The 562610-nt window shown below is 49.1% G+C and overlaps 19 protein-coding genes, 5 long non-coding RNA genes, 1 other non-coding gene and 1 pseudogene across 77 annotated transcripts in view; 13 read left to right on the top strand and 13 right to left on the bottom strand.

Moving 5' to 3' along the window:
- The window catches only part of EXOSC7 (exosome component 7), a 36437-nt gene extending 9122 nt beyond the window's left edge, over positions 1-27315 (bottom strand). The window contains 6 exon segments of the mRNA XM_042978744.1: positions 978-1048; positions 6283-6317; positions 6320-6447; positions 14945-15039; positions 15329-15430; positions 27237-27315. Of these exon segments, the coding sequence (XP_042834678.1) occupies positions 978-1048; positions 6283-6317; positions 6320-6447; positions 14945-15039; positions 15329-15430; positions 27237-27293 (488 nt within the window). The 5' untranslated portion in view covers positions 27294-27315.
- Positions 27316-27394: 79 nt separating this feature from the next.
- On the top strand, positions 27395-87817 carry ZDHHC3 (zinc finger DHHC-type palmitoyltransferase 3). Of its 15 annotated transcripts, none has more exons than XM_042978729.1 (9): positions 27395-27631; positions 46605-46938; positions 47367-47464; positions 62385-62509; positions 68960-69056; positions 69723-69804; positions 69916-70008; positions 73707-73837; positions 75335-76198. In XM_042978729.1, exons 2-9 carry the CDS (start codon positions 46629-46631, stop codon positions 75635-75637), a joined length of 1239 nt encoding a protein of 412 aa, XP_042834663.1. In that variant the 5' UTR covers positions 27395-27631; positions 46605-46628; the 3' UTR covers positions 75638-76198. The 15 variants fall into 15 exon arrangements, with proteins under 15 accessions (XP_042834663.1, XP_042834665.1, XP_042834667.1 ...); XM_042978731.1 differs by lacking the exon at positions 27395-27631 and adding an exon at positions 34142-34194; XM_042978733.1 differs by lacking the exons at positions 27395-27631; positions 75335-76198 and adding exons at positions 34201-34534; positions 85075-87817.
- A 1788-nt stretch (positions 87818-89605) lies between these two features.
- TMEM42 (transmembrane protein 42) lies at positions 89606-104192 on the bottom strand. 7 transcript variants are annotated; one of them, XR_006214751.1, is made up of 5 exons: positions 103933-104192; positions 101952-102098; positions 96044-96234; positions 92140-92248; positions 89606-90461 (listed from the first exon to the last, which is right to left on the bottom strand). XR_006214751.1 is itself a non-coding variant. In XM_042978725.1 (3 exons), exons 1-3 carry the CDS (start codon positions 104122-104124, stop codon positions 101062-101064), a joined length of 480 nt encoding a protein of 159 aa, XP_042834659.1. In that variant the 5' UTR covers positions 104125-104192; the 3' UTR covers positions 100559-101061. The 7 variants fall into 7 exon arrangements, 3 of the variants coding, with proteins under 3 accessions (XP_042834659.1, XP_042834658.1, XP_042834657.1); XR_006214753.1 differs by lacking the exon at positions 89606-90461 and adding an exon at positions 91630-91947; XR_006214752.1 differs by lacking the exon at positions 89606-90461 and having other exon boundaries at positions 91630-92248.
- Positions 104193-106891: 2699 nt separating this feature from the next.
- Positions 106892-184650, bottom strand: KIF15 (kinesin family member 15). 5 transcript variants are annotated; one of them, XM_042978721.1, is made up of 35 exons: positions 184572-184647; positions 176066-176108; positions 175140-175323; positions 172535-172611; positions 167553-167590; positions 165470-165567; positions 163975-164154; positions 156202-156411; positions 153355-153480; positions 153072-153194; positions 149524-149647; positions 145359-145435; positions 144917-145126; positions 143879-144056; positions 141613-141754; positions 140587-140728; positions 133499-133696; positions 132572-132679; positions 132040-132145; positions 130937-131102; positions 127766-127916; positions 127472-127557; positions 126409-126478; positions 125932-126018; positions 125013-125117; positions 123948-124070; positions 119336-119482; positions 118446-118547; positions 118012-118176; positions 115902-116011; positions 113117-113189; positions 112608-112645; positions 108160-108325; positions 107807-107938; positions 106892-107474 (listed from the first exon to the last, which is right to left on the bottom strand). In XM_042978721.1, exons 1-35 carry the CDS (start codon positions 184588-184590, stop codon positions 107412-107414), a joined length of 4167 nt encoding a protein of 1388 aa, XP_042834655.1. In that variant the 5' UTR covers positions 184591-184647; the 3' UTR covers positions 106892-107411. The 5 variants fall into 5 exon arrangements, 4 of the variants coding, with proteins under 4 accessions (XP_042834655.1, XP_042834653.1, XP_042834654.1 ...); XR_006214750.1 differs by lacking the exons at positions 106892-107474; positions 107807-107938; positions 108160-108325; positions 112608-112645 and adding an exon at positions 113571-113735 and having other exon boundaries at positions 184572-184649; XM_042978719.1 differs by lacking the exons at positions 106892-107474; positions 107807-107938; positions 108160-108325; positions 112608-112645 and adding an exon at positions 113571-113691 and having other exon boundaries at positions 184572-184649.
- Positions 184651-184767: 117 nt separating this feature from the next.
- KIAA1143 (KIAA1143 ortholog) lies at positions 184768-191089 on the top strand. Its single transcript, XM_007088390.3, has 3 exons — positions 184768-184959; positions 189786-189930; positions 190616-191089. Exons 1-3 carry the CDS (start codon positions 184852-184854, stop codon positions 190828-190830), a joined length of 468 nt encoding a protein of 155 aa, XP_007088452.1. The 5' UTR covers positions 184768-184851; the 3' UTR covers positions 190831-191089.
- Positions 191090-192192: 1103 nt separating this feature from the next.
- Positions 192193-200135, bottom strand: ZNF501 (zinc finger protein 501). Of its 5 annotated transcripts, XM_042978716.1 has the most exons (4): positions 199735-200135; positions 198251-198325; positions 194333-195615; positions 192193-192554 (listed from the first exon to the last, which is right to left on the bottom strand). In XM_042978716.1, the coding sequence occupies exon 3, from the start codon at positions 195150-195152 to the stop codon at positions 194364-194366; it is 789 nt and encodes a 262-aa protein (XP_042834650.1). In that variant the 5' UTR covers positions 195153-195615; positions 198251-198325; positions 199735-200135; the 3' UTR covers positions 192193-192554; positions 194333-194363. The 5 variants fall into 5 exon arrangements, with proteins under 5 accessions (XP_042834650.1, XP_042834648.1, XP_042834649.1 ...); XM_042978714.1 differs by lacking the exon at positions 192193-192554 and having other exon boundaries at positions 194038-195615; XM_042978715.1 differs by lacking the exon at positions 192193-192554 and having other exon boundaries at positions 194038-195615; positions 199819-200135.
- A 1963-nt stretch (positions 200136-202098) lies between these two features.
- ZNF502 (zinc finger protein 502) lies at positions 202099-217950 on the bottom strand. Of its 4 annotated transcripts, none has more exons than XM_042978711.1 (3): positions 217871-217950; positions 207852-207965; positions 202099-207351 (listed from the first exon to the last, which is right to left on the bottom strand). In XM_042978711.1, the coding sequence occupies exons 2-3, from the start codon at positions 207904-207906 to the stop codon at positions 205778-205780; spliced, it is 1629 nt and encodes a 542-aa protein (XP_042834645.1). In that variant the 5' UTR covers positions 207907-207965; positions 217871-217950; the 3' UTR covers positions 202099-205777. The 4 variants fall into 4 exon arrangements, with proteins under 4 accessions (XP_042834645.1, XP_042834647.1, XP_015395921.1 ...); XM_042978713.1 differs by lacking the exon at positions 217871-217950 and adding an exon at positions 217212-217855 and having other exon boundaries at positions 207852-208229; XM_015540435.2 differs by lacking the exon at positions 217871-217950 and adding an exon at positions 217212-217855.
- A 9986-nt stretch (positions 217951-227936) lies between these two features.
- Positions 227937-228691, bottom strand: LOC102951003 (annotated as a pseudogene).
- An 8720-nt stretch (positions 228692-237411) lies between these two features.
- On the top strand, positions 237412-243076 carry LOC102967332. 2 transcript variants are annotated; one of them, XR_006214749.1, is made up of 4 exons: positions 237412-237561; positions 237803-238036; positions 238746-238910; positions 242699-243076. It is a non-coding gene; the product is annotated as an uncharacterized LOC102967332 (long non-coding RNA). The 2 variants fall into 2 exon arrangements; XR_001510978.2 differs by lacking the exon at positions 237412-237561 and having other exon boundaries at positions 237713-238036.
- A 285-nt stretch (positions 243077-243361) lies between these two features.
- LOC107180220 lies at positions 243362-248582 on the top strand. Its single transcript, XR_001510979.2, has 2 exons — positions 243362-243943; positions 245013-248582. It is a non-coding gene; the product is annotated as an uncharacterized LOC107180220 (long non-coding RNA).
- LOC122236807 lies at positions 244388-244521 on the top strand. Its single transcript, XR_006215055.1, has one exon. It is a non-coding gene; the product is annotated as a small nucleolar RNA SNORA70 (small nucleolar RNA).
- Positions 248583-257359: 8777 nt separating the features above from the next.
- ATP13A1 (ATPase 13A1) lies at positions 257360-273798 on the top strand. Its single transcript, XM_007088672.2, has 26 exons — positions 257360-257755; positions 260031-260120; positions 260248-260438; positions 262624-262696; positions 262917-263072; positions 263234-263303; positions 263381-263487; positions 263975-264104; positions 264231-264286; positions 264874-265000; positions 265078-265215; positions 265296-265416; positions 265777-265934; positions 266319-266494; positions 266566-266676; positions 267679-267804; positions 268648-268756; positions 270178-270377; positions 270460-270556; positions 271295-271455; positions 271525-271639; positions 271732-271928; positions 272725-272867; positions 273066-273177; positions 273263-273406; positions 273492-273798. The coding sequence occupies exons 1-26, from the start codon at positions 257360-257362 to the stop codon at positions 273600-273602; spliced, it is 3615 nt and encodes a 1204-aa protein (XP_007088734.2). The 3' UTR covers positions 273603-273798.
- Positions 273799-275385: 1587 nt separating this feature from the next.
- On the top strand, positions 275386-284770 carry LOC102967052 (GEM interacting protein). 3 transcript variants are annotated; one of them, XM_042978701.1, is made up of 21 exons: positions 275386-275517; positions 276436-276520; positions 276981-277056; positions 277169-277226; positions 277536-277661; positions 277746-277810; positions 277886-277993; positions 278404-278484; positions 278587-278757; positions 278852-278989; positions 279274-279470; positions 279787-279893; positions 279967-280056; positions 280416-280493; positions 280562-280716; positions 280933-281121; positions 281217-281354; positions 281456-281652; positions 281992-282379; positions 283782-283845; positions 283975-284770. In XM_042978701.1, exons 1-21 carry the CDS (start codon positions 275499-275501, stop codon positions 284346-284348), a joined length of 2904 nt encoding a protein of 967 aa, XP_042834635.1. In that variant the 5' UTR covers positions 275386-275498; the 3' UTR covers positions 284349-284770. The 3 variants fall into 3 exon arrangements, with proteins under 3 accessions (XP_042834635.1, XP_042834636.1, XP_042834637.1); XM_042978702.1 differs by lacking the exon at positions 278404-278484; XM_042978703.1 differs by lacking the exon at positions 275386-275517 and having other exon boundaries at positions 276438-276518.
- Positions 284642-285444, bottom strand: LOC122236634. The gene is made up of 2 exons (XR_006214748.1): positions 285169-285444; positions 284642-284982 (listed from the first exon to the last, which is right to left on the bottom strand). It is a non-coding gene; the product is annotated as an uncharacterized LOC122236634 (long non-coding RNA).
- Positions 285445-285460: 16 nt separating this feature from the next.
- Positions 285461-288771, top strand: LPAR2 (lysophosphatidic acid receptor 2). The gene is made up of 3 exons (XM_042978709.1): positions 285461-285834; positions 286887-287628; positions 288357-288771. The coding sequence occupies exons 2-3, from the start codon at positions 286887-286889 to the stop codon at positions 288668-288670; spliced, it is 1056 nt and encodes a 351-aa protein (XP_042834643.1). The 5' UTR covers positions 285461-285834; the 3' UTR covers positions 288671-288771.
- A 2968-nt stretch (positions 288772-291739) lies between these two features.
- On the top strand, positions 291740-344989 carry PBX4 (PBX homeobox 4). 5 transcript variants are annotated; one of them, XM_042978706.1, is made up of 8 exons: positions 291740-291824; positions 310933-311006; positions 328193-328440; positions 328719-328909; positions 329178-329313; positions 332219-332360; positions 332572-332678; positions 344528-344980. In XM_042978706.1, the coding sequence occupies exons 2-8, from the start codon at positions 310958-310960 to the stop codon at positions 344642-344644; spliced, it is 990 nt and encodes a 329-aa protein (XP_042834640.1). In that variant the 5' UTR covers positions 291740-291824; positions 310933-310957; the 3' UTR covers positions 344645-344980. The 5 variants fall into 5 exon arrangements, with proteins under 5 accessions (XP_042834640.1, XP_042834641.1, XP_042834638.1 ...); XM_042978704.1 differs by lacking the exon at positions 291740-291824 and adding an exon at positions 292378-292625 and having other exon boundaries at positions 344528-344981; XM_042978708.1 differs by lacking the exons at positions 291740-291824; positions 344528-344980 and adding exons at positions 292378-292625; positions 335020-335672 and having other exon boundaries at positions 332572-332682.
- Positions 344990-347801: 2812 nt separating this feature from the next.
- On the bottom strand, positions 347802-356356 carry CILP2 (cartilage intermediate layer protein 2). Its single transcript, XM_042977337.1, has 8 exons — positions 356293-356356; positions 355164-355262; positions 353893-354165; positions 353077-353232; positions 351730-352008; positions 351218-351326; positions 350865-351022; positions 347802-350625 (listed from the first exon to the last, which is right to left on the bottom strand). Exons 1-8 carry the CDS (start codon positions 356354-356356, stop codon positions 348290-348292), a joined length of 3474 nt encoding a protein of 1157 aa, XP_042833271.1. The 3' UTR covers positions 347802-348289.
- A 664-nt stretch (positions 356357-357020) lies between these two features.
- On the bottom strand, positions 357021-365034 carry YJEFN3 (YjeF N-terminal domain containing 3). The gene is made up of 6 exons (XM_042978700.1): positions 364432-365034; positions 361077-361185; positions 359187-359297; positions 358848-358961; positions 358617-358767; positions 357021-357276 (listed from the first exon to the last, which is right to left on the bottom strand). Exons 1-6 carry the CDS (start codon positions 364488-364490, stop codon positions 357068-357070), a joined length of 753 nt encoding a protein of 250 aa, XP_042834634.1. The 5' UTR covers positions 364491-365034; the 3' UTR covers positions 357021-357067.
- Positions 365035-365122: 88 nt separating this feature from the next.
- NDUFA13 (NADH:ubiquinone oxidoreductase subunit A13) lies at positions 365123-375293 on the bottom strand. The gene is made up of 5 exons (XM_007088387.2): positions 374690-375293; positions 367268-367346; positions 365954-366025; positions 365540-365609; positions 365123-365316 (listed from the first exon to the last, which is right to left on the bottom strand). Exons 1-5 carry the CDS (start codon positions 374781-374783, stop codon positions 365197-365199), a joined length of 435 nt encoding a protein of 144 aa, XP_007088449.1. The 5' UTR covers positions 374784-375293; the 3' UTR covers positions 365123-365196.
- Positions 375294-375445: 152 nt separating this feature from the next.
- TSSK6 (testis specific serine kinase 6) lies at positions 375446-376903 on the top strand. Its single transcript, XM_007088386.3, has one exon. It carries the CDS (start codon positions 375600-375602, stop codon positions 376419-376421), a length of 822 nt encoding a protein of 273 aa, XP_007088448.1. The 5' UTR covers positions 375446-375599; the 3' UTR covers positions 376422-376903.
- Positions 376904-382959: 6056 nt separating this feature from the next.
- Positions 382960-484281, bottom strand: GATAD2A (GATA zinc finger domain containing 2A). Of its 9 annotated transcripts, XM_042978697.1 has the most exons (14): positions 484137-484281; positions 442179-442267; positions 428389-428480; positions 418357-418625; positions 394891-395023; positions 394633-394764; positions 393034-393123; positions 392288-392419; positions 391953-392120; positions 390070-390349; positions 386824-387122; positions 386074-386148; positions 385590-385785; positions 382960-383177 (listed from the first exon to the last, which is right to left on the bottom strand). In XM_042978697.1, exons 4-14 carry the CDS (start codon positions 418617-418619, stop codon positions 383047-383049), a joined length of 1899 nt encoding a protein of 632 aa, XP_042834631.1. In that variant the 5' UTR covers positions 418620-418625; positions 428389-428480; positions 442179-442267; positions 484137-484281; the 3' UTR covers positions 382960-383046. The 9 variants fall into 9 exon arrangements, with proteins under 9 accessions (XP_042834631.1, XP_042834627.1, XP_042834632.1 ...); XM_042978693.1 differs by lacking the exon at positions 428389-428480; XM_042978698.1 differs by lacking the exon at positions 428389-428480 and having other exon boundaries at positions 418357-418620.
- LOC122236633 lies at positions 437307-442180 on the top strand. 4 transcript variants are annotated; one of them, XR_006214746.1, is made up of 4 exons: positions 437307-437338; positions 438588-438788; positions 441360-441578; positions 442065-442180. It is a non-coding gene; the product is annotated as an uncharacterized LOC122236633 (long non-coding RNA). The 4 variants fall into 4 exon arrangements; XR_006214744.1 differs by lacking the exon at positions 437307-437338 and adding an exon at positions 437684-437846; XR_006214745.1 differs by lacking the exon at positions 437307-437338 and adding an exon at positions 437980-438313.
- Positions 469948-482279, top strand: LOC102965523. 2 transcript variants are annotated; one of them, XR_445855.3, is made up of 3 exons: positions 469948-470107; positions 472099-472271; positions 481442-482279. It is a non-coding gene; the product is annotated as an uncharacterized LOC102965523 (long non-coding RNA). The 2 variants fall into 2 exon arrangements; XR_006214747.1 differs by having other exon boundaries at positions 469948-470175.
- Positions 484282-490377: 6096 nt separating the features above from the next.
- LOC107180206 (60S ribosomal protein L39-like) lies at positions 490378-490533 on the bottom strand. Its single transcript, XM_015540351.1, has one exon. It carries the CDS (start codon positions 490531-490533, stop codon positions 490378-490380), a length of 156 nt encoding a protein of 51 aa, XP_015395837.1.
- A 9353-nt stretch (positions 490534-499886) lies between these two features.
- On the bottom strand, positions 499887-530545 carry MAU2 (MAU2 sister chromatid cohesion factor). Of its 2 annotated transcripts, none has more exons than XM_042978688.1 (19): positions 530153-530545; positions 521529-521546; positions 521061-521126; positions 520305-520400; positions 518544-518638; positions 516186-516213; positions 515728-515883; positions 514338-514484; positions 514160-514250; positions 512902-513005; positions 511884-511961; positions 511525-511590; positions 509369-509455; positions 507751-507800; positions 507476-507553; positions 507187-507298; positions 504201-504291; positions 503200-503327; positions 499887-502831 (listed from the first exon to the last, which is right to left on the bottom strand). In XM_042978688.1, exons 1-19 carry the CDS (start codon positions 530543-530545, stop codon positions 502757-502759), a joined length of 1959 nt encoding a protein of 652 aa, XP_042834622.1. In that variant the 3' UTR covers positions 499887-502756. The 2 variants fall into 2 exon arrangements, with proteins under 2 accessions (XP_042834622.1, XP_042834623.1); XM_042978689.1 differs by having other exon boundaries at positions 509372-509455.
- A 51-nt stretch (positions 530546-530596) lies between these two features.
- On the top strand, positions 530597-562148 carry SUGP1 (SURP and G-patch domain containing 1). 2 transcript variants are annotated; one of them, XM_042978691.1, is made up of 14 exons: positions 530597-530817; positions 532906-533080; positions 537184-537284; positions 538759-538959; positions 541068-541179; positions 541508-541608; positions 542495-542618; positions 550906-551261; positions 558786-558892; positions 559771-559948; positions 560376-560482; positions 561330-561475; positions 561557-561686; positions 561956-562148. In XM_042978691.1, exons 1-14 carry the CDS (start codon positions 530784-530786, stop codon positions 561980-561982), a joined length of 1899 nt encoding a protein of 632 aa, XP_042834625.1. In that variant the 5' UTR covers positions 530597-530783; the 3' UTR covers positions 561983-562148. The 2 variants fall into 2 exon arrangements, with proteins under 2 accessions (XP_042834625.1, XP_042834624.1); XM_042978690.1 differs by having other exon boundaries at positions 541056-541179.
- The last annotated feature ends 462 nt before the right edge of the window (positions 562149-562610 follow it).

Below are 562610 nucleotides of genomic sequence, written 5' to 3'. Positions count from 1 at the left end.
TATTAAATATACGAGTTACCAAAAGTAAAAATCAACGAAACAAACAAGATGAGAGGTCTGTGTTTAATGACTGGGTTTCTGGATTAACAAACTTCTAAAGAGGCTGCTGTGCAGGATTTCGATCCCCTATGTTGGGACACTCCGGTTGTTCCCAACTTGTCACCATTACAAAGAGGCTGTGATGAACATTCTAGAATAATACCCTTGCCTACTTATCCAATTAACCCCTTAGACGATAACCCTAGAAGTCTCTAACCCTCATTTTCTAAACCCCACGGTCCTCCACTCCCTCAATGTAAGCTCTCTCGTGGCATGAACGTCACCACCCATGTATTTATTTTTGAATGCTGCAAACCGTCCTCAAAGAAGCTGGCACGTAGAAAGGGAGAAGGCTACAGGATCAAACGGTTAGAGGGAATGCCAACTCCAAGAAGGCTGAGTGCCTCGTCCCTTGCTGCACATCTGGCCGGGGAGCCTAACCACAGTGGCGTAACCACTTCCTGCTCTTAAAGCCAAATGCAGGCTGCCGCCCTGCGTTTAGAACATTCTTGTGTCTGATCGGGGAATATGTGAGCACCCACTCTGTGTCAGGCATTGCCAGTAGTGGTGGGGATGTAGCAGACTGCACAACAGGTGAAACCCACGCCCCCGAAGTTCTGTGCCCAGTAACAGTATTTGGACAGTCGACCTCTGGGTGGTTTTCACTCCATTTGCTTCTCTGTGGTTTTCTAACATTTTTCTACATGGGACATGGTTACTTATGAAAATAATAACATAAAAAACAAATACAGAAATATATGCATGTATTTAGTTTTATCTTGTGAAATCCGGAGCTTACCATTAAAGGCCACCATTTTTCACGCTAAACCCCTTGTCACCTTCCCCTGGAAACTTTGGTAGAAGTGTCCTGAGTCTTCATCACAAGTGTCGGCTGGGGTTCTCCGCAGGCCCACGGGGCTGTTTCCAGGAAGACTCACCTTGTATTGAAGAGAGCAGCCTTTACAGCAATGGAGATGGTGTCGAACAAATTCCCGCCACATTCCAGCAGCTAAGGGAGGCAGGGAGTGAGGTGGGAAGAAAAAGCAAGGGTCATTTCTTACTCTAAGTATTATCCTAAGTAAAGGACACTGGTTCCTAAGAAATACTGACCGAGCATTTACAAAATAAAGAAAAGAACAGGCGGTTGCTCTCCTGGCTGACACTCTAGGCGTCACCCTAATTGCAAGAAGCACCTGGAGGCCGTGCTGGCCTGGGCCCCACGGCTGAGGTCGCTGCTGGCATCAGCTGTGGGGCCACCACTCAGGCCCTGGCTTGCAGTGGATTTCCTCTAACTGGCCCCCCAGCCAGTTGGGTCTGCACTCAAGGAGGAAATGATCACCTGCATTTTGTCCCAAATGGCTCCTGATTGCGGAGCCTGGTGGCTACTTAACCAAAGGCAGGCGGGTCCCAAGCCCGGGGCCTTCCGAACCCGACTCAGAATCTGGTGCGTTTCCTTCACACGCTGCATTCGTGCCCAGGGCAAATCTCTAACTTCCCTTTAAGCTCGAACCTCAAGTGCAGACAGCACCCTTCCCACGACACTGCATAATTACTGCTTATTAAAATATGACCTCCCCTGACTCCCCACTCCACCCCGCCAGCCCGTACTACTGCCTGGCTTTGTCACAGCAGCCTACTCGCCTAGCACGCGACTAGCCCTTCTCTACGCTGGTTCAGACACACTGCCGCACAGCGAAGAGCTCCATCTGGACTCCTGAGTCAGACTGTCTGCTAGGATCCCCATGCTCACCGGGCAGCCGGGAGCTACCTCAGCGCTCCGCGCCTCATGAAGGGCAAAAATCACAACTATGTCACAGAGTTGTCACCAAGGCGGAAGGAGCCGGGGCGCCTGGGTGGCTCAGTCGGTTAAGCAGCCGACTCTTGATTTCCGCTCAGGTCATGATCTCACGGTTCATGGGATCGAGTCCTGCGTGGGGCTCCGTGCTGGCCGTGTGGAGCCTGCTTGGGATTCTCTCTTTCTCTCTCTGCCCCTCCCCAGCTCACGCTCTCTCTCAAAGTGGATGAACAAACTTAAAAAAAAAAAAAATTTTTTTTTTTTTTTAAAGAAAAAAGAAAAATGCGGGGTGAGACCCTGGCATGTGTACTTTAGTCTTGAGGTGGCCCTGAGGATCAGCCTGGGCTGAAGGCCACCATTTCACACGCCACTCTTCCACAGCATCTACTTTATGCAGAGAAAGTGCTCCAGCAGCCACGGAGCCCCCCAGTCGGAAAGGACCCTGGAGAGCCCATCACCCACCCTTACTTGGCAGGTGGGGACACAGAAGCCCTCTCACTCGTGCACAGTGGCCTGATACAGACTCTGATTTTCAACATTCTGGCTTATCGGCAAGAGATGAAATCAAGAGGGCAGAACGCTAAAACCCTATCTGCCGAGGGCCCCCCAAAGGGCAGTTACCAATCAGCCCGCCCTCCTCCATGGATACAAGGGATGAGCCCACTCCAGGCCTCAGGTCCGCCTGCCCAGGCTCCTCAGGCTGTGCCACACGATGGGGTAAGCCAGATGGGGCGCTGCGAGGCTGACACTCTTCTCCGCAGCTTGCTGGCCACATACCTTCCGGGATTCAGTTTCCCCGTCGGGAAAGCAAAGCCACGCTTCTCTACTGGGTGACCGTGAGGATTAAATGAGATCGCATCCTTACCATTCCTGGCACATAACAGGGGCTTGAAGGCCCTACCTTCCTCTCTCGGAAGCCAAGCGGCTGCGGCCCAGCAAGAACCTTTCTGCCAAACACAGTGGTACAGCCAGGAGGCAGGGGAGAGTGGGCGCGATATGAAGACCCAAAGCGGCCCGACCCGGTGTCTGAACAGGCCCAGGCAAGCTAGGAGAGAACGGGAGGTGCGGGACGTCTAGCGTTACAGAGAGCCTGGGCCGTGGTCCCGGCTCCAGGGCGAAAATCCCTCCTATAACAGAGGTGGGGAAGCAGGAGAAGTGGAGAAGAAGAGGATACACCTGGTCACAAACACACCTTCCCCTGTCAGGTGCACAGGTTCCAGAACTCTTCTTTTAGGGGAAGAGCACAACTTATGCTGTTGGCCTTCTGGGAATGAGGGGTTTCTTTTTGATGTCTTCTTTTCTTTTTTTAATGTTTATTTATTCATTGTTTAGAGAGAGAGAGAGAGGGAGAGAGAGAGAGCGCATGGGAGGGGCAGAGAGAGAGGGAGACAGAATCGGAAGCAGGCTCCAGGCTCCGAGCTGTCAGCACAGAGCCCGACGCGGGGCTTGAACTCATAAACAGTGAGATCGTGACCTGAGCTGAAATCAGACACTTAACTGATTGAGCCAGAGGGGTTTCTTTTCACAAGGCAAACCTCCAAAACCGTAATACTGCTAGGACGCCCAAGTATAAAACATGTCTCCCCACAAGACACCTGCTCCTCCTGGACTTCCCCTCAACCATCCTCTCAGACCCCCGGGCTCAGCACCTCCCGGCACCACACATAGCCAGCTGCCAGGTGCTGCGGTCGCTCCCCTGCTCCCCCTGCCTTGCCCATGCCCAGTGCCACGGACCACGTGCCAGCCTCTCATCCCCACTCCCGGGGCTCATCACAAGACAGCCTTGTGACGGTCTCCCCACCAAAGGTCGCCTGTATACTGTCAATGTGACAGAGTCCTGACAGTTCTCCCACTCGGAGTCACAACCAGGCCACTGAAGGAGTGCGAAGCGGAAAGAAGAGGGAAGCGTCCAGGAAGTTACATTTCTAGTCTCATAAAATACCCCAATGGAGGTAAAAAGAATAATACTGGAAATAGGTGGTTGGTCTGACTGTAACAGGTTTCAAGTAAAGGCACCTACACTAAAAGCATAAAAACATGGAAAGTTGCCCAGCGAATATTTGGTTGAAAGATGGGCTCTGCCTGAGGACTATCCGGACCGGTTGGTAAAAATACATCGAGATTCACTCACTTTTGCAATTCCAGTGACAAGACTGGATTCCCACCATCTTGCTTCAAACATGGACTCGATGCATTCCGCGTATTTTTAGATGTAAAAGATAAAACAAAAACCCACGCGTGCCTCGCACGCACGAGGCACATTCCCATCAAGGCTGAAAGCAAACATTTGCTTTCACAGAAGTGGAAGCCTCCACAGATGCGAATTACATGAATGACAAAAACGGATCTACCTCAATAACAGAATTTCAAAAACTGCTTTCCTAATTCATTCAAAACTTTTCTGAGGATGACAACATTTCAAAAGATCATGTCTTATTTCCAAAATAAGACAGAGCCTGGAGAAAAAACAGGAGAGAAGAAATCCAAACGCGAGGAGTCTTAAAAGGAAAGGTCTGCAGGTGACAGGGACATGGTGTGCCACTGAGGCACCTGCTAACCATATATTCCCCCCACCCCACCCCCACCCCCGCCCCGTGGAAGAGGGCGCCGGTTCTAAGCTGAGACAACATCCGATATTCATCCATCTTGCACAAGCCTTCACTCAGAGAACAGGTCTCTGGACGAAATCATAAAGTGGATCAGGACCCCTCACCGGGCCAGCCTCCTATAAAAATCACAAGTGCGGACAAATTCTGACGAGGAGCAAAAGCAGGATCGCCAACGGACAGGTGCAATGCACCACAACACTCCTGCCTTTAGCTTCTTGGGGAGGAAGGAAAAGAGAGAATGTTCCTCAGACACAGGGTGGAACCTTACAGTTCGTACCATGGGGCTGCACCTCCCCAGGTGGCTGTGAAGCCCGCCCCTTATCAGTGAGGACTGGAGGCTGCCGGCTCCCGCCTCATCACATCCAGCACCTGCAAAAGTACTTGCTTAGTAGGAATCACACTAAAAGGTACATCCTGCTTATTGGACATGAGGAGAAGCAAACGGACTTGTCATTTCATTATTTTTACCCATTAGCGTCAGCGTCCAGAACACCCCTAACCCGCGGGACAATGGTAACCACTGTTACCTTTTGGCTAGTTGTGCTCCACCCATTATCAAATTAATTTAAAAGTATCCAGAAAGCCCCGCCCTGTTTCATGCAGGGCCAACATCTGGAGACAGCCAGGCTCTTCCTCATCAAGAAGTTCCCTCTCAGTCCACGGAATCTGCTTTATCTCTAGATTCATGAAAGAATCTGTTTGGCTGACGGCCTAGCCTTGTGACCTCAATCTGAAGGGGAAGATGTAGCCACTCATCTCAAGGTTCATGAAATTTCACTAAAAGGAATAAACAGACCCAACGAGAGCCTGCCTTACACGAATAAGCACGTGGCACAATTAATCACACCGTCCTTGGGCCAAAACCAGGCAAGGAGCATTTGGGAAAACATCAGCAAGGAAATGGGAGATTGGCCTAGAGAGGCTCCTGTAGGAGTGGACTCGGGGGAGAAGGCTGCAGGGTCTCAGGGTCCTCCCCTGGGAAGTGAGGAACACACCGACGGTGGGTTCCATGGTGCTTTCAAGGGAGGAGGGCTTGGTGAGGTCAACAGCAGGCACAGGCATTAGAGACCCAGCTTTGAGTGCCAACACCACTACTCACAAGCTGAGACCTCTTGCGCTAGGTCACTCTGCCTCCCTGAACCTTCGTTCCCTCACCTGTAAATGGGGCAATAGCGCCCGCTCACTGAAGAGTCGTAAGGGCTAAATGAAATGCATAGAAAGAGTTCATCCCCATTCCACGTACAAGAGTACGCCAACTTGTCTAACTTCTGCCTATAACTTCTACCTGATGGCATCTAGAAAGCATCTCTTGTTTTTTATTTCTTCCCTGATGAGCTCGGGGGATAATTTTAGGTGCTACCATGATATGACTATGATTTCACTGTAGGATGGTATTATATATACAATACATACGTTGTATTTAATTTAAAAAACTCAATACAGGGGTGCCTGGGTAGCTCACTCGGTTAAGCGTCCGACTCTTGACCTCGGTTCAAGTCACGGTCTCATGGTTTGGGGGTTTGAGCCCCGTGTCAGGCTCTGTGCTGGCATCACGGAACCCGCTTGAGATTCTCTCTCCCTCTCTCTCTGTCCCTCCCCACTTGCATGCACGTGCACGCTCTCTCTCTCTCTCTCTCAAAATAAATTAATATATAAATAATAAAGTTTTACAAAATGACAAAAATAAAACTTTACAGGACATCATTCTTTTTCCATCTAATCTCACCCTGGAAGTTGAAAGCATCCACTTGAAGAGGGCAAAAGCACCAGATGGAAAGTAGGCCAACCAGTCTCCAGCAAAAGCAGAGGGTGTGGCCGTCTCGGCAACATGATACATACCAGCACGTCCACATAGAGAATCCAGCAGTGCTCCCGGGACTGATGCAGAGGGACTTCAGGTCAACGCTGCTCTTATTGTTAAATATCCGGTAGAGGGTGTTAGCAATCTCCGTGCCAAGGTCATCACCTCCCCGGCCTTCAAATTCAGGAGTAGCGTTGGCTGAACTACATAGAAGGGCAAGAGAAAAGCCGCGTGAGTCTTTTCAGAAACAAAGAGCAGAGGCACACGGCTTTGTTCCAGTTTCCTTATGGAATGTTGGACGGGCCAGCGGCTGTACAAGAAAAGTCACTGAAGTGAGGAGAGGATGGCACCTGCCACTTTTCCAGCCTCCAGAAACACGCAATGAGCCAGACTGGCACGGTGCCCTGGATCTGTCAGTGTGTGTGACGGGGGTCCCCCCCGACTTCTAACAGAAGCCATCTTTATCCAAAGAGACACGAGAGAACAATAGTAAAGTGAACCTTGGCCAGTAATAATTAACTCTCTTATCTTGACAGTAGAATGCTCTTCTCGGACAGGCCCAGGAGGCCAGGAGGCCTAGAGTCAAGCAGTCTGGCCATGGAGGGGTCACATCACATACACCATCCCGAGTTTTCATTTAAAATCCACCACGAGGGGCGCCTGGGTGGCTCAGTCGGTTAAACGTCCAACTTCAGCTCAGGTCATGATCTCACAGCTCGTGGGTTCGAGCCCTGTGTCGGGCTCTGTGCTCACAGCTCGGAGCCTGGAGCCTGCTTTGGATTCTGTGTATCCCTCTCTCTCTGCCCCTTCCCTGGTCCTGCTCTGACTTTCTCTCTCAAAAATAAACATTAAAGAAAATTTCTTTTTCTGTTTTTTAAATGTACCACCAAACTCTCAAAACAAAAACCACAACGTTAAGTACCATGACCTTCCTTGAATGATTTAGAAGATATGTATGATGGTATGCCAATTATATCACAAACTAGATTATCACTGTACTGAAAAGCAGGAAAATGAAATGAGAGAGAAAGACTGCCAGCTGATTAAATATTAGAATAGCCCTTTTACTTTATTTGCTATTTTTCAAGAGAAAAAACTTTTCCATTTTGGCCTCTTGAATCTTATGCCCAATTACCTCAACAAAGAATAAACAAGCATCAACATTTGTTGCCCTAAGCATTATTCAAAAGTATTTTGGGGGGCGCCTGGGTGGCTCAGTCGGTTAAGTATCTGACTTCAGCTCAGGTCATGATCTCACGGTTTGTGAGTTTGAGCCCTGCGTCGGGCTCTGTGCTATCAGCACAAAGAGCCCTCTTGTTGTCTCTCTCAAAGTAAATTAATAAACTTAAAAAAAAAAGAAAGTATTTTGAGGGGGAAGGCACCTGGATGGCTCAGACAGTTAAGCATCTGGCTTTTGATTTTCGCTCAGGTCATGATCTCGTGGTTCATGGGATCAAGCCTTATGTCAGGCTCTGTGCTGACAGCTCAGAGCCTGCTTGAGATCCTCTCTCTACCTCCCTCTTTGTTCCTTCCCCGCTTGCACAAGCATACATGCATTCTCTCTAAATAAAATTTTTTTAATTTTTTTTTTTTTAAGATTTTCTTTTTCAGCAATATCTACACCCAACACAGGGCTCGAACTCACAACACTGAGATCAAGAGTCTCATGCTCCACCGACTGAGCCAGCCAGGCACCCTATTATGCAAAAGTATTTAATGGGAAATTTTTGAGGGTTTTGGCTTAATAAAAAACAAACCCTCAATACATTATATACATCTGTGAGATAAGTAACCATTCCAATAATCACTTTGCTGTAACGAAGAGGGTCCAGAAAAGTAACAAACCAGCTGTTTCAGTCAGTACGGTCTCTACAAAATCATGTATTGAAACTTTCTGGTCCACGCACTCATCCATCTGGAAGGTACCAGCTCTATGCTAGCACTGGAGACGGAGAGACTGAGCAAGGTGGATGCAGGCCCTAAGCTGGCAATTTCACAAAGTCAGGGAGCTTCATGATAGGGAGCAAAGAGCAGGAGTAGGGCTGGGGAGGATGTCAACCAGTGCCGAGGACCTCAAACCAGAAGGTGAGCAAAAGTGGGTCAGGGTACAGACAGGCAGGGGGGTTCCAAGCAAAGCAAAACCCACATGAAGGTTCAGGGCTGTGCCTACCCCATCTGCATAATGCTAAAAATCTCACCTAATGTATTTAAACATCCCTTTTGTCTAGACCATTCTCATATAGGTGTACGAACGACCCCTAAAACAATCAGAAGGTGTCACTATATAATAACTCTGTTTCTCTAAATATATAGTCTTCCCTTACCACTATGAGCCAGCAGAGCCCTAATTTAAAATCCCCAAGAGAAACTTCATTACTGCCACAGCAACCTTGCTATTCCCTCACTGCCTCTGCTGGACTCAGGTACTGAGCCACAAAAAGCAGCTCACTTAAGGTGAAATAATCAAGTTACCAAGGACCAACTTAGTAATTTTGCACAGCCAGCACACAAAAGCTGCTTCTAATTTACACACTCATCAATATCAAGATCTATCTTTTAAGTGTTTAAAAACACATCTCTATAGAGCTAAATAGACAAATCTAGTTAGGAAGTGCTTATGCTTAAAAAGTGTCCCTTTCCCTGACTGCAGTGGGCCACGCCCTCCTGGGTATGACTAATTAATTACTTAGGGATTGATGCATTCCCTCTTCTACACCCCCAAGGGCTGATTTACAGAACCTCCTGGGTCCAACTGGCTAAATTCATCTACCCGTAAGACCACGCCCCACTGTTTTTTTGTGGTTTTTTTTTACATTAATTTAAAGTGGGAATTTTTCGGGGCGCCTGGGTGGCTCAGTCAGTTAAGCGTCGGACTTCAGCTCAGGTCATGATCTCACAGTCCATGAGTTCGAGCCCCGCATCGGGCTCTGTGCTGCCACACAGAGCCCGGAGCCTGTTTCAGATTCTGTGTCTCCCTCTCTCTGACCCTCTCCCATTCATGCTCTGTCTCTCTCTGTCTCATAAATAAATAAAGGTTAAAAAAAAAATTTTTTTTTTAATTAAAAAAAATAAATAAATAAAGTGGGAATTTTTCCTATTTTAAAAGTTTTTTTTTGTTTTGTTTTGTTTTGTTTTTAACACATTGTACTTTCAGCATAGCTGGTAGTCAAGCAGAGAGGAAGGTTTAGGGGCTCATGAGACCATGAAAAGCTCCCGCATCTGGATGGTGCCAAGGCCCCCGGAGTGACTCTGGGGAGGAGGCTGGGAAAATGGAAGGGAATCGTCGGGGGCCGGGCGTTGGGGCACAGTAACTTCAGGTAACACAAGAAGAAAAGCCAAAGACCCCATATTCTAACAAAGGATGAAGGGTAGGGCTGGGGAAGAGAACTGAGGGTCCCCCCTCATCACTAGGGGTGCTCCTAGCACAAGGACACTTCCTAGAAGAGGTGGACGGAGATGCCGACCATGTCAGAGGACAAGAAGCCGAATGCCCGCAGAGGCCAGCCAGGTGACCACGTGCATCTGAACAAAGAGCAACCGGAGATCGGTGATCCGTGAGGGAGGCTGACACACTGTCCAGCCGCTCCAAAGGCATTTTAACTCACCTCTGAAAACAAACTCCGTTAGTGAAACAAAAACCTCACAAGTGGGGTCTGACCTACGGGAGAATGTGGTGAGACCTCAGATGGCCCAAGCCTCTTGTTATACAAGGTGGAAAACTTTAACAGCTCTTTTGAATGTTTACTATGTGCTAGAAACGACTCTTAGCACGTTAGATGCGCCAGCTCAATCAATTCTCACAACAACCCTACTATTTACGACCCCATTTTAGAGAAAACGAAACAGAGTCCCAGAAAGGTTATATAATTTGTCCAAGCTCACACAAGTAGGGACGGGGGAGCTAAGACTCCAAGCCAGGCAGCCCAGCCCTTATCTGCAAGGCTGCACCGGACTCTCCCTGAAGGTGGAATTCGGCATGCCTGGCTTGTAGCCTGACATGAGTCAAGCTAATGAATGGATGCTCTGGTCTCGAGATTTATTGTTAGACCACAAACACTGGAGTCAAGGAATGCAGACCAAAGGAGCCCTAAATAAAACGCTTCTCTATTAAGTGCAAAGTTTAAAAAGAGGGAAAGCACAACAGGCAGTAATCCTGGCTCCCTGCTCAGAGGTATCACAATACATTCTTTCAGCAGGGGAGTGTTTGCTCAGGGTTTGGGGCATAAAACCGAGTGGTTTCTCTGTTTACAACTGCCAAAACCAATTCAGATCCTTCCTAAGTATGACCCAGCCCCTCTTCCAGGGCAGTTGGGAAATTGCTTGCTGAGCCAATAAACTAATAAAAATCCTGGGAATGCTGCCCCACCCAGATCTCCACCCATCCTGACTCATCACCTCTACTGTGCTCCTCCTGCCTGGCACATCCCTGATTTAACTGGGGTAGAGTGAGATCAAGGCCATGTCCACCTGAGACAGGATTTCAGACACTGGCCCATTGTTTCCCTTGTGATCCATCTAGCCTGCAAATCTATAGAGTCTTACAGCCAGGTCAGGCCAGGACCATGACAGAGGACAGTGATTTAGCAGGTTCGTGGGGCAGGGCTAGCTCTGGGCCTCACCCCTCCAGGAGTCAGTCAGGTGGTCCCGGCAGCAGGCCCCAATCCCTCCCATTCCCCTGTGTGCACATGTGCTCATTTCTGAACCTGCCGAAGCTTCCTTATGAGTGGGGATGGGAACAGTAACACATTTTGAACTGTTCATTGTAAGTTTCTGGGAGAGTTATCCGTTCTTTCTGGAGACTTTCAGAGTACAGCTAGCTTCAAATGAGTTCTGTAGTTTGCCTGTCTGCTTTGTCCCCCATCCATCAGGCACCAACAGGGACCCCCGCGAGCAGCACTAAGCACTGAGGAACAGAGATCAAGTGGCTCCTTCCACCAATTCAGGGCATGAAGCTTCCGGTTCAATATTAGTGACAAATACGAGCGACCACATCGAAAAGTAAAGATCCCACCGGGAAGTGGCAAGTGATGAGCACACCGAAATGTCTATGAATGAAACATGTTCTCCTCAGCTCCCTCAGTGAAAAACTGAAGCCGCTGGGAGAGGCTAAACCACGCTTCCTAACCCCCCATCAACATGGTGTCAGAGCACAGACTAGATGGACCGCCACCTAGTGGTAGCCCAGACTGACACACCAGCTCACTCAATTCTTACCTTTCCTCCAGGTTTCTGATAGAAACCATCTTTTTCAAAGTTTCAAAGTTCTTACTTAAAACAGCCTGGTCCCGGGTTATGACTAACAAATCGAAGACAGGAGATGGGAGTTAGAAGGTCCAAGATTGCTCCCAGTTTTGATGTGTGTTGCCAGGCATCCCTGGGGCAGTGCTCAGGAACCCCAAGTCTTTACTACTCCACTGGGATGGGGATCAGGGCTGGTACAGCTGAGTAGCCCCCTCCCAAGGGAAACATCCCCTAGGCACAGGGGAAAATGATGGGGGTGGGAGGCCAGGTCTACCTCAGGTTCCATGTATTATTCCAAGCCAACAAAACCAAAGTAGGACGAGTTAGTGGAAAAGCAGTTAGCTCTCTAATCACCAGGAGTTGAAATAATTAAACCCTGGAAGTTGCTGATGAGTCAAGCTGGGCTCAGACTGACAGCCCCACCCTGCCCCAATTACTGTCCTCCGGCTGGGTAACACTTCGGCTTCAGTCTGTGGATGGGCAGATGCCCTGGGCTCTCCTGCGGAAGGGCTTAGTGGGTAAAAGCCTTAGCGCTGGGCACATCTACATTCCTAGTCACTGGATGGGAATAAAGGGGTTTGTTTATGCAATTAAGAGTTGCTCTTTAGGGTGCCTGAGTGGCGCAGTGGGTTAAGCGTCCGACTTCGGCTCAGGTCATGATCTCACGGTTCATGGTTCGAGCCCTGTGTCGGGCTCTGTGCCGACAGCTTGGAGCCTGGAGCCTGCTTCGGATTCTGTCTCCCTCCCTCCCTGCCCCTGCCCGGATCGCACTCCATCTGTCTCTCTCAAAAACAAACATTAAAAATAAAAAAAAAAGAGCTGCTCTTTGAAGATTCAGATGAGGCTTTGATAAAGGTGGCAGTCAGCAGTGCTTGGTGAATCAACATCTCCCTTCTCTGTAGGAATACGAGGTTTTGTGAATCTCTCATGGTGATTCTATCACAGTAACTGAGCCGCTTAAATAAGACACTAAAATGTGCCACTTGAGACTATCCATCTTGAAAGAGAATCAAGGAGGACTCCCTGGGAACTGGAGCTTCTGGGCCTGTTGAGGGTCTCCTGAGACTTACAAGGGGAGAGAAGAGAGGAACGAGCAGCCCAGCTCAGCTGGGACGGGGGAGGTACTCCTGGGAGCCGGATCTTGGGAAGAGGCAGCTCCCTGCCTCCTCCCACCCTGGAGCCTCCCTTCCTTCACAGCTGGGACAAGAGCAGCAGGCTAACCCGGAGTCATGTTCAGACACGGAGCCACAGTGAAATGTGTCCCCTATACCTAGCATCTGAAGGCAACACCTTCCCTTTGGTGTGGCTGGGCTGACTGCCTGTGGTCTGCCCAAGATGAAGGAGGTAGAAGACAGTGAGGAGGAAGAAAAGAAAAGCAAATTACAGTTCCCCACACATGGTGTCTGCCCCTCGGTGACCGTTCACTACACTGAATTAGGCAGGTCAAGGCCAGGAGAGACATTTTTCTTCCACCGACAGCAAAGGAATCAGCTGGAGGCCCGAACAGGGTCACCACCATCCACGGCAGCTTCAAGGATGAGCCAGTCCCACTGGACAACTCAGATTGGCGAGGGGAGGCGGGTCCAACCAGAAGAGGAGACGGCTGGCTGGGGGCGGGGGGTGGGGGAGCGTCTCGCAGGGCAGGGTGCAGGAATGGTCTGGAAGGAATACCGGCCAGAAAGCTGAACGCAGATACGTTCTCGGAACTCTGAGCACCACACCCCCGGCAAGCTGGCTTCTGTAGGCTTCGCGAAGTAGAACAAGGCAAGACTCAGGGTCGGAGAGGCCCGAGCCGGCATTACTAGCTCTGTGACCCCGGGGGTTCGTTTACCTTCTCTCAACCAAGTTGGTTGTCTCTCTCATAGGAATGTCGTGAGGACCAACTTCTGAGTTTGGAAGAAGACCAGAAGAATCTAACTCACCATGTAAATGGGGGTTGGCATCTATGCCGAAAAGGCGGTCACGGCGGGCCCAAGGCTGCTATCTTTAGAAGGGCCTGCTTGAAAGGTGGGCCCTCGGCTGGCATCTGGGAACTTGACTCTCAGTGTTCCCAGTCAACAGTGAACCGTGGTCTGCTGTGCCTAGACTATTTGTGCAAATAATATGATAAAGGGAGTATCTGCTTTCCTTCTGGGATTTGGAAATTTTGGTATGTGTTGAGCAGAGGGTGCCCATGTGACCAGCCCCAGTGAAAATCTCGGGGGCCGAGTCTCTAATGGGCTTTCATGGGCAGAATCATCACACACGTTGCCGCGTTTCGTGGCTATAATAAATCTCAGCTGCGAGTACAACTATATGCTAAGTCCTGGGGGTCCTTCCAGCAAATCTCCAAATACAGGAGTGGTCTTGGGGACTCCCATACAGAACCAGTATTACATACCTGCACCCAGCATGAGCTAATAGAGAGCCTCACCCACCTCGAGAAAGCCTGCCATCACCATCTAGTTAGAAGCAATGTTCCAGACAGAAGAGGGACTGAGCTAGGATCCCAGGTTTAAAAAGCCCAAGGCCGGAGAAAGGGGAGGCAACAGGAGGGAGAAAGAACACTCATGGAAAGCCCACTGGGAGCCAGTCACGGTGCTGACACTCACTCTGCCTTCCTTATTTCATTCCGTCATCCTCACAAGAGTATTAGTACCCCGATTTTTTAGATAAAGAAACTTAGGCACAGAGAGACTAGGTAACTAGCCTGAGATCACACAGCTGGCCAGAGAAGGCTGGCTGCTGCAGAAACTGCGGAGTCCTCACTTTTCTAGCAGCCACGCGGCCTGCCTAGCTGCCACTCCCTCTGTCTGTCAGGCCATTTGGCCGGCCCTCGTCCTTGCTCTGCCAAGCAAGTCATGAAAAGTTTTCTGCAAAACTAGAGCAGGAGGAGAAACAAGACATTTTAGACCAAATGATCCTTATTTATCTATGTTTGACATTCTTCAAAGCACTGTAATACCCACCATTTCACTGGATTCTCATAACAACCATGTGCTGGGCTGCCTGATGCCCTCCTTTCTCCAACAGGGACAAGGCCCAGTGAGGGCCAGGTGACTAGGACAAGGGCAGGACTCGAGCCAAGGCCTTCTTCCACACACCCCAGTGCCTGGCGCATAGGAGGAGTGCAGGAAATACCTGCTGGCTGCAGAGGTGATGACTGAATACAAAGTCAAAGTGGGCTCAAAGGAAACCAGAGGTCCAGTCTCCAATCTACTTACTCACTTACTTACTTACTTATTTATTTGAGAGAAGGTGCACCTGCAAGTGGGGGAGTGACAGAGGGAGACAGAGAGAGAATCTCAAGCAGGTTCCACGATCAGGGTGGAGCCTGAGGCGGGGCTTGATCTCATCACCATGAGATCATGTCCTGAACTAAAATCAAGAGCTGGACACTTAACCGACTGAGCCACCCAGGCACCCCTCTGAATCTTCTTTTAAATCGTTTTTCTTTAAAAACATATGCATGGTACTGACCAGTCAACAAAGAACTCCAAGTACCCTTCATTGGGTTTCTCCAGCTTCGGCGTCCCCATTTCGGCTTTCACTCCCACCAAGATGTCTGTGTGACCCTGCAGACACACGCAAGAAGGGTCCTCACTCAGGGCAGGTAGCCACATACCCAACCGCCTCCTTCCTCTCCCAGACTGTGCCCCCGGGGACTCTCAGGAACTTGTGAAGTGGCCCTTTGGAAAGGTAAAGGGTCCTTCAGATCTAGACAGATACCCACCCAGAATCTGGCTTGGGTCTTGGGTCCACCCCAGAAATGTATGTGCTCCCAAAGCCCCGAGGGGCCTGCAGCTGGTCCCCTAGGACCTGCCCATCCTCCCCCCGGGCACGGACCGTGGCCACAGTACTCACCAGCTTGACCCTGGCAGACCCACTGGTGTTGGACACCACGTCGGTTTCCACTTCGACACATCGGTAGTCCTCACAGCCACGGCCGTCCACACGGAGGTCTTCCTAAGTGCAACGACCACAATCCTAACACAACCACAACCAAAGCACCAACAGCCTCCTCAACTCATCCGTGCCATTTCCCTCCTAGAGAACTAGGCAGTACAACATCCCCTTCCCCCTTAGCGAATCATCCAAAACTCTCTCCTTTTGCTGGTAACAATATTCCTATTTTACATCTGAGGAAACAAAGACTCAGAGAAGTAAAGCGGCTTGACGGATGTGATGCAGCCACGATGCAGCCATGTGGCCGACGTCCCACAGCTGGTGAGAGCACACTGGGTTTCTACCCAGGTACGTCCCAGTGCAAAGTCCACACCACATCCCACTATGCCAAACAGACACACGGAACAAACAAAATCGGAACAAGAGGCGAAATAGGCTGCCTCTTTCCAAGTCTGCAAGTCCAAAACCGCACCAGGAGGTATGCACTGTGGGGGGCACAGAGCCCAACTCTCTCGGCCGCAGGCCTCCCGCACCCTAACCTGAACAAAATCTACTCTGTTAATGGCTAAAAAACCCAGCTATCATCTCTACCCTGGGCATTCTCTAGAACAGGGACGGCACACCTCGGCACGGGGGCCACCTGCTTCTGTAAAACGTCTCGCTGGAGCACGGCCAGGTCCGTGCGCTGAGGTTGTCCATGGCAGCTTCACACTCCAACGGCAGAGCTGCGCGGTTGTGACAGAGATCTTACGAGCCACACGCCCCAAATCTTCACTATGTAGCCCCTTACAGGAAAAACTTGCCGACCTCTGCTGCGGGAGATGCGTTTCAGGGTGGCCCACGTCCTGCCTGCCCTTTATCCCTGTTTATTTACTCTTATCCACGTATCTCACAGATACCCACTTCATGCTGTGGTTGTGATCCAGTACGACCATTACTTATCCTGCTGCTCAACGCGTTCCAGATTTGGCCACTGGGAGTTCCTTTGGGTTGCTTCCTGCATTCTTTCAACACGCTTGCGATCTTTCCCGAGCACACCTTTACCTCTGACAAGACAAGATGTTCCAGCCTCTTGTATTTTTCCCTGCCCTGGCCTCGGGGTCAGCCCTTTCTCCGAGGAGTCCTGGTTCCTTTTATTGAAGAATGGTGCTTTAAAAAACCAGGATCTGGGTGCTAAGCAAGTTCACTGCTACTGGGGTGTCATTGCTTCCAGACCTTCTCAGCAGACAGAGCTCGATAACTACGTACGTACTTACACTCACCCACACAGCACTAACCCATATAGCTCTTCTATCCATGCAGCTCTTAAAAGGCCCTGATATGGGGCACTTGGGTGGCTCAGTCGGTCGGGCGTCCGACTTCGGCTCAAGTCATGATCCTGCGGTCCGTGAGTTCGAGTCCCGCATCGGGCTCTGTGCTGACAGCTCGGGGCCTGCAGCCTGCTTCGGATTCTGTGTCTCCCTCTCTCTCTGTGCCCCTTCCCCACTCATGCTCTGTCTATGTCTCTCTCTCAAAAATGAATAAATGTTAAAAAAAAAAAAAAAAAAAAAAGGCCCTGATAGCTGGTTCTAACTTTCCTTCGTGTCTTATTTATAACTTCTTTCTCAGACAGGGAGACACCTGGCTCTCATTATCCACAAGGTATTTATTAAATCTTAGTATACTCACGAAGTACTTTCAGAATTGCTAACCCATACCCCTGCGAGCAACAAATTTACTAGTGGACAGCAGTTGTGTGGCGTTCTTTTTGTCTTTAGCCTTACAGTGAGTGCCCACCCCACATCCCATTTTCCATCGTCTCCCCCTCCTTGAGCGTGCCTGTTATTCCCTCCTACCCCTGTAAGGTTCATCGGTACCTGTCTGTGCTCGAGTCTGGGTGCCCCGCATCCTGGCTACTTTTAATTACCCGTTTACATTGTGGGTATGCAGACTAGCACCATGACTCTAGAAGTCAAAGCTATCAGAAAAGGTGTGCTCAGGGAAAGGTGGCTCTGCTCTCAGCCCTATTTTCACACCCCCATCTTTCTGCCTCGTTCCCAGACACCCCGGGCAGGTAACCAGGCTATTTAACTGCTGGCTCATAGTTCCTGTATTTCCTCTGCACAAATGAGCAAATCCATGAATATATTTTATCCTTCTTTCTTAAATGAGGAGTGGCACACTACAGATACTCTTTTACACTTTGCTTCTTTTTCTTTCTTTTTTTTCTTTTTTTTTTTTTTAACACTTAATACATATGTGGGCAATCACTATACATCAGCTCACGGAGACCTTCCTTATTCTTTGTAAACATTTTCTTTCTTTAAGATTTTAAGTAATCTCTACACCCAACACGGAGCTCGAACTCACGACCCTGAGATCAAGAGTTGGATGCTCTTCTGACTGAGCCAGCCAGGCGCCCCCTTTGCAAACATCTTTTGAAAGCACTTTTTTTTTTTTCTTTCAGAAAAAGACTCATTAGCTTATGAGATTCTCAAAGGAGCTAATGCTCCTCAAAAAGTTTAAAAACACTGTTCTGAAGTATGTAACTGTCACAAACTTATCTTTAAACTGCCTGGCTAACTGCATATATGACTGACGTTTTGATTCTGAGACACTGAAATCCAGCAAAGCCCAACCCCCACCATCTGCCCTGTTCGTTTCTACTCTTTTCCTCCCCCAATTCCTCTTAATGAAGAGAAAATAAGCATCACAAGTCAGCTTGAAGTCCCTTTGCCGGCTCATCCGCTCCCCAGGCCATTCCCTTGCTGGAGGCAACCCCCATCGTGAGTCTGGGGAGACCTGTACTTGAAAGCAACAGAATTTCAAGTCTAGGAAATGAGTTAGATAAAGTGACCCCTCTTCACTAAAGGATCCCAAAACTATGTCACTGTCTCTTAACAACCCCACAGCACACAGCAGCACAGGAAAGGCTTCCTAGGTCAATCTCTGATGCTCCACCCCCCGCCCCCCCCCCCCCCAGGATGCCCTGCTAGGAAAGTGAAAACAGGGCCCAGAAACATCCTTTACAAAAGACTCCTTCTTGAGGTGCAAGTGCGATCAATCACTACGAGTATTAGTCATGGGCTCCGGGTCTGGTCCTGCCATGACTAGCTGCTTGACCTAGGACGAGATGCTCTAGACTAGCTCCCTCCTCTGTTAAAAGAATGGACATTGAATCAGAAGGCCTCAAAGATACTGCTCTAATTCCACAGGCCTGTAAATTGAAACAGCCGCAATCATTTGCAACAATGAACAGTAGCTACTCCCTCAGTGCCTTTACCACATAGGAAGTGATGTGCCAGGAAATGCTACACAGTTGACACATTTAATTCTCACAATAACCCTGTAAGAGAGCTTTTTTTCATTCCATTTTACAAATGAGGAAAGAGGCTGAAAGATGCTAAATGGCCGGCTCAAGGCCACAGCCGATAAGGAGCACCCGAACCCCGCGCCAGACCTCGTAACAAGTCCACGTGGCCTCCTGCGTTCTAAAGGGTCTCTCCACCGTGCAACAGGAGTGAGCACGGCCTCCCTGCGAGGATGCTGGCTATACCAGTTGGTCCTGATGATGAAGAGGACTCTGCACGCAGGGAAGCCACAAGGTGACAGGCTTCCCCACTATGCCTTTAAAATACCACTTCTCTGGGGAGCGCCTGGGTGGCGGGGTTGGTTAAGCGTCTCACTTCGGCTCAGGCCATGACCTCATGGTTTGTGAGTTCAAGCCCCGCCTCAGGATCCTGCCTTCTGTCTCTCTCTCTCTCTCTCAAAAATAAATAAAACATTAAAAAAATAAAATAAAATACCACTTCCCTGGAAAGACCTAGTCACAACCCTTTGTCATGACATGCCCCTTGTTCCAGGATGGGACTGGGAGGGGGCCAGAAAACTGGGCCTCACCAGGTATTGCCTTTCCAACCTTTACATCACTCTCTGTTCCCTGGGGAAGGCTCTATGGGAAGGGCTCAGGTGACAAATAAGAGATAAACAAAAAGCTACAAATTTTTCTGTGCAAGCATGCATAGAATTTTTTTTTTTTTTTTTTTTGGATAGGAAAAAAGGACTGGGATGCCTGGGTGGCTCTGGTAGTTAGTTGAGCGTCCAACTCTTGCTTTTAGCTCAGGTCATGATCCCAGGATCATGGGATTGAGCACCATGTCAAGCTCTGCACTAAGCATGGAGCCTGCTGAAGAGTCTCTCTCCCTCTGGGGCACCTGGGTGGTTCAGTCGGTTAAGTAGCCAACTTGATTTTGCTCGGCTCAGGATGCGATCTCTCGGTTCATGAATTTGAGCCTTGTGTCGGGCTGTGCTGACAGTGTGGAGCCTGCTTAAGATTCTGTGTCTCCCTCTGTCTCTGCTCCTCCCCTGCTCAAGCTTGTGTGCTCTCTCAAAATAAATAAACTAAAAAAAACCAAAAACAAAAAACCTCTCCCTCTTCCCCTCCCCCACTCACCAGCATATAATATAAAAAATGTATACATAAAACAAAAACACAAAAAAACACCTAAGAGAATAAGAGAAAAACAAACCAAAAAACCCAAACAAATTAGTCTGAATCACTGCACCCACAACTTTTCTTTTTTTTTTTTTTTTTAATCCAGTATTCCTCATAAAAGGCTTAAAAATCACCCAAACCTGCTTGGCCTGGCTCAGAGCCAGAGGCCCGACCACAATATTTATTCTCTGGTAGTATTCAGAAGCAAAGGAATTAATCCCTGTGTGAACATTTAAACAGGGGCCACCCTGAAGTGAAAGCTCCATTCAAAAACTCAACAGAGACGTCAACATGTGCAGGACGACACCACCAAGTGGGGCCCTGTCCTTCTCTGCCGAGGGGGCGGGGGTGGCTCCCGGGACTTTCCAGTTGTTAACTCCCAGTTGGGTGTGGCGTGGTGGGGTCCCCTCCAGCCTCTATTTAAACCTCTCCTGTCACACACCAGCTTTGCGACCTTACGCAAGTTAGTTCCTCAACAGCTTGGGGTCCGTCCGTCCAGAAAGGGGAACTGACCCCAACCTTACAGAATTACAGGAGAATCCAGAAGCCAGGAGTCATTTCAGGGGACCCTCAGCGCAGTGTAACACGCAGAATGCCCCCTCCACAGTTCCCTTCTCCTGTTCTGGGGCGCGTATCAGCTCACCGAATCCTCGAAAACAACCGTGGAGAGAGGTTACTGACGAGGTCCCTGAGGCACCAGTCTCACTGTTTGTGACAGATTGGAAGGACAGGTGACTCCACCCAGAGCTGCTTTCCTCACACCCAGACAACCCAGTCCTATGGCTCCCTAACCGAAGCTGAAAGTGGACTCTACTAACCTAATGTGCTTGGGGAGGTTTAGACTGTGTCCTCAGTGATGTTAACCCCCTCCACCTTGCTCTGACATGTCCACCACCTCGGACGTGCTAGCGAACGGTAGCTGGAACGCCACCCCTACTGGAACACGACCCCACTTAGAAGGACCACATCAGATCCAGCTCCGCGGGCCCCGCTCAAGCCACCGCAGGCAAAATCAGATGTCGATCCTCATTCCCCCTCCAAGCGTATTTGAGTAGTCCTGCATTTCCTCGCAAGGGTGGGATTCCGTTCACCTTGTAAAGTGCCTGAGCGCGGCCTTTCCGTGCCGTGGGCCTGCAAATGGAAAGGGCATGGGGCTCCAGATCAAGAGCCCTGAGGGCTGGCTCCAGTTCTGCATGGCCAGCTTGAGCAGCTGAGTACCGACTGCTCAATCTTACAGCTAAAGACCTGTCTCAGCCCTGCTCCCCCTTCTGTGCTGCTCCTTCAGCGATGCTTACGAAGAAAGCTAGAGCCACAGAAAAGAAACTGAAACCATCAGCTGAGCTACACCTCCCTTCGACTGCCAAGAAAAATTCCATAACATGGCTTTGCCAAAGCCCCAAGGGGAATGCCTCCTGGTGGGGCTAATCCATTGCTAGGGACTGGTCTAAACCTATGGAGTCCAGTTTAACGTCCAGGTCATGGCCAGGGCACCAGTAAACAGACCCCTGGAAAGCCTATCGTGTCTACTGAGCCCACATGACCGAGTCACCATCCACCTCCAACAGCCTGAGCCAATGGTAGGTGCTCACAACCCAGAGAGCAACCAGCTCCTCTGGCATGAATCATACTCTCTCCTTGGAATGTGATCTCTGACCTGGGAAATACTCAAGAAGAAGGGAGTTAAAGAGGAGTGGACACGTCAGGTGTGGAGGGAGGCTGGAGAGGCCACACAGAAGAAAGGCAGGGGGCGGGGGTTAGGGGAGGGGTCAGATTATACCAAGATGAAGGGAAGCTAGACAGCAAATGGCTGCAGAGAAGGGATACGCTTCAGGACAGAGAAGGGGAGGTGTCGCCAGAGACATAAAGACAGGCAGACAGTGCAGACCATGTGATCCACGCTGGAGCCCATGGGATATGGTGCCTTGGAGCTCCCTAGGGACTTCCTAGCTCTTGCCACAAATCCCCTTTTTTTTAAATTTTTTTAATAATGTTTTTATTTTTATTTTTGAGAGACAGAGAGAGACAGAGTGTGAGCAGGGGAGGGGCAGAGAGAGAAAGACACAGAATCTGAAGAGGCTCCAGGCTCTGAGCTGTTAGCACAGAGCCCGACACGGGCCTTGAACTCACAAGCCGTGAGATCATGACGTGAGCCAAAGTTGGACGCTTAACCGACTGAGCCACCCAGGTGCCCCAAATCCCCTTTCTCTTGAGATAATTCAATCATCTCTAGCCTTCCACGCTGAAAGAGCTTAAATCTCAAGAGCCACAGCCTGAACCCCTAATGGGGTCACTGTGAAGCCTGGAGCTACAGTGTGTATGGTTTAGGACAAAGTCATACTTCTGATGGAAAAAACAAACTTGAAAAGGAGCCAACGTTTCTTCAGGGTTGGCCACACGCCAGGCGCTGTATATTTTGTCATCTCATCATTCCTCACAACCCCATTCGGCCCCCAGATGGACATGTTCTCATTTTACGTGTGTGTGTGTGTGTGCAGGTGGGGGAGCGGGGTTAGCTCCACTACTCAGATAAAATCTCTCCGGCTGTGAATGGCAGAGCTGGGAAAGGAGCCTGCAAACACAGTGGGCGACCACGTGACCTCAGGCAGGCGGGAGCTGAGACTCCACGGCAGGCTCTCAGCTGGACCAGGCCAGTGGTCTGCCCAGGGGCCAATGTCTGCTGGCTGCATCAAAATCTCCCAACACTTTATGACAATGTCCATTCCCAAGCTCCATCCCCAGAGGTTCTGATTCAGAAGGTCCGGGTAAAGCCTGGGAATCTGTACTTTGTGGCTGAGTAAAAGGTACTTCCAGGCGTCAGAGTCACTGGGCTGTGACGGAGGTTAGCGATGTCTTCTCATGAAGAAAACACACCTCTAGCCAGTGAAGCAAACTCCAAAGAGGACAAATCCTAGATTCTGCAAATTCTGAAATCTGTCCCCCAGTTCCTGAATATTGTAAACAGAGAAAAAAAGTTTGAGACACAAGTTAGTAACACAAAAGCTGTACAAGAAAAGGCAAATAGGGTTCTAATGGAACTTATAGCCAATACGGAAAAAATACTGCCTGAAAAGATAATAACATATGTCATACACTTTTTAAAGTCTAGAAAAATGGTACAGGGGGTGGGGGGTGAGTCAGAACTTTCCCTCCTCCTTCCTGTTTGCTCACATGCTTCCAGATGAAAAAAGAAAGAGAAGTAGAAATGGGGATTCTCTCTGGCCTTTGTTTTCAGATCCTTATTTAAGGAAGGGAAGACAATGGCTTTCACTGCAGGAGGAAAACAGCCTGAGGATCTGGTATGGGCTCTGCAATCAGACAGATCTGGATTTCTGTCCTCGCTCCACTACACATTTTCTGTGTCACCTTGAACAAGTGACTTAGCCTGTCTGAGCTCAGTTCTTCATCTACAACGTAGAGATTAATAATATTTACCTTCAAGCCTGTTTCAAAGATTCAGTGACATAAAAATCATAACATGTACCTAACAGGGGTGCCTGGGTGGCTCAGTCGGTGAAGCATCCGACTTCGGCTCAGGTCATGATCTCGCAGTTCCTGAGTTCAAGCCCCGTGTCGGGCTCTGTGCTGACAGCTCAGAGCCTGGAGCCTGTTTCGGATTCTGTGTCTCCCTCTCTCTCTGCCCCTCCCCCGCTTGCATCTGTGTGTGTGTGTGTGTGTGTGTGTGTGTGTGTGTGTGTGTGTGTCTCAAAAATAAAGATAAAAAAAAAATTATAATATGTACCTAACAAAAGTGGGACATCCCAGCCTTCAAGGGTGAGAGGCAACCTAACAGAAACCAGTCCAATCGTATGCTAACAATATTGATGGATCAACCTTTCCATTTTTCCTGCCCCACTCCCTCAGATCCATTCTCCATCTTTCTCTGCTCTCATCTGTGCACCAGGCTGACTCCTTCCAGACTGCATCACCTGGGCTCCCTTTACTGGCTTGTGGCTGGGTTTGGTCAATGAAAGGTCGAAAAGGAGAGGAGACAATGCTCCCCGCTCCCTATCCCCAGCACCCCTAATTGGTACCACATTTCTGACAGCACCTTCATCTACCCAAGCCTACAATTTCTGTTGAGCAGTCATTCCTCCACTGTTCTAATTATCACTAGCATCTGGTAACACAACTGCCTCCTTTGGCCCCCTTCAGCCCAGGGGTAACATCTACTCCCTGGTTGCTCATCTTTGGGCTTCCTGATCTCTCTTATTGATCCTTGAAACCACCCCCCCCCCATAGCATTATCAAGAGTGATATCATGAAAGTCTCCTGAATTATCTGAATGAGGTTCCGTATTCTGCCAGGACCTAATGATTCATCTTGCTTGTTCTCAAACTGCTCTCTCTCAAGTGTGCCTCATCCTCCCAGTGGCCGGCTTGAGCCTGTCTATCCATTCCCTCAGGAAGGGATGGTTTCTTATAGAGAGGAACTGTAATCCCAGGAGCTAAGAGGTAACCATATTCTTTCTAACACATGGCCTGAGAAACAGAAAGCCACTCTGAAGACAGGGAAGAACAAAGCAAAAGCGTAAAAGCAGCAGAGCAAGGAAGAGCCTGAAGATGACCTTGAACTCCTGGAGAAACACTTGTAACCTTCTAATACATACTTTTTTTGCTTGGGCCAGTTAGTTGGTTACCATTACTAGCAACTGAGTCCTCAACACACATTGTGAGGTTAATTTCAACTGCTTCTAACCACCACCAAACCAGGATGAAATACCCCTAAGATAGTAAAGGAATCAAAGGCTGAGAAGAAAGGGATGACAGAAACTGAAACTGACCACACTGAACCAAAGGTGAAAAATTAAAAAAAACGAGTAGGTCTATAGGTAAGGGCAAGAACAGGATTCCAGTGAGGCACTACTGGCCCTCAAAGACCAAAACAGAAGTTGGTCAAAAGACAAAACAAAAGTTGAGGTGATTTAAAAAAAATTAACTCAGTCTTTCTTTCTTTTTTTTTTTTAATTTTTTTTAAATGTTTGTTTATTTTTGAGACAGAGAGAGACAGAGCATGAACGGGGGAGGGTCAGAGAGAGAGGGAGACACAGAATCTGAAGCAGGCTCCAGGCTCTGAGCTGTCAGCACAGAGCCCGATGCGGGGCTCGAACTCACAGACTGTGAGATCATGACCTGAGCCGAAGTCAGACGCTTAACCGACTGAGCCACCCAGGCGCCCCAGTCTTTCTTTTTTTAATGTTTATTTTTTATTTTTTAATGTTTATTTTTGAGATAGAGCGTCAGAGTGAGAGCAGGAGAGGGGCAGAGAGAGGGAGACACAGAATCAGAAGCAGGTTCGAGGCTATGAGTTGTCAGTACAGAGCCCGAAGCAGGGTTCAAACCCAAGAACTGCAAGATCATGACCTGAGCCGAAGTCGGATGTTTAACCGACTAAGACACCCAGATGCCCCAAAAGTTGAGGCGATTTTAGAACTGAGTCAGTGGAAGCTCAATCACCTGCCTTCTGACCTTTATTCAGATGGTATAAATTCAGTTTCCCTCCTCCATAAATACACCAATTTTGTGGCCAACATTAATAGTCCTTATGAAGAGATTTATTTAAAGTCAGTTACTCTGTATGGCTCTACCATACACAGAACAGACCATTTACCAACAATTGTGGCCCTAATATGTTCATGGTACTGGTAAGACAGAGGTTTAATTTTAAAAATGAAAACAATGTCCAACTTACCTCCCTTTTAAGAAATACCCTACTCAATGTCACTGAGTATCTACTAAGTGCTGGACACTGGCAAGGTTTTAAAAGTACCATACAGACAAATCAACAGATTATTACCTCCCAAGATCTATGATGGAGTGACTGAGCCTCTAAAACTCCTAGGATCAGGCTTCTAGCCACCTCTGCAACCTAATCTCCCACCACTACCCCCAGCCCACCCCTGTGGCTCCACACTTTCTCCACCTGAAAGCCTGTGGGTAGACTCAGCCTCCCTTCCTCCTGCAAGGCTCAAACCTACTTAATTAATTCTTAAGCGCACTGAGAGCTCAGTTCAAATACTATTTCCTTAGGGAAGCTTCCCCTGACTTCCCAGACTAGATCAGGTCCCTGATTTTTTTTCCCTTTACAGCTATCAGTACAATTTCACATACAAACACACAAAGAGATCTATAATTTCTGTCTCTTCCTTCTAGCATGGGAGCTATATAAGGGCAGGCTCCTTCCTATCCCTTGAGTCTAGCTCAGTTCTAGGTTGAATGAATGAATACTGAGTCCTGAAAATACACAGGAGGAACACTTGACATAGATTAGGGGAGCAATTCCACCTCCTTAGGGAAGCCCTCCGAACATCACAGACCAATATTGTATAGCTCCTTTAATCCCCACAAACTATACCACTCCCTTAGCAAACATCTTATATTCCATTGCCTTTACTTTATTCATCTTTGGAATAATAAAGGAATCAAAGGCTGACGGAAAGGGGACACCAGGAAGTAAATTCGACCCTACTGAACCAAAAGTGAAAAGTAAAACACAAAATGATTAGGTCTCTATGGGCAAGAACAGGATTGTGGTGAGGCTTTGCCCAGACATCTGGGGATGTGTTACAGATAAGGTACATCTGGGTAGGTTACAGATAAGGTCACACTTGGCTTTCCCTGGTAGTTCATTAGGCCCAGCATTCTCCAACTCTCGCTCTGGAGAGGTCAAGACCTGGGACTGAAGACTAAGCACAGAAGATCTGACTATAGTTACAGCTGCCTCTGGGAATCTCAGACCTCCACGGCAGAACTAAGGCCACCAGCTGTAAATCCGCCTTTTTTTTTTTTTTTTTTAAAGTAGGCTTCACGCCCAGCGCAGTGCCCAACCCGGGTCTTAAATTCAGGACCCCGAGATCAAGACCCGGGCTGAGATCAAGAGTCCGGTGTTTAACCGACTGAGCCTCCCAGGCGCCCCTCCGGTGGGCGATTTGTATTTTCAAAGCGCTTTCACTTCAGTGTCTTCTCTCCCTGTGCTTCCCAACCACGAGGTAAGGAACGGCGGACCAGAAGCCCACCGCCAATCCCCATTTCCTAGTAGAGAAAAGTGAGGCTCAGCCCAGTGATGCGACGCGCGAGAGCTGAACAGTCTGTCCCGGGGGCGATGCTCCCTCATTGAGAAAAGGCCTCAGGGACTGCCCACCCCTTCCCATCCAGGTTTGGAACCTTGTACACGCGGAAGGCTGCAGGTACGCACACAGTCCTAAGTGGACGCTCGCCGTGGGGTCCTGAACACAACCGCATCGCGCGTTTCGGGCGGCACACGCCGGCCGCAGTGCTTTCTAACCATAAGGTAAACCCAGCCCGCCGCCTGGCCGCCGCCTCCCGAGCGAACCGAGGGCGCGCCGAGACGCGCAGGGCCAGGGGCACCCGGGGCCTGACGCCGCGGCGTAGCTACCTGAACGCCGTGCACGATATACACCTTCTCGGCCTCGCTCAGCGCCACGGACGCCATGCTGCCGAGCCGCCCCGTTCGCCGCACGTCATCGGCTCGCGTCGCTCCCGCGCCGGCCGCGCCCCCCTCCCAACCCTTGCGCTTGTGCGTCATCAGCCGGCGCGGCGGGCGCTCCTGCAGCCACCGCTGCTGCCGCCACCGCCGGCAGCTCGATGGGCTTCTCCTGCGCGCCGCCCCGTGTCTGGACGAGTCCAGGAAGCCGCGGCGCCTCGTGCCGGGGAGCCATCGCTGCAGCCCGAGGCCGGGTCCCGGGTCGGGGGCTGCAGGGGGAGGCGACGGCGGCGGCGGTGGGAGCCCCACCGGGGGCCTGGGACTGGGGAACTGCCTCCGGCTTCACGGTCAGTGGGGAGGGGGAACTGGGGTTGAGTGAAAAAGGCTGGGGTGAGGCCAGAGGCGTGGGCCGGGGCGGGAGCTTAGGACTTGCAGTGGGAGAGGCGCGCGTCGCAGTTTGCTGGGAGCTGGAGTTGAAGTAGCAGGTCGTGCGTGCGCGCGTGTGTGCGTGTGCGTGTGTGTGTGTGAGAGAGAGCGAGAGGCAGAGGGAGAGGGAGAGAGAGAAGAGAGACCGACCCCGAGTGAGGGGAGGCGGACGTCGCGATTGTCCTGAGGGGCTGTCTCCTTGCTCTCCTCCTCTCTTCCCCCCACCCCCCGCCCTCCCTCCTGCGTTTCCCTAGTCCCTAGAATGGTTGAAAAGAAGAGACGTTGAAGCCCTCTTTACTTCCTTCTCGGTGGGAAGGGTCCGAGCCAGAAGTGAGTGCCCATTAGTCCCGAGGCGTCCTACACCCCAAGGATTCCACCTCCCTGCCCGCTCTCTGGGGCTGACCAGACGCACACCCAGAACCTTGCAGGATCCCCCTTGTCCGGGGTGGTCGCTGGAGCATTCTCCCAGAGGAGGGGGCAGAGTCTTGGTAACCGGCGCTGGCGAAGGACACAGTGCCCAGCCATCTCCAGCGATGGCTGGAAGCTCGGCCTGAGGGAGTGATCGCTGGGAGCTGTGGACTGTTGCGCCCCCCCCCCCCCCCCCCGCCGCCGAAAAAAAGCCAGACCTGGCGGTAGCGAAGTAAAAGTATGGGCCTTAGATATCCAGAAAGGATACCTGCAAGGTGAATATAGGGTCACTGAAGGAGCCCATTAAGGTGAGGCAGATAGGGTAAGTACAGATTTTAAAAAGGTTATGTGGATAGATGGGGGAAAGTTAACCCAAAGTGATTGAAGCAAGGGGATCTGATGACTTTTCCAAATGTCCCTCTTCTAAGGAGCCTCCCTGTTCTCAAAAGCGAAAGTACAATAACCCTTGACAGCTTAATCATCTAAAGAACGTATTTCTCAGATAGTAGCTTCAGTACTGTTTCACAGATTACTGAGAGCTTACTATGGATGGGCTTTGTGCCAACCTTGGAACACTAAAACAAATAAAACACAACTTCTGCCCAGAGAAGCTCCCCAGGCAGAGGGAAGGGCTCTGGGTCAACCTAACCACAGGACATGGTTAAGAGCTATGATGGTGGCACCAATGAGCACACTGGGGTTAGGGAGGTGGGTCAGAGGAGGGTACAGGGAAGAAGTACCTGCCCATACTCTTTAAGTTCTAAACTGCTGAGTTCCAAAATAAATGATCACTTCTTAGTAGACTGGACATCAGTTCTTTCTTATGTCTCTACATAGTTCTCTGTAGGTGCACTTATAGGGAAGACATCTCACGTGGTTGGACTTTGCCCTTCAGGGAAACTGGGAGAGGTGAAGCTGAAAGGGTTTTCTTCTGAATGAAAGCACAGGTGCCCCACCTGTTGTGGCACATGGGGATCTTTCTGATGAGGTGACAAGGGACTGCTGATGTTAGAAATGATATTTTCTTCTAGAAGATTGCTCAGAAAGTAGAGACCCTGGACATGGAATTTTAGTAGCTAGGATATCTAAGAGGATTGAAGGTTTAAAAGGTGGCAGCAAATGGACAGATCAGAAAAGACAGAAGGGGGGCTCAGTCGGGTAGGCGTCCAACTTAGACTCAGGTCATGGTCTTGCGGTTCGGGAGTTGGAGCTCTGCGTTGGGCTCTGTGCTGACAGCTCTGAGCCTGGAGCCTGCTTCAGATTCTGTGTCTCCCTCGCTCTCTGCCCCTCCCCCGCTTGTGCTCTGTCTCTCTCTCTCAAAAATAAACATTAAAAAAAATTTTTTTAAAAAGAAGGAAGGGTCTGAGTTGGATACCATGGAATCATCTTTATATAGAAATCTTTCAACAGGTCTTTAAAAATATAGAACATATATTTGAACCACTCCCCTGACAATTGGCTAAAGTTTCCTTGCTGGAGAAGGGTTGACAATAATAATATTATTATGATATTAATATTATGAATGATGTCTGACATTTTAGGCTGACTAGGTCTGAAAGGTGTAAACAGTGGAATGTTTACTTTAAATTCTCTACTGAAACAACAGCACCTTCACTAATCATTCTATTCCAATGTTTCCAAAACATTTTTTATCACATTGGTTGTGACAATGCATTACACATGTTTAAAACTCACAAACTCAGACTTCTTTTTTGATTTATTGAAGCAGTTCAAAGAATGCACATTAGCCAGAAAACGAAGAAGCCAAGGGTAACACCTTAGTCTATAAAACCAACATGTTTTCCCATCACTGTCAGATTCCTTGGGGGGCATACTGTTTTGTAGGTCTGTCCATTCTGAATCTCTGTACTCTATTAATTTTTATTTAACACTAACTTACATAGTGCCCGTTATGTGCCCAGCACTGTTCTTAACCGATTCGATCCTCACATGAGCCCTATGAGGCAAGTATTATCCCAGTTTTACATATTGGGAAACTGAGGGGCAGAGAGGTCGATTGTCTTGATCAAGGTCACAGGTCACATGACTAGAAAATGGCAGGGCCAGGATTTGAGACCAGGCAATCCAGCTCCCATCCTTGCACTCCTAACCATCCCTTTATGCAGTCTTCCCACTAGGCTCCCCTTTGTTTTGCTGGAGTATTTGGTGAAGGAGGCCTGTGTTTGTTATGGAATTGATAACTGCCCTAGAAGCTGTACTTTTTATTCCAAAAACAAAGGAGCTCTTCAAGCATAAGTTCACATCCCTTGAATCCTTTTTCTAAAGGAAATGTAGAAAACTACATAGAACGTGGTGCTGAGGGGGACACTCCGATGTCTGTTTCAGTCAACCCTTGTATTATTTTTTTAATGTTTATTTTAATTGTGAGAGAAAGAACGAGAGTGGGGGAGGGGCAGGGAGAGAGGGAGATACAGAATCCAAAGCAGGCTCCAGGCTCTGGGCTGTAGCACGGGGCCCGACACAGGGCTCGAACCCACGAACTGCGGGCTCGTGACCTGAGCAGAAGTCAGCCGCTTAACCCACTGAGCCACTCAGGCGCCCCTCAGTCGATCCTTTTAGATAAGGGAAAAGGTTACATACAGGCCAAGTACAGCTTAACTCAGAGTAGCTGAGGAGAGCCCTCAACAACAGAGAAGGATGATGGATCTGGGACGGAGGACTGAGATAGGCATGGAGACCCAGATTCTAACCATGTGCCTTCCTCCCAGAATAGACATCCGGAAGCTCTTCAAACAGGAAGTGTTTGTTTGCAGGCCTGGGAGTGTCTAGTGTTCTTGTGGGCCCAAAGAGATGAGACACTGAACACACCTGCCTAAAAGGAGTTTAGGATTTACTCTAGCTGGGGAGCCCAGGCACTTGAACAAGCGCATGAACAAGACAATGAAACAAAGTGCTCAGTTGAGCCCGTGTAGCAATTAGACGTGAGGCCAACCTATAATAAGGCGCTAATTGTGCAGGCCAGGCATCAAGGGGGAGAGGTAAAGGCCTGCCGCCAGCCACTCGCAAGCAACAATGACATTACAGAGGTGGAGTAAATCTGTCCCACCTAGCCTCAGTTAATTAAAGCAATAAAAGCCAGTTACAGAAGAGCTTGGGGCAATGCTGAGTCTGTGGGGTCAAAGTTGCAGAGAGCTCTTCAAAGCCCAGCAGGGGAACATCTTCTTTCCAGTCTTTAAGAGAGGTAGCCAAGTTCTAGGCTTTTCTTTACCTTTGCATTTTCACAATCAGCCCAGCACCCCAGAAAAGCAAAAGTGAGCGACCCGGTTTCCCTATAGAACTGTTTCCTTTAAACCCTCTGATTTGTCCTGCCTGTACCTTGTCTGAAAACACACTCGATGTAAATAACCTGTCAGTCAGGCCAGCAGGTCTTGCTCTTCTAGAAATTACAACTTGTAATTCCACTGGTAGAAAAATTGATAGGAATACATGGGTGACGCTTATTCTCATTAGAGGAAGGGTCTTCACGTGTGTTTCATTTTGAGAGGGCAGCGGGGTGCTTCTTACATGTGGAAAAAAAGGGGTCACATATTCTGATTAGCAAATCTGGAAATACTTAAGCACACTTACACATGCTGATAGCCACAGAATCCAAACAGAAATGGTGGAGTGAGGTCTGGATATTGACCTGTTGGGGAAAAAAAGGAAGCAAATGCCATGCCTCCAGTTTCTTCCTGGTTTTGCATGTTTTCATCCTTTGCTTTCCTCTTTGAAAGCGGATTTCCAGAAACAACGGCTAGGTTATTCCTGGCTGTGAACTCTGAAGGTAAGAAGGCTCCAGTTCTGTGTCCCACCTAGTTCAGTTATTCTTCCAAGAAATGCAGGGAAATGCCAAGAAAACTCCATCTTTTCTCTCCTCCAAACTAGAACGTTCCAGGGAGGTAGAAACTTGACATTTGAACTCTGAATTTTCTGGGCCACCCGAGACATGAATTTCTCCTTGTCAGGGTCTGTGGGGATGGAATGCCTTTGGGTGGGATAGATACCTCACCTTAGAAAAATAAACCTAGCGGGACAAAGGCAGTTCTGGCCATGGTTCTGTTGCACTAAGTATTGGCTTTGCTATGTGTGTGTTCCTAAACCAAGAGATAGCAGACAATCTAGAAAGGTCAGATGATGAGGAAAATAATGATCTATGGTGGAAAGACTACTGGGTGTCTACTCCAGTGATCTGGGCTTTGCTCACGTCATTTTTTGTGATTTTGAGTAAGTCAGTTAACCTCTCTAAGCCTCATTTTACCCTAAAATTTGTATCTTTACCAGATGGTAAATAAAGCTCAGAACCGATCATTACTTAAACAATGAAAAATGGTCATTAGATTTTAAGGTTTCTCTCTTCGGGGCACCTGGGTGACTCAGTTAAGCATCCGATTCTTGAATTCGGTTCAGGTCATGATCCCAGGGTCATGGGGTCAAGCCCCACGTCAGGCTCTGAGCTGAGCGTGGAGCCTGCTTAAGTTTCTCCCTCCCCCTCCCCCCAATTTGCACATTCTCTCTCTACCAAGAATAAAATAAAATTTATTACAAGATTTCTCTCTTTTACCACTTGGATGCATTTTTTTTTTCAACGTTTTTTTTTTTTTATTTTTATTTTTGGGACAGAGAGAGACAGAGCATGAACGGGGGAGGGGCAGAGAGAGAGGGAGGCACAGAATCAGAAACAGGCTCCAGGCTCCGAGCCATCAGCCCAGAGCCTGACGCGGGGCTCGAACTCACAGACGCGAGATCGTGACCTGGCTGAAGTCGGACGCTTAACTGACTGCGCCACCCAGGCGCCCCAACCACTTGGATGCATTTTGATAGTGCTTTTTCCACTCTGAAAAAAAAAATTAAGTGAATTAACAAAAGGAAATGGTAATTACATGCCATACTTTAAAAAAAGAATTTTTTTTTTAATGTTTTATTTATTTCTGAGACAGAGACCGAGCATGAGCAGGGGAGGGGCAGAGAGAGAGGGAGACACAGAATCCGAAGCAGGCTCCAGGCTCTGAGCCATCAGCACAGAGCCCGACGCGGGGCTTGAACTCACAGACCTCGAGATCATGACCCGAGCCAAAGTCGGACGCTCAACCGACTGAGCCACCCAGGTGCCCCTACATGCCATACTTGATTGAAAAACTGAACACGCTCAGGAAGATTGCTAACAGTTATTGGTGGATTTCTGTTTGAATATTAACAAACAACGAGGAAAGGAAGTTAAGGGATGCTTTTGGTAGAAATATAAAACCCAAGAAATTCACAGTGAAAATATTGAATTTGTTCACGAGAACAAAGGAATCAGAATCTCAACCCTGAAAGGGATCTTAGCAATCAGCTCAGTCTTCTCTCTTGTTTTGTAGAAGATGACACTGGGGCTCCTGGGTGGCTCAGTTATTTAAGCGTCTGACTTCGACTCAGGTCATTATCTTATGGTTCATGGGTTCGAGCCCCACATCGGGCTCTGTGCTAACAGCTCAGAGCCTGGAGCCTGCTTCAGATTCTGTGTCTCCCTCTCTCTCTGGCCCTCCCCCACTCATTCTCTCTCTCTCTCAAAAATAAGCATTAAAAAATACATAGTTAGATGGATGAAGACACTGAGGTCCAGGGAGGGCAACTGTGTCACCGGAGATCATGAGATAGGAAGCTGTAGGAGTGGGAATAGAATTCTGGCGTCCTGACTCCAAGCCCAGTATTCATTTAGCACTAGCATCCATCTGTCTCCAGAGCCCTCAAATAGGTGCCAGAGAGCCTGTTGCCTTGGTAGGCAGGGGCTACGGACTTGGACAGCCTTGTTCCTTGGTCCCGGGCTCCTCCAAGGCTCTGCTCTTGCATGGCACTTACTGATGTCTGGGATAAGTGGTATCAGACGTCTGAAAGCTAACTGGCTGCCCTGCTTGTGGCCCGGTGCCATTGCAGTGACTGTTTTCTCTTTTCTCTCTCGTAGCTCTTCTCAGATCCCTCCAAGGGCTTTTGCTTCTAGTCTTTCAAAAAGCCAAGCTCTTGCCTGGGTGATGTCACAGTGGCTGCTTGTCCGCACGTGGCACAGTGTGGGGACAGGTGCTGTTTTCAGCACCCTCAGGTGGGACCCTTTGCTGGTTGGTCTCTGCCTAGCATGGGGGGGGGCTTTCTCCCCGAAAAAGCAGCGTGCTGGAACTTGGCCCCACAAGAAGCATCCCCCAACAGAAGCAGGTTGGAGGGACCCAATCTTAGGGTGACTCTCCTGGCTGAAGCTTCACATCCTTCCTGCTTCCTAGGTTAAGGCAGGATCAGCCTTCCAGATGTTCGCTGGTGCTCAGCCAGGGCCCCACCTGAGAGAACAGAATGCTTAAGTTCAGGCCTGGGGCCTGTGAACGCCCCCACACGTGGCCCACCCGATACCGCCACCTCCTCATAACCGTGTGTGGGCAGGACACCAAACAGTAAGTCCCCCAAGGTCACGGTGGAGGCCCCAGTACACCTCTCCCTTTGGTTTTCTAGTTATGGGGCAAAATGAATGGTTGTAGTGAGGCGTAAACAGCAGGCTCTGGAATGAGAGCAGGCTTGGGAGCGTACCCTGTCAACTGCTTCTTAGAAATAGGAACTCAGCGGGGCGCCTGGGTGGCTCAGTCGGTTGAGCGTCCGACTTCGGCTCAGGTCACGATCTCCCACTCCGTGAGTTCGAGCCCCGCGTCGGGCTCTGCTGACGGCTCAGAGCCTGGTGCCCGCTTCAGATTCTGTGTCTCCCCATCTCTCTGCCCCTCCCCTGCTCATGCTCTGTCTCTGTCTCAAAGATAAATAAAAACATTTTAAAAAAATCTTGCTCAGTTGGTTGAGCATGACTTTGGCTCAGGTCATGATCTCACGGTTTGTGGGTTGGAGCCCCTTCATCGGGGTTCTCTGTCAGCACAGAGCCTGGAGCTGCTTTAGATTCTGTGTCTCCCTCTCCCTCTGCCCCTCCCCCACTCATTCTCTCTCTCTCTCTCTCTCTCTCTCTCTCTCTCTCTCTCTCTCTCTCTCTGTCAAAAATAAACATTTAAAAAAAAAAGAAATAGGAACTTAGGCAAATCTCTCCATGCCTCAGTTTCCTCATCTCAAAGGGGGATGGGAAAGCCAGGGTTTATATCGACAAGATAGAGTAGATGTGCAGATCAAACCAGATGAGACATGTCTAGCGCCCAGCCCGATGCCTGGCAGGTAGTAGACACCCAGGAAGAATCCGGGCCCCGCCCTTATATTCAGCGTGCCTACCGGGACAGAGGCCAGAAGGCAGTTCAGGGCCAGATGAGACCACTGCACCTGATTACAAAGGGTTCCCATTCAGTGAGAGTAACACACTCTGACGTGTTGAAGGTAGCTAGGTTGGTGATACATTGTTACCTTTGGAAAGAGTTTGCTGCTAAGTTGCAGATTTCCGGAAGGAGTTCCTTCAGGGAGCTGGCAGCACAAGCCAGTGGTAGATACCGTCCACTAGACCGAGAGGGGAAGTTAGCCCCCTCTCTAGATGTTTTTTTGGAAGTTGAACTCACTCCTGGAGCTTTATTTCTTTTCTTTTCTTTTTTTTTTTTTTTTGTTTTACATTTACTTATTTTTGAGAAACAGAGCGAGACAAAGCGTGAGCAGGGGAGGGACAGAGAGAGAAGGAGACAGAATCTGAAGCAGGCTCCAGGCTCTGAGCAAGCGGTCAGCACAGAGCCTGACGCGGGGCTCGAACCCACGAACTGTGAGATCACGACCTGAGCCGAAGTCGGACACTCAACCGACTGAGCCACCCAGGTGCCCATAGAGCTTCATTTCTTTACCTATCTATAGAGCGGGCTGGACCACGGAGCACCTCGGTGCCTTAGTCAGTTGAGCGTCTAACTCTTGATTTGGGCCCACGATTCGTGGGTTCAAGCCCTGTTTTGGGCTCTGTGCTGACAGTGTGGAGCCTGCTTGGGATTCTCTTTCTCTTTCTCTCTCTTTTTCTTTCTCTCTCCCTCTCACCCACCCCCCAAAAAATAGGCTGAACCAGAGTTTGGAAGAGGTCAGGTAATTCCTACAGTCTCTTTCTGAAAGGCTGTGTGTTAAAAAAAAATTTTTAATGAAATGCTTTATCTATGTCCTCCCTCATCATAGGCATTTAGTTCATGTTGGTGCATGGCTGAAGACAGCACTGCATGTTTTGTCTAAAACTTATATTTTTGACAAAATCTCCAATGGGCTTCGATTTCCTCATCTATGAAACAGAAGGAGTTTGACCAAAATCGAATAGATGGTCTTTAAGTTTCCTTCCAGCTCTAAAATTCTGGCCCAGACAGTGATTTTTATTTATTTATTTATTTATTTATTTATTTATTTATTTATTTATTTATTTTATTTAAAAAATTTGTTTTAATGTTTATTTTTGAGAGAGAGAGGGAGACAGAGAACACGAGCACGGGAGGGGCAGAGAGAGAGGAAGACACAGAATCCGAAGCAGGCTCCAGGCTCTGAGCTGTCAGCACAGAGCCCGACGCGGGGCTCAAACTCACGCACCGCGAGATCATGACCTGAGCCGAAGTCGGACACTCAACTGACTGAGCCACCCAGGCGCCCCTGATTTTTATTTTTTAATCAGTTAATTTTAAGCATGGTCTTGTTTAAAGTCTCGTGAATTTTCCACATTGTTATTACATATCACGAAGCATGCCTAGAAAAGGAGAAAGTAGAATGTGTTACCCAAACGAGTGTAGTTCCTACTGATCCCCAACGTTTGTGACCTATGTTACGGCATATCCTATATGCGGGTGTGTGTTTTTTTAATAGATCTAGAAAGTCACGAGGTGGTGAACTAGTGGAAGGACTGTTAGCCCCCATGAGCCGTCCAAATCCCAGACTCTGTTCTGAAATGAAGGCCTACTGTTAGAAGTCTGCGTGTGCACACAAGTGGGCTTTAAAAGAAGGTGTGGCCAGGGGTACCTGGGTGGCTCAGTCAGTCAAGCACGGACTTCGGCTCAGGTCATGATCTCACGGTTTGTGAGTTCAAGCCCCGCATCGGGCTCGCTGCTGTGAACACAGAGCCCACTTGGATCCTCTGTCTCCCTCTCTCTTTGCACCTCCCCTACTTGTGCTTTCATCATAAATAAATAAATAAGAAAGAAAGAAAGGCCAGTTATGAGGCACGAAGGCAAATTTAGCTTACCGACCACTACCTGATTTTCTCCGTAAACTTTAATGTCTATGGGATTTGGCTTGGGGATGTGATGTTTTACCGTTTTGTTTTGTTTTCTTTAAGTGTTTTGTTGAAGGTTGAGTATGTCAGAAGACAAGAGGCGGGCAGAGCGTGACAGACCCTCCACGGAGGGAGGAAATCATGTTGACCCAGAACAGGCCAGGTGCTTTCCCTGCCTGGACACCCTCCTTGGCTGGCAGCATGTGATACAGATGATAAGGCACCTTTCCTTTGAACCACACCCTTACCTTTTGGGGAAAAAAAAGTTAGTGACTCATTTTGTTTTTGGTTTTGTTTTTAATGAAATATATCAAACATAGTGATTCGGGGCTCATTCTTTGTTTTTCTGAGAACCATCTAAAAATGGGCATAAAATTGGGACTCCTGGCTGCCTCAGTCGGTAGAGCTTGCGACTTTTTATCTCAGGGTTGTAAGTTTGAGCCCCACACGGGGTTTAGGGCTTACTTAAAAATAAAATCTTCGAAGGAAAAATAAATGATAAAAAATGGGTATAAAATTTACAACCCTTTTAGATCCTAGCACAAATTAAGAGAATTGTAGCTCCGATTAATTCGTCTTTTACTTTGCTTCAGGTTCCTTTCTAAAGCTTCTAGGATATAGACCATTTATTCATCTTTGAAATTGTAGGGCTGGCTTTTGAACGCTCTTAAGTCTATCACTCTGAAATGTGAGAAATTCTAAAAGAGGCAGACACCATATTCTTGAGACAGTGGAATTTAAACCTGGAAGGTTATTGATATACTCGTTAAGATGAATTTCTTAACGTTAAGATGAATTGAGAAAAACAGTAGAAATATCAGAAAAGATGCTACTTTCTTCCAGGGGGCCTTTTAAGGGATTGTAGGGGTGGACAGAGTTATTTAACTGCAGTAAAAGTTAGTTTAATTGAGAGTGCAACATTTAGGGCAAGTTCAAGAGGATACAAGACAAGCCCCCCCCCCCAACGGCAATTCAGCATAATACTAGATTTATTCACATGTTAACTATTCACCTGAAACAAATTTTGACCTAAGCTAAAAGCCTTCTAGTTAAGGGTTTCTACTACCTTGCTATGTTCATGACATCTGCTCCCCCCTCTTTAAGGGGATGAAATTGAGTTTCAACTATATAGTTCCCACTTGTAGGGATCCAGAAAGCCTAATCCTTAAAAAAAAAAAAAAAAAAAAAAAAAATTGTTTTTTGAGTATTTGTATGATCCTTTTCTCTATGTCAAGGGAAAAAAATTGCACCTGATTGGAGCTGATGCAGACAGATATTTCATACAAGCCATAATGGTTGGGTTTGTTTATGCTGCTTTAAATCTGTACAGTCCCAAAACCTTCTTCTATGCTATGGGTGACTGCATGCGTGGATGTGAGAACGTGAGTGGGTGTGGTGTCTTAGGAAAGTAAAATTCACAAAGTACTTCGAGATGCTTCTAAGGATTTCAGATCTAGCTCCGCTAATCCATGACTTCAGTATAGGATCTTATGTCATGAAAGCCGGTGAAGTTGGCAATCTGAGAGGATCTGCCGTCCCTGGGACCCTTGTTGGATTGAGAACAGTTGAGTTTGGGGACTCTGATGCATCCAGCACAGAACTTGCATGTCATGGCTTTGATCCTTGCGCATAAAGCCTGGGCTTTGGGTCAGTTGTCTTAGGGCAGGTGATGGATTTATAAGGATTTGCTCCTCATTCGACAAACGATGATTAAGTCCAGGCACTAGATCTGGACTCTTCCCATCGCTGATGGTCAACCTGCAGATGGGCCACAGGGAGATGGGGCCTGTGAACTTGGCCTTAGCATCAGCCTCTCAGACCCCTTTGGTGTGGCTCCGCTGTGGATGGGCAGCACGGGAACGGAGTCATAAGCGGCATCCCGCAAAGCCAACGCCACACCCCAGTCCCTGGGGCTTGTAGGGCCCCGGGCTGCGTTTCACTAACCACATTTGTGTCTGCCTGTCTGCGTGAGTGGAAGGGCACACTTGTGGTCAGGGATAATGAAGCATGTGAGTTATTGATGGATCTGGAGGCAGTGCTCCGGACCAGATGCAGTGGCATGTGTTTTTGTTTCAGGGAATTAACACTAATGTCAGTCATTTCTTGCGTTTTGTTTCTGAAAGTCTAAGAAGGAAGGCTAGAGGATTTCCGTAGATTTACCCCACACTGCCCCCGACAGAGCTCAGATGGTCATTCTGCCAGTGCATCTTCCTTCTCGTGTGGATCTCTAGCTCTAGGGAGCCTCAGAAGTCCTCTGCTTCTGTGAATCCACCTCGGACTTCCTTACCCCCAGGGCTTAGTCCCTCTGCCTTTCTGGGCCTCGCTGCACTCCTCTGCCAGGCGGAAGAATAATTACTTCGGGCCTGGATTACACTGAACCCTCTCGTCTGTCTCGTCTTTCTTGCCTGTCAGCAGTGCCCAAGGGGCCTTACTAATAGCATGATTACCATCCTCAGAGCTTTCTCAGAGACTGGGGTGCCTCACCAGTACCCCCAGGGTGAAGTCCCAACTCATCATGAAGCTCAAGGCCTTGTAAAACAGCCTACAGAACATAACCCTGCCTTTAAAAAAAAACTTTTTTTAACGTTTATTTATTTTTGAGACAGAGAGAGACAGAGCGTGAACGGGGGAGGGTCAGAGAGAGAGGGAGACACAGAATCTGAAACAGGCTCCGGGCTCTGAGCTGTCAGCACAGAGCCCGACGCGGGGCCCGAACTCACGGACCGCGAGATCATGACCTGAGCCGAAGCCAGCCGCCTAACCGACTGAGCCACCCAGGCGCCCCAGCCCTGCCTTTAAAGCTTCATTTCCACCTAACACCCCCACCCGCTGTTCCCGACACAGCCCAGGTGTGTGCACACTCACACACAGCACCCTGGACATCCTGCTCCCCCGGGCTGCATCACCACTCCCCCTGCCTTTGGGCAAAACACTTCACCTGGCTCCGTGGCCTGCTCAGAGCCCCTCCCTTTAGATGTCCTGGCCGTGAGAAAGCCTATTTATCTCACTTCTGGGCTTTGTTTGCTTTGGGGTGGTACTGTTTGCCTCTCCATTGTGCTGTTCATTAGAAACCTGCGTGTTAGGATCATTGTGGGGTGGGTCTGTGCAGTTTCTGTATCTGTTCACTCAAGAAATATTGATTTGAGCATAAACTCATGAGATACCAGGCTCCAATGCTAAGCGAAATGGGACCTGCAGGTTAATAGAACAGAGCAAATAAGACTAGTCTTAGCAGATGGGAGCTGGGAGAGAAGAATGGCAGGGCCCCAACAGGGCAGCACATACACATTATTGCCCTCACCATCCCTTGTGTGGGAGCCCCCTGCATAGTTCCTTATATATATATAGTGGCTGCTCCATGAATATCTTTTTGAATTGAAACAAATTGAATTGAAGACAGAGTTAAGAGGGTAAACAGGGCAAAGGAATGAGATGAAAGGGGTGGAGAGGGAGAATGGAGGAGGCTGCCCCTCCGAGGGCATGAGCTGGCAGGCAGGATTGAAGCCTCCCCCCCACCAGCCTCCTTGCGTGTGCGCCCCAGAGGCCTGAGCAAACACTCCGTGCGCGCCCCAGAGGCCCGAGCAAACAGTTCTGCCCAACTCTGGCAAGCAAGGACTCTCATGTGGGGAGTAGGTTATGGGCAAAGAGCCACTTCTCACCCCCAAGGATTAGAGTTTCCCCAATTCAAACTAGAAAAGGAAAAGAGGTCAGTGTTCGGCTTTCCGAGTGCTGTCTTCAGGGGCAGAGTGAAGGGAAGGTGTGCGGTTTGCTCCAGGTGAGTTTTCCCCCGTATTTCTCAGATTCTCAGTTGGCTAATTGAAGGAACAAATCCTTACTGGAACACTACTTCATTCCTCTTAAGGGGCCTGGGGGTTAGGTGCACTTTTTATAACAGTATGCCTTGATTGGTTTTGAGCAGGGTATTTTGAGACTCTAAAGTGTGGGTTAGAGTGTGAACTTCAGCCCAACACTTGGTGTCTGGCTCTGCCTGGTGTGCCCTTGGCCGAGTGCTTTCCCAGATCGCAGACTGTCCCTCACCAACGAGGGGCAACAGGACAACAGAGCTCCTCTATGCACATCTGGTCCCGCATTGTTTAAGGATGGAACATTCCAGTTACTTAAGAAAGAGTCATGGCCCTCCACCTACTTCATAGTCCTACTTGGTGCACCCTCCACCATCTAGAATATGGCCATGCCCCTGAAAGTAAGGCACACGGGGCCTCCAGAGGTGGGCCTTTTACTCAAGGCATTTTACTCCAGCGTTCGTGTAATGACACGCATAGTAAGTGGCCACTATGTGCCAGGCCCTGGGCTAATGAAAAGACATCCAGCCCAGGAACTGTTTGGCGGGAGAACATAGCATCTTCCTAAAGTCCTGTTACCTAAAATGAGTACCCTTCTGTTACAAAGAAATCTAATCGTGGTTTAGTTTCATTTGTTTTCCAGCCTTCGGCCCGTCAGTGATCATAAATGGACAATTTGTCGGGAGTCACTGTAGACACAGAAATGACAGTAGCCAGCAATGGAACAGGAAGACAACCATACAAAGGAGACGTTGGAATTAAAATTATAGTAGTCTGAACAGGCCAGCTGGTGTGAGGCCGAGAGTCCGCAGTGAATCTCTGTAACCCCTGAGGACATCATTACCTAACACACTCCAGTAATTGATGTTCTGGGTAATGACCTTAAGTCACTCCAAAGAAATGGATGGTTATTGTACTTAAGACAGGGACAGCTATCAGTATCTTTTTTTTTGTCTTTATCTTACTTGCATTTTTTATTTTTCATTTCTATCTTAACCATCCTAATGGTTAAAACGTGGTTACCGGGAAATTTACTTCTGCGGAAAGGCCTATTCCTCAGCACGATCACACATACGAAACATCACCCCAGTTTACTCACGTTGCCATTTGTGTAGTCAAGAATGAGTAACTGTCAGAGGACAGAATACGGTCAACTAGTCCAAATATACTGTGAGCATAATTTCATCACTGGAAATATCTGAACAGGAGCATCGTTCTAAAATTTATTTGCAGTGATCGTGCATTTCAAAAATTCACACCTTGGGGCGCCTGGGTGGCTCAGTCGGTTAAGCGTCCGACGTCAGCTCAGGTCACGATCTCCCAGTTCGTGAGTTTGAGCCCCGCGTCGGGCTCTGTGCTGACAGCTCAGAGTGTGGAGCCTGCTTCCGGTTCTGTGTCTCCCTCTCTCTCTCAAAAACGGATAAACATTTATTTTTTTTTAAACGTTTATTTATTTTTGAGACAGAGAGAGACAGAGCATGAATGGGGGAGGGGCAGAGAGAGAGGGAGACACAGAATCGGAAGCAGGCTCCAGGCTCTGAGCTGTCAGCCCAGAGCCCGACGCGGGGCTCGAACTCACGGACCGCGAGATCGTGACCTGAGCTGACGTCGGACGCTTGACCGACTGAGCCACCCAGGCGCCCCAAAAATGGATAAACATCCAAAAAACACACACACGCCTTTCTGATCATTGAAGAGCTTGGTGGAGTACACAAGTGAGCTGATGCCCAGGCTGCAGAGGACAGGAGGTTATGCTGCCACAGATGTTGGAGGGGTGGGGCGAGTTGTGACCGACCGCCAGTGTCACACTGAGCTGCTCAGCCGGTGGCTAACAACGGCCTGAAACCGTAGGTCAGCAAACTTCTGCACAGAGCTAGAGAGTAAATACTCCAGGCCTGCCGGTCAGCCAGCCTCCCTCACGGCTGCTCAGCGGTGCCAATGCAGTACAAAAGCAGACATAGACATTATGTGTCCAAATGGCATGGCTGTGGTCCAATACAACTTTATTGGTTTAGAGCCTCAGTACCCACAAATCCGTACGGCAGCAGGAAAAACCAAGGGAATAACATGGGCATTGTCAAAATGGGGAGCTTCGATCAGCTTTCGAATCGCTGTGGGATTTCGTGGGATTTCAGCCTTCCACTTGTTGGCTTTGGGTTGAGCGGAGCTGGGAAGTTTAGAATTTGCTGGGCCCAGGTCGAGTCCTAGACATCCCTGTCTACGAGCTCCTGCTGTCCTTCCGTGTGGTGCTTCAGAAGGTACACTTACATCTTTAATGCCTCTGAGCTGTCACTGGCAACGCTGGTTGCCATTGTCTTGTGGACAGCACTGGCTTGCTTTGTTAGAAGATTCTGGTTGGTGGCCTGTTGGGAACTGCTGCTCTTACTCCTACTTGGGATGGCCATTCCCGGTGTGTTGTGACTTCTCTTTCCTCAGCTCCCAGCAGAGGGTACCCAGCATGTGATAGTCCCTCTTGAGTATTTGTTGAGTCGACGTTGCTTTGGACAGGTACACACTACGCGTTTAGCTGCCTCTCGGCCACTAATTCTCCGCCGTGCTGGGAGGGGAGGCCCTGGCCTTGTTCTTTCATTATTAGTCTGTGCAACTTTTGACTCCAGAATGTCTGTCGTTTTGAGTAGTAGTTACTGCTGTACCCTCTCAGCTTTCTAGACACATCCGTACTCGTCATGATGGTAGCGTATTCAGTCCAGATGCTCTTTCTCTGTGGGGGAAGCAGGCAGTGGAGGCAGAAGGCAAAGGGTGAGAAAAAGCCGACACAACCATTGAAAGTTTGCACTTGCCCTTTAGAGCCACGGTCTTCAGAAAAACACACGTCGCCGGTGCTGCTTTTGAACGATTTCCTCTGCTACGAAGTGAGTAGCGTTCTCAGAGGACCAAGATGTCCTTTGCTGTGCTGCGGACTGTGCTACGGCGGCTTCTCCGCGGCCCCGCCATCAGGGTCAGCCCCTGCCGGCACGGTTTCTGACTGAGAAACCCATCTGGTGATGCAACAGGCCGCCACGTGTACGATAAAGAATCGGAGGAGGGTGGGGCGCCTGGGTGGCGCAGTCGGTTAAGCGTCCGACTTCAGCCAGGTCACGATCTCGCGGTCCGTGAGTTCGAGCCCCGCGTCAGGCTCTGGGCTGATGGCTCGGAGCCTGGAGCCTGTTTCGGATTCTGTGTCTCCCTCTCTCTCTGCCCCTCCCCCGTTCATGCTCTGTCTCTCTCTGTCCCAAAAATAAATAAAAAACGTTGAAAAAAAAAAATTAAAAAAAAAGAATCGGAGGAGGGAAATCTGTACTTGCTATGTTTTGTGGCGCGTGCCGTGGGCAGATAGACTTCATTATCGATCCTTAGCTATTTCGTTGCTGTCTCCAGAGACGCGAGCTGCAGCCGTTAGGAAAAAGGGGCATGTTGCTCAGCGCTTGTTTAGGAAGGAATGGATGTCTTTCCTAGAGACAATACGTGCGTGGCGTGTGAGGGCTGTTCCAGGCTACGGGATTCATCACGGGCACCTCCTGCTCCATCGGCCCTCACACCAGCCCTTTGACGAGGAGGCTGGGGTGAGGAGGCAGGTGAGGCGACCAAGGCTCATGGAGCCCCACAGCCAGGCGGTGCGGACACACTGTTGGACTCATTGTCCAACATTCTCCACTTGACCCCGTCACCCAAGAGGAGGGCAGAGCTGAGGGAGTCTCTTATTCCCGGAAAATCAACCGTTTTGGCCCTAGGATTAAAAAGCCTGGTTTGTTTCGAGAACCTTCCCTATCTAGGTTTTGCCTTTACCATCAGCTAATGCAGTAGTAAGTTAGCATGTCTTTTTTTTTTAATTTTTAATGTTTATTTATTTTTGAGAGAGAGAGAGAGAGAGAGAACAAGCGGGGGAGGGGCAGAGAGAGAGGGAGACACAGAATCTGAAGCAGGCTCCAAGCTCCAAGCTATTATTAGCACAGAGCCCCATGTGGGGCTCGAACCCACGAACCGTGAGATCATGACCTGAGCTGAAGTCAGACGCTCAACTGACTAAGCCACCCAGGCGCCCCCCCCCCCCCCCCCCCGTAAGTTAGACTGCAACTTAATGGTTGCAGCTTAAGCCTGGTTCTGGTGAAGCAGGTACTCTCGTTCTGCTCATCCCTGTTAACCGCAGACAGCCTCAACATCAGTCTCTGGGTTTGTCCTTGGTGTAGAGGCAGCAGTGTTAACACTGAAGAGTTTTCCCAGAGTGCTTGGCACTCTGTGCCCCATCTTGCCTTTGAAGTCACAACTGGAATATAATCTGTTGAGACACTGTCTTCCCAGCAGATCCCTAACAAATGAAGAGACCCGCGTTCTAGTCCCACTTCTGAGCTGGTGTCCTGTGTGTAGCTGTTGGTCTGGCTGACCTTGGGTGAGGCATTTGCCCTTCAAAGGCTCCCTTTTCATTATCTGTCATGCTAAGGCTTTGGGCAAGGTGGCCCTATTTTGCAAACGCTAAGTTAACTCTCAGAAATAGGGAAGAGAGCTGAGAACTCACTTTTTTTTTTTTTTTTTTTTAAAGGAAACTCTGTGCCCAGCATGGGGCCCAGACTCACAACCCCAAGATCAGGAGTCACATGCTCTAGCGGCCAGGTGCCCCAAGAACTCACATTTTATTTATTTAATTATTATTTTTTTAATGTTTATTTACTTTTTAGAGAGAGAGAAAGTGGGGGAGGGGCAGAGGAGAGAGAGACATAGAATCCGAAGCAGGCTCCGGGTTCTGAGCTGTCAGCACAGAGCCTGACGCGGGGCTGGAACTCACAAATCGCAAGATCGTGACCTGAGCCGAAGTGGGATGCTCAGTCAACTGAGCCATCGAGGCGCCCCAAGAACTCACATTTTATTTATTTATTTATTTATTTATTTATTTATTTATTTATTATAATTTTTTTAACGTTTATTTATTTTTGAGACAGAGAGAGCATGAACGGGGGAGGGTCACAGAGAGAGGGAGACACAGAATCTGAAACGGGCTCCAGGCTCTGAGCTGTCAGCTCAGAGCCCGACGCGGGGCTCGAACCCACGGACCGTGAGATCATGACCTGAGCCGAAGTCGGACGCTTAACCGACCGAGCCACCCAGGCGCCCCAAGAACTCACATTTTTTTTTTTTTTTTTTTTTTTTAATTTTTTTTTTTTTTTTTTTAACGTTTATTTATTTTTGAGACCGAGAGAGACAGCATGAACAGGGGAGGGGCAGAGAGAGGGAGACACAGAATCTGAAACAGGCTCCAGGCTCTGAGCTGTCAGCACAGAGCCCGACGCGGGGCTCGAACTCACGGACCGTGAGATCATGACCTGAGCCGAAGTCGGACGCTTAACCGACCGAGCCACCCAGGCGCCCCAAGAACTCACATTTTAAATGAACAGAAGGTTTAGGCGGCTTTCCTGTAGGAAGTTCGCACATCGATCCTCATGGCTCGCTTTGGAAAGATAATTTTGTCAGGTCTCCTTGATAACAAGACAACGCCAAATTTCTGGGTTCTTTCTTCTCTTCCAGATGCCAGTATGGACAGAATAGCTTATGATGCTTATCCCCACCCACCACTTCCGAGACATTGAGCGGAAGCCAGAATACCTCCAGCCGGAGAAGTGCGTCCCACCTCCCCACCCTGGTCCTGTGGGAACCATGTGGTTTATCCGCGACGGCTGTGGCATTGCCTGTGCCATTGTCACCTGGTTTCTGGTCCTTTACGCGGAGTTTGTGGTCCTCTTTGTCATGCTGATTCCATCCCGAGACTATGTGTACAGCGTCATCAACGGAATCGTGTTCAACCTGCTGGCCTTCTTGGCCCTGGCTTCCCACTGCCGGGCCATGCTGACGGACCCCGTGAGTATGTCTGGGCTTGTTTTGACCAGCCCACACTCTGCTCCTCTGGTCCTGGCATGGCCGCAGCCTGCATGTTCCTTCCCCTGGACCTTGGGCGTGTGGAGATCAGGAGGGCCAGGGCTGGGGTGGGGAAGTGGACTCAGGGCCCCCAGAGGACGCCATCAGTGCCACAGCTTACCCGTCTTGGTCGAATGATTCTGTCCGTATACTGATGTAGACGTTAATGGAGGCTGCTCCGGGAGAGCTCCGGTCCAGGTGAAATCCAGCCTCTAGTTAGAAAGGCTCAGCCCGATAAGCATGGCGACTGGGGGCCGGTCATCAGAGTGGCAAGCATGCTCGGGGGCCGGGGGGAGTTTGGTCAGGCCGGGGCTTCCCGGTGAAGGCAGGACTGCAGCTAGGTGCTCTCGAAATTAAAGCCATATCCAATTCCAGGAACCTGCACGGAAATGGCCTTCACTTTGTTTGGGCGAGGCTCGCCTTTTCCTGAAAAGCTGGACAAGCCTGTTTCAGGCCGCAGCAAGTGCCTCTTGGTGAATATCTGTGGGGAAAGCGGTGGTGTTCTGCCTGAGGACTTAGCGAAATATACCAGCTGTGCAAGTGGCCATTGAATGTCGTGTGCCCTGGCATTAAATCCTCTGTTCCCGTTCATTATCTTGTGTAGGGAAAGGAGAGCGCGTGATTTGATAAAGACCTCCTGTGGCTTAATTGTTTGAGTGCGTAGGACGAGTGTGTTTAAATTAGGAAAGGGAAGACACCGCTGACGGCAGTGGCCACACAGACTTTGTTTCTGTGAGCCCCGGGGAGAGCAAACTAGAGACCCTGGGTCCCGGGCTGGTTCCCTTCTCAGAGGGCTCCCTTTCCTGCGGGTTCAGGTGGTGGGTGTTACCCCATCCCCCGGGGAGAGCAGCTTTCGCAGCTCAGTTCCGCGTCCAGATAGCCCCTCTTCTCGCGCCAGCACCTTCTGCGGGGTCACCAGACAGTCGGCGCCTGAAGGAAACCAAGTTCAGATTTCCCCTGCTATCTGAGAGCAGACAGTTCCCGGGAAACCTTTCATAAGCTAGAATCACATAAAGCGAAGAAGCAGTTGCCGTTTTGTAAGAGCAAAGCACCCTCTTCAGATTTGTTTCGGTTGGCAAAAACAGGTACTAAAGTAGGTCTCTTGGAAAAGCAAAGCGACGTAAGGAGAACGGTGTATAATTGAGGGGAAGCCTGTGCCCGGTTATGATCGGGGTGCCCTCTGTCTAGAGAAGACGGGTGAGGCCAGCCCCGTGCGACTGAGGCTGTGGCGGAGGAAAGCGCCAGTTGCCGTGGAAGAGCAAGGGCGGGGACGTTCACCAGTCTGGACGGCGTTGGCCGCTCGGCACACCCAAGCCAGGTCTTGTGAGCGCTGTGTATGCTGTTAGGGGAGGTGACGGGCGGTAGGGAGGGAGGACACTGCTGGTGTGCCAGGCAGAGAGAGTAACATGGACAAAGACACAGGAACGCAGGCATGTGGCTCCTCGAGGCCCCCAGGAGCTGTTTGCGATGGTGGGAACTTAGGAGGGCGATAGGTTTGGGCGGAGTGCCAAAGCAGTTGGGTGACGAGGGGCAGTCTAGAGCCCCTGAGGATTTTAAATAAAAGAGTGGCAGGGTGCCTGGGTGGCTTAGTCAGTTAAGCGTCGGACTTCGGCCCAGGTCACGATCTCATGGTTGTGAGTTTGAGCCCCGCATCGGGCTCTGTGCTGACAGCTCGGAGCCCGGAGCCTGCTTCGGATTCTGTGTCTCCGTCTCTCTCTCAAAAATAAATGCACATTAAAAAAAAAAAAAAAAGGTGGCAAGATGCAGCTGTCATCTTACAGGGATCACTCTGGCGGTGGTGAGGAGGAGCCCTGGGGGCACCGCGGGATGGGATCCAATGAATGGCATGTGCATTGAGTGCCTCCTCTGCGAAAGGTCCTTTTTGAGCAGACGCCCCTGCCCGCCTGAAGCTCGTGTCCTGGCACAGGGGTCAGGCAGTGAAGACATGAGAACAAGGGAATTTCAAACAGCGATGAGTGTTTTAGAGACAATCGAAGGGTGTGACCGAGGTGATGTGGCAGTGACTTTTCTGCGGCGCAGGGGGCCTTCTTTACCTGAAGGGAGTCTGAGAAGACCTCAGAGCAGTGCCGCCTGACTGAGACCACGAAGCTGTGAGTCAGGCAAACGAAGCTTTGAGGGCAGAGCCTTCCGGGAAGAGGAGAGAGCAGGTGCAAAGGCCCAGAGGTGGGCGCGTGCTTGGGGTGTTTGAGGAACAGGACTAAGACCTGGGTGACCAAAGCGTGGTGAGTCGGGGCAAGAAGAGCCAGAAGAGGTGGATAGAAGCCAGATTGGGCAGGACCCTGAGGGCCTCACGAAAGCTTTGGTCTTTACCCTAAATGCAGCAGGAAGCCATCAGAGAGGCATGATGTAACCTGATTTTTTTTTTTTAATGTTTATTTAATTTTGAGAGACAGGGAAAGAGACAGAGTACGAGCAGGGGAGGGGCAGAGAGAGAGAGAGGGAGACACAGAATCCAAAGCGGGCTCCGGGCTGTCAGCACAGAGCCCAACGCTGGGCTCAAACCCATGAACTACGAGATCATGACCTGAGTCGAAGTTGGACAGTTAACCGACTGAGCCACCTAGGCGCCCCGGCATAACCTGATTTTTAAAACGACAGTGCCTTGTGCTTGTGATGGAGGTGGGGCAGAGACCCAGGAAGATCACCGGGATTGCAGTGGCCCACACAGGACAGGGTAGTGGCTCAGACCAAAATGGGAGCTGTGAATCTGGGCAGAAGCTATTGGATTTGGAGTATCTTTTCAGCCACTGATTCTCAAACCTGGCTACACATTGGACTACTTTAGGGAGCTTTGAAAGAGTACCGGTGCCCGGGCCCCACCCCCAGAGATTCTGCTCTGATTGGTTTGGGGCAGAGCCCTGGGTGTTAGGGTGCTTTAAAGCTCCCAGGTGTCCCTTGTGTTCAGCTAGGTCTGAGAAGCTCTGTGCAGAAGGGTTGATTGACCGAATGGAGAGGGACTGGACAGTGTGCCGTCCAGAGCCTTCGCTTGAGCAGCTCTAGGGGATTATTGGTGCCATTTAGTAAATGGGAACATCTAGGAGAACAGATTTGGGAGAGAAATCAAAGCTTCTGTTCTGGCCAACTGTGTATTACACATAAGCAGAGATGCCGGGTAAGCAGTAGGTAGCCAGGTGGAGATTCAGGATCAGACAGCAGGTTTGAGGTCATTGGTGTCTAGAAGGCATGTGAGTCAGGGAACTGGATGTCAGGAGGAGGGCAGCTGGAAGGCTTCTGCCCTGGCATTCACGCCTGTGTCCTTTTACCCCATATTGACTTGCGTGGCCTCTCCAGGGATCTCCCCGGTCTAGCCCCTTGCACTTGGATGCAGGAGCGAATAGCTCGCATGGCTGCCGATCCCAAATGAATGAGAACCAAAGACTATTCCCCAAACACCAGTCTGCTGCTCATTCGGGTGTTTCGCTAGTGGCCCCAAAGAAAACTGGGCCCCAAAATGAAGCAACTCGAACGTGTCCTAAATACACGCCCCATCTCACCTGCCTTTCCCCTCCCAGCACATGACATGTTATGCAAAACCCGGTGTGTACAGAGAGAGTGGGAGGCCCTGGGGCCGAGTTGGGAGCCTAGATCTCACACTGAAAACAGATCAACCGGGGGCTCCTTGCTAACACTGCAGGGGGAGTCTGTTTTTAGAAAGGTGTCACTGAGGGGTCTAAGGAGTTCCCTAACAGGATTACAATGTTTTGTATCTCAGGAATTCGTGTTGTATACGGTCCTTCAGGAGAACCTATATGCAAAGGTTATAAACAACATATAACGACGTATGCATTGTTTCCCATTTGGGTTTGTTAGTATTGCTGGGTTATAATTAAAGACAAAAAGTCTCTCACAGTCTTCCGCAAACAGTTAACAGACCACTTCCAGCTTTGAAATTCTTCCTGCAGTTGTAACAATTGTAGTTGAACAGTTGCAACCACCCCCAGCTTTCTGGACCATTTAGCAATCATTTCCTCCAACACGGTAGGAAATGGGTCCACGGAGGAGCTTGAGCAGAAAAGGGAAGAGGGAAATGGTGCACAAAGGTGTGAATGGCCGCCTTGGAGGTGAGGTTCCCATGGGAAATGGGGTAAAAAGGACAGGCCTGGAAGGAGAGAGAAAGAGGCCAAAGGGGCCTCACTTGGCAGGGGTGCTGGCCTAGAGGTCACAGGGTGTGGGCAGAGCACAAGTCAGATCGGTGTTTGGTATCTGGTGCCCTCTCCTTGCTCACTCTAAGAGGATGTGATGTCATCAAGGAGCTTTTTGTGTTCCTGAAACACTTAAGAGGTCCAGAGAGGCTCTGAGTGCCTGCACTCAGAAACTCTCATCTTGGTGCCGGTCTCCCTCCCCGCCCCACCCCACCCTCCAATTTCATCACTTTTTCCTTTCCCTTTGCAAATCCATATCAGTGCCTCATCCTGTGAGCTTCTTCAGGAATCCTGAGGGATTCCTGTTAACATTTAGATCTGGGACAATGTCTGTTTCCCGGAAGCTGCTTAAAGCTGGAAGGCATAGCTTGTCTCTTTCTGTCCTGGCTGCCAGGAAGCTCAAAGCTAAGCGCTTCATAATCGCGCAATAATTGTGTAAACCCTTTTGGTCATTTACTAACTAATCGTTTACTAACCTCATTATAAACTATCTCAAATCTGAGGGGCCCCTGGGTGGCTCAGTCGGTTAAGCATCTGGCTTCAGGTCAGGTCATAATCTCGCAATTCATGAGTTCAAGCCGCTCGTCATTGGGTTCTCCGCTATCAGCACAGAGCCTGCTTGGGATCCCCTGTCTCCTTCCCTCTCTGCCCCTCTCCCCTCAAAAATAAATAAACATTAAAAAAAATTTATTTGATTTTAATTTTTGTTAATGTTTATTTTTGGCACAGAGAGAGGCAGAGCATGAGCGGGGAAGGGGCAGAGAGGGAGGGAGACACAGAATCCAAAGCAGGCTCCAGGCTCTGAGCCGTCAGCACAGAGCCCGACACTGGGCTCGAACTTACGGACCGCGAGATCATGACCTGAGCCGAAGTCAGACGCTCAACCGACTGAGCCACCCAGGCGCCCCTAAAAAAAAAGGTTTTTTAATTATCTCAAATCTGAGATTTGACAAAGGAGGCCTATAAATCAATTTAACTACATTGTTAAGGAAAAGAAAATTCATCAGTCTGTCTGCCGCTGCCTCTCCCTCCCTTTGAGTCCCGTCTTGTGAACACCTTGTTGTAGACAGACCTCGCGTGACTATCCCAGACCACTGCAGGCCACTGATTTCGGTTTCAGCTGCCGAAACCCATCCATGGATATCAGGATCCATTGTGCAGTTCGTGTGTTCCCTCCTGGAGCCTCTCTCGGCAACGTTATCGATCGCATGTTGCGTGTAGAGTCAGTTAGCAAGTACGGTAAAACCTTGTGTGCTAGCGTAATTCATTCCGGGAACATGCTTGTAATCCAAAGCACTCGCATATGGAAGCGAGTTTCAAGAACTGTTGGCTCAGTTGTGATCATGCAACGTTCAGCATCACATACCACTCATATTGCAAGACATCGCTCATTTATCAAGTTAAAATTTATTAAAAATGTTTGCTCATCTTGCGGGACGCTCGCTGAAGAAGTTACTGGCCATCCGAGGTTTGATGTATTTACTTGGACCAGCGGCGCGACGGCATGGTGGCAGGCCCGCAGAAACAGAGGAGGAATAGCACCGGGCCCTCCCCCCAGCATGCCAGGTGAGGGTGGAGGTACTGACCCGTTCCCCAGATCAGGGGACTTGCCAGATCGGGTTAATTCGAGCCCGCTGCTACATCCTCCCTCATGCCAGGCAACATCTCATAGCTGTCACGGAGCAACTTAGAAACACCCCCTGAGAAATCTTTCGGGCCCCAGAGAGAAGCAAGTGACCCATTTAGGGATTACCTACCTCCACCTTTCTGTGAAGGAGACAGGTGGCCTGTGACACAGGCCTGAGGCTGGTCACCATGTTCCTGGCAGAGCTGATGGAGAGAGAGTTTCTGCCTGGGCAGCAGGTGTGCTCACATCTCCATCCCAGGGCCCCTGTAACACTTTAGGCAAGTTTCATCCCTGTTGCTTCAAATACATGAGGATATTGAGGCCTTAGATTTCTTGGTATTTCTTTGGAAGTTTCTCTGTTGCTTTTTTTTTTTTTTTAATGTTTATTTATTTATTTTGAAAGAGAGAGCACAAATGGGGAGGGGCAGAGAGAGAGAGAGAGAGAGAGAGAGAATTCCAAGCAGGCTCCATGCTCTCGGCACAGAGCCCACCTCGGTGCTTGATCTCATGAACCGCAAGATCATGACCTGAGCTGAAATCAAGAGGCGGACACTTAACTGACGAAGCCCCCCAGTCACCCCTCTATGACTTTTCATCATGTCCTTTTTACGCCATTATGTTGTCCTAGATACTTACTGAAACGGGCCTGCTTCAGTTTTTGAGAGAGAAAACATATGCACACACGTGCACATGCACAGGGGGAGGGCAGAGAGACAGAGAGAGAGAGGGAGAAGCCCAAGCAGGTTCCTTGCTGTCAGTGTAGGGCTCGATCTCACGAGCCGTGAGATCACGACCTGAGCATAAATCAAAGAGTTTGACCCTTAACCACCTGAGCCACCCAGGTGCCCTGATACAGGCCTGTTTCAGTCTTTTTTTTTTTTTTTTTTAATTTTTTTTTAACAATTTATTTATTTTTGAGACAGGGAGAGACAGAGCATGAACCGGGGAGGGTCAGAGAGAGGGAGACACAGAATCCGAAGCAGGATCCAGGCTCGGAGCTGTCAGCACAGAGCCTGACGCGGGGCTAGAACTCACGGACCGCGAGATCATGACCTGAGCCGAAGTCGGCCGCTTAACCGACTGAGCCACCCAGGCTCCCCAGGCCTGTTTCAGTGTTAATGGTAACATGCTAACACAGTTGTTGGCAGAATAATATTATGGCATCAGGGCAGTTTGAAAAAGCCTCTTCAGGGCTCTTAACAGCAATGTCCGATAAATACATACGTTGTCTTCTGATGGAGGTGAGGGCTCTAGACTTGGATTGCCTGGGTCTGAATCCTGGTTCTGCCATCTGTTAGCCATATGACCTTGGGAAGTTGCTTAATTTCTTTGCTTTAGTTACCTCATCTGTCAAATGGGTAATAACAGTCTCTGCCTCACAGGTTTATTGGCGGAATTAACTGACAAAATACAGTAAAGCACGTGGAACTGTGTCTGGCATAGAGCACTCCATAAATGTCTGTTGTATCATCGTTATCATTCAGCTTGGTTTGTTGAATACATGCTCCGTGGCAGGCCCTGGGCAATTCACTGGGGCTGCAAGTTGAAAGACATTGTCTCTATCCTCCAGGAAGTATAGCTGTGTAGGAGAGATCAGTGTGTACTTAAACGATAGGTGTTGAGACCAATAAATACAGGCTGGAACAACACAAAAGCCAAGTGATGGCTTCTCTCTCGGGTGTGGCCTGGGGCCATGAGGAGGAAGGCAGAGGAGGTGATCCCTTGGGTGGGTTTTGGCTCCGGTACAAGAGGCAAAACAGGCTGGGCAGAGGTGCTGATGTGAGTCCCCGGGGGTACAAGGTGAAAGTCTCGGAGAGCATGGTGCCTTTGGGAAGCCGCAGGTGGTCCACAGCCGGGGGACTGCTGGGGCAGGGACAGGGGGAGACCCTGGGTCAGTGGTCTAAGGCTGCGTTGTGGTGGCCCTGCTCGAGCCCCGACCGGGAGCCCGGACCCTGGGCCGGGGGAAGGCTCTGCGAAGCCTGTGAAGGTGTCCAGGCAGGGAGAATAGTATGATCAGATTCCCATTTTAGAAAGTTTACTCTGGGAAATAGGAGAATAGGCCGGGGTGGGAGGTGACTCTAACATCTGGGGCGCGTGAGGATGGGCCGGAACAAAGGCCGTGACAGCGGCTTGGAGGGGAGGGTATGGGATTCGAGGCACGGTTTGGGACAAGAGTAACCTGGTGGAGTAGGAGGGGTAAGGGGTAAGCGAGGGTAGATAGAGGCGCCACGGGCCAGGGAAGTGAGAATGGGAGGGGCGGTTTGGAGCGAAAGGAATGGATTCAGTTCTAGCATGTTGAATCTGGGGGGTCGGTTTTCCTCTGTTTTAATGTCTCTTGAACAACCAGGTGGAGATGTCTGCAGCTCGAAAAGAGGCCTGGGTTGGAGCCCACGATTGGGCCTCACCACTGGGTGTGATGGGGGAGGACTGTCAGCAGGGGGCGGGGTGCAGCATGAGCAGGGGACAGGGCTGGTGGGGGATCCCTGAGGAACACCGGGGTCCAGCATGGGTAACAGCCCAAGGGAGAGCAAGAGGCAGGGGGACACCCAGAGGGAGCAGAGCCGCCTCAGGAGAGAGTGACAGAAGGAGGGACTGGTGGTCACGGGAGATCCAAGGGAGTTGAGGGCCTAGAACCGACCTTTGGGTTTGGCCACAGGGAGTTGCTCAGTGACCTGGTGACAGGTGTTCCTGGTGTGAAGACGACAGGCACCGGAGAGCAGTGAAGCAGAGTCGGGGAGGGATAGTAGAGGCGGAAATGCACACGACCTCGACAAGCTTAGCTGTGAGGGGTGGGAGGGCCCGGAGTGTGCGCACAACATGAGGGAGAAGCTTTGAGCTAAAAGTCTGGGGCCCCTGAGGGCCAGGATTGGCTGGGACCCTCACCCTCCAAGCTGGTGGTTTATCCCAGCTGCCTCAGTTTTCTCTGAAATACAAAAGGAAGTAGGTGGGGGTTGAGGAAGGTACTGGAAGTTTGGGCTAGCCACTAAGGGGAATGATTGACAGAATCGTATCACACCTCCCTGCCCCAGATTTAAACGGATTCCACTGCGGGACCAAACATATATTTGAGGAACGTCTGAGTATCATGGGCCTATAAATTCTTTAGTGTCTTTAGCTTGCTGTGTGCACAGAGAAAAGACTGGGAGGATATGCTCCCAAATGTTGATTATACAGATCTCTGGGCGATACAATCAAAGGGTGGGTTTTTCCCTTTTAATTTTCTCGTCTCTTTTTTTTAATCATGAAAAAGTATGACTGTGGGAATGGGGGGGGGGGAATCGGTACATTGTGGTCTGCCAGGCTGCAGTAGCCTGGGAGCCTCAAGACAGCCCTGTGAGATGCGTAAGGACGGGGGGGTGGGCGGTTCTCAGTAACGCAGGCGTCACAACATTGGCAGAAATGTCTCAGCAGGCCTACCGACTCCCTGCCGTCTGTCCAGAATGGTACAGAACGAAATTCCTTACCATGAACTAATCACAGGAAGTTCTGAAGTCTGTGGAGATAAGCACAGGAGAGAATATTAAGGAAGGAAGGAAGGAAGGAAGGAAGGAAGGAAGGAAGGAAGGAAGGAAGGAAGGAAGGAAGGAAAGGGGAAAGGAAGGGAAGGGAAGAAAGGAAAAGACGTTGGAGGCAAAGGCAGGAAAGCACCTGTGTCACAGGATCCTCTGTCTCAGGGACTGGCCCAGCTGGCCTCTGGGTCTGAAAGATGGACTTGCTGGGCAGATGGGGTCTTGCCTGGAAGGGAATGAGCCTTCTAGGGGATTTATGTAAATAGAGTCCTGCTGGAGGGGACAGGCTTTTAAAAAAGCTGAACTGTGGGGCACGTGGGTGGCAGTTGAGCATCTGACTGTGAGCTCAGGTCACGATCTCACAGTTCGTGAGTTCGAGCCCCGCGTCGGGCTCTGTGCTGACGGCTGGGAGCCCGGAGCCTGCTTCGGATTCTGTGTCCCCCTGTCTCTCTGCCCCTCCCCTACGTGGGGTTTTCCCCACGTAGACCTTTACGTGGGGCCTCCTGAGGTTTACAGCAAATTCTGGGACCTTAAAAACTGGATGTGGGGGGAAAATAGCGACCTGAGCCTTCATTTAGGAAAACTCTGCCCCATTGATTTATCTCCTTGGGCAGATGATGTTCCTTAGGGCTTGTCCTTTGTGCATGAGGAGTGACATCCAGTTGTGGTTTTGTGCCTTCAGGATTCATACAAGTTCACACGATTGCCCAGACTCAATGACCTTTTGCATTAAAGAGCATTAATGTGGCCTTTTGGGCTTTTGTGGGGCCCTCTCTGCCTGGGCCAGAGCCCTTCCCAATCTCTTTATTTTTTTAAAGGGTTAAGAACATTTTTTTAAGTTTATTTATTTATTTTGAGAGAGAGAGAGACAGCATAAGTGGGAGAGGGGCAGAGAGAGGCGGGGAGAGAGAGAGAATCTCAAGCAGGCTCCAAGCTGTCAGTACAGAGCCTGATGCAGGGGTTTGAACCCACAAAGCCGCAAGATCGTGACCTGAGCCAAAACCAAGAGTCGGACGCTTTAACTGACTGAAGCTACCCAGGCACCCTCCTTCTGGATCCTCTTTCAAAGTCCAGTCATCTGGGTGGTCGGGGTCCAGCTTTGCCCTTGTAAAGACTTCCAGACCCTAGTGCCTCAGGGCAGGGCCTCAGATATCTCAAGATGAGATGGTCACAGCGTTTTGAATATAAAATTCAGTTAAGTTGGGCATATTTCTACTTTGGGTAGTTCCTTCCTGAGGTATATTTTTATGCTTGTATTTTTTTTAAAAAAATTTTTAGTGTTTATTTTTGAGAGAAAGAGAGAGAAAGACAGCAAGGGAGGGGCAGAGAGAGAGGGAGACAGATGATCCGAAGCAGGCTCTGTGCTGAGATCAGAGAACCCGACTTGGGGCTCAAACTCGCTAACCATGAGATCGTACCTGAGCCGAAGTTGGACACTTACCCGACTGAGCCACCCAGGCGCCCCTTGCCTGTATTCTTAATGAGTTTCTTTATAATTGCAGAAGCCACATGTTCATATTAGAACATTTAAGAAATATAGTCACGAAAATGCAAATAACCTGTGATCTGACTATGTGAGATATCCATTAATAATTTGGCACATGTCTTTGTCTTTATATATATATATACAGCTGACCCTTGAACAATGTGGTATGAACTGCACGGGTCCACTTATACACGAATTTTTTTGATAAGAACAGTCCAGTACTGGCAATGTGTTTTCTCTTCCTTATGATTTTCTTAACATTTTCTTTCCTCTAGCTTTATTGTAAGAATATAGTGTAGGATACAAATAATGTACAATATATGTGTGAGTTGACTACTCACGTTTTTGGTATTCTGGTCAACAGGAGGCTATTAGCAGTTAAGTTTCAGGTGAGTCAAAAGCTATATGTGGATTTTTGGCTGCACGGACCCCTCAGCCCTGCATTATTCAAGTGTCAACTGGGTATCAGATCTGTTCCAGGATGCGTTATATGCCATATACTCTTTGGAAGTCTATGTGTGCCTTTAGCCATCTGTCATAGATGTTCTCCATGCTGATAGCTGTATACTTTTATAGCATATTTAATGTCTAGAAGGATGTCCTGTATGGCATTATACATATCACAGAGTCCTCACCTATCAAAGTTTGTTTGCTTTTAAAGTTTCTTTTTTTTTTTTTTTTTAATGTTTTTATTCATTTTTGAGAGAGAGAGACAGAGCCCAGTGGGGAAGGGGCAGGGAGAGGGGGAGACAGAGAATCTGAAGTAGGCTCCAGGCTCTGAGCTGTCAGCATAGGGCCTGACATGGGCCTCAAACTCACGAACCGTGAGATCATGACCTGAGCCAAAGTCAGACGCCCAACCGACTGAGCCACCCAGCGCCCCTGCTTTTAAAATTTCTATCATAGGCTTTTCTGGCATCTGACGGTGTTTTGCAGACTAGGTGGGGTTTTTTCCTACTTTTTTAAAAAAAATTGTAATGAAACATATGACACAGTTGAAAGGGCATGAAGGATAATACAATGATATGATAATATGATATCTCCACGCCCCCAGCCTCATACATAAAACATTACAAAGGCGGTTTAACCTCTTTGTTTCCCCACCCCACCCCCACTTTTCCTCTCCCAGCCTCCCCACCACCGTGGAGGTGACTGTTACTCTGAATCACATGTAGTTTTCAGCATCTTGGTGCCCATAGTGCCTGTGTATCAGGATCCACATTTCTAGAAGTTTCTTCTCAGGACCTCATCTCTGTCCCAAAGTCCTGAGCCTCCACCAATGAGAAGAGCATTCATGTGGATGAGCATGCCTTTGGCTTTTCTGGGCTCGTACTTGTCTGTTGCCCCATTGGCCTCAGGCAGACCAGTGGGGAAGCACAGCACCGTTCCTAGTGACATGTCGGCCACATGCTGCCCATCTCGAGTGTAAGCGGGTCCTTAACGAGACAGGAGAGCAGAGAAAGAGCTGGTGACGGAATGGTCAGCAGGGGAAAGTTGGGGGGGCGGGGCGCCAGCAAAGAGCCATATGAGGAGTGGGGTGAGGGGCGGGAGGAGAGGGTGCATGCTGGCTGGAGACCCCAGAGAGGCACCCGAGGCCCTCTTTGAGACAACTTGCAAGTCTTCCCATAATTGAACTGTGGTCCTGAGTTTTTTACTCCGCTGCCTGGGAGACACCCCTGCGCGTGCCCTCTGGCTCCGGTGCTTCTGCTCTATCCGTCATCCTCTGGACAGGCCACCTCTGGTCACTGCTTGGACTGCCTCCGTCCCCAGGTGCCCCTGTCCTGCTACGTCCACCAGGATCCTCCTGGCCTTCCCGCCTCCCCTAGCTCCTGATGCACCAGTGGCCGTGGCTTTGGCCGGGTGCTCGGCCTCCTTGCTGTGTCTGGGCATCTGGGCATCCGCCCCAGCAGCTGTTTGGGACCCAGGCCCCCATCACTTCCGTGCACTTTCCCACAATGCTCAGTGTGGTGTAGACTTTCAGGAGAGGGTCGGTACTTGATTTGTCTTTGCAGTTTCCATAGCTAGGGTCTTTGTCCCCGTGAGTCATTTTTGTAGCAAAAGACAAAACTCCAGCTCCTTGGTCTGTACTGCTTCTTCAGTGGCTCTTCCTATCCCAGAATTTCTCCTTCATGGGAAAGGTGCTGACACCCCGTCTTCCTCCCCTCTAACCCGGGAACCCCTCGCTTGGCCTGTTACAGTCCGTCAGCCCTGAAATCCCCACCTACCCACCTACCCACCCTAGCCGACCACACTGCCCCTCACCCGGGCCCCTTTGGGACTCGGGCATGGCCCCCAGTTCTGTGGTCAGATGTTGCGTCAACTTCCCTGATGGTGGTGTCCCGTGGGCGCCCACTGATGAGCACGGCCTCCTGTCACCTAGACCTTAGGTGGGGGGTGTGGAGCAGTTCCATCCCAGAGCCATGACTCGACCCAGTGTCAGGCCCGGTTCTTGATAGGGAGCTGGGCCACGCTGCTGGAGCCCCCCAGGCTGGCACCCTGAGCCCCCTTCTTTCTTGTCCTGCTTGCTTTCACTGCTCCTTTCACCCCGTGCTAAAACTGATAGACCTTTTCCAGGCTAGAGGCTCTGGTGCTGAATGAGGTAGACCCATCATGGAGCTCCTGGTCTAGCAGAGTAATTCTCAGCCCTGCTGAGCGCTTTGTAAAAATGCGGGTGTCCAGGCACCCTGACAGTTTTGTGTGGTAACCCCGCATTAGAGTCGAGGCATCCGGAGGTTGTTACAGGCACAGTGTTGCGTCCAACACCCGGCCAAGAACACAGGCTACCTGCCTCGGTCCGTTTGGGCTGTTGCAACAAACTACCAGAGACGGGCTAGCTTATAAACAAGAGAAAGTTATAATTCTCGCAGCTCTATAGGCTGGGAAGTCCAAGATCACCGTGCTGGCAGATTCAGCCTCTGGGGGAGGGCCCACTTCCTGGTTCGCAGACGGCCATCTTCTCGCTGTGTCCTCACATGGCAGAAGGGGTGAGGGAGCTCTCAGCAGTCACTATAAGGGCGCTAAGGCCCAGGCGCAAGGGCTCCACCCTAGTGACCCGACCACCTCCCCGAGGCCCCACCTCCCAATAGCACACACTGAGGGTTAGGAATTTGGGAGACACATTCGGTCCCTTGTTGTGCCCTGTGCCGAGCACTCTCTCTCAAGCTGGCCCCCTGTCCATCTGTCCAGCTTCTCCTCTGCCTACCCTGGATTCCACCATGCCGATTTTCTCACCAGCCCCCAGACGGGCCGGGCTCACTCTCACCTTTTTGTCTTTACCTATGCCCCTCCTCTGGCCAGAATCCCTCTCCTCCCTCAGGACTACCTGGCATGTCTTAGGACCACCCTTAAGCCTCACCTCTTGAGAGGCGTCTGGGTGGCACAGTCAGTTAAGCATCCAGCTTCGGCTCAGGTCATGATCTCGCAGTTCGTGGGTCCGAGCCCTGCGTCAGGTTCTGTGCTGACAGCTCAGAGCCTGGAGCCTGCTTCGGATTCTGTGTCTGCCTCTCTGCCCCTCCCCCACTCGTGTTCTCTTTCTCTCTCTCTCTCTCTCTCTCAAAAATAAATAAACTTAAAAAAAAACAAAACACCTCATCTCTTGAAACCTGTCTGGTTCCCTGGCTGGTCGGTACCTATTCCTCTGTGCTCTCTCAACACAGCTGTCTTCTAGCATCGTTAGCCTCCAAGAGACCAAGGGCCTACTGGGACAGAGACCTGGTTTGCTACCTGAATCCATAGCAGTGAGCACTGGAGCACGGGCCGAGCACCGAGTAGGCCCCTGGCGAAGACTGGTCATCGAGACCCTGCGTCGGCCTGGACACCGCCCGCTTTCCTTCTGCTTGGACAGGCACACGGGCCCCAGTAGACGCTGGTGGCACTTTGGGTCTGCTGTTGGCTCCACCGGAGGTGTTCACAGCTAGAACAAAAAGGCAGAGCACTCACGAGCGCACGAAAGGGTGGGATGGCAAGCGGGAGGGCACGTCGGGTCAGAAAGCAAGTCAGAGATCCGAGGGCCATGGTTCACAGTTGCTTTTGGATCCACAAGAACCAAATGTAGATCACCGGTGCTTCCTAACAATTGTACTGGTAAGAGAATAAAATAAAACGATTCTAGTTTAAGCAGGAGCCAGTGACATTCAGAGCTGCAGACTTTGATCTGGAAGAACTGAGCTGTGGGGGTGTGAAGCCCGTTAGTAAAACTTCGCAAAGGCCCAAGGTGTTACTGGGAAATTTTAACGTAGACCAGACGGGAATGGGCGAGTCAAATCCTAACTGTAGTATTTACACAGGAAAGAACGGATTCAGTGAAAACCACGTCACTGAGATGAAAGCAGAAAGATCGTTAGGAACAGCCTAACTGTCCACTGGGGAAAATCATTTACTTTTCCACAGGAAACCTCATTGTCCATAAGTATCCATCGGTGTTGGCATGATTCTGAACAGAGTCCATGTGTTATTGGGATGAGACTGTCCGTGTGTGTGTGTGTGTGTGTGTGTGTGTGTGTGTGTGTGTGTGTTTAGCTGCTGCTTCCAGGTGACCACCTCCACCACGGGGCGTCAGAACCAACGGAATCCCTGGCCCAGCCCTGACCCCTGTCCTCTTTCTCACAGGGCGCGGTGCCCAAAGGAAACGCCACTAAAGAATTCATCGAGAGTTTACAGCTGAAGCCCGGGCAGGTGGTGTACAAATGTCCCAAATGCTGCAGCATTAAGCCCGACCGAGCCCACCACTGCAGGTACGCGTGCGCCCCGACCCCCTCCTCCCGACCTGGGCTCGCTTCCTCCCCTCCCCCACCCCTCACCTGCTCTGGAGTAGCACACCCCACCCCACCCCGCCACCTGCTTCCGGAGTGGGTGCCGTCAGCAGCAAGACTTCTGGACGTCCCTTGCTCTGGGCAGGGAACGGCCACTGTGACTCTCCCTCCCCATCTCCGTGAGCTCACTAGATGGGAAAGGGCGTTTGGTTTGGGCTCAGGACACCTGTCCTAAGACTTGACTCTCCCACAGCTGCTGAAGCGCCCTGCCCTGACAGTCAAGCGCCCTTGACTGTCTCCGCCTGTTTCCGGATCTGTACGATTGAGGGGGTTTCTCCTCTTTCTACCTCACAGCTTTATTAATTAAGGGCACAGGAGACAAAGCTTTAGAAAATCGTTCTGTGAGTGTCTAATAGGTGGGCCCCATTCGCTTAAATTTTAGCAAAGGGGTTGTCCTTGAATGAAGGCTTCTCTTTAAAACAAAACTTCGGGCGCCTGGGTGGCTCAGTCGGTTGAGCGGCTGACTTCGATTCAGGTCACGATCTCGCGGTTCATGAGTTCAGGCCCCACATTGTGGAGCCTGCTTTGGATCCTCTGTCCCCCTCTCTCTCTGCCCTTCCCCAGCTTGTGCTCTCTCTCAAAAATAAATTAACTTGAAAAAAAAAAAAGGAAAAACTTCTAGGGGCTCCTGGGTGGTTTGGTTGGTTGAGTGTCTGCTCTTGGTCTCAGGTCTTGATCTCGGGGTCGTGAGTTCGAGCCCCAAGTTGGGCGCCGCGCTGAGCATGAAGCCTACTTGGGGAAAAAACAAAAACAAAGCAAAACAAAACAAACAAACACCACACAACAACCTTCTAGAGGTTGTGACAATTGTAGAATTCGGCCCCGAGAGCCATCTCCCCATCTCCTCTGTGGTGATTTTTTCCCTTTGGTTTTCAGATTTCTTCATTGTTTTGAGTCTTTTCAACAAGAAGACATCTAGCTGAAAACTGCATTTTATCATTACAAGGGAACTTTAAATGATAAATTACAGAAATGCAAACGTGTCATTTGGTCCCTTTTTCGGACTGGTGTGTGTTTGGGGCGGGAGGGTCGCACCGAGGTCACACAGCTGGTGAGTACCAGAGACCGGATTGGCTCCCAGTGTCTGTGGCTCCGGTTGGGGGGCTCTTTCCACTAGAATTCCAGTTTGGGGGGGGGGAAATCATGTGACCTGATGTAATCGTATGGACGTTTCTCTGTCAGAGAAGTGGCGACCTCCCCAGCAAGCTGGCACCTCTTGAGCATGAGGGCCGAGGAGCTTGGACAGGGCCTGTGGTCATTGCTGTCGCCTGTGGGGTGTTGGGCGGTTTGGAGAAGCTAAGTGTCCTTGCGCAGAGCCCGGCGTGGGGTGGTCACTTTACCTCTGAGATCTGTGACGGGGGCACCCGTCTAGCCTTTTCTGCCATCCGAGGCGTGGGAAGCCAGCTGTTTTCATCACCTGAACCAAAAGGCCCAGCTTGCTTGTGTGGTTCCTCAGGCCGTGACTCCAGGCGGCCCGGTGTGGTGGGACCGGCTCCGGCCTTGGCGTTGGAAGGCCAGCCGTGTCCCCGCCACACGTGTCCCCAGACCGTGGACCAGGCAGCACATCGCTCTGAGGCCGGCTCTGTCCCCCGTAAAGGGACTTGCTGCCCCCCCGGCTTGTGGGGGTTGAGTCTGGATAACGGAGTCAGCTCGCTGTCCAAGCAGGAGCCGTTTGTGGGTGGAGGCGGGTGCGGGCACTGGGGGTGCGCAGGGTTTATAGAAACACGGAGCTGCGACCTTTGTAGAAAAGGACGTTCGGTGACCACAGTGGTTCTTTCTCTTTCCTTCCTGGGCCCTCGGCTGCCTCCCCTGCCTGGCATTTTCCTCACCGCCGCCTCCTCCTCGCCTCTCTCGCCAGGATGATCCGAGGGAGGTATTCTTGAGTGCTAGTAAACAAATCAGCTTGAGCAAAACAAAAGCCGCTGACTCAGATGAACTCTGGTGAGGCTGTCTGTGTGTCCCCTGCTCCTGCGTCAGGAAGCGTGTGCGACGGCTGCTCGTCTGTGAGGGCCCGTGGTGGCCCGGGCCGTCTGGGGACCCGCGGTTTGGGATACGCACGGTCTCCAGCCCGCCAGACGCAGCCGGGTTTTGCCTGGGCCGGGAGGCCCGCTGCCTGGCTCGAGAGTTGCGGTCAGTCTCCCTGCTCAGGCGAAGGTGCGTGCCCACATCCGTGAGCGCTCACCCAGCTCTTTGGTTCCTGACCCCCCAACAGAGCCCGTGGAATTTAAAACTGGCCCCGTTCCCTGAGCTCTGGTGGGTACCACAGACGCTTCCTGACCCTGGACGTGTAGATGCTCCTTCCAGCCCGGTGGTGGGTGGGTGGGTCTTCTTTCCACGGAGGGGCACTCTGGAACCCCAGGCTGCTTTCATCCCGGCGCTAAGGACCACGGAGGCATGTGGAAACCCCATAGGGAGCCGTTCACGCTAACGTGGACAGCCAGGGTGTTGGACTCATGCAATAGGTTCCTCTTGCACGAGGAGGCGGAGACCTGTGACCCTGGCAAAGCCTCACACCCCTCCACACACCCCTCGCCCCCACACGCACATAACATGCTGAGGCTCGGACGGTCACGGACTGCTCAGGGCCCCTGTCTCTCTCTCGTGGTTATTATGACTGCCGATAAAACTTACACAGCAGTAGTATTGTTTTAAAAGCATTTGACCTACATCATCGCTAACCTTGGGAGATCGGGTCGGGGCCAATCCTGCAGAGGGTGGTTCGGAGAAGCTGAGTTTCTCTGCCCGGAGCCCAGCACGGGGATCTGAGAGCAGTGTTCTGTCCGCTACGCTGGACTGCCCTACCCGAAATTGTTGCGGAGCTGGGACCGGGATGCGGTAGATGACTTTTTGCATCTTTCCTCCTGTCCTGCTGGGCGTCCCATTCTGATGTGGTGGGGCCACTTCCCAGGCTAGCTCTTTCCCATCTGTGGCATCAGGACCCGCACTCAGCCGACCCTTGCTTGGTAAGCGCCTCTGCAGGGAGAGACACAGGCCCTCACGGACACAGCTGTGTCTCCATGGTGGGCCATCACCCAGGCCAGGCAGGGGCCTCGTCCAGCTCCTCTGGGGCTGAGCGCCAAGGGCCCTCGGACCTCGCCAGAGAAGGAACACAGGCGAGAAGGAGCCTGAGGGCATGGGAGCCCGTGAGCTTGTTGGGCTCCACCAGGCGCTTCGGGGCCTGAAAAATGGCAGGGAACCTGGAGGAAGAGGGAAGGAGAGGCATCGCCGTCTTCTGGAACGTTGATTTAAAAACACGGAAGGGCTCAGGAAACCCCGAAGGCAGGAACGTCAAAAAATACCTCCATCGAAGACGTTTCGTCTCTCCAGTGACTGTTAGCGCAGGTTGAGGACCAGCTGCCAGGCCCTGGTGCCTGTGCCCCAGGAGCTCGCTCGCCCGCAGCGTCTCGCACAGGGGGCACAAAATGGTGCCCAAGAGGAGTCCCAGGAGGGGGTTGGTGCGCTCAGTACGGAAAGAGCAGCGAGGAGCCCCAGAGAGGAGAGGTTCTGCCAGGCGGCAAGCCTGGGTAAAGGGCCCCCTGCCTGCCTTGTCTGGGGAGGGGACCCCGCAGAGCCCCCTGCCCACCCAGCCACGGGGAACGGGAAGAGGGCTGGCTCTGAGGTGACCGATACCCCAGTGAGGTGTCCAGGGTTGGGGGAGGCCGCATTTTTTTCTTCCTCCTGACAGATGGCACCTGAGGCGAAGCAGCTAGGCGGCCCCGGGTAGGCCTTGCCCTTGTTCTCCAGGCCCCAAGTGCAGAACCGTTCAGGCTGCTAGTTTTGAGAGCCGTGGGTGAGACGGCCCCTGATCAGGGCCATGTTCACGGATGGACCCCCCCCACCCACACGCGCCACCTCCCGGCCCCAGAGCCTGCCTCTGAACAACTGCGCCAGCCGGGGAAGAGGGACCACCTCGGCATTCCGTGTCTCCGCGGGCAGGAAGCTCGGAGCCTGGCACTCAGGGCCACCTTCTGTAGCCCAGCTGCTGTGCTCACTTGTCCTGCTCCCTGGAGGAGGAGGAGTGTTCTGCTGTGGCCTCCCAGGGACACGTAACCCGTTGTGAAACTCACTTCCTGGGGCGCACGCGGGGTCTCTTGAGAAGCTGGGAGGAGAGCAAAGGACGGATGTGACAGCTCATTGAAACCTTGGGCGGCTTTCGGAGGATGTCAGGCCACTTGACCCCTCTGTGCTGCTGAGCAAACACTGCCTCCCTCCGAGCACCTACCGGAAGCCCCTTGGAGAAAGTGGCAGTGGCACTGAGCTGCCAGGCGCCTCTCCCCTCGGGAGTTTGGGCCCCAGATTGGAAGGGAGCTAAGACCCCAGGGCTGAGGAAGGACTTGCAAGGTGGCCCCATGAAGGGAACGTGGGGCCTGGTGGCTGCGGCCCAGGATGCAGGGAGCAGCTCATTCTTCACTGTCTACTTGTCTGTACTTTGAAACTTGTCTACTAGAGGAGGCGCCCGGGTGGCTCAGTCGGTTCAGCGTCCGACTTCGGCTCAGGTCATGATCTCACAGTTCTTGAGTTCGAACCCCGCATCAGGCTCTCTGCTGTCAGCGCAGAGCCTGCTTCGGATCTTCTGTCCCCCTTTCTTTCTGCCCCTCCCCCACTTGCACACACGTGCTCTCTCAAAAATAAACATTTTAAAAATTATTAAACTTGTATACTGGGAACAAGTGTTAGCTAATGAAGTATACATTATACATATTCACATGTATGTTTGTAATTGGAAACACATACATACAGAGAGAGATGGGTTTATATCCCTGACTTTATATCCCTCCAGGTCCCTTTCGTGCCTCCTTCTTCTCCTGCTCTCCAGGCTCCCAGGGAGATTCTGGAGCTGGGCTAGCATCTCTGAGATGTGCCCATTTCCCCTGTAGTAGGGAGGACCTTCGAGGTTGTGGAGAAGAACAAGGGTGGAGACTGACCAGGCCCCCACAATCCGTTGTCACCTTTTCCTTACAACACTTACTTCCTGTGGATGGGGAAGCTGAGGCCCCCAAGCTTGGCCAGCCTGACCAGAGTAGCTCAGCAGCCCCAGGTCTGCCTTGCCACCAAAGCTCACGCTGTGCTTAGAAAAAGCCACACGTCCTCCTTGGGGTGTGGATGAGCCCGCAGCCCCGAGTTGGCCGTGGCTGTCCTTCAGAGTGGCCTGCACCTCCTGGCCTGGAGTGTGGGGAGCAGCTCACGCCCACACCCAGAAGATCTCCTTCCCTGCTGTCCCTGCCCTGACTCTCGGCCAGCCAGCGCTCAGCAAGTGTGAGCTCCCCCCGTGTGATCCTGATGAGAGCCCTTCTGCCGGGCTCCACTTGCCACAGCCCACGGTGCGCTTGATGAAGAACCTGGGATAAAGTTAGTTGTGCAAACGAGTGGAAAGAAAAGCTGGGGTGAACTGAGGGGCTTTCAAAAGAGAAAAACCTCTAATCATCTTATTTCCGAGTGTACCTTTACAGCATTTCAAACTGTGTGGAATAATACTCTCAAGGAAATGTCAAGGAGCCTATGCTAATAAATTGAGGAAGGACCAATTTCTCAGTCCCAAAATGAGCCCAATCACAAGGTAGTAATTTGCAAATTAGAGAGAGTGTGCACACAAGCACAAGTGGGGGCGCAGAAGGGGCAGAGAGAGAGGAAGAGGGAGAATCCCAAGCAGGTTCCATGCCGTCAGCTCAGAGCCCAATGTGGGGCTCGATCTCAGGAGCCACGAGATCATGAGCTGAGCCGAAGTTGGATGCTTTAACCAATTGAGCCACCCAGGCGCCCCAAATTAACAGGATTTCTGATCGACACTTAAGCTCAAATACATTCTGCTTTTTCAGCTAAGTGGATGCTGTCTTAGAGCTAAAAGGTTCTTGAAGGGGCCCTTCCTGCCGCCCTGAGACATCCTGCACCTGAGCCCACTCTGTGCCCTTCCAGCGCCCTCGTTGGGCCACCCTCCCTGCTGCTAGCGCCCGGCCCTTGGGGTTTTGGTCTTTGGGGGGGAGTTAGGAGCGGCTTCTTTCTATACCCAGCCCAGCCTGTCCATTTTCAAAACTGTTTCTTTGCTCTGTCCTTCTCAATAAACCAGATTCCCAGCCCAGTTACCGCCAGAGAGCAGCTTCCGGCTCAGATCCCCTCAGTTCCATCCTGTGTCTGTGTTAAACAAGAGAAGGGGCCTTGTTGACAAATGACTGTCCCCTGTTTGGAATGACGTGACCCTGGGGGTCCTGACCCCACCTTCCAGGCCCCTTGCAACACACCCAGCAAGCGGGACACGGGGCAGAGCCCGAGGAGGCCCCAGCCGCGGAGTAGAGCTGGGGGGTGGGTTCTCTGCTCCCCTCGGGTCCCCGCCACCGTGAGGACACCACTAAAGGTCTGCCTTGTGGGTCCTTTCAGTGTTTGTAAGCGGTGTATTCGGAAGATGGACCACCACTGTCCCTGGGTCAATAACTGCGTCGGCGAGAACAACCAGAAGTACTTTGTCCTGTTTACAGTAAGTCAGCTTCCAAATCCTGCCCCACCCTCCGCCGAGCGATGGAGCGCTTTGGGCCTCCGAAAATTCCCGGCACGCAACGATGGTTTTTGCTGCTGTTCCAAATACCACGTGGCCATGTAGACCTGCGCCTTTCTGCCAAAGCACTCCTAGCTCAGCCACGGCCTGCTTGTAGGCCCTTCGCCTGAGCGTCTAGAACACGGGCTCAAGCGGGTTGGCTCTAAGCAAGGGCCTTGTTCCCGTCCCAAGCGTCCAGTCTGAGTAGCTAAACAAGGCAGTTCTGGTGATGACAACAAGCCCTCCCTCAGCTGCAGGTGGATAGAGGATAGTGAGAGGACTAGAGCACCTACTGGCAGTCAGCACCTTGACTTTCCGAGTGAAGGGAAGCCAGGGGCCCAGAGCTCCCCCGCCCACCCAGGGCCCTGGTCACGCCTGGTCACAGGTGCTCGTCCGTGCACTCCTGGTGAATAGCTGCTCGCCTCGGTCCCAGGCCTGGGGTGCCAGACCAGTAGGGCAATCAGCAGACGCCTCCCTGGCTCTCTCCTGGTCAACCCTCAGCCTGACTGAGTGTTCCGGAATGGGAGGTTCTGAGGGCCCCTGTCCCGGGAGCCTGCGCGGTCAGAAGGTTCTCACAACAATGGCGTTTGCCCTGCTTTCCTGTTTCAGATGTACATAGCTCTCATTTCCTTGCACGCCCTCATCATGGTGGGATTCCACTTTCTGCATTGCTTTGAAGAAGACTGGACAAGTGAGTATATGCCAGGGCCTCCCTCCCTGCCCCCGGGGGGCAGTGTGTGACCCAGGCGGGGCGGGCTCTTGGTTTGTCTCATGGTGCCAGGGGCCAACCCCATTTTATCAGATCAGCAGCAAGCCTACAGACTGCCCAGGGAAGGGACAGCAGAGGCCCGAACCTCTCTTCATGAAATAAAGCAGCCCCTTAAAAGCTCCACAGGTAAAGTAGTGAGGCGGACAGACCGCGTAGCCCGAGCGCGCCTGGGGGAAATGCAGACCCCCACCCCCACCCCCCACCCCAGAAGCACGTCCCAGGGCGTGGGAGCCCTGCCAGGGAGAGGACCTTTGCTTCTGTGTCTTTAAGAAGAGGCACTTTAATCAAAAGTCATTTCCTTCCGATCTCCTGGAAATCCGTCTTGAACTTTGGGGTTGTTTTGTTTTGTTTTGTTAGTGGTTGTCTTTTAACTGCATAATTCCCAATCTACGTAAAGATTGTAGAGCAAAGCTTCCCGCTTTAGAATTACCCGTCTCACGGCGCAAACACCAAAGAAGGAGCTCCAACCAGACGACCGTATAAATCCTGAGGAAAAAGTAGATGCTGAAGGAAGTCAATGCCGTTTTGTGATTTTTAAAGGAGAATAAAAAAATAAGAGATAAGAAAAAGAATTTTAAATAGGGGCTGGAGGAATTAAGAGAGGCCACGTGCTGGGCGAGATCTCGCACACACACGGTCCGTGAGAGCAGAAACATCAGACGGGTCCCCGTTTTCATTCTCCCGTCTTCCAGAAGTTTTGCTCTTCCCGCACGTACTGTCTTCTCGGCTATCTTGCTGGTCTTGTTCCGCAGAACCGGGGAGCCCGTGGGAAGCGGGGGGATCTTTAGCTCCCAGCCGGCTGCGAAGAGACTTTCCCTGCCTCTGCCCGTGGTTTGGCATCCGCCGCCTTCCGCCCTCTGTGGCCCTGCCCCCTGCCCTGTCCGGCCCGGCCCCGCCTAGGGGAAGAGACCCCACGAGTCTCCGTCAGTGTGCGCTGCCGTGACCAAGTAGCATGGACTGGGTGACCTCAGCATTTATCTCTCGCCGTCTGGAGGCTGGGAAGTCCAGGATCAAGGTGCCGGCCGATTCAGTTCCTGGTGCGGGCTGTCTACCTGGCTTGCCGACGGCCACCTTCTGTGACCTCACACGGCAGAGAGAGGAGAGCAAGCTTTCTGGTGCCTCTTATACGGGCACTAACCCCACCGTGAGGGGCTCCTACCGTCACAACCTCGTCTAACCCTCAATACCTCCCCAAGTCCCCATCTCCAAATAATATCACCTGGGGGGTGGGGCTTCCAAATACGAGTTTTGCAGGTGACACAATTCAGTCCATGTCCCCGTGTCCCCCAGTTTTCGTGACTACTGCATTTCTGGTGCCAGCCGGAGAGGGGTGGGTCAAGCTAGTGGATAGTGGGGAGAAGAGTAGGGGCATCCATAGCATCCTGCGTAGCTGGGCAGGGCACCAGCGCGTTCCTCGGTGAGCATTCTGAACGTACATGTATCCTGCCAGGCCCTGGGGATCCAGTCCAACTCCAGATGTGGCCTTGGCGACTTGACGGTGGAGTCTGACAAGGACGTTCTATCAACCCCATCGCTCCCCCTACCCCCCGCCGTCGGGCTAACAGACACAGGCAGTGATGAGAGTGACACTCGCCATCAATGAGGCAGAACGTCTCTGTCTTCAGCTCGCAGCTGGTAGGGGCCATTCCATTAATGCCTGCCAAGAGCCAGCGTGAGCAGTGCCTTATTTCAGCGTCACCACAAGCCCGCAGGGCGGGAGAGATGCTCCCACTTAGCAGATGATGAAAGCTGGGGCTCACAGGGGTCGAGCAAGTCCCCAAGCTCACACAGCTAAGAAGAGGGCCGTGACTCAAGCGCCAGCCCGGAGCGGGCTCTTCCAGCCCCGCCTGGATGACTCCAGCGCCCCGGGTCCTCCCTGCATGTGCTTGATCGTCTGCAGTCAAGGTCCGTGACCAAAGAGGCTTGGGGCACCAGTTCCTGTGGCAGCTAAGGCTAGGAGGACCGTCCCCAAAGCAGAAGCCTGAGATCGGCCGTGCATGACGGTCACCACCATCACTGCTCAGCCGTGGATGAGCGGCCTTGCATCCAGCTTGTGCAAGAAGGGAGTGTCCCCAGAAGGAGGGCATTTGAGTTGATGTTGAGAGAAGGGTACAGCGGTAGCTCCGCGCGCCCTGGGTCTGGCTTCTGCCTCCCCCACTCCATTCGTAGTCCCCGGGGCCCACTCAGGAGGCCATGGGTGGAAGACATGCCGTGGCCCTGGGCTCTGCCGCCAGCTCCAGCCCCAGGGCAGCCCAGGTGGCTAAGGAAGGAGCAAGGACCTCTGTCCGGGGAGCACCCGCCACGTGCTCACCCTGGGCCGGTGCCGAGCTGTGCAGATGCTCTCCCGTGCATTCCTGAGCGGACCGCCGAACCAGAGCTCAGAGAGCCCCGGCCTTGTGCCCACATTCTTTCGTTACCAGGCGCTGCTCCGAGGCTGGTTGTACCGCAGGGAGCCAGCGTCCCGCCCTCCTGGAGCCGGAGTTGTGCCGGGAAAGGCAGGCAGGAGGCAAGGGCGGGAAGAAACACGACCGCACGGTGTGCGGGACGGGAAAGGCGCAGGAGCCGGAACGGAGCGTCCGTGGCGGCATCTTAGTAGCAGCTCGTGGTCGGGAGTTTCTTCCAGGATCGTCACCCTGCTGCGCCTGCCTGACCGCAGAACCGTTGGCCTGCCCACCACCCGGCCTAGCACAGAGGCAATAAGGGAAACGTCTGGGGGCATTGTTACGTCCCGAGAGAAACGTGAGGAGATCAAGGCATTTGGAGGAGATGTTCCTCACCCCCGCCACCCATTCGGTGCCCATTCCCAGGTTTGACCTCCCTTGCCCCTCCGCACCTTCCTGTGAGGGAGGCGGCAGGGTGGCTCAGAGGGGCACCGAATCCCCAGATTCCCGGAGTTCCCAAAGCCCAGGGAAGCCCGACCCTGCCAGGACTCCTCCAGCCAGGGAAACAGGCCTGAGCACCGGGGCAACAAGAAACGTGCACCACGACCCAGGGCGACAGGCCCAGGCGGCTATCAGCGGGGGCAGGAGTCCCACGGTAGTGAGCACTGTCAGCTGGGACCCCGCCGCCCAGTGTCTCCCCCAGGTGCCTCCGCTGAGGGAGACCTCACCGTCTCCCATAACACCTCTGCTTTTGTCTCCATTTGCGGGGGGCGCGGGGGCGTCTTCTGAGTTAGACTTGGTTCAGACAGAGGATTCTGCTGTTGAAGACAGAGCGGTGAAACCTCGCTGCTGTACCGAGGAGGGAGCGGAGGCCTGGACGGTCAGCCTGGGCTCGGAGAGAGGTTGGCAGAGTGAACGCGCCAGGCGGCCCTCCGGTTGGAGTGACCATCTCAGTGATGCGGACGCTCCCGAGAAGGACGTTTCCCACGGGGCTTGTTTCACACCCGGCTCGGGGCCAAGCCCGGCAGCCAGGCCGCCCCCTCGTAAAACCTCGAGTCCCAGAACCACTTGAGTGACCCTCCAGATGTGCCCCTTCCGGTCACCCAGAAGCAGACAGAGGGACCGGAACGTCCAGAAAATTCACAGCCAGACCAGAACCAGACTGAGGCCGCTCCACCTGTACAGCCCACGTTGTGCTGAGGAGAGGAGGGCCTCCCTGCCTTCATGCCTCAGCCCCGGGGGCCCTTCTGGGTCCTTCCACGTGCTTGGCACCAGGATACAGACACACTGGCCTGGAAAGAGAGTGAGCGAGGAACAGGGGTTAGGAGGGGCCGGATGGGCCCCGCCAGGCCAGGAGGAGCCGAGTCCCGCCGGGCCGAGCAGTGCGAGCGGGCGGGGGGCGGGGACAGCAGCCCCAAGTCCCACGTGCCCCTTTTCTTCCAGAGTGCAGCTCCTTCTCGCCACCCACCACGGTGATCCTCCTCATCCTGCTGTGCTTCGAGGGCCTTCTCTTCCTCATTTTCACGTCAGTGATGTTTGGGACCCAGGTGCACTCCATCTGCACAGACGAAACGGTAAGCGGGCGGCCTGCCCACCAGCTCCAGCCCGGGGCTCGGGGCATGGGAGGGGGCGGGGGGGGGGGCATGGTGGGTGTGGTCGGCTTGCAGGCCAGACCCGGGAGCCCAATGGCCAGGGCCCAGGTGTGCAGGGTGTGCACGTGCGCACGCACACACACACACACACACACACACACACACACAGGTCCCTCCTTGGGGCCAGCACGGCAGGTTGCACCAGGGATGGGACCCAGCAGCCTTGGGAAGGGTGCTCTTTGCCAAAAGACCTTCCGTCCTCCCTTGATGGTTCTGTCTTACACACTGCGCTGTGTCAGGCACTCTGCTGGGCCCGGGGACATCCTTCCCACCCGAGGGCCCTAGGCCTGCAGAGAGGATGATGGACAAAGGAAGGGTGCCTTAGCTGGCACGGGCAGGGTCAATTTCCCACAGGAGGTGACTTCACGAGCAGGTCCAGAGGGCAGAGTCAGGAATCAGCCTGCCTCAGACCCCGCCGAGCGGTGGGCAGGGGCTCTCACCTGGCCTCTAGGTACCTCTGCCTGGCCCAGCTCTGGCCCAGCTCGTCCTTTGCCTTCTCCCCACACCCCACCCCTACCTCCACCCTACCCACAGCCCCACCTCTGGGAACTTTCAGGCAGCTGGCTGGGCAGGACTGAGGCCCACTCACCCGGCGCCACGGACGACACCGCCTCCTGACTGTCCTAAGTGTCCAAAGCCTCAAGGTGGTCAATCCATTGCTGTGATGTGGGCATTTCTTCCTTTTTCGGCTTTGGGTTCCAGACGAGGGGCCCCAGGTCGTAGGTCCCTCCCGCCACTATTCCTGCCTTCCCAAGGTCCCCCCTCAGGGGGCAAGCCTTGGTCATCTACGGGCCCTCCGGGGCGGCTCTGGGCCCGCTGACTAGTCAGCCTCAGGTGGTGGCTCACAGGAAGACACACTCCCTGCCCCTGCTGCCTAGGCCCCTCCCTGCGGGTGTGGAAAATCAGGCGTTTACCCTCCCGGCAGCCAAGGCAACATCGTTTAGATCGTGGGGATCCCCGGCGGTGTAGAATGTGGGGGCTTGGGGGGCTCTCGGCAACTTTTTTATCCTTTATACGAGATAGCGTCATTGTAAGAGTTTCTTTCAAAATAGTAGCCCATGGTATAGTTCCAGCTGTGTGTCCAAGCAGTAAATGCAGCCAACTTCTCTGCATAAGACCTGCAGGGACCCCAGAGGTGACCGGCCCGGCCCGCCCCCTGTTGGATGCTGCCAGGCCCCACAGGCCGTGGTGTGGGGGAGCCCGAAGGAAAGCTCACACAGCCCGGGCCCTAGTTGTTCTCCCCCTTCAGGGCCTTTCCTGAAGGGGATTGTGTTGGGAAGGAAAGGAGAAAAGAAGGAAGGGCCCCGCTTGGGAAGGGATGCCTTCCCCTCCACCTGCATCCGCCCAGTCCCCGGCCAGGAGTAGAGGCTTCACTTAGGCTGGCCCCTCAGGCTCTTCCCTACTCCTCCTCCTCACCAGAGACCACGGCAGCCAGCTGCTCCAGCCAGACCGCTCGGCCAGGCTCCTGCCAGGCTCCTGCCAGGCTGCTTCTCTCCAGTTCCGCCCTCGGGCCCTGCCTGCTCACCAGCTCCATCGGAAGGGGGGAGAAGGGAGGGAACTCTTCCTCCCCAGCCTACTCTCCCCGTGAGACTTTGTGGGGGGGGGGTAGCCCAGGCTCTGGACAACCACCAGATGGCCCCTGGCCCCACTTCTTCCCAAGGGAGCACTAGGAAGCCGTTTGCCGTGCCTGGGGCTGGCTGTCTGTCCAGGCAGCCCCTCTAACCTTTACTAATCCCTTTCCTTCCTCCTCTGTGGTGGCTTCTCCCCTCCCCCGCCACGGTCTCTTACTCCCGATGGACCTTCTCAGGTCTGCCTTGCCAGCGCCGCTAAGCAGGGTGCTTCTTGACCTCCCAGACTGGCAAGACTCACAGCGCCAGAGTGGTCATTGATTTGTTTGTTTCTTCCTTTCTTTTTTTTTTTTTTTGTCTGCAAAGTGGTCATAGTAGCATCAAACTTGAACCTAGCCCAAATGAAAGGCCAGCAACGGCTCTCACGATCGCGAGCCCCTGCCAGCTCTGAGGCTTGTGGCACCAAAGCCTTCTCCGTGTTCCCACACACCGCCGGGCCCGGCACCAGGCCGGAAGCGCCCCTGCAGAACCTGGGCCACGTAGATGTGCGCCTTCCCTGAGCAAAACACACCGGAAGGGCATGACCAGAAATGCTGGCGTAGTGGCCTGTGGGCCTGGGCGTGAGTTTGCTCGTTTTCCCCTCCCTGCCTGGAGGGGCTTGTAAACTAGGTGCCCATGCCCCACCCCCCAACAAAAAGCGTGATTTTTTTTTTGTTGTTGTTCCCTTTAACACTTTTTATGAGAGAAAGAGAAGAAAAGCGTAGCATGCAGATAGCTTTATGGCTTTCAAAGGAAGCATTTACTCCATTCACCTCAGGCTAATGGACGTCCCTCCCCAAAAACCACAGCAATAAAGTGCTTGACTGAAAGTATGATTGTTCTTGTTTTCAGGGAATAGAACAATTGAAAAAGGAAGAGAGAAGATGGGCTAAAAAAACAAAATGGATGAACATGAAAGCCGTTTTTGGCCACCCCTTCTCTCTAGGCTGGGCCAGCCCCTTTGCCACGCCAGACCAAGGGAAGGCAGACCCATACCAGTATGTGGTCTGAAGGACCCTGACCAGCATTGCCCCTCAGACACAAACCACATCACAGCACTACCGTCCCATCCGTCCTCATGAATGTTTAAATCGAAAAAGCAAAACAACTATTCTAAAACTTTTTTTTTTTTTTTACATCTCAAGTAAAATGGCTGAGCATTGCAGAGAAAAAAAAAATGTCCCCATGTTTTATTTTTAAAAGATCATCCTTTCTATTTTTTGGTGACCGAAGCTGCTCTTTTTCTCCCCCCCTTTTTTAAAATCACTTCTCTGGCCTCTGGTTTCCTCTCTGCTGTCTGTCTGGCATGACTAACGTGGAGGGTGCTGTCTCCGGGCCAAGCCCACCTCTACTAACTGAGTGAGACTTAACGCCGGTACGCGGATGGACCGGCCCGGACGCCCAGTTGGGGATGCGTAGGAGAGGCAGGAAGGCCATGACCTCCCACTGCCCAGGAGGCGGTGGCAGGCAGCCCGATGGGACTTAAAACCTCACCGAAGACACCAAAAGAGGGGCAGGATCAGGGCTGGAGCCCTAAGACGGGCCCTTGACACGGCGGCCTCATCCCCCACGTGGACACGGTTTGCCTCCTCGCACGCCATGGGATTGGGGTGCTTAGAGTGACTTTTGGGGGGAGGGTGGTGGGATCAAAGGGGTTTCATTTGTATTCTGAATCACCAATTATATTCCCGCTGATTATTTGGACGAATGTGAAGGAGAGAAGTTTTTCCAGTTCAAAATGCCTTACACAGTCAAAAGGAGAAAAAAAATCACGCGATTTCAGGTTTCCTTTGTCTGATTACTCTTAACACCCGCCCTCTCCCTTGTCCTAGCAAGGTGTCAGTTAAGCGGCAATGATGCTGAGTGACAGAGTGACACAGCACAGTCCCCAAGCGCCCAGCCCCGTCGTCAACCACCCCCCTCCCCCGAACCCATTTTGTAAATCGCTAAAGTGGGCTCCCTTTCTGATATTTTAGACACATAAATGTACACGTACCCACGTCTTCTCTGTATTTTAACCTGGGAGGCTGTCGTCTTGGCCTGGGGCTGCCCACGATGCGGGGGCGACATTACAGCCCCCAGACTTTGGAAAGCTGGCAGACGGCCACCCCTGCTCCCCGGAATCATCAATCGGCTGGCACCGGGGACTGAGGAGCGTTTCCACCTGGAGGCACTTCCTGTGTGAAACCCCATTTAAAAGAGGAAGGCCTGAAGATAGCGGGGAGATGAGACGGGGACGGGGAGTGCCCGCCGCAAATGCAGAAATCACAGACATCTGAGCGCTGACCATCTGTGAATCCGTACACGTGGATTTGGTTTTTGGTTTTTTTGTGTTTTTGTTTTTTTTACGTGATCACCACGAAGCTCCTTTTTTAGCTTGTGCTTGGGGAGGGGCGGGGGTAAGGGTTATTAAGCCCAATCAGGATAGGGAGGAAATTCCTCTAGCCTATGTGATTTTCCATGAACAGTAAGTGGAGCGTGCTGCCTCTCTTCGATTCTGTCCGTGCTTCCACATGGAAACAAAAATGCAATAAAATTTTTCCAAAACCTGTTCTCCTTGAGCCGTGCTCTCTCACCTTGTTCCCTTCCGGGAGAGCCCTGGCGGGGCCTTCATTCCATTGCTCTTAAAGGATCTTTATCTCTGCTGCTCTTGAGCGAGGTTTCGGCCGTGTTGTTTTTGAAGGACGCTAGGCACCCCGCTCTTGACCAAGCCTGCCCCTGGGCCTTGGCTCTGGCTTTCGGCAGCCTGAATCCCTCATATGCTCCTGGGCTACAGAAGTCTTCAAGTCTGCAGACTTTGCTTAGTCCCACGCGTGGGGAAGAGGCGCGTCGGCCGCTGCCCACCCAGCAGAGAGCAGAGTCGGGCCAGGGGAAGTCGCCGAAAACCTCCACGGACAGTGCCAGTGCTTCGGGGAGTTCCTCATCCCCCGTCCCACGTGAGCCGCGACCCTTCCCCAAGCCAGTCAACTCTGCCTTGACTCTCCTATGCACTTGATGTTTGCTAGAAGTCAGGACTGAGATCTGAAGCGGGTTGGGTTTTTATTTTAAGCAGTTTAAAAAAAAAAATTTTTTTTTGTTTAATATTTATTTGAGAGAGAGAGAGAGGAGCATGAGTAGGGGAGGGGCAGAGTGCGACAGACACGGAATCCGGAGCAGGCTCCAGACTCTGAGCTGTCAGCACAGAGCCTGATGTGGAGCTCGAACCCGCGGGCTGGGAGATCGTGACCTGAGCCGAAGTAGGATGCTTAACCGACTGAACCACCCAGGCGCCCCTGAAGTGGTTTTTTTTTTAATGCTCTGTTTAAATCTCATTTATAGCATTTGTTTCCTACAGGCTTTTTTCCCTTCCTTCCTTCCTTCCTAACAGTTCCCTGAGGTGTGTGAAGAAGTGTCTCTGACCTGCTCCCTCCCCTCAGGGATCCATCCCGTGGGAGGCATTGCTGCCTTTCTGGTCCTCCCTGCTGGGGGTATATTTTTTAAGTATTTGGTTGCCCTCCTAACACTCCATCTTCAAGGCTTTTTTTTTTTTTTTTTTTAAGTGACCCAGGTTGGTTCTTTTCCCCATGGAATTTCTAAGGAATGCAGCAGATAGTGCTGAAAATGTATTGATTTTTTTTTTTTTGAGTCCTAAGAATAGAAATTCATCCTTTAAACCTGAGCCTAGTATGCATATCCTCCCCAGAGAAAAAGGCTGCTTTTGACAGCCTTTTCCCGTATGATTCTACCTCTGGGCTTTGACGAGCCCTTGGGCTGAAAGAAGGAACGTTCCCAGGCTCTTCAGCCAGAGAGATATGCTGCTCTCAGCACATAGGAATATCCCAAGACTCCCGGTGGATTTCCTAGTTCACGTTCATGGAGATGGAAGACAGTTTTCCGGGAGTTATTAACTAGGGAACGAACGCGGCTGTCGTTGGGAGTAGAGTGACTGGTCCGCAGCCTGGCGTCCGCACTGGAAGAAGCGATCCCCGCCGAGCTCTCGGCATTCCCAGACGGCTGAGGACACAGGACGTGTCTCCCCACAAAAGCGGCCCAGCTTTTGGCTCTGACGGCGCTGGATGGCACGCACTTGCGAAATGGGTCTGTAGCAGCCGTGGTCTTTCGGAGTGGGGGCCCTGGAGAGTGGCCGGGAAAAACCAAGGAAGGTGAGGTGGCCGGCTGGATTGGGTGACTCCCTCCCACCTGTGACCTCAGGTTTGTGCCCATAGCAACCGGACTGACCGTGCAAAAGGCCTGCGTCCGGGCAGATCTCTGCCTACGTGCCCGGGCTGGGTGACCTTGTGCCCACGAAGCGAGCTTGGGCAGCCGTGCGTGTGTCACATCCCCTGCTAGTCACACCGTCTCATCTCTGGAACACTTTATCTTGGAAGAACCAAAAGTCAGGCACCCGGAATCACCCGTTCTTGCTCATTCTGGCTCGGCCGCTGAGAAAGTTACGACCCCCCTTCCTGTTGCAGGGATCTTTCCGATGAGGGAAGTTAAGAAATGTTTATTAACCACCCATGTGACCTGAGCATCCCACAGAAACCCCGGACTTCAGGAGCCCACCTTGGGCTCTCCCAGCCAGGCTAACAGGCTTTTAGCTTCTCTCATCTCACGGCTTGTGGTGCATCGGCCAGACGGGTGAGCCAGCCAGTGGAGCCAGGGGGTCTCAATATAGAGGGCGCCCTTAAATACCAAAGAAATGTGAAGAGACGAAGATTTTGCCAGAATCCCTCTCAAGAATCTTCCTGCTGGCGGTGCCCCGAGGCAGTGCTGGTCTGGTCCCCAGACCAGCAGCATCCGCATCACCTAAGAACTTGTTAGAAATGCCCATGCTGAGGCCCCAGCCCAGATCCTACCCAGTCGGAAACTCTCGGGGCCGGGCCCAGCGATCTGGATTTCACAAGCCCTCCACGCGACTGGGACACACGCTCAAGACTGAGAGTCCACTTGGGGCGCGCGGGGGTCACCCCCGAGGTGGTCGGCCCCTGGTGCCTGCCGACGATACGGTCCCATGTGGTGCTGGGTGGGGCGTGCTGACCGGAAGCCCCTCTCCCCTCACGACCCACAGCCTCCCCAACCAGTGAATGCTGAGCAGACGGGAAAAGTCTCTCTTGGAAGGGTAGCCAGGCTACTAGTCTGTCCAGCGGCCTTTCCGCACATTTCATCTGTCCGACTGGGTTCTGCTCCAAGGGGTCCATAGGATAGAAGGACTTCACGGTGACACGGAAACAGGCCGCTGGCCAGTGTACTCTCCCCAGCCCCAGACCTCATTGGTGACCAAGAAAGTCATTGGTGACCTGACCATCGTGAGTACTCTAGCAAATCCGAGTGGCCGCCGGGGGAAGGCACATGTTCTCCCAGGGATGTGAGGATGCCCCAGATTTCTGCTGCTGTAGTGTAGTCTGGTAACCACGTCCTTCCTGTGTGACTTTGGGCACTTACGCCTCCATCTCTTCTGTAAAACCGGGGAGCTTGTCCAAATCGCAAGGTTGCGGTGAGGATTACATGAGGGTCGTGAATGTCAGCGTGACGATGGCTTTCGTAGATGTTGGCTCCGTTAGACCTCTGCTGTTTCAAAGCGCGCTCACAACTGTTGGTGATCTGTGAGATGGGTTCATTGGGGTTCGCCGCGGCAGTTTTTAAAAAAATAAACATAAAAACGCATTACAGTTGTAGAATCACGTGTGGTTTCGTGAAACTTTGCGGGGGGCGGCGCCGGGCCGCACAGAAAAGCATCACGTGTTGCGGGTCGCGGTCGAAAGATGTGAACCACAGATGCGGCGAGAGCGATCGGACCGTCTAACGAGGAGGGCGCGAGGCATGGGCAGCAGCGGCTCCGACTCTCTCCATCCGATGATGTGGGGAGCAGGGGGACAATGAGCTTTTGCTCTGTGGGCCTCAGTTGAGTCTTTACTTCCTCAGTTGAGTCTCTGCCTTCCTTGGGAGCCTTCGTCCTGGTACATTCAATGTGGGACCTGGGTGGGTTTGCTTGCAGATGACAGTTCACGTGTCTTCCTGGCCGAGGGGGCCCAAAAGCCCCCAGTCACACACTCCCTCCTAGACATGCTGGCGTCAGCCGTTGCCCCAGAACCAGGAATCGACCATTCTTGTCCGCTTGAGCCTGAAGTGGGTATTACTGTCGCCTCTGCAGACCTCCAGCTTAAGAACTCTGCCTTCGGGACGCCCCGAAACCCACACAAAACTCAAAATCGAGTCCTACCGGGAAAAAGAAACCCCATTGGCCCCTCCTGAGCCAGACCCTCGGGCCTCACTGTAGGCATCAGATTTGTTTGGAATATTTGCTTCTGTCCAGACTCAGGGCTGACACACCTGGATGTCGGGAACTTTATCTGGTGGACAGGCCGGGCGCTGGGTGGAATTTGTTTTACGAGCTTGGAGAAGAGATTGTGCGGAGTCCGGAGTGTTCGCCTGGGAACACACGGCTGGAACGGAACATAGTAATCCCGCTGGGCTCTCTTGCTTCATTTTCCTCTGTGGCTTTGCTCTGCCTTTGCAGTCAGCACGGGGAGAGTGAGAATTTGTAGTAGGATTGAAAACGCGTTGGGCAGAAGGAAGACGCTGGTTCTCGCCACGGTCCTGACGACCAGGACAAGCTTCGGCCGCCGTAAGGGCCTCTCAGAAACCTCTGGTTTTCCATCTGCCAAGTGTCACTACCAACGCCCACGTCCCCTCAGGGCGGTTGTAAGGATCCACAGTCGCGGCTTGGAGTGAGCCCAGTGTGGATACGGTACATCTGTCATTTCCGGGTGTCCCCTCTGTAGCCTGGCCTGCCTCATGATGATGCCTCAGCTTCCCTGACGTCATGCTTAAAATGCCTCTCTTGACCGGCCGCAAAGGATCGCAAAGTGGCGCGATCATTTGGTGACCCAAAGCAGGTCACCCTCGGTTGGCCATTGCTGCTTGTGCTGAATAAGGAGGCCTGGAGAGGGACCAGTCCGTGAGCTGCACCACATCAGGTGCTCGTGACCAAAGGGAGGCCCCCTCAAAGGTTGTCAGCAGGGTCCGTGTCCTGAAATAGCTGCTCTGCTCTGATTGTGAAAGCAACACCTGCTCGTCGTTGAAACCTTGGAACGTGTGGAGAGTCCACAGAAAGAAACACAAACCATCTCACATCCCGTCCCCAAAGGTCCCATGATGTCCTGTGCAACTAACTTCTTTGTTCCCTTGTTAACCACGGGGACAGGATTTTCCAGTGCGACGTGAAGCTGTATTAGCCCCATTTTCCACGGCTGACTTAGCCATCGCTGTTGGACGTGTTGGCTGTTTGCAGCTTTTCACGCTGTAACTCAGTACTCGAGACCGTTGCTCACGTCTGTGCGTCTCAGATTTTTTAAACTTCTTCTTGTGAAAGAATTTCAGACTTACAAAAAAAGTGGAAAACATAGCCCGAAGAGCTCCCCAGAACCCCTTCCGTCAGTTTTTCCAAATGTAAACATTTCATATAAGCATGATACAAATGCAGGAACCTGGAAACGCATTGATATCATTAACTGATCTATATGCTTTATTCAGATTTCCCCAGGTGCCCCACTGAGACCCTTGTCTGTCCCAGGAGGCCACAGTTCATCCCTTGTCATGCTCTAGTCCAATCCGTGACATTCCTCAGGCTTTGTCTTTCGTGACCTTGACCCCCGTTTTTAATTTTTATTTTATTTTTATTAAGAAAATATTTTTAATGTTTATTTTTGAGAGCGAGCGAGCGTGCATGCATGAGAGGGGGACAGAGGCTCCAAAGCGGGCTCCGTGCTGACAGCAGAGAGCTCAATGCAGGGCTCAGACTCACGAACCATGAGATCATGACATGACCTGAGCCAAAGTCAGACAACTGAACCACCCAGGCGCCCCGAACCCTTTTAAAAAAATGTTTATTTATTTGGAGGGGCGGCACAGAGAGAGAGAGAGAGAGAGAGAGAGGAAAGAATCCCAAGCAGACTCCTGCGGTCAGCACAAAACTCCATCTCATGAACCATAAGCCGAAATCAAGAGTCAGACCCTTGGCTGACTGAGCCACCCAGGCGCCCTGTGACCCCTTTTTGTCAATTGAGGTGAAATTCACATAACATAAAATCAACCAATTTCGTGTGTGCAATTCAGTGGCATTTAGCACAGACCTACTTCTGTACACAGTCACCACTCTATCTGGTTCCAAAGCATTTCCATCAGACTTCGACCCTTTTGAAGGTTGGAGGTCACATATTTGGTAGAATAGCCTTCAGTTTGCATTTGTCTGATGTTTTCTTGCAATTAGGTCAAGCTTATGCATTTCGGGCAGGGCCACCGGGGCGAGGTCCCGGGTATGTCTCGTCCTGAGGCCTATGACGTTGACACATCTCAGTGATGTTAACTTCGATTTGGGTAAGGTGACACCCGCAAAACATTCCCTCACTGTAAAGTTACTGGTCCGCCCTTTGTAATTAGCAGCTTACGAGCAGATTCTTTAAACTACAGTCTTTTTCAAAAGCCAAGACACTGAAATCTGTGAGATGGGGTGGGAAGAAAGAGTGCTGGAGGAGAACTGGCCCGCAGGATGGGGCGGAGCTCAGTCTAGGCGTGCCTCAGTTTCTCTTTCCACATAACAGAAGGGATCATTCCGGTTATGTGAGGCTCTTGTGTGGAGAGCAGGAGGAAACCTAGAACGAGGTACTCAGGGATCATTCCGAGGTGGAATGAGGCGTGTGAATGAGCAGGGCCCGTGCCCGGCAAACCCGCAGCACATTCCCTGGGTTTCCGGAAGGGACGGAGAAGGCAGAGGCCCCACTGCTAACGGTGGGGCTAAAGGCCTTTGTGGAGGGTGCTGTGGCCTGAAGAGCTGGCCTGGCTGTGCCTTTAACTCCTGTGGGCTTTCCCCCTTACCCGACACCCTCTTTCTGTGGCCTGGCAGCTGAGTCGCCGCCGACGCCCAGAGGCAGGTGAGTGGGCAGCTTGGGAGCAGCGGCAGGGCGTGTCTGCGCATGAGTGGGGCCCGACGCCGGCCCGGGCCTCCCCACGGCGGCCCCGCGCGCCCCCGGCTGCCCGCCGCATGTTGGCACTAGCTATGCACACCCCCGCTTCCTCGGCCCCAGCGTCGTGTGTACCTGTGCTCTGCCCTTTCCGCCTGCATCCCTTCTTCGTGCTAAGTCGGCTGCACCTGCTGGGGGGGTGGGGGCGCGGCCCAGAATCCCCAGGGAGGGGTCGTCTCTCTAGGGCTCTCAGGGCAGATGCGACGTCACTCCTTGGCCCTGGGCCCCTGGGCGGCCTGGACTGACTTAAGGAGGCTGGGCGGGCCCCCAGCACCTGTGGGAGGAAAGGACAGAGGCCCGGGGCGGGGTGGGGGACACGGGCCAGCTCCCCAGGAAGGCCCTGCTTGCTGTGCCGCTCTCCACTGCTCTCTGCCCGCACCCCCTCCGTCCCTAGGGCCCCACAGCCCTGACCTGGCCCCGGCAGTCCGTGTCCCTCCGGCCCCCTCGCCCACGCCCTGGGCCTCCGTGCTCTGCCGTGCCGGGGCTGGGGGTGAGCTTGAGGGCGCAAGGCCGCACCACGCTGACCCTCTTTGTCCCGTTGTCCCTCCAGGGCATCGAGCGCCTCAAACGAAAGCACCAGCCCAGGGAGCGCAGGGCCAGCTGGAAGTCGGTAAAGGAGACCTTTGGTGGGGACTTCTCCCCGAACTGGTTCAACCCCTTCTCCCGACCGTGCGACCCAGAGCCTCTCAGTGACAGGGACTGGGTGCGGCAGGTGGCCTCGCTGTCCGACATGGACAACACGGAGACGACAGAGGAGCAGTCGGAGGAGAGGAAGGATGAGGACTCTGTGGAGGTGATAGATGAGTGAAGCTGCCGTGGAGGGAGGGCCGGACACTGAGAAGCCGCTGGCGACCCCGGCTGCGGGTGTCATGGCCACGGCGTGTCGTGATGCGCCACCCTGCACCCCTGCACCCCACCGCTCCCTGCGGACCCCTCGCTGTCATCGCCAGCCCCTGTGCCCCCTCCTATCTCCCCAGGCCGGGGGGGGGGGCTGGATGGAGGTGACGGGGGGACGAGAGACTCTCGGGGTCCATCTAAGAAGAGTCTGCCCAGAGCGGGATTGTCTGTTCTTCCAGAGGGTCCTTTGTGACCGGCACGGCCCGGCCAGCAAAGGACGCTCTAAACTGGGCAGCCCAGGGGCAGGGAGGAACTTGCCTTTGGATTTTCCTGGGATGTCTGTCTCTTCTTGGGAAGGTTGGCGCCCTGGCTCCTGACTTTTGAGAACAAAGGCCATGATGTTGTGACGGGACAGGGCAGGGCTGGCCTCGGGGCCTGGGGTAGACACTGACACCAGGAGAGACCAGCCTCGAAAGTTTGCAGAGGCCCAGCTGCTCCCAGAAAGTCTTCCCTGAGCCTGTCTACACAGAAGAAGGGCAGGGCTGCCACAGCAGCTGGCACGGGCCAGGCTGGGTCTGAGCAGGGCCCCATGCCCCATACTGGGCTGCGCGCACACACGTACGTGCGACACGTGCCCGGGGTTGGAAACACGGGTTCTGACTGTAACTGTGTCGGGACAGTGGCACCAAAACTCAGCTCCCTTTCCATCCCAAAGATGCTAGAATTGTCACGGAGCCGGGCGGCTTGGAGCCATCCTGCCTTGTGGCTACAGGTCTGTCCATTCACAGACAGGGACGGGGGAGAGGACCTATTCAGAGCTGCTGGGGACTCTCTGACCGCCCCCCTGAGAGCTTAATTAACTTTCCCTCTGGAGGGAGTCTAACAACCCAGTTGTGCAGAACTGACCAGAAATCTGGCCCCTGTGTTTTAGGCCAGGTCTCCTAAGATAGGGTCCAACTTGTCTCTCTGAAGGGTGGGTAGTGGCCAGGGCTTGCAGATGGATGGACCGGGAAGACCAGACAGACGCACAGACAGACTCACGAGCACACGCGCACACACACACACCGCACTTTGCCAGGATGAGCCTGGACCCCGGCCACTCCGTGTGAAGCCTGAAGTGTCCGTGGCCATCACTGAAGGCCTTGGCAGGGGTCCTGGGGCTCTGAGACCCCATTCCAACAGGTGCCGAAGAGGTGTCTTCCACACAAAGTCCTACCGAAGGGTTCGGGTCTCAGTCTGGTGTTAAGAATGGATTCACCACCCCAACTCCCCTAAGTAAACCTTGGTTCTCTCTGGCCCGTTGTCCCAGGGTCAGCGGGCACCAGCATGGGAGGAGGGCTCGGGCACCGAGGCACAGCCTGCCCGTGCCAGGTCTCTGTCCGGGGCTCCAGGCAGAAGAGCAGGAGCCCCTCCACCGCCCCCAGAGGGCCTATAGCCCCAGTTAAGTGGGGAAGAAGGTCAGAGTTTGGAGGCACAGCCCAGGTCGCTTAGGAAAGAAGCTTGTGGGAACCGTAGGAAAGAGGAGGGCCAGGCAGCGGCCTAGTTCTCAGGCAGCAACTGTGAAGGGCAGTGACTCTTGTCACAGAGAGACCCCCTGTCTGCAGTTAATGACCCACCAGGCCCCAAGGCTAACTGCTCAGAGGGGCTGGTGTTCACATAGCCACCTGTCTTAATCTCAGCTCAGAGCCCTTGGAAGATGTCCCGTGAGGGGGGTGATGGCAGGGCTCTCGCAGTGACAGAGCAACCGGAAAGGCCCGGACCTTCCACACCCAGGCTGTAGCCCTATCCTCTTGGTCCACATCAGCTTTAATATTTATTAATGACAACGTCAGGAGCCCTGGTCAGCTCCGAAGGCCGTTACCTCGCACTCTGGGCAGGCCACGGCCACTTGCCACTTTGGGAGAGCCGTTCTAAGATCACAAGAGGCCTGCCATTTGCTGTCCTAGCCCGGAAGGCAGGCAGACTGCATACCAAAGACTGCACACTGCGGCATCACCCCTGGAGGGCAGTTAGAATAAGGGAAGAGGGTTCCCCGGTCGCTGCTGGCAGGCCCATGCTCAGAGGGGTGTTGAAGCGCCTGCTCGGGGCCATTGGCCTGAAAGCAGAGGCACCCAGCAACCCCAAAGCCAGTTCTGTCTCTGGCTGTGGGAGACGTGTCACCTGCGGTCAGACTGGCCTCCCCAACGCGCGAGCTCCTCTCGTGCTGGCCCTCGGCCACGGCAGAGCCCGTTCTGGGGGCGCAGACGCGTCCGACCCTGAGCTCCCCCCACACCACTGACAGGCGGCCTGCCCTCCGCGGCGGCTGTCGACAGCATAACGCTATGCTTGCCTCAAACTAACGGGATCGTAACTTGTCCACACATGACGAGGACCACGGGGAGGGAGGCTGGGCGCAAGCTTCCACCTCGTGCTCTGGAATAAAAAGCTCTTTGCTCGACCTTGGTGGCTGGAGTCTCCTGTCTTTGGCAGAAGATCCCGGTCAAGATCTCTGGGCAGTGTCCTCCCTCTTAGGGCAGCTCGAGGGCACCTCTAAGGAGGTCCCTTTTCTCCATTCCCAGTGTGGGACACAAGTGAATGTCACAGGCACCAAGTGATGCATGGAGAGTTACTAAGATCTCTCTGGGTCATCTCCTGGGTGGCATTTCCAGCAGAAGGAAAACTTACCTTTCTTTTTTTTTTTTTTATTATTTTTATTATTTTTTTAATGTTTATTCATTTTTTTTTTAATTTTTTTTAACGTTTATTTATTTTTGAGACAGAGAGAGACAGAGCATGAACGGGGGAGGGGCAGAGAGAGAGAGGGAGACACAGAATCAGAAGCAGGCTCCAGGCTCTGAGCCATCAGCCCAGAGCCCGATGCGGGGCTCGAACTCACGGACCGTGAGATCGTGACCTGAGCTGAAGTCGGACGCTCAACCGACTGAGCCACCCAGGCGCCCCGTTGTTTATTCATTTTTGAGAGAGAGACCAGGGGAGGAGCAGAGAGAGAGAGAGAGAGAGAGACAGGATCCAAAGTGAGTCCCGTACTGGCAGCAGAAAGCCTGATGTGGGGCTCGAACCATGAGATCATGACCTGAGCCAAAGTTGGACGCTCAACCAACTGAGCCACCCAGGCGCCCAGGAAAAGTTACCTTTCATGCATTTACCGAACAACTACTGTATGCCACAGAGGTGGGCATTTGGGGCAAGAGTGCCCAAGGTTGAGGGGTTTTGACTTTAGAAGCCAGGCCACTGCCCCTGAATGTCATGCAGATTACACACTAAAAGACACTCATTCAACACATGACTCTGCCAGAATGTGTCTGCTAGGGTTACAGCCTCTGAGAGAGGGGCGGGGCGTCCTGAATAAGGCTCAATAAAGAAGCCCGACCAGGGAGACTGAGGGGCTCAGTAGATTGAGCGTCCGACTCAGCTCAGGTCATGATCTCACAGTTCGTGGGTTCGAGCCAGCATCATGCTCTGTGCTGAGCCTGCTTGGGATTCTTTCTCTCTCTGCCCCTCCCCTGCTTGCTCTCTCTCTCAAATAAGTATTAAAAAAGAGAAAAAAAGAAAGCCCAACCTCTCAAGAGGCCCTTGGCCCGGGAAATTCAGAGGATCAGATGGCTCCCCAAGGGCCCACGTGATGCCCAGCACAAGATACTTTAAGAAACTTGTTGGCAGAAAGAAGAAAATGACCCAGGGGACCACACAGTCATCTTGAAGCAGAGTTTTAATTAAAAGCATATTGATCATCTGAGCAAGTCTCTGGAGGGCACAACACCAAGGAGCACCTCCGGTGAACGAAGAAGGGCTTTCAGTCCACACGAGGAGGTACCTCCTCCCGGGAAGACGAACCTGCCCCCCACCCCAGAACAGACCCCCGCTCAAGGGAAGGGGGACCTGCTGGCCACGGGGGTCTCCCTCCCCTGCGCCTGCCCAAGGCTCCCAAGCTGGGCCGGCCCACGCCCTGCAAGAGCCCGTCTGGAGACCTGGGCGCCTCAGGGTGGGCTCCTGAACGGTCTGCTGGCCATGCTTCCAGACCCACTGGGGCACGGGTGGGCAAGGTGGGAGGCTTCAAGTGGGGTGCCCCTTGGGGGGTATCTGCTTTACCCCAAGGTCAGGAAAGGGCACCTTGTTTGTTTGTTTTTTAATGTTTGTTTTGTTGAGAGAGAGAGAACGAATTGGGGAAGAGCAGAAGGGGACAGAAGATCCCAAGAGGGCTCTGAGCTGTCAGCACAGAGCCCGATGCGGGGCTCAAACTCGAGAACCTTGAGATCAAGACCTGAGCCAAAATCAAGAGTCAGCCGCTTAACCGACTGAGCCACCCAGGGGCCCCCAAGGGGCACCTTGTTTAAAATGCTCTTCTCCCAGGCTACTCAAAGTTGGAATCCCCTTGACTGACCTGATCTTTCTGCGCCCTGAGGTGGAGGCCCCCAGGGTCCCAAAGGCAGCGTTAGTCCCGGGGAGCAGTGGATGGGGAGGACCCAGGGGTGCTGGAGTAAACGGTACTTGCTGGGCCGAGAGGGGCTGGAGGGTAGAAGATGGAACCGAAGCAGCAGATCCGGCAAATTCACAAGCCGGCCTGGGGCCCCCACCCGTGGCCGTTCCCCCGTGAGGCCTTCCTGCAAAGGGGAGCACGTCCCTTCATTCAGTGCAGATTCCCAGCCTCCACCGCTGGGGGCAAGGGCACCGGTCCGGGACGCTGCCTGTACGCACACCTCCAGCTGATCTGCTTGTGGAAAATACTGCATTTCAGGAGCAGTGGACACCTGTGTACAACTTGGGTCAGTCTCTGGGAGCGGTTGGGGCCTCCACGAGTCTTGGGGGTGGGGAGGGTCTGGGTTTGTGCTGGAAGATTCCTGGGAGAGGGAGGAAAGGGAGGGAGGGGGCGGGCCCCTACCCGACAGGGTCTGCAGTTTCTCTCCTCTCGCTCCGGTGGGTGTCCTCTCTGAGGTTCTTCTCACGTCGTGGGCTGGATCATAGGTGGATTCAGTGCGTGCTGGGGTGGGGACCCCACGCTCTCAGCACAGAAATGCCAGGCGGGGTGAGCAGCGACTGGGGGTGCTGGGAGCCCCACTCCTGGGGCCTCTCCCCTCCTCTCCCTCCTGGTGTCCTGCCGACCTGTGCTCAAGGTCCCGGAGAACACTGGGTAAAGCCTAGGGCACCGCCCGCCCACAGGTACCAGCCAGGCGCCTCTGGTCGCTCCCGGACCAATTCCTGGCGAGCACGTCCATCTGACGCACGCGTGAGGGGTGGGCATCAGCGTCCACCCCAGTGGCACAAGGGGTTGCCAGCCCAGCCTGGCACCCCCGCCCAGTGTGGCTCCCCAGAGCATCGCAGAACACATGGAGGGCGTGGCTTGTCCGGACGGGCAGGGCGCCCAGGAGGGCCTGTGCACACACTCACCGTGTGACCTGGGACAGATGCTCACGTTCTGTGCCTCAGTTTCCTCCTCCGCGAAATGGTGATCGTTAAAATGTTTATACCTATTTGGGCATCTTCTATTTTGGAAATTAACTGGGAGTGGCCCGCATCTCTCCCAAACCCTGATTGCGTCCCGGCTGGACGTTCTTCCACTTTATGGAAACCAGAGAAAGGGCAAAGCCACTTGAGTCCCTCTTTTATTATTATTCTTTTATGTTTATTTTTGAGAGTGAGAGAGGCAGAGCATGAGTGGGGGAGGGGCAGAGAGAGAGAGGGAAACGCAGAATCGGAAGCAGGCTCCAGGCTCTGAGATGTCAGCACAGAGCCCAATGTGGGGCTCAAACCCACGAAGTGTGAGATCATGACCTGAGCCGAAGTCGGATGCTCAACCGAGAAAGCCACCCAGGTGCCCTGAGTTCCTCTTTGAAAAGCACTTACAACAGTACGCGACACATAGTAAGTGCTATATAAATGCAAAAATAAATGAGCAGAGGGTCCTAATGTAGACTTTTGACGTAATCTCTAAAAAAGGCTGTACAGGCAAGTACAGGACTAAAATGACACTTGTCACAAATCTCTGAACCCGTGGCCTGGGTTCGACCACACTCCTCCCCCTTCTGTCCGGAGCATGAAAGTTCTTTGCAAACTCCATCAGGCCTGGTGAAAACCACAGTCACGCTTCCCTCTGTCTCCTGAATATTAAAGACACCAGTTTATGGGGCGTCTGGGTGGCTCAGTCAGTTTAGTGTCCGACTCTTGGTTTCAGCTCAGGTCATGATCTCACAGCTTCGTGGGCTCGAGCCCTGAGTCGGGCTGTGCACTGCCAGCTCGGAGCCTGCTTGGGATTCTCTCTCTCTGCCCTTCCCTCACGCTGCGTCTGTCTCTCAAAATAAAGAAATAAACTTAAAAAAAAATTATGTATATATATAAAGATACCAGTTTGTTAAATTCGGGCTTTTACAATATGGCACAGTTCCTGAAGCCTGTTTTGGAGGTCGTTTGGTTTTAATTTATAAGGAGCCTCAAAAGACAGTGCGGCCTGGGCCTCCAGGGTCCTGTCAGGCAGCGCGGCTGGACGACACGGTCCACCTCTCCTGATTCAGAGGGAACGAGCGCCACCCCACGCCTGGGAGTGGTCAGAAGGGACACAAATACACGGGAGAGAGACGGACAGAGGGTCCGGCTGAAGAGGGACACACACACCATCTTAACTGAGGACCCAGGCACCTCTCTTCTCTGGCTGCAGGTGCCCTCCTGTCCCGCCTAGTGGCCCACCCCACCTGTCCCTGCCCTGTGCCTCCAGGCCCCATGCTGATGACAGAGCAATTCAGGGAGAGGGAGGTGGAAGGTGAGGCTGAGCCCCAGTGATACTCACACTTTCAGAAATCCCAATGGACGATTCTAGTTCCTGCAAAACAAAGCGAATCCCTCTTCCAGGTGTGCTGGGCAGCCTCCTGCCTGTGGAACGCCCCGGTGCCTCGCTTCTAAACAAAATGCAGGAAAAGTGGTGAATGTCACCTCTGAGGTTAGGTTACAAGGAGCCTTCGGCTTCCGCCCTGGGTGTGGCCACCCTCGCTCTCGGCTCTGATGGGCCGACGCCTGGTGGGGGCCTGTCCTGGGGAGAGGCCCACGGGGTGAGAGACCGAGGCCTGCCGCAGCGGCGTGCAGGCAGCCTGGGCCGGGGTCCCCCACCCCCCAACCCTGAGAGGCCTGCAGGCCGTGAGGGGCCTTGATGGAGTCCTGGTGAGAAGCCACAGGGTTGTGGTTTGAAAGCACTGCCCTCGCGGGTAATTTGTTGCGGGGCAGCGGGAAACTGACGCCCTAACTGCTGCATCCAGTTTCCCCCGCCCACAGTGGGAGCCCTAGTTAGACAGTCACGACCAGAAGCCCCAGCTGGTGGCCGTGACTCCACAGCCAACCCAGCAGGCCCGCTCGCGGTCACACATTTCTCACGGTGAAGGAGCAGTAGCGGTAACGGGGCACCTGACAGGGGAAAGTCGTCGGGCCCCCAGCAGAGGACCTCGGAGGTCAGCTGGGGTTCAGAGATTCCCAACCTCGTGACCTCATCTTCTGTCACCTAAACTTGGACGTGACTCTTGCGACACCTGGGCGTTCTGGTTGCTCCTGCTTGGCTCACAGCCTGCAGGGCTGGGCTTGGCGGACGTCCCGAGGGAGCACTGCGCCGGGAGTCAGTAGAACGGACTCAACCACCGCCTTGCTGGGCAGCCTTGGGCCACTGGCCCCATCTCTCTGGGCTGGTTTCCTCATCTCTGAAGCAAGCAGAGTGGGCTCAGCCCGCTGCTTCCCAAACCCCAACGCTGGTGAGCGCCACCCGGGAACAGGCCACCAACGGGCCCCGGCCGTGTCAAGCACTGTAGCGGGAACTTGTTATATGCGGCCGAACCTCCTAACAACCCCCCAAAATGAGACGACCGAGCCTCCGGTCGCCAGAATGTGCCAGCGCGGGGGGGAAGGAACAGGCACTTCTTTCCGTGGACACGGAAAGACCCGGCGGTCAGGGCAGGTCAGCAGCCTCTAACTGGGATGAGCCGGCCGGCCGTGGGGAACGAGAGCCCCCACCGTTTACAGAGCACACGCTCACAGCCGCCTGGCAGAGGGAGCACTTCAGACTCACCCAGCGATGGACACTCGTCGGCCGGCCACCCACATGCAAGCACAACCACGTGGCTAGAGTCCCCGCGGGCCCCTGGAGAGCGTTCTCAGTGTGGCCGGGGCTCCCCGGAGTCTAGAGGCCTGCGAGTCTTTGCACAATAATCCCAAGAGCTGCCTCTTTCTGGTCATCCCCTCAAGGGTACAGTGATGTGGCTCAGAGTCCACACTGCCATCGGCTTTAAGAAACTGCCACTGCACATGGGGACAGTATCAAAGAACACCCGTTATGTGAAAAGGCTGTGGAAATATTCCTGCCTTTTTCATCTCCGTATCTGAGTGAGGTCAGATTTTCTTCATAGATTTCAACCAGAAAAAAAAAATGCATCTCAAGGACTGAATGCAGGGGGCGCCCGGGTGGCTCAGTCGGTTAAACATCCGACTCTTGGTTTCAGCTCACGGCGTGCGTGACCCCACAGTTCGTGAGTTCGAGCCCTGAGTTGTGCTCTGTGCTGACGGTGCGGAGCCTGCTTGGGATTCTCTGTCTCCCTCTCTCTCTGCCCCTCACCCACTCTCTGTCTCCCTCTCTCTCAAAAACAAACATTTAAAAAAACACAACTGAATGCAAAAGCAATTGGGAAAACCCAGCTGAATTCTACTAAGCCAGATATTAACAAGATTTACAGAAATGTAAAACAATGCTACTCTCTTCTCTACATTTTAGGCTTCCGAAAAAATATAGCTGTTTTTCATAAAAATACGTTATTTATATAATGGGCGGAGAATTTATTATTCTTCTCTCAGAAGAAAATAAATATTTTTTTAAACTTCTCAGTTTACAGAGCACCTGGGTGGCTCAGTCGGTTGAGCATCCAACTTCGGCTCAGGTCATGATCTCACAGCTTGTGAGTTCGAGCCCCGCGTCGGGCTCTGTGCTGACAGCCCGGAGCCTGGAGCCTGCTTCGGATTCTGTGTCTCCCTCTCTCTCTGCCCCTTCCTCCCTCGCATTCTGTCTCCATCTCTCTCAAAAGTAAATAAACATTAAAAATAATTTACCTTCTCAATTTACATTTCGGAAATGGTAAAAATTTGCAGGTAGAAACGTCATAACCACAAGCTGACTGGGGTCTTCAATAATTTGTAAGTGTGTAAAGGAGACATGAAACCAAGCTGCCTGAGTACCGCTGCTCTGGGCAAACGGAGTTTCGTGAACCGAGTGGACTTTGGTGACCAGCCCTCCTGTCTGCCCAGGACTGAGGGTTTCCTGGGACACAGCATGCTTAGTCCTAAAACCAGGAATGTCCGGGGGGAACTGGAATAATTTGCTCACCCAAACTGAAGCCCAGCCAGAAGCAGGGGGGGACCTTCTGTGTAAACACCATTGGCAGCTGGGGAAGCTGAGGCTGGGAGAGGCGGGGCCACTGGGAGAGGCTGGGTTCTAAGCTCAGGTCAGACCTGAAAACCTGCCTTCAAGGGGCACCTGGGTGGCTCAGTCGGTTAAGCATCCAGCTCTTGATCTCAACTCAGGTCTTGATCCTAAGTCCTGAGTTCAAGCCCCGAGTTGGGCTCTGTGCTGGGCATGGAGCCTACTTAACCTGCACTCAGAATAGACATCGGCAAATGTGTATTTCTTGACAGTTTTGACGGGTTGACCAGGAATAGCACTGTCACGACCGGAACAACACTATTGTGTGTGGTTCAGATGCCAGCTGGGGGAGAAAACCTACAACCTGCCGAACAATTGGTGAACGGTACAAGGCAGCATCAGTGAGGCACCGGCCCAGTGCCCACCCCCAAGGCTCCTCACCTGCCTTCTGGTTCCTGGGGCCCCAAGATCTGCAGCCTTTCCCCCCCCCACCAGCTGCCTCCCCAGCTGCCTCCCCTTCCGGGGAGGCCTCAAGGCCTCCTCTGCCCCGAATTCCCAGGTTTAATTTTCTGCTCAATGTGGATGACTCTCCTGTGCCCCCTGCTCTCCGTGCCCTCCCTGATCCCCCTGAGGGAACCGGGCCTCCCTCTTGTGAAACACTTTGTCGGGGCCTCTGCCACACGTGTCGTGTCACGTGTCCCCATCTGCTTTGCTGCTGCCTGCTTAGCCCTTGCCGGGCTCTGCCTCAGATGGAAGGGCTCACTTGCCGTGGGCGACCTGGGGCAAGCGGCTTCACCTGTTTGTCCCACTGGGAAGAGGCAGGGGCCACTGCCAACTCTGCCAGCTATCGGAGATCCTGGGGTGTTTTAGAATGATTTTTTTTAATGTTTTATTATTTTTGAGAGAGCGCAAGCAGGGGAGGGGCAGAGAGAAAGGGGGACAGATGATCCGAAGCAGGCTCTGTGCTGAGAGCGGCGAGCCCAACGCAAGGGCTTGAACTCACGAGCCCTGAGATCATGACCTGAGCCGAAGTCGGTCACTTAACTGACTGAGCCACCCAGGCGCCCCTTGAATCCTTTTATTTAGGAATCAAAGAGATTCCAGACAGGATGGAAAGTGATCAATACCCACTGTAAAAACTAAGTCTCTCCCACCCCAGACCCTCAGGCCCTCTCTCCAGAGGCCACCAGTATAAAGTATCTTTCCAGTTTCCTCTGCCATAGACATTGACTGCCATAAGCAGGAGCTTTCTCAACATCCCATCCTGTACGAGCTCTCTTTTCCTTCCCCCGCTAAAACATACCTTGGAGTTGATTTCTTAACCATCCAAGTAGATGTCATTCTCTTCAGCGGCCACTACTGCCTCTGGGTGGGCCTTGAAGTTGTTCCAGACCTCATACGTCACTTCCTCGCACACGTCTTTGCACTTGCGGGTGACAACATCTGTGACATAAATCTTCCAAAGTCAACTGCTGGGTCACAGGATACATGCACCTGGAATTTCAGTACATGCTGAAAGAGCCTTCCAGAGACTGTGCCAGTGGCTCCCATAAAAACATGGGAAGATGCCTTTAAAAACCAACCAACCAACCAAACCCTGGCCACTCCCAAACTTTTCATTGTGGCCAGTCTGATAGATAGATGGATGGATGGATGGATAGATAGATAGATAGATAGATAGATAGATAAGCAATCTCAATGTTGTTTCAATTTTATTCCATTACCACCGCCCGCCCCCCATCACAAGTAAGACTGAGTATCTTTTCATAGAATACTCTCGGCTACCTAATACTGCGCCCTTATCTTTTGGAGTGTGGGTCACGTTCCTATAGATCCACAGGAGCTCTTTTTAGACTTCAGAATATTCATTACCTTCTGACTCTGAGTTTTGCTACACATCCATTTTTTTTTTTTTTTAACTTTTATGGAGTCGGTTTATCTTCCCCTTTGTTTCTGGGTTTCCTGTTTCCTTGGAAACATCTTCGCGCCAAGATTACTTTTCACACACGCCTTCATTTTCCTCTCCTTTACAGTTTCATCTTTGACCCTTCTGGAATTTATGGCGGAATAAGGCATGAGGTAGGAACCCTGCTTTATTTTTCTCTAAATAGTAACCAGGTGTCTCAATGTCGTGAACGGCACGATCTCTTTTAGGAACATCTAACCATGCCTACCACCATTACCCAGGTCCCTGGAATGATGTGACCTTCGAGAGGCGTTGGAAAAACAAATGCAGTGCTGCTCCTGTGAGCCCACAGAGGCATTGCACGCCAGACCACTGCAAGGTGGGTGGTGAGGTTACTGGACCAAGCCCTGCGGAAAGGGAGCCTCACACAGCACAAACCCCCTCCCACCCCCACCCCAACGCTGGAGACCAGTCCTTTACAGGATAGATGTTTTGCAAGTATTGTCAGCCTCTGGCATGCCTTTCTTTTTTTTCCTCACTGTGGTCTTATTTTGCGTTTCCCTATTACCAGTGAGATTGACGCATTGTGTCTGTTTATGAGCTGTTCAATCTTCGTCTTCTATGAATTATCAATTCATACGCCTTGCCCAGTTTTCTCTTGAGGTGTCCTGTCTTTTTCTTAATGACTTAAAGTTTGGGGAACTTTGAGAAAAGAACTTCTACGAGCCCCTTCCAACCACGTCCAGCCACCTACCTGGCTCTCTGCCCACGGACGGCCGTTCCTGACCTCTGCAGTGAGATGTCCGCATTCCTTGCTAAGCCAACCCTCACTTGAGCATCGGACCCCAGCTCACCAGCTCCAGCTTGGGCTCAGTGCTCTTTTTTTTTTTTTTTTTTAATTTTAGGTTTATTTTATTTATTTTGAGAGAGAGAGAGAGAAAGAGGGAGGGAGAGACAGTGTGAGTGGGGGAGGGGCAGAGAGAGAGAGACAGGGAGAATCCCAAGCAGGCTCCATGGTTAGTGCAGAGCCCAATGTGCGGCTCAAACTCACGAACCATGAGATCATGACCCCAGCTAAAATCAAGAGCTGGATGCTTAACCAAATGAGCCACCCAGGTGCCCCTAGGCTCACTGTTCTTTAAACAGTTCCCCCTCCTGGGGCGCCTGGGTGGCTCAGTCGGATGGGCATCTGACTTTGGCTCAGGTCATGAGCTCACCGTCTGTGGGTTCGAGCCCCACATCGAGCTCTGTGCTGACAGCTTGGAGCCCGGAGCCTGCTTCGGATTGTGTCTCCCTCTCGCTCTGCCCCTCCCCGACTCAAGCTCTGTCTCTGTCTCTCTCCACAATAAATAAATACTAAAAAAAATTTTTTTAAACAGCTCCCTCCCTGCACCTTCAGTCTTCTCACTGATAGATCACTGCCATTAGCCTACCTAAATATGCTATTTCTCCTCTCACAACCAAAAATAAAACCAAACAACCCTCCCTCTCTTGTCCCCATCTTCCCTGCCATCTACTGCCCCTTTGTGGAAAAACTTGTTGAAAGAGCCTTCACCACTAGCTGTCTCTAATTCCTCCTCCTACCATTCCCTCTTTTCTCTGTTTTGTCCTGTTTTTTCAATTGTGGACAGATACACATCAACGTAACATTTGCCAGTTTTAAGTTACAATTCAGTGGCATTAAGTACATCCACAATGTTGTGCAACAATCACTACCATCCGTCTCCATAACTTTTTTGAACAGAAGCTTTGTCCCCATTAAACACTAACTCCCCACCCTCCCTCCTCCCAGTCCTTGAGCAGCCCCCAGTGTACTTCCTGCCTCTATGAATTTGCCTGTTCTGGATGCCTCACATAAGTGGGATCATACAATATTTGTCATTTTGCGTCTGGCTTATTTAACTTAGCAAAATGTTTCCAAGTTCATCTTCACTGTAGCCCCTGTGTTACATCTTCATTCCTTTTTTTTTTTCTTTTTAATGTTTTTATTTATTTTTGAGAGAGACAGAGCATGAGCAGGGGAGGGGCGGGGGGGGGGGGGACACAGAATCGGAAGCAGGCTCCAGGCTCTGAGCTGTCAGCACAGAGCCCGAGGTAGGGCTTGAACCCACGAACCGCGAGATCATGACCTGAGCAGAAGTCGGACGCTTAACCGACGGAGCCACCCAGGCGCCCCGATCTTTGTTCGTTTTTAAGGCTGAATAACCTGTTGTATGTATACACCGTATTTCGTTTGTCCATCCTTCTGCTGCTGGGACATTTGAATTGTTTCCACCTTCTGATGACTGTTAGTGTTGCTATGAACATTGGTATACAAGTAGCTGTTTGAGTCTCTGCTTTCAGTGCTTTGGGGTATCTCCCTAGACCTGGAATTGCTGGACTCACACAATTGTTCAGCTTTTTGGGGAACTGCCAATATGGTGGCTGTTACCAGATCGCATTCCCGCCAGCAACGCACAAGGGCTCCAATTTCTCCACTGTCACCAATGCTTGTCATTTTCGGTTTTGCTCGTTTCATTTTTGGTTTTGTGGTAGCCGTCCTAATGGGCACGAGGTGGCATCTCACTGTGGTTTAGATTTGCAGTTCCCTAGTGGCTCATGATGCTGAGCGTCTTCCACAGGCCTCTTGGCCATTTGTAGATCTCCTTTGGAGAGATGCCTGTTCAAGTCCTTCGCCTGGTGACAAGGAAGGGTCCACACGTTCACTCTTTTGCACGCAGAGATCCAGTTTTCCCAGCACCGGTTGTGGAAAAGGCTGCCTTTTCCCATTGAATGGTCTTGACATTTCAATGTCAAGTCTTCTCAAATGGCTTATTTCTGGGTTCTTTATTCTGTACCCTTGGTTCCTGTCCGTATGCCAGTTACTATACCGTTTTCATTATGCAGCGTTGTTGTAAGTTGTGGAATCAGGGATGTGTAAGTCCTCCAACCCTGCTGTCCTTTCTCAAGACTGTTTGGGCTACCTGGGGGTCCCTTGAGGGTTGATACGAATTTTAGGATGGGCTTTCCTATTCCTGCAAAACACCAAGCATGGAAGCAGGGCTGGACACGGTGGACTCGAGAACTGTTGAGATGCGAATATTTGGGGCAACTCAAACACGGTAGGTGCAGGGGGACTAAGGAGGCACCGAGAGAGAACTGGAGAGCTGGGCTAATGCCAGATCCCACTCAGTAAGAGCCACAAAACAATGTTAGGAAGCACATCTGTCACCTGTGCAATGAGCAATAGAGGAGGGCAGTGAGGGTGCTATGCGGGCGGGAAGGAGGGGACAGCCTCGTTCCCCGCCCCCGCCCCCGCCCCCCACCAAGTCCCTCTCCACTCCAGGGAATGTCTGAAGAAGACGTGGAGGTGGTCAGCCTCAGGAGAGCTGAAGGGGGCGCTGGGACACCAGGGGAGCCCCCCAGAGAACTCGAGCAGGTGAGCATCGCACGTGAAGCTATGCACAAGAGAAGGTGAGGCAGCACACAGGCCGCGCTGAACTAGGAATTACACACTGTGTAAGAAACAAACAAGTCACGGGGATCTGGGAAAGAAAACCAAAGGACAGACGGGGCCTAAAGGGGAAATGGGGGTGTGGGAGCAGCAGCTGGGCCAGTTTCCTTTCCTAACAAGTAAAATAACAGTAGGTCCCCAGAGGAAGGTCAGGTGTTCCTCCTTGTGTACCAAGAAAATGGACAGACCCTCCCGAACGTGAAGGGCACCAGCCTGGGTGACATCAGGAAGGAACCGTGTGCTCCAGCTCACAGACAGTAGAGCGCATGGGCCCCAGGCCCGGGATGGGCGGGAGGCGGGGGCAGCTCTTAACTCCATTCCAAGAACTGCAGCTCACCTAGGCTGCTCCCTCGCACTCCAAAAAATTAGGAAAGGAGGGGCGGGGGAAAGGCAGGAAAGAATAAAGATTTCACACCCGCTCCTTTTGACTGACAAAAACAAGTGTTTATTAATCCAGTTTTCCTTCCTTTGCCGTACTGCAGAAGGGCCACACAGGTGTCCTGATACATCGGCGTGAAGCCGTCAGAAAGCTCCACCAGCAACGGATTCCAATGCGACGCGACAGGACAACGATTACAGCGTGGTCTCAAGTCCATACACCAAGCAGACCAACCCCGGGGTCTCCAGCATCTGCCAAGGGGCACTGGGTGGGCCCAGGAGCGTGAGAATCAAAAGCACTGTGCGGGTGTCCTCAGGGCTCCGGGCAGAACACAACTGTGGATGTCCTTCCTGATCCAGAAGCTCCGGCTGGCCACACTCCAGGCTGCCAGGGCAGAGGCCTGCTTCCCTCGGGGGCGCCTTCCTCTGGCTGACGCTCAGATGGCTGCACGCCCAGATCACCCTGGGAAGTGGTCCCCGCACGCCAGCCCGTTCCTCGGGCCGCCACGTTGTCTCTCCAGCCGGTCCGTCCAGTCAACCGATGTCACTGTTGCTTGTGTGGAGGGGCCTTCCCGCTTGGTGGCAGCTTCCTGTGGATCAGGCTGAGTCCGCACAGGATGAGGAACACACCTCCCCACCACAAGACCTCCTGGCACTCTCCATACAACACAAAGCCCAGGAAGGCCTGTGGGACAGAGACCGCTGTGAGGCCAAGTAGACACGTGCCCGCAGGACTTGACCACGGCGGGCAGGCACAACCTCACTCCCCCCGTGCCTGACTTCCCTCCTGGGGCAGGAGGAAAGGTCTGGAGCTGGAGGTCTGGAGCCTGAAACCCAGCTGTCACCTTCCGCAAGGCACTATCCATTTCTGGCTCGCCCGGAGAGGTGGGGGGAGTGTACCTTCCTTGCAGCATTGGCCCCGAGCAAAGTGCGCAAGAAAGATTTGCAGAGGCCAGCAGCGAAGGCCCAGCACACAGCCGGTGCCTGGTGTTTGCTGATCCAAACAGGCCTGCCACGTCCTCCCTCCCTCGACGGCAGGACTGACTGGGCTCAGCCCCACCTGGTTGACATCAGGCTGTCGGAGGAAAGAGCGTCCACCCTCCACGTCTCACGCTCAAGTTTACAGACCCCTAGGAGACAGCTTGCACAGAGGTTACAGAGACATCAGCATGAGGGCTGCAGCCTGAAGGGGCAGCAGGCAGGTGGGCTTTTTTTTTTTTTTTTACACTTGGCCTTCACTCCCAGCTAACACTTGAGGATTCTACCAAGTTCGAGATCAGAGGAGCAGCCACCAGGGCTCAAGCCACAGCCCAATCTCTGCTTCAGCTCTTGTCTTTCCTCCTATCTGGGAGGGTGGGTTCCCCAACTCACCCAGGACCCTCCCAGGACCCAGGTTTGGGACAGGGGTACTGACTGTACCCGCAGGCTACTCACCGAGCTGAGGATGTTTGAAAAAGTCACCGTGACAGATGCAATGGCCGAAGACATGGAGAAACTGAGGCCCCGGCTAAAGAACGTCCACATGAGAGAATTGGTGGTGGCCATCACGATAATGCCTAAGATGCAGAAGACCATGTTCACCTGCGGGAGAGAGTGTCACTGCAGCTGCGCTCGGCCAAGGCAGACCCGCAGCCTTCCTCCCAGCACACCCAGGGCCCTGATGGGCAGCAGCTGGGCCCCTACTGAGATCCCACCAGAGCCTGGGTGGGCCGTTCCTGAGCTTTCCTGCACAAGACTTCACTTAACGCTGTGCTCGGCACACCCGTTTTATAGCTGAAATAAACCCCGAGGAGACTTCTTCAGCCATCTTGCCGGCCATGTGTCCTTGGGAAGAGTGAACTGCTAAGCCATAACCAGTACTTTCTCTGGAACACCAGTCACTTGTTGGTGCTAAAAGATGACTGCGAGACAGCCAAGCAGTTATCGGTCAGTATGTCGTATGAGTAAACCAGGGGCAGAGTCCTCACTTCCTGGGATCAGGTAAAGCATGAATTAGCCCATGCCCCGCCACCCCACCCCATCCCATGCAGGCTACAGGACACTCAGGCCAGTCCCGCTGGGCATCCTCGAGCTTTTTTTTCACTCTGTGCCAGGCCCTGTGCCAAGCGTTTCAAGTGCATTCTCATTTATTCCTTACCTTTACTTTACAGATAAAGAACCTAAGGCATTACATACCCTGCCTAAAGAGCCAAAGGCTGGTGGTAGTCACCAGGATTCAAACTCAGGCAGTGTGTGGCTCCATGCTCTTAATCAGGACACAGCCCTGCTGTGGGAAGGGAAGCCACCACCGACCTGACTACTGATCCCAGACATCACTGGGAGAATCCGCGGCCTTTTTTTCTTTTGCTTTCCCCCCCCCCTTTTTTTTTTTTTAAAGGCGAGAGCCTGGAGGAGAGGATCTTAAATTAAGCCTCCTACACAAAGAATATGTAAGACACCCTTGCTTGATTTTGAGTTAGAAACCTTCCTGCAAACAGAGCTGCTTCCTCTGGGGTGGCCATCCAAATATCAGGCTCTTATTTCTAAAACAGTTTTCCAGCTGCTGAAAAAAGAGTGTCTTAAGGAAAAGGGTGTCTTTGTATAATTTTCACAAAAGCACTCTTTGTGCCAGTGGCAGTCTGCTCATATAGTCACTAAGGCCTGGTGCACAACTAAAAAGACTAGAAAACCTCATGGTTCAGAGTCACTCGTCCAGCTTTGGATCACTTCAAGAATTACACCCAACAGAACACTAACTTCAAGCATAGTGGTTCCCACTGGATTGGCCCTAAACAGGCTTACCGGCCCCCTGATCCCCCCCCCCACCCCCCCAAGAATCAGTCTGTAGGCTCTCCAGGTAAGGACCTAACCCTGGGTTGCAGATGCGATGAAATCCCTCCAGCAGCAGAGGAGAGCCTGTGACTTGGGATGGGAGGGGCAGAGATACACTTCAGCAGGCGTGGGGAGGCAGTTTAGGAGTTCTCGGCATCAGGGATGGGAATGTCCAAAATGTTTCTCTGTCCTCTCATGTCTAGGTGTCCCAAACTCCCAATTTTTCCGGGCAGCAGGGTATATACTGGTCAAAACACCCGTTAATTACGGAGTAAAGACGGGCAACAGGCTTCTCACCTTGAGTTACGAGGAGAGAAACGTCCAGGCATAAGGGGCTTAAAATGAGAGGTAGAGAGTGGATGCAGGAAAGCGAACTAACCCAGTCGGAGGGCAGAGTTTAGGTCCCTGGTAGGGAAGAGGCTCAGGTCTCTTACCGCCTACACGGGACGAGGATTTGAGGGGATTTAGAATAGAAGGATGCTCCCCCGCCCCAGCTGACTGCAGCGCTCGGCAGCTGACCTGGCGAACAGACCCCGCCCCCCCAGCGCCCCCCATCCGCCCGGACCCACCCGCCCGCCTGCCGCAGCGGCGCCCCGGGCTCGACCTCGCTGCCGAAGGCCAGCTTGGCGGAGGCGGCGGCCAGCGCCCCGAACGCGCCGGCGCACAGGCAGTTGAACACGCCCCAGAAGCGGCGCCGCATCGCGCCGGCCTGGAGGTGCGGGGGGAACTCCGCGGGGGCGTCGGGGTAGGAGGCTGGGCACACGGCGCCGCCTGGGGACTGTGGCCTCTCGGCCATGGTGCCCGCTGCCACCTCTCCCGGCTCCTGGGGCACCAGCCACCGGCAGGACCGAGCGCGCGCCGCCATTGGGCGGTGGCCTCACGTGACGCGACGCTCACGTGAGCAGGGCAGCCAACTAGGACGCGGGGAGGGCCTCAGAGGGGCAGGGCAGGGGCGGGGTCGGGGACGGGGCGGGGCGGAGACTAGGGAGCTTGGGTGGGGTGGAGGGCAGCCAGCCCCCGGCGTTGAGTTTAGGTTAACCCGGGAGCTGTCCGGGCCTGGCGTCTGAAGCGCCGGCGGTACTGTGTGGTTGCTGTTATAGAATTAACTATCCATGACCCGGCAGTTTCAATCCTTGCCAGAGTGTTGCCCAGCTTCGGCTTTCCCTGGGAATTTGTTAAAAATGCCCAATCCAGGCCCCGCCCAACTGCCATTGAATCAGAATCTGCATTTCAACAGGAGCCCCAGGAGATTGACCTGCACCTTCCAGATTGAGGCGCAAAGTGGAAAGACTCCTCAGCAGAGGGCGCTAGAGATCTCCACGACTCAGGAAGAAGGCGAGCTCGGGTTAGGGTTTTCTGACAAATCAAAAGGCGCCGATGGATTTTGAAGATAGAGTAAATCATCCATATTCACTCCGGATAACCAGGATTAACATTACTTCTAATCTCCTATGCACTTAAATGTTTAAATATTATTAGAGTACTTTCTATGCATAGTTTTATATATAGCACGTTAAAAAGTTTATGTAATCTGTATGAGCCTTTTTTATTTAGTATGATTTCACACTGAACTGTTCAGTATTTTTTTTTCCATTCAGAAAGTTTTTCATGAAGTCCTTCCTTGCCCCCCTCTCTCACAGGGGGGTTTGTTTTGTGGCTCAAATTAAGGCAAAGATAAACCTGATAACTGCTATTTATAGGCTGAATTGTGTCCCCCTCCCCACCCCAAAAAGATACGTTTAAGTCTTAATCCTCCACACCTATGAATGTGACCTTTACTGGAAATGGAATCCATTTCAGATGTAAACAAATTAAGAAGTCATTAGCATGAGCGCTAATTTCACTGGTGTCCTTATAAGAGACAGAGTCACAGGGAGAACACCATGTGATAAGGGAGGCAGATTGGAGTGATGCATCTACCAGCCAAGGAATGTCAGGGGCTGCTGTCAATACCACAAGCTAAGAGAAAGGCATGGAACAGATGCTCCCTCAGAGAGAACGGCCTTGCCACACCTTGATTTCGGGACTTCTAGCCTCCAGAAATGATGAATCAATTTGTTTTCAGCCCCCCAGTTTGTGGTAATTTCTTCTAGCAGCCCCCAGACATTCCTATAGGTGAGTGAGTTGAGACCCAAGCCTCTTTAGTACCAGCTTCAATATTCCAACCCTTCTCCACCTTCAGGGCGTTCTCAGTTTCTACTCTCTACCTTACACAGAATTTTATAATTCAGATTTTATTTTTAAGTAATCTCTTCACCCAGCGTGAGGCTTGAACTCACAGCCCCGAGGCCAAGAGTTGCATCCTCCATCAGCCGAGCCCGCCAGGTGCCCCCTGCATGAATTTTAATTCCTTTTCTGTTTCTGGCTCTCAAGGATTTACTATTACTCCTTGAGAATTCAACTAGGCGCTAATTTTTTTTTTATGTTTTTATTTATTTTTGAGACAGAGAGAGACAGAGCATGAGCAGGGGAGGGGCAAAGAGAGAGGGAGACACAGAATCCGAAGCAGGCTCCAGGCTCTGAGTTGTCAGCACAGAGCCCGACATGGGGCTCGAACCCACGGACTGTGAGATCATGACCTGAGCTGAAGTCGGACGCTTAACCACCCAGGCGCCCCTAAGCATTAATTTTTTAAATTGTTTTTCCTTGGCTTTATTGAGGTATAATCTACAAACCATAAAATGAAACCATTTTGAATATAGTTTAATTTTTAGTAAACTTACAGAGCTATGCAATCATCACAACAAACCAAATCATTTCCCCCCTATCAAAAAGTTTCCTCCTGCACATACGGTCACCCGCTCCCATCCCCAGCCAACAGCAACCGTGGGTTTGCCTTCTATCTCTATAATGTTGCCTTTTCTGGACCTTTCCCATAAATGGAATCATATAGTATACGATCTTTTGGGTTTGTCTTCTTTCACTTTTTGAGGTTCTTTATGTTGTGGCATTTGTCAGTTTGCCTCTTTTTTATTGCTGAGTATCGTGTTCTATGTAACAAATGCTCAGTATCATTAGTCATTAGGAGAACGTTTACATGATGAGCCACTGCACCCCACCGGGATGGCTACAGTAAGAAACCTGACCAGAACAAGGGCTGAAGACATGGAGAAACTGAACGCCCTGCTGGTGGGAACATAGATGGTGCAACCAAATAGCACATCTGGAAAAGTAAACTGGCGTCTTAAAAAGCTAAACACAAACTTAGCGGCAATTCCACTCCTAGGTGTCTACTCAACAAATAGGAAACATAAGTCACCACCCAGACTTCTATACAAATATTTATAGCCACATTATTCAGGGTAGCCCCAAACTGCCAACGGCTCAGATGTTCATCAAATGGTGAGTAAATACAACGTGGCCTATCCTTTCAATGAGATATTCACAACAAAAAGGAATGAAGTGCTAACACACAGAAGTTCCTGGGGGACAGCAGGCTTTGTTTGCTGTGTTCACTGACAACCAGTGCCAGGCGGAAGACCGACGCTCATTAAGTACAAGTTGAATGAACAAGCCTCTAATTCAGCTTTCCTAAGTGAACAATGTAAATCACTTTACGAAACTGTGTTTAAGGGATTTTATTACATTTTGAAAACTGGCCATATTTACAGTCATAAAAAAAATGCTCATGAGAATAAAGTAGGAATACAAAATAACCTATATTAAACAAGTTTGCCTTTCATACATGCTACGCGAACATGAACCTCATGGCAAGTCCTGAAACCACCACATATTGTTAGAGCTTCTGCTACAGGCCTCCGAGGAGAGTATCATAGCACCTAAGGAAGAAATGACCTGGCCAACACCCACCGCAAACCTTAGCTACAGGTTTTTATTTTAAAAAGGCAAAAGGTTTTCCCAGTATTTACAGTCGATTTAAAGCTCTGAAATGGTGTGGTAACTTCTAAGCCCACTGCCACAGGGTGTGTGTGGATGCAGAACTTGAATGTCAGCCCTGCTGCCCCACACGCAGGAATCATGCTCCTTAATTCGGCTCTGTTAAATGCACAAGTGTAGGTCTTACTTTTGCAAGAAGAAAGAAAGCCTCCCAAGAGGTGATGCCTACGTAGTTGACCGAGATTCTTACGATTCATTTCTTTTCTTTTCTTTTAAAAATACATTTTCAGCACGCAACTTTTCAGTCTCCTAGGGAACACATTTTTTAAAAAAGGAAAAGAAGAAAAAAATTCAGGCTCTAAGGCTTACAGGAAGATATTCTTTGCATTCATTAAGTTTATATGTCAAATTAAGATGACAATTTTCAATTCGTAAACTACTAAATGTTAAACAAGAAGCTGATGTGTAAGAGTATGATAACGGATTGAAAGATGCTTGGAAATGACAATGAATGATTTTTCCCTTTTTTTAATTCTAAGTTTCCCCCCAGAAAACAGTTAAGTGATTCAATGATTAAACTTTAATTACACACTCATTCTAAAACCTGACTGAGTTTCTTTAGAATAATTTCCAGAGCTTACCTCGGCGAGCCTGACATTCTCCTTCTTCAGCCGCACCACGTACTGAATCTTCTGATGGAGGTTCTGGTGACCTACCAACTTTCCATTTTCCTCAGCAAGACTCTCCACCTGCTTCCTTAACATTTCCATCTCCTGCAGGCAGATCAATCCAGGGAGGGGAAAATGAACCGCTCTTAATTTTTCTCTTACAACAACATTATTTCATGCCTTCCAAGAGCACAGGGCGTTAGAGGGCCCGGGTTCCCGGCTTTCTGACCAGACATCTCCACGTGTGCTAGAGTAGCTCTGAACCACAGGACGCGTGGTCCTACACGTGTCCTAACTATATGCAAAAAACCAACACACAAATGCACCTGGAATATTCTCTCCTTTTCTTCATACAACTCTTCCAGCTTTGATCTCAGTTGTTCCTTTTCTTGGAATGCTTTGGATTCCAAAGTTCTGGTCCGGTCAACTTCCTCAGCCATTCTAAGGCAGTCCATTTCTTTGTTCTGAAGGGCACTCTGGACTTCCTCTAGGCTGGAGCAACAAATATCACTTTGTGGTATTCCAAAGGAACATAATTACAACAGTATTCAAATTAGACATTTTTCACCCAAGCCCAGAATTTTGATTTGAAAGCGTCACAAATTATTCAGCCCTCCCCTACTGACAGCCTACGGAGATAGCGAGGGCTGCAGATAGGCTTTGTTGTTGTTACTTTACCAAAGACTTTCATTTTGGAAAACTCCTCAAACTATTTCTTAAATAATGAAAATTTAAAAGGTAAACTTTTGGATTCAGCCCATCTGGAGCAAATGTAATTTAAGTATTATGACGGTCTGCATCGTTTATTCAAGGCTCCATATATTAATCATTTTTTTTAATGTTTATGCATTTTTGAGAGAGCACGAGCAGTGAAGGGGCAGAGAGACAGGGAGACACAGAATCTGAGCTGTCAGCACAGAGCTCAACACAGGGCTCGAACTCACAAACTGGAGATCATGACCGAGCTGAAGTCGGACGCTTAACTGACTGAGCCACCTCGGCGCCCCTATCTTAATCATTTCTGATTCCAAAAACTGGTTCTCAGACCATGGGACCTTAGTCATTTCTTCAAGGATGTGCTATTTAGAATTTATACACTTTTGAAAAGGAACATGAGGAACAAAGTTATCATGGAGTTCTATAGAATTTCACTGTTTTAATAAAATTGTGTGAATCCTAGAGGCTTCCCAAAAGAAACAAAGACTTCTTATTGTGTTTTTATGCATATGGAATAGAAGGATTATTTAATGACATAATACTCTCAGAATTTAATATACCACTTAAGGCCAACTAATTTCAGGAGCAGTGTTTTCAGACTACACTCCGTGAAACCTCAGAAGAATAGCAGGGGGCGGAGGGCACGGACCTTCCCCCAGTTCACTTGGAGCTGTTCTCCATTTGTCTTGTGTATTTTGCTCCAGTTTGATGAAAAGGTTCTGAGGCATGGCAGACCCTGCTGCTTACCCAAGGGCCATTCCCTTACTTCCTTGCTTATAAGAACTCACTTTAGGGCGCCTGGGTGGCTCAGTCGGTTAAGCGGCCGACTTCGGCTCAGGTCATGATCTCACGGTCCGTGAGTTCGAGCCCCACGTCGGGCTCTGTTGCTGACAGCTCGGAGCCTGGAGCCTGTTTCAGATTCTGTGTCTCCCTCTCTGACCCTCCCCCATTCACGCTCTGTCTCTCTCTGTCTCAAAAATAAATAAACATTAAAAAAAAAAAAGAACTCACTTTATGTGGGGAAAAAGGAAAAAAAAAAAAAAAGGAGAAGCACACCCAGGGTTGCACAAGCACACCAACCCAGGGTTGGTAAAAAAAAGTAACTGGTCTAAACTAAGCATGGACCTCTCCACCCCACTGCCAGGTACTGGTTTCCTCAGCTTGCTGGAAGTGTTAATTCTGTCCACGAAGCACAGGCTGATTCTTGGGAGCTACTAGGAGCTTTTCCCCTGACAAAAGAAAGCCCTTTTGAACCCACCTCACCATAAGCCGGGATCCTCTTGTTTATGACATCTGGGGCTATGGCAGCCATCTCGTGGCAAAGAGGCCACAAGCAAGGGTGCCAAAAGCAAAAGAATGGTAAGGGTATGGGTCCCTGATGGCATTATTGAGTCAATGCACCTCCACACTGCTTGTGGTACGAAATTAAACATCTCGTGCCTACACCACTGTTAGCTGGGAATTGGTTTCCTTATAGCTTTTTAAAGGAGCCTCACATACACAAATAGATAATAACAGTATGGTAAAAATCACTGCTGTGGGTTGGGACCGATAAAACTGGGTGTGCCATTTTCTAGTGCATGCTTCTCTCGCACACAGTATCTTCTAGAGACAATGTATCACTCGAGACTCTTGGTCACTAGATTATGAAATAAATCACGTGCCAACTTACACAGCTTTTATTCTTTTTGCTAGAAGGTCTAAAATGGACATTATTTCTAAAATAGCCACAATTCTACACACTATACAGCTGGATTCTCATAGATCCTGTAAGTGATCAGTATTTCTATCCTAGCTCTACAACAGTCTGGGAGCCAGTCCCTGAACCGTATGTATGATCCAAGTATGAAACGAGCTCTGTTCCACATCTACACTCTTTGATGCTATGAAACAGATGACTGGGTAACAAATCTTTCACAAGATAGGTAGTTTTTGTCAGCTGATCACTAAAAAGAATTTTTGATGACAGATTATGTAATCTTTGATGTACTAACTTGGAGCTCAAATAATTAATTGTATGACAGGATTCTAACAAAATGTCTTCTGTTGTCATTTACTTACTATGTGAATAAGATTTATCAGCACATGTAGTTGTAAAAACAGAAAGTAGGAATAGAATTGATACTGAATATGGTCTCATTCCAGAATTAAGTATAACAGAAAAATGAGCTAATTGAAGCAAGAGCACTAAAATGAAATGCACTGGGATATGCATTTCCAGTGAAATTTTACCAGGTATACTAATTATTTATAAAAACTTATAATAAATTTAGGACACTGTGAGTAATAATTGTAATGAATACTCAATCCGGAAAAAAGACAGCACTAGAGCCATATGAATAAAAAACACTTACAAATTATTTCCCACTTATATAAATATTTTTGTTGCCAAGGGTACAAAAAATTTTCCAAACAATATGTTAAATTAGGATATAATTCTGTGTAGGTATGGAACGGAAACTCAGTCTGAAAGGAAAAGGAACAATGTACAATTTTAAGTTGGGGGGGGGGATTTATTCCCGTGTTGCTAAATGGATAGAAAGTAGCAAGTCAGTTGGATACTTTTAAAAGAACACCACCAGAGCTTTAATTCTACGGCCAGTTCAAGGTGAGACTTTTGATAGGACAATGGCTGGAACAAAAATGGAGACATGTCAGAAGTGGGATTCGAGCCCACACCTCCGTGTGGAGACCAGAAGCGCTGACCAGGAGAAGCAGGAGCTTGAGGCTGGTGCCTTAGACCACTTGGCCATCCTGATGCCAAGATCTTTATTCCTAAATGGCACTATTTTCAGTATGAGGGAACTTCCATCCTTTCAATGAAAAATTTCAATGATTTCAATGAAATCAACTCAAAAATGTGCAAGAGGGTATATGGTGTTCCAAAAATCTCTTAAGAGGTATATATAACCAGTGAAGATGTTTGAGGACCTCTGTTCCACATGAATATCTATTCAGGGTACACTACCTTTCTAATGTTTTACCATTTTATTTAACACCAACCAGTATACTTATTTTGAACTTGACAGAAAATACAGTATATCTTGTTCATCAAAAAAATGAAGCAATTTATGGGGCCCCTGGGTGGCTCAGTCGGTTGAGCGTCCGACTCAGCTCAGGTCATGATCTTGTAGTTTGTGAGTTCAAGCCCCACATCAGGCTCACTGCTGTCAGCCTGTCAGCGCAGAGTCCGCTTTGGATCCTCTGTCCCCCTCTCTCTGCCCCTCCCTCGCTTGCACTCTCCCCCCACAAAATAAATAAATAAGAAAAAAAAAAAGAATGAGGCGGTTTATAAGATTACATAAATATGAAAACTGTATAAATAAACTAAAAATCCTGTTTACAGAACACATGTAAAGAGACCCAAAGTCAAGACAAGAAGAAATCAGGAGTATTGATCTGTGGGTCTCAGGGGGCCTCAAGGTTTTATTTTTTAATTAAAAAAAAAATATATTTTTAATGTTTATTCATTTTCGAGAGCGAGCAAGCGAGAGAGAGTAGGGGAGGGGCAGAGAGAGAGGGAGACACAGAATCCAAAGCAGGCTCCAGGCTCTGAGCTGTCAGCACAGAGCCCAACGTGGGGCTCAAACCCACGAACCATGAGATCATGACCTGAAGTCGGACATTTATTTATTTAAAAAAAAAATTTTTTTTTTAATGTTTATTTATTTTTGAGACAGAGAGAGCATGAACGGGGGAGGGTCAGAGAGGGAGACACAGAATCGGAAGCAGGCTCCAGGCTCTGAGCCATCAGCCCAGAGCCCGACGCGGGGCTCGAACTCACGGACCGCGAGATCGTGACCTGAGCTGAAGTCGGACGCCCAACCGACTGAGCCACTCAGGCGCCCCGACATTTACTTCTTTAAGAATTTGTTTGGAATGGCTTCACGTGAGGAGCCCCATGAGCAAGTGGTGTTTAGGAAAACACCTGCTGTGTCGTGTCCACATACTACAGAAGGCAAGCAGTCACCTACCTTGTGGATACAGGAAGTATTTCCTCCCTGAGAGAAGAAAGAGAAGACCAACAAGAACTTCAATTATGAAAGAGTGCACTTACTCTGCTTTCATTTTCAGCATCTCTTCAAGTAATTTATTCTGTAATAAGATAAAAAAAAAAAGATGGCTTAAGTTTTTACTGTTGCTAAGAAAAAGACTGAAAGTAAGCAGTTCATCTCCCTCACGATAATGAAATTAAACCAACATCTTTTTCTAATATCCCAACTGCGCACCCATAAAGGGAGTACATGTCTCTAAGACTTCATGAACTGTGCCCTGGGAGGCCTCACAAAGATGCCCCAAACTTCCTTCTATTCTAAATGCAAAACCGTGTGCAGACAACCGAGCAGCAGACTAACTGTGGAAACACATGAAGACAAATTCGCTCTCGATTATCAGTGAGGTCTAAAAACTGATGGTAAGTATCAATCTTAACAGTGGGAATACAGAAAAAACAAGTTTCAAAAGTAAAAATGGTTTCTAAAAAACATATAACCACAAATGCTAAGTAGAAAAGCATTTCTTGGACAAGAAAAACTATTATGTAAAAAAAAAAAAAAAAAATTGTACCTTAGCAAGTCTTTCTTTGATCATTTCTTCTTGTTCATTCTTCAGTTGTTGATGACCTGGATTATTCTGTTGGCTGCACAGATGAGAAAGGGAGGAAGGGGACACACTGTTAAGCATATTCGAGTAGCAATTTCATATCTATTGTATGCAGCAATAGCTTTTCTGCAACGAAAAGCTAACTCTGGTGATTGGGCCAAGTTAGCACAGTTCACAAATGTGACTGATATATGGGGATGAAATAAGGCACCTCCCATGAATTCAGGATGCCCCTCATAAAAAATGAGGTGCACAGAGCTAGGGAATCTAATCAAGGCTTGGCTGAAAGTCAAGTAGAAATTTAGCCAAGAATGGTATCTTATGAAGCTCAAATGTGAGCAAAAGGGGCTGAGAGATGGGTGGTCCAGAAGTCTGGTGATCAGCTGGGAGGGGGCATCTCTGGGTATGGGGAGGGTACCTTGGGCCGGCCTGGCACATTGGAGCCCCAACACTCCACTTGCTTGGATTTCATGGTCAGCTGGCAATTTTCTGATGACACTCTGGCATCCCATGTATGCTGACACCAAGAAGGGGATTCCCTGAGCACCAGACATAAATCTCTTGACGGAAAAGGAATGCTCCTCTATATAAAGAAAATTACATTCTGGACGATGTATCAGTATCATGTGAATTTGATTAATGTGAGTTCATTCCCTGTAAGCTTGACCAGGGCAGGATCCTAAATTGAGTGTCTGTGGGCAGCTCCTAGACCAGGGGGACATCCCCCAAGGAGAAGCTGCCTGAATGCCACAGGCTCCTCTAGAAATATTTCTCACTGATGAGGAAAAGATCGTTTCTTGAAAGAAAGCAGAAGCTCCAGTAGTTTCTTTCATTTAATGAATCTGGCAGCCTAGACAGAAATGGTAATGAGACCTCAGTGAGGAAAACGCCCGGAATCATTAGGGAAGTGTTTTCTATGCTCTACTCTAAAAGTGGGTAAACTTTTTCCCGTCCAGGGCCAGACAAAATGTTCCAGGCTTTGGGAGCTGTGAGGTCTCTGACACAACTATTCCACGTAGCTGCTGTAAATGCAAAAGGAGCCACAGCAGTATTGAAATGAAACAGCGTGACTATGATCCAATAAAACTGTCTTTACCAAACGCGCTGTGGGCTGGATCCGACCCCAGAGTCAGTTTTCTCCCATTCTAATCTTTCAGGAAGGAGGTTATGTATGGCTCCTCATAAGGGACATGTGGCTATGAAATAAAGTGGTTTTTTTTTAATTTTTTTTAACATTTATTTATTTGAGAGACAGAGAGAGACAGAGCATGAGCATGTGAGGGGCAGAAATAGGAGGAGACACGGAATCTGAAGCAGGCTCCAGGCTCTGAGCTGTTAGCACAGAGCCCGACGTGGGGCTCGAACTCACAAACTGCGAGATCGTGACCTGAGCCGAAGTTGGACGCTTAACCGACTGAGCCACCCAGGCGCCCCGAAATAAAGTCTTTTTTACCTGTGATTTTATAAATGGGCTAGGAACATTCTATCTTCCATGCTCAAACTAGCTCTTGATAAAAGACAATGTACCAAGTACAATGTTCTTCTTTATTGGGGGCGGGGGGAGGGGTTGGTGGGGAGCATGGGGCCAGGCTGCGGACTACCTGCATTGGAATCACCTGGAAAGGGAAGTGAAATCCCCGGGAGGGGCGCTACTAAAATGAGCATGTCCCATGCTCACTGAAACCTGAAGCATTTAGGAAAGGACTGTCAGCACAGCCACCACTACCGTCTTCCAGTATCTGTTGTCTTCGTTAGGTTTCGGACAGAGCATCTCAGGCCCACTTCCGGGCAGGGAAGGGGAACTGCAGGAGAGGAGAGTGTCTGCCCGAGACCTGCTGGCAGCAGCAGGAACAGCAGGCACCCCTAATCTGGGAAGCTGAATTCAGTAAGGGCCTTCATCCCAAATGGAGACCTCTCTCTGCTTCACTTCCACTTGCTATACGATTTTCCTGGTCACCCTCATCTCTAAACCCTCACTCAGAAAAGTTCACAGAAGGGCAGGATCATAATTCCGCCTTGTATACCTAATATCTGCCATTTATTGACTGACTCCCTTCTGCCAACCACTGTAACCAGCACTTTACACGTGTTATTTTTGGTGTTTAAAACACCTTGTGAGAGAGCTATCATTTTCCTCATTTTATGGCTAAGGAAACTAAGTCACTAGAAGTCAAAAACTGTGCCCAAAGTCACAGGACTTTCAAGTGTCAGCGATAGGACAAAGCCTAGCTGCCTGGGACATACTGCCCTGTCACTAGCAAATACAACTAGAAAGCGCCTTGGCTAAAGGCAAACCACCTGCACAGAGATACCCAAACCCAAGGGAATGCTCCTCAGTAAAGCTCCTTCCTACGCAGGAGCATTCCCTGGACCATGAGTCACGAAGCCAAAGAAACTGGTAGGAAATCCTCCCTTTTTCTGCTGGCCCTCTTGAACCTTCTCTGTTGCTTCCCCACCCCAACCCCCTTTTCTTAAAATAGAAGTAGACAGTTTGGTTCAAATTTTTCACAGGTTTCAAATTCGATGAAACATGCGAAGGTTAACAGAGTAGGTGATACCATGAAGGCCTATTCTCCCACTCAAAAAAGCGACCCCCTCATCAGACCTGACTCCAAAGCAACTGACAGAGCACCCCCTGGACCGGGGGTGAACGCTGCGCATGCCGTGAAACCAATTTCAACCGCTTTTACCTAACTGTACACGGGCAGGCCAAGATTTAGCCCACAGAGTTCTGGTGGCTCTTTCTCACCTCTTGTGCTTTTCCCTTTCAAGATCATCCAGCTGACTTTGCAGGAGCCAGTTCCTTTCTCTTAGCTGCTCAGCTTCCAGGCGGAGGTTTTCCATTTCACACAACTGCTCCTAAGAAGACAGCAAATCATGTCTTTTTAGAAGACACATTGTAGTAGGTGTTATTTTGCTCCCCAAAGCCACAAATGAGACACATATTCATCTTTTTAGCCCCTTCCTATGCACAGAACACTGCACTGGGTGTCGCTGGATAACAAGTAGACCACGACAAGCTTTTGGGGATTTTCACACCCACAGGGTGTTAAACATAGTCTCTTATCAATAGCACACAATTCATTAAAATGCCTTTATGAAAAATGACGGCCAAAAGTCCATACTTTGATAAACGTTCTATTTGATTCTATTTAATAAATTCTAATTAAAAACAAAACTGATAGAGGGAATAGAGTCAGTAATACTGTAAAAACGTTGTATAGTGACAGGTGGTAACTACACTTGCCGTGAGCACAGCATAATGGACGGAACAATGCTGTACACGGTGTGCAACTGATGTGCCACAGCCATCGCTCAAAATCCTCAAGTGAGCTCTAATTTGAAAATCACGGGCATAACCATCCAGAAGAAATCAATGCTTGTCTGCAAGGGGTGTCCTTTTCCATTTACTTCTCCTTGTCCACTGTCTGATTTCTTTTAAGCTGACCCAATTTCCTCTGAGTACTAAAATCATGCCAATCTGGGTAACAGCCACATTCCTTGGCAGATTGAGAGCTGCCCTAATTAAAAAGGCAAGGAGTGATCCCCTCCACGAGGAACAAAGCTTGAGAGACTATCTTTGTATACTTCACATCACTTGGTTACAGGAAGCTAATTCTGTTCCTCAACAAAACCTCGCTCCAGAGCCAAGGCCTCACAGCCTAAATGCGATCTTCCGTGAAGCATCCTATCTACTCCACCCACACCCGTCCACACCTCCACACCACACACCTCCCTCTCCTCGATACTCCTCGAAACACACTCTCCCTGTGCAGAATCACCATAACCCCAAGTCCCTGAGTAAAAAAAAGTAAAACAGAAGTTTAAAGGAATGGCAAACAAGAGAAGATTATTAACTACCTGAGACAAAAGCGAATCTCTAGAATATACAGAGAATGCCTACAAATTGTTAAGGGAAAGTCCAATGATAGCAAGACGGGCGAAGGATAGAGGTCAAAGAGACAAAACGTGCTCCATCTTACTCTTTTTTCTTTTTAAGTTTTTTTTTTAATGTTTATTTATTTTTGAGACAGAGAGAGACAGAGCGTGAACAGGGGAGGGTCAGAGAGAGAGAGAGAGACGCAGAGTCCAAAGCAGGCTCCAGGCTCCCAGCTGTGAGCACAGAGCCCGACGCGGGGCTTGAACTCACGGACTGTGAGATCACGACCTGCGCTGAAGCCGGACGCTCAACCGACTGAGCCACCCAGGTGCCCCTCCATCTTATTCTTAATGAGAAAAATACAAATTTACAACTGTAGCAAGACAGCGTATTTAGCTATGAAACCGGCAAGGATGTAAGTCAGGCGGCACCGTGATCAGAGTAGCTGGCACAGCCTGTGTTTGACAGCATCGTAGAAACAGGGAGATGACGGCTGCAGACTTGGTTATATGGAAACGTGGCTACCGTGAGAGCCTCCAGGGACCGTCAGCCAGGTAGTCTGCAGTCGGTGGGGAGAGGAAGGCTTTTCTGCCTGCCCTTTATTTAGTTCTGTGCCTGTTGAATTTTGTACCCTCAGTAACCATGAAAGATACTGTTTCTTTTGTTGATTCTGGATACTGTTTATTTGAAAAGACTTTTTTTGAAAAAGAGGATCCAGGGGCGCCTGGGTGGCGCAGTCGGTTAAGCGTCCGACTTCAGCCAGGTCACGATCTCACGGTCCGTGAGTTCGAGCCCCGCGTCAGGCTCTGGGCTGACGGCTCGGAGCCTGGAGCCTGTTTCCGATTCTGTGTCTCCCTCTCTCTCTGCCCCTCCCCCGTTCATGCTCTGTCTCTCTCTGTCTCAAAAATAAATAAAAAACGTTGAAAAAAAAAAAATTAAAAAAAAAAAAAAAAGAAAAAGAAAAAGAGGATCCAGTTACCTTCATTCTGAGGATTTCAGCGTTTTTGACTTCTCGGTCTTCGTTTAGCTTTGTGACAAGGTGTTGCAAAGAAACCTTAGACGCTCTTCCGTCTTCTATCTCTTGTTCTTGGGTTTCTAGGAGTTTTGCCAAGTGTGTTTGAAAGTGAGGTGGTGTTCTAGGGCTCTAAAATAAAATTAAATTCCATCCAAACACCTGATTAAGTGATGTTTTATAAAGATTTCATTTCAAATGAAAACACTTAGCTATTCAGCCTGTCATTCTAATTCCTGTGCAAGCGAAACAAATCAAACACCAGTACCTTTTTATCAAGTAAAGAGCAGAAAAGGTACTGGCGAAAATCTCTTTCTATAAAAACACAAAGCTACAGTCCTAGTAATGCCCACACTTGCAATCCCTCACGAAACCGTTCCATGTCCCCAGAGCACAGGTACCTGGGGATGCTCGGCCGCAGAATCCATTACGTGTTCGAGCTGTCTCATTTTGAAGTTATATTCATTCTTTTTCTGTTCTACTTCCTCTTTCTTCTGGTTTAGCTGAGAAAATCGAACAGATGAAGGTGGCAAGTTAGAGCTGGGCACATGGTCCGGCCAGAACAGACAAATTTCCCAAGGTGTGAGGATACAGACTTTTCACATGATTTTCTCAGGCTTTCATTAAATACTGCTTGATAAAGCAGTAAGGTGTTAAAACCAAGCCAAACCACAGCAATGCTCACAGTCCGTAGCTGTCGACCCTGCGGCTGCCGTTCACATCCGTAAACGCTGGTTGCTGCTACAACCCTCCCCTCTCCTTCTCTCCCACAGACTTATTTACACTTTTTTTAAAAAACATTTTTACTGTTTACTTATTTTGAGAGGAAAAGACAGCATGAGCGGAGGAAGGGCAGAGAGAGAGGGAGAGGGAGAATCTGAAGCAGGCTCCACACTCAGCACGGAATCCGATGCGGAGCTCAATCTAACACTGGTGAGATCACGACCTGAACCAAAATCAAGAGTCGGACGCTTAACTGACAGAGCCACCTGGGTGCTCCTAAAAACAACTTTTTAAAGCTTCGCTGGTAATCAAAGGGTCGTTTGAGGAAAATAAAATGTAAAACAGCAGCCAAAAGGAGGATACAAGTCAGCCATAACCTTGCCCCAGAGGTTAGAACTTGCTGGCGCGTGTCAGGGGGCCGAGGGTGGGCAGAGAGGCAGCCGAGCAAGTCGGAACACACGTGAGCAACCAAGTTGTTCAGAGCCCACGGCGCAGCCTGACCACCTAAGTGCCCTGTTGGCCCACCTTGCTGTATACAGAGAGAATGAGCCGCGGCACTGGACCTCACCTCGTGCTGAAGTTCTTGGATCAGGGCCTCCTTCTTGGCCATCTCCTCCTGGGCAGACTGCAGCAGCTCTGAGTGCTTCTTCGAGGCCTCGGTGAGCTTGTTCAGTTGCTCGGTGGCATGAGCCAGGTCCTCGCAGAGCATATCCCTCTGTCGGGATGATCCCCGCAAAGAAAGATTGCTTTCATAACTGTATACTCCACTAAGGATTTGCAAATCACTAGTATGGGCAAATTGCAAAAGGTTAAAAAGTCTTAAATAAGAACTTTTGACTTTTTTTTTGCTTATGTGCTAATCCAGTCCAAAGCAAACAAGCAGTTAATATTATTTATTTATTTATTTATTTATTTATTTATTTATTTATTTATTTATTTTTAACATTTACTCATTTTTTGAGAGACAAAGAGAGACAGTACAAGAGGGAGAAGGACAGAGAGAAAGGGAGACACAGAATCCGAAGCAGGCTCCAGGCTCTGAGCTGTCAGCACAGAGCCCGACGTGGGGCTCGAACCCATGAGCAGTGAGATCATGACCTGAGCCAAAGTCGGACGCTTACCTGACTGAGCCACCCAGTCACCCCATTTAAGAACAGGTCTAAAGAGAAACATTACAGGAAATTCCTACAGGTATCCCAATTGGGGTTCCAGTGCATTCCACCCCTTTTGCTTAATACTGAACATTTCCTCTGACCCCCAGGATCTCAAAGCTGATCGATCACTCTTTCCGTATGAGGACTCCAGAAACAGGTCCCTAGCTTACCTGCTGTCTGACCAATTGACTCTAGTCCTTTACACATTAGAAGGTAAATAGCTATAAAGATGGGTACCCCTCAGCCAGCTGGGGAGGGGCTGGGCAGTCACCAGGTAGTGATACATTGTCATAGGCCATCAGAGTCTCAGAGGAGTAGCTTGATGGAAAGTGGCAGAGAGAATTAGAAGTCCTGTGGGTTGCATACATAATTCCTGTGTACACAGCATGTAATCCCTATCAAGTTAGAGCAGAATCTGCTTACTCTAACTTTCCAAATGTGCATGTATATATGTACGTATACATATTTATATCACTATAAATATGTTAACATGTATAATACTGCATATAACAGGTATATGTGATATATATTAATATGTGTATCACCTAAAAAAATGTACGTACATATATAAATGATAAGATATAAAAGTATGTGGAAAATGTTGGTAATACGTCAGGCATACATACACACACACACACACACATACTTGATGTATCACAAACACTTTTCCACATATTCATTCTTTTATCACATCATTTTTCATTGGGCGGGCTTGAGTTCATCTTAAGTATGCACCACAATTTAGCCCATCACTGAATACTTTGGCTGATTTGAATTTTTCACTATCATATGCATTATATTCTCATACCTAGATTCCTTCTTTTTTAAAAATTATTTTTTAACATTTATGTATATTTGAGAGAGAGAGAGTGTGAGCGCGGGAGGAGCAGAGAGAGAGGGAGACACAGAATCCGAAGCAGGTTCCAGGCTCCAAGCTGTCAGCACAGAGCCTGGCATGGGGCTCGAACTCATGAACCGTGAGATCGTGACCTGAGCAGAAGCCAGATGCTTAACCAACTGAGCCACCCAGGCGCCTCCCTACTAGATTATTTCTTTAGGCTAATTTCTAAAAAGTGCAAACTCGAAGCATATGCAAAAAAATTAAGGCTGTGTATTACTAGACCACCTCCCCAAAGGCTGAACTTAAACTTCATCACAAGTGTCAGTAATCACCCTTCTCTGCATATCTTAATATTTACTAGCTGTAAGATCAAACGGTAGCTTTGTGCTTAATTTCGCATTTCTTTTAGCAAGGTTTCTAGCCACTATCTTCTTCCTGGGGGAGCTGCTCATGCACCTTCCTGTATCCATTCACCACCAGGGTGTGTCTGTCCTTTCTTGAGTATTCTGACCTAAAAGCTCTTCTATGGATTAAGGCAAGGACCCCTTTGTCATCAGTTGTAAATATGTTAGCTGAGGAAGCCAGGTGATTAGTAAAAGGAGGAACGTGAAGTGACTGGGATGATCCCCCTCGAATCTAAGATACTCCAATATGCACTGTCACACGTTTTTTAAGAGAAGAACAAGAAAGACACAGGAGACAAAGGGAGTAAGGAAGAGCCTGGAGGTGAATTGTACTGAGCTCCCATCATTAGCCACTCCCTCTCAAACAGCCAGGCTTCCCTCCACACTTGGGCAACAGGCAGTGTGGAACTGAAGATTTAGTCCCCATTTTATACTTGTACAAGACCTTAGGGTGTGACTTTTGTGTGCTACTTTCCACTTTCTTTTTTTTAATGTTTATTTATTTATTTTGAGAGGAGTGGGGGGACGGACAGAGAGAGAGAAGGAGAGAGAGAATCTGAGGCAGGCTCTGCACTGTTAGCGTGGAGCCCAACGTGGGGCTCAATCTCACAAACTGTGAGATCATGACCTGAGCCAAGATCAAGAGTCAGATGCTTAACTGACTGAGCCACCCAGGCACCCCTAAATTTCTTTTTTTTTTTTTTTAATTGAAGTACAGTTGACACTGTGTACAAACTTTCCAACTCACCTCCTAAAAATACTGCCAGCTCCCACGGACTGAGCAACTCACAAGTAGCCAGTCAGTTCCCAAGCCCTTTCCATGTGTCACCTCATTTCACCTCCTCTTAGGCACTAGGCGGCAGTGTTATCTCTGCTCCAGAGACGTGACGAATGAGGCAGAGACAAGTGTAACTTTCAAAGCGTCACACAGCCAGGACTCAGACTCCAAAGCAGCCAGCTCCGCAGCCTGTGCCCTAACAGCTTTTTACTCTTGTCTTGTGCTGCTGCGGCCTGGACTGTCCTTGTCTATTTTCATCTCCTTGCACTGCAGGTGTGTTAGCTTCAAGTCCTTTCTGGCATACAGGAGGCTAGAAATACAGACTCCTGGGTAAATCTGCCTTGGAGATCTATCCCCACAGGTTCTAAAGCTCAAAACTAGCGCATACACCGTGTGTTTCACCAACTTTCCCCAGGCCGCTATTTCTCCATCTCAGACGTACAAAGAACCGTCTTCGGTCACTGTGGCTAGAGCCCTCGGCACCCACTCTGCTTGCTGTTGCCACGGCACACGTCCTGCGGACCCCGCAACTGCCTGCTGAACTTCTAAAGCACTGCTCAGTTCTAGCTTGCCAATATTCCCACCACCACTTCTGGGCTCTGGCCTTTTCGCCTTTGGCCTGGGCTTGAAGTCTATGCAGCCGACACTCTTGGAGACGCTCCGTGACACAGACTCCATCCGTCTCCACCTCAGCTCTCCCCCCCACAGCCGGACAGGCCCCACCAACACCCACAGCCCCCTCCCTAGCGAAGCCTTGTACAAATACTATCTCCTTTGGGAAGTGCTCTGCGATTTTGGCACAGTCACTCCCCTCCTCCCTTTCCTGTGCTCCCAGATCCTTTGTTAGATCAAGATACGTTTAACTCTTAAAGTAGATAGCAGATTTTGACGTAAGTAACAGTGTTTTTCAGTCATTCTTCCAGGCAAGAACAAATGGTAGGTGGGTTCAATAAATATTTGTCGTTTCTTTCATGGATAGCATAGTTTAGCAAGAAAGCTTTACTTCTAAAGCAACCACAGAGTAGTATATATGGTGGGTTACCATTTGTGTGAGAAAAAGAAAATTAAATGTATATGGGATTTGCCTAAAATGTCTCTGGAAGTAGGGCATCTGGGTGGCTCAGTCGGTTAAGCGGCCAACTTTGGCTCAGGTCATGATCTCATGATTCACGGGTTCGAGCCCCACATCGGGTTCTCTGCTGTGAGCGCAGAGCCTGCTTCAGATCCCCTGTCCCCCTACCTCTCCCTCCCCCATTCACACTCGCTGTCTCAAAAATAAACATTTATTAAAAAAAAAAAAAAAATCTCTGGAAGGATACATGACAGAATATCTACTGCTTTATGTAATTTGAATTTTGAGCCATGTGACAGTACTGCTTGCTTGCTTGTTTATTTACTTACTTATTGAGAGAGAGAGCGAGAGAGAGAGAGCGAGCTTGCGCACGTGGAGGGGAGGGGCAGAGAAAGAGGGAGAGAGAATCTTAAGCAGGCTCCATGCCCAACGGGGCTCAATCTCACCACCCTGGGATCATGACCTGAGCCAAGATGGAGAGTTGGCCGCTCTACTGACTGAGCCGCCCAGGCGTCCCAGTACTGCTTCATTTAAAAATAGACACATTTACACCAACAACGAAAAATTAAAACCCACTTTAGCTAAAACCTACCTCAGCTGGTTAACCTGTTAACCTGATCTTTCTTTGCTCCCTGCTGCTACCACTCCACCAAGTAAACGCAGTGGCCACTCTGCTCCCCTTTGGGAAGAGGGTCAGTTACAGGAACTTACCAGGTGTTAGCACAAATGAATGCATGTCAACTGGATAAAGTATAACAATTTTAGTGTTATCTATTACTGGCCTAACTACCCTATGGGAAAATGGCTCTAATTAGGACTTGTCCCTTTAAAAAGCCCTCTATTTCTTCATTAATAACCTCCACACACACATACACATACAAACATTGACAAGGAAAAAGGCAAAAAAGAGTCAGGATGTGTTAACATGTACCTCTATGTCCTCAGAGAGTATTCTCAGTCTAAGGGCTTCTTTCAGGTCCAGAATCTCCACTTCCTGTTTCTTAATCAACACTTTGCTCTCTTCCTTGTCAGCCAAAGCAGAGTTGTGTTTGCACTGCAGAAAGAAAGTTGTAAGAGCTGTCTGCTTTCCTGTGCTTATTTTTTCACTAAAATAACAAGAAGGAGTCTGAGCTCCGAGGTGATGATGAGACTAACACAAATAGTTCAATAACTATTTATTGGACAAACGAATGGAAGGATAAGTGCATGAATGGTAAAGAGAAGTCAAAAAGTCCCACAGGGAGCGGTGAAAAACCACTCAGGTTTTCTTACTGTTTTTTGGTCATCTCTGCCCCTAACAGTGGGGCTCAAACTCCCGACCCAGAGACCAAGAGTCAAACTCTTCATCGACTGAGCCAGCTGGGCGCCCCATATTAATAAATTACTATCACACCTTTATCAAGAAACTGCCTTCAGCAACAAACGTGAGAACAGCAACCTCCCTTTGTAGCAGAGGAATGACCAACGTGGGCAAAAAAACTTCACCTTGACCCGAGGTGAGGAGGAAGCACCAACATTCAACTTAGATATGTGCACGCGTGAGGGGGAAAGTAGTTACTCGTAGAAAATACTTACTTGAGGAAACCAGAAAGTCCAATAATGGAAAAACTCACTCGCTATACAAGGAATGTCTCTGAACTTAACCAAAATGTGTCATTGTTTTTCCTCAAAGCAACGAAGGAACACCACATACCCTTAACTATCACAGATTACAACCGGCCTGCTTCTGATCAGCAATTCCCAATCGGTGCACACAGAGCACTGAACTCAGGCCAGGCCGGGACGATCAGAGCAGGGCGGCAGCGGGCACCGCCTCGCATGGGTCAGCATATTAAAAGCTCTGTAAGTTCTGCGAATCCAGAAACCTGTTGAGGCTTTGACTAGGATTTCCAAACCGATTTGACCACAGCAATCCTTTTGTTCTGGTGTAGCATTTGTCAAACTCTTGAAGAATCTGGGAAGTGCTCAAATGTATCTTGTCGGTTACAGAACTTACACTGATGTCCTTCAGTTCTTGCTTCAGGGTGTCTATGGTTTCTGTTTTTTCACACACCGATGTTCTCAGCTCCTGGATCTGGCTCATGAGGTCAGCTACAACTTCCTGATGAGGAGAGAAACAATGTCTTCACACCCAATGACATTAAGGAGGAGACCATTACTGCGGTAAACAACAGTTTACCTCTCCGAAAGAAAACAGGAGAAGTCCATTTTGTTTTAGCAAAATACATCACATTATATTATTATCAGTTTGTATATTAATGGCCTTACTCTATTTTACTTAATCATTTGCTTTGGTTTTTCTGAATGAATTATAGGTAGGCATATAAGAAATTTATACCTAATTTTATACTTGCACATGCATATTTCATTTACTATCCTAATTAAAGACAACACACCAGAAATCTGACAGTTTGTATCATGGGACTCAGAGTCAACCAGAAAGGCTCACACTAACAGCAGCCTAGTAAAGAGAGGCAGGATGGGTTTTAGAAACAGTGCTACCAGCGGGCCACCTGGGTGGCTCAGTCGGTTAAGCATCCGTCTCTTGATTGCAGCTCATGTCATGATCTCATGGTTACTGGGATCAAGCATGCTTAAGATTCTCTCTCTCCCTCTCCCTCTACCCCCACCCCAAAATAAAAAAGTATATAAAATAATAATAAAAATAGAAACAGTGCCATCAGAAGTAGTAGAACAGTTTCCTCTTGAAGTTACATGGAGAATTAATAATAATAATAATAATAATAATAATAATAATAATAGAAGATCCCCTTCTCTGCCAACCTTGGAAGACAAACAAGGCCTAAGTGTCTACAGGAATGCCAGCTACCAGTCACCCTGCGAGCAGGGGACGGGAACATTAAAGCCTCACTTATGAAGAAAATAAAGAGGATTCAGCTTCAACCTCTACCAACCTTGTCAGCATCTCTAGACTTTTCCAGAGAACGAATTACTTTTTCGGTAGCATATAAACTCTCTTCCAGTTTCTGTACTTTTGCCATCTATGGGGAAAAATAACTATTTTTAGAAAAAGAATTAAATTCCAAAGCCAACCACATACACATATAGGGGGGAAAAAAAAAGAAGTTGAAATCTCCTTTTCATATTGTATGGTGCTCATCAGGTAACACTTGAAAAGGAGAAGCTGGGTTAAAAGGCATTGATTCTGTGGGTCTCCACCAGGGGGCCACCAACAAAGTATGATTATAGCCTTCCAAGGAGTTAGAAAAACAAGAGTTCAAAAATAATACAACCAACCAAAAAGCCCATCTATTTTTACTACCTATTTTCGACACCTGAGAGCTGAAACCTTGTTCATAATGCACCTCTCCAGACACCGGACCAGGAGTTACAGACCTCAAAGGCTAGAATTAAGAGCACAGATCACTCACCTGCTGCTCGCATTTGGCTATCTCTTTCTGTTTCTCCTGGTGCACAACCTCAAGAACTTCTAATATTTCTCTGAAAGAAAAGAATGATCTTTTTTACTCATGACTTCATCCAATGGAAACAGGAAGTGAGTGCATTTGTACAGAAGAGATTCCGTGAACGGCAACGGAACTTTGTTTGGCACACGCTTGGCATCAGGCATTGCGTTCCAGCAGGAGTCAAGATCTGAACCCGTTTCTTCAACAAACCAAAGAGAACCTATCTTTGTGCTACGAGTTTCTCTTTCTTTGGCGCACTCAGGACTTGCTGACATAAGCATGTGTTTATTACCTATCTCTCTGTGCTAGAATGTGAAACTCACGGGGATGGGGATATTTTGTTCACTGTCTTACCTCTAAATAAGTGTTCTGGCACTTACCAGAATAGTGCCTGGCTTGTTGGATATCACCTAGTGTTTGAACAACTAAATGGTTAACTGTTTCCCAGCTAAGATGTATGTCCACTAGATGTAGTTACCTCCGTATCCCCAGGCCTAGAAGAGAAGCCGAGTCATACTGAAAACTCTACAGGTATCTGCTGAATAAACAAATACTTCCTCTTGCTACAGTAATGATCATCCTGCTGGCTGAGGCCAGGAGACTGACAGAGATCACCAAGGAAAAGAACTTGGAGAGATAGGCAAGAAGGACAATGGCATTCCATATTAAAGGACCAAGAGAAAAACAGAGCAGCTAGAAAAAGAATAGTAGAGACAGAAATAAAAATCAGTCCCCACCTTCCAGTTATAAAAATACCGAGATTTATTTATAGAAGGACCAGAGTTCTGATCACCATCAACTGCTATTCATTTCAAAAGTAGCATAGCTACTTCCTGAATGCTTTTGAAAAATTAAGTTTCTCTACATAGCCTCTTATACAAAAGAATCGGATATTCATTTTGGAATGTTTTAAAAAAATAACCTTACAGGGCATCAGCAATAAAAAAAAACCCAAACAACTCAAGATAAAGAATGTGATAGTAAATGATACTCTAGTCAACTAATGGAAAAGATAAATAGCACTCACTTAGAACTGTTTTCTTTATCTTCTTCAAATTGTAATAATAATTTGTTATTGCGTTCTTTTTCTGCCTCAAAAAGCTCCACCAAATTCTAAAAGACAATGTTATATTAGATTTTAAGAAATTGTTACTAGCAATGCACAGTCAACAAACACATCAAGTACCTTCTATGTTGGCAGGCACGAGGGGCCAGTACAGAAGTTAGGAAGAGGTCAATAAACAGGCCTTGCCCTGTGCTCCAGGGAACAATCACACATTCAGGACAAATTCATCAATAACCAATACCTTTCTTAACTTACATTCAGATCTGATTTCAGAGTTTCATTTTCATTTTTGCAGTTTTGGAGGTTTTTTGAAAGTTGGTCAATTTCAAACTTCATTACTTCTTGTAAGTTGTCATAGGAATCCTGTAGGCAGGCTTTGCTCTCAAGAAGCTTTTCCTTTTCTAATCTTTATCAGGAAAACATTTTTACAATGGTCAATATAAACATCAAATGTAGTTCTGCGAGTTCAATTACCGGCAGTTCCACTGCTCCTGTCTACAGACCGTGCCCAACTTACAGAAGCCTTGACTGACGTGACCGTGTGTGGGATGCCCACGATGCACAAACACGTGACACACAATGGACCACAGAGCGGTGTGACGGGGCCGGAGGAGACAGGGTGGGCATGTTAGCTTGAGCCATATACCTCCTCATTCTGCCTCCCATGGTCTCAACCAGACATGTTTAACTTGTGGGCCATTTTGAGTCGTGGATTCATTTTAGGGAGTTCCAGACCTAACCCTTCCTTACGTAAGCTAGGAAATGGCCATTCACTTAATTCTGTTGACACCTCACCTCTATTCATTCATCACATATCCTCTCAATTCTAGGAAGATTTTAAGATGGCAAACGTGGCTTTGGTTTGAGCAAGAGAGTAACTCCCTCAGAAAGAACCATTTCTTAATTCACGTGATTATTGTTTCCTGCTTCTGAGGTTCTCATCCTCTCGTTCTGCTCTGCACCTGCTGTGACAGGCCCAAACATCGAGGGCTCGGCCAAGAATTAGTGAACAATGAACCTGACTCTGCACCATCCAAAAGAGATGTCCCAGCTTGTCAACAGATTAGGCAGGGATTCATCTGCTTTACTTGCTGAAAGCAGAGCAGAAGTGGCACATTACAAGGTGGGACGGGGGTGTCTGGGTGGCTCAGTCGGTTAAGCGTCCGACTCTTGATTTCGGCTCAGGTCATGGTCGGTTTGTGGGTTTGAACCCTGCATTGGGCTCTGTGCTGAGAGCGTGGAGCCTGCTTGGGATTCGTTCTCCCTCTCTGCCCTTCCCCTGCTCATGTGTGCTCTCTCTCAAAACAAATAAACTTACAAAAAAAAACCCCAAAAAACAAAACCAAAGTGGTATAAATCAATTGCTAAAGAGAGGCATACAGACAATAGACCAGAGAGAGATGTGTGTATTTATGATACAAACTGAGTATAGAAAGCAGCCAAATGATTCAAGGAACACATAGCAGTATTGGGCTATTTCACGCAGGGGCCTTCTCACCACCTGTGGGGCCATGGAGTATAAGCAGCCCAAAGAGTGATACACTCGGTTTGAGCAAGAGAGTTAAACCTGAGACACTGAGAAAAATTATATCAAATTTAAAAAGCAAAGAAGTACTCGCTATTTTTAAGACAGAATTTAAGTACATAGTCAGATATAGTGGATTCTTAATATTTTAGATCTGGTTCAAATGACTTATAAACATGAGGAAATTAAAATCCAACGAGATAAGTGGAGTGACCTTTCCAAAAAACTCACACAAAGTTAATTTATGACACAGCCAAGATTAGGGTCAGTGATTCAGATGTTAAAAACAAATGCCTGGTGGGGCGCCTGGGTGGCTCAGTCGGTTAAGCGTCCGACTTTGGCTCAAGTCATGATCTCACAGTTCATGGGTTCAAGCCCCGCATCGGGCTCTGTGCTGATGGCTCAGAACCTGCAGCCTGCGTCGGATTCTGTGTCTCCTTCTCTCTCTGTTCCTCCCCTGCTCATGCTCGCTCTCTCGCTCTCTCTCTCTCTCTCTCAAAAATAAATAAAGATTAAAAACAACAACAACAAAAAAAAACCCCACAAATGCCTGGTAAGAAAAAAACAACAGTGCACCAGGGATGACAAATGGCAACTCGGTGCTGGGGAAACAGGGGCAGTGGAGGCTGACAGCGCCCGCCCAACTCACGGGAAAGGAGTCATTCAGGGGGCAGGGATGGGATTTCAGGGGATGCTGAAAGATGGATTTTTACAAGAAAGCTCTCAATCTTAAGAATGCAATGCGAAACTTTTTTCTTAAATGTTTATTTTTGAGAGAGAGACAGACAGACAGACAGACAGAGGCAGGCAGAGAGAGAGGGAAACACAGAATCCGAAGCAGGCTCCAGGCTCCGAGCTGTCAGCAGAGCCCAAGGCGGGGCCTGAATTCACAAACCATGAGATCATGACCCAAGCCCAAGTCAGATGCCCAACCAACTGAACCACCGAGGCGCCCCTATGCTAAACTTTTTAAAAACCACACTGGGAAGATCCAGCAAAAACATGTTTATGGATGAATCCGGTCTGCAGATCTCAAATTTTCTTCCTCTATTTTAATTCCTCGTGCGGAAAACACGTAGAAACTGCAGATTTAAACCTTTGCAACATGTATCATGCTCACAGTATCACGTGCCAAATGTCCATTATTAAATTATTGCCACGGACCCATACGACGGCAACCAAAACACAAAATGATTTTATAAAAGGTTGAAATTGGCAAGGAAAAGAGTAGTAAAAACAAACCCCTTATATCTGTCATTCCTTTATTTCAAGATTACCAGCACTGACTCCTGCCAGCCTCTGACAAGTTACTGTGGACAACAGTGACAACTACTGATCTGTTCTACCTTGTACTGTCCCTTCTTCTAATAAGAGCATACCTCTCCCTCTGGAAAAGGTGCATCACCTATGTTGGGCCTATATCCCCTCGAACCCCTGGGAAGTGACTGGTCCGCAGGTAAGCAGAGGACTCCGGCAAAACCAATTCAGATTTTCCCTGGGATTGATACATGCCTTCTGGGACAGAGGATTTCATCACAGGGGTCATTACGCTAAGAGAATATGCAGCGGTCTGAGGCGATCTGTTCCCCGTCACAGAGAGGAAGGCTCTCAATAGTAGGACTGAGTAAGGGCAACGTAACGAGGGAAGCAGAGCAGGAACTGAGAGAGACAGAGACAGAGAGACAGAGACAGAGAGAAATGTGCACTGACAGTATCTTTTGAGACTCGGTCTAGTTTGCCCCTGAAACCAAAATCCCCTCTAGGCCTCCCCGTTATTGTGAGCCAGTAATTTACCTTTTTGTTTAACTAGTTCGAGTTGGGTTTATAGCACTTGCACGGCGAGCAGTCCTGGACTGCAGGCCCCAACCAGGCGACGGGACAGCATAACAGAACAACTCTACCTGACGCTCTCCAGCTGGAGCTGCGTGTGCGCGTGTCGATCAGAGAGGCTACTCAGCTCTTTCTCCCGACTCTCTCTGAACGAACTATACTCCAGCCTCATGGAAGACAGCTCCTTGTCTGCAGAGTGAAGAACTACTCGCAGGTCATGCACCTCACTTTTCAAAACTAAAAAACAAAACAAAATACATCCTCAACAGGTTTCTTCACACACACACACACACACACACACACACACACACACTTTTTTTAACAAAGTAGACAAAGAGGTTGGATGGATATTTCCACACAAACAGCAAAAACAAGTTGGAGAGACCAATCTTAAGATGTTGACCAACCAAGTGGTAGGTACCTAGGGGCACAGAGATTTCTATTTTATTCCTCCTCGTTTATGATTTTTGGTATATTTCTACAAAAAAAGTAAAGGGTTAACATCTGTCCCTGATCTGCAGGTCACTTGACGGTTCCACTTTCTCCTGAGGCATGTGTATGGCAACTTTTAATATAAGGGAGAAAAAAAATCAATAGATTTAACATATTTTAAGTGACCTAATCTTACTTATTGAAAACCCTTTGGTGATACACCAGAACATTCCAAAATGGGTTAAACACTGCTGGTCTTCTAAGAAAACTCCAATTGGAGGTGACATCAAGTAACTCTTTAGATCAAAGAAAACATAATGGCCGCCTTTTAGCTTTATTACAAACTGCTGCAAACACTTTGATGAAAGGAGAAATAAGCTGCAAAAAATTGGGAATCAAATGATACTCCCACCTCTATGGACACATACAAATACATAGTTATTCTTTATTTTCTCACTGTCAAAATATTATTCGTCTTATGATTTCAAGACACTTCATCTTCAAAGCAGTATTAAAAGGTTCAGCAACCAGTTCGATCACTTGTTTATGACCAGTCCTGAAGCAAAGCACCCTTTCTGATATGAGACTATTACTTACCACTGCCTTGCAGACCCAAGTCTGGTCATCTAATTAAAAACAAAACAAAACAACCAACAACATAGGGGCAAGATTTACTCATAGAGGTCAAAAGATACTGAGTCACGGTATTCAGATTACAAAGCTCCCAGCCGTTCGAACTTACACTCATTCTTAGTTTGAGCGTCCCGAAGCTGCTTTTCAAGGACATTCAGTTGTGAGAGATGCTCTTGCTGTTGTCTGGTCCAATCAGTTCTTTCTGACGAGAAAAGCTTTGAGAAAAAGATAAATTGATTAGAAAAGGGAATACCGGCATGCTAAGATACTCTCCAAATCATTACCTTGTTTCTGTTTTTAAAATCTAGCTTCAGGTGTCTGACAGAAGAAAGTCGGCCGTTCCCACGAACTACAGTGAGGAAGACCAACAAAGAGGCAGGGCCACTGCAAGCACCTGGGCCATCTACCCTGCCTTGTTCCAAGCCGAGAGCAAGGGCCCTATCTGCACTGTCCACTAAGTGAGCTAGAATTCAGCCTAGGCGGTGTGTGTCATTATCAGAGCAGTGTGTGAAGTAACACAATAAAGAATACAACCCAAATGAGCCTTGACAAAGGCTTTGCAAAGTCCTGTTCTTCTTGTAACACTCTTCCTTTGAGGATCTGTTTCATACATCTTCTGAGGCCCTGCTCTTGGGTCTCACCTCCCGCGTTTGTATAGAATGATGTTCCAGTTTGTCAATGTGCTGCTGAAGCTTCAGGTTTTTATGCTCTTCCTCATCCAGCTTGACTTGAAGGGCACTCATTTGTTCCTGCAACACAAAAACTTGAGTTGTCAAAAATTCTTTTCAGTGGAAATCGCAAACATTCCACTAAATAAAATAAAATAGAATAAAATTCAAAACCTCACATAGACAAAGATATCAAAGGCCAGTTTGGAGCCAGAAAACAATTTCCAAAGACTACACTAATGACTTATGTTTCAGAATTACACTTGTGGTCCATCAAAGCGGATAATTTGAAACACAAAGGGGAAAAATGATTCAATGGAATCAATCATAGAGCATCTTGAGACTTCTAAGAAGCTTTCCCAAGGCTGCATGGAGTGACTTTACAAGAATGGCCTCCATGCCTTGGAAAGGGCGAACTTTTGGAATTTGAGGGTAGTCTGGCTCACTCTAAGTATTGTCAAACAGCAGAAAAACTTTCTGAAAAAATAAATCACCAGAATTCTGAGATAAACACACTTCACATGTTCTTTCAAATACATCAAAAACTGTCTGCAATTTGATCTATAAGAAGATTCTTTCAATTATTTAAATTTTCTTTGCAGATACAGTACTGTGCTATATAAACCAGTTCTGGAACTTGAAGCTGGGGACAAGACTGGTCTCTTCATATAGGAGAGAGCCAAAACCTGAGGAGACTAGAGAGTGGGACTTGCTAAATACCGCAGAGCAAACAAAAAGAACAAGCAAAAGCAGGCTGATTTCTGCTTTCACACACCCATGTTTAACAAGATACAATTTTAATACCACACAGATTTGAACACTACATATTAGAGTTAACATGATACAGGGAGTTTCTCAATGAATGTCTAGTTACTTGCTTTTTCTAAAACTAACCATTACCTGCACCATTCTAAGCTCTTCAGAAATGGCCTCAAAAGCCTGTTCGTTCATCTCAGGTGGAACTGGCTCATTCAAGATATTATCATCTAATGTGCTGGGATTCTGAGCATGCACAGGGCCAGAGCTTCCTGCTTCGGGGCTTAGTTTTGGTACTGGTCGGGACCAAAGTTGATAAGCCTTGGTTGGTGTAGTTATAATCTGCGGCAAAAAGTGATTATGGACAACATTAGCACTCGTGAACAACACAGCCATAGCACTGAGTAATAACCATGTGAACAGAAAGGATAAAATTGAAATTCTAATCATCAAAAGAAGAGTATCCTTGAGAGGCAGCAGAGAAATGCCCAAGTAGAAACAAATTTATCAATTCAATGCGGTCTCAAGGAAAATTCTCTTAAGATTTTTTCTTTTTTTTTTTTAAATATATATATATATTTTTTTTAACGTTTATTTATTTTTGAGACAGAGAGAGACAGAGCATGAACGAGGGAGGGTCAGAGAGAGAGGGAGACAGAGAATCAGAAGCAGGCTCCAGGCTTTGGGCCATCATCAGCCCAGAGCCCGACACGGGGCTCGAACTCACAGACCGTGAGATCGTGACCTGAGCTGAAGTCGGACGCTTAACCGACTGAGCCACCCAGGCACCCCAAGATTTTTAAAACTGAAACTAGATCAGCCAATTCCAAACTTCATACAAACAGTAATTGTACAAGAAGAGACGAGTGAAAGGAGAACAAATTGGAAAGATTTCCCTGGCCTACATCAAATACACAGAAAAAGAGTGACTTATGTTGAAAGTTCAAATTAGTGAGAAAAACAAGGACTATTAAAAGTTAAATCCCTGGTGCGCCTGGGTGGCTCAGTCTGTTGGGCATCCGACTTCGGCTCAGGTCATGATCTCAAGGTTCGTGGGTTTGGGCCCTGCGTTGGGCTCTGTGCTTCGGATTCTGTGTTTCCCTCTCTTGGCCCCTCCCCGGCTCAGTCTCTGTCTCTCTGTCCTCTGTCTCTCTCTCTCTCTTTCAAAAATGAACATTAAAAAAAAAAGTTAAATCCCTAAGTCACACCATTCAAAAATAAAATAGCAGATGCATTAAACATCTCAGTGTAAAAATAAAATTATACTGATGATCTTGAGACTGTCTGGGCCTTTAAAAATACATAAAAGAGGCTCTCTGCTCCTCCCCGTTGGACAGACAGCCTCATCTTCTGCTGTAGCCAGCCATGTCCCCGAGATACCATGGTGAAGGTCAGGGTAACCGGATTCAGCCAAATTAGGCACTTGGTCATCAGCAATGCTTTTAACTCCTGGCTAAGTGGATATTGTTCCCATTAATGATCCCTTCATTGACCTTAATTACATGGTCTACATGTTCTAGTACGATTCCAACCAAGGCAAACTCCATAGTACAGTCAAGGCTGAGAACTGCAAACCTGTCATCAATGGAGAGCCCATCTCCATCTTCCAGAAGCCAGATCCCACCAACATCAAATGGGACGATGCCGGTGCTGAATATATTGTGGAGTCTGCTGGGGTCTTCATCACCATAGAGACGGCTGGGGCTCATGTGAAGAGTGGGGCCAAGAGGGTCATCACCTCTGCCCCTTCTGCTGATGCCCCCATGTTTGTGATGGGCGTGAACCCTGAGAATTATGAGAACTCCCTCAAGATTGTCAGCAACGCCTCCTGTACCGCCAACAGCTTGGCCCCTCTGGCCAAGGTCATCCATGAAAACTTTGGCATCATGGAGGGACTCATGACCACAGTCCATGCCATCACTGCCACCCAGAACATCAGCCCTGCTTCTACTGGTGCTGCCAAGGCTGCAAGCAAGGCCATCCCTGAGCTGAACAGGAAGCTCACTGGCATGGCTCTCCATGTTTCCACTCCTAATGTGTCAGATCCATGGATCTGACCCGCTGCCTGGAGAAAGCTGCCAAATACGATGACGTCAAGAAGGTGGTGAAGCAGACATTGGAGGGCCCCCTCAAGGGCATCCTGGGCTACAGGGAGGACCAGGTTTGTCCTCCACTTTAACAGTGACAACCACTCTTCCATCTTTGATGCTGGGGCTGGCATTGCCTCAATGACCATTCTGTTAAGCTCATTTCCTGGTATGACAATGAACTTTGCTACAGCAACCGGGTGGTAGACCTCATGGTCCACATGGCACTCAAGGAGTAAACATCTCCTGGACCACCAGCCCTGAGGAGAGCAAGGGGAAGACAGAGGCCCTCAGCTTCTGAGGAGTCCTTTCCCCAACTCATCCCCAACACACTGAGAATCTCCTGACCTCTACACAGTTTCCATCCCAGACCCCCTGAAAAAGGAGAGGGGCTTGGGGAGCCCTACCTTCTCACATACCATCAATCAAGTATACTGTACCCAGAAAAAAAATACATAAGTCACAAATACGAAAGATGAATAAACCTGGCTATATCAAAATTGTAAAAGTTCTTTTTAACAGAATCACATACAAAGATAAAAGACAAACAACCTGACGGCGAATACACTGGCAGTAGTACGTACGACACACAAAAGAATAACGCGTTAAAAACTACAAATCAGAAGGTAAAACAACTAGTAGGAAAACAGACTTATTTTTCTTTTTCCTCCATGAAAAAGGACAGCGATCATAGATATGAGACTTTAACAGAAGTAAAAGAAATGAGAATTAAAACCTTCACAAGAGAACATCCCTCACCCATCAGACTGTCAAACATTAAAGAGTCAGACAATGCCAGTTCCAGGGGCTGGCGCTGGGCAGTGAGGGCTCCCAGACCTCCTGGGAGAGCACATGGTGCAGACACCCAGCGGTCACTTGAATGGGAAGGACCCCACTCCTGAGACATCAGAAGACGACCACTCCGTCCACAGACTCCACCCCCAAAGAACACCTACCCTGGCAAACACCTAAACAAGCCATGGGTTGTCCAAAACATGGCAGCCTAGATGTAAAATGAGGTAGAGCTCTACGTACTAGTTAATGTGGAATGACCCCAGCATAACCCAGAGTTAACAAAGGTCCACTGAAGAATAACATATGTAGGATGATTCCAATGAATTTTAAAAACAAAGCACAACAAAAAAACAATGTATGAAATAACTTGGCGTATTTTCCCAGTCCATGCATATTTACCATAGAAAATTGCCAAGTAAAAAGATTCCTAAACTGATAACAAATGACTCCCAGGGATGGGGGATAAAGGACTGGATTAGAACCCGACTGGCAATAGTGCTGAAAAAGAACTTGAACCGAAACTTACAGATGTATGTATATGTTTCTTCTAAACAAGAAGAATGTATTCATAAAGTACTCATATAGTTGAAAACGAACAACAACGAAAGCTCTGAAGGGCTGGGCTACTCTTGGCAAAACGTTATCGCTTTAGTCTTATGTGCGGAGCTATAAATGGAGGAAGTAGGACTAGCCTGCCATGCATGGTGCTTCAAGCTCTAGAATTCTACCAAGGTAGAGGGCTACAAACACAGGATTATAAAACATTTGGCAATGTTGTACAAGTATTTTTTTAATGTTTATTTATTTATTTGATAGAGAGAGAGTGGGGAATGGGGAGAGAGAGAGAGGGATGGAGAATCCCAAGTAGGTTCCATAATGTCAGTGCAGAGCCCAACTCAGGGCTTAATCCCATCAACCTGAGCCGAAATCAAGAGTCAGACACTTAACTGACTGAGCCACCCAGGCACCCCAGGAATTTTTTTTCTTAGTTTATTTTGAGAGAGAAAGAGAGAGCGTGTGCAAGTAGGGGAGGGGCAGAAAGAGAGAGAGAATCCCAAGCAGACTCCACACTGTCAGTGTAGAGCCCGATGTGAGGACTGAACCCACAAACTGTGAGATCATGACCTGAGCCATAACCAAGAGTCAGATGCTTAACCGAATGAGCCACCCAGGCGTCCCTCTGCAAATATTTTAAAATAATCTCCTACACAGAATTTAAAGGCCATCATTTTTAAAGACCAAAGAAAAACATTCTACCTTTATTTTTTAAAATAGCATTTTCGAGGTTAAATAAATCATGATACAACCATAGAACAGATTTATGTGCAGCTGTCAAAAACAAAACAAAACAAAACAGAGAGAAAGTTCTTTTTAGTCATGGGACACACTCTAAGGAAAATCCAAAAAAAACCAGGTGTAGAATGATATGTATAATACGTTACCATTTGTGTAAAATAAGAAAAAAGGAATAAGCAAGTGGGACATCAAAGTAAAAGGCTTTTGCACAGCAAAGGAAACCACCAACAAAACAAAAGGGCAACCTACTGAATGGCAGAAGATACTTGCAAATGACATTCAATAAGGGTTTAAGATCTAAAATATATAAAGAACTCATAAAACTCAAAACCAAAAAACCCCAAATAATCCAATTAAAAAAGGACAGAGGACCCAAATAGACATTTTTCCAAAGAAAACATCCAGATGGGCAGCATGCACATGAAAAAATGCTCAACATCACTCATCATCAGGGAAACACAGATCAAAACCACCATGAGCAATCAACACCTCACACCTGTCAGAATGGCTAGTATTAAAAGGACAAGAGAAAGGAAGTCCTCCTGCACTGTTGGTGGGAATGTAAATCGTGCAGCCACTGTGAAAAACAGTATGGAGGTTTCTCAAAAAGTTAAAATAGAACTACAATAGGTCCAGCAAAATTCTATTGCTGGGTATTTACCTAAAGAAAATGGAAACACTAATTTGAAAAAAATATATTCACCCCTATGTTTTTCTGCAGCATTATTTCCAATAGCCAAGACATACAAGCAACCCAAGTGTCCATCAATAGATAAATGGATAAAGATGTCTCTCTCTCTCTCTCTCTCTCTCTCTCTCTCTCTCACACACACACACACACACACACGAATGTTACTCAGCCATAAAAGATTGAGATCTTGCCATTGGTGACAACATGGATGGACATAGAGGGTATCATGCTAAGTGAAATAAGTCAGGAAAAGACAAATACTACATGATTTCACTTAAATATGGAATCCAAGACAACAAAACAAGGGGTGCCTGCGTGGCTCAGTCAGTAGACTGTGAGACTCTTGATCTCGGGGTTGTGGGTTCAAGTCCCACAGTGGGTGTGGAGATTACTCAAAAATAAACATTAAAAAAATTTTTTTATAAATCTTTTTTTAATGTTTATTTATTTTTGAGAGACACAAACACACAGCGCAAGTTGGGGAGGGATAGAGAGAGAGGGAGACACAGAATCCAAAGCAGACTCCAGGCTCTGAACTGTCAGCACAGAGATGTTTTGAACTCATGAGACATGAGATCATGACCTGAGCCGAAGACAGATGCTTAACTGACTGGGCCACCCAGGGGCCCCTATTAAAAATTAATTAATTAATTAAATACAAAACAAAACAAACCAGAAATAGACTCATGGTGGTTGCCAGAGGAGAAGGGGTTGGTGAGATGGCCTAAGGGGATTAAGAGTTACAAACTCCTGGGGCACCTGGGTGGCGCAGTCGGTTAAGCGTCCGACTTCAGCCAGGTCACGATCTCGCGGTCCGTGAGTTCGAGCCCCGCGTCAGGCTCTGGGCTGACAGCTCGGAGCTTGGAGCCTGTTTCCGATTCTGTGTCTCCCTCTCTCTCTGCCCCTCCCCCGTTCATGCTCTGTCTCTCTCTGTCCCAAAAAAAATAAATAAAAAAACGTTGAAAAAAAAAAAATTAAAAAAAAAAAAGAGTTACAAACTCCCAGTTATAAAATAAATAAGCCAAAGGGATGTAATGTACAGCATAGGGATTACAGTCAATCATATTGTAATAACTCTGTATGGTGACAGATGGGGACTATACTTACTGGGTAAGCACTGCACAATGTATAGAATGGTCACATCACTATGTTGTACATCTGAAGCTACAACAATAATATTGTATGTCAACTAGAATTCAATTAAAATTGAAAAAAAGAAAAAAATTAAAAATTAAAGGATGGAAACCAAAACCAAGACTCAGTAACAGTGACTACTTCCAAAAAGGGCCTTGGATGGTTGGCAGGAAGGACAGCAGGGAGAGATTGTCACCATATATTCTTTGTACCTTTAACAATTCCAGCCATGTGAATTGCCTATTCAAATGAATGAATAAAATTTCTTTTAAAAGAAGTCTATTAAGTGACACCAAAAATATCCCTTGTAAAATAACCAGTAGGGATAAACATCTATTTTTAAGATGTATAAGAAACATTTTTTTAGCCTTCAGAGAATTTGGTCCAAAAGCTCAATCACTGGCATCAGCATCATCACCTCTTTAATCTTTTGCTTCTCCTCCTCTCCGCATTCTTAGATGTTCATTTTTTTTTTCTTTTATGAAGGCTATGGTTGTTTAGGGAAAGAAGCCCTCCTATTATCATTAGTGTTACCTGGATCCTTTAGGGGTCTTTGTCTTTAAAATGTCTATTCTTCTACAACAGCTGTGGGTACACAGTACGTTATAGCAACAGCTGCCGAGATCCACCAGGCGCCAGGCACTCTACTATCCCATGTGATGTTCTAAAAAACCTACAGTCAAATTAGTCTCACCCTTAATTTGGAGATCATAAATATGAGGCTTGGACATTAGGAAACCCTGGGGCGCCTGGGTGGCTCAGTTGGTTGAGCATCTGACGTCGGCTCAGTTCATGATCTCATGTCTCATGAGTTCGAGACATCTCTGTGCTGATAGCTCAGAGCCTGCTTCGGATTCTGTGTCTCCCTCTCTCCCTGCCCTCCGCCAACTTGTGCTCTGTCTCTCTCTGTCTCTCAAAATACAAATAAACATTAAAAGAAATATTTTTTTAAAGAAGTTAGGAAATCCTGCCTAAGTTTAGTGACAGATGAAAACTTGAACCCAGGTCTGATTTCAAATGCCACATGCTTCCCCACCCCACCCCACCCCACCCCACCCCACCCCACCCCTGGAGCCAGACATCAGAGCACTAGGACCAGAGTCACCCTGGAGTTAACCGTCTGCAAGAGATTCTATTGTATCTGGCAACCATCAGTGCAGATTCTCTCCACTGTTAACAAAATGAGATCAAACTGACTTAGGATCGAAGAAGTGCTTCAGATCGCCCACCTTAAGCGTTTCGGCATGAATTTTATTCAGCTGAGAAACTTCTTGTCGCTTGCAGGCTTTTGTTGCTTCCAAAAGGTTTTCAAGATTAAGGTTTGCTTTTTGCAAAGACTGAAGCTCTGACTCCAATTCTAGCTGCTTTTTCCTAAGAGATATTTAAAAGTCAAGTATTTTAGGTAATAAGTAATGTCATACATTTGTAAAACACTTTACACTTAAAAAAAATTTTTTTTTATCTTTATTTTTGAGAGAGACAGACAGACAGACAGACAGACAGACGGAAAGAAAGAGTGCAAGTGGGGGAGGAACAGAGAGGGAGACACAGAATCCGAAGCAGGCTCCAGGCTCCGAGCTGCCAGCACAGAGCCCAACACGGGGCCCGAACTCACGTTCGTGAGACCATGACCTGAGCCGAAGTCGGACGCTCAATCGACTGAGCCACCCAGGCGCCCAAACACTTTACACTTTATACTCTCACATAACTTGATAGTTTTCTAACTCAGAGATATTCTTAGATTATTACCTTCATTTTCCAGTTGGGGAAAATACAGCATATGAGAATTAACTACAGTGTAAAGTATTTAACTAGTAAATGGTAGAGTTCCAATTCAAAAGCCCAAGTAGTCCATGACGATAGCACACATGATACATTATTTTTAAAATAAACGCTTCTTTTTTTTAGGACAGGATTAATCTTAGTTATAATATGAATGTGGTTCATCTTCGTTTTCCTTTACACAAAGAGCATAAAGAATATTAACAAACCTATAATTTCTAAAAATCCTGACTTCATTCATAAAAACACTGATTTAAATTTGGTAACCAGATACAGGTGTATCAGTGAAAACATCCGTATCATTTAGTTCATTAAATATATTAAAAGAGCTTTTTCTTCACGCCACAGGTTAGTTGCTAAATGCGAATTCATATTTAAAGTAAAATGCTCAAATTATCAATATTAAACACGAAAACAACTCAACACTAAAAGATACTGAAATAGGTAAGCACGAATGGGTATTTACACCTTACCTCGTTAGTTCTTTGAATTCTTCATATTCTTGCTTTGAATTATTCAGCTCTGCCTGAATTTGCAGGAGTTGTGTTTTCAACTTCTCAGTGTTCACTAAAGAACATGGCTCCTTTGGTGCTTTAGGAGAAAATCCCGGTTGACCTGGTAATAAGGAAACAACTCGGTCTTTGAAAGACAAGAATAACAGAGTACATTTTTTTTAAGTTCTCGGCCAGGTATTAATTTTGAAGCAAAGAAGGAAAAATGAGAGATGGGTTGGAAGGTGGACCCTAAAAAACAAGAGCCTGTATATAGCTCAGCAAGAGACAAAGACACCACACAGGGTGTCAGAGAGTACTGATTTTTGAGAGGTTGAGAAGCCACAGGATGTAGGGGTGTATTTAAGGCAACACGTTTTCCATCAGGGGAAAGAGCAAGCCATGAAGTACAACACACACACGGCTGGATGGTGAACCATCAACGGGCGAATACTGCAGAAATTCATGCCAAAGGCTAATATCACCAGTCAATAAATTATTCAGAAAAGGAACCAAATAGCAAAGGCAGCAAGTTGAAAGAGCTTGGTACCATCTAACAAGTGGAAAATATTTTCAGGAATTGTTTAGAAGACTAATTATGTTGAAGAGAGTTCCAATGAGCTCCACCGAGGGAAAACTTATGTAAAAGTTATTTAGAGAATGATTCTTGTTTGGAAGATGGTGGGATCCAGAAATGACCCTTAGTATCTTTCAAAGGTATGTAAGTCAAGGAATTATTTGAGGTCAAAATGGCGAAAAAACTAGAGAGTATTGTAGGGAAAAATAGCTGAAATAAAGAGCAAAAATCGTGACCTTAACTTCACGTCTAAAATCAGTCTCTCTACAAACCAAACACTGTGAATTTTATTCTTTTATTGAGTCATAACAGAATGGAAGAAGGCTTGCAAAATGAAAATTTAAAAAGGGCACAGGGGTGCCTGGGTGGCTCAGTGCTGACAGCTGAGAGCCTGCAGCCTGCTTCAGATTCTGTCTCTCCCTCTCTCTTGGCCCCTCCCCCACTCACATTCTGTCTCTCTCAAAAATAAAAAATAAACATTAAAAAAAAATTTGGGGGGGGATGCGCCTGGATGGCTCAGTCGGTTGAGCGTCCGACTTCGGCTCAGGTCATGATCTCACCATCTGTGAGTTTGAGCCCCATGTCGGGCTCTGTGCTGACAGCTCAGAGCCTGGAGTCTGCTTTGGATTCTGTGTCTCCCTCTCTCTCTCTGCCCCTTCCCAGCTCATTCTCTGTCTCTCCCTGTCTCAAAAATAAATAAACGTTAAAAAAAAATTTTTTTTTTTTTTTAATAAATGAACAGGCTTCGTCATGAGTGCTGATAACATTAGGGTTTTCTTAATTGCAACCTGGAATGACACAAAGGCTGCCACCGAATATGAGAAAAGCCCACAAAAATATTCACTCTAAGAATGGGGCAAATGCACTGGGGTACCTGGGTGGCTCAGTTGGTTAAGCGACTGACTCCTGATTTCAACTCAGGTCATGATCTCACAGTCTGTAAGTTTGAGATATGCATCGAGCTGTGTGCCAGCAACACGGAGACTGCTCGGGATTCTCTATCTCCCCCTCTCTCTGCCCCTCCCGTTTGCGGGCCCTCTCTCTCCAAATAAATAAAACTTAAAAAAAAAAAAAAAAAAAAAAAAAGTGGGGCAAACACAGACTTTGTTGCCAAATCCCACTAACTGAGCCACTTTTCACAGAATACAAATAGACGGGAACCACCTGGGACTAACAGTGTATGCTGGTCAACATAACTGGCACCCATGTCTTCAGGCTGCAAGCACCGTGCTGGGATCAGGACCCTGACTTTCCACTGCCTCTCGCGATGCACAGACCTTAGCTGGACAGGTAAACGTCTCTACTCAACATTCATCCGTGTTGATTAGTTAAGCACTTTTAATTTCAAATACTTCTAACAGGTAAGTTTCATTTAATAAAAATTGTAAGTAATATCTGAATCTTTTATCAACAAAACAGAAATAAAAACTGTCTTTATCAACGCAACAGATATATGTTTCATTGACATGTCAGTTAGCCTACATAACTCACTACATGTGATTTGTGAAAAAAAGCTTTAGGAAATGCCTTTTGATACATAAAAGCGTAAGTATGTATATGCACACCAGGTCTAGAGGCTAAAATGAAGACCCCGCCTGTGAGGTAATATAAATGCCCTTTCAAACAGCCTCCCAGCCCCTACAAGGCATGCAGACAACCATCATTTCTTACCCTTGTCCTTTTTCTCTGTGCCAGATAGTTCGGAGAAAGCTTTTTCTAGTACTGCAATGGTCTGGGCATCCATTTCTTGGGCTCTTTTCACAGGCTCTAACAATCTCAATCTTCTGTTCTCCTCCCTGAGGGAATGGTTTTCCATAGCATACTTTGCAACCCTGGGGTGGTGCTCTATCTGTGACACAGAAGAATGACAGACTTACGTATGGACAGACATTTCTCCTTAATGGCCAGTCTTGCCGCAAAGCCATCAGGAAACGTTAGGAATGCTGCGTGCACTGGGGGTGGTGGCCCGTGGCAAGGACTGTGGAAAGCAACCGGCGTGTGTGATCACACTAAATATGTGCATCGCCTCCAGAGCCATTTTTCCACGCCTGGGTCGTGCTTTGAGATTTTCCTGCAGGCACGGGCTCATAAGGAGAGAAGTACAAAGGGTGCACACTGTGGCCGACTCTTCATGCAGTGGGGACTGGTGGCATGAACACAGTGTAAAGAATAAGGAAAACTCTCTCTTGACCAGAATTCAATGCCCTCCAAGACACACTACAGGAAAAGAGCAGCAGTAAAGCGTGTAAGGTAAGTTGCCTTTTGTGTTAAAAAGGAACAAGAGTAAAAATATCCACGTTAGTTTGAGTATGCGTTAAAAAAAGCCTCGGAAAGATACAAAAGCCAGAAACAGATTTTCTTCATTTTTTTAATGTTGTGCCTGTAGTAACCACCCATCCTCTCCAGGGAAAGGAAAACCGGCAACAAGAAGTCGGAAGGAACCCACTGTAACGATAGTCTGCCCATTGAGACGAGCACAGCTGCCCGCCTTGCCTGGGAGGAAGCCCTAACAGCAACTTTTCGAAGCTCCTCCCCGCCCCCTTCGGCCGGCCATCTTGGAAAATGGAGGCAGGGGAGGTGCAACCACACCTCAGCTGAATTCATTCAAAACACTTTCCACTGTATTAACTTAAGCGAATTTGGCGACAGACTTATATTTGCCTCAAACCTTCTTTCTTTTTAGAAATACTACAAATGTCATGCACTCACTTGTTCCCGCAGGGTTTGGATCTCATCCCTTAATTCCGACAACAAGCGATCCTGCTCTGCAGGCAGAAAACTTCCCCGGGATTCCTTGTGGAGCTTCTCCAGGCGCATTATTTGATCCTCTCGGAATTTCACAATCATTTTATTAGACTGAATAAATTTTTCTTTTTTGAGGGTGAGGTCTTCTAATTGGGTAACTTTTTCTACCAGAGACTTAAGAAATTCATAATTTGGTTAAACATGAAAAGTAAATCAGCCTCCCTAAATTTCCACAAACCAAGCAACAAACGCTAACTTGACACTTAATCTCAAAGGCAAAATTAGATTTTCCATAGCTTTCCTTTGTTTTATTTAATTGTGCCACTTTTTATTTCACTCAGAAAGGTACCACGTAGTGAAAGTCTAAAAAATCTGGAATCCGCTTTATACCGACTCGGTTTCCTACCTTCTTTTCCTGTTCGGATTTCTTAAAGAACAACATCGCCTCTTGGAAATACTTCATGTAATTAGTCTCATCTTTCTCTGTAATTGATCCAGTAAGAAAGAAAAGGAAACAGGAAAGAAATGTTTATCTCTCAACTTTTAGGACCAAGAATTGAGCTAAAATAGCCTCTGACTGACTGCTCTCAGTGAATCTAAACGAATCAGACTGTCATCACCAGATCACAGATTTCATATTAACCCAATCTAATTAGCGACTCTTTGAAGAAAAATAAGTTTCTCTTATCCTGTTTAGTAATCATAATACACATTACATATGACAGAATCTTGAAAGTGGATCTAAATGAAATTTATTAATATCTCTTTTTAGCACTTGTAAGGGAAGAATTGTTCAAAATTATTTCTACTCCCCCTTCCCCACCACATCCCACAGAACTCCGTACACATGGTATCTGTATCTGGTTACAAAGTACAGGCATTCTTTGTTTTACTGTGCTTTGTTGATGCTGCGTGTTTTACACACTGAAGGTCTGCACGAGCCTGCACAAGCCTGCTGGCACCATTTTTCTGCCAGCAGTTGTTCACATCGTGTCTCTGTTCACATTCTGTTAATTCTCGCAATATTCCAAAAATTTTCATTATTATTACTATATTTGTTATGGTGATCTGTGATCAGTGATCTTTGAGGTAACTGCTGTCATTATTCTGGGCACCACAAACCATGCCCATATAAGATGGCGAACTCAATCAATAAATGTGTTTTCTGACTGCTTGACTATCTGGCTCCTTCTGTCTCTTCCCATCTCCTCAGGCCTCCCTGTTCCCAGAGACACAACAATATGGAAATCAGGCCCATTTAGTAACCTTACAATAGCTTCTAAGTGTTCAAGTAAAAAAAAAAAAAAAAAAAAAAAAAAAAAAGTCACATGTGTCGCTTTATTTTTTTTTTATTTTTTTTTTTTAAGAGTATTTGCTTTTTATTTTATTTTTTTTTTTCAACGTTTTTTATTTATTTTTGGGACAGAGAGAGACAGAGCATGAACGGGGGAGGGGCAGAGAGAGAGGGAGACACAGAATCGGAAACAGGCTCCAGGCTCCGAGCCATCAGCCCAGAGCCTGACGCGGGGCTCGAACTCACGGACCGCGAGATCGTGACCTGGCTGAAGTCGGACGCTTAACCGACTGCGCCACCCAGGCGCCCCCATGTGTCACTTTAAATCAAAAGCTAGAAATGATTACACTTATTTAGGAAGGTGTGCCGGAAACCAAGACGGGCTGGCAGCTAGGCCTCTTGTACCAGTTAGCCAAGTTGTGAATGCGAAGGAAAAGTTCTTGAAGGAAATGAAAAGTGCTCCTCCAGTGAATATATGAATGATAAGAAAGCAAAACCGCGTTATTGCTGATGTGCAGAAACTTTTAATGGTCTAGATAGAAGATCAAACCAGCCATAACATTCCCTTGAGCCAAAGCCTAGTCCAGAGCAAGGCCCTAACTCTCTTCCATTCCGTCAAGGCCGAGAGAGGATAGGAAGCTACAGAAGAAAAGTTTGAAGGTAGCAGAGGTTGGGTCATGAGGTTTAAGGAAAGAAGCCATCTCCCTAACATAAAAGTAGAAGCAGCAAGTGTTGTAGAAGCTGCAGCAAGTGGTCCAGAAGATAACGAAGGTGGTTATACCAATAACAGGTTTTCAATGTGGATGAAACCACATTGAAGAAGATGCCATCTAGGACTTTCATAGCTAGAGAGGAGAAGTCAATGCCTGGTTTAAAGCTTCAAGAGACAGGCTGACTCTCTTGTTAGGGGCCATGCAGCTGGTGACTACAAGCTGAAGCCAGTGCTCATTTATCCTTCTGAAAAATCCTAGGGCCCTTAAGAATTAGGATAAATAGGGGCACCTGGGTGCCTCAGTTAAGTGTCCAACTGTGGCTCAGGTGTGATCTCTCAGTTCATGGGTTCGAGCCCTGCATCAAGCTCTATGCTAACGGTGCAAGCCTGCTTGGGATTCTCTCTCTCTGCCCCTGTCTTACACTCTCTCTCTCTCTCTAAGATAAATAAATAAACTTAAAAAGAAAAAAGAATTAGGCTAAAAAAAAATCAACTTTACTTCTACTCAACAACAAAAAGAATTATGCTAAATCTACTGGGCCTGTGCTCTGTAAACAAAACAGCAAAGCCTGGATGACAGCACATCTGTTTGACATGGCCTACTGAATATTTTAAGGCCACTGTTGAGCCATAGTGCTCAGAAAAAAGATTCCTTTCAGGATGGCTAAGTCAGTTGAACCTCTAACTCTTGATTTCGGCTCAGGTCATGATCCCAGAGTCCTGGGATGGAGCCCTATGTTGGGCTCTGTGCTAAGCATGGAGGGAAGGGGAGGGAAGGAAGGGAAGGGAAGGGAGAAAAAGATTCATTTCAAAATATTACTGCTCACTGTCGATGCACCTAGTCACCCAAGAGCTCTGATGGAAGATGTATAATGAGATGAAATGCTGTTTTCATGCTAACGCAACATCCATTCTGCAGTCCATAGATCAAGGAGTCATTCTGACTTTTAAGTCTTACTATTTAAGAAATACATTTCTAAGGATATAGCTGTTACTGATACTGATTCCTCTAATGTATCTGGGCAAAGTCAACTGAAAATCTTCTGGAATGGAAAGGATTCTCCATCCTAGATGCCGTTAAGAACAATCCTGACTGATGGCAAGAGGTAAAAATACCAACATGATCAGAAGTTTGGAAGAAGTGGATCCCAGCCCTCACGGATGACTTTGAGGGTTCAAGACTTCACTGGAGGCAGTAACTGCAGGTGTGGTGGGAACAGCAAGAGAACCAGAACCATAAGTGGAGCCTGAAGATGGGACCACAGTGCTGCAAGGTCATGATAAAATGTGAATGGAAGAGGAGTTGCTTCTTTTTTTTTTTTTTAAGTTTATTTAGTTAGTTAGTTAGTTAGTTAGAGACAGCGTGAGTGGGGTATGGGCAGAGAAAGAGGGAGGGAGAGAGAATCCAAAGCAGGCCCTGCACTGCCAGCGCAGAGCCCGGATGTGGGGCTCGGACCCGTGAAGCTGCTAGATTGTGACCAGAGCTGAAACGAAGAGCCAGACGCTTAACCGACTGAGCCACCCCGTCCCCCCAAAGAGGAGTTGCTTCTAATGGACGAGCAAAGAACGTAGTTTCTTCAGCAGGAACCTACTCCTGGTGAAGATGCTGTGGAGATCGTTGAAATGACAACAAAGGATCTGGAGTACCACATAAACTTCGTTGATAAAAAGAGCAGCAGGGTTTGAGAGGACTGACTCTGATTCTGAAAGGAGTTCTACTGTGGGTAGAACATGCCATCAAACGGCATGGCACGCTGCAGAGAAATCATTCGTGAATGGAAGAGCCAGTAGATACAGCAAACTTCACTACTGTCTTCTTTTTAAGTAAATGCCACAGCCACCCCGACCTTCAGTGACCACCATCCTGATCAGTCAACAGCTGTCAACATGGAGGCAAGACCCTCCACCGGCAAAAAAAAAAAAAAAAAAAAAAAACTCTCCACCATCACAATTCGCTGAAAGCTCAGATGACGGTTAGCATTTTTTAGCAATAAAGCATTTTTTTTTTTAATTTTTTTTAACGTTTATTTATTTTGGAGACAGAGAGAGACAGAGCATGAACGGGGGAGGGTCAGAGAGAGAGGGAGACACAGAATCTGAAACAGGCTCCGGGCTCTGAGCTGTCAGCACAGAGCCCGACGCGGGGCTCGAACTCACGGACCGCGAGATCGTGACCTGAGCCGAAGGCAGCCGCTTAACCGACTGAGCCACCCAGGCGCCCCAATAAAGCATTTTTTAATCAAGTATGTACATTGTGTTTTTAGACGGACGCTACTGCATACTTAATAGACTACAGTGTAGCGTAAACAGAACTTTTCCCACCACTGGGAAAACAAAAAATTTATTTGACAAGCATTGTTGCAGTATTTGCTAATTTATCCCAATGGTCTGGGACCAAACCTGCAGTATCTCCGAGACATGCCGGTCTCGTGTTCCTATGTGAGTCAAATAGACTTGTTCAAAAGTTTGGGTAGCTTTATTGTATTGTGCCTGTCGTCACAGGGTTCTCCCACTAATATCCGCACACGGTCTTCCCCGGGATAAAGGACACTGTGTTCATCTTACCTTTGGTCAGAAAGCTCTCTGGTAGTAACTGCCCTGAAGTAAGCTGGGCCAGCTGTTCTTTGAGTCTCTTCACCTCAGCTTGGAGCTGGCTCACATTTCCTTGAGTGTCTTCATTTACTACTGCCTGTCCAAGAATTTTTTTAAAAAGTGTTAAAGGAATACTTTTGCGTCATCCAGTCTTGTGTCCATGTTTGTTTGTAGGATCTGGAGTGACAAACACCAAACAAAACTGTGCTTCGACAGTCACAAGGCCACTAGGATCACAGGGTGCTGGAGTGGGGAGGAGGCTTCCTCTCCCCGTGCCTTGTACCTTCGGGCTGGGGCTCTCCCCCTCACCACCCCTCTCATATGCTCCCCCTTAGGTATACTACCCTGTTGGGCTGGGTCACCCCAGGATCTGGGTATGTTTACCTAACACTGCCTGCTTCCTGGGACAATCCCACCCCCATGGAAAGTAGCAAACTCCTCTTCCCCTCGGGAAAGACTATCCCCTCCCCTCTGTCCTGGCGCACAGTAAGGATGTGATGAACTACAGAGGTGGCTTGAGCTCCATCAGTCTGGCAGAAACCACTGTCTCCAAAGGAACCCACCCTATATTTCCTAATAGCCCTCCTGGAGGGAGGAGTTGGTCGGACAGCTCCATTTCTGTTTTACTACCACACTAAATGTTATTTTAAAGAAATGTCTCTTGAGAAATTATCTTAAAGAAATTACTTCTTTGAGACAACTTCTAAGAGGTTCAAAAGGCCCATAAAACCCACAGGGTGATAGTAAGAGCCAACAGTTGGCTACCAACCAGATCAAAGGGACCCAGTTGTGAAGCACCCAATATCCTAGCGAGGGAAAAAAAAACTGACAGTCTCAAGGTCCCCGTGTTCTTGTCTCAAGCCAGGTTTGCCCATTGGGAAAGATCTAAATAGCACATCCTTAAACAAGTCCCAGATATCCTAGCCACTTTCCACCGGTAGGCTGCAGAAGGGGACTTACCATTGATAATGACTAGCATAAGTCTCCTGGTTTTATTGTTTGATGTATTCAGAAGTCATTTCTAGTTGTTTCTGATGCTAACGGCCAGCCTCATTATAAGGCACTCCTGTATATTCTGACATCACTGTCACATCAGTGACATCATAATCCTAATTATCCCTGCAGTTCTCCCCTCTCTAAAAGCTTCTATTAAGTTCAAAGAGATAGGGTCAGGAAGCTGTAATGATTTTTCCTCCTCATATTACAAATACCCCACACAGGGTCATAATCCAATAAAATGAATGAGTAACTAGATGTATAGTCTTCTGGTTTACCCAGGAGAAGAGGTAACATGGACCTTTTCACTTTTACATGGTAAGATGATCAGAGAGTCTACTTGGCGGGGTAGAAATGACCAACTTCTCCTTTAAAAGAAAGAGGAAATTAATCTGCCAATTCATGATACTATGATTCTTTTGTCTAGAACCAAAGGGATCTCTAACGTTTCCAAAAGGAGTGGGGAATCCTTGGTGTTTTAACAGTCTGCACCAGAGGGTGGCAAAGCACTACTTGCTCATGGGCCAAACACAGTCTGCTGTCTGTTTTTATAAGTAAAGCTGCACTGGATCACAGCCATGCCCTTATGTTTACATACTGCCTGTGGCTGCTTTCTCACTAACAAGGCAGAGCTAAGTAGCTGGGATACGGACTATCCAGCCAAAGAAGTCTAACATATTTACCTTTACAGAAAAACTTTTCTGACCACTGGTGTACACAAATATCAAGGAAGCTTCTTACATATAAGAAAAATGGGGAATCCTTGCAGGTATAGACAACTTAAAGGACAAAGCTAGCCAATATCATCAAACTATTTTCATAGCAAAACCACACACGCATACACACACCTCTGATTGCATCAGTTTAGGTAAATAAATTTAGTCTCCAACCCAACTGCAAAGGAAAAACTTTGCCTTTGTTTAGGAAAACACAAGTAAATTAATACTAACCATAAGACCTAATCTAGATCTCAAACTACATGAGCAATACAGAAGGCTAGGGAAGATGAAATAGAAATCTTGCTTAGAATCAATAGCCAAATTATGGAAAGAGCCCAAATGTCCATTGACTGATGAACGGAAAAAGAAGATGCGGTGTATATATACAATGCAATATTACTCAGCCATCAAAAAGAATGAAATCTTGCCATTTGCAGCAATGTGGATGGAGCGAGAGCATATTATGCTAAGTAAAAGAAGTCAGAGAAAGACAAATACAATACAATTTCACTCATATGTGGAATTTAAGAAACCAAAACAGATGAACATAGGGGAAGGAAAAAAAGAGAGGGGGGGAAGCAAACCAAAGAGACTCTTAACTATACAGAACAAACGGAGGGTTTGGGTAGAGGGAAGTGGGTGGGGGTTTGGCTAGATGGGTGATGGGTATTATGGAGGGTACTTATTGTGATGAGCACTGGGTGTTGTATGTAAGTGATGAATCACTAAATTGTACTCCTGAAACCAATATTACACTCTCTCTATATATATATTATATAATGTATATTTTATATTATAAAATATATACATTTTAGTTACATAGTGTATAAATACACTAACTAGAATTTAAATACAAATTTAAAACAAAAAAAGAAGTCTTGCTTAGAGATAAGCTTTCACAGAGAAATAAATAGAAACTAGTGTTAATATTAGGGCAATCACAAAAGTGAGATGCTACAAGGTTAAGTATTTTTCCAATTTATTGTACTCAGTATTTTACCCTATTTTCTTAATGGTTATTTACTTAAAGAGAGAGAGAGTGAGCAGGGGAGGAACAGAAACAGAGAGAGAGAGAGGGTGGGGGGGAGAGAGAGAGAGAATCCCAAGAATCTCAACCTCACAAACCGTGAGGTCATGACCTGAGCTGAAATCAAGAATTGGACACCCAACCAACTGAGCCACCCAGGTGCCCCTACCTTATTATTTTTTTTTTCCAATATATGAAGTTTATTGTCAAATTGGTTTCCATACGACACCCAGTGCTCATCCCAAAAGGTGCCCTCCGCAATACCCATCACCCACCCTCCATATCAACCCTCAGTTTGTTCTCAGTTTTTAAGGGTCTCATGGTTTGGCTCTCTCCCACTATAATCTCCTTTTTTTTTTTTCCCCCTTCCCCTCCCCCATGGGTTTCTGTTACATTTCTCAGGATCCACATAAGAGTGAAACCATATGGTATCTGTCTTTCTCTGTATGGCTTATTTCACTTAGCATCACACTCTCCAGTTCCATCCATGTTGCTACAAAGGGCCATATTTCATTCTTTCTCATTGCCACGTAGTACTCCATTGTGTATATAAACCACAATTTCTTTATCCATTCACCAGTTGATGGACATTTAGGCTCTTTCCATAATTTGCCTATTGTTCAAAGTGCTACTACAAACATTGGGGTACAAGTGCCCCTATGCATCAGTACTCCTGTATCCCTTGGGTAAATTCCTAGCAGTGCTACTGCTGGGTCATAGGGTGGGTCTATTTTTAATCTTTTGAGGAACCTCCACACTGTTTTCCAGAGTGCCCCTACCTTATTTTTAATCAGCTTGGCTCTCTGAGCAAAATTAAGCGTTGACAGGGTTTCCCCAAAACACCTGGATCCAGGATGAACATTTGCAATTATGGCTGTTCTGGCATTGCCTCCAAGGGAATCCTGTTTAATGATATGAATGGTACACATTTTCAGGAGAGAAACCACAGATTTTTTTAAGCAAAGAAAATGGATATTCTTACCACTAAGGCTGAGAGATTACCTATCAACCATAGTGAGAGTAACCAGAAAAGGGGTCCAGGAGGCCAATGATCTACTTTACCCGAAGTAAAAAGGTAAGTTTGGAGTCTCTGTAGCAAACATGCCTTTGTTTTCCATTACCCACATCGACAAGCGCAGTGATCACTTGGCCCAGGCAGCTCAACGATCGGTTTATGTTACCTGCCTCCTAAAGGGAAAAAGAACGAAAAGTTAGGTGCACTGGCATTTTGAAATAAAATATGGCTAGTAGTGCATTTTGAATGGAAAGTCAAGTCATTGACAATGATATTAAGGATAACTGATTTTACAGCAAAAAGATGTTCTCAACTATCCCCTTTTTCCTATTTGACACACATTGCAATTTTAGTATTCAAAGACAAATACAGAAATTATGTGAAGGAAAAAAAAAATATGTCACCTCGTGATTGTAATGTTTTAATTTGACCTATAGGTAGGGATGAAAATCTGGAAGGAACAGAACAAAAAGTTGGAGTAGTGTATTAATAGGCATATTTTTCAATTCTTTTGTGTTAAAATGTTTGCTACTGGGGCACCTGGGTGGCTCAGTTGGTTAAGCATCCAATTCTTGATTTTGGCTCAGGTCATGGTCTCATGGTTCACGAGATCAAATCTTTCATTGGGCTCTGTCCTGAAAGCACAGAGCCTGCTTGGGAGTCTCTATCTCCCTCTCTCTCTCTTTTCCTCCCTTGCTTGCGCATGCTCTCTCTTGCAAAATAAATTAACTTCAAAAATATAAAATTTTAGGGGTGCCTAGGTGGCTCAGTTGGTTATGCGTCTGGCTTCGGCTCAGGTCATGATCTGGCAGTTCGTGAGTTCGAGCCCCGCTTCGGGGCGGTGTGCTGACAGCTCAGAGCCTGGAGCCTGCTTCGGATTCTGTGTCTCCCTCTCTCTGCCCCTCCCCGACTCACGCGCGCGCGTGCGTACGTGCGTATGTGGGTGCATGTGCGTGCTCTCTCTCTCAAAAATAAACATTAAAAAATTTTTTCCAATATAGAATTTTAAAATGTTTGCTACATTAAAATGGTGTGGTAAATAGCCCACCCCATGTCCCACAAAGTCACTGATGAACTTATACCAAGAGAATATTCAGCCTAAGTCTGTAAGGTATTAAACCTCTTTAAAAAGTCGTTTGGGGAGAAAAAAAAATATGTTACACTAGATTCTCACTGTATTTAGTATACTTCAATAACTGGGTCCGCAGTGGTGGGAGTATAGAAAAACGAGAGGAAGAGTACAAATTATCAAGCAAGATGTGCTGAGTTCACACGCCACACTGTCTGTTTCAGCAGTCAGTAAATCAGAAAGGTGCTGACAGCACTGTCTGTGGAGCTGGACTCCTTCTGCAGATCCACTACTAGCTGTGTGCCCCTGGACAATTTCTCTTCCGTTTCTCTAAAATAGAAGGGACAACAGATAATAGAAGGGACTACTTCCCAAAGATGCCGCAAAGGCTAAATGAGTTAATATACACAAAACACTTGAAACATGCCCAGCATGTGTCCTATTATAAACATATGCTTTCTCTTTGCTTCATGTCTCAATGGAAATATGAGCCTAAGATCTCCTGAAACTGCCTGACAGTTCAGGAGACTCCTATCTTTACTTTTAACGCAAAAGATAGACTGTTGGGGCACCTTCGTGGCTCAGTTGGTTAAGTGTCCAACTCTTGATTTTGGTTCAGGTCATGATCTCGTAGTTCGTGAGTTCGAGCCCCACGCAGGGCTCTACACTGACAGCATGGAGCGTGCTTAGGATTCTCTCTTTTTCTTGCATCCATGCTCTCTCTCAAAATAAATAAAAATTAAAAAGAAAAAGTAGACTGTCTTCCACCATTTCCAACTGGCTATCATACACCCTCAACTATAGTATCCACACGTTTTACTGACAATGCAGATCACAATACATGTATACACATCAGCAATACATATTCAGAAAACCTGAGGTCCCACTGCCAATCCCTTAGCCTAGGACGAGGTCCTTGCCCTCCCCCTGAAATATTAACCAGCACAGCTGCCCTCCTTTCTCTCTAGGCTCTCCCCGTGTGAACCTGGCAATGGTGAGCCAGATGGCGCACCTTTTATTAAACAGGCTTTTGAGGGGCGCCTGGGTGGCTCGGTCGGTGAAGCGTCCGACTTCAGCTCAGATCATGATCTCGCGGTCCGTGAGTTCAAGCCCCGCGTCGGGCTCTGTGCTGACCGCTCAGAGCCTGGAGCCTGTTTCGGATTCTGTGTCTCCCTCTCTCTCTGACCCTCCCCCATTCATGCTCTGTCTCTCTCTGTCTCAAAAATAAATAAATGTTAAAAAAAAAATAACAATAATAAAAATAAATAAATAAACAGGCTTTTGAAATCGCTCAAAACTTTTCAGTGTTTCCCAACGTTTGGAGAGTTGAGCACAAACCTGGCCTGGCACTCCTGGCCCTCAGTGGCCTGGGTCTGCTTGCACCTCAAACCCAACCCGTTCCCTGATCCATGCTGAAGTGCCGAATGCCATACTCACTCTGCATCCACAATCACCCTTGAGATGTGCCCCAGCTGGGCATGTATTCCCTGTTCCTCTCACCCAGTCCAAATCCTGCCCCCTTGGAGAATCCACTCAAGAACTACTTCTTTTCCATACTTCCCTCAAGCGGTCCAGTCCCTTCTTCCTCTGACCCCAGCTGATATTTGTACTAGCATCCCTTCTGGTATGAATTCAGATGCTCTGGCTACAGACTTGTCTTATCCTGCGTATGTTTAATGTCCCTACACCACAACAAAAATTTCTGCACCTTTAGAATGAGAGCAACATCTCATTCCTTTGTAACCTTCACACACTTACCTTGGTATTGACTTTTAGTAATTAATTCACACACAAGTTGAGTTGAAGACCAGAATTCCATTCTTACCTTCAACCTCACGCCTTCTGCATGGGTGTCTTTTTGCCTTTCAGATCCTGCTAAGTCCACCAGATTGAGTAGAGAGGTCCGTATATTCACAGTCTCATTGCTTTTCTCCATTGACTCGATTGTAATTGTAAACACTGCATGAGACCGAGAAGATTCTCTATTCATTGATGTTGATGCCACACGTCTGTTTCTCCACCCTCCAGACAGCACCTAGGCAACAGGGAAATATACTGTCACAACTTCCAAGTGACACAACAGCCACTATCCTCAGTATGAAATTTTGTAAAGGACAACGAGAAGAAATATTGGTCCATCGAGGAACGCACTCAAGTTACTCTCCCCTTTCTGGTTCCCTCTCCATGTTACGGAAAGAGAACAAATAGGAAATCAGCAGGCTGAGGATCCAGAACTAGTTTTGCTGTTCTCGATTTGTATTAACTTAATGCAAATCATAAAATCTCTCTCAATCCTTTTGCCTAGATAATGAGAAAGTTAGACAAAATAAATCTCAAAATTACCTTCAAGACCAACGTTTTGTCAGCTCTTTTGGTCTATAAAGACCTCCCTGATCCCTAAAGGCAAAGAGGAGGCATGAAAGTCCAAACTGCAGGCTTTGGAATCAGATGAACATGAAGTCAAGCCCCGGTTCCACTATTTACTAGGTGTAAGGTCTGGGCCAGCTGAACCTCTTCAAGGCTCAGTCCTGTATTTGTAAAATGGGAACATGGGCACCTACCCGACAAGGCAGAACATCACCAACGGAAATGAATGTGCTCACTAATCACCTTGGGATCTTGATAAAATTCACATTCTGATCAGTAGGTGTGAAGGCAAGGCCTGACATTCTGCATTTGTAACAAGCAACCCAGGCAATGCTAACAGTCTGAGAGCTACGTTTTTGAGTAGCATGGAAATAATATGTATAGGATAAAATGGGCGAATTAGCATCTTACATCAAAATGTAGATTAAAAAATTTAAACGAAATAACAGACACAAAAGAAGTTAGCACAGTGCTTGGCACATACACTCAATAAATGGAGCTATTAGAATCCTATTAACCAGGCAAAGCATAAAATTGAAGCTATTGGTTTCTTTTACATTTTTTGGATAGTACTTTATGCTTATTTTTCATAACACTAAATACTGTATATTAAATATTAGGTAAGCCATAATACATTCTTCATACAGCTGGAAAGAAAGACACAGACCCTCAAACATGGGACAAATTCTAAAATACTATTGTCTTAAACAAGCAAGGTACAAAGGCAGCACAATATACTATCATTTGTGCAACATATGGAGAAAAAGCAAACACAACTGTGTTTCTTTAAATCCTCATATAACGGGCAACTGGCTGGTTTAGTCAGAAGAGCGTGCAAGTTTTGATCTTCGGGTCATGAGTTCAAGCCACACATTGGGTGTAGAGATTAAATTAAAAAAATTTTTTTTTAGTAAATAAATCCTTATATAAAAACCAAATACAAACAAAAATCAAAAACAAAACCAAAAACTACTTGGTGAATGTTCATGGACTGGAAGACTTAATAGTGTCAAGAGGTTACTTCTCCCAAATGTAATCAACAGATCCCACACAAACCCACTCAAAATCCTAGCAGCGTTTTGTACACAAACTGACAAGTCAATTCTATAGGTATGAAATTGCAAAGGACCAAGAATAACCAAAATAATTGTTTAAAAAAAAAAAAAGCTGGAAGATTTACTCTACTTGATTTCAAGACTTAACTATTCAGCAATAAGAAGCCACCAGAACCAAGAAAGTTTTATACTGGCAAGAAGAGATACCTAAATCAATTAAACAATACAGGTATAAATCCATACACATATAAATCACTGATTTTCATCAAAGGTGCAAAGGCAATTCAACGGGAAAAAAAATTGTTTTCAACAAAGAGTGCCACATAATGGATCAAAAATAAAAAGGCAACTCATAGAATGTACAATACTAAGGGTGAACTCTAATGTAAATCATAGGCTTTGGGTGATGATGATCATGTCGATATAGGTTTATCAAATGTAAAAAATGTACCACTCTGGTGAGGAATGTTTATAATAGGGGAGGTTACTATGCATTTGTGGGGACAGAAGGGTATATGGGAAATCACTCTACCTTCCCCTTACTTTTGCTGTGAACCTAAAATGCTCTTCAAAACTGCAGTCTTGGGGGCACCTGGGTAGCTCAGTTGGTTAAGCATCTGATTCTTGGTTTTGGCTCAGGTCAGGATCTCGTGGTTCATGGGTTCGAGCCCCACATCGGGCTAGATGCTAACAGTGCAGAGCCTGCTTGGGATTTTCTCTCTCTCTCTCTCTCTCTCTCTCTCTCTCTCTCTCTCTTTGCCTCTCCCCCGCTTGTGGGCATGTTCTCAAAAGTAAATGGATAAATGGGGCCACCTGGCTGGCTCAGTCGGTTAAGCATCCGACTTCGGCTCAGGTCAATGATCTCATGGTTAGTGAGTTCGAGCCCCATGTCAGGCTCTGTGCTGACCGCTCAGAGCTCAGAGCCTGCTTCAGATTCTGTGTCTCCCTCCCTATCTGCCCCTCCCGCGCGCTTGCTTGCTCTTTCTCTCTCTCAAAAATAAATAAAAACATTTGAAAAATAAAAATATATAAACGGATAAACTTAAAATAATCAAGAAAAATAAGAATGATTTTTTTTTTAAGGAAAATACAGTTATGTGGTTTACAAGAAACACCTAAAACATTAACACAGAGAGACTGATGGCAAAACATATACCAGGCAAATTCTTTTTTTTTTTTTTTAATTGTTTTTCCACTTTTGAGAGACAGAGACAGAGCATAAGCAGGAGAGAGACAGAGAGAGGGAGACACAGAATCTGAAGCAGGCTCCAGACTCTGAGCTGTCAGCACAGAGCCCGACACGGGCTCAAACCCACGATCCGTGAGATCATGACCCGAGCTGAGGTTGGCCACTTAACCAACTGAGCCACCCCGGTGCCCCTATACCAAGGAAATTCTAGTCAAAACAATGAGAGGTACCTGAATATCAGACCAAAGAGATTTTTAAAGCAAAAAGTGTTAATATGAAAATATAGGGATACAGGGTCAAAAAAATATAGATTTAAATAAAAGGAAGTTATACTAACTCTACTGCTTACATATGCATCTAATAAAACAGTCTCTTTATGTATATATATATGAGATAAAAACAATCAAGATGAAATCATTACAACCAACACCTTAGCTGGAGATTAATACATCTCCTTCAAGTACTGACAGATTATACAGAAAAAAATCTGAGTAAAAATACAGTATAAATCCTTGTATTCAAGGATATTCTTCTCATGAATACATTTATAAAATTGTCCACTGTATTAATTCATAAGTCGTTTCTCAATAAATCTCAAAGACCAAGCATCACAGAAGACCACCTTCTCTGATCACATTGCAATTAAGAATTAACATGAGAAATAAATTTTAAATAATCATAAATTTGGAATTTCAAATCATATTTCTTTTAAGTTTATTTATTTTGACAGAGAAGGAGAGAAAGCACATTCCAAGCAGGCTCACCCTGTCAGCACAGAGCCCAACGTGGGGCTTGATCCCATGAACTGTGAGATCATGACATGAGCCAAAATCAAGAACCAGATGCTTAAGGAAGAGAGATAGGTGATTCCTGTCAGAGCTGCTGGGATTGAGAGAGTATTTGGGACCGTGTCTGAGGGGAGAGACATCTTTGTAATGGGAATTCCCAAGTCTTGGAACAAATCCACATAGGTGTTTGGGTAGGAGATGTGTACCCTTGGGATATTGATGAAACCCAGTGTTTGATTATCTCTATCTAATGGCCTGTGTTTTAGCCTTTCTTCACCTCTCACCTGACTGGGTAATCTGAACCTCCCTCTCTCCCCCAATGAACTCTGACCTATAACCTCTGAGCATACCCCACAGGACTGGGCCCTCCTTAACCATCCATCTTGCTTCTAACCTATGTAAATTTCTGTAGTGGCTATCTTATGTAAGATACAATAAAAAAATTATTGTATAAAGTTTCTATTAAATGTTATGAAAATGTTAAAAAAAAAAAAAAGAATGGGATGCTTAACTGAGCCACCCAGGTGTACCAAATTTTAATATCTTAATTGTCCTGTGGATCTAAGAATTTTTCCATTATAATTTCATTTTGACCCATGAATCACTGAGAAATGTGATCTGACGGGCACCTGGGTGGCTCAGTCGGTTAAGCATCCAACTCCTGATTTCAGCTCAAGTCGTGATCTCACAGTTCGTGAGAACAAGCCCCATGTTGGCTCCGTGCTGGGCATGGGCCTGCTTGGGATTCATTCTCTCTCTCTCTCTCTCTCTCTCTCTCTCTCTCTGCCCCCATCCCTATCCGTCTCCCCAGATCGCATGCGCATGCGCTTTCTCTCTCAGAAAAAAAAGATATTAAAACTTGTGTGAAATTTAAACAATAAGAAGTAAACTTAGAGCATTAAATACTTACGTCACAAAAGAAAGGCCAGATAAGCTAAGCATCCAGCTTAAGAAGTTGGAACAAAAGCAGGATGAGAAAGAAAAAAACGCAAGCCATATAAGCAAAATCAACTATGCAAAAAGAAAACAAAATAGGGGGCACCTGGGTGGCTCAATCAGTTATGCATCCAACTCTTGGTTTCCGCTCAGGTCATGATCTCATGGTTTGTGAGTTCGAGCCCGGCATCAGGCTCTGGGCTGGGAGCGTGGAGACTGCTTGGGATTCTCTCTTTCCCTCTCTGCCCCTCCCCTGCTTGTGCTCTCTCTCTTTCTCTCTCTCAAAATAAATAAATAAACATTTAAAAAAACTTTTTTTTTTTAATTTTTTTAATGTTTATTTTTATTATTTTTGAGACAGAGAGAGACAGAGCATGAATGGGGGAGGGGCAGAGAGAGAGGGAGCCACAGAATCGGAGGCAGGCTCCAGGCTCTGAGCCATCAGCCCAGAGCCCGACGCGGGGCTCGAACTCATGGACCGTGAGATCGTGACCTGAGCCGAAGTCGGACACTTAACCGACTGAGCCACCCAGGCGCCCCTAAAAAAACTTTTAAAAAAAGAAAACAGAATTGTAGTTACAGCAAATATTTTAAAGATGAGAATACTGGAAAAAACTTTTTGTCAATATATTTAAAAACTGAGAGGAGACTGAAATTTTCTAGGAATAAAAAGCATCCCTGAACTTCTGACCCAAGAAGAGATAAAACTGCAAAGCTCTATCGCAGAATTTTCATTGGTAGCTAAAAATCTTCTCTCAGAACATAAGGCCCAGATGATTTGGGGAAACAAATGATTTTTATGAGCAAGTCTTTCCAATCATACAAACTTCCAAAAAAAGACAAAGGTGATAATAAAACAAACGAAAAAAAAGTTAGGAAAATGGAAAATCACAGGTTGATCTCAATCTTTAACACTGAGGGAAAATCCTACACAAAATACTAACAAATGTAATCCAATATTCTATCATGTTAACATGTTAAATGTTAGCAAATGTTAACAAGATCATCTCAATAGAAGCAGGAAAAGCACCTAACAAATTTAACACACACTCTTAATTTCTGTAAGGCAGCAAGGTGGATTATAAAAGCATTCTATAAAAATTAACTGCATTTCTATACACATGAAGCAAAATGCAATTTTTTTTTAAAAGTAGGCTTTACTCCCAGCATGGAGTCCAATGCAAGGCTTGATCTCACGATCCTGAGATCAAGATCTGAACTGAGATCAAGACTCGAATGCTTAACTGACTGAGCCACCCAGGTGCCTTATAAAGTGCAATTTAAAAAACAGATTACCTTCTATAAGAGCAACAAAAAATATAAGGTATATTGGAAAAAAGTTAATAATTAGCTTACATAATTATTTTTTAGGTGAAAAGTATTATATTGCAAGACATTAAAGACCTAAATAAATGAAGAGATAGATCATGTTCATGTATGGACTCAATATTGTATAGATGCCAATCCCTCCAAACTGGTCTATAACTGCAATGTAATTACAATCAAAATTTTGGGGGGTATATATATATGTACACACACAAACACACACACACTGGGTCACATGTAAAACCTATTTCTTACTATGAGAGTCACAGTGTAAAATGTTTGAATCATGGGGCACCTGGGTGGCTTCAGTCGGTTAAATGTCCGACTCTTGATTTTGGCTCATGATCTCAGGGTCGTGAGATTGAGCCCCGTGTCAGGCTCTGCACTGGGTGTACAGCCTGCTTAAGATTCTCTATCTGCCCCTTCCTCTGCCTCTTTCCCGCTGTACATGCTCTCCCTCTCTCAAAAAGTAATGAATAAACAAACAGAATCTTAAAAAAAAAAAAAAAAAAGTTTAAATCAGGAGGCTTGCTGAAGCTGGAAGATTTTTTTTTTTTAATTTTTCTTTTTTAACGTTTTATTTATTTTTGAGACAGGGAGAGACAGAGCATGAACAGGGGAGGGTCAAAGAGAGGGAGACACAGAATCTGAAACAGGCTCCAGACTCTGAGCTGTCAGCACAGAGCCCGACGCGGGGCTGGAACTCATGGACCGCGAGATCATGACCTGAGCCGAAGTCAGCCGCCCAATCGACTGAGCCACCCAGGTGCCCCGTGATGGAAGATTATTGAACTATAACTTTTTTAATTTTGTTTAACGTTTATTCATTTTTGAGAGACAGAGAAAGACAGTGTGAGCAGGCAAGGGGCAGAGAGAGAGGGAGACACACAATCCGAAGCAGGCTCCAGGCTCCCAGCTGTCAGCACAGAGCCCAACGTGGGGCTCAAACCCAAGAACCACAAGATCATGACCTGAACTGAAGCCGGACACTTAACCAACTGAGCCATTCAGGTGCCCCGAACTATGATTTTTATACACACACAGATATTCATACAATGGATTATATACAGCAGTGAAAATAAGTGAAATGCAACGTGGATAAATTTCACAGACATCATTGATTTTAAAAAGCTACAGAAGGCTAAATATGCACAATTTATTAAAAGTCCAAAGTAGGCAAAACCAACCTTTTCAGAAATACATTTATGATTTAAAAGCACAAGGAAACGATCATGACATTCAGCATAGTGCTCATGTTTAGGGAGGAGCCAGGTACATGAGGCAGGAGAGGCATATAGGTTGACAGGATGGTGTTGGTGATATCTGGGTCTTGATGGTCTAAGGTCCTCCAAGTTCATTTTGACATTAAGCTTAGTAACTTATATGCATGTGCCAGTATTTTGTATGTATCAAATATTACACAATAAAAATTTGTTTAAAATCAACTGGCCAGGTCAGACCCCATAAAAATGCGAGTATTTTGCAAATTCCCATCAAGAGGTTTGTTTGTCCTGAGGCGAGTGCTCAAAAGAGGTTGGCTTTTGACACCTAACAAGTAAACAAGGGTAGAAAATAAAGGGAAGAGAACAGCCAGCTGGTTTAAAAAGTAGCAATCCCAGAAGCTCCTCAAAAGCACAGCTTCCAGGAAGAATCACTAAAGAGATACAGACGTTAACAACGTCCCCCGGTGGCCTACAGGGCGCCTGACCGGAATGAATGGCACCTAAATAATGCAAAACCAAGAGGCTCAAAGTTCTATTTTAGCTACGGGGGAGAGCTATATAAAACAGTCATATTCTTTTTTCTCCTCATGAACCTTCTGTGTCATGCCTTTACAAAATTATTTTTAGTAGCTCAATTCTTGCTTTTTTTTGAGATCAAGGTGCTTTCACAACACGTTACATTGCCTAAGGATCAAGCTGCTGAAGGGAGCGTACCTGATAGGCTTCAGCCGCTGAGGTCACCACCTGTTCCACTGCACCAACAACGAAGACTCCCTTCTTGATATGCTCCCTTAAGTACAGTCCGGCTGATGCAGAGTCCAGTAGGTCATAGATCTGCTCGTTGTAGATCTCAATAAAGGAACACTTGCAAAGGAAACTCTTTCCAGCTCCAGCCTGGAAAGAGAAGCCTCGCTGAGATACGTTCTTGGCATGAGTCATCCCTCTCATGAGTGCTACCCTTTCACTTGCTTCACAAGGTGTGCATTTCCTACCATGTTGTCCTTTACACGATACAAGATCCCTAAAAGCCAAGTAAAAGTCCAGATAACTAGTTTTGACACATCATTACATCTTAAGGCAGCATCAAACTGTGATCCCAGGAGGCCTAGGTCTCCAGAGGTGACTCACAAGCAAGACAAAGAGATGGGACTCAGGCGGTTCAGATGGGCAATTCCACCTTCTTAAACTGAGGTGAAACTGACAAACACCATCATATTAGTTTCAGGTGTATAACATAATGATTCAATATTTATATATATTGAGAAATAATCACCACAGTAAGTCTGGTTAACATCCATCACCATACACACAGTTACATATTTTTTTCCTTGCGATGAGAAGAACAATTCCATTTTTATCTGTCACATACTGGACTTGCTCATCAAGTGTTACCTGAAGCAACTGTTATGTTCTTTAAAGACTGAAAATAATTTGTCTCAAAAGCCTCTCTATAGGGTTTTTAACCAGAGAAACACATGGCGCTAAACCTACGTCACTGGCACCCAAGGTGCGTGCCTAACTGCAATTGTTAGGAATAGTTTCTGCACAGGGTAGTAATAATAAGTCAGTGTTATGTGTCAGTCTCCTGGGTACACACAGACTGGAACATGCAACACTAATGGCTCTTAAGCCTGGAATCTACCAAGCTAAAGAAGCACAATCATGAGAAAGGCCCAACTTGGGAGTCAATGGAACAGAGAAGCCCCCATCACCAGGGTGATGGGATCACACTGCATACGAAACCATCAAATTATCCTCAGGTGGTAGAAGGTGCTGCACAGGAGGCAAGGATGGTTCCAGCACTCCTGGGCATCCTGAGGAACTAGGGACACCTGCAGTCAAGTGTGAGCCTATGAGCAGTAGGTGATGGGGCTTAATGAATCTGTTTTCCTTAGTTAAAATTCTCTTTATACTTTCTCTCTTGCAAAATCTGAGAGCCTAAGAAGCACACATTCTTTTATCTTTTAATCTGAGTTTATGGATGATAAAAATTTTAGAAACTAAAAATGTTTAGAAAATTAATAACTCAGAATCCTTCATTTTTTCTTAAGAACTGAGAGGTTGTTTTTTTTCATGCCACACCAGGCTATCCACATTGCAGAGTACCACTTAGGACCGACCCTCCATGTGTTATGAGCTAATTACTAGCAGCTAACTGCTCAAAACTAGGTATTTCATAGAACCACTTTATTTTCATAGCAAGTTTTACCTTCTCTTTTTCACGATCAATCAAGGAAAACAAATATTCAAAACTTCGTGGGATTACTCCTCTCAGGTTATGAGAAAAATGATCAGATTCAGATGGTCCTGAAGAAAAATGTATAAAAACATATATATATATATATATATATTCATTATCTTTATAACAAGAGTCCTTCAAAATGGCAATATCGAAAGGAAATTTATTCAGAAATAAGATGACATTGTACAATCAGTTTCTTATTTGTGCCCCTGAACAAGTTTTAGTCTGAGAGAAAAAACAGACCTTGCCACCATCAACGGGACTGAAGGAAGGGCCCTCAATAGCCACTAATGCTGGCTACACCTGGAATATTATAAATGGCCCTTGTAAACTGTACCTAAAATAAATAAATAGATAGATAGATCTCAGAACTGCATAAAGTAAACAAAGAGGACAAAGAATATGAGTATGCAGATAATTTCATAACATTTTCCTGTTAAATAATATACAAAGATATTCAACATATTCTTTATGGTTACCTTCATCATCTCCTGCCTCATCTATGCCTTAGCTCCTCATCCTGTTTCTACTCACCCCCTCCCAGACTATCCCATTCAGCTGCCTGAGTAACCCTTTTAATTATGTATCATATCATGTAGTTCTTTAAAAAACAAAACAAAACAAAACAAAACAAAACAAAACAAAAAACCTCCAATGACTTCACACCGCACTCACAAAATACAAAATCCCAGCTAGGTCCCACATGAGATGGCCTCAGAGTATAACTCCAACGTCCCTCCCTACAACACCTTGGTGTGGAAAACTCCCCTCTAGCCCATGGGTGTTCTTGATGTTTGAACACTCTTGAGCAAGTTCCCAACTCAGCCTACAGCCTGGAAGATTCTTCTCCCAGAGTCTGTGGTTCCTTCCCATTTCACTCCGTAATTCTCTTTCTTACTATAACTCACAATTCAGAAGCCATTAAAAAACAACCACCACCGAAATTCAACCACCAAAAAAAAAATTAAAAACTTTGGCAGAGGGAAAAACCTTAAATCAAAAGAGAAATGAAAAAACTAAAGAAAAATCTGTTATGTTGTACACAGAGGGCTAACCTATTTTACAAAAATCCCCACAAATGAGTAGGAAAGAGATAAGCCAATTTTTTAAATGGGAAAAAAGCTTGAAGGGGCATTTTACAGAAAGGATATTCAAATGTCCAATAAACATATGAAAGATGCTCAGTTGTCAACAGACATCAGGGAATTGCAAACAAAAACACAATGAGATAATACTACACATACTCCAGAAAGGCTAAAACTTTAAAAACTGACAATACCAAGTATAGACAAGGACGTGGAGGCCCCAGAATTTCCATATCTATCAGGGCCATATAAATACGAAAGCTGATACACACGTAACTATGATCCAGCAATTCCACTCCTAGAGATGTACCCAACAGAAATGAACTTGAAAAGACACATACAAGATAAAGTGGCATAGCAGCAGTATTCATATGGTCTAAAACCGGAGACGATCCAAATGTCTATCAACAGTAAAATGGAAAATGTGGCATATTCATACAATAACACATTATACAGGAACGGGATACAGCAATGGAACAAACTAGCACTACATGCAACAACATGAGCGACTCTTAGAAACTTAATGCTGAGAGGAAGAAGCCAGACACAAAAGAGTGCATACAGTACTCTCATCTGTAGATGTTCAAAAACAAGCAAAACTAGTGATGATAGAAGTCAGAGTTCTAGATACTTCAGGGGAAGGAGGTAAAGTAGTTACCAATTAGGAATCTTGGTCTGGGTGGTAATTTTACAGATTTATAAGTATATAAAAAGTCATTAAACCCAATTCAAAAACTGTTTATTAAGCACCTACTCTGTGCTAAGCACAGACGGAACACAGCTGCAAACATGGACTTTGTTATCATGGAGCTCCCAATTTGACATAAGCCTGGGAAATATCTCTAATTTTATGAGGTCAACATAGTATATAGAAAGTATGACTTCCCCCAAAATGTACTTGGTGCCTAGGTGCTGTCATTGCAGAGTAGATTAAGCCAGCCAATAATAAATTTTAATTCACTTACCCATCATCGTAAATGTTTTCCCTGAGCCAGTCTGTCCACTGTAAAAACAAATGTTTTATATGTTATTTTTACACACAAAACTTAAAAGACTACCCTTCTACTTTAATAAGGTCTACTAATAGATAAATTTTCTCCACAAACATTGGGTGACTGGGTGGCTCAGTTGATTGAGCGTCTGACTCTTGATTTCGGCTCAGGTCATGATCTCATGGTTTGCAGGATACAGCTCCGCTTGGGGTTCTGCCCTGACATTGTGAAGACTGCTTGGGATTCTCCCTCTCTGCCCTTCTCCCATGCGTGTGCGCGCGTGCTCTCTCTCTCTCTCTTTCAAAATAAATAAATAAACATAAAAAAAATTTTCCCCACAAAGATCTTATTTTCCTTCTTTTTTAAAATTATATTAGGTAGAGACACTTGGCTGGCTCAGTCAGTAGAGCATGCAACTCTTGATGTCAGGGTAGTTAAGTCTAAGCCCCACATTAGGTGCTGAGCTTACTTTTTAAAAAAATTATATTAGGTAAAAAGTGAATGATTCATTTTTTTTTCTCTCCTATTCTACCACCAAGAGCTACACTGTTAATTTCTGGTAATTCTTCAGGATTATACAAACATAGCCATCAGAGTTTTTGTTTAAAAAAAAATTTTTTTTTAAGGGAGCTAGAACGCAGGAGCTGGGGACAGGGGCAGAGGGAGAGAGAAAGAGAATCTTAAGCAGGCTCCATGCTCAGCAAGGTGCCCGACACAGGGCTCAAACCCATGACCCTGGGATCATGAGCTGAGCCAAAGTCAAGAGTCAGACACTTAACAGACTGAGCCACGTAGGCGCCCCTCATTTATTTTTATTTACAAAACTGAAATACTGCTCTGTGATCTGTTTTGTCCTTTAATTTTATCTCAGATATTTTTCTGTGTAGTAAATAGAGATCTACTTCATTATTTTTAATACCTACATTGTATTTCATGAATGTATCATTTATTTAACCAGAACCAACTGGAATTTTGTTTTCAACTTTTTCTGTTCTAACAATTTAGCAATTCCTTTCCTAAATTATGCCTTTAAAGATACTTAAATGTCTTCATTTAAAAACACAGCAATTTCAAAAACCCTTATGGTACAGGCCTGATTTTTGTGCGTAGCGTCATGTCTCCTCCGTTACCCCAAGAAACAAGAGTAACAAAAACTAAAACTAAAAACGTTTATGTGAAAGATAGATGTCGATCAGGATGTCAAATGTCTTTAGTTTGGATTCACAGCCCAAATATTAAAGAAAAAATCTGAATTGACTTTTTGGTTAAATGTCCCCAAAAGATTAAAAAAAAGAAAAAACAGGGGGCACCTGGGTGGCTCAGTCAGTTAAGCATCCAACTTTCACTCATTTCTGTCCAAGTGTTTCTCATTTCTACCTTCTTCTACCAAAAGAAATTTTGGTTAAATTATTAATGAATATGCCACAAATTAAACATAATTAGTATAACTGCAAGGTATTTAAAGATAACAGTTCTAAAGATAACACAGTCTCTGGTAATTGTGGCTCTATTTCCAATTCATTTTTTAACTTTACCACTCAAAATACTCTGTGGGGAAAAAAAAAATCTTTCTTAAGACAAATGAGAAAATAGGCCTCTGACTTACTGCTCAAGAGAAAACACTCAGCTCTCCTGAACACAGCTGAAAAGTAAGCATGAAAAGCAAAGGCAAACTTTCAAGTTGGTATATATGTGCATATGAGCCTAAAGTTCATACTTCTTAATGTGTTTTTTATTTTCTTGTGTTTTGAGACAATTATAAACCAAGGGCACATGCACAAAAAGCATTAGCTGCCCAAATATATTTAAAAAATTTTTTTAATGTTTATTTATTTTTGAGAAAGAGTGTGGGTGGGGCAGGGGCAGGGGCAGGGGCAGGCAGAAAGGGAGACGCAGAATCCGAAGCAGGCTCCAGGCTCTCAGCTGTCAGCACAGAGCCCGACATGGGGCTCGAACCCACAAACCGCGAGACCATGACCTGAGCTAACGTTGGACGCTCAACCGAGCCATCCAGCCGCCCCTCAAATGTATCAAATAATTCACTACATTCTATTAAAAAGCTCTAGTTCTAAATACAATTTGAAAGTCTACTGCTAAAAAAAAATAATAATACACTACAAATATATGCCCATTAATCTATATATCCTATAAATCTGAAATGATACTAAAATTCACTTTGTACAAATGCCAAGGTGACAATGCCTTCTGGACTCCATCTCACATTCCACATTAAATCTATAGCAATATTTTAAGGCTGCCAAAATTTAGAAAGTTGAGGATCATGACTCACTTTAAATATACATATAGAAAACAATTTGGCAAGTTTCTCATAAGGTTGATCATAGACTTGCCATATGACCCAGCAATTGCATGCCTAGGTATTTACTCAAATGATTTGAAAACTTATGTTCACACAAAAACCAACATTCAAACGTTTGTAGCAATACATTCATAATCACTAAAAACTGGAAGCATCTAAGATATCCCTTCACAGGGAAATGGATAAACAAATGATGATAAATCCATACAGTAAAAAAAACTACTGAGAAAGAAAAAAAAGTTATTTATGCCTGCAACAACACAGGCAAATCCTATAGGCATTTTTAATAAAAGAAGGAAGCCAGATCCAAAAGGCTACATATTGTGTGGTTCCATTCATATGACACTCTGGAAAAGGCAGAACTATAGGAACAGAAAATGTATTCGTGTACCCTGGATGTCAGGGGTTGAGGGAAGGGGGAGTGGCTGACTACAAGGGGGACAAACGGGAAACTTTTAAGGTGAAGAAACGGTCCTTTTCAAAAAAAAAATGGGGGGAGGGGGCACCTGGGTGGCTCAGTCAGTTGGGCATCCAACTTCAGCTCAGGTCATGATCTTGCAGTCCATGGGTTCAATCCCCACATCAAGCTCTGTGATGACAGCTCAGAGCCTGGAGCCTGCTTCGGATTCTGTATCTCCCTCTCTCTCCCTCTCTCTCTCTGTCCCTTCCCCACTCATGCTTTGTTACTCTCTGTCTCTCAAAAATGAATAAATGTTTAAAAAAAATTTTTTTTAATTTTTTTAATGTTTGTTTATTTTTGAGAGAGAGACAGACAGACAGAGAGTGAGCAGGGGAGGGGCAGAGAGAGAGGGAGACACAGAATCTGAAGCAGGCTGCAGGCTCTGAGCTGTCAGTACAGAGGCTGACGCGAGGCTTGAACCCATGAACTGTGAGATCACCACGAGATCATGACATGAGCTGAAGTCGGACGCTTAACCGACTGAGCCACCCAGACATCCCAGAAACAGTCATTTTCAGTGCCGGGGTAGTAAATAGATGGCTCTCTACATTTATCAAAACACGATACAGCTGTATATCACAAAGGGTGAACTTTAAAGCATACAAACTAAAAAACAAGCAAAACACATCAACTAGGATGTCAGCGGTCCCAGAATGGAATGCACATAACTACATCACAAGTGTGTGACATTACACCAAAGGCAGTGGGCAGCAAAGGAGCTGACCTAAGTAACTTTAGAAAAGGAGGTTTTGACTGGAAATTATTAAGGCTTTAAAAAAAAAAAAAAAAAAAAAAAAAGAGGGGTGCCTGAGTGGCTCAGTCAGTCAAGCATCCGACTCGTGGTTTTGGCTCAGATCATGATCTCGTAGTTCGTGAGTTCGAGCCCCACGTCAGGCTCTGCACTGACAGCACGGAGCCTGCCTGGGATTCTCTCTCTCCCTCTCTCTCTGCCCCTCCTCTGCTCTGTCTCTCAAAATAAATAAACTTAAAAAAAAATTTTTTTTTTAAAAAGAAAATGAACTGTACATAAACACTGTACTGTGTAAATGTGTTTCTCACAGGGATACAGGATAACAATTCTGAAAGTACTTTACATGTATACTGGGGCTGGACGAATCAGTAAAGGGATGATAGAAAGTGGCAGCCAGGTTTCTCAATGCCAGCAAGGGAAGTTACAGATAAACAAAGAAGGAAGGTTAGAATGAACCCATATGGATTCTAACCTCCTGGATTAGAGTCAGAGACATAAGCATGAACTCATGTTTAACTTAATGTATATATATGCAAACGGATAGATACAGATACAATTACAGGTATGTCCACATACACGACTAAGTATGTATACATATATTACCTAGCTGTCTACTGAGAAGGCCTAGAAGCAATGACACTCCAGTAGCAACAAACACACCTAGTGCCCACATCCTGGTTTCTGAATACCATTCTCCAATAAAAGGAACCAGGGCTCCTTGTCGAAATGGCTGATTCTAGCCCTAGGACAGGGAAAACACAGATGAGCCAGGAACAGCTTGTGTTGTCATAAAGGAAGTGCTCAAGCAAAAGGACACAGAAACCAGCCTCAAACAGCTCCCAATGGCCAATCTAGGACAATATGAGCAATATGATAAAAATAAGGTATTGGATTATAACCCAAAGTATAATTTAAAAAATGGGGGAGAAGAGACAAATCTTCCTCAGAAAAGAATTTCAAATAATATACTCTTTTCTCCACAAGGTAGCGTTTAATACCCCCCCACCCTCATTATCCAGGTGAGTCCAATCTAATCACATGAATTAGAGAACCTGTCCCAGCTGTAGTCAGAGGGACATGTGACTAAGGAAGCAGGGTTGGAAGGTTACGTGTTGCTGGCTTTGAAAATAAAGGGGCCAAGTAATATGAGTGGCCTCTAAAAGCTGGAAGAGGCAAGGAAATGAATGGAATTCTCCCTAGAGCCTCCAGAAAGGAACACAGCCCTGGACACTTATTTATTTTAGCTTATTTATTTTAGTGAGACAGCAAGACTCATGTCAGACTTTGGACTTACAGAACTGAAAGACAATACATTTGTGTTGTTTCAAGCCACTAAGTTTGTGGTAATTCACGGTGTGGCCATAAGAGATGAACAGAAGCACTCACGACTGCACCCTTGTGTAAGGACAGAGTCGGCAACTTACTATGCAAAGATGGTGCCATTATACCCGCTCATGCAAGACTCCACAATGCCCTTGGCCACAGTCGAAAACACGGACTCCTACAAATGTAAGCACCAAATATGTTAACATTTCATAAAAATGAACCACATTCCTAAATTACATTCTAAAATATAACAATAAAAGCAGTGTGCTTAGACTTTACAACACTTGTGATAAAATAAAAATTGTATCCAGTATTGAAAAAAAGCTAAAACAACTAAGATGATAAAACATTAAACATAATTACGTCTACTAACCCCCATACAACGCTAGATTTAAAACTAACATCTAGAATCCATACAGAATTTTGTCGGCACATTACGTACAAATATTATATGGGTATTAGCATCTGATACATGGCCCTATGTGTTCTTCAGTGCTTTTCCCACAAGTTTGTACTAAATAATCAATACCTGATTTTTTGCTTTCATTTTTACACACATAAGTAGATGCAATCTTATCAACAGTGCAAGAATTCTTTTTTTTTTTTTTTTAATTTTTTTTTTTCAACGTTTATTTATTTTTGGGACAGAGAGAGACAGAGCATGAATGGGGGAGGGGCAGAGAGAGAGGGAGACACAGAATCGGAAACAGGCTCCAGGCTCTGAGCCATCAGCCCAGAGCCTGACGCGGGGCTCGAACTCATGGACCGAGAGATCGTGACCTGGCTGAAGTCGGACGCTTAACCGACTGCGCCACCCAGGCGCCCCAACAGTGCAAGAATTCTTAAACTTGCACTAATACAGTAGCCATGAGCCACATGTAACTATTGAGCACCTGAAACATGGCTACTCCAACTTGAGATTTATTATAAGTATAAAATATACACCAGGTTTAGAAGACTGAGCATGAATAAAAAGAATGGAAAATACCTCATTAATAATTTGCTTTATATTGATAACATGTTGAAAAGATATTTTAGATATACTGGGTTAAATAAAATATAGGATTAAAATTAAGTCTGGAGCACCTGGGCGGCTCAGCCAGTTAAGCATCCAACTCCTAATTTCAGCTCAGGTCATGATCCCACAGTTGTGAGATCGAGCCCTGCATCAGGCTCCATGCTGGGCACAGAGCCTGCTTAAGATTCTCTCTCTCCCCCAGTCCCTCCGAAAGGAAGGAAGGAGGGAGGAAAAGACAGAGGGAGGAAGGAAGGAAGGAAGGAAGGAAGGAAGGAAGGAAGGAAGGAAGGAAGGGTGAGTCTGCCTGTTTTTTTACTTTTTTTCAACATGACTACTAGAAAATTTAAAATTATATAGGTGGATAACTATATATTTCCATTGACCAGCCATGTCCTAGATGAAAAAAATCGAAGGATCCAAATGTCTCACTAAAAACATCCATGTGTATAAAGGAATAATCAAGATCTGTGATGTCTAATACACTAGTCATTAGCCATATGTGGCTATTTAAATTCAAATTAATTAAAATTAAACTTAAAAGTCAAGTCCTTAGACACACTAGCCACATTTCAAGTGCTCAACAGCCACATGCACTAGCATATCTGAGAAAATAAATTTTTAAAAGTTTTTTATTTTTTAAGTTTATTTACTTATTTTGAGAGAGAGAGAGAAGGAGAGAGAGAATCCCAAGCAGGTTCTGCACTGTCAGCATGGAGCCCCATGAAGGGCTCGAACTCACCAACTGTGAGATCATGACCTGAACCCAAATCAAGAGCTAGATGCCTAAGCCACTGAGCCACCAGGCGCCCCCTAAATTTTCAATTTTATTCAATCTTAATACATTCAAACTTAAATAGCCACATATGGCTAGGGGCTACTGTAACGGACAGTGCAGATATAGAACATTTCCCTCATTACAGAAAGTTCTAATGGATGGTGCTGACTAGATCTTAACTAAACTGTCCTGAATTAGAAAACCAGTTACTGACATCATAGTAATCTTAAACCTGTTACTCTCTGCTATGGACTGAACGTGTCTTCCCCAAAGTTCCTGTGTTGAAACCCTAACCCCCAGCGCCATGGTATTTGGACTTGGGGCTTTGGGGAGGTAATCAGACCATGAGGGTGGAGCACTAGTGAGGCGAGTAGTACCCTTCTAAGAAGAGACATGAGAGAACTGCTTTTTCTCTCTCTCCACAGTGAAAAGGCAGCTGTCTAAAAGCCAGCAAGCAGGTCCTTACCAGACACTAGATCTCCTGGCCTGGATCTTAGAATTCCCATCCCCAGAACAGTGAGAAATAAATGTTTGCTGTTTAAGCCCCCCTGTTTTTGAGATTTCTGTTACAGCAGCCACAACTAAGATACTCTCCCTAAACTAGGAAGCTGAACCATACTTATTATCAATCACCCAACTGGCTCTGAAAAATACACCTCCACTAACCCCCATCACTGGATGGTGAGAGAAAAGTAAAGCAGGCTGATCATTCTGGTACAAAGTTTGATGAAGGAAAAAAAAACCTAATAAAATTAAATTTAAAATATTTTAAAATCGATGACATCTAAAATATTTAATGTTTGAGCTTCCTTATCTGAGATCTATCAAACTAAAGAGACCAGAAATGAAATCCTCGCAAATCATAGAATCTTATCCAAAAGGAAAATGAAGTTTCCAAAATTATCATTACCTGAGTGGTGTGGATGTCTGCAACATGATCAAATGTGAAGGTCTTGGGCTCAGGGTTGGAGTGCAGCCGGAGAGTGGTAGAGGAGAGCACAGACAAACATAAGTTTTGCTCTCCATCAGCTGATCCAGAACCTTCTGTAGGTGGACGAATTCGCACAAAAACTTTGATGGCATCACCTTCATTACTAAAGACAAGAAATGTACCAGCCTAAGTTTACTGGAGAAAACTAAAAAAGGATCTGAGTCCCACACTGCCTGTAATGTTTCCATACTGAGATTCCCCAACAAAGCCCCCAACCTACTCACTTACATTCACCTCTTCTAGAAGTGTCGCACGTGACTCACACCCTTTACTGATTTGCTTCACGATACTCATCATCACAAGCTTTTACGTGAAATCAACTCAAAGGAAGTTGATTCCACGGAGCTCTAAGCATTGCTTGTCTCTGATTTCCCTCTTAACAGCCATAATAAAATAGTCACCCCAAGGGAGAATTACGTTACTGATTCCATCTTTTAGCCTGGAAGGTTAAGAGGATGGGGGGAGAGTTGGGGAAGAAGTGTGATGTTTCCAGATTTCCAGGTAGCTAAGAACTGAGCTTTATGCCGAAACAAGTATCCCTTACTTTGTTAAACGTTCTAAGAATACTACATCCGCATGGGTGGGGTACCCGAGTGCCTGATTGTTGATTTCGGCTCAGGTTATGATCTCACAGTTCGTGGGATGGAGCCCCACATCAGGCTCCTCACTGACAGCACAGAGCCTACTTGGGATTCTCTCTCTCCCTCTGCCCCTCTCTCTCTCTTTCTCCCCTCCCCTTCTCACATGCTCCCCCCCACCGTCTCTCAAAAATAAAAAAATAAACTTAAAAAAAATATATTACATCCCTAATTCTTTTGGTCTCAGTGACAATATTTTTTTCTTACCTTGGTTGGTTAGACTGACAGTTTGTCACATTGCGTAACTCAGCTAGAAAAACAGACAAGAAGTTATTACAGGCATTTAAAATTGCAGTATAGGGGCACCTGGGTGGCTCAGTTGTTTGGGTGATGGACTCTCGATTTTGGCTCAGGTCATGATCCCAGGGTCATAGGATCAAGCCCTGCATGGGGCTTGGCACTGAGCATGGACCCTGTTTGGAATTCTCTCTCTCTGTTCACATTCCCTGCCTCCACTCACGTTCTGTCTCCCAAAATAAATAAATAGACTTTAAAAAATTGCAATGTAAAATCCCATCCTTTTAAAAAAACATTTATTTGGGGGGGGGGGGGTGCACATGAGTGGGGGAGGTGCAAAGAAAGAGGGAGAGAGAATCCCAAGCAGGCTCTGTGCTGTCAGCACAGGGCTCAAACTTACAAACCCCGAAATCATGACCTGAGCTGAAATCAAGAATTGGCCACTTAAAGGGCACGTGGGTAGCTCAGTTGGTTAAGCGTCCGACTTCGGCTCAGGTCATGATCTCTCGGTCTGTGCGTTTGAGCCCCTTATCGGGCTCTGTGCTGACAAGCTCAGAGACTGGAGCTGCTTCAGATTCTGTGTCTCCCTCTCTCTCTTCCCCTCCCCCACTCACACTGTCTCTCTTTCTTTCTCTCTCAAAAATAAACATTAAAAATTAAAATTAAAAAAAAAAAAGAACTGGCTGCTTAACCAACTGAGCCACCCAGGTGCCCCTAAAAATCCAATTCTTATCTACCCTACTCTTCTATTGCTAACACTCCTCAGTCTCCTTGGCTCCCTGACCTTTTGACAGTGAGGCATTCTAGGGCTTAGGTCTCGATCTTCCTTCTCTTCTTTCCACATCCACTCCATTGGTGAGGACATCCAGGCTCATCGTTCTAAATGCTAAGTATGTGTTGATGAGTCCCAAATGTAAACCTTCTCCCTGGACCACTCTTTTGAGCAACAGACTCTCGCATCCAACTGCCAACCTGACATCTCCAGCTGGAGGCCCAATTGGCAACGTCTCAAATTTAAAATGTCCAAAACTGAATTTCTGATCACCCCACCCCTACCCTAAACATGCTTCTCCACCTTGATTAATGACAACTCCCATCTTTCAGTTGCTCAGGCCGAAAACCTTGGAGTTATCCCTCACCCCTTTCTTTCTCACGCTTCATATCCAACCTGTTAGCCAATCTTTGGCTCTACCTTCAAAATCCATCAAGAATCCTATAACTTCTGGTTAAATCCACTGCTATGACCACCATGACAGCAACATCACCTATTTGAGCTATTACAACAGTGTCTCTGTTTTTCTTTCTCTCACTCTCTCATTCCCCCAATTACCACCTATTTTCAATCTAGCAGGCAGAATTATTCTGCCAAAAAAGAAGCCAGAGATCAACTTCCAGCATGACTGCAAGAGGAACTATACTGACCCACTGTCCAGTGAAACTGGTAAAATAAAAAAATAAAAGCCACTTAAAGCCTCTAGAAACAGCCATAAAGGCAAACAGCAAATGAAAAAACATCTAGTCAAGATCACTGGAAATTTCACAAGAGAAGTGAGTGTCTATTGAACCAAGATGGCTCCCTCCCTCCCAGCTCAACGAGTTGGGAGTCGCCACTCCAGACTTTGCAGCTGAGAACACAGGGATCCTCCTCCCCCCACTCAGTTCCTACTTGGAGGGCTTTCTTCCCAGGAGCAGGTTACCAATTTCTCATCCAGCCTCCAGCCAGCTGCCTAAGTCTAAATCCCAGGTAAGTATGACTGAGAGGTGGGGGTTCCCTTCTTCCACCCAGCCTCCACTTGTGGAACGAGGCTCTACCTTGGACATAGTGTGCTGAGAACACTGGGGCCCTGACGACCCTTATTCTGGCTGGTGAGACAGTGTTTCTCCACTAGGAGAGGCAAGTCAAGAGGACCCCAGGCTGCTGCGGTGGGCACTCACGTGTGCACACGCGCGCGCACACACACACACACACCCTCCCACTCCCAACAAACACTCAGCAACTAGACCAGAGGTGTCACTCTGAAAGAACACTGTTGTTGTTCTCACCCCCAGCTCCAGAGCCTAGGATGAGAGATTTTGCCTCAGGGGAGAGACAGACCACAAAGAGATAGTTCCAAAGGAGCTGACTTCATTTCCAACAAAGCAAGGAGAAGTTCAAGCCCAATGGCACACTCAAGAACAGTGAAGGTTGTGGGGAGAAGCAATTAGGAGGAGATTCAATATTCAAACAAAACTTGCAGGCCTATTAATTTGCAGGTGAGGGGCGCCTGGGTGGCTCAGTCGGTTAAGCGTCCGACTTCAGCTCAGGTCACCATCTCGCGGTCCGTGAGTTGGAGCCCCACGTCGGGCTCTGGGCTGATGGCTCAGAGCCTGGAGCCTGCTTCCCATTCTGTGTCTCCCTCTCTCTCTGCCCCTCCCCCGTTCATGCTCTGTCTCTCTCTGTCTCAAAAATAAATAAACGTTAAAAAAAAATTAAAAAAAAAAATTGCAGGTGAGAACTGGGACCTAAGACAGCTGGAAGTGGCTTTACCGGGATGAGAACAAATATCAAACACAGACCTCAGAAACTTTTCCTTCAAAAGGGCAAGAATCTAATTGGACTGATTTATAAGGCAATATTCCAGGCATTGTTGGAAAACAACAGGGCAATCAGCTGGTATTCCTGAAGTTTAAGAGCTACGTGTGGTCAGGGAAAGAGGGAGAGATCCCCACCAAAACCACCAAAAGTCATCAGGGTGACTGTGGGCGTACCCAAAACTGGACTTCTCTGAGGAGCAACATCAAAGGCTTAACGTTGGGAGGGAAACAAATGTCACTAAAGCAATCCAGCCAGTTATTAAACAAACAGGCAAATAACCACCCCCAGAGGGTAGAAAGGCCAGTATCCAAAGTTGCTATAAATTTATTATCTAAGATGTTAAGTATCCAACAACAACAACAAAAAAATGACAAGGCATTCAAAGAAACAGGAAAGGATGACCCATAAACTATGAAAAACAAAAAAGAAAAAGAAGCTGGCAAGAGAAATTGCCTATGACAGCATCTAGATGTTGGGAGACCTCAAAGTCACCATTATAAACATGTTCACATTACTGAAGAAAATCATAATTAAAGGGTTAAAGGAATGATGACAATGTCCCATCAAATAGAGAATAGCAATAGAAATTATTCTGAAAAACTGAAACTCTGAAGTCCAAAAAGTACAATAACTGAAATAAAAACTCACTAGAAGGGCTCAACAGTATATTGGAACTGGTAGAAGAAAAAATAAGCAAACTCAAAGACAGATCAACAGAGATTATACAAGCCAAAGAACAAACAGATGAAGGAAAGTGAAGCAAGCCTCAGAAAAATGTGGGACACCATTCAGCACACCAACATAGGTGTAATGGGGAGTACCAGAAGGAGAGAAAAGCTAAATAGCAGGGAAAATTTTTCAAAGTATTTTAAAGCCAAAGACTTCTCAAACTCATTGAAAAAACAACATATACCTCCAGGAGGTTCAATGAATTCCAAACAGGGTAAACACAGTGATCCACAAACAGACACATTATCGTAAAAATGGTGAAGGCCAAAGAGAAGGAGAAAATCTTGAAAGCAGCAAGAGAAAAACAACTTGTTACTTATAAGCGAACCCAGTTACATGACCAGCTGACGTCTCACCATAACCGATGGAGGCCAGAAGGCATCTCAGAGAGAATTTGCTGCTAGCAGACCCATGTTTCAAGAGATGGTAAAGGTGGGGCGCCTGGGTGGCTCAGTTGGTTAAGTGTCCCACTCCTGGTTTCAGTTCATGTCATGATCTCACGGTTCTTGGGTCACAGTTCTAAATGCTAAGTGTATGTTGACGAGTCCCACATTTAAACTTTCTCCCTGGACCACTCTCTTGAGCACCAGATTCTCACATCTAACTGCCTACCTGACATATCCACGTCAATATCAAAAAAAGGGGGTGAGAGGGAATAGAACTACATAGGAGTAAGGTTTATATCATTGGAATTAAGCTAGTATAAACCCAAAGCTAATTCTGATAAAACGTGCATGTTAGGGGCACCTGGGGGGCTCAGTCAAACATCCAACTCTTGATCCTCACTCAGTACTTGATCTCAGGGTGGTGAGTTCAAGGCCTGCATTGGGCTCCACACTGGGCATGAAGCCTACCTTAAATTAATTAGAATGTTAGGATATGCATTTAAACTTTTAAAAAGCTTTAAAAAAAAAGCAGTAAAGGAAGAACAGAGGAACATAAAAGATGTGAGATACGTAGAAAACAAGAAGTAAAATGGCAGATGTAAATCCAACTGTATCAATAACAACATGCCAATGGATTAAATAACCCAATTAAAAGGCAGAGACTGTCAGACTAATGAAAACATGCTCCAACTATATACTATCTACAGCAAACACACTTTAGATTCAAAGATAAAAATACACTGAAAGTAAAAGAATTAAAAACGGTATCTCACCTAAACCAAAATTGGACAAAACAACAACAAATGTTGAGAAAAAGATAAATGAGATAAAGAGGGACATTTTATGGGGGCAGCAGGGTGGCTCAGTTGGTTAAGCATCTGACTTTTCAGCTCAGGCCATGATCTCGCGGCTCGGGAGTTCCAGCCCCGCGTGGGGCTCTGTGCTGACATCTCAGAGTCTGCAGCCTGCTTCAGATTCTGTCTCCCTCTCTCTCTGCCCCTCCCTGCTCGCACTCTGTCTCTCTCTCAAAAATAAAACATTAAAAAAAAAATTTTAAAGAGGGACATTTTATAATGATACAAAGGTCAACCCCTCAGGATAACACAAATACAAACATATATTCACCTAATATCAGATCACCAAAATACACAAAGTGAAAACTGACAGAAGAGTAGGGAGAAATAGAGAATTCAACAATAGCAGCTGGAGATTTCAGTACGCCACTCTGAATAATCAAGAAAAGAGTAGATGTTACTTAGGGCTGGGGGTGGGGGGATAAGGAGGTGGGAAGGGTGAGGACTGAAGGTATGAGATTTCTTTGAGGTGACCAAAATGTCCTAATGGACGATGCTGATAGTTCCACATTATCTGTGAATATACTAAAAACCGTTTTGCACTTTATAGGTGTGGATTGTATTGTATCTGACTTACATCTCAAACTGTTTAAAAAAAAAAAAAAAGTCAGACATCAGTACTAAATGCAATGAAGGATCTGGTCCTAGAGAAAAACTATGAAAGTAGATTATTGGACAATGGATAAAAGTAAGATACGGACTGTGGATTAGACAAGAGTGCTATATCAATGTAAACTTTCTTGATAACTGCAATGTGATTAGTCAACAGAATATACCTGTTTTTAGAAATCACTCACTGATAAAGTATACATATTTACTCACTGGTAAAGGTATATCATGTCCCCATTTTACTCTCAAATGGCTCATAAAAAATATGTATACATACACACACACACACACACACACACACACACACAATTGGGAGGGTAAGAGAGGAGGGAGAAAGAATGATAAAGCAGATGTGGCAAAATGGAAAGTGGTCACTATGGGTAAAGAATATTATGCAAGATTTCTTTGTACTACTCTCACAATTTTTCCATAAATTATAGCAAAATTAAAAGTTATTTTTTATTATTTTTTCTTTTTTTTTAAAGCTGCTATTCTTGTGGATGTCTTTTTTTTTTTTTTAATGTTTATTTATTTTGAGAGAGAGACAGAGGATGAGTTGGGGAAGAGGAGAGAGAAAGGGAAACACAGAATACGAAGCACACTCCAGGTTCTGAGCTGTCGGCACAGAGCCTGACAGGGGGCTCGAACCCACAAACCATGAGATCATGACCTAAGCCGAAGTCAAACACCTAACTGACAGAGCCACCCAGGCGCCTCTAAAAGTTATTTTTTAGGGGCGCCTGGGTGGCTCCATCGGTTGAGCATCCAACGGGCTCAGGTCATGATCTCACGTTTCGGGGGCTTGAGCCCCGTGTCGGGCTCTGTGTTGACAGCTCAGAGCCTGGAAGTTGCTTCAGATTCTGTGTCTCCCTCTCTCTCTGCCCCTCCTCCACTCTCTCTCTCTCTCCCTCAAAAATAAATACAACGTTAAAAAAAAGTAAAAACAAAAATACAAAACTCTGCAGTGGTTGTCCATCTCAGTCGGAGTAGGCAAAGTTCTTAAAACAGCCTTACAGGACCGGACATGATCTAGGGCCCCTGCCTCCCCCGTCACCACCTCCACAACTCGTTTCCTATTACACTCCTTGCTCCAGTACAACCAAACTAGATTTCTTGTTATTTCTAGAACATGCCACCCTTTGGGACCTTTACACGTGTTGTACCTTCTGCCTGTAACATTTTGGGGGGGATTTACTCAAGTATTGTGTTCTCAAGTATTGACTTTGGGGATTTACTCAAGTATTTAGTCAAGTATGGGTCAAGTATTCCATGACCTTGAATTATGGGAAACACCAGCTTATCTCCATACACACCCACCCAATTATCTATCACTCTAACTCCCCTTCTGGGGCCTGTTTTCCCTCAAGGGACTTACAGTCATCAAAATATATATTAGTTTACTCTCTTTCTCTTCCAAATGAACTGTAAAGCATTATCTAGAGCAGTGCCTGACACACTGTGAACACTCAATAAACTTTGAATAAATAAATACTAGGACATCAGTTAAAAAAAAAAAAAACACCTTAATTTCTATTCTTCCTATTCTGCTTATTTCTATTCTTAATTTTGTTTTAATTTTTTTAATGTTTATTTATTTTTGAGACAGAGAGACAGAGCACGAATGGGGGAGGGGCAGAGAGAGAGGGAGACACAGAATCGGAAGCAGGCTCCAGGCTCTGAGCCATCAGCCCAAAGCCCGATGCGGGGCTCGAACTCACGGACCGCGAGATCGTGACCTGAGCTGAAGTCGGACGCTTAACCGACTGAGCCACCCAGGCGCCCCTATTCTTAATTTCATAGCACAGAAGCTCAAAGTAAATATTCACACAGAACAACTGTTCTGGAAACTACCCTTGGCAGCTATATCCCCTCAAGCAGATGAAGATCTGTGAAGTGGGAAATACATCAGATTGCCCAGTTCCCCACCTGCCCTTCCTTCGCAGCTTCTCCAAGAGTTGGCAGCAAAGAAATAGTCCCTGTGTAGCTTTGGCAAAAGTAACAGTGGTGGGGAGCACTGCCTGAGTTCCCCAAGTCCTGCTCCAGACCTCTGGACTCCTGGGAATGCAAGCAGCACTTGGGATGTCCTCAACCTTGACGTTGTTAAGAGACTTCAAGGAACATAAGCGTTTCCCATGGAAATCACCATTTTCACACAAGAGAGCTGTGAATACCCTTGTTCCCATCACTTACAGATAGGTCAGAGTCCTTTCATAGACAGTGACACACAGATGTCACTTTCCATTATGTAAACAGATGCTCTAATTTTATCACAGGTTATCAACTCTCTCGTTTGAGTCCAGATTTACAGAATACCATGGTTGTGCAGAACGCACACTGAACATTTCACTCCACAAATGAACCAATGTGCGCGCTAATATTCCCTGCATACTGAAAATGACAAGAGAAACATTTCAGATGGAAAAAGAGAGCACACTGTGATGACCTAAAAAGTTAACGAAAACAACAAATCCATCAGAAAACAATTACAACTGACAGCTGCAAGCGTTAATGTTGTTGGAAGTCTCGTCAACGACCACAAATTCAGTTTCTTCAATCTTCTAACATCGGCCTCTCCTCATTACCATTCATACCACTCACCAAGATCCATCGAATTAGCTCAAAATCTAATCCTTAAAGGATTAGGCAATGTAAGACATGGGGCACGTACACGAGAACGCCAAAGGACGATTAGTGAAAACTGGAGGGTTTATCAAAATCGGCAGTGCTCCTCTCCAAAGTTAAAAGGAAGAAACGGAACGGGTCCCCTTGAGAAGAAAAGAGGAATTTGTGATAATAGAAGGACATCCTGTGCTTATCTGAAATTGTACAGCAGGCCCTCCAGAAGGCAAAGACGTGCTTGGAGCATGAAAAGTTCTCCCATTCAGGACAGTCAGTAACGTGGAAACACGCAGAAGGTGGTGAGAGCCTGGGCCGACCTCAGGCAAGGATACTTAGAGACAGCCCCGGTCGGGACACGGGAATAGGGCAGCGACGAAACGACAGAACCGAGAACGGGAAGGAAGAACCAGCAGGTCGCTGGACGTCAAGCTCCTGGAGGGCTCTCCGGTTCCCTGCTCAGCCCAAGCGCCTAGAACTGTGCCTGGCTTGTGGCGTGGGCCCAATACACAGAGACAAGGGATGATAGCTGTTCGAGCCGCGTTTTGACTGCGGGTCCGAGAGAGGTCCCAAACGCCCCGCGACGCTAGGTCCGCTTCTGCCCTTCACGCCCAGCCGGGAACCCTGCGGGCGGCTGGGGCTTGCCGTCCTGCACAGTTGCATTTGGGGGCGGAGACAGGGTCACGAAGCCGGAGCTCTTTACTTACTTTTGCAGCCGGGCGCCATGGCGCCCTCACGCCTCGATCCCAAGACCAATGCAGCGGATACCCCCACCTCCAGCCGCGCAGCGCGCCGGGATTCCGAACGCTCAAGATGGCCGCAAATTTGAATTTGGCGCTCCGGTCGGACGTTGACGCCAGCAAGGGGGCTGCCATGTTGCCCGGCCTCCGGTCAGGGGGCGGGGACTGCGTGACGTCACGAGCAGGCGCCATAACCAATGTACACTCTCAAGCGGGCCCAGGGAACCTGTCTTTTCCCGGGACAGCCATGAGCAAGCGGAACCAGGTTTCGTACGTGCGGCCAGCCGAGCCGGCGTTCCTGGCCCGCTTCAAAGAGAGGGTCGGCTACAAAGAAGGGCCCACCGTGGAGACCAAGGTGAGCCCAGGGCAGTTGCGTTACCGGAGAAACGCTGCCCTCCCGCTACTTCCGGCTTCTGCCTGGACTTGAAGGCCTGCCTGGCAGTGACGGGTCCCTCCCCTCACCTGCGCCCAGCCCCTAATCTGGGTGGGCTTCAGTCCCCAGGCTGGTCCTCTTCAAACTACTACAGCCTCTTATACCCAGGAAGATATTTGTCGTTTTTCGTAGTGCTGTTGTATTCTTGAAAATGACTGGACCCAGGTAAAGCGCCTCGTCCTTGGTAGATGGTTAAGAAAGATCACTTTTCTCTCTCTTACTTGCTTATCCCAAAACCTGTAGTTAGCAGGATGGGTGGTAGCGTAGTCTCGTTTTCCAGATAAAGTTACTGAAGGCCGCTCGATCAAATGACCTGATGTCCTAGACCTGGAGTCTGGATCTTTGGAAGAATGCCCTGGATCTATTGTTATGCTTTATTGTTTAACAACCACACCTCCCTCCTCCTTCTCCCCACCAAAAGTATGTTTAAGAATATTTTGGATCTAAGTAGAAGAGGAGCTTTAGGAAAGAGCAGTCCCTCTATAGTTTAAGGATAGAGATCAGTGGGAGTCAACTTCTGAGCCCTCCCAGGCTTCAGCCCTAACTGGTTCACGCCAAAACCTGCCCTATCTCTTTCAGTAGGAAGAGACTATTATGCTTAGGGGATGTGTGGAGAAATAAAGAATTTACTTAACATTCTGTGTCTGGCACTTTCACTAATACCCGCCCCTCAAGTCACTTAAGAGTTTAGTAAAGGAAACAAGATTGACTTGTGTGAAATTACTCAATCCAATGAGAATATGCTAAGTCCAGGCATTGTGAAAGAAAATGAAAGAACACAGAGCCAAAGCATAAGAGACTGTTAAAACTGAGAATAAACTGAGGGTTGATGGGGGGTGGGAGGGAGGGTATTGAGGAGGGCACCTTTTGGGATGGGTATTGAGGAGGGCACCTTTTGGGATGAGCACTGGGTGTTGTATGGAAACCAATTTGACAGTAAATTTCATATATTAAATAAATAAATAAATAAATAAATAAACATTAAAAAATAATAAAAAATAAAAATAAATTAATTAATTAAAAACAAAACAAAACAAAACCTTCTTCGCTGCTTCGTCTCTGCCTTCACAGGTCACCACCTCTGTGAACCTCTTCAAAGCTCCTACAAATACTTTTCCTCTGTTCACTTTGTCCATATCTGTGATATTCATCTTTTTGCATTGCAACTACTTGCTTTCCTGTGATTGTCACCACTAAATCAAACTCTCTGAGTTAGTATCTTAATCTTTCTGTATTTTCCTAGCACCTGGCACAGTGCCTGGACCAAATAGTAGGTGACCAGTTCTGTTGACTGTGCTTATCATCAGGCAAGGCTTCAAGAGGAAGGGATAACTTAGATTGAATCTTGAGCATGGGTAGGTCAGCAGGTAGAGATGGAAGGAAGGGTGGATAAAGGTGTAAAGATGGTGAGTGAGCGGGGCATCTGGCTGACTCAGTCAGTGGAGCATGCGACTCTTGATCTCAGGGTTGTAGGTTCGAGCCCCATGTTGGGTGTAGAGATGACTTAAAAGTAAAATCTTTAAAAAAAAAAAAAGATGGTAAAGCATGGACTGTGTGATTGAGGAACCGGTTGGAGAGAAAGCCATATGGACTATTCACTTGGCAACAAGGAGCCATTCTTGGTTAGAGAGAATTTGATCAGGGAGTGACGGATCCCCAGGACCAAAAACGGTGATGATGACACAAAGGATGAGATTTGAGAAAACAGATATGGATTCATCAATGAGGAGACTATGAAACCTAATTTTATAGTTTGTTTGAAGTCCTTGTGATGATCATGTGTGTGTAGTTAACACCCTGAAGATTCTAGCTGGGAATGCTGTTTTAGGAGAACCTGGGGTGGGGGTGGTACTTTCCAACTCATATCAGTGACTTAAACTTATGCAAGAGACTTTTCCACAGAAAAATACCCCTATGTTTCTGTGTTTGAGAAACCAACTGCACTCTTAATCAGGTTGGCAATATAATCATCAATCTAGTCATCTAGTCAATCTAGTAATCTAGTTAACAAAAAGAAGAGTTTCATGGGAAATCATTATATAGTCAAGTTAAATTACCTTATTCACGGGGCGCCTGGGTGGCGCAGTCGGTTGAGCGTCCGACTTCAGCCAGGTCACGATCTCACGGTCCGTGAGTTCGAGCCCCGCGTCAGGCTCTGGGCTGATGGCTCGGAGCCTGGAGCCTGTTTCCGATTCTGTGTCTCCCTCTCTCTCTGCCCCTCCCCCGTTCATGCTATGTCTCTCTCTGTCCCAAAAATAAATTAAAAAACGTTGAAAAAAAAAAAATTAAAAAAAAAAAAAAATTACCTTATTCACCTTCTTGAGAGTCAATTCAGGAGTGGCTTTGAACAACCACTGTTTCTTTAACCATTTCTCTTATTTTCCAGCCAGTCGTATAAACAAAAAGAGAAGTCAGAATTAATGATTCTCAGTCTAATAAACACCAGGAATTTTTTTAAAGATTTTATTTCTAAGTAACCTCTGCACCCATTGTGGGACTTGAACTCACAACCTCAAGATTAAGAGTCGCATACTCCACCTATTGAAGCAGCCAGGCACCCCAGGATTTATTTTATTTCACTGTCCCATTTCCTTGGTTAAAAATACTTACTGGGGCTCCTGGGTGGCTCAGTTGGTTAAGCATCTGACTTGGGCTCGGGTCATGATCTCACAGTTCATGAGTTTTGAGCCCCACATCGGGCTCTGTGCTCAGAGCGTGGAGTCTGCTTCGGATTCTATGTCTCCCTCTCTCTCTGTCCCTCCCCTGCTCGTGCTCCGTCTCTCTCTCTCTCTCTCAAAAATAAATAAACATTTAAAAATTTTAGTACTAATTACCTACTAGTTTGTGATCATTTATTGGAAACTTTCAGAAAAAAATAATGCAAAACTAATGAATAATCAGTGAACTAACATGGATATTATTAAAGAGAATGCACTTGTGAAGTGATCGAGCAGATTTGGGATGTAGACAAAATGAGCGAATTTGCCTGTAACTTGCCGGCCAGGGCTTTCAGGTTCATCATTTTTCATCCTATTAGTCATTCATGAATAGATCAACAAATACTTCTTGAGCCCCTGCTGTTTGCCAGGCTCTGAGCCTCTAGAACGTCAAAGGAACTCACCTAGCAGAACCAGATAGAAAAATATTGGCAACTCAGTATGGTACATGTACCCTATGAGCTATGCACAGTGTGAGAAGGAAGACAAGGTGAGATCAGGAAAGTACTTCTAAAGAATCTAAGTCTAGAAGGCAGCTTGAGCAGGTATACATCAGGGGCAGTGGGGCTTTCTAGGCACTAGGAACTGGTGCAGAGATAGGGGAGGCAAAGGAGCTAATATGGTCATGTGTCTGCAGTCCTCCAACCCGGCTGGAGTCCAGAGGCCATGAGTGTGGTGTAGGAGAAAGCTCTGTTTCTAGGCCAGGTGCCGTAGGGCTTTGTTGCCTTGTCTAGGAGACAAGGAAGGCTCTGTGAGAGGTGCAGTAACAAGTTATTTGAATAATGTGCGGTGCATGCACATACCTTTCAACCCAGCAACTCCACTTCCAGGAATTTATCTTACACATGAGTTCACAAAATTGAACAAAAATAAGTGCATAGTAGAAAAAGTAAATAAAAATGTGTGCATAGTGGAAAAAACTAGAAACAACCAAAATTTTTACGTACAGGGTACTGGTCAAATAAACCACGAGATGACCATATATATAATTAAATACTAGGCAGTGGTTTTTAAAATACAGAATTTCATATTAACAGATAATTCCAAGGTGCTATACAAAGATTATTTTTGAGTAAAAAAGTTGGGGTGCAGGGTGCCTGAGCGGCTCAGTTGGTTAAGCATCCGACTCTTGGTTTCAGTTCAGGTTATGATCTCACAGTTCAGGAGTTCAAGCCCCGAGTCAGGCTCTGCACTGACGGTACAGAGCCGGCTTGGGATTCTCTCTCTCCCTCTCTGCCCCCTACCCCACATGCGCGCGTGCGTGAGCTCTCTCTCCTTCTCTCCCTCTCTCTCTCTCAAATAAACTTAAAAAAAAGAAGTTGGAGGAGTGGGGCTTTTATGGTAGCTGACATTTTTTGAAAATGAATCAACTGACCCAAGGTTACCGCTTGTAATGTGTATAGTGAGTACATGTTTTCTGTTGGTATTCTCTGTACTTTTATGTTTGGGAAATTTCATAAAGAAAAGAAATCAAGTCCCATAGTATGTACAGTTTTCTTTTTGCATACAGAATGTTTTCCATACTTCCATATTTTTATACACTTAGGAAATGGCTGTAGGATACCCACCTGACTGAAGCTGTCAGACGGGAGGAGAGATAATCAGAGGTGGAAGAACACCTTTTACTTGCTGCCTTCTGTACTTCGGCGTTGATTATTTTTTGTCTAACTTTGAGAAGAGATGGAAGTGAAAACAGTTGGTGAAGAGCAGACAGAATTGATGTGGTTCAGCACTGCCCCGAGTCGGCTGGGTGGGCAGTACTTGAAGCAGAGGGCCCCTGACACTGGGAACTGTGAGCTGGGGTCCTGCTGAGATGGAAATTAATCCCTGTGGGCAGGCACTTCAGGGTAACTGGCAGGTGGATCTCTTCCCTAGTGTGGCAGGGTTAGGCTCTTAAGAGTTACTTGGAAATTCACTGCCAAACACATTTTGTCAATAAAGTTACCCAACTCCCTTAGTAATCACGGTGTCTCATGGTTGTATTTGGTTCAAGGTCAGACGTCTGCATGTGGTGTTTGTGTTTTCCCCTAGAGAATCCAGCTTCAGCTCCCAGATGAAGATGGTGATCACAGTGACAAAGAAGATGAACAGCCCCAAGTGGTGATTTTAAAAAAGGGAGACTTGTCAGCTGAAGAAGTCATGAAAATTAAAGCAGAAATAAAGGCTGCCAAAGCAGGTATGTCTGGAAGTAATCTGATTTTTTTTTTTCTAACAATTTAAGGAGGCTGACATACGAAACTATCTTATGTAATAGTATGGTATGTTTGAAGGAGACGGTCCTAGGTTCACACTTCAGCTGTAACACTCACCAGATGTGTGATCATGAACAAGGTATTTCACCTCTCAGCCTCAGTTCCCTCATCAGTAAAATGGAGACAATAATGATTGGTACCTACTTTATTGGGTTGTTACAAGGATAAAGTGCAAATTTAAATTAAAACATCCTGTTTAAAAAAAAAAAAGTGGTTAGGTTTACAAATTAGTCAACAGAGGTGTATTTATTTAATCAGTGCCTGAACTGCGGTACGCTACATGGTATGTTTTTCATTATTCCTAAATATTAATTACATTGCTTTAAGGAAAAATGCTAGAGTTCAAAACAATCACTTTTCAAAACACTTCAAAATACAGCCAGATTATAACTAATTGGGGACTGGCAGTGTTATGGAATACTTCACAGGAAGTGAGTTTTTATTAAGTGACTGCCCATCTTGTGGGTATGTAGCTAGAAGCAGTGGAGAAGACCAGATCGAATGGACTCAGGACATCTTTAAATACCATCTGAGATTTTTCTTGCCATTTGACTCTCCAATAAAGGCAAAATGAGAGAAGAAAGTTCTTTAACTTTGTCTTTGCTGCAGATGAAGAGCCGGCTATTGCTGATGGAAGAATCATGTATCGAAAACCAGTCAAGCGTTCCTCAGATGAAAAATATTCAGGTCTAACAGCAAGCTCAAAAAAGAAAAAGGCAAATGAAGGTCAAATAAATAAGCAGGACTCCGTTAAAAAGAACTCACAAAAGCAAATCAAGAACAGTTCCCTCCTTTCTTTTGACAATGAAGATGAAACTGAATAAGTGTAAATATTTTGGACTTGGTCTTCCTTTAGAGTATATGGGGTATTTTTTAAAATGGCATCTTTTTCCTATTTAAAGATAATACAAGTTCATTACAGAAAATTTAGAAAATTCGGAAAAAATGTATGATAAAAACTTTGTTTATCAATACCCCTTTGACATGATGCAAACTCTGTAGATATTACCAACTATTAACATTTTGGAACTTCCATGTGTGGGGCATGTATGTGTGTATGTAAATTATATTTTTTAAACAAAACTGGGATTATGTTGTGCATATTAATCTGTCCTGCATGTTACATGTCGTTATGAGTGTTTTTCCTGATCAGTAAAATTCAAAAACTTAACATAATTGCTATTGAGAATTTTGTCATCTAATGATTTTGTCATTAAATGACAAAATCTTCAGTATCTTCATGAGCAGAAGCCCACTTCGGATGAGGAAGATGATAATGTGGCTAGTTAAGAATACTCCCCCAGCTCCTGCCAAAGGTAGCCGTATAACAGCCCCGGCAATTTTAGAGATAGAAGTGGGTCTTGTACAATTGAGGACCTAATACAAGTGATCTTGATACAAGTGAGGATCTAATATATAACATGGTAACTATAGTTGATAACAGTATAAAAGCAGGGAGAGGCACTTGGGTGGCTCATTCAGTTAAGCGTCCAACTTTGGCTCAGGTCATGATCTCACGGCTCATGAGTTTGAGCCCCGCCTCAGGCTCTTGGCTGTCAGCACAGAGCCTGCTTTGGATCCTCTGTCCCCGTCTCTCTCTGCTCCTCCCCAGCTCATGCTCACTCTCGCTCTCTCTCTCTCTCTCTCTCTCTCTCTCAAAAATAAACATTAAAGGGGCGCCTGGGGGGCTCAGTCGGTTAAGCTTCTGACTTTGGCACAGGTCACGATCTCACAGTTTGTGAGTTCGAGCCCCGCATCAGGCTCTGTGCTGACAGCTCGGAGCCTGGAGCCTGCGTCGGATTCTGTGTCTCCTTCTCTCTCTGCCCCTGCCCCACTTGTGCTCTGTCTCTGTCTCTCAAAAATAAATAAAGGTAAAAAAAAAAAAGTGTTAAAAAAGATAAAAAATAAACATTAAAAGAAGAGAGAGATGGAGCACCTGAGTGGCTCAGTCAGTTAAGCGTTTGACTTCGGCTCAGGTCATGAATTTGCAGTTCATGAGTTCGGATCCCACAGTGGACTCTGTGCTGACAGCTCAGAGCCTAGAGCCTGCTTCGAATTCTGTCTCCCTCACTCTCTGCCCCTCCCTCGCTGGCATTCTGTCTCTCTCTCTCTCTCTCTCTCTCTCAAAAATAAACATTAAAAAAAGAGAGAGAGATACAAGTGAAGTCTACTTAATAAAGCCTCCAGGCGTTTGATACAAAAAAGCAGATTTGGCAAGCATGAACCTTCCTCCTCGCTACATACTGTCAGGAGCACATACATGGAACGTAGCAAGAGCAGAGCCATTTTCTGGCCTAACGAAGGCAGACCTTTGCTCTGGGTGGTACAGTGGAAAGACTGAAGGCACTTGGGTCTTGGCAGCATGCCTGGAGGAGCTGCTACAGCAGCCACGGACTGCCAGCCTCTGGACTCGTTAACACATGAGAAGAATAAACCGAAAGTTGTCGCTCAGTGGTACCTCCTGCTGACACCCGAGAACTCCACGCCTCCTGCCCTTCCTGTTCCCTTAAGAGGCCTCCTTTCCTGTTGTGCTCCGAGAATTCGTTACCTTTAAAAATAAAAGTCAGTTATTTTACGAGCAAAATGGATTTACTTGAAAATGGTAGACGGTTGCAGTTCGGGACATGCAAGCTACTATAAAACCATAGGCAAGTCAGGAGAGCAAAGGAGAGGACGGCTCTTTTACAGAGGAAAGGGGGAATTGGGAGGAGCTGTTATAAACAAAATTCCTTTAGCTACACTGGGTGTTTCAAGTGTAATGGCTTTTCATTGGCTGAGCTGTGACGTCTCCTGGGCTGGGCTGTTCCCTGGGCGGGGATTAGTAGAGTAGGCTTCTTCCCTGTTAGGAATGCCAGGTGTGGCTCTTTCTTTTGGTTCTGCAAAGGTGCGAGGTGTGAGGTGTGGTATGTGAGCTCCCCCTTCTGGCCTCCCAATTCCCATTTTAAATGAGGTTTTCTTTATTCAGTTTCACAAATTCCAAGCAAGCACAGCCACATACTAATCAACATGCTATTTCCACCCCTCTTTATTTTCACAGAACTTCTCCTCACCACTCCCCAACCAAACGAAAGTCCCACAACACGAGTTTTTATTCAGTTAGAGTCAGCAAGGCTTTCCTTTTCATGGAAAAGAGAAGTCTAGAGCTTACAGTGACATAAGGTCCAATAGTGAGGGTAACAAAATCTAAAGAAGGCGCTTCAGGGGACCCAGAAATCCACTGCACAATGTCCACTCAAATACCAATAATTTTTTTCTCTAAATCTGAATTTTCCCAAGGGTAAACTAGTCTTATATTGTACTCTCCTATTTAAATCTAGACATAGTTTAAATAACCTTCTGTAGATTAAGCATGAAATCATAGCCCAATTTCAGGAATGTTAAGGGGCACCCGACTGGCTCAGTCAGAAAAGCACGTGACTCTTGGTCTTGGGGTTATGAGTTTGAACTCCATGTTGAGTATAGATATTAATTTACAAAAAAAAAAAAAAAAAAAAAAAACGAAATCAAGAATGCTCTTAAAAAATATACCAAGGGGTGCCTGGGTGGCTCGGTCGGTTCAGCATCTGACTTCAGCTCAGGTCATGTTCTCAGTTTGAGTTCAAGCCCCAAGTGTGCTGACAGCTCAGAGCCTGGAGCCTGCTTTGGATTCTGTGTGTCCCTCTGCCCTTCCCCCACTTGCACATGCGCTCTCTCTCTCGCAAAAATAAACATTGAAAGTACATCAAGAACCAAAAACAGTAATGCTGAACATTGCTTGTTTTCAGTAGCCAGATTTAAATATTTTTGGAACATCTATAACTCAAAACCAATTAATGGCAGTTATTTATTACATACAACTCATTTTATTCTCAAGATAACCCTAGTAGGGGCGCCTGGGTGGCTTAGTCGGTTAAGCGGCCGACTTCGGCTCAGGGCATGATCTCACGGTCCGTGGGTTCGAGCCCCGCGTCGGGCTCTGTGCTGACAGCTCAGAACCTGGAGCCTGCTTCTGATTCTGTGTCTCCCTCTCTCTGACCCTCCCCCCATTCACGCTCTGTCTCTCTGCCTCAAAAATAAATAAACGTTAAAAAAAAAAAAGTTTTAAAGATAACCCTAGTAAATATCGTCATTATTCTTTTGAGGAGGATGGGGAAAGCAGGCTCAGAATCAGGTCGTACACCCATTATGTGGCAGAGAAGGCATCAAACTCAAGACTATCTAATTCTGATCTATTTTCTTAACTTTCAGGACACACTGCCTCTTGCTCAACATATAGAACACTCATCCCAGCTGAAGACTTAGTCTTCAATATCTAAGAATTGGGGGGGGGGGGTGGCATTTGCATACAAATCTTTCCACATGGGTTATATCCCAAGTTTTATTCTCCAGCATGAAGCCTCTGGTGTCGAACAAGTGCTGAGCTGTGCCTGAAGGATTTCCCACATCCAACACACTCATAAGGTTTTTCTCCAGTATGGATTCTGTAATGTTCACTAAGGTGTGCTTGCTTGCGGAAAGTTTTTTCACACTCACTACACTTATAAAGTTTCTCTCCAGTGTGAGTTCTCTCATGTTCAACGAGGGAAGAGTTCTGAGTGAAGGCTTTGCCACATTCAGTACATGTGTAGGGCTTCTCTCCTGAATGAATTCTCTGATGCTGCATGAGGCATGCACTCTGATTAAAAGCTTTCCCACATTCATTACACTTATAAGGTTTAACTCCAGAGTGACTTCTCTGATGACGAGTAAGGCAAATGCTCTGACTGAAGGCTTTGCCACATTCAGTGCATTTATAAGGTTTCTCTCCAGTATGAACGCGCAGATGTTTGATAAGGGAAGGGCTCTGACAAAAAGCTTTGCCACATTCAGTGCATTTATAGGGTTTCTCTCCAGTATGAATTCTCAGATGCTGAACAAGGATTGCTTTTGTTTGAAAGGCTTTCTCACATTCATTACATTTATAAGGTTTCTCTCCTGTGTGAATTCTCAAATGTTGAGTAAGATTTGACTGTTTACGGAAACAAGTTCCACATTCACTACATACATAGGGCTTCTCTCCCGTGTGAATCCTCTGGTGCTGAGTAAGAGACGACCTCTGAGTAAAGAATTTCCCACATTCACTACACCTTGAAGGCTTCTTCTGCATGTTAAGTTTCTGATGGTTCATTTGCAGTGAAATTTGGCGGGCATTCGTGCTGCTTGTAACGCACTCAAGGAACGTCTGTCCAATAGGTGCAGTTTACGGGAAACTGTCTCTCAAGTTCGTGATACTTACAAGGTACTTTCTCAAAGATGACTATGGTTACAGTAACACTGTCCTGGGAATGTTCTGTGTGTATGTGTGCATGTACTGTACTCTCAGGCATTCCTGCAGGATGCCCCTCCTCTTCCTTGTCCGGCATGTATCGTCACCTTCTCCAATTGTAAACCCCTGATGACCAGGTTCCCTGACCCTCGACATCCTCGTCATCTTCCACAAGTCACTTAACACTGTTTGTTACATCAGGCTTGGTCTTCTTGCCTGAAAAAAAAAATCATGAAGGAAGATGTCCTCTGTGCAGAACAAGGGACCTGCATTGTAAAATCTTGATTTTATCCTCTTCTCAATAATATATACAGATCACAATAACCTGGGGAGAAGATCAGATAATAGAGAGAAGAAATTAAGTAGTGATATATCTTGGGAAATCTATACAATTCCCTATCGTGATTGATTCTGAAACACTCAAGTACTAAAAATTAATCCAGGTAATTTAGGATGATCCAGAGTGATAAATAGTAGAATGTGAAAAGGATAAGTATTCTAATCTTGGGTAAACCGTTAGGGAAAAGTACTACCTACCTATAGTCTCTACTCCTCAAAAAACAGATGAAAAGTAATTCCATTTCCTTAGGATACCTATAAGCAATGTCTTGCTCGTGCTGCTTGAGAAAAGTACAAGTTTACATCATTGTCTAGTGACAATTAGAGTTTCTCTTTTAAGGTTTCAAAGGTATTCCAGGCTGTTACTTTTACCGGGTCCATCACCCCAATCCTTCCTATTCACTCACCTTGATAGGTGTCTCTTTGGACCTCTCTCTCCAAAACTCAGCATCTGTAGCTCTCCCCTGTGTCTAACTGGAAGATCTTTAGGTTTAAAAACTAGAGCCTTGCTTACTGAAAGCAAGTAAGATATCATTGTTTTGTTTAGAGAAAAATTAGGATAGGGGTGGTCCTTGGGGAAGAGATTCCCATTGGACAGTAACTTGACTATACCATCATGGTCCAGAACCCAGCCTCACCTGTGACGCTTTAAAGTGCTTCAGAATGTGATGTATACTAATCAAATTCACAAGATGATACAGAAAACAGAAAGTCACTTTGCTGATCTATAATGAGAAATTGATATGCTGTATGTCCAGCTAGTTGACACATTCTCTCCACTACAGAAAAACTGCATGGGAACCAAATCGTTGTCATCAGGACACTCCTGAGAACTGGAGAAAGAGAAGTATTTAGATGATCTTACTGGCATCAGACTTTGAAATCCCGATGCTCTGAATAAGGGCACAGAATCTGAGAACAGATATTCATGTGCCACACATTAGAACCTCCTCCCTGGATGGTGCTGAAGACACTGACACATTCTTCTTCTCTGAGGCCGCTTTTTGTTTCAATTTTTAAATATAAGTTACATATGAATACATCCTCACTTTAAAATACTCAAATAATATAAAAGTATGTAGGATAAATTAGTCATTTTTTATCACCGCCCACCCTACCCAAACAAACCCAATCCCTTCCCAGAGATTATCAAGTTTGGAGTAGATTCATTCAGTCTTTTTTCTATATATTTTTATACACACACCATTTGCTTCTTTCTGCATAAATAAAATTGTTCTATAGGTTCTGCTGCTCTGCTATTTGCTTTTATTTATTCATTTTTTTCCCAGTAAAGAATGTGTCTTCAGGATCATTTTTTCTTGGTCCATACAGATCTACTGGGGCTGAGAGTCGGGACACACTGGGATCTCTGCACAAATTGTATAAAATCAGAGACTGATCTGATTGGGCATTACTGTACCACACTGGTGGTTAAATATATTGAATATTTTCCCTGACTGTATCATCTTTATCTTCGGTATAAACTTCCAGTATAGATATGCTGTATACAAAAATTAACCCCAGGGGCGCCTGGGTGGCTCAGTCGGTTAAGCGTCCGACTTCAGCTCAGGTCACGATCTCGCGGTCCGTGACTTCGAGCCCCGCATCGGGCTCTGGGCTGATGGCTCAGAGCCTGGAGCCTGCTTCCGATTCTGTGTCTCCCTCTCTCTCTGCCCCTCCCCCGTTCATGCTCTGTCTCTCTCTGTCTCAAAAATAAATAAAACGTTAAAAAAAAAAAAATTTAAAAAAAGAAAAAATTAACCCCATATGGTTTCAATAGTGAACATAACACCCAAACTCTAACCACACTTTTCTTTCCTTTATTTTTATTGTCTCAAAAAGTTTTGTTTCGTTTTGTTTATTACAGATACAAACAATGTATGCTCCTTCTAAAACAGTCCACAAAGGAAACTACTTGAAATCCCACCACCTAGTGAAAACACAGTTGGTTTTTTGATGACCTTTCTTCTAGGCATATGCATGTGTACATATATTATGCATACGTATTAAACTACACTGAATCCTTCAGACCATAGTCACAATCTATTCATAGAGTTCCCATAACCTACGAATCCAGTTCAGACAGTGCTTTTCTTACTGAATTTAACAGATCCCAGGCTCCATCTTGCCTTCTGATGCACAAGAACAGAAGTTGCTATTACTTAGACTCTTGTGCCAAACGGAGCCGGGAGCCCATTCATATTCCCTGAGGAGACACTTAAATCACCTTTGTGATGGGTCTTCCAGTAATATACTGCCAGTTTTCTCACTGCTACACCATTAAGGCATTATACCAAGCAGTTCAGTGAAGCTGCCAGATGTTCTACCAGATAACTGCAGAAGGGGTAGCTACTCTTGCTACAGTTTAAGTACATGTGATACACAATTAGTACATTCTCTGATCTGTCCTGTAACCAGTTACTTCATTGCCTGCTTCCATAATGGGCCGCACTCACTCTGATTTGAATAAGGTGGGCCCATTTCGGGGTGGTTCTGTGTTTTCAGTCTGCAGCATTTAGGTGTGGTGGTCACTGGTGGGTCCCACTGTGGGTCTGCCACCACTTCCGAATGAGCACCTCCGTAACAACCCATCGTGGGCTCTTGAGTTAGATTTCACTTACCCAGAGATAAGCTGTTAGGAACACAAGCGACACTGGTTTGTCTCCTGGAACCTTCTCTTGAGGGAGGGCAGATATCTAAGGCATGGAGGAAGGAGAAAAAAAGCACCCAGAAATTGTCAGCTGCTGGATTCAGAGGAACTCAGGAATAGCCCATCCCTAACCAAATAACTATTTTAATTCTGAATGAAGAATATCATTATTCTCCTGAAAAGAGTATTACCAATGACAAAAATCAGTAAGTGGGTAGTCTTCTGAGAGACCTGACAGTGCACAAAGAAAGGGGGCAGGTGCTCCTAAGGACTATCCTGGGGTAAACATTCCTCCACAGGAGATAAGGTTGGAACCGAAGCCCCCCCCCCCCGCCCACCTCTCTGCCCCCAGCCCAAACCTACTGGAAAAGCCATTGACTTCAAAAGCCAAAAACTGGGGCTACAGTAGAGGACATTACAACAAACACTGGCCTGATTCTCGTCTGGGCTCTGCCACTAACTTGTTCAATGACCTGAAGCTAGTCACTTGGTTTCATCTGTGATTTGTTTTCGTATCTGAAATGAAAGTGGAAAACTAGTACAAACATTCAGTGATCCTTTGATTCTAAAAACAGATGGGAAAAGAGCAAAAACCTCAGGTCCAGTCCGTCTGTGGTTGAGGCTGCTTATTGAATTCATTTACTTGGAAAATACTGATTGAGCAGTCACTATGCATCAAACAGTGAGATCAGCTCTTCTTGAGAAGAGGCTGAGTCAACAGCAAGGAAACTCCCCTACAGTTATCTTCCCACAATCCAAAGTTAAGACTGCATCTCTGTAAAGCAGAAACTCCAAGAAAGGACAGGGGAAGTCTTTTAGGGGAGTCTTATAGAAGATGTTCAGGACCCCTCTTCAGAGGAAAGGTTTTAAGAACTCCCTCTGAATGGAAAGGAAAGAACACTCTAGCAAAAGACGCGGATCTGGTTACCAGTCTAATCGGTCCCAATCCACAAACACCTTCTATTTGACACTGAACAAATGAATTCAAACTGCTACTCAACTTTAATATTCAGCTAAAATGTGAACTGAACACTTCTCGTTGGTGAAAAATTTTTGACGTGCAATGCCCTTTCTCGTCTAGATTCCCAAAGGATTTCACATGGCTCCATTGTGGCACTTTCCACTGGTTTGATGCTCTGATAAAATGTCTTCCTACACTAAACTTGAAGTATGCCATTGGCTCCTCTGGGTTTGAATCCCTGTTCTACCATTCATTAGACAAGTGATCTTGGGTAAATTACTTAACTTTTCTGAGATCTGTTTTCAAAGGTTACATGGCTGGCGTTGACAATAACTACTTCAAAGGGTTGTGATGATGCATGAATTAGTCAATACATGGAAGTATTCAGGAAAATGCCTTCAACAAATAGGACCTGCTGCTAAACGTGTCTTCATATAGTACCTATTTTGTTGCTATTAGAGAATAAAAACTTAAAGGAAATTGCAAACTCTCACCTATACTCATTCAACCCACGCAACTCTGCCAACTGGAAAAGCAAGGAATAGCATTCGCTTCTGGAAACCAGAAAAGCGACGCACCCAGAAGTTCGCTTCCTCCCTCAAGTACATACAAATGGAACCCGGGTCTCCCGACTCCCAGACCAGGGCTCTCCAACAGCCTTCTCCTTTCCCTCTTCAGGGCAAGCCGGGCCCCGCTGGTGGCGCCCGACCCCCGCTCCAAAGGTTCCCGCGCGCCGGGAAGGAAGAGGCGCTGCGGGAGGCCGGCCCCGGCTCGGAGGGTGGCGCCGCGACGAGATCACCGCAGCCCGGCACGGCCGACTCAACTCCCCGGGTGCTGTCCGCGGCACGGCCCGTCGCACGTCCCGACACTCGGCGTCGGGACGCTCCCAGGCAGCCTGGACGCCGCCCGGGCCGCGCCGGGCGGGCGTGACGTCAGCAGCCCGCGCCGGTCGGAACCACTGCGGTCTCCTCTCTAGGAAGGCGGGAGCGGCTCTCTCTCGCTGCTTCCTCCCCGGCTCAGAGCCAGGCTTCAGCCCGACTCGGGAGCCGCCGCTGCGGAAACAGCCCGCAAACCCACCGCGCCAGGCTCCCTCCCACTGTAAGGACACCAAAAGGGTGAGAGGCTGGTGGCCGGCCAAAGAGGCGCTCTTATTACTCATTCTGCAACCTGGCCATATTTATCTTCCTAAAAACTCTTCCACGTCACTGCCTTTTGGAGGTCTTCCCAAGGGTTTCACAAAGCGGGCGTAAGCCTTCCTTACATTCTCACCTGCCAGAAAATTGGCCTCCTCACAGGAGCCCCAAACACACTCTGCTTAAGGATCTTTGTTCAACAGTTGGCCGAAAGAATAGGTCTGTTTTCAGCTTAAGTCCCGGATTCTCAGCGTGTAAACTTGGGCAAGTTACTTTATTTACCTCTCTGTCCCCGTTTCCTGACTTCTAAAATTGAATAGTGGTACCAAATTTCATAAGGTTATCATGAATATTAAATGGAGTCAGTATGTGTTACTACGAAGACCTCCTGGCACTTCAGAAGAGTTCGGTAAATGTGCATCCCATCGTGCTCCGCAAATCCCAGCAGCCCTCTGTTCAGCATTGGCTTCAAGGGACCTTCCCAGCCCTCAAGGCAAGGCCCCGGTCCCCCCCGCTGCAAAACTTCAGGTCTTGCCTAGGACTCCTTCAGGAAGTACTTGCACATCCAGGCACCTCTTGACAGTGTATTCCCGGGATGAAGGGCAGCAGGGCACCTAATCCGCTTTCAGGCGGGGTAATAGGGCACGTGATCCACTTCCAGGCGTTTGATCTGCAAGCCCTGGAAAATAGGGCTGTCTGCTCACCATATCCCTAGTGGCTAATTCATAGGGGGTTAAACACTTGAAAAAAATGACTGAGATGCAGCAGAGAAGTTATCTGCTCAAACTTCCAGCCTGGCTGTTCTACCAAAATGAAGTCCCCTCAGGAGGCTGAAATTAGGAGTGGAGATGCCCCGTACTAAGGTCATCGCTAACCATGTACAGCTAAAAAAGAACCCTTTGTAGAACTGTCAGCTGACATGCCAGGGAACAATAATGTTGGGCTCCCCTTACTTTTTACCAAGTGTCACATTCTCAGCACATGTTTGAAATCGGGTAGCAAGTTCTTCCCCTGCAAGCCCTAACATCCCACAGGCCAAAGGGCCTAGGCCAAACCATTTTTCCTTAACTTTTAGGCTTCAAAGAATCTAACTCAGCAGGCTCTGCTGTGTGGCAACTAACTAGAGTGGGGTACCCTAGGCAGAGCAATTTACTGGAAATATGAATCTGGGGCTTAACATAATTTGGGCTGAGCTTCTTCAAAGAAGTAGAAAATGGAAGGGGGTGAGGGAGGAAGTGGACACCAAAACCATTCCACAAAACTAAAATGACCTTAGTCCTGTGGTGGCCAGTAGCTGAAGGAGAGTGAAACCGAAGCCACCTGAGGTCAAAGCTACACTTCTGCATTATGTACGAATAAAGGCAAAATCAAAATGCAAAACCATTTTATTTCTCACACTCACACACAGGAAGGTCTGAGGGCAAAAAAGCTTTTTCATCTAAAAGGAGCTCCCAGGGGCACCCAGCTGTCTCAGTCAGTAGGGCATGTGACTCTTGATTTTGGGATTGTGATCTTGGGATTGAACCACAATCTCTATACCATCTTGGGTATAGAGATTACTTAAAAAATAAAATCTTAAGGGACACCTAGGTGGCTCAGTCAGTGGAGCATCTGACTTCAGCTCAGGTCATGATCTCACGGTTTGTGGGTTCAAGCCCTACATTAGACTGTGTGCTGGCAGTGCAGTCAGCTTGGGATCCTTTCTGTGTCCCTCTCCTTTGCTGCCCCTCCCCCACTTGTGCCGTCTTTCAAAATAAAAAAAATTAACATTAAAAATAAATATAATCTTAAAACAATCTCCTCCCATCCTCACAAGCAGGGCAAGAGTGGAGCCCTAAGTGGTCAACTCTATAATAAACAACTAAAGGGGCATCATGGAACAGAAGTATGACCAATAAAGAGAAATCTGAAGGAAAAGCAAGAAAAGATACAGGAATTTAAATTTCACATGACACTTACTAGCGGTGTGACCTTGGGCAAGTCCAACCACCTGTTGTCTCTATTAGTTTTGAGGATCTGATGTGGCCTCATGCCATGTCCTTCTGAAATCACATACTAAATTTCAGCACACTGAGAATAAGCAACATATTCCAGCTCTTTATCATCCCCAGCCAAGGAAAGCCATGAGCTCAGGAAGCGCCTCCATGGTTGGGATTGCTACTAAGCTCAATCGCTCTCCTGCCAGGCCAGCATCACTATTCAGCTCCTGCTTATTTCAGGGATATTCCAGCTGAAGTGGTTGTGCTTCTACAGCTGCATTTGTCTCTCCCAGTTGACCCTGACATCAATATGACGTCTGAAAATACTCGGTTAAATTGTGATGGGACATTTAAATGGCTAATTTATAACAAGTGGAGTTTTGGGGGGTTTTTTGCTACAAAAGGTTACTTTCTCTTAAGAGACCCTCTGCTTAATACAACCACACCATCTGTATCTTGGGGAAAGGTTTGGAGTTCTCGCACCTGGCAAATACTTCATGGACACGCTCCTATACTTACCACACCTCCTTTCTGCTGGTAACTGTGGACCTAAGTTATAGCCTGGCAGGGAGGCATGGAGAAATGTCTGACTCAACGTTTTAGTGTAGCTCGACAAATATTTACTGAACACACTCTAAATTCCAGGGACCGTGGATACAAACCTGAATAAAGATCACATGGCCCCAGCTTTGACAGAGCTGACAGTTCAGTGGGAAAAGATCTGTAAACAAGCCATTACAATGTAACATGATAAACAAAATGAAGATATAAAATACAAAAATAAAAAAATATGTGAGGCCAGACACAGCTTCAAAGGAGATGTTGCATGAGCACGTTCACAAGTGACAGAGGGGAGCTTCCCAGGCAAGCAGAAGGAAGGATATTGAGGCAGTAAAAACAGGATGTGCAAAAGGTGCCAAAGTTGAGTCCAGCAGTGATGGGGAATCACGGAATTTGCACAATGGAACAGCATGCAGTGCAGGGAATGGCACCTGAGAATGATGATGTAGGCATGGGCCAACATAGGAGCCTTATATGCCTTTTAAGGGGCTAGAATATGCTGAGGTAACAGCAGCACTGCTAGTTGTGTCTTTCAAAGACCATCAAGAAGAAATGTGAAAGACGGCCTAGTGGGGTAACTGGAAGACTGACTGGGAAAATAGGAAAATGGTCTAGGAAATAAACTGGGGAGTGGACCAAAGCAGTAGCAATGGAAATGGCTTTGAGATTTAGGAGATGTAAGCAGGATACAGTGGCTGCTTGGATACGAAGACTGAGTACAAGATTGACAGAGGGGGCATTTCCAGGATTTGGGGCCAAGCTAGAGTAAGTAGGCACATGGCTGGCCAGCGAATGAGAGAATTTTGCCAGGAGCAAATATTTGCAAGTGTGAGAATATGGGATAAGGAGAGTGGAAAGATGACAAGGTCCTTTCCTTCCTGTTTTCCCAGGAAGTGAAAATGGTACCCAAAAATGGTACCATTTTAAAAAAGAGTTGTGTCTATTCTATTTTTAAAAAGCTTTCGAACAAAAAGTTGGAGATGTCTCAACCTTAGATTTCCCATTTCTTCCTTAAGAAAACTCTCCCAATTCTCTCTAATCTCAACTCAAGACTCTAAAGATAGTAGTGTATAAATATTCTAAACACCTACATAACCCAGGAAGTTGCTAAAGTTTCTGGTGGGCAAAGTTTGATTAAAATATATTAATTCAACAAATATTTATTACATATTTAGTATGTGCCAGCAATGAATTCTGTAGCGTTATTTTCACTTAGTACAAATACATCAATATTTCCTTTCAATAATATAACTTTTCATGAACATGAAGTTTTAACAGGGTTTTTTTGTCCATAAAGCATTGATTTACTCAATTATTAGTTGCCCTGTGACAGGTTTTGAAAATATACTCTTCACAGCTAGAGAGGAAGAGAGTGATATTTCTGCCACGTTCCTATTCATGGTAATTAATAGCTCAAACCACTACTTACAAGACAGTTGCTCTGGAAAAAAATTAATACTGAGTTCTAAGTAACCAACCATTCCAGAATCAACTGACTTTGTTTTTAACAGTCATTATTTTTAAAACTGTATGAACTTCAGAGCATAGAAACTCTTCCAAATACCAGACAACGGCTATCCTCACCTCATCTCTCAGAGCTCAAGGTCTGGGTAGCAGTGAAGAACATGAAAGGGAGTAAGGAAATAAAGGAAAAAAAACATGCCTTCTCTCTTAAAAGAATAAAATACCATCATAGTCAGTGGCTAACTATGCTGTCTCAACATTCAAGGATTTGAAAAAGAGGTAATTCTCTCTAGAACACTTTCCAAATTTATCCCATGACAGTGTTTCCCTGATTACACCTAACCTACAGGGAAGGGTAAAATATCCAAGAATAAGATAGTGCCAATAAAAATGGAAACATCTGAAACCTAACTAATCTGTTTATAGCTACCAATGGCATAATTAAATGAAACCTAGCCCTCTCCGCTACAATGACCAACATTCTCTTAAGGACTGGTCCGGCAGCCCTGAATCCAGCCAACCTAAAAGGCTGTCTTTATCACCAATGGTTTCTCCTCCCTAAACACCCATTAACAGTTGTTTGGATGTTGTCCCTCAGCACCAGCAGCCTAGCACATACTATGTCCCTCCTGGGTAAGTCAGTGTTCCTCTGGGACAAAGTTTGGACATTCCTCTTCCTGGCCCTCTGAGCAGACCTGACTCCCTTTCCAAACTGGCATCGCTCAAGATAAGTTTCTCTTGACCTCCTACTTCCACTTTAGCCCCAAATTGCCTTCCATCTTGAAAGGATCAGGAAAGATCTCCCTCACCCCGAGAAAAGCCTTCTTCACTAACATATCTGTAGACATAAGCCCAGTGCTTGCCACATACCCCCTTATTTGTTGAATGAATGAATAAGGATTCTTTGTTTTCCCTTATTTCCGCCTCTCCTTCATGAGACCACACCTACAGATCGCATGTTGAAAGCAGCCTCAGATACCTGGAGGCTACTTAGCACTACCTCAGAACTCTTGCCACTTTCACACTGAATGTTTGGGAAAGCACCTCAACCTACTGGCCAGAGAACACAGGTCACAAGCTGGGAAGGTGGGGCAGGAGTGCAGTAAGGGAAACACAAGTGCTAACTTAACAATGGCACCTCAAGGTATGAAAGTCACAAGGAGAAGTGGCAAGCAGCAAAGATTCATCTGAAAAGCAGGGAACTTCCTTTCTACCCTGAATTCCCAGATGCCCAGCTGTAGGCTCTGCATTCTCCAAGCTCCCGCCTCCGTAACTGGAAATACTCCTCTGAGTGTAACAGTCGGTGCTCCCTCCAGGAAATGTACCTGCCCCCCGCCCTGGCCCCAGCCAGATTCCTAGTCACTATTTCTAGAGAAGCTGTCATAACCCGAATGCCAGGGTTATTCACCATTGTGAAGTTTCTGATGTCTGAAAAGGACTGAACTATGTCTGAAGAATTTTCCACATTCAATGCATTCATAAGGCTTCTCACCAGTGTGAATTCTGTAATGTTCACTAAGGTGTGCATACTTGCGGAAAGTTTTCTCGCACTCGCTACATTTATAGAGCTTCTCACCAGTGTGTGTTCTATGATGTTCAGTAAGAGATGAGCTATGAGCAAAGGCTTTCCCACATTCTTTACATTTATAGGGCTTCTCTCCAGTATGAATTCTCATATGCTGAGTGAGGCAGGTATTCTGATTAAAGCCCTTCCCACATTCATTGCACTTATAGGGTTTTTCTCCAGTGTGACTTCTCTGATGCCGAATGAGGCAAATGCTCTGAATGAAGGCTTTACCACATTCACTGCATTTGTAGGGTCTCTCCCCTGTATGAATTCTCTGATGTTTAGTGAGTGGGGTGCTCTGAGTAAACGCTTTGCCACATTCCTTACACTTATAAGGTTTTTCTCCAGTATGAATTCGCTGGTGTTTAATAAGGGATGGGCTCTGACAAAAGGCTTTGCCACATTCCTTACATTTATAGGGTTTCTCTCCAGTATGAATTCTCTGATGCTGAGAGAGGTTTGCCTTTGTTTGAAAAGTTTTCCCACATTCATCACATTTATGGGGTTTTTCCCCAGTGTGAATTCTCTGGTGTTGTGTAAGATTTGAGTGTTTACGAAAAGAAGAGCCACACTCATTGCATAAATAAGGTTTCTCACCAGTGTGAATCCTCTGATGATGAATGAGGTGTGTGTTCTGATTGAATGCCTTCCCACATCGATTACATTTGTAAGGTTTCTCTCCAGTGTGAATTCGCTGATGTTCAGTGAGATGTGAATGATTGCGGAAGGAATTCCCACATTCATTACATTTATAAGGTTTCTCTCCAGTATGGATTCTCTGATGCTGAGTAAGAAATGACCGACACCGAAATGTTTTCCCACACTGCTCACATCCATATGGTTTTACTCCAGTGTGAATTCTTTGATGTTGAACAAGGAAGGAGCTACGACTAAAGGCTTTCCCACATTCCTCACATGCATAGGGCCTCTCTCCAGTATGAGTCCTCTGATGCTGGGTAAGGGATGAGCTCTGAGTAAAAGCTTTTCCACATTCGTTACATTCCCAAGGCTTTTTCTGTGCAGAGAGGCTTGGACATTTACTCTGGTCTGAAATCTCATTGGTGTGTATGCTACTTGTCTCCCACTGATGTAGGCTCTCTTGTGTAGAAACCCTGAGACGTGTAACAAAGCTTGAAGTCAAAAGTAAGCTTCTCTCAAAATTATATTCTTGGCTAATCATTTCAGGAGATGCTTCCTTGTGGATAAAAGTTATTCCCCCAAAACCTCCTTCTTTGAAAAGACATGGTCCAGGAACCTCTCCAGAAGGGTTTTCCTTCATGCTCTCACATGCATATTTTTCTCCAAATGTAGAATCCTGGTATGCATCGTCTTGTAATCTCTTTGCTACTATCCCTGGTGAATCAATTTCAGAGACATCCTGCTCTGGAACAGACTTGCTCATCAAATCTGAAAGAAGACATCAGAGTGAATATCTCTCGCGCAGGCCAGAGGGGAAGCCCCTGAAGTTACAGGGGCCTAATTCTGACGTGACTCAATAATGGCATAGAAGTAAGGGCCAATAAAAGCAAGTAGAGCAAGTAATGCAATTACAAGTGGTGGAAGAGATCTGTGTTAGGGTAAGGTGACCACCATTAATAAGGTACCCCACAGAAGAGGAAGTGAGAGAACCAGAGACAGTAGAAATACAGGGAAAACGATGAAGATCAGGGCGTGGTTTGTATTCAGAGTGGACCATGGGCAAATGGACAAGCGAATGCTGGAAAGGAGACAAAATGAGTACTGGGGAAAGTTGGTCCCAGGAGACGCTCACCCACATCTTCCCCAATGTCCCCCCAGCATCCCTAAAACACAGGGTAATCTTCCTTCCCGAGCTTCAGTCACTTTCTCTTATACAATGCCCAAAGTCCCGCTGTCTGTCCCCCTGGTTTTCCCTTTTGCTCACTCACCTGGACAAACCTCTCTTCCGAGCTCTTGCTCTTCAGCTCCTTGCATATTCAACATCCACAAATCTTCTCTTTGCTTTGATAGGAAAACACTTCAGAGTTGGAAAACTGGGAGCCCTGCTCATAGGGGGGAAAAAAGGTGGGGGAGGGGATATCACTGTCCCAGTAAACAGGAAAATGAGAAACAATGGTTGCCTAGGAACGCGATCTACTAACTGACACAAAATGTCTAGCTAGCAGAGGGACTGCATCAGCACAAATTGCAGCGGGCTTCCAGCCTTCCAGCTTCACAAATTCCATTGGTCAGCTGTATAAAAAGTGACGGCCAGACTGACACATTAGCAAACACTCAAGCGCTGGATGAATAAATCAGAATGATACCTATGAAGCGGATGGAAGTATTCACGTTAATTAGTGACCTGTCTTTACATACAACAATCCATATAAAAAGTCAATATAATCAAAAGTTGCACAGGGAAATGGCCTCACAGTAAAGCTGATGCTTTAAAGTCTGATCCACTCATCTCCACTATATGCTATGGAGCTGGACAGCAGTGAGGGAACTCTATTTGTACAACTTGAAAGTATACTGATTGCCCTTTCTTCTAGAGGTCAGATCAACTAAACAGTTTCTCTTCAGGCACAGCCCAACATGAAGAGTGTAGGCTGCAGTTTAAAAGGGAAAAAAAATTCATTTAAATTGTGAAATAATTTTTCACTTACAAAAAAATTGCAAAAATAGTACAGAGTTTCTCATGTTCGTAATATTTAATCACAACTGTTCATCCAAAAATGTCTCTCCATATAACCCTGAAATGAAAAGAAGAATCTGAAGCATTATTTCAAGGAAAAAGGAAGACAGAGAGAGGATTTTACCATAACCGAGTGCTCAAAACACATGTATGCATGGCACAAGTCTACTGAAATACATAAGGCTGGTAGTGTGGTATTCTCATCCAAAGCCTGTGGCTCTGTGCTAAATTTTAAAGGTTTAAGAGGATTCTATCTGGGATTTCCTGATCCTATTCTGTAAGAGGGGCATAGAAAGAACCCACAACACAATCCTATAGAGAACCATGAAGTAGAGTGGGGTTTCAGTACAATCAGAGTTAAACAGTGAAGAAAAAGTCAGACGTGCCCCGACCTGCCCAGAACTTACATTACAGCTGGACAAAGACATTAAAGTGTAGTTACAATTATGGGAATTACAAAAGTAGAAATATGAGATGCTGGAATGTAGAGCAGAGGGGCCCTGATGTAGTCTGGGAAAGAAAGCCTCGCTGAAAAAGAGATAAAAAGGAATGAGACAGGTAAGGACAGAAGAGAATATACCAGAGATATGAAACGATACACAAAAGGAATCCTGCTCAGTACTTTGGAAAAATGAAAAAGAGATCCAGTAAGACAAATTATTAAGCACAAAAATAAGACATGAAGCCTGAGGCAAGAAAAAGCCAGATCAAATCCAACCCTGAAAAACAGTTTAAGGAATTTACCTGAAAGTGAGTAGAAAGCCACAAAAGGAATATGAAAAGGTTTGGGGGCAAAAAGTAACATGAGTATATCTACTGTTTAAACAAAAAACATATCCTGGGGCACCTGGGTGGCTCAGACAGTTAAGTGCCTGATTTCAGCTCCAGTCACAATTTCAGAGTTCATGAGTTCGAGCTCCGCATTAGGCTCTGTGCTGACAGACAGAGCCTGGAGCCTGCTTCGGACTCTGCGTCTCCCTCCTCTCTGCCCATTCCCCACTTGCACTCTCTCTTTCTCTCTCAAAAATAAGTAAACACTGGGGTGCCTGGGTGGCTCAGTTGGTTAAGCGTCCGACTTCAACTCAGGTCATGATCTCACAGTTCGTGGGTTCAAGCCCCACATCGGGCCCTGTGCTGACAGCTCAGAGCCTGGAGCCTGCTTCGAATTCTCTGTCTCCCTCTCTCTCTGCCCCTCCCCTACTCATGCTCTCTCTCAAAACATAAACATTAAGTTTTTTTTTGTTTTTTTTGTTTTTGTTAACGTTTATTTATTTTTGAGACAGAGAGAGACAAAGCAGGAACAGGGGAGGGGCAGAGAGAGAGGGAGACACAGAATCCGAAACAGGCTCCAGGCTCCGAGCTGTCAGCATGGAGACCGACGCGGGGCTCGAACTCACGGACCGTGAGATCATGACCTGAGCCGAAGTCGGACGCTTAACCGACCAAGCCACCCAGGCGCCTCTAAAATTTTTTTTTAATAAATAAACGTTTAAAAACACACACACACACCCTTCTGCCCATAGCACAGAGGAAAATTGTGTATGAACGGGTGGAAGGTGGAGAGGCAAGATGAAGGCTGGAAGCTTCCATGGGAGGTTGTTTCAGCGGTCCAGTAAAGAGACTGGACCAACTAAGAGACAAAATCCACAGGACTGGATGAATATTTAGGAGAGGTGTAAGGGTGAGGGAGAAGTCAAGATAATTTGCCAGTTTAGGGCTTGAGTGATGACAATGACCTTTAGAGAGAATGGGAACACTAGTCTGGAGAGAAAGAAGATACATTTAGTTTTCAAATATCCAAGTAGAAACTAGACTTACATATCTGGAATAGAGAAGTGTCATAAAGAGAGTAATTAACATCCTGGGAGTAACAGGTAAAACCAACAAATGAGTGTGGCTAGGAAAACCTCAACAATGAGTTTATATATTTAAAAGGAAGTTTGGGGCGCCTGGGTGGCTCAGTCGGTTAAGTGTCTGACTTCGGCTCAGGTCATGATCCCATAGTTCGTGAGCTCAAGCCCTGCATCAGGCTCTGTGCTGACAGCTCAGAGCCTGGAGCCTGCCTCAGATTCTGTGTCTCCCTCTCTCTCTGCCCCTCCCCTGCTCATATTCTGTCTCTCTCTCTCTCTCTCTCTCTCTCTCTCTGAAATAAACATTAAAAAATTGTTTTAAATAAAATAAAAATAAAAGGAAGTTTAACTCTGGCTTTTGATTTTAGAGATTCCTAATCCCCAAAGAGAAATAAATAAAAGAATTTAATATATGAGAAAATTGGCATTTCTAGTCATAAAAAAATTGATTACTTCTGAATTATGTTCCAACTGTTGCTTACCTGGAAAAAAACACTTAGTAAGATTCCTACCTCACACCATATACCAAAATAAATCTAAACTGATTAAAGGGTTACATACAAAAAGTGAAACCACAAAATATTAAGAAATGACTGACTTTAGGATTAGAGAAGACTTTTCTAAGCGTTATGCAAAAAAACAAACTACAAAGGACAAAACTTGATAAATCTGGTCACAGAAAAGCAACAATCTCTATATCCAAAATACAAATAAAATCAAAAGAAAAAATCTGGGAGAAGTACTTTTGATTTATACATCAAGGAGTAGATGGACCTAATGGATAAAAGACTTCTTATTAATGAGTAAGGAAAAAAGATGAACTCATAAAAAATATGGGAAATATAACATAGAGCAAGAATTATAAAAGACAATAAATAAATAAATAAAATACAAAAGGCCAATAAACCTATCAAAACAAAATTCCAACTTGGTGGTAATCAAAGAAATTGAAAAGAATAAAGAATCTATTTTTAGGTCAAATTGGAAATTTTCTTTTTTGTGCTAAAAGTCAAGACTGGCAGGGGCATCTGGGTGCCTCAGTTGGCTAAGCATCCCACTTTGGCTCAGATCGTGATCTCATGGGTCGTGAGTTTGAGCCCCGGGTCGGGTTCTGTGCTGACAGCTCAGGGCCTGAAGCCTGCTTCAGAATCTGTGACTCCCTCTCTCTCTCTGCCCCTCCCCCACTCACGCTCTGTCTCTATGTCTCTCAAAAAATAAAAATAAATGTTTAAAAAAAAAAAAAAAAAAAAGACTGGCAAAGGTATGGGGAAATAGCTTCTCATATACCAGCAATGGGAACGTAAACTAGTGCCATTCTCCTAGAGATACTTTGGCAATATACATCAGGTCTTAAAGTTGTAGGCTAAGTTGCGGTTGGAATACAGGATCACCATTTTGTGGGTATAGGAACTCAGATAAGAATATTCACTACCTGGGGCGCCTGGGTGGCTCAGTCAGTTAAGCGTCCGACTTCGGCTCAGGTCAATGATCTTGGAGCTCAGTGAGATTGAGCCCCGCGTCAGGCTCTGTGCTGATAGCTCGGAGCCTGGAGCCTGCTTCAGATTCTGTGTCTCCCTCTCTCTCTGCCCTACCCCACTCGCATTTTGTCTCTGTCTCTCTCACAAATAAATAAACATTTTAAACAAAAATTTTTAAAAAGAAATACTAAGTATATACCATGTATCTCAGAAGGTCCTTAAAGTCATCAGTATGCCTATAAAACGCCTATATTCTTCAAATAGTAGAATAGTAATTCTACTAATAGAACTCTCTCAGGGCGCCTCTCCGTGGCTCAGTCTGTTAAGCGTCCCACTTTGGCTCAAGTCATGAACTCGCAGTTTGTGAGTTTGATGCCTGCCTCCAGCTCTGTTCTGACAGCCCAAAGCCTGGAGCCTGCTTCAGATTCTGTGTCTCCTTCTCTGTTCCTCCCCCGCTTGCACTCCTTCTCTTTCTCAAAAATAAACAAAGATTAAAAAAAGAAAAAGAGGGGCGCCTGGGTGGCTCAGTCCGTTAAGCGTCGGACTTCAGCTCAGGTCATGATCTCACGGTCCGTGAGTTCGAGCCCCGCGTCAGGCTCTGTGCTGACAGCTCAGAGCCTGGAGCCTGTTTCCGATTCTGTGTCTCCCTCTCTCTCTGCCCCTCCCCCGTTCATGCTCTGTCTCTCTCTGTCTCGAAAATAAATAAACATTAAAAAAATTAAAAAAAAAAAAAGAAAAGAAAGAAGAAAAAGAACTTTCTCAGAAAGAAGGAACTTCTCAAAGAAGAAAAAAGCTGTATTCTTTTGTTACCTGTAAAAAATAAAGGGGGCGCCTGGATGGGTTGAGCGTCAGGCTTCAGCTCAGGTCATGATGTCGAGGTCTGTGGGTTCAAGCCCCACATCAGGCTCTGTGCTGTCAGTTCAGAGCCTGGAGCCTGCTTCGGATTCTGTGTGTCCCCCTTCTCTGTCTCTGCCCCTCCCCCACTCATGCTCTGTCTCTGTCTCAGAAATAAATAAACATTAAAAAAAAAAAATACCCTGCAATGTTGTTGGAAAACACAATCTTTCTACTAACGGACACTGATGCTTAGCAAATCATGGTACTTCCACGTGGTGGCAATTATATAGACATTAAAATAATTAAAAATGAAAATATGTGATCATTTGGAAAAATATGCTCTATATAAATGAAAAACATGCAGGATATCAAATTTTAAAGTACATAATACTATCAAGCATATATGTTAAAATGTGCATATGAATAAAGTCAAGAAGGAAAATTAATCATCAATCACTATGGTAATATGGTATATTATGAATGATTTTCCCTTCTACTTCCCAAATTTCCCCTATTATCTACATCTTGCTTTCTTTTTTAAAAACTAACTTAAATCTCTAAGAATATGTATCAAATTGTTAACCATGATCATCTCTGAAGAATACGATTATGGTAAACTTTTGTCCTAAGGCCTATCTTTGTGTAATGTTTTAAAGTTTTCCTGTAGGAATAAACAGCTTCAATAATCAGAGAAAAAAGGGAAAAAATATAATCAGCGATAGGCACAGAAATTTAAGTACAAAGATCACACTGTTAATATAATTGTAAAGCAACAGGCAAATAAACATTGATGGCATATCGATATGGTAGATTTTACAACTCTTAAAAGTCCTATTTTCAAAGAATATTCATGAGAAAATATAGTATGTTAAAATAGGAGAATACAAAACCAAAACTCGGAAACACAAGAAACAAACGTTGAAGACAATGTGGAGAAAAAGAAACCCTCGTGCACTGTTGGTGGGAATGGAAACTGGTGCAGCCACTGTGGGAACAGAATGGAGGTTCCTCAAAAAGTTAAAAATAGAACTACTCTATGATCCAGTAATTATACTACTAGGTATTTACCCAAAAAACACAAAAACACTAATTCAAAGTGATACATGCACCCCTATGTTTATTGCAGCATTATTTACAATAGCCAAAAAATGGAAGCCGCTTAAGTGTCCATCAGTAGATGAATGGATAAAGATGTATATATACACAATGGAATACTACTCAGCCATAAAAAATAAAATCTTGCCATCTGCAACAACATAGAGCTAGACAGTATGTTAAGTTTAATAAGTCAGAGAAAGACAAATAGCGTATGATTTCACTCGTGGAATTTAAGAACCAAAACAAACGAGGGACACCTGGGTGGCTCAGTTGGTTGAGCATCCCACTCTTGATTTCGGATCAGGTCATGATCTCACAGTTCGTGGGATCAACCCCACATCGGGCTCTGCACTGACAGTACAGAGCCTGCTTTAGAGTCTCTCTTTCTCTCTCTACCCCTCTCCTTCCCTCCCTCAAAAATAAATAAATAAACATTTTTTTTTAGATGAGCAAAGAAAAAAGAGAGAGCTAAACCAAGAAACAGACTCTTAACCACAGAGAACAAACTGATGGTTCCCAGAGGGCTGATGGGAGGGGGATGGGTGAAATAGGTGATAGGGATTAAAGAGTACACTTATCAGGATGCCTGGGTGGCTCAGTCAGTTAATTGTCCAACTTTGGCTCAGATCATGATCTCATGGTTTGTGGGTTTGAGATCCGCATCAGGCTCTGTGCTGACAGCTCAGAGCCTGGAGCCTGCTTCAGATTCTGTGTCTCCCTTGTTCTCTGCCACTCCCCCACTTGTGCTCTGTCTCTCAAAACATTTAAAAAAATTTTTTTTAACTTTTAAAAAAGGAACAAGAGAAAACTACATAAATTTGATTTTGGAAAAGTTATCTAGGGGTGCCTGGGTGGCTCAGTCGGTTAAGCGTCCAACTTCAGCTCAGGTCACGATCTCGAGGTCTGTGAGCTCGAGCCCTGCGTCGGGCTCTGGGCAGACGGCTCGGAGCCTGGAGCCTGCTTCCGATTCTGTGTCTCCCTCTCTCTCTGCCCCTCCCCTGTTCATGCTCTGTCTCTCTCTGTCTCAAAAATAAATAAAACGTTAAAAAAAAAATTAAAAAAAAATTATCTAAATGCCTGCTTGATTTTGTTGTATTCGCTCTGCTGGTCTCTTAGGTGTCATGAAGTCAAGGGGCTGTTTGTCTTGTTCACTACAAAATTCGTAAATGCTTATTACAGTATCTGGTTCTCAATGGTTACAGAGGAAGATTGATTCTCAGTGGTTATTGTTCTGAAATGGGGTGAGGGCAGAGAAGCAGAATGTGGCAACTTCATAAACTTTTGTGTATGGGAACTGGAGAACCTTTTAGTGAATGAATCTGCAGAGAAATACAGCATATAATTCTCAGGACTCCTGCCTACGCTCATGAATGAAACTGATAACCTCAATCTAAAACTTCAAAGGTACACCTTTTAACTCTGCTACAGTAATGGCTCAAGGACATATTAACAGCTCTCAAAAACCTGGACCTCACTGACTAATTGGAACCATCAGTCTTGATATATAGATGTAATGGTTGTTAATATAAGAGCTACACTCTGGAAGAAAAGACCTTAAAAAGATCATTTTGGGGGGCACCTGGGTGGCTCAGTCGGTTAAGCGTCTGACTTCAGCTCAGGTCATAATCTCACAGTTTGTGGGTTCGGGCCCTGAGTTGGGTTCTGTGCTGACAGCTCAGAGCCTGGAGCCTACTTCAGATTCTCTGTCTCCCTCTCTCTCTGCCCCTCCCCCACTCGTGCTCTGTTTCTCTCTCAAAATTAAATAAACATTTTTTAAAAATTTAAAAAACCCAGAATGCAAAACATTAAAATAAAAAATATGCATGCATATACCAGCACTAAGTAAACATCCAATAAACAGAAACTATTATTAACACACACATATACACAAAATACAAAGAACAGAAGAAAATCCACCAAAATGTTAACACACTGATCCCTGGGTCATTTAAGGTGTTACTTTCCTTTGTCCTTTATACTCTTCTATATATTTCACTTTCCCTACAACAAGCATGAATTATTTTGACGGTTAGAGAAACAATCACATAAAACAAAAATGACAGTTCTTGCTCACAGGTTTCACAACCAAAAAAAACCAGAAACAAAAACAACAACATCAAAATGCCAGACCAAATGGGTACGGTATTGGCCTCTTGTCCAGAGAAAGATTAAAGTGAACTGAATTGGTAATCAGAAACTGCTGTCACAGCCCATGTGAATGGGCCTAAAGGACTAGTTATTTATCTGACAAAACTAACAAAACAGATAATATCCATGAATCCATTCAGCTTTAACATTCTGTGAATCCTTAACTAAATGAGTTAGTTCATATAAAACATTTATAAAGATGTCTTCCACATGGCAGGCATTCCACAGGGGTCAGGCATTATCATGTTTGATACTAAAATCTACGGAGAAGAAAAGACATCTCGGTGTCAACCTTCTGCTCCAAGCGTGGGTCATCTGAACTGTCAGCAGTTCATGTCAAACTGCAAATATTTTCTGTAAAGGGCTAGAAAACTAAATATTTTAGGCTTCATGGGCTATATGGTCGGTCTCTGTCATAGCTATTCAACTTTGCCTTTGTAGCTTAAAAACAGAACTAGACAATATATAAACAAATGAACTCGGCTGTGTTTCAGAAGACTTTTTTTTTTTTTTTTTACAGAAACAGGTGACAGACCAAATTTGGCCTGTGGGCCATAGTCTACTGACCCCTTGCCTACAAATTCCCCAGAAAGGAATGTACAGGTGTCTCCACCAATGCCTAGTGTAGAATAATCTGACTGTCAATGATTTTAAGACGATAAAAGGATGTGTCTGAATCCAGGTTTTGGGGAAGAGACAGGTATTGTGGTGAAGGGTAAAAAGGAAAGAAACTTTTAATAGCTTAATCCTGTTAAAAGTAATACAGAGCTAGCTCTCTCCTCAAACCCTATAAGCTTTCTCCTCGCTGCCACCTCCTTACCTCTCACTAATTAGCCAGAAAGGATTATGGGCAAGCCAGGTAAGGTTTTTGATGAATTTGAAGCGACAGTTCCCTCAATAAGGCCACACTTAACGGTACTCCTCTCTGAAGCCCTTGGATTTGTCGGTTGGCCAAAAGTAACCTACTCATGCAGGCTGCAGCAGCACAGTCGATCTCTCTTCTGCACCTTGGGTCACTTAGTAGCAATGTGTCCTTAGACAGTCATCTAGTCTTTCCCTATCTCAACATGCTTATTGAGAATACAGATAATACACTGCGGTTTAGGTCAAATAAATTAGCACAACTGCTTCGAACAGTGCCTGATACATGTTAAGTGTTAATAAGTGTAGTTTAAAATATTATCACAAAAATCCGCTCACATCTCTATCTTCCAGCGCTAGACTGGCTGCATCTTCGCAGTCGGCAGGCTCCAACGTCACTCATTCTGTAGCCCCGCCCCTGAGTTCTGGATCATATTCGGCAAGTAACGAGTAAAATTTTGTAGCCAGACACTGACGTTTCCATATGTGCTATCACATACATGCTGTCAACTGACTACTGGAAAGTCCAACTTTATAGATGAAGAAACAGCCTCTGTAGCCTCAAAAATTATGACTCAGAGACTCGAGACTAGCCACCTGGTGCGCTTTACACTACCGCCGTTTCCTATTACGACGGTCCCTAAAAATGTTTCTGAGCTGCAAGATTCATGGCGGGGGGGTGGGAGTAGCTGGTACTCAGCCGGAGAACTCTGAGCCCCGGGACTTCGTTTCCGAACACGGGTCCTAGCTCTTGATCACCTATCTACCCATCACTCAGTCATCACTCATTCGTTCATTCCCTCCACCATGTTCTTAGACTTCTGCTCCGTGCAGGGCCCGGTGCCGAGGCCGCTGGGAGTTCCGGGCCGCACGCGCAGGCAGCAATCTGGGGGGAGATGGGGGTCGGGACAGGCTTTCTACAGAAGCGTCGGCCCGCCGCCCCAGCCGAGGGCGCCCGGAGCCGCTCCTTTCCCCTCCCGAAGGCCCCGCCCGCTCACCGTGAGGTCCGGGGGCTCCCCGCGGGGCGGCAACTACTGTCCCACAGGTGCGCGCCAGCCCAGGGAGCAGGTTTACCCGCCAGGCCGGAAAAGCAGTGGCGCGGCCGGTAGTGCGTCACCAGCGGCCCCGCGCCCCTTGTCGGGCGCATCCTTCCGCTGCCTCTCTAGGAAGCGGGAGGAGCATCTCGATGGCGTGCTCGAAGGCCGCGATTCGGGGCCTGGTTTCCCTCCAAAACACAGCCGAGTCCCTGATGTCCCGTTAAAGACTACCTCTGCCCGGAACACAGTGACCACTTCATCCCTCAGGCCGACTGTAGATGGGGTCGTGAGGGTTGGAAAGAGTGCTGGGTAGGAGTCGGAAGGGGCCGTCTCAGCAAGGCGCTAGTCTATTCATCTGCGAAAAACAGCCCCTGATTAAGAACCTCGAATGATCCGTTAGTTAGAATGATAGATTCCCAATCTAGGCCCCCACACACTGATCTCACCCAGCAATATCTCTTATTCTGTTATCATTCACATTCTCTTTTCTATCATAAATGACTTCCCATTGGCACCCTGAAATCTCCGGTCTGTTCCTGACACTGGATCTCTTTTCCAGGATTTGCCCCTCTGGGATAGTCTCCCTCCCTTCTGCTTACTCTCTGCTACCTCCCCCATTCAATTTGTACTGGTTCTTCAAGACCCAGTTCAAATCTTTACTTGACCTTCACTAGTGTTTACACTCCATTATCACCCCATGAGTAATTCCAGCTCTAGCTGGCTTCCTAAATACACACACTGGTCCACTTTCACACGTTATTAGGGAGATAAACACAGGTAACATTCCCCTCACAGGCAACTATGAAGAACCCAATTCATCTTCTGTACAACTCTACCCAGTTAATGTGGAGCTATTACTTACCATCATATCACAGTGTTTAGCAGTATCTGGCAGAGAAGGTATTCAATAAATATGCGTCGAATCCATTAATCAAATACAAAAGTAAAGTTCAGATTAATTGCATTTTTGAGAAGTTGAGAAAAATGTGAATATCATAGCTTAAATCCAGAAAACAAGTTTTTGAACATCCAAAAGGATCATCTAGCTGGCATATTCCCATCTACTCACCTCGGTCTATCCAACCGTGGTCCCCTTCAGTAGGATGTAAGCTTTGTGAACACGGGAACCTTTTTTCTCTTACTCTGTCTGACCACATCTAGAACAGTGGCTGGCACATACTTGGCACTCAGTAGATATTTGGTGAATGACTGACTAAGCCACCAGAATCAGATTTCTTTCTTGAGCTGAGGAACTCCACCTTCATTACTGATACTGATCCACCTGGAGTCTCATCTCCAAACATAAATAGATCACTCAACATCATGTCATGTTTGAGGAGCACCAACACAAGAGTTTCAAGTTCAGCATCACCAGAGTTACAGGAGATAGGATAGATGGTTCTAGTTTATGTTCCAATAAGTTTCATGAAGTAGTTACTCCACATAGATGTATATTTCTTATATCTGAGAGATAAAACTCATGGAAAATCAACTTTCTTCCTCCAGATTACCTACGGCACATATTCTAAATAGGTTAAGGTTACTTCCCCTGGGGAAATTAGAAACTCCTGGTAAATCATATTTAACCACCCTTCAATAGAGACTACATGAAGAATATGCCATAAAGATGTCTTGTTTTTCTATGCAAGATGCAACCATTGTTACCATTCACAGTTGCTTACGCAATGTCTCTATCTCCCTTTCTCTCTAACACTCTGTGCCCAATTTACCATCAAGAAAAACAGGCTAAGAGAGTCTGATGCAACCAATATCACACAGACTGTAAGCGAAAGAATTGCCTTAGAAGGCTAGAACTTCAGGCTCCAAACCCAGTGCCCTTTGAAGGTCACGGCAGACAATCCCCTCCCCTTTCCATCATTTAAGTTGCCCCCGTCTAGATCGTCTCCTTTTTCTTTACATTGCTTTAAAGGGGCCAGAACTATATACACAAACTTTAGATCCAATGATCACCGTTTTAGCAAAGATATCATGACAAACACTATATGGTGCCCATAAAGTATCCATTGTCATCATTTTCCTTACTAACTAAACCAAATTTTTATTCAGGGTAGCACTGTGTCCAGAATTCTCAACTTGCTTCTCAGCTAGAGCTGGCCATATGACACAGTTCTGGTATAAGAGATAAATTATAGAGGGCTTCTGCGTGGAGCTTCCAGAACACTGCTGTTTTCCTAATTGAAAAGAACAGACTTGGTTGGAAAATGTTTTGTGTCCTTGGCACTTCTCCCTTCTTGGGACACAATTATGAGGCTGATGATGCAGCAGCCATCTTGTAACCATGAGGTTCGAGCATGAAGATGGTAACCACATTATAAGAATGGCACGACTAAAGGAAAGAAGGGGCTTGGTTTTTGAGTCTCCTGGACACCTTGTTAAGTGATAAAAATTAACCTCTTTTGGACCATCCACCCTAGTTGGGTTTTTTAATATGTAGCCAAATGCTTTCCCAAATGATTCACTTCTGCAAGGAGAATATATTAAAAAGTATGGTCTACACACCTAAAAGTTTTGTCTCTAGGAAAGACAAAATTACAACTAATTCAGCTTTTTCAGTCCAACCAGGTTGCAGGAAACATATAGTCCACAGAGGTGAATTTCCTTTCTCTGTGAGATACAGTTACTGAAAACTCGGGGCTTTTGTTTGTTTTTCACCAAAGCAAGTTAAATGAACACACTATTTAGAAATATATATTGGGGCACCTGGGTGGCTCAGTCGGTTAAGTGTCCGACTTAGGCTCAGGCCATGATCTCATGGTTCATGAGTTCAAGCCCCACAAGGGGCTCTGTGCTGACCGCTCAGAGCCTGGATTTTGCTTCAGATTCTGTGTCTCCTCTTTCTGCCCCTCCCCTGCTCATACTCTGTCTCTGTCTCTCAAAAATAAACATTGAAAAAAATTTTTTAAGAAATATATATTAATAGAAATATATGTTAATATATATACATACACATATACATACATACATATACACATATGTAAATTTCATCTAAGTGAGATACCCTTGCTAGTAACTCAGGTCTCCTTCTCAAGAGGACAACACAGTCAGTGCTAGATTTTTGAGACACTAAGTATTAAAAGATATGGTGAGACACCCCCAGCTTCAATACACAATTAAAAAGTAATAACCAGGGGCGCCTGGGTGGCTCAGTCGGTTAAGCGTCCGACTCTGGCTCAGGTCATGATCTCGCGGTCTGTGAGTTCGAGCCCCGCGTGGGGCTCTGTGCTGACAGCTCAGAGCCTAGAGCCTGGAGCCTGTTTCGGATTCTGTGTCTCCCTCCCTCTCTGCCCCTCCCCCGTTCATGCTCTCTCTCTGTGTCAAAAATAAATAAACGTAAAAAAATAAAAATAAAAAAAGAAAAGTAATAACCATGGTGGGGGGAGGTGGAATTAGAGCAAGATGGTCAAAGAAAGAATTACACATCCACAAAGATCTATGTTACATGAGAAAGTAATGCACCTAACTTCATTCCCCTCAGCAGGTTATATAAAGAAAACAGAGCACAACGTGGTAAGTTTATCTCTGAAAAATAAATAGCTGTTAACACACCTTTCTTCCCACATCAGGGGGCATGTAGCACCCGATGCACAATACAATTATTGCTTCTCTCCATGAAGTATAACTGCTGATCACTCAGCTTCCCCCCGCCCCCAACAACGTTATGTGAAATGTACAACACAGATGTGCATGTTGGGCGGTAGCTGATTACATGAAACACACAGCACAGCATTTCGCATTGCTTCTCTCATCGAAAGGTTGGGAATCTATGGCTCACTGGCCAGATCTAGCCCCCTGTTCATTTTTAAAGTGGTTTTATTCGAACAGGTCACGCCCGTTCATTTACTTTTTGTCTGTGGATGCTTTTACACTAACTACAAGGGCAGAGTCGAGAAATTGTGACAGAGACCATATGGCTCATGAAACCTAAAACATTCACTATCTGATCCTTACAGAAAAAGTTTGTTGACCCCCACCCCACCCCGTTCTAGTGAAATCCATGCTTTGGTTACTCATCTGCTTTCTCAGGAGACTCCATGACATTTTCACTGCTTAGAAATATATGTTGCCTCCTAAGAGACATCCATTTAATGGTAGCTTCGTTTTCCTTCTTATACAGAGAGGCAACATAAAGCTCGATGTAGAGGGGCACCTGGGTGGCTCAGTCCCTTAAGTGACAGACTTCAGCTCAGGTCATGATCTCACAGTTTGTGGGTTCAAGGCCTGCATCGGGCTCTGTGCTGACAGCTCGGAGCCCGGAGCCTGGAGTCTGCCTTGGATTCTCTGTCTCCCTTGCTTTCTCTGCCCCTCCCCTGCTTGCGCTGTCTCTCTCACTCAGAAATAAACATTTAAAAACAAATAAACAAACAACAACAAAAAACACTGTGCCTAGTATACTAACATTTGTACTGTTTTTGAGAGAGAGAGAGCAAGGGAGGTGGAGAGAGGCAGAGAGAGAGAGAGAGAGAGAGAGAGAGAGAGAGAGAGAATCTCAAAGAGGCTCTATGCTCAGCACGGAGCCCAACACGGGGGCTCAATTCCATGATCCTGGAATCATGATCTAATCGGAAATCAAGACTCCAATGCTCAATCAACTGAGCCACCCAGGTGCCACTACCATATATAGTTTCATTTTTGTATATTTTTAATGTTTATTTATCTCTTTTGAGAGAGAAAGAGAGAGAAGGAGAGAGGGGCAGAGAAAGAGAGAGAGGGAGAGAGAGAATCTCAAGCAGCCTCCCCACTGCCGTGCAGAGCCCAACTCAGGGCTCAGTCTCACAAATCGTGAAATCATGACCTGAGCCGAAATCAAGAGTCAGATGCTTAACCCATTAAGCCACCCAGGAGCTCTGCCACCTGTACTTTTAAATGGGAGAGGGGTGAAGGAGAAATATATATATCCTATATGCATGCGTGTATGTGTGTGCGCGTGTATTTACTTGCATATACGTAAACACCCACAGGGGCTAACTATGAAGGTTAGGGGTCCTGGGCAAAAAGGGAGGTGGTAGGAGGCCCATCACCATGTCTTTTTATATTTTTAGGTTCTTGAAACATGCATATATGTTATAACCTCTTCAGAAATTTCAAGAAATTAAATGTATTATTTTTAAAGCTTCAAAGATTAAAATGCATAGTACTATTTGTGCTGACTGAATGAATTTGCCTTCCTTGGACGGGCCCTCCCTGAATTTCAGGGCTCCTGAGAGGTTTGTCCCCAGGCCTGAAGGCAGTTCCTGCCTCCCCATCTCTGGTAGCATTGGAGTCTGATCTGCAGCCCCGAAGGCTAAGCCTTTGTGGCCCTGGGAAGTTTCTACTAAACAGAAAAGGATTTCAATGAAGGGAGGTTTTTTTGTTGTTTTTCTTGTTTTTAAACAAAATGTATTTCTCTGCAGGCTACATTCTGGCGTTATAGTACTCCTACATCAGAATGGCCAGTTTGAGTCCTCTGCAAAGGGAAGATGGTCTACACTCCAGAGTGTGCTGGTTAATTCCCACCCCTCCCAGAAATAGACATCAATTTCAAGTGAAGTTACTCCAGGCAAAAAAAAAATAAATAAATAATCTCTTTAGGGGTCAATACATTCCAAAAAAAAAAAAAAAAATTCTCCAGCCTGTTAAAATCCAAGTTTTGAGTTGCAAAATCTATTCTAGAAGCAGATTTCTTTTCTTTTATACAAACATGTAACACGGGAGCAGGGGAGCCCTGCTACGTGAAACAATGAATTCCTTCCACCATTTCTCTGTAGAATCATTTTACTATGACACTGGTTTGAGCATTTCTTTCGTGTTCATCCCTCCCTCCCTCCCCCCATGGCTTCTGGGTTTTGTCAGTCCTGGAACAAAATCTGCTTTGCCCCCTGTTCATATGAAGCAGATGAAAGTGAAGCTACTCCAGGGCCCCTGAGGAAACATATTTTGAAAACATCTGCCCTACACCATGGAGACGATTCAGTGGCAACGGTCCTAAGAGTCGTCAGTAACTGAACACAGAAAGCATGTTTCCATCATGCGTCGTTGTCCCCAAATCCTCAAAAGGTGGCGGACCTGAAGCAGCCTTATGTAGGTTGTCTCCACTTATTTCCAGAACCTTTCTAAACAGATGTCTGACTGTATCGTTTGCACCCACTGTGGTGTTCCCTTTTTTTTTTCATTTTTTTAAATGTTTATTTATTTTTGAGAGAGAGAGAAAGAGAGAGCACGCACGAACAGGGGAGGGACAGAGAGAGAGAGGGAGACACAGATTCCGAAGCAGGTTCCAAGCTCTGAGCTGTCAGCACAGAGCCCGATGCGGGGCTCGAACTCACAGGCCGTGAGATCATGACCTGAGCCGAAGTCATGACTCAACCGAGCCACCCAGGGGCTCCCCCACCCCCACACTGTGATGTTTCTAACGATGCCTCAGGCTCGGGCTCCCTCATTTAGAACGTCTTAGGGCAATGTATTCACTTGAATTGTCCCCCAAACCTTGAGACTTGAGGGGACACTGTGCTGAGGTCAGCAGCACTGACTGTGCAGTCTTTGAGAGCAGTAGCTGGAACTAGACTTTATAGCTGCTAAACATGAAACCTACAACCCTGCCTCTTCCCTGCTTTTAACACACACACACACACACACACACACACACACACACACACACACCCTCCACGCCTCCCCAATAGGCACCCCTCCAAAACAACATATGACCCATTGTGTCAGTATTTGGGATGAGGGAGACTTTTTTTTTTTTATATAATTTATTGTCAAATTGGCTAACATACAGTGTGTACAATGTGCTCTTGGTTTTGGGGGTAGATTCCCGTGATTCATCGCTTACATACAGCACCCAGTGCTCATCCCAACAAGTGCCCTCCTCGATGCCCATCTCCCATTCTCCCCTCTCCCCCACCCCCTCCATCAACCCTCAGTTTGTTCCCTGTATTTGAGAGTCTCTTATGGTTTGCCTCCCTCCCGCTCTGTTAGAAACTATTTTTTCCCCTTCGCTTTCCCTCTGGTCTTCTGTTAAGTTTCTCAAGTTCCACGTTATGAGTGAAAACATATGCCATCTGTCTTTCTCTGACTGAACTTATTTCACTCGGCACAATACCCTCCAGTTGCATCCACATTGTTGCAAACGGCGGGATTTCATTCTTTCTCATGGCGGGATGAGGGAGACTCTTTAAATGCTGTTATGATGTTCAGAGAAAAGCTGACCAGGTTGCTCTAGCTTTCAAATTGCTGAATTGCAGACAGCATCCAGACTATTTTCAGTACTGAGCGTATGCTGTGGAATCAGAAGACTGTGCCCATCTTTACAGAGCACACTTTCCAAGCTGGGACTTCACCCCCTCCGCAGACCATCCCAACACCCCCTCCACCGGGCAGCCTCTGGAAGTACCATGTGTGACTCAGCCAGACGACACCCCACCCCAGTCATGAACACATTCCTGCACTTCCTTCAATATACGGTGGGGGGGGGGGGGTTGTCTTCTGGTCTGGTGCTGTGCTCTGTGGCACCCCATGCCAATGGGCCAGAGGCTCCAGGAGCCCCAGAGAGTGGTGCTGCCCGAGGGCCTGCAGGGAGGAAAGCAAACTCAGACCCAGGATGCCCATTCCTATGAAAACTCTCAACTTCCTGTCAAGTGGCCGACTGGCCGGAGTTCTCGGGGATGATGCCTTGCAGGTGGCCCAGTACTGGCGTCTGACAGGCAGGGCGGGCACTCAGTGATGACAGCAGCTGAATCAGCCTTCCCAAGTCGTCAGTCCATGCTGACAAGCTCCATCTCTACGACGGTGGCCACTTTTATGTATTTATTTATTTATTTATTTATTTATTTTTTTAAATTTTTTTTTTTTAACGTTTATTTATTTTTGAGACAGAGAGAGACAAAGCATGAACGGGGGAGGGTCAGAGAGAGGGAGACACAGAATCTGAAGCAGGCTCCAGGCTCTGAGCTGTCAGCCCAGAGCCCGATGCGGGGCTCGAACTCATGGACCATGAGATCATGACCTGGGCCGAAGTCGGCCGCTTAACCGACTGAGCCACCCAGGCGCCCCTGTATTTATTTATTTTTTGGCCACACTTATTCATGTGTCAGTTGTGCCGGTCCCGGGGTGGCCAACAACCGAGGCTGGCCAACGTCAGCTGTCTTCGTCGGTTAGCCCTTCCATGATGGATGCTGTCTGGCAGGCATTAACATGATACAGCCACCCGCATAGTCTCCCAGTCACCCATCCACTTCGCATCTCCTCATCCCCAACCTTCCAGGCCCCTCACCGGCCAGCCAGGCCATTCCCCGGTGCCGTAGGTCAGTGTGAATTCTAACCCTCGTCCACTCTGCCTTCTCCGCCAGGTGGATGACCGGGCATATCCCCCACCTGAGAATGTTTTCCTCCCCCACTGTCATCTTGGGCCCCTGCTGGATGAGGCTCCAGGGAAGTTGCCGTCTGCATTTTTGGCTCCAGAACCCCAGAGGCCTTCATTATGGCCCTTGCTCTGGCAAGTGCCACAAGCTCCATATGGCACCTTGTCCCACTGCCTCCACTGTCGGCCATTCTGGCGTGTCAATTCACTTAGCCTGGGTCGTAACCTTCTCCATGCTTCTAGGAGCCATCCAGGTATTGAGGTCACACCATCTCTTAGGGCACTTGCCAGGGCGTTAAATCTTGGATTTCAGGAGAGCTCCCCATCTTTGTGGTCTGGCCATGGGTCAAGCATCCCGAGAACTCACTCCCACATGTCTTCTCCCAGTTGGTCATGCAGGTCTTCTGGGGGAGTTATAGCCCGGGGGCTAGTAGAGGAGACAGGTACGGGTTGTTGTTTTTTTAAATTTTTTTAATGTTTATTTATTTTTGAGAGAGAGAGACAGCGTGAGCAGGAGAGGGCAGAGACAGAGGGAGACAGAATCCGAAGCAGGTTCCAGGCTCTGAGGTGTCGGAGTAGAGCCCCGACATGGGGCTCAAACTCACAAGCCGTGAGCTCATGACCCCAGCCGAAGTGAGATGCTTAACCGACTGAGCCACTCAGGCGCCCCCAAGGTACAGGTCTTAAGGAAAGTGACCTTGTCTTGTAGACAGAGCTGTTTGCATTGTCTCCAAGCAAGGTGATAACAAACGCTGCTTTTCTTTTTCTTTTTCTTTTTTCTTTTTTTTTTTAGTATCCACTGAATTTACTGAGCATAACCACAGAAGTATTGACTTCATGCAGTGACACACCAACAAAAACACAAGATAGAGCACTATTATCCACATTTTGTCCAAGTGTATTTCTTTTGAGGCTCATTTATATATTTTCCTATGCCACAGACTGTCACTTAAATAATGGATGTTTTTAATGCTAATTGCTTTCTTGACTTACTCAATATCTTCTGCAGATATCTTCATGATTCCCACACACAGAAAATGCTGATTTCCTTCCGCCATGATTGCAACGATCGTACGTACTGCAACAGGGTAAAGCTTGGCTCCAGCATCCCGAGAACTCACTCCCACATGTCTTCTCCCAGTTGGTCATGCAGGTCTTCTGGGGGAGTTATAGCCCGGGGGCTAGTAGAGGAGACAGGTACGGGTTGTTGTTTTTTTAAATTTTTTTAATGTTTATTTATTTTTGAGAGAGAGAGACAGCGTGAGCAGGAGAGGGCAGAGACAGAGGGAGACAGAATCCGAAGCAGGTTCCAGGCTCTGAGGTGTCGGCGTAGAGCCCCGACATGGGGCTCAAACTCACAAGCCGTGAGCTCATGACCCCAGCCGAAGTGAGATGCTTAACCGACTGAGCCACTCAGGCGCCCCCAAGGTACAGGTCTTAAGGAAAGTGACCTTGTCTTGTAGACAGAGCTGTTTGCATTGTCTCCAAGCAAGGTGATAACAAACGCTGCTTTTCTTTTTCTTTTTCTTTTTTCTTTTTTTTTTTAGTATCCACTGAATTTACTGAGCATAACCACAGAAGTATTGGCTTCATGCAGTGACACACCAACAAAAACACAAGATATAGCACTATTATCCACATTTTGTCCAAGTGTATTTCTTTTGAGGCTCATTTATATATTTTCCTATGCCACAGACCGTCACTTAAATAATGGATGTTTTTAATGCTAATTGCTTTATTGACTTACTCAATATCTTCTGCAGATATCTTCATGATTCCCACACACAGAAAATGCTGATTTCCTTCCGCCATGATTGCAACGATCGTACGTACTGCAACAGGGTAAAGCTTGGCTCCAGGAGACGTTAAGCCTGGACACATAATGTTTGCTCAACTGAGTACAAATGTGATGGCTCCTTTATCAACTTGCTGGGGCACCAGGATAAAAGGATATTTGTGGAGTAACCTTAGGGTTGGATAAAAAGGTCCTTCCCTTTGTCTAAAAAATAGTAAGTTTTACTGCAAGGATTTCTCTAAATCCATTTACTGCAAGGATTTCTCTAGGTTCATGGCACCGCGCTATTCTGACAGGATCTTTCTTAGGCATTATATGATTAAGCCATGGTTCTCTACCTGGAAATTGTTCTATCGACTGGTTCTTAATACCCTTAATAATTGAGGTTTTCAACTGGATGCAGTTGGACACATTTTCTTTTTCATCACATTTCTTGAACACGTTCCTAGGTGAAGAGAGCGACGATGGGGAAGAGCCCAGAACGGGAAAAATTGAGTTAGGTAGGGTCGGGCAGATCCCCTTACTCCGGGGAAAGCCGTCAGTGACAATAGGTGCTGTTGTCGTTATCGGGAAAGGGAGACAGCCAGCCGCACTTTACGGCTCTAATAAATACTGACTACTTCCGCATCTCTGACTTGGGTGGCCCTTTTGCTGGGTCGTTTGGGGCTACCAATTTCTTCCCAGAGCCGGTGGCTCAGAGGGCGAGGCTTCAGGAAAAAGAAGGGCTAGATCAATGGTTCTAGTTGTAGGAAGAGAATGGAAAGATAGCACTTGTTCTTAACAAGGACGGATGGGCCGTTTCTGCAGGCTCAGAGGAGTCTGGTTGAAAGTTACGGGCATCCGGGGCGCCTGGGTGGCTCAGTCGGTTGAGCGTCCGGCTTCGGCTCAGGTCATGATCTCACGGTCTGTGTGAGTTCAAGCCCCGCATCGGGCTCTGTGCTGACAGCTCAGAGCCTGGAGCCTGTTTCGGATTCTGTGTCTCCCCCCCCCCCCCCCCACTCAAGAATAAATTTTAAAAACATTAAAATAAAATTTAATTTAAAAAATAAAATATTTTCTCACCAATAGATATCTCAGGGACTGAGAAGGTTTTTTGTTTAATTATTTATTTCTTTTGTTTAATTTTTTAATGTTTATTTTTTTAATTTAATTTTTATTTATTTTTGAGAGAGAGAGAGAGCATGAGTGGGGGGAGGGCACAGAAAGAAGGAGGCACAAAATCCAAAGCAGGTTCCAGGCTCTGAGCTGTCAACACAGAGCCGATGCAGGGCTTGAACTCATGAACTGTGAGATCATGACCTGAGCCAAAGTCCGGCGCTTAACCAACTGAGCCACCCAGGCACCCTTAATTTTTTTAATGTTTATTTTGAGAGAGAGAAAGAGAGGGAGAGCACGAGCAGGGGAGGGGCAGAGAGAGAGAAGGAGAGAGAATCCCAAGCAGGCTGTGCGCTATCAGCCCAGAGCCCAACATGGGGCTCGATCTCACAAACCGCGAGATCATGACCTGAGCCAAAATCAAGAGTCAGTCGCTCAACTGACTGAGTCACCCAGGTGCCCCTCTATAAAATCTTTTGGTAGACTGATTTAGTTTGTGGCATCCCTGGCAAGAAGCCTAGGAAAACTAAAGGAATCAGAAAAACCCAGAATTTTGGAGATCTTTGAGGGTAACCCATGCTTATGATGTAAGTGGAGAGAATTGCATGGAGGGCATCAACTAGGTCTGCTCCCTCCACTCCTCTAGGTCCCCTGCTACTTGGTAAAGAGTGAATGAGGGTTTCCCAGGTGTCCAAGCAAAGCAGGAGCCCAGAAAGCCAGGGGCCAGCCCTCGAAGCCAACTACCTCTCTTTGGCACATCACAGAGGCCCCAACCCACCAAAACATTATTTCTTTGCTTACATTAGTAGGAACAAATGTCATAACTTCTCCAAAGGAAAGAAAGTATGTGTGCTGGAAGAGAATTGTCATCTACCAAATAGGGACACACATCCCAAAGCGACATAGAGAGACGTAGAAATACACAGATAGGCCCCAGTTTTAGACTATAATGAATGTAAAATTAAGGAACATACTATTTTTAGAGAGCATGAATGAGCAAGGGGCAGAGAGAGAAAGAGAGAGAGAGAATCCAATGAGGTTCAGAGAGAGAGGGAGAGAGAGCTCAGAGCTGAGAGCGGGGCTCGAGCTCACCCAATGTGGGGCTCAAACTCATGAACCATGAGATCATGACCTGAGCTGAGGTTGGATGCTTAACCGACTGAGCCACCCAGGCGCCCCATGGGAAAATATAAATTAATGTCAAGACTCTTTAGTCCTTATCTTTTAGGCTTTTAAAAAAATATATTTCATTTATTCTTGAGAGAAAGCATGAGCAGGGAAGGGGCAGAGAGAGAGGGGGACAGAGGATCCAAAGCGGGCTTTACACTGACAGCAGTGAGTAGGATGTGGGGCTCAAACTCCGGAACCATGAGATCATGACCTGAGCCAAAGTTGGAGGCTCAACTGACTGAACCGCCCAGCCTCCCCCCATCCTTAGCTTTTATTCTTACAAGTGTCTGCAATAAACAGTTTACCAGTCAATCTTAGTCTATTTGGAACTAAAACCATAACATTGGCTTTTAATTTAAATACTGCAGTTTCCTACCTTACCAAAACAGTAACTTTTAAACCTATGTTTAAATCACCCAATGGCTTTTTAAAAGTTTATGTATTTATTTGGAGAGAGACAGGGAGGGAGAAAGAAAGAGCAGGGGAGTGGCAGAGAGAGAGGGAGAGAAAGAGAATCCCAGGCAGGCTCCATACTGTCGGCATGGAGCCCAACTCGGGGCTAGAACTCACAAACCGTGAGATGACCTGAGCCGAAACCAAGAGTCAGGTACTTAACCGACTGAGCCATCCAGACAGCCCTCATCCAATGGCTTTTTACCCAAAGCAGACATTTGTCTGCATCTTCAGAGACACTCTCAGAATATTCCCTAGAAGGTAAAGGGGCTGAAGAAGACAAGCACACAGAGCTATGGAGTGTGGAGGGCACTTTACTCCTGGCTGCAAGGTCATGTGCAGGCTGTGTGACGGTGGGCAAGTCACCTGGCCTCTCTGGGCTGAGTCCCCTCGTGTCTAAAGTTGAATGGGTGCATTCACCGTCAGAGATCTGCTCCACTGCCAAGTTCTGGGCTTTTACCCTAAGGCCTGAAGGCCTCAGGTGATTGTTGTTCCCTGCTCCAAGTCACTCCCTCCAAAGCAGGGTTCAGCTGGCTTGTCCTCGAGGCCATTTGAAAACTCTCTGCTCTTTTCTGGGGGTACAAACCTGGGGTTAATGTGGCAGAAGGGTCTCAGAAGCCCAAGTGGACTTTAGAACAAGAAGGGCATGGACTGGAGAAAATTGCCTATGGGAAGAGAGGTCAGTGAGGATATCAGAGACGCCACTAGATGGGCTCAATCAATGAGTGGGATTTGGGAGAAAAGATAAGACTGAGCTTTCTGAGGGGGGTGACAGACTGAGTTGATAGAGCCCTTGTCCCTGGGATGTCTCTCTCTTCAACTCATCTGTAGTTCTATTCATGAAACATCTTGTGATATGCATGTCAATAGGGCCTTTCTCTTTCTCCCAAATTAAAAACTTGTTTCCAGTAGATAGAAAGGTGTCTCCACTTGGACTGAGACTTCTAAATGCATCTGAAAGTTGCCCGAGGCTCTGAGCTCCGGTCATCACCCCATGTCTCGGTGATCATTGCACTGGGTCGGGGACCGATAGGAAAATCAGTTCCTTTCCAACATTTGTACTTACGTGTCCCAGTCTCCAAGAAGGCTATGCCTGCAAAGAGGGAACATGAGAGGTTACAATTCTCTAACTAGACCATGGCCTTGATATAGAAGTGACTGACTCCTGGGGCGCCTGTGTGGCTCTGTCAGTTGAGCATCCGACTCTCGATTTCGGCTCCGATCATGATCTCACGGTTAGTGAGATCAAGCCCCGGCTCAGGCTCTGTGACGATAGGGAGGAACCTGCTTGGGATTCCCTCTCTCCCACGCTCTCTCCTTCTCTCTCAAAATAAATAAGTAAACTTTAAAAAAAAAAAAAAAGCGATTGGCTCCTTAACTACATCTGTGACTGCAGTGAGCCAGGCCACGTTTTGGACACAGGTGGGAAAGACGAGCAAAAGCAGATGCTCAAGGTCTAGTTGGGGAGGCAGGTGTGTCAGCAGGTGAGTTCAATCAGTCCAGGGTCGCAGCACTGACATGACGTCTGTGCAGAATTGAGGGAGCAGGAGAAAGAGAGGCACATCTGTAGGATTGGGCTTGAAGGGACAGCAAAGAGTCGGTTGTGCCTTTTTTTTTCCTTCTAATTTTAATTCTGTTTTCTAAGAATACAATTGAACATTTGGTAAAACTCTAAAAAACAGAAACAAAATACTTCCTTTTATCCTTGTTCCAAACCACCCATTGTTGCCCCTTGTAAATAACCTTTGTTCTGGAACTGGAAGTGATCTATAGAATGTATCGTTTCCTCAACTTCGGAAGTGCATTGAAGAGGAATATAGTAAGCAGAGCAAAATTTGGAAAACTGTGGCCAGTGTTGAAGGAATGGCGAGACCGGAATTCACTGCAAGGCTTCGGCTACTCCACGAGCAGAGAATTGGGATGAAGTTATAGGAAGTTTTATATGAAGTTATAATAACAACAAAAGCTGGGAGGTCCCAGGGAAAATTGGAGGGAAAGAGAGCTCATCCTACAGGAAGGGCCAGGCTCGGACTGTCCTTCCGTACAGCAGTCCCCGGAGCCTCTGGCGTGTGAAGTTACACCTGTCTGTCCGCATATCTGTAATGGTTGCCTGATCTGTGCTGAGATAATACAGGCCGCACCCGCTGGCCCCGAGTTCCACATAAAGCCGGTTTGGTCATTCAGAATGCTGGACATTGCATCAAGATTCTCTGACATTTTAAAGAATAATGTCCCTGTCGCTTCGATTTGTTGGTTTCTTACTTTGTTAAGAAGGCACTTCGACTAATAGCTTATTTAATCACTTACCACTCCCAAAAGGTTATTAAACCATTTCACACTCGAGAATTGTGAGGTTCCTAATGAAAGCAAAGAACAGCACTGGTAAGGATGATATGAGGATTTCTTTATTTTTTATTTATTAAAAAAAATTTTTTTTTACATTTATTTATTTTTTTTGAGAGACATAGAGAGACAGAGCACAAGTGGGGGAGGGGCAGAGAGAGAAGGAGACACAGAATCCGAAGCAGGCTCCAGGATCTGAGCTGTCAGCACAGAGCCTGACACGGGGCTCGAACTCACAAACTGTGAGATTATGACCTGAGCCAAAGTCGGACGCTCAACTGACTGAGCCACCAAGGTGCCCCGAGGATTTCTTTTTATAATTATCTGAAAAGGTTGTCATCATGTGCCTTAGTAACAGTACAATCCTACCTACCCAGTGATCCCATTATCCCTGGTCCTTGGCCATCCCGGCCCGTGTTACCAGGTGGTAACCCACAACCTGTGCTCATAAGAACAGAAAGAAATCAACTATGATCTGTCACCAGATGGCAGGCCCTGCTGAAGTCACAGGATGGGCCCAAACCCAGAGCAGATCCTAGCAGATGCTGATCAAAGAAATACTATCATACAAGCCTGAAGGAACACCTTGCCCTTTGAGCATTAAGAAATCTGAAAGCAAGCATGAACATAAACGAATACAATTTTAAATTTTGTATTTTTTACGGTGAATAGTCATCATCTTCCCCAATGGCCTCTGAAGCCAATAGTCCTGATTAATTTTTTTAATGTTTGCTTATTTATTTTGAGAGAGAGAGAGAGAGAAAACAAGTGGGGAAGGGGCAGAGAAAGGGGGAACAGAGGATCCAAAGCAGGTTCTGTGCTAACAGCACAGGGGGCTCCAACTCATGAATCGCGAGATCATGATCTGAGCCCAAGTCAGATGCTCAACCAACTGAGCCATCCAGGCACCCCAGTCCTGATTATTATTAAAAAATCACAAAGTTCTGGGGGCGCCCGAGTGGCTCTGTTGGTTAAGCGTCAGACTCCTTCTTTCTTTGTTTAATAACTATTTATTTTTGAGAGAGAGAGAGAGACAGAGTGCAAACAGAGGAGGGGCAGAGAGAGAGGGAGACACAGCATCTGAAGCAGGCTCCACGCAGGGCTCAAACCCATGAACTGTGAGATCATGACCTGAGCTGAAGTCAGACGCTTAACCGACTGAGCCACCCAGCTGCCCCTAGCGTCAGACTCTTGATTTTGGCTCAGGTCAAGATGTCATGGTTGGTGAGATCCCTGCTTGGGATTCTCTCTTTCTCCCTCCCCTAACAAACAAACAAACAAACAAACAAACAGACAAACAAACAAATAAACAAATCATTTTTTTAATCACAAAGTTGGATCAATGTTCTCCTTTTCAAAAACCATGTTCATATTCTCTCTGTGAAACAGAGCTATCTGCAAAGTCTTGAACCACAACATAACTTTGGCTAAGCAAATCAGCATCTGGAAAGATATTTTTATTTATCTTTTTTAATTTTTAAGTAATCTCTACACACCACCCCAAGATCAACAGTCGTGTGCTCCACGGACTGAGCCAGCCAGGCACCCCCAGAAAGATAATTCTTAAACGGGAAGAGTTGGGAATGTTTACATTTATTTTTTATTTACCCATGATAAGCAGTATTTCTGCCGTTCTAATGAAGCTTAAACCTTAGATTTAATCTATAAAAATTAGGAGATTCAGATTAAATGCCTGATGCCCTATTGTAAATTCAATAAAGGTTAACATAAAACGATGCACAAAACAAACTTCAGTTGTTCCTGCCCTTATTTTTGGAAGATCATTTGAGATTAAAAGAACAAAACAAAACCCCACAGTGCATAAGAACAGTGTCCCCCTTCTTTAATAACGCTATTTTCAAAGTCTCTGTTAACTGAAACACTACAGAATAACTCACCAGATCTTTAAAAATCCGAAATCTGTTTTTATTTTATTTTTTTAAGTAATCTCTACCTCCAACATGGGGCTCAAACCCACAACCCTGAGATCAAGGGTTGCACTCTCCGCTGTCTGAGCCAGCCAGGCATCCCCTCCAAGCTTCTTATTGAAGGGAGTCAAAGTTCTAAACTAGTATATGTGAAAAATTAAGTTGTTTTTAAAAAAGGAAAACCCTCAAGACTTAAACCTTAGACATAGTGAAGGTTAAGAATGCGTGCTTGTGGCGGCGCCTGGGTGGCTCAGTCAGTTGAGTGTCCAACTCTTGATCTCCGCACAGGTAGTGATTCCAGGGTTGTGGGATTGAGCCCTGCCTCGGGCTCCGTGTTGAGTGTGGAGCCCGCTTAAGACTCTCTCTCTCTCTCCCTCCCTCTGCCCCTCTCCCCTCCTCCCATACTCTCTCTAAAATTAAGGGGCGCCTGGGTGGCTCAGTTAAGCGTCCGACTTTGGCTCAGGTCGTGATCTCGCGGTCCGCGGGTTCCAGCCCCGTGTCAAGCTCTGTGCTGACAGCTCAGAGCCTGGAGCCTGTTTCAGATTCTTTGTCTCCCTCTTTCTCTGACCCTCCCCTGTTCATGCTCCCTCTCTGTCTCAAAAATAAATAAATGTTAATAAAAATAAAAATTAAAAAATAAAATTTAAAAGAAGAAGGGGAGGAAGAGGAGGAGGGGGAGGAAGAGGAGGAGGAGGAGGAAGGAGAGGAGAAGGAGGTAAATAGGTAAATAGGATTCTGTTCAATATATATTCTTTTCAATATGGGATTTGAGTTTCCTGATATTTAAAAAAATTTTTTAAACGTTTATTTATTTTTGAGACAGAGAGAGACAGAGCATGAAGGGGGGAGGGTCAGAGAGAGAGAGGGAGACACAGAACCTGACGCGGGGCTTGAACTCACCAACCACGAGATCATGACCTGAGCCGAAGTCGGACGCTTAACCGACTGAGCCACCCAGGCGCCCCGAGTTTCCTGATATTTAAACATAATGTGCATATTTCATTTATATAGTACTTCCCCGAAAGAAAAAAAAAAAAAGCACCACTTTATACAATACGTGGCCTATTGCTAATGCCCAGTGATTCACAGACTGTTGAAGCTGAACAAATCTTAGGATTTGAATTCAAAGATGGTCACCTTTTTTTTTTCCACACCCCATTTCAAAATGAAATATTCTGTGGAACTCCAATATTTAAAATAGTTCATAGTTTGTTCCATACACTATCGCTCTTTTCTTAAGTGATATAAATGCACAAAATATCTGGGGGAACAGGACAAGAAAACGAGCAGTTTGTTTTCAACAAATATATTCAAGCTCTCCTTTTTCTTTTCATAAGGACAAGTACTTGGCAATAGAATTTTTCAGCAACAAAGTTACTTTTTTTAGTTTATTTATTTATTTTGGGGAGGGGAGGAACAGAGAGAGAGGGAGAGAGAAAATCCCAGGCAGGCTCTGCACTGTCAGCACAGAGCCCAACGTGGGGCTGGAACCCACCACCTGTGAGATCATGACCTGACCTGAAATCAAGAGTCTGGTACTTAACCGACTGAGCCACCCAGGTACCCCAATAAATTAAAAAAAAAAAAATGCCTGTCAGTGTCCACTGTATTAGCAAAGTATATTTCAAGATAAATGAGGGGCGCCCCGGGGGCTCAGTCGGTTAGGTGTCTGACTTCAGCTCAGGTCATGATCTCGGGGTTCGTGGGTTCGAGCCCCACGTCAGACTCTGTGCTGACAGCTCAGAGCCTGGAGCCTGCTTCTGATTCTGTGTCTCCTTGTCTCTCTGCTCCTCCCCAACTAGTACTCTGTCTCTGTCTCTCAAAAAATAAAAAATGATTTAAAAAATTAAAATCACAAAATAGATGAAAAGGATAAGGTCAATGAGACCAAAGATGGAATGCCCAGTTTGTAAGCGGCCCCAGGTGTATGAGAATGAAAGAAGCTACAAGTAACTAGGATTCTTCACAGCTCCATTGGAGAAGACAGACGTGACAACTACAAGTAGGTAGCTATTGTATTTTTTATTGTACATAGTGACTTATGTAGTGAGGGTGGGATCCCTAAAAACACTGCAAGATACAACCAAATGGCTCCTACGAAACAATTACTGCAGCACATTGGAACGGGAATGGAGTAAGCAAAATGTCAGACCCACAAAATCGAAGCAGAAGACCCTGAACCTCAAGGAGCACCCAACGTCCAGCACGTCCTGGGAGTTGTAGTCCTTCAGCCCAGCAAGCAGCCTCAGTCTCCTCTTGGGGAAGAGAGGCCCCGCCTTCCGCCCCGCCCCCCGGAGTACTAACGGCCGACCCGCCTCGCTCAAGGGAGCGTTGGTCTCCCGAGAGCCCCGCCCCCCAGAGACCCAGCGCAGCCCGGCGGGCCCGGGACAGCCTGACTCGAGATGTCATCGTGATAGAGCATCTTCACGAATTTCCGATGGCGCGATTTGTTGTGGCCAAAGCTGGATTTCTCGCAGGCCAGCAAGTGCCACAGCTCCGGAAGCCTGAGGTGAGCTAGCCAGGGGTACAACCTGGCCTCCAGGAACCCAGCGCGTCCCGCCCTTCCCGCTGCCTCGCTCCGCCCCCATTCGCCACGCCCCCACTTGCCACGCCCCCTCGGACATGCGCAGTGCCGCCGGTAGGGGTGGGGCTAGCGGCTCGCTCAGGCCTGGCGGTTGGGGAGGCGGTTTAGAACACATGCGGAAGCTCCTAAGCCGGTATTTGAAACGGAAACTCATCGGTTAAAATAGAAATACCGGTACCTGGAAACCTGGAACTTGTCTTTTCGAAGCCACGGTTCCCGTCATCACCTCTGCCTCTCCGGGTTCCCATAATCGTCCTTATGGACCGCTGGTCGTGTGGTTGCCTGCACAACGCCTCCTGGACCCCCGGCTGGTTGAACTCCCAATACCTTGTCAGGCCTCTTAGAGGGACTGTCCAGTGCAGTCCCTTGCTGCACACACATAGGCACCTCCGGCGCGCAGGTCAGTGACCTCCTAACCCCCTTGGGAGACCACGCCCAAGCCACTTCCCTGACTCCCAGGTGGGAGTCCCAAGTGGCTGATTATTTTATTTCGGACCTCTTGGCCTAATTCACACTGGCCAGCTGGACCAGAAGCTCCCGTTCATCCTTCCCAAAACGTCAGGGAGGTTTGTGGAGGGGCTCCTTTGGAACCCCTTATAAATATCTTCTTTTTTTTTTTTTTTAATTTATATACGTATTTTGAAAGAGAGCGAGCATGAGCAAGGGAGGTGCGGAGAGAGAGAGAATCCCAAGCAGGCTCCGGGCACTCAGCGCAGAACTAGACGCAAACCTGAGATCGTGACCTGAGCTGAAATCCAGAGCCCCACACCTGAGGGACTGAGCCACCCAGGCACCCGTCTTTTTTTTTTTTTTTTAGTATTTATTTGAGAGCACGCCTAGCAGAGGGGCGGGGGCGGGGGGGATGGGGGGAGAGAATCCTAAGCAGGCTCCATGCTGTCAGTGCAAAGCTGCAGATTCCTGCTCAGTCTCAGGGATCGTGAGATCAGGACCTGAGCCCAAATCAAGAGTCAGTGGCTTAACGGACTGAGCCACCCAGGGGCCCCTAAATATCCCTTTTTAAATATCCTTTCAGAAGACAGAATAATTAGAACAATCTGTCGCTGTTGGGAGTTGTAGTGATAATTTTCTTATGTCATTTTTCTATTTAGTTTTTCTGATTAACTCCAATTATGAGGTCACGACACACATCTCCAGCTAATTTATGCACAGCTCCAATTCTGTGCAGGGAGGATGCAAAACGGCAAACTATCCATGGTAGGACTTTCTGGAGCATCAATTCTACAAGATTTGGAAGAAATGAAGTCATTTCCAAGGTAAGTAATTGAAAACTTAAAACTAAGACAAGGCTGGAAAGTCCTATGCCATTAGCGATGGTTCATAATCTATGCCTGAAATATCAGACTTTCTCTAAGAAGAGACCCTAAGGATAACTTATTTCCCATTATTTTAAACAGAAAAAATTATAAGGCATAGCAAGTCCCATCAAAAAACCCGACCAATTTTGTGGCATCTGGCTGGCTCAATCGCTAAAGCCCCTCGATCTCGGGCTCAGGAGTTAGAGCCCCACGTTGGGAGTAGAGTTTACTTAAAAATTAAATTAAAAAAATAGTCATTGGCATACAGGTGCTTTGTGTGCACTAGCAGTGGCTACTTGTAGACCAATAACATCAGATGTTGTACATCTTGCCAACACTCCAAAGTGTGATGAGCCTTCAGGTTGTATTTGGAAGCAACGTGGAACTTTTTCTGAAGCTGTTTAAAATGTATTTTTGGGGGGGCGCCTGGGTGGCTCAGTCGGTTGAACGTCCGACTTCGGCTCAGGTCATGATCTCACTGTTTGTGAGTTCGAGCCCCGCGTCGGGCTCTGTGCTGACAGCTCAGGGCCTGGAGGCTGCTTCGGATTCTGCGTCTCCTTCTCTCTCTGCCCCTCCCCTGCTCACACTCTGTCTCTCTCTCAAAAAAAAAGATTTAAAAAAATTTAATAAAATGTATTTTTTTAAAGACTCAATATAAACTTTATATACATATCAGCTAAAAATGTTGAGAGGGAAATAACTTCTATGCTATGTATTGAAAATGAAAACATTCTTCCAGGAAAACATTAATTGGGGGATATATTCTGTGGGTATGCCTGTATTATGAACTAGATGGCAAAAATCCCATTTATTTTATTTTTTAAATATATTTTTTAAAGTTTATTTATTTTGAGAGAGAGAGAGTGCGCGCAAGTGGGGGAGGGGGATAGAGGATCTGAAGAGTGCTCTGTGCTGACAGCAGAGAGCCCGATGTGGGGCTCAAACCCGTGAACTGTGAAATCGTGACCTGAGCTGAAGTCAGATGCTTAACCGACTAAGCCACCCAGGTGCCCCCAAAGCCCACTGATTTTAAAGACTTTAAAGATTAAAGCTATAACTTCAAGTAAACTTGGCGCTGAGAAGTCCTTTCAGCTTATGACCCCAGAGTTCTGCAGTCCTGTGTCAGTAATGATCCCTTGCCAACATCAGCATACAAAGGTGCCCTAATGTTGTGCATTAACACAGACCTCCTTTGACCCCAGAGTCCTCTCCATTTCCCATTTTCCTCTGCTCCATTCAGGTACCTCTCCTCTCCTCTCCTGAACCCATTCCATTCCGGCTTTCCTCCACACCACTTTGCTTTCATGGTGTCACCAATGTTTTCCATTTTGCTAAATTCAAGCTTCAGTTTTTGTTCTCTCAGTCTTATAGCTGCATTTGAAACACGATTGAGCACTTCTTTCCTCTAGATTCTCAAGCCCCCCCCCCCCCGCCCCCGATTCCCTCCCATCTTACTCTATCTTCCTTTTATTCCTCCTCCTCCTCCTTCAGATCTCTGGGACCCTCAGCCCCTTTCTCTTTCTTGTGGGCCCTCTCTTCTCAGAGCAAACCTACAGAGGCTCCCAGCTTTGAATACCACCTATCTGCTGAGAACCCCTAGGCCTGGGTCTTCTTTTCTGAGGGGAGCACTCAGGAGCCATCACTGACTCTCTTTCCCTTCCCACCCCACCACATGCAGTCCTCCAACAAGTCCTCTTGACATGCATCCTGATTGCAGCCTCTTCTCATTGCATCCATTTCTACAACCAGTTTCAGCCACTGTCCTCTCTTACTGATCTTCTGCAAACACTGCCCTCCGAACTAGCTTCCTGCTTCCCTCTATACTCTCCTGGAGTCCATTCTCCAGTCAGCATCCACAGCGCTCCATAAAAAAACATGAAGGGGCACCTGGGTGGCTCAGTCAGTTAAGCGTCCGACTTCGGCTCAGGTCATGATCTCGCGGTTCGTGAGTTCGAGCCCGCCGTCAGGCTCTGTGCTGACAGCTCGGAGCCTGGAGCCTGTTTTGGATTCTGTGTCTCCCTCTCTCTGCTCTGCCCCTGCTCATGCTCTCTCTCTCTCTCTCTCAGAAATAAAGAAACATTAAAAAATTTTTTTTTAAACATGAAAGACAGGGGTGCCTGGGTGGCTCAGTCGGTTAAGCAGCTGACTCTTGATTTTGGTTCAGGTCATGATCTCATGGTTTGTTGAATTGAGACCCACATCAAGCTGTGTGCTGACAGCATGGAGCCTGCTTGGGATTCTCTCCCTCCCTCCCTCTCTGCCTCTCCCATGTGCAAGCTTGCTCTTTCTCTCTCTCTCTCTCAAAATTAAATAAACAAACTTAAAAAAAAAAAAAGAAAACCATGATATATGTTAACCCCAACCCCCACCCCCCACAGACACCCCACTCCCCCTCCACTCCCTCCTATCCCCATTTAACCCTCTCACTGGCTTCTCACTGCAATAAAATAAAAGCTTAGGTAACCAGATAACCTGACCCCTGCCTACCTTTTTGACCTCATCTCCTCTCCTTGCTTGTTCATACTACTGTGTGTCAGATTTTCTGGTATCTAGAGCTGAAAGCAATCTTAACTGAGAAACAGTAAATCATAGAATCTATTGAGCATGGGAGGCTTGGAAAGAAATGTATTAAGAGAGAATGAAGGGCCCAAAATGGTTTTAAAAAAACACAAAAGCATACAAAACAATGAAAACATAACTGATCTGTATGTATATACCCAAAAGAATGTCTCAACAAAGTGAATGTTTAGAAACCAAGCCAGCGTCAAAGAAATGGAAATACCTTTGATTATATTTTAAAAACAAAAAAATATATATTTAGTAAATATAAAAGGACAAATATTGAACACATTATATTTCTGGCCCATAATGCAATACAATTAGAAGTAACAGAAATAGGGAATTTAAAGATGCTCAGCTTGGAGCTCCTGGGTGGCTCAGTTGGTTGAGCATCTGACCCTTGGTGTCGGCTCAGGTCACGATCTCACAGTACATGGGATTGAGCCCTGCATTGGACTCCCCACTGACAGTATGGAGCCTGCTTGGGGTTCTCTCTCTCCGCCCCCCTCTCTCTCTGCTCCTCCACCACTCATGCACATGTTCTCAAATAAATACACATTAAAAAAAAAAATTAAAATGCTCAATTCTTTGAAAATGTTAAGATATTCTTTTAAATAAATTAATGCCTGAGTCAGGGTGCAAATCCCAAGCACAACTGCAGTGCCTATAAATATATGTGCTTGTAAATACACCATACCCAGATATATGCAGGGTGATAAGAGAGCTCTCTGACTCAGAAGCTTCTGTTGTAACCAGGTTATGTTAAGCTCTGCCACACAGTCCTTTAACATCATCTTAGTACAAAAGGGAGCAACAGTGAAGGCAGTACTAGGAACTATAACTATTACAGATGCCTAATAAGTAGGGCTGTGTTCTACTGGGCCTGACCTTGACCTCAGGATCCTTTCCAGCCAGGGCTCCAGGCCACACCACTAACGGATCTGTGTTACATACAAGCTCAAAACTGCCCTCCCAACAGCAGGCAGCCTGGAAACCGGCACGTGCAGCACATGCAGTAGAAAAAAATGATGGCCCTCACGTGAGGACTCAGGATCCCAAAAGTTCTGGTCAGGCCTCGGCTTCAAATCTGCCTCACCCACAAAACACTCCCGACCCTCACCTTGGCTATACATAGTAGTCTCTTCTGAAATTTCCCTGCAATTCCTTTTTTCGTAACTCCCTTGCAGGCAAAAGAGGAGAAACACTACTTGGGGAGCACTGTTATGTGCCAGGACTATGATCATCAAGAAGGCGGAGGCCACAGGATTGCACCTCAACCCCGGGGACCTGCCAAAGAAGAACTGCCACCAAATTTTCAATCGAGGACCCTTCCAGAACTCTTCAGTGACCTCACCGAGCGGTGTGCCTCTGGAAAAAGCTCAACACTCGCCCTAAATGAGATGTCTCTTCCCCATGCCTGGGAGGATAGGGGATAGATCCTCTAGGGGCGGATGCCTGGGCACAGATGTGACCCAGCAGCTCTGGAGCGAGTGGGTGTACTCAGGCGAGTTCTAGTTAATTTGTACATGAATAAAAAGCACTGGGATAGGGAAAAGGGCTCTTGAGTCCAGTAAGTGAATTTTATTTATTTTTTTATTTTATTTTTTTTTAAATTTATTTATTTTTTTATTTTTTTAACGTTTATTTATTTTTGAGACAGAGAGAGACAGAGCATGAACGGGGGAGGGTCAGAGAGAGAGAGGGAGACACAGATTCTGAAACAGGCTCCAGGTTCTGAGCTGTCAGCACAGAGCCCGACGCGGGGCTGGAACTCACGCACCGCGAGATCATGACCTGACCCGAAGTCGGACGCTGAACCGACTGAGCCACCCAGGCGCCCCAGTAAGTGAATTTTAATATATAGGAGTTCATCCGCAAGACATCAGTCTACATTTGTTCTCTAGCTAGTAAGATTTTGACAGGAGGCAGGAGAAGAGCGGGAAGGCCACCCTGCTGGGCACCACCGTAGACGCGTTTAGATCCGGATCAGGCTCCCACACCAGGGGGCCCACCTGTGTGCTAACCGGCCTACAAGGCACTGTCCCTCGGGCTGAACAGGGCTCCATACCACCTCAGTGTTGCCAGCACTCTGGACAACTTCATTTTTCTTTCATATTTTTGAGGTAGAATTTGTACTCAGGACCGTGTCCTGCGTACGCAGAGGACTTAGGGGCCCGCAAACAAGCGAATTCACAAGAAGCTCTGAAGATTACCGCACAAGTGTTTGGTGTCGTCTTGTGTATTACTGAATTGTCCATTAATCAAGAGACTCGGTGTAACAACCTCAACAGGATGTCAAAAGCGGGACTGCAGAAGCCCCAGGCCTGAGCCAAGGGAGGCTGTAGACCCAAGATTCAAAGCACGTGCTCTGGACACCAGCTCTGCGATTGTACAAACTGCTTAACCCCATTCAACATTCATTTCCTAGTCTGGTAAATGGGCACTTTTACCTAAAAGGGATTGAAATGGTGTAGAAGGTCTGGGGCCACTAGTAAATGCTACTGGTATTTGTTGGTGTTAATATTACTATTATCAAACCTGCTGAAGGAAGTGACAGCCCAGTGTTCTCTGAGACAAACATGAATGAGAACCAGTCGTGTCAATAATCACCTCCCACAGTCCAGCATTAAGAGCAACTCAGGGGCGCCTGGGTGGCTCAGTCGGTTAAGGATCTGACTTCCGTTCAAGTCATGATCTCATGGTTCGTGGGTTCGAACCCTGCGTCGGGCCCTGTGCTGACAGCTCAGAGCCTGGAGCCTGCTTTGGATTCTGTGTCTCCCTCGCTCTCTGCCCCTCCCTCGCTCGCTCGCTCTCTCGTTCACGCTCAAAAATAAACATCAAACAAAATTTAAAAGCAACTCAGAAAATAGATGTCAATGCAGCCAATTAAGCCGACTGTGCTCTTTCCCCATGGGAGCCCAGTGTGCAATGGCTGCAAACAGTAGCCTCCTTGGTAGTGTGTGCAGCCTGTTGATTGTACAGGTTGCCCTAAGGGACCTTGGAGACAGCCCTTTCCAGTGGACATTGAGGTGTGGCCTCATGCCACAGTCTAGGCTCCAGTCTAGGCTCCAGACAGGTATGTGGGGTGTATTTGGAAAGCCCCAGGGCACAGTGGCCAGGGTCCACATTGGCCAAGTGATCATGTCCATTCGCACCAAACTGCAGAATAAGGAGCATGTAATTGAGGCCCTACGTAGGGCCAAGTTCAAGTTCCCTGGCCGCCCGAAAATCCACATTTCCAAGAAGTGGGACTTTAACGTGGATAAATTTGAAGACATAGTTGCTGAAAAGCTGCTCACCCCAGATGGCTATGGGGTCAAATGTATCCCTTATCATGGTCCCTTGGACAAATGGAGGGCTCTGTGCTCATGAGAACCTCGGCACTGCCCCTTCTCTGTTCATGCCCACCAATAAGTCCTACTTCCCGTCTTAAAAAAAAGGAAATACATGTTAAATCCCTTCCCATTAAATGTGGTTTTTTTATTGTGTTTGTTTCTACAGAAGCATCTCCCGTCCCTGATAAGCACAGAAGACGAGAGAAAAGAGTAGGAGGGAAGAAGTACCCCAGGACGACAGTCCAGTCTCTGAAGATTCACCCAGGTTGGGACAGAGGACCTGCCCGAAGCCAGGACCAGCCTCTCTTCTTATCTCCCCAGTGGCACCCAGCCATCCTTTAAGCCCACCATTATTTTTTGATTCAGTGCTTTTGAATGCTGTGGAAGCACAGGTACTCCCTTGATTTGAATCCCGTGCAGACCACCTTGGCAGTCTGCACCTGCCATCCTTCCCTGCCCGTGGTCCTCGGTGTCCCCACATACAAGCCGTAAGCTCCTTGCACCACTCCCGTCCCCACGGCTGTCTGTGTCAGCCCTGGCCCACCTCCCACACCTGCTGCTGGGCTCGGTGGAGCTCAGGATCTTCTTGCTGCCCATATAAAAACAGTCTTTGGTTTTGTCCCTTCTTTGGCTATCCACCACGTGAGCTTTCATTGGCTTCATTGTGGTTTAAGGGCCACATCGGTTCTTTCCAGGTGGCCTGAAACACGGTATCTGCCTGAGTAAGAAGTTGAAGAAGCTCCCAGCAGCCCATTCAGCCTTGGGGGTTGCCAGAGGGAGAGGCTGGGGTCCTATCACCAGGCCGCCCAGCATGGAGGGAGTTGCCAGTTGTAGGACAAACCCTGGGGGCAGCTGGTTCCGTGTGGGGCATCACCACTGCTGCTGATGCTGTGGGTGGAGGGGAGGCCCCAGGGTCACACTAGGGACTGTGCTGGGGAAAGGGATGGTCCTTGTGTCTTGGTGGGGGACTGGCAGGCCCTTTGGATGGGCTGCTGGCCTTCCACTGACTCCCAGTGCGCCCCAGGCCGCTGACTTTTTGAGTTACAGAACACAGCAGAGGTGGGCAGGCCCACCGAAACCAGGCTCCTCCGGGTCGGCAGAGACCCTGGGCTGAAGCCTGTGGGAGCTGGAAGGACAGCAACTATTGGCAGGATCAGCTGAAGGCAGAGGCTTCGCAGCAATGGTCCACCCTCCACCTTGGGGCTCTTGCAGCCTAGGATCAGGTAGTTGGCCATCACTTCCTCTTAATTCTGGCCCCTCAGCAGGTCCTGGATCTGGTCCCACTCATAGCCCACAGCTAATGTCACCTCAGTTCTGCCAGGGATCCTTGTAGTCAGGGAGTGGCTCACTTTAAGGCTTTAGTAGTTCTGCTTCACGGGCCATGGTCATCCATGGGCCCTTCATGGTTTCCTCTAAAGCGCTTCTCTCACTGGGACTGAGGGGCAGGAATCTCTCTAGCAGGTCTCCCACGCTGCACAGACGTGGAAAGGGGAACGTGGTATATCCTGCTCAGCACCCGCTCCCACAGCTCCCTGAAGTCCTGCCAAGGCAGGGACCTGCTGGTCACTGGACAGTCATTGTATAGAGGATGGCTCCAGGCTCCACCCAAGGGGGACTACCACAGCAGGGGGTCAGCTTATGGGCGGCGGTGAACTCATTGCTGAATCCAGAGTATGCGACCTCGATGTTCGGGTCGGATTCCAAAAGCAGGCTCTCTGGCTTTAGGTCCCTGTGGATGACACCTTCCTGGTGGTAGTACCACACAGTGGGCGCTATCTGGCAGAATCTGCCTCGGGGCTCCCCCTTTCTCATGCAGGCATGGCGCAGTTCAAACACCTGTCCTTCGCTAGTGGACTCCGTGACCGGGTCGCCTGCTTCCATGGTGCCAGCGACCTCAAGTAGTTTCACGACTCGGGGGTTGTGATTCAGGGCCTTCATGCTCTGGACTTCAAGGAATAGTCTCTGGAGGCTGGAGGAGCCCCGCTGACTCTTGTTAATGACCTTCATGGACGCCTCTGTCCCACTCGGGTTGTGCCAGACCAACCCCACCTGGGCAAAGCTGCCCTGGCCGACGGTCCTGAGGAGCCGGTGGTGGTCACTGTGGCTCTCCCGGTCACGGGGATGGCCGCAAGGCCCCCGCAGCTCAGTGACTCACTGCTAGGAATGCTAACTAAAAGTGCCCCCTAACAGTACCAACAAACTAAATAAAGATGGGAAAGAAAAGAAAAAATGAGAAAAGAGAGGGAAAAAGCAAAACTGTGGCCAAAAGTCCCTCAGGTCCCCAGACACCAGCTTCCTGGCCTAAAAAAACCAAAACATGTAGGCCTGGCCAAGGGCTGATACAGAGAGGTGCTTAGGATTTTCTCTCGATGGCTCTTCTTGAGATCAGTGCAAGAAATGCACCTGTAAGGCTGGGGATAATTCACAGTGGCTTTCCCACTTGGTTCTCAGGAACCCTTTACTCTTAAAAGCGTGGGGGAGGGATGCCCCCAGAGGCCTTTTTGTTTACGTGTCTTATAGTGATTGATACATACCTTACTAGAAATTAAAACCTGAAGGATGCTTCAGTAGCCTTTTCATGTCTAGTTTGGGAATCTGTAATAATTTTTGATGTTTAAAGAAAGCCATGATATCTATACTTAGAATAATTCAATTCCTTTTTCTTTAAACTCTGGATGATCGGTCTCAAAATGATACCACAATTTAACTGGCTTCACGATAGCCAATGACAAAGACTCTCCCTGACTAAACTTGAGTCGTTCTCCTCTAGACCTTGCAGCCTGCCCTTGTCTGGCCTGCATCACCCAGTTGTAGCAAGAACCTTGCCAAGTCAGTTTAAAGAGAACTCCCCACCCTCAATATCTCATAATATTCTTCACACACACACCCCACCTTTGGTGTCTGTGAAATAATAGAAAATATATATTGGTCTCTGTCCCTGGTTCTTGGCACAGGCTCCTGAAAGCCTTCTAATTTCCTAAGTGCTAAGACACTAGGAGCATCTCGTTTTCTAATATTTGGTCTTTAACCGCAGTTCCTGATTCAGGGCTCCTAAATTCCTTGGAATATCCTGAGTGGTAGGAATGTCTTGTTCTAATGAGGCAACTCTGGATGGGCTCCTGGATGACTCCTGGAGGGGAGTCTTTCTGACTGTTAGCAAAAGGCCAAGCCATGATTAGAAGCTTGGAATTTTCAGCTCCATACGCCCTCCCCAATCCTCCAGAAAGGGGAAAGGGGCTGGAAGTGGAGTTAATGATGTGTCACGCCTACGTGAGGAAGCCTCCATAAAAATCCCAATAGTATGGGGTTCAGAGAGTTTCCGTATGGGTGAACACATCCACACTGGGAGCATGATGTACCCCAACTCCATGGGGACAGAAGTTCCTGTGCTCGGGACCCTCCCAGACCTCACTCCATGTATCTCTTCATCTAACTGATCATGTATCCTTTATCACATCCTTTAATAAATGTAAGCGGAAGTGACCGGGTTTTCCTTTGTATGGCATCTGACCACCCTGGCCTGCCCACAGCAAGAATCCTGTTAGATCTGTTTAACTAGAATCCTTCCATCCCTGAGGTTTCCTTAGTAGTGTTCCATCTACTGACCCCAACCCTGCTCCTCGGCTATAAACCCCCACTTTGTGCTGTACTGGGGATGGGTTCCAGTTCTATACTGAGGCCTCTTTTTCCCCCTATTGCAGTAATTCCTGAATAAAACTTGCTTTTACTGCTTTAACTACTACTGTCCTGCTCTGGGTTTGTTTGTTTTTTTCTTAACACAGTAGGGAAATATTCTGTTGCATAAGACACAACAAGGTACATTATTGACTTCTTTTCTAAGAGAGAAAGAGTACACACACAAGCAGAAGAGGGGCAGAGAGAGAGTCCCAAACAGTCTCTATGCCATCAGTATAGAACTGATGCGGGAAGCTTGATCTCATGAACCCTGAGATCATGACCTGAGCCGAGTTCAAGCTGCTTAACTGACTGAGCCACCCAGGCTCCCCTGTTACTAACTTCTATAAAGCTGAAGGGAAGTTAGCTTTCATCATATTTTTATTTCTTAGTTACAAATTTTGCCCAGTCTTTGGAGTAGATTTCTCCCTTCCATAAGCCAGAGAACTTGCTATGTCCATTGCCGTATCCTTAAATGTAAAAGTTGAGGGGAGCCTGGGTGGCTCAGTCAGTTAAGCATCTGACTTTGGCTCAGGCCATGATCTCTCAGTTCATGGGATCAAGCCCTGCTTTGGGCCCTGCGCTGACCCCCAGGAGCTTGCTTGGGATTTTCCCTCTCCCTCTCTCTCTCTGCGCCCCCCCCCCCCCTCAGCTCTCTCTCAAATTAACTTTTTAAAAATGTAAAATAAAATATTATTTGAAAGACAGAGCGCAGAGGAATCATTGAAAATATTGACGTGTGGGGCGCCTGGGTGGCTCAGTCGGTTGGGCGTCTGACTTCGGCTCAGGTCACGATCTCGCGGTCCGCGAGTCCGAGCCCCACGTCGGGCTCTGGGCTGATGGCTCAGAGCCTGGAGCTTGCTTCCGATTCTGTGTCTCCCTCTCTCTCTGCCCCTCCCCCGTTGATGCTGTGTCTCTCTCTGTCTCAAAAATAAATAAACGTTAAAAAAAATTAAAAAAAAAAAGAAAATATTGACGCGAACAAGTTATTAATATGTTCGTTGAAAACTATTTAAAAATCTATGACTCAAGGAACTTCAGTTAGGTAGAATGAATCAATATTGTTAACCTTTATGGGTGTTTTTCAGTAAATATTAACTGATCCTCCCAATGGGCCAGGCATTGTGCTAAGTACCAGAACACAGAAGCATGGAATCTATCAAATGTGACACGGTACTGTGTATTAACTTAAGAAATAAAAGTGTAAACTAAACTAAGAAATGCCTGGAGTATTGTTTTGCCGCCATCCAGTATATATGTGCACACAGGCCAATATCCCTGATGAATATAGATGCAACATTTCTCCGTATATTAGCAAACCAAATTCAACAGGACATTAAAGGATCATATGCCATAACCAAATGGGATTTTTCCCTGGGATGCAAAGATGATTCAACACACACAAATCAATAAATATGATATAGCACATTAAAAGGATGAAAGACAAAAATTGTGTGATTATCTCAACAGATGCAGAAAAAGCATTTGATAAAACTCAACATTTTTTCATGATAGAAAACATTCAAATTGGGTATAGAAGGAATACACCTCAACATAATAGAGGCTGTATATGAGAAACATACTGCCAACATCATACCCATTAGTGAAAGGTTAAAAGCAGGAACAAGGGGCACCTGGGCTCAGTTGGCTCAGGTCATGATCTCACAGTTCGTGAGTTCAAGCCCTGCATTGGGCTCTGTGCTGTCAGCACGGAGCCCACTTTGGATCCTCTGTCTCCCTCTCTCTTTGCCTCTCTCTCAAAAATAAGCATAAATTTAAAAAATAAAATCAGGAACAAGACAAGAGTGCCCACTCCCACCACTCCTTTTCAACATAATTCTGGAAGTCCCGCCCAGTTAAGCCAGAAAAAGAAACAAAAGACAGCCAAATCAGAAAGGAAGAAGTAAAACCATCTGTTGATAATATGATCTTGTATATAGAAAATCCTAAAGACTATCAAAAAACTGTTAGAACTAAAACATTCAGAAAAGTTTTTTTTTTTTTTAATATTTATTTTTGAGAGAGAGCATGAGCAGCCAAGCGGCAGATAGAGGGAGAGAGAGATGTAAAAAAAATTTTTTTAATTGCTATTCTTAAAATAACCGGGAAGAAAGATTTCCTGTATCAGGCTGGAAAGAGAGACAATGCCATCCCAACTTACCTTTGCTTAAGACTTTAAAAAAATGTGTATTTTGAAAGACAGTGCATGCCGGGCGCCTGGGTGGCTCAGTCGGTTAAGCGGTCGACTTCCGCTCAGGTCACGATCTCGCGGTCCGTGGGTTCGAGCCCTGCGTCAGGCTCTGTGCTGACAGCTCAGAGCCTGGAGCCTGTTTCAGATTCTGTGTCCCCCTCTCTCTGACCCTCCCCCCCTTCATGCTCTGTCTCTCTCTGTCTCAAAAATAAATAAACGTTAAAAAAATTAAAAAAAAAAAAGAAAGTGCATGCAAGCAGGGAGGGACAGACAGACAGAGAGAATCCCAAGCAGGCTCTGCGCTGCCAGCACAGACCCCAGTGTGGGGCTCCAACTCACCAGTCGTGAGATCATGACCTGAGCCAAAACCAAGAGTCGGACGATTAACCGACTAAGCCACCCAAAAAAGTTTTAAAATACAAAATGAGCATGCTAAATTCAGTTGCATTTCTACCCACCAACAGTGAACTAGCTGAAAAAGACAATAATCCCATTTACAACAGCATCAAAGAGACCAAAGTGCCGAGATATGAATGGAACTAAAGAAGTAAAAGCTCTGCCTAGAGCTTTAGATATTGGTTAATATCCAACATCAAAATTACATTTTGATGAAAGAATTTAAAGTCACAAATAAATGGAAATAGAGCTCATGTTCATGGATCAGAAAAGCTGATGTTAAAATGTCTACACTACACAAAGCCATGTGGGGATTTGATGCAATATCTATCAAAATTCCAATGCCATTTTTCACAGAAATAGAAATAAAAATCTTAAAATTTGTGTGGAGCTACAAACGTCCCTAGATAGCCAAAGCAATCCTAAAAAAGGACTAAGCAGAGGCATCATTTTTCCTGATCTAAAACTATACTACAGGGGCGCCTGGGTGACTCAGTAGGTTAAGCGGCCGACTTCGGCTCAGGTCACAATCTCGCGGTCTTGAGTTCGAGCCCCGCGTCAGGCTCTGTGCTGACAGCTCAGAGCCTGGAGCCTGTTTCAGATTCTGTGTCTCCCTCTCTCTCTGCCCCTCCCCTGTTCATGCTCTGTCTCTCTCTGTCTCAAAAATAAATAAACGTTAAAAAAAAAAAAAACCACGTAAAACTATACTACAAAGTGACAGTAATCAAAATGGTATGATAACTACCATAAAAACAGGCACATAGACCAATGGATCAGAAACAAGAGCCCGGAAATAAATCCCCGCATATACAGTAAGCTAATGTTCATCAAGGCAGCCAAGAATAATCAAGAGGGAAAGGATAGTTTCTTCAGTAAATGGTGCTGGGACAACTGGCTATCCACAGGGAAAAGAATGAATTTGGACCTCTATCTTACACCACTCACAAAAATTAACTCAAAATGGATTACGGACTTAACAAGACCCAAAACCATAAAGATTCCACAAGAACACCTAGGGAATAATTCCCTCCACTTTGGTCTCAGCCATAAGTTTTTGGATACGCCACCGAAAGCACAATCAACAAAAGCAAAAATGAACAAGGAATGAACAAGCATGGAACCAGGGGGACTGTATCAAACCAAAATGCTCTGCACAGCAAAAGAGATGACAACATGAAGAGGCAACCCATGGAACGGGAGAAAATATTTGCAAATCATCTATATGACAAGGGGTTAATAGCCAACATATATAAATTTAAAAATGGGCAGAGGACTTGAATGGACATTTTCCCAAAGAAGACATAGAGATGGCCAGTTGATGCTCAACATCACTAATCGTCAGGGAAATGCAAATTGAAACCGATCTGATATATCACCTCACACCTGTTAATGTTACTATTATAATAAAGACATGTGGGGGTGCCTGGGTGGCTCAGTCAGTTAAGCATCTGACTCCGGCTCAGGTCATGATCTCGCGGTCCGTGAGTTCGAGCCCCGCGTCAGGCTCTGTGCTGACAGCTCAGAGCCTGGAGCCTGTTTCAGATTCTGTGTCTCCCTCTCTCTCTGACCCTCCCCCATTCATGCTGTCTCTCCCTGTCTCAAAAATAAATAAACGTTAAAAAAAAAAGACATGTGATAACAAATGTTGACAAGGACGTGGATAAAGTAGAACGCTTGTGCGCTGTAGGTGGGAATGTCAACTGATACAGCCACTATGGAAAATTGTATGAAGGCTCCTCAAAAACACTGAAAATGGAACTACCAGCAATCCCATTTCTGGGCATATATCTGAAGGAAATGAAATCGCTAACTCAAAGAGATAGTTACACACCCATGTTCATGACAGCATTATTCATAATAGCCAAGACATGGAAACAACCTAAGTGTCCACCAACATATGAATGGATAAAGAAAATATTATATATAAAGCTAAATGTGAGATTTTATATATATATATATATATATACACACATATATATAATATTCTAATATATGTATTAGAATACTAGTCACAAAGAAGGAAATCCTGCCTTTTGTAGAAACATGGTTGGACCTGTGGACCTTGAGGGCATTATGCTAAGTGAAATAAGTCAGACAGATAAAGACAAATACTGTATGATCTCACTTACGTGTGGAACCTAAAGACATGGAACTCGAGAGAATGGTGGTTGCCAGGGGCCAAGTAGTGGGAGAAATGGAGAGATGTCGGTTCGAATATAAACTTTCAGTTATAAGATGTAAATTCTGAGTATCTAGTATACATTATGGTGACTATAATTAACAATATTGTATACTTGAAAGTGGCTGTGAAAGTAGAGCTCTAATGTTCTCACTGTAACAACAACAAAAAATGGTGAAGGGCGCCTGGGTGGCTAGTCAGTTAGGTGTCCGACTTTGACTTGGGTCATGATCTCACGGTTTGTGAGTTGAGCCTCACATTGGGCTCTGTGCTGGCAGTACGGAGCCCACTTGGGATTCTCTCTCTCTCTCAAAATAAATAAACTTAAAAAATGGCGAGGTAAAGGGTTAAAAGGGTGTCAGCTGTATTGTGGTAAGCATGTTGCAATATATACATACACCAAATCATCACATTGTACACCTTAAATTTACCCAATGATATGTGTCAATTATATCTCAATAACGTCGAGAATTAATTAGAAGTCACCATGTAGCCATCAATGAGCAAACAGTCTGCACAGAGAGGTTTATAGCAGCTTTACTCATAATTCAAAACTTGGAAGACCCAAGATGTATGTGAATGGATAAACAAACTGATAATGGAATATTCTGCAGCATTGGAAAGAAGTGAGATATAAAGCCATAAAAAGATATGGAGGAACCATAAATTCATATTACTAAGCGGAAAAAGCCAATCAGGAAAGGGGACACACTGTATGATTCCAATGATATATTACGGAAAAGGTAAAACTATGGAAGACACTAAAGATCAGTGGTTCCCAGGAGGTGAGAGAAGGAGAGATGAGGAGACAGAGCACAGTGGACTTGTAGGGCAGTAAAACTACTCTGTTTGATACTGTAATGATGGATACATTCATTCTGTATGTGTCCAAGCCCATAAAATGTACAGGACCAAGAGTGAACCCAAAGATGAACTACAGGCACTGGGATTATTTGTAACAATGTACCACTCTGGTGAGGGATGTTGCTAATCAGGGTGCTATATATCTGAGGTGGCAGAGGATATACAGGAAATCATGTACCCTTCTCCCAATTTTGCTTGAACCTAAAACCGCTCTAATAAAGGCGTGGGTGGCTCAGTCAGTTAAGCATCTGACTCTTGACTTTGGCTCAGATCATGGTCTCATAGTTCATGGGTTCGAGCCCCACTTTGGGCTCTGCGCTGGCAGTGTGGATCTTGCTTAGGATTCTCCTCTCTCTCTCACACACACACTCTCTCTCTCAAAATAAAAGAAATAGGGGCGCCTGGGTGGCTCAGTTGGTTGAGCGTCTGACTTCGGCCCAGGTCATGGTCTCACAGTTTGTGGGTTCGAGCCCCGCATCGGGCTCTGTGCTGACAGCTCAGAGCCTGGAGCCTGCTTCAGATTCTGTGACGCCCTGTCTCTCTGCCCCTTCCCCACTCATGCTCTGTCTCTCTCTGTCTCTCAAAAATGAATAAACGTTAAAAAAAATAATAAAAGAAACAAACTTTGAAAAAAAGGTGTTTTTTTTTTTAGTTGACCGTCATAATATCAGTTCCAAAATAGACAAAAGAAAAATGTCCTCTAATTTGGAAATGCATTGAAGATTAGAGTGGAGAAAACAATTCTAGTAAAGCAGAAACTTAGGTACTGTTTCTCTAAAACTCTCCGATGATCTTTGAAGAAGCCATAGGACCCCAGACAGGTATGAAGTGACTGCTCCTAAAACCTCATATGGCAAAAAAAAACCACTCATTTTTTTAAACATTTATTCATTTTTGAGAGAAAGAGTGTGAGCGGGGGAGGGGTAGAGAGAAAGAGGGAGACACAAATTCTGAAGCAGGGTTCAGGCTCTGAGTTGTCAGCACAGAGCCTGATGTGGGGCTGGAACCCATGAGCTGTGAGATCGTGACCTGAGCTGAAGTTGGACGCTTAACCAACTGAGCCACCCAGGTGCCCCTAAAAAAGACTCACTTTTTTGCAATAAGGACTGATTCAGATTTCAAAATGTATTCAGAAATGGGCAGTCAAGGGGCACCTGGGTGGCTTAGTCAGTTGAGCTTCCAACTCTTGACTTCAGCTTAGGTCATGATCTCAGGCTCGTGGGGTAGAGCCCCACGTTGGGCTGGCTCTGTGTTGAGCGTGGAGCCTGCTTAAGATTTTCTCTTTCTCTCTCTCTTTCTCTCTCTCTCTCTCTCTCTCTCTCTCCCTCTGCCCCTCCCCCACTCACGGTCTCTCTCTCTCTCTCTCTCTCTCCCTCTCAAATTTTTTTCTAAAATTTAAACATTTTTTTAAATTAAAACAATTAAATCAACAAATTTAACAGGATATTCTCAGTTTCTTTCTGAATAAAGTAGCTATTTGGAGTCTAGCTTTGATATCACAATTTCAAATTACCTATGTGCTTAAAAACCATTGTCCCTGAGAAAGGGAGGTTTAACTTACGATGACATCCAATGTGCTCTAGAGTGTTCAAAAATAATGAACATTTTGGACACAGATAGCAATGTATTATGAATGTATAGATGCAAAGACCTGATTGACGAATAGGGTCTCCAGAACAAACAAACGCACCCTATTTTTAAGATCTAGAAACTATCCAAGTCAAAAACCTAACAAGTAAAATCCATTCTGCAAGGCTTTAGTCGAGACAATATTCAGCTTCATGTTATCACATTAGAATGACACCAAGAATCTGAGTAATCCGTGGGCTTGATAAAAGCAGGGAAGCAAATCAGTGATATCACCTTTGACTGCATTCGTTTTATCACTATATAAAACAAAAAGCTGTCCTAAGGGTTGCAGTCCACTCAGATAAGTATTATTGGAAAAGAAAACTGAAAGAGTAAAGATATTCTACTGTGTAATGGGACAGAAAGAAACGTCATCATTACTTTCATTAAATATACAATGTTAACTAAAGGGGCGCCCGGGTAGCTCAGTCAATTTATCATCAAATTTCGGCTCAGGTCATGATTCACAATTAGTGAGTTGGAGCCCTGCCTCTGGCTCTGAGCTGACAGCGCAGCGCCTGCTTGGGATCCTCTCTCCCTCTCTCTCTGCCCCTCCCCTGCTCACTCACGCTCTCTCAAAAATTAAAAAAAATTAAAAAAAAGAATATTAACGAAGTCCTACTGCATTTATTATGTTCTCCTTTTACGAAGTCTTACAGTTACTACCCTAAGAATATGCAACAATATAACCTACAAATATAAATATCCTATAGAGTTTAAAAAGCAGTTCAAATAAATTTTTATGTGAGAGGAAAGAAACATAAAAGCGTCGTTATACATTTTTCTCAAACATATTGTTTGAGAAACAATGTTTTCTATTTGTAGTACTACCAAATACTACTAAGTGCCGCTGTTAATTAGCCCTATTGTGGTTTTGCTCAAGCAATAGTAGGAGAGTAAACATTACACAACATACGTAATCTCAAATAAACAATTTTTCGTATATTTATGTTAAAGTAGTAACATGTGTGTGTAATCATTATTTCATGATCGCTCTGGTGAGCTGTGGCTGTGTTCTGTATGCCTGTCAGCACCTGCCCTCCCCCGGGACCCCCAGGGAGGGACCTCCCCGGCGCCGAGACCAACCAAGGACCCCGGTCCTTAACAAGCCCCACCCCCGTGACAAACCCCGCCCCTTCGGCGGATCCTGGCCTCGCCCCCAGAATGCCTGCGTTTCAGTAATTGGCCCCGCCTCCGCAGTGCCCAGGCTCCGCCCCTGATACGCAAACAGGCTATTGCTCGGTAGCCTAGGACAAGGGCTCCCCAGTTCCGGTTTAGTTGTCATGGTGGGGCCCAGCCCGCCTAGCCTCGTCTTTTCCGGTCTCAGTCCGGCGTGGCAGGGCGGCGGGGGCAGCCTTAGCCCTTTCAAGACTTTCTCTGTCATGGCCGCGCCCTACCTCTCCTTCCGGCCGCAGCCTGTCATGGCGGCGCCCTGAGTAACAACTTCCGGACGCAGCTTCTGCAATTGTCCGGCTCTCCCTAGCCCCAGCTGCCATGGCGGCACCCAAGGTTCACCGGAAGTAAGCCGTCGGAAGTGAGGCGGTGCCTCTGCCCGGAAGCGAGTGCGGCGCTGGGAAAGATGGCGGCGGCGGCTGCGGTGGGCAACGCGGTGCCTTGCGGGGCCAGGCCTTGCGGGGCCCGGCCCGGCGGGCAGCCCAAGCCCGGGCCGCAGCCGCGCACCCTCCTCGCCGCCGGGCCGGCGCTCATAGCGAGCGGTGACGAGCTGGTTGCTGCCGTGTGGCCGTACCGGCGGCTGGCACTGCTGCGGCGCCTCACGGTGCTGCCGTTCGCGGGTCTGCTCTACCCGGCCTGGCTGGGCGCCGCGGCCGCCGGCTGCTGGGGCTGGGGCAGCAGCTGGGTGCAGATACCCGAAGCCGCACTGCTTGTGCTCGCCAGCATCTGCCTCGCGCACGCGCTCACCGTCCTCTCGGGGCATTGGTCCGTGCACGCGCACTGCGCGCTCACCTGCACCCCGGTAAGTGCTCGGGCACGAGCCTAACTCTCGACTCGGTCGAACCTTGCGGCGGGTCGCAGTCACGACGTTTGTGTAGGTCCGCACTCCATCCCGGGCTTCCCATTTGCTGGTTCTGAGTCCCCAGCGTTGCCCTCTGGGTGTCCAAACCCTGGCCCTACTACTGACTTGCTGTGCGACCCTGACGCAGGTTATTTCCTTTTTCTGGAATCCCTCCTTGGTGTGGTCATTTAGGCTCGGGAAGCTAATATCTATAAAAAGCTCAGCGTAGGATCCGACATATGTTCTTCTTTGTTATGGCTTGTTAATGCTAGCGACCATAATAGCAAGTACTAGGTTGCTTCTAGAAACGGTCCTACTTTCTTCCCCTGTGTCTCTGTCTACTACTTTGGTTTTCAGAGTGTGAGGCTAGACCCGCCGGGTGAGTTTACTTGTCTGTGGAGGTTGGTTTGAGAGCTCTGTTGTCTGGTGTTTACAGGCCCTCACATACTGGGACCAAAATTAGGTTGAAATGCACTTTGATCATAGCAAGCATTTAAGAGGAGCAGGAGCAGTTTGTGAGCAAGTGACTTCAAGTGCTTTTTGCTTTTTGTCTCTTTATGCCTGCCTGCAAGCTGAGTGTGGTGACAGTGAGGACTTCTTTCAGAACACACTTTTAGAAGCACAGTAGCACTTCTGACCCTTAACTGCCAGGATCTGGATAGGGAGAGCTGCCCTGGGTCAGCAGTTACTATCAGTGACTGCACCACCGCTCTCTGGGCCTGCCTTGGATGACACTGGCATGTTTGGAGCCATGGGCACTGAGGTCCAGCCAGTCTCCCCTTTGATCCCAGGCGTGTGTCTGCTGGAAAGAGAGGGAAAGGGAGCAGCATTAAGGGCGGCAGAAAGAGAAGTCCACTCTCTTTGACTGCAAACATGGGCTGGGTCCTCTTTCTCTTCTGAGAGAATAAAGTCCCTTGTTTCCCCAACAAGCCTTATCCCAGAGGAGGGGCTCAAACTTATGGGCTTGGTGGCTTCAGGTCAGTACAACGAAAGATTCCAATGAGGGACCAAAAAATGGAGGGAAATTGGAGAGAGTGTGACATCTCTCCCCAAACGTCCAGCTGCCTTTTGGCCTGCAGGTAAAAAACGTGACTGTTCACTTCCTCTCCAGGGATGAAGGACAAGGAGCTAAGTGACTGTGGGGTTAGGACAGGCAGATCCGGGATCAGAGATCTCAGACGGGTGCTTCTCTCTGGGTTTCAGTTCACCCTTGTGTAAAGCGAGAACTGTAACACCCACCTCCTGTTCCACAGTGAGAAGAGCCTGAAATGACCGCAGCCTTCCTGGCGTGGGGCCGGCCCCACGTAGCACTTTGCACTTTTTTTCCGTGGCATTCCCATCCCCAAGTTCATCACTTAATGTTTTGTCTTTGTCGTTCTTTTCTGACTGCTTCCATGCCGGTGAATGCCCCGAGGGTCAGGGCCTTTCTACTGAGGGTCACCCTTTGGCGCCTCCCCACACAAACACACACGTCCCAGGGACTGAGTGGGCTGGCCCAGCAGCCGCAAGCTGGCTGCAGCGTGGGCTTGAGGGAGCGCTAACTGACCTCCAGCCAGCGCCTCCATGTCATAGGTGCTGAGGGGCCTGCAGCGAACAAAGCAGACGAAAGCCGTTGCCTTCATGGCGTTAGCGAGAGAGGTAGAGCTCGTACTCAGCCATCAGTGCTCAAAAGGAAAAAACAGGACGAGGAAAGGAGTGTTGTGAGGGCCCTTTACATGGAGCCTCCTCCAGGGGAGGGCTCCTAAGAAGGTGACATTTGAGCAAGGGCCTGAAGCTGAGTGTGTGACCGCGTGTTCCAGGCAGAGAAAACGGCTCGTGCAGAGACCCTTAGCTGAGGCAAGGACGAGTCTTGCCTCGTCGTCCCTGGTCACTTCAGGACACGTGATGAACAGTTAAAGGAGGGGAGGCAGAGCAGCAGTAGGCCAGCGGGCTGGGACAGGGCCCGGCCCATGTGCATTGAGGGCGCATCTCATGCGGGGGGGCCTTCTTCCTGTTTGAGTTCAGCAGTGCCCCAGGTGTCAGGTGCTGTCCATCACTCCTGATTTTATGACACGAGACCAGCAGTGTGGTCAGGTAGTGTCTATGTCTCAGTGACAGATGGGGAAGCGGCCGGGCCAGCCTCCGGAGCCCAGTGGCGTGTTCTGCGACCAGACCTGCGGTGCGTGCAGCCTCCCTGGTGGGGGCTGTGCAGCTGGGGGGTGGGAAGGGCTCAGCAGCAGCACTTTGTCTCTCACAGGAGTACGACGCCAGCAAAGCAACCTTCGTGAAGGTGGTGCCGACCCCCAACAATGGCTCCACTGAGCTTGTGGCCCTCCACCGGGATGAGGTAGGGACCTGCTGCTGGGCCGCCCAGCCCAGGGTTTGGGTCGGGGGGCGGGGGGGTGGACTCCCAGGCACTGTCAGGCACGCCCAGGTTAGGGGCTTCTGCCACAGAGATGCCTCTGCTCCCACAGGGTGAAGATGGGCAAGAGGTGCTGTCCTTCGAATTCCAGAAGATCAAGTATTCCTACGATGCCCTGGAGAAGAAGCGCTTCCTCCCTGTGGCCTTCCCTGTGGGAAATGCCTTCTCATATTACCAGAGCAACAGAGGCTTCCAGGAGGACTCTGAGATCCGCGCGGCCGAGAAGAAGTTTGGGAGCAATAAGTGAGTCCCAGGGTGCCCCCGTGTTCTGACAGGGCTGGAGCTCTGCCCACGGTCACAGCAGGGACGCTTGGCCGCGCCAGTGGCCCCTTTCCCATTTCTGCCCCGCCACGCTCCAGAGTCAGGGTGCCTAGGAAGTGGGGTGGAGGAGGTCACCCTTTAAACAATACATCCCAAGGGCGCCTGGGTGGCTCAGTCAGTTGAGCGTCCAACTTCGGCTCGGGTCATGATCTCACAGTTTGTGGGTTCGAGCCCCGTGTCGGGCCCTGTGCTGACAGCTCGGAGCCTGGAGCCTGCTTTCGATTCTGTGTCCCCCTCACTCTCCGCCCCACCCCTGCTTGTGCTCTGTCTCTCTCTGTCTTTCAAAAATGGATAAACATTAACAAAAATAAATACATAAACAATACATCCCAGGTGAAGATGGCGGGCACCTTTTGAGAAATGTGCTGTAGTCTTGTCTCCCCTGAGCTGGCCTGCTGACAGGGACCCTGGAGGGCCCTCCAGCGGGAGTGCGTGCAGCTCTTCATGGGAGCCTGGCCTGAGGCCCCGGAGTTGGTTGTTGATCCTCGTTTTGTAATTACTATAGTTTTTCTCTGGCTTATTTATTTATTTTTTTTAGTCTTGTCGTTTTATTTTTTTTTAAAGTTTACTCATTTTTGACAGAGAGAGAGAGATAGAGCATGAGTGGGGGGGGTGGGGGGTGCAGAGAGAGGGAGACACAGAATCCGAAGCAGGCTCCAGGCTCCGAGCTGTCAGCACAGAGCCCGATGAAGGGCTCGAACTCACGGACCGTGAGAGCACCACCTGAGCCGAAGTCGGATGCTCAACTGACTGAGCCACCCAGGCGCCCCTGTTGTTTTGGAGTTTATTTGTTTTGAGAGAGAACACGCACGTGCACTCACAAGTAGGGGAAGGGCAGAGAGAGAGAGCGAGAGAATCGATGCAGGGTTCGAACTCAGAAACCTCAAGTTCGTGACCTGAGCCAAAGTCAGATGCTTAACCCACTGAGCCACCCAGGTGTCCTATTTCTCTTTGTTTTTAAGGTTTTTTCCTGAGTGTAAGTTGTCACCTTTGTCCTCATATTTTTCCCAGCACTTCAGGAAGAGTGGTAAAAGGAATTGTTAGTGATCACCTTGGCTCTCTTTTGTGCCAGGCAGGATGCCAGATGCCTTGTACGTATGTGCTTTCTCTTCAGTCACCAAAACCACCAGTGCCGAGACACTACTGGGAGGGGGCAGAGCTGGACTTCAGAGCCCCTGTCCCTGCCACCATGATAATCATCCTCGACCTGAAAATCCTTAGACCCTTTAGGGAATTCTTCCCTGACTTCATTGCTTTTTAAAAATTACAGATGGTGGCAGCAGAGGTGGGGTGGGTTGGGGGGGTTGGCACCTGGGTGGCTCAATTGGTTAAGCGTCTGACTCTTGATTTTGGCTCAGGTCATGATCTCGGGGTTTGTGAGATCGATCCCCCCCAAACTGATCCCGCGCTGTCAGCACAGAGCCTGCTTAGGATTCTCTCTCTCCCTGTCTCTGCCCCTCCCTGTGCTCACACACACGCAGGTGCACACACAGTCTCACTTTCAGAATAAGCAAACGTTAAAAATACAGATGTGTTATTTCAAATAGCAACGTAGTGGGGAGGTTTATAAGAAATTTTTTACTTATTTCCCTGCTTAAGGTCAGCCTTGATGGTGGCATGGGACGTCCCCTTGCACACCTTCCTGCCTCATGCAAAGTCACCTGACAATGCGGAATGGGCCCCGGTTGTTGTTGTTGTTTGTTTTTATCACAGTGGATTCTTTTTCTCGCATCTCACCTCTAGTACTCATCTCTAAGGGCAGGGCGAGGAGGACCCAGGCTGCCTGGCTCGTTCCCTGGCCCTGCTGGGCTATCACACAATGCCGCAGAACACACCCTTAGGCCCCACTCCTCAAATTCTGGGGCTTTCGTTGAGGGAGTTTGGGGGAAATTTCAGCTCCAGACCTCCCCTCTCGAAATCAGGGTGGGGCTCAGCCCCCAGGGGACCCCACAATACCCCACGGCCAGGCCTCTCCTGCACAGCTTCAGGGCCCCCATCCCACAGTCAGGTACTCCTTCTCCGCCTGCTTGTCACCTGGCTCCTTGTTTCCCGAGGGGCTCCCGAGGCCTCACGCTGTGAACAAGATGTGGGGTCTGGTCTCTTGCAGGGCCGAGATGGTGGTGCCTGACTTCTCAGAGCTGTTCAAGGAGAGAGCCACAGCACCCTTCTTTGTGTTCCAGGTAAACAGCAGCTTGGGCTCTCCCCCCACCCTGTTCCTTGGGCCTTCCACAGCCAGAGCAGTCTCCCTTCTCCACACCTGAAAATCTGTCTGTCTGCACGGGCCTGGGCCGTGTGTAGAACAGCCCGTGGTGTGCCTTCCCAGCCTCCTCAGCTGTCCATCTTCGTGTGCTCCCGTGGATGGACGGGCGGGGGTGTGGACACACAGGCTGTGTCCTGCAGGTTTTTTGCGTGGGGCTCTGGTGTCTGGATGAGTACTGGTACTACAGCGTCTTCACACTTTCCATGTTGGTGGCCTTCGAGGCCTCCCTGGTGCAGCAGCAGATGAGGAACATGTCAGAGATCCGGAAGATGGGCAACAAGCCTCACATGATCCAGGTGTGGCCAACAGGGAGACTTGCTGCGGGGGGGGTGCGGGGGGCACCTGCCAGTCTCAGGGTGGGCATGGAGCGAGGGCAGGGTGAGGTCGGCTCTCGGCGTGCACCTGCATCATGCCCCCTCTCAAGAGGCAGAGCTGAGTGCACCTATCCTCCACCCAGGTCTACCGCAGCCGGAAGTGGAGGCCCATCGCCAGCGATGAGATCGTTCCGGGAGACATTGTGTCAATCGGTGAGGCACAGTTCTGTTCCGTCCTGGCGGGAGCCCTTCTCTCGGCTTCCGTCCAACCCTCCCGCCCCTTCCCGCAGGCCGCTCCCCACAGGAGAACTTAGTGCCCTGTGACGTGCTGCTGCTGCGCGGCCGCTGCATCGTGGACGAGGCCATGCTCACAGGGGAGTCGGTGCCACAGATGAAGGTGCTGGGTGGGGAGTAGGGGTCGTGCTCGGTGTACTCCCGTGCCTCACTGTCTCATTCGTGGAGCAGGGAGAGGGCTGGTCGCTAGGCCGGGATCCTGCCTAGGCACGGCTAGAGGAGGCCAGAGGAGGTGCGGTGCCTAGACGGAGCTGCCGGCTCTCCTGGGGGGGTCTGCACCCTGAACGAAGGGGAGCTGGGTGGTGAAGAGAGAGGCCAAGGTCGTTGGGGGTTGTCCAGGCCAGGGACCGGGGAGTCGGACTAGGGTGGGCCAAGAGAAACCGGGAGAGCGTGAACCCCGAGTGAGGCCAGTTGGGGGATCCCGAGGAGTGGATGCGCGCACGCAGGTGGGGAGAAGACGAGGTCAGGCTGGGAACCCTGTGAGGGTCAGAGGGGCCCAACCCAGCCCCAGGGGCCCCCTCTTGAGAGACTGGGGATGGAGAAGGAGGCCGAGGTGAGAGCGCCCTCACCATCCTCTCTTTTCTCCTCAGGAGCCCATTGAAGACCTCAGCCCCGACCGGATGCTGGACCTCCAGGCCGACTCCCGGCTCCACGTCATCTTTGGGGGCACCAAGGTGGTACAGCACATCCCCCCACAGAAGGCCACCACGGGCCTGAAGCGTAGGTGCCTTGGGGAGATCCGGGGGTGTTCTGGCCCCACCGTCCCCACCCCCTCAACACCTGCTTGGCTGTGCGGGAGTCGGGACGAACAGATACAAGTGATGCTCGTTCTGTTTGTCTCTGCAGCAGTTGACAATGGGTGCGTGGCCTACGTCCTCAGGACCGGATTCAACACGTCCCAGGTATGGCCCCTTGTCTGGCTCTGGGGAGCGTGGGCCCCAGGGCAGGAGGCAGACAGTTGAGACAGTGGCTCTTATGGACCCCAGAACATCCCCGCCACAGGCTTACTCTGACAGAGGGTACTCGTTCGGGGCAGGGTGCAGAGGCAAGCCCTAGACTGAGCCCGCTGTCCTCAGCTGAGCTTCTGGTGGGGAGCACAGACAGAGAACGGGCTGTTGCCACACACATTGGGATGGTGTACAGAGTCACGCTCATAAACTCTTCACTAAAATGGCATGAGGGCTGCCTGGTAGAGGTGATGGCCGGACCTCCCTCTGGAAAACCCAGTCCCCCATCTAAACCACTTCTTTCCCTAACCCCCAGTTTTTGGCCACTGGTCTCTATAACCCTTAGCTGAGTTGCAGCCTCCCACATACCTGTGTGGTCCCTGTGTCACGGCTGCAGGACTCACTGGTGGGCCCAGGGCAGGCCCTCCCCATCAGCAGAGGGATACTCTGACCCTCTGTGCTGTCAGATGCTGGAGGCCACCCCTACCCCACACCCCCACACCCCCATGCCAGGAAAGGCCTCTAACCCCCTGTCCTTCTAGGGCAAGCTGCTTCGAACCATCCTCTTTGGAGTCAAGAGGGTGACTGCAAACAACCTGGAGACCTTTATCTTCATCCTCTTCCTCCTGGTCTTCGCCATCGCAGCAGCTGCCTACGTGTGGATTGAAGGTATGCACTGTGGCCCCTCACCTGTCTGCTGGGACCTGTCCCCGTGGCCCCCAGGCTGGCAGGCCCTGTCTCCGCAGGCACCAAGGACCCCAGCCGGAACCGCTACAAGCTGTTTCTGGAATGCACACTGATCCTCACCTCGGTCGTGCCCCCTGAGCTGCCCATCGAGTTGTCTCTGGCTGTCAACACCTCCCTCATTGCCCTGGCCAAGCTCTGTGAGTGCCTGGGACAGGGTTGGGTGCCTAGCGGGCCGGGGCCTGGCAGAGCCCCTGACCCTGGCTCCTCCCCTTCCCAGACATGTATTGCACGGAGCCCTTCCGGATCCCGTTTGCCGGCAAGGTAGAGGTGTGCTGCTTCGACAAGACAGGGACCTTGACTAGCGACAGCCTAGTCGTTCGTGGGGTGGCCGGGCTCAGGTGAGCATGGGGGGCCTAGGCCTCTCCCCCAGCAGGTGGCTTTCTGGGAGCTCAAGGGACAGACGGCACCCACCCAGACCCACCCACCACAGTGGACCACTGAAGTTTGATCAGGCGGCAGAGGGGGGTGTTCCCCGTGTACTCTTCAATGTGACAGCAGTGTGGAGGCTCAGCTCCCACCCCAAGCAGCCATACGATCCCTAGAGCCGTCTCTGAGATGGGCACAGTTGGCACGAAGACCAAGACCATGCGTCTCAGCCCCTGTAGTGACTGGCACAGAGTGGAGGCCCATCCCTCATCCTGGCTAGCAAGTCCCAAGAGTCCCTCTACTCCATAACAAGCGGTTTCCTCTCTTTGCAGAGACGGGAAGGAGGTCACTCCTGTGTCTAACATCCCTGTAGAGACACACCGTGCCCTGGCCTCATGCCACTCCCTCATGCAGCTGGATGATGGCACCCTTGTGGGTGATCCACTTGAGAAGGCTATGCTGACAGCTGTGGACTGGACGCTGACCAAAGGTGAGGGGCTGGAGCTTTGGGCCCAGTTCTCACACTCCTGGGTGGGCGGGCTACACCCCTCGGAGACACCTGTGTGTCCACCTCGGGCAGGCAGGCCTATAACCGTGATGTTCCCCTAGGTGGGTGGGCACAGGCTCACCTCTGACCTGAGACAGTCCATGCCCATGGGAGTAGAGCCTGCCCCACCCTGTCAGAAGTCACAGGGTCCTCTGAGCACAGGTCTCTCAGCCTTGACCCTACCTGGAGTGAGGAGCCTCCCCCCAACCCCCACCTGCAGGCCCTGGGTCTGGGGGTGGGGGGAAGAGAGGGGTGGAAGGGGGAGGCGGGGGCTTGGCTGCCTCTTTGGAGCGAAGGCCCTCAGGATTCGTACTTATTTGTTTCCAGATGAGAAAGTATTCCCCCGAAGTATTAAAACTCAGGGGCTGAAAATTCACCAGCGCTTTCATTTTGCCAGTGCCCTAAAGCGAATGTCCGTGCTCGCCTCCTATGAGAAGCTAGGCTCCACTGATCTCTGCTACATTGCGGCTGTGAAGGGGGCCCCCGAAACCCTGCACTCCATGGTGAGCCAGCCCCGGCCCAGGGGGAAGGGGGGCGCGGGGCGGTCGGTGACATCCCCCCGCGTTCCCTGCAGTTCGCCCAGTGCCCACCTGACTACCACCACATCCACACGGAGATTTCCCGGGAAGGAGCCCGAGTCTTGGCGCTGGGGTACAAGGAGCTGGGGCATCTCACCCACCAGCAGGTAAGGGCCCAGGCTCTCCACCTGCTGGCCCCTTGTCCTCACCGCCTTCTGTTCCCGTCAGCGCCACTATGAGCAGGCATGGTTCTTTCTTCCTCTTCCCATGTCTCTACCTTTGGAGGCCCTGGGTGGCACTCGGTCCTTGGTCCCTTCTTCCCCACTGTGTGCCCTGTCCCTTAGGGGACCCCATCCCATCTTGGCTCCTGAGGCCACTTCTGCCGAGCACAACCAAGGCCCGCCTCCATCCAGCTTCCTACTCCTACACCCTTGGGTCCTCACACCTCCCCAAGGATCACCAGGAAGCACCTCGGATTCCTGTCTCCATCCCAGTTCTGCCCCTACCCTGTCCAACCACCCTGTCACCGTGTGGTCTTGGGGCGCCTCCAGCTCTCGTTCACGCCCTACATCTTCACATCGGTCATCGGCTTTCTTCTCTCCCTCCACCGTCAGTCCTTTTCCTTTATCTGCTTCCACCTGGGCCCTCATCCAGTCCACTTAACACCTGGCAGCTGAGAGATTCTTCCAGAGTGCGCACCAGATTGTGGGCTTACGTTCATAGCCGCCCTGCTTGATGCCACTCCCTGAGTCTGTCTGTCTCGTTCCCCTGCTGTCCTTTCTCATGGCAGTTAGTGCTCTGATTTCTGTGATTTTATTTCACATCGCTTCTGGTAGTAGGCAAGCTCTGTGAGGGCAGGAGGTTTGGGTTTCTGATAGGAGGAACAGGGTGAGTGTGTGCTCAGTGATTAACAAAGGAGTGTCTGACTTTGTTGTCTGGGAGGCTGAGTCACAGGGGCTCCGTGCCCTGCTTTTGCCCACATAGGGAGGAAAGGCCCCACGGTGGGGAAACCACACAGCCCTGCTGAGCCCTGTGGGTTGCCCTCCCCACTTCTCAGCTTCTGACCCTTACGTGTTCCTCCTGTAAAGATGGGGCCTTCCCTGACCTCCCTTACCAGCTCAGAAGTGATGGGGGGATGGGTTGTAAGGCACCCCTGTGTCCCCACACAGGCCCGGGAAGTCAAACGGGAGGCCTTGGAGTGCAACCTCAAGTTCGTTGGCTTCATTGTGGTCTCCTGCCCGCTGAAGGCCGATTCCAAGGCTGTGATCCGTGAGATCCAGAATGCGTCCCACCGGGTATGGCTGCCACACCCCTCCCCATTGGGCCCCAAGGATGGCCTGACGGGTGGGTGGGTCTTTGTTCCTTCCGGAGAGGGGGATGTGACAGTAGAGGACAGTTCTCCCCTCAGTGGGGCAGGTTTAAGTGGGTATCCAGGTCTCAATAGCAGGGACGTCTTTCTTGGATTTCAGCTGAGCTCCGTCACAGCTCTGGTGCTAACGCTTTTCCAGGCTTGAGGATGCCTTGGGACCCGGCCTGTGCCCACCCATCTCAAGTTGCTTCCTTGGCCCTCAGCATCCTTGGGATGCAAGGGCAGTTCCCCCACTCCACCCCATCCTAGACAGGAAGAGCTGGAGCTGAGACAGGGGATACAGAGGCACTTCCCAGACAGACCGCATCCATCTGTCCTGTGGTTTCTGTTTTCTAGTTTGGGACTCAGGATGCAGTTTAGAATGTGGGAGGTGAGTGAGCAGTCACAGAGGTGGTGACATGAGCGGCACCCACCTGGCTCTCAGCAATCACAGCCCGTCTTCCCATCACTGGGCCCTAAGTGCAAAGGCTGGAGCATCTGTTCCCCTCTGCCTGGGGCAGCTACCAAGCCAAGGGGGTCCACACCAGTAGCTGGTTCTTAGTTTGTATTACAGAAAAGGCTTGAGTGTTTTCAGAAAGACATGCATACGTGAATTATTTGCATAAAACGCCACCAAGTTGGGGTGGATTGTGGCCCCTGGAACCCATTCTGCATTAGGAGACCAAGACCTCATTCTGTGACCTTCTCTAGAGGGGACTCGATCACCAGGTCTCCAGGCTGGAGTTTGACCTGTTGAGCCCTGCCCCACTGAGCCCTCTTCTCTTGCCAGGTGGTCATGATCACAGGCGACAACCCGCTCACTGCCTGCCACGTGGCTCAGGAGCTGCACTTCATTGAAAAGGCACAAACGCTGATCCTGCAGCCTCCCACAGAGAAAGGTGAGGCGCCGTGGAGCCCTGGACTCTGGGGGACCCTGAGTCCAAGAACAGCTCCTGTCTGGTGGCCCACCTGGATTTCAGGCCTGAGGAACATAGCCTTGCCTCGTCGGCATGCTCAGGCCCCCTGGCCAGGGAGTTCCACCCCTGTGTGTCCAGCAGCGTGCGAGCAGCTACTGGTTCCAGGATCAGCGATGACTTACAATCAGGGTGGTTGGTTGTCGTCAGCCAGTCTGTGTTTTCTGTCCTCACACCTGCCTTGGGGCCGGCAGGCTGTCGTACCTGGTGAGGGTTCTCGTGAGCACGGGGATGCTGGCACGACCAGACCCCAGGCAGAGGGCGCGGTGCACGTTACCACCCTTGTCATCTCCGCACCCTATAGGAGGAAACTGACAAAGGTCAGCTGTTAGGGCCCCCACTTTGTAGACAAGGAAAGAGAAGTAAACTCATCGACCTCAGTCGCTCAGTGGTACTTGGAAGATTTGCTCCCAGGTGTCCTGACTCCAGAGCTCATGGCCTCTGGTCATTCCTGAGTAACCAAATTGGCTGCCAGTGGTGCCCAAGGGTAGAGTCCACTGAGGGGCACATCCAGCCCCAGCACCTCCGGCTGGTGGGGTGTGGGGTCTGTTAGATTGTCAGATGCCAAGGGATGGCGTCTGGCTGGGGAATGACCTGCGTCGGAATGTCACCAGGCTGCAGATCAGAGGAGGTTGCAGCTTTGGGAACTGTGCTGGATTCTAGAATCTCCCAGCCCTTCTAGTCAATGTGTTAGTGCCAGATCTCTGTCGTCTCTGTCCCAGCCCCAGGCACTATGGTCTTCCAGAGCCCAGGGATTGTAGGCAGGTGGCCCAGAGGTGGCTGTCGGGACTGTTGATTGGCAGATGAAGCTGCTCTAACAAAACGGCCACAACAAAAGGCACGTGGAGGCTGGTTTCCCTCCTAGCCAGGACAGCCCAGGATGAGCCATGCAGTGCCAGAAGGCCTCCCTCAGCCGTCCTTGTCACTCAGCATCCACGTCTAGGCCAGCCATCTAGAAAGAGGAAGTGGTTGGTAAGCAGTGTCTGGCCCGAGGAAGTGACTCAGGGTGTCCAGGCCCTAGGAGAGGAAGGTTTCAAGCAGGCCCCAGGGGTAGGGGTGCCTTGCTCCTGAGGTCAGGCTGTCTGGATTTGAATCTGACTGTCATGTGGTCTCAGGCCAGTGGCCTAGGCTCTGGGTTCTTGAATCCTTTGTATGGGAGTGTTCTGTGAACAATCTGTGGGGTTCCTGGGCTGCAGGTGTGGACCCGGTCGGTAGGGATAAAGAGGGGTGAGGGCAAGAACATGCTTCAGGGAGATGAGACTAGGACCGTATATGTGAGGTCCATGTGAGGGGGATTTGCTGAGCGGCTGAACCCCTCTCCCTGACCCTGGGCTCTGGCCCTGCAGGTCGACCCTGCGTGTGGCGCTCTATCGATGGCAGTGTCATACTGCCCCTGGCTAGGGGCTCCCCAAAGGCGCTGGCCCTCGAGCATGCCCTGTGCCTCACGGGTGACGGCCTGGCCCACTTGCAGTCCGAGGACCCCCAGCAGCTGCTTCGCCTCATTCCCCATGTGCAGGTGTTCGCCCGCGTGGCCCCCAAACAGAAGGTGTGTACAGAGGAGGCAGAGGGGCAGGTGGGGCCCTGGGGGCGGCACAGAGCCCTCACTCCGCCCATCTCTGCCCACGTAGGAGTTTGTCATCACCAGCCTGAAGGAGCTGGGCTACGTGACCCTCATGTGTGGCGACGGCACCAATGACGTTGGTGCCCTGAAGCATGCTGACGTGGGTGAGTCCCTCAAGCTGATGGACTGTCGCTTCCATCGATGTTCTGCCAGCACGGGCTTAGGCTTAGCTTCAGAGACACGTCACTGAGCGAGTTCTGTGAGGAGGCACTGGGGAGGGGGTCAGGGGCCAGTGGGATTGGGGATCTGGGACCTGCAGTCCTGGAAGGGACACAGGTGTCTGAGGAAGAGTGAGGTGAGGGCATCAGGGCCTCTGGGAGGCTCCATGTGGCAGACACAGCTTGGTTTGCTGAGGCCCCCCGGCCCCACGCAGGGACCACGTGGGCACTGAGGGCCAAAGGCCAGTGAGAGATGGGACAAGTGGCGATGCACAAATGGAAGCTGAGGCATTTGCCAAGCGTTCATAGGCTTGGATTCCTGTCAACAGAATGTAGTCATCGGGCTGACGTTTAAAAACTGATCTGGTGTACTTGTAGCTCTTTCGAGATTCTTAACTGATTTATTAGTCAACTGTGGTGTTTATCACCTATTACGTCTTAGAATTACGATCCTTGGCAATAGACTTAGGGAGTCTGTTCATTTTGTCTCCTTTGTGTTTTGTGTATTTGGGTTTTGCTTCCTAAGTGTGGAAAGTAAGATAGATGCTCTCTGAGACACTCCCTGGGGAGATGGGCTAAGATGAGGAAGTTGGGGCTCCTGTGAGCAGACTCTACACTCCGCACGGGGCCTGAGTGGCAGGCTCCTTCTGCCTCCAGCCATACAATCACATGCCTCTCCCCCAGGTGTGGCACTCCTGGCCAACGCCCCCGAGCGAGTCGTTGAACGGCGACGACGACCCCGAGACAGCCCCGTCCTGAGCAACAGTGGAGTCCGGGCCACTTCCAGGGCGGCCAAGCAGAGGTCGGGGCTCCCGCCTCCCGAGGAGCAGCTGGCCTCCCAGCGGGTGAGTCTCAGGAGGGGGGCACCGGCATCCCCTGGTGGCCATGTCTCACCCGTGTCGCCCACCACACAGGACCGCCTGAGCCAGGTGCTGCGGGAACTGGAGGACGAGAGCACACCCATCGTGAAGCTGGGGGACGCCAGCATCGCTGCACCCTTCACCTCCAAGCTGTCTTCTATCCAGTGCAGTGAGTCCCATCCCCAGCCCCTCCCTCGTGCCCACCCCAGGCCTATCCTGATTGGCACCCATGCCCACACCTTCCTCCCCCACCCCCCGCAGTCTGCCATGTGATCAAGCAAGGCCGCTGCACGCTGGTGACCACGCTGCAGATGTTCAAGATCTTGGCCCTCAATGCCCTCATCTTGGCCTATAGCCAGAGTGTTCTCTACTTGGAGGGCGTCAAGTTCAGTGACTTCCAGGCCACGCTGCAGGGGCTGCTGCTGGCCGGCTGCTTCCTCTTCATCTCCCGCTCCAAGGTGGGCTGAGACACAGGCAAAGCAGGGGTTCCCTCCCCAGCGCACGAGTCCCTTTGCCTCTTTGGGCTAGCTAGGATGGGCTGTTAAAGACACCACCACGTGTCATCCGTTTGTCCTCACAGCAGCTCTCAGGGTGGGAACTGTCATCCCCACATCACAGATGAGAATCAGGGGACAGGGCAGGTACACGCTGAGACTCCCCAGAGTGGCCCAACTCGGTTCCCAGCACTGTCTGCCAGCTGGGGTCTCAGGTGGGCCACATAGAGCCCACAGACAAGGAGAGGACAGATGGGGAAAATAATTATTAAGACCACTCAAAGCGTGCGGTGTCGGGAAAAATACAAAGTGACTCACAGGGCACAGCCTCATGGTCATTCAGGGGAGCCCATAGGGTTCCCTACAGAATGAGGGAACCGGCCAGGAAGTAGGCAGAAAGGTCATAGATTGGCATGGGCTGATGCAAAAGAGGCCCTGGAAGCTGGAGAGGGTGGGAGGTGGGTGTTGTCAACCATGCACACCCAGTGGGCCCCAAAGAGGGCTTTGGTTTATTGTAGAACAAGGAAAGAGAATGGACTTTAAGTGCCCATTGACTGCTGTGTGGAGTGTAGGCATTGACTGAGGGTGTGATGGCATCTAGACTGAGGTGCTGGGGGACAAGCAGGACTCCAGGGACTGGTACTGACTTATAACCTCCAGGATTTGGTGACTGCTCTCTGCATGAGCCCTGCTAGGAGGCAGGGTGGGAGAGTAGGCCCAGGGTGAGCCTGGACCTTGACCCCCCACCCTGCTGCTACAGCCCCTCAAGACTCTCTCCCGAGAGCGGCCCCTGCCCAACATCTTCAACCTATACACTGTCCTCACGGTCGTGCTCCAGTTCTGTGTGCACTTCCTGAGTCTCGTCTACCTGTACAGCGAAGCCCAGGCCCGGAGCCCTGAGAAGTGAGTGCTGTCCCAGCATGGGGGTTGGGGAGGGGCGGAAGGCAGCGTCCCTGCGGTGGAGGGTGCACGAGGATGCACACGCAGACATTGCCCTGTGGTGACCGCAGCCAGGCAGTGGAGTCAGCCAGGGACAGCCCTGGCTCTGTGCAGGGATGGTGAGAGTCATAGGGTGGCCCTGTCCCCCATGTGTTGCTGCAGGCAGGAGCAGTTTGTGGACCTGTACAAGGAATTTGAGCCGAGCCTGGTCAACAGCACCGTGTACATCATGGCTATGGCCATGCAGATGGCCACCTTTGCCATCAACTACAAAGTGAGGTCCAGCCCATGCCTGAGTTCACCCTGCCCACTTTCTAGGCCCCCACAGCATTTGACTGTCCATCCATCTGTCCCCACAGGGCCCACCGTTCATGGAGAGCCTACCAGAGAACAGGCCCCTGGTGTGGAGCCTGGCTGTGTCACTCCTGGCCATCGTGGGCCTGCTCCTTGGCTCCTCACCTGACTTCAACAGTCAGTTTGGCCTCGTGGACATCCCCGTGGAGGTGAGTGGCCCCGTGGACGTGGCCCCACGACTCAGCCTGGGCCCGACCGTGGGCTTCCAGCTCACCAGTGCTCCCTGCCCCGCAGTTCAAGCTGGTCATCGCCCAGGTCCTGCTCCTGGACTTCTGCCTGGCGCTCCTGGCCGACCGTGTCCTGCAGTTTTTCCTGGGGACCCCGAAGCTGAAAGTGCCTTCCTGAGATGGCGGTGCCGGCACCTGCTGCCCGTGTTGGTGCCGCCGGGCGGAAGCCCCAAGAGGGAACACTGCCCCAGTGGCCACCAGGACTGATCTGAGCTGGGACACCCCCTATCCCCCACAGCCATCTGAGGGCCTGGCTGGCAGAACCAGCCCTGGGCTGGCACCTTTGGTAAATAAAGCCGCATCCATGATTTTAAGAAGCCCTGCCTCCACCTCTGTCTGCACCACAGAAGGGGTCATTGTGGGGCTGGGCAGTCACTGAGCAGGGTCCCAGCACCCTCCTCAGGAGCCGTGAGATTATTAACGACAGCCTCTGTAATACATTCAGCACTTAGAAGGGCCAAGCTCCAAGTCCAGAGAGTTGTGCATATTTTCCTAATTTGACGAGCACCTCCATATTTCCGTCGTCTCTCATCTTCATGTTTTGGTCCCTCAGGCACTAGGGGGGGGAGTTTGGGGATCAATGGCATTTTCTGTTTTTCAGTAATATGTAAAAAACAGCATGCCTTTCTCTCTCATGATGTCTTAGATGGGAGGAAGTTCAATCCGAATCATTGCAGATAGTAGCTCGGGTCACACTCATTGGGGTCCTGTGCCACACAAGTGCCATCACCATCTCATGTAACAGCCCAGCTTTCCATCTGGCTCTGCCCTTGTACTGACACTATCCTTCCTTTCAAAGGGCACTCATTGCAACTCAGGAATTGTGGAGTAGGCAGCACGAGAGCAGAGTCATGGTCAGTGGGAAATTTCCTACCTTCGCAACAGCCAAAAACTTGAGAAAGCAAAAGTCATAAACATGATGCCTTTGTTTCCAACTAGAAAATCCACTGAGTGCAGGGTATGGGTGCATTTTTATAACTTTGACAAGCTGCACATGGGGACCTACAGCCAGGGGACCCAGTCCCAGCTTCTTGGATAACAACCTCTGCCTCCCTGCTGCTTGTCAGTGAGGGGCTCACAGCCCTTTACCATCTTCACCCCTTTGCTGCCCTCAGCGAAGGACGCACAGCCCAAGGAAAGCCCTGGGATCCAAAGCAGGGAAACAGTGGGGACCGGTTGTGAATGCCTGTGAGCATCACACGGGCCCTGAGCACAGATGAAGGTGTATGCAAGTGTGGGGGTGCCAGACCGCACCAGGAAAGGGGGCTATTGTGATCATTTGGAGTCCCTGAGACAATTTGAGGCCACCCGATGGTGACTGGTCTTGGGATTTGTTCGTTGGGAATGATTCTTGGGGTGCTTAGGGTGGGGGTCTATGATCACCATGCCTGAGGGAGGTGCTAGGGGTGCTTCTGGCGCACTGTAATCGACTTCAAGAGTCTGATGCAGCTTTCAAGGTGACTCCAGGTGCCCCAGACCAGAGGTCTCCAGCCCCTCCAGCATTGGGAGACCGGATCCCGCTGGAATAGGCCCTCTCCACCAGGGGGCTCCAAGGCTCCGTGGAGCCTGGATGGGTTCAGGGGTCCAAGGCCCCTGGGCAGGGAAGTCACTGAGTCGTGGGGTGTGGAAGATGCAGGGGCAGGAGCCCGGGACCAGAGAGTGTGCTGGAGCTTTGGCGCCGTGCAAAGATCAGGCGAGGAGAACCCTGGCCGGGATGGAATCATGGGGTGCCCAGCCCTGGCCCCACACATCTCCCGCATCTCGGGCAGGGGGCGCAGGGGACGCGGTACACACTTCAGGGCCTCGGGGGCGTGGCCGACCGGCTGAGGTGTAGTCGCGGGCGGAGCCTCTGATGAGCAGGGGCGTGTTCGCTCGCGGGCGTAGCCTCCGCTGGGCGGGGCTACGCAGAACCCGGGCGGCGGCGGCGGCCGCGGCAGGAAATCGGGGCTGAGCCCCGCCAGCGCGAGATCCCTTCCCAGACCCGGTCCCCGCCGAGCGATCCTCTGGTCTTGTCATGGACGCAGCAGAGCCGGGTAGGCGGTCCGGGGTATGGGATCCGAGAGAGACCTCCCCCAACTGTACCCCACCTCCTAAACTGAGGCGCTTCGCCTGTCCTTTTCCGTCCAGAGACCCGGGAAAGGAGTCAGGAATGGGAAGGGCACGGGAATCCACTATTGTGGGGACCCCCAAGCCTAGAGGGGCCCAGAACACCATTCCCTGGCCTCCTCCCCCTTTGGAGTCTTCACCCCGGATGCCTGGGGGAGGGAGTCCAGGAAGGGGAAGTGGCCGCTTCTGCTTCTGATATTTGTGATGGGGGGCAGGGGGAGGGCGACGCAGCAGGATCCCTACTGAGGAGGGGCCATTGCTGATCTGGGCCCCTTAGAAGGGGGACTGTGGCAGAAATGTGGCAAGGTCCGACTTGTATTTCCGGCTCCCTTTGTGTCTCTGCTGTGCACGTTGAGTGTCACACGGTCTTTATGTTCCTCTGGTTTCAGTCTGCCTGTATGTGTTTGTGCCACAGGCTCTGTGCCGGCCTCTCCCACGTGTATTTCCATCTGTCTGGCCTGAGGTCCATGTGGTTCCATTGTCAAGCTGGCTCTCTCCCCAGGGACAGTGCTGCTGCATCTGGGGCATCTGTTTTGCCGCTTTGCTTCTGGGCCCATGTGTGTGTGGGTGTCTGTTCCTCTGAGCAGCTGCCCCTGTGTTGGGTTGTGCCTGATCCATCTGCCTGCCCTGAGCTGGCTTCACCCCAGGCCACACTGCCTCCATCCTGACTCTGACACCCACCCCCATCCCCCCCCCTCCCCAAGGATCAGAACACTCTCTTTCTGTCTCCTCCCCTTCCTCCCCCCACCCCTTCAAAACAACTGGCTAAGGGCCTACCCTAGGTGTAAGTGCTGTGAGTGGAGGGAGGCCTCCATTGGCCCATGTGTGACACTCCCCTCCCCCAGGGCTACCCCCAGCTCCAGAGAGCAGGAAGAGGTACAGTGACATCTTCCGGAGCCTGGACAACCTCGAGATCTCACTGGGGAACGTGTGAGTCTGAGCCTGGGCCACCCCCAAATCCCTAATCGTTTAGGTGCCTCACTAGGAACCTACAACATCTGGATCCACTTACCTAATAACCTGAGAAGTCTTAAATGGGTCCCTCCAAAACACCTGAAAAATCCCCAAATCCAACCCCCCAGATCTGCTGGAAATCCACAAAATGGTCCTAGGACCCCTCCCCATGTATTCTTGTAACCCCTTAAAACGTTTGAGATCCTTAGAATCCCACCCTATGGACCCCAGATTTACCTGGGACCTTTCAAACTCTCTCAAGTCCCATGACAAAAAGTCACCTAATTTCCCCCAAAACCACTCAGACCTCCCACGCACAAGAGGTGTCACAGAGGTAATGTCCAGGACCATCATTCAAACTGCCCTGGGGGCCCCCAGCACCCCTAGGCAGGACAGACTGGGTGGAGGGTGGCATCTTGACACCCTTACCTCCCAGGACCCTTGAGATGCTGCCTGGAGACCCCGTGCTTTCAGGAGACCCAGAGTCTGACAAGACCCCCACAGCCACTGAGGTGAAGGGCGGGACCAATGAGGCAGGGAGGAGGGGGCCTCCAGGAGGAGGGGCTCTAGGGGGTTGAGGCCCCTGCCCTGCTCGCTCCTGAATGCTGTCTCCCTACCTCTCAGACCAGTGAAACCAGCCTTTGGAGTGGCCTCTCCCTGGAGGGCCCGGCACCCCTTACAGGTAGGGGGCTTTGAGGCCAGGGGAGTGGGGGCAGAAAGGACTCCTTCCCTCAGCAAGTCGTCACCGACTGCCTGTTCCACGTGCCAGGGAAACAACAGTACGCGACAGAGCTGAGCCCCTGCCCTCAGGGATCCCTCAGTCTGGGTGGAGAGTCAGCGTAAAATTGCAACCTGGACAAGATCATAAAAGGGTGTTTGGGGAAAGCCACAGGGTATAGAATAGTGGTCACTGGTCTGGCCTTGGGGCTCAGGGAAAGCTTCCACAGCAGCCTCGGGGGTCAGAGGTCAGAGGTCCACTCTCCTGCCCCAGGGGAAGAATTGGACCTGCGGCTCATTCGGACCAAGGGGGGTGTGGATGCAGCTCTGGAGTATGCCAAGACCTGGAGCCGCTATGCCAAGGAGCTGCTGGCCTGGACCGAGAAGAGAGCCAGCCTTGGTGAGGGTCCCTTCTACCCTGCCCCAGACCCCAGGCAGTGCCCACACCCTGCCCAACTCAGACCCCGACTGTCTCCCCCTACAGAGCTAGAGTTTACCAAAAGCATCATGAAGATCGCCGAGGCTGGCAAGGTGGCGATCCACCAGCAGGTAGCTGTGACCAGATCCCCCCGCCCCGATCCCCTAGATCCTCGGCGTCCCCCAACACCTACTCTCCCACCCCAGAGCCATATGCCACTGCAGTACATCTATACCCTGTTTCTGGAACATGACCTCAGCCTGGGAGCCCTGGCCATGGAAACAGTGGCCCAGCAGAAAAGAAATTTCTCCCAGGTGAGGGGGCCCTGCCGCACGCCTTATTCCATTCCCACCTCCCCAGGAGGAAGGCAAGGTTACCCATCCAGGCTGTTTTGCTGATGAGGAAGCTCAGGCCCAGGGATGCTGAGGAACTTGCCCAAGGTCACCCAGCAGAGATTCAAACCAGGCTTCCTGTACAATTGCAAAACTGTGCTTTTGCTCGTTCGCAGGGCTGGGGGGGAAAAGTGCCGAGTGTTCACAGGCAGAGAGCTTTGGCGTCTCTGGGGCCAGGCTTTAGCAAGGATGAGGTGGGGACACGGCAGGGAGAGGGGGTGGGGAGCATGCAGACCCCAGAAAAGGGTCCAGAGGATGAAAGGCACGCGGTAGCGGGAAGCAGAAAGACTGGGTGGCCCTGAGGCAGCACCCCCATCTGTCCCCCTTGCCAGCCCCTGGCAGCCAAACGAACTGAGATCGAGAAGTGGCGGAAGGAGTTTAAGGAGCAGTGGCTAAAAGAGCAGAAGCGGATGGTGAGGCCTGGCAGGGTGGGTACCAGCGTGCGGCTGGTGGATGAGAGGAAGCGGTGCTGATCTATCCCCTTCTGTCCCTGTCCCCGCCCCCCACGACCCCAGAATGAGGCGGTGCAGGCACTGCGGAGGGCCCAGCAACAGTACCTGCAGCGCAGCGAGGACCTGTGGGTTCGCTCCCAGGCGTCCCCTGAGGACCCGGCACCCCAGGCCTCGCCAGGACCCAGCAAACAGCAGGAGCGGCGGCGGCGATCACGAGAGGAGGCTCAGGCCAAGGTGGGGACCCGGCCCCGTGCCCCCCCCCCCCAGCACTTCGGCGCGCCCCACCCCACACTCCATCCCACCGGTGCCCCGGCCTCGGTTTCCCCAGGCGCAGGAGGCCTTGGTGCTGTACCAGGCCTGTGTCCGTGAGGCCAACGCACGGCAGCAGGACCTGGAGGCCACCAAGCAGCGGATCGTGTCGCATGTGCGCAAGCTGGTGCTGCAGGGGGATGAAGTGCTGAGGCGGGTGAGGCCTTTTCCCACTGCCGCCCCCCAGCTGAGGGCCCCCTGCCCCTAACCCTTCTCCAGGGCGCCAGAACTCCTCCCTAGACAGCCAGTTTCCACCCTCAGTCCCTGAGGGCATCTCGGCCTCTCGAGTCCTGCCCACCCCCCACCCCCGCCCTTACCCCACTCCATCCAGGCCAGCCTCTGATCACCCCCTCCTCCCTAAGCTGCCCCCAAACCCTGACCATGCTGGTGTCTCTAAAGTTCAGGCTCTGCTCCTCTCTCACTGTAGTCTGCTCCCCACAGGTGACCCTGGGACTGTTAGGGCTTCGAGGGGCGCAAGCAGAGCATGGTCCCCGTGCCTTCTCTGCCCTGGCTGAGTGCTGTGAGCCCTTTGAGCCTGGCCAGCGCTACCAGGAGTACGTGAGGGTGCTGCGGCCCGAGGCCCCACCACCCCCGCCGCCTGCCTTCTCCTTCCAAGAGTTCGTGCCCACTGCACACAGGTGGGCCCCTTGGGAGCAGGGTCAGGAATGAGATCCAGAGACACAGTTTCAGGCTGTTGGAGCCACCAGGCTGAGTACTCAGGGTCAGGAAACTCAATGAGGTTTTGAGTTCTTGGATTAATACCGAGGCTCTTATTTTGGGGGAGGGGTCCCAGTTCTGGGAGAGTCCGAACTTCAGGGTCACTGTACTGGGTGCTCACTGGTGTCAAGGCTTGCAGACCCAAGTGCTTGGATTTGGGTCCTAAATGCAATGCCTAGGTGATGTCATCCCAGGGCAGTTTCCTGGTTATCAGAGCCCTCACCCTTCTCCTTTCAGCTCCCCTCTGGACACAAGAAAGAAGCTCTCTGGCCCCCTACCCCCACGGCTGGATGAGAGTGCGGCTGAGGCAGGCCCTTGGGATGATGTAGGCACAGGCTGCCAGGGTGAGTGCAGTGAGGGGTGGGCAGGAGTGGTGCTGGGGCAGGGGTCCATCCTAATTGACCTGTTCCCTTCTAGGGACTCCAGGCCCCACTCCAAGCAGCGACGTGGACAGCGTGGGTGGTAGCAGTGAGTCTCGGTCCCTGGACTCTCCCACTTCCAGCCCAGGTGGGGCCAGGACCTGACCGTAACCCATTCCCTACGTCTAACCGCCCTCCAGACCCTGGCCAGGCTCTGACCCTCAGTCTCTAACCTATCACTTGACCTCTGACCTACCTGCACTCCTGACCTATTTCCTATATCCTCTGATTCATTCTCTTGAGCTAATTTCTGAACCGCCCCCCAGATCGCTGACCCATTTCTGCAACCCCTAACCTCTGCCTTGAACTCCCTCCTGATCTCTAACCGTTACCCCAAGGGCATCTGTGGGTGGTTCTGGAAAGCCTAAAAACCAGGCATATCTCCTTAGCCCTGGCGCTTCCTAATGACCCCTGTGACCCCCGACCTCTGTGACCCTATGACTCCAGGCCCTGGCACAAGGCGGTTGGTGAAGGTGTCATCCACAGGCACCGAGTCCTCAGATGACTTTGAGGAGCGAGACCCTGGTGAGGCTGGAAGCAGGTGGGGCATGGCAGGGGGTGGACCAGGCACCCCTGACCCTGTATCCCCACAGACCTGGGAGATGGGCTGGAGAACGGCTCAGGAAGCCCCTTCAGGAAGTGGACACTATCTGGCGCAGCCCAGACCCACCGACTGCGGCGGCTACGGGGCCCAGCCAAGTGCCGCGAGTGTGAAGCCTTCATGGTCAGCGGGATTGAGTGTGAGGAGGTGCGGCCTGGGCCCATGAGCCAGTGACCTGTTATGACCCCAGTGACCTCCCTGACCCCAGGCACCTGACCTGAAATCCCTATGACCTTTCTGCCCTTGGGACCTGCCCTGATCTAAAGATGTCCTATGAGCCCCCTGCCCCCTGAGGATCCCTACGACCTTCTCTTCCCCTGCTGACCTCTGATGACCTCCTTGACCCTATAACCTTCCCTTCAGTGCTTTCTGACCTGCCACAAGCGGTGCCTGGAGACTCTACTGATCCTCTGTGGACATAAGCGACTCCCCGCCCGGACTGCCCTCTTTGGGGTCGACTTCCTGCAGCTGCCCAGGGACTTCCCGGAGGAGGTGCCCTTTGTGATCACCAGGTGCACGGCCGAGATAGAACAGCGTGCCCTGGGTGTGCAGGTGCCGCCTTGACTCTTGACCATCCCCAGTAGTGACCTGGTCCTCTTGATGGCTGTATCGTAAGCCAGATGTCCATTTCCTGCCTCGCCCTGCAGGGCATTTATCGGATCAGCGGGTCCCGGGTCCGCGTGGAGCGGCTATGCCAGGCTCTCGAGAATGGCCGAAGGTTGGTGGACATGTCAGGAAACTCCCCTCACGATATCTCGAGTGTCCTCAAGCGATTCCTCCAGGAGGTGGGTACTCAGTGGCTCAGGGGTAAGGGCCGGGCGGGCTCAGGCTGAGGACCCTCTGCAGCCCACCCACACCCATGTCCCTCCCACCATTCCACCCTCAGCTCACTGACCCCGTGGTCCCCTTCCACCTCTACGACGCCTTCATCTCTCTGGCTAAGACCCTGCATGCAGACCCTGGGCACGACCCTGGGACCCCCAGCCCCAGCCCTGAGGTTATCTGCTCGCTGAAGACCCTCTTGGTGCAGCTGCCTGACTCTAACTACAGCACCCTGCGGCACCTGGTGGCCCATCTGTTCAGGTGTGCACTGTCCCTGACCTTGAAATGTGATTTCTGACCTAAGGCACGGATCTGTGACCCCATCCCTGGACATATGACTACTCATCTCTGGGACTGACCCCTGCCACTGACTTCTGACCTTTGCATGTGTTTTCTGAGCTCTGAATCTTAATAGATGACTCCAGACTTTGGGTGCTGACCCCTGATCTCCATTGCCAGGCATGTAGCTGCTGGTCTCAATGACCGGGACCACTTACCCAGGACTTGGGCAAGTGGCCGCTAGCCTGGCCTACAGCTCCTCCCTGATGACCAATGACCACGCATGCCATGCCCTGACCCTTTTCCTCATACTGTCCCCAGGGTGGCTGCACAGTTTGAGGAAAACAAGATGTCTGCCAACAACCTGGGCATTGTGTTTGGGCCAACGCTGCTGCGGCCACCAGACGGTCCAGGGGCAGCTGGTGCTGGCCCTGTCACCTGCCTACTAGACTCTGGGCACCAGGCTCAGCTCATTGAGTTCCTCATTGTTAACTACGAGCAAATCTTTGGGATGGACGACCTCCCCGTGGCCACTGAGCCTCCACCCCAAGACCCCAGTCCAGCTCCTGGGGCTCTCACAATCAACCCCCAGCCACCACCCTCATACCCTGCCTCAGATCCCCTGCCCTCAGTCCTAACCTTGGACCCCAACCCAGACCCTGATCCCCACAGTATCTTGGAGAAGCATCCTGAAGCTACGCCTCCTGAGGTAGGAACCCACTGGGCCCACAGACGGGTAGGCCTTCTCTGCATTTAAGCGTCTCACTCTCCTGTCTCCCTTCCTTCCTTTGCCTTTAAAATTTTCTCTTTCATCCCCTTTCTCCCTTCCTTATTTACCTTGTGCTCATTCTGGGAGGAAAAAAGAGGAATGGAACGGGGGGGGGGGGTGTAATAAGGGAGGAACAATAAGGTATAGCTCTGCAGTTACTAACAAGGGTGATCATTTACTCCTTCAACGGAACATTTATTGAACACCTAGTGTGTACCGAGCATTGTTGTAGCAGGCATTACACATACATCAGTGAGTAAATTATTGAGAGACCCCATCCTTTTGGTGACTGCACTCTAGTGGGGAAGAGACCAACAATAAAAAAAAAAATAGGATAGATACAAGGTCAGTTTATAGGACGTTACGAGGTGACAAGTACTATGGAGAAAAGAAAGGGTAGCATAAGGTAAGGGACACTGGGAGCACCAAGGAGAGGTGGAGGGCAGCTTGTAGCAGTAAGTAGGATTCTGTGGGCTGGTCCCATGGAGAAGGTGGATTCGAGCAAGGACTGGAACAATGTGGGAACAATCTGGGGAACGGTGTTCCAAAGAGAGCAGCCGGTGCAAAGGCCCCAAGGTAAGAACATTCCTGGTGTGTTTAGGGCACAGCCCCAAGCTGTAATGAATTACTGAGGAGAAGGTGCTAGAAAGTGAAGCCAAAGAGGGGTCTTAATGCCTTTAATGCCCTTAATGCCACGCAGACCGTGCACCTACTATGCATGGGCACTGCATAAGCGTCCTATCATCCTCACCACGGCTGTGAGAGGTAGACACTGTTAGTGAAAACCATTTACAGATGAGACTCCTACAGGGGCCTTCCCTGTCCCTCAGGTCCTGATACACATATCATTCCTTAGAACATGGACCTCCCCCTGACAAGCAGCCCGGAACTGGCGAAGGAGCAGTCAGTGAGTTCTGGGTCTCTGAGAAATGGAATGGTTCAGAAAGTGCTTGGGACATGTGGAAAGAACTCCAGCAGCTATTAGCATTTAACTAAAGGATGAACTGAAGGATACACAGATCAACTAAAAAGCAGGTGCAAGGTTACAGAGAAGGAGGGAGACAGGTAGTTCCCCTGGTCCTAATGTGGACATGGCTGAGTCACTCCCTGGGCTGGCCCTCTGCTGAGCAAGGGCATTCCTGCCTTCATGGAGCCCACAGTCGAAATTAATAACATTGCTCTGCACGAGGGGACAGGCAGTACACTGTTAAGGGCATCGTCTCCCCAGATACCCAAACTGCCAAAGATCTTTTGCATGTGGAACAAACCCTCAGGTTTCCCAAGAGTCTCAAAGAACTGGAATTTTATTGTTGGGGTTTTGGTCTTCGGTTTGTTCCTGTAGATTCCAGTTCCACAGAGTGACGACAGAGAAGTGGCTGATGACACCAAAGAGGAAGGAGAGGAAGGTGAGTAAGTAGGGGGGAGCCCAGGAGTTATAGGGATATCCTTGCTTGGGGTGGCTTAGCTGAGAGATGACTCCCGGGAGATACCCTGAGGACTTAGGGATGCTCAGCACTGACCACCCCAACCCACAGTGTCCAGCCAAGGTCCAGAGGACTCACTCCTGGGAACACAATCCCGTGGTCACTTCAGCCGCCAGCCAGTGAAATATCCCCGGGGCGGCGTTCGGCCAGTCACCCACCAGCTGTCCAGCTTGGCCCTGGTGGCTTCCAAATTGTGCGAGGAGACCCTTGTGACATCAGTGCCCCGAGGGAGCTTGCGGAGGAGGGGACCTGGCCCTACCGCCTCCTCCCCTGAGGGCAGCCCTCTGCGCCGCACCCCGCTGCCCAAGCATTTTGAGATCACCCAAGAGACAGCCCGGCTACTCTCCAAGCTACACGGTGAGGCTGTGCCCAAGGCCACCTGCTGCCCAGACCCCCAACCTGAGGAAGTCGAGGACCATCTCTGACCATCCCAGCATTCTGACCAAGGGGGAAAGGACTCAGAAGGTGTTCAGTGTTGGGGTGTCTGGAGAGTTCCTGTGAGGAAAGACTACATGGCCTCAGGTACTAAAACCCTTTTGGAGGCAATATATCAGGATCCCTCAACTGGACACCGGTCACTGCGAAGCATCAGGGCCACTCAGGTTCAGAGAGGTTAGTCAGGGTCAATGCTCAGGGTCAATATAGGTCATGGGATTCTTGACATCCACTCTAGTCTCTGACCCCTAGGACAGGGGTGCCTTTTGCTACTTTGGTTGTGGCCACTCCCCTACCTCTGCCTGTCTTCTTAGCTGACCTCAGGTGACCAGCACTTGGGAGTGGGCAGCCCAAACTCAACATCCAGGTGGTACCTGGGGTGTGATGGCCTCAGAATAAACTGTGTCCTTTATACCCTTGAATGTCTTTCTTTGCCAGGGGAGGGTGATGGGAGAGATGGGTGAGGGTAGCATCCTTTGGCCCCATTTACCCACCAGAGACACCAAGGCCCCCTTTCATCCCCAAACATGCTTGAGCACCTACAGGCAGTACGGGCTGAACCCGGGCACCAGGCTGAGTCACACCGGCCCGGCCCTCCCGGAGCTCCACGTCCCCGATCCGGTCCTGCATAATCAAACAAATATAACAAAGTGCAGATAACTGGGACAATGGGGCTGTGTGCTCTGGGCTGTGGGAGCCCAGGGCCGCCACAAGCCGGGGCCGGGCAACGGGCAGCGCTGCCGGGGGTGGAGGGGGTGGAGGGCGTGGGGGCGGGATTTTCGAGAAACTTGAGTGCTCCCGGAGGGTCACCTGGGGCCGGAGAGGTCCGAGGGGCACCGGAGGCCGCTGCGCGCGGTAGCTGAGGGCTCAAGAAACGGAGGCGGGGCGGGGGTCCCGGCTGTAGGAGCCCAGTCGGATCAGGGCGTGGCTTGGAACTCAGCGACGGATTGGACGCCAGGGAGCGGGCGGGGTGGCCGGGCGGGGGCGCGGACCCTGAGACCACCCGGAGCTGCGCCCAGGCTGCGCGAGGTCACTGCGGTAATTCTCGTGACTTGAGTGACTCAGCCCCCGGAAGGCTCGAAACTGCGTGCGTGTGGGGTGCGCGAGGACGGGGGCGGGGGTCCCGCGCCGGAAGTGGAGAGGGGCGACCGAGAGGCCGTGAGGCCTGGAGGAAATGAGGGGGCGGAGGGGGGGCTGAGGTTCCGGGAGACCTTGTCCGTACCGCAGCCGCCGGGCTCCCCCAGGTGGCAGAGACGGGGCGGGGCTCCCCCAGGTGGCGAGGGCGGGGCGCTGCGCCAAGGCAGGGGCGGGACCCCGCCTCCCGTGCTCTTTTGGCTGCCCGCGCCCAGCGCACTCGGACGCTCCTCCGCTCCCCGCCGCTCCTCCGCTCCCCGCCGCGGTCACCAGGCTATGGAGCTGGGGCCCGCCCCGACCCCCGGGGAGGCCGCCCCTACTGCGGCGTGACGGGCGGCCCAGGTGAGGCGGGTACTGACGGTGGTAGGTGGGCGCGGGTCCCAGGTAGGGCGCGGCACGTGCCTGCGGGGCCCGGGCCCGCCCCTTGCCCCCCTCCTCTCCTCTTCCCCAGCTCCTCCTCTAGCCTGGGGGCGCCGGGAGGCCCGGCCGGCTGCAGCCTCCCTGACCGCCCCCTTTGTCCGCGAGGGTGCCAGGGTCCTCCGACCCACTCAGAAAGGCCCGATGCCCCGCCCGCTTCGGGAGCGCTCGCGCGCAAAGCCCTCCGCCCAACTTCTGGGGCGGCCTCGCTGTCCAACTCTGATAGACCTGGTCACCTCCAAGCTCTCGCACGGACAGCGGTGACCCCACCCTGCGCACACACGTCCCCTGGGCTCTGCTCCCTTCGATGATCCCAGCACCAAACCCTCCCTCACTTACTTTCACAGCTCACGCCCCCTTTGTTCCTCCCTCCCCCCATCCCTAGTACAGGTTGGCCGCGCTTGGGCAGATGATTTCTTGTTGGGTTTTTGTTTGTTTGGCTTATTTTGCTTCTTTATTTGATTTTTTTTATTAAAAAAAATTTTTTTAATGTCTATTTGTTTTGGGAGAGAGAGAGCATCAGTAGGGGAGGGGCAGAGAGAGAGAGATACAGACTCTGAAGCAGGCTCCAGGCTCTGAGCTGTCAGCACAGAGCCCTACTCCGGGCTGGAACCCACAAACCACAAGATCATGACCTGAGCCAAAAGCAGGCGTTTAACCGACTGGGCCACCCAGGCGCCCCTTATTTTTCTCCTTTAGATTAAAAAAGAAAAAAAAAAGCCAGCCATTTGATTTGGGAGATATCTTTGTAAGCGTCTTAGTAGTCAATAAGCAACTGCTACCCATCCCCCCCGCACTCCCACCGTGTAGCTTGCTTTTCCAGGTTACCCTGGTCTCCACCACGGCCACTTTACCCTGAGGCATCTGACTTTGAGACCCTTGCCCTTCCTGTCCTGACCCTCCCCTCTGGCCGCTGCTCCTTCCTGTATCCTTCCAACAAATGCCACCTGCGCTGACCTCTCCCTCTGTGCCCCCAGATGGTCAGCATGGGCCAGTGCTACTACAATGAGACCATCGGCTTCTTCTACAACAACAGTGGCAAGGAGCTCAGCTCCCACTGGCGGCCCAAGGATGTAGTTGTGGTGGCTCTGGGGCTGACCGTCAGCGTGCTGGTGCTGCTGACCAACCTGCTGGTGATCGCGGCCATCGCCTCCAACCGCCGCTTCCACCAGCCCATTTACTACCTGCTGGGCAACCTGGCTGCAGCTGACCTCTTTGCCGGTGTGGCCTACCTCTTCCTCATGTTCCACACGGGCCCTCGCACTGCGCGGCTCTCGGTGGAGGGCTGGTTTGTGCGGCAGGGCCTGCTGGACACAAGCCTGACGGCGTCAGTGGCCACGCTGCTGGCCATCGCTGTGGAGCGGCACCGCAGTGTGATGGCCGTGCAGCTGCACAGCCGCCTGCCCCATGGCCGAGTCGTCATGCTCATCGTGGGGGTGTGGGTGGCCGCGCTGGGCCTGGGGCTGCTGCCCGCCCACTTCTGGCACTGCCTCTGTGCCCTGGACCGCTGCTCACGCATGGCCCCCCTGCTCAGCCGTTCCTACCTGGCCGTCTGGGCCCTGTCCAGCCTGCTTGTCTTCCTGCTCATGGTGGCTGTCTACACCCGCATTTTCTTCTATGTGAGGCGGAGGGTGCAGCGCATGGCAGAGCATGTCAGCTGCCACCCTCGCTACCGAGAGACCACACTCAGCCTGGTCAAGACCGTTGTCATCATTCTGGGTGAGTGAGTGCCCTCAGCTGGCCCAGGGTTGCAGGACCCCTGCTTCCCCCACCCAACTCCCACGAGACAGGGGAGGGGAGGATTTGGGTGGGGAATGTTCTCCAAGGAGGTGACATCTGAGCAGAGACCTGAAAGCTGGGGAAGGGAAGAGTTCCAGGCAGAGGGGACAGAAGGTGAGAGCCCCGCAGGACTGGGCCAGTGTCTCCAAAGAGGAGGCCGGTGTGGCTGGAGAGAAGCAAGAGAGAAGGTCAGCATCGCCTCGAAGGGCACAGGCAAGAGTCAGATTTTGTTCTGAGTTCTGGGGGAAGAAGCCCTTAAGAGTTCTTAGCAGGGAGGAACGAGATCAGTCTGGCTGTTGAGTAGTCTGAGTGGGGGAGGCGGCAAGGTGTATCCCGGGAGGATACACCCCCATACCCCAAGATCAAAGAGTGCCTCTTCCCTACGATCCCCTCCCTCCCCGCCCCAAGTAACTGGCCTGTCCCACAGTGACCTCCTTTTCCCCACAGAACCAGCCTCCATGTAGAAATGCCCAGCACCCTATCTACCGTGTACCGGTTAGGAAAGGTATCCCTCTGGCAGACAGATCAGAGAACCGTGTCCGGCCGCTCGTGCCCTGCAACAGTGGCCGTTGTCTGAGCTCCAGAGACCCCTCCAGCCCTGAGCTCTAAGCTGTGGGTGCCAGGCCCCCTGCTAGCCGGCTCTGCTTACCTCAGGCTCCATCCTGCAGGGGCGTTCGTGGTCTGCTGGACGCCGGGCCAGGTGGTGCTGCTTCTGGACGGTCTGGACTGCAAGTCCTGCAATGTTCTGGCTGTGGAGAAGTATTTCCTCCTCTTGGCTGAGGCCAACTCACTGGTCAATGCCGTGGTGTACTCGTGCCGAGATGCTGAGATGCGCCGCACCTTCCGCCGCCTCCTCTGCTGTCTGTGCCTTCGCCGGTCCACGCACGAGTCTGCCCGCTACGCACCCTCCACCCGAACGGGTGCCAGCACTCGCATCATGCTTCCTGAGAATGGCCATCCCCTGATGGACTCCACCCTTTAGCCAACCTGGGACTTCACTGGGGTGCCGCAGATGCCAGATCGTAGCCCCTGACCACTCGTGGACGCACCTGGCTCTACCCAATCTGCAGGACAGACTTAAAGGCAGACCCCCAGTCTGCCGTGGCACAGCTCCACTGCCAGTCTCCCCCAGGCACACAGCTCTGCCTGCTCCGGGGGCCTGGGGGTATGGGGTCACCTCTAAATGCCCAGGAGAAGAGTCAGATGGGGTTCAGGAATCTGCTAATTAATCATCTCAGGTTTTGGGGGTTTTAACTGACATTTTCTATTTTTACCACACATCCCTGGTAAACCCTGTGGACTGCTTCCTTGTCTGTGGTGATGTGGGTGTCAAAGATGGGAGAGATGAGGCCACCCCGCCCAGTGAGACAGGGTGACACGGACCGTGGACGCACCATCTGCCTGAAGCTGATTCTTTAGGGGCGCAGACTGAGGGGTGCTGAGTGTGATCTGGGAAAAGGTTTGTGGCCCCTTGCAGCCTCTGGGGTCTTGTCTGTCCGTTATTAGAATCGAGGGGGTCTGTGGGAGAGAGCATGATATAAGGAGTAAGTCTTTCCACTGAGGTCTCCAGAGCATTTTCTTTTTTTTTTTTTTTTTTTTAATTTTTTTTTCAACGTTTTTTATTTATTTTTGGGACAGAGAGAGACAGAGCATGAACGGGGGAGGGGCAGAGAGAGAGGGAGACACACAGAATTGGAAACAGGCTCCAGGCTCCGAGCCATCAGGCCAGAGCCTGACGCGGGGCTCGAACTCACAGACCGCGAGATCGTGACCTGGCTGAAGTCGGACGCTTAACCGACTGCGCCACCCAGGCGCCCCTCCAGAGCATTTTCTATCATCAACTCAGAGAGTCCCGTCTCTGAGTCCCAGAATTGTCCGCCTCAGCTAAGCCTAGGCTGGGATCTCCTCAGTCCCGTTCTCTTTCATCTTTGATCTCTGCACGGCTGTTACTCTCTCTTTTTTAAGTAATCTCTACATCCAACATGGGGCTCAAACTCACAACCCCAAGATCAGGAATCGCGTGTTCTACCGACTGAGCCAGCCAGGTGCCGCATTCCATTTCTCTTGTTGGAGGTCTTACACCCATTCTCTTTGCCTCGGTCTCCTCTGCCTGTTCCCCTGCCTCGAACTTACCTCCCCCCCCCAAACTGTCTCTGTCCTCTGGAGCCCACAGTGGTCTCTGGCCTGTGTGAACCCTCTTTCTCCTGCCTGCCCTTTCGTCTGAGTCCAGGTTATTAATAGTCAGCTGTGTCCATCCCCTTCCCTGCCCCCCGACCAAGGGGAGTAGGGTCCATGGAGCAGGATGCAGGATTTTTGAGTTGCCATTTCCCAGGCTCCTCTGATGTGCCTGGCACTCTGATAAGCACTGTAGTTGCGTTATTTAATCATCACTTGCATCTTGTGGTGCACGTATGACACTTACTTTCACAGGACAGGAGCTCAGAGGGGTTGCCATCTGGCCTGTGGTTGCATAGCTTCAAAAGACACAGAGATGAATCAAGGGACTAGAGAGGCACCTGGGGAAAGGGCTTTGGATTCCCCACAGAGTCAAGAGTTGGTCACAACCTCAGCTTGGTTTTCCTCATCTCACCCCACAGCCCCCCAAGGCTCAGACATGCCATGATGAGCCCCCTCTCAGGTGCTCATAAAGGCACCCTGCTAGGTACAGTGTAGACCAGAATCTGGATTCTCTGCTTCCGCTTAAGGGGGGGCAGGGGGATACAAGGTTATAGCCTCTTAAGGTTCACATGCTAAATAAAAGCCTCCCGTTGGAGGCCAAATTCTTCAATCACTAAAGCACACGTTGCTGAAGAACCAAAAACATCTAGGTCCCTTCTTCACTGAATGGGGCTGGGTTTCCCTTTGGGAAAACTCCCCCTGCCCTAAGACAGCTCTGTGGGGCGGCCAGAATGAACCGGGATGCTGGATACTTCAGGATCCGAGGTGGGCAGCATGTCTTCTAGGGCCTGAGGCCTGAAATCTCCAGAGATGATGACCCTCCCACCATATGCCTGGGCACAGGCCCGTGAAAGGCAGCCCTTGCCTCTGCGGGACTCCTGGCCCATTGGACAGACATGTCACTTTAGGTGCCAAAGCCACTTCCTATGGGGCTGGGGACCCCAAATGGCCTCCCAAAGGCAGTTTTAAGTTTCACTTGCTCTGAGCTGGCCGCTCTCGCGCTAGTATCCTCCGGGCTCTAACCCCCACTCCTCTGGTCTCCTTTGGCATCTTGTCCCATCGATTTTTCCCTCTTCTGTAGGTGTCTCCGCCATGCAAGTTTTGGTCCCTAAAGCTTTCAACCCCGCGCCCCCACTGTTCTCTGAAAGACACCGAAATCGCACACGACTTTGAGATTTCACGTACAGGGCAACAGCTGTTCCCCTGACAACAGTCATGGTCGCCACAACTTCCTCTTACTGGGGCCAAGTGGCAGGTTTCCTCAAGCGGGGAGCTTTCAAAGGGGTTCCTCACATCCCGCATCACTCATTTCCATTCCCTGCCGTCCTCTTTGGAGTCCTCCGAGCCAGTCACACCAGATGGGGTGACTGTGTTTCCTCTCCAGCGGCAAGGAGAAGACGGGCCTTGCCCTGAAGAGTTTCCGGAGACACTGAGGACCCTTGAGGAGCCTGCGTCTCGAATCTGTCCTCAGAGAAAACGGGCGCCAGCAGGTCCTGTGACTTTGGAGGAGTGATTTCGTGTCCAGTCTGTTGCTTTTCTCTCACACGATGAGCCTTCTCTGGCGCTGTGAGGTCTGATGGTTTGAAACAAAAGACCTGTGGACATCCACTCTTACTTGGGGTGGGTACACCTCAGAGCAGACCCTCAGGAAGCGTCCTTCGGTAGCTCAGTGACCGCGTGCTAGGGTTTTGGAGGCCCAGACCGGAGTAGATGGAGAGAGTGACTCAACGGGCGATCACTCGTCAGCCAGACCTTGAAGAGAGAATTGATTTCTGCAGCCGAGACAATCACTCACTTCAAGCCTTCCAGCCACCATCACCACACACAACTGCACCCCGCGTGGAAGGCTCTAGAGGGAAGCGCCGGGAGGGAGGCCAGGAGCCCTAGTGCCCGTCTGACGGGGGCGAGACTCAGGGGACCATTAGGGGACTGGGTGTTAGGGCTTCTGGAGATGAATGGGGAGTGTTGGCGAGGATCTGCGAATCACAGGGATTTCTGAGAAGGAAGGGGTGGCCTGAAGAGTGGGGTACTCTGAGGAGGGCGGGGGGGTGGGGTGTCTGGGACACGGGGGCCACTGAGGAAGAGTGGGGACCGTTGAGGAGTGGAGGCTCTGGTGGGGAGTAGAGGGCGTGAGGAGGTAGCGGGGATGGTCTCTGAGGAGACTTGACGGTCTCTTGAGGAAAAATGCTGGAGCTCTCTGAGGGAGGTGCGGGGGCTCTGAGGAGACATGAGGGGCCCCAAGAAAGATTAAGGTCTCTAAGCAGGAGTCGTTCTGAGCAGGTGAGGGAGGCCGACATGGGGGGGCGGGGGAGCCTCTGAAGCAGAGCGAAGCAGTGCTCGCCCTTCCTCGGCCAGGAGGAGCGCGAGGATGGGAAGAGCCGTTGCCTCGGCAACTCCCCACCGAGTCCCGGGCGGTTGCGAGGGGCAGTTAGGGGCGTGTCTGTGGGCGGTGCGCGGCGGCCTGGCTGGCGGCGGTTGGCTGGCGGCGGCGGCGAGGGGTGGGGCCTGGGCGAGCGCGCGCCCGGTGCGCGCGGGTGGCGGTGGTTGGCTGCGGCGCTTTCGTGAGCGGGCCCGCTCCTCCTCGGCGCCTCCCCGGTCCCGCCGCCCATGGACTCCCCGCCCAGCCCGCAGCGCCCCGCGCCGCCTCTCCCGGCCCTGCGCCGCCCGCCGCCCGGGCCCCCACCAGGCCCCGACACAGGCGAGGTCCTGCAGCAGATCATGGCCATCACCGACCAGAGCCTGGAGGAGGCGCAGGCCAGGTGCTGCGCGGGCTCGACGGGGGCCTGGGCCGCCCAAAGTCGCGGGAGTGAAGGGGGCGGGCCGCGGGGCCAGGGCCAAGTTGACAGGGGGCCTGAGGAGTGAGGACGGTGCACAGTGAGAGCTTGGGGTGCATCTCTGGGCGGGGAGCTGGGAGGGGAGATGTGGGGGCCCAGGGAGGACTGAAAGCGGGGGGGGGGGGGGTTCTGAGGCCGAAGGGATTTATGAGGTTAAAATGCGACGGACTGAAAGGCTTACGGGGTTAAGCAGCAGGTGATGGGTTTTAGGAGCTTGTCCTGGGGCGAGAGGGATGGGTTTAAGGGGAGTCTGTGGATGGGGAGGTATATGGTGAAAAGCAGTTTTGGGGTTTATGGAATGTAAAGGGTTAAGAGGGGAGCTGGGGATGTAAGGGCCGAGAGATGGACAGCTAAATGGATGCATTCGTGGGGTTTACGAGGTAGGAAGTTGTGAAGGCAGATAAACGGAGAGTGGGTTGTGGGCAGTGGGACTCAGGTTGCAAGTGATGGGGGTGACTTGGTGCGGGAACCATCCGGAAAAAAAGGATGGTGGGGGAGCTGGGTGGAGGGATGGCGGTTCCCCCGTTTTATTAAATCAGCAAAGTTTTATTAGACACTTAACTATGTGTGGGACACCCAGCTGGGTGCTGACGTAGCCCTTGCTCTCAAGCTCATAGTTTGAGGAAGAGAAAGTGAGTAGCGAAAACTAAGTCCACCTTGTGAGAGGAACTCTACGAAAAGGGACGGCATCCTGTGCAAAGTCAGGTGTAGAGGACACAGCACTTTCAGAGGGCTCAAGGTGAGAAAGAGCTGGAAGAAAACGCAGCCAGGGACTGAAAGTCCTGGGTTCAGTTCGGAGAGAGGTTGGAACCAGATCGCACGCGGCCTGCACGTCTCAGGAAGGAGTTTGGATTTCCTTTCAGTTGCAGCGGGAAAAATCACAGCAGGTTTAAGACCACCTGCCCTACTTCCCTCCACCCACCGCTTGTCAGCCAGTGAGGAGTGGTAGCATCTGCTTCACAAGGCAGCCCCCGTTGTGTTTGGGGCCTTCTCAAGTTATTAGAAAATAGGAAAGACTGAAGTCCTTTTGGAGGATGAGGCCTCGTTGAATGGGGCCTATTCTTTGGGGTGAAGGGTGGTCCCTGAGGATGGGGCCAGGGTCTGGTGGTATGGACTGTGTAGTCAGTAGAGCCGCGTAGTGAGGAGGGGTTATGCCAAAGCCAAGTGAACAGCAGCCACGGGAAGGAGGAGGCGAAGAAAAGGTGGATATGGCATGCATCGTTCGTCAGACTTTGTCTCCTTTGCTTCTTGTGGATCGTCCACGCTCTGCAGGTTCATAGCCTCTATCTGGAAAGTTAAGAGTGTTCTCCCCCACCTCCCTATGTTCATTCTGCTTTGGGGGGCATTGTGCTAGGTGCTGGCGAAACCAAGATGGCTAAGACCTTCTCTGCCCCATCAGAGCTCATTGAGAAGTAGGGTGTGTGGGAGACTAATTATAAATCGTTGTCGTAATGGGTGTGCACTGAATAGAGGTGATCCCCGACACCTGGAAAAAAAGAGCTGGGCCAGGAGAGGGTGCCCTTGTGTGATCCCCTGTCTGCTAGGCTAGTCTGAGGGCAGAGGCTTTGTCATATTTTCCTGTGTATTCCCAGGACTCATGTGCACAATGAGCATATAGTAAAGTTTGTGGCACTTAAGATTCTGGAAAGCTCAGGAGGGGGAAATGGGCTCTTCACACCCAAGGAACCACAGAGGCAGTGCTTTGGGTGTTTGTGGAGCTCCCTGAGTTCCTTCTCTTCTAGGTAGGGAGCTGCTTAAGGAGTGAACTCTGCTCAGGTGTGGCCTTCCTCAAGCATCTGTCACCCCATCACAGCCCCATGGCTGCTGGTTTTTTGTTGTGTTTTGTTTTTCTTATAGCAATCCAGACTTCCCCTAGATAGGCTTTGGAATGGCGTGCAATCAGCCACCTCTTCCTTGCTATTCTTTTTTTTTTTCTTTCAAGTTTATTTATTTTGAGAGAGAGTGCAAGTGAGAGAGGGGCAGAGAGAGAGGAAGACAGAATCCCAAGCAGGCTCTGCACTCATGAAACCATGAGGTCATGACCTGAACCCAAACCAAGAGTCTGACACTTAACCAACTGAGTGACCCAGGCACCCCTCTTCCTTGGTATCCGTTTTTTTTTTTTTTTTAATTTTTAAATGCTTTTTAAATTTATAGATTTGTTTTTGAGAGAGAGAGAGAGAGACAGACGTGAGTGGGGGAGGAGCAGAGAAAGAGAGGGAGACACAGCATCTGAAGGAGGCTCCAGGCTCTGAGCGGTCAGCACAGAGCCGGACACGGGGCTTGAAGCCATGAACTGGGAGATTATGACCTGAGCTGAAGTCAGATGTTTTACTGACTGAGCCACCCAGCACCCCATTCCTTGCTAATCTTGAAGGCAGCTTTTTTTTTTTTTTTTCTTTTAAGACTAGCAAATTGAATAGTGAGGCATTATCCATGCATGACAACTTGATTGTTGCGTAAGTGGTTCCTGGCTTCTTTTTGAGGTAAAAAGGCCCCTGGGGCTTTTCTTTTGAGACTTGGTAGCTTCAGATCTGCCCCCGTTTCTTTGGATGCAGCCTTTACCTGAACTCACCCAAGTCATTTAAAATCACTCAACTCCAGACACAGTCTTCAGTCCGCAAGTGCACTGTTAGTTCTTCTCTGGAGCAAACAACTTGGGTGGGTCTTTTCCTAATAGTAAACTCTGCAGCCTGGTAGATGACCAACTCAAGAGGGGAAACAGATCTTGTCTGTCCTGATCAGGCAACTGGGTGAGGCTTTTGCAAGTCTCTCTGACCCTGCCCTCTCTCAGTACCCCTGCTGACCCCTTCATAGGCCCTGGAGTCAGTTTAGCTCAACTGTCTAGCAAGAAAGAATTTTTCATCTCAGATGTGAGGCCCTTTCAAACTATCTGGTCACCACAAATGTGTTTTGTTCTTGTTTTAATTTTTTTTTTTTTTAACATTTATTCATTTTTGAGACAGACCGAGTGTGAGCAGGGGAGGGGCAAAGAGAGAGGGAGACACAGAATCCGAAGCAGGCTGCAGGCTCCAGGCTCCAAGCTGTCAGCCCAGAGCCCGATGTGGGGCTCGAACCCACGAGCCATGAGATCGTGACCTAAGCTGAAATCGGATGCTTAATCGACTGAGCCACGCAAGGTGCCCCACAGGTGTGTTTAAAGAGGGAAAGCACACCTACTCTCCTTAAACCTTCATTATTCAAAGGCAGCTGCAAATGCTTGTGCGTTGTTCATTTTGTCATTGTAGCTGAATAGTCTTAGAATAGTGAACTGTGTATTGTTCTTCCTCTGGGCTACACAGATAGTGGAGTGTGGGGACTTTGGAATATACTGTCTTAGTTTAGATTGAGCCTGAGTCAACTGGGTACTTTCTACTACGTGAGGGATAACCAGTCTTCTTGGATGATCTTCTGACCTTCAGCTATATTCTAAGCTCTTCCTCGAGAAAGGGCAGTTCTGCATTTTCTGATTTGGAACTGTTTACTGATGATGTCCTCATTTCTTTCTTTCTTGTTAAGATTTTGTTTTTATTTTAAAAATTTTTTTTAAGTTTATTCATCTTTGAGAGAGACAGAGCGTGAACATGGGAGGGGCGGAGAGAGAGAGGGAGACACGGAATCCGAAGCAGGATCCCTAGCAGACTGAGCTGTCAGCACAGAGCCCAACGCCGGGCTTGAAGTCACGAGTCGTGAGATCATGACCCGAGCCGAAGTTGGATGCTTAAGTGACTGAGCCACCCAGGCGCCCCTTAAGATTTTATTTTTAAGTAATCTCTATACCCACCATGGGACTTGAACTCACAACTCTGAGATCAAGAGTCACATGCTCTACCGACTGAGCCAGCCAGGTGCCCCTTTTTTTGTATGAAACCAGTAAGGTAGAAAATTTTATCTCATTTGCCAAGGTTTGTCTGAGTATTTTGTCTTTTTTTTTTTTTTTTTAAAGTTTATTTATTTTGAGAAAGAGAGCATGAGCAGGGAGAGGGGCAGAGAGAGAGAGAGAGAGAAAGAGAATCCCAAGCAGACTCTGCACTGTCAGCACGGAGCCCGAAATGAGGCTCTCTCCCACGAATTGTGGGATCATGACCTGAGCGGAAATTGAGTCAGGCGCTTAACCTACTGAGCCACCCAGGCACTCTGACTATTTTGCTCTATCATGCATAGCCTTGTTTTTTTATAACAATAAATTTTACAACATTTTACAGTTTCTACATAGGTTATTTCATTTGCTTCTATGACTACCTTTATGAGGGGTTTATGAGGGTTATTATGAGGGCTCTTTTGTCAAGACTGTCAGGCTCCAAAATTCTTTCCTCCTCCCAGGGTCTTTACCCAGTGTTTGAGTCATAAAAATCTGTTGCAAGCTCTGGGCCCTCTCCCACTCCCCACCCCCACCGGTTTGTTCAGGCACCATACCCTCGGGGATCCTCAGGACTCAGAGCCAGGAAGCTGCCTCTTATCAAAGGCTGATCGACTCCTTTTTTATCTAGTAGTGAGATTTCTAAGAAATTAGTATGAAAACTCTAGAGCCGAGGGGTTAATTTTGGAAACCTGATGGAGAAAGGAAGCAGAATGGTCACAGTGTCATCTGGAGATTCATTCTCCAGGAGCACCTGGGTGGCTCAGACAGTTAAGCATCCAACTCTTGATTTCAGCTCAGGTCATGATCTCACAGTTCATGGGTTCAAGCCCCGCATCAGGCTCTGTGCTGACAGTGCAGAACCTGCTTGGGATTCTCTCTCCCTCTCTTGTTCCTGCCCCACTTGTGCTCTCTCTCTCTCTCTCAAAATAAATTAAAAAAAAATGTTACTGGAAATTCATGCTCCATACCTGATGTTCTGGGAGAGGCAGCTGAAGAGGACTGGCCTTCAAGTCGTTCTGCGTGAATTGTGTTATGTGTTGCTGGATTGGCGGGTTTGGCTGCAGTGGTCACTTCTTGACCCTTTGCTTGTAGGTACACACTGACTCCCCAGATAGCTGTACCAGTCAATGTGGTAGTCACTCACTATGTGTCTTTTATTTTTATTTTTTATTAAAAAAACTTTTTTTAATGTTTATTTATTTTTGAGAGAGAGAGAGACGGAGACAGAGTGCGAGCAGGCGAGGGGCAGAGAGAGAGAGAGAGAGACAGACAGACAGACAGACACAGAATCTGAAGCAGGCTCCAGGCTCTGAGCTGTCAGCGCAGAGCCCTATGCGGGGCTCGACCCCACAAACCGTGAGATCATGACCTGAGTCAAAGTCGGATGCTCAGACGCTCAACCGACTGAGCCACCCAGGCGCCCCTCTATGTGTCTTTTTATATTAAAATGAATTACAATTAAATAAAATTAAACAGTCTCTCAGTCGCACTAGCTACATTTCAAGTGCTCAGTAGCTACATGTAACGAGTGGCTACCATATGAGGACAGATAGAAAACATTTCCAGAATTGCAGAAAATACTGGATAGTGGTGCTTTAGAGCAGTTCTTCCCAGGCTGGACATGGAGAAAATTTCTGTGGGAATCTTATTGCAATGGAAGTCCTAATGTAGCAGGTCCCAATGGAGCCCAAGAGTCCACATTTCTTTTTTTTTTTTTTTTTTTAATTTTTTTTTCAACGTTTTTAATTTATTTTTGGGACAGAGAGAGACAGAGCATGAACGGGGGAGGGGCAGAGAGAGAGGGAGACACAGAATCGGAAACAGGCTCCAGGCTCCGAGCCATCAGCCCAGAGCCTGACGCGGGGCTCGAACTCACAGACCGCGAGATCGTGACCTGGCTGAAGTCGGACGCTTAACCGACTGCGCCACCCAGGCGCCCCAAGAGTCCACATTTCTAACAAGCTCCCAAGGGTGCCAGTGCATTGGATCCCAAACCACACTTGGAGAGGTCGGGCTCTCAAGAGTGGAGATAATAGTGTCCCATTTATTCCTATTTTCATGAATCAGTTTACATAGTAGTTGGTTAATCTGACAAATGAATTTATTTTGGAGCCTAAGTTGTGTTGGTGGGCATAATGGATTTTAAATTAATCACAAGGGTCACATATTAGCATTGTTTTGCCTACTTAATATGGAAAGAACATTCAAAATGAACAGATAAAATTCAGGAAATAGTTGATTTTTTTTTTTTCTTCTTAATGAAAATCTTGGCTTGGGGCCATAACACCCTGTTGTTTCAGGGTCTGTTTACATTTTCAGCCTAAGGAAATCAGGTTGTGGAAGTTCCAGGGTGGTTTCTGTATTTCCTTTATAGTGTCTATAAAACCACAGCCCAGGGGTGCCTGGGTGACTCAGTTAGTTAAGTGTCCAACTTTGGCTCAAGTCACGATCTCACGGTTTGTGAGTTTGAGCCCTGCATTGGACTCTGCTGACAGTTCAGAGCTTGGAGCCTGCTTCAGATTCTGTGTCCCCCTCTCTCCCTCTCTGTCCCTCTCCTGCTCACTCTCTGTCTCTCTCTCAAAAATAAACATTAAAAAAATTAAAAACAAAAAACCACAGCCCAGATTTGTGTTTGTAGAACTTGAGTGTAATAGCAAGTGACTGCTGGGGGATGGGAATAGGTTCTTAGGGCAAAAACCCTTTATATATAGTGAATAAAGATATGATGGAGAATGGTCACTGTCGTATTTGTTTAGAAGCAGGCAATTTGTCCATTTAGAAGCAGGCATATGGGGTGATGTATTTGAAACTATAAAGATCACATTTAGAAGTTGGCTTTTAGGCAACATAACAGGTACTACTCCAATTAAAGACCTTCATAATTTTTCTTAGGAAAAGATTTCTCTGAATTTTTTCTTTTTTAAAGTTTATTTTGAGACAGAGAGAATGGGTGGGGGAGGGGCGGAGAGAGATGGGGGACAGAGGATCCCTAGCAGACTCTGCTGTCAGCACAGAGCCCAATGTGAGGCTCAAACTCACAAACCATGAGATCAAGACCTGAGCCGAAGTTGGACGCTTAACCGACAGAGCCACCCAGGCACCCCTCTCTGAATTTTTTCTTTTATTTGGTTTTTATGTTTTTAATGTTTATTTATTTTTGAGAAAGAGAGAGAGAGAGACAGACAGTGCGCCATCGGAGGAGGGGCAGAGAGAGAGGGAGACACAGAATCTGAAGCAGGCTCTAGGCTCTGATCTATCAGCACAGAACTCCATACGGGGCTCGAACTCACTAACCATGAGATTGTGACCTGAGCTGAAGTCATATGCTTACTGACTGAGCCACCAGGTGCCCCATATATTTTTTTTTAATATTTATTTTTTTGAGAGAGAGACAGAGGGCAAGTGGGGGAGGGGCAGAAAGAGAGGGAGACACAGAGACAGACAGAGACAGAGACAGAGGGCGAGTCGGGGAGAGGCAGAAAGAGAGGGAGACACAGAATCTGAAGCAGGCTCCAGGCTCTGAGCAGTCAGCACGAAGCCTGACACAGGGCTCGAACCCACAAACCATGAGATCATGACCTGAACCGAAGTCAGATACTTAACCAACTAAGCCATCCAGGTGCCCTGAATTTTTTAATTTGACTTTTACATATACGACATGCTAGATATTTTCTGCTAGTTGAAATATGTATGACTTTCTTAATTCCTCCAGTATTTCTGCAGATTGACATTGCCTATAATATGGAATAAATTTTAGTTGTTAAATAAAAAGAGATGATCTATGGGGCGCCTGGGTGGCTCAGTCGGTTAAGCGTCCAACTTCAGCTCAGGTCACGATCTTGCGGTCCATGGGTTCAAGCCCCGCATCAGGCTCTGGGCTGATGGCTCAGAGCCTGGAGCCTGCTTCCGATTCTGTGTCTCCCTCTCTCTCTGCCCCTCCCCCATTCATGCTCTGTCTCTCTCTGTCTCAAAAATAAATAAAAAAACATTAAAAAAAAAAGATCTAATTTTGACTATCTTTAGAACTTACACAAGTGGCAAAGCATAAACTGTCAACTGAATGGTGTGCCCCTTTTCTAAAGATCTATGTCCCTGTATTTAGTATTCTAGTTCTGGAATGCATGTCAGTGAGCATTTGGTTTTCAGCATGCCTGTTCAAAGCATGTGGGGAGTCAGAGGAGGAATTTATGGTTTGGAATTTCCCAAAGCTAGATAGTGTTAGCCAGATGGGATCTACTTGTCCAAACCTGGGAAGTAGAATTTCAGAGTTGAAGTTTTTCTTTTCATCAATCTTAAGGTTCATTAGATCCCACCCACTTAGTGACAGCACTCTCTTCTTAGCCTGCTTGTAGGTTTTAGCTTTGCTCTTAGGATTAACATGCTTAGCTTGGCTTGGTCTAGTGCCAAAGGAAAGTCTTGCTGTCTTTGGAGTACTTTCCCTAAGAGTTGAATTTTGTTGGTTTAAAAAAAATTTTTTTTTAACGTTTTATTTGTTTTTGAGACAGAGAGAGACAGAGCATGAACGGGGGAGGGGCAGAGAGAGAGGGAGACACAGAATCGGAAGCAGGCTCCAGGCTCTGAGCCATCAGCCCAGAGCCCGACGCGGGGCTCGAACTCACGGACCGCGAGATCGTGACCTGAGCCGAAGTCGGACGCCCAACCGACTGAGCCACCCAGGTGCCCCGAATTTTGTTGGTTTTAAAACAATTTCCTAAAAGCTATCTAAAATCTAGGGTCACAGCAAAATCCCTTTTGAAGTGGTTTTATTAAAGCAACATGCAGAATATTTTAGAAAAGTTTCACAGGGGCACCCGGGTGGATCAGTTGGTTAAGCGTCTAATTTTGGCTGGGGTCATGATCTCATGGTTCATGAGTTCAAGCCCTGTGTCAGGCTCTGGGCTGACACCTCAGAGCCTGGAGCCTACTTGAGATTCTGTGTCTCCCTCTCTCTCTGCCTCTCCCCCACTCATGTTCTCTCTCTCTCTCTCTCTCTCTCCCCCTCAAAAATAAATAAAGGTTAAAATTTTTAAAAAATAAATAAAGGGAATGGAGCAGGGGAGGAGTAAGGAATCCAGGATGGGACAGGCCACCCATCAGAGTCTTGCACGTAAAAGAGGAGTAGGACTTCCCCAAGTACAGAGGAGGGAGAGGGTCAAAGAGAAGCTGGTGAAGAGCCTTGAATGCCTTGCTAAGGGGCTAGAATTTATTAAAGCAGGCAGTGAGAAGTCACACCACCTTTTTGAGCAGGGGAGAGACCAGAAGTTGTGGTTTTGAGTAAGAAATTTAGCAGTAGTATTGATTATAACCAGTCCAGGGACAAATTAAGAAATAAGGACATTATAATGAGCTTTTCACAGACTTAAATTTATTCATTTTAAAGGTCATTCCTTTATTCAAGTTCTGCAGATTGTTTTCTTGTGTCATGTGAAAGAATTCCGCCCCCCCTTTTTTAGTGCCAAAACTAGCTCCTGATCCAAGGTTTCATTTTGCTAAATTACTGTAATAATTTCCATGGTTGACCTTGGATATCCATATATAATCTCAACCCCGACTCATCTAACCATTTTTGGTTTTTTGCTTTTGTGTTTGCTTTTAGAGTGACCTTTACCAGTGATTGATGGCTTCCGTTAATGGATTGATTTTTCCCAATTTCACTGTTACAGAGAACCTTATTTTGAAATGCTGGCCTCTGAGTCCTGGGCTGCTGTTCCTTCCTGGAACTTGGGACCCTCTGTGAATTTCTAGGCTTTCCATCGAAGTTCTATTAAGAATTCATGTCTTCTAATTTTTTAAAAAAAAAATTAATGTTTATTTATTTTTGAGAGAGCGTGCGAGCGGGAGAGTGGCAGAGAGAGAGGAAGACACAGAATCCGAAGCGGGCTTCAGGCTCTGAGCTGTCAGCACAGAGCCCTACGTGGGGCTCAAACTCACGAACTGTGAGATCATGACTTGAGCCGAAGTTGGATGCTGAACCAACTGAGCCACCCATGTACCCCATCATGTCTTCTAATTTTTGTTCTGTACCTAGGTCTGTCTCTGGGAGGTACATAATATTGTTGACTGTTTTTGTCAGCTGAACAAATCTTTCTAGAAATGAGAATAATTAAGGAGATCTGATTCCATCTTTGGTTAAGGCATTAGAATCATTATTGCTCTCAGGGAAGATTTTTCAAGAAGTATCCTGTTCTATGAAGAAGAATATATCTCAGTATATCTTTAAATCTCAATAAATCTTTAAATTCCCTGGTAATTTAAAATGATACCTTGTTAAGGAAAGTAGATTGTTCCATAATTTGGAAAAGTAAAAGTAAGTTCCAGCTAAAATTAGGAGCTATAATATACTGGTAGTAGAATCCAGAATGTGGCTTATGTTCTTTTCATTTCCATGTTCCTTTCTCCTGATATAGTGACCAGCATATAGTTGTTCCAAAGTCCTATAAATATTGAATAAATGAGGTTAGAGAGGATAAACCTCTGTGCTTTCATTTTCTGGAGTGATTCTTATATGACTCAGTTTTGCTATAGATTTCTTAGCATTGGTTTTAAAAGGATATTCACAGTGTTGCTTTGTTTTAATTTAGTTTAGAAAGAGCCTCAAAAGTATCTTTACTTATTTTTTTAACACTTATTCATTTTTTTTTTGAGAGAGAGAGAGACAGGGTGGGGGAGGGGCAGAGAGAGAGGGAGGCACAGAATCTGAAGCAGGGTCCAGGCTGTCAGCACAGAGCCTGATGCAGGGCTTGATCCCACAAACCATGAGATCATGACCTGAGTCGAAGTCAGATGCTTAACTGACTGAGCCACCCAGGCGCCCCCCTAGTGGTAATTTTTAAAGGATTTTTGAAGTTTATTTATTTATTTTGAGAGAGAGAAGGCAAGTGAGTCAGGGAGGAGCAGAGAGAGAGAGACGGAGATAGAGAGTCTCAAGCAGGCTCTGTGCTGTCAGCACAGACCCCAGTGCGAGGCTTGAACTCACGAACTGTGAGATCATGACCTGAGCTGAAGTCAGATACTTAACCAACTGAGCCACCCAGGTGCCTCCTCTCTTTTTTTTAAAGAATTTTTTAAAAGTAAGCCTAGCGGTTTGAAACAACATAACATTTGCGATCTCAGTTTCCATGGGTCAGGAATCTGGGCACAGCTGAGCTGGGACCTCTGCTCAGGGTCTCCCAAGGCTATAGTCAAGATGCTGGCTGGGCTGTGGTCCTATCTGGAGCTTAGGGTTCTCTTCCATCTTGTGGGATTGTTGGCAGAGTTCAGTTCCTTGCAGTTATGGGACTGAGGTTCCTGTTCTCTTGCTAGCTGACAGCTGGGGCTACCTGTAGTTCTGCCACCAGCTCTCACCACATGGCAGCTGGCTTCAGGGCCCACAGGTGATGCTGTCTAGTCCGCTTAGATGGAGCTGTAGATAATGTAACATAAGCATGGGAAAGACTCTCATCATCTTTGCCACTTTGCAAGTCACAGGTTCTGCCCGAACAAGGAAAGAGGATTATACTCATTGGGAGTCACCTTCAGAATGTCCATCACATAAGTTCATCCCCTTTGGTAATGCTGTGAATGTGCTGGACTGTCCCCACTTTATTTACATCGTCATTGATGGTTTGCTGTCAGCTGCTTGATCACCTCTAGGCCAAGATCATGCCCAAAGCTTAGACATTTGTTTACTTTTCATAATAAACCACAAAAACTCCTGTGAAATACTTTGAGTGCATTATAGGTACTTTAGGGGTGCCTGCCTGGGTGGCTCAGTCAGTTGAGCCGTCTGACTTTGGCTCAGGTCATGATCTTGTGGTTCATGAGTTCAAGCCCCACGTTGGGGGTACACCTCAGAGCCTGGAGCCTGCTTCAGATTTTGTGTGTCTCTTTCTCTGCCCCTGCCCCGCCCCCTCAAAAATAAACATTAAAAAAAAATTTTTTTTAAGTTACTTTATACCTGTATCTGCAATACGATATTTTATTAAGCAGAAAACTGAGCTGGGGATAAACATTCCTGAAGTTCCCTTTAGGAAGCAGAACGGCTGACTTCATTTTCTTTCCTCGCATTTTTAGAATTACATTTACAGAAGATAACAAGCTGTAGCTGGAATCCATTTCATTAATGGTACTACTGCCTCTATAGAAGGAAAACATTCCAGGCTGAATATCCTGTGTGATCAGTTACCGTGCACTGCATAAGAAAGATTAATATTTGGGTTTAGATTTGCAGAAGATCAAATCTCAACCCCCACAAACATTTTCATATTTGAGGTTCAGAGACGGGGACCTGATTCCTGCACCCCAACTCTAGCCTTTTGAAAGGCATCCCACGGGGAGGGGGAGGATGCGTGGTGAATTTGGAAGGCACCTAGAAACAAGGAGGCTCCTGTAGACTGACGATGTAGGGAGCTGTGGCAGATGTCTGGCCTTCCTCGTAGCGTTCATCATATTTGACTTCAGTCATGAAGTTACCAATTTTCAGGTACACTATCCAGCCTTGGCAGTGTCTTTTAATAATGGGTACTTAGATGATAGCATTACGAGATTTAAAGTCACAATAACAGCAAATGTTAAAATAGATGGCACGGTACTTCCTCAGAGTTCGCAGAAGTTTTGACACATGGACACACCATTACAATTACAATTATGCTCACTCTCTTGTGTTATCACGTTCTCCCTCTAGACTGGCTGTTTGGTGTCTAAGCATGTGCAAGTGTCTCCTGTCTTTAACAACAAAGAACAACAACCAAAAACGTCCCTTGACTGTCCCCCGCATCTTGATTTGTAGCTGGGAATTTGTTTTATTTTTTTATTATTGTTTTTAATGTTTTATCCATTTATGAGACAGAGAGAGACGGAGCATGAGCAGGGGAGGGGCAGAGAGAGAGAGGGAGACACAGAAGCCGAAGCAGGCTCCGGGCTCCGAGCTGTCAGCACAGAGCCTGACGCGGGCTCGAACTCACAGACCGTGAGATCATGACCTGAGCCGAAGTCGGACGCTCAACCGACTGAGCCACCCAGGCGCCCCAGGGATTTGTTTTAATTAGTCAAGGTAAGATGACAGACATAGAGACAACTTTGAAAGAAGTTTATTACTTACAGTTCCCCAGGGGAGGAGGCAGGGCCATACTGGGAAGCACCCAAGTCCGTCAGGAGAAAGAAGGAGTGCAGGGAAAGCATGGCTCAGAATCTTTAGTGTGATTTCCAAGGGAAGGAATGGGCAAACCAGGGCAGGTGAGTTTGAGCAAGTTTAAGATTGGGCAGTGTAAATACTTCTGGCAGGCTCTGGGCGATAGCGGTCGCTAATTGTTAGCTGGCCATCTGGAAATTTAGGGCAGGAGAAGTATTGGCCGGTGCTGAGAGGTAGATAAAGAAGGTGGTTACGCATATGGGCTTAGGATTTGGATTTGTAGGAAAGGCATGCTCTCAGGCAAGCTGTTTGGTATATCTGGAATTAGCTAGTGCTGGGAGGGACAGTTTCTCCCGGCCCCAGGATGTCAAAGCATCATAAAATACAGAGGAAAAACAAAACATACTACACACCTTTTCTTTAAACACCTCCTGCATTTCTTGACTCTCTTTTATTTGAGGTTGCTGCTTCTACTTCCTCTTCTCCACCCATTCTCTCCCAACCTTCTCCCTCTGCTGAGTCATCGATGACCTCCTTGTGGCTAAATCCAAGGTCTCTTCTGGATTCTTCTGTTGCTTTGCCTCTTAGAAGTATTTCTCACAGATTGCTCTTTTCTCCTGGAAACTGTTTTTCTTGGTTCCTCCTCACTGGCAATTCGGTCCCTGTCTTTTCTGCAGGCTTTTCTCTGCTTGACTTATAGAAGTCCACGGGCCTGGGTCTGGGGCATGGACTCCTTTCTATCTACCCCTTATGATGCTTTCCTCAAATCTTGTGGCTTAAAGTGCCACCTCTATGCCCAGGACTCCCCATCTTTATATTGCTTATCTCCAACCTTGAGGCCATGTCCATGTGCCTGGCTACCTATCTGATACCTCCTCTTGGGTAGCTCCTAGCAATCTCAAGTGTAACCCGATCAAAGCACAGCTCTGCTTTCCAGACCCTTCTTCCCTAAACCTGCTGCCTTCCAGTCTCCCCTGTGGCAGTTAATGGTGTCTCCTTTCATGCAAAAGCTAGTAGTAGTTATCCTTGAATCTCCTCTTTCCCCCAATCCCACACCAGTTTATCAGGAGGTCCTGTTGATTTCATTGCTGTAGTCAGAGACCTACCTATTTTTTTTAAAGTAGTCTCCATGCCCAACATGGGGCTCAAACTCAGGACGCCCAGATCGAGTTGCATGCTTCACTGACTGAGCCAGCCAGGCAGCCCAAGATCTATCTGCTTTTTATGTCTAGTACCATAATTAAACTAAGCCAGCAGTATTTCTGGACTATTCCAGCTGTAGTAGCCTTCAGACTAGCATTCCACCCCTTGCCTTCCATTCTGGTCTCAGAGCAGCCACGGTGATCTTTTAAAAATGCAGTTCACTTGAAGATAGGCAATAGATCGATGGAATAGAGTTGAAAATGCAGGAATAAACCTATATATATATATATATATATATATATATATATATATATAGCCAATTGATTTTCTACAAGGGTGCTAAGACCATTGAGTGGGGAAGGAATGGTGTCTTCAACAAATGGTCTGGAAAAGTGGATCTGCACATGGAAAATAATTAATTTGATGGGGTCAGTCATAAGTACCTGACTTCGGATCGGGCCATGATTTCATGGTTTGTGGGTTTGAGCCCCCTACTGGGGTCTGCTCTGACAGCTCCAAGTCTGCTTCAGATTCTCTATCTCCCTCTCTCTCAGCTCCTCTCTCTCTCCCAAAAGTAAATAAAAAAAAAAAAAAAATAGGAATGCATTTGAATCCTTACCTAACACCGTATACAAAAATGAAATGGATCAAATACCTAAGTAAGAGCTAACCCTGTAAAACTCTTAGAAGAAAACATAGGCATAAATCTTCATAACCTTGAATTAAGTAACATTTTTTTAGATATGCCTAAAGCACAAGCAACAAAGTAATAGATAAGTTGGATTTCACTAAATGAAAAACTTTTGTGCTTCAAATGACACTATCAAGAAAGTAAAAAGACAACTCACAGAATGGGAGAAAAAACTTGCAAATCATATATTAAGAGTCTAGTATCCAGAAAATATAAAGAACTCATACAACTCAACAATAAAAAAGACATCACCCAATTAAAGAATGAGCAAAGAATTTGAATAGGTATTTCCCCAAAAAAGAATGGCCGATGAACACCTGAAAAGATGCTCGATGTCAATAGTCTTTAGAGAAATATAAATCAAAACCGTAATGAGATACTGCCTCACACCCACTGGTGTGGCTATAGTAAAAAAGACAATAATGAGTTTGGGTGAGGTTGCGGAGAAATTAGAATCTTAATTAGTTGCTGATGAGAATGGAAAATGGTGCAGCCACTTTATAAAATTTTGTCATTTCCTCGCGGCACCTGAGTAGATCTGTCGGTTAAGTGTCCAGCTCTTTTTTTTTTTTTTTTAACGTTTGTTTATTTTTGAGAGAGAACACGCGAGAGTGGGGGGAGCAGAGAGAAAGGGGGACAGAGGATCCAAAGTGGGCTCTGTGCTGACAGCAGGAGCCTGACATGGGCCTTGAACTGTGAGATCGTGACCCGAGCTGAAGTCAGACGCTTAACCGCCTGAGCCACCCAGGCACCCCTAAGTGTCCAACTCTTGATTTTGGCTCATGGTTCGTGATCGAGCCCTGCATCAGGCCCTGCACTTGACAGCATAGAGTCTGCTTGAGATTCTCTTTCTCCCCTTCTCTCTGCCCCTCCCCTGCTCTCTCTCTCAAAAATAAAAAAATAAACATTAAAAAAAAAAGTTTGGCATTTCTTCAAGAGGTTAAACAGAGTTACCATATGACTTAGCGATTCTCCCTAGACACACGGTCACATAAAAACTTACGCATGAATGTTCATAGCAGAATTATTCATAACAGCCAAAAGTGGAAACAACCCAAGAGTGCATCAATTGATAAATGGACAAACGAAAGTTATTCATACAATGGAATATTATTTGGCCTTAAAAAGGGATGAAGCACTGATACACAAAAACTTGGAAGAACCATGAAAACATGCTATGGGAAAGGCAGATAAGGTCCCATACTCTGTGATTCCATTTATATGAAATGTCCAGGAGACATTTGTCCAGAGACAAACCTATAGAGACCAAAAGATTGGTGGTTGCTGGGTGGGAGGAGAGGAGAATGGGGAATGACTGCTAATGGGAACAGGATTTCTTCAGGGGGGTGGTGACAGTGTTGTGGAAATAGACAGTGGTGATGATTAAACATTGTGAATTTCCGAAAAGCCACTAAATTGTATTTATTTTTTTTAATGTTTGTTTGTTTTTGAGAGAGACGGAGACTGAGTGTGAGCCGGGAGGGGCAGAGAGAGAGGGGGAGACACAGAATCCTAAGCAGGCTCCAGCCTCCGAGCTGTCAGCACAGAGCCTGACACGGGGCTCGAACTCACGAACAGTGAGATCATGACCTGAGCTGAAGTCGGACGCCTAACTGACTGAGCCACTCAGGCACCCCAAAACTTTTTTTTTAATGTTTATTTTTGAAAGGGGAGAGAGAGAGAGAGAGAGAGAGGGAGACAAAGAATCCGAAGCAAGCTCCAGACTCTGAGCTGTCAGCACAGAGCCCGATGCGGGGCTTCAACTCACAAGCTGTGAGATCATGACCTGAGCTGAAGTCGGGCCGCCTTCCTTCTGGAGGCCACAGGGGAAGAGTCCATTTCCCTGCCTTTTCCAGCTTGTTGAAGCCACCTGCATTTCTTGGCTTGCAGTTTTCTTCCTCTGTCTTCGGAGCCAACAGCATAGTGTCTCTGACTCCGTGTCACTGTATCTCTCTCTGAACACAGCTAGAAGAGGTTGTCCACTTTTAAGGACTTGTATGATTAGATCGGGCCCATCTGGGTAATCCAGGCTAATCTCCCCATCTCAAGGTCCTTAACCTTAATCACAGCCACAGAGTTCTTTTTCCAGTGTAACATATTCTGAGGATTAGCACATGGACATCTTTGGAAGCCATTCTTCTGCCAAACCACCATTCCCATCACCAGGAACAAAAGCCAGAGTAGTTCCCCTGACTGACAAGTCTCTTCTAGGTGACTCCCCCTTGCCTAACTTCACCTCCTGGCTCTCTCCCTCACCCCTTACTCTACAGCATCCTGGTCTCTTAAAAAGCCAAGCGTGTTCTCACTTAGCCTTTGCACTGGCTGGTTCCTCAATCTAAATTATTACTCTCTTCAGCCTCTCGTTTCCTGCCTGACTTCTTGTCATTCTGATCTCAGCATTGAGGTCACATCAGAGACATTCAAACTCCTTCTACCCATCACTCTAGTTTGTTGCCACAATGCACCTGCCGTGGCTCGTGGTTATCTCGTTTGTGTGTGCGTTTGGTGTCTCTCCCTCCCTCCCTCTTAACTGCCACGTGGGTAGGAACCTCATGTGTCTGTGTCTGTGACACTGGAATGGTGTATGGCACATAGAGGCTGCTCAGTAAACACCTACTAAGTTAACATCTCAGGACACTGGGGTAGGATGGCTGGAATTTCTGCTTATGCATCAAAGTGCCATGACAGGGCAATAGTGTGAACACAGCTTTGAAATCACTGGATCTTGAAAGTTCATAGGGTTGTTTTTGTTTTTGTTTTTTTTTTTATGTTTATTTTGAGAGAGAGAGAGCACAGCAGGGGAGAGGGGCAGAGAGATAGGGAGAGACAGAGAATCCCAAGCAGGCTCCGTGCACCACACTGAGCCTGACATGGGGCCCGATCCCATAACAGTGAGATCATGACCTGAGCCGAAATCAAGAGTCGGATGCTTAACCTACCGAGCCACCCACGTGCCCCAAAAGTTCGTAGTCCTTGACAAGTTATTTGCATTATTTAAATTTGCATTGTTTAAAATTTTTCATGGAGGGGCACCTGAGTGGCTCAGGCGGTTGAGTGTCCGACTTCGGCTCAGGTCACAATCTTGAGTTTGAGTTCAAGCCCCACGTCAGGCTCACTGCTGCCAGCACAGAGCCTGCTTCAGGTCCTCTGTCCCCTCTGTCTCTGTCCCTTCCTCACTTGTGCTCTCTCTCTCAAAAATAAATAAACATTAAAAAAAAAAACACACATGTAAAGGAAATGTTTTGAATATTTGTGTATTGCTCCATTGGAATTTTACAAAATGGAAGTCATAGGAAATGCTTTTGTACTGTCACTTCGTAAGAGCAATTTTCAACAGAACCGGCAGGGTCAATATGAAAGATCTTTACTTTCCTGAACAGGATGACTCTTCTGTCTCTCACACTCTCTTCTGTTGTTTCTCTTTCAGAAAGCATGCTCTGAATTGCCATCGGATGAAGCCTGCTCTCTTCAGTGTGCTCTGTGAGATCAAGGAAAAGACAGGTAGGCCATTGAGAAGACTTTTTTTTTTTTTTTTTTTTTTTTTGTGGATCTGGGACCATGACAATCATGCACCCTCTGATCTGGTCCTGACGCGGCCTGACGCATGTCGTGGGCCATCTTGCCTGTCACGTCTCTCTCTGGCAGTAGACGGTCCAGATGCGTCCTTTCTGTCTCATCAGTGCCCTGCTTTTTGATGTATCCGTGTATCGCATGGATTAATTTTGCAGTTTGTAACTGGAGAAATACTGTTGCCAATGAGTAACGAGCAGCTGCATTGTTCTTAAGGAAGACCTAAGAGGCACTGTGGCATTCCATTGTTTTGGAAAAGGAAAAGATGAGGGGCACCTGGGTGGCTCAGTCTGTTAAACACCCAACTCTTGATCTCAGCTCAGGCCACGATCTCACGGTTTGTGGGTTTGAGCCCTTGGTCGGGCTCTGTGCTGACAGTGCAGAGCCTGCTTGGGATCCTCCGTCTCCCGTTGTATCTGCCCTTCCCCTACTCACGCTCTCAAAATAAAAAAAGTTTTTTAAAGAAAAGATGATAGATTTAGAAAAGTAGAATACTAATGAGATTATTTGTTTTTGTTTTTTAATGTTTATTATTTTTTGAGAGAGAGACAGAAACAGAGCAAGCAGGGGAGGGACAGAGAGAGAGGGAGACACAGAGTTGGACGCAGGCTCCAGGCTCTGAGCTGTCAGCACAGAGCCTGACGCGGGGCTCGAACTCACAGACTGTGAGATCGTGACCTGAGCTGAAGCCAGCTGCCCAACTGCCTGAGCCACCCAGGCGCCCCTGATTTTAGTTGTTTTAAGTATTCAAAGTAATCCCCACGGAAGTCTTCTGCCACTGCCAATCCTTTTGTTAAAAAAAAAAAAGAAACATTTTATTTCGAATTAATTTTAGATTTGCAGAAAAGTTGAAAAATGGCAAGAGAGTTTCTCCTATACCCTTTTCCCAGCCTCCTCTAGCACAGTAGGACCGTAGCACAGTGATCAAAACCAGGACATTAACCTTGGTACAGTGTTCTTGCACTGACCAACAGACTGTATTCGGATTTCCCCAGCCTTTGCCCTGATGCCTTTTCTCTGGTCCACCCTCCCACGTTGCATTTAGTCATCCTGTCTCCTTAGTCTCCTTTGATCTGTGATGGTCCTCAGTCTTTATCATCTACAACCTTCACACTCTGGTTGAGAACTGCTCAGTCATTTGGTGGGACTGACATTGGTGGGGAACCCTATTAGTTCAAAGAAATACTTCATGGGGCACCTGGGTGGTTCAATTGGTTAGGCATCCGACTTCAGCTCAGGTCATGATCTCACGGTTCATGAGTTTAAGCCCTGCATCAGGCTCTGTGCTGACAGCTCAGAGCCTGGAAACTGCCTCGGATTCTGTGTCTCCTTCTCTCTCTGCCCCTCCCCTGCTCATGCTCTGTTTCTGTCTCTCTCTCTCTCTAATATAATTAAACATTAAAAAAAATTAGGGGCACCTGGGTGGCTTAGTTGGTTAAGCGTCCAACTTCAGCTCAGGTCATGATCTCACAGTTCGTGAGTTCGAGCCTCGCAACAGGCTTTGTGCTGACAGCTCAGAGCCTGGACCTTGCTTCAGATTCTGTGTGTCCCTCTCTCTCTGACCCACCCTACTGTGCTCTATCTCTCTGTCTCTCAAAAATGAATAAACGTTAAAAAAAAAAAATTTGAATAGGGATGCCTGGGTGGCTCAGTCGGTTAAGCGTCTGACTTCCTTCATGATCTCACAGTTCGTGGGTTTGAGCCCTGCGTCAGGCTCTGTGCTGACAGCTCAGAGTCTGGAGCCTGCTTCGGGTTCTGTGTTTCCCTGTCTCTCTGCCCCTTACGGGCCCATCTCTCCTTCAAAAATAAATGGACATTAAAATTTTTTTTAATTAAACAAAACAAAACAAATATTTCATGATGGATCTTCATGGTATTGCTACCAACCCAGGTAATAGTCAACGGTTTCTCTGTTGTCTTTACCACCACTTTCCTTTTTCATAAAAGCCAGCCTGTGCTATGTTTCATCCCTGATTCCTTTACCTTTGAGTGCACTTTGTAACCCAGAAGCTATTATTCTGCTTGGCTTACAAGGCCCTTGTACTTTGAGTGGCCTCCATTTGTTCTCATAGGTTGCTTGTGTGTGTTTAACTTTTTATTTTGAAATAATCACAGATTTACAGAAATGTTCCCAGAACAGTGCAAATGTATTTTCTTCCTGCACTGTTGCGGAATAAGTGGCTGCCACGATGCCCTGTGACCCCTGCACACTTACCTGAGTGTGTTTCCAATGAATAAGACATCCTCCTGTTTCCCCCCAGGACATCCCTTAGAGTCAGGGAATGACATTGATAACGCCACTAGCATAGAATCCTCAGACCTTATTTAAGCTTTTCAGTTGTCCCAATAGTGTCCTTTATAGAAAAGGATGCAGGCCAGGATCTCATGTTACATATCATGTCACTTTGGTCTTTTTCCATTTGGAACAAGCCTGTTTTTCCTTGGCTTTCATGACCTTGACCATCTGGAAGATCACAGGCAGACCCCTCCATTTGGGTTGATCTGATGTTTCCTCACAATTAGATTTCTGCTCCCGGTATCCTCAGTACTTTTACTTATTGTTTTTTAGGTTTTATTTTTGAGACAGCACAAGTGGGGGAGGGGGAGAGAGAGGGGGACAGAGGGTCCCAAGCAGGCTCTGCGCTGACAGCAGCAAGCCAGCGTGGGGCTTAAACTCATGAACTGTGAGACCATGACCTGAGCCAAAGTCGGACGCTCAACCGACCGAGCCACCCAGGCGCCCCAGTACTTTTACATATTCAATCAGTTGTTCCTTGCCCCCCATGTATACCCAGTCCTCCTCCCAAACATGGACCCCTTTTCACCCCTCAGTCCCCACCACAAAAACAATTTTTAAAAGTAACTCCATCAACCATGATGTCAGCAAGCTTTAGTTCTTGATGATGTTTATTCTGTCTGTGGGGTGCTGGAACTGAACAGGAAACCAGTTCTTGGGAGGTGTGCAGTCTGGGCACATCTTTTTTGCTCTGTCTGATTCTGTACGTGTGGACATGAGGGCAGCTGTCCGTCACCTTCCAACTCTGCAGTTTCAGGAGAAAAAGACAGGACTGATACCTACTGCCACCAGGACAAGCTGAGGTGTCCGTTTTAAACCATGCTATCACCTGTCCCATCCTTCCAGTCTGCAGAGGTCATGCTTGGGGCTTTCGACTTTACCCTAGGCTGAGTCCCAAGGAGGCCATGGGGCTCAGAGCGTAAGCCACACACATCAGATCTGGGCATTCTTCAGAAAATCAGGCTTCCTTTCCACCAACTGGCTCAAACATTGGGGTGCGTCATGCATTTTGGGACATGGTTGCACGTGAATGGGGCAGCCCTGCTCAACCTGGGAAAGTGCAAGCTATCTGCAGTTGCCACGAGCCGGGCTCCACATGGTCTGGCTGAATTGTCAAGTTCAGTGTGGCCAAATCTCTCTTCTCATGATTAGGAAGTGCAGCCATGGGATCACTGTGCGTCCAACATGTGAGTGGCAGGAAAGTAAACAAGATCTCAGTTCTGCTTCAGCTTCTCCCAACCTTGTGACAGGAACGACCCAGTATTAGCCCAAAGAAAACTGTTCAGTGTCCTGATGCCGCACACTGGCACCAGTGGGTCACCACGTTATTGGTGATCCTGAGAGCCAGGCCTTCTGGGACTCCTCCTGCAGGGACAGAGCATGACTGTTTCTTGGTTTAACCCACATTCCTCACATTCCCCTCTGGCTGAAGTCTGCAAGAGGCCTTTAAGGTAAAGACAAAAACTGTGCAGAGCATTTGTTTATTTACTTTTTTTTATTAATATATTTTTAATGTTTATTTATTCTTGAGAGAGAGGGAGAAAGAGCATGAGCAGGAGAGGGTCAGAGAGAGAGGGAGACACAGAATCTGAAGCAGGCTCCAGGCCCTGAGCTGCCAGCACAGAGCCTGACGCGGGGCTCGAACTCATGACCTGGGATCATGACCTGAGCGGAACTCAGACGCTTGACTGACTGAGCCACCCAGGCGCCACTTGTGCAGAGCGTTTAAAGCCCAGTAGGCATCGATGGAGTATGGGTTGCAGTCAGTCAGCTCTGAGCTTCCTGGCATTATCTCCTGAACCTTCTAGCAGCTCAGGGCAGACGCTGACTCTCCTCTTGTTTTATGGATGATCAGAGTGAACCTCTGGAGAGAACAGGTCGCACCCCAGTAACCCACAGCCGGGCTGTGTGCCACCCTTCCACACCCTGTCCTGACTCAGAAAGGGAACCCGTCCTGTGCCTCACAGCCTGCACCTACCAGTTCCAAGTGCCGTCTGTGCATCGCTGCTCTCACTGCGTCCATGATGCTCTGGGGCTTTGCCATCTGTCTCCTCCAGTGAGCGCAGGGCCTAGGATGTGCTGCGTTCTAGGACTGTCCTTAGGTTTTTGTTGAATGGAGAACTGTTCCTGGTGACTGATACCTATGAATTGAAATCCTTTTCATCCTGTTCATTTTATGAGGTTCGGGAAGATTGAGTGCCTGGGGCCTGACTTCGTATCATCCTGAAGAGAAAGCCATCCTCTGTGTAAACCCTGTGTTGGCAGACATTCCTGGAAGCACTGCCTCACTTCCTCACTGCCTCCCACTGTCTCCTCTGGCCCGTGGGAGGGACGCTGGCACATCTTCCAGGTCAGGGGTGTCTGGGTGTCCCTCCCTGCAGAGGCCTCTGAACACCAGCAACACCCTAGGAGTGTGCCCTCCTTCCCGAATCCTTCCCTTGAGACAGCCGTTGTTCTTGGTGTCGAGGGGAGCTGTCCTAAGAGAACAAAATAAACCGTATTTAGAGAATTTTGAATTTAGCCAAGAGGACCAAATACTAGCCCAGTCCCTTTCCTGAAACCCTTGGGGCTAGATGCTTTACAGAATTCAGAGTTGTTTGGATTTTAGGCACCGTCGTGTTGATGACTTCTGGGGCAGAGCCTGCATTCCAAAGGTGACATTTAGCACCAGACAAGAACATTCTTACACCCTGGTTGGGTCAGGCTTTGCCTCCAAGTGAACTCGAGTGCCAACTTCTATAAAAGCATTTGGATCTTGGATGACGGAGGGGCGGGCAACTTAGACCCCGTGTGCACAGGAAGTGCCCTGAAAAGCCACCTGGAATGCTGGGCGGTTCACTCAGAGGGGCCTGTTTTATCTTCTCAGTGCTGTCACTGTCCCCCGTGCTGGTCTCAAGCGCACGTCTATACCTTGGTCAGTTCTTACTGTCTGCTGAGGAATGAGAAGTCCCAGAGACCCGGCTCGGCCAGACTTGCTTTGGGCCAAGGAACCCTCTCTGTGTTGCAAGAGCACACACAGCTGCCTTTCAGAGCAGTAAATGGAAATAACACATAACATAAGGGAACTCGCTGTTATTTCCTGACCACTGTTCATTGGCCTGGCTAGGAGCTGTCAGGCTCAAGTAACCCAGCAGGTTTTATTTTGTTTATTGTTTTGTTTTGTTTTGTTTTAATGTTTATTTATTTTTGAGAGAGAGCAAGCGGGGCAGGGGCAGAGAGATGGGGACAGAGGATCCAAAGCAGGCTCTGCGTTGACGGCAGCAAGCCCAACGCAGGGCTCGAACTCACAAATGAACTCGCGAACCGTGAGATCATGACCTGAGCCGAAGTTGGATACTCAACCGACTGAGCCGCCCAGGCGCCCCCAACCCAGGAGGTTTTTTTTACCTTTGTTCCCCTTCCTCATCACCTAGTCAGGTCTGTTGCAATTGTGCAAATTCATGATCTGTAGGTCCAGCCTTATGGTTGGGTTTATCCCAACAATAATTATTCTTTAGGCCATTATCCATTACGCTCTAGTGTGACTTCATCTGGAACTCCAATCCCTTTTCTGATTGGCTGTACCCGAGGCTGAGTCTCATGTACGTTTCCTTACAGCTGTGCTAAGAGTGGATCTCCTAGAGCTGGGGAGTTACTTGGAGTGTCCTTTTCTGGTCCCCCAGTTTCAGGGTGACTTGTGAATCAAGCCTCTGATTTCTTTTTTGAATTTTTAAAGCTTATTTATTTATTTTGAGAGACAGAGATAGTGCAAGCAGGGGAAGGGCAGAGGGAGAGGGAGAGAGAGAATCCCAAGCAGGCTCTGCGCGGTCAGCACAGAGCTGGATGTGGGGCTCGAACTCATGAACCGTGAGATCAAGACCTGAGCCGAAACCAAGAGTCAGATGCTTAACCCACTGAGCCACCCAGGCGCCCCACCTCTGATATTTTTTTTAAAGTAAGCTCTATGCCCAACATGGGGCTTAAACTCACAACTGCATGTTCTACCAACTGAGCCAGCCAGGCGCCCCTGGCCTCTGATTCTAATCAGCCTGTCTCTTGGGTGCTGCTATAGACCAGAGCTGTGGTCCTTCCCATGCACCAGCCTCTTACAGCAGGGAGCTATATACATTTGAATTAATTCAAATTAAATATAATTAAAGAAGGCATTCCTCAGCCATACTGGCCGCATTTCAAGTGCTCAGTAGCCACATGTGGCTGGTGGCTCTCATTAGACAGCATAAGTCTAAAATAGTGGAAAGTTCTATTGGACAGATAGGTGACTAGTATATACAAATATATAAATATACACATCAAGGGTTATGAAAAAAAAAAAACAGTGTCCATGATGACAATGTGGACGAGCCTTGGAAACTTTACGCTCAGTGAGAGAAGCCAGACACAAAGACCATATATTGTATGATTCCATTTATATGAAATATCCAGAATAGGCAGGAAGAGATTAGCAGCTGCCAGGAGCTCAGGGGCAGGGGAGCAGGGAATGACTGCTAATGAGGGCAGAGTTTCTTTTTGAAGTGATGAAGATGTTAGGTAGTGGTGATGGCTACACAACCTTATGAATGTACTGAAGAGCACTAAATTATTCACTTATTTTATTTTTTTAAGTAGGCTTTATGCCCAGTGGAGAATCCAATGCGGGGCTTGAACTCACAACTCTGAGATCAAGACCTGAACTGAGATCAAGAGTCAGATGCTTAACTGACGGAGCCACCCGGGCGTCCCAGACTTGTTCACTTTATTTATTTATTTTTGTTAAAGTTTATTTATTTATTTTGAGAGACAGAGACAGAGAGAGAGAGAGCGATCAGGGGAGGGGCTGAGAGAAAGGAGATAAAGAATCCCAAGCAGGATCTGCACTGTCAACGCAAATGCGGGGCTCGAACTCACGAACCGTGAGATCGTGACCTGAGCTGAAACCAAGAGTCAGATGCTTAACCGACTGAGCCACCCAGGCGCCCCAAATTGCTCACTTTAATTGGGTGGGTGCAGTTGGTTAAGCATCCGACTTCGGCTCAGGTCATGATCTCACAGGTCCCGCACTGGGCTCTGTGCTGACAGTGTAGCGCCTGGAGCCTGCTTAGGATTCTGTGTCTCCCTCCCCTCTCTGCCCCTCCCTTGCTCATGCTCTCTCTCTCTCTCTCTCTCTCTCTCTCTCTCTCTCTCTCAAAATAAATAAATACTAAAAAAAAATTTTTTTTTATGGGTGGATCGTATGTCACATGAATTCCATCTCTGTAAAGCTGTTATAAAAACAGCTTGGGGCACCTGTTTGCCTCAGTCAATGGAATATGTAACTCTTGATCTCGGGGTTGTAGGTTTGAGCCCCACAGTGGGTGTGGAAATTATTTAAAAATAATAAAAATCTTAAAAAACAAACAACCAGCTCAGGAACTAAAGCGTTTTGATTGCTGGTGCACCTACAATAAAGAATGAGCCAGGAGCTTTAAAACCTTATGTAAAGACACAGATTCTTGTGAAACAGCACTTACCTACAGAATCTTTTACCCTGTTCAGGTGTTTTCTTAGGGCGTGGCCATTGACTAAAATGATCTTGTGGTTTTGTTTCTGGTTTGTTTCCTGTTCCCGACTTGGAACGCCAGCCCCTAAAAGCACAGGCGTGCCCACAGTGCAGCCCAGTCCTGTCAGGGTCTTGGCTCAGAGTAGCTATCAGTAAACGTGGTGATGGCATGAGAATGACCAATCTTTTTTGACAGAAAATACTCCTTTATAAATACTTAGAACTTGCTTAACATCAGTTCCTGGGATAATTCCCTTTAGGGTAATTAGGGCATTGGCTGGTCTGAAAACCTGATTCCAGTCTGGAAAATTGGATAGGACTTGGTTGATGTGTGGGCTGGTCACCTCCCTACACAGGACACGGCAAAATAAAGGTCACAGCTTGGGTGACGGTAGCCCAGCTTTGGAATTTTCTAGGCCTTTCCCAATGGCTCACATTGTTCAGTTAGGGTTGGAGCATTTCTTTGGATGGGAAATGAGATCATTGGGGTGCCTTGGTCGCTCAGTCGGTTGAGCATCCGACTCTTGATTTTGGCTCAGATCATGATCCCAGGGTTGTGGGATCAGGCCCCATGTCAGGCTCTGTGCTGAGCGTGGACCCTGCCTAAGATTCTCATTCTCTCTCTCTCCCTCTACCCCTCCCCCCCCCCCCACTCGCACACTCTCTCTCCTTAGAATAAAATAATAGGGGCACCTGGGTGGCTCAGTCCATTAAGTGTCCGACTCTTGATTTTGGCTCAGGTCATGACCTCATAGTTTGTGACATCGAGCCTCACATAGGGTTCTGTGCTCACAGTACTGAGATGGCTTGGGATTCTCTTTCTCCCTCTCTCTCTGCCCCTCCCCCCTCATGTTCCTTCTCTCTTTCTCGCTCTTTCTCAAAATAAACTTAAAAAAATAATAAAATGATAAAAAGATGAAATTGTTTAATGTAGACGGAAATCATCAGTGTTTTTTTAGCTGTTGGCTGTTAAATGTTCTCAAAGCCTTGTCATTATAGGAGAGCATGGACCAATTTTCTACACCTTTTACCTGGCCGCGTTGTATATTACAGCATTTTGCTGTCTTTTCCTTTTGCCTGTTGCCACATGCAACGAAGACAAACCTAAATAAGCTGCATATCATTTTTACTTCATATAGCAGTTTATTACAGAACTGCAGAGTTTTAATAAATGCATAAATATAGTGAAATGAAAATTAATTTGCATATTTGGTTGAGGTTTAAGCACTTAGGTTGCAATGTATTTAAAAAAATTTTTTTAACGTTTATTTATTTTTGAGACAGAGAGAGACAGAGCATGAGCAGGGGAGGGGCAGAGAGACAGGGAGACACAGAACGCGAAGCAGGCTCCAGGCTCTGAGCTGTCAGCACCGGGGCTCGAACTCACGGACCGTGAGATCATGACCAGAGCCAAAGTCAGATGCCCAACCGACTGAGCCACCCAGGTGCCCTGGTTGTGATGTATGTTAATTAAAGATTCATTAGAAACGGTGGGAATTTGCATAACGTACTTCCTCAATTTGGTAACTATCTGGTGTGCGTGGCAGTCATGATTTCAGATGAGTGTTTGTTAAAGGGATATTCTCCATAAGGTCCTATAAGACTGAGAAAGTTCAGGGACTTACAACAAGGATTTATCTCGAGTGCTGCTTAAATGAGCTGCCCTAGGATACATTGCCTGACAAGTAAATGCAGGCAGGTCTCAACACCAACAGGCTGTGTTTGAAAGTGTCCTCACTTAGAGTGAAGAAGTCAGGGCCATTATCCCCAGGAAATAAGAATATAAAAGGGCCCTTGGTAGAGTAGTGTGAGGGGCAAACTGTGCCAGATGGTCAGAATGCCATTGTTCAATGAAGAACCAACCTGGAGTTTGGTTTGGGGTGGGATGGAGGATGACAAGGACATTGGTGGTGAGTCCCTGGGCCATGGCAGGGACACAGGGACATCCTTCAGCCTTTGAATTGGTCACATCTCCCATCCTTACCTTGCCTATCTGTCCCTCCCAGACTCCTGGTCTCATCCTCTCCACCGGCACCTGAGGACAGAGCCGAGGAGAGGCCTCCTTGCCCGTGTCTGACTTGAAGGAGTGCTTCTAAGGGGTCCCCAGTAAGTCCAAGTGTGCTTTGTGGTCTGACAGGATGTTTGTTAGCAGCTTAAGGAGGGTTCTTTCTATTCATGGTTTGCTAAGGTTGCTTTTTTTAAAGATTTTATTTTGGGGGTGCCTGGGTGACTCAGTTGGTTGAATGTCTGACTCTTGATTTCAGCTCAGGTCATGATCCCAGGGTCATGGGATCGAGCCCCACGTCGGGCTCTGCACTGGGCATGGAGCCTGCTTGGGGTTCTCTCTCCCTCTCTCCCTCTCCCTCTCCCTCTCCCTCTCTCTCTCTTTCTCTTTCTCTGTCTCTCTCTCTCTCTTCTTCTGCTCCTCTACCCCACTCTCTCTCTTGCTCAAAAAAAAAAAGAAAGAATAATAATAATAAAGGGTTTATTTTTAAGCAATCTCTCCACCCAATGTGGGGTGAGATCAAGAGTCACATGCTCCGCCAGCTGAGCCAAAACGAGGCCACCCCAGTTTGCCAAGGGTTTTTATCATTAGTAAGTATTGTTTAAGTTGATTTTTTTTTCTTTTTGTATCTTTTGAGTTATTTCCCTCCTTTAGGTTGCTGTGATGATTTACATTGGTAGATTTTCATTTACACTGATTATTTACACGGATACAGTTTGAAAGCACCCGGATGCAGAGGTAAAGCTTCTTGGCTCTGATTCGTATATTTCTGCATGTACATGGACATGGATGCTGCTGGCTTCAGGTTGCTGGTCATTTAGTCAGACATCTGGCTATCTGTACATGAATGAGGCTGGGTCGTGACTTCCTTATGAGCTCCTGTCTTGAGGTCTCCATAGAGTGAGTGTGGCTTCTCCTGGGTCTCTTCTCCGAAGCAGTTTGTTGAAGGAAAGGGGGTCTGTCTTCCTGGAGAGCCTGGTAGCCATAAAATGGCCTGGTAGCCTGGGGGGAGAGATTTCTTCGCACAAGTTCCTATTTCTGGAACGTGATTCTGTGAAGCCAGGCATGTTCCAAGGAGCAGACAGGACAGTGATGGCCTTTAGCGAGCTGGGTAGTTTCACACAACCATAATCGAGGCAGACGTACAGCCTCAGGGCTGTGGCCTCTACACCTCGACCGGGTGGGCCTCTACCTGCCTGATGGCACACCTTCCCTTCCTTGCTGGGAAGGGGTCTGAGAGGGCAGGCAGAGCTCGGTGTTCCTGGCCAGGCTGGAGCTGAGTGGGTGAGGGGAGCAAGCAGCAACGGAGAAGGTCGGGAGCTTCTCAGGGCCGGATTCGGAAGGGTGTGGGGGGCTCGGGTTCTCTAAGAAGAGTCAGGCCACCTCCTGCTCTCGCCGCTCACCTTCCTTCAGTGTGTGGGTGTGTTCTCAAGATTCTGGGGCTCAAGACCGTAACCCTGACGTCCCAACACCAGGCTTGGGCTTTCTTTCATCAAAAGTCTCCTCAGAAAGCCGTTCGGTTGCCGCCTCTCTCTTGGCTTTCGTGCATCTTTCAGTTACACATTGTCGGCTTCAGCCGGCCAGCCGGCGGGCGGTGGAGACCCCACTGTGTGGGAGTGGGGGGCAGGCTTCTGAGGGTCTAGGGCCCTTCCCATTGAGGGCAGCAGGGAGGAGGCCCGCATCCTGGCAGGCTCCAGGTCAGGCCTGTCCTGTGTCACCCCATCCCATCGGGTGCTCAGGGAGAGCTGTGGCCATTTACGCATTTATACGTTTACAGGGTGACACAGTCACAGCCATGCGGTCAGGCCAGTTAGGGGCATCGGCGGCCTCTGGGGCTCAGCTCATGGGTTAGACTGCCTCCCACAGGGGTATGGGTCCCGGAGACGGCTCTGCCCAGACTCCCACCCTGGCCCGGGAGGAAGCTGCAACACGGTTTTGCTGCCAAGCCAGAGCACTCCTGAATGGGCGAAGGGCTGGGCAAGCAGTATGGGGGCGTCAGGGTGAAGGAGGCTTCCCCTCTGAGGCTTCCGTCTCCCCCAGCAGCCATATGTTCCATTAAGGAGAGAAAAATAAAAACAACTTGGGATCACGTTCCTGTCTTAGTCTGCTTGGGGTGGCTTAAACAACAGGCATTTATTTTCTCACAATTCTGGAGTCTGGAAGTCCAAGGTCAAGGTGCCAGCTACTTGGTTCCTAGTGAGGGCCACTTCCAGGCCTGCAGACAGCCGCCTTCTTGCCTGTTCCTCAGACTGAGGTTGGGGGAATGGGAGGGCTCTCTTCCTCTTCTCAGAAGGCCACAGGCCTAGGATGAGAGCATCCTCATTACACTCTTACAACCTCATTCAATTTTTTTTTAAGCTTTATTTATTTATTTATTTATTTATTTATTTATTTATTTATTTTGAGAGTGAGAGTGAGAAAGAGAGAGGGCGCAGGCAGAGAGACAGAGAGATAGAATCCCAAGCAGGCTCTGCAGTGCGGGCCTCACGAACCCTGAGACCATGACTTGAGTTGGATGCTTCGCCGACTGAGCCACCCAGACACCCCCCAACCTCGTTCAATCTTAATTACCTCCTCACAGGTCTTGTCTCCAAATACAGTCACACTGGAGTTAGGGCTTCAACATGTGAACTAGGGCTTAAACACAGTTCAGTCCATAGCAGTTCCATATTATTTCTTTAAAAAACAAACAAAATGTGTTGATACTCACAGTTTTCATTGTTTGGTTCACTAGGGTTTTTATCACCTTCAGGAAGTTGGGAACAGAGGGAAATCTGGCAATTGGCTGGGGGGGTGTTGGGGGGCTTTATTTTAGGTCCTACCTCCTCTTCTAAGTTCCTCTGACAGACAGTGTCCCTGAGCTAAGCTCCTGGTCCCCGAGGCCTCCCAGGCACCAGTGGAGGGCCCTTGAGGGAGCTGAGAAGTAGTCTGAGATGCTCTGGAACAGGCTACGGGAATGATCTTGCTGTAATTGACGGTAATGAGTAACTAATGACCCTAATTAGGCCCGTTGCGGTGCCCTGGGAGGACAGACGCTTGGTGCTGAGGGAGAGACAGAGCTGCACTGGAGGGGCAGCTGACGAAGGGCACAGGGCACTTTGCAAGCAGGTAAAGTGACAGCCAGACACATGTACTCTGCACAGCCATGTCCGCAGCTATAATTGGCAGTGGTGACCAAAGCGCGGGGTAACTTTTTTTTTTTTTTTTTGGTTTTGCTTTTACTCATTTGCAAAAATTATCGGCCTTAAAGAAATAAAGCTTGTAGTGTGTGATTGCTTACCAAAACAGCACCTCAAGGCGTATGCATGGTTAATACCACAAGGCCTGAGGTGTGACAGGCATGTTGTCTCCTTATTCATGGACATCTAGGTGCTTTCAGTTTTTCAAAAGTACAAATGGTGTAGGTAGAGTATACACCTGTAGGTGTCAGTGTTCCTGTAGGACACATTCTCAGAATAGTAATTTGGAGATCAAAGGATATGTCCTTTTTCTTTTTTTTTTTTTTAATTTTTTTAATGTTTATTTATTTTTGACAGAGAGAGAGAGAGTGTGAACAGGGGAGGGGCAGAGAGAGAGAGAGAGAGAGAGAGAGAGAGACACACAGAATCCAAAGCAGGCTCCAGGCTCTGAGCTGTCAGCACAGAGCCCGACGCAGGGCTCAAACCCACAAACCATGAGATCATGACCTGAGCCAAAGTCAGATGCTTAACCGACTGAGCCACCCAGGCGCCCCATCTATAGGTATGTATTGATGCAGTCGTTTTTGAAGCTGAGTTTTGAAATGCTGGTTAACATTGAAAAAGCACATTGAAAAGCGCCTGGGTGGCTCAGTCAGTTAAGCATCTGACTTCGGCTCAGGTCATGATCTCACGGTTTGTGGGTTTGAGCCCCGCTTCGGGCTCTGTGCTGACAGCTGAGAGCTTGGAACCTGCTTCATGTTCTGTGTCTCCCTCTCTCTCTGCCCCTCCACCCCCTTCAAAAAAATAAACAAACATTAAAAATACATACCTATAGATAGATGTGAGAAAAGGCTTGGGTATTCTCTATAATTTGATAATTTTCATTTGAGAACAGCAAGCACCATGTTTTTGGTGTATTTTTAAAAATCTTCAGCACCTGGTGTGGTACCCAGCTTGTGATGGGCTCTTAGATGCTTGCTGTTGGGTAGATAAAAGAACATGAGAAAGATTGCCACACTCCCTGGATCAGCCCAGAGTCACACATACACGTGTGTGCACACACACACATTTACCCTCACGTGCGCCCACACCTCTGCGTGCACACACACGCCTTCACTAAACCTCATGCTCCAACCCTGTCCGCTCTTTTCCCTAATTCAGTTGAAGTCATAATGGAAGAGGTGGAGATAGCCTCTCCACCATGGACGCCAGGACATGCTGGGGGTCCCCTGGGGAAGGATCGGGCCTTGTGTGTTCCTCTTGGCCCACTCCCGATCCCCCTACCTGGGCCACGGGCACTCAGGGAGGAGCTGCGAAATAAACACGAGACAAGAGTAGTGTCCATCGTGCTAACAAAGGGTGGTGTGCAGGGCCCAGCAGAGGAAAAGTTCACAAAGGTGAGTCTGGAGAGACGTCAGGCAAGTCCATGAGTGCCTGGTGTCAGATTCCAGATTTTACCTGTGGATGCCAGGGAGTTGTGGAGGTCTTCAAACCAAAGACTGGCACGATGAACACCGTGTTTGAAGGTGGTCAGCTTGCAGGTGTGCACGATGGATGGGACAGAGAGAGGGATTTTCTCAGCAGATCGTGGAGGGCAGGGGAGGGGTCAGCACAGCAGGGCCCAGGAATGGCATTAAGGGAGGGGATGGATGGTGAGTTGATTGAGGAGGTGGAGTCCATAGGATTTGAAAAGGGACTGAGCAGGAGGGCCTCCATTATCTACTCTGGGCAAGGAGAGGTGAGGCGGGGAGGGGGGCAGGGCCTGTACAAAGACCAGGCAGTGCAGGTTAACTCTGCAAGAACCAGATGGTGGGTGTGTGCAGCCCTGTGAGCCCTGTCCTGGTTGAGCCCAGGAACTAAAATTCACCTCTGGTGCCTCTTGAACATCAAGTAAGATTATGAGAGAATTGGGTCTCCACTTCTCTAGTGGGGAACCGATGAAGGTGTCACTTTCCCCTCCGTGCTTTCAGAAAGCCCCCCACTGCAACCCAGTGGGACTGAGTAGATGGCAAGCGTCCCCACACATGAGGGACATTCCTACAAGGATATCTTCTGAGCTCTTTATGTTTTCACAAGTAAATTTTAGGCAGAAAAGTTTAATCCTTTATGCAGGGAACAGGAGAGGGACAGTGATATGTAAATAAATATGACAGGGCTTGACTTCTTTCTTATTTGAGGGATTAAGTCAGTAGTTGATAGTATTAAAAGAGCCAGTTCCCAAGAAAACACTTTAATTTTTTTTAACATTTATTTATTTTTGAGACAGAAAGAGTGTGAGAGAGGGAGGGGCAGAGAGAGGGAGACACAGAATCTGAAGCAGGCTCCAGGCTCTGAGCTGTCAGCACAGAGCCTGACGCGGGGTTCAAACCCACGAAGTAGGACCCTTAACCAAATGAGCCACCTAGGCACACCCCCCTCCCCACTAAGAAAACCCTTTAAACTTTGTTTTTCTGGAAAGTCAGAACTAGATGGACATCATCGCTTTCTTCCCCATTCCCTGCCTCCCTCCCCTCAAGGACACCCCTCCCACCGACCTCCGCAATGATCACCCACCTATTTCTCTGTAGCCACGGACACTTGTGCTGTCACTAAAGAAGCAAACACAACTCAGGTCCTGCAAGCCCACCCTCCTCAGATCTGAGCCTGGATCTACAGCCCCTGCAGCAGCCTTCTCCCCCCCCCCCTTCACTGCCTGCCTCCCATGGTCCCCTGGAGCTTTCTAGTTGGGTTCTCTCCTGCCATACCCCACAGCTGCTTTTGCAGAGAGCAACAGCGGTCTAATGACTAAGCCCACATTTCACCCCCATGACTACTTCTCTTTTTTCCTCGACCTACCTGGTAATTCTTTCCATCTCTTCCTTTTCCTGTCCCTTATGTTCGTTTTCCAGCACTCAGGGGGCGTGGCCTACTTCTCATAAATACAGGTGCAGGCACAGGTGGATACGAACACCCCACATGCCGATGACACATGAATACCTGTCTCCCACCCAGACCGGCCAGCTCAATCCCAACTCCCAATAAGCAGCGACTTCACATCTGTGCTTGGCTAGATCAGGGACCCAGGCTGGGTCAGGCTTTCCACCTGCCACTCTGCATACTGTGCTTGGGAGAATGTGGTGCCATCTATTGTGCTGCCCACATGATTTGGGAGTTGCCCTGGCCTCTTTCTCTCACAGCCACATCCAGTGGTCAGGGATCTTGGGGACTCTCCCTCTGGCTGCCCTGCGGCTGCTCTGTGTCCACCTGGATGGGGACAGCTCTCCCCACTGCCTCCCCTGCCTGTCTGGCCCTGCCCTCCAGCAGGCCACTCTCTCAGCCCAGCTGGAACAGCTTTTTCAAGTTTCAGAGCCAAATGTCTTGTTTCTCTGCTTAAACTAAGTGGAGGGGCACCCGGGTGGCTCAGTCAGTTGAGCGCCCAACTCTTGATTTCGGCTCAGGTCACGATCCCAGGGTCATGGGATCGAGTCCTGCATTGGGCACTGCCCTGAGCGTGGAGTCTGCTTAAGATTGTCTCTCTCTCCCCAGCTTGTGCTCTCTCTCTCTCAAAAAAATTCTCTAAGTGAATTAATTCATCTTTGCTGGTACCCTCTGGATCAAGCTTTTCCTCTCTGACTTTATAGTAGCAGTTCCCCTCCCAACACACAACAACACAGTCCCAGGCACACCAACACAGCCCTGCACTCACGCTAGGCTCCCACTCACATTTGTGTCCATGTGAATGAATCGTCCATGTCCTGGCGTGAGTATCTGGAAATGTGCCCTCCTCTCCCTTCTGCAGGCACGGTTCAGGGCTTCAGCCTTCTCCAGGGCCATGTGCCACCCCAGACCTGCCCTGTCCAGGCCTTCGTGTGGACCCAGCCATGAACTCTGAGCTCTGCCCACATGGCTGCACTGATCTGTGTCCTGTCTGCACTCCCTGGACTGCCCTCCTGTGTGGCACCTGGGCCACTATCAAAGTGGGTGACTCGGTGTGTGTTACCGGATAAAAGGAAGCCTTCCTTTCCCTCAGGAGTTCTGTGTTCAGACATGGAGTGTTCAGATATGACCCCAGTGCTGATAATCTGTTGTGGTTGTTTTCGCTCTGACGGCAGACGCTGATTTAGTCCCATCTTTCTTATCTAGGGTTAAGCATCCATGGCATTCAAGAAGAATGTCCCCCCAATGCTCAGCTCATGCGGCTGGATAACATGCTGCTGGCCGAGGGCGTATCCAGGCCGGAGAGGCGGGGAAGAGGAGGCCCGGTAGCAGCGGCCAACACAGCAACACCAGGTGGCTGTTCAAATGACAATAGCCTTGAACACTCTGACTACAGGGCCAAGCTGTCCCAGATCCGACAGATTTACCACTCTGAGCTAGAGAAATATGAACAGGTGATCTTTCTGCATGGAAGAGTTTCTATCATGTGAATGCGCATTTGTCAGAGCAAAACGTGGAACACTAACCCCCTTTCTTTTGTGGCACAGACCGGGGAGTACACGCACTTGGTCTCACGGCAAAGGTGGCCAATTTTGCTGGAAACCCTTTGCATTCACTTCTCAGTAGCCAGCCTGTGCGGAGGCTGCGGGGGGTGGCAGGTGGCTGGTCCCGCGTGGAGCCCCGAGCCGGCCCGCTGGGTGGTCACAAGCTGGCATGTGCGTCCCCACCCTAGGCCTGCCGCGAGTTCACCACGCACGTCACCAACCTTCTCCGGGAGCAGAGCAGGATGAGGCCCGTCTCGCCCAAGGAGATCGAGCGCATGGTCAGTGTCATCCACGGCAAGTTCAGTGCCATCCAGATGCAGCTGAAGCAGAGCACCTGCGAGGCCGTGATGACCCTGCGTTCACGGTTCCTTGATGCCAGGTCAGGCCCTGAGCACTGCCCGCAACCCCAGGGTCAGCTCTTAAGAAGAAGAAACGGCTGCTGGCTTGGGTTTAAGTTCTGGGGGCCTCCGAGCCTGTCCAGGGGCTCCACCCATGGCTGTGGGCATAGCCCTCACACAGCCTCTTGGGAGGCAATTCAGAAGTGTTGACTGCTGCTGTTATAACCGCTAGAAAATCACAGATGGGCGTGAGGGGACATCACTAGAGGCCAGTGTGTACACACTGGCTGAGGCTGTCCATCTTTGCAGGCGTAAGCGGCGGAATTTCAGCAAGCGGGCCACGGAAGTGCTGAATGAGTATTTTTATTCCCATTTGAACAACCCTTATCCCAGTGAAGAAGCCAAAGAAGGGCTGGCCAGGAAGGGCGGCATCACAGTCTCCCAGGTGACGGTCCTCTCCTGCCATGCCTTCCTGAACATAGAAGGGGGAGAAGGTCACGTCCAGTGAGGAGGACACCCAGGGAAGTTCATCAACTGTGTGGAGCACACAGGTGGCGCGTGAGGTCCCTGACACAAGACCAGTGGAGTGTAGAGGGTGGCCCTCTGTGAATTGCAGTCCTTAGCGTCTAATATCATGCTTGTATGGCGGGGATGTCCTGTGTTGCGTGAGAGAGGTGAGGGTGTAAGCGGAGGCGAAGAAAAAGAGCTTGGAGCAAAATTAGGACTTAATTTAGACAGACCAGCTCTCGTGCCAAAGTACCCGTTCAGCTATACTGGGAGAGGTTTGAATGCACGGGTGCTTGATTGTTTCTCCGGTATTCCAGACTGTGTGGCCAGGGTTGTAGGACATCTGGCAACATCTGGCTCCACATGGGGAGTGGTGGTACAGATCAGAGCTGGGACCCGGACGACCTTGGGAGACCCTGGGAGTCTGGACTGCCGGTGTTCTCGGTGGAATTGGGGGCAAGGGAGGTGGCGCTGAGACAAGAGCCCAAGAAACATCTCAGGAGGTTTACAGTGGTAATGGTGAGTACAGGCAGCTGACGGTGTGAGGCCGGGGCAGGCCACACCGCAGGGCAGCACCCGGGCCTGTGGCCCCAGGGTGACTGGCACTAATTCTAGCTCATCGCGCATCACCTTCCGCTCGGAGGCGGCCCCTCCTCCAGCTTTTGAAAGGCAGTTGGGTGGCCTGACTTTCCAGCCCAGCCCGGCTGCCTTCAGAACCTGTGCCTTTAGCCAGAAGCCTCTGCCCTGGCCTGGGCCAAGTCTAGCTGCGACTTCATGACAAGGGCACACAGGAGCCCCACAGGGTTACACAGGCAGCAGGACCTTGCTGACACAGCTGACTGCATTCACTGGGGAACTGCTCTGCGTCCTCGGCACCAAGGCCAGAGCTGAGGTCAGGTGCACTTGCGAAGCGCAGCGGCCACCTCGTGCAGTTGTCTGGAGGCCACCCAGACTCGTTTCAGAGCCCGGCGCCTACGGAAAGCGGATGGGTCTCGGGCCTAGACTTCGTCTAAGGGGAGGGTCCGTTGGAAACAAAAGCTTGAAAAGCCCTGGCCACCTTCCGGTGACTCCGACTGACCGAGCAGCGGAATTCTGTGCTGGGAGCCGCTCCTCACTGTGGCGGGTCCCCCGTGACCCGGGACGGCCTGAAGTGGCGGACGGTCAGCAGAGGGGGGATTCTGAATTTGGGGTGCAGAGGTGCAAGCCGCGAGGTTCTCATGAGGAGAGGGTAAGGGGGGCACCATTAGCGCAAGTGTCCCAAGTGAGGCCGCAGATGTTCTCGAGATAGAATCAGCTGCAGCTGCAGGCTGAGGAGGCCGGAGGGGGTGAGGGGCCGTGGATGAGCCTCAGATGGGGTGCTGAGGGGAACCTGGGCAGCAGCTGTAGCTGGCTTGGCCGACAGGGCCAGAGGGACAGGGTAGGGGTGGCCAGTGGCTCCCAGCTGCACTGTTCAAGAGGACAGCCAAGAGCCTGTGCTGTGCCCACACGTGCTTGAGGTGCCCATGTTGGGGTGCAGACCCTGGCCCGGGACCAGCTCTTTCCCCAGCCACCGGGACCCCTATCTGCTCAGGACAGGGCCAGCCTCCCTGCCTCGCCCACACACGAAGTTTGCTCTGCCAGTTAAATTCACATGGAAAACTGCTTGCTACCATTCCTCTGCATACTTCGTTCCACAAAGACGTTCCAGCACATTCCGTGTAGGTAAGTGGGAAGCAAGTGCTGCTCTGGCCACCCTCACACCCGGGGGCAGAAGGGAAGAGACACTGTTTGAGGGACAGGAGCACACACAGAGCTTTTTCTTTTCATGGTTAACACAGAAGATAATGTGGGGACATTAAAGGAATACATTTTTAGAAAAGAAAAGGTCATCGAAACCCTGCCACCGTAACTTAACTGTTTATGACTGTTGGTTAAACCACACATATTTCACGGCAGGGCCCCAGGCCTTACTGTGGGATATTAAAGTGTTTCTAGTTGTGTATGTCTCCGTGGAAGGCGCTGGCCCTGGGGTCTCACTGATTCTGCCCCCAGGGGAAGTTTCCATTGTCACAATCCTTGGGTGGGGTTGGATGGAGGCCAAGGATGCTGGTCAGTGCCCTCCCGTGCTCAGGACAGCCCCGCTGCAGAGAACGACCCAGGAGGAGAAGCCCTGGCCCAGTCCTGGTACAGGTTTGGAGGCCGCTGGGCTCGGCCCGCTTGGCCCTGGACCAGCTCCTGCACCCGCCGGGCCTGCCTGCTTGTAGGATGGCTGTGACAGCGGCTGTCCCCAGCTGCTCTGAGGACAGGGGCAAGGCGCAAGTGAAAAGGCACTGAGCTCAGCGCTCGACTCCTCCCCACTGCCCTGTCTGTCTGTCCGTCCGTGTCATCCTTTGATAAGTTGTGGATCCAGTGTGTTTTTTCCTTAGACCGAATTCCCAGGGATGTGGTTAGTGGGTCCCAGGGGATATGTGTCTCCCTGACTCTCACTTTCCCTAAAGAGGAATCCAGAATTCAGTCTGTTCCTGCCCCTGCAGGGAGTGGGTGCTCGTCTCTCCACGTGTCCGACGCGCCTGTGTCCTTCCAGCCACTTCCCGTCCCTGGCTCTCAGGCCTTCCTCTGCCACAGGGCAGGCCGGCTCCGAGGTGGCCCCCACCCGCTGCGGCCACTGCCCTGGGTCCACGGTTCAGTCAGCACCAGCTTCTCAGTCCCGGCCTCTCACCTGGCCCCAGGGCCCCGTGTTGCCACTCAGAGATGTTCCTCCTGGACAGTGGGAGCACGGGCACCTCAGAGAGTGTGCCCATCTGTTCACATTATCTCATTACTGGTCAGCTTTCCCAGTGACTTCTTTCTCTGTGTGTCCACAGGTCTCTAACTGGTTTGGCAACAAAAGAATTCGGTATAAAAAGAACATGGGGAAGTTTCAAGAAGAAGCTACCATTTATACGACTAAAATGGCAGTCGGGGGCCTGGGGAGCCAGGCTAGCTGCCCATCGACACCCAGCTCCGGTGAGTGAGGCCGCCCAGCCCAGGCACTGTCCTTCATGCATGGCCATGCCCACTGAGCTGCAGGGGAAGGGGCGAGGGGGCCAGGGGAGCCAGATGCTGGGAGCTGTGCCCACCACCCCTTCCTGGCTGAGGTGCTGGTAGATCCCACCTGAGGAGTCTCTGTCACTTCTGGGGCTGGAACATCTGTCCCAACACTTCCCACCCCTTCCAGGTTCCTCTGGTCCCTTCCCGCTGACCAGTGCCGGGGATGCACTTGTCACCCTGCAGACACTGGCCTCTCTCCGCCCCGCCCCTGCGGGAGGCAGCTTACGGTCTCAGGTGAGTTTCAGGGCACAATTCGAGGATGCCCTTGGGGTCTCCAACTCAGTATTGGGACAGATATGCAGAGCCCAGGTGGGTGGTGGGTCCTTGGAGTGGGTCATCTTTCCAGCCATGTCTCGGCCTCCACAAGCCTCCCTCAGAGGTCCCAGCAATGAGTAGGGGCCCACTGGGTACGTGGTTCATCGTCCTGATGGCTGCAGTTGGACAGAGCTGCCTCAGGGGCACGGCCCTGTGAGGCCCACTTTGTAAAGACCTGTGCGCTTCACTCCCAGTCCCAGGACTCGGTAGTTCACAGTAGCTGCTGGGTGGTGGGCCCAAGGCAAGGGCTGGGGCTGGTGGGATGGAGCCCTCCCTCCCAGTGGACATCTGTACCCCAAGGGGGTAAGAGGGGACAGGCAGACAAGGCCCTGACCATTGGAACATGAAGGCTCTCTAGGCTCAGACCCTTTGCCATGTCAGTGCCTTGGCCTTGCCATAGCCCAGCTGCCCCCTCCCCAGGGCCCAGCTGGGCCAGAGTGAAGATCTGTTTTGGTGACTGGAAAGAAAACGAGCCAGGAATCATGGGCACCTCAGATGTGCCCTCTGGAACCTTCTCAGGATGTTGGGCAGTGTGTTGGACCAGCCAGGACTGGGGGGCCCCATCCGTCTCATGGCCCCTGGTGCCTCCCCTGCATCCCGCTGTCTGTCACAAGGGCCTGGCCCACATGCAGGGTCACTCTAAAGAGGATGTATGGCATCGGGCAGGGCCTTTGCCCACCATTTTCTTCACACAAGTGTACCCTACTGTGCCAGGTGACCCTCCACTGATTTATCCCCAGCCCCATGTTGGTGCAGGGAGTGGATGCCCCCTGGAGCCATTTGGCGGGACCTGATGCTGGGTGGTGCGTATCCCATCACCATGGCAACACCACAGCCCATAATGAGCACCTGGGCTGAACAGGGAGCTCTGGCGCCGCCAGGTGGCCGAGCCTCATCTTGCTCTGTGTGTTCCTTGGGGCTCAGTGACTCAAGTATAGTGGGTGTGAGTATGAGAGTGAATTGGGAGTGAGTGTCCCCCAGCGGGGAGCTGATAGACAAGGTCCGCCCTTACCCCTAGAACCATCCCCAGGAGATCTGGAGCTGCCTAAGTCCTGATGTGGCTTCCCTGTAGGCCTCACACAGCAAGTGGGAATGTCCTCGGTCTGGTGGTGGACACCCTTGTGCTGGGCAGGCACAGATGCTCTTCCAAGAGAGCAGGTCAAGGGCTGAGGCCACCCCAGCTGGAAGCCATCACCTTTGCCCTGTGCACTCGAGGAACGTCTGGGCTGCCAGTCCCACACCTGGGCACTCTCCTGTCACCTCTCAGTCCTGTGGTTGGACCCCTCCCTTCTACCACCCATGGCCTCCTTCCTGGAGCACAGGCCTATGGGTGTCCCTCCGAGGGCAGAGTGTCCCCCAAGGCCAGGCCTCGTCCCCGCTGCTCTCAGACTGATAGCAGAGCACCCCCATGTCCCAGGATGAGGCAGCGCCCTCAGGAAGCCCACAGTCTGTCAATCGCTCACCTGACACTGGCTTGGGGACACGTGCCAAGGAAATAGACCAGGCGAGGTGGGGCAAGGAGCAGGGTCGTGGCCTGGTGGGGTCAGATGAGGAAGAGGGTACAGGCAGGAGGCCTCAGCCTGTAAGGAAAATGCTAGAGAGAGGAAGGTGGAGAGGAGCTTGTGTGGTCTCTGGAGGGACCTAGAACTCAGGGTCACATGGAGGGTGTGACATCACACCTGGGAGCCGGGAGAGGGAATGGCCCTGCTCTCGTGCGCTGCAAACAGGACTCGCCATGGAGCAGGCCACCCGCGAAGAGCCATTTTCAGTGGTGGTTTCCTTACGGTGGGTGGGGGATCCTGTGGACAAACATCCTGAGGCTGTCCCTGTGCCACAGACAAAGCCCCAGGCCTGGTAGCCTTGGCTGTCACCCTGCTGGCTGCCGAGCCAGACCACCATCCAGCCAGGGTTCCAAGCCCCTTCCCGGTCATTGCGTCTGGCCGTGATGTTTCAGGGACTGTCATCAGCTCCGGGCCTGACAGGGTCTGCGTCCCCCTCAGAAAGTGTAGAAGCCTTGGCTGTGCCACGATGCCATATCAGTCCCTGACCAGAGCCCCGTAGGTGGCCAGTGGAGGCCGCTTCCTGCCGAGGAAGCAGGTCCACATCAGGGGTCAGGTGGCAAGGCCACCTGTAACTTAAGAGGGACCCCTGGGTCTGCCCCCTGTCTCCTGGCTCCTCTCCTCGGTTCTCGGGGACGTGGGGTGGGACGGGCCGTCGGTATCATGGGCGGCCTTCTGACGCTCAGTCTCTGTCTTCTCAGGCCAGGGGCAGCCGGCTGGGAGCCGCCCCCCGGTGTTGACCGCTTCCCCCTCCGGAGACCCCGGGAGCATCAACTCAGATGCATCTAATTAAGTTTGGGGGACAAGCAGGACAGCAGACTGCGTGACCCGCCACAGTTTGCTGGCACTTGACCTTTTACTGCGCGTGCAGCCCATTATACCTCAGAAAACCCAGAACCGTTGGGTTGCTGCTGTCCGTTGCTTGCCGGCTGGGATTCGAAATGGTCTGAGATGCTCTCATTTTCTCGATTCAGTTTGGGTTTTTTTTTTCATAGTAATTTTATGATAAGACTGTGCATTGTTTCTTCTAGGACTTGTCACAATCCTTCCATTACAATTTTTGACTTCTTTTCACGTTGATGTTGTTCACACAAGGTTTGTTTCCGGCCACGGCGGTAGCTGGGCGGTGTCCGAGCCGTGAGTCTGTCCGCTCGTTTGTCCCTCCGTGTGCCGACTGGCCCGGACGCCGCCTTCCCCACTCGCTTCTGCTGTATCATTTCATTATGCTTTTGTTTAAGTCTGTTGTGAGCTCAGAATTTTACTGGGAATTGGTTTTGTATTTTTCTCTGTTAATATAAGTTCTTCCATTCTCAGTTGACGTGTCACTAAAGACAATAAATTTCCCAAGTGCTTTCCTGCGTCTGTGCTCATGAAGTGCTGAGGCCCCGAGGCCTTCCCTGATTCCTGGGAGTCCTTCTTGGTCCCCTCACCCCTCTCCTCCTCTGCCTCCTCGTCCCTCTCCGCCAGCGAGTGTGGGGGTCAAGAGGAGCTCGGCCCAGCCACGGGTTTGTCACCACACCGTGTCCACACTCCATCTCTGTTGCTATTGAAGAGCCGGGAAGTGACTCTGTTGTGCGGGCGGTACAAAAGGGCCTGCGTAGAAAGCATCACAACCCGCCTGGGCCGGGCCCCTTTTCCGTAGGTGACCACTGCCGGGCAGGGCTCAGCGTATCCTGCCAAGATGGCCTGTGATATATCCCAGCGTGCGTGTCCCCACCTCGCACACGCTGCTGTTCTCCGCACGGTACAGCTTGGGGCAGCCACCGCCTCTGTGTCTGACCAGGATTTTCCTCCAGCGAACGAAGCACCATGGCAGGAGCCCCTCGGCCTCAGCGCTGAACATGTAGTTGGGGCCCACGTCAGTGGCTGTGCGCCCACGATGCCACTCGGCTCAGGGCCTCTGTGGGGCTGCTCTGGGAACCTGCCCCAGCCAGGCGTTTGCACAGTCGCTGGCGTGGCTGCCCTTCCTCTTCCCTCACTGCCTTGCAAGCCTTCAGGGCGGCCGAGGGGCAGCCATCAGGGGCCTCCCGGTGCAGCAGTGGTTTCCCCCTTGCCCTCCCAGCAATACTTCACCACGTCCTTGCCAGCAGGAGCTATTTGGGTGCTGGGCAGCCCCAAAACTACAGCTGGCCGGGGGGAGGGGTGTCTCAGTCAGTCCAGGCAGTTGTGGGACAGGAGGGACATCTGAGGTAAGGCGTGGTTCCCTTGCCAGCCCTTTGGCCTTGGCCGGGTCTGTTCAGGTGCCAGCTGGGGACCAGCCCTGCACTGCGGGCTCCTTGCAATGTTCAATGTGGGTTTTTTATTGTTTGCAACCTGAAGGTGGCAGCTGACTCCCTCCCCCTGCCCTAAGTGCCTGTCCCCAGGTCTAACGAGCCTGCTTCCTGGTTCCCTGCAGCCCAAGACTCACTGACAGACCCAGGCCCTGGTCTAGTGAAATTATATTCTAGAGAAAAAGGAGAATAAACATGAGCAGAAGTCGGCGGTGCGTTCAGGGCTGGCCTCTGGGAAAAGGTGCCTTCACACACCCCCTGCCATTTTTAAAATTTATTTGTTTTGTGAGAGAGACAGAGAGTGGGGGAGAGGCAGAGAGTCGGGGAGAGAGAGAGAGAATGAGAGAATCCCAAGCAGGCTCTGCACTGTCAGCACAGAGCCCGAAGCAGGGGCTCGATCTCACCAACCATGAGATCGTGACCTGAACTGAAATCAAGAATTGGACACTTAACTGACTGAGCCACCCAGGCTCCCCTTTCTCCTTTATGCAAATTGTGTAAGGGGCGCGCTTGGGTGACTCAGTCGGTTGAGCCTCCAATTTCGGTTTAGGTCATGATTTCACAGTTTGTGGGTTCGAGCCCCACGTTGGGCTTTGCACTGACAGCGTAGAGGCTCCTTCAGATTTTCTGTCTCCCTCTCTCTCTCTGTTCCTCTCTGGCTTGTGTGCTCTCTCTCTCTCAAAAATAAAAATAAACATTTAAAAAATTGTGATAAATATATAGAGCAAAATACGCCATTTTAGTCATTTCAAGTGAATAATTTCAGTGGCATTGATCACATTCACAGTGTGATTGTGAAATCACCACCTCTATCTAGTTCCAGAACATTTCCTTCACCCCAAAGGATACCCCATCCCCACCAGCAGTCACTCCGCATCCCCTCCCCCAGCCCCCGGCAAGCACCCATCTGGCTTCTCTCCCTTCTGTGACTACGGACTTGCCTGTTCTGGACGTTTCATATACTTGGAATCGCACTCTGTGGCCTTTTGTGACTGGCTTCTTTCACTCAGCATGTTTTTGAGGTTCATCGTGTTGCAGCGTGAGTTAGGGCTTCATTCCTTTTTATGACTGAATATCTCATTGGAGAAGGTGGATTTATATATATATTATATATGTTATATATATTATATGTTATATATGTTATATATTATGTATGTTATATATTATGTATGCTATATATTATATATAATATATGTAATATATATAAGACATATATATATATATAAAACAAATTAAAAACCCTCCTAAAGACCCAGCTCCAGGCCTGCAGCCCAGAGAACCACAGTCCGAATTCACACCATGGCCACAAGAGGGCGCGCGTGAGCGGGAGGCCAAGCCGTAGGAGGGCTCCTGCGTCAGGCTGGGAACCGCAAGTCGCTGTTTTGTCTGTGTCTCTCGGGAACCCCCGGTCACCGCTGTCTTCCACGCCCACACCCTCCACCTCTACCTCACACCTCCCTGTTGCCCAGATGACCTGTCCCGGAGCATCCCACCCTCTCTCACCCTCAAGATTTCCCCGGTGTAGCTGTCCCAGTTACCCTCCCACATGGAGGGGCCCCTGGCCAACTCTTTGCTGGGAATCTACACCCCCCCCCCCCCCGAGCTGACTGACTGTGCTCCAGTCTCGGGTTCTTTCTTGAACCAGTCAGTGGCCTTATCGCTCCACTGAACCCACGCTGCTCTGTCTGGCGGTCACTTCTCGATGCTAATGCAGCTTCATTTCCTTCCTGCTCCTGAAATCTAGTCTTCTGTCTTCCACGACATCCTCTCTTGCTTGGTTTCTGTGCCATATTCTGGCTTCTCCGGACTTCCAAATTTCTCTCTCCTGAACACAACTAATACATCCAGCTGTGTGACAGACACCCCAACCCTGACGGCCCAGAGCTGAACTACCTTCCCTCCATGGCATCGTATTCTCCCTGCGGCTCGGTCCACCCCACTCCCACTCAACAGCAAGTCAGGTGTGTACCCCCCCAACCCCGCCTGAATTTGCCCACCCACCACCTGGGTGATCACAGGGCTTGGAGGTGCATGATCAGGGTTTTCATCTGAGGGGACCCATCAGGAGAGGGAACTGGAGGCCACAGCAGAGAGAGGAGATGGGGGCGGGGGGCGGGGAGGGGGGAGGGAGCGCGGTGTGAGAGGTCCAGCGGTCCCTCCACCTACCACCAGGGGTCGCCGTGGCCCGCAGACCCTGCCAGAGAGCACAGAGCTGGGGGTCTGGACGCCTGCCTCTACCAAGGACATAAGACCCCCTCACCTTGTGGCCGTGCTGTCCAAGGGCTGATCCACGTAAAGGGCCGGGCTCGGCAAGAAACGGGACCTCATTCGTCACTATTACTATCATTATTATTCAACTTGTCTCTTGCAATGCGTCTTTTTGAAGTGGGAATAGAAAGTAAAGCTCAGTAGGAATCGTGTGAGACAGCACTGAGACGATGTGCACGTAGGGGGCGCTCTCAGAAGGTGTGGGCTATCCTGTACCCCTTCTGCCGAAGGGACACTAAGGAGGCCGGTCGTCTGAGCAAGATCGGCCTGGCTGTGACTGCCAGAATAAACTGACAGACTTCCCCCGTCTCTCTGTCCGTTCTCCACGGGGACGCCAGAGGGCGATCTTACAACGTAAATCAGATCCAGGCCTATTTACTTAGCTAACCTGGTTTCCCTTCTCTTCCCTCTCGGAATCCAATTCCCCCTCCTGTGTCTCCTCCAAGCCCAACAAAGTCGATCTCGTCTCCCTCCTCGCCAACCTCATTACCCGTCCTATAAAGCATTCCCACCCCAGGGCCTTTGCACTGAGTGCCTGCCTGACTGCCCTCTCTTCCCGTCTTTGACTAGAGCTAACTGCTCTACCGCTCCCTCTGCTCCCATCCCACTCCCTCCCAAACCCCTCTTCCCAGGCCCTGACCTCTCAGAGTCCCTGACTCCAGCATCCTGGGACTTCAGTCTAGCGAGAGGTGGCTAAGATGCTGGGGGCGTTGTCATGTCTCCTGCCTTGCACCTCATTCTCTTCTGGGGTAGAGATAGGGCGATTCCCGTAGTTGCGGGGGCGGGGGCAACTGCCCTGAAATCCTGGGGAGGGGAGGGGACTGTGTGTTCCTAGAGGCAAGGCTGCCCCTCTCTGTCCTCAACCTCACGACTGCTTGGTTGACGGGGAAGTCCTGGGGAGGGCTGAGGGGTGAGGAGAGCTGGGGTCTGTGTGTGGGGAAGGTTTCCGACTTCAATCACCCCACGTTGGTCGTGGGTCGAAGTTTCCCGCAGCTTCTGGTTTAATTTCATGATCTCTCCTGGGCGGGTAGGGTTAGGGAATCTGGCAGGCAACTGGTCTCTGTCCAACTAGACCCCGCCCCTCATCGACCCACCTCCTCTCAGGGACCTCGGCTCGGCTCGAGTATTCAAGACCCCTAGTCTGGTCCCTCCCCTCGTCTGGCCCCTCTCCTTGTGCGGTCCCGCCCCAGCCCTGGGTTCATCTTCTATTGGGGGTGTTGGGCCCGCCCCCGGGTCCTGGCCCCGCCTCTTATCGCCCTGAAGCTTTTCCCCTCGCGAGAGTTGCTCCCGGCCTCGGGCCTCCTCCACCTCCCGGGAAGGCGTCAGGGTCGTCTAGGACAGAGGGGAGGGTCAGAGACTGGGGTTCTGGTGGCTGCTGCCCTGGGTCCCGGACGCCGCCCCCTCCCCCAGGCCCTGGGCTCAGAGGGGCCCAGGTCCAAACCCCTTTCAGGTTTCCCTCCCACCTCACCCGCACCCCAGTCTCCTGCTTCCAAGAATGGCCACAGCCTCCCACCCTTCGCAAAAGATGTGATCCTTGAAATAGGGGGTTTGAGACCCCCCCCCCCCGCGGGAGTTTGGAGGCTCCCCATGACCAAGCCCTAGTTGAAATTTCCAGATCCCCTGGACCAGTCCACGGGAAGACTTAGAGGGCTCCTAGAGTCCAGGTTGCAGAGGTATATCCAGGCGCAGGTTAAGTGCACTGTGGCAGTTTCAAGGTCCCCGCATGCAGTTTCAAGATAGGAAGTCCAGTGCCTGATGAGGGCCCATATCCAATCGTTAGTAAAGATTTCTGTTCCCCTAAGACTCCAGGAGGTGTTTCAAGACCCTCCACACCAGAACCCTGGAGGAGGGGTCGGGAGGCCCTCAGACACTGGTGGGGAAATTGAGGCCCTGATTTAGGTGCTTTCGGGAGTTTTAACATCCCCCACTCGATATCACTGCAAAGCTCAGGGGTGGGGGGGTGGCAGTAGCCTAGGGAGGGGAGCCCAGAACACCTCAACTCAAACCCTGCCCCCTCCTGCATGTTACTGAGGGTGAGAATGCAGTTAGCGAGCACCTACTGCATGCCAACTTGTGTTCACTAAGACCCGAAGAAGCAGAAGTGATTGTTGGGCCTACTGTTCTTCAGCTGAGAGAAACTGAGGCTATGAAGTTGACAGGGGTCAGGGCCTAGGTTTGACCCAAGAAGCCAGGCTTTGTGTTCAGGCGTCTCTGTGGGGACCCCGCAAGTGTTCATCCAGAGCCCCCAGCCCCACTGAGAGGGACCATGGGAGTCATGGAGGGTGTGTGAGTAAGGGAGTGACTGGAGCTTCTGGAAAGCTGGAGACACTCAGGCCCACCTGCTCCCCCTATGGCCTCCAGGGGATGCCTCAGCCCAAAAGATGAGGTTGCCCAGGCTGCTCTCTTGGTTCCAGTAGGAAACAGGCTTCCACGTCCAGTATCTGCCCCTGTGACCCCAGGATACCAAGTTAACTGGCTGAGCCTCAGTTTCCCCATCTGTCAACTGAGGCAATAACAGAAACAGCCTCACTGGGAGGGATCAGAGACGAGATGTAAGTAAAGTGCTTTAGCAGTAGGTGCCTAATGGATATGTGGGCCACCTGCCCGGCCCGTGTGGCTCAGGACAGGTGGATGGGCAAATAGCACCGAAACATGGCCACGAGGCGAAGAACACATTTTGGGAAGAGACACTCAGGTCCCCTTGGGCCACACTGAACCCAAAGGGCCTGGGGGTCATCCAGAGGCCCGGGAGGGGTTGGACGCACAGAGGGGTGTAGGTGCGGGGTGCTCGGGCTGCCTGACCTCCCCTCTGTGTGGTCAAGGGAGCCAGAGCTTCCTGTGAAAAATCTGCCCAATTACAGGCTCTTGGCTGCAGGGAATCATAGCCGTAAAGGGGTGAACTCCCCATCGTCAGGGTCATGCAAGCAGACAAGGGGTCTCCAACAGCAGCTGGACCAGGAGGCCAACCCAAGAGACCCGATTCTTCAAGGACACCCCGGGAGGCAGGTCACAGCCTGACGACATCAGACAGAAGGTAGCACCACCCAGCGGCTAGATTGCTCAGATGACAGGTTCCAAAGAGCTCGAAAACGAGCATTCCTCGGCTCTGGGCACTGGGCAGGCCACTCCTGCTTGGTGAAACGTAAGCTGGGCCTGGCCCCGTGGACTGCGTGTTTTTCCAGTGGCTTCTTCAGCCACAGCCTGACCACAACCTAGATTCCGTTGGGTCGGCCATTTCCAAGTGTTTGTGTTCAGCCGGGCCAGACGGCAGACGGGGGCCAAGGCCAGGGGCCCAGGCCTCCCAAAAGGGAGGAGGAGCACCCTCGGGCCTCTGCCTGGACATCCCCCCGCCTAGAAGCCCCCCATTAAAGCCATTCAGCAGCCAAATGACAAGAAGCTTATGTGTAAAAGCTCCCTGGCCAGGTGCAAACACATGACCCTTGGCAAAGCTGACTTGAGCCTCACTGTTCTGTCCTTCAGACTTTCGGGTTAGCTTGGAACCAGGTCAGCAGGCAGTTTCAAGTAGGAGGCCAGGGTAATGTACGTATGTCTTACCTCCCTACAGCACCCTGGGCAAAGTACTCGCCTCTCTCAGCCTTGGTTTCCTGAGCTTTAAAATGGGGATAATAATGGAACCCTCGAAGGGTTATTAACAGGATGCAAACCAATGCAGAGCAGGTGCTTCACAAACCAGAGGTCTCGTCTGCTCCTCCTGGTTGGATCTAGCTCTCCTTCCCCCATCTGATTAAAGAGCTCCCTGAGGGCAAAGGCCGGGTCCTCAAGAAGTGGTCGTGAGTTGGGGTCTGTCCGACCGTGTCATTCCCCTGCTTAAAATCCTCACGGACAAAAAAAAGTAAACTCTAAAACCAGTCTTCAAGACCTCTGGACATCTGATTTGGGTTTGACAAACTCCTATTCACCCTTCAAAGCCCATATTAAATGCTCGTTTCCCCAGAAAACCTTCCCTGGGTGCTCCTCTCGGTTTTCCCAACCCCTGGCCCCAAAGTCTGGGACATCTGCACCTGTCTTAGTCTTGCTCTTTAGAATGGGGCTCTGTGAGGGCCAGTCCAGGGGCTGAGTCTGTGAATGATCAAGTGTATTTGTAGCCACAGGTCTGCATGTAGACATCACATGGGAACATATGAGCACATCTGTGTGTGTGTGTGTGTGTGTGTCCCTGCGCTGGGCCCCAGGATAAGCCGCCAGGCCAACTTCCCCCAGACCATCTGAGACATCCACGTCTTTACAAGGCTGGGAGAGTGGGCTGAGCAGGGGCCCTTTACGAGGGAGCCTCGCTCGGCTGGGAACTCATTGCTCCGCCAACGTTCAACCGGAAAAAACCGGAGGTATGAGCAGCCGGCCTCAGCTCCCACCACGCTGGCACCAGGTCTTGAGCTGCACCATTAACGCTCGAGCTCCATCTGGGGCAAAAGGGGAGGCTGGGATCCGGGGAAGGGCTGAGTGCTGAGTGGGAGCTCCCCTCCCACGCCTTGATGGAGGCCCCACCAGGCAGCCTTCGAGGACATACCTGAGGTTCGGCAGCACCCGGCCTGCCAGCCCCCAGGGCTGAGTCAGCAGGAAGGGATTTGGGACTTCCCGGGAAAGGCCGCTGGGACCTTGAGGCCCCCTCCCCAGCTTCCAGCCCCCCGCCCACGCCCTCCCCAGGGCTCCAAAAGGGTAGGAGGTGCCACACGTGTCCGGCTGTGGCCCAGTGTGCTCGGAGGGACTGAATCGTGGGAGGTCGTGGCGGGGGGGGGGGGGGGGGGGGGCTACGATCAGTCTTGACTCGGGCCGTTCCAGCCATCTGGGGGTCAGAACATCCCCAAGTGCAGGGAGACTGTGGCTGTGCCCATGCTACATGACGCACAGGTGCGCTTGGCTGCACACGCACGGGCCTGCGTGTCAGGTGTGCGTCCCCCCCCCGGGGTGGCTGGTAAGGGTGCACGTCCAGCGTATTCCCCACATCCGGCAAGTCGGATGGGGGGTTGGTGACCGCACGTGGGGCTATAATGGAGAGTGACAGCATCACCCAAATGGGTGACGAAAAGGGGTCCCCAGTGGTGTGGGAGGGCATGTCTGGGGAGGACAGGGACGGGGTGTGATGAGCACAGTGTGACCTTGGGACGGATGATGAGGGAGGCTGGCTCCACCGTGCGTGGCTCCATGTGGTGGTCGTGACCCTGGGTAGGACAGTGTGTGTGGTCCGGCATATACACCAACATGTCGGTGCCTGGTCCTTCCCTCATCTTTGGGGTCTCCTCCCTCCTGCCTGCTCAGACCCCCCACCCCAGGCCCTGGGAGAGGGGTCAGGCAGCAGGACGTCAGCATTCACCTGGACTGCTCTCTCTCTGCTGGCACCCTGCCTCTGTTTCCACCACTCCCCCCAGCCGACGGAGGCCAGGTCTCCCCGCCAGGCTGGCTCCAGTCTTTGGGGTCTGAGACTGGGACGTACCCAACTCCGAGGGCTGATGAGAGAGACAGACGGGGCCGGGGAAGTGGTGGGTGGCCACGCCAGGCCCACGAGGCCCCGATGGAGGCGCCAGCAATGTTCAGCCAGGACAGGAGGCAGCCGAGGGGGAGGGGGCGCTGGACTGCAGGGTTTGGACCCCACAAGGGCTGCCACGTGGGAAGAAGCAGACCACAGTTCCATGAAAGAAACACTTTCCAACAGGCTGAATCCCGCACCAGTTCCAGAGGAGCCTTTGTCATGAGCGAGTGTGCACACTTCCACCGCTCCAGCACCTTCTTTGGCTCCCGATCGCCTGCTAGAGATAGCTCAGGCTTCTGACTCGGCGTTCAAGGCTCCGTTCGTCTCCCCTGCGTGCTTTGCTTGTGCTCCCTTCTGCTCTCCGTGCCCGCCTGAGGTTTCGCTCCTCCAGCCTTCCCAGACACATTTCTAGCTGCCAGGAATGCCCTTCCTGCCTTGCCTGCTGGGCAAACTCCTACGCCATCCTTCAGGACCCAGCACCTATGTCCCCTTCTCTGGGAAACATTGCCCTTCCCCCACCCCCAGCCCACAGTGTCCCTGTTTGCTTTGTGACCCTGGGCCGATTTCAGCTGTGAAATGGGGGTTGTATGAAAATTACCCTCCCTACAAGTCTATTTTGACCTCCAAGACAATAAGTGTACATTAAAAGCCCTTAAAGTGAGGGGTGTCTGGGTGGCTCAGTCAATTAAGCATCTGACTCTCGATTTCAGCTCAAATCATGCTCTCACGGTTCGTGGGACTGAGCGCTGACAGCGTGGAGCCTGTTGGGATTCTCTCTCTCTCTCTCTCTCTCTCTCTCTCCCTCTCTCTGCCCCTCCCCTGCTCGTATGCTCTCTCTCTCTCTCTCTCTCTCAAAATAACTAAATAAACATTAAAAAGATAATAAATGCCCTTAAAGTGAGTTAGTTCTTGGGGAGCAGGGAGGCCTTGCATCCAGTCAGTGCTTAATGTGTGTTCATGATCGTCTTCCTCCTCTTTGATTCTGCGGTTTTAAGACTCTCTTGTTTTAAGCATTGTTCCAAGATTCTTCTCCCACTCACAGTGCTAGGAATTTTAAGAACCCCTGGTTCTAAAATTATAAGAGTCTGAAATGCCGTGGGCGGGACCAAGGGCCTCCTTGTGCCCTGAGCTGACCCCAGGGTGGCTGGAGCCAGGGTCTCTGGGTGGGTGGGTGGGGGGCTCATGCCCCCCACTTCCCCAGACTTGAGGGGGTGTGGTCTGGCAGCCCCAGTTTGGGGGGAGAGCAATGGATTTACCAGGAGGCGGATGGCCAAGGTTCCAGAACGGGGTGGGGGGGGGGGTGGCGGGGGGTGAGGCTGAACTCCCCCTCTGCTCAAACAGGGTCACAAGGCAGCAGCAAGGGGCACGGGGCTGTCAGCTCAGGGCGATGGCTTCTTTGGGAGACTCAGTTTCCTCATCTGGAAACTGGAGCCAGGCGCTGTCCTCTTAAACAGTGTCGGCAGGGATGGGCAGGAGCTGAGGCTACAGTCCCTGCCCGGTGCCAAGCACTCACTTCGGCTGTGCCTTCCACCTGGAACGTCCTCCCTGATCCGCTTCCCTCTGGGAGCCCCTCTCAGTCCTGGCCTGGCCCCGCATCTGGGGAGGGGCTTCAAGAGGACGCCCACCCACCCCTGCCCCACCCCAGGGAAGGGAGGCCAGCTGCCCGCCCCAAACCCAGCTGCCCCAGGCCTGGCAGCAGCCACAGCCCCGACACTTTCTCAATGAAAGGTATTTGGCCATGGAGACTGACACCTCATCACCCTCAGCCTGGAAGCCAGCTTTACCCGCCGGCTGTGGTGGGGGGGCCCCCCTGGCTCTTCCTGTTCCCCGGGACCCCACCGGGCAGCCCAGAGCCCAGGTTCCCTTGGGCGAGGAACTCCCCCTCCGAGCCTCCCTGTCAGCTAGGGGTGTAGACACAGTGTGTTGTGGATCAACGCACACCCTCCCTGGCTCCCAAGGCATCTCAAAGCATCTCTCCACTCCTGTGCATTTTAGCCTATCCAGGCAGAGGCGACCCCCGGGGCCGCCCAAACCTGGACTCCAGCAGAGTTCTGAGGCCCACCCTCAGAGACTGGGGCTGAGGCCTCTGGGTTTGTCAGATTCTCCCTGACCCCCTAGGCCCCCTAGCCTACCCCTGGCCAAGGGAAGAGGTTCCCACGAAGGGAATGGCCTGAGCAAAGGCATGAGGGCTGGAGAGGTTGAGAGCTGTCAGACTGAGCTGGACGGGAGCCAGCGGACCATGTGGGCCCAGGGCTGACCCCGCAGGTGTGCTGGGGTCCGTGTGTGAACCTACCTCCCTACCAAGGCCGGATCGGCTCCGCGCTGGCACAGAGCTGAAGCCTCCAAATGCTGCACAGGCACATGGTGGTGTGGACGGGAGGGGCGGAGGCAGCAGTGGGTGGGCGGACAGGCGGGTGGTAGAAAGGTAGGTGGGTGGGTGGGTGGGTGTGCAGAGGGCCCTGGGTTAAGGGAACACCCCGCACCCCCACTCCCCGCTGTCACCCCATCCCTGGGGTGAGGGACACAATGCCTCCCATCCCAGGTCCCCAGCAATGCCGCTTTGATGCCTTCCTGGGGCCAAGGGAGTCCCAAGCATGTGCCGGAGGGGGCTGTTGAGCCATCCAAGGAGCCCCTGCTCCTGCGGGGATTCACTCCAGGGCCCGGGCAGCCCTTTGCCTCTCCCTGTGGGGGCCCAGTTTCCTCTGTCTGGAAAGCGGGAGTGTGGCCAGGAGGACTCGCGCACGCGAGCACACAGAGCCACGCACACAGAGCGCCAGCAAGCGATGTTCTGCCGCCTCCAGACTGAGTCCTGGTGAAGTAGAGGGCCCAGGGCCATGGCCTCGGGCAGCCCGGTCACCATGTGGCCAAGGTGTGGCCAGGCCTCAGCCGGGTGGGGCCTAAGGAGGGGCAGCGTGACCCTGGCTGAGGAAGTCCAGAGCAGGCTCGATTCCTGCCGCCTGGGGCATGGGCCCCTGCCAGGGCCCCTCCCTGCCCAGTGCGGCCCTCGGGCACACGGCCAGGCTCAGAGGAAAAGGCCAGGGCGGCAGCTGCTACCGTGTTCAGCGGTCAGGGCGGCACAGGCTCGGGCTGCCCACGAGTCAGGTCTGCACACACGTGTCACAGACACACTTCTGTGTGACTCTGCCAGGACCCACACACCAGCCCGAGGCACGCCCGGCACCTCGTGGAGGCCTCTGAGCTGCTTGCACGCCCATGTCGGTGTCTGCTCCAGGCCCCTTTCCACCTGCCAAGGTCTGGGTCCAGCAGCCGCAGCCTCCATTTTCAGTCCCCAAGACCGACACCATGAGTGGGAAATGAAGCATCTTTAATTGGTTCCTTGCCCCAACCCCCCACCCCGGGGGGGGGGGGAGGGTTTCCAAGCACCAAACATGTGAGAACTGTGCCCTTCAGCCCCAGAACCAAGAAGCCCTTGCCTGACTTTCGTTGGGCCTGGACCCCCACTCTTAACCCCTGCGACCAGCCCCGTAGGCTTTGTTTCAATAAATAACCCCTAGAACAAAGCTTGGGGCAGGGGATCCAATAAAGCACCCAGCTCGGCAACAGGCAGAGGGGGCTTCAGGCTTCAGGCGGGAAATCTCAAGGGGCAGAATATCTGAAATCAGGGTCAAAACACACATAAAATCAGAGCCAGCGCTCGAGCTGGGAATGACTCCTCCCAGGCCTCCGTCGGCTGCCCGATGGTCTCCCAGGATGCTGGCTCCTGCTGCCGGGAAGAACTCCACTTTGCCTCACACAGCGACAGTCCCCTGCCTGGCAGTTCCACAACCCGGCACTCCTAGTTCCTATCTTGACTCTGAACTCTGGGCAGGGGAGGGAGAGGGGGGCCCAGAAACCTAGGGAGGGAGCATCTGGGGAAGGGGGCTGAGACTTCCGAGGTACAGAGGAGTCCGGAGCAAGGCAGAGGAGTAAGGCCACGAGCCCAGGTCACTGGCGGGCCCTGCCCCGGCGGGTACGGAGGGGACCTGCGGCTTGAGCCTGTGCCCGGGTCACCTCACCCATCTCCCTGCGGATGTCACCAAGCGCTGTTGCCGGGGACTCCAGCAGCCTCTGGAAGAGGCTAGGCCGGCCGGCTGGTGGCTCCCGACACTGGAAGGTGACAGCTGTGCCAGCATCGGCCTTCATTTCCCTAGAGAAGCCGTCAGAGGAGCCATCGAAGCAGCGGCCGATGGCGATCTCCTTGGCCAGCCTCGGGCTCTGGTCGGTGACCGTGTAGACACCGTAGTTGTGGCCCAGAGGGTCGAGCGGGGCCAGCATGGCGAAGGCAGCCGGGTCGTCAGCTGGGGCGGGTGGGGGGTGCCTGGCCAAGTAATCCCGCAGGAGTCCGTTGACCGCCACTCGGCGGCAGCTGCCCTGGGGCGTGATGGTCACCAGCGTCCTGTCCACCTGACGTTGATCAAAGAGCATCCCGCTGCACTTGAACTCCACACAGGCCGCGGACGTGCCGGGGTGCTCGGGGTCTCGGACGCTCCGGGCGTCCCGAAGCCCGTAGAGCTGGCCCTGGGTGCGCGGGTGGCTGCCCCCAGCGTTGTGGGAGCGGACCATGTACTCCTGGGGGCCTTGGATCTTCACCTTGAGGAAGCAGGCCCGGAACTCCTGGGGGTTGGGCCACCAGGCCAGGAGGTCCCCAGTCCAGGAGGCCGGCACGCCCTCGCGGAACGGGACCACGTTGTACTCGTACTTGTCCGCCTCCACGCGCGCGAAGCGGAAGTGGCTGGCGGTCACCGGGGCCTCCTGGCATTCTCGCAGGCTGCGCCACGGGTACACCGGGCCGTTGGCCTCGGCGGGGTCGCCGGGCCTGGGTTTAGCGAGGTTGATGCGGAAGCCGTTGCGTTTGAGGGCTGGGTCGTCGTGGTCGGTGCGGCGGTAGCCCAGCTTGTCCAGGTAGGGCTGCGCCACGCCCACGGTGGCCGCGTGCGGGCGGGGCCGGGAGGGCGCGGGCTCCAGCTCCTCCCCGCCCAGGGTGGCCGTGACCAGGGCAGTGTAGGCGTCCGGCCGGTCCGTGTCGCAGAAGGCGGGGAGGCAGGCGCCGTTGGGGCCGGTGACCGCGCTGTCGAAGCGGCCCCAGGCACGGGGGTTGGCCGCGAAGCCGGGGGCAGGCTCCAGGTTGACCAGCGTGACCACCACACCCTCCACCTGCTCGTTGGGGGTGAACTTGTCGTTGGCATAGGCGCGCACCTTCACGAAGCAGCGGCGGCGCTCGGGCACGTCCAGGTTGAACAGACGCCGCTCGCGGATCTCCACGTTGCCCACTAGGAAGACCCTCTCCTCCCTGCGGACCCGAGGGGCCGCTGACCCCTCTCGCTGGAAGCCGCTCTCCTCCTCCCACAAGCCTGTGTCAGGGTTCAGTGACCACAGCTTCAGGGCCTCCACGTGGCCCGCCATGTGGATCTGGCCGGCATTGACGCGCACGGCCACCGGCCCTGCCTGCAGCTGCTCCGCGGAGCCCGCGGCGCGGAGGTCCACCGCGAACATGCCATAGGTGCGCAGCGGGGCCAGCTCGCCGTCACTGTCCACGAAGCGCAGGTCACTGGGGGCGGCCGCCGCCGAGGTGAGATCTCGGGGGTCCACGAAAGTCACCCGGGCCTCCACGGCCCCCGTGTAGGGTTCACCATCGGCTCTGCGGAAGGCCCCGGGCGGGAGGACCAGCTCGCCCAACGGGTCCTCCTCTTCCAGCTCCCCAAGAGGGATCGTGTTGCTCTGGCTGGCATCTAAGATGACAGGGGCTTTCTTCCGCATGGCTTTGACATCGTGGTATACGCCACCACCTCGAGGGGCAAAAGGCAGAACTCTGACAGTGTCCATGAACTCCCCACTGGGGTCCACGAAAGTTACCACCAGCCGCTGGGTGGAGGGCGGCACCTCAATGGTGAAGTCGCCCTGATAAGATGTGAATCCAATGGGCTCCCGGCCTAGCAGGATCTGGGCAAAACGCAGGGGTTCCCCTGAGTCGGTAGCCACCACGCGTCCCCGAACCAGCACCCGAGGGGGTAGACATTTCTGACAGCCACACTCAGCCACCACTTTGACGGGGAGGACATAGTTGGAGCAGTGGATCTCCTTGCTCTCCAGGCGGCGAACAGAGCAGCAGCGGGACCCCGAGTCCCCACACCGGGAGCTGGAGCCTGCAGGGCTGGGGCAGAGGGTGTCAGAGCAGAGACCCACGTCCAAGTAGGCGGGGCCACTGCCAGGCTGGCCACAATCATCTGGGAGCTTGATCAGATGCTCTTGGGGCTGGGGATTGCAGGCTGGCTGGCCCGGGGCTGCAGAGCAAGAAATCAGAGCAGATCAGAGTAAGGGGGAGGGCTCCACTGAAGCCAGGGTTGGGGCCTGGATTGGGATCAGGGGCTCAACCCAGGGGCTCGGTGGGGGCCCGGGATCAGACTCAGCAGGGTCAGAGAGCAGTCTGCAGCTGGGGCTCCATTTGGGGTTGCTTTCGCTGGTGATGGGTCTCGGCTAAGTTTCAGGGCATGCTCAGGGTTGGGGGGCTGAGGGTGCTCACCCAGCACGGTAAGCCGGGCGCTGCCCGAGCGCACGGTGCCCGCATCGTTCCACGCTTTGCAGTGATAGGTGCCTGCCTGGTCTGGGCGCAGCCCCCGAAGCTCCAGATGGGCCCCGTACCTGTGTTCTCGCCGGTCCAGCAGGGTCCCGTTGTGGAACCTGGGTGGCAGGTGGGCAACACCAGGGGGCCCTCAGCACAGGGAAGGGGCTGCATCCGTCCCCCATCCCCCATGCAGCCCAGCAAGGTTGTAGAGCATCTTTCTCCCAGTCTCTGAGGCACCACATGTCATGGAAAATCCAATCAAACCGCAAAGCTGGGTGCAAGGCCCTTGGGCATTGGAGCAGGGCACTCACCAGGAGTATTTCTTGGGCATGGGGGTGCCTGAGGCTTTGCAGCAGAAGGTTACGTTCTGGCCAGCCTCTCGCACTCGGGACTCGGGGTGCTTCACCAGGTAGGGTTTCTCTGGGGGCAAAGGTGGCAAAGGTCCTGCCCCATCCCAGCTTCTCCCAACAAACCTTCCCAAGGGCAGGGCCCCATCCTTGCCCTTCCAGGGATGCCCTGTTTCACCTGTGGCTCTTCTGATGACCTCTCCATTCAAGTTCACCCCATGGCTGCTCAAGATGGTGCCCCATCTTAATGCTGCCCCCCTGCAAGTCCCTGTCTCATCTCGCGTCTTCTCCAGCTTCTCACAGTGTATTTGTTCCTCCCATGGCAACATATTTAGTGTTATGCTTTCTCCAATGGCCGTGTCACATCTTATTTCTTCCCCAGTGACCTCATGCTGCACCACATCCTCCCAAGTGTCACCCAGAATTTCCTTCTTAGCTTCTCAGCCTCCTCACCCTCCTTGCCCTGGGGCACTTACCCAACTTATTAAGGACAACAGTGACCACAGCAGAGATAGAGCCATTGGCCTGGGCCTGGCCCAGGCCTGCAGAGAAGCCATCCATTTGGGCACTGACATTGGCCCGGCTGCTGGCACACACTCCAGGAATCCGGAAGGTCCCATGGGCATCGGTGATGGCCACAGTGCCAGGCCAGTCTCTCAAGGAGACCCTGGCTCCTGGCAGTGGACGCCCAGATGGGGTGACCACCGAGCCCAGGAGGATGTGGTCAGGGCACTTGCAGGTCTTGGAGCTGCAACCTGGGGGACAAAGGCAGGCAGAGGAACAGAGGAGCCTCTTCACTCCCTCCTTCCACTCGGTCACTCAGCAAAGATGCCTAGACACCCTCCCCCCCACCTTGTGCCCCTCAGAGGCCTCAGCATGGCCCTGCTTGCAACAGCCTCTTGTGTGAGTGGGGACATGGGGTTGAGCAGTCAGAACTGGGGCAGACCTGTGGTCCAGAGGGGTGAGGAAAATGCCCTGGTGGAGGGGACAGGATAGGTGACTCTCACAGGACAGAGAAGCTTCTTTTAGCATGAGAGAAAATGTCCAGCAGGGGCTGGGGGCCCAGCTAGGGGTTGGGTCTTGGGCTCAGAACATCTCCCTCCCCTCCCCTCCCAATCCCGCGGTTTCTCCATAAGATGGAAAATTCCACTGAAAACGTCAGGGCAGAGGCGTCAGGAGGGCAGAGCCAGGCGGGGTAGGGTGGGGACCCCACTACCCCATTGGCCACCGTGCTCCCCCACCCTGCCATGGGCTCTGCGGGCGCAGTCTCCAGACCATGTTTGTGGAGCCCAGGCGGATCGGAATTTCCAGTCGCCTCCTGGCTGGCCTGGTGTCTGGCCCTGGGAGGGCTTGGGCATGGTGTCTGCCAGGGTGTGAGCGCGTGTCCGCGTGGGCGTGGGGTACGGGAGAGGGGGGCTGTGAATGCCACGCGTGTGTGCCCCAAGCACATGAGCTGGCTTCAGTGTGTCCGTGTCCACCAGGACATCCACACGCTTGGTGGCGCGCCCAAAGCAATGCCCACTCGGATCTGCCCGTGCCTGGACATGACCTTCTTGGCGTTCGCCCATCCAGATACACACATTCACCAATGCTCCTCCGCGTGGGGCGGGGGGACGGGGGCGCAGAAGGGAAGGAAGGGCCAGTCTCCATGTGTTCCAAGTTCTGGTCCCCGAGGACCCGCCTCTTCCATTCCAGCCCCATCCCATCAGGCTCATTCCCAACCCGCCTCTCCCCACTAGGTACCCTCCTCAGCAGGCCGCCTCCCTCCAAGTCCAGGCCCCGCCTCTAACTCAACACTCTCCTCCAGGCCCCATCCCTCCTACCTGGACAAGGAGGGCGTACACACTTCTGCGCCTCCAGGGGACGCCCCGGACACGCATCCCCAGACGTGCTTGGGCAGCGGCGGCGGCGCAGGCGACGGCCTGGCCCGCAGCTCCCTGAACAGGGACCCCACGGGCCCCACGCGCCCCACGTGGCCTCTGCGGTAAGGGCGGAGAGGAGGGAAGGTGAGACGGTGGCCCACGCCAGGGACTGCGCCTCCTGGAAATCTAGTAACAATGTAGGACTGGAGGACGCCCCCCGCTAAGTGCGTCCGAGGATGGGTCCCCCAAGAGAGAGGTTCTGCCCATTGCTCTCATCAGTTGTCCCCCAGGCTCACCTGTCGAACGTGCAGTTGAGGTAACACCCCATTTGCCCCAACCCCAGATAAGCTCCCCGAGGTTAGCCGTGCTGTTCTCCCTGCGTCCCTCATACATTTGGGGTCAAAACACGCCCCCAAAGAATGGAGCTGTTACAGATGAGCAACTGAGGGCAGCAGGAGGGAGATGAGCTCCTGAGGGGTCTTTCTTGTTCCCTACCTGGGCCCCTATTCCCAGGCCCTCCTTTCCAAAGCCCCGCCCCTATATGATCCAGCCCACTCCTTGGACCTTGCTAAAGGACCCCCAGCTCTTTCTAACCACGCCTACATCCACACGGCCCTGCCCCCTTTCCTCAGTACCACCCATTCAAGCTCCACCCACCTATGACCCATGTCTGCCAATCCCCACTCTCTTCTCTGCATGACTAATATAGATCCCGCCCTCTCCCCAGCCCCTCCCATCCCCACACAGTCCCCGCCCCTCCCTGGGCCCCGCCCTCACCAAGCGGGCAGCGGAAGCGCACGTGGTAGTTGGAGCAGCGGCGGCCGCGGGGCTGCTCGCGGTTGAGGCACCAAAAACCTCGCGTGGGGTTCAAGTGCACACGCTCGCCTACAGTGGACGGCAGGGCCCAGTCCGTGGTGCGCGCCTCCAGCGCCAGCGGCCGCGGGCACACGCGCGCTGGCCCGTAATAGAAGCGGATGGCAGCCAGGCTCTCGAAGTCGCCGTCGCCGCCGGGGTGGTCCACGTTGAACCAGGACGTCCACTGGCTGGCCTCTGTGGGCACCGCACGCTCTGGGACCCGGGCCACAGCCTGTCGGGCCTCATCAGTGCATGCAGGGGCCCAGGAAGCGGCCTGCCCACCCCCATCTCCGAGGTAACTGTTTACCTGCTAAGACGGTCACCCCACCCCCAATGAACACGGGCTAACCCAGCCCGCCCTTGACCCGCCCAGATCCAGGGTCCTCTAGGGCACAAGGAGCTATAAAGGGATTAAGGGAGGTTGGCCTCCCCTAGCACCAGCCCCCGTTCTGCTGCCCAATACTTGAGCTGGCCCATTAGTTCAGGTTGACATTTTGCCACGCTGACATCTTGACACTGTCTCAGCAGCCCCCAACCTTAAAATTAAGCCTGTCCCCCACCTCAGAATTTAGAACCCCTGAGGTGTGAGGAGACACAAAAGTAGCAGGAGGAGACCCGATGGAGAACAGCCCTAGCTGTGGCTTTCCATTGCCTGGCTGCTCCTGGTTAGAGCCAGCTGGGGCCTTGCTCACTGCCTGGATGAACCCACCAGGCAACCTGTTTCACAGAAGCCACAGGTGGGAACGGTCTGGCCTCCCAGAAGTCAGCTTCTGCTTCCATCAACTCCCGCCCCCACCGCCCCCCACCCCACCTGCGCAGGGGCCGGGGGAGGGGGGGGTGTGTGCTCACTCCTTTCCTGACTTTCCCAGCTAGGAAACCAGAGACCCAGGTTCCAGAACTACAGGTCTGGAATCTACTAGAAGCACCCTGCACGATGCTTCCAGTAGCAGGGAGGAAGCACCCACTCCCACCCTACATTGGTTTCCTCCTTGACAAAACAGGCCCTGGACTCTCACCCCTCTGCTCCTAAAACTTAGACTTCTGGGGGCACCTGTGCCAAGGGCTGCCATGTCCAGGGACCAGGAAGTTACTGGCCTTTCACCCCTTGTGTCCCCTCCTTACATGACCACACCAACCAGAGCTCACATAGTGAGTCCACAGCAGAGCCAGGACTTGGACCCAGGATGACTCACCTTCCCAATCCTCCAGGGCTGGTGAGGGCTGTCCGGGGCGCAGAGATGGGCCTTCAAAGCCCCAGGCAGTTGCTGTGGGCTCCTCAGGGGGGGTAGTAACTGTGGGAGGGATGAGGAATGGAGGGAAGGAAACATGCTGATGGGGACCTCTGTGGGCTGCTTGTATACAAGGTGCTGTCATGATCATCCCCATTTCACGGGGCGGGGTTGGGGGGTAGTGAGTGAGGGTCTCAGAAGCCAGAACCATCTCTCTGGCTGACCCCAAGGAATGCAGGAACACCCCCCCACCCCGCCTCCAGGAAACCTCCCTATGGCCCCTACCCCCAATCTCCTGCAGCCCCATCCCTCCCTCTGCCCTGGCCAGGATGCCATAGTCTGGGGAAGTCTGTGTGTCTGGTCTGACCCAGTTCTCCCCCTCAGTGTGCTCAGCGACCATGGGTTTAGTTGGCTCTGCCTCTGCCCTCAGGTGGAGCTGCGTTCTTCATCCATTTGCGGGGTTGGAGGTCTCTCCCTCAGTGTACCTTCCATCCCTTCACTTGGGGCCCAAGCTGCCATTGGGAGGTCTTTGGCATCTAGCCTGGCTTCTCTGACCTTGAGTTATCTAAGATAGCCAGGCTGAGCGGTGACCTCAGACAAGTCCCTTCCCTGTCTGTGTCTCAGTCTCCTCATCTGGGAAATGGATCCAGTGCCCTGTTCCACTGAGTGCTCCTGAGACGGGAAGTTTTCTGAATGGTGTGTTTGTGGAAGAGAAGGAGATGTGTGAGAGGGGGCCGCTCTGACCCCTTAATCCTGGGCCAAGACACAATGCTTCAGAGTCCAAATGCCGGGGGTGAGACCGGCCCCCCGCTGTCCCCAGGAACCTAAAGGAGCCTAACTAAAGTTCATATGGATACTCCGAGTTCCCCTACCTCTCTTGAGGAGGCAAGAGAACAGAGAAGTTTCCTCCCTTCCCTCCCCCGGGCGCGTTGTTGGTCCCAAGAATCCATACCCCCGACGCCCCTTCACTCCACTCCCGGGCTGACGAAGGGGGACCCAGGTCTGAGGACGCCAGAGTGTCCCTTGGTTCCCTCTCCCGGAGCGGCTGCGTGCCAGGCCTAGGGGTCTGGGCTGGGGTCATGGGGCGCCTCACCTCGAGCCCCCGCCAGGTGCGCGGCGGCGACAAAGAGGCAGAGTAGTGGCGGCAATGACGCCATGGCCGGGTCCGAGAGTCCGAGGGAGGGTCCGGGCTCCGCGGCGCGCTCGGATCCGACTCCCGCGGGTCTGGCGGCCGCTGGGGCTGAGGGTGGGGGCGGGAGGTGACCGCAGGCCACGCCCCGTGCAGGCCACGCCCCGTGCAAGCATCGCTCCCTGGCCCTGGGTGACTTCGGTGAGCTAGCAACCTCCCCGGTCGCCCCCTTCGGTGCGTCCGGCTGTGCCTCCGCCCTCAGGCTGGCCTGCGTCCTCCCCCCCCCCCCACCCCCCGTCGCCAGCTGGAAGTCCCTCCCTCAACCCACTCTCCATTCTCCACCTTGGGTCCCAAGCTGCCTGCGGGACGTGCCTCTTGGAATGGAGCCTGAGGCTGCCCAAACACTCACGCTTCAGGCAGCCGTTTAGGCGGCGAGGAATCCTCCATCGAGTCTAACTTCAATCCTGTTGGCGTTAGGCCACCCCAAGCAGGCTGGAAGTCCCACCCCGAATCTACCTTCGACTCTTCTGGCTCTAGTTTTCCCGGCCAGCGGGAAGTCCCGCTCTACGACTACCCTCCGTGCCTCCAGCCTTGGGCTCCGGGGGGCGGCGGGAAGCGCCCCCCCCCCGAGTCTGCCCACCCCCGCAGCGGAGCCGGCGCACAGAGGAGGCGGAGGCGAGGTGGTGGGGGGACGGCTGTTTATTGGCGGGGGTCCAAGCCGCGGGGACGCGGGTGGCGGTCAGAGCGCCGCGACGCAGTCGGTGCCCGTGTATCCTGGCAGGCGTAGAGCGAACTTTCGGCGCACGTCGTCGGGCACGAATCTGCCGGCCACGAAGTGGTGGCGGCCGGAGAAGCGGCCGGCGCAGCGCTTGGGCGCAGCGAGCGATACCAGCACGTCCGGTCGGAGCCCGTCCTCGGCGTCGCCGCCGCCGGTCTCGGCGTCCCAGCCTGAGGGAGGGAGGGAGGGTGGGGGAATCGGGAGCTGGGAGGGGTGCTTGCCTTCGGGCGAGAGAGTCTTGCCTCCTCTCCACCCGTTTCCCCTTCCCCATCAGACTCAGCCTCTGCTCTCTGACGCGTGAGGCTTGGTCAGACCTGCCTCCCCATAGTACTGAGCCTCCGCCCTCAGACCAGTGTCTCCCCTTCCTTGGAGATGTTTCCCTCCTCCTATGACCAGGGCGTCGGCCCTCATCTTTTCTGCCCCTGCTGCCATCATGCAACCAACCTTTCTTCTCCATCTGACTCAGCCTCTGCCTTCAGACTACATCGTTTCCACCTGCTGCCCTTTGCCAGTCAGACCCATGCCTCTGCCTTTGGACCCAGCATCTGTCCCAATTCCTCCCTCCCGATCGATCTTGACCTTCCCCTCTTCGACTAGAGCCTCTTTCCACCCAGGCTTCCTAGCCAGCCTTCCTCCTCTGACCAGATCCCCCCTCTCCACTCAGGACAGACTGGCCTTCATCCTCAGGCAAGCCTCCCCCCCTAAGACCTGTCTCCTTACTCCTGGTCCTTGCCTCTGACAGGATGTGGCCCCCTCCCCACCCAACCCCGATGTCCATCCTCCTCCCTCTGACCTGACATCTCTGTGTTCATCCTCACACTAGATCTTGCCTTTTGAATGGACAGGACCCCGCCCCCTCCCTCACTGTGCCCTAGCCTCTGCCAGCTCTCAAATGAGCCTCTACCTTCAGACTAGGGGCCTTGGCTTCTCCCCTGCTTCTGACCAGAGTCTGGAGCCACTAACTAAAAGCCTTCTCCGTCTGACTTTAATCCTTCCTTCTGTGACCCTAGTCTCTACCTTCAGACCAGACAGCTCCCCTCTTCATAGCTAACCCCTTGCTCTGTGGCACCCTGCTGGGGGTGGCCCTGAGGTCTTGAAAGCTGGGGGACATCCCCCTGAGTATGGCCACCCCTGTGGAGGGTCCGGCTGGCCAGCAGCTGTTTGTTCCGTCTGCCCGTCGCCTAATGGCTCCAACAGGCGTGGGGCGGCGGCCAGGACGGGCGAGGCCTTTGCCGAGTGAGCTCACGTCTGCCCAGGCAACTGGGCCAGGGTGGGCAGCGGGCATGCTGGGCCGGGTGTGGAGGGGTTGGGACATGGGATCACCTGGGCAGCAGCCTCTGTCTTCCCCATCTTAGGGATGGACGTGACCCTCACCCAGAGTGCATGAGCCATCCATGCTGGGGAAACGGAGGCTCAGAGAAGGCAGACAGGCTGGGCCCATCAGAAACTGGGGTGCAGAGGGCCCCCCTCCCAAGGCCCCAACATGCCCCCCCCCGCCTGCCTGGCATGCCTGAAGGAATGTCCAGGCTCACAAGGGGGATGGACAGCAGCTTGAGTGTGGCCAGCGCACGAGTGCAGGGGCCTCCGATCTCTCCCGGCTCCGCACCAGGGCCCAGCACGGCATCCACCACCAGCCCATAGGCATCGTTGATGAGCTGGACCTGAGAGGGCGGGCATGGTTAGAAGGTGGCCTTTGGGCACTGCCCCCCCCTTCCCCCCTCAGTTGCCACCAAGCGCTGACCTCTGTGGGCAAATAGGACAGGAAGGGGATGTCCATTTTCTCGCACTGGGTAGTCAGGTCCCGGTGCAGCAGGTCTAGTGAGCGTGTAGGGTAGAAGATGGTCGGTTCATACTCCTGGTGGGGAGGGGCAGAAAGGAGTCGGCCCTGAGGGCCCTTCCAGGCTTCCTACTGGGCCTTACTTAGCCCCCAGATCTGGATATGAGGCCAGAGACCCTGCCTGGGGCAAGCACTGGGCATATTCTGTCCCTCCTGGGACACTGTCAAGAGGAGGTAGCAATTTCTGCGGGGACAGGGTTGAGGGGGTGACCCTAGGAGGCCAAGGGGGTCCTTGCTACTCACAAACACCCGCAGGTGCCGGGCACAGACCAGCCCCACCGCCCCGTTCTGCTCCGGGCCACACACGACCAGCACTGTCCTCTGCTTCCGGGAGAGAGTTGGCAAGGGGAACACCTGGCAGGGGGCACAGCAAAGGCAAAGGCATGATGCTTGGAATTCCTCCTTATTTGGGTGGGGAAACTGAGGCTCGGAGTAGCGAAGGAACGGCCATGGGCCCGGAGGCAATAGAACAGGAGGAAAGACATTCTGGGCAAGGGGCGTAGCCCCTTGGGGCCTCAGTTTCCTCCTTGGAGATGCAGAGTCCTTGCTTCAGGCTCTGCCAAGCTGGAGCAGGAAAACGTGCCTTCTGCCACCACCCGGCGCCCAGAGTGTGGTTTGTTTATTCTCGGCCTGAGTTGCAGACATTCTTCCACCTTTTTCCACCGCAGTGGCTGCCCCTCCTCCGCCCACGTTTCCAGGCCTCGGCCCTCCCAGAGGCCCCAAAGTTGGTGGGGGGGGGGGGACAGAGGGAGGGTATTTTTTCCAACCTGAGATGCCCTGTTTCCCTCCATCTGCCTCTGTCTTCGTCTATCTTTCTCTCTGTGTCTCTGTGGGCCTGTGCATCAGTCTCTTTAACACAGGAGTTAAGAGCACTGGTGTTCAAGTCACAGCCCTGCCCTGACTCTCTGCATGGCCTCTGCCCCCTCTCCTCTCCCAGCCTCACTTGGCCTGTATCGATTGGGAGTGACGGTGGCACTGACATGGGGCCTCTCGAAGACAGGGCACCCCAGGGGGCCTGGCTGTACCCTGACCTCCAACCACACAGAGAGCCAGGTGTACCTTTTTTGTCTCCTCCCCAAGGTCTCGGTGAGGTCCTGAGCCACCTGCGACCACACTAAGCCAGGTGCGGAGCCCTGAGACCGGAGACTGAGGGAGGCAACAGTGACTCCAGCTTGACTGGGGCTGAGGGTCCTCTGGACAGACTTGGGGCTTTCGGGGCAAAAACTGGACGGCAACTGGTTAGCAAGGGCCAGGCAGGAGTTTACTACGCTGGGTTTACTTTTACTTTTGGGGTTTCACCATTTCCTTCTCCTTCGGGACCTTCACTCAGGATGTTTCATTTGAAATAGAAATGTTAAAAAAAAAACAACCAACTGAGCCTACATGAAGAAAGCAATTGTGTTCAACAAAAGTCTGCAGTGGCGACAAGAAGAGGAAGACAGAGAGGCAGAGAAGGGTTACATGTGGGAGCCCTGACACCATCGGGCACTTCTCTAAGGCATTTGTGTTTATTAGCTGGTGTCAGTTTATTGCTCTTTCTTTGGAGGGGGAAACAGGCCCGCGGTTTGGCAACATGACCAAAGGCACTGCATGGCGGCATCTTCGTTGCTTATCACTCTCGCATCCCTTGCAGGCACCTCGAGGCTGGGACTCTGCTAACTCCTCCCTAGGACCTACACTATGCAGGCCACCCCTGCCTCTGGGCCTCAGTTTCCTCATCTGCAGCATGGGGAGGGGGGTTGGTACTCGGCCTCCAGGAACCGATGTCTCCTTTACGGAGATCCAATTGATGGCAGAGGCAGGTGGTCACATCTGTACCTCAAGGACCTCAGGACCATCCTGCAGCAGCTTTAGTCTCTGCTCCCCGGCCTCCAAGTCTCTGGGGACTTCTCTATCTGCCCTGACCCTCACTGACACCTGGGGTCTTGGGTCCCTGCCTGGTCTAGACCAGTGATGATCCTCTCTGGGCCTCAGTTTCCCCACCTGAGTGATGGGCTGGAGTGGCTCCACACAAAAAGGGGTTTCTTGAGTCCTGGATCAGCCTGACCACAGGGCTCATGCAGCTAGGCCTCCTCTGCTCTGGCAGGCTGGCCATCTGGTTGGGGTCAAGGTCAAAGATCAGGGGTTAGATACCTTGGTCACAGCCACAGCACTAGCATGGCCACACAACTCCACCAGCTGCTGCCGCCCAAAGCGATAATCTTCCAACAGCTCCCGCTCCAGGGCTGCTGCCTCTGCAGTGCTGGGGGACAGAGTGGGGAGAGACGCTCAAAGACACACAGAAAGACAGAGAGAGAGGCTCAGATGGAACCGGTAATGTTCCACTAATATCTCCAGCTAGGCCCTAATGCCCCCCCCCCCCCCCGCCCCCTCAGTTTCCCCACCAGACGTGCTGGCGGTTGACTGGCACCGCGGAAGGTTTAAGCTGAAGCCCAAGGCACGGGCGCCCTCTGGTGGTCGAGGGAGGCGTGGCGGCGCGTGTTGGTTCTATTGCCCCAAAGCGTGGGAGACTGGAGCCGGGCCCAGATGCGCCCGCCCCCACCGCGGAAAGAACCCAGAAGGAGGAATGGAGCGTGAGAAACTTTGATGGGGGCGAGGGGCCAGGTGCATGCAGTGGAAACCGCTGAGCAAGCTCCCGAACACTGGAGGGGGCAGACTGGCCTGGGGAGGGGGGTGGTGCCCGAGGGAGGCGGATTTTGAAGGCTGCAGAGGGGTTCACTTAGGGAGGTGGATGGGGAGCCCACGGCTATGGGGCCTTATTGGTGACCCTGCAATAATTGTGGCCAGAGAATTGGGGCTTACCCATCTGGGGTGAAGGTCTGCCATCAACTCACCGAGTGACTGGGCTCTGTCACATCTGAGTTTTGCTTCCTCTTTTGCAAAAGTAAAGGCAGGAAGGATAGGCTAGATAATTTTCAAGGTCCATTTCAAAATGCAAACATGGGGCCCGCTATTTAAGATTTAAGAATTTTCAGATAATGACAACAGCATGAAACTAAGCGTTGGGCCCTATTAAGAGCAGGGACCAAGCTGGCCCTGGCTTAGGGACCTTCCAAGGAGCACCTACCGCCACCTCAGCAGACCCTAGAGAGCATAGTAGTGGTAGTAGGACCAGGCCCAGAAGAATCAGAACATTCAAGCACTCTGAGAAGCCAAGTGACTTGCCCAGGGTCACCCAGGAAACAAGGGGGAAAAACCGAGACTTCTGCCCTTGGTGTCTGTCTCCAGAGCCATGGATAGGGTGTGAGCAAAGAGGCAGGGGCAGACCTACAGACAGCAGAGGTTTCTTAGGATGAATCTTTAGGTTCCTTCCTTCAGTTCTGTGAGGAGACCACAATCTTTTGGCCAATTTTTGCAGTGTGATCAGGCTGGGCAGGAGGAGGGGCATAAGTAAGGACTGCTGTGGGATGCGGAATCAGGGAGGACTTCTGGAGGAGCTGGCCTGGAGCACTATGGGAGGTAATCCACGTGGTAAGAACAGCGAGGGTGGGAATGAGCTTGGCAGATTCTAGGGATGGAAGTGAGGCCAGTGTGGCTAGAGCGGTACAAGCAAAACAGAAACTGGGTCAGAAAGGCACTTTGGGGGTCCACGTAGATGGGGGAGATGGATGGAGGCTTAGGGCAGGGAGTCTACATGCCCTGAATCATCCCAACAACCAGAGCCAGATTCAACCCCACCTGACTTCAAATAAGTCCAGTTGAAAGACCAGTTGAGGAAAAGGAGCTCACGGTGGGACAAATGAGGAGCACCCCTCTGGGCAGGCCACCTAGGTCCCAGGAAGGAACATGGGAGAAGGTGTTTGGGAATGTGGTTCATTCCTCCACCTTCAACTTGTGACGGGTCTGGCTGTTGCCCCCACAGGAGGGCAGAGAGAAGAGGAGTGTGGGAGGACCACCCATTCCTCCTTTTCTTCCTCTGCCCCAAAGTTTTGGCCTCAGGCCACCACTTGGAACATTATCTCCCTGCCCAACTGGTCATTAGAGTGATAATGGGGACTCCATGGGCAGAGGATGGTTCAGCCTAGGAGCCTGGGAGTGGCGACGGTGGCAGCTCTGGGTCAGGTATGAGTGGGAGTTAGGGCTGGTGAGGGAGGGAAACAGGGCAGAGCCATGTGGGACTGGGCAGGGCAGGGGGCTCAGCTATGAGGGTGCCTCTTGCCGCTCCCAACATCAGCTCCCAGATGAGAGGAGCTGTGAGGACCAGGATTCCCCCACAAGCAGGAAGGCTGAAGCGGCCTGCTTTCAAAGGAACTGGGCCTGACACTCCCAAAATACTTCCAGGAGCAGGCCCTTACGAAGGTGAAGCCAAGGCCAGGGCACCCGTGCCAGACCCTCCCTGCTCTCTTGGCTCCCTCTGCTTCTCCACCTTCAGGCCTCTGCCCACCGGCCCACCATCTTGCCCATCTGGCTGCCTACAGCAGTTCCATGGCCCCCAAACTCAACACAAGAGCCACGGGGCTCTGAAACTTGAATGCCAGATGACATCACCACTGTCTCAAACCTACTTATGGCTCCCCAATATTCAGAGAATATTCAAATTCCTCACCACACCTACACACCCATTATGTCTCTTACCTCATTGTTTCCTCTCCACTTGCCATGTTCCACTCCTACCCGCCCCACGGCGCCCCATCACCCCTCAGCTGGCATCTGAGACCCCACACAACTCCCCCCCCCCCCCATGCCAGATGAAATCGCAGATCCAGCTTCCTTCTGCCTAGGATGTGCTGGGTCTACAGGCTCAATCTGGACATCAATCAGTCACTAGACAGTATCTGCCCTGAGGGCCTGAATGGACAGTGGGCAGAGGACAGATTTGTCAGCCAAATCTGGTTTCCATTGAGGTCCACAGCCCTGCTTGGAGTCCCAGGGCACAAGGACTTAAAGGAGGACATAAGATGAGGACTCAGGACGAGGTGGGAGACACAGCCACAGCTGCCTATTTCAGACCCCAAATCCAATCAAACTACCGGCAAGTGGTCCATGTGTTCAAAAATCCCCCTAGCCCTGGCTCAGGCGGTGGCTTCCTTCCCCAGCCCTCAGTTTCCCTCTCTGGACAAGAAGATAGTCGCAGGTGGACCACCAAGAGGGGTGTGAGTGAGGAGCTAACAGCTCAGCTCTTCCCAGGGAAGACGGGGAGATGAGGGTGGGAGCGCCAGGGTCCCTGGGTGAGATGGAAAGGGGAAGTGGGCCTTGATTAGGTTGAAGGGTAATGGGAGAGCTACTAGTGGTGTTCTGAATAATTCAGAAGGGCGGGCTGAGGAGGATGCAGTTTCCCTGGCAACTCGGCTAGGAGACCTTGGCAGCAGCAGGCTTCAGGCTTCGCCTTTCCAGCGAAATGCGGGGTGGGCCTTGGATCCCCCCAGGCCCCATCCCGGCCATGCCCTTCCTCTGATCTATCCTGCCCGTGATGCCCCCCTCCCAGCCATGCCCTTGCCTCGGGGCCGCATCCTTGCCATGGTCTTTGACGTCCCCATCCCCGGCTGACCTGAGGAAACGCCGCTCCTCGGGCGCCTCCACTGGGTCCGGGCGGGCCGCGCTGCTCATGGCCAGGGTAAGCCGGGACGCGCAGCCTGGCTGCCACCGCCACAGCCTTTTAAGAGCATCCCAGGGCAGATGGGGGCGTCCTCGGTCCTCCTCCCTTCCCGCCCACCCTGTGTATCCGCCAATCAGGTGACACCGCGAAGGCGCTGCGCGCAGGGATTGGCTGGCGGGTGCAGGCAGATTTAACCCTTTGGTGCCAGGAGCGGAGTTGCCTTGGGGACGGAGAATAGTAGAGACGTGGGTATTAGCAGGGCAAGGCACGGACGGGTAGCGACGGACCTGCTACCCCGGTCATGGGGTCTTGGCCTGGGGGCAAGGGGACCTACCTCTGACACCCCTCCACCCCATGCTCCACTCTTCAGATCCCCCATTTACTGATGAGCCCAGGGTGCAGGATGGGGAGCCCCGGCCTGGAGGGGTGGGCTGCTGACAACGAGGACTTCAATAGAGGTAGGAAAATCCAGGCATATTCTTGAGCCAAGGCTGATGGATCCAGGGGCGGTCTCTGGGTGGGTTTTGAAACCACCCTTCCTGGCATCTTCTGCAGAGACCCCAGGTCTAGACCCTATATCCCCAGGCCGTGTGTAACCCAATTGTGTCCCACGAGCCTTCCCTCAGTCGCTGGGACACAGGCAAACAGGTCTCCAGAGCATTTATTCTTTCCAGTGGGGAGGGTGCAGGGGTCCAGTAGTCAGAGGGGTGCAGGCCCCTATGTGTACCACGTGAAGCCGTAGGCGGCGTTGAGAATCTCCTCGTTAGTGCGCAGCCCGTAGAGCTCGCCCATTATGGGGTTCACCCAGCGCGTTGTGTGGAACACAGACTCACCCACCTGTGGGAACAGTGGGGTATGGGTGACGGTGCAGCTACCCCTTCAGGCCCACACTGCCTATTGGGACCCCACTAGGCCTGGTGACTACCGTGCCTACACCAAAAGCTGCTGCCTTCCCCTCCTCACGCCTGGCACCCACTACTCCTCTCGGCTCCAGGTTTTCCCTGGGAGGCTGTGTTCCTGCAGGGGGCCTGGACCCCCACCCTCCCTACCCAGGGCCCACCTTCCAGTCAGGCACGTCCTTCATGATGATGGCCTCCTCCTCCAGGTTCTCCCGAAGCATCTGCAGAACCCTGTGGGGATGGAATGGGCGGTAGGGGACAGGCCTGAGCACCGAGAGACTCCCGAAAAGACGTGCCAGATCCTTCCCTGTTCCACCCCAATCACCTCCTGCCACTCCCAACCCTGCATGTGCCAACCCTTCTTGTCCTTTCCTTCCCCTACAAACATTTACTGTCCTCCTGCTGCAGCCTCAATGTCCCCTCCTCCAGGGAGCCTTCCTATTCTAGCCCTTGGGTCTCCCCCACATATGCCAGGACACAGCTGTCAGCCCCCAAATGCATTTTTGTCATGTCCTGCACTGCGGGCTGGGACACTCAGGCCTGTGACCTTCCGACCCTGGTCCCAGCAGCCCCACCTCCGATCCTTCTCTGCCTGCAACAGTGGCATCAACGCAATGCGGGCCTCGAAGTCCTCAATCTGCAGGCGCCTGTGAAACCCAAAAACCAACAGTCAGATCAGATGAGGCTGGAGTTCGGGGTGGGTGATGTGGCCTCAGACTCAGGCTGATGCGTGGGGAGGGGAGCCGGCAGAGAGGCAAGTGAGTGGGGCAGGCGTGGGGAGTAAGCTCTACCCACAAGAAGATGAGAAGGCGGGGTGTGGGCACGTGGGCTGGCACAGGCACTGGTCTACAAGACTGATGGCTTCGCACTTTCTTTTCAGTTAAAAACTTTAGCTTTTAATCCTAAAAATAGCCCTGGCCTGATGATTGTGGTGAACTGGGGACTGGGGATGGGACCTTCATCACAGGGCTCTGGGCCCTACAAAACCATATCCCCTTCCTGTCAAAATAACCCTGGGGTGTGAGCCCGGGGCAGGCAGTTCTGTGTGTTCCAAGCCACCAGCCCCATCTATACTGAGGGCGCGGCACCCAGTGATGTGGCCCCTGGCCGTGTCCCCTCATCGCCAGAAATCTCACAGCCTCAAAGGGAAGGGTCTGGATGAAGTTCAGCCCCCACTCCAGCCCTCACACCTCCTCCCATCTTCCCAAACCCAGAGGAGCATCCCCACCCCAGGCTGCTGGCCCCACCACAGCCCCACACTATTGTCACCGTGTCCATACTCCTGTGGGTGGTGCATGTGGGGCAGCTGGACCCGGTTTGAGCTCACTCAACAATGCTGAGCACCTGACACAGGCTGGCCTTCTCCGCCACCACCCTTGGGGATTCCCAGACTTGTGGGGGGCAAGTGAGCTCAAAGGGGGTGCTAAGGACACATATCACAGGGTGTGGCAGGGCAAAGGGGCCCAGCCAGTAAGGGGCCAATCAGAAGGGGTCACCTGGCAGGGCATCCTGACAGCTTAGAGGCAGCGAGAGTCTGAATGGAGGCCACTATCTGCCTCGGTCCCTCAGGCCCCATGTGGCTGGCGGGGTCATTGTGTTGCATGGCCTGTTTCTAAGCCCTTATTGTCCTCTTTGCCTGGTTAACACTGACAAAAAAACCAGTAAACGAGCATGTCCTGAGCCTGCCCTCCACCTCCACCTGATGGGTTGTCCTAATCCCAACCCTCGAGTCCCTAGCAGCGGAGGCCAAGAGACACCTGGTGAAGAGCTCCTTTCTTGCCATTTCTTTCTGGAAGGCCCACACTTCCTGAGCCTTGAGGGGCTGATGAAGGGCCCCGAGGGACACCAAGACCACAGGTGCACCCCACGGTCCCCAGCCTGGGGCCTACCTGCGCTCTCGGTTCCACTTCGTCATGCTCCAGTACCCAAACAGCAAGGTCCCGATGCCCACAGCAAACATGCTGTAGCCTGTGGGGAAAGGGGGCACCAGCTCAGCGCCTACCCTCGGGAAAGGCCACCCCTTGTAGTTCCTTCTCATGAAGCACGATCTGCTTGCTGTGCACGGACACCGGAAATACGGACGCGAGAGAAGGTGAAAGTCTTAGTGACCCCCTCCTAGAGATGGCCAGTACCGTCTCTAGTGCGTATTTCTTCAGATTCTTTTTTTGTCTCTGTGGAACGTCCGCCAGCCCTCTCCCCTGGACCCGTCCTTCCCAACTGCAGACGACTCTCGATTCCGTGCACCTGCCTTGCAGGCAGGGACACCAGGCTGCCTCGGCTTTCCTCTGACAAGTGCGGCAGCTGCAGCTGACACACCTCTGCCCCCCATCCCCCCATCCCCGTTTCTGGAAGGTACAGGCTGAGCAGGGCTTGCAGCAGGGCCCGAAGGCCTTGCTGTTTATGATCGGGTGGCCCCAGCCCCACAATCTTGTTGTTTGGTTCCCAGTCAGCAGGTGCTTCCACGGGGAAGGGTAGTATCTACAGCTGGGCCCAGCTCCATGGTGGCTCCGGCTGCCTGGGCCACTTCTCTGAGTGCTGCCCACAAGGAGCTGGGAGGGGCTGCCAGAGGCAAGCAGTGCCCTGCAGGGGCGGCCCAGCCCCCCCCCCCCCCCACCGGGCTCCCGGGGGTGCTGCTGCTTCCTGGCCCAGCAGGGTCAAGCTCCCTGCCTGGACACCAGGAGACAGAGGCTGCCATGAATATTTACTGGCACCAGCAGGCACCTGCGCTATAATTCTGACTGACAGGCTGTGGGCCTGCTGGGGTCTTCAGGGAGGCCCAAGCTGCCTGGGGCCTGGCTGGGACTGGCTCACCCCATACCCTCTCATCTTCTGAGTTGTGATCTCTTCCCTGGACGGGCCTCGTGGCTGCTGGGAAGAACTGACAAGCTCAGGCAGGTCAAGTTCCAGTTAACAGCCACTAAATGACCAGCAAATAGTGGTTAAGGCCACTCCCTAGAACCTGTGGGGGTGCACAGTGGGGACTCTGGGAGTCGCAGCCCTGCTCCGTGTCTGCAAGGGGCCTCTGTTGTCCTGGTCTTCGTCCTTCTTCTTCAGCTCAGCTCCAGCACAGGGCTTTTCTGGCACCTCTGCTGGACCCAGAGATGCATGAGGAACTGGTTAGATTTTTTAGCCCCTCAGTCAAACCTGTTAAAAATATGAGCTGAGTAAGATACTTCCATGTTACTGAAGGTGGGACAACGAGGGCACCCTGGTTCCTGTGCACAGAGGCAGAACCTTTCTCGAGGCCCGAGTGCCTGGGACCAGCTTCCAGTGCACCTGTGGCTCTTACACATGGCTGACCACCTGTGCTGGGCAGGAGCGTTTTAGAAGAGCTGCCTCTTTCTTTTCAGTAGCTGCAGAGAAGCCCAGGGGCCTCTTCTTTCGACCCAGGGGATAAGCCCGGGCTGTCCTCACGGAAACCTCTTGCCTTCACACCAAGCACCCGCGTGGGCCCCTGAGTAAAATAAATTCCAATAAGGGGGCCTTTACAATGGTGCAGCCCTTTCTTGCTGACAGTGGCGAGGCCAAGACCCCAATCCCTCAGTACGGGTCTGTGCCTCAGGAGCTGCCCGTCTGGTGGTGGAGGCTGACGAAGGGCACGCCCAGAAGGGGGTGCAGGCCATGAGTAAAGAAGACCTGAATAAATAAACATCCTGTGTTCACGTACTGGAACTTAACACTGTTCAGACGGCAGCCCTCCCCAAACTGAGGTACCGATTCAGCGCGGTACCCTTTACCCTTTACCAGCCCCACAGGAACTGAAGAGCAGATTGTGAAATTCGTGGGATCAGATTAACCAAACAATTCTGAAACAGAACAAAGGGGGAGGACTTGCACTTTACAGTTTCAAAACTTAACACCCAGCTGTGTGTACAAGATAAAATAGCGTGGCACCGCACCAGGGTAGACATGTACATCGACGGAACAGAGCCGACTGGGAGTCCAGAAATAAACCCTCACATTCACGGTCAATTGATTTTGGACAAGGGTGCCAAGACAATTCAACGGGGAAAGAATAGTCTTTCAGCAAATTGGATAAGTGGACAACCACACACAAAAGAATAAAGTGTACTTTTTCCTTCCCCCATGCACAAAAATTAACTCAAAATGGATCAAAGACCTTAATTTGAGAGCTAAAACTATAAAACTCTTAGAAAACAGATGAGTCAGTCTCTGAGACCTTGGATGAGATAATGGCTTCTTAGCTTTGGCACCAGAAGCACAAGTGGCAAAAAGAAAAAAAAAAAAAAATAGATGAACTAGATTTCATGGGGATGAAAAACTTTTGTGCCACAAACAATACTGTCAACAAGCTGAATGGAAGAATGTCCTTGAAAAATCTGTATCTGATAAGGGAATGACATCCAAAATGTATAAAGAACTCTGCAAACTCAGTAATAAGATGAACCCAATCAAAAAAATGTACAGGGGCACCTGGGTAACTCAGTCGGTTGATCATCTGACTCTTGATTTTAGCTTAGGTCATGAGCTCATGGCTCATAGGTTCAAGCCCCTCATCGGGCTCTGCACTAACAGTGGGGAGCCTGTTTGAGATTCTGTCTCTCTCTCTCTCCTTCTGCCCCCTCTCCAGCTCTCTCTCTCTCTCCAAGAAAAAAAAAAAAAAAAAGTACAAAGGACTTGAAGACATTTCTCCTGGAAGTTATACAAATGGCCAATAAACACATGAAAAGATGCCCCACATAATTAGTCACCAGGGAAATGCAAATCAAAACCAAAGTGAGATGCCACCTCACACCCACCAGAATGGCTAGAATTTTAAAAAGAAAAAAGAAAAAAAAAAAGGAAAATAATCAGTGTTATCCAAATATGGAGAAACTGGAACTCAATACACTGCAGGTAGAAACGTAAAACAGAACAGCTAATTTTGGAAAACAGTGTGGCAGTTCCTCAAAAGGTTAAATGTGGAGTTACCATCTGACCCAGCTAGACCACTCCTGGATGAAATTTCACTTAAGAAAAATGAAACATTTCCACACAGAAGCTTGCACAGGAATGCTCACAGCAGCCAAAATGTGGCAACAACTCAAATGTCCATCAAGTGGTAAATGGATACACAAACTGTGGTCCATTCACACAAGAATATTATTTAACCATAAAAAAAAAAAAAAAAAGAAACTGCCACACGCTACAATATTCACATTAAAAACATTATGCGCGCCTGGGAGGCTCAGTCGGTTAAGCATCTGACTCTTGACTTCAGCTCAGGTCACGGTCTCTCAGTTAGTGGGATTGAGCCCCAAGTCAGGCTCTGTGCTGAGGGCCCTCAGCACAGAGCCTACTTGGGACTCTCTCTCTCTCCCCATCTCTCACTGCCCGCCCCACCCCCACCCCCCCACCCCACTCACATATTCTCTCTTTCAAAATAAAAACATTAAAAAATAAAAAATAAATAAAAAAAAAAAGGGGGCGCCTGGGTGGCTCAGTTGGTTGAGCGGCCGACTTCGGCTCAGGTCACCATCTCGCAGTCTGTGAGTTTGAGCCCCGCATCAGGCTCTGTGCTGACAGCTCGGAGCCTGGAGCCTGTTTCGGATTCTGTGTCTCCCTCTCTCTGACCCTCCCCCGTTCATGCTCTGTCTCTCTCTGTCTCAAAAATAAATAAACGTTAAAAAAAATTTTTAAATATAAAAAATAAATAAAAAATAAAAACAAAAAATAAAAAAATCCTGCTGAGTGAAAGCAACCAGACACCAAAGGCCACATAGAGTAGGACCCATTTATACGAAATATCTAGAACAGGCAAATCCATACCAGACAGAAAGCAGACTGGTGGTTGCCAGCAGCTGGGGGAGGGAGGATGGGGAGTGAATGTTCATGGGGCTTCCTTTTGGAGTAATGCAAGTGTTATAAACTTAGATCCAGGGGATGGTTACGCAACTCTGGATAGACTAAAATCAACAATTTGTACACATGAAATAGGTGAATGGTCTGGTCTGGTTTGTGAATTTCAATAAAAACGTTAAAGACACAAAGGAAAAAAAAAAGGCCCACCTATTGGGCACAGGAAGGAGCGGAGAGAAGAGAGCTGAGTGGAAAAGATGGAGGTAGCAGTCACTTTGGGAACAGCATAAATTAAAGAAGGTCTGAGGGGCGCCTGGGTGGCTCAGTCGGTTAAGCGGCCGACTTCGGCTCAGGTCATGATCTCGCGGTCCGCGAGTTCGAGCCCCGCGTCGTGCTCTGGGTTGATGGCTCAGAGCCTGGAGCCTGCTTGCGATTCTGTGCCTCCCTCTCTCTCTGCCCCTCCCCCGTTCATGCTGTGTCTCTCTCTGTCTCAAAAATAAATAAACGTTAAAAAAAAAAATTTTTTTTAAAAAAGAAGGTCTGAGCCAGCTTGGCATGTTCTAGGACACTAGTGGAGAGTGATGTAGGCAGAGAGAAGGGGAGTGGGTGCCAGGCTTGGGTGCCTTACGGGAGCAAGGGAGGGTAGGGCTAATGAGAACAAGGCTCAAAAGCAAGGCTGGAGGAGGGGCACAGGAAAGACGATTAGGGTGGGGCGCAGGATGGATAGCAGGGCCTTTGCACTTGCTGTTCCCTCCACCTTGGGGATTGTTCAGAGAGGTCCTTCCAGCCCACCCTGGGTAAAGCAGGCCTTGGTTATCTGGGGCCTCACCAAAATGAGAAGTTCTGGTGTGATTATTTTATTTTATTTATTTATTTTTTTTTTACGTTTATTTATTTTCGAGACAGAGAGAGACAGAGCATGAACAGGGGAGGGGCAGAGAGAGAGGGAGACACAGAATCCGAAACAGGCTCCAGGCTCTGAGCTGTCAGCACAGAGCCCGATGCGGGGCTCGAACTCACGACTGCGAGATCATGACCTGAGCCGAAGTCGGTCGCCCAACCGACTGAGCCACCCAGGCGCCCCTATGGTGTGATTATTTTAATCTCCTCTGCTAGGCTGTAAGCTCCTCCGGACAGGGCTCAGTGCCACGTGCGCATTCAACAAGCAATTACTGAAAGCACGTACATACACAAAGACCACGCCGCCAGAAGGGGTCTCTTCCTCACCCCTCTGCAGCCAGGAAAGACTGGGATGGGTTTGTATGTAGTACAATGCGAGTTGGTGTGAAGGGGTTGCAACCAGGAGGCCTAACCCTAGATAATGGTATAGAAGCACTACTGTGTCATGAACTGGAAGAGGACTGGGATTAAGGGCACATTTGTGACTTAAAAATAAAAAAGAGGGGCACCTGGGTGGCTCAGTTGGTTGAGCATTGGGGTCTTGATTTCAGCTCAGGTCATAATCTCACGGTTTGTGGGTTCAAGCCCCTCATCGGGCTCTGCCCCCCCCCCCCCCAATAAATAAATAAACTTTAAAAGACAGAAAAAGAGAGAAAGAGAGAGAGATGCTGACTAGGAGTCCAGGGAGGACCAAGGGCTGGGACCCTTCTACAGCCTGGTCTGGGTACAGGTCACACAGGTGCACAGGCATAAACAGACTTCATGCCACACACCTGAGGGATACACTGGCCTGGGTGTTAAGTTATACTTTGAGAAAACAAATGAAGACATTCACATCACATTGTATTTGTTCAATCTATTCTACGATGAGTCAAGTGCCAATGTGATGCCAATCTAGCCTGTAACCTGTTTTTTTTATTTTTTATTTTTTTTAACGTTTATTTATTTTTGAGACAGAGAGAGACAGAGCATGAACAGGGGAGGGGCAGAGAGAGAGGGAGACACAGAATCTGAAACAGGCTCCAGGCTCTGAGCTGTCAGCACAGAGCCTGACGCGGGGCTCGAACTCACGGACCGTGAGATCATGACCTGAGCCGAAGTCGGATGCTCGACCGAGCCACCCAGGCGCCCCTGTAACCTGTTTTTTTTTTAATGACCCTCGGGCTAAGAACACTTTTAGGTTTGTAAACAGTTGTTTAAAAAAAAAAAAAAGCAGCGGCAGTGGATAGAGAGCCTCTGGCTAGCAAAGCATAATTTTTTAAAAATTGTTAATGTTTATTTATTTTTTTAAAGGATCGATTTACTAGCAAGTTAACTGAATCACATCTTTTTTATTTTTTAAATTTTTTAGGGGCTCCTGGGTGGCTCAGTTGGTTAAGCGTCTGACTTCAGCTCAGGTCATGATCTCACAAATTGTGGGTTCGAGCCCCACGTTGGGCTCTGTTCTGACGGCTGGGAGCCTGGAGCCTGCTTCAGATTCTGTGTCTCCCTCTCTCTCTCTCTCCCCCTCCCCCGCTCGTGCTCTCTCTCTCTCTCTCTCTCTTAATAATAAATAAACATTAAAAAAATTTTTTTTAATTTTTTTAACATTTGTTTGTTTGTTTATTTATTTGTGAGAGATAGAGAGAGAGAGACAGAATGTGAGCAGGAGAGGAGCAGAGAGAGGAGGAGACACAGAATCCGAAGCAGGCTCCAGCCTCTGAGCTGTCAGCACAGGGCCCAACGCTGGGCTCGAACTCAGGAACCGTGAGATCGTGACCTGAGCCAAAGCCAGATGCTTAACCCACTGAACCACCCAGGCACCCCAATGTTTATTTATTTTTGAGAGACAGAGCATGAGCAGGGGAAGGGCTGAGGGTCTGAGAGAAAGGGAGACACACAATCCAAAGCAGGCTCCAGGCTCTGAGCTCTTAGCACAGAGCCGGATAGGAAGCTCAAACTCACAAATTTCAAGATCGTGACCTGAGTCGAAGTCGGATACTTAACCGACTGAGCCACCCAGGCACCCACAAAGCATAAAAAATTTATTGGGCCTTTATAGAAAAAGTTTGCCAACCTCTATTGTGGGCCACAAAAAAGCCAAGAGCTTGGGAAGAGCTTGAGTTTTCACCTGATACTAACTTTCCCACCGGCTGAATTACCTTTTTTTTTTTTTAAACCATGCCCATATATTTTTTTTTAATTGAGGCATATTTGCGTAACATTAAATGTAAAGTTCCTCGAGTTATGGGAAATGTATTTACCCTTGTTTAAAAGTGTGTATTTCTCTGTTAGCCCTGGGTGCAAAGCATGTGACACCTCTACTTTTTTTTTTTTTTTTTTTTTACATTTTTCTGTGTTGAACCCAATAACATAATTTTAAAATGTTATTAAAACATCTGAAAAATTTAAGAATACATATTCCTGGGACATCCACAGGTAGGGACTACCAGAAAGGAACATCTTCTAAATTCCCTCAATGTTCCCGTTTCCGCACCAGTTTTACTCTGGATGGCCCTGAGTGCCAGTAGCAGCCTCTTACTACAGAAGCGATAGGGGATCCTCGGGTTCCACCTCCCTTCGCGGCGCCCTGAAGTCCCAACCCTGACACCCCGGCGCAGCGCGACACTGACCCGACAGTCCCCGACGTGGAAGGTTCCGTTTGTAGTCGATGGGGCCATAGCCCCCCGGCGGGGGCATGTCCTGCTTCACCTTCGACGCTGCCATGTTCGCAGGACCCGTGCTTCCGACCGCGGGCGGAAGTTACGTCCGGCGGCCGCCGCCATGATGAGTGTGGCGGAACGTACCGCGCATGTCTTAGACAGGACTAGTAGCGGTCCTACAGCGAGGTAGAGCTCCGGGACTGGGTTCAGGGATCATCTGGGCAACCAGGCTGCAGCCGAGGACTCTATTTCTTCTCTCAGACGGAGCTTAGCCCAGTAGGTGTAGACGCCTGGAGCTCGTCCGGTCGCCTGGGCCCTTGCCCTAAAGGACCTCCCTCCCCTACACCTTCCCTCTGGTGCGATGCTCAGACCATTCAGAGCCAGGTCACCGAATTAAGCCCCCTCTCGTTTTCTCCCCGTCGCGGGGCACTGCGGGCAGCCCAGAGCTTCACATGGCTAGGGCTGGGTACACGAAGTTGGGGGACGACTGTTGTTCGTATTTGACTCATGAGGAGCCTCCCCAGTGCCAGGCACAGATTCTGCTTCCCAGTCGTGGTCGAGACCCCTTGCCAATAGCCTCTAATGGGAACTGGGGCATTCAGAGCAATTATGAGTCACAAAGCCTGATGGCCTTGGGGGACCCTGCAGGGCGGGGTCCAGGGGGCCCTTACCCCGAGGTGGGGTGACGCCCACAGTCACTTCACAAGGCAGAAACTGTTACCTGGGCAATAAAAGGCTCCGCAGGGGCAGGGACCCGGGAGTGGGCACATGGGGGTGCGGGTGTGCAGGTGCCAAGCGCCATGGGTTAGGCCCGAGATTGGAGTCCGGCCGCCCTCCGACAGCAGCCGCCTCCTGCTCCCCGCGCGCCCCAGGTGCCACCATGTCGGGCGACAAACTTCTGAGCGAACTCGGCTATAAGCTGGGACGCACGATAGGCGAGGGCAGTTACTCCAAGGTGAAGGTGGCCACGTCCAAGAAGTACAAGGGCACGGTGGCCATCAAGGTGGTGGACCGGCGACGCGCGCCACCAGACTTCGTCAACAAGTTCCTGCCCCGCGAACTGTCCATCCTTCGGGGCGTGCGGCACCCGCACATCGTGCACGTCTTCGAGTTCATCGAGGTGTGCAATGGGAAGCTGTACATAGTGATGGAGGCGGCTGCCACCGACCTGCTGCAGGCAGTGCAGCGCAATGGGCGCATCCCCGGGGGTCAGGCGCGCGACCTCTTCGCGCAGATCGCCGGAGCTGTGCGCTACCTGCATGACCACCACCTGGTGCACCGTGACCTCAAGTGCGAAAACGTGTTGCTGAGCCCTGACGAGCGCCGAGTGAAGCTCACTGACTTTGGCTTTGGTCGCCAGGCACATGGCTATCCTGACCTGAGCACCACCTACTGCGGCTCGGCTGCCTACGCGTCGCCTGAGGTACTCTTGGGCATCCCATACGACCCCAAGAAGTACGACGTGTGGAGCCTGGGCGTCGTGCTCTACGTCATGGTCACCGGGTGCATGCCCTTCGACGACTCGGACATCGCTGGCTTGCCCAGGCGCCAGAAGCGCGGCGTACTCTACCCCGACGGCTTCGAGGTGTCCGAGCGCTGCAAGGCCCTGATCGCTGAATTGCTGCAGTTCAGCCCGTCCTCCAGGCCCTCGGCGGGCCAGGTAGCGCGCAACGGCTGGCTGCGTGCTGGGGACTCTGGCTAGAAGCCGGGGTTCCCGCCATTTACGCCGCCCTGAGCACTGCGCAAGCGCAGCGCACGCGTGCGAGGCGTGCTTCCGTACTCCCGCGAAGCCGACACGCGCCACTGCGCACGCGCACACCCCCTTCTTTCCCCCCCCCCCCCCGCCCCCGCCGCTTTTCCTTTCTCTGGATGGTTGGGGCTACAGTCGCCCCTGTTTAGAATCTAGCTCCTCTCCCCATGATCCCAAGAGCAAGAGGGCGCAAGCGCTTCCTCTGTTTCCTAAGAGAAGTCCCCGGGAGGGGAAGGGACGAGAGGAATCGGAAGCATTGCGCCAGCGCGGAATGAGCGATGGCTGCAGGCAGGCCGTGGTTACTTGGAGGAGCTGCCAGCGAGTGGACGCGTGTGAAGGGCGCCCTCCTCGAGACAGCCGCGAAAGCGTGTGAGGGACGGCAAGCTCCCGGCGCTGCATCCTTGGAACTTGCAATAAACTCGCTCTTTCTCGCACCTGCCTCTGGCAATGGCCCCCTTTTACCGAGTGTGTGTGGGGGGGGGGGGGAGGGTGTTTCATCCCGCAGGGGAAGGCAGGCGTGGAGCCCCATTGTAGAAAAGGCTTGTTGAGGTTCTTGTCCTAGGTCTCAAAAGGGAATTGGGAAGATTCAAACCAGACTTTTGGGCTCCCCAACCTCAGCCAACTCGAAAGAGCTTTGGGGCCATCCCAGGTGTCGTGATGGCAATGGAATTGCTGGGCTGGGGAGCAAGGATCCTAGCACCCTGCCTGTGTTTAAGGATGGAACCGAGTGGGGGTGGGGGCCTCCTGCCTTAACATAAATTGAGCGTTTACAGATGAGGAAATTGAGGCCCATACAGATGTCATTTGCCCAGGAACACAGCTGGAATTTGAAACTAGAAAAGGCTGGAGTGGAGTTGGGGAGGTGGTGGAAACTCTCCTTAGTAAAAGTCCTTCCTTGGTAAAGAAGTTGTCTGGGGCAGGGGGAGGGGAGAGTCAAGGGTAAAGCATGAGACTGCTGGGCAAGCTGGTTACTTCAGTCCTTTCTTTATTCATGCATTTATTGAATGCCTACTGTGTGCCAAGCTCTGGGACTCAGCAAAGAGGCTTGGATCCATCCCTGCCCTCAGCTAGGAGGCAAGTAAAAAGTCAAGTAAAAAATGAATGGCGTGTAAAGAATTGTAACTTGTGCTAAAAGCTGGGTGAGGGGAAGGACAAGTTACCAAGGAAGGACTGAAGCAGACATTTGAGCTGAACCCTGAAGGAATCAGTCACTGGAAATAGGAGAAGGAAAGTGTTCCAAGTGTTCCCAAGATATGTTGGAGCTGGTGTGTTTGGGTAATGCCAGGAAGGTCTATGGCTGGAATAGAGAGGGAGGAAGAAGAGGTGGAGAGGTGTGTATCTGGACAGGGGACTCCACAGGGCCTGGGGGAGATTGGGGACTTTTGTTGCAATGAGATTACTGAGTTTAGTGACACCAGCTGTCTCTCATTTGCGGTGTGTGGAGATGTCCCCCTAAGCCCTAATCCTGCTCGCCTCCATCGGAGCTCCACGCATTTCCCAAGGAGGCCGATCATCTTGTGGGTCTGCCCATGCCCTGCTCCTGCTCACTCACCTTCGTGGCTCTCAGGTGCCCTGGGCGTTAACTACCAGCTCTTCCCTAACCCCCTTAAAGAGACAGCTGAAGCAATTGAGGCTAAGAGAGGGGAAAGTGCCTTGCCTCTAGTCTTGGCTGGTTCACATCTGAGCTGAGAGAAAACCCACCCCCTCTGGTTTGCACTAGAAAAGCGTCTCTTCTGGTCTGGACCATACCTTGGAAAATGGAAGTGGGAACAACCTCCAGGTTGTTGGGAAGGGCTGTGGGTTATTGAAGGATGGCATCCTGAGCCTTCTTAAGGGTCCCACCACTCTCAGAATGAAACCCACTTCTTCATCCTTTTGCCCCGTGGTCCATCCACACTGCTTTCCTTGTCCTTGACTCTCCAGGTTTGGTCTCACCTCTGAGCCTTTGCATTGGCTGTTGCCATTCCCTACCACTTTTCCCTCTGTCTTCATTCCAGACTTGGCCTAACAAGTCACTTCTTCCCTGACACCCCATTCTTTCCCTCCTTGCCCTTGTCACAAGGTGGGGTTCTAGTGCCTGGGGTATGGCATGTGCCTTAATCTGTGTGAGCAATGGGGCCTGGGGCTCCTCCTACCCCATGGCCACAGACCTGTGTGGCTCAGTTCAGAGGGGACAAGGCCTCAGGGACCAGGGCAATTGTCCCATTTGTTGGCTGGAGAAGCTGCTTGAGACTCACCCCTGAGCAATTGAGGAGCCTGTGCTTGCCTCAGTGAAAACTCACTTGAGGGCTGAATTTTGAGCCCCCAAGAAAATGTCCCATAAATGTGCTTCTTGCAGCCAGTGTTGAGGCATGGGGCACCAGTCAGGATGTCACAGGTGGACTGGGACAGGTTTGGGCCTAATTTCTCTAATGTCAGTGTTAGCAGTTCTGTGTCTTACCCATGTGAAGCCTAGCCAGTTGTGGTGGTTGGAGACGACAATCAACACCCCCAGGCCAGAGGCAGGAAGGTCTTAACAACAACAACAACAACAAACTGCAAAAAATAAAAGCAGCTAGGAAAACAGGCTTATATTTTATGTACATTAGAATTTACCAGTGATCACAAGTCTCACTTTATGCATAACTTTTGAAACTGTGTCAATATCTGATAACAAATATTGATGAACACCTGAAATTGTTCATTTCAGAGCTGACAGGACAGCTCTGTCTGTGCTAGAACTCACATCTTTAATAATGTCCTGCAGCAAAGACACCCAATGTAGATGCCAAGCTTGAAAATTCCAGAAAAACCTACCACTCCAGGGTGGAGGCTGGAAGGGGCTAAGAACCAGTGGATGGGCAAAACTCACTGGACCCTCACCCTGCTCCCTCAGCTCTGTGGGTAAGTAGGCCACAAAGCCACAGGTTCTGGTGAAGATGGGAGGCCCAGAGGCAAAGCCACAGTGCCCAGTTTGGGGAGACACTCCACCCACTTTTGGAAATGAAGTCTGAAAGAAGCCCAAGAATCAGGTGTCTCATTGTTTCCCCTTTAACAAGGGATCACCCTACTACACCTTCCCCAGTCTCCAAGCTGCCCCAAAGCTGGGACAAAAATAATGCAGGGAAACCAGGACTGGGGGGACAAAAGAAAAATACAGCCAACACATTGTCCATTTCTTTATTTTCCTTCAGATTCTAAGACTTCCTCATGACACAATGTATAGCCATTGATTCCAGCCTGTGTTCATTGGAACTTCTATTCCGGTTTGGTGGTCAACTTTTTACATTTATTATCAAAGATTTAGAGTCACAATAAATACAAGTGACAACCTCTCCACCCACCCCCCAAAACCCCACTTTCCAAATACCCTGCACTAGTGTAACTGTCTATTACACTTTCATTGTTAAGTATTATAAAACTTCAGCTGTCCTTTAAAAAAAAAGCTCAGTCCGAATTTTTTAGGCAACCATCATGTGCAGCATAGCTCAGCATCAAATAAAAACCCTATGGTGGAGCAGCAACAACTGTCTTTTTCATGATCTACACCCCTGTGACGAGAATGTTTAAATTATATAGAAAATCCCTCCCCATGACTGTCCACAGGAAAATGACATGTAGGACACAGGAGCCGCAACACAGCAGGGCTGTACTCAGTTGCCTTTCATTCCCTCTGCGCTGGGTCCAAGCCTTGCTTCATGAAGGTCTCAGGGTACAGACAGGACCAGAGGCTACCCCTGGAAGGAGGGCAACTGTCGGCCTTGTCAAAGGTGTGGGTCCCAACATTACGGTTGGGATACTGGGAACCAGGGCCCCATGACATGGGCAGGATGGCCAGAGCAATGGGTGGCTCCAAGTGGACACACAGGTATCTATGTGCACATGCATGTATACACATATGGCCATTTCAAATATGCAAACCTTCACCCTTCCAGAGGTGCCCAGCATCTTGAACAGTTTCCCAGTTGCCATTGGGAGTTCATGTCACAGATAACTCTGGACCTTTATCGTTTGGGACTGAGGGCTCCCAAATTCTCACTGCTCCTAGGAACCAGGTCCTCTTGGTCTGAGGCCCCAGGGGTCAGGGAGAGACCAGAACCCCAGCACTGTGGCCAATTTTGAGGGATGAGCTTTGCTGCTGGGAAAACACCCTTAACATTAATATCCTTTCTGAGTATGTCCAAACCCCACATGCAGAGAGATTTAATATGCCTTTCCTGTAACATCGTTAAGTCTCATCAAAGAACTTATTTGGGTCTTATCAGAGAAGTTATACCACAAAGGGAGAAACTAAAAAAAAAAAGTGGGGGGGGGGGGGAGTAGGAGTTTTGATACAGTAGAAATGAACAAAAGATTAAGGCATCTCACGTTCTTGTCCCCTTTAAAAAAAAGTTACATGTCACAGTAAGTGGCCCCTGATGGGATTATTCCCAGGGACCCTGGGCTGGAGGAGGCAGAGCCAGGGCTTGTAGCCCTATCCTCCACCAGTGGTGGTCGGATTTGTACTGAATTCATGAGGCTCCCTTAATAGCTCAGAGGCTGGTAGAAGTCCAGCCAGGCAAGGTGAGCAGAGGTGGTTCCTGAGCACAGTGATGAGCGAGGTTCTAATGGGCTGGGGTTGAGGCCCAACCTGTGCAGCACAGCTCAACTCAGGCCCTTGAGTCACAGACCCATTCAACTCCAGCTGGGGTGTGACAATCCTGGCACACCCCTCCAGTGCAGAGGTGACTCTCGCCTGGATGCCTGATCCCAAGTTACTGCATAGAACTGAGGTCTGTTTGCCCATGAAAGAGGCCAGACCAGGTGCTCCTTCTTGAAGGATTTGGAAAACCTGGCCCATGTCATTGAACAGAGAGGGCTAACAGCTCAGGGTAGTATAAGACAAGTATTTATTTGCCAGGCACACAGAAAAATGTGAGGAATAGAAATGCTTGCATACTCTTAATTTTTTGGTGTAAAAACACCTCCCCCCCTAATGTCAATATCCCTCCTATCCCCCAAATCCCTGGATCTTGGAATGAAAGCCACTCTTCCCCACCCTCCCCTCCTTCAGCCCATGTAAGTTATGCACTCAAAACAAAAATCAATGAGCAATATAGGGTTTTACACAACAAAAAATTAGAATGTTGCAAAACTAAGTCTTCTACCGCAGGTCAAAATGTTGCTAAACATGGATATTCACACAACATGAGAGAGGGGGTTAAATGAGCCTTTATTAGAATGTTGTAGCAGTGTGTTTTGAAGGCGGCGGCCCTACAAAATAAGGATTTTAAATTAAGTCCCTAACTGCATGGATAGGAAAACTAGGGCTGGGGCTGAAGTGGGGAGCAGTGTACCCCATCTCCACATCGACACACGTGTGTGCATGCACACAGGACACCCTTGCACCTGCACAGAGACAGCCCCGTGCACAGCACACTCACGACGGCTTCTGTCTATCCTCATGGAACTGATTTTTAAAGAGTGGGAGAAACCAAAATGAAACTAAGAGCAGACCTGATCCTTTGAAAGACATTTCTGTAGACTCGAAAGAGGGTTTAAAAAAAAAAAAAAAAAAAAAAAGTCTGAAGGCGAACCCTGGCAGCATGGCCCCGCTTTAAGGAAAGGTTCTAAACTAGACCCAAACAGAAACCCTGACGTCTTGGAGGGGCAGGGGCACCTCCCCACCAGACACACCTGACAGGAGCATAGGCCAGGGTACCTTAGGATGTTGTCCATCAAAATAAGTAGGAAAAGAAAAATTTAATAAAATAAAACCACAACAACAACAAAAAACACAATAGCCTGCCCCTCTAATTTCCCACTCAGGCTCCAGATGTTGCTGCCAATTCTCTCCTCCCTCCACTGGTGGTACGCGGCTTCCGGGATTCCAGGCTCTCTGTCTGGGTCAGGGTTGCAGTTTGTTCTTCTGCTAAGTGTGGGAGGTCCGGGGTCTCCGGGATGAGCAGCAGCAGAGGCCTTCTGCTAGACTGAGAGCTGGGCAGTCAGTGGCCCACCCTCTGGGGTGTGGGGGCCGTGCTCGGCAGGGACCCCTCGGTCTGCACGGTTTACTTTAAACTCCATCATCATGAGGTGATTAAAAAAAAAAAAATCTGTCAACCTAGAGATTGCCATGAAGGAAGGCAGTCAAAGACTTGGAGGGCTAAGATGGGGAGAAGCAAAAACAAAACAGAACGCTCCGCTCGACTTCAGAAGCCCCGGGCGCCGGTCTCGCCGAGCGTGTCACAGTGTCCAGGGTGAGCCGTCCATGCACCCTGCCGGGCTTGGGGGGATTGGGGGGAGAGGGGGGCTGAAAGGAAGGGCCGGAAGCAGAACCAGCCCCCGAGGTCCACTTTTCTGCTGGTGTTGGGCAAACTAAAGGCAAAGAAAGGAAAAAAGCCCAAGGGAAAGGTCCCCCAGTGATATTCCTCGTCCACCTGTGAAGCAGCCCCTCAGCTGCGACGAGACTTTGCAGCCAAGAATGGAGCCCTTGCTTCTGCAGCATGGCCGGCGCTCGCTCACTCATTCTCTCGGGGAGCATGATGTCTTCCCGAGTGGAGGGTGGCAGGGCCAGGTGGGAGGGAGGAGGGAGCCTGTTCTCCACCGGGCCCGGCTCGCACTATTTCCACGTGGCTGACTGGGGGATGGAGCGTGGCGGGATCATGTCCAGGAGGTACTCCCGCTGGCGGTCCACAGCTGAGGAGGTCTTGTGCACTGCCAAGCTCGGGCTGACAAACGCAAGGGCCCCACCTGCAAAAGAACAGAGTGACAGTTTTAATGGTATGGTAATAATCTCATGACATTAAAGGGAACACGGAATGGTGAAAAGAGCAGGATACCTCTGTCGGGCACTCAATTACACACAAGTGACACACCAGTGGAGACGCAGAATAGGGGGAAAGCCCCGAAATACAGCATTTGTTCTCCTGGGGTAGAAACACCGTTATATTTGTTTCGTACTCTCGAAATTTCAACAATGAACAAGCATCTCTTTTACAACTGAAAAATGAAGAAATGACCCCCAATCTCCCAACACAAATAGGTTTTTGGCTGGCCTGGGGTAAAGACTGCCCCATTCCATCCCCCCTATCACTGTGTTACCCCAAGAGTGCTTTTGGTGGAGATTAATGTACTTTGTGGAACAAGTGTTTTGAGGTCAAATGCAATTGGGAAACCTCTATACATTCTAAAGAGAAACCTGACTGAGTCCTGCCAAGAAACCAAGGGTTAACTAGGAATGCTGGGAGAACTCTTTTGGGAAATGCTGTTTTTAAAACTATTACACACTTACCTCTAGTCTTACTGCTGAACACAGCAACTATTTATTCCTTCATATTCCCTTTCAAATATTACCTTAAATATGCAGTTTTATGTGGCTCCTACCACTCACTGTGTACACATGCACACACCTGCATTGGACTTTTCCCACTGATTTCATATACTTTCAAAATTTTCCACAAAAGGAATTTCCAAACTGCTATGAGTTCTTAGCTGCATCTTAAACATGACACACAAAAGTATCTCTGCCCGCTTTATGTTTACAAATGCTCTCTCTCTGCTCTACAGAATAGGTTCTTCGGCAATCAGACCAATGTCCTCCCTTTCCTGAGCTACATCCTGTGGAAGTCTGATATTTGGCCATATTTCTAACTCTACGGTCAGCTGCATGCACAGCAGACTCCTGTGTTTTGTTTGCAGACAGCCTGGCTTTCCCAGTTCTGCCTAGGGAGACAGATCTCATGATGGTGCCTCCTCTTTTGATAGGGACGCAGCGAGCTCAGGTGGGGGGCAGGACACTCACTCCCACAGTGAAAGCACTCACCTGTCTCTCTCAGCCCTCTGTGTCTTTTTCACTTTCCTGTTTTTAGTGGAAATATTTAACTGTCACCTTAATGACAGCACATAAATAATAAAAAATGGGGCAAGTGGTGTGGGGGATGACCCAAGGATGATGGGGGCTGTGGCAGACTAGGGAATGCTCACCTAAGTGAATCCCTCCTCCCTTGAGTTGTTTCTCAAATGTGGTCTCCTCAGAGTCCTCTGATGCCCACCGTGGTCTTGGCCCTGCTCCAGGGATTTCCCTCTTCCTCCCCCAATGTTTTTGGGTTTTTTTTTGAGTTTTTTATTCTTTTTTTTTTTTTGGAGTTTTTAATTTATTTTAGAGAGCGACAGACAGACAGAACATGAGCAGGGGAGGGGCAGAGAGAGGGGGAGGCACAGAATCCGAAGCAGGCCTCCAGGCTCCGAGCTGTCAGCACAGAACCTGGTGCAGGCTTCGAACCCATGAACCATGAGATCATGACCTATGCCGAAGTCAACACTTAACTGACTGAGCTCACCAAGGCGCCCTACCACATTCTCATTCTAGCTTGCAACTTTGCACCACCTGACCTGTCCAAGCCAGAGGGTGGGAAGAGTGAACCACAGAGCAGGGAATGAAGAATGCTGCCTGGCTCAACAATAAATTAATTACTGCACCAGAGAAGGTAAAACATAACAGCAAAAGCAGGCATTCCCTATGGCAGGAAGGTGGGGGAGTGGGGAGGAGGCACGGCACCGAGTTGGCAAGATTGAGTGTTTGTGCTGACAGATGCCCACTGGCTGGATGATGTGTGTGTGTGTGTGTGTGTGTGTGTGTGTGTGTGTGTGTGTGTGTGAGAGAGAGAGACACACTACCTAAACTGGGTCTGCTCCACGTTTTGGGTCAAGAGCTAGAGTCTGGGTATAGAGCGAGCAAACAAGGGCAATTAGTTATCTACCCAGGGCTACCAGCTGTTCAGAGTGTTCATTTAGTGAACAGAGATTAAGCTGAAGAGTCAGAAGCAGGTGTTCTCAGGGAACAGGTCTCGGGTCTCAGGGCTCTTTCTATCATTTCTGTTCACCTGTATGTGTGCATGTTTTTCTTTTCTTTTTGAGGTTTATTTCTTTTGAGAGAGGAGAGCACAAGCTGGGGAAGGGTAGAGACAGAGGGAGAGAGAGGATCCCGAGCAGTCTCGGAACTGCCAGCATGGAGCCTAAAGCAGGGCTTGAATGCACGAACTGTGAGATCATGACTTGAGTCAAGATCAAGAATTGGATGCTTAACCAACTGAGCCACCCAGGTGCCCCTGTGGACCTCATCATGACAAGGTCCCCACTCTAAGCCCTGTGGGGGCCACCCACCTGTACTCAGGGGTGCCTTCTTCCAGTTGGTGGTGGCATTGCCCTTGCCGGTGCTCACAGCTCTCTCGGAATGTCTGCCGGTCCTGCTGACAAGGGCTGTGGCCGAGGCTGCATTCTGCAGTTTGGGTGACTGGCTGAATGTGTGCAGGACACCTCGAGGCGTTGTGGCCGAGCCCCGGGACAGCTGGCTGGAGGCCTATAGCGGAGAGAAGGTATGATGGCTCATGTGGGGAAGGGGAAGACAGAGGGCAAGACGCTCAGCGCAGCCTCTCCGTGCTCTGGCCGACCTCTTCCCACCCACACAGGGTCCCTAAAGTCCAAAATCAGGAGACCAGGTAAGTTACACCGGGGGAGAGGGGAAGGAGGCAGGGAGAGACAGACAGACGCAGGCAGCGTGACAGTCGGCGACTGACGTGGTCACGGTCTGGGGCGTGAGGGCTGGTTGGTGGCGCGGTGCAGGGGCTCCCGGCACCGCAGTTCTGACCTGTAGCACAGCCCCGTTACTCCAGTCGCGGGCCTCTCCTGAGCGGAACGCCAACTTACGCCGGGGTTTTATGACCTACACAAACGGGGGGGGGAGGGGGTTGAAACCGAGGTCAGCACCATCCACAGGCCGGCCTAGGGTGACCTAGAGTGACCAAAGGGCAGCAGCTGTGGCCGCATGAGGCCCAGTCCCCATGGGACAGGCTGTTTCCCGAGGGCAGCACAGCCACCCACTACATAGGGATCTTGAGAAGATGTATTTATTAGTGAATTACAAATGACTTCCAAGGACACAAAAAGTTGCCAACGGGGTGCTTTGGGTCTATAAGGGCTGGGAAAGCAAAGCATTAAAAAAAAGCAGCCAAAAAACTTGATTTCAAACTTGCTTCTCTCCTTAATTTAGCTAGAACATTTCTTCCAAATGCCCCTTTTGCATCTCAATGTGGCTTTCAGAAAAGTCGTTTTAGACAAGAAGTACTTGTCAGCTGGAACACTGCAAGTGAAAGCTACAAAATCTAAAGAAACTGCAAATTAGTATTTTCACCACCAAAGGCCACCATTAAATGCAATTTAGACACACAGTTAACAACCAGGCAGATGACTGCCCAGTGTGAGACAGAACGTCGGAACATCTTGCTTGCTAGCAACAACTCCCAGCCAAGGGAACAAGGCCCCTCTCCTAGAGGCAAGGCCGCCCAGCCCATGATCCCAGGCCTCAGGGCCGCAGCTCTGGCTCCCTAAGGACTCTCACCTGCTTTAGTGCGGGGTGTGGGGCGGTGGCAGGCTCAGCCTTGGCCTGTGCGGGGGCGGCACCCTGCTGTAGGAGGCGCTGCTCGATCTCCTGCTCCTGCTGCAGCGCCTTCACAAAGGCAGCCTTCAGCCGGCTCGTGTGCTCTACCTTGAGTGCCTTCTTCTGGTTGGATGCCATGCAGTTCTCACACATAATGGCACCACCCTTCTCCTCCCGCCAGCGGCACGTGAAGTCCGTCTTGCACTGCGCACACATGTAGGGCTCCCGGGACAGAACAACAGCGGCTGACATCCTGCCTGCTGCAGGGAGAGACAGGTGGGCTCACGTCAGAGGAACAGGATGCCAGAGTCAGAGCCCCTACCATCCCAGGGCAGAATGAGGACACATGACAGATCTAGAGCAGTGCCCTGGGCTGCATGGCCCAGCTGGCATCAGGAACCAAAATCCCAAGTCGACAATGTCTGTTTGGCACACACATACTGGATGCTGTGTGTGGACACTAGGCCAGCCCTGGGGAAGGTTTGCCAATAGAAGGGAATTTGAGAAGCTTTGGAAAATGCCATGGATCAGGTACACTGGGTACCAATTCTCAAGAACATCAATGCTCTCAGATTGGCTCCTCCCAGTTGCCTTTCCCACCCTCAGTGCAACATTAAATTTCAGGGATGGAGGTTTTTCCAACCCTCCCACACCTCATCAGTGAAAAGGAAACGGTAACCCCCTCCAGGTCCCACCTCGCTGTGATGGGCAAGTCAAATAAGGACCAATCATCCAGCAAGTACTCATGCTGACAAGTATCCTACCCAGTGTCTTGTGCATATACAAAGGTGGTCAATTCTCACAATAACCTCCTAACAGGGCACCCTAGTCCACTAAAAGTTTTTCTGAGGAGAAAACCGAGGCTGAGGAGATGAAGTGACTTGCAGAGTCACACACCAGTCAGCAGCAGGGCCAGGACTCATACCTGCTGCCCAGCTGAGAGCACACAACTGCTCTGGGTCCTTGGCCCCCTTTTCTGAGATGGGAATGTGGCATCACCTCGGTTGGCCATAGGAAGGGTGACTGGGGAAAGCCAGGTAAAGTGCATGCTCAGGCATGGGATCAAAATTATTTTTGCCATCCAAAGTGAAGGGGTACTTTTGGCATTTTACAACTATCTTTTTGTGTCTAGTACTCAAGGGCTTAACTTCCTTTTAACATCAGAGACCATGCTGCTGAGAGACCCTTGGCCTGCCCAAACTGCCCCAGATGCTGAGAGGCTGTGCAGGATCAGACTGGGGAAGCCCCTCACCCCACAGAGCAGATGAGATGTCACCAGATCCAGCCACCCAGGGTCTACTTCAGGCCCCCAGCCCCAGGCCCTCACCTGCAGCTAACATGCTCTGGTGAAAAGAGCACATCCCCTTCCAAACATCCAAGCCTGGAGGACAAGGTACCTTCTCCTAGGCAGCTGTGGTGGGCATGAATGGCACCAGAGTGGAGACGCTGGTATGAGGCTGCACACAGCCAACCAGACTGAGGCTCTCTGAGGTATCAGGAGACACCTCAAATAGGGCTCAGAGCTTCCTCCCACACTTAGGACCAGTTTTGGGCAATACGAGAGGGATACTGACTCCTGATGAGAGAACAGGTAGAGAAAAGGCTGATCTGGGAGAGGAGGTCCCCAGGGCAGATGGCTGCAGATGGATGGGCATTGTGTCCTGACTTGGGTCTCCCACCCACCCATCCTGCACTGGGCTCGCAGCAGCTCTTTTGCCAATAACACTCCATCATAAAGACATCAAAGGGATCCAAACACATCCAAGCCATGTGACAGCTCATACCTTTCCCTGCTGAGCCTGGCTCTGGGGCCCTCTGACAAGTAGAGTCTATCTACCACCCCCATTTTACAGAAGCCAATGTTGGTTGGGCCTTTGTGGTCTCCTACTCTCAACCTGACTCATGGTCAATCCTTGATATGGCCCTGTGGTTGGGGACTGTTTTAAGAGCAATGGGGTTGGGTAGGTGGGTGGGGTGTAGTAAGGAGGCTACAAGTAAATCTGAGGTGGCCGGCTGGTTGTTCTCTGCCCTGGATGGAGGGCTCTGCCTCTCAAAGGCACTGAATACAACACCTGAGGAGGAAATTCTGTGATATGCTGACTAATGAGGGAGAAGAAAGCACTCCCACCAACACCCTGACAGCAAGCAGGCACTACGGGGGTCACAGCTCCCTGTTATACACACCTGCCTCCCTCCCTCTCTGCAGAAGCAAGCAGGCAGAAGGTGCTTTTTCTCTGTACGGGCCCCAATTACGCTCACCCCAGAGTCTGTACCCTGGGAGCAGTCGGCATGTACTAAGGACAATTCAAGGTATGTGGTCTAAAGCCTACTGAGCCCTCCCTTGCCCTGGACTGATTATGGCTCCACCTCCTCCTCAGCTCTGAGCATTTGCTGAGATCACATAGGGAGAGGATTCAGGCTGGCTGCCCAAATAAAGTCACCACAAATCAATCTCAGAGCAAGAACATCTTCACATCAGCATCTGGTAGAGGCCTCCCAAGGGCCAATATCTGGTTTCCCACCTCCATTTCCAGTGTTACTTTTGATCACTAACTGATATATGCCCTTTTATCCCTAAAACCTAACATGCAAGTGGTGCTTTCCAAACTGTTTCCAAGGAGGATGTTCAAGGGAATCTGGCCCAGACATAGGTGTCCCTCTCCCACCTTGGGGGCTCAGAGCACTCAAGGCTCTGGAAAGTTCTAGCCTGAGAGCCCCGTCTGGAAGCAAAGCCTGTCAACTTCCTGCAGACGTTTCTCCTCACCCTCTTCTGCCTGCCCCAACGTCACAGAGCTGTTGGGGAATGATTCTCACCCCCCTCAGACCATGTGTGCAGGGCCTCAGGCTTCCTCAGGGCCCAGCTCTCAGAGGCAGCCTCAACAAGAGAAGAAAGGCGACTGTAATGTGTTTAAGAAGTTATCTAAGGTGACAAATGGTGGCTTCATTTATTGTGGTGAACACTGATTAATGCATAGAACTATTAAATCACTATAATGTATACCTGAAACTAATGTAACATTGTATGTCAAGTATACTTCAAAAATAAGTATTTTTAAAAATGCAAGAACTAAAACAAACAAGCAAAAAAGTAATCTAAGCCTCGCAGCAAGCAGAACTGATATTCTAACACGTGCTGTGCATTCAAAACAACCTACGTAAGAGAAACTTCAGTAGCAAGAGATGAAAATGGCCCCAAAGCCCACTCACCTTGCGTCTCCAGCAGGTTCTGCACCACTTCCTCCAGGCCGACCAAGTAGATGAATTCGTTATTGGCAGCGCTGGGCAGGAAGTTCATCTCTGGGGCAGGGGGCTTGGGAGGGGGGATTTCAAGCAGCGTCTTCTCTAGCTGTTTGCGCAGCGCAAGCTTGGCAGCTGCCTGACGACTGGCTGGAGAATCCGCAGAGGTGACCACAGAGGCCACGCTGGTGGGGGTGGAGTTCGCCTGAGCAGAGGTGACTGTTGTCCCTTTCAGCGATGCTGGGGAAGGCTTTTGGGAGATAACAACCTGGTCAGTGTGCTGGGGGTGCCTGACCCCACAGCCCAGGATGGCATCATTAGCTGCACTGTCTTTAAGACAATAACTCTGAGCTTCCTGACATCAGCAAGCAACAGGCAAAGCAGCGTTAAACTCATCACTCTATGAGATTGACCAATCCTGTAAACATACTTGAGGTTTAGCTGATATCCAATAAACTACATGCATTTAAAGTCTGTAATTTGCTGTGTTTTGCCATGAGGACACCCATGAAACCAAAACCACGACTAGGGCAGTGGGCACCCCCACTCAGGCAACACAGCCACTGTCCTGTCACTATGGCCTAGCAGCCCTCCTCCCAGCACAGGGCTAGGTGACCTCCTTCATTACAGCAGTATGGCAGTGGATCACTAGAACACTGGTGGCATTTCCTTCATAAGCATCTTTGTGTGTGCTTATCTGGAGACTAATGTTTTACTCAGCTCATGTATCCTCATTGGGGTTTCAGGGAAGACCGGCTTCTGGACCAATCCTTGCCCCTTCCCCCTCTTGATCTTTGGTGCTCCTGCACTACTTTTCTTGCCTTCATCTGGATCCCAGTGGCCAATGCTCCATTTTCTCCTTGCTCTAGTTCACCCAGCCCCCAACCTTGTTGAGCGCTTTCCTCAAAACTCTGAGTTGACCTCATCAGTGCCCTTCTGGAAATCTAAGGAAAGCAGCATACACCACCCCCAGGAAAATAGACATACCCAACAACTTGCACACAACACATCACAGGACCCAGGGAGCCTACGATGCTATCCCAGGACCACTCTCAGAGTTGAGCAAGCCTCCCAACAGAGAGGAAGCCAGCCATCATAGCACACTGGCCTGGCCTGACTTCAGAGAAGGCAGGGATGCTGCCCAGAGCTCTGTTGGCCGGGGTCTTATTTGAGGGAGGCAGACAAAGATGCACCACACCATAGGAGGAAGAGAAGCTAACACACCCATCAGCAAAAGCCGCTGTAGACCCAGTAATTTATCTGTCAATAAAGCTCTTGCTTCCAGCCTGCCCACCCACCCTGATCCCATCTTCTGGGCTCTGCTGGGTGGAAACAGACCCACCCCATCTCAGAGGCTCTGTACAAGAGGTGAAGGGACTCACGGCTAAGAATAGATGTGCCGGTGCTGTGAGGACATTCGTAGACATGCTCCCCTCGTGTGCTCATGCTGACAGGGAGGAGGGTGGGGAAGGCTATGGTGCCCCGCATCCATCTCCAGGCCTATCAGATTCTTCACCTGGCCTCATCCATCCTCCAAAACATGCTGAGTCCCATACGCAACCTGAATCTTCCCCCCACCACTCAGCTCTGCACCTCTCCCCCTCTCAATAGCTACCCACCTCTGCTAGACCACAGTTCTGAACACAGGACTCCTGCTCGTGACTTTCATACTGTGACAGGTCCCAAGGAGCTCTAGTCTAAACCTCCATGGGGTATACAAGGCCTTGCCTGGCTCTGAGTGGGCAGGCCACAACATACCACTCCAGTGACAAGACTATGCCCCAGGAGTGTGGGCCCTTGATGTGTTGTGTCTGTAGGGCATGTGCCCCACCCTGACTCAGCACAGCCCTCACCTGTGGGATGTTGACGAGCAGACTGGTGTTGGGGACATTGGCGACACGGATGAGGCCCTGCTGGATGATCCTCTGTCCCTGAATTTGCACACTGGGCACAGAGGCCCGAGGGGCCAGGAGGAGCGGTGGCGGCCCCGTGCTGGAATGTTGTCTGATGTTGTGGATTTGCTGTGGGGTGGGATAGGGGATAAGATGGTAAGAGGGATGATGGAGGGAGGGAAGATTTGGGCCCCAGAGCCCCCAACCTGATGACTGGGAAGGGTTGTTCTTGTGAGGTGGTTGGTTGTTTGGAGCTGCTTGGACACTCTTGCATCCTAAAAGCACGCCCTGCTCACCTGAGCCCCCCTGACGAGTGGGGGCATGACGACCTGTGAGCTCGCCTGTGGCCCCAGCTTGGAGGACACCTGCTGTCCGCCGCGGACCAGGGGTGGTGGGATGACACTGCCAGGCATTCTTGTCGAAGAGGTCTGTCAACGGCACCGAACCCCAGGTTTTACATGGCTTTTTTTTTTTTTTTAAACAAACAGGTTTGCCGTTTTGTAAAAGTACACACTTGTTTTAAAAGGCAGGGGGGAAGCACTAAAATGTCTATTCTAGGCACAAGAAAACAAGGAACATGGACTCTGACAAGAGCTGTGCAGACTGGGCTCACTCAAAAGTGAATTGCACCAACAAGGTAGCATATTTTCACACACAGCAGGTGTCCAGACAACCGAGGCTGGGTGTCACTTGCCTGCTGGTCTGAGCTGGGGGCTCAGGCCTGTTTGAGGGAAGGTGGGCCCCTGTCTAGACCTTGATCTCATGTCTGAGAGTAGGAGCTCTACCCATCTCATCCTATGGACAGAGGAGGTCCTGCTGCATCCCACAACCACCCTTGGGAGTGTCAAAATGAAAGGAGCCTGGTCTGCCTAAATCTTGGTTCTTCTCCAGTTTTGCTAGGACTCCTCCTAGCAGTGACGATTTATTCATGATGTCAACAGTGGCCTAAGTTTGGGCCTCACTCAAATCTAATCAGAAGGAATGGGCAGCCTTTCACAGGAACTGGATCAGGACTGCCCAGGATCACAGAGGGAACACTGACCTGAAGGGATGGCTTGCCAGAAGGAATGTTCTGGGTGCCCCGCACAAGCGGGGGAGGGGTGGTCACGGCACTCCCAGCAGAGCCTGTGGGCTGCAAGAGAGCAGGACATGTGAGAGATGAGGGGGCCGTCAGTCCTGCTCCCCTCACACATAATCCAGACAGAGGAAAATTGGTTTTCTTCCTCTTCCAAAAGCATCAGTCTCTCAAAGGTTCTGCTTCCAGTCTGTTTACGTCTGTAGCAGGAACTGACATGTCTGAAATGGGCAGGGGAGAGATGTTCCAGCACCCCTCACCCCTGGGGACGCTTGGCATCTTTTGTGGTTCAAAAGCAGGTTCTGCCTTCCTGGGAATATGAGGGCTGGCAGTGGTGACTGAGCCAAAGGACCCCAGGCCTGGGTAGACTAATCCCAACCTTGGTGAGAAAATACTGAGTCCAGGAACTTCTTAAAGTAACATATTCCACTAGAGAAGGGACAGTGACAGACTTGGTTCACTTCATCGAGTCTTAAACAGCTGACAAGAAAACAAGTAATAAGCAGGGCTCTGTCCACTGGGAGATTAACAGATGTCAGGCCATGTCCACTAATTGACTATGTGCAAGTGGGAGCTCAAGCAAAGCCTTAAGTCAGACCAATGAGTATCCTCCTGTCCTGTTCCCTTAAGAAGACATGTGTTCCACATACTGTCAGCTCATACTGCCCAAGACACATTTACTTTCTAGCTTACTGATAAAGTGGTTGAAGTAAATAGAAGGGTAGCTTATAAAAACCCAAGAATACAAACTTGACCTTGGCCTACACAGTAAGCTGCATTAAGAAGCAGCATAAGGATGGGGAACCTGGGTGGCTCAGTCAGTTAAGCGTCCAACTTCAGCTCGGGTCATGATCTCCCAAGTTTGTGAGTTCAAGCCCCATGTCGGGCTCTGTGCTGACAGCTCAGAAACTGGAGCCTGCTTCCAATTCTGTGTCTCCATCTCTCTCTGCCCCTCCCCGACTCACGCTGTATCTCTCTCTGCTTCAAAAATTAATAAACATTAAAAAAATTTTTTTTAAGAGGCAGCATAAGGAGCCTCAGACCCCAGGGGAGATAGCAAGAGCAAAAGCCCTAGGACCGAAACTCTGGGGCCTGGGCAGCACTTGGCATGCCCCTGTAGCATTAGGGAATCTGTCCACAAAACCATGGTAGCCACTGATGCCCAGCATGGCCATCCACAGGGCAGAAGGCCTCTCTGTAAATGGGCTTGTGACAGTTCTCAATCCAGAAATGTTCTTCTAACAGCTTCAAAGACATCTGTTTTCTTAAGGCTTATAATCTGTAAGGAGTAAGTTTTACATACTCAGATTGAGAATATTCTAGACCAAAATGCACTGTAATATCCTTTTACTGTGACATCGTTTTCGCTAAATCCAAAATTCAAACTTGAGACTGCAAATTTCCACTTCAGATCTTGACCCTCACACCCCTGAGGAAACCTGTTCACCCATGACCAGCCACTCCAGCTCCTGGTACTGAGGTGGGCCAAGGTAATGATTGTGAACTTCTGTCCCCTGTTCTAAATGGCTCTTGTTGGCCTTGAGGAGAGAACAGATGCACACACACCTTCTGGGTGGTGGTTTCCTTTTGTATTTGACTCTGCCGCAACTTTTTTAATAAAACAAGTTTTGCTTCTTCTAATCTTAACTCTTCTTTCAGTTGCTTAATCATCCTTTCTCGTTCTTCAGGACTGCTTTTCTGTAAGGGCAAGAGAACAAGGGTTGAGGGGGAGGGCCACAGCCAGGGAGCACAAGCCCCATGTCACCAGGTCCATTTCAGGGTGTTGTCAGGCAGGGTCATCCCCCAATACAGGGACAAGCTCACCATGAGGGCCTCAGTACTGGTCTCCTTCAAGGCCTCCTTCGTCAGCCCGTTCACCCTTGGGCTTGCGGGCTGCTCATTGTCGGAGAGCACGATCACATCAGGAGAGGGGGCTCTCCTCTCAGACTTCATGTCACTGTGAAGCAGGGATAGCAGGTTGTTACCACATTGCCTGGACACTGCCAGACGCTGTTCCCCAGAGCCCAGAACCTACATACCACAGATGCACAAATTTAGTCACAGCACAGAGGTGGAGAGCATGGCTGTCCTGCTCACCTTCCCCAGTCTCTTCTCCTTGGGTGTCCTCCCTACCGTACACCCAAATTGACTTCTCTCACTGAACTCACCATAAGGCACCCAAGCCCACAGCTAGGCCTCTAGCTAGGACCATTCTTGGTTGCCCACCTCTGTGTACCCAGAGCCAAGGACAAGCTGGTGTGTTCAAGGGTGATACGGCCATTTTGGAAAACATCAAAGCTTCCTTCTCTATCATGTGGTTCAGTGTTGGATAAAAACACTCAGCCCTTGATCCTGGGGCTGAGGCAGGGTCTTGGCCTATTGTTGGGGCTCCTGTGTGTTGGTGTGACAGTGTCTAAGCCTTTACTGTGTCGCAGAGTCCACACACAAGGTCCCAGAGACAGTGCTTGCCCCCCACCAAGCATCTCCATTTTGGCCAAATGTGAACTTTCCCTTAAAACCTGGCCTCCACTTGTGATGAAAAGGATCTGATCCTTCCTTTCATCAGTGGGAAAACCAGCAGAGGACCAAATACACCCACTAGGTGGCACTGTGACCCAGAGAACAAACTGATGAAGTTAATTGGGAAGAAGAGCTCTAAGTTGTCCCACTCCTCCTACCAGACCCCAAGGAGAGACAGAGTCATAGAAGGAGAATTAGTACTTTAATAGCCCAATGAGCTGCCTTTTTCATTCCTGGAATGAGCTCTGTCTTTAGGGATGGATGGGCTCAGAGGACCAAATCCCGAGGGTTCATGTCTACCTCTGGACCCTTATCCCCATCCCCTAGAGTTCTCCCCCTGTTCCTCCTAAAGAGTCACATGGTGGTTACACCTCAATACTCCTAACCTTGATCGGATTTAACCAGTGTAGCTGTTGACTGAACTCTCACAAGAGATCAGGGGAATGGACTAAAAGGTGCTATTTCAAGGTATACAGTCTCCTCATTGGGGTTATCAACCCACATTCTCAAGTCCAGAAACTGGTTGGCTATTTATAAAGTAACTCAGAACATCACACTGGACCTCACCAAACCAAAGACCAATGCAATTTGGGAACCACCACTCATCTGTGTGTCTGCAGACTCCCCAATCTGCCCAAGATCAACTCTCAAGGTGACCTTGGGACTCCAATTCCATTTTCTCTGGATGCATCCACAGATATTGAGGGGCAGTGCAAGGCCCTAGCATAGAAGCTGTGGCCACTGGTCCCAGATCAGGTGGGCTCCCAGGTGGCTTTATGCAGACAGAGCATCAACCCAGACAGAACCATGTTTAGAGTTGCAGACTGCAGGCACTTCTTCCTGAGCAAGAGTGCACAGAGATCATGGCAATCACTTTTTATCATCTTATTGGGGGCATGCAGTTTTCTAAAGGTGAGAGGTCCAATAAAACTCAAATTTGCCCAAGGGAAGAGGGCAGGGTGAGGGACCAAGACCATCTGGAGGCTGAAGCTCCCTGAGATGGCCACTCTGACCACAGCACTCCCAGGTCTCATCTTGGCCTGAGACTAATCAATAACTCATCCAAGAGATGACGTCACCCCACCCCCATCAATGATCACTCAGCATCCCAGCAGCCAGCAGGGAGTGAACTTCCTGTATGCTAATCATCCACCAAAAAGTCATGTGACAAAGGCATTTCCCTCCTTGGTCATGTGACCCTTTTAACTGTGCCTTCCAACATGAAAACCATGGCAACAGCCAGTTCTAACCGGTTCGTGACACGCAGCCTTCATTTTGAGAAGTGAGGTAGGGTTCAGGTGCTGTCAGAAAATGGAGGCAACCCAGCTCACCCCGGGGCTGCCCAGCTGCAGGAACTTCATATGTGGCACCAGCCCACAGGGAGCCGTTGGTGTATTACAGGGATCAGGGTTACCCTTCCAAACACAGAGAGGTCACCAGCCCCTCTAGTTTCCAACATGGAAAACTTTGCTGAACTCAATTTTTAAAGTAAAGGTGTTTCAAAAGTCTCAGTACTTTATCAGAGTGTGCTTTTAATTCAGGAAAAAGAACACCCCTTTGACACAGGCTGAAAATTACTATGGGCATTCTTTTAAAAAAAAAATTGTTTTAAATTACAAAAACATTTAGGCAGAAGAACAAAAGCAGAGGAAATCTAGCCCAACATTGCCAGGGAAATGGCATTGTGGCCAGGTACGCTGCTCTACTGCGTTTAGTCCATGGTAGCCACCTGAGCACAAAGTTTATTTGGGAGCCATATGATTTCAGGGTAAATCTAATAAGCCCATTCTGTCCATCTTGGGAGTCATGATCAAAAGAGATTTTATGTGACCTATGAAAATCCCTGGAAGCAGACCAGGCTATTATCAGCAAAAACAGTCTCACCACCTTCTCCTCTATATGTCAGCCCTGGCTAAAGAAACACAAAAGTTCTGTTACTTACTTGAATCTTCCATCAAGTTTCTTAGAGAGAAGGCAAGGATTATAATCTTATCTCAAGACAGATCCCATGTCCTCAGCACCAGGGTACCATCCCAGTAGTCAGTACAAGGTTAATATTTAGTGTCCCCCTTAGCCTGTGCCAGGGGAAGCAGTCTCATCAAGAGAACACAGAAACTGTGCTTGGCAGCTCTGACCTTTGTTATTCTCTGAACAGGCATGCCTGATGTAGGGTCTGACTGTGGGAAAGGGGACACTTCATTCATTCATCCACTCGTATTTACTGAAAACCCACCTAAGAAAGCAGGTGCTATGCCAAGCAATGAGGATAAATCCCCGGATAAAAGGCAGTTTTATCCTCAGGATCCACCAGGAGGAACAGACCCCCCAGGAGGAGGAAGGGCAAGCAGGGCCCAAGAAATGGACCACCACTTGCCTAGGCTCACTGAACAGCAGGGAAGCTTCACTGGAGCTCGAAGAAATACAGTATCTTGTTACCCCAAGGACCTACTCCATCACAGCCTACATTTCACAAGATCCCCAAGATTCTTGCACACACTAGAGAAGCTGGGGAGGACTGTAAACAAAACAAGGCCCCAGGACAACAAACTCTTCCTCAGTGCCCACTTGAAGAGACAGGTATAGTCAGCTACAACCATTCCCTACCAGAACTCTCCCCTACTCTCCTCATCTTTTGGGCCTGGCTAGGTGGGGAAAGGCAGGTAACTATTAGCTGTGTTTAAGAGCTGGGTAGGGGGCTTTGCTAGACCTAGCACCCGCCTCACTCACTCTTGCAAATATTCACTTTGGCTCCACCTGACCCTCCTTCAGTTGTGTTCCTCCACTGGAGCCCATTCACACCTCCCAGGCCAAATCTATCCACTGCCTTTTCCAGCTCCCAGCCCCTATAACCCCCGGCTCCTACTCACAGATACATGGTGCTGTGGGTTCTTCCTGCCTTCACGATCAGTCCCTTCATGGAATGTCCCTCCACCAAACTCCTGAGGCCCCCTTGTGAGCCTCAATGCACACTTCAACACACATTTCAAACCATGTACCCTCCGAAAGGTCCCTGGCTGGCCCAATCCTCCAACATGCCAGCCCTGGGAGCATGATCAGCACTCCCCTAGTCCACTCATGCATGCCTGGGGAAGCCTTAGCTATGCCTGGTACTATTCATCCTGGGGGCGGAGCCCAGGACAGAATTATGGGGTTCCACTGAAAGGCAGCACAGGCCTGAGCAGAGGCTTCCTTGCTGGTAGCCAGCTTACTCACCCTCACTCCAGCAAATTAGTCCAAGGAAAGTGACTTCACCTTTCTACTAGGTCAACTCACCATCCTACAGCCTCCCAGGGTAACAATGTCACTGTCTGACAAGCAGGTTCCCCCACTGCTAGCTGAGACTGGAAGCCATCATAGGCACAGTAGCCATGACCCCCCAGCCCCACTTGGAGCCTGTCTCCACGAGGCTGAGGCACTTCAGCTCCCAGTGAGGACCAAGATATTCCCAGGGTGACCCAACACGCAAAGGGCAAGAGAGAGGGAGGGGTCCAGCCCTGATGTGACACCATGGCCCCAGGAAAGGGGGTGATGCCCCCTACCTCCACAGAGCCAGAGGGGCAGGAACCTCTCTCTCTAGTGCCACGCTGGCTGGGAGTTGGGGACAGGCAACAGGGCCTCCTCCAAAGCCTGTGGCTGCACTCATGAAAGCTCACCATAAATAGGCACTATGAACCAAGCCTGCACACTGGGGACTTCCCCCACAAAGCCACCCGAGTTTCACTTGGTTCTACCTCTTGTAAGTGAAGACCCAGGGCAGGACATTTCCCTCCCTGTGCCTCTTAAAAGGACCAGGACAGGAATTCCTGCTCTGCTGTCACTCAGGATTGCTGGTGAGGTGAGATCTCGTTGCTGAGGCTCGGACACCCTATGAAACCATCAGGGAGGTTCAGGCTCCAATCTTTCCTAAACAGTAAGGAGCTGCTTGCCATGAATGCAAGCGTGGCACATAGCAGACAACTAGCCATTGAGGGTTAACACTCAAATATTCTCAAACCCAGAAAGGGCAGCAATGTGTCTGTTCTGTGAACTGCTCTGTCACAGCAGCTGGTGCAGGGCCTGGCACAGTAGGTGCTCAGGCAACGCGGCTGGTGGGCATGCCCACCTTACTCTTCCTTAGCACCTGGTTCCAGGATGAAGTCTGTGAGCTCATGAGGAATCCAGTGATGCCTGTAGACTGACTGATGTGGGCGGCTCTTTCCACATGCACAGATGCCACGTTGCTAAAGGATGTGCAAATTCACTTAAAAGGATTTCTGAATTCTGTGTCATTATGTCTTTTCAAGCAATAGGTCTTGGAAGTCCAACTCCTAACCTGTGAGTCAGGACTTTTGGTGACTGTTAAGAAGGAGCCTTACTACTCACAGTCAACAAAACCATGTACAGAAGACCACACCTCTCCATGCTCACACACCCTTCCAGTCCTATCTCTAGGATCTGGGCTGGTTTTGTGGCTCACTCTCTGACCTACAGGAATGCAGAGGAAACAATGCTACAAGCTTTTGTGGCAAGGACACAGAAGCCTTGCAGTTTCCGCTTAGCCCCTCAGAATGCATGCTCCAGTAGGATCTGACCGTACTGAGGATGCCAACCTAGCTGTATGGATGGAGGGTCAACAGACACACAGAGATGGGCCCAGCCATCCTAATGAGTGACAATGCCACTGGGGACATCCAGTCTGGTTGACACAGGACTGCAAGGAGGAGAGCCCAAGAAGCAGTGCCTAGCTAGGACCAACCAACAAGCAGACATGACAAGACAATGCTACACTAATACATCTATACCTTAAACGATTAAGCTAACGGGGCTGATAGCCCAGCTCTGCCCACCCCAGGGAACCAGCCCACACCATTATAACTCCATATCTTTCTCAGACTGTCCCCAACGAGACCCATTCTAGAAATTACCCTGGGACAAAGCAGGGAGAAAGAAGGTGGAAAAGAAAAGGTTTACCTAAGCAGTCACCCCTGCTAAACTTTAAAGCACTCCCAAAAGTTGGGGGCGGGGGGCAGTTCTCTGAACATGGAAGACCATGGCAGATGCAGACTTGAGACGATATGGAAGCACAGCTCCAGAAAGACCTAAGACATCAGAGTGGCTCAAAAAGAAGTCAACAGAGTGTCCCATAGGAGAGGAGAGGGCCATCTGTGGGTCTGGGAGCCACCATAGCTTAAACACTGCACTGAGTGGTGTGAATCAAAGCCAGAAAGCAATTCCACATGCTTAATCTAATGAGTATCCCCTTTCCAGAAACACTTCTAGAAAAATCCTACGAGAGAAAGATGGTTACCACAAGTTCCCAGGTTAGTCCTACCACCTCAAAACATTTCACTGGCAGATCCTGCACATGCCTCTGGGATCTTTCATGGCCATCTGGACATGGGACTGCTCATTAGGACCCCACGACACCCCACCCTGCTTTCCCAAGGGGCACAGTTCACTAAGGGACACTTGATGCGATTAAAGAGGGAACTCTGTTGCACACAGATACGGGCTGTGCCCCAAAGCTAAGGACTTGCCTGCCCAAGGGATGGTAGGCGCTGACGGGTGCCTGGTCCCCTCCCCAGACCCTCAGGGCCCTGGAGCCCACCTGCTTCCTGCCTGCCCTGGCCCCTCTTCAACTCCCTGGACTCCCTTTTTGGCATCCATTACCATTTCTTCCAGCCCTGTAACTTGACACTCTGTTGGCTGGGATGTCAAGAGAAAAGCCCAGAGTCTGCTTTATAGGGGCTGGGAAGTCAGAACATATTTTGCTTCTTGGCCACAGAGGCCATGGAGGTGAGCAGCTGGGGATGAGAGTTTTGAAATCCAGCCATCATTCTTCCTGGAGATTTCAGGTCCAGTTATCACTCTGGGAATCCATTATGGTGCACCCTGCAACAGCTACAGCTGAGCATCTCAGAAGAAAGAGAAGGAGCTCCTGGAATCGGGCTCTGGCCCTGCAAGCCCAACCCCCCTCCAGGACCCCCAGCACAGAGGAGAGCAGTCCCAAGGTGCATGGCCAGAGCAGAGGAGTGTTGTGCTGTTATGTTAGCAAGGCCAGGAAGCATTCAGCCTGTCCTGCTGGGGCTCCTTCTAGGAACACACGAGCCCCCGAAGTCACAGCCTGGCCAGAGAGGCCCAGATGACTTCACTGTAACTGGAGTTAGCAATAGGGGCCAGTTTTAGGGGCGTGAAGAGTCACTAAGGGCTATAGACACAGGGCAAGGATGGGTTAAAGAAAGCACTCCTTGGGGAGAGAAGCCAATAGTGGCCCTACATAAAGACCCCAACACCAAATGGCAATGGGGCAGCCCAGAGGGTTGGCATCCACCCAAGGAGGTCACTGCAGCCTAACTCTGCCAGCAGCCACATGTCTAGCCAGGATCTGACACCACTAGAAGTCTAAGTACAATTCAGTATGCTCTGCTCAGAAACTTGGGAAGGGGCACTTCTTACAAATGACCACAGTCATAGAACTGAAAGGCTGACCTATGTTAGGTTTGGAAAAATCACCCAGGACATTTGCTGACCCTCTACGATGGCCATCTCCGTGCCAACCACCAAGATGTAATCTTGTAATCTGTGTACTCCTCTTAACTGACTGTCACCCCATTCTATAGGTGAGGAAGCAGTCTGAAAGGTGTGACTTCTTGAGGTCACACACCTATGGCAGCAGATAACCTGGGCCCACACTAGGCCCAGGTTTCTGTGGACCCTTGGTAATCCTGCCCAATTCTGGGACACCGAAGGCTGTGCATTGCACAGGGACCGAGGCCCCCACCACGGATCAGAACAGTTGCATGCCCGTGGCCTAAAGGGCTCAATGACACCCCAGAAAAAGAAGCAGTCACAGCATGGCAGAGGATGGGTTTCACATGACTGTCAACTCTGACACCTCTAACTCAGATTATCAAATATCATTTTTGGATTAGTTTAAAGAGGAAAATGTTTTTATTTATACTTAGGATCCTGGACAAGCCAGCAGCATCCACATGCCGAGTCTCTGAGGTGAGAAAGAGAGGACAGTGTGACAACATGGATGTGGCCCTCAGAGTGACTGGGCTAGAACTCTTGCCTGCCTAGGAAACGAGCCGGGGGGGGGGGGGGGGAGGGGGGTGCAGCACTCAGGCATCCAGATTCCCAAAGGGCCCAGGGCCTGGGAGAATGAGGAAAAAGGAACATGGGACCCTAGACGCCACAGCACCAACACTGGCGTTCCCTCCTTCCTCCAGTCACTGGACCCACATGCCAGACCAACCTTCCTCCAGGTAAGAACACAAAGAGAACCTAGGAGCACTCTGAAGCATGGAGGGAATCCCTACATCACATAAACCCAAACATCTCCTGGCATGCCAGCTCCACCACCACCTCACAGCAAGAGAAAACTCACCTGTGTGCAGATGAAAACCACCCATAAGAAATAAACATTGCTTTCCAGCTTGGAGCAACTACAAATTTTTGTGATAAATGGAAAGTGCTTGCTTTTGCCTGAAAGTTTATTGCCCCCTTAAAAAATCTGTGTTTCAAACAGCTGGATCCTCCCCCACCTTTCCCTGGCAAATCTCAACTTGTTCTCTCAGCACAGCTCTGGTGCTTCCCACACCCCACCAGATCTGCTCCAGCTGCTGTAAGTGCAGCAGGACCATGGGAGGCTGGGCTTACCTCTGCAGCTATGGGGGCTCCACTCAATCACCAAACCTCAATGACCCTCAGTTCCTTCATCTGCAGAATGGGATTCTGTTGATCTCCAGGAAATGTTGTAAAATGTAAAAGGCACAAAAAGTGCACCTAGTCCACAAATGACAGCCCCACTTCTCTTCCCCATCCTTGCTGAACATGACATGGACAGACAGAACAGCTCCCATCACCTATGTAGCTATAATTTAGCTCTGAACTGACTCATCAGGTCACCTGCCTGCAGTCAGAAGTCCCTGGGAACAAGGTTCCACACTGAGGGCTTCTCTTCCTTCTACTGTCTAACTCCAGCAGGCCATTAACCACTGCTGCCTGAGAGGTGAGCACACTGCTCTGGTGGATGTCCTGGTCTCTGCCCATGCCAGATGACCTATCCCCAGCCCACCTAAGCAACTCTGCATTGAACTGGGCTCTGCCAGGTCGTTTTCATTGTAACACTGAGACAACTGCCTTTTTCACCAAATTAGGACAGTAGAGCCAAATTGCCAGGATTCAGTGACACCATACTGTAGGCAAAGCCCTGAATGAAGTACAAGCTATTGACTTTATTTAATTTCAACCCTGGAGTATGTACCTTTTCAATTTTTTTTTTTTTTTTTTTTTTTTTTTGAGAGAGCATGAGTGAGTGAGAGGCAGAGGGATGGAGAAGGGAGCAAGCGAGCACGGGGTGTGAAGCCCAGAGTGGGGCTCGAGCTCACCCGAAGTGGGACTTGAGCTCACCCCAGGTGGGGCTCAAACTCATGAACCATGAGATCATGACCTGAGCCGAAGTCGGACACTTAACAGGTGCCCAAGTACGTACCTTTTTAATACTCTGTTGTCAAGATAAAGCACTCCTGCTGTGTACCAAATGACAGCCATCCAGAAGAAAAGCATGTGTATGAGCACTCACAATACATGAAGGAAAGACTGACAGACACATTGTGGTTAGACTTTTGAGTGTTTGGCAGACATTTCCCCCAAAATGGTTAAAGCAAAGCCTGTTTCTTCTAGGAAACAACCGACAGTATTTGTTGCCAATGATAAAAGTCCAAGCTTCCAACAAACAAAATGTAGAATTTTGGAAAATTTGTGTTTGCTTCCATGAGCCCAAGAAGTCAGATATTAGCTAATCTGATTTTGTGATATTGAATAATGCAATGTATATTTCAAAGGTCTCTATAACTCTGTAAACTACTATTTTCTAATGTTTCATGGTATTACAAACTCAAACATGAGTAAAAGATCACTCAGGGGGAGAAGTCACAAATTACCGAGGCAAAAGAATCCCGAATAATTTGTGCAGCTGCTCTGCTCTTCGGGAAGTGTGTGTATGTGTGACTCTTCACCCCTCAGGTGTGGGCTGTACCTGGTAACTTCCTTCCAAGGAGTCCAACATAGAAAGAGAGAAGAGAGTAACTTTACAGTGGAGATACCTGACAGATGCCATGTCAACCAGGTGATTAAGGTCAACATCACAGTGAAAAGTCAAGATGATGGCATGTGCTGTAGAGACAATATGGTAAGAAGAGTACTGCACCTCTGTGGTCCTCTCCAAACCCATCAACCCAGGCCAACAATGAAAAAACACCAGACATATCACAACTAAAGGATTTCCCACAACACACCTGACCAGTCCTCTTCAAAACTGTTGAGGTCATCAAAAATAAGAAAGTCTGAGAAACTCTCAGCCCAGATGAGTCTAAGGAGACATGATGACCAAATCCAGGACAGAATTAATAAATATTTTCAAATTTCCAACAAAGCAAATGGCCAAAAGATATTTTTCACATAACCAAGATGGAAAGGGGGTTGCACCAATGCTTTCAGCAAGGCATTGCCAAGGTTTCCCATGGCAAGGGCTAGTGTGAGCAAAGGCTCCTGAGTGGAGTCCTCCTGACACATCATGGCCCATATGGCTGTCACTTGCTGCCAAAGTTGTGTTCTGAAAAGTGAGACACGCTAAAAATTTCACAGAACTCACCCAACAGATTCGCCATAATTTCCCTATAAAATCTATTCAATTATAAGCCAACAAAATTTGGCCCTGTTTATGGCCTTAAAAGCAGCAACTGTAGGAGCGCCTGGCTGGTTTAGCAGGTGGAGCATGCGACTCTTGGTCTTGGGATTGTGAGTTCTAGACCCACACTGACTTTTGAGATTGCTCAAAAATAAAATCTTAAAAAAAAAAAAAAAAAAAAGGTGGGGGGGGGGAGTGGTAACTGTACAGGCTCTACAGTTACCCAATTCACAGTGAACCTGGCACCATCTAGGGCAGCCTAGACACCCTGCGTATGCAGATGGGGAGGCCAAGCCCAGACTTCCCTCGGAGGTCAGTCAGGTGCCCCAGGCTCCTAATGCCAGGACACTAAGGGTGGTGTCCATTCTCATACCCCATTCCCTTCCTACCTCCATTCTCCAGGTAAAGGCATTTCCCTCTCTCCCTCCTCCAGACATGTTTACCTCCACCATCACAATCAGGTGTCCCACAAGCTTCTGGGCTATACCCAGGCCCAGAGCACATCAACTCTCTTCCCTCCAGAAGGTGCCCCATGGCTCATCCTTCCCACCGGACAACCTGGCCCTGCTCCCACTGCCACTGTGGGCCTTCTCAGGCCCTCTCACCAAACCCAGTGCCTCCAAGGACTTGGAGCCCCTAAGCACCCCAATTTCTGGTGTGTGAGCTCCATAAAATATGCTACCCAGACCACTCTTTCCCACAATGCCCACGGACACTGCAAGTCCTCTTGAAGGAGGGAACACTGGATACCTGGACTTGTTCCCTTTAGAGAGTGTGGCTGTGTTAAAGTTGCTTCTGAATGCTATCAAGGCCCTGCACTAGGGAACTCTGCATGTCACCAGGTCTTAGTCCCACTAAGATCCAAATAAAGCTTTTCAATGTGGTTATTTACATCAGGACTATTTTTATGATTTAAGCTCTAAAAATAAGCAGTCTTATGGCTTGGGACCCAAGGAAAGGGATTAGTAACGTCTGGTATGTCTCCCCTCTCCACCCAACAGACACTCCCTACCTCCTCTCCCATCCCACCCCCAGGCAGGCCCCTCTCACCAACATCTAGGCTGCTTTGGCCACTTCAGTGTCTCTGAAGGCAACTGACCTTGCCTGGCCACTGTGTCACCACCTTTTTCCCACAGAGGTCTGTGACCATTCACCTGCCTTCCTTTCCCTCATTCTTGGACAACTCTAAGTCCCAAGACGTCTTCCTATCAGCACTGTGACACACCTTACTAGACCACACTGGGAGCTTCCGAAGCTTAAGAACGACCAGCCTCACATCAGAGAAGACAATGAGCTTCACCAGGGTAGAGTGAATGCTCCCGGGCCACATGGGGATGTGAATGGAATGAGGCTGCTGGACGTCAATTCTTTTTCCACCACCTGCTACTCCCCTTGGGCTCACAAATTATAATTCACATGCTCATCTCTTTGACAGAAAGAAAACCACCCTGGAAATCTCTTACCACTGGGTCAGCTCTCCTTTTCTTCCAGGCGCTTTCTGCTGAGAGAAGTCTTCTCAAGGTGGACTCCTGGTTGCCCCACCTGGAGTCACACAGGCCCTTGGGAGGTCCCAGGCATTTACCCCTGTTTTTTACCTATTCTACACAGGGCCCTCTTCATCCCACTGTTTCACCAGGCTAGGTGGCTGCGAGGGACAGGACAGGATCCCTCAGGCCAGTGTGCTTGCCACCCCCACCATCCAGGTTTGTTATGGTTTTGGTACAAACAGTTCTCAATACAGCACAGAATTGGCTGCAAGATACAAAACAAAGCACATGAAAGCAGTTTTAAGTGGCATAGTGGAAGGCTGGTAAGAGCCCTCACATATCTGCGCAGGTAAAACATTTAAATGATCTGCTACAGCAGCTAAGGCACCAGTTAAAGGATGAGGAATCTGTCAGGTGACAAACAAAGCACTAGCAGGAATATGTGCTGAAGAGGTATCAGAAACTTCAACTGCAGAATTAAACTAAATAATTTCAAAATAAAATGACCTGCTTAATCTATAATTCTGCTTAACTCACATGTCTGAAGAGCCCCTGATTGCTAAAGGAGGAGTCTTGACAGGCGTTTACCTCACTGACTGTACACAGTGGACTTCTGGTTCCTGTCAGGACCATCACATCCCTAAGAAGGCAGGCACCGTCCAGTGAGAAAGGGACAGCCCTTCATGACTAGAGGAAGGTATTGTAAAGGCAAGGGGCAGGTGGCTCCTTACCTCTTATCAGGCTGGCTTACACTAGCCCCATGTGAACTAAGTCTCTTTGGGAGTTAGAAAGAGGACATCCAGAGTCTGTCACTCTGATACCCCAGCATTACCTAATGATTTTTAGAAGTACAGGTGAACCTCTCAAATTTCAATAATTTCAAACCTAGGATAAGATATAGTCCAGAATAAAGGCATGTGGACAAAAAGACAGAACTGGGATGAAGAGCCTGGAGGGAAGGGATAAGGCAGAGAATGAGGAGATAAGAGAGGCCACAGCTTAGGCAGGGAAGGAAGCACAGAACCAGAACCAGATTTCCATAGGAATATGCCTCTCAGTTCCCATGCGCTAACCAAGCTAAGAAAAGCAAGCAGGCTATGGAGAGTTCTAGTCTGAGTTGATGGAGCTGCTCCTTGAGACTGCCCAGCCCCTCCTAGAAGTCACCTAGCAGTAGAGAATTAGAAAGTAAAAGGCAGCAGCCAGCCCACAACAGGTGCTGGGGCTGGGCTGGACTCCAGAGAACCTTCCAGAAGAGTGCAGGAGGCCCCAGACTCAGGGGAAGTGATGGTCACACAGTAGACAGGCTTCTGGCTGAGAGACTTCCAAAGCATTCACACAAAAGGGGAGGGGGAGGGAGAGGTGGTCATTCCCTATGAGGAAGACCGTCAGAGAGTCAAGAGTGAGGGTCGCAACCACACCTGCCCAGGCAGGGCAAAAACCCAAGCCATCACACCCACAGCTGTGTTACATCCACCCAATTCCCTCAAGGATGCACATTCCAGCAGACAGCTGGCCAGACCAGGCACAGCTATGATGGGGCACGGTCCTGAAAAGAGAATAGATGGGGGCTCGGGTCAGTACATAGCTGGTGAGAACTGCCTTTCTATCCTCATACAGCCCATGTGGCAACGACCACCCTTTTATCATCACGGGGTAAAGGTGAAAGTCACACAAGAAGGCTAGGACCTGGACCCAGACCTCTTTGTAGACCCCATGGCTAAAACTGTAAAGAATGACAATACCAAATTGAGTATGAAGCAGCTGAATCCCCATACCTGTGAGAGCAAAACAGCTCAGATATTTTTGGGGAAAGGCCTAGTAGGTTTTTTTTTCTTTTTTTTAATAACAATTCAACATGCACCTATTCTGTGACCCTGCAATTCATCCCCTACATATTTACCAAGAGAGAGAACTGAGAATTGATGCCCATGTGCAGCCCTATAGGAATAATCATAGCAGTTGTACTCACACCAGCCCCAAACTGCAGACTGCCAGGTGTCTATGGACAGGTGAGTGGATATACTGGGCATACCCACATAAGAGTCATTCAGAAAAATACTGGTACAACAGGGATGAATCCCAAAGCACATGGAATGAGAGAAGTCAGGCCCCACTGAGCACACGCATGATCCCATTTCTAGAATCCATTTTTGAGAAGAGGCAAGATTAGTCTAGGGTGAGAGAGTACACCCAGTCAAGGAGGACAGGAAATGTATAAATGGCCCCTTCTTATGGTGATGACTAGGTTCTGTATCCTGATAAGGCTTTGGACTACACAGGTGAAAAACACACCAGGAGAGGCTCACTGCGCTTTACCTCCTTGCAAGGCAAGCAACCCAAGTGTTTACTTTATCTTTCCTCTCCCAAGAGGCTGCTTGTAAAGAGCATCCACCCAAACAACAAGAACTCTACCTATGACCTAGAATGTCATCTTGGAAAAGTTAAGGAATACACACCTTTTCCTGCAGGCCCCATTTCTATTTAGAACAGAAGAAGACTGTCCACATAATCCCACGTTATAGACAACAGGCAGCTGTGGCTGCACTATCATGTTACTTTCAGATTCATTTTCGCTTTGGAAGAGACATCAGACGTTAATGTGAGTGTAGATGATTGTGCCCTCACACAACACACCACTGCAGGACACCCAAGCCCTGTTTCAATACCAAATGATGAGTAGTGACGTCCCTAGGCACAAAAAAGGTGACTAGTTTATTTACAGATGTGTCACCTCCTTGGTGAATGCCAAAGTCTCTAAAGAAAGATGGAGCAGGGATTCTGTCATCAAGAACACCAGCTTTAACAAAAGAGCCCTGCTTTGCAGGCTTGGTAAAACAGAGAGCACTTTTATGCATTTTTAGTATGCTCAAGTTCACGAGTATTTGACAAGGGAGTGTGGAAAGCCAGAAAAACAAAAGTCAGGGACAGCTCTAACACCTCAGATGCTACTGCCAGTCCCCAATAGGCCAAGGGCCCCTCAGCGCCAGATAGGAGCCCCTTCTACCCACAGCACAGGGCAAGCCCTTGGTTTGAATGAAGCCCCATCTTGTGGGTGAGATGCATGATGCAAAGAGGGATGAGAAGAGAGGAGGGAGACATGCAGTTACCCAAAGGCCACACACCCCAAGAGAACCCGACAGGAAGTCATCAGTACATCTGCCCCACATCCACTGAGGCCCATGTAGCAGGCTACTGAGAAGTGGAAGTTGGCCTACTAGTCTGCCCCTACCCCGCACCCCCACCCGCCCCCGTGGGACCCAGGGAGCCCCAACCAGGTAAAATGAAGAAGTAGAGATGATCTGCTTCAATGCCCATTGACTTTCATCCCCAATGAGCCATACCCCTTAACTTCTAGTCTTTCTCCCCAAGACCTCTGTACATTCTTTCATATTACAGCACACCAGAAAGTAGCTGCAGTCAGATCTTGTCCTATCATTTCTACCTCCAGGGACCACCATGGTGCCTATCACAGTAAGCCTGGTCCTGGCGTGTTAACAATCCAGGGAGGGCTGATGTCTCAGAAAAAGGCATATATAAACACGTTTTCAGTAAAGCATGGGGGTGGCCATTCATGGAGTTCCCACCCCACAAAGGCCCAGGGCAACAAGACACCTAGTCCTTACCTTTCAGGTGCAGGACATCTAGAGAAGAGGCTCGTGTTTTATTGAGTTAAATGCTCCTTCACCCAAAACGAGGGGGGGAAAAAAGTTGTTCTCATCTATGCATGGCCCAGATTATTTCTAAAGATCAACAATTTGTGACAGAAAGAGATTCTCTATAGCAAAGTACAGGAGTAGAATCTACTTATCACAGAAACAAAACAACTCAACATAGCTTCCACTGCCTGCCCCAGCTCTAGCCTCCTCCAATAGTCCTGACTTGGGGGGGAGGGGGGTAGGCATGTGCCCATGACCTTTGGGCTGGTCTCACAAGGCCAGCAGGCTCAACTTCCACCTCTGTGGATTTCTGTTTTCTTGTAAGCACGTTTATGGATGCCAGAACAGAAACCAAACTATTTTAACCTCATTAGTTTTTTTAAACGTCCATATTGAGATCTAATTTACATACCACAAACTTCATTCACTGTAGGAGTACAATTCAATGATTTTTAATAAACTTATTATGCAACCATTACCACAATCCAATTTTGGAATACTTCCACCACCCCCAAAAGTTCCCTTTTGCCTGTGAGATGTTAATCACTGCACCCACCCCTGCCCTCAGGCAACCACTGATCAGTCTCTACAGTAAGTTTGCTTTGGACATTCCCTGTAGATGAAATTATACAACAAGCAGTCTCTGGATCTGTTGTCTTCCCACCAGCATAGGGAGTGTGAGGTTTATCCACGCTGCAGCATAAATCCGTAGTTCACTTTTTTATTGCTAAATAGTAATCCACTGCATGGATATAACATTTTATTTAATCTTGGCTATATGGACTGTTTCCACTTTTTGGTTATTATGAATCATGCTGCTATGAACATCCATGAACCTGTCTTTGCGTGGACACATGTTTTCATTTCTCTTGAGTACCGTCCTTGGATAGAATACTGGGTCATGTTGAATGTTCATGTCTAACTTTATAATAAACTGCCAACTGTTATGCATTTTACATTCTCACCAGCAAAGTATGAGAGTTCCACTTTCTCCACATCCTCACCAACACTTGTTACTGTCTTTTAAAAACAAACAAACAAACAAAAAAACCCACAACCATCCTTGAGACTTGTTTTATGGCCCAGCATCTGATCTCCCCTGGAGAATGATCCATGAGAATGTAAAAAGATATATTCTGTTTTCTGTAGTCACCAGGTCTTCTATAGATTCCTGTTAGATCAAATGAGTCAACAATGCTCTTTGAGTCTTCTAGAATCTTACCAATTTTCTGTTTAGCTGTTCTACCAATTATTGAGTGGAGTACTTAATTCTCTATAACTGATGAATTGTCTATTTCTACTCTTAATCCTAGCAATTTATTCCTAAGGTATTTGGGGGTTGTTGTTAGGTGCATATACATTTATAACTGTTATGTCTCCCTGACATATTGTTATAAAATGCTGCCCTTTGGCTACAGTAATATTTTTTGTCTTAAAGTCGATTTTATCTGACATCAATAGTCACTCTAGCTTTCCTATGGTTACTTATGGTATAGCTTTTCCCATCACTTTACCAAAGGATCTTAAGCATCCTTAAATCTAAGGGGGGTCTCTTACAGACAACATATAATTAAGCTGGATCTTGCTTTTTCATCTAGTCTGAAAATCTCTGCCTTTATAATTGGGGTGTTTAAACCACCATTTTTTTTTTTTTTTTGGAAAGAGAGCGAGAGAGCGAGAGCAAGCAAGTGCATGTGAGAGCACAGGAGGGGCAGTGGGAGACAGAGAATGTTACGTAGGCTCCACATCCAGCACGGAGCCTAACACAGATGATGCAGGGCTCCCTCTCACAGCTGTGAGACCATGACCTAAGCCGAAATCAAGAGTCAGACACTTAACCAACTGAGCCACCCCAGTACCTCTAGACTACTCACATTTAACACAATAATTGATATGATTGGATTTACAGGTGTCATATTGCTATTTGTATTCTACACCCATTCTTACTTTTATGTTCCTCTGTTCCTTGCTGACGATCTCCTTTGGTGTTAAACATTTTTTAGTGTACCGTTATATTCTTTTGTTGATTTTTTAAGTCATATTTTAAAGCTATTTTGTTAATCATTGCTCTAGATATTACAATAATTTTATTAATTTACCGCAACATACTTCAGATTAATATTAACTCGACTCTGGTAAAATGTAGATACTTAACCCCAACAGAGCTCCATTTCATTCCTCCTGTTTTATACTATCATTGTCTGACAGATCTATAAACATATAAACACAAGAGATTTTTGTATACCTTGGTCAATTTCCAGAGAGCTGAAATGGTTATTTTTGTCTATGCTGACCAGTGTTAGTTACAGTTAATGCTTTACATGATATGTGTTTTAAGAAGAAATGAGAATAAAGTATTTTATATTAGACCATGTATTTACCATTTCCAATGCTCTTTATTTCTTCCTGGGAACTTAAGTTACCAACATGTCATTTTCTTTCAGTCTGAAGAACTGGCTGGTCTGCCCGTGACAGATTCTCTTGGTCTTTATCTGAAAATGTCTTTTTTGCCTTCGTTTCTGAAGGAGTTTTGCTGGACACAGAATTCCAGGTTGACAGTTTTTGTCTTTGAGTACTCTGAATGTCACTCAACTCCTTTTTGGTTTCCATGGTCTTGGATGAGAAGCTGGCTGTTAATCATATTAATGCTCCCGTGTATGTGAGGGGTCCTTTTCCTCTTGCCACTTTCAAGATTTTCTTTTTCTCTGACTTATTAACAATTTGACTATGATGTGTCTAGTTATAGATCGCTTTGCATTTAAGCTCCCTGAGGTTTGTTGAGCTTCTCCTCACATGTTTTTGACCATTATCTCTTCAAGTAGTTTTTCTGTCTTGCTCCAACTATGACTGCAGCCTGGGGCTAATACAGCAATCATCCTTCCCCATTTGCCCATCTCCAAGACTGTCACTTCAACCAACAAGGCCATGGGCCCAAGGTTGCTATCCACCACTCTCTTAAATTGAGTGAGTCCCTTCTCACCCCTACAGAAAAGAGGCTGGTCTTCACAGCCTAGGCAGAACTTCCCTACCAATAGAACTGGGGAGATGGTATGGAAGGAGTCCCAGGCTAAATGCTACAGATTCTCACTATTCTTACCTGAAGTTTGGCAGTTTCTTAAGCACAAACACTTCTCATATTGCTGTATGCCTCTGGTCAATTTCTAGAGTGCTCAAACGATGGGCTTTTTTTGGGCCAATTCTGTCCTGTTTTATGGGTTTTTTTTGGGGGGGGGCTGGAGGGGGGGAGGAAATCATTCCCCAGCTTTGATTTATTTTGAAAATAAAACATACACAAATTGGGGGAGCTTGGGTGTCTCAGCTAGTTAAGCGTCCAACTTCGGCTCAGGTCATGATCTCGTGGTTTTTGAGTTCAAGCCCCGCATGAGGCTCTGTGCTGACAGCTCAGAGCCTGGAGCCTGCTTCAGATTCTGTGCCTCCTTCTCTCTCTGCTCTTCCTCTGTTCACACTCTGTCTCTCTCTCAAAAATAAATAAATACTAAAAAAAATTTTTTTTTAATACACAAATTGAGGGGCATCTGGGTGGTTCAGTTGGTTAAAACCTCTGACTTAGGCTCAGGTCATGATCTCACAGTTCGTGGCTTTGAGCCCTGCCTCGGGCTCTGTGCTGACAGCTGGAGCCTGGAGCTTGCTTCGGATTCTGCTTCTTTTTCTCTGCCCCTCCCCTGCTCGTACTCTGTCTCTCAAAAATAAACAAACATTAAAAAAAATTTTTTGAAGCACTATCAACAATTGCCAAAGTATGGAAAAAGCCCAAATGTCCATCGATGGATGAATGGATAAAGAAGATGTGGTATATATTACACACACACACACACACACACACACACACACACACACACACACACACACACACACAATGGAGTATTACTCGGCAATCAAAAAGAATGAACTCTGGCCATTTGCAACTATGTGGATGGAACTGGAGGGTTATTATGCTAAGTGAAATTAGTCAGATAAAGACAAATATCATATGACTTCACTCATATGAGGACTTTAAGACATAGAAGAGATAAACATAAGGGAAGGGAAGCAAAAATAATATAAAAACAGGGAGGGGGACAAAACTAAGAGACCCTTAAATATGGAGATCAGAGGGTTACTGGAGGGGTTGTGGGAGGGGGGAATGGACTACATGGGTAAGGGGTAATAAGGAATCTACTCCTGAAAACACTGTTGTACTATATGCTAATTTGGATGTAAATTTAAAAAATAAAATTAATTAAAAAATTTTTTTTAAGATACACAAATTGGGAGCCTAAGTCAGAAAAACTGTCAGAGATAGAGAGGGGAACTGTAGAGAGGGAAAGAATGGACTTTACCCCTTTGTCTGCCTATGTATGCTACATATCACCTCAAGGTAGTAAAAAAAGGTTTTATCTTGGTGATTTCAATTCACCAGCCACTCACTGCCTTAAAGAAAAAGAAAATTATCTCTCCTAGAAGCCACCAAAAACTCCCTCCAGTCTTCAACAAGCCCAATTTGAGTCATAAGACAGCATGAAACAAAATGAGGCAGTTTTGAAACAGAGCCAAACAAATTCTAGACACAGAATACTATACAATAGTGAAAATGAATTAACTACTGCTCAATTCAACAACATGGGTAAATCTCACAAACATTATATTGAATGAAAGCAAGCAAAGGGTACAGATTGCACAATTCCATTTATTTAAAGTACAAAAACAGAAAATTATCTATGCTGTTAGAAGAAACTGGTTACCCTCAGAGGGTAGTGATAAGTGGACTAAAGGGGGCCTCAAGGTTGTTTCTTGATTCTAGTTTACAAGGATGTATTCAGTTTGTGAAAATTGGCACCCATCTGTACTTTTCAGTATGTGTACTACATCTCAATTAAAAAACAAAAATGAAATTCTCTCAGCACAACAATCTAAAATTGGCACGTTAGAGGCGTCTGGGTGGCTCAGTCGGTTAAACATCAGACTCCGTTTTAGCTCAGGTCTTGATCTCACAGTTCATGCGTTTGAGCCCTACAGTGGGCTCTGCACTGAGCCTGCTTGGGATTCTCTATCTCCCTCTCTCTGCCTCTCCCATGCACGCATGCATCCTCTCTCTTCTCAAAAATAAATAAACATTTAACGTTTGTTTATTTATTTTTTATTGTTAAATGTTTATAAACAACAAACATTTAATGTTTATTTATTTTTGAGAAGAGAGAGACAGAGCATGAGTGGGGGAGGAGAGAGAAAGAGGGAGACACAGAATTTGAAACAGGCTCCAGGCTCTGAGCTGTCAGCACAGAGCCTGACGCAGGGCTTGAACTCATAGACTGCGAGATCATGACCTGAGCTGAAGTCGGACGCTTAACAAACTGAGCCACCCAAGCGCCCCAATAAACAAACATTTAAAATAAATGAGTAAAAATAAAACTGGCATGTTAATCTTACACGATTCAGTGAACCTGAAGCCAAAGAGCTTCAGCTAACCTAAACTATGGCCAGATACAGCCGTGCCGTGCCACTTTTTGATCTGGCCAGTGAGGGATCTCACACTAACCTGGGAACCAAGAACAACCACACTGTGCTATAGGAAGGTCCTTAAAGGGATGTTCTTGAGCCACATGCTCTCAACAAGGATCCAAAGACTGCCTGTTTCTAACAGAAACTGGGGCCATACACTCCAGAACAGATTACAGTTTGGAAAGGCTTTGGGGTACTTGTTTCTGTAATTTTTGTCAAAATGCACAAGTGTACTTCTCCAATGAATTAAACAGAACATTCTACGTGGGAACTTGGGGAGATACTAGCTCTACATATGGACATCTTATTTTGAGCAAAGAGTGAAGGGCAGTTGTTACCAACACTTGCTCTCCACCCTAGGACCAATTCTGGGTACATGTCTGTCACCCATCAACCTATAAGCCAGAGATTATCACCCATTTTACTAATGAAGAAACAAAGACTAAGATCATGTGCTCAAGATCAGCCAGGGAGTCTGATGTGACCCCAACTATGCCTGTTGGCCACCAAGGCCAAACTCTGCCCACATTCTCATACTGCTTTATAAGTGTCTTGAGGTGTTTCTAGTCCTGGAGTACTGATCACCAATGCCCTGTGTGCCTAAGTTAATCTCTGATCCCTGCTCCCTTGCATCCTTTATGTGTTGTAACGATATCATTCTCCATCAACTTCAGAAAACATGGTCTAAGTGACCTTGGGTTGGAAGCCAATGGGCATAGTGGGAAAAGTCTGGAAGCAAGAGGCCCAGAGGCCAAATGTAGCCCCAGGCTGTATCAACAGAAAGATCTGGTAACCTCTCCCTCACAATCCACTGGGCTGCCCTGCAGGGCAGCAAGGTGATAACATGAGAAAATGCACACCAGGAGCCCAGGATCACGAGAATATCTAGCAGATGGAGTGCCTGGGTGGCTCAGTTGGTTAAGGGTCTCACTTTGGCTCAGGTCATGATCTCACAGTCTGGTCCATCGGGGGTTCGAGCCCTACTTCCGGCTCTGTGCTGACAGCTCAAAGCCTGGAGCCTGCTTCAGATTCTGTGTCTCCCTCTCTCTCTGTCCTTCCCCGACTCATGCTTTCTCTCTCTCTCTCAAAAATAAACATTAAAAAAATTAAAGAAACAAACAAACATCCAGCAGATCTTCACAAACAGCAGGAGGCTCTTTCTCCTCCTCAGCTACCTGACATAGTACCTGAGACACTACTAAGGACCAAGTCAGAGGGGGAGAAAGGAGAACCAGACTTACAATTTTATTTCTGGAACTTTAAAAGAGGCCTCTGGGACAGGAACAGCAAAAAGCACAGCCAGACAGAAAAAGGCCTTTTTGGGTAGTAGAAACACAGAGCACACACCCCCTCAAACTAAGATGCTTCCCCAGTAGAAGGGGTTGGATTTTCCCATTTATCTCAAAGAGGTAAAAATTGTAAAGCTGAGAAATACCAGGCCAGATAATCTCTGAAGTTCTTAGGATTCCAAAAGTCTGAGCTCCAAAATGAATTTAACATGAAGACTACAGGGTGGAGTCCCTGTGTGGGGTTAGTCAACACTCATGAGAAGGCAAAACGTTCCCAGCTTCCCTAGCTCTGCACCTGCCACCCTCACCCCCACTCTGGGCAAACAGACATGGAAGGGAGTCTGCAGGGGAGGATTAGGGGGTTGGTGAGGGGTGGCCAGGAGACCGTGGCCATACCAACACACCCACTGTGGCGTATCTGGCTCATAGGACATCTAAGTGTAAACATGCTAGAGACAATGGTTCCCACCAGAGCTCCAAGGGGAGCAGTGACAGCAGAAGTTAGGCCCAGATTTCTCTTTACAGAAAGAAAAGAATGTTTCTGAGTGAGGAAATGAAGGAGGTAGGGAAGGGGGGTAAAGTGAGTCTTAATTCTTTCAAGTTTTTTCCTTAAGAACCTCACAAAACTGAGGATCTGAATACTCTTGAAGTAATCAGTACTGACTAAAGAAAAAACAGACCACACCACACAGACTTGAATAGTGACCTCCTCCTTCACAACGTGCTGCCTAAGAGGAGTGGTGGCGCATGTGAGAGGCATCTCTGAGCTGGACTCCAGACTCTGCCCCCAGCCTAGTGACCCAGATCCAGTATAGAATCCCTGGCCTCCAGAACCCCAGATCTGTAAAGCAGGGACATATACTGAAATGAAAAACTCCCAACTTTTTCCACAAGCCAAAAGCACCAGCTGAAGAAACAAGTGGTATCAGTTTAATGAAGACTCACTGCCTTGCAGGGCAGCCAATGGAGGATACTGCCCCTTCCTCCTGTGAGACCCATACCCCTTGCCATTGATGTCCAGGCCCCAGTGAGGAGATCCCTTGTCCAGGACAGCACAGCAATGCTAGGATTAGAACCCGTAACTCACCAAGGGCTGCTTCCTCAGGCCCATCTCCCCACCGCCTTCTCACACCCACAAGACCTGGTTCCAGGTCCCTCCTGCTCACCTGTATGAGGTACGCATGTCCACGGGCCCGTCGCCCGCCTGCCCTTCACATCTGCCCATGGCTGTCACCTCTGCCCCCCTCAGCAACCCTTGGGCTGGGCCTGCTCCTGGCTCAGGCGTCACTCTCATGTCTCCGTCAGTGTTTAAATCTGAAGACAACAATCCTCTCTCCATTTTTATTTTCTTGCTTTCCACATCATCCTCTGCTGGGTCCCGTTCAAGCGCTCGTTTCTGACTCCGTGTTCGGCATGCTTCTTCAGTCATTCTGAACTTTGGAAGGAGAAAACATGACATTTAAACTTGGCACAACCAAGGTGCTACCTTCTTAGAAACTTCAGTGTGTCAGCTTGAAGAGTTTTCCTTGCCCCATGATGATAGTAGAAGTCGGTACAACAAATGCAGGCCTCACAAAGTGTGCCCAGGACCTTTCTTAACTGACATGGGAAGGCTGGGCAGGATCCATGGAGCATCTGGGGAGCTGAGACCTGCAGGGACCTGGACAGGAACAATGGAAAGTGGCTGATTATTAGAAGGAAGAGGAATTCTCTGTGCTCCAAATTCAAAAGCAGAGAGGAAAACTGTTCTAGATCTGAACTTGCTGCCTATGGAATTCTGAGTACCTGCCCTGGGTTGGAGATTTCTGGAATCTGGGAAGGGGAGACACCGCCGTACCAGAAGCAGGGTCACTGCCCAGGTCCAGAACTGCACTGCACTGACTCGGGTTGACCATTCTCCCCTTTAGTGAGGGGCGGCCTCCTTACTCCCTGCTCACCTCAGGGGAGTGAGAAGTGGGGGTCACCTTTAACCCTTTGACTGCCAGCAAGGTAAACTTTGAGTGGGGTGAGAGCTGGCCCGTCACCATGCCAGCACCCTGTACCTGCAGCACACACATATCTTGATTTAAAGAAAGAAAAGAAGAAAAAAACAGCTGAGTCAGTTTTTGATCCCATGACATCACTGGGCTCCACATGACCCTTCCCAGGATTCAGTCTGAGAGACAAAGCACTTTCCAGAAAACCAGTCTGAACCGGTTCCAGACAACAAGCTGAAGTGTTGTTAACCCTCACAGAGACAGGACGGAGGACAGCGCAATGATGTCTGTCTGCAGGGAGGCTGCTGGCATTCCACAACAGAGTCTGGGACACAGGCGCTCGCTCTTAAAGGAGCCACTCCAGCCCCAATGTCCCAACAAGGCAGGACACAGGAAATAAGACTGCAAGAGTCAGGGTCTAAAAAAGCCAAGCCAGAGTTCATGAGGGACAAAAAAGAATTTAGCTGCCAGGCTCTAGGAGGATTCCCAAAATGCCAGTTCTACACAGGATGGTAGGTGCCTATGTCTACCAACACAGGGTCCACAGAGGAACACACTTGTACAAGCCCCTTGAGAATCTCAATTCATACCTGTGGTGTGCCTACACTGAAGGCCTCCTGGCTCTGTGTCCACACAGGCAGGGCATCTGGCACCCCAGTTTCCTCACCACGAATACCCTGAGAAGCCTGTCCTGGAGCCCACCTTCTGGGAGACTAGGGACAACACAGGGCAATGCAGGGGCAACATCATCATACATGGGATGCATTCCTAAGATGACTCACTCACAACCTTGTTAAGGAGCCGATTTCTCAAATGAGCAACAGTGCAGGACCATGTCCTAGTGGCCTCTTCGGTGGACTTAGAGTTAAAGGAAAGAAATTGACTGCTGTTTCATGCTCCTGGCTCAGGAGGCAGAGCAGTCCACATGCACACGTGTCGGGCCACTGTGGCCTGGCCAGGGCACTCAAATATCTGCTCCTACAGGCAGTCCAAAAGGGTCAAAATGAGCAAGTCTCCCGGTGGTCATATTACCCCCAGAATGCTCTCCACCCATGTTGACAGAAGGTGGGGCTGGAGAACTCTGAAGCCCAAGGGCATGGGCTACTGACAAGACTTCCATCTGCCCCCAACCCCTCCTGGCATACTAGCCTGTGCCTGCTGCCCACCCTGTACCAACTGCTCAGTCCTAGTCACCCCCCGAAACATCCCCCCATCTCCTCCTCCCACACTCTGTATGGATATGGTCTCCTAACTGCCCCAGAGAAAAGCAAAGGATACCCCATGTCCCTCTTAGCCTAAAGCTCTATGGCTTCTGTCCTTCTTTGATATGTCTTGACAACAAACCCTGTCAGCCTGCTCAGTGAATCTATCAGTCCTCTCTGTGAGATTGCAGATAAGTCATTGCCCTGAGATGAGTGTCAGTCAACCTCCCCTCCCTCACTGTGGGAGGCATGGGTCATCTTTCCTTTGAGGGCTGCCTAAAAGAGGAGCTCCTTAAACATTTGGGGAATTGGACAAGAGTAACAATTTCAGTAGCTGCCTTGGACAGCAGGTAGCTGTGTTCCCAGGGCAAGAGAGGAGCCTGTCAGGATCAAAAAGGAGAAGAGACAAGACCAGGAAAGAGGCAAAAAGGCATGCCCACTAGAGTCAGAAGAAATTCTGTCCCTAAGGGAGAAGTTCCCAGTCTGGGCTGGTACAGACCAGGGAAGAATGGGACTGAGGTGGAGGAAGAGGATGCCCCCACCTCAATCCTGTACTTAAACTCCCCCATGTTTCCCCACTCTGCCTCTGTTCCAGCCTGGCACACCCACCTAGTGCAGTCTCTGGCCTTATAAGCTCCAGGCTCCAATCCAGGAAAGTCATCCAAACCCAGACCCTGCATGAAGTCCTTCCTCTCAAATACCCACACAGATTGGGCGGGTGGGGACCAACAACCAGTTCACCGTGTGCCAGGTCACCAGACTGACAAAGTAGTACCCAAGTGACCTCACTTCATTGTCACTAATTTAAAATAAGCAAGCATAAAGGGCCAGAGCAGAGCCTCATACCCACACAGGGCTGCTCCTCTTCTAGCTCCAGTGACTACTCTGGGCCACAGGGCCCCAACAACACCCTAGTTCAGGTAGCTGATCAGGGTCCCCAGCAGAGGGCCCGGAATACAGCCTGTTTATGTTCTGTGTGCAGTGTCAAGCAAGGTAGCTCACTCTAAAGCCGAGGGACTGGAAATCTGCCAACCCTGGACCCAGAACCAATGGCCAGCCTGGCAGCACATGCATGCCCTGCCCTCTGGCTCCAGCAGGGCATTCTCGGGAGGGGTGGCCAGCTGCATCCCTCCCCCACCACAGAAAGGAACAGCACAGCTGGAGGGGGCAGGGCTGACTATGGCAGAGGGTGCGTCCAGCTCTGCACCACCTGCCCCGTGCCCCCCTCCATCTTGGGTAGGGCCTACTCCACAGCAAGATGGTTGCCTTAGAGGCCACAGGAAGCATTTGCTCCTGGAGAGTACAGGTGCTAGTAAAGAACGCTCCTCCCTCCTCTCAGCAGGAAGGACCAGTGCCCTAGCACATTAGGGCTAGTGTCCATCACCCTGCAGGCACAAACCCAAGATCAATGACAAAGCTATAGGGAAGAAACCAGCCTTGAGGAATGAAGCATGACCTACAATTTCTGCAAAAAAGCAGTGAGGAGTTACCTCAGAATACTTTCTAAAGAGCAGGTAAAGGGGCGCCTTGGTGGCTTAAGTCAGTTGAGCATCTGACTTTAGCTCAGATCATGATCTCACGGTTTTTGAGTTTGAGCCCCACATTGGGCTTGCTGCTGTCAATGCAGAGCCCACTTAGGATCCTCTGCCCCCCTCTCTCTGCCCCTCCCCCACTTATGCACCTACACTTTCTCTCAAAAATAAACAAACATTAAAAATAAAAAAAAAAACAGGTAAAGAGGCTGGATTATTGTGATGGAAAGTTAGGATCTGCTTCAAAACCCCTAGCCAGTGAGGGTTCTACCACAGGCCCATTCAGGAACTGCCAGCCCACAAAGAGCAACCCCCTCTTACTTAAGGGGGATCCTGTCCTGGCTGTTGCCTGAAGACAGGGGCAGATCCTGACAACAGCAGCCCATTGTAAAGATGAGGCTCCCAGGACTGCAAGGCTGCCTGAGGCACAGGCTGCTACCCAGGAAGCAGGGCTGGAACCCAGATGGCCTCAGTCCTTTCTTCTCACTCTCACAAACACAATTAAGTCACACAGAGCCTGCTCTAATGCATCTTCAGACAGGGCTGGGCGGGCAGAGAGGTGGCAGGAAGCAACCCAGGTCTTCCTTGCCCCAAGAAGGGAGGTTCCAGTCACTCTAGCGGCTACATAGGCACAGCACAGAACGACCGACCTCAGGTCGAAGAGGCAACCAAATAACAGGTGGAATGTGGACAAGGGGCTTTGGGTCAATGCAAATTGTAAATGCCTCTACCAAAAGATACTTTATTTTTTAGTAAAATGCCACTGTCTAACTGATCTGAGAACCTCAGGTGGAAAACCTCTTCCAAAGCAACTCCAAAGAGGTGCATGATGCAGGAACCAGAATTTTTAAACAAGACTCAGGAAACCAACAGAAAGCACCTGGCACAAGTTGAGCACATAATGCCAGCAGACATATTTTTTATCATAAAAAAAGTTAACTTAAAAAAAAAAGTAAACAAACACAAGTCATGGAGCCATAACTCTGAAGCATTATCATTATCTGTACCAGGAAATGCTATTTATATTACTCTGTTACTAACATACCAGCAGGAATACTATCAATAACACTCCTGTTTCAGGCATGAGAAAAGTGGACTTGGGGTGCTCTTTCCAGAGCACAGAGGAGTGAGCATGAGGAGGTGGAAGAAAAGAGGGTACTAAGTGTGGACTGTCCTCAGGGGGAACATGGAGGGGTGGGGATGAGGGGAGATCCAATTTGTTCTAAAGGATCATCTGGTTGATATGGGGATAGACTGGAGTAGGAGATGGCAGAGAGAGCAGTTTGGGGGAGACTTCTGTATCTTGTGGCTCAGGATGGGAAAGAGACTGAGCAGTGGGGAGACATGACCAAACCTTAAGTATACTTTAGACAACACAACATACTAACAGCTGGACAGGAGGCAAGAAAAGATTGCTTTGTTTTATTTTTGCCTGAGCAACTGGATGGGATTGGTTTTCTGAAATGAGGAAAGAGCAGATCTGGGAGAAGAAGGTTGGAAGCAGGGAAATTTGGACACGGTGAGTAGGAGTCTACCAGACCCACACAGAGAGGCCGAGGAGTGTCTACCCGACAGGTAGAAGCCTGCACATGGGGCAGCCACTGTTTTCGGCAGCACAGAGCACCCCTCCCTGTCAGGAAAGAAGGGCCAGTGAAGCGTCCAATGCCAAGTTGGGTGACGATGAGGTCCAGACACTGGTTTCACTTGGCACTGGCCAACCTCCACACTGCGACACACAGGCCCTGCCAGGTGTGCAGTTCCAGCAGGCCTGCAGCCAGGCACCCACCACCAGAGTGCCCCTCAGCAGATGCACAGTGCAGGTGGATCTTTGTGCCCTGGTGGTCCTGAGGCTGGGGCTACCTATGATGCCCTTCTGCATGATTTCTCTCTTGTCTCCTGCCTGGACCCAGGAATCCCATTCACCCTCCCAAACACAATAGCCTGCAGAAGCTGCAGAAGAGAAGTCCCAGACCTGTACACCCTTCTGCTCACCCTCTGGAGGCTCCCTACATTCTTGAGAGTCAAAGCCAGGTACCTGGGGAGGGGACGGGGAGAGAACTAAGCTATACTTTGGTGTCAGCAGCCTCTGGTTGACAGGCACTTATCTTCTCTTCCAGAACAGAGAGTTCACTCTGCTCAAGTCCTGAGCCACTTCCTGATGCCTCTCTCTGAACGATAGTAGCAGGGATGCAGTGGCTGTGTTCTGGAAGGAACGCGCGATAAAAATGCCAGCTCTCAAGTTTTAAACGTCAAACCCTGTTAAGGCTGAGTACAAGGGATGCAACTTAACCTGGGGAATAGAAGGACGATCCCAACAGCCAGCCTCTACTACCAGACACAGGAGAGAACAGAGGCCAAATCTCAGGCAACAATGGGCTGAGAGAACTTGTTAGTATTTCAGCCTCAGTTTCCCTACCCACACCTCATAGACATGCTATGTGAAGAAACAGAGTGATATTAGAAATAATTTGAATGAGGGTCACCTGGGTGGCTCAGTCATCTGCGCATCCGACTCTTGATTTCAGCTCAAGTCATGATTCCAGGGTCGTGGGATCAAGCCTCCATGCAGAGCATGGAGCCTGCTTGAGAGTCTCTCCCTCTCTGCCCCTCTCCCCCACTCACATGCACTCTAAAATTATAAATAAAATTTTTTTTTTTTTAAAAATGACTTGAATGAGGGGTGCCTGGGAGGCTCAGTTGGTTAAACATCCAACTTCGGCTCAGGTCATGATCTCACAGTTTGTGAGTTTGAGCCCTGCATCGGGCTCTGTGCTAACAGCTTAGAGCCTGGAGCCTGCTTTGGATTCTGTGTCTCCCCCTCTTTCTGCCCCTCTCATGCTCATGCTCATGCTCTGTCTCTCAATAAATGTTAAAAAAAAAAAATGACTTGAATGAGAAAATCAATGTGTAGAACAGTATAATACCATTCACATGGCTTAAAAATGCTTATAATCTTCAGAAAAAACTACTGAAAAAGCTTACTAAAATTAAAAGTGAAAGAAATTAGGCTAAAAGCCACAGCACTCACTTCTGAAGAATAAATTCAGAAACTTTCACTTTCTGTATTAAATTATTTCTCCTAACAGTGACTTTCTATCAGTCTTGTATTCAAAGAACACAAAGATAAAAAGGAGAGCTAGCTAGATAAAATAACACTCCCACATGCAGATGCTGAAAACTTCTTAAAAGGATAAGTGTACAGGGATGAGACAAGGGGAGAGGGCCCTTTGGAGGGAAATGCTCCCAGGCCAGAGGGAGAGTGCTTTATAATGTAGGAAAATCAGGAGGCTGGCTCCTCCAACAGGCAGAACCAAGAACATAAGACAAATATGCAACCTTCAGTGGACTGAGAGGTGCCACTGCTGTGACTTTCCCACTCATTATTAGCAAGTGTCTCAGCAGCTTAAAAGTCCATCCCCTGTGTTACTTACTAAAGCAAATCTCAAGCTCTACACAGTAAACTCAAACCCCTCAGCTCATCCCCACAGCCCACCTTCTACCTGGGCCATCAGTTGTGTGGAATGGCTGCCAGGCCACAGCATCAGTGTGGGCTTGCTCTGAGGGAGCCCATGTCTCACACAGTTCCACAACAACAATCCCCATACTATTCAGCAGCTTCATCTCTTCTCCCAGCTTGTTGCTAGACTCCTCCATGGCAGCAGCTTTTTTTTTTTCCATTCACCTCCATATTCAGTGTGGAGCAAAACAATATGGGTTCGGTACGTGCTACTGAGTTAAACCTACATTTCTGTAGATTATCCTCATGAAACGTACGATTCCTGGGTTGCCTTATAGGTCAAAATGAAGCAAACAAGTACTTTCATTAAAAACTCTGCCATTTGGACTTTCTGAAAGGCGAATATATAGAGTCCCACAGACTGAGGCTGAGACAAGGAACAGGAATCTGGGGAGATGGTCCAGGCATGGGTATAGACATCAAGGGCCAAGCCGCTGAGCAGGGATGGTCTCAGACAGAGGAAAGGAGCCACCCTGAGTCCTGTGCTACAGGTTTGTTCAAAAGAAGAACTAAGTCTTACTTACTCACTGACTGAAGCTGGGTTCTTAACCCTTAGTGGTCTGAAAACCTAAGATACTCCAAAAATATAGGCACTTTCTCTCTCATATACCATTAGGAAGGTACTTGGTTTACCTGCCTGGCCAGGAGCTCCATGGGCCCTCAAAGACCTGGACTAAAAAGATGCTAGGGAGACCCTCCTGCAACAGTCCAGTGACCAGGGCAGTACACAACATCCCAAAACTTAATCATGAGATAAAAAAAAAAAAAAAAAAAGACAAAAACCTGATTTTTAAATGGTAGCAAGTTAAACAGTTAAAAAATACACAAATTCTACCTGAAGCCTAACCCCTCACCTGAGGGAAGACCTGGCATTTGCTGTGGCTGTTTTCTGAGTTACTGTGACATGCTGGAATGAGGCTGTCTGACCCCAGGAGAAAATGGTATGGCCTGGAGAGGGCTTGGTGCATATCTGAGGTGTGTACATTTTGATTTTATGTATGGTCAGGTGCTCTTTTGCTGAGAGCAATCTTCTGGATTTATCTAGTGAAGGAGTTGGCAAACTTTTTCTTAAAGGGACACAGTAAATATATTCAGCTCTGCAGGTCTTTCTGTCTCTGTCCTGATTACTCAGCTCTGCAGTTTTAACAATATGTCCTCCAATGGGCATAGCTCTGTCCCATTCAAACTTTATTTACCAAAACAGACCACCAGCCTGTGGGACATAGCTTCCCAACCCATAACCTAGCACTTTCCTGGACAAAATTTCACACAACCACATACAACGTGTATGTATCATGCTCCAATTGTGCCCTAATATATCAATAGTGTTGAAACAAATCTGCTTTTCCAAAACGAGCATTATCACAGAACTGACTGCAAAGAAAAACAGGTTTCAAAAAACGACTTGGACATGTAAATTCAACCTGAGCCCAGGACTCAAGGTTAACCCTTTTTAAAAGAAGAAATTTAGTTTCGAAAAGTGCAGAGGGAAGAGCACTCACTGAAGGGTCAGTCTGTCTCACTATGCGGGTCAATTTTATTCCATCCTAAAAGCCCTACACACTCTCAAGATAAATAGGTCCCTCGTATAAGGAAATTATGTGCTATAAACTCGATTACTGCAGTGAATCAAACTTTAACCCAGTTACAGAAACAAGCAGTTCCTCAGCACTCATGCCTGAGCATTAGACCAAAGCTCTAAGGAAGAGCACAGGGAGATGTGAATAACCTTGATGGGCACAGGGCTGGGAGGGGGTGGGGTGAGCCCTTCTTGAAATAGGGTTGTTTGGGACACCAGTATGGCTCAGTAGGTTGAGCATCCAACTCTTGATTTCAGCTCAGGTTATAACCTCATAGTTCGTGGGTTCCAGCCCCGAGTCAGGTTCTATGCTGAAAGCACAGAGCCTGCTTGGGATTCTCTCGGTCGCTTGCTGCCACTCCCATGCTGGTGTTCTCCCTCCCCGCCTCTCAAAATAAATAAATAAACTAAAAAAAAAAGAAAAAGAAAGCAAGAAAGCAAGAACAGGGATGTTTGAGCTGGGATACAAAGCATGACCTGAGGGGCACCTGGGTGGCTAGGTTGGTTAAGCACCTGACTCTTGATCTTGGCTCAGGTCATGATCTCAGTTCCTGAGTTCCAGCCTCGCACTGGGCTCTGCACTGACAGCTCAGAGCCTGCTTTGGATTCTTCCTAACCCCTCTCTGCCCCTCCCCCACTCATTCTCTCCCCCCCCCCCTCTCTGTCAAAATGAATAGACTTAACAATAACAACAACAAAAAACAGTGTGACTTGAGCACACTGGGGCTGGTTTGCTAGAGACTTGGGGGTCCCTGGGAATGTTGTGCAGTAGGAAGGGAGGTGCAGGACCCAACTTCTCCAGGTAAGCAGGACTTCACCCTTGAGGACTGGGAAGAAAGAGGTCATCTGTGCCAGGGAAACTCGTGAGAAGGGGAGGGGGGAACATCCAGGGGATGATGCAGGTCCATACCACAATACCCCCAACTGTCCCACTCTAAGGAAGGTCCTGGGCAGAAGGCTGCACTGTCATAGCATCCTGTCCCACTGAGATCTCTTAACAACGACAATCCTCACTTGGTGCATTCTGCCTGTGGCTGCAGCTCCATGGCCTACTCCAGCCCGGGGACAGCAAGAGAGCCCCAGGAACCTTCCTAGGACCTTTCAGGGGCTCAGCCTCCATCTGGTCACTGCCTTGGTCCTTCAATTCTTCTGACCTTTATATGGACACTGGGCCTGACTAGTGGGCATATCACTTCACCCACCCCCCAACCTGGTGGTGCCCTGTCAATCCCACACTGGGGCTGTCTGGACCTGGGGTCTCAATGCAGGTTTTCCTAGCCTTCCGCTTCGTGTTAAGAGAAGCCAACACAACTCATCAGGTGGACAATCACTTTATTAAAATGAGACACGTGACCAACAAATTCTTCTATCCTACTGAAAGGACTCACTCACTCTTTCAAAGGCTTCTCACAAGGTAGACAATCTTACTGTCAGCCTCCAATGGCCATGGCGCCTGGGCTCCAGTTTCTGGGGAAGGTGAGGCACTGAGAAGAGAGGGAAAGGGACAAGGAACACACAGCACCCCAGACTTGGGATCATTTGACCCCACTCAATGCACACCCTATTGGTAGAAGAAGCACATGGGAAACTGGGGCATTGACAAGACAGCTCCCCATATCCCAAGGCTGCAGTGCCCCAGGCTAGTTGCACACCACACAACCTTGCACCACAAATATACATATATGTACACCCACATTCATGCATACTCAGACACAAGTGCCCACACACACATGCACACCACATGCACTCACACACGTGCACAGTTTTCCTCTCCTCTTCCCACTTCCAAATCTTGCCCAATTGTGTCAGAAAAGGTCTTTCTCTGTTCAATTCTGAGCAAAAGATCAGCAGTTCTTATGTGTGATCAGTATTCATTCCACTCCTGATCCACCTGTCCCGAAAAGGAAAACCCTAAAGTACAAAAATTAGATTAGAATCATCAACTTCTAAAACCCATGAAAAAACCCAGAGCCCTGAGGGACCTCAGGTGGATCCCCATGCACCTCAGCCACTTCAGCCCACACCTTCCCAAGCCCTATCCAAGACAAACAATTTCACACCTGGCTGGAGCAGCAGAGTTTTCAAATCACTAGCACTGAAACCATGCTCATTGCTACTACTTTGTGCACACAGTAATTTAAGCTTCCAGAGAAGGCAAAGAACCAACTGCTGCTTATGGTTGTTTATCTGAGTAATGCCTTAACCCAGAAGGGAATTTCTGCAGCACAGGAGGCTGGTCAGTTACTAACCACCTAGGACACCCCATCTTCTAGTTCACAGCCTGTGTGGCCCAGCAGGATGTGGATGCTGTCAGACTCCTAACAAATACTGCTAATGCAGCAGACAGTGACCTCTCCAAGGGACCAGTGACCCAGGGGGTGCTTCATATGTAGAGAGCAGAAGAGTAGCTCAGGGTCCCCACCTTCATGGGAGCATAAACCCAGTAAGGGCTGTGAGATGCATGTGCTCATCACCATGTTATTACAAGTCTACACCAGAAAAGTAGTTCACCCTGCTGGTCCAAAAGAGGAGGGGGAAGAATATAGAAATGCTTCATTTGAGCTGGGCCCCAAGGGCAGAATCTGGACTTACAGAGATTGAGGAGGGAGGAAAAAATGCTAGAAACGATGAAGTGACAGAAATACATAAACACGTGAAAATCCATCTCCAAGAAAAGTAAATGAAACCAAATAAAAGGAGATCCAAACTTTAAACAAGGATTTTTTACATGAGAGGAGATCATGTACAAGGAAAAAGCATCCCTGTTGGAAAGACCACTTATATTCAGTGTGAAAAGGCTCACAGTGATGACAGGGCCTCCCATGGACTTCCTTGGGCACCAGATGCCCTCCAGGACTCCAGGGACTGGGGGTAGGGTGGAGATCAGGACCAGCCATCAGCCTGTGAGAGTGAGAAGGGCTGGAACCAGCAATTGGGTCCTAAAGGATGGGTGTGGAGGGAAGCACTGAGAGCTGTGAAATAGCACAGAGTACACTCCAGACACATACACACAACTTAAATGAATGCCTCCAGTCACTCCATCAAACAAATCAATCTGAGGGGCGCCTGGGTGGCGCAGTCGGTTAAGCGTCCGACTTCAGCCAGGTCACGATCTCGCGGTCCGTGAGTTCGAGCCCCGCGTCAGGCTCTGGGCTGATGGCTCGGAGCCTGGAGCCTGTTTCCGATTCTGTGTCTCCCTCTCTCTCTGCCCCTCCCCCGTTCATGCTCTGTCTCTCTCTGTCCCAAAAATAAATAAAAAACGTTGAAAAAAAAAATTAAAAAAAAAAAAAACAAATCAATCTGAGCACCAGCACTACCTTCAGAGGACCTCCCTGTTCCCAGTCCCTATAAGTGCTCTCCACTTAACCCTTCCAGGAAAAGACACCATTTGTAAATGTAGCGCTCAGCATGGACCAGGAGCCAAAAGGGAAGGTTAAGTTCAGGAGCATCTCAGCCTCCTAACAGGGAACTTTAAACATCTCAGGCATACCCACACACCACACTCCATCTGAATGCTAATGACCCATTCAAATATAAGCCTGTTACCACCAACAGGGTGGAGGAGTCATGCAAGGTAAAGTCAGACCAAGACCAAGAAGTCCATCCTATCTGGTCACCTTCAGTCCTTGGTTCAAGAACCAAAAAGAGAAACAGGTTGTTAAGTGAAAAAGAATAACAAGAATCAGCACCACATTTACAAATAAGCACACATTTACAATCTTGATTGTTTGTTTTTAATGATTTTATCTTTCTTTTTTGTTTTGTTTTTTGAGAGAGAGAGAGAGAGAGAGAGAGAGAGAGAGAGAGAGAGAGAGAGAGAGAGAGAATATGCACACGAGCAAGCAGGGGAAGGACAGAGAGAGAGACACAGAATCTGAAGACAGGCTCCAGGCTCTGAGCTAGCTGTCAGCACAGAGCCTGACATGGGGGCTTGAACTCCCAAACTGTGAGATCATGACCTGAGCAGAAAGAAGTTGGATGCTTAACCAACTGAGCCACCCAGGCACCCCAAGATTTTATCTTTAAGTAATCTCTACACCCAACATGGAGCTCGAACTCACAACCCTGAGATCAAGAGTGGCATGCTCACTGACTGAGCCAGCCAGGAGCCCCTACAATACTGTTGTTTTTTTAAAGTGGAGGACTTGTAATTGAGGTCTCTGAATTAATGTTTTGGGATATATTTAACAAAGTTAACCTGGAGAGCAGAAACCAACATACTTAAGTGGTGGCCATCAACATTTTAAAGACAAAACCTTAATGGTCTTCAGATTCCTAAACACAAATCACAGACTGCCCAGTAAAGAACACAGCACCGGTAGTATCTCACTCCAGCATTGTGTGTGGGAACAAAGCAGGTTTTGGGACAAGTCGTCTCCAGAAAATAGACAGTCACGAGGCCGGCCTGCTGACAGTTCTCTGGGCTGTTCAAACTCACCCCAGGGATGTACAGGGCCAGGCCTGGGACATTAGGTCCCCAGGCCTCAACCTCCATCCCTAGAGTCATGGGAGAATGGGGGGGCACAGGGAATGGGTACTAGAGAAAGCACAGATCCTATCCTGGGAAGATAATGTAGGGAATATATTTTTATCTTCTCTCAGACACAGCTGATCTCCTGCAAACTTCTGAAAATAGGGAACAATGTGGACCACACAGATCCCACTCAACTCCGTCTGCACTCCGGCCCCATGCCTTGGCTTCTAAGCACCTTTTCCCAAAGACATGAGATCGAAAGCCCATCTTCATCTCCAAGTCATAGCACACAGTAGGAGAAGGTGCACTTATACTGATCACAAGTTAAGAGTGGGGAAAGACTGTTAACAAGTGTCTTTAAAACTATCAGTAGCTCCCCTAGGCTCATACTGGAGATAAGGACTTGGCTTTTGTGTTTGCTCTCTCAAAAGTGCCCAGTGAGCACCCAACACCAACCACCTGGAAGTGGACCGACATGAGCATCTGAACTGCCAGCAGCCAGGGCCATTGGGCCAAAGCCCAACCCTGTAGCCAGAGAGGAACAGATGCTGTTGGGGAAGCACATAACACAGAAACAAAGGTACTGCCTGTGAAGGGGAATCTGAGCAATATTAAATGTCCACAGGGAAATAGCAACCAGGAGTCCCCCTGGTGCGGGATGTCACTGTGAGGGCGAGCTGGCTACATTTGCCTCCCACGGGAAAGGAACAGCCTCTGTTCCTTCCCAGCTGCCTCCTGGGCCATGTGCCTCCATGGCCTACAAAGGGTTACACCTGCCATTTCCATGCCATCTGCAATGTGCCCATCGGGTGTCACATCACAAAATGGGAAGTCTTAACCCTTCCAGTGCCAACTCCCTCAGGGCCTGGCCAAGACACAGCTCTAACCACCAGCTCCATTGAGGCCCATGGCTGGAAATGGCAGGGAGGTTTTGCACAGACAATTGCAGGAAGGGCCAGAAAAGCTACCTCCATTCCTAGGAGGAGACAGGAGTAGAAAGTAGGGGAACCAAGGGTGCTTCTTTTGTCATTTTCATCAGGGGGCCCAGCAATGTGGGAAAGCCTGGAGGCTCTTCCTGGGCTTCCTTTGTCAAGCTCCTCCCTGCACATATTCTGTGGTGTCAGAGCACACTGGCAGCTGCCCCAGGAGGATCAGAGCCAGCAGGGAAACTTACTTCTAAGACTAATGTAAGTTTCTGGTCTCAATAAAGCCCATGGGCCTAAGAAACAGTTCCTACCAGCGAAAAGTTCTCTTAGCACTTTCTGTACAGCTGTAAGAGCTGAACCAGAAATCCCACATTTAGCTTCTACCCTGTAAGTGGAAATCTTCCTCTTGGGCAGGGAGCTGTTCAGATACCTACAATAAGCTCTGGGAAACAGCAGAACTGGACTTGAACGTATCATATTAGTGGCCCTTTTGTAAAAGATACTGTTCAAGATAGAAACAAGGCCCTCACCACATCCTTGAGGTCTGGTCAGCCTCTCTGACCTCATCTGCCATCTGTGCCCCACCAACCCTGGACCCCATTCTCTTACGTCACACTGACAGTCTGGCTGCTCCTCTGACGGTTAGCTCACTCCCACCCCAGGGCCTTTGCACATCCTGCTTTCTCTGCCTAGAAGTCTCCTCCCTCCGGGTCTCTGAACTACCCTCTTTTATAGGTCTCACCTGAGAAACCAAAATGGCACGTAGCTCCCTTTCACACATCCTTGGTGGACCTCTAACCTCTTTTCCACTTCATCACCACTTAACATTCTATTTATTTGTCTATGTGCCCTCCTAACCCCATCTCCCATAAGAACATGGAACACCTCTTTGTTCACTGCTACCATCCTAGGGCCCAGGATAGAATAAGGGCTCAATACATAGGTGTTTAACACACAAGAAAAAGCATTTTCATAATTCCCAGGTATCATTCTCCCTTCCTAAAAAAAACCAAAATGTCTTCAGGCCAATTAAAAAAATAAGGATCAAAAACAAAACCCTTACCTCATAACAAAATTAACTCAAAATAGGTCAGAGACCTATTAAAAACTAAACTTATAAAAACTCTTAGAAAAAAGCTGAAGGGTAAATTATGACCTTGGATTCAGCAACAGATTATTAAATGTGACACCAAAAGCACAATGAAAGAAAAAAAAAAAAAAAGAAATTGGGACTTCAACAAAATTAAAATCTAATGTGCAAAGGACACTAATAAGAGAATGAGGGGTGCCTGGCTGGCTCAGTCAATACAGCAGGCGACTCTCGATCTTAGGGCTGTAAGTTCAAGCCCCACATTTGGTGTAGAAATTACTTAAAATAAAATCTTAAAGGGACCCCTGGATGGCTCAGTCACTTAAGGGTCTGACTTTGGCTTAGGTCATGATCTCGCAGTACACAAGTTCGAGCCCCAGATCGTGCTCTGTGCTAAGAGCTCGGAGCCTGAATCCTGCTTCAGATTCTGTGTGTGTCTCTCTCTCTCTTAAAAATAAATAAACATTTAAAAAATTAAATAAAAAAAAAATCTTTAAAAAAGTGAAAAAACAACCCATGAAATAGGAGAAAATATGTGCAAATTATTTATCTGATAAGGGTGTAGTGGCCAAAATATACGATGAACTCTTATAATTAAACAACAAATCCAATTAAAAAATAGGCAAAGGACTTAAATAGACATTTCTCCAAAGAAGATATTCAAGTGGCCAATAAACACATGAAAAGATGTTCAACATCATTTATCATCAGATAAATGCAAATCAAAATCACAATGAGATACTACCTCAAACCCACTAGGATGGTTGTTAACAAAAAAAGAAAAAAAAAAAAGAAAAAAAGAAAAAACAAGCGTTGTCAATGATGTGGAGAAACTGGAACCCTCATACACTGCTGACAGGACTATAAAATGGCGTGGTGACATGGTTAACAGTCTGCCAGTCTCTCAAAAAGTTAAATACAGCATTACATATGACCCAGCAATTCTGCTAGGTACACAAGCTAAGAGATGTGAAAACATATTCACACAAAAATCTATACACAAATGTTAAAAGCAGCACTATTTACAATAGCCAACAAGTAGAAACAACCCAAATGTCCATCAACAGATGAACAAATGAACAAAATGTGATATATCCATACAATGAAGTATTATTCACTCATAAAAAGGAATGAAGTTCTGATTCATGTCACAATGTGGATGAACAGTGAAAATACTACGTTGAGCAACAGAAGCCAGGTAAAAAAAAAGGCCACATAGTGTATGATTCCATTTATATGAAATGCCTAGAACAGGCAAATCCACGGAAACAGAAAGTAGACTAGTGGTTCCTAGGGCCCTGAAGGACACAGAGATGAAAGAGGGGATAGTGACTGCTAATGGGTACAGGCTTTGTTTGGGGATAAAAACGTTCTGGTATTTGATAGAGATGATGAGTGTACAATATCATGGATGCATTAAATGCCAATGAATTACACACTTTAAAATGGTTAAATTGGGGGAGTTTTTTAGGTTCTGTGAGTCAACCATCCAGTTCTCACAGAGTCTGAGGCCACAACAAGCCCACCCCACAGGTGGGAACTAAGAACCACCTCCAAGCAAAGGAAAGCTGATGCCTGGTTGTGTGGCTATGTGGTACACACAAGAACCAATCTAGCAATGGGGAACCAAGGCAGAAAGAGGGTAAGGCCTCAGACAACTGGGGTCACACAAACCACCACCATCAGAATACGATTTAAGTCAGGCTCATCGTAGGCTTCATACGGTTTAAAACCAAAACAACACATGCTACGGTTTTACATTAATACATTACTGGGAATGTGCCACCCACCTAAGTCTCACAGGTGTTTTATTCATCTGTCCAAATACCGGCTTAGTTTCTACCAAGAACAAGGGGCTGACTGGGCCCCTGGGACACCCTGGGGCCTCCTCCCTGGAAACCCTGGGAAGATATGCAAGAAGGCAGGTGCATGGGCAGTGGACATCAGGCGGAGAGACACACAGTGAGGTCCCTATCACTCTGAGAGTTGCAGTGATCCCTAGATCACACATGGAATCAAACCATCTACTTTATCCACTGGCTATAGCTCCTAGGGACAAATGACACCAAGAGGGAAGTGAGACTGGTCTCTAATCAAAATTATATTATGTCAGAAAACAAAGTATGGGATATCACAGAGTCAGTACTGAAGTGAAGAAGCACATGCAGGGGTAAGGTGAGCTCCAAGCACTGGGCAGGGAAGCCAGGGGCTCAGAGATAGGAAGGTGCCATCAGCATCGCAGTACATCAAGTAGAAACCAGAATGCCTGGTTCACCTCAGTTTTCCTCACCTGTGAAATGGGAAATGCTCTGACGGCTCCATGAAGGGTAGCTGTGAGTATTATTATTATTATTGAAAATAAGACTGCTGGAAACGGAAGTTGTTCCACCTGACAGGCCACCAGCCACAGCCCCTTAGCAATTCCAGAATCTCTGCTGAAAGTATTCTGCTTAAATTTAACCACAGTGGCCGCCACCCTTTTGTAACAGAGGACTCCCCTGCCCTGGGTGATGTATGTGATAAAGCTCCCTGAGGAATATATATGCCTGGGTCAAGCCCATTTTTCAAATATTTGATTACGGAAAATTGCAAAAGTAGCAATGCCCTCAGAAGTAGCACAAACAACAGGATTCACAGCGCACATGCACCACCCAGGGTGCAGGTCTTCCATACACTGCTCCTTTCCCCCATACCCCACTAGCTCCTGTGAAGCAAATCCTACACAACATTCATTTATGAATGCACTGGTCAGTATTTGTATCTACAAACCACTATAATTCCGTGACCTGACCTCCAACAATTTAACAAGCATTTCTTAGTCTTTGTCAGAGTCACACTTAGGTCCTCCCAAAACCTTTCCTTTCAATCATTTATTTATCTTATTTCCCCACAGTCAGGTTTGCTGGTGGCATCCCCGTAGTATAATGCAACATGCCCCTGATTTACTATAAACTAGATTCTGCGGCCAAAACAAGCACACATCCTTCCAGTAGCACAGGTACCCTTCTTGGGTGCAGGCGGCCACTGAGGATCACTGTCTGGACTCACCATTTTATTAGGTGTCTGAAAACTTATAAACTTCTAACTCCATCATTTCATTTTAATTAGCCAGAATATGTCAATAGCAGCACTGTCCACTAGCCACATGTGGCTATTTAAATAGACTAAAATTAAATAAAATTAAAAGTTGACTTCTTCAAACTATTCCAGGTGCATTGGACAGTGAGGGTACAGAGAGTTCCAGGAAGTTTTGTAGGGCAGCACTGATCTTGTTCTCACCCACTGTTTTGCTCCTCGAGAGTTCAGTCCATAGAAAAGAGGATAAATGCTTGTTTCTTTCCCTTTATTTACCAATTTTCTAAATGAGTTGGTTCCCTAGCACCCCCCAAAGAGGACCAGCAAGATTCTTCCTTTCCTTTGAGTACCAATATAAATGAACCTGTTGATTTTTAACACATTTGACACTCCAAATTGGGAATCTGTTCTTATTCATACTCCCGTCTCACTGTTAGTAGTCTTACACATGTTCCCAATGCAGATTTAGAATTAAAACATTTTAGCTTAAGTGCCTTGATTTTATACTTGCATTTTTCTTTGGTGCTGAAAATTCTGGTTCTTAAAGACATTAATTACTACTTATTTATTATCTCCTATAATATAGTTGTCCCCACTTATCCACGGTTTTGCTTTCCACAGTTTCAGGTACCTGTGGTCAATCATGGCCCAGGAGCAGATGATTCTCTGACATATCATAAGGTCAATAGTAGCCTAATGCTATGTCACAATGCCTGCGTCACTCACCTCACTTCATCTCATAACACAGGCATTTTATCATCTCACATCATTACAAGGGTGAGTACAGTACTAAGATTTTTGAGAGAGAGGCCAAATTCACACAACTTTTACTATAGCATAGCTATAATTTTTTTTTTAATTTTTTTTAGTGTTTATTTATTTTTGACAGAGAGAGAGAAAGAGAGAGACAGAGCATGAGCGGGGAGGGTCAGGGAGAGAGGGAGACACAGAATCGGAAGCAGGCTCCAGGCTCTGAGCCATCAGCACAGAGCCCGACGCGGGACTTGAACTCACGGACCGTGAAATCGTGACCTGAGCCAAAGTTGGCCGCTTAACCAACTGAGCCACCCAGGCGCCCCTAGCATAGCTATAATTGTTCTATTATTAGTTATTGTTGTTAATCTCTTATTGTGCCTAACTTATAAACTAAACTTTATCATAGGTCTGCATGTATACAGGAACAAATCACAGTATATATAGGGTTTGATACTATCTGCGGTTTCAGGCATCCCACAGTGGTCTTGGAAAGTGTTCTGGTGGGTAAGGGGGCACTACTGAAACAGTAGTGAGTATTGGTATTATTAACCTATTATTAACCTAAAAATAATTCTTAAAGATAGTTACTGATTTTTTAAAAAAAGTTTTTGCCCTTACAGCATATCTCACTAAAACATTTATAGTCTACTATGTTTAAAAGTTGAGCAAAGGAAATCCTGAAACATTAGTTAAGTCACAACTTGGATCACAACTGACATACACCTAGATTCATATTAATTTCCTTTTGCTTTTTAGGGTTTGCTTCTCTCCCCCCGCCTCACAACTTGCCATACTTTTGTTTCATAATTATGTAAAACACCCATCTGGTGCTACACAGAAAAGAAAACCAGAGACATCTCCTGGTAACCCTGTCCTCTCTCATCCCTCCTCCTAGAAATAACCATATTGTTCATTTATGGTTTGTATTTCCATATTTAAAAATAAAATAGAAGCAAATACACATACATCCATGTCCCTCCACCTTTCCTTGGAGAGGTAAGCATACTGTATCTCTTTATCCCCCACCTTGCTTCTTCCACTTCTCATTTCACCCTAGAAATCCCATCACCATGACATAAGGACGTCCCTTCTTCCTTTGCTCAGGGGGCTTGATGCCATCCCCACCCAGGAGATCCATCCCCATAAGTCTCTAGCCCCAACTGACAAACATCTAAGTCATTTCCAGCTTTGTTACTTCAGAATGTTAGAATGAACATCCTTGTCACAATTCTTATGTTTGACAGTGTATCTTTGTGATACATTTTTCTAGAAGCGGAATTTCTGAAGCAAAGGGTAAACAAATCTCTCTCTGAAGAGCTGTGAGCCTCCAAAAGCAATATATGGCAGTGCTTGATTCCCATCAATAGACTGGTATCCACCTCTAGGGACAAAAGGTCAGAAATGTTGTCTTGAAACTCCAATGAGCATTATTCTTAGTATCAGAAAGACCTGAGCATCTTCTATACCTTTGGTAAGAGCCATCTGCACTCACTTTTTTTGTGAACTGTTTTCCTCTAAGTCACACCCATTTTTAATCCTTAACACCCAACATAAGGCAAAGTCACTCAGCACATGAGCAGTGTGTACCTGCTGAATAAACAGGACCCCTGACAGGCAAAAATTGAGGGGCAGATGCCACATCCATTAGCCCAAGCAGGCAGTCTGACCCAAGGTGTGCACACCTACAACTGTGTACAGTGTGGGGCACTGTGTGGGGGCTGTGTGCATATGTCAGGCTCACCAGGAGCCAACCCTCCTCCTGTCTTGCTCCTCTTCTATGCTTATTAAGTTCTGGGTGGCAGAAATGGGGAGACCCGTGGTGACCACAGGCCACGGTTCAACTGAAAGGGAGTGCTGGGCTGGTGTTAAACAGAGAAAACAGAAGGGGTGCCTGGGTGGCTCAGTCAGTTGAGCGTCTGACTTCGGCTTAGGTCATGATCTCATGGCTCATGGATTCCAGCCCCCAGTCAGGCTCTGTGCTGACAGCTCAGAGCCTGGAGCCTGCTTCAGATTCTGTGTCTCCTTCTCTCACTGCCCCTCGCCTGCTCACGCTCTGTATCTCTCTCTCAAAATAAGTAATAAAAACAATTTAAAAAATTAAAAAAAGAAAATACAAAATCAATTTGTTGAAATGACTTACACCCCACAACAATGAGTACACAAGCTGACATATTTATAAATCCTTAAAAAATAATTACTCAAGGGTATTTTTTTTTTTGCCCGTTTGACATTAGCCATCACATGCCATGACTATTTACAGACTGTCCTTTCCCATCAAACCCCTTCATGCAATGGCTGTCTTCCCTCCTGGACAGGGAAGGAGGAGGTCTGTTTTTTTCTTTTTCTTTCCTTCTCTCCGCCATCTTTTCTTTCTCTTTCTTTCTTTTCTTTCCCTCTCTTTCTTTTCTTTCTTTCTTTCATCATTCATTCATTCCGCAAGTACTTACTGCTCTGACCATGGTTTTTTTTTTAAACTATTTTTTATTTTTTTATTTTATTTTATTAATTTTTTTAACGGTTCATTTATTTTTGAGACAGAGAGAGACAGAGCATGAACGGGGGAGGGGCAGAGAGAGAGGGAGACACAGAATCGGAAGCAGGCTCCAGGCTCTGAGCCATCAGCCCAGAGCCCGACGCGGGCTCGAGCTCATGGACCGCGAGATCGTGACCTGAGCTGAAGTCGGACACTTAACCGACTGAGCCACCCAGGCGCCCCTATTTTTTAATTGTTTTATTTTTGAGAGAGAGAATATGAGTGAGGGAGAGGCAGAAAGAGAGGGAGACAGAAGATCAGAAGCCAGCTTTAAGCTGACAGCAGTGAGCCCAATGTGGGGTTTGAACTCAAGAACCATGAGAGTATAACCTGAGCTGAAGTAGGATGCTCAACCAACTGAGCCACCCAGGATCCCCTGACCATGTACTTTTGAGTTAACAAAGGACTAGGCAGAAGCAGGAGCACCTAGCCTAGGACCTCAGAGAACCCTAAGCTAGCCTACTGCCTTCAGACAACAACCGGGACTGCAGGACAAGGGCAGGCACTCACCACACTGGGCTGAGCTTCAGGTGAGACCTTTTCCAGATGTAAAGTTCCATGATTTTTAAATGCTAATGTCTAAAGACAGCCTGATGACAGCCAAGTGCCAGACCCATCCTCTATGGATGCCCCACTATGCCACCAACACCAGGTAAGAAGCCATTAGGACCAGGTATCAAGCATCATCAACACTGGTGATCCTCAGCTAGCTCTATGAAACCAGCATAGACTTTAGGTCACTTCTTGTCTCCAGAGGGCTCTGAGGGTCTCAGGTAGAGCTAGGGCAGGGGGGCGTGTAAAATGGTAGAGCTGCCATGACAACAGTCTGGCAAGTCCTCAAAATGTTCACCAGTTACCATATGATCCAGCAATTCCACTCCTAGGTATATACCCAAAGGAACCAAAAACATATCCACACAAATTGTGTTCACAAATGTTCATAGCAGCACTATTTGCAAATGCCAAAAGGTGGAAACCACCCAAATTTATCCTGATGAATAAATAAGTGGTCCATCCATGCGATGGAATTACTCAGCCATAAAAGCATATGAAGCACTGAATCATGCTACAATGTAGATGAACCTCAAAAACATTACTCTGAGAAAAGCCAGACACACACGTTATATAGTCTAGGACTCTGTTGATATGAAATGTCCAGAACAGGTAAATGTATAGAAACAGAAAGCAGATAGATTAGTGGGAGAGGGAGGATAAGGAATGACAGCTAATGAGGATGGAGTTTCTTTTGGGGGTGATAAGTGTTCTGGAACTAGACAGAGATGATGGTTGCACAACTCTTGAATATACCAAATAAATAAACAAACACTGAATTTTAAATCATAAATCGGTGAACTTTATGGTAAGCAAATTATATCCTGATTGTAAAAAAACAAACAAACAAAACTAAAGCACTGCTAAAGCTTTTGTTAGAACATTCTGGAAATGTTTTCCTGCTAACAGGAATACTTGACCATACTTTTTTTTTTTTTTTTTTTTGCTATATGCAAGTAAGAGCTGAAACCTCACAAAACCAACCCCAACTCTCGTCTTGAAGCAGGCAAATCCAGGCAGCCGGTTCTCACCCCATACAGCTATGCTGTTAGAGAGACATGCACCCCTCAGCAAGTCACCTGCTGGCTAGCCTGTAAAAGCAGCTGACCAACTCAGGAGGTCCTCCAAGCTGTCTTAGAGTTCTAAGACAATTCCCAGTTCTACCTTCTTCTCTAGGTAAGTAGTTCTGGGCCAAAACATGACTGGCCAGACTCTGATGGTAACAAGATAAAAATTCCACCCAGGTCTCAGGCTCTGCCCTGCTGGGTCCTTTCAGCCCTTGAGAGTCCTAAGCAAGGGGTGAGGCCGGCTCAGTTTCCTCACAGGTGTGAGTTGGAGTAAGGGCAACCAGTTCCAAGCACCAGTGCAGGGCCCTGCACTACCGACAGTGGTGAGGGAAAAATTCTACTCATTTTGGTTAGTGTTGGGAAATCACAAAAGTGGCCAGAGGACAAAGGCCACCTGGCTAGGATTAATTATCCTCTTCCTGATCTTACCAGGAAGGTTTATCCCATTTAGGCCTGGGCTTTTCAAGTGAGTGAACCCTGAGATAGGAGGGGTGAGCAAACAGCCTCCCTGGAAGGAACAGGCAGGGCCTGGGTGATCCTGTGGTAACAGCCCAGTACACAATTCTGGAGGAACTTGACTCTCTATTTCCTCTAGGAGGTAGCTGTAAGCTTCTGAAGCAGTGCTCAGTTTCAAATGTCCAAGGAGGTGAATGAGGTTCACTGGACAAGTCAGAGCCTTCATTCCAGACACCAGACCTCAACCACTCACCTGGCTTCTGGGCATGGGATGCTGGTCCTACCAGCTGGCCATGGCGGCAGCTACGTCAAAAGGCAACTTGTGTCAACGTGCTGACCAACCTAAAAAAAAGGACAGAAAAAGAAATACTGAGTTTCCAAGGAAAGTTTCTGGAATGTATGGACAATTTTCAATGTCTCTGACCCCTGGAATTAGTAAAAATTTAGATTAAAGTAAAATTTAGATTTCAGAGCTCTGCCTCTACTACCTTCCACAAGGAGGCAGGCTGAGGAAATAAATTTCAATCACTCTCTGACCTATGACCTGATGCAGTGCTAACCAATAAACACTAGCATCCCAGACACGGACTTCAGCAATATGGACACAGATATGAGGTAGTAACATGCAGCCACACACCAACATACTGAACACACAGAAAATGGCTCAACATTTCAGTTATGACAGTAATAACATTAATAGCAGAAACAGTAATACTTAGAATTTAACAGGTGCTTAGTAGCAAATTCCAGTTACTATGCTAAAACTCTGTATCTCTTTGAATCCCCAGGACAACCTTGGGGTTACATGATCATCCCCATTTTCAGATAAGTGATCTAATGTGTCTAATATTCAGGAGTTTGCCCAGGGTCACCCAGGTCTCCCTCTACAGACATGACTTCTTTGCTGCCCGGTCCACACACCAGGGAAACCACTCACCATTCCAGGCAGTGCAGGGTTTGCCCTCAAGAAGCTGAGGGTGCAATGTGCCTGGGGCCCAGGCAGACTTTACCTCCATAGGGCAACTTGAAGTTTTACCCCAGGGATCATCTCCACAGGAATTACAAAACTGCCCAGGGAGGAAGGAAGTACCTGTTTTACAGACAGGAAAATTAAGGATCAAGAATGTTCAGAACTCCCCCAAGGTCACAGAGACAGTGTGGCTCCAGGACTTCCCCCTCCTTTATGACATCAGACACGCAGGGCTCCAGGCGCAGAGGCTAAACCTAGAGAACCAGCCAAATCCCAGACTCCTAGGCAGTGCTATCAGTTGCAGCTTGCCGAATATTGTCAGTATCACCTCTGTTGTCATTCTTTGAGCCCACATGACTACCAGGAGGCCTGGCTCTAATATGAAACCTTTATTTTTAAACTGGGTTCACAACAATTCACAGTTCATGGATAGCGAGAAACACTCCCATGGGAGAACTTGCAAAATAAGCAAATATCAATGAACTCTATGCAAAGACCTTTGGGCACCAAGGAGCACGCATGGCATCCTCCTCAGTGAGGCCCAGGGCCAGATGTAGCCACCACCAGGGCTAGTTCCTGGGGAGGGGAGCGCTTTCTGCCACTCCTTTTTGGCCCCATTCAGGCCAAAAACACAGTGGACACCATTAATCCTAGTTCTTTCATATCTCTTGAACCATGGCCTCACTCTGCCATGGAGGGGGAAGCCCAGAAGGAGAGGCTTTCTGAGCACCTACCCTCTTCAGAAACAAAGTCAATACACACAAGTCAGCAGTATTTCCACACAGATTTTTAAAAATCCATTTACAGTAGCATATATATGAAATACTTAAGGATAAATTTAATTTTTAAAAAGATGTTCAGGGTGCCTGGGTGGCTCAGTTGGTTGAGTGTCCGACTTTGGCTCAGGTCATGATATCACAATTAGTGAGTTCAAGCCCTGTGTCGGGCTCTGTACTGACAGTTCAGAGTCTGGAACCTGCTTCAGATTCTGTGTCTCCCTCTCTCTCTGCCCCTCCCCCACTCGTGCCCTGTCTCTCTCTCCCTCTCTCTCTCTCTCTCTCTCTCAAAATAAGCATTAAAAAAAAATATGTTCAAGACGTATCAAGTAGAACCACAATAACACATCACTGAGAGAAATAAAAGAAAACATAAAGGAAGATATGCCTTGTCCATGGATCAGAAGATATCAATTATCTCCCAAACTGATCCACAGATTCAATGCAGACCCAATCAAAAACTCCCAACATGTTTCTTTTTTTTGGTAGAAAAAACAATCTGATTCTAATATTTATATGGAAATGCAAAGGAACTAGAATAGTGAAAACTGAAAAAGGCAAACAAATATGGAAGACTTATCCTACCTGATTTCAAGATTTATCATAAAACTACAATAACCAAGACAGTGTGATAAAGACAGACAAGAGATGGAATAGAATACACCCATGCACCTGTGTACAACTGATTTTTGACAAAGATCCAGTATCCTACTCTGCAAGACTGCAAGACCACAAGACACACTGGACAAAATTTTCCTGGAGGGCTAACCCAGCAAGGAAGAAGGCCTTCTTAATATGTTATCACAACACACACAATGCATGGATGGAATGCAATGTGCAAGAAATTTTAAGGTAAACTCAGACTTTCATACTCAAACATGGCTTTTCCCCATCTCAGCTCATGACAGATCGAGTCTTTCGGCTGCTCAGATTAAAACCTTGGGCTGCCCTCTTGATAAGACTACCCCACCATCCAGTCCATCAGGAAATCGTTTTGTTTCTGCCATTAAACACATTTGGAGTCCAACAGCTTCTCACACCTCCAGTGGACACCATGTTTGGTGTTTGCGCAGAGTGAAGCCCTACTGTCTCCTGGCCTGAGGCATGCCTCCTGCTATTCTACCCTAGCCATGCTGGCTTCCGGGCCACGCCTCCAACATACCAGGAACTCTCCCTCCCTTTTTATGTTTTAAACAAAATTCCAGATACGTTATCATTTTAACAATCACTTCTCCAACTGGCATCCCAAATTGAAAATGATCTTTGAAAACACAACTACCATATAATAATCCCTAAATGTCAGCAAAAGTCCAGTTCATATTCAGCTTCACACAATTTCTCAGAAATGTCTGTACACGGCCTGTTATAACAGTAGCTGTTCGAGTTCTTAATACTATACCTGCTCCCTCAGCCTCAATCACTCTCACGCCCAGATGGCAGACCCTTCCATGCCCTCCCCCATGTTACCGCTCAAAATGTCTCCTTTGCAGAGGTCCACCCTGCTCCTTCTCTCCCACAGGCCTGATCTCTGCATATTCCATATAATGTAGTACTGTATGGACTTTCTCACCCAATAAGAACATAAATGCCACAAGCAAAGGGGTGTCTTATCTGCCTGATGTGATTGTATTTCAAACACCTAGAACAGTGTTGGACACACACCAGTGCTTGATAAATATTTATGGAATGAATGAGCTGGGATGATTTAACACTGAAGGAGAAGGAACCTATCTGAGAAGCCCACACAGCAGCAGCCCCTCCATACAATTAGTGCAAAATTCACAAAGGAGCTGAAACCAAGCAGAGATCACTTAGCACCATCAGAACTAGGGACATTTCTCTAAAATAAACTGTAGTTGCTTTTTACTGATATATCATGTGGACTATTTTGCCATCTACCCGCACTGGCTGGATTTAGAGAGCTTTTACTGTTTTTATTTCCAACCCATACATTTAAAATAGTATCAAGTAACCCTTAAGTACACAATTACCAACTCATAAGAGACTCTTCCACTCCCTTGATAAATGATTATGGCTTGGCTTTGACCCCACACCTGGGTACTGTGGCGCGCGCGCGCACACACACACACACACACACACACACACACACACACACTGCAACCCACCCAAACACAACGATTTCCTAGTCTAAAGGAGATCACACTTGGTAAGAAGGCAGCCATAGTAATTTACATGAAATCAAGTCACTGCACTTTGGGCAACAGAAGTCCTTTGTTGCCATTTCATCCTCTCTAGCTTAGACAAGTGAGGTTGACCCCCTTTAAACTTGAGGGGAGGAGCACTGGGCAAAACCTGGCTGCTATCTGGGGAACTCCAGTTCTGAGGATACACTCGGGTTGCAGCACCCATGGTCAGCACAGGGATGAGTCTCTGGGGCCATAGGCATCTGACCGGGAAGCCTAAGCTCTCCAAGGCACCCCTGGAGGGCCCCATCATCCCTTCTGAGGCCCTGCTCTATAGAAGCTACACACCTCTGGTCTCTTTCTACCACCATCTGCACTCACCAAACAACTGTGCTGTGTAAAAATTTTTCAACTGTGTCTATAACTAAACATTTACCACCCTGGCTCTAATCCAGTCCTGGAAACATGACATGAGGCCAAAAAACTCCAAGAAGAAACCCAACAATACCCCTCACCTTCTCCCACCTCTAAGCCCACTAAGTCTACTAGCTCCATGAAAACTGAGTGCCCCTAAAGAATTACCTAGACCCTGTCTGGCAAAGGTCTTAGTGACTGCACCACCAAATTGTCAAGGAGGGGACTCCCTGGCCAGCCCTATCAGAAAGGGAGAAACTGAGGCAGCACAGTAGTAAAGCATCTCAAGGAAGCCTAGAGGTCACACCATGTGCTGGCTGGTTCCATGTGCTGGCTGGCTGGAGAATGATTAACTTGGGCCGAAGATTCCATTTTTTAATCCAGGGTCGGCAAACTTCCCTAAGTTGTCCTGGTGAACGGTATTCCTGGAACACAGCCACACCCACCGGAATATGCACTGTGTACAGCTGCTTCCACCCATAAGGCAAAACTGAGTAATAGAAACAGAGACAGTACAGCCCCAGAGGCTGAAAACATGGACTACCTGGTTCTTGAAAGCAGGAGGAAACTGCAGCCCTGGCAGGCTGTGCTGAGTATCAAAGGGACAGAGGTGACCCAGACACAGTGGCACAACCACGACAAAAAGTCAGGGCACAGGCACACCAAGGAGATGCTCCAGCTCTGTATCAGCCCCAGGGCACAAAGCAGTACCTACTCTCTCCAAAGCATGGAGCCTCATTAACCCTATGTCCCCATGGAGTAGGGGCGGGGGCGGGGAGAATGACTTGGCATACTAGAGAGGCAAAGAACCAGCCCCATGAGGGCCAAGGAGCCAACGGTAAGGCCAGCTACACAGGCCCATCCTTGGCAACCAAAACTGGCCTCTCTCCACTGTCAAGGGGAGAAGGCATCCACTGGGGTAACAGCCAGTTTGTGCCCTCCAAGCCCCTGATCTATCCCTGCCCTCCTTCCCTTGGCCACGGTAACCATGGCCTCACTGAGGGATGATGGGTCATCCAACTCCTCACACTGTGCCAGTGCACAGTGCAGCCTTTCCTAAGGCCCTCAATACCCCCCAATGCTTGTAACATCTTACCGTGACCTTTGAGGCCCTGCCTGCTTTAGGCCGAAGTGACTCTATGAAGTCATCTGGCATGCATGTATATATGTGTACACACACACACACCACATTCTTGGCTCCGACCACACTGGCCTTGTCTCAATTCTTCATACCACCACATCTTGCCTCCACCACTGGGCCTTTACACAGTGTTCCCACCACTGGGAAACCCCTTCCCTCCTCCCACTCATCCTTCAAAACTCAAGCACCTGTTACTCAAGCATGCTCGCCCTAATTAGTCCCTCCCCATTCCCCCTTCTATTACTGAGGACTACAGCCCCACCACTTGGCACAGCTGATCTTGACATTTGACATACAGCATCCCATTAGGTTCTCTTCCCCAAACACTCTTGAGAAAGGCTCTTATTCACCTCTTTATCCAATTCCTAATGAAGCACACAGGAGGAAATAGCATCCTCCATGAGTTATAAATACTCAAAACATCATAGACGAGAGGCAAAAACATAGCAACATAAATATAAACCCTACCCTTAATTAGAATAGCAAGTCAACACCAGGAAGAAGCAACATGGAGATAGGCAAGGCCACAGCACCACACTTCCCCTCTGGGAAGCTCTCCCCACCTCCCTTACACTACTATTTGGAGAAAGGCAAAGAGCCTGAAGAAAGGCACTCAGAGGTTCCAGAGGCCTCTACGGCCTTATATCTGGGAAGGCCTCCTCTGCCACTGCTGAGAAGTATGAGTTACCCCAGCATCTACGCACCCACATCTTGTACTCCCCTTCCTTTCCTAGCCTATCCTAAAACAGCCAGCACAGTCCTTCCAACAGATCTCCTTCCTCTCCAAGGCTTGGCTCCAACATACCCCTTTACCCTGGGCATTCCAGGAATCCCTCCCTTTCACACCACCAAAACCATCCTGAATGTTATAGCACATCCTCCTGATGAATCATGACTAGCTGCAGGAGCCCACCTGACCCTTGGGCAGACTATGCTGAGGACCAAATGACAGGCCCTGGCACTAGGCAGGCTCTCAGAAGTAACTAGTTCTCACTTTGACTAGTATGATTAATGTTTTCCCTCAAAATATTTCAACTCCTATCTAGAGTTTCCACACTCACCCCCCAGCAGCTGCCCTGGCAAGTCCACAAAGATCATCAAAACTTTAGGGGTGCCTGGGTGGCTCAGTTAAGCATCTGACTTCACCTCAGGTCATGATCTCAAGGTTAGTGAGTTCGAGCCCCGCACTGGGCTCTCTGCTGTCAGTGCAGAGCCCACTTCAAAGCCTCTGTCCCCCTCTTTCTCTGCCCCTCCCCAGCTTGCATGTGCTCTCTCTCAAAAATCAACAAACATTAAAAGGTTCAAAACTTTAGGGGCGCCAGGGTGGCTTAGTCGGTTGAGCGTCCGACTTCAGCTCAGGTCATGATCTCACAGATCATGGGGTCAAGCCCCGCGTTGGGCTCTGTGCTGACAGCTCAGAGCCTGGAGCCTGCTTCGGATTCTGTGTCTCCCTCTCTCTCTGCCCCTCCCCGGCTCATGCTCTGTCTCTCCTCTCTCTCAAAAATAAATAAAGATTAAAAAAAATTTTTTAAAGGTTCAAAACTCCCATATTTTAAATGCTCAGGAATCAGAAGCACCTGGCTGGCTCCGTCAGAAGAGCAGGCAACTCTTTATCTTGGGGTCCTGAATCTGAGCCCCAAGTTGGGTACAGAGATGACATAAATAAATAAACTTAAAAAATAAAAATAAAAAGCTCAGGAATCAAATGTCTCCATCTATCTATCTAGACAGGTCTGAAACTTTGGGAAGTATCTTAAGTGTTAGTGTTTATTACTGAGGCTGCTTGAAAGGACATCTTGAAGAAAATGTCACAAGAACAAAAGAGATAACTTCTTTGTTAACAATGAGGACCTAAGAATTGGTGTCTCCCATTCTGTGTACATGCACCAATATGTGCTATATTAAGGAAATTCTCTGAAAAATAGCCATAGGAAAACAAGGAATACCTTCTATCTCTAAGCCAAGCACTGGAGCAGAAAAGACCTCAGATTGTTTCTGGACTCTGTTCTCTTAAGTCCCCTGCAGACTCCAAGAGTCCTGTGTCACCCCAGATAGCTGGAGAAAGTGCATCCAGGCCCCATCCCTATGGGGACCAAAGAACACCTACAGAATCTCTGCTCCAGCACTCCCAAGATGATGCTACAATGGGCCTTCTAGAACCACACATCTTTTTTTTTTTCTTTAACCTCATAACATCCAGCACAAGCTAGGCCATCAAAATATGAGTGCCTTTGTTCCTTTCTCCCTAAGCTAACTCTTGGGAGGGTAAAACACATGCTCATAAGGATGCAGGATTTTTCTGAATTCAGAAAGGTTCCATTTTTCCTTACTGTACTAAAATATAGGTAACATCAAATTTACCATCTTAACCATTAAATGTACAGTTCAGTGGTGTTAAGTCCATTCACACTGTTGGGCAACTATCACCAGCACCATCCATTTCCAGAACTTTGTCACCTTGCAAAACTGAATCTCTGTCACCAGTTAAACACTAACTCCCCATTACCACCACACCAGCCCCTAGCATCCACCATTCTACTCTTCTAGCTCCATGAATTTGACTACTCTAGTGACCTCATATAAGTGGAATCATACGGTATTTGTCTTTTTGTGTCTGGCTTATTTCATTCAGCACAACGTCTCTTAAAGTAAAACCACACAGATTATTTTAACCCTTTGGGGCCAATGTGTGTACAGAAAAAAGCCCAAGGGCCTGGTATACCTATAGCCAAAAATGACTCTAACACCCTGATTCCCAGACTAGGCATGTACCTGACATCCTCCACTATCAATCCTGCCTTCCACTTGCCAAACTATACAAAATGGCACTGGAAAAACTTAGAACGGTAAGGTTAGAGCAGTGGTAAACATTATGCCTCAGATGGACTTTAAGTATGCTTAGGTCACCTCAGCTCTGACTTCCCAATGTACCCCATCTCCCTGAGATACAGCTTTCCCAGCCCCATCTCATAGCTATGAACCAAGACAATCAAGAAATGCCTCGTGAGTGAACGGTAAAAATGACTAGCTCATCTTGGATATAAACATTCCTTAAAACGGAAGCCAGAAGACATCGCAGCCCAACTCAAACATATTCCCTGGAGCACCTGGGCTAGATGTGGGAACACTTACACAGGCCACCAGGGGTGCAAGTTCCTGACACAAAAAACTCTACACAAGAGAGACCCACACAACTAGCCCAAAGAGCTTAACCACCAATCATCGTCACCAAAAAGGAAAACACTGTATCCCCCCTCAAGTTCTGAGCACCAAGCTCCCCTACCTTGTGGGGCAGAGCCAGGCCCAGGGGATTCACCACTGACATCTAACATCCTGTGTGGCTCAGTAGTTGAGCGTCCAACTTTGGCTCAGGTCACAATCTCACGGTTCTTGAGTCTGAGCCCTGCATCAGACTCGCTGCTACCAGCACAAAGCCCACTGAAAATCCTCTGTTCCCTCTCTCTGCCCCTACCCCCGCTTGTGCACTCTCAAAAATATTTAAAACAAATAACAAAAAACAAAAAAACCCAGTAACCTCAAGTAACCCCAACATGAGGTATCCAACTCGCACAGAGGGAGGGCATTTCATTGCCTATCATTTCAAATAGGAATACCCAGAGCACCCCAATTATCTCTTGGTCAACTGCTCCAGAATGGATTAAGACTAAGAGCAAAAAATTACTGTCTGGGGTTCCCCACCTAGTACCTCTGCCTAGGGCAAGCAGGCAGTCAGTCTCCTTTGCAAACACATATATCCCTGTGTGACCTATGACTAAAACATGCACAGAATCCTCTTGAGATGACAAAGAGTGGTCCTGAGTCTCCAGGATCAGTCAAGACAGAAACATTTGGGAGTGAGGATCACAAAAAGCCCCACCTGCAGAAGACATCAGCTCCATCTATGAGGTGGCCAACAGAAAGTTCTAATGGCAGCCAGCCTTGTTTCCAAGAATGTACCATCCAGGCTGCCTCCATGTCTTACACACCAGCATCTCAATCAGCTGTATTAACTTTATAGCTGGCTAAAGGGTTATGTTTATTTTCACGTCAAGAAATAAAACCTCCAGCTATTCTGTTATTCTATTATTTTTTATTTATTTTGAGAGAGAGAGAGAGAGAGAGAGAGAGAGAAGGAGGGAGGAAGGAAGGGAGGGGGAGAGGGAACATGGGGGAGGGGCAGAGAGAGAGAATCCTAAACAGACTGTAAGCACAGACACAGGGCTCAATCTCACAAACCCTGACATCATGACCTGAGCCAAAATCAAGAATCAGACACTTAACCAAATGAGCCACCCAGGCATCCCCAGCTATTCTATTCTAATGGCAAGTTTTCTTGAGTTTGTTTTTTATTTTTTTTTAATGTTTCTTTATTTTGAGAGAGAGAGACAGAGAAAGAGAGAGAGAGACAGAGCATGAGCAGGGGAGGGGCAGAGAGAGAGGGAGACACAGAATCCAAAGCAGGCTCCAGGCTCTGAGCTGTCAGCACAGAGCCTGACATGGGGCTTGAACCCACAAACCAAACCATGAGATCATGACCTGAGCTGAAGTCAATTAATTACCAGACTGAGCCACCCAAGCAGCCCTCTTGAGTTTGTTTTTAAAGAAGCAACACCTTACTTATCACAAAGGCAACCTCCTGGAAGAATCCTTCCACCAATGGACAAAGTTATCTTCCACTACCACTAAGGCATCGTGGGCCCTAGCTACAGGTACCATGTGCTCCCTCATCCAGGTCTGGGTGGCCTGGAGCCTACATGCGCCAAGCTAGCAGGAGCAAAGCCACCAGCTGAGCACCTTCTCCAAGCTGTGAAGACAGCCCCTAAATCAACAGCCCACTCACTCTCTCATTTGGTGATCCTAACACAGGCACCAACCCTGATCTGCATATTCACGAGCAGCGCAAGACCAGCAAATTAAACCAAGTCTCTCTAAGGAACAGCATAAAGGCTATCTCTCCTGAGTTAACATCCCCAAGAAACCATCTTCCAACAGGCGGTCCTGATGAATAAGCCGCTACACTAGTACATCTGAAAACTAATACAACATTATGTGCCAACCTTTTTCAAATTTAAGGGGAGGCGGGGTAGGAAGGGCAGCCAGACTGGCACAATCGCCTAATCTTCTGCAAGTACTCCCCAAAAGCTTAAGAACCATATCTTATTTTTCAGAATATTGTTCTTTGGAAGGGTGAAGGGAATACTTTTGTTTTTCAAGAGCAGGATTCTAAAGATGGCTCCATTGTATACAAATGAAAACCTGAGTCTAGAAGAAAAGAACTTCACAATCCTGAAATCCAAACAAAATCTACCCACAGTAGTCATGTAACTTATCCTTGAAAGGTCCAAGACAAGACGAACTATTTTGGTCAGTTACCAGAAGCTGGTAAGATAGCAGAAATCTCACTAAAGAAATGTAAGTGGGGGAGGATCTCCAGTTTTCACCTCTAAACCCCACCCCACTTCCAGCCACCTTCTCACTGTTGAGGAAAGTGTCCACCAGCCATCCTACTACATCTGGATGGATTTGGAACCTCAGGTGGCCTTTGCCACCTTGATTCCCAAGAAGGGTACCATCTTCCAGGCTGGCAATGGGAGACCAGGAAGGAGTGATTCAGGTCTATTTAAGCTAGTAGTTTCCAGAACACTAAAGGGTCTACCTAGATCCAAATCCAGAGGGGCTAGTGAGTACCCAGGCAGGCAGCAGGGTTAGTGTCGTCCACCCACAAACCTTCCAGATCCCCCGAGCCGAGATTCAGGCAGGAGAGTAGACTTGATAGAATTCTAGAAATCCAGTCTGACACTAGGTCTTCAAATACAAAACAAACTACAACCATCTGACCAACCAAGCTTCCCTAAGTAGCAGAATTGTTTCTTTGACCATCAAGGCCCAGGTCAAATAGTCAATACTATCTGGTAACTTCTCAGAAGTGGCTGGAACTGTCCACCAACCACACCATGGCATTGATAGCCCTGACTGAAGCCACACAGCTAGCCCAGAAGTCCTGAGGCCTTGCCACAAGGTCCAGGCCAATGAAATGATCCTTGGCCCCAGATGCTTCATTACTGCTACACATTCTGACGATGTACCACAGCAATCACAAAAATCACAAGACTGACTAAAACGCTGCAAAGTGAGAAGGGATAAACTATAATGACGGCAACATCTATCAGTAAAAAGTGGCTTACACTACACACACCAATTAAGAACAAATTGGGGGGGGGGGCGCCTGGGTGACTCAGTCAGTTGGGCGTCCGACTTCAGCTCAGGTCATGATCTCGCAGTTGACGAGTTCGAGCCCCACATCAGGCTCCGTGCTGACAGTTCAGAGTCTGAAGCCTGCTTTGGACTCTGTATGTGTCTCTCTCTCTGCCCTTCCCCTGCTCATACTCTGTCTCTGTCTCAAAAGTAAACATTAAAAAAAATAAAAAGAACAAATTGGGAAATGATGTCAACAGATGCTACACCTTCCCGACAATGTATCCAACAAAACTATAAGAGGATGTCAGGAACAAAGGGGATCCCCAGGGAGGATGTTCACAGAACCATCAACTGTCCTCACCGTCACCAGCCCTAAGGGTAAACTGAGGCTAAGATGGAGGTGAGGATGGGCTACACCTGGCTTCTCTCAATCATCAGAGCTCACCAGTGGACTGCATGGACACTTCCCATCACTTATCCTCACAGAAGGGTCACGAGAATGAGGAAGAGAAGGGACGAAGTAGACATAGGGCCCCACTTGCTAGTTCTCCTGACATGACTGGCATCTAAAGGAGAAGGAAGGAAACTGCACTGAAGATCGGACACCTGGAGAACCCTGCTCCAAGAGGAGCAAAGCAGCCAAGGCCAAACTGCCCCTACAAAAGCACAGTTCTTAATCTTAAGAACAGTTAAGGGCCTACCTCCCAAGGTGCAATGGTGAGGAGATCAGAGTCTTACAATTTACTTGCTGTTTCTGTCTCCAGTCAGAGTATTCCTTGCTGGTAAGAAGTTTTAGTACTAAAACTCTGAGGTATTAAGAGGTACAATGCAAATGTCACATGAAATCTCTGCCTTAAAAGGCATAAAGAAATCTGCAAACACCACACAGGCTCAAATTGTGCCCTCACTGGGACATTGCCTACACCTGAGACTAACCCCAGAGTAAGCTGGAGGCCCCACAAAAGGCAGAACTCTGCCACACAAAGTCCATGTCCAACATGGACTGGTGTGTCTTTCTTCCATTTGCACATGCCAGAGTAACCGCACATGTCAGGCTCTATTCCAGCAAGCAGGGCCAGCAGACACAAACATATGCATGTATACGGCCACCCTAGACACACATGTACAAGTACACATGCACATATGCATACATACACCCAGGATCAGCACATGTGCACACAAAGGACCAATACACTTAGGCCACCATACTGGGCCAACACACTTTGTCCTCCAGGCAAAGGCACAGTTCTAAACCATCAAATGTTGAAAACATAGACCACACATCCCCAAGAAATACTGTCCTAAGCTGGGCCAGGTCCAAAGTGACCTACAACGTCCACCTCACTCCAGTGTCTCTGAAGCACAGTCTTGCCAAGACAATCCATCCCCCAAGCAAGACATTCCCTGGTAAGTCACCCAGGGTCCCAGGCCATCAGCCTCCCTGAAAAGGATATTGCAAGACCAGCAAAGGTACAAAGGGGCAGGTCTACAAGGGTGGTGGTATTCACTTACCTAAGTCTTTACTGTGTCAGCCTTGCAGCGGACCCTCCTGCCTCCACCAAGGCCCACTCTACTGCCCTGCTCTGCCTCCAGCTGCTTCACACAGACCCAGGTACTATCAAACCATTCAGCACCAAGATCCAGCCTGAGACCCAGGCCCTGCAGATCTGTCCCCAAGACCACAGTGACTCTGCTGTCCCCATGGTCCAGGCCTCCTCCTGAGGTTTAGGTAGGTGAGGGCCTAACTCTTCATTGAGAAAGTGACCATTAGGCACACAGAATCAAAGTGCTACAGAAAAGCCCACTGACAACAACTTCTGAGACACGGAGAGAATCACCTTTAACATACTGACAAGAGATTTTATTACTAAAGGAGAAAAGAAAAGTATAATAGTGGCTAACGGGGCACCTGGGTGGCTCAGTCGGTTGAGTGTCCGACTTCAGCTCAGGTCATGATCTCACGGTCCATGAGTTCGAGCCCCACATCAGGCTCTGTGCTGTCAGTTCAGAGCCTGGAGCCTGCTTCGGATTCTGTGTCTCCCTCTCTCTCTGCCCCTCCCCCACTCATGCTCGGTCTCTCAAAAAATGAATAAATGTTAAAAAAAATTTTTTTAAAATAACAGTGGCTAACTATTATTGAATTCTTGGGGCACCTGGGTGGCACAGTCGGTTAAGTGTCCGACTTTGGCTCAGGTCATAATCTCACAGTCTGTGAGTTCGAGCCCGGCATCAGGCTCTGCACTGACATTGCAGAGTCTGGAGCCTGCTTCAGATTCTGTCTCCCTCTCTCTCTGCCCCTCCTCTGCTCACACTCTCTCAAAAATAAATAAACATTAAAAAAAAATTTAAAAAAACAATTATTGAATTCTTTATTTGATGCAGAATGCCAGCACTTTACATGCCTGACTTCATTTAATCCTCATAACATCAGAATGAGGTCCTGCCAATGCTACCCACTTCACATGGGGTACTGCCAATGTTACTCACACTTTACACAGGATATTGCCATTACTACCCCTCCTTCACATGAGGTAATACCATTGATGTTCACACTTCACACAGGGTACTGCCACTGATGCCCACACTTGACAGGTGAGAAAACTTAGGGTGAGAGAGAAGTCAAGGTGATTGGTCAGGGTCAGAGGGCTAAGAAGTCAAAGATCCAAACCCAGGTCAGCCATCTCTAAGGCCCAGGCTCAAATATGAACCACTTTACTATCAGGGACAGTCTGACTTTGAAACCATCCTGGGGCTGGATCCTTCCCAAGGCTCTGGGAAAACTTCCTAGAGCAAAGATCAGCACACCCACAATTCCTCCTCTAAGAGCACACTAACTTAACCCTTTACTAAACTGCTGGAAACCTCATGGAGGAGTGAGCCTCAACTGTGCAAGCTGTATCCTGTGGACCGTGCAACAAATTCACTGACTCATGTGCATCCTCCATTTTTGTAAAAGGCACAAAACCCCTCAGAGGTTGACAAAGCACATAATTTCTGAGCCTCTACCTACCAAAGTACAAGCCAAAAGAAGGGGCTTAAAGGAACTGATCAACACTGCCAGCCTGGGTCACAAACTAGGACCAAATTCCATCTTCATTTCCAGTAAGATGTACACACACACCAACCACACTCTAGCACACTATGGGAAACCAGGGTCCCTTAGCAGGAAGATGTGTGCAGATTTCTCTCCTTTCCGTAAGAACAGCACAGGACTCACAAGTGTGAAGCAGTAAACAGAGCAAACAGACTAGTGGGAAGAAGATTGGTCCCCTGGCCACTGACACAACAGAGTGAGAGGACATAGGGCTCAGGGACAACCCAGGCCCTATAGAGAGGGCTTCCCAGGGTGGGCAGGAGCCAAGACACATGCCAGCCCTCCCATCTCTGTACATATGGCACCAGGCTGCTGCCCTCACTTAACTCACCTGATTCTCACTCCCATCCTCAACCCCCAAATCAGGACCCCAACAGTATCTTGTTCATCGCCAACCAGGTGCCACTCTGGAACCCAAGTCATTCTTTTCCAAGTGCCAAATCCCCAAGGCCCCTTCCTTCCTGCAACCACAAGCCCCCTCTCCCCCAATACTAGCGTCGTCACTCTGTGGGACGCCCACCTGTCTTCTCTCCTGGACCCTGCCAAAAGAGCCATGATTTGAAAACATTTCAGCAATGCGTGAAACAAGGAAACTTTCTCAAACCAGGAAGCAGCAGCTGTTGGAATAATTCATGTGAATGTTTCAGAGAAGCATCAATTGCTCTGGGTCTTTCTGGAAAAGTGTTGAAGACCTCAGGTTGGAAAATCCTCAGAATCTAGAAAATGCAGGTTACCAACCAGTTCCTAGGCCACTGGAATCACATCAAGCCTCTTCCTGGTCCCTCTAATTGCTACAAGTTCTTAGATTACAGGCTGTGTCCCTCTAATTTTCATCCATCTGTCACTACTTCACAAACTTTTCCTACCATGTACAAGATGGCCCCTCTTATGTTTTATTCCTTCACCTATTATTTATTGCACTTTCTTCTAACACAAAGCACTATCAGCTGGGAAAAAGGAGACATAAGAACAGATCAAGTTCTGTACCTTCTCCCACCAACAGAAGTGGCCACCAACCTACCAGATTCACAGACATGCTCCTTGAGGGTTCTAGAGGTCACACAGGGCCTTCATGCTTCAACCCACTATATCCTCCCATCCTGGCCATGTAAAACAAAGAGGAGCCATCCAGTACCATGGGCCAAGCTGTCTAATACCCAGCTTCTCCCAGGCAGTAGCTACTACCACGGATCACCTTCTCCAGGACCCAGCTCACCTCACCTTTGCTCAAACTCAGCATCCTTAAAACCAAAGACCCACAATCTTGGGTCCCATGTCACCTTCCAGTCTTCACGCTGCTGCTACCTCTTGGACAGGCTCCTACCCACTCTTCCCTCTCTCTCAGGGTTCCCTATCCTATCTCGCTTCTGTGGCCATAAGACCCTAGAGGGCAGGAAAAGACCATCACCAGACCCCAGGGGCAAAGCACAGACTGAGCAGGGGAAAGAACCCCAGTTGTTAAATGGACAGATGACTTGTTCTCAGCCCCTGGTATCCAGCTAATCCCCACCCAATCTCCTTGCACAGTGTCTCTGGCACCTGTCCCTGTTTTTTATTCCCCACCAGGAAAATCCAAGACTGTATTAGCTCATGCCTGCCTTTTCTCAACCTCCCTTTTTCCTGACTTCTCTGCTCAATTCAAGTGAACATTCTCCTCACAAATCTGAGGGTTCTTGATGCTTTTCAGATGAAGTGTAAACAGTCTTCCATTTAAGGTCATCAATAATAATTGGAACAACCTGCATTTTTTTTTTTTTTAAACCTTACTTCCCACTTTGACTTTCTATAAACCCTGAGGTCCGAGAGGGTTATCTGCCAACTCCATTCATCCTTGATGCTCCAATGCAAGGGAACACTCCTTGTAAATGGTCTAGTCCAACATCACCAACCTTCTTCACAAGAGCTGTAGACCTCCTGAGACCAAGAAAACCATCGCTTCTCAGAATAATATGCTGAAGGATGGAGGGAGATAAATCAGATGTCCCATCTTTTTCACATCGTGGCATATAACAACAATTACATTGGCACAGCGCACTGGAGTAAAATAAGGGCTACTCACAGCCCGGGGCTAGGGCCACCTGGCTGCAAGGACATCTCTGTATCCCTGTCACCCATCCCAGCCAGCCTACTAAGAAGCTCTTCTTAGATAATCCTACAGTCAGCAACACATCTCCTGCTCTGTTCATTCCACTATGTGGTGATAAGAAGCCTGTACTTCATTTCACTCCACGGGGCACCTTCCAGAGCAGTTTAGGCTCTCAAATGTTGATGGTTAACTTTTTAAAGTAACTTTTTAAAAAAAAAAGGCCAACAGTGGCTCATAGACTCAGAAGGCTGGTTAAACAGACCAAAGTTACCCTAATTGTTCCAAGCAATTTAAGTTTCCTTTTTCCCTTAAGCAATAAACCAAGGCAACAGAGTAGACAAGCTCTCCCACCATCTTAACCTTCACAAAAGATAGGTGCATGCCTGAAATGCTCATCCAATGCTAAGCCCCTTCCCCAGGTGGTGACCTGTCCATTCTCACTGCCTTTTTTTGGCAGGGTCACTTGATCTTACCTCTAAAAAAGCAAAAACAAAAACAAAAACCCCAACCATACCCTCTGAGGGGGTGAGTATGTGCCCACTGGCACCATAAGTAGAAAAGGCCTCTGTCAGATCATGACTCACAGGGCGTCCTGGAATCCCTCATGGCCACCACCCCCAACCTTCTCTCTTCCAAACAAAACATGTTCAATCTCTCTAACCAGTTTTGTGATACAGTTTAAAGACCATTCCAGCACAGGTTGTGCTGTTCTAGAATCATCTAGCACCCTTAGCTGGGTATTAAGCCCCTACCCCCCCAGCACAGCCAACCACTAAATGTCAGCATCTGACATTTAGCCCATTCCACCTTATTTCCATGGTTGCTTTTTTTGATCTTGAAATGGTCATCCACATATCACCTGAAGAATTTCTACAAGAAGTGCCATTACTTTTTTTTTTTTTAATGTTTATTTATTTTTGAGACAGAGAGACAGAGCATGAACGGGGGAGGGGCAGAGAGAGAGGGAGACACAGAACTGGAAGCAGGCTCCAGGCTCTGAGCCATCAGCCCAGAGCCCGACGCGGGGCTCGAACTCACGGTCCGTGAGATCGTGACCTGAGCTGAAGTCGGACGCTCAACCGACTGAGCCACCCAGGCGCCCCATACTTTTTTTTTTTAATAGACCAGGAGAAATAGTTTTATGCTCTTAAAATTGGAAGTCTTCATACACTCAATTCCAGAACAGGAAACACTGCTACAGTTTTTTGGTTTTGTTTTTTTAAAGGCAGCCCTAAGATTCCAAAAGCAGCCCTGAGATCTTCCTCTCTATGTCCTGTCCCATCCTCACACTGTAGACACCATGATGACCTCAGGGCTCAAAAAACAAGGCCCTTTGGGAATTAAGTTGTGTACCTGTATTGATGAGCACCGGATGATGTATGGAATTGAATTACTATATTATACACCTAAAACCAGTACAACATTGTATTAACTATAATTAAAATAAAAACTTAAAAAAAAAAAAAAAGATGAGGCCATGAGGAAGGAAACCTGCCAAAGGACCTCCTGATTAGGGAGGAGGAACAAAGGAGAAAACAAAACTGAGCAAACCATAAAGAAATAAGGATGACATAGGGTGCTTAGCTGACTTGGTCAGTAGAGCGTGCAACTTTTGATTTCAGGGTTGTAAGTTCGAGCCCCATGTTGGGTGTAGAGATCACTTAAAAATAAAATCTTTCAGGGGCACCTGGGTGGCTCAGTCAGTTAAGTGTCTGCCTTCCGCTTGGGTCATGATCTCGCTGTTTGTGAGTTCGAGCCCTGCACTGGGCTCTGTGCTGAAAGCTCAGAGCCTGGAGCCTGTTGGGATTCTGTGTCTCCATCTGTCTCTGCTCCTTCCCCACTCGTTCGTGTGTGTGCTCTCTCTTTCTCAAAACTAAATAAACATTTAAAAAAAATTAATAATAGATAAATAAATAATAAAATCTTTCAAAAGGAAAGAAAAAAGAAATAAGGATGACAGAAATCAGATCAAGGAAACTGCAGTAGAGAACAGAGAGCTACATTCTCCTCCCTTTTGCAAATTAAACCAGGGGCAGGTCACTCCCCTCAGGCCTCAGTTTCCAGTTTCAACATCAAGAGCTGCCCTACCCATCTTGAAGTCTGTGCTGTGTTCAGTAAAACTAAAATGGCACACAGAAGCAACATAGTCCCAGGTGAATCCTAAAACTTGTCTGGGGCCCAAGGACCAAACATAGTTACATTTCTAATGCTCTGCCTGACAAATATAAATTGACTATAAGGCTGCAATTACATTTCCATCCAGACTTACTATGTAAAATCTTTCCCTAAGAAAACTTCAAAAGCAGACCAGACATAACTCCTACACTACTGACAGCTGAGGTTCCCACCTCCTCCTCAGACCTCAGCAGAGACAAAAGCCTCAACAATAGAAACTAAAGTTTGGGAAGGGGAAGCAAGAGACAGATGACCCACATACAAACTGCTGAGAAGGTCAATTAATCAAACAAAAATGTTAAGGAAAACACTAATCAAACCCTGGAAATCTCCCAGGGTTCCAATGCATATTAGAGAATCCCAAGGAGGGCACAGATTCAGAATCCTCTGAAAAAAAACACTGCCATTGAAGGGGTAGGTATTTACACTTTACATGCACAGAAATAACACATGAGACAACAAAAAATGAAGTTCAGGCATTCTGTCAACGATACAGAAGTCCTGGGGCACGCGGGTAGCTCAGTAGGATAAGCCTCCGACTCCTGATTTCAGCTCCGGTCATGATCTCACAGTTCATAAATTGGAGCCCCGAGTAGGGCTCTGTACTGACATTGTGGAGCCTGTTTGGGGATTCTCTCTCTCCCCCGCCCCTTCTCTGCTCCTCCCTGCTCTTGCTCTCTCTCAAAATAAATAAATTTAAAAAAAAAAAAAAAAAAAAAAAGGATACATAAATCCTGAGAATATCACAGGTCCGGAGTAACTTGACCAATTCAATTAATGCCTTTGAACCAAGATTTCAGTTTGCTACACTCCTACTTTCCCCAAACCACTGAGCAACTGGGAAAAATAGGTTTCCTCTGTGGATGCAAATAAGGTTGCAGTGGCTAAGTTTTCAGAACTTGCTGAGTAAGCTTGTCCAAAACACACAAGAAAACTCTCTTATCAATGCCACAAAAATCCACCAGCTACAAACTTGAGTGAAGAGAATACTGGCCTGAAACCTGCTCACCTCCAAGGTCATGTTGAGCTACTGTCTCTAAAGTAAGAATGAGGTGAGTACAGTTTAACAGCCACTGACTCAGAGGCTAATTGCACAGAACAACCGGGATTAGAGTACATGTTATGCTGGGATTATATGCAGGTTTAAGGCCACAGGGTTTTTTGCTTTTGTTTTTCCCCTTTTCTTTTCCCACTTCCCTTCCAAATAATTTGGCCACCTTTTTAGGTGAGAGAGAGCTAGCTCCCTACAATGAGCTCTGAAGACCACTAAATTATGGTGGGATTTTGTTATAAACAAAATACAGCTCCTTAATCTGAGTGTTTCATTGTTTGTGATAATTTGAGATGTGAGACCTTATAGAGATCATCATGTAGTTGTCATCTGAGGCGAGGATTTTGTCTCAGAGGTGAATGGAGGAGCAAGAACTGGGCTACCTCCTACTTGTGAACGTTTCCCACTTGTCCTTAGAGCCATCCTATGAGATCAAAGGTATGTTCCCTGTCTATAGATGGAAAAGCTGAGGCCAGCCAGGTAGCCAGGCAACCCGTCCAAAGCTGAAAAGCAGTAGACTGTAGTCAGTGATGATACCAGATCTGTCCATTCCCAAGCCAGTTTGAGAACTGTAAGTTTGGAAGAAGACTAGGATTCAGGTCTGGGCTCTCCAATTTGCCACTGCATGTACCATCAAGGAGACCCACTTCCCATCCCTGACCAGAATCTACTCAGGGATAAAGCCAGAAGTGCAAGAGCCGTGTCTTGGTTCTTAAAGGCAAGGCCCCCCATGACAGATAGGCCTGGCAAACAACTTCCCACCTCCCAGATACAGGGGCTGTTCCTGAAAATCAGAACATGGGATTTAGCAAAGTCAGGAAAGGTGCTATCTCCTTTACCCTAGTAAACCTCCACCAACCCAGCTATTCTGTATCTCTAGGGAGGTGCTAAGGCTAGTGGAAAAAACAAGCAAAATCTGAAATCAGAAAAGCTGATGCCCACTCCCGGTTGTAAAATAATCAGCAAGGTGGCCCTTAGAAAGCATCACCCTCAAGGCCCCTAGGTGCCTCAGTCGATTAAGCATCCAACTTCAGCTCAGGTCACAATCTCACGGTTCCTGAGTTCAAGCTCCATGTGGGGCTCTGTGCTAACAGCTCAGAGCCTGGAACCTGCTTCAGATTCTGTCTCCCTCTCTCTCTGCTCCTCCCCCACTCATACTTGGTCTCTGTCTCTCAAAAATAAATCTTAAAAATAAAGAAAAAAATCACCCTCTATAGGGGACTTCACCTTCTTTCATCTGGAATATGGGGATAGGCTATGGCTCCAAGGGGAACAGAGCAGACAGTGACAGGCTTTGTCCCTGAAAGTTGTGAAGGTGCAAAGCAGCACCTTTGTGCTCTGCCTTGTCCATTCTAATTGTTAATAATACTCACTAAACCGTACATGCACCAGGCCTTGTGCTAAGCCACTTGCATTTCTTATATCATTCCCAACTCAGTTGTTCAAGGTAGACATGACCTCCTTTTTAGAAGGGGAAACGGGGCACCTGGGTGGCTCGTTAAGTTGGTTAAGTGTCCAACTCTTCATTTTGGCTCAGGTCATGATCTCAGTTTCATGACTTCGAGCCCCATGTCTGGCTCTGCACACTGACCTTCAAGAGCCTGATATTGGGATTCTCCCTCTCCTTGCTCTCTGACCCTCCTCCGCTCATGCTCTGTATCTCTCAAAATAAGCAAATAAATAAAAACTAGAAAGAAAGAAAGAAAGAAAGAAAGAAAGAAAGAAAGAAAGAGAAAGAGAAAGGAAGGAAGAGGAAACAGAGGGCAAGGTTCAGCAAGGTGACATCACTAGGAAGTGGCAAGTGAAGCTTACACCCAACCTGTTTGAGGCAAAGCCAGGGCTGGCCCATGACACTATTGCAGGGACCTGCTGCCTAAGAATAGGCACACTAAGAAGTCTCACTTCTCACCCAGCAAACAGCAGGCAGCCCCGAATGAGGAGCTAGTTGGCCACTATAGTATGGCAGTATTTTTTAAAGTGTGCTCAAAGGCAGGGGCGCCTGGGTGGCTCAGTCAGTTAAATGTCTGACTTTGGCTCAGGTCATGATCTCACAGTTCACGAGTTCAAGCCCCACGTTGGACCCTGTGCTAACAGCTCAGAGTCTGGAGCCTGCTTCAGATTCTGTGTCTCCCTCTCTCCCTGCCCCTCCCCTGCTCTCTCTCTCAAAAATACACATTAAAAAAAAAAAAAAAAAAAAAAAAAGATTCAGCAGCTCTTCCTGCCCACAGGTCCTGTCCCTGTGCTTTAATATAATCACCCTTTTGCACCAAAAAAAAACCCCTATATATATATTCTTCAACCTTCAACAAGTAGAGACTTTCTCACTGCCTCTACCCTCTCCCTAACCACTGCCACTGCCCCCCACCCCCAGCTGCAGCTTTTAAGGCCAAGCAGCCTCAAAGGCCTACCATCTCAAACCTACCCCAAAACACCTGAAAGCCCACTTTCAGGTACTGTCCATATCCTGTCAGCACATTCTATCTCAGATGTTGAAGGTCTCTCTGATTCTCAGACAGATACTGTCTTCAGTCCTTTCATATAAGGAACCAAGAAACAAGGCAGAAAGACCACTGACAAACTTGCCTGGGAAACAGAGTTACCTTTCTGAAGATCAAGCCAAAGTGGGTGCAGGGACTGAGAAGCTCCACAGGCCCTTTTCCCTGACACCCTAGAGGGTTCCAGAGGATTCCCAGTCACTTCCTAAGACTACCTGCAGGTATTCAATTAGAGTAAGTTCCTTTGTCTTCTAAAAGAATAACCTACATTTTCATCAGACAAAAAGAGGTCACAAATACAGCCTAGAAAACGAGAGGAGGGGCAATAAGCCCATGGTATGACATTCCTCTTGACTAAAAAGTCCTGGATCAACGTTTACCAGCATCTACAAGTATGCAGTATCTGTCCCCAGCTGGTACTTTTGTTTCTAAGAACACAGACTCACTACTTCTACTTTGCTGCCACCACTTCTGGTCCCCTGTCTCTTATCTCAACCTTCTTAACACGTGGCCTTCCTAATTCAATGCAAAGATACTAGTACATCACTAGAATAGCAACCTGAAGCCAGACTGTCTAACTCACCTTCTTAAAACAGCTCACAAAACTCAAGAGCATCCATTCTAACAACCAACCACACTAAGCAGGCAGCACAGTTCTGTGAGCCTCAAACTATGACATTGCCAACTTGTTCTTCTGGTTTTGCCACACTTCTAACCCAACAACTGTTACAAGGAAATCCCAGAGATGCTCTATTACCCCAAGACGACTACTCATAAAGACCTCACCTAATCACCTGTTTCATAATCTTTCCAGTTTTCTACAATGAGCATAAATTAACTCAATTATCAGGGGGGAAAAAGTCTAGGGAAAATAGCCTTGTTCATTCCATGTAATGGCACACATATATCACAAGTCCAAGCAAGTAGTTCTCCAGACAAGCATTTGAACTGCCCATGCTTTTAGAGGTTAGCACACCAACAGTCCGTAACTGAACTCCGTTACATTTTGGTTTCTGTTGAGAATTGACATGTCCAAGACTCCGAGGGTTATTCTTAATTTTCCCCCATGAGAACAAACATCAGAAAATGCCAATATCTGGGGGGCCTAGCTGCTCAATTGATAGAACATGTTACTCTTGGCCTCAGGGTTCTGAGTTCGAGCCCCACGTTATGGGTAGAGGTTACTTAAATAAAATAGGGGTGTCTGGGTGGCTCAGTCAGTTAAGCATCTAACTCTTGATTTTAGCTCAGGTCATGATCTCACATCATGGTTGTGAGATCAAACCCTGCATCCAGCTCTGTGCTAACAGCGAGGAACCTGCTTGGGATTCTCTCTCTCTGCCCCTCCCCTCTTCATGTGCTTGAGCTCTCACACTCACACACTCTCTCTCAAAATAAACATTTAAGATTTTTTTAATGTTTACTTATTTTTGAGAGAGAGAGAGAGAGAGAGAGAGAGAGAGTGCAAACACAGGCATGAGTGGGAGAGAGGCAAAGAGAGAAGGGAGACACAAAAACTGAAGCAGGCTGCAGGCTCTGAGCTGTCAGCACAGAGCCCAATGCGGGGCTCATACCCATGAACTGCGAGATCATGACCCAAGCCAAAGTCAGACACTTAACCAACTGAGCCACTCAGGTGCCCCTAACCACGTAAAAATAAATAAAATAAATAGCTCTTTAAAAAAAAAAGAAAGAAAGAAAATGTTAGCATTTCAGAATGGCTTTGCTGCTTTCCCACCCATCAGAAGCATCTTTCAGTGATCTGCTGTCTAAGGCCCAAGGAAGTCCTAGCTGTGAACCTCATCACACCAGTCCCTGCCTTGTCCTCTCTGAAAGGGGTCCCACTGCTCTCAAGGTAAATCCCAGACCCTCTTATGTCTCCGTATCTCTCTCTGTTCCAACCACCCCAATCTTCCTTCAGTCTCACTCTACAAGAAATGCCATTCTTTTTCTCTTTACCTACTTAGCTCCCACTCATCCTCCAATCCCAGTTGGAGAAAGGCCCCCTTGAGTCTTGTTCACCAGGTCATGGTATCCTTTTCTCCTTGGCCCTTATAAATTTCCCCATGTTTATGAGTTTAATTATGATTTCTCTCTCACTCATCTCATGGTAAACTCCACTGAGCAGGGATTCCTAACACAGTGCCCGAGGCACAGTGTGCACTCCGATATTTATTGAATAAATCAATCCAGAAATCATTCCTTGCCATGCCAGAAATTCGCAAAATAAATGATGCAAAACAAGTGAGAGCTACTAGAGAACTGAAAATTGGAGCCTTTAAAATGTGTTTTATTACTCAAATAAAAAAATATTTCTTGGAGTGCCTGGCTGGTTCAATCAGTTGAGCACACAACTCTCGATCTCAGGGTCACGAGTTTGAGCCCCATGTTGGGCATAGAGATTACTTAAGAATAATGATTTTAAGGGGCGCCTGGGTGGCGCAGTCGGTTAAGCGTCCGACTTAAGCCAGGTCACGATCTCGCGGTCCGTGAGTTCGAGCCCCGCGTCAGGCTCTGGGGTGATGGCTCGGAGCCTGGAGCCTGCTTCTGATTCTGTGTCTCCCTCTCTCTCTGCCCCTCCCCCGTTCATGCTCTGTCTCTCTCTGTCCCAAAAATAAATAAAAAACGTTGAAAAAAAAATTTAAAGAATAATGATTTTAAAAATATTTAATGCTTCTAATTTTTAAAATAATCACAAAGTACAGAGATACCAAAAAGGTTAAGGAGGAAAAACCCACTCCTAACCCTAATCCAGAGATTTTGTTGTTGACATTCTGATACAAATCCTTCCAGGATTTTTTCTACCTAAAGTAGCATCATTTCTTTCCTCACTACCAAAATATACAATTAGAGGATCTGCCAAATGATACTGCATTAATAGAGATGACTTGACATTAAAAAAAAAAAAAAAAGTGATGTCATCTGAATAGAAATAACAATGCATCCAAATCGGTAATACAGGACCTATCCCAATTTCTACATCACATCCCAGATGAGAGGCAATCCTCTGTAAAAATCAGCTTCAGAATTTGTGGGGAGGAATAAGGGATGAAAAATCAAGAATGGGGGACTACGTGAGGAAAGAATCTTGCAAATTGCTCTCAAAACCTCCGTTCTAAACTATTTTTTCTAGAAAAGGACCAACTTTTCTGAGTTGGAAGCTGAAGAAGCAAATGCAAAGGGGCACCTCTATGGCCTGGCTCCTTCAAGGCCAGCTGGTAACTCTGCTGAGGACAATGCAGGGCTACAATGGTGTCCCCAAGTCACAGGTCATCCCCCAACTCCCAGCAGAAGTGGACTGGAGCCTGGACAAGTAAATGGCTTCTTGTTTTAGGAGTGCCCAGGAAATGTTCACACAGTGGATTGCAAACAGGAGCATTCCTGGACTCTGGTGCCCAAAACATCAGGCTCAGTCAAGCCCAGCTCTGCCCCTCCACCACTCAGCAGCCTTGGACAAGCAGCCTGGCCTCCAAGAGCTTCAGTTCCCTCACCCATAATGTAGGGATTATATCCTCCACCCCACTGGAGTGTTATGGGCATGGAAGATGTCTGTGCACAACAGGCACTCAAATCTGGGGATTGGTATAGTCTATCAGCCCTCCTCCACAGCTTGCTGTCAGGTGTAACAGGCTACTAATCTTAGCATCCTGATCTGGTGCCAGCAAACATTATTTCACCTAATCTAACTTAAAAGAAAACTTGTAACCACTACCAGAAAGAAAAAGAACATCAAAGGACAGTCAGTACAAGTCTGAAGCAATTACACAGAAGGCTGTCTATCCCTCAGTTTCTGTGCTGCCACAGCCAGAAGGTGTCACTGTACGAAATGGACACACAGAACCAGTGACTTAACAAGCACTGTGTACTCAAGAAAACTGAAAGAAGTAAAAGGGTGAGGAAGAGAGAAAAAATTAAAGGCCCAAGTGACTCACCCGGACTTTGATCTAAAGAATCCAAAGCTCTCAAGATAAGGATGAACGACACAACTAAAGACGCTGGGTCAGATACACAAAATTAAACAGCCCCTGCAAAGTTCCCAAGGCAGGGCAGAAACGCGCACCCAAGGTTGATATTCAGTTCCTAAGGGAGGGATCCCCATTCATTTCTGGGTCCCAAAGTGTGCACACACACCAGTGTCAATCACGTTTCGGGCTGGGGCCCTGCCCATAAGCCTCTCCTTGTTGAAGTGATCAATTCCGATTCTTGGCAATAATCCCTTTAAAAGGCCAGCTGCTGCTGTCTAGTCACCGATGCCGACCCATTCCAGGTGGGGAAAAAAAGAAATCAATACAGCCACCGCCTAAATAGGGAGGCAAATTTAAAGTGTAGGTCCCTGTGACGGGCTCGAGCCCAGATGGGGAGGAAGGGTCCCCCGAACCCTGGGGTCAGGTAGTAAGGGCGCGAGCGGGTAGAGGGACGGCCCTGCAGGCGTGGGCGCGCGGGGACTCTTATTCTGACACGGGATCCTCCGCCGCCGCCGTCGCCGCCGCCGCGGGGTTCAGAGCAGCGGCCAGGCCCGCCCGGGACCCCCGCCCCCCGGCCTGGGACCCCCCGCCCCGCGCGTCCACGTGCCGTCCGCCCGCCGCCCCCTCCCCCGCCCGTCCCAGCCGCTCGCAAGCGACCCCTGGAGGCCCAGCCCCTCCTCCAGCCCCGGAGGAAGCGCAGAAAGAAGGGGGGCGACGCCGAGACTTTCCGGGACCCCCACCCGGCCCGGCCCCCACGTGCCTGGGCGGCGTCGGAGCGCGGAACTTTCCAGGGTAGCGCTAGGAAGACGCTCCCAGAATACAAGGAGTAGATACAACTCACTCGCTCGCGCTCACTTTTCTATGCTCACGCGGGGTCCCTCAGAGCCCAGTGACCCCCTACCCTGCCCGACCCTCGCCGCCTCCGCCGCTTCGGGCTCCACCTCACGACCCAAGCCCCCGGCCCCTGCTCCCCGCCAAGTTTGGTCCAGAACTTACCGGGCCGCGGGCCGGCCGGGCCCTAGGGCAGCGCGCAGGTTCGCTGCGCCGTGGGGCCGGGGTCGCCTGCGGGTCCGGGCGGCCGAGGGGCCGGGGGCGCCGGGCCGCGCGCGCTTGCTCCGCCTGTGGGGCCGCCCGGGCCCGCGGCGCTCGCTCCGCCGGTCCGCCCGCCCGCCCGCGCCGCCGGCCAGATAATGCGCCCCTCGGCCGCACACATGGAGCCCGGCGCCGGCGTCACCGCCCGGGACATGCGCACCAGGTCAGCGCGCCCGGCCCGCGGCCCCCAAAACACCGGGGAGCTCTTAAAGGCGACGCCGCCCGCCCGCGCCTGGCTGGGCGGGGACAGATGGTCGGTGGGCGTGGCCTTATTGTAGGGGCGGGGCAATGATGAGGGGAGGGCGGGGCAAGGCAGGCCGGCACCGCCCCGGAAACACAGCCTCTGCCGACCGCGCTCCACGCGCCTCCCTACTTTGCCAGTTGGTTTCCCACGCGGGCTCCCCCCCCCCCCCCACCGCCGAGTCCCAGCGCCTTCCGCAGGGCCGAGGGGTCGTCGCCAGCTCACCGGCAGCAGAGCCGGGCGGACCGCGCCCAGGGCTGACTCACAACGCGCTCACTGCTGACCTCGCTCCGGCTGAGCTACAAGACCTGGAGCAACTCAGCTGCTTCCGAAAACGGAGGTTAGAGTGCCACCCCCGCGGGGGTCGTCGGCTAAACCATCACTTCTGTGAAGTGAAGAGAGTTCTAAGTAAGCTCCAGACCTACCCACTTCAAGACACTTGAGGATGCCGGCTCTCCCTCTCCAGTTACCTCCCAATCGGCACCACCCCTAACCCGTGCCTCTGGGAGAAGGTGAACCCCCCCCCCTCCCCCAACACACACACCAAGACACCAAATCTGCACCCTTCCTTTCTCTGTGACATAGAGGAAACACGGGAAACACAGTTTAACCTGAGAGAGAGAATGATGGGCTTTGGATATATTAAACTATATATAGGGAAACACAATTTCAATAGAAACACAAAATATCTAATATTACAAGAAGTCTCCCAATATTAAGACTGTTTTGAAGAATCAACAGAAAAGGCCTTTTCATGTTCTTTTTCCAGAGTTAATTCGTGATAAGACACCTAGACTCCTGAATAGTGGCTTTTAATTTGTTTTATAACACATCTTAATACATATTCATACTACTGAAAAAAGTTTTACCAAATATACTTTCACTACTTGCAGTGTATTCTGATATTAACTATTCTATTTCATTTTTTAAGAGATTCAGTGTAATTTCAACCCACCATTGGTCTTGCCTCCAAACCTGAAAAACAATGTAGAACAAGTTTTACAAATTGTTTTTCTGCTATATGCTACCCACAATAAGAAGTTCAAAAAAGCCCATTTTAATTGTGTTGAGTTTCACGCATAACTGGCAACTTTTTGTCCTTGATTCCACCCCCACCCCACTCCCCAAATCTTCCAACTGCTTAATGCAACATCTGGCACAACCTCCCCTGGGCCAAAAGCAAGCATTCCTCAAACTAAAAATGATACAAAATACAAACTGTTGACCCCCAAACGCCTTCCCTGACCCAATTTTGTCAGCAATTTGTTTTGCTACAAAGAATTTCAATTGTTCAAATTCAAAAATAGTCTTATTCTCAAACAGGTGACTTGGTATAGGAATGCAGGAACTCCCTGATCCCAGTGCAAGAATAGGTTAAAAGCAAATATCCAAATTTTCACTGTAATTCAGCAGCTGTATATTTTGAGAACTGCTTTACTGTAGGACCATTAATCAGATGATGTATATTAAAGCAATACAAGCAAAATATTACCTCACAGCTCCTCACCTGGGTCTTGATTAATGCCAACTTAATTAACTACAGACACAGCAAAGTGTGGTCAGGTGGGAGACCCAAGACTTGAGATAGATGTAGAGATTCCAGTGTCTGAGCTGGCAAGCCCTGTGTGAGTCACCAAGGTGACAACCACCCTATTTTAAAGAGAGAGGCATCAGCTGCGACATATTAATGACACACCCCTGTGGGCTGAGGTGTGCACTAGTGACAGGTGGGCTGCTCCAGAGGGCAGTGCCAACATCTCCAGCTGGGAAAGCAGGGGTGGGGGTAGGGTGAAGTAGTTAAAGCGTTTATTTTTGTGATAGAAAGAGAGGGGCCAGGTGTGTAGATGGAAAAAGCGACAGTAAATCCAGACCTGTTTAGAGTCCTCGAAGCTCAGGCAGGCAGCTCAGGCTGTTCAGACTAAAGACCTTCCTACCTCAATGCCTAGTGCTGGACTAAACGGCAAATAGTTCAGCTGGGTGATTATGAAATATGATGCAATCGCCTTTAGATTCCATTCTAAAGCTGAAGAAACTAATTAAAAGACAAATAGGGCTAGAACCATGTTTTTCTCAGTTTCCCCTTGGCCATAAAAACAAGGCAGTCAATTAATACTGACAGATACCAGTTAATATAATACTTTTAAAAACACTTCTGTTCTAAAATAAAAAAATAAAAATAAAAACACTTCTGTTATTTAAACAGAATTTTCTTCCAAATTCATTTTAAATTTAATATCCTTCAAAGATCAGATCCTTGCTAATAACAGCCAGGCTTCCTTCTGCCCTAACCACTGCAAAAATATTCTAATTATCTTTCTAATGTACTGTTAGATAAACTTCTACTAAATACCATCTGAGCCTATTCCTGCACAAAAGAGAGACTGAAGAAAAGAAATTTGGGCCAAATTCCATATTCCTGTCCTCTTTCATGGCAGAAAATTGGTCAAAGGCACCACAGTAGCATGAAACTGAAAAGGAGTAGCATCACCTACTGAATGTTTAAGGTACTGTATTTTTTTGTTTTTAATTGAGAGACTTCTTTTTAATTTTTTTTTTAACGTTTATTTATTTTTGAGACAGAGCGTGAACGGGGGAGGGGCAGAGAGAGAGGGAGACACAGAATCGGAAGCAGGCTCCAGGCTCTGAGCCATCAGCCCAGAGCCCGACGCGGGGCTCGAACTCAAGGACCGCGAGATCGTGACCTGAGCTGAAGTCGGACGCTTAACCGACTGAGCCACCCAGGCGCCCCAAATTGGGAGACTTCTTTAAAGTTTCTGGTGGAGGGGCGCCTGGGTGGCTCAGTAGGTTAAGCATCAGACTCTTGATTTCGGCTTAAGTCATGATCTAACTGTTCATGAGTTCCAGCCCTGTCGGGCTCTGCACTGATAGTGCGGAGCCTGCTTGGGATTCTCTCTGCCCTCCCCCACCTCAAAATAAATAAATAAACATTAAAAAAAAAAAGTTTCTGGGTGGACAAAATTCAAGATGTCTTATGTGATAAACACTGATGGAGAAAAACTAAGAGACCATTCACCCCAAAGGTTTGCAAGCACCATCCCCAGAAGTTCACAGGCTGGCGGCACAGAAAGACAGAAGATTTCAATGCAAAAAATGCATTCATAGGAAAGACAGGAATCACAGAGGAAGGGGCTACTGCCTGCCTGGGGAGGAATCAGGGAAATCTTTCTGGATGTGACATGTGGGCCAGATCTTAACAGATGGGACATCCCAAGCATCCAGAAGAGCAGAGGCAGAGGCCAGAGCTGGCCACACCTGGAGTATGGGGCTTTGGAGACAGAAAGGGCTGAAAAGGGATGGATTCATTATCCTTTAAACTTTCTAGATGCCTGTCTCAAAACACAGAATGTATTGTCACTTAATTACTTAAATTTGCAGGCTAAGCAGACCTAGTTCTGTAGGCTTTAACCAATTTTGAGATTACTGCTATCAGTGACCCTAGGCTCCCACTTGTTTTCTGAGAAGTTCTCTAAAGAATAAACAGGTTGTTTATTCAAAAGTGTACCAGATCTCTTTTAAAGTATTTTATGAAAAGATCACTGACTGCTTTCCACACTTTGCATTTTTATAACTCAAGTCTAAAACTGTTTTCACTGAGTTTAGGGACAATCATAAGCACAATCTCTCAGGATTGTTTTATAGTTTCTTATTTCACCCTAAATTCACATTCACTTGGTGAGATTAGAATGCAATTTGTTGTGAAAGGGAAGGAACATTTCTATGTTAATGTGATTTCCTTAGTACTTTGATAGTTTTGGTACTTTTTTCAAGGACCAGAAAACAGTTAAAGGAACTATTACAGTGATGCTTTATGAAAAACAAGACACTCCCAGTGCATTATAACTGCTGTAACAGGGGCGCCTGTGTGGCTCAGTCGGTTAAGTGTCTGACTTTGGCTCAGGTCATGACCTCACATTCCCATCCACGCACGGGTTCGAGCCCCGCATCTGGCTCTGTGCCGACAGCTCAGAGCCTGGAGCCTGCTTCAGATTCTGTGTCTCCCTCTCTCTCTGCCATTCCCCTGGCTTGCTCTCTCTCTCTCTCTCTCTCTCAAAAATAAATAAGCATTAAAAAAAATTTAAATAACTGATACAACAAATGTCATTTTTTTTTACTTTTATTTTTAAGTTTATTTATTTTGAAAGAGAGAGAGCGAGCATGTACGCACAAGCACGAGCGGATGAGGGGCAGAGGGAGAGAATCCCAAGCAGGCTTGCACTGTCAGAGCAGAGGCCAGCGAGGCAGAGCCAGATCCGGGGCTCAAACTCATGAACAGTGAGATAGAGACCTGAGCCGAAATTAAGAACTGGATGCTTAACTGACTGAGCCACCCAGGTGCCCCACAAATGTCATTTTTTAAATCACAGCATTCTTACGCTAGATTAGGAGTTTGTGGGAGACATATGTGCACCTGTTTGCCTCATCCCTGTCATATATATGCTGAAAAGCTCTCTAAAACACAGCTCTCTAGAGACGGGCCACTTTGTCAGCATGTGTTTGTTTTGAATGTCATTTCTAACCGTTTCTAACCACAATTCCGTATACTTAGTGGCTGGGCAACATGGAGTTCAGGCTCCATCTGTACTTAGTCTCTGTGTGGCCATGAGGAAGTCCCAACACTACAGAGTTCTGCTTACAAATGCTCCCCTGAAGGGTTAAAAACAAACTGCTAGATGTATTACTGTGAACCCAGAAGTATATCTCCCACTCTGTCTTCACCTGCGTGTGTCACCAGTTGGCAAGGATTATCTCTTTTGTGTCTATACGTGGCTCACAAAAAAAATGCCCACCTATTTTAGCAATTTTAAGTCTTTGAAAAGTGAGTAAGTGAACTATGTTTTCTATGAATTAAAGAATTAAAAGGAAAAACATCTGGGGCGCCTGGGTGGTTCAGTAGGTTAAGCTTCTGACTTTGGCTCAGGTCATGATCTCACAATTCGTGAGTTCAAGCCCCGCACTGGGCTCTGTGCTTCAGAGCCTGAAGCCTGCTTTGGATTCTGTGTCTCCCTCTCTCTGCCCCTCCCTTGCTGTCTCTCTCTCTCAAAAATAAAATTAAAAAAAATTTTTAAGGAAAAATCAAAAAGCTACCAGAAAAAAGAAAAAAAAAAGTTTATGTTAGTCTTAGGTCTAGAGATGAACCTATTCAAACCTATTTAGCAAAGAAAGAGTGTTAGTCATATCACTGGTCTGTTAATAAACATCCCATCCATGATTTAGACATGAAAAAAAAATATTTTAACACTTGGTATCCAATTCATACCCCATTCCCCGATTGTTAAATAGCAGATCTTCCAACCTGACATAGGAAGGAGGTAAAACATTTTTCCCAAAAGTTTTCCTGACAGGATGGGTATCCCCCACCCTTTCCTACCCTGGTGTCTGTATTAAAAATACAGAGGAGCAGGGGGCGGTGCCTGGGTGGCTCAGTTGGTTAAGCGTCCGTCGGCTCAGGTCATGATCTCATGGTTTGGTTTGTGGGTTCGAGCCCCTTGTCAGGCTCTGTGCTGACAGCTCAGAGCCTGGAGCCTGCTTCGGATTCTGTGTCTCCCTCTCTCTCTGCCCCTCCCCCACTCGCACTCTGTCTCTTTCTCTCTCTAAGATAAATAAACATTAAAAAATATATATACAGGGGATGGGTCTTTCTGGTTTTCTCCTTCACAGCTTGATAACAAAACACCCATGCCTTCTTGCATGCTGACTTGATCAGGCCTACATTTTACCAACTCCTTGTTTAACAGAAGAATAAGATATTTATTTCAAATTTAAGTCAAAAGTCAACCTTCAATAGAGATACATTGAGAGATTAAATATAAACCTTGAAAGTTTCAGGGTGCCTGGGTGGTTCAGTTGGTTAAGCATCCAACTCTTTTTTTTTTTTTTTTTTTTTTTTTAAGGTTTATTTATTCTTGAGAGAGAAAGAGAGAGAGACAGAGTGCGGTGCGAGTAGGGGAGAGGCAAAGAGAGAGGGAGACACAGAATCTGAAGCAGGTTCTAGGCTCTGAGCTGTCAGCATAGAGCCCGATGTAGGGCTCGAACTCAGACTGCAAGATCATGACCTGAGCCAAAGTCAGTCACTTAACTGACTGAGCCACCCAGGAACCCCTATCATCCGACTCTTGATTTTAGCTCAGGTCATGATCTCACAGTTCAGTTCATGAGATCGAGCCCCACATCCCCACACGGGGCTCTGGGCTGACAACACAGAGCCTGCTTGAGTTCCTCTCTCTCCCTCTCTCTCTGTCCCTCCCCCATCAGCACACATGGGTACACGTGCCCTCTCTCTCCCACCCTTTCAAAGTAAATAAATAAACTTAAAAACAACAACAACAACAAAAAAACTTGAGGAGAGAGCCTGGGTGGCTCAGTGGGTTGAGCGTCTGACTTCAGCTCAGGTCATGATCTTGTGGTTCGCAAGTTCAAGCCCCATAGCGGGCTCTGTGCTGACAACTCAGAGCCTGGAGCCTGCTTCAGATTCTGTGTCTCCTCTCTCTGCCAGTTCCTCACTCGTACTCTGTCTCTCTCAAAAATAAATATTAAAAAAAAATTTTTAAATAAATAAATAAATAACTTGAAAGTTTCCTAAGTATAAAACCTACACCTTGAAAATGCCATGCAAGTTAAAAATTTGTTTTGCTGTGTTAAGAATTTTAGACCAGCTTAAATGATAACAGTTCTCAAAAATAATAATAATAATAATAATAATTCAGAAGCAGCCCCCAAATCTGTTTTCTTGAAGCTCTTTAGGAGATTAAACTTCATGTAGACTACATACCAGTACAAAGAGAGTCCAGATGGTCTGATTTCACTGGACATCATTGATTTCTGATTGAAAATGTTTATTAAGAATTCAATTTAAATATTATTTTAATCTGAGTTCAATTTTGAATTGAACTTTCCTACTATGGACATTTTATAAAACTTTCTACACCTTTAAAGGTAAACTTTAGACTTTTCTTGCCAAAGGTGCTCAGTTCAAACTCTTGACTTTCCGATGTTCATAACCTCCTCAGGTCAAGAGAACTCACCTTGTTTTTTTTTTTAACCTCCAGGTCCCTGCCCATGCCTATGCTGTTCTTCTCCCCAGAATGCCTAGCCACCTAACAAGTAGCTCTATCACCCTTTCTTTACCCACCCTCCAGTTTGAGCCCTTTTCCCAGTTACCCTATCCATGCTTCAGGAGGCACCGGAAGTCTATATAGTAAGTACACCAAAGTGATACACAGCAGCATAAAGCCCTAGTGAACTGAGAGAACTCACTGGGAAAAAATCAACCAATCTGGGAACCTCTAGATCACCGGTCCTCAGCTGCACCCAGCTTGTGGCCCCAACATGGACTGATTTACTCTCAGACAGTATTAACTGGCATAAGTAGTTAGTTATCCAAACTTGAGTGCCAACTTTAAGAGGGCCATTCAGCTTTGATATGATTCCATAACAACTACCTTTATCGGGCGCCTACAACAATCTGCCCACCTGCTTCATGCTTACCATCCCTACCCCACAAATGAGGAAACTGAGACTCAAAGAAGTTAGGCCACTTGGAGTTAAACCACTTCCCTGAGGTCGCAGAGCCAGCAAGTGTCAGAATCTGGATACAAACCCAAGTCTTTCTGGCTCTAAAGTTTCTACTGCACAGAGGGTACTTTTACAAAGTAATAAAGACAAATAATAGTAAACCATTCTTCAAGAACACACTCTTGCAGAAGGACGTTGCTAATGTCTGCTTCCTTGAGTTCTATACACATCTCCAGAGCAGCCCTCTACAGGCAAGCTCCTGCAGGGAACACTGTGATAATGCAACAGAAAAGCATCCTGTTGGCTACCCTGCCAGATAGTCCTAAGTTTGTAGGTACATTAGCTGAGCCCCCAAAACTGCCAAGTGCAAGTCCACTGGTGGATCGCAGCTCTAACAAAGCAGCTTACCAAGAAAAAAAAAAAGTGAGAATTTGAACGTATTTTCTATACTCAACTTGGGGCCCAAGAACTCTGCTGGAGGGCAAGGGAACAGGAAGTGAGGAGGGAGCAAGCATCCACTTCCCAAGGGCAGCAAAGCCCAGAGGTGGGAGCCTGGTCACATGCAGTTGCATTACTTGTCCACGCCCACTTCCGGCCAGAGCCTGCCTCTTCACCTCTAAGTCAGTACTTTGAAGGAAAGCAAAACACTACCAGAAACTCTCCTTATAATCTCTCTCTCCTCTTGAAGCATGTGTCCTGAATGAATTTCCACCCCTGCTCTCCGGCTCCATCCCTCACAAATACACTTAAGAAAAGCATCTGTCACATAATTGACCTATGTGGCTTAACATCAAATCTGACATCATGGAAAGGTTAAGGTTAGTGCTTCTCCAACCCCAGTATAAGAGGGAACCCTAGGGCAGAGGGAACTGTGCACCAACAACCTACTAATGCACAACAAAGTAGTCTATCTATTTGAAAGCTCACTACTCTTTCCCATACCATAAACAACAGCCAAGCACTCTGCTTGTCTGAATTTTCTTTTAAGATTTCAAACAAGGCGAGAGGGCTTTTAGACCTGTTTATCTCTGTGCATAACATGCACTGCCATGAAGAAATGCCACAGGATTCCAAAAACACACTGCCACTGACTTCAAGAAAAGCGAAGCTGAAAATGCTCCTGCCAGTGACCATCCCAGATTCTCTTTTTTCTCAAAGATTATAGTCACAGTCATCCTGAATCAACTAGTGCCAACAGCCAACAATCACCCAGGAAAATGCCATGATTTTTGCCTCCTTTAAGATGGAGGAAACAGAAGCAGAGTCCAGTGAGTAAATTAGAGGAGTAGTGAGGTTTCACTTCTAAACCTCCAAGAAACTCCACCCCAAGCTCCCAACATCCAGGGATATTCCCAAAGAAGCTCTGCAATAGTCTTTCATTTGATTGTTTTCTTCTCTGTGACTGGGATTAAGTTCCTTGAGAGCTGACTTCATCTATCCTACTCACTGTTAGGCTGCCAGCACCCAGCATGGTAAACCTGGTGCAACGTAGTCACACAAACATTTACTGCTGGATTATTTGCTGATATAGGAAGTTACATGAGCCAGAATATTTAACACTATTTTTCAATCCAATTTAAGTTGCGTTAAAAAAAAAAAAAAAAAATGCCCTGGGGCCCTGGGTGGCTCAGTGGGTTCATGATCTTGCAGTCCATGGGTTCGGCCCAGCCCCAGCGTCAGCCAGCTCGGAGCCTGGAGCCTGCTTCGGATTGTGTGTCTCCCTCTCTCTCTGCCCCTCCCCCACTCATGCTCTGTCTCTCAAAAGTGAATAAATGTTAAAAAAAAAAAATTGTTAATGCCCTACCTTATGGCCACACAACAAAAGCCTTGTTTAGTTGAGTGCTCAAACTGTCCCTTATAGGCCAGTTTGAAGAGATAAATTATTATTCTAACAATGCACCACAATAAACAAAAGCAGCCAGGCTACAGAGAGGAAAAAGCCAAATTTAATACTAGAAATTAAAAATAACACCTTCCATGCATTTGGATGGAACAACTTCATACAGTAGTTATTTCCCAATTCCAGAAGAGGTCAGTCTCTTTCTTATCATTAAGATCCTACAGGGATTTAATGCCCCCAGTGCTGTCTCCAACAGGAAGGAAACCCTGACTTCCCTAGCTATTTCAGTAATATAAATCAACAGTTTATCGTCCAGAGTTAGAAGCTGGGCAGTGTTGGGACCCATATGCCTTTTAGAGCTCCCCACCAACAGATAACCATGTTACATTACGTCTAATAAATGTACCTAGATCAATATCATTTCTAACTATCCAAGGGTTTTTACTGCTGTAAGGATCTTTCAAATTAAAAAAAAAAAAAAAAAAGTTTAAAAAACTTCCTGTTAGATAAGAGACTTGGTGGTGACGCCACCATCCACCAGAGTGAAGTCTGTGACACAAAAAGACACAGAACAATTTCAAAAGGGATAGTGAGCCCTTTAGAGTTATTTACTTTATTTTTTATATCTTAAAAATAATAAAGCTTTGTTCTTTTTTCTTTAACGGAATAACTGTCTTTAAAAGAATTAAGAGGGGGCACCTGCACCTGCGTGGCTCAGTCAGTTCGGCTCAGGTCATGATCTCATGGTTTGTGAGTTTGAGCCCCAAACTGGGCTCTCTGCTATCAGCAATGAGGAGCTGGCTTTGGATCATCTGTCCCCTTCTCTCTCTGCCCCTCCCCGCCTTGCACTCTCTCTCTCAAAAATAAAACATTTTTTAAAAAAATTTTTAAAAAGAGAGAAATTTAAGATTGGGGGATTCTTTGCCTCAATAGCGAGGGAGGCAGAGGGAGGGAGAGAAGAAAGTAAAGAGGGGAAGAGGGAGGGAGAGGGAGTAATTTCAAAGGCAGGTGGGGAATCCTTCAAACCTGGGAGTAGCCCAGTGGAGGCCTAGCTCAGATTTTCACCCATTATTTCACCCATATTTGTGTGCCATCTGTCCCCACACTAGTAAGTGAAAAAGGCTAGGCCCAACTCTCTCGCCATGATTTCAGGGCTTTCAGTAATTGCTAAGAAAGAATCCTCCCCCACCCCCCAAAAAAAGTGTCCTGCCCACCCCAGCCCCTACCTCCACCCCCACCCTAAGTTACCATCTTCCACAGCTCTCTAGATCCTGGGAGCTCAAGGTGAACTCTGATCTCCTCATGGGCACTAAGCCACACACTGGCCCTCTCAATGTACTATTATTATGGGACAGCAAATGCCTTTGTACATCACTTTCCCAGTCTTTTGTCCCCAAATCTGATCCATTACCCTAAAAGAACATTCTTCTTTCAAGGTTCTATTGTGTAAGAAGAGATCACTCACCAGGTAACTGCTGTATATTGCTCACTCAAGCAGTCCCAAAATATGAATATGATCCTTTACGTTTATAGTTCACCTATTTTTTTCTTCCCACAACTCTTAAAGTTCATTATAGTCTTCTACTTTGCCGACAGTCTAATTATAGTACATCTCCCTACTTGCCCTCCACTTACAAATTACCCCATTTTACAGAAGCAGAAGACAAGGCCAAATGCCTTCTACACAGCAAATGCCTGCTATGCAGCAAGTCCATCTCATAGCTGCTATCTGAACACAGAAAAATGCTACAAGACCCAGGGTGATAGCGGGTTTTGCAAGAAACATACCACATTTCTTTCTCTACGGGCATATTTAGCCTTGGCAGAATGTCAAAAGCTTCCTGGTCTGGAACCCTGATCTCATGAGCACAACAGACAACCTTTATTGCACACCAACCATGTGCTAGGCGCCATGCTGACTGCCTCCCCTTCATTCATTCATTCACTCATTCATTCATATGTCTATACTGACTGCCTCCCCTCAGATTCATTCATTCGTATGTCTAGGAAGCACTTCCCATCTGTGGACATCTTCACACACATTCATAGAGATGTGGCCCTCAAATATTTAGTAACGTGCTGATTTTGCATTTTAACTTGTGCAAGGCCACACAACTAGGAAGGACAGACCAAAACCTGAATCAGGTCCTTCTGGCTTCAAAGCTCCCCCTTCTCTTTCCAACACCCCATCCTGTTGGTCCTATGGGTTTCACTTAAAATAAATATGTGCCAGCTCTTCTCTGCCCTGTCTCAGGAAACCCTAACCCCCAAGCTCCCCACCATCCGTACCCTTCCCCTCAGGGCAGTGCCTGCAACTGACCAGGAAGAGGCAGTAAGAGAGCAACCAGGTCTGCAGCACCTTCCTGCCTGGACTTGACTACCCCAGGAGCAGAGGGCCCAGGAAACTCTCCAAGCACTTCTCCACAGAAGAAAATAGCTCGAGTTGAAACTTGTGTCCACATGGTCCCCCGACGAATTTAGAACTCAAATTATAGCCTCGGCAGGAATCTTCACAAAGGACTCAAATTAAGCAAGACCCAGATGGAAACGAACAGGAGAAAGACAGCTTTAAGTCACACTGTAAAGTGAACTACAGTTCTAGCAGAGTCAGAGAGAAGAACTTGTTGAAACGCTAAACCAAACAGTTCAGCCTACATTTCAGAACTCTACTTCAAGAACATTCTCCCCCATGTTTTTAGCCTGAGACTTGTGCATGGACACGAAGTGGTTACAAGTTACTCAGGTTTCAAACTGAGTTCATTCCTGTCCTTTGGACCATCTCTCAATGCCAGCATTCATCTACTTGGGCTCCAGAGAGCTCTGCGTTTGGCAAAGCAGATAAAATTAGCTACTGGAGTGAATTTGGAATCCAGGGTGGGCCATTAAAAAAAGTACACATGAGATTTGTAAAAGCCATGTAAAAACTTCCTTTGGGCCAGGCTGAAGTTACCTAAAACGTAGAGAAATACTGTCCTTTGCCTCCCTTCCACCCTTCCTGGATCTAAGGTGACCCATTTCCTGCTTCTTGCCCTGCCTTTCAAACCAGAGTGGCCCACAAACCAGGGATCCTCTAGAGATCAAGGGGTGAATCAGAAGGCCCAAGGAGAGAGAAAACACAGCAGGAAGACCTGAAGGACTGTTTTTGCTTCTCCTTTTTTGTTTGGGGGCGGGAGTGGGGGGTGTGGGGAGGAGGGGGGAGTTATACTATGCAGAGGGAGGATTGAGGGATGGAACAGGAAATGGGTCAGTCTCACAGCCTGACAGTGTGATAATGGGGGAAAACGGGAGGACAACGCTCCAACCCTGTCCCTCCAGCCTTCACATCGGCCTCACAACACTGTGGTGGCCCAAGGCTCACAATTAGAGCGAACCAAGGTGGTCACCTGGCAAGCAGCTCCTGCTCCCCCTCAAATCTAGCGGGTCTCAGAAGGACAAGAGAAAACAACGCTTTTTGACTCTGTCTCCCAAATTCCTTTCCAGCCACAAAATTCTCCAGGTCCCTGGAAGCTGAGGTAAAAGTTCAAAGAACTCCTCCTCCAATCTGGCAAGAAAGAAGACAAGAGGGGGCACATTTCTGGTCTCTCCTTCCAGAAAGGAGGAAGAGGGTGCCATAAACAGAAACAGGGGAGGCTTGGAGTTGGGGGATCCAAGGAAAATGAAGGAAGAGTTTCTCCCTTAGAGAATCAGGAGGGAAACCTCAGGAAAGGGGGAAATGTCCTCTGGCAAGTGGGAGGGGAAGGCCTCAGAATGCGGGGGCACCCATTCAGAGAAGTGAAAAACTCCACGGTGTTTCCCACCAGCAGAAGCGATCTTGGAAAAGTGGAGGCACACTTAAGGGACATGAGGATCCCCTAGGAATGGGGATATTAGGGGCAGAACCTCTGGAGGAGCCAGAGACCCTCAGAAAATTGTGGCTTCCATAGATTAATGGAGAACCCAAAAGAACACATTTTGGAAGAGGGGGGAACTCTTCCTCAGACAGCTAAGGCTCCAGTCCGATGAATGGGCATCTCGGAGTAGTGGGGACCCCTCAGGAAAGAGGAGGCACTCACCAAAAAGGAGGGGGTCGCATCAAGAATGGGAACAGTTCAGAAAAGTGGGGACCACCTCCAAGAAGGACTGTGACAGCAGCAACAGCAGCACCTCAGGCGGGGGAGGGACGCTTGGGAAAGGGATGTCACCCACTGAAGTGGGGACCCAGAGCAGGGAGAGCGTCTCAGAAAGGCGGGGCGGGGGGGGGGGAAGGGGACCGGGGGGGGGGGAGGGGACCCGGGGGGGGGAGGGGACCCGTAGAAAGCGGGAGGCACCTTAGAAAAGCAAGGGCAAAAGGGGAACACGTCAGAGAAGAGGGACAACAGCTCAGAGAAGCAGGGGCCTCCTCACAGAACATGGGAGGGGGGAGGGGCGGGGGGGTGGTCCCTGGAAAGGCAGGGAGGGCTGGGTCCCCCAGAGAAGTGGGAGTTCCCCTAGAATCAAGTCGTCTCCTTAGAGAAGCAAGGGTCCCCAGGGAATCAGGGGGCCCCGCAGAGACAGAACATCGCGATCGTCGTCTCCTCAGAGAAGTTGCGGGGGGGGGGGGGGGGAGGGGGAAGGGGTTCTCAGAGGGGCGAGGGTCCCTCAGTGAAGCTGGCGGTTCCTCAAAGACATGGGGGAAGGAAGGCTCCCCCGCAGAGGCAGGGGGTCCCTCAGAAAAGTGGAACGTCCATCCGGGAAGAAGCGCTCCCCTCAGAAAAGCGGGGGTCCCTCAGAGGACTTGGCATTTCCCCGAGGGGTGGAGTATCTCAGAGAGGTGGAGCCCCCTCAGAAAACGGGGGGTCCCTCAGAGAGACGGGGGTCCCTCAGAGAAGGGGGTCTCCCCTCAGAGAGGCGGGGTTCCCCTCAGACAAGGGGGTCCGCGCACCGGAGGCGGTCCCCTCAGAGAAGCGGAAGCCCCAGAGAAGCCCGGGGCACCGGAAGCCGGGGACCCGCCACCAGCGGCGCCGGGCCCCTCACTCACCGAAGTTGCTCGGCGCCTCCGCGGGTGGCTGCTGGGCCCCGGGCGGCCTCGGGAGGCGGGGTCCGGTCCGGTCCGCTCAGGTCCCGCGGCGACGGCTCCCTCAGGTGGCGCCCGCGGCGGCGGCGGCGGCGGCGGCGGCGACAGGACGACAGACGGCCGACCGACCGACTGCGCGGGCGGCGCGGAGCGCGCTCGGGTGGCGGGGGTGCGCGTGCGCGCGCCGGGGCGCTGACCCCGGGCGGGAGGAGCCGCCGCGCCGCGCTCGGAGCCGCCGCTCGGTCTCGCCGCTCCTTCTCACACTGAAATTGCCCGCTTCGCAGCCCGGCTTCCCCGGTTGCTAGGCAGATTTCGCCTCGCACACTTCCGGGTTGAGGCGCGTCTCGTCGAGTGGCGGCGCCGCAGGCCAATGAGGTCCGGCCGAGGCTCTCGGGGTCCGCGCCCCACCGTGGGCGTGGCCAGCCTCACGACGGACAGCGCCGGACAGCCAATGAGTGCGCGAGCCGGCTGGCCCTCGGGATCGCGCCGGCGGCCTGGGCGGGCCCGAGGGGGTGGGACGGCGTGACTGACAGGCAACCTGCCAATGGGAGAGTGGAGCGGGCCTCAGGGCCAGTCACTGTCTTTCGGGGGCGGGGCTTCGGCTTCGGGGCGGGAACGCCAAGAGGGGCGGGGACTTGGGGACGCGTCAATTCTTGGCCGGCTCGCTCGGACCCCGGAGGGCGTTTCGGCTGGGCCGCCCGGCGGCCGACAACTGGCTGGGCAGGGGGTTCCCCGCAGTGCTCAGCAGGGGCGCCCCACCCACAATGCACCGGAGAGGGCCTGGGCAGGGCGGGTGTGGGGCGGTTACGCCGGGCGGTGGGCGGGGCCGCGTGAGGCGCGCTCTGAGGAGACTGGACAACCAGTGGCTCGGCCTTGTTCCCGAGGGGATTCTTTCCCCCTCTGCGCTCTTTTCTGACAAGAGTTGTGGGTTCGACTTCTTCTGAGAAGAATCCTGGAAATTCTTGTCCTTGGCCCCCGTTCTGAAGAGAATCTTCAGAATTCGTTTGCTAGCCCCCATTCTGAGGAGAATCCAGGAATCTTGCTCCTGGCCCCTCTTCTAAAGAGAATCTTGGAGGTTCTTGCTCTGGCCCTCTTCTGAGAAAAGTTTTGGCGATTTTTGCCTTGCCGACTTTTCTGCGAATTGCCAGGATGAGGATGATTTTGTAGATTCGCGACCCCCAGCTCTGTTTTCTCGGAAAATGTGTCGAGGTTTGGGCCCTTGACCCTTTGACTGAAGGGAATTTGGGGCACTCGGCCCACTGCCTTTCTTGGACAGTATTTGGGGGGCATACCCTGCCTCTTTTCTGAGCACTACTCGGGGCCACCGCCCTCTCCCTCCCTGACCCTCATCTCTGAAGATAACTTGGGAAATTCCTACCTTGTATGTCCACACACAGTCCACCCCCACCTCCCCACCCACCCCCCCACGCACGCACCAGAGGAGAAATTTGCAACTTCAAGCACCTCTTTCTCCAGAGCGGAATTGCAGGAGATTTTTGCCCCCTCATCCCTTTCACTAAAGAAATGTCAGGCAGTTGTGCTCCCTGAGGTTTTTCTAAGCAGTGTCCTTGTTGCAGTAACCGTTCCCCTTTTCCTGAGAAATGTGACCATCAGACTCTTCTTTCCTAGAAAATTTTGGGGAATTAAATACTTCCTTTTTGGAAAAGCTACCCATTTAGCCCTCTTCTCTCTCTCTCTCTCTCTCTCTGAGAATATTTTTCTGTGCTGCTCTTTTACTCTTTCCCAAGGGTCAAATTTGTGGCCTTTCCTGATTCTGTCCCCTGTTGAGCTCTTTGGGCCGTTTCCTTCTCTGCTGGGTGGGGCCCTTCCAGGAAGCATTCCTGCTTCCCACCCACCCCCCAGACAAAATGTATCAGTCACTCAAACTGCGGTGTTTGCACCTCTACTGTAGCCCGTACCATGGCCCACCAGGCATCTTCCCGCTGTTAATCTGAACTCACCCGTCGGCTGATTTCCCCCTCAAAGAACCTATCTTTAGGGAACCTGGCTGGCTCGGTTGGTAGAGCATGCCAGTCTTGATCTCACGGTATTGAGTTCAAACCCACGTTGGGTACAGAGATCACTTAAAAAATAAAGTCTTTTAAAGAACCCAGCTTTGGGGCACCTGGCTGGCTCAGTCGGGAAAGCATGCAACTCTTGATCTCGGCGTCATGAGTTTGACGTCCCACTGTGGGTGTGGAGATTACTTACTTGTAAATAAACAACAACAACAAAAAAGAACCCAGCTTTGCTCTTAGTAGACAACCAAAACAAACGACCATTGAATCAAAGGGGCGAAGAAGGCAGCAATGAGAAAGACCCACAACACTGTGAGGAGTCAACATGGCAAACTCTGATCTCCCCCACTTTGTGCACACAAATGCACAAGGTACCGAGATACCTGAATTATATATAGGTTGGAACTGGTGAGCCAAGATGAATGCAGTAAAGGGAAACAAGCCTGTCAGGCAAGACAGAATGTTGTACTAAAGATGTACCAAGATGTAGGAATGTGATTAAGTGAGATAATGATGTAAAACTGTTTGTAAACCATGAAGCAGCAGTGGAAAGGATTATTGTGTGGACTGACGTTCCTGAAAGAAAAGTAAAGGATAAATTCTGAGAGTCACAGGAATGGGAGGTTGGCAGACCAGTCCTGTGGAGCCTGATTCCCTGACTGAGCTCAGCCTGGACCCAAGTGGCAAGGGTGACAGAGTCCTTGGCTAGGGAAGGAAGTCACTGGAAACAAGATAATGTGTTCCCAGATCCCCTTGTTTGCACCTCTGTTGTAACAGTTACCATATTCTGCAAGTGTCTGAGGCAGTCTGGGTGGACAATAAACACTCAGAACTTGGGGCACCTGGGTGGCTCAGTCGGTTGAGTGGCCAACTTCGGCTCAGGTCATGATCTCACAGTCTGTGGGTTCGAGCCCCGCATCAGGCTCTGTGCTGACCGCTTGCTCAGAGCCTGGAGCCTGCTTCGGATTCTGTGTCTCTGTCTCTCTCTGCCCCTCCCCTGCTCATGCTTTGTTTCACTCTGTTTCTCAAAAATAAATAAATGTAAAAAAAAGTTTAAAAAAAAATAAAATAAAATAAACACTCAGAACTTGGTAGCCAGCAGAGCTGCTGTTGAACCCCCAGGAGCTAGGCCAGTTACTTTCCTCAGCCATATCAGAAATGAGAGCGCCAGTCCCTAAAGGTCGCACTGAGGAGTGTGAGCTCAAAATGCCTTGTACCGTGCGTGCGTGGTGCCCAGTAGGACTCAGGAGCTTTTCCTTTCATTCCAGCCACTAAGCAAGATGCTTCCTGAGAGCGAGGCTGCAGACTTATTCCTTTAAGTAACCCCTCAGTGTTATTATAGTTACTGAATTGAACTGGGATCAAAGAGCAGCTCAGCCTAGAAGCTAACTGTGACTTGTTCACCTCCCACTGCTACTTTCTGGCTGGATCCTAAACTTGCATCGCCTTAATCTCACTTTGGGCCTATGTGCAGGAAAGGGGAGAAGAAGGGGGACCTATGAGTCCTTATGTCAAGCAGAGACATGTTGAGAACCAAAAACTTCCTGAGCCTTACTTCTCTCTTAGGGAAGCTGTGAGAAGGTTCTGGATACAGGTCTAGTAAGGGCAAAGGGCAAGTGAGGGACCATCATCAGGGTCAAGGCCACCGAAATTAACTTTGTCAAAGGGAGATTGCAAATGAAGTAAGGTTATTTCAGGGAAATCTGGTGTGATTTCCAGACCAAGCCTTAGAAATGTCAGGACCTAGGGGTGCCTGAGGGGCTCAGTCGGTTAAGCGTCCACCTTCGGCTCGGGGCATGATCTCGTAATCCGTGAGTTCAAGCCCCACATCAGGCTCTGTGCTGACAGCTCGGAGCCTGGAGCCTGCTTTGGATTCTGTGTCTCCCTTTCTCTCTCTGCCCCTCCCCCACTCATTCTCTCTGTCTCTGTCTCTCTCTCAAAAATAATAAATAAACATTAAAAAAATTTTTTTAAATGTCAGGGCCTATAATTATGTTTCACCTTTTTATTTTAAGAATGTACAGAATTTCTTTACTCTCTGGAAAAAGGCATTGCCTAGAGGCAGAGATGTTGGATTAAGGGATGTCCGTGAAGTCTGGAATCCTAAACATAAAACGAAAACCTCATTTGGCTGGAAAATTGTATCCTGGAAGAGCCCAAGGCAAATGGACATTGATCAGAGGGAGCGAAATGCCCCGCCAAAATGGATGACGTGAGCACAGCTTCTGACATAAAAAAATGGAGAGAACATGTGATCCATACCGAGGATGGCTTTCCTTTCCACAGTGGTAACAGCGATTACATCTCTCTGCCTTGGATTGCATCTCTCTGCATCAAGGCGTGTCCCTTCCTAGGTCTGGGAAATCATGTGGGCAAACTGGCTAAGTGACATTCACATCCAAATAGGGAAACAGGAAGTGAGCCAGGTGACTTCACAGGCAGCAAGGAAGGAAGGGCCTCAGTGGTAGTTAGAAAAATGAGGGCCTGGTGGGTGCCAGCCTACAGAGACCCCCTATTGGTGTCATGGTCTCAGACAAGGTAGAGTGGCCACTAACAATGAAGAATGACAGCTGGTTAATTCCAGTGGGAAGGGTACTAAGCGCAAATGTTAAAGTCCTCTGATGGCACTCGATGACAGTGGCAGTTCAGGTGCCCAGAGCAAAGTGCCCTTCCATTATTGCCTTCCAAGATTGTTGGACTGCAAAATTCACTTGGGTTTGCCAAGCACCTTGAGGTTCACATATGTGAATTGTTAATCTACTGAAACCTGCATCCTTTAGCAGATCCATTGGAATTCGCCTTGGCTCTCCCAGGGAAAAAAAGGTAAAAACTCAGTGCCTGGTTCCAGAGAGAAATAGGCACTACCAATTCAAGAGTTTGACCTGTCACCCTCCTGCTTCCCCAAGAGAAAGTCAGGTAGCACCTGAATTATCCAGGCTAGAAAATCTGGAACTAAGTCCAGATGGAGCCCAGGAGCCCTTTCTGCCTGGCTTTTTTAGTCTCTAGATCAAAAACCTGGACGCTAGTAACAAATCTTACCTGATTCTTATTGACGTAATTAAATGGGATTAGTGATAACCCTTTGCTGAAGCAAAAAGTGTTGTCTACACCTACACGCCTACAGCCTAGAAGACTACTAACCCAAAAGGGTAACTTCCCCAACCAGGAATCAAAGTATTTCTGAGCAGGAGCAAGTTCATTTTAGACACGTGTGGCCACTTTGCATGCAAAGGGAGAAGCCAACTGCTGTGCTAGATGGAAAAGAGTTGCTTTACTGCCGCCAGTGGAGAATTCCCCTTGAGGTTCTGCGGAATCTGAAGGCCTTTGGCATCCCAGACAAGCAGTTACATCTGAGCCTAAAACCCAGGTCAGGGGTTTCATTCTGCTGCATTTCAGAGCCTTCCCTTAACCTCTCTCTTCCTTGAGACAAAACAGTCCTGCGCCCTAGGACTGAAGTGACTCCCTGTCTGCCTCCAAGCGGCATGCATATCACACCTGTAGACCTGGCCTAAATGCTTTCATTCCCTTGCCATTCCTTCCTCCTGTCAGGCTGGTATCTAATCGTGCCACTAAAACCCTTCTCTCAAATTATTGAGAAGTCAGTGATTCCCCTCTTCTTGGTCTGCATTTTCGCCAACCTCCAGCGTCTAGAGGACACTCCGTACTCCTTGAAATGTCTTTCATGGCTTCTGGGGAACTTGCCTCTTCTGGTCTCCTGCTCAGTCTTCGTGCCAATTTACCTGGAAATTCTGCCAGGCTGCTCATGTCTTGCTACTCCTCTGTGCCCTCTGTGTTTCTTCAGAGAATGAATCCCTTCGAGGAGTGGAACTCTTAGGAGCTCCCAGATGTGTATTTCCAGTCAGCTTGACTTCCTATCTAGGATCTCCTTCCTTTCTACATGGGATGTGACTCAACCCCAACATCTGAACGTGTTCCAGACAAAATCTGATGTCTTTCTCTTTGATCCATTCTCCATTCTGTTTTTCCCCCCCCAAACAAAAGTTCTCATATATTTATTACTGAACCAACCTACTAGTGCAGAAGCACAGAGACAAAGGGGGAAAACATTATTTTCCTAATAAAACATGTCCACCTGCCCAGAAAGAGTAGTGACCTTTTCAATATGACATGGTAAGATGTTAGTGACCTTGAGACAGTATAACTATGTGTGCCGTCTCATAAGTGACTTATAGATTCAGTTTGGTTCTTCTCCAATGTCTCTTCTTAGAGTTATACCTGATTTTATCACTAATTTTCATCGAAACCCACTTGGGAATGGGATGAGTCTGCTTTTGTTTCTCAGCCAGGAATCCCTTGATCCTAAAGGTCATGTAAGAAGACATGGCGAGGCACAGAGTCAACTACACACACCATAACGGCAGAGAAAAGGGAGAGGGAGCCCTATCCTTTAAACTAGTTAGCCTTTATCACTCTTTTCTTTTGCACTAACATCACTTTCCAGTGTCCTAGGCTGAAAGCTCTTAAATCTCTGGAGAGTTCTTTTTTTATTTTAAATTTACTTATTTATTTTGAGACAGAGACAGAGAGAGTGGGTGGGGGAGAGGCAGAGAGGGAGAGAGAGAATCCGAAACAGGCTCCAGGCTCCGAGCTGTCAGCACAGAGCCCGATGTGGGGCTCGAACCCACGAACCGCGAGATCGTGACCTGAGCCGAAGTCGGCCGCTCAACCGACTGAGCCACCCAGGCGCCCCCCAAAAACTTCCATTTTTAAGGAGGCTGGTATTGTATTGCTTTTGTGATTAAGAAGAAGATGTTTCTGAAACTTTCAGCACCGAAGGTTGAATCTTAGCTTGGCATTCAGAGTCCTCCTGTGGCCCTCCCTTCACTCCAGTTTCTCCCTGGGATGCGTCATTCTGGAATGATGCCTCACAGCAGTATCACCTTATCCACACCTTTTCCGTGGTTTCAGTTACTCGTGGGCAAATGATGGTCTGGACGTAGACGATCCTCCTTCTGAGGTATTGTCAGAAGGTCAACAGTAACCCAATGCTGTGTCACAGTCCCTACGTCCTTCACCTCACTTCATCTCATCGTGTATGAATTTTACCATCTCACATCATCACAAGAAGAAGGGTTAAGTACAATACAATAAAATATTTTGGGAGAATGTGGAAGAGACACCACATTCACTTAACTTTTATTACATTGTATTGTTATAGTTATTCTATTATTAGTTATTGTGCCTTGCTGTGCCTAATTTATAAATTAAACTTTATCTTAGGTATGTATATATAGCAAAATCCATAGTATATATAGGGTTCAGTACTATCTGTGGGTTCAGGCATCCATTGGGTGTCTTGGAATGTATCCCCCGTGGGGATACATTAATCGGCACAAAATGCCCCTCTCTGGACTCCATGGGACATTAGAATGTCTCAAGATATCAATAGGGATTCTACGATTAATTTCTCTGTTAAATTATTTTGTCAGCTACAGGATTTTGCTAAACCTTTACTATTGATAATGGGTGTTATTGTGGTATATTGTAAACTTCCTTGACCATGTGATCTGTTTTCTTTTATTCTCAGAACACCCATCAACATCTTGGTGAACTCACAGTCGGTAGAACGTTGTTTATGATTGAAAGGGCTGGTTCAGCATGCTGCCCTTGGCTAAGCCAGCTTTTGCCTCCCTCACTACATCTCCCTCTCTTAGTAGTTGCATGGGGTCAAGGAATAGTGCCCCATTTGGGAGGGGATACAGCTGAGGTTCAGGGTTTTTTATTCGGCCAGGGTCACAAATAAACAAAACCAGAACCTAGGTCGGAATTCCCATCCTGAAATCTTTGCAATTGTCTGCTCTCTCCCCAAAGTCCTCCCGGCCACCTCAAACTAGAGCCGGGCGTGGTCACAGCTCTTCAGGCTGCAGCATGGAGAGGCAGGAAGCTCCAGAGTGAAGATCGAAATCCCCGACTCCAGCCAAGGCTTTCCACCTGCGGAGGCCATGAGTGTGTTGGTGACTAACGTTTTCTGTTTATAATCCTTTAGTTTTTGTGCATTAAAAAAAAATTTTTTTTTAACGTTTATTTATTTTTGAGACAATGTGAGAGACAGAGTGCAAGCAGCGGAGGGGCAGACAGAGGGGGACACAGAATCTGAAGCCGGCTCCAGGCTCTGAGCTATCAGCCCAGAGCCCGACGCAGGGATCGAACTGACGAACCGTGAGATCACGACCTGAGCCGAAGTCGGACGCTTAATGGACTGAGCCACCCAGGCCTCCCTCTTTCTTTCTTTTTTTATCTCTAGTACATAATATATTCCCAGAGAATAGAACCGCATTCCTCAATATACACATAATAAATACACACAAGCAGTTAATCTACCCATGGTCAATTACCTATAAACATTAAATTCTTGAGTCACCCCCAATTTCTTAATGCCTCTTCATTTCTCCCCTCTGTGTCCCCTCTTCGCGTAGATAATCCTATGTTGGATATCCCAGAGAAGAAGTTAAGACATCAGCTAGTCCACCTCCTACATTTCCCAAGTGAGGAGTACGCAGAGAGGGTACAACTTAGCTCGACAACAAAGCAAGGACCAAGCCGCTCTCTGGGCTGAGCCTGACTGAGTCTTAAAGGCCAGAAATTCACTGTACCTTCATGGTCATTTAAACTCCAGGAGCAGAACAGGCAGTTTGGGGATCCGGGGTTTGGACTCCTGTCTTGGGCGGAATTCGGCAGTCCCCAAGGAGATCTGAGCACTCAGGAATCATGCCCTAAAGGTCTCACATGTGCCTTAGCGAAAGAAGTTTCCCTGTCACTGCTGAGCTGCCCCCGTCCTCCATGTTAAGGCCTTTGGGCCAGTCTGTGGGGAAGCAGCCGGCCATCAGGGCTCCCTGCCTTGGCTTCCACCCAGACTGGGCCAGGCTTGTCCTTCCTGTTGCTCAGCCTCTGACACATCTGATCACCAAGGCTCTGGGCTTCTTCATGAGAATTTCCTTCTGGATTGTTGCCGAAGCATAGACAAGAGAGCCGGGAGAAAGAGATTTCCCCCCAGACATGTAAATACTATAGAAACAGATCTGTGCAGCACAGAGTCTCCTCTCTTTCCCCTGCAGACCTACACGGGGCTGGCAGTGGACAGATGGCAAGGTGAGCATTTCAAGGATGGCCTGGCATGAAAGAGGACACGTAGTGCCTCCACCTTAGTTTGTTCTTTTGGTTTTAATCTTTCAAAAGTTCACTCATTTGTTCAAGGACAAAGGCACCAGGAGGAGGCATCTCTCTCTCTCTCACTCCAAATTTCAGGCCTCCTGTCTCCTTGCCCACAGGCTGTGACATCAGGCTCTTTCATGTCCCTCCCGGGGGGTTCCAGTCCATATGCAGACATACGAGGCCCACTTTTGATTTTGTGCACACACAGACAGTCAGTCCATAGGCTCTGATCTCTTAAATTGAAAGCAAGTGGTCTGGCAAGTGATGCTTCTCACCACAGACTCAAGTAACCAACCTCAATTAGTGATTCAGAACTGTCCTGGGGGTGGGGGGTTGGTTCCAGCCTCTAGAATGTTCCTGAGAACGAAGCAGCCTGCTGTCCGCCAGAGAAAGCTCTAGAAGCCCCTGCACTGGGGCCTTCCAAGGAGGGGAGAATTCCTAGGATAGCTGGAGCAGGGGTATTTATTTCTACATGTCCTGGGTTGGGAAAACCTGAACCACAACTTTTGCCTAGCTTTAGAGACTAACTTACCTTCTTACTAATTTTACTAATCTTACTAATCTAGGAGTTCCCTAGAACCACCTGGTCTTGGAAACCTTCATTCCTGCTCCAGGCGATGCTGAGAGCCAGGAGCTAGGAGCATAGGGAGAGATGGGGTTGGGGTAGGAACTTCAGCATAAGGCCCAGGTTCCCCGTTGGAGTTGTCACCCATCGCTACTCAGAGGCCTGTGATCACCTGTCTGGATGCTGTGGTGAGCGAGTCGAGTGGGAAGGGACAGACTGACAGAGAAGCGAGCGAGGTAATTTCAACTACCGATGATGAGGATGAAAAGTAGTCAAGGGTGTGACACAGTGACTGGCCAAGGCAGGAGCCGTGGGCTTGCAAGCAGGCGGATTTGAGCGGAGACCCAGGAAACGAGCCTTCTGGGCAGAGGGGAATAGTAGGTGCCACCGTCCTGAGGTGGCACCAAGTACGGGACAGAGAGTGGCCGGCAAGCCTGTGCGCAGGGATGAGGTGGGAGAGGCTGGGAGGAGGTGAGCTTTTATTCTGATGGGAAGAAGGAACCATCCTGCAAGGCACCGTGAGCTCTGTTTCCCACCAGTAAAATTCTCGTTATTTGGATTCCGTAATCTTCCAGCTCTCTGATTTCAGGCCTACACTTCCTTTATTCAAAGATCTTATTGAGCCTCCAGGGTGGCCAGACCTAACAAATGAAAACATACGACGCCCAGTTAGACTTGAATGGCAGATCAGTGATGGACAGAATGGCAGAAATCTGCCATGTGCCAGGCCACCGCTAGGAGTCAGTCCGGGTTCGCGTAGTCCACGCCACGTGACCCCACAGCCTGGTGCCTTTGGAGGAGCTGGTCAGATATAAAGGTGAGAATCTGGGGCGCCTGGGTGGCTCAGTCGGTTAAGCGGCCGACTTTGGCTCAGGTCACGAGCTCGCAGTCTGTGAGTTCGAGCCCCGGGTCGGGCTCTGGGCTGATGGCTCAGAGCCTGGAGCCTGCTTCCGATTCTGTGTCTCCCTCTCTCTCTGCCCCTCCCCCGTTCATGCTCTGTCTCTCTCTGTCTCAAAAATAAATAAAACGTTAAAAAAAATAAATAAATAAAGGTGAGAATCTGGCGTGCCTTGGGAGAGAGAGATGAACGAGCTTCAAAAATCCACGTTGGCCCCAAGCTGTGAACCTGAACCGCTGATTCTTTTGGGTCCCCCGACTCTTGTTAAATGGCCACATAGCATTCATCGGAATGCCTCTGGTGTTCCCTGCATCACAAACGCGTATCGTGTTGTCTCCTGTGTCTCCGATGGATCTAGGTTCTGGCCTTTTTCGCGAGAGTTAAGAGACGGAACGGGAGTGTGTTCAGCACTCACCCACTGTCCTCACTGGCTGTGATCACCAAGGTAAGGTGTGGGTGTCCCGTAACCAGGCCAACCACAAGTGTGGCCCGTGACCATTTCAGGACACGGTCGGGGAGGGGTAAAAAATCCCTGGAAAATAATCTCCTTAAGGTTTTGGGTCCGAGGAGAACTAGATGCCGAGAGGGAGAAACAGATCCTGTGAATGAGGGATTTGGGTGTGGCCCAGCTGGGACTTCCTTCTGTTGGCACCAGAAGGCAGAGGAATGTTCTGGAGGCAGGAAGAACTTCTTCAAGAGATGAATTCCCTTTCCCTTGGGGGGGGGGCAGCTCAGGAAACAGTGTGGTAGCTGCTGGGCTGGGTGTTAGGAGCACTTGGATAAGGAACTTGGCACTGAGGCGTCTGCTCTGGTCGGTTTGTGGTGATGTCCGGAATGCCCTGACCCCCACCACCTGCTGTTGGCGTCCGCGTTATACAAGGGGGGGGAGGGTCAGTGACCCCATTTTGTTTTTGTCACTATCCGACCACCCCCCCATGAACATTTGGCCCCGTCTGCGTCATCCCCACCCCCCGTTTGTTTCTGGGAGATAGGCGTGAGTGTGGTGGGGGGGGAGAAGGACCTGAGGGGACCCAGGGACTTGATCTTTCTTCTGGAAATGGGGGCTCGGCCGCTTTCTCCATCCATCAGTGTCCTCCTGGATATGGCCCAGCGTCAGCTGTACTCAGGGTGCTGTGGGTGGCAGCCCCTGCTCTTCAGAGTGCCATAGGAGGGCTGGCAGCCCCAGTGCCCGCCCAGTACCCTCTTCTGAGTAGCCGGGCAGGAGGGCCGGTCCACGCCCTCTCCAAGACAGTCCTGGTGTCTGCGTCGCAGAAGTTGAAACGCCGGCCGGCTCTGACTGGCTGGTTGAGGGAGGTCTCCCCTCTGTGCCGTCACTGTGCCTCCCACCTGTCCCCTGGTTTACCGTCCTACAGGGTGCTGCTCTCCTCTCTCAAGTGGGACGAGGCTCACTCCTACTTGAGGCCCATTGTCAGACTCCTGGTAGAATGTCCACTCCCTGAGGACAGGGACTTTGCCTGATATGGGTCCTGCTGTGGCCCCAGCACCCAGCAGCGAGTAGATACCAAATCAATGTTTGGCAAGTAAATGAGGGAATGGGGTAGCCCTAATACCTGAAGAACCCTGGGGGTCAGCATCCCCGATCCCACAGGATACAGGAGAGGAACCGAGAGCCCCTGTGGGGGAGGCTCTTCCACATCCCCGCAAACGAGGACAAGGCCTGGCCTCGCCGGGGACTGGTAACCTCCAGCCCATCCTTCCCAGCTGCAGCCGGGACTCCAGTCGGCTCTACCAGGTGGGGACACTGCTCAGGCCGCCGTGCCCCCTGGTGGCAGAGGATGGAGCAGCCCGAGCTGCCCACAGCAACTGGTGACACATGCCGATGAAGACAGAGTGGGAGATACGCTTCCGGTTCAAAGTGATACTTCTGAGCAGTTTGTACTTAACCCTTTAGGGGAGCATGTGCGAGCAGAGCTCTACGGCAGCAGAACTTGTTCGGGAGCACACACTCACTCTGGACCGAGTCTGCCTGATTCCATGGATGCACGCGGAGCTTGGATTCCATGTTGCACAGACGCTACGTATACGGATTCGTGGTCAGGAAGGGCACTCAAAGCAAAACAAACACACGCTGACGAAGTGGCCCGTCTCTGGAGAGCTGTGTCTCGGAGAGCTTTTCAGCGTCTCTGAGACGGGGATGGGGCAGACGGTGCTCTCTCGCTCACAAACTCCTAATCTAGCGGAAGAACACTGTGATTTTTAAAAAAATGACGTTCGTTGTAGCAGCTGTTAATGTACTGGGGGGTCTTGTATTTCTCACACAGCAACGCTACAATAGTCTTTTGAACTCTTTTCTGATCCTTGAAAAAAGCACCCAAAATATCAAAGTAGTAAGGAAGTCAAATTAACACGGAATTTTCCCGTCCAATTGCGTTGTAGGCTCACTTCGTGAGCATGACTTTGGGGTGAAATGAGCTTTTAAACTCTTCGGCAATGCTCCCCCTCCCCTTCCCCTGGCCCTCTGGGGCCCGGAAGCAGCACTTAGAGGGGATGGGGGATGAGGGAGTGGAGCTCCCTCGCCCCCCAGCCCGTCCCTTGGCCCAGGTGGAGTGTACAGCCCACCCTCCTCTGACCCCAGTAGCACTTTGGCCTCTTGTATCCAGTTGACAACTTTGAGCTGACTGGGGTTTACCAACATCGTTCAAATCAAGGAAGCCATGTCAGATGCCGGACAGACGGGAGGGACCATAGAGGCAGGGCTACCTGCCTCTCCTTGAAGAGCCTTCTTTGTGGGGAAACGTCAACCCGACACACTCAGCTAGGTCAAAGGGGGAAGCCAACATACACCATGAACGTTTCAATTCCCAGAACCCCCAGTGTGCATTGGCCTGGGGGTGTGAAGTTCGTACCCCCCTGCCGTATAGTAGGGTCCTGTTGGCATTTCTGGGGGGGGGGGGTGGGGCGACCCAGACACAGGGACGGAGCATGCTGACACCCACGGACAACGTAGGCAGGTGTCCACAGTGGCACCTGCCAGTCCTGCCTGTGCTCTTCCTCTGGGGCTGTCCTGCGGACTTGCTGACATGTGCCGGGCCCGAACTGGGACATTCCTGGCTGATGCCGGGCTGCTGAGCGGAGCAGCCGCAGGGAGAGTGCCCCTGGCATGGGGACAGGTGGGAGCAAGCGCAGAATGTTCCAGGATCATTCAGGGAGGAGGCTGGACAATATCCAGGTGGGAGATGTGACTGTGACTTGGGGAGGGGCGGTGGAGATGGCCAGGAATGGGTGGAGTGACAGGCAGGATGTCTGAGGACGGGGGTGTGTGTGGAAGGACAACTAGTGACCCCCTACCCTGGCCACTCAGTGCTTGGGCCAGCTGCCCTCGCCACCCGCTGGCCTCTGTGAGGCCCACTCCCGTCCTCCCCCTCCTCCTGTGACCGCTTCCTGGCTGTGTCGGTCATCCACGTCCCAAGTGTGTCCTTCACCCCCGCAGAGCTTCTCCATACCGTGTCCGTTTGTGCTGACCAGTTTTGCTGACGGGAGCCCGCCTGGCTTTACCTGAGAGGTTCCCCCCAAATCTAGGACTCCAGCAGCCATTCTTTGTTCATCGTTATCTGGCAATTTGGGGAAAATTCTCTGGGAAGTGGTTTATTCAACCAGGGCGCTGTGCTGCAGCACCCAAATGAGCCTACTTCCCGTGAAACAGTGGCCATCTCGGGACCGGCTTGCTAGTCGCATGTGATTCACTCCCAGCTGGTGGCCACGTGTCTGCTGGCGGGTAGTTTTGTCACCTGGTGGATTTGTGGCTGTGCTCTGGTTGGGTGGGCTCAGGTCGTGATTCCTGCAGAGAGGCTGGGAGGCTCAAGGTGGAAAAAAACGACGTCCAAGCCAACGATAGGGCAGGCAGAGTCCACCCCAAGTGACAAAGCCATTTATGGCTGGGTTGTTGGGGATGGAGCAGAGGGGGGCAGGCGTCAACAATGGGGGTGGTGGGGGCCACCGTGCTGCAGTGGGGAGTTCTTCCTGGCGGGGCTGTGTGGTCCCGCCTTGGGACCATGGCCCAAAAGAAAGCTCAGACATGCTCCTAGGAGGGAGCAGTTGAGACCACCTTGGCGTTACTGTGGAGCATAGTGATGAGACCAACACGAGGGCCTTGACACAGTGTGGGTGGCAGCCAGGCACCATCCCTGCACGTTAAGAACAAGACACGACCCGAGAAAATCAAAAACACGTGTTCAAACAAAAATGTGTAGGGGACATCCACAACAGCAGCACTCCTCACAAGAGCCACAAGGAAGAAGCAACCCAAACACCTATCGACGGAAGAATGGATAAACAAACCGGTCCATCCATACAGTGGAATATTATTCAGCTTTAAGGAATGAAATTCTGGTTCATGCTACAATGTGGACGAACCTTGAAGATACGTTGGGTGGAAGAAGCCAGACACAAAAGGCCACGTGTATGATCCCATTTATATGAAATGTCCAGAACAGGCAAATCCAGAGACAGAAAGCAGATTAGTGGCTGCCAGGGGTTGGGGGAGGGGGAATGGGATTGAGAGTTAATGGGGACAGTATTTCCTTTTGAGGGGATAAAAAAATGTTCTTGAACTAGACAAGTGTTGGTTGTACAACACCGTGAATGTACTTAGTGCCATTGAATTGTACACATTAAATGGCTAATTTTATGTGACTTTCATGTCAAAAAAGAGAAGAAAAATTGAAAAACAAAAAACAATCCCAAACCCTGTGTTTTCTAAGAACACAGGAAATAGGACACTAGGTGAATAATCAAGTACGTCTGTGGTAAGAGCCAGGGAGGCACAGGTGGCGCTGTGGACCAAATGTTGGATGTCTATGGGGTCCCCTCTCCTCCAGGTGGGGCTGTTCTGGAGGAACATCATCGGTAGAAGAGAAGACTCAGGTTTCCACTAGGTCCTCCAGTCCAGGGGATGGGGCTTCGCATCCTCACACCTGTTGGTTAGCAGAACTCCCCGATGCCCACTCGTCTAGTGGCCCTGCTAGCCCGGCCAGAGGGGGAGAGCCCATCTCTGGAGTAGTGCACACAAGGGACAGATAACACGACAAAGACAAAGCAAGTGATGGCTCCTGCAAATTATTTTACTTTGAATATATAGGAAAAGAAATCCAAAAACGGGAAGCTATGTTCTATGGTTACGTCTTTTAAACAATGTTTTGTATTTACAAAAACTTTTTTCCTGATTAAAAGCACCAGCTGAAGTTACAGGCTGCTAAAACCAGAAGATATTACAAACCCATTAAAAGACATTATGCCAAACATACTTCTTAAAAACCCTTAACAGAACAGAGACAATGCAATCAACAAATGCGACCCACTGCACCAGGCAGCCCTTATCTGATTTCCTTGCCAGTGTTCCCAATAAGTGGGGTGGAGTTCTTACCCCAGGGAGAGGACCCTCGCTTCACCCACGGGTGACTGCAAAGACCCAGCAGTGGAGGCAGCAGCGTGTGTACCCGGAACCCAGCATCTCCTGGACCAGCCCCCAGACCCTGAGGACCACAGGAGGGAGTGGAAGGGGCACACAAGAGTCTGGCCAGCTTTCAGTAATTTACCTGCCAACAGGAATCTTTCTGCTGCTCCCTCCCTTGCACCGCTGTGCACGGAAAGGCTTGGACTTTTCACTTATCTATTTTTTTTGTATTTTTTCTGAATACTTAGCTATGAGTGTGTACGGTCTCCCTGGGTGATCACTTGCTGCCTGTCTTAAACTCTTATGATTGAGTGAAAAACTGAGAGGCACTCAATTCGGACTCACAAGAAAGTACTATGACAGCTTTATGTAACCAAAAGATGCTACAGCAAAGGGAAAGTTCAAGCTTGCACGCGCATAAATGCATGTACACGCAGTCTGGCTTCCATAAAGCTAGAGTGGAATATTAAACATGGAGTACTGAATTCTTAGCTGTAAACATAAAAACTTATCCTTAACTTTACATGAACATAGATAACAGGGTGGTCATTAAACATACTTTAACATCAGAACAGATGTTAAGTTTTGAGGTTCTTATTTCAACTGCTCTACATAAAAAAATGCTCTAGAAGCAAAGAAAGGCTTAAATAAATATGAAGAGACAAACATGTACAGTGTGATTGAAGAAGTAATGAGGGTCTCGAGAGGTCATACAGTGCGGGGTCCAGGCCAACAGGGGCAGCTCATGGTAAGAGGGGGCTCTGTCCCTTGGGTGGAGGGGAGGGCCTAGAGGGTACCCTTGAGGGGGGAAGAAGACAGGACAGGACAACTTGTGGCCACATGTCATACCCTCTTTTGTAGGCCTCATGGGCCCGGGAGGGTCAGCCAGAAAGGGGGCCCTGAGCAGCATGGGACAGTGCTAGGCTCTCCTGAGTGATCCAGGATGCCACAGAGATGGTGGGTCCTTATAGGACAAGTCCCGGCCAGCCCATGCCTCCAACCAGCAGTTCACTTTGCACGCCTGTCACTGGCTTCCCACGTGGGCAGCAAGGGCCTGATGCTGGCCTGGTAAGGGCAGTGGCCCAGCGCAGGGAGGTCTGCTGACAGCCCTGCTTGTGGCTAAGGCACACCCAGGCCTCAGGGCCTGAGCAGCTGACCTGAGTGATCCCAGTGTTCCTTCTGTCAGACACTGAGGCTTCGAGAAGCAGCCCTCACAGTGCAAGGGTAACAAGATGCAAACTAACAAGCCACCCTGACTAGCAAGACCACTCACCATTCCTCTGGGGAGGCGCTTCGAGGCACCGCTTCCAGGCACCGGAAGCTGGAGGAGGTGGCTACCTCGACTGCCCCCAATGCCACCATCACCGCTGGGGTACCTCCTCGACTATCCAAGAGGAGCACAGAACTGAGCACGGTTGTCTGAGCCTGGCAGAGCCTCCTGGGGTCCAGCTCAGGAAGAGGTTTCAATGCTGTCCCAAGACCCAAGGCAGGCAGGTCACCTCATCCTCCCTCCTGAGAGCAGGGCGAGGGACCAGGGGAACCGCTGTCTGCTCGCCAGCTGAGCTCCAGGCGTCTGCGGACACCACAGAGCTGCCAGGAAGCAAGGCCCTTCTTCCTTCGGGCACCCTGAGGTGGGCTAAGGAGGGTCCCCTCCCTTCTCCTCTGCTTCCTGCCCAGCAGCATGGATGCTGGCGGGGGAAGGTAGCTGATGCACACATTAAGAGTCTCAGCCCCCAGCTCCAGCTCTGTGAATCACCACACACGCACACACACACACACATGCACACCCGTGTCTACAAGAATGTGCACCTCCATGGCTGGACACTGAATCCAGTCAAGGTACAGATGTTTGGAAGCCGAGCTCCTGGGTCCTCCAGGGTTCCCGATCAGAGGCCCTGGCTGTCAGATGGGGGCGGGGAGGACACTGGACAGAAAGGCAAGCTGGGACAAGTGTCATGGTGGGATGTGCATTTTTGTCCCTGACACATGCCATTACTTCTTCCCTCCAATTTTGGGGCAGAAACTGGCGTTTTGCCTCTGGGCTCTGGAAGTTGCTGTGAGCAGAGGAAACACTCCAGCCAGGCACGGAGGCCCAGGCGATGGAAGTCATGTGGCAATGCACCAGTGGTACCACCCACCCTGGCAACTGGCACCCCAGTCCCCTGCCCAGACACGTTCCCTTAAAGGCGTGACTCAGACGTGGAAGCAGAACTGGCAATTCAAGTCCACTTTAAAAGATGGCTCTGGAAAGTTGGCTCCAATATCCCACCTGCAAGCCTCAGCACTGGGGGTCTTGTTACACGGTGGGAATGGCTGGCCAGCCCTTCCTGGGAGGGCGGAATCGGCACCGCACACTCCATAGGGACTTGGAAGCTCTGGAGACAGTCAGGAAGGAAGCCTGGGGACACACACTCCAGCACACCTCCAAGGAAAGCTCAAGTGCCATCTGGATGGAAGTAGGGGACACACTGGACCCCACAGAGTCCCCGAGAAGCTGGGTGGCTCCCTTCAGGAGCCTCACAGGAGGCTGGCCAGGCTCGTATTGGGTCCATTCTGAGCTTGGAACTGCACGGGAGGTGGGCCATCCGTCCACTGCAGAGAGGAGAGAACACACGGGCGAGGAGCAGGGGTGTAATGGGCTGCGTGTCTGCCCTGGACTGCTGCCCTCTTTGGGCTGGTCGCCCAGCCAGGGCCCTCTGTCCTCCACACGTGAGTCAGCGGAGCCCCTGGGAAGCACCCTACATCACCCACTCGGGTGACTGCTGCTGTCTTCCCGATCTGAGGGCGCTCCTGAGGCGAGGCTGAGTTAGGGATTATTGGGAGACGTGCAAGGAGATGGCAGCCAAGCGTGTACGTCCCTCCTCAGGGAACAAGCCCCCTGGGTGCTTCAGGCCGGGTAAGTAGGACCCGAGGAGCCAACCAGCACCCCCATCTTGCCTCCCCAAACCCAGTGCCTATACCGTGATGAGGTTGTGTTCAGGGAGACTGCAGGCCTCAATGTGGTCCTGGAGCAGCTGCTGCGAGAAGTTCTGATGCATCTGGGCTGCTTCATGGGCGTCTATGGCATTCCCACAGGCCTTGTTCAGGTCTAAGGGTGGGACACACACACAGGGTAGATTCATCTTGCCCTGTCACCACCCCCATGTCCTCCCTTTGGGTGTGGGTAGAGCCCTAAGGTCGAACCAGTAGGTTCCTATGTACCTGGCAGGTCACCTGCCCTGAGCCCTGTCTCGGGATCCGCAAGCCCACCTGCCAACAGTCTTCACACATGCCCTTCTGAGTTCCTGAGTCAAGTTCTGGGAGGTGGGTGAGCAGTGTGGCCCACACGGACAGACACAAGGGCTGGTTGGGCAGTGTAAGCTCTTAGGGCTCCCTGTGGATATTGGCCCTCCCGGGGAGGGCGTGGCCAACCCTTAGGCACACAGGAACTCACTAGAGCAGGGAACCCAACACCCACTTCTGAGGCAGGAGGACTGAATAGGCCCACAGAGCCCACTGCAGACAGGAGCAGCTCGTCCTCTGTCTCTTCCAGGGGGCCCTGGAAGTCTCTGGACTTTAATAGCACAATCTGTAAACAGGGGAGCAGCAGTAACAACGCTGATGGCTGCTGAGAGCCCACTGGGCACCCAGAGCACCCTGGCCAGTACTGTCTGATGGACGACTGACACAGCCATTCAGGGGGAAGGAAACCAAGAATGAGGGGTAGGGCTTACAGCCCGATTCTTCACCCAGACTCCAAGAAACGGCTTTATGGAGAGACTGAACCGATCCTGTGTTGAGCCCAGTGCCTGCTGCCCCCAAACAGGATCTCCTGTGGAGCCTGAGTATATGCTGGAATTGGGGCTGTGCCCTGTAGAGACCCAGTCTAAGCAGAAGCTAAACAGGGCTTACCCGGTATCTTCTAGGCTTGGGCTCTCCCCAGTGGCCCTGATCTCTGGGAAGGGCTGGCTGTTGTACTCACCTCTCAGCAGGGCTGATGACCACAGCTGCACGGACATGTCTGGGATCTTGCTAGCCAGCTGCATGGCAGGCACCACCATGTTGTTACTCTCCTGTTGATCAAGAGCAACCAGGGAAGGGAGTGGGGGCTGGGGCCGGCAGCAAGGACAGCCTAGGACCCACCCACCACCCCCAGCCCAGGCTGTGCCCTCTTCCTGCTGACTGGCAAGCAAGCTCCTACTCCTACTTCAGGGCCCATTTCAAGTGACCTCTGAAGTACTCTTCTTCTTCTTCTTCTTTTTTTTTTTTCAGAGAGAGAGAGAAAGGGAAGAAGGGCAGAGGGGCAATCTCAAGCAGGTGCCATGCTCAGCGCATAGTCCAAGGCAGGGCTCAATCCCACAACCCTGGGATCACGACCTGAGCCACAATCAAGAGTTGGACACTCAACTAACCGAGAATGAAGTACTCTTCAACACCTCAGGAAAAAATAAACTGCCCTCACTCTTCAACTCTGCATCTACTTCCTCACTGGGGCACTGTTGGCTATGGACAAATCTACATGCTTTTGTCTTTCTCACCAGAACAAAAGGCACTGGCAGCAGTCAGCTCTGGACCCAGATCAGGAGCCGACTAGAAATGCACATTCAGAGGTCCCAGGGCATGGGAGGAGGAAGCAGTCTGCTCTGGTGGGAGTGATGAGGACCGAAAGGATAAAGGAGGAAGGGAGGTTTCTCTGCTACATACAAGTCCACTCTTGTGGGAAGCTACCTGACACATGGGGCTGTGGGACACCAGGGTATGTCAACTCTCCAACTCTGAGTGGCTGTACAACGCCACTCCCGCCCCCCTCAATGCCCAGCATGTGCTGAGAGTGGACAGGGGGCCATAAATACCCATACCTGACCCCACGATGACTGGTACCACTGCTCTGACCCCCCTCAGCCTAGGGACCACAAGCTCTGCTGGCCTGAATGCTGGATTCAAGGTGACATGGGAGAACTCCCTACCTAACAGCTGCTGACAGACAGGTGCCATATAGCCAAGAGACCTACAAATCATCAAAAGCAACTCCTGAAGCCTAGCTTCAGCACAGACATGATCGGGTGAGACACGCCTCCTTACAGACACAAAAGCCCAATGACTTCACACTGTCCCATGGCTGGTACCTCAGAGGAAGTTCAGGTGGGTCTCAAAGCTTTTCAAAACTGAATGAAGTCCTTCTAAGACCTCAGAATGCACAACAGAAGACAAAAAAAACTACTGTATTCCTTTAGGCCTGGGGTTGGGCCTCTGTTTGGAAGCTGCCAGAAGGAGAGTACCCGTTGGTTCTCCTGGGCAAGCTCCCCCATGTCAGCTTGTGGCCCCACAGAATCTGGTATGAAAATGTGTGATTCTGACAGGTACTCTGTATGAAGCTGCTCACGAACTCATGATGCCTGTGGACACTCTAGGCTGGCAGGCCCAGGTAGAGTTGGCTGTGTCTGGGTGTGTCTCCTTCAGACCTGGAGCCACTTGAAGCCAGGCTTGGGTCTAAGGGTCCTTGGGGGTCCCATGTCACTCCACATAGGCCCAGACACACAGGGAGCAGCGGAGCTCCTAAAAAAGTTCTATAAGATGACCCAGGATTGCCCCAAACATGAACCAGAGCTGTAGCTGAAAAGCTGCTTTGCTTACCCTGCCCCATTCAAGGTGGCTTCTGGAGACTTCTAGACAAATGAGAGCCAGTGAGGTCTGGTTCTAAGCCTGGGTCTGCAGTTTGGGACTGCGTGACCTTAATCTCCCCATCTGGAAAACGGGGTAATCACACACCGGGGTAATCACCACACTGAGGCATGAGGTGGGCAGCCCACACTCAGCAGTGCCTCATGTTGAACTTGTTCCCCACGTGGCCCCTAAACACACACCAAGCCACTGTTCTGTGTGCTCAGAGGCTGAGGAATAGGCGGACAGGGTATTCAAGATGGAGCAGAGTTGCACTCTGAAGGGAGAACCCAAAGCTTGTCCTCTTCCTTTGGAGGTGGTGACGTCCCCAGTGTTCAGGCCATGGCCACCAGGACCTGAGCTGCAGGGCCACAGCAAGTGCTTGTCATATGATTGTGGGGAGTGGGATGGGCCAAGGTTGTTAAAAATGCTCATTCTTAGGGAGCTCTAGGGTTTGATCAGAGGAACCCCTATGGGCCAAGACACATACCCTGTGTTAGCTAAAGTGAGGCTAACTAAACTATGAAGCAGATGCTGCTTCAAAATTCTTGTGGCCACGAAGAAAACTCTCACCCGATGGTACAGAAAAAGACAAGATATCAAATTATGAAACAGCCTAAAAAACAACACATATGCGTAGGCAGAGGCAGCTGGAAACAGCTAGAACACAGAAGACATGCAATCACTTCCTTCTTTGCTTCTCAGACTTTCTATCACGAACAGGTCACGTTAGATGACATGAACAAATACTATCTTAAAAAAACGAATCGCCTCATGAGGTCTACAGGTAAGAGGAAGTGACGATGTACACCCCAGATACTCCATCTGACTCAGACACTTCGAGTTGGCTGATCCCACTGGGGACCAGTCCCCAGGGGGCCATTCTAGGTAAGAATGAAAACATGGGGTGCCCTAGGCAAAATGGAGCCTAAGGTATCTGGCTGAGAAGACATACCTGTCCACCCCCGGGTATTACCATACAGAAGGGAAACGTGCCCTCAGCCCTGCCAGCTCTGGACAGCCCACAGGGCTCTGACTAACCACTGCCTCTGCTTAACCACTGCCTGCATATGGCACTGGGCACGTCTGTCTCACGGACCCACCTTTCAGGGATCCAAAGCTCCCCCAGCCCTGCTTCCCATGGTGCCAAGGTGCCCCTTCCTTCACAGAGCCTCATGGAGCAGTGGGGAGTGGGCGGGTTACTGAGATAAAATCATGGAGGAGCACAGGATGCAAAGTGCTGCTGGGTGGTAGTCCGTAAGCACTGTGCCGGCCCCCAGCCTCTTGGCCCAGCCCCGGACACTCACTCTGTGGTTCCCCAACACATAGAAGATGTGGCCCAGAAGCACCAGGGAGCAGGCTGTGAGCCGGTTCAGGTCCTCCGCGTTGGACATCTTCAGAGTTTCTCGAAGAAATCGCCTATGCAAAAACAGATGCTAAAGCCCCATGGGGATGCCTCATCGGTAGGAAAAGGCAGCAGCGGCCCCAAGGCCCTGAGCAGAGCCCACCTTTCTTAGGGACAGAGGCCCTTGGGCACATACTGTCAGGGAGCAACACAGAAGGGCGTGGGGCAACCGGTCCTCTCCCGGTACTCACTTGGCCTCATTGTAGCGTCCCTGGAAGAAGGAGAAGAGCCCTCGCACATAGAAAGCTGCTGCTCGGAGGCAGTGTGAGCTGATGGGAGAGAGCAGGTGACACTTCGGTGGGATTTTTGTGAGTGCAGCAGGTTTACGAAGGGGAGTGGGAAGAGGGTGGGGAGAGAGGTACAGATACACAGGGCAGTTGGGTCCCCCCCAGCACTGGCACCACTTCAAGAGCGGAGAAAATATAAGACAATAGGTCAATGGGCACTCAGCACTGGGCCTTCCTACCTGACAGGGAAGCTATGGTCCGGATTGATCCTCTCCAACAAACTGTACAGCTGTGGTGGAAACGTCAGTTAGAATCATCTTGCATAAACATGAGAAAATTCAGCCTCAAACATCCACTAAATTGACTAGGGCTGCTTGCATCTTCCCAACCCAAACTTCACCCCAAATCCCATGCCTGAGTGAGGGGAGGGCTCAGGACCTACAAGGACAGATGAGGGCACTGTAGGAGACTGCACAGAGCTATCTACTTCCTCACCCCCCTACCCGACAGGAATCACGGCCTCCAGTGTGAAGGGCTGGGGTCCTCACACCCTCAACCTACCCTGTGTCAGAGGAAGGGGACGGGGCGGGGGGGTGGGGAGGGAAGAGTCAGGGCAGCTGCTTAGTCTCAGCCTCTGTATGGTCAGAGGGGCCCTGCGTGGAGGAGCGAGGTGGTAATATCAGCCCACATGGGTCTTGTGGGTTGGGGGGTAGGCTTTATGTGGAGATGCAGGGATCCTGGGAGGCTCTGATAGGCAGCCATGTGACTGACTTCTTAGGTCCTCTCTGGCTGCTGAGAGGACAAGGGTCAAAGTGGGCTGAAGCTGCTCCCAGTGTCCCCATAGCACCTCCAAGAGGCAGACACTGAGAGGGCAAAGATCCTCCATGGGTCACCAAGTGTGACCCATGGAGGCCACTCCTGACCCTATGATGACCCCGCCCATTGCTTCCTAACTGCTGGAGTGAGAAGTCTGGGCTTTCTCTGCTCCCTGCAGCCCAAAGCATCCAAACTAACCCAGAAGCTGGGAGGTCAGCTAAACTTTTTATAGACAAGAGATAAAAATGAAAACCATGAAGGTGGAAAAGTAACTAAATCTGAGATACTCTGGAGGCAGGATGCCAGAGCTAGGAGGGGAGGCAGTGACCCTAGGGCTGAGGGGGGAATCCCAGGGCTAAGGGTTGCAGGGGGAACCTGGTGAGGGCACCTCTCCTGTGAGGACAAGCCCTGGGATCCCCTACCCCTTAGGAGGCTGGGTCATTAGGATAACCTAGGAGCACAGTGCAGAGGACTGCCTGCCTGAGCTACTGCTCCTCGGAAGTAAGCCATGAGGCCTCACTGACATTCTAGAACAGACAGCTCAGGGTAGAATAAACTGGATTTCTTCTGTGGGGCTCAATGAAGTTTGGCACATTAAAAAAATTTTTTTTTAACATTTATTCATTTTTGAGAGACGGAGTATGTGTAGGGGAGGGGCAGAGAGGGAGACACAGAATCCAAAGCAGGCTCCAGGCTCTGAGCTAGCAGCACAGAGCCTGACACGGGGCTCAAACCCACCAACTGTGAGATCATGACCTGAGCCGAAGTCAGACGCTCAACCAACTGAGCCACTCGGGGACCTCAAATTTGGCTCATTTTTAACACGGAGAAGTGTTATTTACCTAGGAAACATTCCTGTCCTAGACCTGGCCTGCCCCAGCCACACTTGCAACTCTGTGGGGGACACAAGTGTGATGCTTGCTGAAGAGTGGAAACGCTGGGGTTGCTGAGATCTGCTGGTGCCCAGGACAACCCCAACCCCAACCCCACCACCCCCGGATAAGAGCTGAAAAGATACCAAACATGAAGCATGTCACCTACTACCTCTTGGTGTCTATTTCCTTCCCGTATATACACACTCGCCAGATTGGTCACGATGAAGGCCCACAGCTCCTGGTGGTTGGTGAGCTAGGACAGGACACATAGGCATTAGAGGGCCAGGCTGGGCAAAGCCACATCACACGAGGGCCACTCAGTGGCACGGGAGCCACCCAAGTGCTCCACAGCAACTAATCTAGAATGACTTTATTCCTTTCATTTCAGGCATACCCCCCCTTGCCTGCCTCCTAAATCCCAGGAGCATATAGCTGTTAGTTCTTTTCACTATCAAACTGTCATCCCCATTATAAGAAATTCAGGAAACAAAGGAAAACCAGCCACCCCTGATCCTGCCCTGAGAACACACTGCACTTTAGTCCATTTTCTGCTTGTTTCTCAGGTCTGAGACCTGGACAACCCCTCCTTCCACACTACAGCCAGTGACCCCTGGGACTCCAGTGTGGGCTGACACAGCAGAAGCACTTGCTGGTCCTGGGGAGGACATGCCAGGAAGGTAGCTGAGACTGTCAGAGACCAGAGATGCTGCCGATGGCTGGTAGTAGATGACCGATGATCCCAGCTCTTCTTGGGAAATAAAAATGGTCAAAAGAGGGATCAATCTGAGCGACCCGAGTGTTACCCAGATCCTGGTTCCCAGCGGGGCTGAGAAAGCACAGCTGTGCAAGAGGCTGAGGATGCCTAGGAAATGCAGATCCCACCCACAGGACCCCAGCATGTGCCAAGGAGGCCCAGAAGGTCTTCTGATATGAGCAAAGACGCTCTGGTTTGTTTGTTGTAGGACCACAGGAAGAGCACGTGTCTGGGGCCAGGGGGTTTGAGCGTGTATCCTGGCTGCACCACTTCCCACGTGGCCTGTAGGAGAGCCACGCAGACTCCCTGAGGCACAAACTATCAAAGCAGCAGCAGCCACTTGTGGGAAGTAAGATGGGGAGGGAGAGGTGGAGAGAACTTCATGGGGCCGTGGGATAACTGCAGGCAACACAGGGCGCTGTGTGGCGGTGTCTTGGTACCGCAGCACAAGCTGACCAGGGCCCAGAGGAGTGGGCATAGATGGAAAGGCCCAGAAGGCCTTGGGAGCGGACACCACATCTACTCTCACACTCTGGCATGCAGCCAGAGGCTCCTAAACATTGCTAAGACAAGCAGTGGGGGTGGCGGCATCCACAGCCACACAGAGCATCTCAGAGGAGCAGCAATGCCGCCGAGCCCAACCCCAGGAGCAAAGAGACTGACACAAGGGACAGAGCAGAGCTCCCCATCTGACAGGGCGCACGCAGCACCCCCAGCAATTTTACCCGAGTCACACAGCCACCCCCACATCCCAACATCTCTGCTTGGGGCTTCCTCGGTCCCCTGGGAGGAAGGTGTTGCTAGCCTCCTTTTCCTGTGAGGACATAGAGGCCAAGGTGGGGATGTGCTTATCTGGTCCTGGAATAAGGCAGGCAGACTGGGGCCTGGCACTGTGCTATCAACTCCCGGACCTGGGAGTTGGCGGGGGGCTGTCTCTGAAGGAGGACGTGGCACCAGCTTTTTCCCAGGGCGCAGTGGGACCTGTCAGAGGCAAGAACATCGCCCCAGCGGAGCTCCCTTGTGACCTGCAGCACGAGGTATCCTCTGCCCCCAGTGCAACCAGGCTGCTGGAGGGTGAGGGCAGACCCAGCTTTGTGTCCCAGGACTGCTGTTGGGGTGGCTCCAGGGATCCCCTGAACCCTGCCAAGTGACTCTGCATTTTCAGCTGTGACAGGAGCCAACACCAACCTGGCAGGATATCAGGAAGGCTGGGAATCAGGAGTGAAAGAGGCTGCACAGGCCACGGTACCAGTGGGCTCTGGGCTCTCCCTGGTGGCCGCCCTCCAGGTTAGTTGGGGAAGCCCCACCCAAGGCTAGCCAGAAGCCTCCTTGCCCACAGTTATCTCCTGTCATACTGTGCTGCCAGTGCCGGCCCTGATGCATCTGAGTAGCACAGATCCTGCCACGGAAAGCCCCGGCCCGTCACTGTCATGACCCACATCAAGCTGCATGCTGTAGAGTGGCCCACTGGGCACGGTTTCATGCAGAGGCTGTCCTCATCACCGACCACACCCGACTCCTCACTGAGAAGCACCGCCCGCCCCATGGAGTGAGGGCCGGCACCTTACCCGCAGGGCTGTGGTGAACTGGGCTTCTGCATTGTCCATGCAGTTGACAGAGACACAGTACAGGCCCTGGAAGAAGAAGGCATTGAGGCCCTGAAGCCAGTTTCCCCAGGGCTGCACAACTAAACCCACAGGAGCCTGGTAAGTGACGACTGAGCCAGCTACATCTGAGCTTTATTCCAGCAAAGAGGCAGAAAGATGGCACGCTCAATTATTCCCTCCTCCCAGGACCTAGGTCAACTCAGACTCAAGATGCTGGTCAGAAAGAAGCCCACCGGAAATATTCTGGATGCTGTGTGGGGTGGCAGTCACGGGATCACCAACTGGAATGGGGCTGGGGGCAGGCAGCCTGGTGCACTCACCAGCAGCGTGTGCAGCTGTGCGGCGTGGTTGGAGAAGAGCCGGGGGGACTGCTGACACAGCTGGCAGACCTGGGAGATCTGTTGGGAAAGAGCATGCTCAACGTCACATGGCCTGTAACACAGGACCTGGTGTCCCAGCAGCATTTGGGAGGCCCTCGAAGCCGACAGGTGTGCCCACATCCTACCTTCTCTAATCTGGGCACAAAGTCCCAGCAAAGGTGTCTGTTGTGAGGGCCAAGTGCAGGCCCAACCTCCTCGAGAATGGTGACCCTTGTCCATTACCACCACCTCTTCCTCTCTTTCTGCCATGTGTCTCAGCCATACAGCACCCTTACCTACTCAGGGCACCTGCTTCCTCTCAGGAAGATGAGCATCAGAGATTATGGATCAGGGCAGGAGGAGTGTTAGGATCACCGTCAGGGGACCCCAAATTCTCAGACCCCGTGTTCCCTGGGCATGCCTACTTTTAGAGAAAGGACTAGTGATTTCTCTCTTTTTTAAAATTTTTCTTGTTTATTTCTGAGAGAGAGTGGGAGAGAGTAGGGGAGGGGCAGAGAGAGAGGGAGACACAGAATCTGGAGCAAGTTCCAGGCTCTGTGCTGTCAGCACAGAGCCCAACACAGGGCTCGAACTCACAAACTGCAAGATTGTGACCTGAGCCGAAGTCGGACCCTTAACTAACTGAGCCACAGCCCAGGTGCCCCTCTCTCTAAGTAGGCTTCATGCCCAGCGCGGAGCCCAGTGTGCGGCTTGAACTCACATCCCTGAGCTGAGATCAAGAGTCTGACGGCTCAACCAGCTGAGCTACCCAGGTACCCAGAACCTTTGACTTCTGTATCATATTCTCTGATTAGTTGTGTCCATCAGGGTCATGAACTAACAAATTATAGTGAAACAAGCCTGGATATTCTGTTGACACACATTGGGCAAATTTACATTCTCCCATGTGACGACTTCTGAGACGTGGCAAACTCCCAGTAGTTTTCCCACCCGTGTGCGTGGCCTCTGGTGGCATTACCTCCTGCAGTGCAGTAGCCTTGTGTCCTGTGACAAGCCTGCACATGATGATGTGCTCGAGCAGGATCACTTGGAAGGAGGACAGGATAGGGCTGCAGTCAAGCACTGGGGGTGAGAAGTGAGGGTGAGCACTCAAGGTACAGCTAGAGAAGAGACCCCAGGAGACTGACACAGAGCCTCCCTGGGGACTTCGCACCCTCCACCTCGCACCACACTGGCCCTGTGGCAACCCAGGTCTGAGCCCATCTGCTCTGCTGGGCACCAGCTCAGCACCAGCTCTGTCACCTCACTTGGTGCCCACTGCACCCTAAGAGCAAGGGGGCTCATCTCCTTCTCCAGGTGGGGAGACAGGCTCAGAGCCAGGTTTTAGTGATCAGAGTGTTCTAAGAATAAGAAATCCCAGGAGACTGGTCTTCCATCCTCACTCCACTCTGACCTAGGGGAGTGCTCAAGAGCACTCTGGACACAATGGTTCTAGAAATGTTGCAGCCCAGGAGATTGAAAGTGTGCAAAAAGGCCTCAGGCAGCAGTGAGGGAACCCAGCTATTGGCTTCCTTGAGAGGCTGCCCTCATACTGGAACCAGACAGCACCCACAGCCCTTTCCCAACTCATCTGGAGGGAAAGAACTGCCATTTTTGTGGGTTTTGATTCCACAGTCTTGAAGGCTCCTCCCCCAGTGGCACTTATGAGGGCACAGGAAGCAAATGAACAGATTAATAGGGGTGCTGAGCCAGCCATGGACACATGCAGCTCTCAGATTCTATTAGTCACAGGACCCTGGGTCCCACGAGATGGATCAGTTGAGCATCCAGGCAGAACCCAAGACCTCTAGAGGGCCTGCTATTGGTCAGTGAGATTGAAGCTCCCATCCCAGTCTCACCAAGTGTGATCCTCAGTCACAACACTGAGCACAGATAACAAAAGCAGCCGCCGACTCCTAACAGGCTCTGATGGGGACCCACTAACCCTCACACTCATCTTAAGCAGTGGGGGGATAGGACAGAGATAGTACAAGACCCCTCCTGGCCACAGAATAAGGATCAAGCCCAGGCTTGGCCTGCTCTGCCCCTATCCCAGACTGCCCCCATCTTCCTACTGGGTTAACAAGACCCATGGGGCAGGGACTCATGGTGACTGCTCAGCACTGCTGTCATTCTGGAGTCTTCAGGCCAGCATAAGAGGTGGCACTCGTGCCACCCACCAGGGGGCGCTGTGGCTATGCAACCTGCCAATGGAACACAGCCCCACTGAGACTTACTCTTGAGCTTCTCCAGTTGCATGAGAGCTTTGTCTGTGTATTTCTGTGCCTTCTCCAGGTAGCCGGCCTGCATGGAGTGCATCACGGTCACCTGGCAACAAGACCAGACAGCAGCGGTCACTGTGACCCTCTCCTCATCCCCCCCAGCCACCCTGGCCCCAGGCCTCTAGAGACTCACCAGGTAGACGAGCACACACATGTGCTCCTTGGGCAGCCAGTGGAAGAGGTCAGCAGGGTTGCTAGGCAGGATCTCATCATCGTGCAGCGTGGAGATGGTCTGGATGCACTGCTGCAGCTGCTTCAGGCATGGCTTCACACTCTTCACCTGGAGCAGGCGAGTGGCACCACACGCCTGAGTGCCCACTCCCACCAGGTGCCAGGCCCCTCAGGACACAAGGCTCCCACAGTGGCGGCTAACCAGGTCTTGCCTGTCCAGCAACTTTTTAGCCCCCTCCTTCTAGGAGCCCCTGCTATGCTCACTACTTGCAGGAAGCCCACCCCCAGATTGGTCAGCCAGCTCTCAGGGAGCATGGTAGGACCAGGTAGGTCATCTATGGGACTAAGGCTTGGCCACCACCCGGTGCTGGGCCCAATACCAAGTCCTGCGAGAAGTCTGTCCAAAGACCCTGTTCAAATCACGCTTCTTCTTTCCTGTAGTAACCCCAGGAGAGAAGGACAGGGCTGGGGCAGCTGGTTATCCCAGGGGGTGGGAAGTGGCTACCTGGGAGTCCTGCAGATGCCATGGTTTGTACAGACTGGCCTCTCTGCACAGCGAAGCCCTGTCCCAAGGCCCCCACAGGCCATTTACACAGCCATCAATACCCCATGAGTGTCTGTTCTGTGTTTCTATGTGTTGAGTGTGGTGCTTGGCTCAACAGGCACAGCTGGGTGCAAGAGGGAGAACGAAGGAAGCCCTTCACCAATGAGACACCTACTCGGCACTTTCTGGGGCCTTCACAGCCACTAGGCTCCACCTGCGGCCTCCCAGGACACCAGAGAGGTCCTGCCTGTGGTTGGTCACTAGGACAGGGTGGGGAAGATGGAGTAGCACCCCCAAAAGGCTGAGACGTTCACCCACGCACAAATGCAGCTGCTCCTCGACCACACGAGAATTAGTCTACTCTTGGATACAGCTGATCCTGTCAGTCCCTACTTGAACGGCATAAAGCCGTCATCAGCTGGGGCAGGGGGTGGGGTGTGGACAGACACTGCTTGAGTACCCGCTGTGTGCCAGGCACCATGCCAGAATCCTCAGTTTATTCTCATGGATTCCCAAACTGCCCTTAGATGCCTTCGACTGTCCACGCGCTGAGTGGACGTGTGCGCCACAAATACTCTTGCCATTATGCTGGGAACAGGAGACTCCCATTCTCGGAGTGCCCTCTGCTCACAGGGACAAAGCACTTGTGCCAGACCATGACAAGGTGTGGAGCAGAAGCTGAGCTCTCAACGACAGCCATGTTGTGTGGCTAGTGACAGGATGCAACCACAGAGGTGACATCTTGGCAGGAAGCCTACTCACAGCCTGCTCAATCCCCATCAGCCCTCACACGGGAGGCACTACGTACCTGCCCAGCATCCAAATAGTGGGTCACCTGGAGCACTAGGAAGAAGACACGCAGAGACTCCTTCTGGATGGGGTTCCCCTGCCAGTTCTCAACTATCTGTCCACAGAGGGTCAGCAGCGGGTGGACTTCCTGCAACTTGCGCTCCATCAGCAGCAGCTGGGGAGGGAGACGCAGGTGGTGGGAGCACCCCTTGGTGCACAGGGCTGCCCCCCTCCAGGGGACCACCAGCACCACAAAGAGGGCACAAAACAAACCCAGGGTGCCCCTTCCTTAGCACAAATCCCACAACCTGGAATGAGTTTCACTTCTGAACCCAGCAGGGGCACCAGGGCCTCGGCCTTGCTGCAGCCCGCTGTACATGAGGGTCTGGGCCCCCAAGGGGGGCTGCACCATGGCAAGTGAGCAGGGCCTGGCTTCATGTCCTCCAACCAGCCCCACTCCACCCAGCCTTGACTTACCATCCCTTTGCTGAGCAGGAACAATGCCCTGGAAAAGAGAGGGTGAGTCAGTCTGTGGGGCCCTGGCATCTCCTGGGACGACTGTGCCACCCCAATGTTCATGGGGACCTAATGTGCCACTTCTGGGGATAATTAAGTGGATGACAGCAGTCCCTGGTGGTCTCCAGCCCCAGTGAGATGTGTTTTATTTACAACTGTTCTATTTTACCCTATTTGATCTTTCTTTACTATTTTTGCCTGGTTTAGATGTTCATGAGGCTCAAAAGCCCAGAAGGCATACACAGGTGCTCAGAAAGTGTGGAGGAGCAGAGTATGGAATGGCAAGTCTGCCATAATTTCACCCTGGCTGACAGTGTAGACAGGGCTTCTGTGTCAGTGGATGGCACTGGGCAGGGGGCAAGCACACAGGCTCAGGTGCCTGAACTCAAATCCACGCCTCTACTTCCTCTTCTGAACCCTTCAGATTCTCCTGAGGGTTAAAGAGATAAACTCAGGAAGCCCCAGGCACATCAGCAGCCTCACCACCCTGTCTCAACCCTCAGGGGGCAATGAGGCCAGGAGATTTCTATAGCCAACACCGAAACCTTTTTGTAACTTTCTAAATGTGTGTGTACTGCTATCATAAGCATAAAAATTATAAAATGAGCATGTTAAGAAATTTATTATTTTTGGGGCGCCTGTGTGGCTCAGTTGGTTAGGTGTCTGACCCTTGGTTTCGACTCAGGTCATGATCTCATGGCTTCGTGTGTTCGAGTCCCATGTTGGGCTCTGTGCTGGCAGCGTGGAATCTGCTTGGGATTTTCTCTCTCCCTCTTTCGCTGCCCCTCCCCACTCATGCTGTCTCTCTCTCTCTCTCTCAAGATAAATAAAAGAATTTTAAAAAATATTTATTATTTTTAAAGGTTTTATTTTTAAGTAATCTCTCTATCCAATGTGGGGCTCAAACTCACAACCCCAAGATCAAGAGTTGCATGATCTTCTCACTGAGCTAATCAGGTACTCCAAGCTGTTAAAAAGTTGAGAACAGCCAAAATAACAGGGGAAGGAGCCGGGCCAGCCTGGCCTCAAACTCAGCTCCAAGGTGCCTCAGCATGCTAGTGTGGGGCAGGGGCTGCTGCTTTCAGGAATCCCTGTGGTCGTACAGGCCCCCAGGCCCCCAGTTTGTTCAATATCAAAGTCTCCTTTCTGACAGTCTTGGCAGAATCCCCGTGTGTTCCAACTGACACCCCATCAAGTAGGTGCCATTCTTCCCATTTTCTGGGTGAGGAGATGGAGGTGGGGAGGTCACAATCACATAGCACAACAGATGCCGATGCTCCAGGCCACCACACCTTTCCTTGTTGTTACTTCACGGCAGGCAGACTGTAGGGTCTACACCCAGGTCGCCCACCCAGGCCGCCTGTCCACAGTGGCACAGAAGCCTGTAAGGAGACACTCTAGAGAGAACATGTAGAGTGTTCAGCTGTCCCCATGCCCTGTAGGGCCTGTCACCATGAACCTAGTGATAGCTACAGCACAAGGGGGGCAGGGAAGGCCAGGAGTGTGGGGCCAGAGTATGTGACAGCCACCATCTCAAGGCAGGGTAGCCAAGAGGCCAAGACAGCCTAGGGGGAACTGAGTGGCTCCTCTCGGGCACTTTCAAGTCTAGAGCTCAAAGAACAGAGTCGGGAACAGTTGTTTCCCAACAATTCCATGGGGTAAGATCGGCCTTGTGAAACTTAACTTTCCAGAACCCCAATGCATACAACAGAATAAGAGCACTGTTGTCTGTGCCCGTCTACTGCAGAGGGCTCTTCTCTTCAACAGGAAAAGAGGCAGACAGACTGGACACCTTCACGGAGGGTACACAGTGAAGCACCAGTGCCCTCTGACCCCTGATCCCAAGGCACCAGTCTCCAGACCTTGGTCTAAGCAGTTCTGTGGGTAACACGAACCTACGTCCCCTCTTTTACACGAACGTCCACTCATTCTGTCTCCTGTTGTACATCTAAAAGCTGGGACACTGGGGCTGCCCATAGGCACTGCCAAGCACACCACCTTCTGGGAGCACTGCTCTTGCATCTGGGCCAGAAAGGGGCCAGCCCAGCACATCATACGAACGCTTTTTATTTTAAGAGACACTACGTTCTTGCAAGCACTGAGAATGCGGGCTGCTCTCCCCTTGTCAGTAGCTTCTCCCCTCCAACTTCATAAATCGATGGGGCAAGAGATGTCTGGTGCTGCTTTAATCGCCACATTTTTTTACTATGCACCAAAGTGATCCCTCTTTCGAGCCAGAATGCCAATTCTCGTTGTTGTCCAGGACAAGATAGCCAGCTGTTTCCAAGGGGGAGAGGAGTGCGGATAGAGGGTGCCTACCGTGTATACTCAGATCCCACAACTCGGGCATACTCAGCCCCCACGCCCAGGAGGTCGCAGGCTGACACCAGGTCCTTCTCAAGCGTGTGCAGTTGCTAAAAAGGAGAGAGAGCAATGACGCTTACTTTATAGCACCTACTACCTGACCTCAGTGCTCTGTTGGTGACTTAAAACTGAACCTCCCCACACCCCAACAAAATTGTCTTAATGTCAGTTATGAGCTAAATCAACCAAATTATCACATTAATTGCTTTGGGTACAGAACTCCACTTCACCTACAGTGTACCTCATTTAAGCGTCACGGCTCACAGAGCCAGCAGTTAATACTTATGGGCATAGACCCCTGAGACTTTGTGAGTGTGTCTGTGTGCTTTGCAGACTGCCTTTGGGGGCAGTCACTAGGGAGGTGGCCAGAGGAGCCCCAAGCAAGGAGGGACTCCCTCAGGCATTAAGTGCCTATAGATGTTTCAAACAGAGAGGCTTTAACAGGTTCAAAGGAAGGTACACTTGCAGGACCTTGGTCAAGAGCTTGGGTTCCTACATGCATGTGGTGCCCAATGACTCAGGTGACTCACAGTCCGGCTGTACAGGCAGGTGACAGGGCTGTGTCATGAAGGGTAGGTGAGAGCAGCCTGGTGGGCAGGGAGGTTCTGAGACAGGAGAGACTGGAATCCAGCCAATGAGGGGGAGGCATGGGCAGAGCCCACAACAAGAGGTGTCCCTCACAGTAGAGCCTACTGTCCTTCATCTTGATCCTCAGCCGGCAAGCCCCTCCACTGCAGCCAGGAAGGCCCAGCCTAGAAAGCCCCCCAACCAATTGAGTGTCTCAGAATACAGGGACGACCTATATCTGGGGAGATGAAGGGAGGACCTACATGGAGCCCAGGCTTGACTCAGGCATTCGTTGCCCAATAGGTAAGTGGCAATCTCAGCTCAGTCCTTACAAAACACAGTGGGCTACTGGCAAGAAATGCTCCCCAAACAAATTTATTTTCATTTAAAAATTTTTAAAGTTTACTTATTTATTTATTTTAATGTTTTTATTTATTTTTGAGACAGAGAGAGACAGAGCATGAACAGGGGAGGAACAGAGAGAGAGGGAGACACAGAATCTGAAGCAGGCTCCAGGCTCTGAGCTGTCAGCACAGAGCCCAACGCGGGGCTCGAACTCAAGGGAGTGTGAGATCATGACCTGAGCCGAAGTCGGATGCTTAACCGACCGAGCCACCCAGGCGCCCCAAGTTTATTTATTTGTGAGAAAGACAGACAGTGTGAGTGGAGTAAGGACAGAGAGAGAGGGAGAGACAGAATCCCAAGCAGGCTCCACGCCACCAGCACAGAGCCTAATGGGGGGCTCGAACTCATGAATACGTGAGATTATGACCTGAGCCAAAACCAAGAGTCGGATGCTTAACTGACTGAGCCATCCAAGCGCCCCTCCCCATATTTAAATGAACACAGGCCAAATGAAGCACCAGGAGAGAGGGGAACATGAAGACAAGGCCCTGTGTCAGCCCCCAGGGGGATGGACACTCCCACCATCACCTTAGGTGCCGGCTGTTTGGGGGTGGGGGTACTGCCAAGGACGGAGGCTGGTTAGCAGGTAAAAGAAATGTCCCTGTGTCCCCACCCATGCAGTGCAGCAGCTTGAGGAGGGTCTGTGTGTCCTGGAGTTTGTTATTTGTACTTGGGGCACACCTGCCCCAAGGTCACAGCCCCTGCTGGGCCCCCATGCTTCTTGGCTGGGTCCATGGTACTCACAGCAAGCTGGAAGAGCAGGCGGCAGTGCCAGTATGGAGTCTGCTGTGAGATCTGGATCGCTTTCCGCAACAGTGGCTTTGCTGTGTCTACAGAATTCTGAAAGGAAACAGTCAAGTTTGGGAAGGAAAAAACAAGCCGGCAAGCAAGCTGGATTCCTTATGCAGCAGCTGTGGCGCCAGAAGGCCACTCCTGTTCACGCTCACCAAAGGATCTGTGGGTTGCCAATTTACTTTATTAAAAGAAGAAAAGATTTTATTGGACTCACTGGCTGGGAAGTTTTTGCATTGCTCTTAAAATAACTCCTCATTCAACTAACTTTAGTCCAAAATCCCGAACAGTCAAATTAGATGACAAATTACCATCTTTCCTGTTCTACAACCAGAGAGAGGGGCCAGGGATGTGAAGTATGTAGTCCCTGCTGCCCAGGGAGCCTCCCACGTGACTGCTCAAAGTGAGGAAAGGTAATTTTCAGCTATGCCTGAGATCACAACCAGGTTAAGAAGGCATATGGACTTGTTAGGAACTAATCACCTTAAACCTAGGAACAAGGCTGTTTTCCAACAGTCTTTGGTAAAAAGATTTTGCTGGCTTTCATTAGCAGGTGACGACTCATGGATGCTCTGTGCCAGGGCACCGGAGGTAGAAAAGTAATGGGAAGTATTAAAAGCCAGCAGAGAGGCCACTCCTGAGAGCCAGTTTGTCACTGTGCCTTTACTACAGGGAAAGTGACTTTGCTTTCAGAAACCTTGTTCTTACCTCTTGACAGTACAGCTCGGACAAAAGACTTGCTGCTTCAAACTTAACATCTTCAAACTGCTGGATCTAATAACATCCAGTTAAGGAAGGAGAGACACTGCAAAGTGGTCAGTTTACAAGGGCCACAACTTGGGGTTCTTATGTTACAGCGGCTGGTGGGAGAGAAACATCCTTGCCTGTTCTAAAACCTCAAGTTCACGTTCTCCTCCAGCAGTCCCTAGTTTTGGTGCCACCTGGGTACAGAGCTAGCTGATAGGACATACAGAGGAGCATGGCACCCAGGCATGCCATGCCGGTCCATAAGGGTGGCCACATCGAAGAAGGGATTCTTTAGGTGGGGCAAAGCCTAAAACTCTGGGGTGCTTTATGGGGGGGGGGGGGGCGCGTTCAAGTTTGCAATACAATCTTTATTATTTTTTTCAAATGGAGCTTTCCTTAAAGGGAACAGTACCAACAGGAAAAGGATACTTGCTGCGATATCAACCACTGAAAAGAAAAAGAAAAAAGAATTAATTCTCAAACACTTGATGCCTGCTTACTGGCTCCACTTCAGGGTTTACACAGGTCGTCCTGTCACCAAAATCTCCAGGTGCTCAGTTAAGGGGGAAGGTGACCTGCTCGGCCTGAAAGGATGGGAAAATGAGCACCTGCTCCTCCTTCGGACAGCAGTTTTCTGTCCTGCCAGCCTCCAGAGTCATATTTGGAGCCCCCTCCCACCAAAGCAGAGATGCTTCAGGAGTAGAGACAGCCCCGCTGTACCACTCACTGCAGTACACTGACAGCTGGCAGACAGTGACACAAGAAATCAGTTACAACTGGAGAGTGCGTCTGCAGGTGTCAGTCCTTCCTGGAGCAGTGACACTTACAAGATGCTTATGGGGGCGCCTGGGTGGCTCAGTCGGTTAAGCGGTCGACTTCCGCTCAAGTCACGATCTCGCGGTTCGTGGGTTCGAGCCCCGCGTCAGGCTCTGTGCTGACAGCTCAGAGCCTGGAGCCTGTTTCGGATTCTGTGTCTCCCTCTCTCTCTGGCCCTCCCCCGTTGATGCTCTGTCTCTCTCTCAAAAATAAATAAATGTTAAAAAAAAAAAAAAAGATGCCATGGACATCTGGGTGCCTTGGTCAGTTGAGTGTCTGACTCTTGATGTTGGCTCAGGTCATTACGTAGTGGTCATGAGATTGATCCCTCTCCTTCACTCTCTGCCCCTCCTCTGCTTGTACACACACACGTGCTCTCTCAAAACAAATGAATGGACATTAAAAAAAATCTTCCACTTTATTTTTTTTTTAATTTTTTAATGTTTATTTATTTTTGAGAGAGGGAGGGACAGAGCACGAGTGGAGGAGGGGTAGAGAGAAAGAGGGAGGCACAGAATCTGAAGCAGGCTCCAGGCTCTGAGCTGTCAGCACAGAGCCCGATGTGAGGCTCCAACCCATGAACCATGAGATCATGACCTGAGCCGAAGTCGGACGCTTAACCGACTGAGCCACCACCGTGCACCAAAAATCTTCCACTTTAAAAGATGCTTGGAAATGAGCAAAGCTAGCCTCAGAGTGGACACAGGAGAGCTCCAAGAAGGAGTGGTGTGGGCAAAATCCAGCCAGAGGATTGTGGGGACAGTTCTAAGACCTGACCTCACTGTTCTCTGCTGGCACACACACCAGCACAGGGTTCAGATGACATGCTCCCACTTGGAGACTGCTGTGCCCTGCAGTTCCACGTTCCAACAGGAGGCACTGGTGAGGGTGTGCATGGGCCAGTCCACCACATGAACTACACCAACCACACTCCGTCAGACCACCTAGGACCCAAGCATGCAACTGACACTGTCCTTGCCGACCCACTCATCCTACATTCAGAGTCTTGGCAACTGCTGGCGGGAGGATCCAGCGCCGAACAGAAGACCTTGACTCACTATGCTCTGTGGGAGAACAGTGTGTGCGTGGATGACAGCCTGGGTTGGGCCTTGAGGGTGGTGGTGTAGAAAGTGAGGGAGAGATGTCCCCAGGCAAAGCGGGAGTGGGAGATGCCCCAGGCAGAGGAGAACCCATGAAAAAGACGGAAGGCAGGAAGGTGAGGCTGGAAGGCCCAATGGATCTCTGTACCATTAATGTGGCAGCCCTGCCTATGGATCAAAATGCCCCAATACCATTCCTGGAGCCTATCTCAGTCAGAGTCATAAAACAGAAGCACCTAATCAGATCTGGGTTTAAGAGCACCTAGAGACAGCAAAGAGAATGCGAAGGGAGGAAGAGGGGCCCAAGGGGCTGCTGGTCTTAGGAACAGAGATGCCTCTGGGCCTAGGGTGAATGGTGGCTAGGAAATCGCAGAGCAGGGAAAGACTTGGAACTGCCTCTGACACCAGCTGCCTGCAAAATATAGGTGGGCCAGAAGGAGGCACTGTGGGAGCAGGTGAAAGGAATGGAGACCAAAAAAAGCCCCAGCACTACTGACAGGGGTCCTTCCTGACACACATGCACGTACACACATGTAGAGCCCAGGCAAAAGGTTTTCTGCAGCCAACTTGCGTGTCCCCTCCCAAGGCCCCCCTGCAGCAGGGACAGAAGGGGCTCAGGGTTCCCATGGAGGCCAGGCCCGTTTCAGTCAAACAGGTGACGTCAATGGAGCCAATAAATACAGAAGTCGGGGTGTGCTTTCTACAGAACCACTTCCTCCCCACAGGGAAGGTCAGTGTAGCAAGAGAGGCTCCTGAAGGCCACCAGTTGGAAGGAGAGGGCGAACCAGTGGAGGAACCTGTGTGACTGGAGACATGGTTGGGCTGGGAGAGCTACAAGACTGGCCCTTGTCAGGGCAACTCAGTCACTTTCCCCGGAATGTCAGTCAAACAACTGTCAAGGAACAAATGGCTTCACTTTTGTGTCTTTGTAACACTTGCAACATAGATTCACAAACCAGAAATACGTAGACTTCAGAAAACATACCTCACAATTGAAGTACAGAGGATACCTTATCTAAGGCTCCTATTTTATACAAAGTTGCTACCCCATCTATATTTTATGGCGTAATGCTAAAAAATAGCTTTATCTCTCCTGCCTCATGACGGGAAAGAAGCCAAAGCCAGAGCCTCTCACTGCTGGGCAGCCTGCAGGTGCCGGACAGGGATATAAACTAACATATTAGAAATTCCTGAGGTCACCTTGGGGCCCTCAGGGTAAGTGAGGGGCACCACAGAATCAGTACAAGCTATGAGGGGTGGAAGAGCTTGAAGGAGCATCTCTCTCTCATGCCTGAAGATTCCATCCAGGGCTGAGAGAGTGTCAAGGCTTCTTGTACCTCAAAATACAGATAAATTTTTTTAATCAGGTTTTTAAACCACAAAAATGTACAGAAATAGTTATCGACTGCAACTCCTTTGGGATGGAAGCTCAGCACTTAGAAGCCAGCCTGCCTCTTTCTGCTGTGTGACCCTGACTAGGAGAAACCCCTTCAGCAATGTCACTGACAAGTTGGAAGTGGTCCCTACCTCATGGGTTTGTCGAGGATCCAATGAGACAGTGTCCCCAAGAAGACCACATGCAGAGCCTGGCATGTAGAAGGTGGCAACAATACCTCAGTGATTCCCAAGCAGGAAGAGGAAGAATCAGGGGTTGGAGGGGAGGCAGGGGGACGAGTTGGTGGAACCGCGAAGGGATGGTTCCTAGACAGATTTCACATCCTGAATTCAGAGGAGACAGAGAGTGAGAGTGAAGAAAATAGAAATGAAAACAGGAGGAAGCACACACCACACTCTTCCATGAAAATGCTTAACGCCAAGCTCTGCAAATACACTTTCTGCACAAGGTTTTGCTCCCAGCGATGGGGCATGGAATTTGGCAGGACATGATGCGGAAGGATGAAAGATCTGCTCCAGCCATGCCTGCTGATGAAAGGCCCAGAACTAAGTCCTTTCGGGCCTTAGAAAGGGAAGCATTTAATCACTTGCTGAGAAGGTAAACCAGAGATTCTCAGGTTAAACCTGGAAGTGGGGGAGCCTGGGTGGTTGAGTCGGTTAAGTGTCTGACTCTTGGTTTTGGCTCAGGTCGTGATCTCACGGTTTGTTGGGTGGAGCCCTGTGTTGGGCTCTGTGCTGACAGCATGGAGCCTGCTTGGTATTCTCTGTCTCTCTGCCTGCCCTTTCCCCACTCGTGCTTGCTCTCTCTCTCTCTCTCACAAAATAAATTAAAGACAACAATTGATAACAACAACAAAACAAACCTGGAAGTGGAATTAACAGGCATCTGGATGACACAGTTTGGAGCTACTTTCTAAGTCAGGTAAGTGAAACCACCACTGAAAAGCAGCTCCACTCCAAACTCAAAGAGTAAGCAAATATGGCATGGATGTAGGATACCACAGTCAAAACAAATCACTGTATAATGAACGACTACCTAGATTATAGGAAATAATGCACAGTTCATTCCAGAGAAGCAGCATTTATTCCTCCGTGGCATTCGAATCAGCAAAGTCTAAGGATGATGCTGCATTTCTTGACCAAAGAATAAAGAGGAAATGTGATCAAAAGCTTAGTTAAGGGGGTATAGATCTACATCTAAGTACAGACACAAAGATTCTCCTGACTCCGCAGAGGATGTGCAAATGACTGAAATGGGACTGTTTGCTGGAACAACGGTGTAAAAATTAGCCCAGCGAAGACTGAAAATATACCCAAGAATAGGTGTTCAGCAAGAGGGAATCCCAGGTAAAAATGAAATGACAAAGAATACAGTATGAAAGAACCTGCAGAAGACAACTTCACACATTCTCTAGCCAAGAGATTTCTCAGCAAAGAGACATCTCTTATAATCATGAACTGGGACCAGGAGTCCCAGAGCAGCCCAAAATTCTGGTAACACACACACACATCACTGCCAAAACCATAATCTAAAAGGGGAGACTCTCAGGTGAAGCGTCCAGTCATGCACCATAAGAGCTACAGGAGTTGTTGAGCAGACCCAGGGAGTGAAGAAGCCAGCAGGGGCTCCAAGGGCCCATAGAGGCAGGAACCAATGAGAGACCAACAGCTGTGACCTCAAAGAAAGCTGCTGAGGGGCGCCTGGCAGGCTCATTTGGAAGAGCACGCAACTCTTGATCTTGGGGTTGTGAGTTCAAGTGCCAAGCTGGGAGTAGAGATTACTTTAAAATCTTAAGGAAAAAAAAAGCAAGCAAGCTGCTGAGCAAAGGGAGAAACAGCCTCCATACCTTTGATGGAAACACTTAATGGAGGATTCTTCCAAAGTTGGTCAATTGATGAAGCCAATGGGGATGTTATAGGTTTTCTACACAGGTTACACATGCAGTTGAGGCAGTTAGATGCTGACAGTAAGCAAACAGAGGATAAATAACCTGACTTTGTATTAAAAAAAAAAGTGATTACCAGGGAGATTGGGGATTTCTCAGAGAGAAAGCAAAAGATATGAAAATAACAGGGAAGCTGAATGCGGTACTAAGTTTAGGTGGGATTGTCTCTCTCTCCCTCTCTCTGCTCCTCCCCTGCTCTCTCTCTCTCTCTCTCAAAACAAATAAATAAACACTTAAAAAAAAAGTTTTACCTAAAGCACTTATAAGTTAGAGAAAACGTGTTCAGAAAATAACAGCAAAAGGAATGATCAAGGAGAAAATAGTCACAAAATACTGCAGTCGTTTATGTTAAAATTTAAAAAAAAAAAAAAAAAAAAGGTTTTGGGGCACCTGGCTGGCTCAGTCGGTGGAGCATGCAACTCTATATCTCAGGTTTGTGAGTTCAAGCCCCATGTTAGGGGTAGAGTTTACTTTAAAAAAAAAAAAAAAAAACCTTTTTGATACTCTGTGTTGGCTCCCTGAAAAGAAACTGGAACTTCTTTGGCCATTTGCTCTTCAGAACTAGAAACAAACCACTTCTAAAAGAAGAATATATTCTGATTTTTTTATTGAGCGAGTCTGGGTAAGAACGAGTAAAAGTTGATAGCACCCTGATTTGGGGGAAATCACAGGACCAATAAAGAGCGAAGATAAAGAAAGCATGCTTATGTTGCAACACAATAGGAGATAACATACAATTGCAGAAAGAAAACAGCATGGAGAACAGCACTTTAACTGAAATCTGGACAAATTCCCAGCTGGGGATACACCCAACAGAAAGGAAGGGATTTCCAAGTATAAGGTCAGCGTGAGCTACAGAGGCGACCTTGTGGCTCTGTGGAAAACCCCACAAGATTCAGGGTTCTGTAAAATCAAGGGAAGGTGCTTCACCAGCATAAGGGTTTAAATCATGGGTCCAAAAGCCCAGTGGCTACAAGGAAGTAATCCGAGGCATGGCTGCTTCCCCTGCACAGCACTGGGTGGGCAAAATGTGACCACATACACAGCAACTATGAACCACTGCTGGAAAAAGAGTGAATGACCCTTGAGCAAGGAAGGTGGCAGAATTTGTTGTTAATCCAGAGAAGAGAGCTTTAGAACCTCAATTCACTGAAGGCACTGGGCCACCAGGCCTAAGCAGTCAGGCTCCAGCACCCCCACACCTAAGGAAGTCTGGGGCTTCATCTAATCTCAGCCTCATCCCTGCCTAGGAGAGACCTTACACTATCCAGTCACAGGATCGACCTGACATCCTGAGCTGTTCTCCAGGTTCGCTTTCCCCATCCCATTCAGGCCTTTGCTCAAATGTCACGCCTACAAATAGACTTTCCCACTACCTCTGCCAAAAAAAGCTCCCCATCAACTCCATCTCTTCACCCTGGACCATATTTTCCATGGTTCTTCTACCAGTGCCTAACCTTTTACTACATATTCAATGTTTGTCTTCTTTACTAAAACATAAGCTCACGTTGACAGGGACTGTTTTAGTCATCCCTGATCCATAGCCCTTAGAATAGAGCTTGGCACCTGATGTGAGCTGAGTATCTGCCGAATGAATAAAAGGGGAAAAAAAAAAAACCTAGGGGCGTCTGGGTGGCTCAGTCAGTTAGGAGTCCGACTCTTAGTTTCTGCTCAGGTCATGATCTCACAGTTTGTGGGTTTGAGCCCCACATCAGGCTCTGCACTGATAGTGTGGAGCTTGCTTGGGATTCCCTCTCTCCCCCTCTCTCTATGCCCCACCCCTACTCGTGGTCTCTCTCAAAATAAACGTCAAAAAATAATAATAAAAGAAAAGAAAAAGAAAAAGAAACTTCATAGAAACAATAATGACTTATTGTCTTGGCACTGAAGTTGGTGACCTTGAGCCCAGGTTTGAGCCAGTTTTGTTAATAACTTGCTGTGTAGTTTTGGGCAAATCTCTTCATCTCTCTGAACCCATACTGCCTCACTCCTAAAACAAGGGAGATGATCAAGGAAGGACTAAAGTCCCCTTCCAACTCTCTACAGTTTGCAAAGATCTGATATCTTCCCAAAGGCAATTCATTACTAGCCACAGGTGGGCCCGGATTTACCTCAGATCAGTAAGTTCTAAACATTTAATTTGATTCTTGGGGCGCCTGCATGGCTCAGTCGGTTAAGCATCCAACTGCTGATGTCAGTTCAGGTCTTGATCTCATGGTTTGAGATCGAGCTCTGCGTTGCGCTCTGCATCCTCAGCGCACATTGGAATTCTTTCTCTTTCCTCTCTCTCTGCCCCTCCCCCACTCATGCTCGCTCTCTTTCTCTCAAAATAAATAAATAGGGGCGCCTGGGTGGCGCAGTCGGTTAAGCATCCGACTTCAGCCAGGTCACGATCTCGTGGTCTGTGAGTTCGAGCCCCGCGTCAGGCTCTGGGCTGATGGCTTGGAGCCTGGAGCCTGTTTCAGATTCTGTGTCTCCCTCTCTCTGTGACCCTCCCCCGTTCATGCTCTGTCTCTCTCTGTCCCAAAAATCAATAAAAAACGTTGAAAAAAAAATTTTTTAAAAAATAAAAAATAAATAAATAAACTTAAAAAAAAAATAAAGGGGCGCCTGGGTGGGTCAGTCAGTTAAGCTTCCAACTTTGGCTCAAGTCATGATCTCACGGTTCGTGGGTTCGAGCCCTGCGTTGGACTCTGTGCCGGGAGCCTGGAGCCTGCTTCGGAAGACTGTGTCTCCCTCTCTCTCTGCCCCTTCCCTGCTTGCCCTCCATCTCTCTCTCTCTCAAAAATGAAAAATAAACATCAAAAGAAATCAAAAATAAATAAATAAATAAACTTAAGTTGATTCTTCTCAAGAAATCTCTAACCAGAATAAAGCTGGGTAAGTGGCAAATGGACAGGATTGACAGGAGCACAGTGTTCCCATGATAAGAAACAACGCCAAGGCCAGAAGAGGCACAATGACAGCCACTGTCCCACATTCTTTGAAGCACCGAGATCCCACAAGTCAAGATGGGGGGATGGGGTCTTTCTTGTGAAGGGGATAGACTAAACAGATGGTGGGAGGAAGAGAAGTCACCATGGATACAGAAAAAGCAGAAGCTTAGACATCCCCCACCCCACTCCACCAAATGGTCCTGGAACGTAGGCCCCCTGAGTTCTGCCTCCTTACAGGATCTTAACCTCTTCTCTCTGACCCTCTGCCTCCCATCTACGACTCCTGCATCAGTGATGGGGGCTTAATACCCTCCAGATACTTCTATCAGACTTCCGGGTCCAGGGAGAGGATGCCTTCTTAGGTTTCCTGAGAGACCAAACTTCAGGCTCCCAAGGGCTGCCTGAACTGTCTGAACTGTCACCTTGACCCTCCCCTATCCTGAGTCACTTCAGGAAGGAACGGTCATGATGATGCCCCCGGGGCTGAGCCCTGGAGAGCAGGAAGCTGCAGGACCCACTGGCAGATCTGGTGGCGTTCCCATGGGCGCCAACAAGATGATATCCTCCCGAAATCCTGAAGAATCTGGGGACCCTATTGCTCCTGATGAGACAACTCTCGAGTACCCTGCGCGGGGTCCTGGGGCCCTGCGTGTCACCAAAGACGTTAAGTAAGGTACAGAGAAAGGCCCTCGGGTGCCCTGAGAGGCTGGCGGTTTCGGGGTCCTGCTGCTCGTCCTGAAGTCGCGCCCCAGGTCCCCGAAGACGGGCCAGGAGGCCCCTGCCCGCCGGGGTCGCAGTCCGTCAGCCCAGGCCCCGAAAAGAGCCCGCGCCTCCTCCCTCGCGGCCGGGTCCGCGCTCACCGCCTTCTCCAGGTGGCTGCGCGCCTGCTCGCTGTTCTTGGTGTGGTGGTAGAGCACGGAACCGAGCTGCAAGTGCGTGCGGGCCTCGATGCGCTGAGGCGGCTTGAAGGGGAACACGGCCTGCAGGCAGTGCACACACAGGCGGATCTTGGGCGGGCTGGAAGTGCGGAAGTGCTCGGCGAAGCCCAGAAGCGCCAGGTACCACGACTCGGCTGCCTCCGCCTGCGCTGCCTGGGCCGCCGCCGCCTGAGCCGCCGCCGCTGCTTGAGCCGCCATTTCGGCCTCCACAACAACAAGCCGCCGCCACAGGGAGGCGGAAGCAGGAGCGCGGGGCGGGGCGGGGCGCTTCTCACGTCTCTCGCGAGAGCTGCCGCATAAAGCATTCTGGAACATGTAGTTTGTCTCTGGAGTGGCTGAGGCTCCGGGAAGGTGTGAGAAAAGGCGATGCTCTTTGGTCCGCGGGACTGAGACCAGAAATTGCCAATAGGCTGAGGTTTGCTTTCCTTGGGGAAAGGCTCCAGGTATCCACGGAGTGGCCGGGCTTGGTTGGCCGACACAGACTACATCTCCCGTCAGGCCATGCGCACTATAACTAGCCTTCTCAAGTGGAACCGGAGCATTGTGGGATTGGATGAGTCTCAAGATGGACAACCGGGATGTTGCAGGTAACAGCTCCCGCCTCCCCTCAAGCGTCCGCCTGGGTCCTCGGGGCTACGCGTCGCCGTTTCGTCGTCCCGTTGGGTTTACCCCGACCTATTAGCCCCTCGCCTCAGCCCCCAGGGCGTCCCGAAGCGGCGGCTTCTGCATCTTCCCGGTCTCCCGAGACCCCAGACCCAGTTGCTGCCCCCACCGCCTGGTTTGCTGAGGGCGCGGGTATTCCGTAAAGGCCGCCACTGGGGCAGTCCTGTGCTCTCTTTCCGAAATAATCGCCTTCAGAGCTGCTCAGAGCTCTGCTCCCCGAAACAGCGGCAACCTTGGGCTGTCCTGCGCCCCTTTCTTCGAGCAGCCGCCGTCTGGCCTGTGTCCGCTTTCTGGAAAAGCTGCTTTTCCGAACTACTCTAGGACTCCTTGTACACACTTACCTGGGTCTTTCGAGCCCCCACTTGAACACAAGGCTTACCTTTCCCTCTCTCCCAGACTGGCCGCGCCCCCCCCCCCCAACCTCCGACTGGGGTGCATTCACCCATTCAGCGAATACTGTGTGCCAGGCACAATGCTAGGAGCTGGGGTTGCAGTGGTAACCAAAAAGGGCCCTGCCTTCCTGAAGATTACTTTCTACTGGGGCGTCAGACAGTGCACCAAGAGGAAATATTTACAGAGGTTATAATGATGTGAGAGAATTGAGGTGGAGGCTGCTGATACTAGGTAGTCAAGGAAGGTCTTTTTAAGCAGAAAGCATTTGAGATGAGAGGCTGCCAGCTATGGGAGTGCCTGGAGGGAAGCTTGTCGTTTTGAAGAATATCAAGAATGAAGTGGGGGGGTACCTGGGTGGCTCAGCTGGTTGAGCGTCCGACTTCAGCTCAGGTCATGATCTCATGGTTCATGAGTTCAAGCCCCACATCAGGTTCTGCACTGACAGTGCAGAGCCTGCTTGGGATTCTCTCTCTCTCTCCCACTCCCCCCTCCCACCCCACTTGCTCTCTCTCTCTCTTTCTCTCAACATAAAATTAAAAAAAAAAAAAAAGAATGAAGTGGAAGTGAGGAGGGGAGTCATTTCTGAAAGTCAACTTTCAGAATTTGGATTTTATTCTGAGTCCCATGGGAAGCTTTTGAAGTGTCTTGTTCATTTCTACACTTAACACGGTCATCTGAAGACACCATTATCTTTTACTTGGAGCCAGTACACCTCCTTATTGGTCTCTTGCTGCCACCATGTACTCTCTCCAAGTAGTAGCCGTAATGACCTTAAAAATACTGTTTGTCAGCATAATACTCCCTTGTCACTTCCCAATGCCCTTTAAGTAAAACCTGGACTCCTACATTGGCCTCCCACCCCCATTCCTGTAACAGTCCACTCTGGCCACACTGGGCCCTTGCTGGTCCTTGATTATACCAGGCTTCTTTTTGCCTTAGGCTTTTGCAACTTCTCCTTATTCTGCCAAGATAGTTCCCCATGTGGCTTTTCAGGAGGCTGGCTCTTTATCTTTCTGGTTTTAGCTTAAGAGGTCTTTGCTAACAGTTATTTTCTGGCTGCTCTAGCTGTATAGGTTGCTCTTCTATTATTCTTCCCGCCTTTTTTTTTGTTTCTATCAGAGAGCTCTTAGGATTTTGTGGGTACTTTTTCATTGTAAGTCCATTGTCTTTTTACCCCAAGGTGAGATCCGCATGGGCAGAGACCCCTTCCCTAGTTGAGCAGAGCACCTGGTACATAACTCAGTTAAACATTCATGGAGTAAATAAAGAAACAGACGCTTAAATGTCTGTTGATGCAGGCAGCAGCAACTGGGCCGTTCCTGTAGCAGCTGCTGAACATGTTTGTAGAGCAATGATGATTTTTTTTTTTTTATGTTTATTCATTTTTGAAAGACAGAGGCAGAGCACAAGCAGGGGTGGGGCAGAGGGGCGGGGGGAGGACACAGAATCCGAAGCAGGCTCCAGGCTCCAGGCTCCAAGCTGTCAGCACAGAGCCCCACGCGGGGCTCGAACTCACGAACCGTGAGATCATGACCTGAGCCGAAGTCGGATGCTCAACCAACTGAACCACCCAGGTGCCCCCTGCAATGATGATTTCTGATTTGCTTCTGTCTCCCCAGGGAAAGCTAACCGGTGGTTTGGGGTTGCACCTCCCAAGTCTGGAAAAATGAACATGAACATACTTCACCAGGAAGAGCTCATTGCTCAGAAGAAACGTGAAATTGAAGCCAAAATGGAGCAGAAAGCCAAGCAGAATCAGGTGGTCATCAGCCCTCAGCCCCCACATCCTGGCGAGTAAGTGCCCCTTGTGGCTGGATTGGGGTCTTAGAGGGTCACTGGCAGAAGTTTTTGTGTTCAAGATCAGTCAGGTTATACCTGCACCTGACCACAGCCTGATGATGCAAGGAGTGACACAGATGCTCTTTCAGGAGGCTCAGGTGGCAAGAGAGAAATGAGGGGTATGTGGGAGCTCAGAGATGGCCTGCCTGTATTCACCAGTTATTTAGTGCTGAGCAGCTGTGGGCTTGGGGCCAGAGATGTAGCACAGAGCAAAGACCCAAACTCCATCTCTTTCCTTATGGGACTCATGGTCTACTAATAAAGGGAGTGCCAGTTCTACCCCCAGAGCTGCCAGTGGGTAACATGAGGTAGTGTGTTCCCTGGTGCAGCGGCCACTGTAGGAGCCCAGAAGAGGCTCTTCTGTGTTCTCAGAGCCAGTCTGTTGAGGAAGTAGGGAAAGGCCTGTCTGGCAGAAGGCAGGAAGGGAAGAGAGCCCTTATGTGTCAGGTGGCTAAGCTGTTACACCAAAGGAATTGTTTCAGAGCCAAGCAGAGGGTAGATCAGGCAGCATTCCCTCCTGCCTTTCCTGAGAAATGTTGAGGGCTCCCAAGAGTTTTGAGCAGGGGTGATGTGATCAGGATGACAGGATCTAAGAATTTCAGGCTGGAGATCGATAATCAGAGAGGCAGGCCCCTTCCTCTGGGGTGTGAAGCATGGAACATATTAAACCCTCTCCAGAGCTGGCCCAGCTCCCCTCCTACCTTTTCTAAGCATTTGTGGCATCTCCTTGAGGGCAGAACTTAGACCTTATTGTTTCTTTTTTTAAGTTGATTTATTTATTTTGAGAGAGCACGTGTGTGTATGAGCAGGGAGGGGCAGAGAGGGAGAGAGAGAATCCCACGCAGGCTCCGCGCTGCCAGCGCAGAGCCCGACATGGGGCTCCATCTCACAGTCTGTGAGACCATGAACTGAGCCGAAAGCAAGAGTTAGACGCTTAACCACCTGAGCCACCTATGCACCCCTAGACCATATTCTTATGGGAACCCAGAGCCTGGGGTCTCTGAGGTACTCATGAATGTGGAGACTAGATATGGAGTGATTTGTAAGTCAGTGGGCTTGTGGGCTCTTGCCCTAGAGTTATGGAAGGACTTGTACCAGGATGGGAAAGACCTGTAGGAATGCTTTCAAGAGATCCCAGAATCAGCTGGATCCCAACACCAGGATCAGACAGCTGAAGGGGAGCATCACGTGGGTGGGTGCATAATACAGGTAGCTTTGGAAATAAAGTTAATTTCTTTGTTGTAAAAGCATAGAACAACAAGTTTTAGAATTTCTCACTGAAGGGGTGCCTGGGTGGCTCAGTCGATTTAGCATCCAACTCTTGATTTCGGCTCAGATCGTGATCTCACGTTTTGTGAGTTTGAGCCCCGTGTCAGGCTCCACACTGACAGTGCAGAGCCTGCTTGGGATTCTCCCTCTCTCTCTGCCCCTCCCCTGCTTGCTTTCTATATTGCGCTCTCTCTCAAAATAAATAAATAAACATTTAAAAAACAATAGACTTTCTCACTGGAGAAATAAGAAGTATTCAAGTTGCTTCAAGACATCCACTTTGCTATAGTCCCCTCCCATGTCTTTGCTTTGTCTTACAAAGTTGTGATCAATTTTATTTGCCACTTCCCCCTCAACTTTTTAAAAGAAAAGCTTTTCCTTGCATTACAACTCTTTAGAACCATCGTAGTTTTTAAGGTTTATTCTTGAGATGTAATTAGTATGCCATAAAATTGATCTTTGAAATTGTACAATTTAGTGATTCTTTAGTATATTCACAGCATCATGCAGTCATCACTACTCTCTAGTTCTGGAACATTTGTATCACCCCAAAAGGAAACGCAGTGCCCATTTGCAGTTACTCCTTATTTCCCCAGCTCTTAATTTACTGTCTTTGTGGATTAAGCTATTGTAGACATTTCATATAACATTTGGCGTTTTGTGTTGGCTTCTTTCACTGGACATAATGCTGTCAAGGTTCATCACTTTTTAGTATGCGTCAGGACGTCATTGCTTTTTATGGCCAAATAATATTCTGTTGTGTGGATGAAACATGTTTTGTTTATCTGTTCTTTAAGAGCCAGCATTAAAAAAAAAAATTTTTTTTAATGTTTATTCATTTTTGAAAGAAAGAGACAGCACAAGCAGGGGTGGGGCAGAGAGGGGGGTACACAGAATCTGAAGCAGGCTTCAGGCTCTGAGCTGTCAGCACAGAGCCCGATGCGGGGCTTGAGCCCACGAACCACAAGATCATGACCTGAGCCGAAGTTGGACACTTAACCAACTGAGCCACCCAGGCACCCCTAAGAGCCAACATTTTTAACGGCATAATATCCCTTACCATCTGTTAATAAGTGGGATTCATTTGCTGTCTTGCTGCTGCCCTGAGGTGTTTCTTGCCTTTCACTGTCCCCACTTTCTTTCCCTCCCTCTTGAGGGAGGTAACAGTATGAGCACAAGGGCTGCCAGAGGCCCTGCTTGTTTAATGCTAAAGCTAGTTATCTGCAGATCCTCCTTTGTGTTAAAAAAAAAAAAAAAAAAAAAAAAAAAAAAAAAAAAAAATTATACAGAGTAGATATTCTGGAAAGTAAAGGAGAGGAAAACGAGGCAAAACCAAAATCAGTCATAACCCTGCAACCCACAGACAGTGCTGGTTGCATTTTGATGGATTTTTCTAATAATTTTTAACTCAAATACTTGTGTTTTTAAATTCAAATATTTTTTGATATAAATAGGGCCATACTATAGTTGTTTCATATCCTGCTTTTTTTGTTTTTCACTTAATGTGCTTTATTGCTTTGTTTCTAAAATTTTAGCTTTTCAGGGTTCCTTCATCTGCAGCCCTATGGAAGTCTTATAATTTATTTAACCAGTGCTTTTTGTGATGAGGGTGTTTCCATTTTTAGTTCGTTATAACATTTCTAGAAGAATAAAACTTAATTTTAAAGGAAAAAGGCCTGATCTATGGGCTCAATAAGCTTTTACCAATTATTGGATGGAGTAAGGTAGGGCCTTGAAAGCAGTATTTACAAGGAATTTCTGAGATTTGGGCAAGATTGTATGTTACAGCAGAAAATGGAAGAATAGGATATATACTATGATTGTAGCCTTATTTCCTTCTATTTCAAAGAAAAATACCGAAGAGTCAACAGTGGCTGTTCTGAGGGGAAAAGACTTTCGTATTTTTCCCTTTAATTTCTATTTCTATATGTTCCTGATTGCTCCATAATAAACATCTATTGCTTTTATCAGCAGGGAAAATGGATTTGAATTTAAATATTTTTTTGAGGGAGGGACAGAGAGAGGGAGAGGGAGGGAGACACGGAATCTGAAGCAGGCTCCAGGCTCTGAGCTGTCAGCACAGCCCGAGGTGGGGCTCAAACTCACGGACTGTAAGATCATGACCCGAGCTGAAGTCGGAAGCTTAACCAACTGAGCCACCCAGGCGCCCCAAGATTTGAATTAAACATTTGGGTCCCTGGGTTTGCTTTAGTGCTGACTTGTTGAAAATACGTGTTTAAATATACTTTTGGCAAACAAAAAAGAGTGTAAAAATAATAAGAGTATAATATTCCCCTTTAGTTATTCCACCAAGAGATTGCTTTGGGTGTTGTGCTGTGCACCTGTGATACCCACAGAAGCGCTGGCTGGCCCAGGCCCAGAACTGCAGTCACACATGGACGCAGACACACAGGCCCTGCCTTAGAAATCTCTGTTGTCTGGCAGGAGAGACAGACATAGGAGCCAATAAGCAGCCCAGCTAATTAGTTGACAAGTACGACAGGTGCTGTGCAGGAGGATCAGGTGCTTTTAAGCTGTTTTGTTGGAGATACCGTTTGCACCTGTAGGGTCAATATTGCAGGTAGAGATAACATCAATATAGGTAGTATTGCCTTGACCAGAATAAGAGTGTTCCATCTTACAATGAAGGCTGCTCTCAGTAGTTCCCAGACATTTTTGGGAGCAGGTTTTGGGTCCCATTAGGTGAGCATGCTGGGGGGGAACGGGCGAGGCAGGCCCCTGCCTTTCCTCTTGTGGCTCACTTTCTTTGTCCTCTGTCTCGGGTCTAGAATTGCGAACGCACACAACTCTTCTGTTTCCAACAAGTTTGCTAATGATGGCAGCTTCCTGCAGCAGTTTCTGAAGTTGCAGAAGGCACAAACTAGCACAGGTGAGTGCGGTCTCCCCCATCCTGTGTCTCCCCCTGCTGGGGCTCACTCTGCCAGCTCTTTCCCCTTGGGGGTCCCTGGGCGTCTCAGAAACGGCAGGTCCCACCTCAGACTTCTTCCTCTCATCCCGCATTCATTGAGGACTTTCATTCTTCTCATTCCTACAGTAAATGCCCAGGGGGAGAGCATAAACCCAGCCTTCAAAGTGCTTGCCCCACAGGAACAGAGACAAATAAGCCAGGTTTCAGTCGGCGGGGGTGGGGGGGCCCTGACTAAACATGGCCCAGGTGTTGGGGAATGTCATTGAAAAGATGTGCCTGTGAGCTGGATCCTGGCACTCCAGAGGCTTCTCAGTCTCTCCCCTATACTTGAAATGTGGGGCTTCCTTGTCTTCCCTGCTCCCAGAGGCTACTCTAAGCACATAGCCTTGAGATAGGATGTGGTATTGAGAACACCTGCATGGTATATGTGACTGAACCCATTTAAGGCCTTTTTTTTTTTTTTTTTTTAATACAAACCTTCAAGATTTGGTGGGTGGGTGTGGGGATCCATTCATTTTGCGGCCACCTAAGACAAGCCTCATGTAAGTTTCTGTTGCTTATTACAGTTGTTACCCACCAACCTGGAGTGGCCTGCCTCTTTCTTTGGTCTTTCCTTGCCCTCTGAGTTCAAGGACCAATTTCAGATTATACCAGGGAAACTCCCTGAAGGGTTATAAACCCAACACCAGGACTGTGGGGCCGCAGTGTGGTTTAGAGCAGCAGCTCAGATGTGAGGGATGGGACCCTTATCCATTGGGGGAGGGGGGGCACCTGGCCCACAGGAGCTCCATGAGACATGTGAGGTATGAGAATCCCTTGCTGTAGGAAGCCCACCCATGTCTGTGGTTGTGCAATTTACTGATCAGCTTACTTTTAATGTAAGAACGTTTCTGACCAAACAAAACACCATCAATCTTTGTCAGGTTTTCTAGGAGACAGCTGAAAAAATTAACCTAAAGCCAAATTCACTCACAGAGAGGGAGGAAAGACTGTATCAGTCCTTCACCGCAGGCCCTCAGGCCAGGAGTTGTGTTTGAAAAGCCCTGAATAGGCTGTCATCAGCTTGCCACTGACAATGAGAGGAAGTGGTTATAAGCCAGGTGTGGGGATTCAGGTCTTATCCAGAAGAGCTGGCACATCCCTGGGCTTTGAGTGCAGGTGTTAGGGAGGCTTCTGCCAGAGCTGCTGCCTGCAGAGCTCAGCCTATTTTCTTCAGGCTGGGTGACCGTGACAAGTCGTTCCTCTCTGAGCCTTAGTGTCCTCTTCTATGAAATGAAGATGGCGTCCTCAATGAGCTCCCACCCCCTACCAGTTGCCATGCTGGAAGCCAAGGACCCAGCCCCATTTAATGCATTTGTGGCATACGTTTAGGTGGGAAGACGGGGAATTGTGCACCACAGACCTTGAGCATGAGTATCTTTCCTTCCATCCCAAGATGCCCCACCCAGCACGCCCAGTGCCCCTACTCGAGTACTCCCCCGCACCGGCAAGAGGCCTCCTCTCATCAGCAGCCCACCAGGCCAGGTGAAGAACTACGTGCATGCCAAGCAGCTACCTGTGGCCAGCCGCCCAAGCGTCTTCCAGTCTCCTGATGAGGATGAGGAGGAAGACTACGAGCAGTGGCTAGAGATCAAAGGTGAGGTGCGGGGGCTGCCACCTTCCTTCCAGTACTGCTCCTCCAGTTCCGTGGGTGCGACCCACAGCCAGCGAAGAAAGTGTGGCTGGGGGTGGGGGGCCTCCAGGCTGAGCTGAGGGCCAGAGTGGGGCCCTCCATGGTTAGGGGGAATGAAGCAAGAACGTGGGAAGAAGTGAGAGGGAAGTGTGGAGGTGCTCTAGACTGTGGACTTTGTCTTGGGAGCCATAGGAACCATCCTCCGCTCATGTAGGCTGGTCTCCAACCAGGGCAGGGGCATTCTCCGAGGAGCACTTGCTTGTGTCTGTCCTTGTCCAACATGAGAGGAGGAGCTTCCATGGCTCCCTAGCCTGGGTGCACTTTCTGAGCCCTCTTAGAACCAGAGGTGCCTCTTCCCATTGTGGATTATTGTGCTTACCAGTTTGGGCCAGAGGTGCAGGCCCACGTGTTGGAGGGCATGTTCTCCTGCCCTGGGGAAGGATGATCATTTTTCTTGGAAAGCCAGTCCACGCCCTGTTGTGTAGGAGGGTGGAGGGTGGTGGCAGCAGAGCTCCTACTGTGTCTAACTACATCCACATTCAGAATAAGGCCTCAGTACCATCTGAGCCATGAGGATGCCTGCACCACCTCTGCCCCAGACTGGTTGGTGCAGTCATATCACCCTGGCAGTGAGGACAGATTGAAGTAACTATATAGTTATGCTGTGATAGCCTTTAGACTTGTTACCCTGGATGAGGGTGCTGGCTTCTGGCCATGCATCTGAGTAGGTCAGTGGCCAACCTCGCACCATAGAGTATCTCTCAGGATGGAGCCAGGGAGGGTGCTTTTCCTGAGGCATCCTAGCGGCTCTGACAGTGCTCTGATGGGAAGTGCTGCTTCACAAGAGGCAGTGTCTCAAGGTCCTTGAGGCCTATTATGGCCTGCTGTTGATGCGGCCCCAGAAAAGCACCTGTGTCTATAAATGGCAAGCAGGTCATCACCAGGCACTCAGGAAGAGGGTAAGGCTGGGGGAAAGGTGGGTACAGAATGTCCCTGTGACCTCTTAAGGATCCTCCTCAAGCCATAGGTCCCTGACCCCTATCCCTCAGTTTCTTGGCAGCTGAAGCAACAAAGGGAATAAGATTGGCTGCAGGTTCAGTGTCTAGCCCTCTTGCCAAGAGCAGTGAACATTGCTAGGCACTGGCAGTGAGAGATTTCTCCTGGGAGTTCTCATAAAAGGGACGTGAGCGTAAATGGGCTGACATGCCTCATGAACAGGCCAGCAATAAGATACAAAGGCAAGTTCCACGTGGATCAAAGGCGGGGAGGCTAATACAAATATTAAGAAATATTTTTATAGCTCTGTTCACTGAAAAGGCCCTGAGGTAATGATTAAGCCTGTTGCAGTGAGCGCCTCTGGCACCCAGATGGTGGTCTGGAAACACACTTTCTCCCTCGTGGAAACCAGGACTTCTTGGAGAAATGGCTGGCTCTAGGTTTGGTCAGGAAATGTATGAGATGATCCTGGAGCACCCTATCCCAGCAGATAGCGAGAAGGCCGTCAGAGACTCCTGGGGTCAGGCCCAAAGACCTCAGGAGCCAGCTTGAAGAGGCTCTACCAGCCAAGAGGGGACAATTGAGCTTCTGTGATGACATTAATTGCAATGGATTGAAACCCACCTGATACATTTAAAGCAATGGATTGAAACTCTTGATGTGTTTAAGTCAGAGTTTGTAAAGATACTTTAAAAAGGTTTTGTCATCTTTGGTGACAGGAAACAAATTTGTTAAACTGAACACTGGTAAATAAAAGAATTAAGCATTTCAGAAAAAAGGGGGAGACTGGCTATGTTTTCTGATGTCTCCCTCCCAGTTTGGGGATCGGCTTGGTCTCTGGGAGGCTCACACCCTTCTCTCCCACCCAGTGTCTCTCACAAAGATTGTTTAGACTGACACCCCCCTCATCACAGTGCTATGTGCTTGGACCCAGGACACCCGACAACCTCCCGCATTTCACCCTCTTCTCCCCCACCCCTCTGTCGTTGTGGTCCATAGAGAGAGTGTGCCTGTTGACTGTGAGGTGTGTGAGTTGAACCCCAGTACTGACAGCCTCCTTAAAGTTTCACCCCCAGAGGGAGCCGAGACTCGGAAAGTGATAGAGAAATTGGCCCGCTTTGTGGCAGAAGGAGGCCCCGAGTTAGAAAAAGTAGCTATGGAGAACTACAAGGATAACCCGGCGTTTTCGTAAGTATTTCTGGGAGGGGAAGGCCACCACTACTTAATGTTCTTGTCACACAGTAATGTGTATTCTTGTAGAACCCTACTGGTTACTAAGGCTGGTCGGGGCTGGGTGCTTGCTCGCACGGGCCAGATGCTGTTCCGAGTTTCTGAGTGCTTTCTAACTCATGTCGGAGGTTGCAGGGGCTCCAGTGTGGTGCAGAGACTTAGTCTTGGGCCCCATCAAGGTGTCTCTGCTCACCAGCTTGCTTTGCACAACATTCTTCAGAAGCTACTTGGGTCACCCCATCCCCACTGCTCATCTTCCTCTCTGTTTTGCAAAACTTCTCTCCAGGTTTTTGCATGATAAGAATAGCAGGGAATTCCTCTACTACAGAAAGAAGGTGGCTGAGATAAGAAAGGAAGCGCAGAAGTTGCAGGCAGCCTTTCAGAAAGGTAAGTGGGTGGAGGATGTGGGAGGTTCTGGGGAGATGTGTGGACAAAGCACACCCCATGTGAAATCGGGGTTCCTGGAGGCTTGCCGTACATGGGGTGGTGCCGATGGCCCAGTTCTGTGCCCTCTCAGGTGGCCAGGGCATTGCCTTCCCCACCAGTGGTCTGAGGTGGGAAAGAGTCTGAGGGCCAAAGTCAAGGTCATTATTATGTTTTGGAGCTCAGCTCTGTGTTTTTAAAGGGGGTAGGAGGGAGGAGTGCTTACTTGTTGGTTCTTGGTCATTTAAGTATAAATGAGCTCCTGCCTGTCTGGCACGGAGGACCTAGAGATAAATGTAGTGCCTGACACTTGGGGAGGGAGGCAGTGAGCTTCTGGTGGAATGAGTATCAGGGGAGGGGGAGATGCTAGCTGGTCTCCAGCTGTCAAGAAGTAAAAGCCCAGTCAGATTATGGTAAGTGGCAGGGGCATCGATGTTTAGGCCAAACACAGGCCACAGAGGTAGGTACGGGTTTTTTTTTTGTCACCTAAGGCCCTCTGCCCTGACCTCCCCAGGAAAGGAGGGCCAGGCCCACTCCCTTGTGAGACCTGGATGGGCAACCCCTGGGAGAAAGACTGAGGTGGGGCTCCCATATCCCCTCTGGCCTGGATCCAGACCTTCACTCACATTCTGTTCTGTGATCTGTGGGGCGGGAAGGGGCAGGGTGCGGGGTGGGATGTTGTAATATTAACTCTGGTATTTGGTCCCAGTGTAGTAATCTGATTCCCATTTGCCTGTTTTTCTTTGCATTGTTCCTAAAATAAACCCCTCTTGTTGCCCATGGGGTTCTTAGCAGAAATTAGGCTGTTGGGTGTGGTGAGTTGAGCTCAGTACTGACAGCCTGCTTAAAGTTTCACCCCCAGAGGATGAAGAGGCCAAGAACCTTGCAGAAAAGTTGGCCAGGTTCATAGCAGACGGGGGTCCAGAAGTGGAAACCATCGCTCTCCAGAACAACCGCGAGAACCAGGCATTCAGGTAAGGGGGGTACTAAATGGGAGGTGACCCATCCATACACGTTGATCACAGCACCCCCTCCACCCCCCAACCCCCATGGGCTCAACGTGCCAGAGCCCCACGGTCAGAAGGTGGCAGGGTTGGGTCCAGTAACTCTGACCCTTGAACCCAGCTCTGCCACCCCATGGTCAACTACTTGTCAGAGCTCAAATCATCTCTGAGGCAGGCGTGCAGGGCCTTTGGGGTCTTCTATTTTCCACGTGCCTTATAGAGGAAGTCTCTGGTGCTTGCTAGGCTCCCTTTGTTACAGAGATGGCAGCCCTAGGCTAAGAGTAAGCCAGGCTCTTGGGCAGAGAGCCAGGCTCTTCCCGTTTTTGACTTCGTACTTTTATAGGATCAGACGTTGACAGTGAAGGAATGTGAGGAAGGTGGGAATGTGGTGCCTTAGGCTGTGTGAAGCGGGAACCCTCAGCCTGTGTGCAGGCTCCACGGAAGGTGTGGGACAAGCAGCTTGACTTCCCTGCCGTCTCCAGCCACGCAGCCACATCCCATCCCCTCAGGCTGGGTCTGTGTGTACCTGTGCATTCTTTGGGTGGGTTCTGCACTTCCTCCTTTCTAGGGGAGGTTCCTTGGCGGCAGGTTGTTGGAGTGGGGGGGTTGGGAAGTCACTGCTGCTAGGTAGGGACCAGCAGGGGCTTATGGGGTGGATGCTGAACTCAGTGTGGAGGTGTTGCACCCATGAGGATGTTTTTGACCATAAATAACATAGGTTCCAACTCAGAAAGTGAAGAGATATGATGGCATGTGTAACAAAATGTCCAGGAGCAACAGTCTGGGCTAGTTGATTTAGTGGCTGGGCACTCAGGACAAAGGAAGCAGGAGTGAAGCAGCAGACATGCAGGTACTGTGCCGTAGCGGTTGGGAGTGCAGGTGAGTGTCTGTGTGCGGTGCAGGTGGGCCTTGGAGCCAAGCAGGGCTCACGTGTTCACTGAGCACCTTTGGAAGGTCCACATAGAGCGTGACGGGGTGAACTGTGCCTCCAAGGTCACTGGCCACAGTTGTGGAGGGTGCCTAGACACGCCGGGCCAAAGCACACCGGCAGAGGAGGAACATCAGGAAGTGGGGCTGATAGAACCTTGCAGGCTAGTGGAGGGGAGGGCCATGGCTCAGTTACTCGGTGGACCAGAGCATGGAGAAGGCTGCTGGGGAGTTCACGTATCCCTGCATGCTGTACCTGGGCCGTGGTACCCTCGTGGGGGCCGTGGGGTGTTTGGGTCTGGAGTTCAAGAGAGCGGTCTGCCTAGCCTAAAGACCCACCTGAGATCTCCTGACATTATTGTGATACCAGCTGTCACTCTGCACCCCCCAAACCAGCATTGACTTAATAGTCTACTTAAAAGTCTCTGTACCCTTTTTTGTTTTTTAAGCCTCATTTACCTAAGGAGGTTTATTTAAGAAAGATACTTAGTTTACCATCGCTCATCATAAGTAGAGCTGACCGTGAGAATCTACAGCAGGCAAAGTGAGCAAGGTTGTGGATTTCTGTCAAGGCTGCAAGCCCAAGCTCTCTCCTTGGTCAGAGGGGTCCAGGGCCCAGCAGCACTGGCCAGACCTTTCCTCTTGGGTCAGAACTGACAGATGCCCTCAGCGCATGCAGCTCTGGTTCCTCTGTGCTTCATTGGTGTTTGCCCAACTCGTTGGGTTTTACTGTGGTGGAGGCCAGAGGGAAGAAGGGGGCACCAGGGCAAGGGCAGAACCTAGAGTGCCCGGTGGGGAAGTAGCTGAAGGTGAGCAGTGTGATCTGTTTAATCTTTGCATGGAATCAAGTGTGAGGCATCTTCTTTCACCTCCAAATCTAACAGGAGCAGCTCATGTATTTGCCTCTCCTGGCCCTTCCCTGCCCTCCTGATTCCTCGTGTGGGCCAGGCACACACCAGCAAGCTCTGTGTTGTGGGAAACATATCTGTAACAACTGCTCATCTATAAAGAAGCTGGAAACAACCATTCCTTTGACCAGTCATGCCACTTCTGAGATGCTGCCCCAGAAATAATGTTAAGTACATTCTCATCCATAGTCTTAAAAAATGAGTAACACGTTAATGTCCAGCCTCAGTGGGCTAAATTCTTAATAACTGCATCTCCTCAGTGGAATCGCGGCCATCAGAAGGCACGTGGGTGAAGGTTGTAGCAGCGAGCACAGCATCCACCACAAGCCATGTGCCACTCTAACCTGTCACCCAGGTGAGCCACGTTGTTCTTTTCAAAGCCCTGATACTGGCCTCTCCCAAGGGAGGAAATAGGCAAGGAGACCAGTGGGAGGATGTGCTTTCACTACCACTCCATGCCGTTTTAACAGGAAAGCCTTATGTGTCAAGTTAAAAAATCTTTTAAATCAGAATATAGAGGGGCGCCTGGGTGGCTGAGTCTGTTAAGCGTCCGACTTTGGCTCGGGTCATGATCTCACGGTTCGTAGGTTCGAGCCCTGCATTGGGGCTGACAGGTCAGAGCCTGGAGCTTGCTTGCTTCAGATTCTGTGTCTTTCTCTCTTTGCCCCTCCCCAACTCATGCTCTTTCTCAGTCTCAAAAATAAATAAACATTAAAAAAAAAAAAAAAAGAACATAGAAAATAGAATCACGGCACCATTCAGATAAATCTATAGTGAGAAGAAAGACTGGAACGAAAGACACCAACATGTTAAGTTTGATTAACCGAGGGGCAGGTTCGCTCCTACCCAAGGGAATCTTTGCTATACAATCCCCTGCACTCTTGACTGGAGCCCAGGTCAAATGGCGGCTGTTAACTCTACCATCACCACAGACAGACCCACAGGGAGCTCTTGGATGCTGCCTCTGGGGGCAACTTGGAGGAGACTCAGTGCAAACCAGCAGCTGAGGCCAAGTTGGGGCCTGTGAGCCTAGAGAAAACCTACCCTGTCAGGAGCTTCCCACCTGCACCAGTAAGCAAATCCCACAGGTCAGCTTTTCTTAGAGGAACCAAATAGCTTTAAATCTATATCATAGCCTTTCTGGTGCCAAGCATCTTTTTGAAATCCAGCCAGCTGTTCCTTCTGAAAAAGTTTTTGCTTTTGTCTCTTAATTTTTTTTAAGATGTCATTGTTTTAGAGTATCTTTAGGTTCACAGCAAAATTGAAGGGAAGGCACGGAGATTTCTCATATGCTCCTGCACATGCACGGCTTCCCCTCTTATCAACATTTCCCGCCAGAGTTATCTATTTATTTATTTTTATTATTTTATTTATTTTGAGAGAGAGAGAGACCATGCGTGTTGGGAAGGGACTGAGAGAGAGGAAGAAAGAGAATCCCAAGCAGGCTCTGTGCTTTTGGCACTGAGCCCGACGCAGGGCTCAATCTCACAAACTTTGAGGCCATCTGAGCTGAAATCAAGAGTCGGACGTTCAACCAACTGAGTAACCCAGGTGCCCCTGGAGTAGTACATTTCTTACGATTGACAAACCTGTATTGATATAATCACCCAAAGTCCATAGTCTCCATTAGGGTTCACTCTTGGTGTTATACATTCTGTGAATTTAGACAAATGTACAATGACCTGTATCCGTCATTATGGTGTCATACAGAGTATTTTCATTGCCCTGCTATCAGCCATGTTCCGCCTATTTATCCCCTCTTCCTCCTGGCAACCACTAATCTTTTTACTGACTCCATAGTTTGTCCTTTTCAAAATGTTATATAATTGGAGTTGTATAGTATGTAGTCTTTTCAGATAGTCTTCCTTTACTTAGTAACATGCATTTAAGATTTAGTCCTCCGTGGTTTTGTATGGCTTGACAGTTCATTTCTTTTTACCACTGAGTAATATTCCACTGTCTGGATGTACCACAGTTTGTTTGTCCATTCAGCTACTGCAGGACATCTTGGTTGCTTCCAAGTTTTGGTAATTGTGAAGAACGCTGCTGTAAACGTCTGTGTGCAGGTTTTTGGGTGGACGTAAGTTTTCAACTCTTGGGTAAATACCAAGAAACGTGATTGCTAGAGTGTATGGTATGTTTGATTTTGTGGGAAACTGCCAAACTGTCTTCCAGAGTGGCTGTATCGTTTGCATTTTTCCCAGCAGTGAGTGAGAGTTCCTGTTGCTCCACATGCTTGCCAACATTTGATGTTCCCAGTGTTTTGGATTTGGGCCGTTCTAATAATGTGTAGTGGTCTCTGAGTGTTTTTTAATTTGCATTTCCCTGATGACCTAGGATGCAGAACATCTTTTCATATGCTTATTTGCCCTCTGTATATGTCCTTTGGTGAAGTGTCTGTTAAAATTATTGGTCCGTTTTTTTTAAGTGGGTTGTTTTCTTACTGGGTTTTTTTTTTTAATGTTTATTTTTGGGGTGCCTGGGTGGCTTGGTCGGTTGAGCGTCTGACTTTGGCTCAGGTCATGATCTCACAGTTCGTGGGTTCAAGCCCTGTGTCGGGCTCTGTGCTGACAGCTCGGAGCCTGGAGCCTGTTTCGGATTCTGTCTCCCTCCCTCTCTGCCCCTCTCCAGCTTGCGCTCTGTCTCTCAAAAATAAACATTTAAAAAAAAAATGCTTAGTTTTGAGTGAGAGCACAGGCAGGGGAGGGGCAACGAGAGAAAGGGAGACACAGAAAACGAAGCAGGCGTCAGGCTCTGAGCTTTCAGTGCAAAGCCCAATGCGGAACTCGAACTCACAAACTGAGATCATGATCTGAGCCAAAGTTGGATGCTTAACCAACTGAGGTACCCGAGCGCCCCAGTTTTCTTATTGTGAGTTGTAAGAGTTCTTTATATAATTTGTCTCATAGTCCTTTATCGGATGTGTCTTTTGCGAGTATTGTCTCCCAGTCAGTGGTGTATCTTCTCTTGATAACTGTCTTTTGCAGAGCAGAAGTTTTAATGAAGTCCAGCTTATGAATTTCTTTCATGATTATGACTTTAGCATATTTAAAAAGTCATTGCCATCCATGAGGTCATCTAGGTTTTTGCCTGTATTATCTTCTAGGGGTTTTATAGCCTTACATCATAAGTCTATGATCCATTTTTAGTTAATTTTTGTGAAGGGTAAGAGGTCTGTGTCTAGATGCATTTTGTTTTGGGTTTTTTGGGGTTTTTTTTTGCATGTGGATGTCCAATTCCTCAGTATCATTTGTTGAAAAGAATATCATTGCCTCATTGGACTGTCTTTGCTCCTTTGTCAAAGATCAGTTGACCATGTTTATATGGGTTTATTTCTGGGCCCTTCTTCATCTGTTCTGTTGATCTATTTGTCTGTTATTTCATTGATACCACACTGCCTTGATATGACAGTAAGCCTTTAGGTCTGGTAGTGTCAGTTTTCCAACTTTGTTCTTGTTACAATATTGTGTTGGATATTCTGGGTCTTTTGTCTCCATGTAAGCTTTAGAATCAATTTGTCAATACCTACAAAATAACTTGTTGGGATTTGGACTCAGATTGCATCGAACCTATCAATCAAATTGGAAAGAACTAATATTTTGACGATATTGAGTCAAGGAATATGTCTCCACTTATTTAGTTCTTGGAATTCATTCTTCAGAGTTTTCTAGTTTTCATCATATATAATTTGTACATATTTTGTAGACTTACACCTAAGTACTTCATTTTTTTGTGTACTATTGTAAATGGTATTGTGCTTTTAATTTCAAATCCACTTGTTCATTGCTGGTGTATAGGAAAGCACCAGCTTTGTATATTAACCTTGTATCCTGCAGCCTTATTACAATTACTTATTCTTGGAGTTTTAAAATTTTTTTCTCTTAGAGGAAAAAAAAAAATTTTTTTTTAATGTTTATATTTGAGAGAGAGTGTGTATGCACACACGAGCGGGAAAGGTGCAGAGTGAGAGGGAGAGACAGAATCCCAAGCAGGCTCCACTCTGTCATCACAGAACCCTATGTGGGGCTCAATCCCACGAATCGTGAGATCATGACCCGCGCCAAAATCTAGAGTCGGATGCCCAACCAACTGAGCCACTCAGGTACCCAGAGAGAGAATCTTAAACGGGATCCGTGCTTAGTGCAGAGCCCAGTGAGACTCAATCCCATGACCCTGGGATCATGTCCTGAACCAAAATCAGGTGTCAGACGATTAACTGAGTGAGCCAGCCAGACTGTCCAGTTCCAACAGTTTTTTAATCTATTTTTTCTACACAGATGATGTTACTTGAAAATCGTTTTATTTCTTCTTTCTCAGTTGGTATATCTGCTGTTCGCATTAGCTAAGACTTCTGGTACAGCGTTGAAAACATTAGGGTGGGATATTCTGGCCTTGTTCCTAAGTAGGGAAACTTCTAGTTTCTCACTATTAAGTATGATGCTAGCTATAGGTTTTTTGTAGACACTCTTTATCAAATTGAGAAAGTTCTCTTATGTTTCTAGTTTACTGAGTGTTTTTATCACTAATGGGTGTTGGGTTTGGTCAGAGGCTTTTTCTGCAGCTGTTGATATGATCATGTTAAGCCAGCTTTGCATGCCTGGAATAAATCCCACTTGGTTGTGATGTGTACTTTTTTAAAAATTTTCAAAAATTTTTCATTTGAGATACGGCTGACACATAATACCTAGTTTTAGGTGTCCAATATAGTCATTTGACAATTATATGCATTACAAAATGGTCACTGCGAGAGGTGTAGTTACCATGTGTTACCACACAAAGTTATTACAATGTTATTGACTATATTTCTTATGCTGTATTTTTCACCCCCCTTGACTTATAACTAGAAGTTTGTATCTCTTCATCATTTTCACCTATTTCGCCTGTCCCCCCCATCCCCCTGTAATTCTTACACATTTGTAGATTCAGTCTGCTAATATTTGGTTGAGGATTTTTATATCTGTGTTCATTAGAGATATTGATCTGTAGTTTTCTTACAAAATCTTTGGTTTTGGTATTAGGGTAATTGGATAAGTTAAGTATTCTCTGTTTCTGTCCTGTGAAAGGGATTGTAGAGAATTGATATAATTTCTTCCTTAAATGTTTGGTATTTTCGTCAGTGAACTGCTCTAGGTCTGGTGCTTTCTGTTTTTGAAAGGTTCTTACTCAATTTCTTTTCTTTTCTTTTTTTAAAAGATTTTATTTTTAATCCCTACGCCCAACGTGGGGCTTGAACTCACAACCCCTAGATCGAGAGTCTCATGCTCTACCAACTGAATAGCCAGGGGTGCTCCACTCAATCTCTTTAATAGAAGTAGATCTGTTCACATTGTGTATTTCTGGGGTGAAGAAGTATGAAGGAGTACAAAGGAGATGCCACCATCTCCCCATCCTTCTATGCCACCTTAGGTACCAGTGTTAGCACGGCTGGGATCCTTCTACCCCTTCCTGGCTCTCATGGAGACACATAGAAACAGTCTTTGGGGTTTCTTTCTGCTATCATTCTTTTGTATGAAAAGAATTTACAGCATCCTGAAGCCTCCCCACTGCTTTATAGCACAGTATTATGCTGCAACCAGAACCTCCAGGTTCATGAGTGCAGGTCTAGCCCCTCTTGTTGAGACCTGTGTAGCCCATGCTATACACAGATTTTGCTGTGTGGAACTGAGCTGTGACTCTTCCCTCTGTTGTGGGCCCCAGAATTGGGACTGTCAGCTCAGGACCTGCATAATTGAGAGATGCTGGTCAGGTGCAGAGGGAGCTGTAGTTTCTGCCTGCTTCACACTTGGGACTGGGGTTAGTGGCGGGGGTGGGAGGGGGGACCAAGAGGACGCTCCGCTTCCAGTGAGGTGGGGGCTTTTGCCCTTCAGTTGGAGTGCAGTCCCTATCCATTCCGAGTTTTGTTTTGGCTCCATTTGCTATTGATGCCTCTCAAGGATACATCAGAGAGAAGCACAGATGTGCCAAGCTGTCAGGTTTGGGACGGATCTTGCCTTTCCAACACCAGGTGTCTCTCCCAACTCAGGATTTCTTGAAGGCACCAGTGTGCTCATCTAGAGCAGCAGGGGAGGAAGCCCTACAGAGCCTGGGGAAGGTCTGAGAGAACCCGCCCCTTTTTTTTGAAACGGGATCAATTATGTTGTGATGGGTGTCTGACAGCGCTGGCATAGGGACTTTGACCAGTGCTCATAGGAGTGGCATGGTGACAAGCTCTGAGTATGTCACACTGTTCCTCAAGCTTGGGCTCCCGGAGCCAGCAGCCACTAAAGCCTGGCAGTGCAGGAGGTCATGGTGGAGACCTCAATCCTCAAGCCATAACCCTGGCTAACCTGAGCACGTGTGCACGAGGCCCAAGCTGCTCCTGCCCAGAATCAGGCAGGGAGCTTGGGCCCAGCTGATGGTGTGCCCCCCACTCTCCTTTGCAGCTTTCTATACGAACCCAACAGCCAAGGGTACAAATACTACCGCCAGAAGCTGGAGGAGTTCCGGAAAGCTAAGGCTGGCCCCACAGGCACTCTCATGGCACCCGACCTCAGCCTGAAACGCAAATCCCCTCCTGAGACCCCATCAGGGTCCTTACCCCCAGCTGCTGCCTGCCCTGCCTCATCTGCCCCCTCGCCTGCAGTCACCCCAGCTCCAACCATCCCTGGGAAGCCGGCCACCACAGCCACCGTGAAAAAGAAGCGAAAGAGCCGGTGGGGGCCTGAAGAGGACAAAGTGGAACTCCCGCCCGCCGAGCTGGTACAGAGGGATGTAGACGCCTCTCCCTCACCTCTGTCAGGTGGGCTGACCCCCTTTCCCCTCCTCTGTCAGGATAGTCTGGCTTTTTTCACTGAGCAGAATGTTTCCAAGATTCATCTGTGTTCTAGCATAGCATGTGTCAGTTCGTTCCTTCTTATGACTGAGTAATATTCCATTTTATGGCTGGACCGCACTTTATCCATTCATCGGTTGATGGACACATGGGTTTCCACCTTTTGGCAGCTGTGAATAGTGCTGCTGTGAACTTTGGTCTGCAAGTGCCATTTGAATCCGTGATTCGATTCTCTTGGGTCCATACCTAGGAGTGGAATCACTGGACCATATCGTAATTCTCTTTAACTCTTTGAAGGTCCACCAAACTATTTTCTGTAGCAAGTACACCATTTTCTGTTTCTACCAACCGTGCACAGCCTTCCCGTTTCTCCACATCTTTGCCTTTTTATGATAGCCGTCCTAGTAGGTATAAAGTGGAATCACGTTGTAGTTTTGAATCACATTTCCCTAATGTCTGATGGTGTTGATCATCTTTTCATGTACTAATTGGTCATTTGTATAGCTTATTTGGAGAAACGTCTGTTTTAGTCCTTTGCCCACTTTTAAATTGGCATGTCTTTTTGTTCTTAAGTTGTACGGATTCTTTATATATTCTGCATATTAACCCCCTATTCAAATACATGGTTTGCAAATGCATCCTCTCATTCTGTGGATTGTCTTTTTATCCCTCGATAGTGTCCTTTGATGCACAGAAGTTTTAAATTTTGACAGAGTTCAGTTTATTTTTCCCTTTGTTGCCTGTGCTTTTGGTTTCATTTGTGAAACCAAAGCTAAATTCAAGGTCACGAAGATTTGCCCCTATGTTCTGGGTTTTTTTATGTTTTGGAACTCTGATTTATTTTGAGGTAATTTTTATATATGATATAAGCTAAGGATCCAACTTTATTCTTTTGCATGTGGAGATCCAGTGTTGCAGCACCATTTGTTGAAGAGGCTTTTCTTTCCCCATTGAATGGTCTTGACACCCTTGTCAAAACTCAATTGTCCAGAGATGTAAGGGTTTATTTCTGGGCTCTGTATTCTATTATACTGGTTTGTATGTCTATGCTTAGATCAGTACCAACTATTTTGATTATCGTAGCTTTGTAGTAAGTTTTGAAATTGGGAGTGTGAATCTTCCAACTTTGTTCTTTTTCAAGCTTTGGCTATTGAAGGTCTTGAATTTTCAGATGTGCTTTTCCATTTCGTAAAAACAATTGGAATTTTGATAGAGACTGTACTGAGTCTGTAGATTGCTTTGGACAGTATGGACACATTAACAGTATTTAAGTCTTTCTTACAACAAATACACCACCACCAACAACAACCAGTCTTCCAGTCTGTGCACACAAGATGTCTTTCCATGGACTTAGGTCTTTGTTAATTTTTCGCCATGTTTTGTAGTTTTCATTGTATGTGTCTTATACCCCCTTAGTTAACTTTATTCCTAAGTGATTTACTTTTTTAATGCCTTTTAAACAATTGCTTTTAAAATTTTCTTTTAGGATTATTTGTTGCTAATGTATAGAAATACAACTGATTTTTTTTGCATGTTGACGTTGGATCCTTCAGCTTTCCTGAATTCATTTATTAGCATTGACAATCTTTTCATGGATTTTTTAGGTTTTCCTGTGTATAATTATGATCATGTCATCTACAAATAGAGATCATTTTACTTCTTCCTTTCCAAGTGGGATCCCTCTTATTATTTCTTTTTCTTGCCTAATTGCTAGAACTTCTAGTTAGCACTTCTAGTACTATTTGAATAGAGGTGGGAATAATGGGCATCCTTACCTTGTTTTGATCTGAGGGGTAATGACTTTAGCCTTTCACTATTGAGTGTAATGTTAGCTGTGTTTTTTGTTTTTTGTTTTTAAGTTTATTTATTTATTTTGAGATAGAGAATGAGCTGGGCGAGGGGCAGAAAGAGAATTTCAAACAGGCTCCAAGCTGTCAGCACAGAGCCCAACACAGGGCTCAAACCCTTAAAACCGTGAGGTTATGACCTAAGCCAAAACCAAGAGTTGGACGCCCAACCAACTGACCCACCCAGGTGCCCCTAGCTATGTGTTTTTTATATGTGACCTTTATCATGTTGAGGAAGTTCCTTTCTGTTCCTAGTTTATTTAATGTTTTTATCATGGAGGTGTGTTAGATTTTGTCACATGCTTTTTCTGCATCAATTGAAATGATTGGATTTTTTTTTTTCCTTTAGTCTGCTAACGCGTGTTTCACTGGTTAATTTTTTTATATTGAACCATGCGATATTGTGGTTTATAAGAAATACCTATTTGACCATTCAGGTGACCAAAGTAATATTTCTCATATGTGTTTGGCCTTTGTTCACAGTTCCTGGCTCACAGTTCTCCCAAAACTCTTGGAATTTCCTGAGTGATAAGAGCAATGGGAGCATCTTTTGTTGTATTATTTGGTCTCCGTCCTCAGTTCATGAAAATGCTTCAGAGCCATAAAGGTGAAATGGGTGTCTTGTTATTAATAAGCCCCTTTCTACCACAACTGGATTTTATGTTACTGAGGTGACTTTTGGAAAGCACCTAAGGATCGGGGCTGGTTGCCAGGGGAACCAACCATAAGTAAAAGGTTGGAACATTTAGTCCCACCACCCCCTGATATCCAGGGAGGGTAAAGGGGCTGGAGGTTGAATTGATCAGCGGCTAATGATTTCATCAATCATGCCTATGCAGTGAGGCCTCCATAAAAAACCCAAAAGACAGGGTTCAGAGAGTTTCCAGGTTGATGAACACATGGAGGTTCAGAGACAGTGGCATGCTCAGTGGCATAGAAGCTCTGGGCACTTGCCCCATACCTTGCCCTTCCCCATACCTTGTTTTTTCCACCTGGCTTTCCTAACTTACATCCTTTTATGACATATAAGTAAAGCAATAATCTTGTAAGTAAAGTGTTCTCTGAGTTCTATGAGCCACTCTAGCAAATTAATTGAATCCAGAGAGGGGATTGTGGGAACCTCTGATCTACAGCCAGTTAGAAGCATAGGTGATGACTTGGGCTTGCAGTTGGCATCTAAAGTTGATGGGGGAGGGAGGAGCAGTCTTGTAAGACTGACCCCTTAACCCATGAAATCTGATGCTACCTCCTGGTAGATAGTGATAGAACTGAACTAAACTACAGGACACCCAGCAGGTGTCTGAGAATTGCTTGTTGGTGTGGGGAACCCTCTCCTCTCCCCCCCGCCCCCCACCCCGACCATACACACATTTGGAATTGGTATCAGAACTATTTAAACCACCTTTGCACTTCTGTGATAAATCCCACTTGGTCATGGTGCATAATCCTTTTACCATGTGATTGTATTCAGTTTGCTGGTATTTTGTTGTGTCTGTCTGCATCTATATTCATAAGGAATATTGGTCTCTAGTTTTCTTGTGGTGTTTTTGTCTGCTTTTGGTATCAGGGTAATAGTAGTGTTTTGAAATGAGTTAGGAAATGTTCCCTTCAATTTTTTGGAAGAGTTTGAGAAGAATTAGCACGAGTTATTCTTTTAAATGTCTGGTAGAATTCACCAGTAACACCATCTGGTTCAGGGCTTTTCTTTGTTGGGAGGTATTTTGTGTGTGTGTGTGTGTGTGTGTGTGTGTGTGTGTGTGTGTGTGTGTGTTAGAGATTTATTTATTTTTGGGAGAGAGAGTGCAAGCAGGGAAGGGGCAGAGAGAGAGAGAGGGACAGAAGATCTGAAGCAGACTCTGCACTGACAGCAGTGGGCCTGATGCAGGGCTTGAACTCATGAACCTCAAGATCATGACCTAAGCTGAAGTCGGATGCTCAACCAACTGAGCCACCCAGGCGCCCCAATGAGAAGTTATTGGTTGCTGATTCAATCTCCTTGTTTTAAGTCTATTCAGATTTTCTATTTCTTCTTGAGCTAGTTTTGGTAATTTACGGGTTTCTAGGAATTGGTTCACTTCATCTAGGTTATCCAACTTGTTGGCTTCTAGGTGTTCATAGTATTCTTTTACAATCCCTTTTTATTTCTATAAAATCATTAGTAATATTCCCTCCCTCTTTGATTTCTGATTTTCGTGAGTTTTTTCTCTTTTTTCTTAGGTAATCTGTCTAAAGGTATGTCATTTTGTTCATCTTTTAAAAAAAAAAACAACTTTTGATTCTATGGATTTACTCTACCATATTTCTTCTTCTTTTTCTTCTTTCTTCTTCTTCTTCTTCTTCTTCTTCTTGTTCTTGTTCTTGTTCTTTTTGTTTTTATTTTTGAGAGAGCGAGCATGTGTATGCTTGCGAGCAGGAGAGGGGCAGAGAGAAAGGGGAGAGAGGATCTGAAGGGGGCTCTGCACTGACACCAGAGAGCACGATGTGGGGGTCGAACTCACAAACCTGGAGATGATGACCTGAGCCAGAGTTGGATGCTTACTGACTGAGCCATCCAGGTGCCCCATCTGTACCATATTTATATTTCCTATTTCCTGTATCTTCATTCTAATCTTCATTTCCTTCCCTCTGCTAGCTCTGGAATTAGTTTGCTTTTCCTTTTCTAGTTCTTTAAGGTGGACAGTTAGGTTATTAATTGGAGATCTTTTAAGTTTATGTATTTTTTGAGATAGAGCACAGGCAGGGGAGGGGCAGAGAGAGAGAGAGAGAGACACAGACACGCAGGGCTCGAACTCACAAATCATGAGATCATGACCTGAATGGAAGACAGACGCTAAACTGACTGAGCCACGCATGTGCCCCTCATCTTATTTTCTAATCTTTCTTGGTGACTTCCTCTTTGATCTGTTGATTGTTTAAGAGTGTGTTGTTCAATTTCCACATATTTGTGAGTTTATCAGTTTTCCTTCTGTTAATGATTTCTAGCTTGATTCCATTGTGATCAGAAAAGATACTTTGTGATTTCGGTCTTTTAAAATGTATTGAAACTCATTTCGTAGTCTAAATGTAATCTTTCCTAGAGAATGTTTTATGTGCACACAAGAAGACTGTATTCTGCCATTGCTGGATTGCACGTTCTGTATACATCTGTTAGGCATCGCTGGTGTAGTGTTTAATCTTCTATAATCTTCTATATCCTTATTGATATGAAAAATGGGGTATTGACATCTCTAGTTACTATTGTTGAACTGTCCATTTCTCCCTTCAATTTTGTCAATTTTTGCTTCATATATCATGAGGCTCTTTTGTTAGGTAGGGTGTGGGGGGATGTCTTTTTTTGAGAGTGCGCACACATGCAAGTGGGGGAGAGGGACAGAATCTTTTTTTTTTTTTTTAATATTTATTTATTTTTGGGAGAGCGCAAGTGAGGGAGGAGCAGAGAGCGGGCTGACAGGCTGACAGCAGTGAGCCCAATGTGGGGCTCAAACCCACAAACCAAGATCATGACCTGACCCGAAGTCAGACACTCAACCAAGCCACCCAGGTGCGGAGAGGGAGAGAGAATGAGAATGAATGAATGAATGAATCAATCAATCAATCAATCTTAAGCAGGCTCCACGCTCAGTGAGATCCTACATCCCTGGGATCATGACCTGAGCCAAAATCAAGAGTCAAATGCTCAACAGACTGAGCCACCCAAGCGCCTCAAGTTCTATCTTCTTTCTGTTTTACATTTTTTATCAATATAGAACATCCTTCTTTTTCTCTTGTAACCTTTTTGGACCGGAAGTCTATTTTGTCTGATGCTAGTATGGCCACCCCAGCTCTCTCAGTTGCTATTTGTATGAAATACATTTTTCCATCCTTTCACTTTCAACTTATTTGTGACTTCGTATCTAAGGCAAGTGCCTTGTACACAGCATGTAGATCAATCCTGCTATCTCCCTTAAGCTTTAAAGTACTTGGATTCATTCTTGTCATAGAAAGCTCAAGAAATGCATGATGATAAGCACCATAATTGCCACAGTTTTGCACAATCAACTGCAACATCTGCCTCCTTGACAGTTTCAGAGATGGCCAACATGTGGTCTTGTTTCTCATTTTCTATCACAAAGCGGCCAGTAGAGTGGGGGAGTTTGTTGTCATCACATTCTGCAGGTGATAATCGGTGACTGAGAGAGGCTATCTTACGGCATCTGTCTCACTGCCCTCCACACAGCCTGCCCTGCACACAGAACCGTCTCAACCTCCCTCACCCCTGAACACACAGATACATAGAGGAGTCATATGTGCTCTGGTGCTGACATCTATGTTTATTTCATTTATGATGGACCAAGAGGGAAGACAGCTTACCCAAGTCACATGGCTAGCCTGTTGGCCTTTCCCATCCAGTTCTGGAGGTTGTCTGTTCAGTGCTTCCCTTGTCCAAGGAGAAAAGCTAGTGAAGATTCTAGTACTCAGTGTGGTTCCAGGTAGCATCTCTGCCTAGGGTCAGATTGCTGTCAAATGCCGAACTCAGGTGCCCCCCTATAACGAAGGGTGCTCTGCCTTGAGTCTTGTTCTGATGTGTGCGTGCCACAGTTCTGAAACCATGTCCTTGAGGTCTGGCCCCAGCTCCCAGCTGGTGAGGAGGCCTCCCCTGTCTAGTGCACAGGCTCCGAAGTCTCATATCCAGGTTTAGGTCCCACTGGCCTGTGTCCCTGGGAGGGTGTGAACAGCCCCCACCCGCTTGCTTGCTGGTAAAGTGACTGGAGGAGGGGGACTTTGGGTACATTTCAGGCACACAGCAGGCTGCTCAGACCTTGACTCCCTTGCCCTCTCCACAGGGCTCCCACACAGACCTTCCAGGAGGTATTGGGGAATAAACATGGGCTCAAGAAGCACTTGTGAGTGGGTCTTGCAGGTGAAGCCCCAGCCCTGGTGAGCTAGGAGAATCTGGCTCTTTGCACATACCAGAAGGGCCTCTATATCCCCCTCTGCCCAGCTTCTCCTCCCCCAGGAAGCCACCGCCTGAGGGGTGGTTGTTTCCGCCACCCAGATGGGGCTGTCACAGCATCTTCATGTGGATTAGTGTTGCTGGCTCCAGCCAAGCTCCAAAGCTGATGCCAAATTAAATGTCAGTTGCTTTGAGGATGGTCGGCTGCTTCCCCAGAAGGAGCTAACAGAGCTATACACAGAGCTGAGTCTTATGCCAGACTCTTAAACCCTCGTGTGTCTACACTGGGTGTCTGTTCCCTGCAGGGCTTATCTCTAAGAGTCAGTGTGTGAATGCACACACACACACACGGGCACATGTTTATCTCTCCTCTCCTGTCTTTGCCTTTGCAAAGTCCCCCTCATGTCACCCATTAGATATGTGACCTTGAGGGAGGCCCTGGACCTCTAAATTCTGATGTCATCATCTACACGTAGGGGTATAGCGCCTGCCTGGAGAGGTCACGTGAGGGTGACACTAGATGCACGTGACGGCACGGTGAGGCCCCTGGGATCATCACGTGACACAGGATACCAACTGTTGTGATGTGAAGGCCTTGTGCCATGTGCGCTAAGTGCCTCAGATGTCGTCAGCGCATGGACGCTGTACCACATGCAGGAGCAGGTCTGGACCTGTCCATCTGTTGTTGATCAGCCTGTGTCTTATTTCCAGTTCAGGACCTCAAGGGGCTTGGCTATGAGAAAGGGAAGCCTGTAGGTCTGGTGGGTGTCACAGAGCTGTCAGATGCCCAGAAGAAGCAGCTAAAGGAGCAACAGGAGGTAAGTCTGTGTGGCATAGAGCAGGCAGGCTCCAAAGGGGCTAATGGAGTATTGTCCCCCCACCTCACCTCACAGGACAGTGGTCATGTTCTATTCTTTCTGAGCCTCCCTGTGCTGGGTGGATCCCACCATCAGTGGAGAGGTTCTTGGATAGGCACGCCCTTGTCAACGGCATTTCACCCCCCAAAGGCCCTTCCCAGCCTACAATTGGACCCAGAGCTCAGTCCTCACACTGCCCGGGCAGCCCCTGAGGCTGATGCTCCACAACTACTCCCCGACATGCTCGTGGGCTGTTCCTGACTAGGTAGTCTCCATTTTAAGCTCTCCTTCCAGTGCCCTCCAACATCCAGTACAGGACAGGCCTGGCTAGCACTGGGCGCCCTGAACGATGTGACAAATGCTCAGTTAGTGTTGCCTGTGTTGGGATGAGGGCTGGCTTGGCAGGGAGCTCTATGGCCAGGGGCTTAGCCTCTGCTGCTTTCCTGGGGAACTACAGGCACACCCTTGGTCCTTAGGGACAGCTCACCCTTGTCACCTCCTCCAGCCTGACGGCCCCGTCACATCTCCTTCAACCCTTCCGTGATCAGAGGCTTGCGGTGCCCTCATTTGGTCCACAGCAAGGGTGCCCAGGATGTGCTGGGTTCGGGCCAGATACCAGACTGGGTGAGGCAGAGAGGACTCCTCCCTGCTGAAAACAGGGCATGGCCTGGTACAGGACTTTGTCTTGAGTGCTTGCTCCAAGCCCTGCTCACGTGCCGGCCCAGGGAGGGCAGAAAGTGGGAAGGGTGAGGGGGCCTGACCTGCATAGGGAAGGCCAGGGGGTTGGCCTCCTGCACGTGTGGTATACTGCCTTGCTCACTGGCATGTGCTGCCCGCAGATGCAGCAGATGTATGACATGATCATGCAGCACAAGCGTGCGATGCAGGACATGCAGCTGTTGTGGGAGAAGGCGCTGCAGCAGCACCAGCATGGCTACGACAGCGACGAGGAGGTAGACAGCGAGCTGGGCACCTGGGAACACCAGCTGCGGCGCATGGAGATGGACAAGACTCGGGGTGAGCCAAAGCGCACGTTGCAGGTGGGGCACGGTACCTAGCTGAGGCCTTGCCCTGAGGGTACTGCAGGCTCAGGAGGCCACACTCACCTGCCCGGGGAGGCACCTGGAGACACCACACTGGGGCCTTAAACCACCTGCCCAACCTGTAAGGCCTTGGGCAAGAGATTCAGCTCCTCTGCGCCTCAGGTTCCTCAGAGGAAAAAGAAATGGTTCTTTGTGAGTGTTCACTGCTGTCTGAACATGGCACTTAGCAGGGCTGCCTGGAGCAGCAGGGGTTTGGGTCAGGGTCTCAACCATCTGCCTCATTCCCCCATAGCCCCAGACTCCCCTCCCCACACAAGACTCATACCTGTGCTGTGGGACCACCCAGCCCACTCCCTGACTTCTTCCTTGTCTCCTCTCACCTTTCCCTCCTCTACGGGCAGAATGGGCCGAGCAGCTGACAAAGATGGGCCGTGGCAAGCACTTTATTGGAGACTTCCTGCCACCAGATGAGCTGGAGAAGTTCATGGAAACCTTCAAGGCCCTGAAGGTGAGCTGGGAGCATCCCTAGGCACCAGCCCCTGCTGTAGGCCTGTCTAGCAGGCAGCCCTTCGAGTGTTCCAGCCCCTCCTGTTAGCATCACGAGGCAGGCGCCTGAGGCAGCCTCCAGGCCCCCCTCATTCACAGGAGGAGCTGGGCCCTCTTGCCTCAGGAGGCATCTGTTTATGATAGACACCGTCTGTGAAGGGAATTAGCAAATAACAGCTCAGCTGCCGCTTTAGAAACATTTCCCAGGGCTTCAGGGAAATTCTGCTTTCAGTGGAGCCAATTAAGTGCAGTTTACAGGCAAAGCGTTTCTCAGGCAGAAGTCCCCAAGGACTGGGTTCTCCAGAACAAGAACTTCACATTCCTCCCATGCTGTTCTCATGCTCGTGAGGAGAGACAGCTGATGGGACACATCCCATGCCCTCTTTTGGGGGATTTTTGTAAAGCCGCTTTTGTACCGCATGACCTCATCAACAAGGCAGGCACCTTATTGACCACATGTTTTAGCATTCTGTGTAATGAATTGCCCTTAGAACACAGGGCTTTTTGTTGCTAATGAACCATTAATTTTTCCTGTGGTGGGTGAGGCCTGTGTGACCCATCACCTTGCCCTCTTTGACTTGGCCACCAGGCAGCTTGGTACAAAGTCTGGCCCTGGGGACCCTGAGAAAGAGCATCTTGGTCTGTTCTCAAGGAACCTGATCTGGTGCAGAGGAGGCAGATGGGCAGGTGGTCCCAGCAGCCAGCGAGGTTGTTGTGGGCAGTGCGGTGGGTGGAGGCTGTTCAAGCCAGGGCTGGGACCTGGGACAGTTGTAGCCCTGGTAGATGACAGCCAACTCCTTGCCCTGCAGGAGGGCCGAGAGCCTGACTACTCCGAGTACAAGGAGTTCAAACTGACGGTGGAGAACATTGGCTATCAGATGCTGATGAAAATGGGCTGGAAGGAGGGCGACGGGCTGGGTTCAGAGGGCCAGGGCATCAAGAACCCGGTCAACAAGTGAGTGTACACTCCCCCTACCACCCTTCTGCCGGCACTGGCCTGGCCCCCTGCTTACTCTGCCCTGTCATTCCCCTGCAGAGGCACCACCACAGTAGATGGAGCCGGCTTTGGCATCGACCGGCCAGCAGAGCTCTCCAAGGAGGATGACGAGTATGAGGCCTTTCGCAAGAGGATGATGCTGGCCTACCGCTTCCGACCTAACCCCCTGGTGCGTGTGTCCCCAGCCTCCCACACGGCTTCTGGCTGGGCTCTCCAGAATCTCCACAGGGGGGTGGCAGTGCTGGTAACAGAGCTTCCCCTCCTTCCCCAGTCTAGCTAGGCAATGTCTCACCAGCACCTCTACACCTTTCCACCTGCCCTCCCCTCTGAGCTCTGGTGAGCTCAGTAGTCCCTAGAAGGTTCTGGGCAGGAGGAATGGCTGTCTTTAGCATTCACCCCCTCCCCTTCTCCCCATTTTATCTTATTTGCCTCCTACAGAACAACCCCAGACGGCCTTACTACTGAGTATTCCAGAAAAACACACGAACGTATTTTCCAAACGACCGACCGTCCCTGGACTGTGGAATGTTCCGGCCTGCATTTCTGCCTGCCCTTCCCATCGTCTCGAGTGTCGTGCCGTGTATTAAAAGTTCCAGCGCTTGCCCACCATGGCAGCCTGGTTTTGCCATCACCAGAATCCACTCCTGTTTCCTTAGCTGCAGGGCTGGGCTGGGCAGATGGGCTGGGGTCCTGCTGGGAAGGTTCCCTAGTGCTTGAAGAATCTGAGGAAACCACCTAGACCCTGTCTGCCTGTGGCCTCCCTCCCCCGACCCCATCATCCTGGGTTAGAGTTGAGGGGAGCGTCCATGGACCTCCTGAGTGGGACTGGTGGCTGGCCAAACAAGAGCTGGCTGCACCTGGACCAGAGACATCAGGGGCATCCCAGTGTAGCACTGTGCTGCAGGAGGACGTTGGAAGGGGTCCCTAGACAGGGCCCAGACGGTAGAAGTGTGAGGCATGTCTACCCAGGGCACACCTATGCCAGTCACCTTGCCAGCAGGTGGCGCTGACGACGACTCCTCCCTGCAACAGTCACACACGGCAAGCCTAGCCTGTGATAGCTGCAGCCTAGGCTGCCCCCGCTGCCCTGGGT

The sequence above is a fragment of the Panthera tigris genome, chromosome A2, assembly GCF_018350195.1.
Source record: "Panthera tigris isolate Pti1 chromosome A2, P.tigris_Pti1_mat1.1, whole genome shotgun sequence".
NCBI lineage: Eukaryota > Metazoa > Chordata > Mammalia > Carnivora > Felidae > Panthera > Panthera tigris.
This window is presented reverse-complemented; position numbering and strand designations above follow the sequence as displayed.

What these genes read in the sequence shown, in the direction of transcription:
- MAU2 (XM_042978688.1), bottom strand. Translation starts at nt 530,545, where the DNA reads ATGTTCCAGAATGCTTTATGCGGCAGCTCTCGCGAGAGACGTGAGAAG. An exon ending in GCCTGCTCTTCCAGCTTGCT is followed by an intron (nt 518,639 to 520,304) that starts GTGAGTACCATG and finishes TCTCCTTTTTAG; the next exon opens with CAACTGCACACGCTTGAGAA. An exon ending in CACAGCTGCACACGCTGCTG is followed by an intron (nt 511,591 to 511,883) that starts GTGAGTGCACCA and finishes TTCTTCTTCCAG; the next exon opens with GGCCTGTACTGTGTCTCTGT.
- LPAR2 (XM_042978709.1), top strand. Translation starts at nt 286,887, where the DNA reads ATGGTCAGCATGGGCCAGTGCTACTACAATGAGACCATCGGCTTCTTC. An exon ending in GACCGTTGTCATCATTCTGG is followed by an intron (nt 287,629 to 288,356) that starts GTGAGTGAGTGC and finishes TCCATCCTGCAG; the next exon opens with GGGCGTTCGTGGTCTGCTGG.
- TSSK6 (XM_007088386.3), top strand. Translation starts at nt 375,600, where the DNA reads ATGTCGGGCGACAAACTTCTGAGCGAACTCGGCTATAAGCTGGGACGC.
- CILP2 (XM_042977337.1), bottom strand. Translation starts at nt 356,356, where the DNA reads ATGGCGTCATTGCCGCCACTACTCTGCCTCTTTGTCGCCGCCGCGCAC. An exon ending in TGTACGCCCTCCTTGTCCAG is followed by an intron (nt 352,009 to 353,076) that starts GTAGGAGGGATG and finishes TTTGTCCCCCAG; the next exon opens with GTTGCAGCTCCAAGACCTGC. An exon ending in ATGCCCAAGAAATACTCCTG is followed by an intron (nt 351,023 to 351,217) that starts GTGAGTGCCCTG and finishes CCTGCCACCCAG; the next exon opens with GTTCCACAACGGGACCCTGC.
- PBX4 (XM_042978704.1), top strand. Translation starts at nt 292,474, where the DNA reads ATGGACTCCCCGCCCAGCCCGCAGCGCCCCGCGCCGCCTCTCCCGGCC. An exon ending in CCCATCGACACCCAGCTCCG is followed by an intron (nt 332,361 to 332,571) that starts GTGAGTGAGGCC and finishes CACCCCTTCCAG; the next exon opens with GTTCCTCTGGTCCCTTCCCG. An exon ending in GAGGCAGCTTACGGTCTCAG is followed by an intron (nt 332,679 to 344,527) that starts GTGAGTTTCAGG and finishes ACTTTCCAACAG; the next exon opens with GCTGAATCCCGCACCAGTTC.
- LOC102967052 (XM_042978701.1), top strand. An exon ending in CTTTGAGGAGCGAGACCCTG is followed by an intron (nt 280,494 to 280,561) that starts GTGAGGCTGGAA and finishes GTATCCCCACAG; the next exon opens with ACCTGGGAGATGGGCTGGAG. An exon ending in CTGAAGCTACGCCTCCTGAG is followed by an intron (nt 282,380 to 283,781) that starts GTAGGAACCCAC and finishes TTGTTCCTGTAG; the next exon opens with ATTCCAGTTCCACAGAGTGA.
- SUGP1 (XM_042978690.1), top strand. Translation starts at nt 530,784, where the DNA reads ATGAGTCTCAAGATGGACAACCGGGATGTTGCAG. An exon ending in AAGGATAACCCGGCGTTTTC is followed by an intron (nt 541,180 to 541,507) that starts GTAAGTATTTCT and finishes ACTTCTCTCCAG; the next exon opens with GTTTTTGCATGATAAGAATA. An exon ending in CTCTCCCTCACCTCTGTCAG is followed by an intron (nt 551,262 to 558,785) that starts GTGGGCTGACCC and finishes TCTTATTTCCAG; the next exon opens with TTCAGGACCTCAAGGGGCTT.
- NDUFA13 (XM_007088387.2), bottom strand. Translation starts at nt 374,783, where the DNA reads ATGGCAGCGTCGAAGGTGAAGCAGGACATGCCCCCGCCGGGGGGCTAT. An exon ending in AAGTGGAACCGAGAGCGCAG is followed by an intron (nt 366,026 to 367,267) that starts GTAGGCCCCAGG and finishes TGGGTTTCACAG; the next exon opens with GCGCCTGCAGATTGAGGACT. An exon ending in CAGGCAGAGAAGGATCGGAG is followed by an intron (nt 365,610 to 365,953) that starts GTGGGGCTGCTG and finishes CCATCCCCACAG; the next exon opens with GGTTCTGCAGATGCTTCGGG.
- ZDHHC3 (XM_042978729.1), top strand. Translation starts at nt 46,629, where the DNA reads ATGATGCTTATCCCCACCCACCACTTCCGAGACATTGAGCGGAAGCCA. An exon ending in CATGCTGACGGACCCCGTGA is followed by an intron (nt 46,939 to 47,366) that starts GTATGTCTGGGC and finishes ATCCAATTCCAG; the next exon opens with GAACCTGCACGGAAATGGCC. An exon ending in GCCCCTTAAAAGCTCCACAG is followed by an intron (nt 70,009 to 73,706) that starts GTAAAGTAGTGA and finishes CTTTTCTTCCAG; the next exon opens with AGTGCAGCTCCTTCTCGCCA.
- YJEFN3 (XM_042978700.1), bottom strand. Translation starts at nt 364,490, where the DNA reads ATGAGCAGCGCGGCCCGCCCGGACCCAGTGGAGGCGCCCGAGGAGCGG. An exon ending in CCCGGCACCTGCGGGTGTTT is followed by an intron (nt 358,962 to 359,186) that starts GTGAGTAGCAAG and finishes CCTCCCCACCAG; the next exon opens with GAGTATGAACCGACCATCTT. An exon ending in GAGCCTGGACATTCCTTCAG is followed by an intron (nt 357,277 to 358,616) that starts GCATGCCAGGCA and finishes TCCCTCCCTCAG; the next exon opens with GCTGGGACGCCGAGACCGGC.
- ZNF501 (XM_042978716.1), bottom strand. Translation starts at nt 195,152, where the DNA reads ATGAACCATCAGAAACTTAACATGCAGAAGAAGCCTTCAAGGTGTAGT.
- KIAA1143 (XM_007088390.3), top strand. Translation starts at nt 184,852, where the DNA reads ATGAGCAAGCGGAACCAGGTTTCGTACGTGCGGCCAGCCGAGCCGGCG. An exon ending in GGCCCACCGTGGAGACCAAG is followed by an intron (nt 184,960 to 189,785) that starts GTGAGCCCAGGG and finishes GTTTTCCCCTAG; the next exon opens with AGAATCCAGCTTCAGCTCCC. An exon ending in AATAAAGGCTGCCAAAGCAG is followed by an intron (nt 189,931 to 190,615) that starts GTATGTCTGGAA and finishes TCTTTGCTGCAG; the next exon opens with ATGAAGAGCCGGCTATTGCT.
- ZNF502 (XM_042978711.1), bottom strand. Translation starts at nt 207,906, where the DNA reads ATGTTGAATATGCAAGGAGCTGAAGAGCAAGAGCTCGGAAGAGAGGTT. An exon ending in CGGAAGAGAGGTTTGTCCAG is followed by an intron (nt 207,352 to 207,851) that starts GTGAGTGAGCAA and finishes GTCTTCTTTCAG; the next exon opens with ATTTGATGAGCAAGTCTGTT.
- GATAD2A (XM_042978692.1), bottom strand. Translation starts at nt 438,364, where the DNA reads ATGAGAAGTGGAAGAAGCAAG. An exon ending in CACTCGTCAGGGGGGCTCAG is followed by an intron (nt 392,121 to 392,287) that starts GTGAGCAGGGCG and finishes CCCACCCCACAG; the next exon opens with CAAATCCACAACATCAGACA. An exon ending in CACACCCCGCACTAAAGCAG is followed by an intron (nt 386,149 to 386,823) that starts GTGAGAGTCCTT and finishes CCGTTTGTGTAG; the next exon opens with GTCATAAAACCCCGGCGTAA.
- KIF15 (XM_042978721.1), bottom strand. An exon ending in ATTCTATACAAACGCGGGAG is followed by an intron (nt 132,146 to 132,571) that starts GTGAGACCCAAG and finishes TTTTTCTCAAAG; the next exon opens with CTTTTCTCGTCAGAAAGAAC. An exon ending in CGCTCAAACTAAGAATGAGT is followed by an intron (nt 131,103 to 132,039) that starts GTAAGTTCGAAC and finishes TTTGTTTTTTAG; the next exon opens with TTTTGAAAAGTGAGGTGCAT.
- TMEM42 (XM_042978723.1), bottom strand. Translation starts at nt 104,124, where the DNA reads ATGGCCGAGAGGCCACAGTCCCCAGGCGGCGCCGTGTGCCCAGCCTCC. An exon ending in AGCTGGCCTTCGGCAGCGAG is followed by an intron (nt 102,099 to 103,932) that starts GTCGAGCCCGGG and finishes TCTCTCCCGCAG; the next exon opens with GTGAACATGGTCTTCTGCAT. An exon ending in TTTCAAACATCCTCAGCTCG is followed by an intron (nt 101,593 to 101,951) that starts GTGAGTAGCCTG and finishes TTCCTCCGACAG; the next exon opens with CCTGATGTCAACCAGGTGGG.
- LOC107180206 (XM_015540351.1), bottom strand. Translation starts at nt 490,533, where the DNA reads ATGTCTTCTTACATGACCTTTAGGATCAAGGGATTCCTGGCTGAGAAA.
- ATP13A1 (XM_007088672.2), top strand. Translation starts at nt 257,360, where the DNA reads ATGGCGGCGGCGGCTGCGGTGGGCAACGCGGTGCCTTGCGGGGCCAGG. An exon ending in AGTCGGTGCCACAGATGAAG is followed by an intron (nt 263,488 to 263,974) that starts GTGCTGGGTGGG and finishes TTTTCTCCTCAG; the next exon opens with GAGCCCATTGAAGACCTCAG. An exon ending in GCTGTCTTCTATCCAGTGCA is followed by an intron (nt 271,640 to 271,731) that starts GTGAGTCCCATC and finishes CACCCCCCGCAG; the next exon opens with TCTGCCATGTGATCAAGCAA.